We start from the raw sequence: 576,716 nt of genomic DNA on the forward strand, positions 1-576,716 counted from the left end.
TCTCCCCGCTCTCCCCTCCGAGCAATTAGTTCCCATGTCTCCCCTATCTGCCCATCTCCTCCCTCTCACGCTGATTGCACACACTCTCCCCTCCAGCCCTCTATCTCCGCTCCTGTCCCTGCCCGCGGTTGGGAAAGGGTTAACCAATTCCAGCTTTAATTGCCGCGCGCTCGCTCCCCTCTCTATCTCTGTCCACCAATGCAGTGCTGAAATGTGCCCTCGCACCCCCTCCCCGCGCCGTGTCTGCAAGAGTTGGAAATCAAAGTATTAAAAGCTGCCCAAGTGGTGAGACATTTACTGGCAGCTCCTGGGAGAGAGACTGCCCTCGACGGAAGCTCTGCTGCCCCCAGCTGCCCCCGCCTCTCCCCCTTTCTTGTCTTCCTCTCTTCCTTCTCTCCTCCTTCATTTACGAGCATCATTCCTTTAATCTTTCAGAGTTTATTCTAGTTCCTTTCTCCTGTTCTTTCTGCTCTCGCGCTCCTTTCTTCCTTTGATTTTTCTTTTCCCCATCTTTCCACATCTGCTTGGTGTTTCTTCCTGGACGCCCCGCCTCTACCTCATTCGTTCACTTCTACTTTCCTCTTGTTATTCTTTCTCTCCATTCTTCTTCGCCTCCGCTAGCCCTCGACTCCAGCTTCTTTTCGACTTTCCTTCTTCCTTTTCTCCTTTCTCGTCCTTCTTCACCCTCTCTGTTTGTCATACTTTTCCCTTCTCTGTCTGGTTCCTATTATCCATCATACCTCCCCCTCACCCTCTTCCCATTACAATGCCTTAGCGGAGATTTTGGGAAGTGTTGTTCTCCCGTCTGCCAGGGGGAGAGGCGCGCCCGATCCTCAGGTTGCTGCCCGCTCTCCTCCGAAGCTCCGCACTTCCCAGACGCTGCCATGTCCTCCCTGCTGAGGAGGTGGGCTGGTGCCAGGCGGGTCCTGCTGGTCCTCCTCACCTGCTGCTGCTGCTGGTGCCCGGCGGGGGCACAGATCCGCTACTCGGTGCCCGAGGAGCTGGAGCACGGCGCCTTCGTGGGGAACATCGCCGAGGACCTGGGGCTGGACGTGGCTCAGCTGGGCTCCCGGCGCTTCCGGATCGTGCCCGGGGCGGGCAGCCGGCAGCACCTGGAGGTCAACCTGGAGAACGGCATCCTCTTCATCAACGAGAAGATCGACCGCGAGGAAGTTTGCGAGCTGGGCGGCGGGCCCTGCGCCCTGCACCTGCAGGTGGTCCTGGAGAACCCGCTGGAGCTGTACCGCGTGGAGGTGGAGGTGCTGGACATCAACGACAACGCGCCCAGCTTCCCCTGGCACGACTATGTGCTGGAGGTCACCGAGCTGGCCGCCCCAGGGGCCCGCTTCCCGCTGGAGAGCGCCCAGGACCCGGACGTGGGCAACAACTCGCTGCGCACCTACCGGCTGAGCCCCAACTCCTTCTTCTCGCTGGAGGTGCAGACGCGCACCGACGGCAGCAAGTTCGCGGAGCTGGTACTGGAGCGCGCCCTGGACCGCGAGCGCCAGCGGACGCACCGTGTGCTCCTCACCGCCGTGGACGGGGGGCTGCCCGAGCGCTCCGGGACGGCGCTCATCACCGTCAGCGTCCTGGACGCCAACGACAACGTGCCCACCTTCGACCGGCCCTCCTACCGGGTCAGCCTGAGGGAGAACGCGCCCCGGGGCACCATGGTCATCAAGCTGAACGCCACCGACCTGGACGAGGGCCCCAACGGCGAGGTGGAGTACTCCTTCAGCGGGCACGCCCCCCAGAGGGTGCGGGACCTCTTCCTGGTGGAGCCCCGCAGCGGGCAGGTGAGGGTGAAGGGCGTGCTGGACTACGAGAAGGCCACCCTCTACGAGCTGTACGTGCAGGCCAAGGACCGCGGGCCCTCAGCCGTGGCCGTGCACTGCCGGGTGCTGGTGGACCTGCTGGACGTCAACGACAACGCGCCCGAAGTGCTGCTCACCTCCGTGTCCACCCCGGTGATGGAGGACGCGCCCCCGGGGACCGTCATCGCGGTCATCAGCGTGCTGGACCGGGACTCCGGGGACAACGGGAGGGTGGACTGCCAGATCCCTGGGGGCATCCCCTTCCGACTGCACCCCTCCTACCAGAACTACTACACGCTGGTGACGGACGGGCCCCTGGACCGGGAGACGGTGCCCGAGTACAACGTGTCCATCAGCGCCCGGGACTTCGGCTCGCCGCCCCTGACGACCAGGAAGACCCTCACCGTGCAGGTGACGGACGTCAACGACAACGCGCCCACCTTCGTGCAGCCCACCTACACCGTGTACGTGCCCGAGAACAACCCCCCGGGGGCGTCCATCTGCTCGGTCAGCGCCCTGGACCCGGACGGCCAGCAGAACGCCTACCTGTCCTACTCCATCGTGGAGGGGCAGATCCAGGGCATGCCCGTCTCCACCTACGTCTCCATCAACTCGGACAGCGGCAACATCTACGCCCTGCGCTCCTTCGACTTCGAGCGCATCCGCAACTTCCAGATCCGGGTCCAGGCGCAGGACGCCGGCTTCCCCCCGCTGAGCAGCAACGTGACGGTCAACGTCTACATCCTGGACCAGAACGACAACCCCCCGGTGATCATCTCCCCCCTGCCCAGCAACGGGAGTGTGGCCACCGACATCCTGCCCAGGTCCGCGGACCCGGGGTACCTGGTGGGGCGGGTCTCTGCGCTGGACGCGGACTCGGGCCAGAACTCGCGCCTTTCCTACCAGATCGTGCAGGCCACGGAGCCCGGGCTCTTCAGCGTGGCTCTCTACACGGGCGAGCTGCGGACCATCCGGGCCCTGACGGAGCGGGACGCCACCCGGCAGCACCTGGTGGTCCTGGTGCGGGATGGGGGGCAGCCCCCGCTGTCCGCCACCGTCTCCATCCTCCTGTCAGTGGTGGACAGCCTGCCCGAGACGCTGTCCGAGTTTGGAGACCTCACCCTCAACTCTGACCCGACCCCCTCCAACCTGACCCTCTACCTCATCATCTCCCTGGGCTGCGTCTCCTTCACCTTCCTGGTGGCCATCATTGTCCTGGCAGCCATCAAGTGCCACAAGGACGGGCATTTCCCCCCGACCTACTGCTGCCCGCAGCCCCTGGCCTCCTGCTGCGACTGCGAGAGGACCAGCGCCTCCCAGGAGGACTTCGACCACTCCAACATCAACCTGCAGATCTCAGCCGGGAACAAGGTGCAGACCGGCTGCAGCGAAACCGGGCCCGGGGGGCCCCAGAACTACTGCTACAAAGTCTGCCTGACCCCCGAGTCCGCCAAGAGTGACTTCATGTTCCTGAAGCCCTACAGCCCGCTCACCCCACAGAACAACGAGGAGAAGCCCGAGAAGGCCCAGAAGCACCAGGCCGTCAACAACGCCAACATCAACGCCGCCAACGAGGTAACCATCCCTGGCACCTACCTGCACAGGCCCCTGCGCACTAAGATGTTTTAAAAACATGAATGTTTTCAAATTAACACCTGTTGGATAGTTGTTTGACCCCTGGCACTCCCTCCTTTCCCTCAACTCCTAATCTTTACATTTTTGCGACCTGTTGCTGCTTGTCTGCCAATTCCAGGGGCAACTAATACTTCACTTTTATGGTACTCATTTCATCATTTCCACAAGAATGAAAGGTTAAGCAGGTGATTCGAACCTAAAAAATAGGTTCGAAGAAAATCTATGCAGTAGGCCCATTGACCCACTGACCTCTATTCCTTTTGATGGGATTTGTGCAGCAGAGAGTACACCTAAAGGCTTCTTGGCACTATAGAATCAGTGGACAGGGTAAAACATGTGTGTGAGTCTCTTTGCCTGCCTGGGAAACACCACCCCTCCCCCACCCCTCTCATTCCACTTTTTTATACAAACTCTAGTGATTGTTGCCACAGACTTGGTAAATGCCTGGAGTTATAATTTTCCTACAAATGACGGATGGAGGGCTGAGTGAGAGAATGAAACCTGCGACCAAAAGAAGTAGTAGGCACGTTGCCTCGAATGATGATTACCACGACTCTTAATTTTTGTATAAATAATGATTTTAGTGTGGTTAATTATATATAGCACTCTTTATACAAGTGAATGCCTTTACAGCGCTGTGAAAAAAAATGTGCTAATACTGTTGTGCTCATTTCATTAAAGCCAGGAGGATGAAAGTCTGGGAACAGTGGCGTAGCTAGAGCTTTGAGTTTGCCGCCCAGTGGCAGCCGGGGCAGGTAAGAGCATGGGGGGAGCAGCCAACAGCAAACGACGAGGGCCAATAACATAAAAAAACACTTACCCTGTGCTTGCCCAAATTGCTCACCTCACAAAGTGTTGCCGCCCCAAAAAAGTGCGGCCTGGGGCGGAGCACGCCCCTCGCCCTAGCTACGCCACTGTCTGGGGAGGGATTCAATTCTGTTGCTATGTGAAATGGGAATGGATTTGTTTACACAAGGAATGGTCCGGAATATCCATGATGGGATATGGAGTGGGATATGGAGTGGCCACAATATCGTGACCAAAATACTGAAATCCAAACTATCAGGATGGTAAGTGCACATTGGTAACTATAGATTTGCTATCTTCAACCCCACACACACTTACCTTGCACGTATTGTCGAGGTACACAGAAGTGCAATTAGGTATGGAAAATGTACACATACTCAGCTGTCGATGTTTTGCTCCTAAATGAGGAGGTACTTTCGGGTACTAAGTACCGACATTTCTTACATTTGCAAGGGAGAGTACCAACACTTCTTACATTTGCAAAGGAGAGTGCCTGCACTTTTTACATTTGCAAGGGAGAGTACCAACACTTCTTACATTTGGAAGGGAGAGTGCCTACAGTTCTTACATTTGCAAGGGAGAGTACCAACACTTCTTACATTTGCAAGGGAGAGTGCCTACACTTCTTACACTTGCAAGGGAGAGTGCCTACACTTCTTACATTTGCAAAGGAGAGTACCAACACTTCTTACATTTTGCAAGGGAGAGTATCGACACTTCTTACATTTGCAATGGAGAGTGCCTACACTTCTTACATTTGCAAGGGAGAGTACCAAAACTTCTTACATTTGCAAAGGAGAGTGCCAACACTTCTTACATTTGCAAGGGAGAGTACCGACACTTCTTACATTTGCAAGGGAGAATATCGACACTTCTTACATTTGCAATGGAGAGTGCCTACACTTCTTACATTTGCAAGGGAGAGTACCAACACTTCTTACATTTGCAAAGGAGAGTGCCTACACTTCTTACATTTGCAAGGGAGAGTGCCTACACTTCTTAGATTTGGAAGGGAGAGTACCGACATTTCTTACATTTGCATGGGAGAGTGCCTACACTTCTTACATTTGCATGGGAGAGTGCCTACACTTCTTACATTTGCAAGGGAGAGTATCAACACTTCTTACATTTGCAAGGGAGAGTACTGACACTTCTTACATTTGCAAGGGAGAGTGCCAATACTTCTTACATTTGCAAGGGAGAGATCCTACACTTCTTACATTTGCAAGGGAGAGTGCCTAAACTTTTTACATTTGCAAGGGAGAGTGCCTACACTTTTTACATTTGCAAGGGAGAGTGCCTACACTTCTTACATTTGCAAGGGAGAGTATCAACACTTCTTACATTTGCAAGGGAGAGTACTGACACTTCTTACATTTGCAAGGGAGAGTGCCAACACTTCTTATATTTGCAAGGGAGGGTGGCTACACTTCTTACATTTGCAAGGGAGAGTACCTACACTTCCTACATTTGCAAGGGAGAGAGCCTACACTTCTGAGCATTGGTGCATTGCATTACTGGAGAGTACCAGCACTTCTCAGTAGCAAACAGGTGCCTTGGGAGAAGGAGTACCAGCACTTCTATGTTTCAGTGGAAACACTGCTCACGGTGTTGTGGCCACTCCAGATTTCATTCGGATGGTTCTACACCACCGCAGGACCTATCTTATTAGATCCAAAGTTTCCTGTGGTGAGAAGTCTCCATTTCTACTGGTCCTCTCTTCCTCTCATAGGAATATTTCTTTTAATATCGTTATTGGTGTTTCCTATCTTTGTAAATATAGGCGCTATATGAGTACAGTGTACTCGTTGGATACACTTAAGGTAGATGAAAGGCTGAGCCATTGATTCGAGATTAAAGGATGAACAGCGATCACTGGCATAGATGCCCGAACCCACCGAGCTATGTACCCAGTCTAAAGGTACTTGGAATAAGGTCTGTAGCAGTCTGGGAAACTCTGACTTCCGTAAAATCCTCCTGTGTTGGTGAAAAAGGGGAATTCTAAACTGCATTACTTAAATTCCTGGGCTCAGGAAATCACAAACAACTTTAACAAAATGCGATCTGCGGCGCACTTCCGTTGGACGGAGGGAACCCTCGAGCGCGCCATTTACTGGTTGAGCTATTTTTCTATAAGCCCCCCGCTATTTTTAATTACGAGAGAGCCCAGGGAAGGCAGTGGCTGGCTTTAATTTTGCTGGTCCGGTAATACCGGCTTTTATTCCGTCTCCTGAAACCCATTACCGCGCCTGCTTTGAAAAAAGCACAGGCAAAGGACAGCACTGAGCTCCCATTGCAATCTATTGCCACCCCCTCTCCGCCCCCTACCCCCCCCCCCCCCCCCCAAAAAAAAATCGTGCCATTGCTGGTAAAGAGCCTGAAGCGCGTGGCTCGCAGAGCCAAGATGCGCCCAAGCCTGACAACTTCCAAGTTGCTGTTATTTATGGTGGGGGAAACCTTTTTACCTTTCATAACACCGTCAGGGAGGGCGCTTTACCCGAAGGTGGGAGGAATTTCGGTCCCTTATTGGGCGCGTTTAAGTAGGCTGTTGTTGTCTCTCAAGCATTGTTTGTCTGCGACCAGATAATTGCATCTGCGCACGCTGATAGTATCAAAGCGTGAAAAAAATGAAATAAAATAAAGTGATGCCGGCTCTGCCAGGCAGAGCATCGTTTCTAAGAAATACCAATTACATCCTTGACCCTCTCGCTGTTATTGGTTCTTTTTAATTCCGTGGAATGGGGTTCTTTTGTGTTGATTACAGCGGTGAGAGGAAAGGCAGACGGTTTTCTTGCGGTTGTCACAGAAACGTCTCATTGCCTTGTATGAGATCGCCTGCTATTATCTCATTTCCCAAAGCCACCACGGCTCTGCCCGACAGCTATTACAATAATACTGAAATATTGTCAAAGGAGGGGAAAAACACTCGAGGGTGGCACGTTCGCAGCTCCGGCCGCTAGGTGGCGCCAGAGGGTTAACTTGTAAAGCGGAGGTGATCTCATCTCTGTATGTCCGAATCTATATACACCGATCGAACACCAAAATATTAGTCAGAAGGTTGACTGAGCAGGTGCAAGAGAACAGTTTTTCTATTAAGATAACTTGGGTCTCTACTGCATTCTCCGAACTCAGATAATACAAGCTTTCCAGCTCAATAAGGCATCATACTTTGTCTCATCCACAAAACCGTTTGCCTATTGTTACCATGCAGAAGGGTAAATTACTCATACACGAAATTTGAAGAAAGGTTCCTTCGTGTGCAAGGCACGTCTCTGCCGCTGCCTGTCTGACTGGAAAGTTACTTTCTCAAACTCAGCAGGTCATAAAAACCCACCTGTTCATGAGCAGGCAGACAAGCACTTCCTCACGAGGGCAGGCACCTTTGAGGAAGCGGACAGGCACGTCTTCTTAAGCAGGGAGGCAGGCATAGCTCTCTCCCTACAGCTAGCGTCCATTTCTCGTGTTTTGACCCGGAACTAGTCAGCCAGCTGCCTAGAACTGACTTGTTTCCACCTTGCAAGCCACCCAAGTAGGCTTAGCTGCCTTTTCTACGAGGCCTTTACCCCACTGGAATCATGCTTGGATAAATGGGATTAGCCCTTACTTTAGGTTATGGTATACCACTTTCATCTGATTGTGTGGTAATTTGTCCAGAGCTGTGACGTGGTCACCCAAAAGCGATTTGCAGCCCTCCTCAGCACCCCAAAATAAAGCAATACACACAACAGTCACCCCAGTCTCGTGGTTAGGGTTTCAACCCAGACCATTTAAAAGCGACCAGTCTGCGGTGCAAGGATTCAGAGCAGACCAAGGTGAAGCACAGAGCCAACAGAGCTGGTACCGACACCCGAGGACTGTTGGCAGCGTGTGCCGTGGGTGGCAGCTTCGTTTCAAAGATTCTAAAGCAAGAAACAGGGCAGCCACCCGATGGCGTGCAGAAATAGACATCAGATGACTAGACGGCCGCGCCACAGGAACACTGAGTGAAGCAGCTCTGTTATCTCACACGTTTCCTATTAATGTATGTGTGAAGCCGAACTTCTCTGTCGTTCAAGGTGATGGCTGGATGCACCAGAGAAAAGGAGGGCGGGGGGCTTAAAAGAGGGGCCCTGAGCATTCCTTTTGCATCATGTGGGACTTCTAGCGTTTGCTGAACTGCCATGCTATCTTTTTTAGTCTGGGCAACTAAGAACTGGGAAAGGCGTACCATAGTGTTTTAAACTCTATTTGATTGTCAATTAATTTTCTCTTTCTAAATGTACTGTGTTGTGCAATGCTGTATGTAAACTATTTGTACGACTGCAATAGTTGTTTCCTAAATAATTTAAAAACTGAATTCCCCGGTGAGGTGCACGGAGGAACTTGATTTAATTTTGTAAATCATGGGTATTGTTATTTAACAGTCTATATAGAGCAGACCACAAACTGGTGTCCTTCATGTGTTGTCCACAAGAGGCGCTGTCACCCAGTTTAATGACCCCCAGTTTATCGACCCTGTGAGGACTGGCAGATAAGTCATTGCTACAACGAATTAAACTCGTAACTGGTAGGTTTAAACTGTCCCATGAGAAAGTACATTAGTCAACTAAGGAAGCAATTAAAACATTTAGTGAATGAGGGGCGTCTGCCCAAAAGCAGCAGGTGTCCCCCCAAACTGGAGGGCACCCCTCCACCCGTTCAGCGGTGGGCCTTTTCAGCCTCCTAGTCTCAGCTGACTCACTGGTTGAGCAACAGCCAATCGGTGACTGGTCTAGCAGTCTAGATTCCATCCGGTTTGGCTGGGTTGTTATGACACGCATTTCCCCTGTTTAGGAGCCAGGGATAAGCTGGAAGCCCTGAACAGAAAACAAAAGAAATGACTGATATGCTCTGTGAGAAAACTCCCAGCATGCCAGGCCCACTGATGTTTTGTTTTTCAATACAACCCTACTTAGGAAGTTTGATAATAAAAACAAAAACGTTGCCAAGTGGGTGCATCAAAATGGCGCCCTTTTGGCAAAGCTTCAGTGCCTTCAACGGGGTGCTGCTGCAGCCCAACTGGTGGCACAGAGACTGTTGTCTGCCTGGTGGGCGGTCTCTAAATATGGGGTGCTGCCTTCCACCAGGGAAACAGAGGCTATGGTCGCTATTCATCTTGCAGACCATTGGGCCCCAAACTACACGACACACACAAGGGACCGATGAATGCGCAGGTGCTATGGGTATGATGAGTTCGCCCACATCAATTCAAACCTATGATTGCAATGCTACACTGGGCATCTGCAACAGGGACGCTAAATGATCAAGTTACACTCATAGCTGTAGAAATGTGGATGTAGCAGGATGTTTTCGTGTCAATTTCAAAACTAGGCACCATTGATTTTACTTGGATTTAAACCTTCGATCTATATTTTGCAAAAAGACCTCTGAGGCCTGTGCCTTACCCTTCCACGCTGTGTTCCTCGCTGCCTAGAGGGAGGGGTGTATAAGCAGTGCTATCTATTTTACTATTATACCCTGTTACGGTCTGTCACTTTAAATAAATTACACACAAATTTCTGCAACAGGTGCTTGAACTCAATCAGCAGACCTATGGGTTGTGACAAGTATAGAAAGCGTGTATCCCTCACTGGTAGTAGCAACATCTTTGAAATCGCAAATTAAACCAATCTACGAAGAAAGTGGATCCCTAGGATAGGTGCAGTTGACAGCAGCCACAAAATAGTTAGCAATTGATGTGCAAAACTTGGACAATTCAAACATTCCAGTAGTTGCATGGAAAAGAGCAGTGAACAGACAGGCTAAGAAAATATCACATGAAAGAGATCTGGAAAGCTTACACCATCAATCCAATTTCTCATCACTGGCCGCCTCCTACATAGTGGGAAAACCACAGCCTTATTTCGAGCAAGCACTGACAGTCCCAGCCCGAAAACATATCACCTACACAAGACTTCTTGCAATGCCCATTGTGGACTTTAATCAAGGTTGGGCCCGGCAGGACAATTTAGCCACATGTCGACTCTGTAATTACCATCAGGAATCCTGGCTCCATCTGCTGTGCTGTTGTCCTAAGTTAGCCAGCGAGAGGCACAGACTAGTTCTTCCTATCTGCAGAGCCCAAGGTCTTGTACGATGCAGAGAAGTCTCAGACTTGTGTTTCTCTTCCCATACAGCTCAAATAGTTGTGCAGCTTAGGGAATTTATAGAATCAATTCGAGCCGCACTGTCACTGAAAATAGAGCCACAAAAAGAAACCAGATGGCTAGCAAGCAAGAGAGTCTCGGACAAACCTCCCTTTTAACTCTAATGCATTTGCACTTGTACTTTATAACCAAATTGTGATATTAGTTTTAAGGTTTAACCCCTTCGCTGCGGGGGTTATTCCCCCGCTGTGCTGGGGGGAGGGGGGCGCGCACAGCGCCCGCATGCTCATGACGAGCTCAGCTCGTCATGAGCCACGGCGCTCCTGTGCTCATGACGAGCTGAGCTCGTCACAGGTGCATTGGCTCCCGTGGAACACTCAGCACAGCAGGGGAATTCTCCCCGCACCTGAGCGTACCCCGGACCATGACGAGCTGAGCTCGTCATGAGCACCGAAGGTGTTAATGCCCATCCAGGTTGTAGTAAAATGCATGGGATTTTAACTCTCTTTCTTTTAATATTGATAGTATATTGTAATGATTTTAGGTACTTGAACAATAAAAGCTTAATCAACTGCCCTCACTGGTAGTGTCAACACTACTTGGATTCGGAGAGTGATCTGCAGGCTGTAGCCAGATCTTTTCAACATGTGCCTTATATCCCGACTTGTATTTTCTGCAGATCGAGATGACACAGGGTGTGTTACTTCTTCTCAGTTATAGTTTGAGATCGCCTTCCCTGGTTTTAAAACCTGGTCCCAACAGAACATTTACACAGGGATATCCTCAACTGGTGCATGAACCAAACAAACTATCTTCTTATTTCCAATTGCAAATGATGGGTGAAAATATAGTGAACTCTCCAGTAATCTGCACACCTTCGCAACATTCCATAAAAGTATCCTGGGGATCCCTGGGCGGCCCAGCTGCGCATCTCTGTAGCAACCTCCCAAATACAACAAACATGTTAAGGGTCTGGAAATGATGTACAGTGTGTTTTCATTGTGTCTGATTCTTGCAGTTTGATGTACATTTCTGAATAGGGGGTTCATTTTTGTTAATTGCTGAGACTTTGTATGTGACTTCCTTTTGGGAGTTCGGACAACCCCTCAATGCTGCCTTGATGCCAACAATAGTGAAAGCTGGAAAACCCTAAATGACATTTTATCTCCAGCCTGATAATGAGAACTGTAAACACATGTGTGTTATTAATGATGTTTTTATATAGTACCTGCTGCCACAGTCTTGCAGCTCTCTTGTAAATAAATGTTTTTTGACAAATTCATGGCGCTCATTTTATTAAAGTAAGAAGGATGAATGACTGAGTGAGCGGTGCAGGGATGCAGCTGGCGCGTCAGGCCACTGATCTGTTTTCCAACCTTACGTTATGTCAATGTACGCAGATGTAAATACAGCTGTATACACACACTCATATATTAATTTATTCAATGAACAGTTCTTACTTCTGCTGAATAGCATAGCTGCAGAGCAAGATCTTTATAGAAAGGGCCAGTCAGATTTATGTATTTGAAATAAGGTTTGAAGTGGAGTAGTCCCATTAAAAGCAGTGGGAAGCAGTGCTTAATTTGAGCCGGTGGTTTCAGGTGCTCGGCGCCGGCACTTAATCATTAGCATCAGCACTTTTCATGAGCACCAACTAATGAGAAATTCATTTTTTGGCAGGCACGGGGAGATTAAGTGATGTGCCCAGAATCGCAGGATGTTGAGCCGACGCCAAGACTCGATCGTGGTTCCCTAGCTCCCAAGTCGGCAGCTCTGGCCATTAAGCCACATCCTCTCCCCACTTTTATGGTAGATAGTTGGTTCTGTTTTGGGCAGCGCTAACAGGAGAATTGGGCTGGTGCAAGTTGCCTCCAGACGAGAGCCCAGGCACTTATTATTTTACAAATTAACAACTGGTGGGAACACAACGGATCCACGGTGGGTTGGACTATGGAGCAAGACTTAGCGAGCTGTTTATTCAGGGGGACTGGTGTGGGAGGGAACCAAGGATTGCTTCTACATGTAAAGAAGGTTCAAGGTAATAATAACTAGAATAATCAAAATGAAATCATAATTATAATAATAACTTGTTTGTAATAGTGCTACTGCTGTTTCTCAATATCATAAACAACAGATGGTCCTATTACCTAATAAAATGGTACTCATATTGCCACTCTCAGACAGATGGGAGGCTGAGTGTGTCTTGCCTTGGGACATTGCAGCACAAATCAGGTAGGCATTAGCTATTGTTCTGTTAAAGCAGAGAAAAGTTGTGTTTTTTGCAAAGAACTCCCCTTTATCTCTATTAGTAAATATAAGTATTAAGTAAATGTAAATATTGTCCGCGGAGATAGTCCATCAGGTCAGAGAATTTCCTGTCCTGTTTCATCGCATAGCCTATAAACATGAATCAAATAATGGAGTTAGGAGAAGTCCCTTCTTCTTTAAAGATGTCCGTAGTGGTGCCCCCTTAAAAAGGCCTTATGTCCTCTGTCCGATTATACTATTGGCCCATATCCATCTTAACCTTCTTTGTCTCCACAATTTAATGGTGCCGAATGGAGTGAGATTAGCTCCACCGCGTTCTTGTTGATGAATAAATTGAAATGATTATTTGGGCATTTTTGCCTCAATATTGATAATAGTTTGATCTGTATGGGACCAGCTTTGTCACATTTGGTATGAAGAGGATTGGTGCTTGTTCTTAAAGAATACACCCTGGCACCAAAACACTTGACTGGAATAGGTCGGGTAGGAAGATGTCTACTTCCTAAAAAAACCCTAATAGTCACACGAGGTCAAACATCAACAAAGCCTCCCTCTTGGTTGTTACATGTAATTTAACTTCAAGGAAGTCCACACTGACATATGCAAACCATGTCATACATTTGATCAATTAATGCATACAATCGTTGGGAATTGTACACTGTTGTTGATATATATAATCACCATTGGAGAACTCTATCATCTGCACGATGATCACTTAATTTATTAATTATTTCACTTGGTTGGGTCAACACATTACAAAATGCAATCTATATCAGTCCTGTGTTTTGTTTCCTTTGTAATTAATTTTGATCTTATGAATAAGTTTGAGTAACTCTTGGTTCCTTCTAAGACACATAAGAAGGTACTGCTTCTGAATGAGTCCTACTGGACAATTGTTATATTGATACATACTACCTTGGTCCATGTGGGCAGATAGGGGTGTCCTTGTTATTTAACACAGCACAAATCAGCTAAGTATTAGCAATTGTTCTGTTAAGGTAGAAAAAGTGGTGATTTTTTGTGAAAGAACCCCCTTTTACCTCTATAAGTAAATATATATAATACGGAAATGTAAATATTGTATGCATAGAAAGTCCATCAGATCAGATAATGTCTGGCCCGTTCAACCTCATATCCTCAAATAATGGGGTCAGCATAAGTACCTTCTTGTTAAAAGATATCCGCAGTAGTACCCCCATAAAAAGGCCTTATATTCGCACAGTCGATTGCGCTATTGTCCCATATCCATCTTATCCCTTATGAGGAAGGTGATGGAGCCTGCAGTTGACAAGAATCAGTAAAGGCACTTAGAGATTCATCAGGTTCTGTGAAGCCTGGACAGTCTTGCCTTTTACTGGAACCCGGAATGTAGTCAACAACATTCGCTGATATCAAAGATCGTCTTTTGGATAAAGGGATGCAGTTTTTCCAAGGAACACTAATTTTGCTGATGTTGTTGCCTGCCCTCAATATTGTTGATCAAATTTTTCTGCAGGAGAAATTTGGAAGGAGTAGCTGGAATCACCAACAAAGCCAAAGTCAGAGTGGCTCATTATTTGATGAGAGGAAAGTAATGATCAACTCAAATTGGTACTTCTGCTCTCTGAGCATCTTGAACTGTCAAGCACCTCTATGGTAGTGTCTTTCCACACAATTGTGTTTTATATTCATGAAGCTGCTTGTTGAGTTACCTGGAAAATAGCAAAATTATCAGATGTATGTTGATGATGCCCATTCGCTGCCCCGCCTCCTTCCTGCTCCTCCCTTCCACCTCCCCATATATGCCGGCCACTGTGCGGCCGCGCCGCTGGTGCGCCGAAGGCTTGCCTAAGGCAAGCCCATCTGCGTCTGGACCTCGCCCAGCACCAGAACCCCTGGCCTTCGCACCCACCACGACGACTGCCGCCACTATGACGCCAGCACTCTACACGCACTCAACTCCGGATGGAGCCACATCTGCTTCAAGGCCGCCCTGAAACGCACACCCGGCCCATTCACCTGCCGGAACTGCAGCTACACCAGCCTCAGAGCCGACGAACCACCCAGCAAGAAAAACCCCAACCACCTCCATGCATACTACTGAACATCCGCTCCGCACGCAAGCATGCCGTCGAGCTCTGGGACCTGCTCGACACAACATCCCGGGACGTTGCCTTCCTGACAGAGACCTGGTTTAACAACTCCTCCGCACCCGCGTTCGCCATAGCCATCCCAGACGGCTACAAGATCACCCGCAGAGACCGCACCAACGGAGTCAGAGGAGGAATCGCCATCATCCACAAGAACAGCATCAGGGGCTCGACTAGCACCGACGATGCGCTCAGCACCGCCAAACACATGCATTTCCAGATCCACACAGACCCTAACTCCACCCTCAGAGGCACCCTCATCTACCAGCCCCCGGACCCTGCCCCCAGTTCAGTGTCTCCATCACCGACTTGCTCAGCACGCCCTGACCTCCACTGACTACATCCTCCTCGGAGACCTGAACTTTCACCTTGAGAACAACAACGACAACAACTCCACCACCTTGATCGATAACCTCGCCAATCTCGGATTGAAGCAACTCATCACAACGCCCACCCACTCCGCCGGCCACATGCTCGACCCCATCTTCTCCTCAAGCCTGCACGTCAGCCATACCACCGAACTCCTCTGGACCGACCACCACTGCATCCACTTCGCCTTCCAGAAACCCACCACACACCACCGCACCCAACAGATCCCCCACCGCTGCTGGAGCAAAATCACAGAAGACCAACTACATGCAAACCTCGCTCTCAGCCCACCCACCGAATCCTCCAATACCGACGACGCTACCCACAGCCTTAGATACTGGATCGAGGACTGCGCCAACACCCTTGCCCCACTGAATAAACCCCCCACTGAGACACCAGCAAGAGGACCAGCTGGTTCACCTCAGAACTCCTAGCCTTCAAGCAAGCCTGCTGGAAACTAGACAAGAAATGGCACAGCGAACAAACTTCAGACAGCCATGCAGCATACAAGGACGCCATCTGCAACCACCACCACCTCATCAGGGCGCCAAAGAGGACCTCCTTCAAAGAACGCCTCGACAACAACGCACAAAATAGCAAGGAGCTCTTCAACATCGTGAAGGAACTCTCCAACACCAACAACATCCCACCAACGCAAGCACTGCGCGACTCCCTCGCCCCCTTCTTCCACAGCAAGATTGCAGACATCCACGACAGCTTCAACACCCAGATAGCCCCAACAGACAGCAACATAACAGACCCTTCGCACACCATCGACCATGACCCCCTGCTAGCCTGTGCCAGCGTGAGCATCGAGGACACCATCAAGACCATGCGCACAATCCACTCCGGCTCTCTGTCAGACCCATTCCCGCACCACGTCTTCAACAGAGTAAGCAGCTCCATAGCACCCCACCTGCACAACGTCATCAATTTCTCCCTCGAGACCACAACCTTCCCAGAGATCTGGAAACACGCCGAGCTCAACGCGCTACTCAAAAAACCTAAGGCATACCCAAGAGACCTCAAGAACTTCCGGCCCATTTCTCTGCTCCCCTTCCCTGCCAAGGTAATCGAGAAAACTGTCAACAGACAGCTAACCCGATACCTCGAAGAAAACAGAATCCTGGACCCTTACCAGTCAGGGCTCAGCAGCAATGACAGCACCGAGACTGCCCTCATCGCCGCCACCGATGACATCAGGACCCTGCTGGCCAACGGCAAGACCGCAGCACCCAGCCTCCTAGACCTCTCTGCCGCCTTCGACACCGTCTGCCACCGCACACTACGTGCACGCCTCCACGCCGCAGGGATCAGAGTCAAGCCTCTGGATTGGACCACCTCCTTCCTCTACGGCAAAACCCAGAGTGTCCGCCTCCCCCATTCCGTTCCAAAGCCTCTGAGATCATCTGCGGTGTACCCCAGGGATCCTCCCTCAGCCCGATGCTGTTCAACATTTACATGGCCCTGCTCGCACACATAGCCCAACAGCACAACCTCAACATAATCTCCTATGCTGATGACACTCAGCTGGTCCTCTCCATCACCAAGGACCCCATCACGCCAAAGCCAACCTCCACGAAGGAATGAAGGCCGTCATCGACTGGATGAAGACCAGCCGTCTGAAGCTGAACTCGGACAAGACAGAGGTCCTCATCCTCGGCTCCAACCCTTCAGCCTGGGACAACTCCTGGTGGCCGACGGCACTGGGAGCAGCCCCGACACCCACCGACCACGCACGCAACCTTGGAATCATCCTCGACTCAATGCTCTCAATGACCAAGCAAGTCAACGCCGTCTCCTCCTCCTGCTTCAAAACCCTCTGCATGCTCCGCAAGATCTACAGATGGATGCCGACAGATACAAGAAAGACAGTCACCCAGGCCCTTGTCAGCAGCAGACTTGACTACGGAAACACCCTCTATGCGGAAGCCCCGACCAAGCTCATCAAACGACTACAACACATCCAAAACGCCTCGGCATGACTGATCCTCGACCACGGCCACATCACCCCCCACCTGAGAAACCTGCACTGGCTCCCTGTCAACAAGAGGATATCCTTCAAGCTCCTCACCCACGCACACAAGGCACTCCACAAGACCGGCCCAACCTACCTCAACAGACGGCTCTCCTTCTACATCCACAATCGCCAGCTACGCTGCGCCGACCTATCACTCGCCACCATCCCGTGCATCCGAAGAACAACCACCGGTGGGAGATCCTTCTCCCACCTCGCAGCCAAGACATGGAACACCCTACCACTGAGCCTACGACACCCAAGACCTGCTGACCTTCAGGAGGATACTCAAGACCTGGCTGTTTGATCAGTAGCGCCCCCCCCCCAGCGCCTTGAGACCCTCGCTGGTATGTAGTGCGCTTTACAATGATTGATTGATTGATGCCCATCCAGTGGTGGATCTGTAGAGGGGGATGGTGAACCATCTCAGACTGACTGCAACCTGGTCCTTCAAGACTGGATGCTGAAGTCCAATCTCGACTATACTGGAGCAGAAACCGAGGTCATGTGGAAGTGATACAAAACCAGAACTTCCATTGTATAATTACGACAAAGGCTTGAGTGGATCGGGATCTCTATTAACAAGCAAATAACAGAGATTATTACAGCCTGAAACGTTTAGCCAAGAACACTCTATATTTTTTTGCAAGAGCATTCATTCTTTTCTCTGCGTTTGGCCAGCACAAATGTGGACCTATTGTCTAAGATTGCCTTTGGCATCATGTTGGACATCAGAAGCCCTCTCTAGGCCACCTCTCACCTTCAACAGATGTGAAACCATGATTCCTGAGGAATTTTCAAATGAAGACTTTGGTACTGTATTAGACATGGCAAGTCCTCCTACCACTGCCTGCCTGCATTATTTTGAAATTGCATTTATGCTGCTTGATATGCTGACGAGGTGGCAAGGTGCGTTCGGCGGACTTGGTAGTCAAGTCAAGTTAGTCAAGTTTAGATTTGTATAGCGCACTACTCACCCAGAGGGTCTCAAGGCGCTTGAGGGAGGGGGGGGGGCTTTGCTTATCAAATATCCAAGCTTTTAGTTGTTTTCTGAAGGAGAGGTGGTTCTGTGTGAGGCGGAGGTGGGTGGGGAGGGAATTCCAGGTCTTGGCTGCTAAGTAGGAGAAGGATCTTCCCCCCATGGTGGATCTTTGGATGCGTGGAACTGCGGCGAGGGCTTGATTGGGCGATCGAAGTTGGCGGGTGGGGGTGTAAAAGGACAGGCGCGTGTTGAGGTATTCTGGTCAAAGGTCGTAGAGGGCTTTGTGTGCGTGGGTGAGGAGGCGGAACGTTATTCTCTTGTTGACGGGAAGCCAGTGGAGGTCTCTCAGGTGACCTGAAATGTGATCTTGGCGGGGGATGTCTAGGATGAGTCTGGCTGAGGCGTTTTGGATGCGTTGGAGTTTTTTCTGTAGTTTGGCTGTGGTTCCGGCGTAAAGGGTGTTTCCGTAGTCCAGTCGGCTTGTGACAAGTGCATGGGTGACCGACTTTCTTGTTTCGGTGGGGATTCAACGGAAGATTTTTTTGAGCATACGTAGTGTGTTGAAGCATGATATTGAGACGGCGTTGACTTGTCTGGTCATCGTGAGGGAGGAGTCCAGAATGAAGCCCAGGTTACGTGCGTGGTCCATTGGTGTGGGTGCGGTTCCCAGGGCCGGTGGCCACCATGAGTCGTCCCAGGCGGAGGGGGATGAACCTAAGACGAGTACTTCTGTTTTGTCCGAGTTCAGTTTTAAACGGCTGTTCTTCATCCACTCGGCTACTTCTTTCATCCCTTCGTGTAGGTTGGTTTTGGCGGTGTTTGGGTCATTGGTGAGGGAGAGGATCAACTGGGTGTCGTCTACGTAGGAGATAATGTTGAGGTTGTGTTGGCGTGCAATGGATGCGAGGGGACTCATGTATACGTTGAAGAGGGTGGGACTGAGTGAAGATCCTTGGGGTGTGCCACAGATGACTTTGGTGGCCTCTGATCTAAAAGGGGGGAGTCGGACTCTCTGGGTTCTTCCTGCGAGGAACGAGATTATCCAATCCAATGCTTTTCCTTGTATTCCGACGTTGCTGAGGCGTTGTATAAGGGTGTTATGACAGACTGTGTCGAAGGCTGCGGAGAGGTCGAGTAGGATGAGGGCAGCAGTTTCTCTGTTGTCCAGTAGGGTTCGAATGTCGTCTGTTGCTGCGATGAGGGCGGTCTCGGTGCTGTGTTTGGCTCGGAAGCCGGACTGTGAAGGGTCGAGGGATTTGTTGGATTCGAGGAAGGCGGCGAGTTGACTGTTGACGGCTTTCTCAATGACTTTGGCCGGGAATGGGAGAAGCGAAATGGGGCGGTAGTTCTTAAGTTCAGTGGGGTCTGCTGTGGGTTTCTTCAAGAGGGTGCTGAGTTCGGCGTGCTTCCAGCTTTCCGGGAAGGTGGCGGAGTTGAGGGAGCTGTTGATGACGTCTCGAAGATGGGGTGCGATAATGGAGTCTGCTTTGTTGAAAATGTGGTGGGGACATGGGTCGGTTGGCGATCCTGAGTGAATGGGGTTCATCAGGCGAATGGTGTTCATCAGGCGGATGGTGTCTTCCGTGGTGATTGGGTTCCAGGCGTAAAGGTTGTTGGAGGGGGGTTTTAGTTCGGGGGTAGGTTGGGTGGGCTGGTCTCCAAAGCTGTTATGTATGTCAGTGATTTTGTTGTGGAAGAACGAGGCTAGAGAGTCGCAGAGGTCTTGGGATGGAGTGATGTCATTGGTGCCGGCGGTGGGGTTGGTAAATTCTTTGACGATGTTGAATAGTTCTTTGCTGTTGTGGGCATTGTTGTCGAGTCGATCCTTGAGTGCTGATTTCTTGGTGGCTCGGATCAGTTGGTGGTGTTTGCGGGTGGCGTTCTTGAAGGTGGTCAGGTTGTCGGTGGTTGGGTTTTTTCGCCAGGCTTTCTCGAGGGTGAGACAGATCTTCTTGGATTTTTTTAGGTCATCATTAAACCAGGGGGCTTTTTTGATGCCTTGCTTGATTTGATGGTTTTTCAAGGGTGCTAATTCGTCAGCGCTGTGGGTGATCCATTGTGTGAGGTTGGTGGCTGCTTGGTTTGGGTCTGATGATTTTGCAGGAGGGTTTTGGTGGAGCGATGTGAAGAGCTGGTCGGTGGTAATTTTATTCCAGTTTCTCCGGGGAATTGGTTGTGGGTGGTTGTGGGTTGTGGTCTTTTTGCAGTTGAAGTGAACGCAGTTGTGGTCCGTCCAATTGAGAGCTGTGGTGTGATTAAAGGAGATGTGCTTGCTGCAGGTGAAGATTGGGTCGAGCGTGTGCCCTGCAGAGTGGGTGGGGGTATCAACAAGTTGTTTGAGTCCGAGATTGGCGAGGTTGTCCAAAAGAGTGGTGGTGTTGCTGTCGTTGTTCTTTTCCAGGTGGAAGTTAAGGTCTCCCAGTAGGATGTAGTCCTCGGAGGGGAGGGTGTGAGGGCTGATGAAGTCAGTGATGTCTTCGCAGAATTGTGTGCGGGGTCCGGGTGGTCTATAGATGAGGGTGCCTCGGAGTGTGGTCTTAGGGTCGGTGTGAATTTGGAAGTGAAGGTGTTCGGCGGTTCTAAGGTTGTCATCTGAGCTGGTCGTGATGCCGATGGTGTTCTTATGAATGATGGCGATTCCTCCTCCTGTTTGGTTGATGCGGTCCTTACGGATGATCTTATAGCCGTCCGGGATGGCAATGGCGACGTCTGGCGCTGATGAGGCGTTCATCCAGGTTTCTGTAAGAAAGGCGACGTCCGGCGATGTGGTATCGAGTAGGTTCCAAAGTTCAATGGCGTGTCTGTGGACCGAGCGGGTTTTGAGTAGGAAGCACTTCAGGTGGTTAGTGTCGGAGCTCTGTTTGGAGTTTATGGATTTGGTGTGGGTCCTGATGCAGTTGAGCTTGCAGGAGTGGCAGGTGATGGGTCCATGGGTGTGTCCGGGGGCGGCTTGGTAGCAGTCTGGGAGACGGCCGGAGTTGAGTGCTGAGGGGGTAGCGGAGTCGTACGTAATGCGGGTGGAGAGGAGTTTGCGGGGACCAGGGGGTCTGGCGCTGGGCGCGGTCCAGGCGCGGACGGGCGTAGACGGGCTTACCTTTGGCGCACCTTCGGCGCACGTTCGCTGCGCGTGGACGCTGCGCGCAAATGCGTCTGTCATATGTGGATAGTGGAGGGGGCGGAGCGAGGGAGGAGCAGCTGGGAGGCGGGAGTGGGGTGGAGAGCCGGGCAGGGAGGCACAACAACAAACAACAAAATGGCAGCAAGCCAAAAGCCTAACAGGACGAGATTGGGGCACAACTTTGATATTGGCTATGAAAAGGCCAGTGGCACCGGCAGAATCAGGCACAAATGAACAACTCAGGCAAAGGCAGCAAAGCACAACCGAATGACCATGAATGCGCACCTCAGCAACACAGCGCTACGATACAAATGCAATCAGCAGTCAGGCACAATTATATGCAGGAGCAATGCGAGCAATGCGAGTAATGCGCTATGGCTTTAAATAGCAAAGAGCGGTCTGGCAGTATAGCGCTACGATACCGATCAGAGCCTGGAGCAGCGTGAGGAGCGACCGCTTCTGATGAACTCAGGACGGTCACAACGTTAGAGTGCTACTTGGTCCACTTTGGATCATGAGCGAGAGATCGCTGGGATAAATATTGACTTTTATTCGCTGTCCCAGTCAGGTAAAACATATCATTGCAGACACCTCTTTGTACCTCTTTACCCACCTACTGCAGTGAGAGTGACTCTCAAAGCTGTTACTTTCTCCTCATGGGGGAAATTCAAACGCGGGATGCTGTACTTCAGGCAGCTGTTGCCTAAACATATTGTGTTCTTCCGCAATCTGAAGCAGTTCCTACCATCCAGATGGGCAGGAGTGTGGAGCTACATCAATGTCCTCCCATCCAACTGGTCTGTGCTGCATTACTAAGCTTCCTCGCTTAAAAATAGCACTAAAAATTACTTTTTCATAAGTTGTCAGACCTGCCATCTTGGAAACCTTTTTCACAGTCTGAGAGAGAAGGTGGGTCCTCAGAGGAGACAGGGCATGGAAGTTGGAGATGGATGCTGTGGAGGGATATTGGAGGGGACAGGAGCTTGAGGAGAGGGCCTCCACTTCTACCCTAGCCAAAAACACACATTATTGAACCCACTCTGATGTGTGTCAGTGGGAGGTTGGAATTTCAAAAGTGCAGAGCCTCCATATATGAGTAGGAAACCCACTCCAAGAAGGGGATTCAAGCTCACCTGGTGCTCACCATGTGATATTGGTTGTTCACCAGGTGACTATGTAGGAATAGCCAATATGGGGGTGACACATGTGGGCAAGGTGTGAGTTAGTAGCTCTATGACACTGTTCATAACCTTGGGTTGAAAGTCTCCGCTCTATCATTTACCCCTACAGTTCTTGGACAGTCCATCGGGTCCAAGATCCACATAGTCCTGGAAGCTCATTGAGGAAGAACGACACCTAAAGTCAGTTTATAAAACTAATAGTAATGGCTCTGTCTTTAATCTCGGCCATGAAAATAATTCAAATAGAGGCAGCAATAAACAGTGAATGACATCAGACGAGACCTCAGGTCTATTTGACCCATTTCTCACCCCCCCCCCATACCCTGCCGGAGCCTGATCTTGGGTGGTCTCCCTCTGAGGATGCACCACTAATATCCTAGCCCTTTGAAGTCCCCTGCGCAGATGGCCCCAGGAGCATTGCATTCTTTAAAAAGTCCCCTCATTAAGTTTTGCATTTGAATACCATGCATGTTTTTGGGGATGCAGAAAATCTGATATTTGCACTTATTTAACAACCCTGACTTCTCAGTTGAGAAAACATTTTCAGTATTTTGTTCTCCAGACAATGCATAACAATCCCTCTTCCACACATCACGATAGTCATATTATCTAGGCCATTGTTAGCCATATCCTCTGATGTGTGGAACTGGTCAGTGTCTATCACCTCCTTGAGGTTGGGTTGCAGAAGTGAAAGTTAAAGATAAACAGCCCACCACTGACTGCTGGAACCCCCATGGTGGCTCCTTCTGCATCTTTTTTTAACAAGTAGATGAAGTAGATGAAAGGTGTGTGGAAATAACAAACAAAGCTCCAGCAGGGAGCCTCTTTTGTTTTAAAAAGTCTGGGATTATGGCACTTGAAGGCTGGCATTCCCAGTCTTAGATGACATACATAAGTTTGCATTTAGAGAGTCATACCTCCCACCCAGACAGTCTGTGTGTTTTTGACAGGCAACACGAGAGTAAGGGCAAGGACAGTATGGTTGATTAGTCACTCATACTTGTCAAGAGCACAAGGAAGGCTGACTTGGGTGTCCAGCAGGAAAGATGCAACCTGTTGGGACAAACAATTCCCTCACATCGATGTGCCCTCTTGTCCTGAGTGCCCCAACTGTAATGATGATGTCTGGATCCCTGATGCTGAATTGCGTTGTCGTTGCTGAACAAGGATCACTGATTGCAACCTTTTTGGACTGAGGGGAGTGCCAAAAGCGCTACCCTCATAGTGGTGAAAGGCTACTGCTTTTACCAGGAGTTAAGCAGCACATGTATGGTGGATGAAGCATACTGTGTATTGGTGAGTAGGCATGAACAAGTCTTTTTATTTGTGCCGCTAGAGTGATGCCTGAAGGCTTACTTACTTAAAGTTGTGCTGCTGTGTGCTTAATTCACCCTTGCCCTACATCGGTTTGATATGTAGAGCTGTGAGGTGCATGTGTGTTGTACATGTGCTGGGTATACGTGCGCCTGTGAATGGTACAATGCTGGCATGATGCAGTGCATGTATGCATGTGCTGGATGTATATGTGTCTGTGAATGGTACCATACATGAAAGACTGCGAGCACAGTGAGACATAAGCAAAGGAGGTAGAGGGACCCCACTAGGCAGATTTGTGGTTTGCTGCCTTCCTGTAAGCCTTCCTGTAAGCTGGGTGGAACACACTGGAGGAAAGTAGAGCCAGGCTTCTCCCATACACTTCGATGGTCACAAGGAAGGGGTCTGGGCACATCTCAGGATGGAGATGGGACTGATAATTGAATCATAAAGAGTAGGGTTGAGGCCCTGCTGTAACCTTATCATACACATATCACTGTAGATGACATCCAGATGTGAACCTCTAGTCACTCCATGGCCTGTGTTGTGGGGCTATCAGATTTGGAGTCACTCCTGCTGTGACAGACAGCTTTATGGAGGAAGGGCAGAAAAGAGGACAGAGCATTTCAAAAGGAAGCAGATCCCCAAAATATACTTCAAAGATTCAGATTCTAAATCACATCTGGTGTCTGGAAATGGACTATAAGAAGGGGAGATTGAGGTTCCCAAAATAGTCACCTGTCAAGCAGCTAGGTGGGCTGTGTGTGGAGAAGCTCTGCACGACTTCTACCTGTGACCAGGACTGGAAGCCAAGGCCTGCCATTCTCCAAACTGGGTGAGGGAACATCACCCAGGGATTCCAAAACCACTTGCCCTGGAGCACCAATGCCTGCCTGCTTGCCCAAACCAGTGTGCCCTGTGAGGAAGAATAGAGTGTTGAAGAGAGTGAGTTCCAGTGGGGCACCCTGACAATTGGATCCCGGCAGGGAGGTGTGAGGAGACGGCTGCTGCACCACTCAGGTAATTATTCATGTGCAGGTTAAAGTCGGCGACCCCGTATTCCAGAGGAGGGTTGAGTAAAGTGAGCACTGAACTTTTCTTCACCGATCAAGTCATTGCCCGTTTGAAGGTTTGAAGTCGGCCACCCCATATGCCAGGTGGGGCTACCATGAAGATTTCTGCTGTATGGATCAGGTTGTAGCCCTTGTGTAGTGAAGTCAGTGACCCCATCTGTTAGGTGGGGCAGCAATGAAGATTGCTTCTGTGTCGATCATCTCATAGCCCTTGTGCAGAGTGAAGTGGGCAAGCCCATATGCCAGGTGGGGCCACTGTGAAGATTACTGCTCTGCCGATTGGGTCATAGCCCGTGTGCTGATTCAAGTCAGCAACCTAGCATACCAGAAGGGACTGCGATGAAGTTTGCTGCTGTGCAGATTGGGCCGTAGCCCATGTGCAGAGTGAGGACCGTGAACTCTTATGCTGGGAGTGCCACCAAGAAAAGGCAAGGAGCTTGGTCTGGTCTAAACTGTTGTCGTGAGAAGTGGGCCGCTGTGGTGACCAGTGAGGGCCCAAGGCCTGAGTATGGACCAGCACCAGGTGTGTCTAACCTCCCTCTCCCCCCCCCACCTATGGGGAGGATCCCAGGACACTTACCAGTATCAGAGGAGTATTGAGGACCCCCTGGCTGCTGCCTCTGAAGGACAGCGTGGGAGAAACTCGAGGTCACCCAACTGCTGCTGCTCCAGTGCAGCATGAGAAGCACTCACCTGAGACAGCTACTGCAGCTTCATTGACTTTGAAGGGAGAATGCTCAGACATTCTTGTCGTAAAGGTCTTGCTGCTGCGAGGAAGACTGATTTATGAGCCAGACGGCCCCAGGGGAACTTCCTTGCCATATAATGCTCCATAGAGGTAGGCGGGCCAACAAATTAACAGGGAACTGGCTAAACTCTAAGAACCTGTGCACGAGCAAGCTAAATCATGCAAAAAGCATCATGTGAAAACATAATAGTCTCTTTAAAATTAAAAAAAGGTGTTTCTTTAACATGCAGAAACGTTTTACCTTAATACATCAGATTATTTTTTTACAGCACACCCCAAACTCAAGTATTGAAAGGTACTTTCTTATGTGATGAAGAAAAGGGAGTCTCTGTAAAATATGGTATTTGTCAAGGATTACACAATGTATTCATAGCAGGAAAGCCACAATTAGTCCCAGGTTTTCTGGTTTCGCATTTTAAAATTCATCCCCTGGATGTCTGCCTTTTTCCATCCTTTTTAATCCCAAATATTTATGCTTTGTTAATACCTAACGATTATGCTTTGTTTTTGATTTTCGGTGCATGATGGTAGCTTGTGGGTGGCAGGTAGGCAGAAGCCACCGTAAAGCTCAGCTCATTGTGGGCTGGAGGGTCCAAGAGGACCTCGAGCAGAGGCAGGTGTCTGGCTCAAGCTTTTAGTGGCTCGCCCATGTCTAGCGCTTTGGAGCTGGTACACTTTTACCTTTCATAAGAGTCAGAGTGGGAATACTGAGACTCAGACTGCTAGTGGGTCTTAGGCTGAATGTTGCTTATAGTGAATGTGGAATAACCATTACCACTAGCGAGAGAGGAGTGGACTCAGGAACTCACCTGTTTAAACAATAGATCGCCAACCTATTGTGAATGCCCTATTTTACTTTGTGCTTGTATACAAATACTGCTTTGTTCATAAAAGCAGTTATTTGACTGGACAATCATTTATTTCTGTTGCTGACCGTGTTTTGAGCTGTGACCTTGTGTTCACCTCCCTGTATTTACCAACTCCCTGGGAAGCCATGGACTGCTCAACCCACACTACCACTGAGAGCCAAGTGCTGAAGGGGTACTTGGCCCAGTTGCTCAGGACCCATCAGGGGTAGTAAGCGCTATATAAATGCAATTACAATACAATACAATGGTCGACGGTTACATCAGGAGTAAAAGGTTTCATCCCCACCAGGTTTGGGCCCAGTTACTCCTGTTTGCCCCCATTCATCCAAATGAGGTTCTGACACCACCATAGAATGGAGCAGCCTTTTGGGCCTTTAGGTGGGTGCACCTTGTCTCAATAATAAAGAGAAAACTGACAGAAAGGCTCCGAAAACAGCAGTCATTTATCTGCGGAACAACTAATCAGCAACACTCCTGAATGAGATTAGTTGGGGCCTATTGGAAGTGGCATGGCTCTTAGACAGAACAGTTATCGCCTGATCAGAAGAGATACAGAGAAAAAGAGGGAGAGGGCGCACTTAAATAGTGCAGTAAACAGAACGAGATGGAAACTCAACATAGTGGTCAGCGAATTTTGTAAGGCCATGGGCCTTGTGTTCATCAGGCATGGCTTAATTAACCTGAGGATGCAATAATACAATTCAAATAATTGGGGTTCATTTCTCTGAGAATGGCCAGGTGGTCTTCTGGGCTAACATAGAGGCAGCGTAGCATCTAGTAGGTTGTGTACATTATAAACCTAAAATGGAGGGGGGCTAGATGACGTTAGCCCCACGGACTGGAATAAAGTGCTACACCAATCCACAAACAGGGTGGTGGAATTATGATGCTTGCCTTGGGTTGCCTGATGGCAGGGCCAGCTAGCATTAAGGGGTCTCCAGGAAAAGAACATGTCACTTGCAGCCCAGGCATGCTGGATGGCCAGATGCAAGTAGATAAACAAGGTAGCGAGTTAACCAGTGTTTAATTTGAGCCAGTGACTTCTGGTGCTCGACACCACACTTAATTGTCAACACTGTCGCTTGTGACAGTCTGTCACAAGGTGGCGCTGTCTGGTTAATTTAGAGATGACCACAACAACAATTAAATATTAATTCAATATACTTTAAAAATGACTATTCCTGCCGCCCAAGCAATTCCTACAGCTTTGGGGCCTGAAAGAGTACTAATTATCACACTTGTAGAGTGTGATGGTTAGCAGGTCTGTTGTTATTATCATTGACAGCATCACAGGTGCAATGTGTAGTGCACGTTGCAGTGGTGTCCTGACGAGAGCTCTGGCACCAGTGGCGGCCGGCATGGATCTGGGGTGGCGGAGCTGGGGGCGAAGGGATAGGGGAGTATAAAAAAAGAAAAATACGCTCACCTCCTCGCCGCTCTGTTCCATGTGGTCTCTCCTCCGTTGACAGAACAGGAAGCAGCCAGGCTCCCCTGCAGCGTTGTGATTGGTCGGAGCGCCGTAACTCGCTGGGTAGAGAACATGCTAGGTGCACATGACTGTTTGGCCGGCCCAAGACGGTCGGCCAAAGCGCATGCGCACTTCAGTGTGCCCACCACTCCACCCCGCCCTGCCCCCATGTAGCTGCATCAGCAACAAATAAAATGATAATAACGTTACATTATTATCATTTTATTTTTCCTCTACTCCACTGCTGCAAGGCAATAGGGCGACGCTCTTCCGCCTTAGCGGAGGAGCCACCACTGCCTGGAACTTATGTTTTTTGTTACAAATTAAGCACTAGCAACTTAAGCCTACCCTATGGCAGGTTTGGGACTCCCAACAGTCTGCAGCAGTTAATACTGTGCACCATTAATATTGCAAGTGAATAAAGCTTGCCAATGCCTGCTAGCGGGCCTTTTGCAAATGATTAATAAACAGAGACAAGTGCTCCAAAACTGATAATGCGTGCACGTTTTAATGTTTAAGATGAAAGGTGGCTCGAGTGGTCGACTTAAAAAGTGAACAGTCACATCAGTGGCTGCAGAAGGCTCACAAGGTAACGGGCGAGTGAATAACCAACAAGGGGCCTCCTTTGTTTTGCTGTCAGGCTGGAAACTGAGCTACGGTGGGAGCCATGTAAAGTGTCAGATCCCTGAGGGGTTCTGCCAGTCACCCACTACCCCCTCACCACCGCCCTAGCCTCTCTGGGTGGGGGCACCTCTCCGCCTGTCTCCCCTCGGGGTTCGCGTCTCTCTTACTCTCGGGTTGTTTCCTGAGAGCCGGAGCTCTCTACCGGATCAAGAAACCAGCGCCGGAGGCTGCCGAGCCCAGCTTGCCACCGGCCCCCCTCGGTGTGGGCGAAATTGCCACAAAGAACATCTCCAACCCCCGGAGCTCGGAACCCGATTACAATTCCGCGAGGATCCCGCGCACACGAGCCGTGAATGGCAACAGGAGGCCGCGGAGCTCGAGTGGACGGGGGCAGGCGCCTATTAGGACGGTAATTCGATGAGTGAGCTCGGTGACGCGCCTGTGGGGGCTAGTCAAAGTCAAAAAAGACAGTGCCAGCGGCTCCTGCAAACCTCCGCCATGTTTAATTCATCACCACCCTCTCGCTCCAACAGTCGGTCTGAAGCACCCTCATGGCAGTCACTCTTTCCTTCAGGATCAAGGCGTCTTGTTTGCGCCTTTGTATCCCAGGCAGGCCTGATGAAGTGGTCTGGGATGAAATAAAGGCGCCGCTTCAGTGCACGCACACTGCCATTGTCACAGTTTTAGTGCTTAGACAGAGACGTCTCTGGCGCAGGAGGGCCCTGCTGTCAGAGAGGCCCCCTGATACAACCACGCAGTCCTGCCATCATGACCTTAAATTATTTTTAAACATAGATTGTGTTAAATGCCATTTTGCTTTCAGTTATTTTTAATACGGTAATGAGTAGGAGGGCAGGTATTTTTACAGAGAAAAGTTGTGTTTATGTTTTTCTGTACTATGCAACATCCACCCAAAAGTTCCTATTAGATTAAAACAGGACCTCATATAAGAGAAATGGCAGGGGGGGCGGGGGGGGGGGGGTGACAGTGATTATTCGTAGTAATATTAATGAGCTGCTGCTGTGTTACAATATTGACAACACATGTCACTATCCCTGAGCATTAGATGGAAACACATTTCGAATTTTCACCTGAGCAGTGTCAGTGATCTGGCCAAAGGGCACAAAAAACCTGAAATTGGATCTTAAATTCAAAGATGTTTCGAACAGTAGCCCCCAAAATATGATTGGTTAGGGGCCCCAGATTCCTTAAAATGTCCTGGTGCATGGAACCTCACGGGGATAGGCGCTATATGCTCAATGTCAATGTGTGAATTACTTACCAGTAATCTTCATTACCTGGAGTATCAAGCTATAGATGTGCTTTAGAAAAAAACTCAATGCCAGGTTTGGAACATCGAGAACTGTGAGAAGGAAGATTTGGCGTAATGTAGATTACTGGGCGTAATCTACACATTAATTCCTGCTCCCCCCTACTTCCTCCTCACAGTCCATATCAATGAGGATATATCAAGCTAATTTGATTTCCTATGAATAAAGATGAGATTAAAACTCATTTGAATGCTGAGAACAACCAAGAAACAAGCCTTGACAAAGTCAAACGGTCATGCCTTTTTGACGTATTGGCTTTGACAATGATGTTTGCTGATGCTGTGCAGCATTTATAAAAAATCATTATTTTCCTTATGCTTTGTAGCATTGGAACAAGTTGGAAAACAAGGCTAAATGACACAGCCACCGGTGTCATTTGATAAGCGTGCATATGCATGTTAACATTGGCACGCATAAGCGTGGCTACAAAATGACACAACATATATATTTTTTTACCGTAGTGAGATGGATCAGAAAATGTAATTAGTCCGAAAGTGCTTTCTTTATGGTGGAGTAGGCTGAAGGCAATTTGCTGCCTGGCTCTCCATAAAGCAAGTAAAATATAAAAAAAAAACAGGACAGCAGGGGTGTGGGGTGGACAACATTTTTAAAAAGTTGAAGAGGAGGGGAAAAGTAGCACATAAGGGAGGGATAAACAGTGCAGTGTTATAATTGGCAGAGGAGAAGCACATGGAAAAGATATCTAAAAATACGTACTCTCATGGAGTGCTTAACCAATGAAAAGAAGTAGCTCCTTAAAAATGGGCAGTGGAAGGATACAAATCAGCCAATCAAAAGGAAGGTGAAGAGTTTATCCTCTAGTGGAGGTGCTAATTCAAGAAGTGGAAGGAAAGCCATCGAATAAGAAGCAAGCAAGGAGAGTGACAACAAAGCCAACCAATAGTAAGCAATGACGGGGCAATAGGCCCACTGTAAGATCTTGGTAAGCTGACATTAGTCTTTCACAACCAGACAGGTTATGCTGTCAGGGAGGAGAGACCTAAAATAATTATTAATTATGAATTGTTATTTGACTGAAACAGAACACAAAACATGTGGGAAATGTATTTGATCCTTACTTGATCTCCACTAGTTTGTTTATCCTGGAGCATAGGTTGCTTTTTGGGAGGCTAGACTTGCTCCTGCCTGTATCCCAATTTAATATGCTCCTTTAACTTGATGTGGAGATTTAGTTCACCCCCTCTTTTGTCATGTATGGTCACTATTTAATTGTATGTCCTTATAATATAGTTCCCGAAATGAATGGTGCAAAAGCTTTTAGTTTTAGAAAAAAAGCCTTCAACTCCTTCCAATCGGAAGACTAGATTGACTCCATTGCTGTCCATTTCTCCTGTACCTGCTTATTCTCTAATAGATCTCCCCAACCTATATTGGTGAGATCTGAAATTACCACACTTATAATTGTTGTCTGAAGAGATACTTCCTTCAATAAATGGGAATCGTTCATCTTCCAACTAATCTTCTACCTCAGAAAGTTTGTTACTGGAATTATTTGATTTAAGTTGAGAGAAGTTGTGTTCAGTGACGCGGAAGATGCAGCATTCGAGGTGTCATATGCAACAAAACCACAGGACCACACTTATCGCTTCCAATATCAAAACTTGGACATCAAGTAATTGCTCTGTCATTACCCTGTATCTTTGTTGAAGGGAAGACAATAGAGATTGAAGTAATGAGACAGTCTTTAGAAGGAACACTTTCCTCAAATTGGTTCTGAATTATGCCTCTATGAACTGCTGGTCATGCAATGGTTCCAGATGTGCAGTCTTCATATTCAGTAGAGAGCCACTTTCTCGGAGAGGGGAACACACAGTCTTCTTCTGTTCGTGTCTCTTTAGCAGAGAAGGAACTCAGATTAACCAATCATTTAAATAAAGAAATATATGTAAACCTTGCAATTGTAATTGGGCTACTACAGGAGCAAGTACCTTCGTAAAGATGGTGGGTGCTGCTGATAGCCCAATGACAGGACCCTGAACTGTGGTGATCGTTTCTTAGAGAAAATTGTAGGTACTTTTGCAGGCTGGGAAGAATGGGAATATGTAAATGTGCCCTTTTGTAGAACCAAGGATGTCCAATAGTCCCCTGTTTTCATTAAGGGAAACACTGACTGTAGTAATATCATCTTGAAAGTTATGGATGTTAGATAATTGTGCCTTCCGTGTTGTATCTAACTTTCAAGGGCACACCTAGACATGCCTTCTGCCTGCTTTTATAGCTCTGTGATGCTGCACACAATTCATCAAAGGTTTGGTCCAGCAGGAACCTCACCATTAGCTCCATTGGTGCAGGAAGCTCTTTGCAGGCTTCTCCTTTCTGATAAAGTTCATAGAACACCTAGAAATCTGTTGATAGGGCTTGCAAAGGATATCAAAGTGCCCGGAAAGCAAAATGAATGTGCTCGTCTTACTGCTCACTCTATTTTTTGTATCTACAGATTCTATAGCAATAAATGAGCAGCAGTCAGAGCTGATGACAGATTTGCTAGTAATTCAATCACTTCAGGGGCATAATTTGGCCAGTAAGGCTGGGGGGTGTGAGCGTCAGATTTTCTGTCAATCACGCTGGCAGATCTTGTTAACTATATATGAGAAGAAGTGCATTAGGCAGGCTTATGACCCAATAGTAAGGGGAAAGTAGTACTGATTGTGAGCGGTACTTAAAACACAGTACAAAATACCCATGTATTAAGACCTTCAAAATAGAAGAGTGTGTGTTTTTTTCGGAGTATTTAAAAATCCAAGGTGAAATCCGACAGACACCTTACCAATAGCAGACTGAAAACTCCTGTACCCAACTATTTGCAAAATATTACATTTATTAGGGGGGGGGGTGTAACACTCCAAACACCCCCCTGAAGCCACGCCCCTGGTGCACTTTAACAGATTGTGGAAAATCCACTTTGAAGTCTTGTAAGGGATATCACTTACTTAGGATTCTAGGAAACCCCATCTGGTGAATCTCCTTATATTCTCCCAGGAGAATTTTTCCTACAGCTTTATGTAGAGAAAGTGTATCTTGATTCTATGGCCAATAAGATTCGAATAATTAATTTGCTCTTCTCTTTGTTCATAAATAGTAAAATTATATTTTTCTTTAATGTGATTCATTTTTGTGGGATAGCTAAACCCCTTGCACCAATTTCTTTTTATTGGCTTTTGCTTCAGCATCTTCCTCATCAGGCATATCTGTGCAGGACCCTTTATTGGGCTGTTGTTGAGCAGCTTCCATCAGCTGCAGAGCATCATGGAATCAGGAGATAATCTCCTCGTGTCCTGCATGAGAGGAGGCTCTCTGCATTGCGTTCACTTATGGGTGCACTTTCTCCCTTTAATGGCTTCAACATAAATGATAATCTCCACAATTAGTGGGGCTTTGAATTTCCTTTGGCCATATGAAACCTCTACTTGCATGACGTTTTGGTGGCTTAAATAAAACAAGGGCAAAGGCCACCTGCCATTTGCCTGTAGAAGTGCACTCACTTCACATGTCCTTATATAGGGAGAAGCATGGACCCGACCGCCTTTCCCAACTGTTGCGTCTCTCCTCCCATTGCTAAGGCGAGCACAGCAGGACCGCCAGCAAAAACTCAGCAGTATGGAATTCAACCCCTATAGTGGATCAATTGTACATGCTGTAAAATTTAATTAGTTCACAAAACACTTCACTAGCCTGTTGAAGGACGCCGCCCTCAAGACAAGAAAGAAAATAACAGGCGAAACTGATATTTGCAACCTGTTTAATTGCGGAAGGGGAGGGCCTAGTGAAAGTAACATAGTAAAAATACTATTCTTTTAGTTAAAGGGGAACTAACTACATTGAATACATGCAGTCAGGCATCTTGTGAGGGAGGTGTCCCTCCACACGTAAAAACTGTGATGAGGACGTAAGGGATGGGGTTGGAGTTATGCAAAGCATACATACTGCAATTTTAAGTTTGCTGTTAGATAGCAGAGTGTATTCATGCACCCGCTGTAGAGATAAGTGAGCAAAGCAAAGGTTCATACACACGTTTCTTGAGAGCACTGTAATGGGCAGCTAGATAATCATGGAAGTTATGAATTGTTACTTGGCATTTGTACAGCGCACATGCTTGGGTGACCTCATAGCTCTGAACGTTGTCCTAATTGCTGTAGGCCACAACATACATGCATGCTTGGAAGAGTGTGTGTGTTTGTGAATGCAGTGTGGCCTATGTAGGAAGACTTTGGCATTGGTGAACATTAAGTTGGATATCAGCAAGTCATGTTATTCTCAGAGCCCAGTAGTTGAATGAATGTGGCAGCTAGCTCTAGATAAAGATTCAAATGATTCGTCACAGTGTACTCTCACGAACATGTCTGGTCTTGTGAACCTTGATCATAGCTGTCAGCAGTGTGTGTCAAACTCGAGGCATTCAATGTTTTGAGGTCTTTTATAAAGTTCTTGGTAGCTTCATTTTGCATTTGAGACTGGCAAAAGGTCTAGAAGCCATTTCAGTCATTTGTGACTGTTCAGGTTTGCAATATTGAATACTCATTGAGTGATTTCTTTAATGAGCTGTCGGTGGGCTTAGGGTGTGAAAATCCATAGACAAGTGTAGTGGTTCTGGGAATGAAGCGCACAGAGATATGGATGGTTCTCTGTTGTGTGTCATTAAGAGGAAGGATATGGCTAGACTTGTGCCCTGGGGCCCGAGTCCCTATAGACTTAGTGTAGCCTTAAGTGACAGACTGGGGCTGAAAGCATCTGAGGCGGCTTGTTGTCTCCTGTAGAGAGGTGTGGCCAAGCCTTTTGTATCAGACCACTCCTTTTCAAGCGGGTCGGACTGAATGGCATACCAAGGATGGTCCCCATCCATCTCTCATGGCACATGTGTTTTAAGGCATGGTGGTACAGCTGGACTTAGGCCAGTGCTTAATTTGAGCCGTGGTTTCCGATGCTCAGCACCTGCACTTAATTGTCAACACCAGCACCTGTGACGTCTGCCACAAGGTGGCGCTGTCTGAAAAATGTTAAGATGACCACAACAACAGGTAATTATTTATTCAATATACATTAAAAATGACTATTACATGCTGGCCAAGCCAATCTTATAGCTTTGGAGGCCTGAAATAGTCAGAATTGTCACACTAGTAGGACAGTGATGGTTAGCAGTTGTGTTTTTACTATTATTGGCAGCATGTTAGGGTCAGTGTGTGGTGCAAGCTGCAGTGGCCCCCTGATGAGTGCTCTGGCACTTATTTTTTTACAAATTATGTACTGACTTAGGCAGTCACAATGGTTTAGAATTATCAGCTCCCGCTCTCACATCACTCGTCTTGCTTTCCCCCTCCCCAGATACTTTCCAAACTTGGGCCCTGTGAGGCCTTTCCTCTGGTCCTGTAGCTGCCAGTAGTTACTGGGAGATATCCTGTGTGGATCTTGATTTTTATCATTGTTATCCTATTGCCACCAATACAAAGGAATTCGAAAGGGCTATTCAAATAACTGCCTTTAGGCGCTTGCCTATCAAATGGCATAACAGTCAGAGCTGCCGACCTTGGAGCTGAGGAACTCAGGTTCGAGTCTCCGCCTCAGCTCAACATCCTATGATTCTGGGCAAATCACTTAATCCCACCGCGCCTACCAAAAATTAATGTGTCCTTGTGTAATGTAACTGGTTCTCACGTAAAGCCCTCAAAGACATTCGGGTCAAGCTTGCGCTATATAAAACTGCAACCCCCCCAAAAAAAAGTGGTATCAAAGTTCAGTAGTCAAGGCTTACACTAGGAGGTCCAGGGGGTTGGAAACTGATATATGACATTATGCTGTATATAAGGTACCACATCACCATGGTGCATGCCTTATATCACATACAAAGTATTTCACATTCATTCCACTAAACAAACCATTATATCTCAAGATAAGGTTAGTATAAGTAGAAATGAAGTTAAGAATATTCAACGTATATTTCACTTGTTGGTGTTATGCAATGTAGTGGGCACTATACTTTTGTAGATCGTTCTTAGCTACCTCGATATAAACAAATGTCCAGCCAGTGCTGTAACTTCAAAGAAGAATGTGACTTTCTGAAATGCAAGAAAAACTAGACATTTAAAAATACGGTAGCCACCATAGAAACACAGGTGCTAGCATCTTCTGCAGTGGAGATTCACACCAAATATATTTATAGCGTTGAAGCCCGAGGTGCTGCGAAGCCATATTAATAGGAGACCAATCTTCTGATGTTGTCCTACGTGCGAGTTATCAAGCTGCCTTTCCACAATACAAGTTGATGGGCGGAGGCTTAGTGACGTAGTTTACAGGATTATACTACAATACTTGGTAGAGACACAGCAAATGGCGCAGAGGTGCCAGACATGGACACCCAATGTAGCCAGTCCAATGTAACCTGTCCGCTGTTGTGTCTCTGCGTGCTATACTGGACAACCAGTCCGCGTTACAGATCCTGAGGGGGGCTTCCAGCAAAAAAGTCCAAAAATGTATCTGGAAATGCGTGCAGGCATCGGAATTTGAGCATTGTCTGAGCTTAATGCCTCAACCAGTCCCGAATGGAAACTGGGATTTATCATTAGGATGAGGCGCCATAACACCTGCCAGACCAGTTGCTATATAAATGTGTAACATAAAAAATAAATCAAACACAACTCCAGAGAAGAATATCCCTTAAAGCTACGTATTAGAATCACACTTTAAATAGTTGTAAAATCAGGGCACTGCCTCAGCCCACTGAACCCCAGGGAGACCTCCCCACACACATGATGCCGCTTGTGTCAAACGATAGCGGCACTCTTCAGGGGTCTCCTGGAAAAGAGACGGCATTATACGTTGACCACAATGGGAGTCGGAAAGACCTACCCAGCATAGGCTACAACTCATTAGTGGACGGTCTGCATGATGAAAATCCATCACAGGGTTTGCCATCTCGAAAGATATAGTAGGCAGCTTGAGACGCTGTTATGTGCTGAAGGAAGGATTGGCTTTTTATGACGTTCCAGACACAAAAAACTGCTCCCTTTCAATGTCAAAGTTTCAGGGAACTCCAGGGCTGTTCAGGCAGTGATGGGTTCAAAGGAACACTTCTTCTTCTGGTCGCACTCACTCCAAAGCTTCTCCCCTTCTCTCACATGGTAAGTTTAATTTAACCCCTTCCGTGCTCATGAAGGCCCCCGGCCGTCATGAGTCACGGTGGGCATGTGCGCACGACAGCGGGGGCTGTCTGAATCACACCCAAGAAAGGAATGTCCAGCACTGCAGCGGAATTGGCGCCGCAGCCAAGGTGATAAGGCGCGGCATAGCTATCAAAGTCACAGAAAATCTGAAAATGTGCTGTTTTGCTGTGGACCTGGAGGAGGACAGACAAAGACTCCATACAGTGATGGGAGATCGGGTGCGGTTTGCAATCTGAGAATGTCCTGTTGTCAGCGCAGCAAGCACACAAGAATATGTAAAATGGCATGTCAATGCCATTTTACTAAAACGCAACAGTGCAAGTGGAGGTGGGCGGGGCTGAATCCTGCAGTTACAGATTACAGATTACAGCTGCCCCTGCAGTGCGCATGTCAGGTAGGCCGGCTCTATTGCTATGGCCAGCCCAATATGCGCACTGTAAACCCAGCAATCCGCTGGCTGTGAAACACCCGGGGGATTCCTCGATCAGGCCCCCAGCCTCAAAATGAGCAATGGGTTAGCCTAGTCCCACCAATCCTGGAGATGCTCTCAGCAGGAGAGCAACTCCAGCATTGGTTGTATTGGTGTCCACTGAGCAGGAAGAAAGTACTACCCTTTCCTGCATGTGGATGCTGATCAGGGAGAGAGGTGCACACCCGGGGGAGCAGTATATAGTGACTTTGGTGGTGTTGTAGCGCCCCACTATATTTTTATGGGTGTAGCCGTCACTGCCTTTTGTTTTAGGTGATGTTTGCCTCTGGTCTTGGATTCTGTCCATGATGGCTGAAGGGATCTCATGAGAGTACTTCAATGTAAATTAATCATATGCGCCATGTGTACATCTTCAACGGAGATCCGCTACAGAACTATTACACAAAACAGGGAGAGAGGGGTCAAAGGGAAAAGGAGATTAGAGACCTACTACAAGTTCACTTCCCCAGCTCCATACTATGAAAAACACAAAAGAACTTGTGAGGTCTATCAGCCAAATATATTGGCCCGACTGGCATGTGGTACACTATGTCAGTCGGTGCTATAGTCACCTTGAAACATTTCTAAAAAAAGGGTAAGAGAGCATAAGTCACGTGTGTGAGGAAAACAAACTCAAATATCTGAAACCTATTCATGAACTGGTCAACAAAATCCAGAACAGCTTGATATGGATAACCATCAAACAAACCAAGTGATCAGTCATATCATTTGGTCGTCCACACTGTGACCAGGCCGGTCCTTAGATCATCTAGACCCGATGCCACACAGTAAGTTGTTAGTACTGGATAAGGTCCACAGTGCGTCATGAACCACCAATTGTTGGCCAGTTAATGATGGTTGAAAGTGGTGAAAACACAGTGCAAAAGTGAAAATAAAACAGTAATAACATTGATTACCATTTATTTTTCACTGCTCCCATCCCAAGCAGTCTTTGGGGGCGGGGCATTGTTACCAACTGACAGCAGGGGAGTGGTTCTCACTCCACGTTACATTGCTCATTTAATTTTGTCCAGTTGCCTTGAGATGGCCATCCTGACATGCACACTGTAAACCTCTCCATCTAGCTGTCTCAGACAGCTGGGTGGAGAACAGGCAGAGACCTCCTGAGCCTGCTGGAGCATCAAGGCAGCCCACTCCAGCCAATCCTGGCGCTGCTCTCATGCTGCTCATCTGCCGCATGCAGACTGCATTAAGGGGCAGTAGTGGACCTCTTAATGGCGTCTCTTCTTTTGGCAGGGCTGTGGTTAGCGGTCAACATCTCGTTTTACGAGTAGAACAAACGTTGTTGGTTCACAGCCACCAGATAGGGGTTTTGTGACTTGGGCACGCAAACCCACGACAGCTGGCACAATCTATTGGCGTTTGCCATGTTACGTGCCTCGTCATCAATAAATAGAGCAGATTTGCTGTAAAAATCTGTATTAAAAAACACTTGCAGCAGAAGCGCAGAGCCGCAAGCTAGAGCAGGACTGGAGCATCTTAACCCCCCATCTGACCCTGCCTCTGACAGACCTGCTCTCAGATCTTCAAGCCCACTGGAGAAAAAGCATAAAGTAGGTCAGAAAAAGCAGGTGGCAGAGCTTTTGCAAACCATGTCCAGAGTATTAGTCACATAAGCCATCAACTCACGAGTTGAACAAATCTTACTCCAGTTATGGAAAAAGGTAAAAACAACCCTGTTCTATGAGCTCTTCCCAGAATATCACTATCCGCAAACACCACAATCACATAAGAGGGGCAGGCCTTCTTCCATACTGGCAACCAGTGGCAGTGCGTAATTACGGTGTGGGGGGTGGGCAGGCTACACACGGATGCACATACTCTCACTCACACATCTACATGAATACGCACTATTTTCCATCGATTCACAAGTGCGCACACTCATTCGCAAGCACGTAGACACGCACACACTCATTCACAGCACGCATGCACAAATACACATACTACATGCGTGTCAGGCGGGCAACTAGAGCCAAATTTCTGGGGGGGCTGAAAAATATTTCGGGGGGAGCTAATTCTTCCAACTATAGACAGAGTGACTGAAAGAAGGAGTGAAAACACAACAAAAGCCTAATTTACAACTAAATGGTCTTTTAAAGACCTGTTAAGTACTCGGGTGTGGCTGCAATTAGATAGTCAGCAGCCCGCAAAGCTGTGTCAGCCCGGGCTGACACACACGAGGGGGGGGGGGACTGAAGCCCCGTGAGCCCAATGGGTGTTGCGCGCTTGATGCGTGTATACATACAGGCACGCATGCACCTAACGTCAAAAAAGGAAAACTTACCAGGCCTCAGTGGTGACCTCAGGTGGCGGGAGGGAAACTTTGGTGGATCCTGAAGGAATGGGACTGCCGCCTCCACTCATTGGCTGAGCTTGTTGTGGGGCAGGTAATGAGTGGAGATGGCGGTCTCTTACTCGTCACACAGTAGGATGGGGTCAGTGAGGCTCCTGACCCCACACTGTGATGAGGCATCACTGACGGACAGTCAGCGCTGGGCACTTCAAGGCTTAACACTGAAGCACCGAGGTCCGAGTCAATTGGTGATGTGCGCCCCCCCCCCCCCTCGTCATGAGGGGGAGGACCTCCATGCTCTTTGCAGGGCTGAGGAGTTCGTGCCCACGCGGCTGTGAAATCTTCAGTCCGAAAAAGTTAAGCGCAAGCAGCCAGGCCCCTACGCATGTACAGCGTCTGGCTGCCTGATCTGAATATCCTTCAGGTCTGCAAAAATGGTTGGATGTCAGGGAACCACCGCCCTTAAGGACAGTCCGGCACTGCTGGCGACTCAGTCTGGGCATCTGTGTTTTCCATTGCGTCCTGCCACTCCCAAAAGCGCCTGAAGCTGCTGTCTCCCACATGTGTTCTATTGATACTAAACAAACGAAATAAATACGTACATACATTTGTAGTATCATGTTCAGCCTAAATACGCGAAAACAGCTGCTCTGCCATGAAATCAGGAGGTTTGGTCCACAGATAGGTGTCTTTCAGAGGCCAGTGGTGTCAGGTAAGAGTCCCTCAGATGTCAGGCAAACGTGGAAAGAGGAGCAGGCAGTAAGATACTCTTTTCTGTCTTTCATGACCGAGGCCATAAATAAATACGAGTGTTGCCACAACTGGTGGATGAGCAGTCGCTACGGAATGGGGGCAAGTGCAGGTGCGAGAAACCAGAGGTGTCAAAAACCTCACAAATAATAGCAACTAACGCAAATGTGCGGGCGAAGCTCTGCATTGCAACACATTAATCACAAGCAGTCGAGCAGTGCGTGGTGCCTGTTGACTCCGTCGCTTGCCTTGTGTGATGTACACAACGCGCAAGACCAATCACGGTATGATTTATGAAGAGCCCGGGTTCCCTCAGATTAATAAGCAGCACCGCAATTGATAAATATACACTTCAGCCCAAATTGAATTGCTTATGTGTTTATTAACAATGCACTCTGATGTATCACAGACTCGTTTTTCTCCAGTCCCCAGAAAAGCGTGGGTTGGTGACAAGTCTAACTTGACTAGCAGTTGCTAGCCTCTGGCATTGTGGTCCCAGTGCTGTGTACATGACGGCTTGCGACGTCGTCACATCAACAACATGTGCACTTCACCGTGGACTCAGATGAGGGCTTGTGTGAGGAATGCTCTGTGGATAGAGGGAAAATCAACATTCTTGTTCAGTGGTTTGGTAATTTCAACAGTTCATTTATTAACGAGTGGAATACATACTGTCTATTTATTGCATTCTGTAGCTTTGTATAGGGACGCCGGTCTAGGTGTAGGCCACTGCCGAGCGTTTTGCGGGAATATTGAGAACACGATTATTCAGGATTCAGAAAATTCGGAGGATGTGTCCGGGGAGTATATGTTGCTCTATAACCTGGAGCCACCGACCCTGGAAAATGGGGCATGGGGTTCGAATACTGCCCTTGGCTTAGAATCCTCTGCAAGTGGGCAAATCACTTTTTCTACCTATGTATAAAAAGAAAAAAAACATGTATCATCTATTCTGGTTTTGTTGTAAAGTGCTTATGAAAAAAAGCATTGATAAAACCAAGAGGTATGGGTTTAATGTTCTTACACATGCATCTTTATATTATTCGAGAGAGCCACCAGGAGTGGACAGAAAGGTCTAACATTGTCAAGTAGTCTTTAATGCAGTACAATGGAAGCACTGGTGTGGCAGTGAAAGGGCACAGCCAATAGATTTAGGTGAGAGATCAATACTCCACTGGGCTGAGGAAAGTTGGGAAGGACATTTTACTCTTTTCTTTTTTAGGTTTAGCGACAGACGACTTTAGCTGTTTGACAGAGCCCATGCCATTAGTATTGCTTAATTTGTAAAATAAGAAGTGCTGGGGTCCAACGCTTTGTTGAGAAGCTCAGAGTGGGTGCTATCGAAGTTAGAGGGTCCCAACACCAAGGATGCACACTCGATTCCACCTCTTGCCTCTTTACTCCACCAACAGACACTACCTGCCTCTTTATGTCACTTGCAGGTTCGTTTTATCCTTGATTTACTTTCCACCTTTGCAACTATTTTTCCACCTTTCTCTTCTTCCTTTCCCCCTTTTGTGTTTTTCTATTTCTTGCTTAGGATCAAAGTTTGTTGATGAAAAATAAGTGCTGGTTCCAAAAATGAGATCTGGTGGGCCCCACTTGCAGCTACTGGCTCAAATTACATACTGGTTATTAGCACCAAAGATATACTGAACAATTGCCTTTGGGGCAGACTCCATGAAAAATGTGTCCTTCACATTTGGAGTAGGATTTTTTTTAATTTTAATTCTAGCTTTTTGCTAATAGGCGTGTTAGCCTGCCTGTCTGCTCAAATGATGTTTCTCTTTTGCAGTGCAAGGACGGTGAAGCAAAGTGTCTGCATACTGCAATATAGGCAAATTTGTGGTCCTAAAACAGTCATTTTACACTTAAATGTGATTTTTTAGTTCTGTATGTTTTCAAACTCCTGTTGATGTTGCACTAGGGCCAGTTTTGCACATAATTATAACTTGTGTTACTAAAACTTTTTCAAACTCATGCAGTTGTTAGACCAAGGGTGATTTGCATCCTATTTATTGTCACGTTATGTGCCACTCCTAAGACATTACCCTTCATATCTTCACCATTTTGTTTGATTTCCAGAAGGCCCTAAATGTTTCTCTTATGGCTAAGACTATGACAATGGGAATGAGCCTTACATCTCTACTGAGAAGCACAGCAATTACCTATCATTCCTTCCCCCATCACCCCTCTAAGAAACCTTGAGGGGATGAAATCAGGCAGTATAATGCCAGCATATATGTTAGGTGATATTAACAGAGGTTTTGTATGCACTGCATTGCCATAAGTGTGTTGTTGCTGGGCTATAAACGAAGTTAGTGCCATAAGCTGGTACAAAACTATTCTTACAGTGTAGCAGGCACTGAAATACTATCAAAGACCAACCCCACAGCCGTCCAGGGTCTACTGCTATGCCTCAGTAGAGCAGACCTCTGTCAACCAATGTCTCGGTGTAGGCCAGCCTCCCCAAAACAAAAGTATACAAACTCACTTTTCACAGAACGACTCCACTTGACCACATAAAAAGGTGAAATAACTCGCCTCAACCTTTATTGCAGCCACCTCCTACTGGCCATCTCTTATCCACTCCCCAAAATGAACTGCTGAAACGGAAAACTTGCACATGCTGTCAAAAAGTAAATCTGATAACCCATCTTTGTCTTCCTCAAACACTCTTTTCTCTGGGCGGGTCTCCTACCACCCCCCTCATTACATCCTACTCAACACACTTACTCCTGAAGTGTCCAAAACTCACACCAACCTCCAAGCTTCAGAGCATTCCTCCACATCCATTACCACTACCTCATTCCACACACACACAACTGCTCCTTGATCACAGATCCCACAACAACACCTATTACTACAATCTTTAGAGCTAGATATACTAAACATAATAACATATAAATCTGCTTATGCAACCTGTTAAGCATCATTACTTCACACCCCAGTGGTTGCACATGACATCAATGTTACCCTCCTGTTAGTCAGCAGTCTATAATAAAAACTACAGATATGCCCTTGTCCAAATCTGCGACTTTGATACTGTTGCACTCATTGAAACCTTGTTAGGTTGACCCCCTTGTCACTATTGTATCACCAGGGCACAACATTCTCCACCTTTCTAATGGGAGTTGCCCTTATCCACAAGGAGTCCCTTCAGTGCAAACCGTACAATTTAGTACGTTCCTCCCCATTTCAGTGGCACATTGTTCAGATTAAACAGACAAAACCTAAACTTCTGGGACTGATTTTATATCCCTCATCTGGCAGGAAAACGAGTTTTATTGGGGATTTCCTTGATTATAGCACTTGTTAAACCAGAGATGCAAATGGTAACATTTAGAGTCTCTAGACAACTAGCAATGACAAAGCTGAAAGATCTAGCTTTTAATGTTCTACGGCATGCAAACACGGGCAGGCAGAAATGCATATAGACTATTTGTGTCCTGGCTCTGTCAAACCTGGTGTGCCGCCCATCTCTGTGCCCTGTTTTTTTACTTTTAAAGTTTGAGATGCTGCTGATTTGTACATTCACTAAGCTCGCATTGCTTCTGCTATATGCCACTGCAAAACTGGGGAATAGAAATGGAGCACAGACATAGAAAGTACAGAAAGAGATCCTTTGCATAGAGGCATGGAAGAAAGACTATACCCATTCGCACCTTCTACTGTTTGCATGCATTGGCATATTAAAGACATACCAGTTGCCAGTGCTTGTTTTATCCAGGAGTTGTGATGACTATAGCATATTCTGTTAATGAATATTTGAGCTAACTCGTTGCCATGAACACAAACTATCAAACGTTGAACTTTTCTGAATCTTTTTTACCACAATTCAAGTTCACGTCATGAGGCGGAAGTATCAAGCATGGCTTGTACTGTGCACTTTGTTGACTCCAACGCCACTTCCTGGGTAGTTAGCATTCCAGTTGTCCTTAGTAGGGCCATACCAAGATAAAAAAGAAATGTCAAATGTTCCTTACCAATACGTGGGGGAGGCCGCTGGCTTTTGAGAGCTTTCTGTTTATGAAACGCGCGGTGTTGTACTTTGATATTAAAGTGTACATGAAGCCAAATGCCAGCAGTTATGACTGAAACTTATGCTTATGAAGGCAATTTATTAACATTACGGCAGTTGTTAATGGGGAGAAACATCTAAACGCATTTAGGGCCGCTCTTTAAACTATCTTATTGAGGTGAAAGGTCAAACACTAAGTTAAGATACACTGGGATGATTATAAAGGTCGCCGGCCTCATTTCTGAGACCCCATACTTCCGTGCTGGCATTCTATGGCACGGGGACATGATTAGGGCGGAAACCCTTCCCTACAAGGAACGGAGGAATCAGACGCTTATTCCGTTTAAAAAACACTTCAGGTAATACAGTGTTAATTTTCCTAGGCCCCCCCGAGCTGGCGTGAGCAGTAATGTTAACGAAAATGTCCTGGTGAACCACTGATTAACAAGCAACCTCTGCCAGCGCACACTTCGTGTGCTATTTCTGCCTCCCCTTCACATCACATAAAAATAAGTCTTATAGCACCATGGTTGATATTCTGCCTGCATTTGAACAAGCAGTGGTAAAGTCAATAGCTCTACCATTCATGTGGTGAATATAGTTTGTTGTGATGAGTGCAGAGGTGTGCTTACAGTTTGAGTTGTCTTGGTAGACTAAGGGGTTAGGTAGGTCTGGGGAGGGAGGGGGGAGGGGAGACGGTGGTGAGGGGGGAGGGGGAGGTAGAGAGAGAGAGAGAGAGAGAGAGATGCTTGAATCCATGTAATCTACAGGTAATAACTTGCGCAACATTCTATTCCATCCTTCTTTGATCACTAGTGACATTACAAAAAGATGACTTGGAATTGGTCCAGATTATTTACCAGTGGTTGATATTAATCCAATAATTTCCATCAATGAATGTAGTACTGTTTTATTAAGTTGCACTGTAGGAAGGTGGGGTATTATGTGGTGATGCTGGTTAGGCTTTACCAGGCAATACTCTCACGATACCCCAAAGATGGTCCTTGGATTCACAACAATAATTCTTTAGTTCAGTCCTGGTACAGTGGCAAGAACAGTCAGGCTTTACTAGAAGAACATGTGTTAAGCATTTCAGAGTACCAACCGTGACAATAAGTAATTGACATGACTCAATAGAAATCTGACACCAATTTATAAACATGAAGCAGATTTTTATATTAATTTAGACATCAAAATGAACAATGTCAGATACATATAACTGGAGTTATGGATTTAGAAGAAAACATAAATCACAGCAATTCACTACTGCAGAACTTTTACATTGCGGTCAATGGGAAAAAGTGGTAGTGACAATTGGTCACTTGCAGATGTAGTTGCGAGAAACCCAAGGAGGATATAGGTGATTTGGGTCCGAGGACCAAGCCACAACAGTCAGTTTGATTTTACCTGGCTTGATAGCCAAGTTGCAGAGTTTTCCTGGCTGCCCTTGGTGCTGGAGAGGGAGCCACTGTAGAGCTGCTTTTACCGCTTACACTATGCTGCTGGCAAACCGGGTACAAAATGTCAACAACGGAGCTGCTTCTGATGTCGGATGAAGGATGTGCAGAGTTCACTCGAGGTGCAGTGTCAAATAAAGGGGTTAGTCACCGCACTGGTGACCAACAAGCCTTGTCAGCGGTAAGCGCAGCAAAAAGATTTTTCGACGTGTGGAGGTCTGGGGGAACACCGTAGCTGCCTGTAACTTTGTGGAAGGAAGGACAACATTTCTCACAATGCACTGGACCTTGAACTTTTGAGTAATCCCTTGGAGGCCTGATGGCCAGCAAATCTTTGGTTCCAGGACATTGTTTACCTGCAGACTGTAGGGAACTAGTGCCACCTGGTCAGGGGTGTTTGGAATTGACTGTCTCTCTCCAAAGGTTCCCTCTGTCTGGAGGAACTGAACTTTGGTCCAGGATTAGTCGCTTTAGTGCAGCTCCAGGAATGTTGTCACAGGTGCCGAGTATTACGCCTTTGGTGTGTGCAGCTCCTGTTGCTCAGACACGGGTCTCTTCTATGCCCCTCTCGCAATTCCGATCCAAACTGAGGTTCTGATGTCAGGGGTGTCCCTTAAATCCTGGTTTTAGAGGCATTGTGGTTATAGAGGCAGGTTGCCAACGGCCTACTACCCCACTGGCTAATCCGCCCCTGAGGTGGCCAAATCCAGGGTTGTAAGTCACCTTTCCTACCCAGAACCCACTATTCTACATATTAGGGTGGTATCATAACAGAGCGGCCACCCTCGGGTTTGCCCGGATGCTAGTCCATGCCACTATAGGGACACTTAAGCTTGCACTTAAATGTCCACGCCTTTGATGTAAGGCACCCTGCCTTCTGGGCTCAGACGGCCTTCCTTAGAGATGACTGGCATATATTAAAAATAGTGCTTTGCCTCACATGGTAAGGGCAAAGTCGAGTTCGAACACTTTGTACTGCTCATACAGTCTGCAATGGAAGGCCTGCTGTCAATAGTTTAGTTGGGTCACTAAGAGTAGCTCAAACAGTGATTCATGCTCTGGTGATCCCTTTAACACCCATGCCCTGGGTACCACTGAAACCATATACTAGGGACTCATGAGGGGATTAAAGTCCTTTGCCAATTTGGGTTACCAATTTACACAACTTTAGTGGGAGAGCACTGGCACTGGGGCCTGGGCAGCAGGCTCCAGTACACTGTCAGAGTCATAACCATCAGCATTGGGGCAAAAGGTGGGGGTGGATCATACAAAAAAGGCTCTTTCCTACATGCACTAAGTGACATGCACTAACTGACATGGTTGGTTGTATTGATGCTCAGAGTGGACGTGAGCTTTGCAGTTTGAGATTCTGTGTAACTTGCAGCAGCTAAAAGGCTTTGTTCTTCAGTCTGTTGGATAGCACAGCTGCATGTACAGAAGAGATTAAAAGGTGTGATAACATCTAGTACGTCAATGGTCATTCTCTCTGCCATGAGCCCGAAAACATAAACAAGGCTGGTCGTGGGCTTGTTGTATCACAATGTGCATTGTGGTTTCTGATTAATATACTGAGATATTGGCTTATTTCTTCTGTAAATACATAAATGTGGTGTTGTTGAGAAATGGACTTCAAGTATCAGAATCTCAGCTGTGAAAAACAGAAAGAGGAAACCTTCTCTTACGCCGTAGCTGAAAACCCGGAGTTACATTTCCAAAGACTGGAAGCTGGAGCTGGCCAGTGCTAATGTTAATGAATATATATGAGTCCTGGTCTGCTATTGATTAACAAGCAAGCTCAGCCCGCTCACGCTTTTCATTCTGTTTCTGCCTCCCATTTACACCACATGAATAGAAGAACGGCAGGACCATAGTTAGTATTCTACCGACAGCCGAACAAGCATTGACAAAGTCAATAGGTCTAGCCACGAGTTCATGTGATGAATATATTTAGATGTGAGAGCAAGATTTGCTTGCAGTAGAGCCACCATGGGAGAGTGAAGTGATGGACCTGTGCGTGTGGTTGTAATTAAATGTCACAGAATATGCCCAGTTGTAGTTTTAATGTTTTTAATTATATCAATGTCAGGATGTGCTCACACACCTGTTAGCAATCTTGGATCACAAAGAGCCTGCTGTCTTCTTGACCAATCACAGGCTTCTGCTGTTGCTGTTGCTTGCTCCAGAAGCCTCCATGCGCTAAACCTACCAGGTTAGAACTGGTAAGTCAGTTTCCCGATTTATTGTGTCTGCTGTTGGTTTGCTGAATTCTTCATGATGAAACATCTACCCAGACCCCTGCTCACTGACTGAATGTGGTCCTCTGCCATTAGAAAGAGAGAAAGGAGCACAATCAGTTCGATGTTTATTCGAGAACTTCAAGCCCCTGCCCGTTTGCTTTGTTTTTTTAAAAGTTTTAGTGATGGAAACCAGTTATGTTTTTTCGCTGTTTCCTATAGTGCCCTATTGCGTTCCGCCCACATCCAAGGTTTTAAAAGCAAGTAGTGAGTAGGGGAAGGGGGACGGGGCAGATGCAAGTCAAGATGGGGAGGGCTGGCCTATTAGATTGGGGTAATGGAAGTAAAGATTCGAATAGGGTGCAGGCATGGACCAAAGTGGGTTGCTTTGGTTGAATGCCAGTGCTTCATTGATAGACTGTCATTTTAACTAAGCACTCGGACATAAATGTTGTTTACAAAAATATCCGACTACTGGGTCTAGATTTACTATTATCAACTCAAAAGGGAAAATCTTGTAGATAATATTTGTAACACAATATGTATGTCAGCCAAACCTCTGATAATAGTGTAATACCGGCCCTACATAGTTACCATAGAGCACTGGCGTTATGAGACTTGAGCCCCCCCTGCAATGTACAAGGAGTCCCCTCATTCCATACTCACCCAGGAGCTGCCAGGGTACTGTGCTGATGGGGGCCTCCTGAAGATCCCCCCCACTACTGCGGGGTCCTTTATTCCTTTATTACGCCCCTGCTATAGAGGACTGGAAAATCGAACCTGTAATTCCAGACTGTACTCCGTTGAACATCATAGAGGAATAACAAAGCACGTCTCCTATACTGAATAAAATTCAGCAGAGTTTACCTTAAGTGTTAGCAAGAAAAATTGATTGGAAATGAGTTTCGGTTGTTTTAGCTCTGCAGGGCTCCTTCATTAAGGATATAGCCATCACTTGCAAACGGCGAAGATTTGCATACAATTGCTCGTTTCAGAATATTTTATGTAGAGTCGCATTTTGTAGTCTTCTAGGCAATATTGCTTTTATAATTTAACACAGAGGCTCTCACGAAGATGAGAAAGCCTGATTGTGCCTAGGACACAAAGACTCCCAGTCGGCTGCGCAGGCACACAAAAGGAGGCACAAAAGGAGGCACTCTTCAACAAGTTGTAGCTCAGCGAACATTTAATGCAGGATTTTGACATTCATTTGCCTTGGGGTAAATCAGTGCTTCATTCACCAACTACGTCTCATGGGAAATAAAACAAAAAATGAAAACATGCAGGCAGGATCGAACTGGGATAAAACATAGGATGTGACATCAAAAGAAAAGCGTCCCGTATTTACGAATCAGAGAGCCAGATAAGTGGCACCCATTTAGGGCAGTTTTCAATGTGTAAAGACACGTTGTTTTAGGTGTTTTCCAAAGTATGGGAGACTGAATGAATTTGTGCCTGTTACAGGCAATGTTTGTGGTAATATCGGGGTAATCAACAGTAAAAATCGCCCCACTAGACCAGGGTTCTCCAAAGTCAGTCCTGGAGGGCTGGATCAATGCCAGATTTTGTGATTATCCCCATTTAGATGAATGTAGTTATCTTAAAAATCTGGCATGGATCCGAACCTCCAGGACCGACTTTGGAGAACCCAGCACTAGACCATGAAACGGGCCTGGAAGCTGTCACACCAGCCCTTCGGGCACCGCCAGAATGCCCTATAGGTTAGTGTGACGGTGATTACAGACCATGATTGTCTTGATTGTCTTATAGCACTGCTTGTGTAAGAGATGCCTGCTGGTTGGGCATGCTGCCCTATAAAGAGAAGCACTGTTGTCTAAGGTCTGGTTTGTACATAAACACACGCTTGAAAATGACATCTGGTAGGGGGCGTGGCTTGCGCGCCGCTGCATCATGGCGAGTCGCGCTTGAGCTCCAGGGCGATTGAGGTCCGTTGGGAGCTTTTATCTGCATTCTGAGAGCCCCTCTTCAGGGACACTTCTCCTTGACGGCGGAATATGCAGGGAGCAGTTTAACTTCGTTTCCGGCGGATTTCAGCGGAAACTGAGTGCTTTCCTGACGGGCTGAAGTGACGCTCGGTCTTTTGACGGGCGGCCGCCATTTTACCCGCCTGTGACGGAGATCGGCATTTCTCCTCAGAAGCGGCACACTGATACATTCTTGCCGGTTCAGCAGGAAAGCTGGGACAATTAACCTCCAGTGTCTGTATTTGGTAACTTTTTGCTTTTTTTCTTCTTTTTTCTTGGTTTTGTGCTTTTTGGCTGGTTATTTTGTTGCTGACGCTTTGGCTACCTCAGTGCAGTGTTCTGAAGTTTGCGCTGCATTTTCCTTACGCTGAGTGACTCTGCTTTGGCCTTTTGTTATATACAAGGCTCTTTTATGTCATTCCTGAGAGCATATTACATATAAGTCCGCTTCTGCTGCTTATTTAGCTTTGTTGCGCTCAAGCCACCTTCTTCCTTGATTTTTGGTGTGGAATACGCACTTTTTTCTTCATCAAGTGGTTGTTTATTTTTCCTTGTGGCTGTTGCTTCATGGCTGCAACTATGGGTCGTTCCTCAACGACTAAAGACTCGAAAGATGCTGGTGCCTCTCTTAAACGTCTTAAACAATTGTCTCCTACGCCTGAGTCTTCTCAGTCTGATACCAATTCCACTCTTGACGCAATATTAACGCGCCTTAATGAGGTTCATGATATTGCGCAGTCAACAAAGACTAACACAGATTTACTGCAAGTGGAGGTATCTGCTATCAGAAATGACTTTAAGGCCCTTTCTATTCGTGTTTCAGCCACGGAGACACGTATCAGTGGTGCAGAGGATAACATGCAGAAACAATCCAGGTCTCTCATCCACTTAGAGCGCTCAATGGCGGCATTGCGAAAGGATCTCACTGAGCAGGAGGACCGGAATCGTAGATCTAATCTCCGTATTTTTGGTTTGCCGGAGGATGCAGAGAAATCATCTTCTTCTATGATTGATTTCTTATATCAATGGATCCCTTCTACTCTACAAATTTCATTCCAAAAAGACTTTGAAATAGAAAGGGCACATCGTGTCCCCACTTTTCGCTCTAAATCTGCAACACAGCCAAGAGCGATTATTTTTAAGCCACTGCGTCATCAACATACGGAGCAAATTCTTGCTCACATGCGGAAGGTTAAGTCTGTCTCCTGGGAGGGCCATCGAATTTCAATTTCTCAGGACTTCGCCAGAGACACAGTCATAAGAAGGAAGGGCTTCCTCAATCTTCGAAAACGTCTCTCTGAGATGAACATTCCCTTTTCCTTCTTTGGTCCTTCGAAATTTCGCATTACCTTCAAGGGTCGTTCCAGAATTTTTGATGAACCGGCAGATCTCGCCTCCTTTTTGGACAATCAGATGGAAATACAGATGGAGATTCAACGGGCGACTACAATGGATCCTGGTGCTTCGGGCACTTGAAGTGTAGACTTATGTCTCCTTTGTTCTCTCCTCTTTTTCGGATGGCTTGACTCCATTTTGCCTTGTTTTTTAGTGGTGGCTTTATCTTCCTTGTTTGTTGATATATTTGTGTTGTTTGTGTTTTGGCTCTACTAATGGTATTTTTTGATCTCTCTTACCTATCTCTTTCTCTGACTGATGTTTTTTCTTTTTTTTCTCCCTCTCCTTATATAACATAGTGGTTTTTTTCTTTGTTGTGTGTAGTCCTACGTTTTGTTTTCTTTTTCTTCTCTCTTTTGGTTACTAGTAGCTTGACTGTTGGTTGTCATTTACTGTTACTATTTCATTGATTGTTAACTCTTTTTTACCATTTTAGAGTGTCTACGTTTCAATTCCAAGTTTTTGCCTTATTTGAAGAGTATTCCTTCCTTTTTACACTGAATGCCTTTAGATAGTTTTATCCCTAAGCTGGTATTTACGATATATTTAGGTTGCTTTTCTTTAAGGTTTATCTCTTTTCTAGTTGATTCACTCCCTTTTCTAGTTGTTCCATAGCTTTATGGCCTACACTGTTTTCTGGTTCTTACATGTATATGTTGATTAGGTTATGCGCTCTGCCTATATAACATTTTATTTTCTCCTTGATGGATAATCCTCTCCTTTGCTATTCGACGCTAGCCTTACAGCATGCCTTACTATCATACGGTTATGTTTATCTATTCACTATTTGTTTTTATGTTCTCCTGATTCTCTATTGCATGCTACCAGGCTTGTGTACTCTAAGGAATGCTGATATATGGATTCTTATGCGCTGTGTTTTTGCCTCTGTACTGTATTCCTGTCTAGAGTAGTTATTAGTACTGATGATTTCAAGTTCTTCTTTATTTAGAACTCTTTTCCATGCTTTTTCTACCCAGATATCTGCTTTCTTTCTATTTACTCTCTCTTACACTTTCACAAGTTTATGCTTTTATATAATGTTTATATTATTGATGCTTCTTCCACGTATTTGTTCTATTTAATATCTGTTTCATGAACTGTTTTTTCATTGGGGCTGATTATTCTGCATTTTATTCTCCTTATGACGGTTTCCTTGATCCCCCTTCTTCACGTTCCCCCGAGTATGAATTTGGTCTTTTTCAGACCTCCCCTCTTTGCTTTTCTCCCCCTTCTTCTCTCTTTTTCTCGCTATCTCTTTGCTTTTCTTGCTCCTTGGACTTCTTCACTGGCCTTCCTTTTTTCATTGTTTTTGTGCGGTGTTTGGAGGTTTGTCACTAATATGTTTGCTCCTATATTATCATCTATGTCTTTCTTTTTTGTTCTTCTACATGGATCATGCCTGGTTTAAATGTATTATCCCTTAATGTTAAGGGTTTAAATCACCCAGTTAAGAGGTCAAAAATTTTGGACTACTGCAAATCTCTTGCTTCAGATCTTGTGCTTTTTACAGGAGACAAAGGTCTCGGTAGGGAGTCCCTATTCTTGAAGAAGGAGTGGGTTTCGGATGTTGCCTGTTCTGATGCATGTGGTAAAAGGAATGGGGTTATTACGCTGATTTCTAAGAAATCTGGTTTGTCTCTTATTTCTTCCGAACAGGACACAGAGGGTCGTTGGCTATTGTTTAAGTTATCTGATGGTAATGTTGATCTCTTTGTCATGAATATTTATCCCCCAAATAAAGATGATCCGATGTTTTGGAAATTAGTAACCAAAAAATTACATGACACTCCTCACTCTGGTAATCTTATTGTGGGTGGAGATTTTAATTTACCAATGGATCCACTTCTCGATAGAAATTCTGCCTTTCATTTTCGTCCCCCGAAGGCGCATAAACAAATGACTAATATGTGTTCTCTCCTTCATCTTCAAGATGTATGGCGTTTGTTTAATCCCACTGGCAGTGATTTTTCCTTTTTCTCCTCCCCTCATTCTACTTTCTCCCGTATTGACTATCTTCTGGTACACTCCTCTCTTCTTCAATCCTCCTCCTCTCCGCTTATTCATCCTATTTTGATTTCCGATCATGCCGCAATTTCTTTTACGTTGTCGTGCTTTGCTCCCACGACGAGGTCACGCTCATGGAGACTGAATACAGAAATTCTGTATGATGAATCCCAGGTGTCTAAGTTTTCTGAGGAAATTCAGAATTTTTTTCTTGAAAATGAAGGATCAGTAGAGTCCCCGGTGGTGCTCTGGGATTCTTTTAAATGTACGTTTCGCGGTCATGTCATTAAATGTATGTCAAAGAGGAATGCTGTTATTAAGAAAGAACTCACAGATTTAGCTAGTGAGATTAAAACACAAGAATCTCTTTTTCGTCATTCCAAAGATAAATCCTGTTTGCAGTCCATTAAACAATTGAAATATAAGTATAATTCTATTGTCACCAAGAGAGCTCATATTGGCCTCCAAGCTCAAAAATCTAAGGCGCTCTTATTAAAAAATCGGGCTGGTAAGATTCTTGCGGCCACATTAAAATTTCAAGAATCTTCTTGTATGTATTCATGGATTTCTTCTATTAATGATCATACGGGGTCTAGGAAATTCCAGACTGAGGAGATTCTTGAAGTATTCCGTGATTTTTATAAGAACTTATATACTCCCTCTGATCAGGCCTCCTTTGAGCAATGTCAAGAATTTTTGCAAACAATTCCCATAAAATCAGTATCTGTGGAAGACAGTTCCTCTTTGAATGGTCCAATTACCTCTGACGAAATTACCGCTGCTATTAAAGATACCCGTTCTGGGAAAGCACCAGGTCCTGATGGATACCCTATTCTGTTTTACAAAACCTTTCTTCCGGTACTTGTCCCCAAATTACAATCTGTTTTTGATGCGTTCATTAAGGATGGTTCTGTCTCTGGTTCTTCCGCCGATGCTACAATTGTAGTGATTCCAAAAGAGGGAAAAGACCATTCTGACCCCAAAAATTTTCGCCCTATTTCGTTGCTCAATATGGAAGCTAAGATCTTTGCGAAGATCTTAGCTAAGCGTCTAGAATCCTTTATTCCTCATCTGATCCATCCCTCGCAAACAGGTTTTGTTAAGGGGCGTCTGGCGCGTGACAATATTCGCACGTTCTGCCATATTCTTGGATCAGCCAAGCGTTCTCAACTTCCGGCCGCAGCCTTGGCACTTGATGCTGAAAAGGCCTTTGATAAGGTTTCTTGGCCTTTCCTGCGTGCTGTTTTATGTGCTCATAACCTTGGAGACTCTTTCATTCAAATGGTTATGTCTCTCTACTCTTCACCTAGAGCTAATATACGGGTTAATGGGGCTACTTCATCCTTTTTTAATCTTCGCCAAGGGACTAGGCAGGGCTGTCCTCTATCCCCCCTTTTATACTTGCTATCCATTGATCCTCTTCTCAGGATGATTGACCTTCACCCTGATATTAAAGGTTTTTCTTTTGGTCCTCATTGTATTAAAACAGCCGCCTATGCGGATGATGTTCTTATTTTTTCTGACGATATTACACTAGCCATTCCTGCTATTTCTGACACAATTTCACTCTTTTCCAAGGTTTCTGGCTACACCCTAATTGGGATAAAACTGAGATGTTCCCTTTGAATGCGTACTGTTTCTCTCACCATATGGGTTCTGCGGGCTTCAAATGGCAATCTAAACAATTAAAATATTTGGGTATTTATTTTTGTTCTTCCCTTTCTGCTACCGCCTCCTACAATGAGTCTCAAACCATTCTTAAAGTGCGGCATCTGTTGGAAACCTGGTCTCCAAAGCACATTTCTTGGTGGGGCCGTCTGCAAACGCTTAAAATGATGATTACCTCTATCATTAACTTTGTCTCCTCTATGCTCCCGGTTAATCTTTCTGCATCCTTCTTTCATGAAATTGATGTTATTACGTCTAAATTCTTATGGAATGGTAAAAGGGCTCGACTTGCCTATACATTTTTACGTCAACCCTGTGACATGGGGGGTTGTAACCTTCCTAACTGGGAAAAATACCAAATTGCTATTTTGGCATCTCAGGGCGCCTTATGGTTCTCTTCTCCTTCTGTTCATGTTCCCTCTTGGCTGTTAATAGAACAATCTTTGGCCTCTCCTCTGCCGACTGCTTCTTTTATGACTACGAATACCCTTTCTATCCACTTCTCCCGATCCATTATTCTGGATACGATTGCGGCGGTTCGGAAGATTGATAAGAAGGTGGCGGTTCCACTTCATAAAACCAGATGGTCGTCTATTTGGCGGAATTCTAGAATCAAGATCAATATTGATCCTGCTATGGTGACTTATTGGGCTGGTAAAGGTTTATCGCTTGTTAAACAGCTCTATGATGCTCAAGATCAACCTCTTCCTTTTTCCTCCTTAGCGAGCCAATTTGCGTTTTCTAACTTGGACTTTTATACTTTCCTTAAAATTAAGGTGGCTCTTGCTAAGCTGCGTCTACATCCCTCCTCCCCCACAGTTACCCTCTTCCAACTGTGGGTTCGGTCTGGCCATGTGGCCTCCAAAATTTATAAATTCTTGTCATCTTCTCTACTGCCTACTTCGACTGTCGCTCAGCGTAAATGGTTACTTCATTTTGATCATACTCTCACTGATCATATCTCTGCCGACACCTGGCAGCTTATTGGTAAGCTTTCTCTACGTAATAAAACTGCCCCTTCACTCTTACAGTCTAAATTCTTCTCTTTGAATCTCCTTCATTGGACTCCTAATCGTTTGCACTCGCTCAATCTTAAAGAAGATGACTTGTGTTAGAGTTGTGGGTTGCTACCTGGTGATTTCCAACATATGTTCTTTGGTTGTTCCCTTCTCCAACCCTTTTGGGACCTCATTCATAAACACCTTATGCTTATATTTGGTATTCAGTTCCAACTTTCTTTTCCATTAATTCTCTTAGGTCCGTTAGCCTCCCCGGTCCCTCTCCCTTTGGATCCCATGGAGTTGCAATTGATGGACCTGTTGTTGACTATTGCTGTGAAAATTATTCTCATGGAATGGAAGTCTTTTTCTTCAGTTTCATACCATACTTGGTGGGCTTGGGTTTCCTTTTTACGAAGTGCTCATACTTCTGTTGATCGTGCTCATCTTACTCCTTCCATATCGGCGGGTGTGTGGTATGCTTTAGACTCCTACATGGATTCAGCCTCGCAAGGGTTGGTTGCACAATTTCCCTTTGATATGCCTGATTAATTTCTGTTTTCTCCGTTTAGGAAGGCTCTACGGAAGTCCTTTTTCTCCTGCTCTCCTTTCTGTCTTTTTCTCCTCCTCCTTTTTCCTTCCTTTCTTTCTCTATCCTTTTCTTCTTTTTCTCTGTTCTCTTTCTTCTCTACCTTCTCATATCCTTCCCTTCTTTTTTTCCCACAAATATAACCTGATAGTGTTACCATAGTTACGTATGTCTACTGATTTTTAATTTCTATTCTTTAATTGACTTTTTATCTGATTTTAGTAGACCGCATATATTGATGTATGCTTCGCATTATTTGTTTTTTTTGATACTCATATGTTGCTTGTAGTTTTTTGTAGTTTTCTGATTACAATGGTATCACTACTGTGTGTATCTTATTTCCTTATGTGCTCCTTAAAATAATAAATATTTTGAAATGAAAAAAAAAATGACATCTGGTCATAGGTGGCCCATCTGGGCAGTGACATATTGTAATTTCTTCTTTTTTTTTTTTTTTTTTAATTTTTTTTGGGATCAAAAACTTTTATTGCATCCTTCAAACACACTGCGGAATGCCTACAACCCAATGGGCCGGCCGCTATTATTCAGATAAGTAGACATGGTTATGTTACATATACCGCAGGAAAATATTCCATAAAATTTGTAGCATGACGACCGTTACATACACAGGTCCCGGCATTTCGTGCAGTTAGGCAGAAAGTATTGGTTGTTGATTTCCCCTTTTCATAACTAAACAAACAAACAAACTAAATAACTATCAGGAACAGAATTGTGGTCAGGTTCAGTGCCATAGTGGTCATTTGAAAGCAACCTACTGAGGACTCCCAGGGCAGAGCCCTTCAAGGTGGCATCCCATCCTGTAAAAGGTAAGTCTTTGCCCATCCCCGTGGGCCTGTAATGTACAATTCTAAGCCCTCCTGGCCCCATTACATTGCTGGATAGTGGAGCAGCTGCCCCCCTGCCAGTGTCCGTGCTTCTCAACCTCATACACCTCTCATCTCATTATTCCCCCTCCCCTTCGTCATCCGAATCCTCTAGGTCCTCCTCTGGCAATGGGTCACATATCTCTCCTCTATACGCGTTCCATTTGGACCAGACTTTATTCCATTTTGCCGGGCAGGCGCGGCTAGCGTAGACCGCCCTTTCCGTCACCATTGTCTTGTCCATGTTCAAACACCATTGTGACTTGGTCGGTGTTTCTGGGACCCCCCAGCGCTGTGCGACATCCCTTTTCGCTATCCCTAATCCCACTGTGACCCAGAGCCGTCCGTGTCGTGAGAGGTCGGTAGGCTCCCATATATTGAGGAGGCACCTCCTCGGGTCCGGTAGTAGCGTCGAGTCTAGTGCTTGCGAGATTGTAATTTCTTCTTTTACTCTTTGACAAATTCAGATCCACTTAACAACATGGACCCATATGTGTAAAAACATTAAATGCAGAAATAGTATCACATAACTGCCCAGGTAGCCATCAAAGTCCATAAGTCATTTCCGACATGTGGTGGTGCAAAGACTTGCAGTACATTTTTTTACTAAAATTCAGGTTCTCAAAATGTTAGGGAGCTTTCAAGAAGTGCCTTACTACTTTCTGACACTGGGTCTGAACAAGCTGCAGTTTGTTTCTATCACTTTGTTGGATTCAGAATCATTCAAGGATTCCAGAGTCACCTGGACATTTAGCCTGTTTGCAGTACCATCCCCACAAAGAGTCAGACCTGGCAACTCACACGGTGCCGCAACGTGTCACACAATATTGGCTCCTTTCTCATTGTGAGTATCACATAGTGGCGGATAGTGTGAGTTGGAAACGCCTGTAGAGTGTGTTTCCAACTCCCATTGTCTTGAGGCTAGGACCTCAGCAGCAGCCTTTGACACCTCCTTTGTTTTTTGTTTTATTTGGTGTTAGGGTGGTTTACCGTGGGTGACCTGCACAGAGCCCCTACTACTCTCACTGGTCATGCCCCCCACTAAGCACTTTCATTGCTGCGGGGGGGGCGTTAGGTTCAAGGTCCCACCCACTCCTCGGGCACTGCCCCCTCCTTGTACCGTTGCGTCTCACACAGTGAGATTTTGTTGAAGGTTGGCAAATCTGAAGATTACTGAGGCAGAAGGAAGCATGCCTTCTCTTTCACTGTGCCTCTATTTCCCCTGTACTAGGCAGCTACCACAGAGAGTGGAATGGTGTGCAGGCACGGCTACAGAACCTCAGAAGTGCTTGTTTTCATCAGTCCACAATTCCTTCTTTCTCCCACACACACAACAGGGTGGGGAAAACAAAGAGACTAATTAAAACAGATTAAGACATTTTTGATGGCTTGTAAAGAGCTTCCACAGAGAAACCTTTCAAAACTGCTCTTGCAATTTCAGCCCTGAGAGAAGAAGTTTTCATTTGTTTTTTTTTGTTTTTTTGATTTGTTACTTGGAACAATTTCAAAATATCTTTGCTCTGAAGGGGAGAGAGTGAAAATGAGAAATACTGTGAGGTATTTTCAACATTGCTGTCTTTTGTGGTAGGGAGGAGTGGTAGAGCGGAGAAAAAATACACAGTATTTCTCTTTGTATTTTTACGTTTTTATAAGAAATATCAAATGCGCTTACGGTCTATCATGTCCATAACTTTACTTCATCTGGCCCTCTTTATCGAATCAGTCCTGATTTTCTGACCTATATGTTAGTCATGGTGTGAGTATTTTGTTTTTATTTTTTTTTAAATATTTTAATAGATTTTTCTATGTTCTCAGGCGGAGCAGAGGAGGCAGCAGGTTACATGCATACCTTACACCAATTCAAGAAACATCTTATATTACTGAAAAATTCAAATGTTTAATCTTGACAGCAGGGCTGGCCTATGTGCCCCCCTTAAATTTGTCTGAGTTTGATTTCATTAGTTGGATGGTGTTATAAGTGTCAAAAAACAGAGGAATTTGTAAAACAAGGACTGGTAAAGCATACCAGATGCCACATTACAAAGAGATGCCCACTGACCAACTCTGCATTGTGGTACATCCTGAACTGGGCGCACCAGGCACAGACCGCGACAGCGTGCCCTACTGCAGTGAATGTGCTGTTCAGAAGGCTCCAACTCCCACCTGCACTCTGGTCAGTGTGTTAGTGAATGGCAGCCTGGCTGTTTGGAGCCACTGGCCCACCTTTAACCTAGAGAGGCAAACATGCCAGGAGTTTCAAAGGAGAGATATCCCTGCAAGTGGGTGTAGTGAGTGCCTGCCTGGGTGATTCCTGGCATTCCTGTGCCCCTCTCCCAAAGAGCGCATCTATATGGCACACACTCAGTACGCTTACTGAGAGCCTCTGTTATCACTGTTTCTGGAATATGTCTCTGATGCGAAGGATTTCCATTTTTGCATGGGACCTCATCTCCTTGTAAACAAGGGGACACCCATTTGAGATCACACTGGCTCGCATTTACTGTGAGTAAGATTCATGCTACAGAGGGGCCCTGCAACTTTCTATGGTTCCTTCTGTAAAACCAAAGCACCCAGGGGGCAGTGCCTTATTTGAGCTGGTGGTTCCAGATGGGTCCCACTGGATTTTTGGGGACTGGCACTTATTTGTTCTCAATAAACTTTAACCTAGAGTAAGAGTGAGAGGACAGACAAAGAGAATAGGAGCTAGAGAAAGACTGCAAAATTGTGGCAAAGTAGAAAGCAGGGACCTGCAAGAGCAGGGCCGGACTGGTTGTAGCGGGCGCTGGGTCTAAGGTGGAGGCCAGTTTTAGACCCCTGGGAGGGCGTTTTTGTTACTAAAGGCCAGTTTTTCAGAATAGCTGCAATGTCGACCCCTAGCAACAAAAGTGGCACAAAGCTTCCACTAGCACCTTCTCCTCCCGCCCCCTGAGATGCCATAAAGACTATACAGCTTTGGTAGTCAGCACGCCGACATAAAACAGCATCAGCACTGGGCTCATGAGTAAAACTTTGCCCCCTCGGCACGTATTCTTTTGAAAATTAAGCAGTCTCTGGGGATACCAAAAAACAAAACAGACACACACACTGTTGCACCCCCGAGGAACTTTGCCTAAAATGGCCCCAGAATACCATTACTAAAATATTTCTCCTTGTTATTAATGTGGAAAAAAATAATGCATACTTAGTGGCAGAGCACAAGCTGACATTGACGGCCCCTTCCGGCTCTCAGTGGGAAATCAAGGGTGTTTGGAACCTAAGTCAGGGAATGAGGTTGGACCCCATTGACTCTTGTCTGGATAGTACATGAGAGCCGGTATTGGGGTGCTTAAGAACGCGTCAACCAGTGAACCTTTCTGCTGTGGCACCTCCTGTACTAATAGCTAATAACTGCATCCCTAAACAAAAGGCATTTGGTCTCAGCTCACCACTCACCTCTTCTTTCTTTCATAGAGCGTGCCCTACTTTTAACCATGTGTGTCTTCAGCCACAGCCATAATAGGTTCCATGCTCCTCAGCACTATCTCCCTGCTTGTTTTCATGTGTCTCTCTCTCTCTCTTTTCATTTAATTTCCGCCTCTCTGCCGTTCAATAGAAAAAAGCAATGCCCTCTAACTTTATAGCAGTTGGTTTCTTTTCTGCAAGTAGCAGCAGTTTTATAACTTGCTTTTGTGTGGGAGGTAAATCTATTATTTCTCTGTGCTCCTTTGTGTAATGCTTTTTATAGAGTAAAGGCAATTGTTTTATTATTGCACTAAAATTAGGTTGGTTTGCGTCAGGGACTTGGCACTCAATCTGGTTTGAACTGTAAATTGAATATATGAAAAAATTAGTGCATAATTATAACCGCTTATTTGTAGACTTTGTTTTTGAAGAAACATTTGTGTAGAAAAAGTGATAGAAATACTGCGCATTCCACAGATGATTTCAGGTCGGTGCTCTTCAATCTCTGCCTGCTTTCGGGCTGCATAAAGGTGCCAGGAGTGACTGAGGGTATTTTACAGAACAATAAAGTAGAGAAGAATTTAAAGAAACAATAATTCATATATTGACTTAACACAATTGAGGAATTAGAATCACTGAGGATCATTTTAAGACGCGTGGTACAGCCAGAAGCTAGGAAATAGATTGCATTGCCTCAAGATGTTATCGGCGTACAAGGAAATGAAACAATTCAAAGGGGAAAGGGAATGAGTTGTCTAAAAGATAGTTAAGCTGAATTATATGATGTTGCGCCACAGAGTACTGGCGAGCTGCTGTGGAGATAATATAGTAACCAGCCTTTTTCATCAAAGTATGTCATCTGGCAGCCATCTTTGGCCGAGTGCGTTCAGCTGCGACCATTATTCGTTTTTATTCGCTTTCCAGAGAATGCGGGTATCCCTACCTGGCTACCTCAGAAACAAAGGATACACCACCACAAGTCCTGTGTAACCACGACATGTTTGAATGTAGGATCTAATTAATGGGACACAGACAATCCGTGTTGTGCAGAGAAGTATCAGTTAATCAGAAAGAAGAGCTTTTAGTCACAAATTCCGTACGGATGCTGATTGGGAAAAATAGCTAAAATACATGTTGAAAAATGGCTAGCGTGCCCCGAGAAGATGATAGGCCAGCAACTGCTCATGTAGGGGCCAGATATAGGTCCATACAACAACATTCTCCCTCCCCACATCAAATAATTTGATTTTGAAGATCGGAGCATGGAGATCAGAGGGGAATGTGGTCTTGTACAGAGGACACTTTTAGAAGTTGACATTTCAACAGCTGTAGATTGATATTTGACATTGGACCATGTTACATGTCGTCTGTGTACCATTTAAGGAAAAAAGTTTGAGTTGCAGTCTGTAACCAGACAGAATGAAATGGGTCAGCTAGTGATGGGACAGATACGAAGGGAGCAAAATACCTTATCTCAAAAGAAAAAAAACATTGTGATGGATTCCAAATTTGCACAGAATTCAGGGCAGAATTACTGAAAAGGAAGAGAAAAACTACAAGACTGAGAGATTCAGACAAAGACTGGGAACTCAGTGGATCATGGTAGAAAAGATTCAAAAGCTTAAAAAACAATGAGGTAATAGATATGCTGTTCATTTTTTATGCAAAAAGTAGAAGTTTACATGGTGAGTTAGGAGCATGTGTTACTTACAACAGAATCCCACTGAAGATAGGAGATGAGGGAGCGGGGATTGAAATGGCTACACGTGTGGACAGTTATGGGAAAGCTAACCACCAACAGAAATCCACCCAAAGAAGAAATGAGCAAATACAGGGAAACTCCTTCACTTCACCAGTTCAGGAATGCCTGTACTCTGGGTATTGACCGCATCCCTGGGTATTCCAATATTATCAAAAAAAAATGCAAGGCATGAAAAGTAATTTATATAAGGAAGTGGTACAACCATGGCAATAAGAAAAAGAGCAAACAAGAGGACAGTATCTATGAGTATAGTTGCTGCATCAGGATTACTTTGACTCATACAGATGTAGTAACCATCAAAAAGGCCTGAGTAGTCTGGATCCATGGAACGTAGGACACTCTTCTATCCATTACCTGGACCGAACTTCAAGAATATCTGCTGTACATAGCTGCAGAGATCAAATGTTTCCTCAGAGCAAGCCTGAAGCCTATAAGTTCTTAATATTAAAGATGTGTATTCATAAACATATGGATAAACAGTTGTGTAATGATTGCATATTGTTACCATACACAAAAATCCAAATAAAGTAGGTGTTCCAATTCCAAAGAATGCCGCAGTGATGGTGCTTGGTGACAAGGGTAAAAAATGATGCATTGGTGTTATTAACAAGAAGAGTAGACCAACAATGTCAACTAAGTAGTAATCCAATTTGAAAAAACAACTCAGAATTAGATTTCAGTTTCTTGACAGTTTATGCCAGTCAGCAGGTAAGTACGTTGACGTTTCAACCCAAATAGGTATTTTCATAACGGTTTTCATGTGGGCAATGAGGTTTCAACCTCTCACCTACAAATAATGCAAGCAACAATAGATGACCTCTAGGTGTAGATTTAAGCATAGGCTTACGGCTTCCTCCAAGGAAACTTTGGTCTTTGATTACTTTGTACCCAGCTTCCCAGTAATATCGTGTTCCCCCATAATAGTATTACAGCCACAGGGGCAGCCATAATGGCATCACTCTAATCCCAGTTTGGTTCAACATGACTCTAGTAATCTGATTTGGCTAGAAGGAGTGCTGGAAAAATCGCCTTTGCAAAGATCATATATTGATCCCAGGATAATAGTGCATCCAAAAGTGACATTATGGGCCTGATTCTGATGCGGGTTGGAAAGCTTCCCGACCGAATCAGTTTTGAAATGGTTTCTGACCCACTCAGATCGGGAGAGTCCGATCGACGGAGTACGATGCATCCGGATGCTTCCAGATACGATTTGGTTTGACTCCCATTGACTTCAATGGGAGCATATGTTCCTAACTGCATCATAATTGGGCCCTGGGTCGTGACGACATTCTTGATCCGAACTGGAAGGAGCAAATGCCATTAGGAGGTCTTCCTAACCACACCAGAATCAGGCCCTAGGTGGGAAAGCTTTCCTAACCGCATCAGAATCAGGTCCTATGTAGTAATGAAAAGAAAGTAGATGATTCAAATCAGAAAATTCATATGCACTTAACTCTATATGTTTGCTGGTGTATGGAATTGCTAAAAAAGGGATTAAGGATCATCTTTTGCAATGGAAATTTATCATGGACCAGTTAACAAAACAAAATTTGCCAGTGTTTTGGTAGACTGATAAATAATAATGACAATTTTTCTGCAAATTATAATCTTTGGTATTATTGCTCTAGCCAAAAGATTTTGATGTCTTCTCTTGGTGTGGGCCTGCCAATAAAAGAACACCTTCTCCTGAGATGAGCATCAATTAACACTCTCAATTTTACCGCAAAGCACTGGTTACCGAAAGGCAGCAACAACTAATGAAATCAGAATATGAAGGATTGCCAAAAGTCCAACAAAAATTCTAGTGGCATACCCGACTTTTACTTGCCATGAGGCACCCTTTATAATAAATAAGTCTGGTCATTAAGAAAATGTGAGGATTATTGGTAAAGCACAATGTAAACCACAGTGGAGGAGCACTAGTTGTTGCCTTGTCTTACTCTGTGTGAGGGAGGCGTTCCATGGGTGTTGCAGTTTTCCCACATAACCCCATGTATTTTGATGCTGCCCCAGATTTACTTATTCATGTAAACCTGGGGCAGCGCCAAAACCTTACACCTCCCCAGCGCAGGCGTAACAATGAACAATATTTTTTATTTCTCCTCCTTTTTTCTCTTTCCGTGTGTGCTGTATTCTGCACAAAAACAATTGTGCCTGCAAAGGAGGCACCCTTGCACCATGGTGCAAGGGAGCCTACGTTGGTGCTAGGCAGCAAATTGTGTGCCAGCGCATGGAGGACGGAAAGGAATGAACCGTATTTCAGAAATATGGTGCATTACGGCCCTTTCCCTTTGGCTTAGGGCAGCACAGCTAGAAGCCTTGCAATGATGCCCTGCGCCAATTCCCCATAAATAAAGCCTGCCAGATCTAAGATGAATATTTAAAATGAACAGAATAGAAGAATAATGATTCATATGGAATGTACATGCTCTGGTTCTAGCATGGGGTTAATTCCTGTCCTCCCAACTATGCAAAAATGCACTGGTCTTGGGAAACTATTACCCTTGAAAAATGTGCTGATAACCCACATGCACATCCTGAGCAACAAGCACAAATGTTTTCAGTCTCCTTTGTCACCTGAGTCTCTCCAACAAATGTATATATTCAAAGTGTCTTTCCTTTTTCCCTTCATCAATTACTTTTTACGTCACTACCATCCATTGTTAGGAGTATTCAATAAATGGATGATCATTCTTTTTAAATTATATTGTTATATTTGTTGTATGTTTTGCATAAAATTATGGTAAGAACCAAAAAACAAAGGAGGTGAAGCCTTGCAAGACCACTCAGGTTAAAAAAAATAAACATGGTTGGTTGGAATGTGCCCCAAAATCCTAATAATATTCTATTTAAAGATCCAAGGCATTTGCTTGCTCTATGTTACATGATTTATCACTCAGAATCAAGGGAATGTTAGCTTCTATCATAATGTGAGAGTGCAAATATTCCTGCAAGAAACACTTTTATGAGCCTGTTGTACCAAGAAGGGGATGTATGAGGGAGCCAATATATCTAAAAGAAGGTGAGGAGAGATTGAGCTGGTTAGTCAATTTTGTGTCATACTGGCCCATTTGCAACATTAAACTTTGTCACAAAGAATGTTTATCTAGCATTTCTAATGTAGATGAATATAAAGGTACTTGCATCGAACGATGACTTAATCAAAGCCCAGACTACTGCCTTTGATCTCCAGACTCCTAGGTATCTGTGGCAGTGTACAGTCATTATATTGGTAAAAAATATAGAATTAACAGAATATTGAGTTTTTTATATAGAATGGACAGAATATCGAATTGCCAAAATATAGTGGTGCAGAATATCGAAATTCAGGTAAGAAATATCGATTTCCATAATATCGAAGTTAGTAATAACGACAGTCATAATATGTGTTAAAAGTATGTATTATTTTTGTAATGTATGTTTGAATTTTTTTTAAAGTAATGAATTTTATGTTATTTAATTTTTGCGTAATTTAATTCCGTAGCGGGTTGTGGGTTTATAGGGGAATATGGTGCGAAGTAATTTAAATATAGTAAATAAATATTAATTTTTAGGAATTATTGATTATTTTTAATTTAATTTAGCGTTTTAGTTCTGTAGCGGTTTGTCGGTTTATATGGGAATAGAGTGGGAAGTATTTTAATTGTTAAGTAATTCTTTATTTTTATTTATTGGTATTGATAATTAATTTATTATAAATTAATTATTAATTGGTAATTCATTTTTATTATTTGGTAATCAATTTGTATTATTTGGTAATCAATTTTTGTTCATTGGTAATTCATTTTTATTAATTGATAACTATATTAATTGTATTAATTAATTATTCAGAGCCGGTTGTGGGTTCATAGGGGAATAGGGTGGGAAGTAATTTAATTGTAATTTATTAATTATTGTAATAATTTTTGTGTATTGATAATTTAATGTTAATTAACTATTCCTTGGTATTTTTGTATTACTTATTCATTTTTGGTATTGAAAATTAATTTGTTGTTAATTAATTAATAAATAATAGCCAATTATTTTTTAATAAATGATATTTATTGGGATTTATAATTAATTAATTATTATATATTTGTAATTGGAAATTAATTTTTTATTGGCATTGATAATTACTTTATTTTTATTTCAGTATTAAATCTTTACTTTCCCTACTGTTGCACTCACTGGAGTGGGAATAGTAATTTGTACCCTCCCGCTATCCAAGACTTTCCCTACTGTTGCACTCACTGGAGTGGGAATAGTAATTTTTACCCTCCCGCTATCCAACGCTTTCCCTTCTGATGCACTCACTGGAGTGGGAATAGTAATTTTTACCCCCCCCCCCCCGCTATCCAACGCTTTCCCTACTGATGCACTCACTGGAGTGGGAATAGTAATTTTTACCCCTACGTTATTTAACGCTTTCCCTACTGTTGCACTCACTGGAGTGGGAATGGAAATTTTTACTCCTACGCTATCCAACGCTTTCCCTACTGTTGCACTAACTGGAGTGGGAATAGTACATTTTACCCTCCTGCTATCCTTCGCTAACATTATTTAATATTATTAAGTTAATATACATGTATTAAAAAATAACATTGCATTTTTAATTATATTACTTATTTATTAATTTTAAGGTTATTCAAGCATTTTTAAGTATGTTTTACTTAATTATATTAATTATTTTATTATTTCATATTACTTTTTAGACAATTAAAAAATTCTATATTTTTACAAATTATATTATTTACAACAATATTTTGGATTCAATATTTTTGTACTTACCTAGGAATTCGATATTCTGGCATTTTATATTTTGTCATCGATATTTTGCCAGGTCGATATTTTGCTCCTCGATATTCTGTCAGTGATCCATCTGTGGCAGCCTGCTATAGGAAGAAACATCACTAGTGGACTTACAGCTCATTCAAAGGCAGCCGTGGCCCGTGGACGGAGTTACGGTGGGGCAGGAAGGCGGGGCAGGGGAGGGGCAGGGTGGGGGTGCTAAAAGCGGGAATATGTATAATTGGAGGTAAGTAAACAATTTAATTAATAAAACGAATTTCGTAGCGTGCACTACCTCGCATTTTGCGAAGCAGGGCGCGCTACGAAATTCGTTTTATTTATTAAATTGTTTACTTACCTCCAATTATCCATATGCCGGTTTTTAGCACCCCCACCCCGCCTTCCTGCCCCACCATAACTCCCTCCACGGGCCGCGGCTGTTCAAAGGATGCAGGGCGCTGGAAAAAACGAGCTATGGATTTAGCAGTCGAGATGCATGCAAGGATAGCATTAATGAACTACTGGGACAAGTTGTCTTTGGACTATATTATTGTACGGAGGGTGGAGGATTCAACTGGCTGAAGAAATGACAGCTACTTTACAAGTGTTGCTATGAGAGTGTGGCTAAACTGAGGAACTCTCAACATTACTAGACATGGGGCCCACATTCGGACTGTGAGGTTGTTTACCATACCCCCATCAGGAAACAATAATGTCAAAGCCAGAAGCCTCGTGTTGCCAAACTGGTGCAATAGTGGGATGCCATAAAACAGAAAAAAAGAAAATATTCGTCCACCTCAGTGTGGAGGGCATATGGTTTCTGTGAAAATGTTAAATGAAAAAGAAAAATTAGCCAGTGCATAACATGTTACAGTGTCTCCTATTGCGTACACGTACTTAGAATAGGCAGATCAACCTTTTTTTCGTTTTAATGCACATCACAGGAAAAGGTTTTTATTTACGCAAAAAACTATTACTTTTGGTATTGAAATACTGTGACCTGAAGACATTGTTTAAGCACACAACAATGAATAAAAAAGAGGAAGAATGGAATGAAAAGAAAATTGGTAAAGTAAAGCATCGACCCACCAATCCATCCACTGAAGTGCACCTCTTTTGAGGCAGATTTGCATGAGCAATCAGACAAAATGCTGTCATTCATAGTGAGAGGTAGCCAATGGTTTAAATGGGCTCACCCACTGCTCCATGCTGTATGGCGTGAGTGGTGGAACAATGCGAATGACAGTGGAACAGATTAATGGATCAAGTGGTCTGACCCAAAGACCATCTATATTTTAACATCTGTATGTAGGCATTATTTATGATATTTTTAATATAAGGGGCTGGTGACGTAGCAAAAGATTGCTCTAGGTAAGGCCTAATTACGAGTTTCTAAAGTCCACAATATTTGTGTAGGGACAGAAGTTCTGATCTGTTCGTTGATTTATGGTGAATGGCAATTTGTAGTTTAGGTTTGTGCCACATGGGTTTGCATCAATCTTTGTTTTCATTGCATATTGTTGCTTAGCTTTTGTCATTCTTTGCTGCAGGTGATGGTTCTTCAATCTCCAAAGATAATCTACCCCAAGCCTGCCCTGTTTCACTGCCCAAGGATTTGCTTTTTCAGTTTGTTCCAAGGGTAACTTATCCCTAGGGACTGTTCATATTGTGAGGCCACTGTTCCAACAGTTTCCAGGCGTGGGGGCACTTTGGGGCTACATATCTGATGCTTCAGGGCTGTGTCATCCACAGTCGGTGGTCTTTCAGTCCACTGCCTGGAAGTGTGATCATATGGGCCCATCACTTGCATTGTTGTCTCTTGCGTTGTTGTCTTTTGGATTGTAAGCCTTCCATCACTGCTAGGCATCAGTCAAAGACGGATCATCATTGCAAGGCATCAAATACAAGTTTAAGATCACTTATGAGCCCACAGATTAAGTTTCATGGGAACTATTTTTTAAGTTACGATGTTTAGCCCGGAGAAAAACATCAGTCACAATTAACCTCAGTAAGAAATTAGAGTAGGAGTTGTGGAAGGGTCGGACCCTACCTCATACAATAATCACAATCCTAGTTAGGGTGAAACACAAATGTCACTAAATATACCTGTGCTTAATCCTCTGATAGCTTGGAAAAAAGATGTCAGGCTTAACTTAGAGGCAATGTGTAAAGTATGTATGCAGTAATCTTTTATTATATACCGAAATGACAAAAGTAGAACTGGAGCTATGAATTTTTTAAATTTACGTTTAAAAATATTTCTAAAAAGCATTAACTGCAGTCATCCAGCTGCACTTAACTGGGAAAAGGGTAGGGTTTAAGGCCAGCTTCGATGGGACACGGGTTGGATACAGGTACCAGGTTCATCCCAGTGAAAGGTTTTACCTTGGTACTTAGTCAAAAGCAGCAGCAGGTTGTGGCTGAAGTGGGCTCACGTCATCAGATACCTGAAGGAGGTGTCAGTGAAGTTTTTGACTAGTGGCAAGAAAAGATCCCAGTAGGAGAATTTTTCATTGCTCGCACACAGAAGTGCCCTAACCGGCAGGTTGCATTTTTGGACCAATGCCAGGTGAAGATTTCTGCCTTTGAACTTTGTCTCTTTTTTGAACCTGGATTCTTCCAGTGGGGCAAGGTTGTGTAGTAGAAGAGGGCATCCGTGGCCCGTGGAGGGAGTTACGGTGGGGCAGGGAGGCGGGGAGGGGAGAAGCAGGGTGGAGGGTGCTAAAAACCTTTTTTTGCACCCTCCACCCTGCCCCTCCCCCTCCCCGCCTCCCTGCCCCACCGTAACTCCCTCCACGGGCCACGGCTGGAAGAGGGGTCCACAAGGCTGTACACCTGATCTGAAAAATCCTGCTGGTCAGATAAGCAACTGTAGAGAAGACCATAGCAGGAGCAAACTCAATCTTTAGTCCTGGATCAGTCTTGTTACTGAGCTAGTCTTCCCCTTAGTTGTGGGGTTCCTCAAGGATCCTCCCTGAACACCATCCTTTGTCATCTTTACATCCTCCCCTTGCCAATATTGTGCACTAGCTTAGATCATAATTGGTCTCTTACGCCGATGACACCCAGTTGAATATGTCAATTTCCTCTGACCTTTGCTACAGTCACAAATCTTTGACTCCCTGCTTTCAGGAAATTGACAGCTGGATGGCTGTTTATAAATTAAAACTCAACGAGGACAAAACGGAAGTTATGCTGAGGGGCAACAACTTCTGCAGCAGTGTCCCGAGCCCTCTACCAGACTGTCTAAGCAAGTTGTTTACCCAAAAAAGGTCCATAAAGAGCCTTGGGATGTGGCTAGACTGCAATCTTATGATGGAAAATCAAGCCAAAAAATGTACGGCCAGTTGCTATGGCATCCTGAGACTGCTGAGGAAGGTTCTTGACCTCCTTCCTTTCATAGCCTGGAGAGTGATCATACAGGGCATTGTGTTATCATGTCTTGACTATGGGAATGCTTTGCATCTTGGCTCACCTCGTTATGTTGTCAGAATGTTGCAGACCATGCAGAATGCCACCGCACAACTCCTGAGAAACATCCCCAAACACAAGTCTGTTACCAGGGCTCTCAGAGACCTCCACTGGCTTACTGTGGAAAGTCGAGTTCAGTTTAAGACCCTATGCATTATGCACAAAGCAATCAATAAAAAGGGTCCTGTAACGCCAAGACTGTTATCCTCCCCATATCTGCCTGCGAGACCTCTTGGATCTTCTTCAGCTCATCTATTGAAGGTCCCTAGGATTCGTAGAGCACAATGGGGTGGTTGTTCCACTTTATGTTTGGTGCCTGAACTTTGGAACACTCTACCTGTTTGATCAGCAACCAATTCTCCTGCAACCTTGATGATGCACGGTGTCGTTTTCAGTGCTAGAAGGCCTCCGGGTAGCTATGCGCTATATAAAAATTCCAGAATAGAATAGAATGGAATCTTTGGCCCAGTGGTGATGCACCTTCTTAGGGTCAGTTTGATAGATTAGTCCTAACCCCTCCTAGGTTCACACAGCAAAAAGTTGGCCAGGTTTCAGGTAACTTCAGGCGGAGTACGCTTTGACACCAGACAGGGGTTCATGATCTTGGAGCCAGCCCTTGGGATCAAGACTCACTCCAGTAGATGCCAGCAGCAGCAACAGGGTTCTGGGCAGGTTGACTTGGAACTGCTCATCCCAAACAGGAAGTTAGCTTTATGACCATTGGAGTTCACATCTTCGTACTGGTTACAAGAAGGAGAGCCAGCAGTCTTTAAGGCTCTTCTCAGGTCACAGATGGCAGGTCCAGTCCTCTTATGTTCTTCCACAGGTCCAGAAGTGATCGTCTAGGTTTACTGAGGATGCCACATTTAAGCTCAGTTCCAGCCTGTAGGTGTAAGAAACTACTGCCCACTCCATAACCAATGGGGTAAAAGTTTCCGGAAGTAACCGTGCCCACTTTTCAAACACTTCTTGTGGGTTTTACTGTGAACTATTCCACAGTGCCCTTCTCTACTTAAATCCAACATGGCAGCACCCTTCTTAATCTGGTCAGAGCTCCCCATGCCCATCCAGAGGTGTGGCTATGATCATGAGAAAGCTCTCCTTTATGCTCACTCCAAATCATTTCTGGGGCTGCTCCCGTCTCTCTGGGTTTGAAGCGAAGCTGACTAGGAAGACAAGGGAGACAGTCCTAAGCATGAGCTATGTCCACCAATGACAGGGTAGTTGCCCTTTGAAGCTCAGAAAGGGACTGGGCACAGCCCACAGGCCATTCTGCTCAAGACGGGAGGAAAACTCTCCTCACCAAAGCCTTTTTTTTACTTCCTGGGAGCAATCAACTTCTCACCAAAGGGAAGCCATTCTACAGTTAGTTAGCACTCAACAATGGAAAAAGGTCCTTTTGACCTAGGCAGGAAATTGAAAACTTTCTAAAGGTGACTCACTGAAGTATACAAAAGTAATGGTAGAATGCTTGAATTAATCTCAGCCTCTAGTATTACTCAATGTTGCATACCTAACCATAATTGTTTTGCACACTCTGTCACCTCAATTTGGACACAGCATATGCAAATCAGTCTTGACCCTGCTCCAATGGGAACAGTACATCCTGAACCAGAACACAAGCAACCAAGAACTGGTTTCACTGGGATACTTTTGTGGGTGCCACAATGATTACTACAGTCCACTAGTAGCATTTAATTTACAGGATTGTATGATGTTACAACACATACATTTATAATGCATGACTTTACAATGCAGTTTTTACATCGCAACATACTTTTCAACGCATTCTTGACATAGCATGCCATTACTTTGCATTTTCAGAAACTACCTTTACAACGCATTCCATTACATCGTATTATACCTTTACAATTCATACCATTACAATGCATACCATTACATTGCATTTAAGGTAAGTGTTGGATAGTATAGGGTTAATAATTACTATTCTAACTCCAGTGAGTGCAACAGTAGGGTAAGTGTTGGATGGTGTAGGGGTAAAAATTACTATTCTAACTCCAGTTAGTGCAACTGTAGGGTAAGTGTTGGATAGTGTAAGAGTACTATGCGTTGTAATGGTATGCGTTGTAATGACTTGCGATGTAATGACTGCATTGTAGTGACATGCATTGTAATGACATGCGTTGTAGTGACAAGCAATGTAATGGGTGCATTGTAAAGACATGCTATGTAAAGGAAGTGCGATGTAATGACTGCATTATAAAGGTTGTTTCCCAATTTACAGGCCCTGGTTAATGTAGTGCGTTATACTAGGGACTTACAAATACATGTAATATACCAAATCTGAATTTATCAATGTTGCTATGTTTAAGGGAGAGCACACGCACTTTACCCCTGGTTAGCAAGGAAAAAGAGCACAGAGTCCTATGTCCAGCATAAAAACAGGTTCAGCAAAAGAAGGCACAAACCTTGAGTGAACCTGCAGAAAAGGCAGTTTTCCAACAGACTCCATTATATATTAGTTATATATTAGTCATATATCAGTTCCAGGCATACATTTTATCTTCTGTAAGTCTTTTGGGAATGGAAAACAAAGTATCCCTAAGATACCAATGACCAATGTGACTAAGGCTTTGATGAATTTTAGGAGCCCTCTCTTTTAGTACCAGTGTATTCCCTGGTTTTCACCACTCCCGGGGGCCGCTTTAGCGCTGAGGGTGCCCTGATCGACAATCTTTGCTGCTGCCCCCCCCACCCCATGACTTTACCTCACTACCACCCTCCGACAGTGGCCCTCATCTCTCCATAGCTCCCCTCTCACATGTATTTGTATTTGTTTTATAGTGCTGCTCATATCAGTGTAAGGTGTCAGATCACTTTTACATCAAATACACATACTGCACAGGCAACAATATTTGTGTAAATCAGTGTACACAAAATATGCACTTTGGACTACAAGGTGCAGGAGTCACATGGCATCCATGATAGTATGCAGTATATTTTAAGGGTGCTTGGTCTGGAGAAGCACAAACTCAGGATTTAAAACATAACACAGTGGTTGGGGTTTACTTTACTAATAGGAACTTATTTCTAACCAAACAAACTCTTTTAACAACATTGGCATAACAAAAGACTGTGGAGAAAACATTAGGTTCTGACGTTTATACCTTGTAGTTCACATGTACCTCTCTTGATGAGAGGGCAGCTCTCACTGGGTTATATATTAGGATTGTAACTTCTGAACTGCAAGTAACAAAAGGATATTGGTGACAAAAGCAGGCCTGAGTGTAGTTCATGGAGTTTTGCTACGTGAAACTCCAATAATTTACAAAAAACCTCCGCGAAGTTCCACGAGTGGTGGAGTGTAGTGTGAACTGCAGTTTGTCCTGGTATTCAGTAACCCACCGAGCTATCCCCAAAAAATATAATTCTGTGATCTGCATGATAAACATTCTTTGAAACAGGCATAATAAACCTTTGCACTACTCCATTATGAGTCAAAAATACCACACAACAAAACTACGATCTCTCTCCAGCAGGTACATTAAACACTAGAGATATCTTCACAGCAGCAGGTGCTTTAAACCTATGATACATTTAGAAACACACCACCCCAATCTCAATGCCCCGTGTGGTGAGACTGGTCGCACCACCCTAAAGCCGTCCCTGACCAGCACAAAAGGCTAAAACAAAGTTTCATGGATGAGAGATCTCTGGGTGAGATGGTCTGACAACAGTAAGTGGTCCCAACATGCTGATATAAGTCTTCAAGGAATCAATGATACATGATCTAAGTTTGCAAGACGCTGCTCATACCCCCTCTTGCTCTAACTTAAATGTACTACGTATTACAAGCACTCTTTTGAGCCAGTCCATTGGCGTCAGTTTGGCTGTTGCGTCAAAAAAAAAAAAATATACTTGTATTTTTATTTTTCCTGATGTAATGAAAATCTGAGATTCATCAACATACTGCTTGACAGAGGAGGTCTGGATTAACTTCTTTGATACCATTTTAGCGACATTCACTGCTTTTTCAATTCATATTTTGCAATTAAGCTTTTGTTTGAATAGAGGCCCAGACAGAGAGTCTCTGTAATAACCACCAGTTTCTTACCTTCTTGGAAGTGCCTAGAAGAACCCATCTTGCAGTTACATTGATCTCCCACCACACACCAAAGGCAATCACCTACAGGCATTCTACGGCGTGGGTAAACTGGGTTATGGGTGAAACCCCCCCTCCTTCCCCCCCCCCCCCCGCCTTTGAAGGGCACTGCTTGGGGTGATCAGACACTTCCTGCTGCCTGCCCTCTGGCTGCTTGGTGTGAAAGGAGCCGAGCGATCCTGTGCTTTGCCTGTTCTGTGTGTGAGGGGTGTTTGCAAGGCTGTGCCCTAATCTATATGCAACGCATCAAGTGATGATATAAATGTTTACTAAAAAAAGATGACTTTGTCCAGATGTGTCTCTTCTATAAAAAGCCGGCGTTCAGAGCTGCCGCGTGTTCTCAATGCTCTATTAACACTCCTCTTATGAATGCAATGTATTTAATACCTGTCATTTTCCCTTTACAATTATGTACCGGGGATGGTTGCACGTTTATCATTGCACCGTGATACGTGTTGTTCTCTGTAAATGCTCGCCTTTCAGGACTGTGATCTGTTGCTCGGCCTTGAAATAGCAAACACCACTCCCTGGAGCCCGGATATGTCCATAGATTGGGAAGCTGAGGGATTGATTGCTTGCTGTATGCCTGGACCTGTAAACTCTCTGTAGCCTGATTGGTAGCGCTGCTGTCAGAATCCGTTGCCTGTAAAATCTCAGTGACTCGAGGGATAGCCCTGCTGTTTAAGATCCGGGTCGCTGCGATCCTTCAGCTTCCCTGCCAGCTGAAGGATCAGGCAAGTTATACACAACTGATCTCTGACGTCTGAACTTGTTGTACCTGACCAGTTCTTCTCTCTGAGATCTCAGCCTGTAAGATCTCGTGGAAGTAAGGACTAGTTTTTCTGTGCATTACTTGAGCCCGTACGACCTGTGTACCCCTGGGATACCTTTACTGTAAGAGCCCTGAGCATGGAGGGTATATGTAACATGGGGGTATAGCGATGTCGTCCGAGGTATGACCCTTTAGGATGTGTATAACATACCTCTGCTGTCAGTGGTCTGAGCCTTGGGGAGCTGTGTAAACTGAGAGTAACTTTGCTGGTAGATTTCTAATCCTGTAGGATCTCACTTAGATGAAAGAGTTGTGAGACCTGGCAAGGTGTAAGTTCTGTACCACATGAAGGATAGCTTTGCTGCCAGATACCTGGGGCCGTATTATACAACATCTCAAAACGTGTGTTTGTAAAGAGCACGTTCACCCCTAACGGGCTATCTTGGCACTGAATAACAGATATTTATTGTTAACCAACTCAATGGTACTAATTTTACCGACCTCAGATGAATGAAAGGCTGAGTAGACCCGCAAGGATTTGAACCTGTAACCATGAGGTCGAACACAGGCCCCTGCATTGGATGCATTAGTTCGCCAGACCCGGTTGGTACCCCAGGGCTTTGCGTGGCCAGGAGTACTTTGGTATTTTTGTAATACAGATAGCGCTGGCGCACATATATAGCACCATTGTTATTATCGGACGGCATTCCATCATGCGGGAATCTCTTTTCCTCTGCACCCACACCCTCTTATTGACGCGGGCACAAAGGTAAGTAAGCTGTCAGGCGAAGCACTGATGGTGTGCCACCTAAAAGGTGGCATACTGTCAGTGCATCCCCTTATGGCATCCGTCTGGAGGAGGTGAGATCCCCTAGACATTCCCCTACAGGCAGGTGCAGTCACTCACTGCACCCGCCTGCAAGGGGCTCTCTGACCCTCTTAAAAGTGTAGGGGGTTTGCTGCTTGCACAGTGAAATAGGGCTGCTGATTCAAAGCCGCTTCCTATTTCACTTGAATACGCTGGCCCCAGGGCAGCACAAGTTTGCGGTTGCCCTGGTGGCAGCAACAGTCGGATTGGGGAGTGAAACTAGACCTGGCAATCCACCTGAACCGCCCCTCCAAGGGGGAGAGGTGATTTGTGGCACAGAGAAGCTCTTGTTGCGAGCACAGCTGCCGCTTTTATTTTGTTACAGGGAGCCTATATTGCAGCACTGCTTCAAAACCCTCCCCCAGTGATAAAACCGGCCCCCAAGGCTGCAAAAACTCCTCCACCCCTCTGGCCCACCAGGGTACTGCCCAGTGCTCACTACACCCAGTCCGGCCATGAGGGCAGTGCATTCAATGTAATACGGCTCACTCTCCTTTTTTGCGCCAACACACGTTTTGAAAAGTGCACTTGGCGCAAACATGGAAAATATGCCGCAGTGTGTAATACGGCCCTGGTCAGCTAATATATAATCCAAACAATAGCTCTGCTTGCGTATTCCAAAGCCTGGGAAGTCTGGTTCATGTGCAAATATGTTACGTTCTCTGTAATTTGAGCAACAGATCTGCTTCTACAAGCCTGAGCATGTAAGATTTATCCAACTTAGGAAATACATTTGCAGTCCAATCCCAGAAGTTGCAAGCTCTCTGTACCCTGAGGGATATCTCTGTAAATCTAAAATAGGCATTAACTTAAATGTCCGAACTATGAGGCAGTGAAGCCTGTGAAACTTTGTGGATCTAATTTTTATGTTTGATTCCTTCGCTTGTAAGATATTAGAAACTTGAAAAATAGTCCTGCATTACAAAGACTGAGGGAGAACATATGAGTTCTCTCTGCTCTCTGGCATCAGATCTAGTCTTGTATCTAGGATGTGTGGAATAGGTCAGAGCCTACCAGATCTCTGGGACCCGAGGGCTTGTCTCCTGATTCTGTATGATATCTGCAACTTAAAAAGATAACATTGCTCCCTGATATCTGAGTATATTCATTTGTTGACCTGATGGATTGTCCTCTGCTTGAGACCTTAGCCTTGGACATTTCTGTAAACTACAGGTTATAGGAAGGCTGGCAGACATATGTAATATGTGGCGTAGCTCTACTTTCCGTAGTATGAGCCTCTGTAATCATTGTGTCGGAAGGGGAGCTGATTTCTTAGTCTGTGAGATTCCAGTAACCTCAGGGTTAGCTTCTGCGTCTGGTAGAAAGGTGGAGCCTATAGGGGTAGATCTGCTATCCCAAGCTTAATCCTACAGTCGAACTGCATTAAAAAAGTAAAGGAACTGTGATGCTGTGCACAATGGGGGGTGAGGTCACAGGGGTGGCTAATAAAAAGAAAATATTCTATAAAAAATTTTCGGGTTTTCACCTTCATGTATGTATATATAAAATAACACACTCCTTAAATGTTAAACAAATGCAAGTTAAGTTAATCAGTGGGAAATGCACTATTGTAGTTTTTGAAACCTCTTTTAGAGGTCTGTGTTTGTAACCGGAGAGCCACCAGTGGCAAAGCAAGGAGGGGGCGGGCCATCCATCCCAGGTGGCACAAGTTTTTGGGGTGGCAGCGGACCCCCCACTCTTACATGTGGCCGCTGAGGGTGGCAAACCCAAGGACCGCCATGGGCGGCACTAGGTCTAGCTACGCTACTGAGAGCCATGGAACTAAATCCTACTTGGAGCAGTGAAGAATAATTATGGGCATAACAAAGGCTCCTGCATCCCCTTCGGTGCTGAAGAAATGTAGTCTTCATTCTCAGGGAATACTTACTAATAGAAAAAAGAACTTGGCACAGAAGCTGAAAATATGAAAAGACATCTTTATTAAATTTAATAAGTGAGGCCACGTCACACAGAAGCCGTAGCAACTGAATGAGGCATTCTGAAGAATACAGAAAACAGAGGCCTTTTATATGCTTAGGGTTACAAACTTCAGCATACAAGTAAGAGGCAGTCCTAGCTTTTGCAAGCATGCAAAATGCCTAACATTCCTTCTTACACAAGCCGGACAAACCCATAATAAAAGGACCACAACTCATATCATAAACAGACCATAAAAGAAGGAACAGAAAACAGATAAGAAGCAGGATAAGGGGTGTGTGTGTGCATATCAAACTCTACAATGTCCTGTGCTTTGATCCTCAATCTTGATCAGCTAAAGGGCAGGAACTGGTTTAATAAGGTCAGCTTCAGGCAACAGGGTCAGTTCACTCAGGTCAAACAGGAGTCAGCACGAACTCGAGCTAAGGTGTACATGTCCTTAAAAGACTAGTTCAGCCACAATCATTGGCCTATGTGAGGGCAACCACAAATTGGCTGCCATACACAAAATGGAACCCACGGGTTCAGAATTCACAGAACCTCAGACCCTACTTTTGCCCTTACATAGGCAATCACTCAGTCTGTATCTGAATTGATGTCAATATTATCCGTTATTCCCTTCACTAAGGCATTATTACTCGAGTTATCTTTCATTGAACGCAAGGGATAGACTTCGTTGGCATAAATAAACATCGTCTGATATGCCCATACAGACCCATTGTAACTAAATGACAGAACCAAATAGGGAATACCTCTATCAAAGAAACCTTTTTCATATTTTCCCTTTGGAATTAAGTTCTTTAATTTTGTGGAGAAACCAGAAACCCTTCCTTTTAGAGGCCTGTTTAACAAGGTCATTCTGCATTTCACAGAGACAAGGCCTTAATTTAAAAGGTCCCAAATGTCAACATGACAGCCTCCTTCCATTGTTTACAGGGAAACTAAAGATAACACCTCAGTGGGACTTGAGCAAACCTCTGCAGCTCTACTAGCCCCCATCCTCTGCTCATTCTGAGGCTGACAAAGGCAAAAGGCCTTCCTAATTCCTCCTAACCTGCAATAATTCACTCTATTTTGAAAAATAATGTCTCCTTTTTAGGCGCTAAAAAATTATCTCTGTTTCCAGATTAAACAACATTTACTGTGAATAATTCACAGAACCTAATAACACACATACCTTTCTTTCGATAATCTTTATTTCGGCAATCTGCCATAAAAGATACAATAAAATTGTTACAAAAAAAAACAATCATACTTTCAACCCCTTGACAAACCATGGAAGTACACAATCCGTCGGATGTTCAGGAAAGCAGTACAAAATCAGTGCTTAATGCTAAAATACTACTAATACACATACAGTCTATCATAATACAAAAATAAAGCTAAAACACATTAGACAATATAAAATAAAACTTGGCTCTTGCATACAGTGTCATAATTATCAGAATAATAATACGGCCCCTCGCGGCGGGATGCCTGGCTTTCACCTTGTGGACACCCTGCCGGGGTTTCTCACAGGGGAATACCAGGACGGGTTCCCTAAGCAAGCGCCGGGACGCTTACGGGCAGCTGTGCGCTTTACAAGTCCAGCACATTTACATTTACATTTACATTTACAATGAATGGCACAAGGACGGGCAAAAAATTAGGGTGTCCTAGAGATTAGGCGAAGTCTCTTATGCCAAACTGCCTCTAAAAACTTCGCCATTACAAACAAAGTTACTTTGGTCAAGTCAGTTTTAAGGATTCGAAAAGCCTCAGAGCATCTGCGAAACCCTAGATTCTTGCATAAGGGAGATACCCAAGATCTTCTGGCAGCAGAGTAGGCTGGACAAAAGAAGACTAGATGGAGTTCGTCTTCCAGCCTGCAAATGCAGCCCGGGCAATTCTCCGGGTTTGACTGTTTCCATTTGCTCGTAAGTGCTCTTAACAGAAGAGTACTATAGCGCCATTGGAGGAATAGCTTCCGGGCCAGATTTGGGAAAATGTCATCCAAAACTGGCTCGAACTTATAGGAATCCTTTACCACAAGAAAGTTATCTACCAGTGAGTCTGGGCGTGTACCCTGGATAAGGGATGCCAGATTGCATGCATAATACGTAGCCACAAGATGTTTACGGGGCGTGCCCTGGCAGGCGACTAAAGGATCATTCCACAGGGACAGAAGGCCCAACCGGTCAAATTCAGATTTAATGTATTTGAACCATGGGATATTCTCTACATCCGGTAGGGCAAGAATTCCCTGCAGTTCCTGCCTGTAGTTGGCTAACTCGGGGGTTGTCCATAGTCTTCTCCAGAAGGTTAAAGGTTTCACACCCACCACTTGGTCCAAGGGTTTTAGGCCCAGATCCAGCCTTAGTGGCAGGAGTGGAGTGCTTGTCGGTAGCTTTAATAACTGCCTGAGAAATTTGTTTTCTAAGGTGACCAGATCTTTTTTACAAGCATACCCCCAGAGTTCACTACCATGGAGGATCGCTCCTCTGGCCTGGAGTCTATAAATCTCCAGGGGAGGGGCTAGCGGCCTGATAGATGATCTGTTGGAGTTTACTAGCCTAATAATACCCCCAGATAGTTGCGCCAATCTAAGATGTGACTTGGCCTGGTGATCGCCCCAATCGAATTTGTCATTGATAGTCACGCCCAAATACTCAAAAGTGTAGACTCTTTCTAGTTGGTTAGCACCTATAAACGGATTGGGGCGTGTCTTTTTGGGGGGGTTAAAAATCATATACTTAGATTTTGAGGCATTTATTTCGAGCCCATGCTCTCGGCAAAATGCCTCAAACCCTTCCAAAATTCGTTGAATCCCCATAGGGGATTTTGAAAGCAGTAAGGTGTCATCCGCGAACATGATCGCGGGCACCCTAGTGCCACCAAGCCGCGGTGCATCTATGTTGTTAATGGTATTTAAAAAATTGATGGGGGCGTGGCTAAGATGGCGGCGTGATCGGTCGCAGGTCCCGGAGGCTCCCTGCCCGATCCCACTCACTATCGCCCTGCTACATAGCCTGATCTCCCCATCACGCCTGATTTGGCTGCTTTTGATACCGGACCTTTGCAGCGCTCTCCGGTGACCTGAGTTGGGGTTTTGGGTGGGAGCGGGAGTTGGGGGGAACTGTTGACAATGTCCTTATCTCAGGGAGAACAGCTGTGGATACACAAGGGGGGGTGGGTGGACGTTTTTGGGGGAAGTTGGGGGGGACACCAGTGTGCCAAGGGGGATTTGCTCTTGTTAGACTATTGAGACTCTATTTTTTTACTTTACTGCTCAACTTCGGATCGCAGATACTTACACAACATTGTGCACCTGGGCCGGGCACACGCACACGTCACAACGCACCTATGCCCACCCTCTGCAGCAATGGTTAATCCCACACTGAAGATACTAACACTGAACGTCAAGGGACTAAATAACCCTATTAAACGGCGGGCGATACTCTCTTACCTGGAACACTCTGGGGCGGACTTGTGCCTACTCCAAGAGACTCACCTGTTACCCAAGGACTGGCATAGACTACGCTCACGTGCCTTTCCCCAACAATTTTTCTCCTCCCTTCCCACCAAGAAGGCTGGGGTAGCCATTCTGATCTCCAGGCACTTTAGGGGGAAAGTGGGGGCCAAGTCAGGGGAAGTTAAGGGCCAGCTCCTCGCACACTCCTTTCACCTTGGAGACCTACACCTCACGATCGGGTCCGCTTACGCTCCCAACACGGACCAGGAAGCCTTTTTGAAGAATGCCCTTTCGGAATCCCTTCAGTCATCTAACTCACTCATACTCATCGGGGGGGACCTTAACTTAGTTATGGATACCACCAAGGATAGATCAGGACACCGCTATGGGGACACGGGCGCTATCACCGCCGCTGGGGTGGACTGGCTGCGGGAGAGGGACCTGGTAGACATATGGCGCACTATACACCCTACCGCCACACAATTCACCTTCTATTCTCATGCCCACCACACTTACGCCAGGATAGACCACTTCATAGGTTCGTCTGAGCTGCTCCCTAAGGTATCTAGGGTTGACATAGTCCCCGCGGCGCTTTCGGACCATGACGCCATAGAGCTCACCATTACTGCCCCTGTCGTCTCCCGCCCCCGTGGTGCATGGCGACTTCGAGAAACCATGCTGCAACGACCAGCGATCCGTGAGCGCCTGACCACCTGTATCGTCGATTACCTGGCAAATAATGACACACCGGAAGTGTCACTGTCGTCCTTATGGGGAGCCCTGAAATCAGTGATTCGTGGAGAGCTCATTTCCATAGCAGCCAAGGAAGCTAGAGATCGCAGGGAAAAGAGGTCCGAACTCACAACCCAGGTCGGGGAACTTGAACGAGTCCACAGTCGCACTGGCGCCCCGCGTATCTGGCGGCAGCTAAAGGCGGAGAGGGCCCAGCTGGCCTCCCTTGACACGGACAGGGCGGAATTTGCTGCACTCCGCCTTCGACATACATACTACGTTGGAGGCAACAAAACTGGACGCCTGCTAGCCAGCGCCCTCAAAGCCAAGGCCCACCGCACAAAGCTCACAGACCTCACAGACAGTTCGGGGAACGCTCTCACGGAGGACTCCCAGATAGCCAACGAGTTCCGGACCTACTATGCCTCATTGTATGAAGCTGACCCACCGCCCCTTGCGGAGGTGGGCACGTATCTATCCTCGGCGGCCATTACGGAGTTATCCCAATCCAGCGCGGAGACGCTGGATGCCCCCATTCGATTAGAAGAAGTCACAGCAGCCATATCCAGACTCCGCCCGCTGAAGTCCCCGGGCCCGGACGGCTTCTCAGCGGGATTTTACAAATTGTTCAGTCACCTAGTGGCCCCTGTCCTTACCCGACTCTTCAACTCCTTTGAAGGACCAGGCTCTATCCCCCCTGATATGTTAGCGGCGGAGGTGATCATCCTGCCCAAGCCGGGCAAAAAACCGACTCACTGCTCGGCGTTCCGTCTGATCTCCCTACTAAATTTAGATCTCAAACTCTTCACTGGAATATTGGCGGCTCGCCTGGGCCCGCTCCTGCCCGGAATCCTGGAGCCTGACCAATCGGGCTTCGTGCCCAACCGCCAGTGTAGCGACAACACTAAACGAATGTTACATCTCATAGAGAAAACACACTTCCAGGACTCTGACGCGGCTCTCGTGGCCATCGACGCGGAGAAGGCTTTCGACCGCGTCGACTGGGGGTACCTACAACAAGTACTGCTCCGCTTCGGGCTCGGCGACCGCTTTCGGTCCTGGGTGGCCGGTTGTTACCACCGACTGCAGGCCCGAGTTATGTTATGTTATGTTATATTGAGTTTATATAGCGCACGGCTACTCTGAAAGAGTGTCCCGGCGCTTTCCACAGGCAGCTCGGTGTAGAATAACACAACAAAAAACAACAGATACAAAGGAAGAAAAGAAAAACCCACCAGAGAAAGCCTAAAGATTAAAAAGCCTAAAGATTAAAAAGCCAGGTCTTCAGGCTCTTCCTGAACTGAAGCAGATTGGAGGTGCTGCGTAGCGCCAACGGGAGCGAGTTCCACAACTGGGGAGCCTTGAAGCTGAAGGAGCGCCCCCCAGTGCGGGCCTTCCTCACACGCGGGACCACGGCATTAAAGAGAGATTCGGACCGCAGTGAGCGGGCTGGGCGATATAAGGCCAATCTTTGCTGCAGGTATCCAGCACCTAAACCAAACAATGCTTTGTGCATCAGCGTCAGGGATTTAAACATGATCCGCTTCCGGATAGGCAGCCAGTGAAGCGTATGCAGCAACCCAGAAGCTCGTGCACACCTATGCAGGCCAAAAATGGCGCGGGCAGCAGAGTTTTGTGCCACCTGCAGGCGCTGGACCAAATAATCAGGAAGGCCAAGAAAAAGGGCGTTGGCGTAATTCAACCTGGAACCAATGAGCGCTTGCACAGTAATGCGCCTATGCTCCACAGACAGCAGTGGTAGGAACTTGCGGAGCATCTTCAGAGTGCCGAAACAGGTGCCGGCCAGCCCAAGGACATGAGCTCTCAATGAAAGCTTGTTGTCCAGCTTGACACCAAGGTTTTTGGCGACCTGTGATGACTGTGCGGGAGGACACATGTCAGACGGCCACCATTGCCGCCATTCAGGGTCGGTGACACAGCCAAAGAATAAGACCTCCGACTTACTGGAGTTGGCCTTCAAACTGTTCCGCTGGAACCAGTCGAAGACCATTCCCAGACAGCCCCGAATACTCTCTCCATCAAATGCCTGGTCTTTACCGCATGTGAAGAGGAGTTGCGTGTCGTCGGCGTAGGACACGATCTGGGCCCCATAGGCCTCCACCGCAGCCGCCAAAGGGGACATGAAGATGTTAAACAACGACGGGCTCAACACAGAACCCTGTGGAACCCCGACTCCCAATAGTGGCATCTCGGCGGAGCTCTGGGAAACCCAGATCGTCTGGCGGCGGCCTTCAAGAAAAGATGTAAACCATTTGAACACCGTCCCCCTAATGCCGATGTCATAAAGCCTGGCGAGGAGCGCCTCATGGGGGACGGTGTCAAAGGCCGCCGACAGGTCCAACATGACTAACATGGCCTTGCCGCCCACATCCAAGGTCTCCCTGATGATCTCCGAGACCTCCAACAACGCCGTTTCCGTGCTGAAATTTGGACGGAATCCGGATTGGGATGGATGGAGCAGATTGTTGGCTTCCAAAAAGCTCGACAAGACGCCATGGACATGTTTCTCTGTGATCTTGGCCAGAGCCGGGAGAAGTGAAATTGGCCTATAATTGGCCAGAACCTCGGCATCAAGACCAGGCTTTTTCAGGAGGGGGATTACCATCGCCCTTTTCCAGGTGCATGGGACACTCCCCTCCCTCAAGGAGGCATTGAGGATAGGGTTGACCAGGGGGTTCACCACTGCCGCCATCCCGGCCAAAAATTTGGCAGGGCAGGGGTCTAGTGGCGAGCCTGATTTAAGACTGGCCAACAGCACCCGGGACGCATCGCTGGAAACGGCTGGAAAGTCTGACAACACAGCGACAGGCATGGACGGTAACCCATGTCCCGCCCCGGGGTCGCAGCAACCCTCCTCCGAGCTCTCCAAGAAGGAGGCCTGAATCGCCTTGATCTTGTTGGTAAAAAAACTGGCGAGATCACACGCCCACGCATCCGATGATACTGGCGGGGGTGAGTGGGAGCTAGGGGTCGTGAACTCCTTCACAATGGTGAAGATCTCCTTACAGGAGTTCGCCGACGCCTCAATCCTCCTAGCAAGATATTCTTTCTTAGCACCTAGGATATCCCGGTGATATGCCTTCACAACCGCCCTATAGGCAATTTTAGCCTCCCTGTCGTACTGAAGGCGCCAGGCCCGCTCAGCAACCTTACATTGGCTGCGAGCCACACGCAGCGCCTCCGTGAACCACGGCGCAGATTGCCGTATTACCGTGGAACGGGGGGCTGCCTTAGGGGCAAGATCCTCCAACCTTTCAGTCAACCACAGCTGCAAAGCCTCAGTGTCTCTTTCCAGATCCCCCAAGAGGTGGCAAGGATGTTCCGTGAGCACCTGCTCCAACATATCAGGCGTCACTCTGTGCAACGCTCTCGAGGCTGGTCTAGGCAGCGTGGGGGCGCTGTTGTCCGGCCGCCCATTCTCCAGCACGGAGAACCTAATCAGCCTATGGTCCGTCCAGAGCACCGGCAGGGTTTCGATATCAGCAATCGGGACTGACGAAAACACTTGATCGAGGGTGTGCCCTTTCTCATGTGTAGGACCCGACACAAACGGTGCGAGGCCCAACGGGGATGTAATGTCCAGTAATTTAATAGCATCCGGGTCATCTATCACGTCAAGGTGGACATTGAAGTCGCCTGCTACCACACAATGCTGTGTAGATAGCACCAACTCGGAGATAGCTATCTGCAAGTCCTCCAAGAAAGAGCCCATGGGGCCTGGTGGCCTGTAAACCAGCAGCCCCTTAAACGCTTGGCCCGGGGATAATCTAAGTGTAAAGGCAAGAGACTCAGAGCCCCCGATGGGATTCAAGGGGAGAACCGAGCAGGAGATGTTCTTCTTCACCACCACAGCTACTCCGCCACCCCTTCCCTTAGCTCTGTCCTGCCGGAAAATGTTATACGCCGGTGGAATGGCAGAGAAAATGTCCGGATTGGACGCCTCTCCCAACCAGGTTTCGGTCAGAAGAAGACATAAGGGATTTTCCCTAACAAGGAGATCATGTATGTGCTGGGCGTGGCTACCTACTGACCTCGTATTGAGCAGCAGGCATAGATGTTTAACACGAGCCTCAACTAGCCTATGGGCGTTGGCTGGTGTCCAAGTAGGCGACCAGCCGCAGCCCGGGCAGCGCCGTTTACCCTTGAAGCGCCCCGGAAAGACCACGCGACAGGAGCAGGGATAGGTCTGCATTGCGCGCAGCATCGCCGAGGTGTAACAAATCATCCTCACCCACGCCTGACCGGACCGTAGTCTGCCGCCACCCCGACGCCTCCGGAACGCTGACTCGGGCGCGAGTCAGGCGCTTCCGCTACGCGTCAACCGCTGCGCGGGTATTGTGAGCTATAAATAGAGGCTCACCTGATGTGGAAACCGAGCACTAAAGCGCTCAGGAAAGTAACAAGATCAAAATCTCAATCACCCCCAAGATGGCGGCGAGGCGCCTCGAGTGGCTGAAAGATAGGGAAGTAATCCGCTCTACAAGCGGTGGGGGGCACAATTAAAATGCAAGTATGAGGGCGCGATGGTAAATGTTAAAATCAGGGGCTAACAAACGTAAATATAACAGAGATGCCAAAAACAGGATTAAAAAGTGCGATAGCGCTGCACACCTAGTTACACACTGGTGCTGACGCGCGATTTAAAACATCATACACCTTTCCCCAAGAACGAGCAGCTCAAGGTGCTTGCCTTAAGTAGAGGCTCACCTGATGTGGAAACTGAGCACTAGAGCGCTCAGGCAAGTAACAGGATCAAAATCTCAATCACCCCCAAGATGGCGGCGAGGCGCCTCGAGTGGCTGTAAGATAGGGAAGTAATCCGCTCTACAAGCGGTGGGGGGCACAATTAAAATGCAAGTATGAGGGCCGATGGTAAATGTTAAAATCAGGGGCTAACAAACGTAAATATAACAGAGATGCCAAAAACGGGATTAATTAAAAATGCTATAGCGCTGCACACCTAGTTACACACTAGTGCTGACGCACGATTTAAAACATCATACACCTTTCCCCAAGTCTCACCGCCGTAGCCCCGTAGCTCCTCCGTATTCCCAGCTCAGCGTGAGACGCTTGCTTCGGGGAGGGCCGCTTTGCCAAAGACAAGGTATTCGGCATAAGCTTGGGTGGGACACGCTCGGACCCCTTCGATATCCAGCGGGGGACGAGACAGGGGTGCCCGCTGTCTCCCCTTTTATTTGCCCTATACGTCGAACCTCTGGCGCAGAAGGTTCGAGACAACCCCAACATCACCGGAATCAACTTCGGAGGCGAACCACACACTATCAGTCTATACGCTGATGATATCATAGCTGCCTTGGCCCGACCCACCCACTCGATACCCGCCTTCTTAACCGAGCTGGAAACATTCGGCACGGTCGCAGGCTTCAAGATCAACAGGGGGAAGTCCCTTATTTTGCCACTGGGGAGTAACGCCCGCCTAAACGCCCCAACCTCTAACTATGCCTGTGACCTCCAGGTCACTTCGGAACTCCCTTACTTGGGGGTCACTCTCACCCACTCCACCACAACGACAGCGGCTCTTAACTACAAATCCCTCACCGCCCAGATCAAGGCAGATCTCACGCGTTGGTCTAAACAACCTCTGTCCCTCCTGGGAAGAGTGGCAGCGGTGAAAATGTCGACCCTACCCAAAATCCTATATGTCTTCCAGACTCTCCCAATATTTCCCCCAAAGGGCACCATCCCCGATCTTCAAGCAGCAATACACCACTTCATTTGGGAGGGCAAAAGGGCGCGACTCCACAAACAGTTGGCTCACCGGAGCACAGACGAGGGGGGCCTGGGGGTCCCCAACTTACTACAGTACTTCCATGCCACGCAGCTCCGATACCTAGTGGAATGGTATAGGCCCGAGTCAGAGAAGAGGTGGCTATTCCAAGACAGAGCCATGGCCCAGCGGCCCCTATGGACGATCCCCTTTCTGCCCAAGAAGCACAGACCGACATATCTCACCAACTCTCCCATCACCCGCACAGTCACCAATGTATGGGATGCTGTGGCCGTTAAACGCGGCCCCACCACCTTTCCCTCTCCATTTACTCCGCTCCTAGACAACCCAGACTTCCCCCCGGGTAATGACCCCCGGGCCTTCACACAATGGTGTGGTACGACATGCAGACGCGCTGGGGATCTCTTTGATCTACAAGGCTTCTTCACACTCTCAAATATCAAACAACACTATGACATCGTCGACCCCCACCTTTTCCAATACTTTCAATTGCGTCACTGGCTTACTGACTCTGCGATTGTCACCTTGGTGGGGCGTCCGATGACTCCTTTTGAGAAATGGCTCCTGACCAAAGACACTGACCGTCATCTGATTTCTGATATATATAAAATGCTTACACCTCCAACGGAGTTACACAAAACCGCTGGTCAGAAAAGATGGGAAATCGAACTGGGCAGAACACTATCACCTAAAGAATGGGGCCAAGTGTACTACAGGGCATCGCACACCACACGTAACACGGCAGGCAAAGAATCTGCTGTGAAATTAGCGACCTACTGGCACCTTACACCAGTCAGGCTTCATAAAGGGAACCCATCTAGGAGCGACCTGTGCTGGAGGGGATGTGGGGAAAAGGGCACTTTGACACATATCCTTTGGGAATGTAGGATGGTCCGGGGCTACTGGGACTTGGTTTTAGATGACATTGATGAGACCTTTGACACCGAGATCCCTCGTTTTCCCGCATATGCCATTCTGGGGTTACCCAATGCACTTACCTTCCCCCTGAAATCTGTCCGAGGCCGCCAGATGGGCATCGCCATGCAAGTCGCCACGCAACATATCCTCTCACTTTGGGGGTCCACGTCCGAACCCACTCACACAGGGTGGCTACACAAACTCTGGTTCACTTTGGGCATGGAGCGTATTCAGGCCACTCTCACCCAGACTACAGCCACATTTCAAAAGGTCTGGCAACCACTCATCTTGCTGTTGTCCAAAGAATTTAACGAAATTACATGCCCGAAATACTTACGGCTGCTACGCCTTACGGACCTGGCGCCTGGCACCTAATCACTTTAAAAGTTTATAAGGCGTGTCTCTTTCTGTTCCAAAGACTATGGACCTCTGTCGTACGGCACACTGGTTGGGGAGGGGGGAAGGGGGTTGGTTGGTGGGGCGAGGGGGTTTTGTGGGGTTGGTTAGTTCTAAAATGTTGGCCAACATTGCCTATCAAGTGCCTCATCTGCATCGCCCAACTCTTATTGACTGCTCGCTTCCAATGCCTATTCTTACTTGGCGATATATGGACATGTGCTTACCATCCGCGACTGTCTTACCTGTTACATATACTTTGTACTGCGATGCTTTGCTGTGCTTTCTTTTGGCTCAATAAAAACCATTTAAAACTAAAAAATTGATTACCCCATTGACAAAGAGGCAAAACAGAGTCGGCGCTAGGACAGAGCCCTGCCTTACCCCTCTGCCAACGGGGAATCTATTAGAGAGACGGCCCAACCTCCCACACCTTACCTGTGCAAAATTTTGGGTGTGTAGACGGATAATAACATCTAAAAGAGGATGGGGAGCCCGAGTTTGGCCAGTACCGTCCATAATTTGCTCCGCGGAACAAGATCGAATGCCGCTCTGAGGTCGACAAAGACGGTATATAGCGTGCCCCCCTCCACCGTCACAGTCTTCCAAAAAATAAGAGCCAACCTAAAAAGTTGATCCGTAGTTGAAACCTTGCTCCTGAAGCCCGCCTGGAATGTACTCAACACTGAGTGGTCAGTCATACAATCCTGAAGGCGGTCAAGAATCAGCCTTGCAAAAAGTTTCTGCGAAACATCAATCAGGCTGATTGGCCTGTAGTTGGCTGGGAGCAGAGGAGAGCCCTTCTTGAAGATTGGGACAATCTCTGCTCCCAGCCAAGTACTGGGGACCGCCATTCCTGCAAGAATTGCATTAAAAACAGTTAACAAATATGGAGCCCAAATCATGGGTTGGTGTTTAAATAAATCACCCGGAATTTTGTCTAATCCGGGGGCTTTCCCTGATGGCTGTTTTGCTATTACAGCAATAACCTCACCCAAAGAGAACTGCAGAGGGTCAGGTTCTTCCACATTTAAGGGACAGACATTTGGACTACCCAGCAGCGAAGAATGTTCCAGTGGTACGCAGGCATGCTGCTTCTGCGGACCCGGGGCGGCCTCTTCATAGAGGCAACGAAAATGGTCCTCCCAGGCCGCTGCCGCAATATTGGCCTCAACTGCTTGAGTCGGCTCTGATGAGCCTGTTTTCACAATTTGCCAAAATTTGCGGGTGTCTTTTGTCTGGAGGGTAATCAACATGTTTTCCCAATTTGTGTGGTCCCAAGCCGCCTTCGCGTTATGAATGGCTTGCTTTAGGTCAGCCCTCCTTAACCTGATTGTCCCAGGGTCCCTAGAATGCTTCAGCACCGCAATCAGTTTGCCCTTTGCCTCCCTACAGGCTGAATTGTACCATGACTGCCTTTGTACCCTGCGGGGCCCTTTCCCCACCACTGGGTTCAGGAGATCCGCAAGGGTTCCCACCAGATCCTTATGAAGATTGCCCTACTTCCGGAAAAGATCTTCGGAATGGGGATGATTTAAAATAGTCTCCATTGATTCTAATGTAGGGAGTATCCTCTCGTAGAGCTCCGAAATATGGGCAGGATTGTCTAAGAGTTTGATCCAACGAACTCTACGCCTATCATTTGTTAGGATTAGGTTGTCCTTAGATGTCGGTTGATCCGACTGGTCAATCGTGAATTCAGATGGCAGAGCCAGGGAGAGAATCAAGGCATTATGGTCACTCTCACTTCTTGGTACCACATCAAAGGTCAAAACCCTGCTCCAGTCCAGGGTCTGGACCAAGATGTAATCCAAATGTGACTCGTGGCCGACCCTATTGAAGGTCGGTTTGGAAGGAATATCCTTCCCACATCTACCATTACAGGCCCTCAAGGAATTACTAAGGGTAAATGCCAAAATTTGTGTCGCTAAGGGCGACCATGATTTTGGTGGGGGACCCGCCAATTGAGGAAATCCCCACTGATCATCCTCTTCCCCAAGAGCTCCCTCCAGTGTCATGGTAAGCGGCTCAAACTGACAGTTGAAGTCACCCCCTACCACGATCATAGCACCCTTTGGGAGATGTCGGAAGAATGCAGAGAGCTCCTCGACGGTGGGAGATGGTTTTGTAGGTCCTACCGGTCTAGAATAGACATTAATCAGTGCAAGTTTTATATGATTGGGCCATTCCAGTAGTACGCACTGGACATCCAATGAGTTAGTCTTGAGGGCCCTAGCCTTGCAGCCCAAATGGGATGCCACCCAAATACAGAGCCCCCCAGAGGGCCGTCCTCTCCCCTCCCATTTAGCTGGGATGGTAAAGCTTGCATATCCCAAGCGCCATTTATCCTCCCGTGCCCATGTCTCCTGGAACATGCAAACCTCTTGGGTGTCAATAAAGGACACCCAATCAGGGGTATCTAGTTTACTCTGTAGTCCCGCTACGTTCCAGGAGAGAATAGACAGACTTGAGGTGCACCCGCTTAGAACCGGGGCATGATCAGATGGGGGAGACACAGTAATGGATGTCAGGTCATGGGATGGATTGTTGGGGTAAGTTCTCCCGCCTGGCACACCAGTAGACAGTGGATTTATTTGGGCACCTGTATACTGATCATGCTGTAAACTTCAATCGCAGGAGTCCAAGCCCGAAAATACATCAAACCTATTAGTGATCTCCAGGGGTGTGAACGGTCTCAAGTGATCCATTCTACTGTTGGGGTCACTCTTTGGGCGGACTGGTATTATGTTCCACCCAAACGGGTCAGCAGCATGGTGAAAATGTGGGATTTGGGGCAGGTAGCCAGGATTATAGGGCAGTTGGGGTGCACTGTGGATAGGTAGCTGTCCACCAGTATAAGTAACACACATACCAGTTTTAGAACAAGTGCTTGTTGCAATGGTACTTATTTCATCAACCTTAAATGAATCTCACTGGGCCATTTAAAAGCAAACCCCAAATGGGGACAGGCTGCAAATTTGTATTATACCTAAATGTATGCATTTACTGAAGCCTAAAGCACTTTAAAGCTATTATAAATGGCAAAAATACCCAAATTCGACTTTGATATTTGGGGCACTTAAAAATAAATATCCTATAAGTATGTTACATATTAATCATCCTCAGAATGTTCTTTACACATTACATATATTAGACATTAGACATATCTCATGTAAATCCTTAGAAAAATTAGTTTTTTACGCTTGCGCTAAGTGAGATGTCATATGCTAATGTCCTCATTATGCAGTGCAACACAACTCAAATTACATTATAATGCTAGGAGGTCACAGTATGAGCATTAAGCTTCATGAATAGTAAAAAACTAATTTTGTAGCACTTAATTTTAATAATTATTTTTCATAATTTAACAATTATTTCTAATAAACCCAATCATTTTTGATAATACCACATATAAAAGCAAGCTGCATCCCTTATTTCAGACATAAACAGAAAGGCGCGCTTTAGCCATGCATTTCATAAATAGCGCCAACGCTATTCATTTACAGAAATTGCACTAATGGGAAAACCACATAGACATTTAAACACACATTTAACCCGCAAACCAATACTCAGAACAAAAACAAAGGACAGCCCACAGACTGTACTTAAACCAAACCATTTGTAAATACTAGTTGTAAGTCATATTTACAAGAAACGCTTCTCAATTGTGCACAGAGTAGTAGATCACTCCCACATAAAAGAAGGAACAGAAAACGGATAAGAAGCAGGATAAGGGGTGTGTGTGTGCATACCAAACTCTACAATGTCCTGTGCTTTGATCCTCAATCTTGATCAGCTAAAGGGCAGGAACTGGTTTAACTAGGTCAGCCCCAGGCAACAGGGTCAGTTCACTCAGGTCAAACAGGAGTCAGCACGAACTCGAACTAAGGTGTACATGTCCTTAAAAGACTAGTTCAGCCACAATCATTGGCCTATGTGAGGGCAACCACAAAATGGCTGCCATACACAAAATGGAACCCACGGGTTCAGAATTCACAGAACCTCAGTGCAAGGCCCTGTGTTAGGGTCATGTAAAGACCAGGAGGCACGAGGAGACAGGTCACCACAGGTCCCTTAAAAAGCATGGACTTCACAGCTCAGCTGATAGTGATACCTCCTTTCCAATACGACTCAAAAACAATCAATCTGTGTCATCCGGAAGAGCAAAGTGATTCCATTAATTAAAACCAATACCGGCATCTGAGCTCCCTTTACATTTGTAGATTGGCCCGTTGCTCACATTTACACTTCTTTCAGGTAAGCAGGCACCCTGGCAAGATGGTTTGTTTAGCTGTCTGCCTGCCTTCGGTTGCACAGCGCAGACTTCACCACCTTACACTGCAGCTTGAGCATTTCAGTTCTCAGAATTAGTGGTCCCAGGATAGATAACTTTTCACAGAAAGTAGGGGAACTGTTTTCCTTAAATTAAAAAGGTATGGAGCACGTCATGCCCCTCCGATCCCACCCACTTCCATCTCTAGCTTAACCTCCATGATCTTTGTAAAATGATGGCTTGCTCACGGGCTAACCTGATGGATAGTTTTTCTTTACTAAGCATGAGAGACCTTTCACATTAGACAGCTCTGCTGCCTGAAGTCCGAGCCTGTAAAATCTCTGTACTCAACTGGCAGGTCTGTAAATTGAACCTATATGATTTGTATAACCTGTGGCAATACTGCATAAACCTGTAGGATATATGTAATGCAAGGGATTGCTTGCCTATATAAGTGCAGTTCTGAATTAAGATCCTTGAAATCTCACACATTTCTCTTTTAAACAAATTTAAATATGCAGGACCTGCAAAGCCTGTATTATCCAATGTCACAAATGGAGGCACAGTGTTCACACAGAAACCTCAAGTATTCCAGGTCCAAGTTTTTAATATTCATTAATAAACTGCAAGTCGCATCCAGGTAACCATTTATAGTCTAAATACTTCACTGTACCCGAGATACTGCTACAGCTGTATTGGGCTGGAGGTGATGGTTTACAAATACATACATCAAAAGTATCAGATCAAGGTTTATAGGATTATATGAGTTTGTAGAAAAATATGTAGTTGAGGTAAACATGTTCATGAGAACGTCTGAATCGGCCCTAGTTCGGCTGGTATAAATTACATTAAATAAAACACATACACATCTGCCAATCTAGTCTTTCATATATTAATGTGGAGTGCCATCTATGCATGTATGCATGCCAACTTTTGCTAAACCTAAATGTTCTAAAATATGTATGCGCCAAGGGCCTCTTAAGTTCGTAGGATGAATCTGCCATTCCATCCCACAGGCCATTGATGTTCACATATTCACCTAACATAGGAAAATACCTGATCACCCGACTAGCAGCACATCCCCACAGGTTGAATTAGAATCCATTCTGTGATAGAAAACTTGGAACCATTTGGACTGTCAAGATCGACTACTAAAGGTACCACTATGTTACACGAATCGTAGAATGAGCGCTATACAAATGCTGATAACGCAATAACATAAACAAGAAAAATTATTTTCTTGTTTGCATTTCTGACCATGTAGTTACTAATGGATTGTTCAATTCAATATTTCAGAACAAAATTTCATAAAACAACTTTGCAAACTCAATGTTAAACTCACCACTCGCAACACTTTTACCTTCCTCAGTAACTGTTTAAAAAATGTCAAATGATCAGTGCATTGTAATGAAGTCACATAGATCATTGTAATTAGTAGGTTTCTCCAGCAACACATTCATAAACAATCATATACTCATGAGGTACACATATACATATATATATATATATATATATATATATATATATATATATATGCTGCAAGACTCGTCTGCTCCACAACTTCTCCAAAAGACTTGCAATGAGACGAGGTAGACCCTGTTTGGTGCTTATTTTAATTTATTTTCCAATGTGCGACCATATCATCACAACGCGTTTTGGCAGATCCCTGCCTTGATCATATGACTTCTATATGATTTCATATATAATACCCACTGGCGGTCGCCAGTAGGTAGTTGTAGTTAGGACCCTGTTGCTATTCAAAAAGCTTTTTTTTCTTTTCCCGATAACTTTGGCGTCGGTTGCCGAATCTTCGTGAAATTTTCAAAACTAGGGCGCTCCGGTAAGCTCCTATCCTGTAAGTTTCGGGGTGATTGAGCAAGTGGGAGCCGAGAAAAAAGGGGGGTCCCAAAACGTGTTTTCTCCACGTTAATTTCCATTGGAAACTTTAGGCACGGCTACAGCCCGAACTGCTGAACGGAATTACACCAAATTTGGAAAACAAAGTAGCTCTTGTTTCAGAAATAACTCTTTTTGTTAAATGGTGTAAATCTGTTCAGTAGTTCCTGAGAAAATAAAAAAATAAAAGTTTTGATATGTAAAATGCATTTCCCATAGGAAACTTTAGACACAGCTACAGCTCGAACTGCTGAACGGAATACACCACATTTGGCATAAAGGTAGCCCTTCTTTCAGAAAGAACTCTTTTTCTTAAATGGTGTAGATCCGTTCAGTAGTTGCTGAGAAAATAAAAAAATAAAAGTTTCGATATATAGAGCCATGGAGGATCCCCGCACTCTCACGATCACGAGCTGCATTCTAATTGGCTGTCAACACTTCAAACCAGGAAGTGTTGGCAGCCATCTTGAAAACAGAAAACAGGACAAAACAAGAAAAGGGGGCAGGGTAGAAACACCCTGACACCTAGCCTGCTCAGGGGGTCCCACAAGGACCCACAGGGCACAAAAAAGCATTTTTTGTTTAAATCGTCCGAATTCGCGCTGGGTGCGTGGATCCAGCGAAGAGAAAAAAATATGATGCTCTGGCTCTCGGGCTTCGTTTAATTGAAGCCCCTGGGTGGGCTGGGGGCAGTAAAAAAATATGTGGGGGGCCCCAATCCCCCTCACACTGCCCCGGGGACCACCACCACCGTGGCTTTGCAACAATATTTGCGGTGGGCACACGCCCCCGCACCTCTGGGGGTGTTTTTAAACCTGTGGGGGGGCCTTGGAGGCCCCCCAGCCCCGGGGACTGCCATCCCCGGGGCTTTTATTAATTAATTAGCAGGGGCACACAACCCCCCGCTGCTCCGGGGACCGCCACTTCCCTGGGGCACAAATATTTAAATGTGGGGTTCCCTAACGGACCCCTGAGTCCCGGGGATCACCACCCTTGGGGCTTTGTCAATGTTGGGGGGGACTGCGGGGGCCCCCTCCTGGAGCTAGTGATGTCCCTGGGGACCGCCACCCCCAGGGCCGGCTCCTGCAGTGTCCCGCGGTACCCATCCCCGGGACACTGCAGTTTGCGATGGCAGGGTGGGAGCTGTGCGGCTTCCGCCCTGTCTAGCAAACTCTGGTTTGGTTTTTGGAAGAGAGAGCAGGGAAACCTGCTCTCTCTTCCAAAAACCAAAGCAGATTGCTTTTCCACATGGGGAGCTGCATCTTAGCAGCTCCCCGTGTATAAAAGCAATGCCGAATCCCGCATGAGGCGGGGAGCTGGCGGGACCGTGGGGGAATTGGGAACCTCCCACGGTCCAACGAAGTGGCCAGACCCCGGGTGATGGAGTCCCCGGGGCCAGAAGTGGCCAGGGAGGGGGGACACGTGGCCCCCTTCCATTTTAATAAAAAAATTATAAAATAGGGGTCAGGCCCTGGGGGATTGGGTCCCCGGGGCCAACTATGGCCTCGGGAAGGGGGCCACGCGACCCCCTTTACATTTAAAAAAATAAAAATTAAAACATAGGGGTCAGGCCCTGGGGGATGGGGTACCCGGGGCCAAATATGGCCTCGGGAGGGGGGGGCTATGCGGCCCCCTTCCATTTAAAAACAAAAATTAGAAATAGGGGTCAGGCCCTGGGGGATTGGGTTCCCAGGGCCCATAAAATAGAAAAGGGAGGGGGGGTCACATAGCCCCCCTTCTTAAAAAAGAAAAAAAATACACGCGATCATGATGGAGGCCCCGCCCCCTCCAGCAACACTCTGCAAATGCACCCTGTGGCGCATATTAAGTTGGGGAATTCATTCCCCTTCAATACTGGGGGTCCCTGGGGGCCAATTACCTCACCAGGTACCTCCAGTAAGTGCCACAGGGCTGCTTTGCAGAGAGGTGGTCCAGGCCACGCCCCCTTTTATAGCTCTCTGTAACGCAGCACTGTGGCGCTTACTGGAGGTACCTGGTGGGCTAGTTGGACCCCAGGGACCCTCAGGATTCAAGGGGACTCTATCTCCCAACTTAAAACATGCCATGGGGCGCATTTGCACAGTGGTGAAGGAAGGGAGCGGGGCCTGAAGTGACATGTGTGCAAACACGCCCTGTGGCACGTTTTAAGTTGGGGAATTAATTCCCCTTCAATCCTGAGGGTCCCTGGTGTCCAACTAGCCCACCACCTACCTTCAGTAAGCGCCATAGAGCTTCATTGCAGAGTGGTGTAAAAAGAGGCATGACCTGGGCCACCTCTCTGCAACGCAGCGCAGTGGCCCTTACTGGAGGTACCTGGTGGGCTAGTTGGCCCCCAGGGGACCCTCAGGATTGAAGAGGATTTATTTCCCCAACTTAAAACGCTCCACAAGGCATGTTTGCACACATGTCACCTCATGCCCCACCCCCTCCCTTCACCACTGTGCAAACGCGCCCCCTGGTGTGTTGTAAGTTGGGGAATTAATTCCCCTTGAATACTGAGGGTCCCTGGGGGCAACTAACGAACCAGGTACCTCCAGTATGCGCCAGGGAGCTGCGTTGCAGCGAGGTGTTCAAAGACCATGCCCCTTATTACACCTCTCTGCAATGCAGCTCTGTGGCGTTTACTGGAGGTACCTTGTGGGCTAGTTGGACCCCAGGGACACTCAGGATTCAGGGGGACTTAATCTCCCAACTTAAAACGTGCCACAGGGCGCGTTTGCACAGTGGTGAAGGGAGGGGGTGGGGCCTGAGGTGACACGTGTGCAAACACCCCCTGTGATGCGTTTTAAGTTGGGGAATTAATTCCTCTTCAATCCTGAGGGTCCCTTGGGGCCAACAACCCCACCAGGTACCTCAATTAAGCGCCACTGCACTACAGAGAGGTGGGCCAGGCCACGCCCCTTTTTACACCTCTCTGCAACGCAGCTCTGTGGCGCTTACTGGAGGTACCTGGTTGGCTAGTTGGACCCCAGGGATGTCAGGATTCAAGGGGACTTAATCTCCCAACTTGAAACGCGCCACAGGGCGTGTTTGCACACATGTCACCTCAGGCCCCCCCCTCCCTTTACCATAGTGCAAACGCGCACCGTAGCGCGTTTAAAGAGGTAGTTTTTATCCCCCTGCTGTATTATGTACTAGGGCCTTACAGAGGAGGTCATGCAAATCATAGGGGTACGCCAACGCATAGTGCTCCCTAGTGTATGTAGGTGTTTTCACTGTATTCTAAGTGTCTTTTAGCATAGCACTGGCTCTAGGCCTGTTTAGTCAGAGTCAGTTACCACCAGTACCCATCTGAAAAAGTTGTTGGCACAGGATGATTTTGCAACTAGGCCTCTTTCTGCTCTTCTGTTGGTTCTTTCTGCACAGTCTTGCTTCTTCCTGCACTTTTCTTCGTCTTTGTGGACTTCTGTTGCTTCTTTCTGCATTTCTTTGGCTTCTTTCTGTGCGTTTTTTCTTCTTTCTTCACATGTCCTACCTCTGTAGGCATAGTTAGAAACTAGCATTTGAAAAACCTTTGAAATTCACTGAAAAAATACTTGGGTGTCAGGTACGTTATAGTTAGAAATTAGCATTTAAAAAACCTTAGAAATTGACTTAAAAAACTATAGGTTTCAGGGATGTTATAGTTAGTTGGACATTTCCCTCATACAAAACCAGAGAAATTCCCCAGTTATAGTTAGATCAGCTAACTATAACTCGCGCCCCTGCAATGCACTGCTGATGACGTGAGAGGAGATCTGCCACTCTATCACAAGGATGATGTCATCAGTGGTGTCATTTGAGACGTGATCAGTGATGTCATGAGTGATGTCACTGACCATGTCATGAATTATGTAACATATGAACTAACTATTACGGGGGAATTTCTCTGGTTTTGTATGAGTGAAATGTCCAACTAACTATAACGTCCCTGAAACCTATGGTTTTTTCAGGGAATATATATATATATATGTATATATATATATAGTTTTTTGTGTTTTTTTAGCAACTGTGCACAACCAGCAACATTAGTCTTCTTCCTGCTAGATGAGCTTAGGAGCTGAATGTGATGAGATTTCTGGCAGTAATTTCGCTGTATGAAAAAACAAGCACGGGAGCTAATCAATGGGCAATGTAATTTAATCAAAAGATACTATTATCCATGGAGGACTTGTGCTGATTTAATTAAAAAAGGGCATCTACTTGGGTAAATTCACGCACACAAACTTCAAAGTCAATTTATTTAAAAATATTACAATATTTAACAAATCATTGAATGTCTCTGACATTCTTATGGAAAACTAAAAGCATTATCTTCTCTGAAGCACATGGAAGTCGGCAGTACTTCTAGAATGTGTCCGATGTTCTTAATACGGGCTAGTTGTTAAATGATTACCCACCTGCCATATGAAAATTACATCCTTACTTTATTATAATGATTAATTACAATTAACTTACTAGTGACATCTGACGGTGGATGATGACTGATAGATTGATTTATGAGAGCAGTGGTTGTTCCCCGAAACTGAAAAAAATTGGGGACCTTCGAAAGCCCCCGCTGAGGGGAGCCTTGCTTCTGGAACAAGAGAAGAAGTGATTTTTTTTGTTAAATAAGAGTGTATTTGGAACTCTGCTTGCGTGGCATTCAAGCAGGTGTAATGAACGTTCCTCATAACAATTACATATTGATTGATTTGAGAATGTTTATCAAGTTCCCCATTTATACCCTGCAGAATTGTTTTACCGGAAGCTCATGGAAGCTCCCTTTTGATAAGCATTCCTAAGAATCATCTCCTTTCTTTAAAAGATTCCAACTTACAAACCCTGCATTGTGCAACCTGAACTGGCGTTCCATGTGAGCTAGAAGCATGTTTAAGTTGGTGTGTGTAGTCCATAAAGCAATGCATGAAGGCTTCCCAAACAGTCTAGCTAGTAAACTGATCATTTCAGATCCTTCGTTTTCTCTCAGAATCTCAGACTCTCTCCTACTAGGAACACCGTTCTTCAAAAAATCAACGGCCTTATATCCATCCTTTCCAGGGGCCCTAGAGTCTGGAACCTAATCCTCCCTTCCGTTAGAACCATCACTTCCTACAAGACTTTCAAAAGAGAACCCAAAGCACTACCATTTCAATTATTCCTTTAAATTGAAATAAAAACACGAGGAATATTGATGGATCTAGAGGGTCCCACTGTTGATAATCAGTCCATTTCTGATTTTGTTCTGGGTACTATAGAGTAGGTCCTTTAGTTGTCTGTCTGACTTATCTCTGCTTTTGAATGTGTGCATAATGTGATTGCACTTTGGACTGTGGTTATCATTCCTCAACGCAGGGTAAATCAACAACATTGTTTGGCTTCCATGTGCTAATTTGAATCTCAAGATTACACTGTGAAGTGCTCTGTAACCCTTGTTGGTGTGGTATGGTCAATGCAAAACAACAAGTAAATAATAAATAGGCGTGTGCTTCAATCAGTACATGTTTTGTAACATTGATTTTTGTGTTTTTGGCCATTTTTATCAAAAAATAAATAAAGAGCTTTGACAATACTTGCCAGAACCAGCAGACACTGTAAAAAAGCGCTCACTGAGGCAAATAACAACTGCCTCTACAACAACGTAGGGGAAGACTAGCTTGTCAGGTCTCCTTTTAAAACTTGCATTCATAAAAAGTCAGTCATCTAATAAATATAATTTTTTTATGATTATGATTGTTTATTTCAGTACAGACGGAAGAGTGTCGCCCCCCTCAAAAACGTCAGGAAAGGAAAAATAGAGCGATAATAAACACTTGTTTTATTTTGCCTTTCCTACCGAGACTTGGGGGTGGGGCTTGGGGGTGACAGGCACTGAGGAGAGAGGTAGGTGCACTCCCTTCACTGCGAATGATGGTTTAGCCAGCCATCTCAGGCTGGCCAAACCATCATGCGCAGTGAAAGCTCTCTCCATCCCAACAATGCATCTGGGTTGGAGAGAGCAGGCACAGACTCCCAGTCTGTCCTGGACAGCAGAACGAGGGTGCTCAGGCCAATCCTGAAGCTGCTCTCATGCATGATTTTTTTTTTAGTTACTTTTTTTATTTCCCCCCACGACCCCTATGCCCCACCTCCCTCCCTCCTTCCCCGCAGCTCCTCCAGCACACCGGCTGCTACTGTTTCACTGGTTAAATGAGCAGGCGATCGTGAATCTGTTTTCCTCTTACTTTAACTGCAGAGCTAACTTTGATAGTGAATTACATCAAAATGTTTCAAATATGTGTTGTAAACAATTTACAAGCTGCACATCATTCTGTTTATTTTCACGGCACAGACTCCATAGTAGCTCGACTTTTTTCCAACTAGAACATCTATTTATTTATAACATCTATCATTTATATATATATATATATAACCCAGTCCTTATATTTTCTCTATCAAAGAGCATTTATTACTCCCATTAGCATTTGTAAATTCTTGCCTTCCTCATCTCCATTATGTTGGTCATGTTCCACTGAAAGAGGTTCGTTGATACATTTACTTTATGAATGTTCTAATGTTTTATCCTTTTGGGATTCTGTTTGGAATATTTGCATGTTAGTGTTTAACTTTACTACTGTTTTAACTTTACAAAATGTTTTCCTTGGATCATTATCTCCTGACATAGATGTTACGCTTTGTTCTCCTAGATTATTTGATCTTTTTATTGCATTAGCTTTTAAAGTTATTTTGGCATCCTGGAAGGATAACTCAAAGATTTCCTTACTCACTTGGTGGAATTTTATTTGTGATGAACATCGAATTGCCTCTGTTTCCTCTTCTTCTGTTTCCCAAAAAATTAAATCAGATCTTCTTTGGCTTCCTTTCACTACTTATCTTTCTACACACCCTCCTGCTGGTTAACTCTCTCTCTCTCTTTCCCCTGTCTCTTTTCTGCTCTTTCTTTTTCTCCTTTTTCTCCCCCTCTTTTAATTCTCATGTTCTTATTTTGGTGATTTGCTATTTTGCCTGCTTTTTTGAAAACATTTTTTTTTATCTTATTTATTTTTTATATGGTATTCGATGGCTTTTATATGTATTTGAAAACTAATAAAAATTTCTTAAACAAAAAAAAAAGAACATCTATTTACTGATCGGACAAACAATCAAGTAAAGGTGGCTGGAGGAAGAGGGTCGTGGAGCGAAAATATATTATAGGGAATACGTTGGTATCCAATTTTCATTAAAAAAAGTATAGTGCAAGTTACTTCAGTGATCAGCAACCTTATGATGAAACTGGGTCTATAGCACCACTGCTCCGTTTGGACACAGACTACTTGAAATATTGTGCCATATTTGAAACCACATATTTTGAACATGAGCTAAAGTGTATGCTCCACCCCCTCCCCCCATGTCGTGTGCCTCAGCCCGTTGCTGAAGCAGCTTCAGGGCACACACTCAGCTTGAGCTGCGTGGGCTGTATGGGCAGTGGCTGGCGCCTTATCTCAGCTGCATCTGAGCATTTCACAGGATTTAAACCCATTTAAATGCTAACAAGGATTTCTGCGTTTTTTCCACTTGTTCCATTAGCCCCTGCGTCCCCACTCTGCCTATTCCTTTCATTTGTTAAATACTTTTGCTGCCATGTAAAATATGAAGGAAGTTTAAGGACTAGATCTGCCAGTTGTGTGTGTCTCGAGTCTGCGGGCTCAATGTAAGATCTGCAAACTCCAGATAAGATTGCGTGCCATTCAAATATGAAATATGCATTATTTCCTGATTTGTTTTTTCCTCATCTTTTTGAAGTTGTTTTCCTACAAATCTGATACTTAAAAAAAAAGTGCTTAGACCATAGACTCGAATCCGAGTCCGAGGACTTTGTGGCAAACAGAGAAGCATTTTAGTTTTTCATTAGCTGACATTTTATATGTTCATCTACCATATCAAAAGGGGGAGTTTTATAGCAACAGCAGACATGTCATCATTTGTGAAGAGCAGTAGACTATTGCAGGTGTTAAAGTGGCAGCTGCATTTGACAATAACCATGGCAGCAAAAAGAGTAGATTCCGGTATCATTACCAGCTTCTCCAAAGGTAAAGAAATCATTTACCCAGTGGAGAACCCAAAAAAACACACCAAGATTCGGAATGAAAAGAAACAGGATCAATACAAAAGAAATCCACCAATAAAAATAGGCAAGTGGTCATTGGTCACCACAGTTGCACTAATGTTCAGGTAAAGCACAAACAACTCAGGCCGTGCAATCCCACCACTGAGGGTTGGAGAAAGGGCCTGGATTTTAACCTGCACTCATACAAGCACAGTGCTCTCTCTGCATGAACATGACACTCCACTAATCTGTCACTCTTACAGCTCACCCTGCAATCTCACCCATCACCCTGCACAGTTCTTGAAATGGAAAAATAGAAGTGCAGGTACTCCGTAGCAGAGTACCTACTTGTTTCTGAGAAGTGCCCTTTCTCTTGAGAATTGCCAGTACTCTCCCTCCCAAAATAAACAAGCATTGGCATAGCCTATAGGTTTCGCCTTTGGGACCTTGGATAAGTGTTTAGTTATCCAGCACAATATCCTTGGTGCAACAACATCAAGTGTTGCATGGCTAAACACTTATAAAGTCCCAAAGGCGAGACCTATTGGCTATGCCAATGCTTGTTAACTGAGCTAATAGCTTGCCCAGTTTCTTCTAGACTAAACACTAGAGGGTTTGTGCTATATGCAGTTCTAGAGCAATTATCAACAGATGACTCCTTGTTTCCTGGGGCTTCATATAATTGGGTGAAATGATTGACCCAGGTTTGCTCATCACTAAACACATCTTCGGTTCTTTTATCTCTGTTTTTCTCATTGGCACCAAGTTTCCAAAATCCCACACTATCCTTAGCCTTAGCAGCTAATAACATTCTCCCAACATTCCTCGTCCCAAAGGGCTCTAGCGTTGAGCTGGGTCTTCTTATATTCGCTCCTAAGGGGCCTAATCACATCTGGTGTCTTGTTCTTAATAGCATCTATAAGTGAAATCTCTGATAAGCGACACTCCTTGTTGTACCAAGGTTTGGACCCTACAGCACTAATTTGGTGCATCAACCTTTTTTTTGGCATTTTCGACACGTAGGGTACAAGAGATGTAAAAAACCTGGTATGTGTATCTATAAAATCATTGTCCTCTACTGGATGGGATAAATGATTGGAAAATGTATCTGCAAAGAGTTGATAGATGCTAGACAATGCATCCCCATTTCCCAATATGCTAGACCATTTAAGGGAACGCCTATTATTACTCATTACTGAGGCATCATGGGATTTCTTCTCCAAGGGGAGAACATCTGACATTGGGCTACTACTAGGGAGCAATAGGTGGTTTATTGACAACTGCAACGGCCGATGGTCACTTTCATACCTTGCGACAATTTCAAAGTCTATCAGACAAGACCAAATATCAAGGGATACCAGCATATAATCTATACAACTATGGGAATTATTTTTAACAAAGGTGGGGGCCTTGGGGGAATCAGATTGGAAGCGGCCATTACAAGCCCTCATTCCATGTACTCCAACTAGTTTTGTCATTTGCACAGCTAGGGTCGTGCAGCGCACTCCCTCCGTGTAGGATAGAGAGGGGATATGGTTAGCACTGTCCTCATCTCCAAAGACATCACCAAACCCCTGGATTGGTTCGAAATTACAATTAAAATCCCCTCCGATCAGAATGCTTGGCGAGTCTACATTATTAACAAGGAGGCTGTCCAGTTTTTCCAGGATTGTTGACTCGACAGCCCACACGGTCGGTTGTATACATTAAAGACAGTAATGCGCCTACCATCCCTCAAGTTAACTTCCAGGCCCAGTATGTCGGCTGAATCTGTCTCTAATTGCTTAATATTTACCTTGAGAAACACTTTAATCCACACTAAGTCCCCCCGAGGGTCTCCCTCGGGTTGACGCTACCGCCTCTATATTAAAGGTTTTGTACCCTACTCTGTGTGGTACATCAAGGGCCCAAGTTTCCTGTAGCAGGCAAATATCACTGGAGTCTATATAATTAGACCAATCGGGATCGGAGAGATTTTTAGCCAGACACGCGATGCTCCAGGATATCACTATAAGGTTAGGATGGCTGATTGGGGTTTCCTCTACTGGTAGCAACCCCTTATTTATAGCATCACGGATACAATTTCTTGTAGCAGGGGTTGTGTCTAGAGTTGTAATTAAATGGTACTCAACCACCTCATCATAGCTTATACTTGATGTGCTTGCTGCATGGCTATTAGCTCCCTCAAAGTTGGACCGTTCTATGGTCATAGCTACTCTTGCTTTATTGCTAGCAGGTAAAGATGTCATGGGCTCACCTGAGGATCCACTATCTGCAGTGGTATACTTATTGTGTGGGTTCTTCTCGACCTCAGGATCAGTGTTCCATCTAACAATAGAGGTACTCCCTGTGATAAAGTTTTTGAGGTTCTCCTGGACACCATTATGATTATCACCGTGTACAAGTTGGTCAACCTTAATTGCACCAGCATTATGGTCCTCAACGCACAATAAACGCTTGTTATTCACCCACCTCTCTTTAGCAGAGGCAGAAAGTAGACCACTTTCAATAATCACTTTAGTGGATTTATCCCAGCTTTGCTCCGAGTTTGTGCTTGTCCCGCCTGAATTCTTTTCTTGGGCATTATGAGTTTTGAGTTATCAAGTTATGAGTTATGAGTTATCTAGTTGTTAAAATTTGGTCAGAGTAATTGGTTGGAAACCCACAGTGCCTATGTAACCATGAGACCGTTTTGTATTTGAGCGAATCATGTGATTCCAAAGGGGATTGATCCTGACTAACATATAGAGGGGGAACGTTAGAAAGGACAACAACATAGGGTGCACAATCTGGCGGGAGATTAATGGAACAACTTTTCTAGGGTACTAAGGCTCCAGGCAAACTTACAGGCACCGCTGTTGCCTTAGCGATTTCGCTTTCCACTGGCGGGACTGGTATATCTAATTTATTTCGACTAGGCCCCCCAGCATGTGGTTTAGGGACAGTATCATTACATGATACACTCCTCTCTTTGGACCCAAGACTGTCAATCTTACCAGTATGCGCATCTAATAGTCTACCTAACCTGGACACTTCAGCTATAAGTAGGTTTATTTTGTCTACCAGTGGTTTAACAATAGATTCAAGTTTTGTCTCTATAATACTAGCTAATAGATCCAGTTGCTCAGTGTTAACATTAGCAGCATTGTTCTTAATTAGAGTCTTGTTGTCACAAGCAGTGTTCTTTGGTGTATTTTCAACTCTTCTCTTGTTGTTATTTCCCCCACGCTTAGATTGTTGTTTTCTACAGGCCCTCATTGTTCTCAGGGCAGGAGATCGGCGTTGCGGGATATCATCAGAGACTATGGAAAAACCTGATTAGGGGCCGGTGTTGCTGGTAATTCTGTTGGTATGACATCAAGGTCACAATTTACGTCCACAATTACTTCGGTGTCATCGATGGGAGTTGTAAGGGGTAGGTCAGCTTGACTTTCCCGGCCCAGCGACTTTCTCCGGTCATTATTGATCTTATTTACCACTTTGACTAAATAATTGTCCATAGTGGATTTGTTTTTGGACATTTTGAATGCCGGTAGTTGGTCCCAAGGACTATGGGACTATGATGAACGGATAGTTAGTGACAAACAATACTGTTTTTAATCGGCACAGATACTCTAGAAGCGCACAAGGTACTACGTTAAAAATAATGTCATTTAAAAAGTTTTTAGTGTAAAACTTAATGAATAGTCGTTCACAACAGCCACGATGGGTTGCCCAGCCCAGCCTCGTCCTGCCACAGACTGCCCGCCCTTTGCCCGGGCTTAGCCCGCGCGCGTCCCGCGAGGCGGGAGGGTTACTGCGCTCTTATGGCGCAGCAGTAGCGTCAGAGGTGCAGTGGGGCAGCTGGGAGGTGTAGTCCAGTGAGCAGCGTGGCCGTCTCCCTCACGGCAGGAATAGCGCCGCTGGTGTCTGCAGCGCGGCCGTTTCCCTCACGGCCTCCGTGTGTGTGCCTGCTCTGCCCTGTGACCCTCCTTTTTAAGAGTCCAGTACGGGTTTTGTTTGGCTCATGTGCATTTATTTATTATTCCATATTCAACAGTACCTGAAGGGCCCAGAGTTACTTCTCATTCCTTCTCCTCATGGAATGAAAGCCTGTCACAGCCCTTCCCAGCAAACGAGCCTCTTAAAAAGGGACTTCTCTCAATTACTCCAAGACGCCCTGCTGCCGTTTTCGTTTGTCCCGGGATTTCACTGCATGTTTTCGGAATTTACCAGAGGATTCCTTTTCCGCCTCTCAACGTGCGGTAAAACTCGGCTTAGATACTCCAATTAGGCTTGCCTAGACCTCCGTAATTCCAGCGTTCTGCTGCTCTGCTGCTGCCGCCATTACCGGTGAAGGGGGTGCGGCCACCTACTGCTATCCAGCGGTGTGGTTCTCCTTGCTTTCAACTTCTGTGACATAGAACATCAGTAACTGCTTATTTAAAAGGTTCATAAGAGTCAAGATCTGATCCGGCAAAGGATTCTTCAGAAAGAAGTTTTCAGGATGTCTGTGTCGTGCCCAGACCAAGGGGCACAGGACCCAAGGTCAGGGGTGTGGGAAAGGGGACACCGGACACCACTTCCGGTCAGGGGAGCAGGGCGGGACAGAAGAAGACCGAGAAGGCAAGGGGCATGCAAAGATGAGACTGCATTTTGGTATGCAGCTGGCATACAAGAAAACTGCCACAGACAGACTTGATGCAAATCCTCCTTTGGCATACGTCAGGCTGATGACGTTTGTACGGTAGTGCTAGTGTTGCTAGGAGTCAAGCTCAAGGATGGTTTCAGTGTCAACACTGGAATCAATCTTGTTTTAGGGACCGGCTCCAGAAGATCTCGGCCTTAAGGCTTAGAGTCTAGGGGTGGAGGCTTTTTGTTCTGGAGTTCGAGGAGTCTTAGAAGCCAAAGGTACCTTTTGAGTTGATGAGTATCAAGAACAGAAGGCAGTGCCAACTTCTAGATCGTGCTTTTTGGGCGGTCCTTGCCCTGGAGCAAAGGCTCCCGTCGAGATGGAATCCCCAGGGATGATCCTTGGTGTGAGGTACGTGTGAAATCCTAGGTGAGTTTTTAGTCCCAGATGTGGGTCCTACAGGAGGACGCTGGAAAATACTGCTCTCAAGACTGAGCCTTTAGATGAGACATACTCAGGACACTACTTCTGGGAGGGGGGGGGTCAGCCCAGTTTGCCATACGAGTAAGGTTCTTCGACATCCTCAACGCCTTGTCCTAACAGAGACTCAGGAGAGCTGCTGCACTACAACTGATAACGCAACAACCATTTGTCGTGTACATGCCTAATGGTCTTCTTGAAGAGAAAGGCGTTACAAACCAAACATGCAGGCTGCACTTGGTTCCTTGAGAGAAAACGTTTGCAGACTCAAAGCTTGTTAAACCAAAAGGAATTAGCCGTTACAGTTGGGGCAGAACTTAAATGGTGTTTCCCCATGTTCCCAGACTCTAGAAGTCATTGTCAGATGACCTTATCCTAGAATAATCAGCATGATCTGGCGTCCAAGTATCTGATGGTCACACAAGGTCCTCGCATGTTGTAGCTTCAAGTTCAGCTTCAGTAGCAAAACAATTCTGGAACACTGAAGTAGAAAGTGTGTCACAAAGATCTAAGATGGAGTCTGTATCATAGTGCATAGTGAGTTTCAATACAGGTGGCACGTTATCTTGAAACCGAAAGCTCTTCTACGAAAAAAAAAAAAGATATCAATTTGTAGAGTTATGACCCCAAACTAGATAGCAGGAGTGCACACAGCAAGTGACCTAGAGCAGCACATGCTGCCAACTTCGGGAAGCCGTGATCAGTTGGGGGGGGGGGGGTGTCTATGATTAAGGCCTTGGAAACTGTGGGTCCAACAGTTTTTGCAAACAAAACAAATTACTAAAACTTTGTTTAGAACTGCAGAGGAATGGCCAGTGGGAATAGTATCACACTACCGATTTGAGACTTGTAATCATTATTGTAACTTACATTGCTGGTAAGAGGCCATCTCTGGAGACACTGATAGCTCAACATGGGAACAAGATACAATGACAAAGAAGTATGCTCAAAATAGAGGAATCACAAATAGGAAAACGTCCCAAATGCAGGTTTTGGAAAAGAACAATTAGCACTATGATGAAAGATCAACACAAGATTTTCAGAAACCAGTCCTAACTTTCTAGAAACCACAAACACTGAAGATTGGATAAGCACTTGTAAAGCTGCTTCAATTACCATGGATAAAAACACTGGTTTAAAAGAATGCATAAGAAAAATAGTTTATTCATCAGCATTAGCCAGTCTGTGCATTTTCCATACAAAAATAGCTTAAAATCCATACTAGATGTTTTATTATTGGCAGCATGAGCAAAGCAGATCCTGCTATGTTTCCATGCTAGTTGGTTAGCGAACAGCTAATAATATAAATTGTGCGCTTCTCTCAATTTGCATCTTTCTTCACATTAAAATTACAGAAAAAGTATCAGTCTCAATGTGTAAGAAACTCATAGGTAAGGGCCTCAAGTACTGGGCTACTTTGAGGCAGCATGCCAAAGTCAATATTTAAATATTTCCCACCCCAACCAGCGACTGTGGATAAGCAAAATTTGCCAAGGGAAAAATAAGCAAGAACACCAGAATCTTCTAGGACCTCAAGCAAAGGACACGAGATGTTAACTGAAGAACTGAAATGGCACAACCAACCTTCAATGTATGGATTAGAAGAGCGAGGATTGCCAGCTCCATCACTGCTAAAGGTTTCATTAAAAAAAAAAACAGGCCCTCAGTCGCCGGAAAGTGCTCAGGTTGCCTGTCATAATTCAAGACCGGGTTTCACACACTAATAATTTTCTGTGAATAAGTGATTTTTTTTTACCTTCAAGAATACATATCTGCTTACTTGTCAGGTCTCCCTATATCAGAGAATCATTACTCCTTATAATCAAGTGTAGTTGGCAGAAGAGAAACGGTTTTGCGGATGAGTGATATTTTTCCTTGACAGATACAAATTAATTTGTGGTTGTTTACTACACAGACGCGCCTGATCCAATGGTACTGTAAATGTATGCAACTGGAATTCAACTGTAAGACACTCATTTACAGTTAGTTGGTTATTAACATGCTGTACACAAGGAGGTCGACCCCTACAGAAGTAAACTAAGTGGCCAACTCGACACAAACCATATAGCGATTGGTCACATTTCTATATATGAAAGAAGAAAAAAAAAAAAAAAAACATCCCCAGAACTCATCCTTCCTTTCAAACTAACACAAATGTACCAGCAGGGGCAACTGCTTCCCAATGGGAAAGCGAGCCGGGTCAGTACCGATATAAAAAGACCTTGGGCCATATGTACGAACACATTTTCCAATAGACACAGAATGGGTAAAACCCTTTGATACATCTGGCCCCTTGTTTCCAAACTGCTTGGTCCGTTAGCACTTATTCGAATTATATGCAACCTGCTGGTCCCAAAACGGGTCCAGCCTTTCTATGTGCAGAGGAGTGGTGGCTAGTTTAAAATGCGCTACGTTTAAGTATTAGCATTGTGTCACACCAACAGGCTGAAGTATTACCTAGCACAATGCTACTCGACCTTGGAATAAAGAGAGTCTGTCTAGACGGATCTTAACCTGCGGCTTACTGACTGCAAACAAATCGTACAGCAGCACGTACCTGCCACGGACTTAGATGATTGTCTGGAGTTAGGGAATCGTAGCACCTGTTACTTAGCACTACAAATCCAGGTAGCAGGGGCAAGCTACCTATTTAATCAGATATGTTTATGTGCTATTTATTACATTACCAGTGTTGATTGGAGTGGTAAGAAAGGAAGGGGAGACTTTGCAAGTCTCTTGTGCCATGATGACCATTAATCAACTATGGCACAAATAAAACGCACCACACTGCATCTATGGGTTATGCTGTGTAACTTTTTACCGTATGAAAAACGTAGAACATTGGAGTTTAATCAGTAAACAATAAGCTAAATACAAAAGGAGAAATGTTAATCTTTAAAGTTACTGCCACAAGCAAACTGAGGCAGTAAGCAGTCTTCCTCATTATTCCTGTACTTCGGCAATTTCCTCGATTCAAAGATCAGATTCAATTATTAACTGGTGAAAGTACGTTTACTAGTACATTTTTCACAAGTAGCATAGTCTACTGAGCCACATTTATTTTGACTTGCACGGCGTATATATAAATACACAATCTATTATGATGAAGGCTGTATCAAGATAAGTATTGAACGCAGACATCAGGAACACTTTTCAGTCAAAGAAATAAAAGGGTAAAAGTTCTCTCAAACGTGCCGCTGAGGCTTGCTCGGAATTTGCGAAAGCCCATGTTGACATCCTCGGAGCCTCTCAAGGTTGATTACTTTATTTACGTTGGGTAGCAGGATTTACTGAATATTTAAGATATTAGCAATGTGACTAAGAAAACAGAGGTGCCCCTGCAGTGCTAGCTCTGAGCATACCCCGAAACCTCAAAGCTACAACACGCTGTTTACTCAGCTCTAACAAAAGCTTGGTGTGGGTCACATATATGGCATTCCGACTCCAAGCTACACTGGCCTCTTAAGAACTATTAGAAGATAGACAGTTCACAGCTTCTATGGGGCTGGTTGGGGTGGTGTAAGTCATGCATTAAAAATAAAGTCACCGATCTGGAGGACTATGGCGTGTTGTTCTAACCCAGAAGTTTATTCCCGAAGAAGCAGTGTTCATCATAACAGTTTGGAATACATATATTGTGGCCCTTTTCCACTTAACACTTCTGCCAACAAGCCTTAGAACCATATTAAATAAGAGTGAAGCAGGAAGGTGGAAAAGTGCCCAGCTCACGCAGTGATAAAGTGTTAGAATCTCCTTAGGTGCCGAAAGCTATCTCTGTGGTCACCTCTTTCACACTTATGAACTAAATAATCGCATAAGTCGAAAGATGTCTTCTAAAACTGCTAAAACAATGCTACTGGTGACGGTAATATTCTGCTCAATTAAATAGTTAATTCACTTATTGCCCCACTATTTTTCTGAATCAGAGTCTATTGTACGTTTGTATATTCTATGCAGTGACCGATTTCAGAACTAAGTAGTAACGGGTAACATGTGCTCCTTTATATTTTCAATCAATCAAATGTTTATCATGAGAGCAAAATCCGATTTCAAAGTCCAACATAATGTCACATTCTCATATAAACAACCGTGCTAAGTACAGAAACGATACAAAACAAATGCCCAACCTAGTCAAACGATTATAACAGACTGAAAGAACAGTTTTAAGGGAAAACGCTCCTTTTGTTTTCTCCTGACAGCGGTTTAAGTTTCGTTTCCCGGGTTCCCTGCAAAGAGGTCAATCTCCAATAGGAAACAAATGCGTGTATCCAAAGAACGTACAGTGCTCCAGATAATTACCCTTTCGAAATTGTTGCATTAAGGGCATCACACGGTTGTGTCGTTAAATATAGAAAATAGGCGGTGCACTAAGACATTAACATATTTCAGGCATGAATGTAAGAAAATGTGTGTACAATATTAGGCCGTGCCAAAGGTGCCACGAGTATACTCAAATGTCTTTGCTGTAGAACATAAGAGCAATTTACATCTGATAAATGTATTCAGAATGCACAGAGAAACCATAGTCCAAAGGCAGGACTGGTCACTCACTGAGTTTGTCATTTTCAATAGCAGTCCAAAGAAATTCCATTCAAGCCAAAGTGCTGAATGCATCGTTTCTTTTACAATCAGGGCCAGGTCGTGCCTCGCAGCAATAACCGGGCATCACCTTCATACCTTCACCGACTGTCTTCTGGCGGGCGGGGCTCTCCTCCTCACACGGGAGCCTTGCTCCCTGCAGCACTCCTCCGGCGGTCGCTTTGGGGCCGCGGGCGGGGTTCCTCTCCTCCTGGGCAGCAGGGCTCCCTCGCATCACGGGAGCCCTGCAAACCGGCCGCCATGCTTCTTCTTACTTCCCCCCGGGCTGCGGGGGCGGGCACTTCCGGCCGGCCGCGCTGGGATTGGCCGGCCAGCCAACCACTTCCGGGTCGCTGCGGGCAGCGCAGCGGCCCTTCTCCTTAGGTAGGCAGGCGGGGGCTGATTTTTACGGGCAAATGCCGGGTGGGCACCGGCTCTAGATAACCATCAATCGGGGCGGGAGTGGACAGGGACGGCGGGAGGGGGCGGGAGTGGACACGGACGGCGGGAGGTGGCGGGAGTGGACACGGACGGCGGGAGGGGGCGGGAGAGGACACGGACGGCGGGAGGGGGCGGGAGAGGACACGGACGGCGGGAAACGTGCACACAACAGCGAGGGGGGGGCGGAAATGGACAAGCGCATCAGTGAAAGGGGAGGGAACGGGAAAAAACGTAACTCCGCCCTGGGAATAAATCTCGGGAACGCCCCCGAATCTGGTCCGGCCTTGACGGACAGATCTCTGTTCCAATGGCTAGCCTCCATTTATGGAGCTAGCCAATGGGACAGGGGGGCGTATTCCATTCTCCTTACTGGAAATCAAGAGATTTCTCTGGAGGCGGAGCTAAGAGCTCCGCCCTCCAGCGAAACCTAAAAAGTGCCTGTACTCCTTACCAGACAGTACCGGCCCATTTAAAGCACATGGTCCATGCACTTACAGCGTTAACACTGCACTTACACCACTCACCATGCACTTAGGCTGTTCACTCTGCACTCATGCCATTCACCCTCGTCTTACACTGCACTCACACAAGCACAACGCTCACCCTGCATTCACATGACACTCTCCTCACCTCTCATTCTCACTGCTCACCCTGCAGTCTCACCCCTCACCCTGCACTGAATGTTAAACAAGCACATCACTCATATACATTCATTCTTCACACATTGCACTTTCACCAGCACCCAAACTCAAATGAGCACATCACCCACTAGGCACTCAATCCGCCCACCCTGCTTTCAGATGTGCACATCACTCACCCTGCACTTACATAGGCACACAGACAGGTTACCCTGCACTCACACGTGTACACTGCTAAGCCTGCACTCACTCTGGCAATCCTTTTACCCATTACTCACACAGCTCACCCTGCACAGGCACAATAGTTTGCCAGAACTCACTGGGACATACCACTCACCGTGCACTAACTCCTCTCACCAAGTGCTCACCAGTCACTCATGCAGCTCACCCTTCTCTTTGCTGCTCGTCCTCCACTCACACATACACACTGGTCCCTCTTCTTTTTTACATTGTAAGTTTGGACTGAAAATCACAACATGCAAAGTGTTACTGGATAAAAAAACATTTGCGAAAGAAATCAAGTATTTCATAAGATCAGTTGAATACTGTGATATTCATTTATTTTTTAAAGGGAATGTTCCTGCATGATTCACATGTGAAACCACACGTAAAACCTTTCCAGCTATTTTATGGAAGAGCACTTTTTCATTCACATCATATTTGTAACAAGTATTGACAAGGCCAAATGTTATGATTTCTGAATAGTGTATGGAGAACAAGTTTCTAATAAGCTTCACTAAAAGGCATGACAGGTACAGCAGGGGCAGCAACAGTGCAAGTCTTTCTAACACAGTACAAGCAGATTTGACTAATGGGAGCGTGAGGGGAAGCATGTGTATATGTCTGTGTGAGTATACTAGAGTATTAATGTATGAAATTGTGCAAGAGATTATGAAAATGAGTGTGAGTGTGTGAATGAAAGAGTTTCTGTGACAACATGTGTATGTGTATTAGTGCATGTTTGTGTGCGAGTGTGTGTGTGTTCTGCTCCCAAGTATGCTTCTGGTCTGGCATACTGAAGGTTATTTTTGCAGTATGGATGAGGGCACTAATAGCATATGCATTGGAGGTGTTCCCCATGGCAGAACGCAGACTCGGGCATGCTGTACATAATTCTTAGCATGGGGGTTCATTCACAGCTTATTGATGAATCTTGACAGTTGAGGTATTTCTTTGAGGTAATTCTTGTCATACAAATCGGTCATAAGAGACATTGTACCCCTGTGTACCGGAGGTCCTTTTTGTAGATACCCATTACTATTGGGTGGAGTATCCATGGCAAAATTCTGGCACTAGCATATTGTATGTAATACATGGCATAAGGGGCCCACCTACTAAAGAATGTGGACCATGGCATAGTGGAACTAATTTCTGACTTATGGCATTTGAAGAAATTATATCTACTCCTAGAAAAGGCCAGGCTTCCCTCATGCACTTTAAAGGCACTGGAATGTTTCACCAATACCCTTTCAGGGTCTATGGTGTTTTAGCAAATTTGACCCCAATTTTCTTTTAATTCTCTTGGGAGAAGCCCCCTCTCCCCAAAACCCCCTACAAGCAGACTCAATACTCGTTTTGCTTGCTGTTATTCATGGGAAGTATAACACCCCTGACACTTACAAGGATCTTTGGCCTACACTAGTGAGTAGAATTAGCGGGGTGCAGATGGGGCAGTTTAGAGTAGAGTGCACACTGTGTCTGCCGAAAGGACAGCAGCAGAGATTTGGCAATGAAATAACAGTATTGTCTAATTGTAAAATGGACATATTTCCTTACATCTAAAAAATGGCAAAGCTTGTCGCTCTCTTCGCCTATCTATATTTCTTCCCAATTTATATTCAAAATTGGGCAATGTGGTCTGGGCTATCTACCATGGCTAATCACCCAAGCCGGCAATGGGCAGGCTGCTAAAGGTGGGGAGATCAAATTGAGATAGTGGGTTGGTGCGGGAGGAAGGATTGACATGAAACAGTTGAGGCTGCAGCAGCTGGCATGTCTGTTGTAGTGCTGGGATGGGAGGGCAGAACAAACTGCTCATTCTGCACAACACAAACATAAATGCAAAAGAAAAAAACATGCATGGATGCTTTTGCATTACAGTGGTTGCCACACTCATTTTGAAAGAGGGAACATCCTTATTAAGAAGGTCTATTTGCCTATAGGATTAGCATATCAATACAAACATGGCCCATGCCATAGTTAATGCACACAGTGAGCATGCCATGATGCTGTAGCAATATTATTACCCAATACTACAGCGTGGTAGATGAGTCTTCCCATTGTCATTTACCACATTGTTATGTTATGTTATTAACATTTATATAGCGCGAACGGTTACCCGTAGGTGTCCTGGTGCTGACTGCTTTCTCTAGGCGTTAAGATAAAGACACACATTATAAGTTGAAAAGCGAGGTCTTCAGTTTTTCCTAAAAGTTAACAAATCCGTGGATTTTCTCAAATTAAAGGGGAGCTCGTTCCAGGCTCTTGCTGCACACGCTATAAAGCTTCTTCCGCCCCATGAAGCTTTATTTATGGTTGGGACCGAAACCAATTTCGCCCCCATGGAGCGTAATGTTCTTACAGGTTGGTACCACTGCAACAGGTGCTTAAGGTATTCTGGGCCAGTATCCTGCAGAGTCTTATACACAGTACACAAGGCCTTAAAACTCACCCTTTTCCTCACCGGTAGCCAGTGGAGTTTTTTTAATTTCATTGGAGACAGGCCTTTATTTTGGAGTATTAGTAAGCAATCGAGCAACAGCATTTTGCAGCAATTGCAACTTATTCATGGATTGTTCTTGCAAGTTTAGGTAGAGCCCATCACAGTAGTCTAACCTAGACATGATAAGAGCAGTAACCACTGTACGCCTATTATCTGTTGGCAAGAAATTAAAAATGTTCTTGATCATTCTCAAGGTGTAAAAAGTAGTTGAAGCCACCACGTTTATATGATCACTAAAATTGAGCTTATCATCAATAATTATTCTCAGATTCTTTCCCTTCCTAGAGGGTGTATGAGGTTGCCCAGAGAAGCTGGCCACCAACTAGGGGCCCAGAAATTGGGGTCATTTCCAAATAAAATGACTTCCGTCTTAGTAGAGTTGAGTTTTAAACTGTTTTTTTTTAACCTTTTTTTAGGTTACCAAACTCCCTTCAGGAGAAAACTGGAGTACAACAACCACTGTTTCTAAATGGCAGCACACACTGTCTGCCCATCAAATACTGTACTCAAGGTAATCAATATGTGGGCAGAGAAAAGCCCCTCTCTTGGGTGTGCTTCTTAAAGCTCTTTTTTGTCTGATCACATAAGGTCAGGACTGTTGCAATTTGCAGCTAAACCCAAAAAGCAAATCTCTGAATCTCAGAAATGTTGAAACACATCCATTAACTGTAGTGCTTTAAATAAAGTGCATCACAGTGCTGTACAGGTATTTAAACTTTTTCAGACTATCTGATGGATTTACGTCATGGATTGCAATTAAATCACTCATTATGCAGAAGCAGGGCTGTTGTTTCATAACACTCCCAGTTTTATTCACAGTCATATTGTTTTCATTTCTTTCATTTCATGTATTTATTTGATAAGTAAATGACAGTGACTACATGGAGTTAGGTAGCACACAGTGAACAGTTATCCTTTCAAACTAAGTATCTTTTCCTGTAGAGAGCATCTTCACGCAGCATTATATTCTTCCTAAATTAATATGAGCTTTCTTATGGCTTGTTCACTCCGTGCAAGTTTAGTAGACTGTGTTAAATGTGCCATTGCATGGATACTAGACTGATGTATATTTGCCTTTCAATTTAATAATTAATGTATAATCATTAAACTCAACATATATTCTTTCCAATAATTGTCAATGTCTATACAGCGCACACCTACAGGAATAGCCACTGCTCAACCTTTATATGGTGAGCATCATGGATGTATCATTTTCTTTTTTTCTGAAGACCATCACAACAGTAGGTAGAGGGGAAAGCTAGCTGGAGTCAAGATATCCAATGCCTGCTTTACTTCAGAGTAGCCTCCCCTACATTGTGGAGAGATGACCTACAACTGAACAGCAGATCGTGCTCAAGAGACCTGAACATGAGACATGAGATTTGAACAGGGAGAGCTGACGATAGGCCTCAAGAGCACAAAAACAAACCGGCTAGATGAGTTCCCATGAAAAGGGTCCTCTAACCATAGGACCTTAAGTGGCAGTACCTTAGGACAGCCTGATGCCTCTGCAGTACAGTCAAGGGCCTCAAAGACCCTTGCTGTGTGCCTGGCACACCTGCATTTCTTCCAGCCTGCCAAATGATTTTATACCACCCGCTTCCCTCGATACTGCTCAATCATTGCTCAATCACAATTACCAACATGGATTCTGGAATGACTGTGGCAGAAAGCAGCACTGACTTTCATAATTGGGTAAACTAAATTGTACCTTGAGTGGGACGAGAGCATTTTTCTAGACTTGCACTGATAAATATTTCATTAAAAAAATTGTCCTGCCACAGATGGGATCAATGGATTGACAAAAAGTGTGATGTCCTGAAATAACTTTGTGAAAATGTGTCTTATGTGCGTTGGATTAAAATCTGTAGAAGGCATTTTAGTTGCCAATGCACTCAATCTGTGTTTTAAAGATCACTTTGAGTAGCATAGGAAGCATGTAAAATCTACAAAAACATGTTTGTTATAATAATAACAAGTTTGTCTAACATGTTTAAATTGCAAAGTTTGTCACCTCTTTTTCTGATATTGGCTATGAGGATAGATCCGACCGTAAGTCTGGAAATGCTTGCTCTGCCCCATAGCTGTAAGTGTTAGCTCCCTCCCCCGAATTTGGGTCTAGTTGCACCCGTGTATGAAACTACTGAATTTGTAGGAAATGCCTTAACACCGACTATTATGTAATAATAAGGGATTTTCCTTCTATGTTAGAAAAGGTGCTGTGTGCGTGATTCTTCAGGGTAACATTCATGAGGAATATTCTAGCAATGATGGATCCCATTTGGGCTGTGGCTATGTCCTTGCTCTCCCAGAGCTTCACCGATGCCCTGTTACTGCAGATGGACTATTCACTCTCTGTACCATCATCCATACCTGCCAACTAAAACTAAGATTTCACCGTGTGAGGAGCGGGTGGGGCCTTGGAGGGATAGGGCCTTGGAGAGGTGGGACCTCGTGCCCCTATCCCAACCTCAAGCCCCCTCCTCCAAAAAGAAGAAAAAAAGCTTACTGAGGCTGGTGCCGATGTCCTGGGGTGTTTTCACACCAGTTAATGGACGCCAGCACTTCAAAGTCTCAGAAAACAAGCTAAAAATCCACTGTTTATAGTGTTTTCATCTCATTTTCCCGGCCACTGTGTGATATCTGCTCCTCACCGGGTGACCTTGTGAAGGGGGACGATATTGTGCGTCACACAGTGGCACCTTGTGAGTCGGCAGGCAAGCCGTACCTCAGCAAACAACAGTCTTAATCATGTTTTGTAAACGTTGTCATGAATCCAATACTATGGGTGACAGTAATAATTTGGTATTTTATATAGTGGTTGTTGAAAAAAATTATTATTTCGTATAAGATGGGTTTTTACTGCCAAGTCAATCATACTCAGAGTATTGACCTCAGAAGGGTGCATGGAGGAACCAGCCCTGTCTGGATTTGAGCCTGAGTTTCTAATAATAATAAGGGAAATTTGTAGAGCACCTGGTTACGTGCAACGGCGTGTCCCCGCGCTGTAGTGAGTGGAATCAACAGAGTCACAACCGCCGAAGTCGGCCCGGCTTACTGCGTGTAGAGGTGAGTCTTTAACTTCTTCCTGAAGCCAAGTTCAGAGGGCTCTAGGCGAAGTTCCAGTGGTAGGGCATTCCAGCTTTTCGCGGCCAGATATCTAAAGGACCTGCCCCCCATGCGTGCCTTTTTTATCCTGGGGACCTTCAATAGCCCTGTACAGGAGGAACGCAGAGCGCACACAGGCGCGTACCGGGTGACCAGGCCCTGGAGCGGAGCCGGTGCCTTACCGCACAAAATGCGGTGGCACGTACAGAGAGCCTTAAACTCAACCCTGCTCCTTACTGGGAGCCAGTGAAGGGCCTGGAGGGCTGCCTTTGATGCCGATCTTTTAGGAAGCTTCAAGACCAAGCGGGCCGCTGCATTTTGCAGCACCTGGAGGCAGATGATGGCCTTTCCAGTGGCCCCAGATAAAGCAAGTTGCCATAATCCAGGCGCGATGTGACGAGGGAGTGCACCAGCATCCTTCGGGCTGCCGTTGGAAGAAGATCGAGAACTTTCCGCAGGCTTTTCAGGACGCCGAAGCATACCCCCCCACACGGCCTATCTGAGGTCCAAAAGACAGATCGGCGTCAAACCACACCCCAAGATTTTTCGCTTCCTGGCAGGGTGTGGGAGCATCCCCCAGACAGGGTGGTCACCATGCCGATGACCAAACAGACGTCCCCCCCCCCCACCACGAGCACCTCAGTCTTGCTGCCGTTTAAATTTCAGGCAATTGGCGGACATCCAGATAGCCAGCTCCTGCATGCAGGCTCTGAATCTGTCCGCCGCAAGACTGGGCGCGCGTGATAGGGAGAAGACCAGCTGCGTGCCATCGGCATAGGACACTATGTGCAGGCCGTGGCTTTCGACAATGGACCCCACCGGGGAGACATACAGATTGAATAAGGTTGGGTTCAGGGACGAGCCCTGAGGCACGCCCTGGCCCAAACCAATCTCCCTTGAGTAGCAGTCTCCCTGTCGAACCTGAAAGCCTCTCCCTGTCAAAAAAGACTGGATCCATTCGAGCGCAGCCCCTGATATCCCTCCATCATTCAGACACTGTAGCAAGGTGGTGTGAGCTACAGTGTTGAATGCTGCACTTAGGTCCAAAAGGATGAGAGCCATAGTCTGGCCCTCATCCACCCCCCGGCGTATGGTCTCCACCGCCATCAGTAGCTCTGATTCAGTAGAGTGGCGGGGACGGAAACCAAACTGGGTCTCGTTCAGGAGGGTAGCCTCTTCCACGAAATCCATCAGTTGGGTATTAACCGTTTTCTCCGCCACCTTAGCCATGTATGGTAAGAGGGAAATTGGCCGGAGTTTCTCCAGTTTTTCGAAGGTTATGTTAGGCTTCTTTTGGAGAGGAAGCACCACCGCCTGTTTCCAGTCTCTGGGCACAGTCTTGGTCCTGAAGGAGACGTCCAAAAGATGTCTAATGTAAGGCTCCAGAGCCGGCAGGCTGCCGACTAGCCGTTTTGGTGTTTTCGGATCCCAAGGGGAGCCTCACTTTACTGACCCACAGATCTGCATGAGAATCTCCGGGGATGGGGTAACAAAACTGATCAGCATGCATTGGTCCCCCCTTTCCCTAGGAGATTCTACAAACTCAGACCCTGTTGTAGGATGGCTAGGGAAGGCAGAGTATGTTTTTGCTACTTTTTCGGCGAAGAAGTCCGCAATCCGATTGCAAGACTCCACTGAGCAGTCATCTGACACAGTGGAAGACTTCCCACCCAAAAGAGTTTTGTATATTAAAAACAATTCTTTCATAGAATTCTCCGCCTCCCTGATCCTGTTGGCATAATATGCCGCCTTGGCCTTCCTAATTAACCCATGATAAGCACGCCTCCCAGTTAAATATTCCTCCTTGGCTTGCGTGGCAAAGGCCACCCGCCACTGCCTTTCAACGCGCTTAAGTACGGCTTTAGCCACCCGAAGCTCATTACTATACCACTGGGCCGTTTTTTGAGTACGGCGACCCGATTTTGCCAGGGAGAGTGGGGCAGTACAGTCTAGCGCCTCGGTAATGCGCTTGCAGAGATTAGTGTTAGCTGTTTCCACATCATCTCCCCCTGGACTCCCCCCTCTAATAAGTGCCGCACTGAACTTAGCTTGGGAGAAAGTGGCCCATCTCCGCCTCGGGTGGCTTAAAGGAGCTGGCTCCGGTAATCTAACCCCTGGGATCCGTATAGTAAAAGGTACCAGGTGATGGTCCGACCAGGGAATAGGGATAGGAGTCAGGGCGTCTACTTCCCCCCAGTTGGCAAATATGGGGTCCAGTAAGTGGCCTCGCTGGTGGGTGGGATCTTTTACTTTCTGATCCAATCTGATGTTGCAAACACATTTCTAAAGTAGACACTTAAATGAAAGATACCTTTGAGTGAAAAAACAAATAACAGTTCTGGATATACGGTGGCATCTTGGTTTTAAATGTCTTGTATTAGACTAAGCTTCACTGCATTAAAACCAATGTGAGTGAAGTAACTGGAAGTCCATACCATGCCCCAGGGTCAATAAATAGGTGTTTTCTTTCCAGCTTGTGAGTGGAATGAGCTACCTCAGGCCAGTGATACTTCAGCCGCGGCTCTTCTCTCGCTTTACATCACACTGGCCAAATCGATACCGGGCAGCAGTTACCGCGGACGCAGTGACACACTTTATTGATAGCCATAAACAGGGGTCACGACCTCTCTACGGGCACATCAAGCAGATCACAGATTTACCTGGTGGTTAGAGACGCATGCACTATCGAATCACAGACTTTCCGGTCCTCTCTCTCACACCTAAGTCGCTTTCAAACATCTTTTTTTCTCCCAGCTGGCTCATTTCTGCCAGCTCTCCCTTCGAACGGTTTAAATGTGTCCATTTTCTAACCTCGATCATGTATGTGTTCATTAGTGCGCCAAGTTGCAGTCAAAGGTCACTGTGGCCGATTGCAGCAATTAGCCATGAGCCTACCTGGCCCACGTGAGACATGTTCGCATGTCTACATGTGTGAAGAGGCCCTCGGGCTAGACACGTCACCGGCAGCTGCACACCTGTGGAAGACAATGCCTATTCTGAGGACTCGAGTCCTAGTTAGGGTGCTGGTGTTTTCAAGCGCCGGGGGCTATTTCTCGAGCCTTTGGTAGCACTGCCAAGGCAGCGACTGGATGCACACCTAGCCTGTCAATCAAAGGTTCGTGTGAGAGCTACTTATAGAAGCCCATTGTTAGCAAACAAAGGCCCTCATCAGGAACCGAGCTATTTTTATTGCACAGTGTGCTTCTCACGTAATTACACCCCATTACTGAATATTATTTTACCACAATGTCTCATTAAGCTCAATCATAACAATGAGCCAGGCATTTGCGATTGAGTTTTTTTTGGGGGGAAGAGGGGGTGGAGAGGTTTAAATAACAGGAGGAAATGTACAGATTGAGAGGCAAGAAAGCGAAGGGTACAATTAAAGGTTGTCTCCAGTGAAATCTTCCACTCCAGCTGCTGGCTGTTTCCAGGGCTTTTCACAAATCACCAAGAGCAGCGAACAATCACCCAAATTCTGCATCCCTATGGCTGCTGCATCGGGGAGTCGGGACACACTTCCAACTAAACAGAATTTTACTATGCTAACTAATAAAATATAGAATTATAGATGGGCAACCGTAAACTACTGGGATGGCTTTTACTGAGGGGTTCTGAGTGACGTCAATTGATGACAACAGTGAAGCTCGAGTTGTCTATGATGTCCCTCCAAACCCAGAGGTGAAAAATATCCCCGTAATTCACTTTTTACCCATCTATAATTTTATGCTATGCATGACCCCCCAAATCATCTGCCCCTTGCCATCAACTACTCCAAAGGGGTAGAGGATAATGGGAGAGCTATACGTAACATGCCCGCTCCTCCCTGACACAAATGTGAAACATTAATATTTTACCTACTATCCTAAACCAAAAACCACTGCCTTCCCTGCCTTCCTTCCCCTTCCTGCAGCTGTGTTTTCTGCTTCCAGTCAAAGCAGACAAGCAGAGTTGTGCTGACAGGCTCTCAAAGAGCAATGGAAGGCGTTCACAACATCACAACAGTTGATAACCAGTTTGGTTATCAACTGTTGTGTCGTCATAGCAAGGAGTTATGACTTTCAGAAACTGACATATACAATAAAGGCCCTCTATGAGAGGCGTACATAACACCTGGATTAACTAATAAAAATGGTGCCTGGCAGAAAGCGTTTCAGCACCTCATCAGGTGTAGTAAGTGCTATATAAAGTACAATTACAATTAAATATGACAATCGCTTCTCTTGTATTTTTTGCCAGTATAGTTGTTTATTGTGTACAAAATGTGTCTGACACATCAGTGCTTTCTCAAATCTCTATGACATTAATGTCTTAAAAGAGTAAGAATGTGTAATTAAATCATGATATCTCATTTACATATAAATTCACAGAGCCATGCAGTAATCTAATGTTACCTAATTATTTAAGACAAGAACATCTTGTCTTTCCTTTCTGAGCTTTTATCCTCGCCTTTCTTCTTTCCCTTTCTCATAGCACTGTCACTCCATTTTTTCCCTCGTTTTTTCCTTCCTTACATTTGTTTTTTTTTTGTTCCCTGTGTTCTTCTCCCGCCTTCTTTCCTTTCGCTCCCTTTTCCTCCCTTCCATCCTTCATTATGTTTAATTAACAAAGACTAGTCTGTTATTTGGTGTTTATTGGCTCATATTGATTTACAAACATGATCATGAAGTGCCTGATCATCATAATTATCATTGTCATAATTATAATATTTACTTCAGAATTATTGATATATTGAATTTCCATAATATCTATCTATCTCTCTCTATATATATATATATATATATATATATATATGTATACCGTCCATACACGCTCGCACCCTTTGTGTACAAGAAAATAAAGCACTTTTGAAGAAAAAAATACTTGCAGACTCTCTCTGTGCTGTGGAGACTCTGGTTGAAAGATGGGAACCGTGAGGAGTTTTGTCTGAAGATGTATATATATATATATATATGGCCTCCAGAGTGGGAAGTGTTACCTTGTATGCCAACTGATATCCCACATGGAGACTTCGATAAGTTGAGTGTGCCCTTTCCAATTAATCTGCATCATTGCATGTCAATCGAGGGTGCTTTGTTTTACAAAAATATTGCGGCAATCCAGCCGTGAAGGCACACCACCCCTTGAACTTATGGGGGGCACGGTGAAACAGAATTTATCGAAGTCTCCATGTGCAATATCATTTGGGATACAAGGTAATACTTCCCAGTCTGGAGGCCCACAGTGGATTAATAATGTGACTACTTACATGCAAACGAACAGAGCCTACTAAGGTAAAAATGCAGGAAAGGGACCGAGTGATTCCATTGAAAGGACAGCAATTATAAACTTCTTATCCCAGCATGCAACAATTTTGAACTTACCTGTTGCTGATTGGAGGGCTATAAAAGTCACATGCTGAGGAGTGTGCCCTTTCAAATTAATCTGCGTCTTTGCATGTCAAGGCCTGTGATCAAGGGACGAAGTGTCCCAAAACAGTTAAGGTGGAATGAAACTAACTCTGTGTGACTAAGTGCTACATTGCCTGAAAGGAACTGGCCTGGAGTGAGCACTCGAATCGAGGGTGCTTTGTTTTACATATATATATATATATAGTCCATAATACACTACACAGGCTCAAAAGTTCACTCCCCCAGTGGGTACAGCTGCCTCCGTTCATGAAAAATGTTATACCCATCAGGTGAGAGGCCATGTTCACCCGAGCATTCCAGTCATGAGCACTCCAGACCCACCTTAACAAGAGGTGGGGCTTTTCCGTGGCCAGATCAGCCAATAAATGCAAAACACAAGAGTTGCCCCAAAGGAATTGCCACACACAGAAAGATCCGCACTCGCACCACAGGCTGCAGAGCTTCAAAACCAGGTAGCTGCCCTCCCTTCTGCCATACGCGTTTCAAGCATTACGCTCTTGGTCACTGGCTGGCTGAACACAGGAGGCGGCATTCGAAGAACAAATGTGCGTGATATGCTCGAAACGTGTCTGGCGCAGATACTGATGTTTTTTAACTGACGGAAGGCTCACGCTACTCCCTAAATAAATGATGAAAACTCACTGGGTGTGACTCCTTCATTCTGTGGCAACTCTTTCTTCGTGTATAGCGGCTTGCCCGAGCCACGAAGGAGTCTCCACTGCTCATCAAGCAGGTCCGGTGAATCAGGACATGAGATGCACAGGGAACAACGAGTCCTTGTTCGAGGATGCTGTATTTTGGGTAGTACCTACCTGACTGTTGCAGACATCCCCACTTGGGTAAAAACTTTGGGAGCACGGGACCCACTGGGGTTGAATATCGAGCTAACTACACCTGCCAAGGTGCACTTGTGCATACGCCCATCGGGGCGGTAATAAAATCAACCCTGCGGTGTGGCGCGCTTTCCTGCTGCTACCTTCTGCGCTTGCCAGTGATCAAGAGCGTGATATGCTCGGAACACATCTGGCGCAGATACTGATGTTTTTAAACTGACGGAAGGCTCATGCTACTCCCTGAATAAATGGTGAAAACTATATATATATGAGTGGTTGTGTAGGTGTGTGATTGGGTATTTGAGACGCTGGATGGGGGTGTGAGTGAGTGTGTGAGTGGTTTTGTGGATGATGTGATCACTGAGGTCATTTGAGATGTCACCAGTGATGTCACCGACCATGTCATGAGTGATGTAATATGTGAAGTCATAAGCAGTGCATTGCAGGGGCGTACGTTATACTTAGCTCAGGTAACTATAACTGCTGAATTTCACTGGATTTGTACGACTGAAATATAAACCTAACTATAAGGTCCCTGTAACCTTTGGTTTTCTAAGTGAATTTCTAGGTCTTTTTAACTAGTAGTCGTATTTGTAGAGTGGTGGAGAAATGGGGCGGGGACTCCAACCAGCTCTCAGGAATCCCACTGAATGAGACTTACTGAAGGTAAAAGTGTGTCATTTCGGCTCCCAAGGTTCCTCAGCATTCAAGAGGACTTCATCCCACACCAGGAAGTGCGTTTGCAGAGCGGTGGAGAAAAGGGGAGTGGCCTACAGCAACCTCTCAGTAATTCCGCTGTGTGGGACTTACTGGAGGTAACAGGAGGTGTAGTTTGCCCCAAAGATGCTCATAAGCCCAGGGGAATCCATCTCCCAACTAGTAGTGCACCAGGAGGCGCATTTGCAGAGTGGTGGTAAAAGGGGGCGGGCCACCATTGATTGGCTGGGCCTGCCTTTTTTTATTTCTGCTTTTCTTTTATTAGTGGAAGAGGGCTGGGTGGCGCCCCTTCCATGGGCTGATTTGAGCCTCAGGGACCCCATCACCCGTGGCCAGGCCTTTTGAATTGTAAATTATTTTATAAGAGGAGAAAGGCCATGCTTACCCCTTCCCCAGGTCAATTTTGGCCCATGGACCATATCCCCTTTGGCCTGAGAGCCGAATGATGGTGGAGGGGGTGAGTGAGGCCCACCTACCTGGGCCAATTTCAACACCTTGGCCCCATCCCCCAAGGCTCAGCAGCATTTGGAAGGGGGCACACAGTCCCCCTCCCAGTTGATTTTGTGCCCATTGACCCCATTCTATGGGGCCCAGTGCAACAAAATGTGGGTGCCCTAGTGCCCACCCAGGGTACACATCATACTGTCATTGGGGGCAGCGGGGGAAGCCCAAGGCCCCTGCGGCCCCAGTTGGCTCCCAGCATACAACAGGAGCCGACAATGCTCCCGCCCGCAGAGAGCAGCTAATAATGTTGCTCCCAGAAGGCAAATCAATCTATTCATCTGAAGCAGGAAGGCAAACAGATGAAAAGTCCGCTCCAAGAGGGCAGGAGCAATTTTTAAGCTCCCACCTGCTGGCAGCCGATTTGGTGTCTGCTCCGGCTTGGTTGGAGTTTTGAAAATGCTCCTGTCAAGCGAGAGCAACACAGGTTTCCCTGCAGAAGGGAACTGATATGTCCCAGGATGGTCTGTCAGGACATATCATCTGAGCCTGGCCCAGGGATGGGGTGCCCAGTGCCATTAATGGCTCAGGGAGTGTGGCAGCGCAGCCCCCTTCCCATTTTCTTCCATTCTGGCCCCAGGGGTGAGCTTTGAAGAGCCTCTCAAGGCTCACAGAGGGTGGAGCGCATGGTCCTCCTTCCCACAAAAAGTAACGTAAGCCCTGGGAGTGGGCTCCCTGGAGCCTTTGGATGCATGTAGAGGGGGGCTGCACATCCTCCCTCCCCATATAAACAATTTTCATTCCTTGGGTTGGTCCCCCCATGGCCTTTGGAGATTTGGGGAGCGGGCTGTGCATATCTCCTCACCATTTTAACAAATTTCAGCCCCGGAGGGGGGCTCTCCAGGGCCTTTTGATGCTCGGGGAGGGGGGACACGCAATTCCCCTAGATTGAATTAGCCTCGTGGGTAGAGTCAGCAGGGGCATAAGGTATTTAAATGCTGCCCGGGTGCCATTTCGTTTTTTTTTAAGATCATTGAGAGTGTCAGGGATCATGGTATTTTTTGCCATAATATTTTCTTTTCTGGCATGGCAGGCTCCCACTGGATCCTTCCTGTGAGGCCTAGGGGGTCAGGGTACTATACCCTGCTTCCCTACATCTTTCTTTCAATTTTAGAACTTCAGGACAGGAGACTTAGTCCTCAAATCCTGTTATGGCTGCCAGCAACTTTTTATCATGTGCTGGAAGCCAATCAGAGTGCTTGCTCTCACGGGAGTCTTACTCACATGGGAGAGAGACAGCTCAAGCTAAATTAAGCTCCCTGGGCCAATCAGAATGTTCTATTTTTAAACTGGCGTTTCTAGTAGTTTTTCCTGCAGCTCATCTTAAAGAAGACTATAGAAAATGCATTGTGATTTTTGCGTTCTGGGACCCCTTTTTTTCTTGGCCCCAGCTTGATGGACAAGAAGACCATCACTTTCCTGGACCTGGATTTCACAGTTGAGAGGGGTTATTTAGGGTCCAATACCCACTTCAAGCCCACAGCCAGGAATTCCCTTCTCCGTTTCAGAGTTTCCACCCAAGAACGTTATGAGAAAATGTACTGTTCGGCCAATATATTAGACTGAGTAGGAATAAAAATAACATCACCTATTACAAAAACTAAGCTTCCTCACTCTCCACAAAACTAAAGGAACGTGGGTATCCCGGCAAAATCATTTGCACTGCAAAAAAACGGCCTGGAAACCAAAACCGAGAAGAGTTACTAGAAGAGATGCAACGCATGCCCACAACAATACTACTCACATGCATGACCACCTACTACTCTATCTCAAATAAAGTGTCAAGGATTATACAGAAACACTGGAGGATATGTGGGACAGGGAAACTCAACTGGTAAAAACCCATGTTTTCCTACAGAAGAGAACATAGCATCAAGGAAGGCCTGGTGGCAATCCGCCCACAAACACATGAAAATCCAAGCCATACTGTCCTCAATGCTTGGGGTCTTCCTTGTGTGACTGACAATTTCCCTTGTGGGAATGGCAGTGTGTGTCACCTAACCAGACCAGTCAAATCTTTGAACCTAGAACCAGGAAAAACATGACAGATCACAAAACACACAAACTGCAACTTCTGCAGCATGATCTATCTGATCATATGTCCTTGTGGTCTCCGGTATGTCGGCATGACCAATTGAAAAATCCAAGTCCGCATCTGCAAACACTGCAGCAATATCAGATGCAAATGGAATACTTCCAGGATCACAGACCACTTCCTGGAGGTGGGACACACAACCAACGACATAAGCTGGGTAATCATTGAACAACTGGATAAAAATGTCACTAATCTACAGAGCCGTCTTCTTGAAAAAGAACAACGATGGGTCTACCGTTTGTCAATTAATAAAAATGGACTCAATGACAACATCCCATGGAACTCACCAAATAAACCATGACTTTAGACAATCTCTGCCCTTGACTACTTCCAGTATTTTCTAAGAAAACTGGTCATAGTGCTCTTGGGAAAATTTGTCTCACTAATAAACTATGTTCTCATCCCGGGCACATTCCCAAAAATTATGAGCATGAACATATGGGATTCAAAGATACAACCTCGCAGGTCTAACATCAGGGTGGACAAACTAATGTCTTTAGCACATTTTAAATATGCACTAAATATAACCCAAAATAAGCTGCTCTAATAGGGAACATGCTCCTGATATCATGTCTCCTTCCGGTCCAGGCATCGATGTATATTAATCACCTTTCCTTTTACACATCTACTCAGTACAGCATAATAGGTTCCATGAATTACAAACCCATTTCTGTTCTCTTGACAGAGTATGCCTCCACGGTTTAGGAAGACAGTCTGCTCTCTAACACTCTAAACGAGCGCTGCTCAGGCCACCTGGTGCATCATTAAGTTATGCGGTCACATTATTTCATGTATGGTTCTCCCTAAATGATTTTAAATGATTTATATGGTACCCACCTGTATTCCTTACTGGGAAAATACACCCGGGCATAGGTTTCATACCATCCTAATACATCCTAAATTGTTCCAAATACAATACACATATAGGTTTTTCAAAATTCAGCTTCCGCATTTTGCGCTAGTAAAGGCAGTCAGAGCTCCAGCACTCTGAACGAGCGCAGCCGATGTCAATTTACGTAACGTGCCACACGTTATGCGGCTACGTCATCCCACATTGGATTGACCCTGGATAGCATTTAAAACATGGGCACCACCGCCTTCAGTTACCGTTGGGATCCTGTCAGAACCAGAATAGGTAACAAAGGCAGGCAGACAGCCTTGACAAAGTAAGGGGGCCGGGTCGAGCCAGACACAGCCTCCATATCTTTCTGGCACGCTGTCCACACTCGAGGCGTTGTACTTTTACTCCACAGTGTGTGACTTCAGGAGTCTGCTCCCTCCAGGATCCATATTAGCTACATAATTAACGTAGGTGGTGTAAGACATTTCTCTTTCTCTTGCCATTTCTTCTTGCGATATGTAGTGTGCTTTCATCACTCATGCATTAATTACTTATGCACACGAACTAAGGCTATATTTTGCCTCGGCCAGTAATCCTATTTCTAACTAACTGCATGATGTCATCTCATCATTCAGTCTAATGTTAGCAATAGGCAGTAACCTATGACTTGAGCTTCAACTGCACCCATGGGTTAGAAGCCAGCACATGTTTACTGTTCACTATGAGACATGTATGGCTGCACTAATCACTATGCACAAATTTGCATACACCATGTGTATGTCACATGTCCATGTGTGAATGATTATTCGAAAGGAATCCTGAGTCTGACTCACTGATTGCCCTTGAATATAGTTGCAAAGCACATCATGAACTACCAGACCAGGTGAGTACAAAGCGGCAGTCAAGACAATGTTTATGGGTATGTTTTGTATGTCCTTTATGTTGTGCTTTGTCTGCCAGATTTTAACTAGACGTGGGGACCGTAAGTACGGCTACACCACTGCATGTACAGCACACCTTAGCGAGTGTGCTGAAAAATTCACGTGGTCACTTACTCTTTTGCCATACTTCACTTCTCCATGGTCCTGAAGAAAGCCTCATTCTTTCAGTCGAGGCTGGAACATGTCGGTCAGTTAATGGGGATAACAAAGGCCAATTTCATCTTCACAATATTCCTGCTTTGTTTTTAACTGTATGTAGAAAACAAAGGTTCTAGTGGAATAGTTCATTGGATTCATTGATAATTATTCAGCCTAATAACAATAACAGTAAGGGTTAAGGAGGGATGTAGGAGAGAGAGCACTCATTGCACAAATGTTTGTACCATACTCAGGTTTGTATTGTTCAAAAAGTGGTATAAGCATATACACTATACAAAATAAATCATATATACAACAAATTTCTAATTGTGTGAAGTGTCCCAAGTGTGTTTATAAGAACCAAAAACAACAGTTTAAGTGACTATTGGTGAAGGTATTTACATAGTTTCAAAGGATTATTTTCCAGGACAAGCGACCATTATGGAATAAACCTTTACAGAGTGTTACAGCAACGTATACAATCATAGGTGCTATGTAAATGGTTCGCTTCCTATTATCGTCGACGGCGTTTCGACCCGCTGGGGTGTGGGGTCTCGTCAGGACCTATGATGTAGGGGACATCTGGGGAATGAGAGTGAGAGAGGGTGAAAACAGGACCAGTGGAATTGCGGAGGAATATACAGGATGGCCAAGGTAAATGAAATACCTGAAATTTGAGAAAATGCTCATTCACATGAGGGTGAGGAGTGCCAAACCGTGGGTGAAGGTAAAAGTATTCACAGTGAACCCAGCCGGGTTCTTTGTAAGGGTGGAGCAGAGCCGGGGGAGGAATGAGAGAATGAAACAATGAGAAGCGAACACACGGTGAGCCTCAAAGTAATCATGATTCCAAGGTAAAACAAAGGGCCACTTACCACTGGTAGTGGTGAAGGAGGATTGTACTCGCAGTGAGGAGTTCACAGGATGCGTTTTACTCACACGAGGCCCGCAATAGGGCGAAGGTAGAGGGTGGTGCCAAGGAAGATGACCTGGGAGGGAAGGGGCAGAGTTAAAACCAAGGTCGGTGTACAAGCGACCGGATTAGCGGGGAGGTACAAGGGCCCGGCGGTGGACTGAGGCTTACCTTTGACAGAGGCTCAATCGCCTGAAGCAGTCAGATCTGATCCGACTGTTCCTAAGTCAATGGATGAGCCGAGCAGCGTACATGAGGAATTGCCGTGTATCTCCAAGTGCGTGCGCAGTCAAAAATCAGAGCGCTGCAACCTCGAGCATACAGTAGTATGCGAGGTCGAGGGCAGAGGGCATGGATGCTGTGAATGAGCTTGGGGCTGGAAGGGAGAAGTAAGAGCAGCGAAGTGATCCATCCTGTGGGGGAACCGTGATGACGATGTGTAGTGTGACGTGTAAATGCGGATACATGAAGAAGGTCATAGATATCATAACGAACAGAAACAACATGAATGTTCGATACTGAAGTGAGAATAGTTATAATAACAACCATAAAACAGTGCCTGGCAGCCCCAAATTACAATACATTATGGGTGCCATTTTAACCACAGTAATGCACCAGGTAAGGGAAGCAATGAACTTACTGAAATGAACTGAACATAACTTCGGTGCAATGGATAATCTGACAATGGACATAGTAATAGAGTTATAATTAAACCGTACGCCTAGGGCAGGGTTCTGGGATGAGCGGGAATGTCAAAGGACGGTGAAATGATGAGCAGTAACATTAGATATGCAGCAGTTCAGCAAGGACACTGAGATTAAGCTGGCATCTGAATCTGGGGCGTGTGTATAGAATGTTGCAACACCGCCATTCAACAGAGCTGCTACCAGCACTTAATGTTTGCTGTCCAAGGATATCAATTGCGCAATGATTTGAATTCTAATTTCATTGTGTGGCTTAAAGTTTAATTTTTTGTATGCCGTTCATTTATGTCTTCATGTTATTTACTTTAATATGCTCCAATATTGTGCCGATAGAGAAATAGCCATGAGTCTGTCTTCTAGCTCCTATTGTAAAGCACTAACGGGAGTCTGTTGTTTATGTTCACTGAGGGTGAAAGTCACATGATTTGTATATAAAACGTTATTCAATCCTTTACTCTCACTCGTGACAAAGGAGACTAGATCTCTGAAACGCGTCGAGTTTGCTGCGGAATAAATGCACGCTGAACCTAAGGATTGTGGCCTGGACTTCGTTTTTTTCACACTTGCTGAAACGAGGACTGTTGGCTATATATATATATATATATATATATATATTAATGTCCAAGCGAAAACAATAATTTACGCTGCACTCTTCCTGATTAGTTGAAAAAGCAGGTTTATTGACCCATTACAACTCGCACTCCTACGCGTTTCAAACTTTACAGTTCCTGTTCACGGTAGCTTTGCAAGTCCCTCATTGATTTTTAGTTATTTATACTGAGGCTCCACTATTGCCTTTATGAGGCATTGTGGGCTCTGTAGTTAACTTTCACAATTGTCTTTGGCGCTGCCTATCGTCATTACGCTTTTCCTCCCATTAGTCACTGATTATATACCTAAGTGGTATTGCAGCTACGGTGCATGTTAATACAACAATTTGCATATTTTACTCATGCTTTTAGCTGAGTACTGCACATAATTCGGCTAAGTGCCTATAATCCACAATTAGTCGGATTATATTCAATTTCTATGAGCTAAGTGCTCATTTCAGTGAGTCTGGGTATGTACTTGGCATAAATGCTTTCAGGCATGTACCATAGACGCAAATAAGAATAATGCAAATTAATAAAATAATAATAATAATTCTGACTACTAATAAACATGTTACAAATGATTGCACTTTTCCAATCCCAATACTTTCAATAATTTCACATTTCAATTCAGTTGTTTGCTAATATACTGAAAAGTCTGTATAAATTATAGTAATTATACATTTATCTAGTGCGGTGTGAGAGGGCAAGTGAAACTCGCTTGTGGAATTATGATCATCACTACTATGAGTTGTTCCGATTGACAACTGTTTACAACTGCGACCAGTATGTTTGCAAGTAAAATAAGCCCACATGGGCTGTATCGCAAAACCTAGAAATGCTTAATTTAAAATTTAAAATTTAAAATTTACAACTCAATAATGTATAAGTTTATAATGTAATACTTACCCAGGATTTAATTTGTAATGAATTGCTTTCGAATGTCAGAATGACTTTGTTGAATAACTGGGGGTATTATGTCTATATTGTGTTTATATTATTTGACAATACTGGTTTCTAGCAACAATGAAATGATTGAGTATTAGAAACGCACTTACTTGCATTAAGTTGAGTAATTTCAAACTGATGCTTTAAGATGATTATTTGGAAGGCATAAGGCAGAGATTTATTTTTCTGTGGACATTCTGATTTATGAGAAACACACTCTGTTCCAAGATGGCCACGCTATGTGTTGCAATGTTTTGAGTCCCTTTTTGATTTTCATTACACTTAATCACGTGAAACTTTATTTAATGTTCGTTCACTGTTTTGAAACTACCCGTGACCAAGGCGAGTTGTCTCGCCGAAACGCGTTGGGCTGTTTTCATTGTTTCATCACGTTGCTGCTTTGAAATAAACAAATGAATTTGGAAGAGCGCACTTGATACTGAATCATTTTTGGAGTTTCTCAAGGGGAGTGCAGGACCGTAGCGCTGCTACGCTTGTGGACCTGAATATATATATATATCTATATATCAATTAAACTATATGCAACATGAGTCACACGCGCTCCGGATAATTAATCCAAAAAGATTTTTTGACCTCTCAGTTTATTCATCCTCAGCGCGTGTGACTATTGTACGTAGTTTAATTGATGTTTTATGCTGAGTGCCGCGCGACACCCCCGAGTGACAGCAAGGTGTAAACCGTACAGAGTACGTTGATTTATGTATATACTTTTCTAACTCTTCGTCCCTAACTCATTGGCCTCCACTTTATTGCCTAAGTTGTTGGAGAAAGAGCAGAGATTAGAAACCATTAAAAGTAAGCAAGTGTCTTTGAACTTTGTTGATTTCACTCTCTGGTTCTGCCAGTGGATCCTTAATCCCTAGGTTTATGGAAGCCCAGGGATGTGCCAGGAGACAAAGGAGCACATCAGGAATAGCATCTGCCACCCCTGACATCTCGAAATTGAGGTCAGTGATGAAGAGTTGGAAAGCGCAAGGAACTGTCCATACAGTAGCTTTCTATGTGAAACTTTCACCTGACAATGAGATACGTAGCTGTTGTGTGTCAAAACACCTAGCTATTGCATCCACTGACTTTCATGATAACTGGGCGATAGAATTAATTCTGATGCGCTAGTTAATTAGAGACAAAAAGAAGCTACATCTCAACATTGACACAGGCGGGGACTGGAAATCCAGACGAAGGAGCAAATGACAAGTGGAGTGACAGGTAGACACATTTAAGCTTGAGAAGCTGTTAAGTACTCCCTCAGCAAAGCTATTGCCACCATGTCCTTGTGGATAATGGTCTAATGAATGGCTTCTCTGCTGAAGTAGGTTACTTTGGAGTGTCACATCTAGGATGAAGACATGGACACAAGAGTGTTAAGTTTGGTGAGTATGTGTTTTGGCATCTCGAGGCCCTCCTGTCTCAGACCTAGAGTTACAGCATTTTCTACATTCTTTACGACATCATTGCCATAAAGTAAGGCAACAGCAGGAAGAAGGGTGATGGCTCACTACCTAATTATCCTGTTATTCATCCATATTTCCTCACATAAACCTGGGGCAGCACCAGAACCTTACACCTCCCTAGAGCAGGCGTAAGAAATGTTTTCCTTTCTCCTCATTTTTTCCTCTTTCCAAATGTGCTGTATTTTGCAGAAAAATGCCTCTATAGACTGCTTTTGTGCACCATGGTGCAAGGGTGCCATTTCTTACGCCTGCTCTGGGGTGGTGTAAGGTTCTCCTGCTGCCCCAGGTTTATGGGATTAAGTAAACCTTGGGCAGTGTCAAAATCTATGGGTGTTGAATAGGAAAACCCACAGCAACACCCATGGTAAAGAATAAGGCAAGGTAGTGACTTACGCTGCTTTTTCTTACTTCATATCTATGATACCTTGCAAAGCCATGCAGAGTGGCTTTGCGTCACATCATAAATATGATTGTGAGGCTAGCGCTTCCAGAGCTTCCAAAAAAGTGATGCTCCGAGAGCACAGACCTCTTGTAAATAAGCCCCAGTGTTTCCATTTTGAAGTATTGTTACACTGATTCTGCCAGCCTTGCCTCCCAAGCCCTTGGGGTAACCCAGAAGTGCCACTCCTCCTCCCTTGTTTGTAGTTTGTATTACTTCAATGCAAATGCCAACTCCCCTTTCTACATATTTGCCAAGTTCTGTCTATTCAGAGACAGCTTGCTGTAAATGGGTCTTGACAGCTATTGGAAGGGAATCCACATGCACATTGACACCTCTATAACATTAAACAAAGTAACATAAGCCAATGTTTAGCCCAATGACATCACAAGAAGTGGCAGTACTGTCGTTTGATCTTGTTCAAATCCCAGGAGTGGCCTTAATAAAGTGAAGAAAATGTATTGTAAATCTGTTGTAAAGTTGACAAAATAACTTCCACGTTTATGACAACAGGCACAAATATTCCCTAAAAAAATATTAGTTTACTAATTCCCACGATAAATTATTTCTTTTATATAAACTTCACAGTGCAAATAACGGGAAATTCAGATACGCAGTACTAGATGAAGCCAGTGTGGGAAACAGTTTTAAAGTTCCCAACTCCAGTTTCCCGTGGTGGATATCAAATTTGTATCTATTATCTAAGACGAGGACCAGTGATCCCCACAAGACCCTGCAGGCCTGTACCAAGTGATTTGCATGCCCCCTCTTCTTATATCTTTTCTTTAAATTTTAGGTGCCCCTTGTCTAGTAGCCACACCTCAGTTGAGAGTGCAGCTCCTACTTCACTTCCGGTTGCCTGTTGCTAAATGGCTTCCTGGGGCCATCTTCCCCTCTGCTGCGACCCTAGAGTGTACAGCGAATTTACAAAGAAAGTGACGAAGCGTAATGTTGAGCCTAGAAGGCTAACAACATGCTCGGTCACTTTAGAAATGCAGGGCTGCAATAGATTTACAAGAATATGGTGCAGCTCTGCATTTCCCCCTGTGTTGGCCCTAAATTTAGCTGCCTAGCGCCAATGCAGGCACCCTTGCACCATAGTGCAAGGGTGCCTGTGTTGAGGGAAGTGTTTGTTTATGTGCAGGAAGGTGTTCCTTCATGCACATAAACAATCTTTAAATGGTGTATTGTAACTTCTATGTGTGCTGCTTAATGCAGCACACATAGAAGTTGCTAAACGTACTTTTTTAAAAATGATTGTTTATGTGGGGAAGGGACACTTTCCTGCACACAAAGAATCATTGGCGTTTTGCTGTTTCTATCTGTGTTGCAAAATGCATCACACATAAAAAAAACCAAAATGAGGAGAATTTAAGCATTTCTCCTCGTTGAGCCTGTTTATGACGAGGTTTTCCCTGAACTTAGTTTTGGCGCTGCCCCATAGTTATGCCATCCTTGTAAATATGGGGGACTGTCAAAATCAATGGGTGTTGCTGTGGAATGCCCACAGTAACACCCATTGCCCTCCCCTTTCACGCTAAGTATAGCATGAAAGGGAGCCTTATTTACAAGGCAGCGTGAAGCAACGTTAATTGGTTTAACACTGCCTTGTGAATAAGGTGAAGCCCTTATTGCCACCACAACGTCATGTAAAGTGACGGTGTGGTGGCGATAGGTGTTTGTAAATATGCCCCTAAATCTTTTATACGTTGTTAGCTCCTCACATAAGAAGAATGCCTGAGGTGCAGAGCAGGGGCAGAGCTCACCCTAAGAGGATATGTACACAAACAGACAGCCGCGGCCGGTAGTGGGAGTACCGGCCGTGTGGTGACGTGGGGAGGGGGAGGGGCAGGGTGGGGGGTAGTAATGTATGGATTACGGACTTTAAAAGGTAAGTAAACATAAAAATAAATAAAACGAATTTTGTTGCACACACTGCATCACCAAATGCGATGCAGTGTGTGCAATGAAATTCGTTTTATTTATTTTTATGTTTTCTTACCTTTTAAAGTCCGTAATCCATACATTACTACCCCCCACCCTGCCCCTCCCCACGTCACCGCCCGGCCGGTACTCCCACTACCGGCCGTGGCTGCAAACAGATCAAGTCACGCTGTCTCTTCCTCATTATGGGGCAATTCACAGTGATAAATAATCAAATATCCTATTGCCTTATAGTGTAGGCAGCAGTAGACTTCATTGCCACCTCCCAATAAACATTTGTATAACACCAGCTGCCGCAACAGACAGCCCCTCTCTCTCCACACCTTCAAGGAATGTATTCCTTTCTTTAACCAAGTCGCCTTGTGCAAATAAGCAATGCAAGTACTGTCCTATTGCATCTGTTTAAATATTGGCAATGTTCTCAGCGGGATTTCCAGTGATGTTCTACACAAGTCTCACAGGACTGTTCAAATTAGGTTTCTTATCAGATAAAGTGAACAAGCGCTTTCAAAAACAGGCCAGTATTGTCTGGGTTTTGTGACAGTCTACCAAAGAGTGACTCGTGTTTCTCCCCTGCACCAATTTTATCTCTATAAGTCTTCCAAGTCGATCCATCACTCCACCATGCCTGAAGTAATGGATTTTGCCTCACACAGCCTTCAATTGTCTTCTCTACACATTGGAACAGGACTGTCCTTCGTCGTATACCTATAACAACAGTAGCCTCATTTCCAGAGCAAATGCAATGTATCTGAGTAAAGCAGCCTGGAATAAGTTTTGCTGAGGAAATCTGTGTGTCTAATCTGCTTTCTGGATCTAATAGAAATGGAAGTAATGAACATCCTCTGTTCTGGGTAAGCCACTCAATCTTCAGTGCCTACAATTTTTTATATGACTGTGACCTTGTGTAATGTAACTGTAAAGCCCTCCAATATCTCCGGGTCGAGTTTGCAAATATATATATATATATATATACATATATATATTTTTGGAAAATCGTCACACTACAGACTCAACTGCTCCCATCCAAAATGACGAATAGTGGACCCAAAAGTTGCTGGTGCAAATAAGTGAGTTTTATTTCATAATTGCCAGCGCTGCCGCCATGACGCGTTTCGCCTCCAAGGAGGCTTGATCACATGACAAACTGCCAGCCTTCGAGCAGACAATTTAAAGTGACAGTGCAGAGTGATAATCAATAGACATAGTAAAAATACTGTGCAAAAAACGCAATGATCAGAAGAATGTATTGAAACATGTTAAAATTTGCTAAAACTGCCTGTACATTATTAAACTTAAGTAATCAAGTTTAAAACAAAAAAAATAATTATATATACATCGGTAATCCTAATTAGCAGCAACATGATGCAGTTTCCTGAATATTCACGGCGGAAAATTCGTCTATATAAGGAAACTTAATAGGAAACCTGATATAACAATGTATAATATATATTCCAATGGATACCTAATAAAACCATCCCTTTTCTAACAAGGCAGTTGTAACCGTCATATTAAACGGAAAGAAGCGTAATTCTGCACAATGGCCATACTGATCTTGTTAACAGTATGCATCATAACTGAACACATAAAGCCTGAGTGGGCCTGCCACAAAAAGCTGTCTGCTTAGTCATATAAAGTGCATATAAAGTGATGTGCAAAAATAGTATAAACTGCAAGCATATGTAAAACAGAACCAATTCCTAATATTTACAAAAATGTTTAAAAATTACAAACACTTTGTCTAAAAAAGTCACCACATATCTCAATTTTAAGAAAAGAGAGAATTAATTAAAACCAGCACATTGTTTGTGATATCCGGACAGTTTTGAAGTACATTCCTGAAAACCCTAAATGCAGGTGTATAGGTCTTCCCTGTCATTTAATCCATTTGGATTCTTTGTATTGAGCTCCAGTATGTACCTGGTCTCAAGGAGATGGAGTTTGGCCTCACGGTCACCTCCCCTCCTTGATACCTCTACTGTGTCTATGACAAAGTATTGGAGCTGATCAGGAATGCCCAGATGTTTAGCTTCAAAATGCCTGGCAACCGGATAATTTTGGTCGTGTCCCGAAATTGCACGTATGTGTTGGAGTATCCATTTGTGAGCGGGCAGCTTAGTGCTGCCCACATATTGTAGCCCACACGGACACTCCAACACATAAATGGCATATTCCGTTTTGCAGGTTAGCCACTTAGTGATAGCCATAGGTTCCTGTCGAAAAGGGCTTTTGTAATGTGTCCTGTTGCTGCCATAATGGCAGGCTTTACATTGAGGACAGGTCTTAAAGCCCTTTTTGATTGTTAACCAAGTATTTGAAAGTTTTGGCTCAATGATGTTACTGACTAAAGCCTTAGACATGGAAGGAGATTTACGAAAAGTGAGCAAAGGCTTTTTGCTCACTTTGTGACCAATGACAGGGTCACTTTGTACAAGATTCCAGTTCTTTTATATGATCTTTCTAAGATCTCCATGTTGGCGATTATAGGTCAGAATGACCCGGGAAGAGATTTCTTGGGTCCCCACATGTTGTTGGTCAGCCTTCATACTGGTTCTATCTCTAGGTACTAAAGATTCTAGCCTGCTAATGGAATTAGACCGTTGGATAGCTTTTACCAAACTGATATTGGAATATCCCCTGGCAAGGAAGCGCAATCTGCAAGCCTCCTGCGCGGCCGCGCATTTGGCTTCTGTACTGCAGATTCTTTTTATCCGAAGCATTTCCCCAAAGGGAATGCTCCGGATCAGATGAGCTGGATGGTAACTGCTGGCATGTAATATTGTATTGCCAGCGCTGGGCTTCCTGTATAACCTGGTTGACAATCTGTTTTTATCTACAAATACCTCCACATCCAAAAAACATATAGAAATGTGACTAATGTTGGAAGTAAAATTTAAATTGATGTTATTCCTATTGATTACTTCTACAAAGGCATTTGCACTTTCAATGCTCCCTCTCCAAACAAGAAATACATCATCAATGTATCGCAGGTACAGTAAAATATTGCTGGAAATAAAATCTTGGTGTTGGCCAAAAAGGACCTGCTCCTCCCACAGCCCCACGTGTAAACAAGCGTAGCTGGGGGAGAAGCAGGCCCCCATCGCCACACCTCTGATCTGCTGATAGATGACCCCATTGAAAATGAAGAAATTTTGCTCCAAGCACATCTTGGTCATGTCCAACAACATTCTGTTATGGGCCATCGAATTGGGGGGGGCATTTGTTAAGATAATATTCCAAAGACTTGAGTCCATCACAATGTCTTAAGGAGGTATATAAGGATGAAACATCCAAAGTCATCAGTAACATATCAGAATCCCAAGCAAAACGCTCAATCTTGTTCAGGAAATCGAAAGAATCTTTCACATATGAGTTCAAAGACTTGACGTGATCTTGTAGGAAAAAGTCAATGTATTTAGAAACATGCTCAGTCGAACTGTCAATGCAGAAATTATTGGCCGGCCTGGTGGTATGTCCGTGCTCTTGTGAATTTTAGGAATTAAATATAAGGATGGAATGACTGGATGTTCTTTTTTTAGGTAGCGGAACTCATCATGAGATAAAAGGCCCGCACTTCTCCATGCCGGTAATTTATGATACTGGTCCACCCATGTGGTTTTCACTATTTGGATGTTGCTTCTGCGATAACAGGTAGAGTCACCCAGTTGGTTTTCTGCCTCTTTCAAATACATTTCTCTGGGCCAAAGGACCACATTTCCACCCTTGTCCGCTTGCTTCACGGTGATGTTATGGTTGGTTTGTAATTTGTTAATTAGTTGTTTATAACATCTATTTTGTTTGGAAATGCAAAACTTTTTTTTATTTGTAGCTGTATATAATTTTTTGATGTCTTGCACCACTATTTCTTGCAAAGTATCCAAGTTGTCGTGAACCATGACTGGCTGGAATCTGGATTTCACTTTAAATGGTGTGACTTGTTGGCTAACAGAGGCGTGAGCTGTCATCGTCACGTTTTGGGTGGATCCTTCATTTTGTAATTCCCAAATTGTTTCAAATGTGGCCTGGCTTTGGCTATTGTCTATTGCTGGACTCGGCATGATATCTGAAAGGTTATTCCTTTTTGGATGTAATTCAAAAAACGTGTTCAATTTTAACTTACGGGTGAATCTGTATATGTCCATCCTTGTGTCTGCATAGTTCATGTTGCAGGGTGGGCAGTATGAAAGCCCCAAATTCAGGACAGCAGTTTCCCCCGTAGTCAATCTCAAGTTTGAGAGGTTGATTACGGATTTTGATTCGGTTTCTTGGTTGTTTTTCTCTGAAATCGTTTCCAATGACCCTGTCTTCCTGGATTGCTTCCGCCTGAGGTTCCGGGCATGACATTTTCTGCGTTCCCAGCGTTTGCGATTTGCCCGCTGCCTTTTGCTCCATGAGACTTGTGGGACCTCGAAGTTTCTGGACGGTCCTGGCATAGGCAGTTTATCTCCTGGGCCAGGGATAGCTTTGTAAACCCCAAATTAGCATCCCTAGTAGGGTCTGACTCAGGATCGCTTTCTGCTGCAGAACTCAGGCTTGAAAATGAAGTTGCTGGTAACATTGTGGTGCCTGATGCCTGCTGAGTTGTATTGTTTGTTCTTACTTTAGCTTTAACTGCTTCATATCTGCGGGCAAATGTAAAGACTTGGCCATTTAAGTAATCTACCCGGTCTCTTTCGAACTTGAAAGCCTTTCTTTTCTTTATAGTCTCTTCTTCCTTACTTAATCGATTCATCATGTCCGTCCTCATTTTAGGTATTTGATCTGTGACTTCTATTTTGGAAATTTCCAGTTCCAGAATGTCAATTTCCTTTTGCAGTTTGTTACGGTCACTGTCTGCATATTTCACCAGAATGTGCAATAATTTATTTGAAGATTCAAGGTTTGCCTCTGCCCACTCTGTTAACATAGCGGGATCCAGATCCTCGTAGCTGGGCGCGATGGTACTCCTTAATCCCCTCGGGACACGCCCCCACCTCTAAATAACGATATAAAGACCGATGTTCCCACCACTTAGATTGTTCTCCGCTCATATAGCGCTCTCATTTTTTGAAAAGGTCTCTAGTGGTGCTATTTCCGGCATCCTGAATTAATGGTGTGGTGCTCAATGATCCCCCAGCCGGGGAATCAAAAAACATGAAATCCGGTGCCTCAGCTCGGCTACGCAGTCTGTCGGCGGACATATTGCGATGCGCTATAATATACGGCAAATGTTTTAAATATGCACTTGAAAAAACGACTATCAGGTCAATTAAGATTGAAAGTCCTGCCCGATATCGCGCACACTCCTTACTGCAAAATCCGTACGTCTACTCTGGCTCGATGCACAGACCTCTCCTCCGGAACACCGAAACTGAGAACTCTGGTTGCTATCCCACGTAGACCAATTAACGGTTTTGCAGGGGCTTACTGCGGCTTTCTCCTCACCGGAGATCGTATGCGTTCTGTACCACGAACAAGTCCCGGAACAGCTGCTTCCTGCCGCGTTGCCCTAAACAGGGAGGGGTTCCACTCGTACCATGAAAGCCATAGGTACCGAAGTATTTTTGGAAAATCGTCACACTGCAGACTCAACTGCTCCCATCCAAAATGACGAAGAGTGGACCCAAAAGTTGTTGGTGCAAATAAGTGAGTTTTATTTCATAATTGCCAGCGCTGCCGCCATGACGCGTTTCGCCTCCAAGGAGGATTGATCACATGACAAACTGCCAGCCTACGAGCAGACAATTTAAAGTGACAGTGCAGAATGATTATCAATAGACATAGTAAAAATACTGTGCAAAAAACGCAATGATCAGAACAATGTATTGAAACATGTTAAAATTTGCTAAAACTGCCTGTACATTAATAAACGTAAGTAATCAAGTAAAAAAAAAAATGTATATATACATCGGTAATCCTAATTAGCAGCAACATGATGCAGTTTCCTGAATATTCACGGCGGAAAATTCGTCTAAATAAGGAAACTTAATAGGAAACCTGATATAACAATGTATAATATATATTCCAATGGATACCTAATAAAACCATCCATTTTCTAACAAGGCAGTTGTAACCGTCATATTAAACGGAAAGAAGCGTAATTCTGCACAATGGCCATACTGATCTTGTTAACAGTATGCATCATAACTGAACACACATATATATATATATTCTCAAAGGATGCTGACTGGTTCAGAAGGATTATTAATGTATTGAAACATGGTAAAATTTGCTAAAACTGCCTGTACATTAATAAACGTAAGTAATCAAGTTAACAAAAAAAATGTATATATACATCGGTAATCCTAATTAGCAGCAACATGATGCAGTTTCCTGAATATTCACGGCGGAAAATTTGTCTAAATAAGGAAACTTAATAGGAAACCTGATATAACAATGTATAATATATATTCCAATGGATACCTAATAAAACCATCCATTTTCTAACAAGGCAGTTGTAACCGTCATATTAAACGGAAAGAAGCGTAATTCTGCACAATGGCCATACTGATCTTGTTAACAGTATGCATCATAACTGAACACATATATATATTCTCAAAGGATGCTGACTGGTTCAGAAGGATTATGAAAAAGCACTGGCACGTCCTGAGAACGGATAATATTATCGGGGACGAAGTGCCGATTAATCCTCTGATCACATTCAGAAAAGCCCGCTCTTTAAGAGATGGTTTGGTTCATAGTTATCTAGAACCAACCGTCAAGAGAAAAGGCACATTATCTGAGGCAAAGGGATTCTTTCCTTGTGGGAAGTGCAAAGCGTGCTCAGTCAGCAAACGCACTTTGTCCTATGAAGTGAAGGGCTTAAAAGAGGGCAGAAAGATCAACAAATGTATGTCCTTTCAAACCACATTTGCAGTTTACTGCCTGAAGTGCCCATGTGGGATGAAATACATAGGGTGCACCATCAATAGTGTGAAGCTGAGAATTTTGGAGCACATGCGTGCCATCGCGAATAAGGACTTTACTTATCCGGTGGCTCGCCACTTCTTTATTAAACACAAGAGTGATAGGAACCTGCTACAATATTTCTGCTTAGATTGTGTACCGGAAAATGCCAGAGGAGGGGATAGGCTGCAAAGGTTGCGCAGACTAGAGTCCAGATACATTGTGGATTTGCAAACCAAAAGCCCGGAGGGCCTAAACAGCGGGGAAGAACTGGCAGTACATTTAGGCTCATAGAAAAATAGTAATGGTATTTGCAATCCACCAGTATCATATCGCGACATGTGTACTTTACGCTCTTTAAATATGATGTCATTTTGTGTTTTGGTTCCCTAGATGCTTAACCATCTCCTATATGTAGTGATGTGATATTACATTGAATTTGATTATGAGACAATGAGACATGGCCAGTTAAAGTGTTTTTCGAATACTTAGTTGATTATGAAAGATAACTTATGTCTAAGAGGGAAACAATAGGACATTGAGGCAACCATGAAGGTTGCCATTGCCGATCCACGGCAAGATAGTATTCGTCAAACCAATTCTTTGGGTGCACTTGGTAATATGAGGTGGTGTTTGTATATATTTCTAATATAAGCCACATACCAGTGTTACAAGATTCATTTAAAGAATGAATTGGACATCATTCCAAGATGGCGCTCGCGATTTTGTGAGACACGTGTAGTCCTATGTTTGTTTCCACCATGAAAGAGTTACAAATGGCGCCGCACTTTATGTTACGCGTTCACACAGAAGAAGGAAATTACCGAAACGCGTCTGTCAGTACAATAAAAAACACTGCTTTGTGAAATATTCCCGCAAGTGCTGCCTCTTTTTCCTGTGAATTGGAGAAAATTTGGAGCTTGAATATATATATATATATATATATATATTTATTTTTTTTTTCCACTGAAAAAAACACAGGTTTCAGGGACGTTATAGTTAGTTAGACAATTCACTTGTACAAAACTAGAGAAATTTGGCCTTTATAGTTAGTTGAGCTAACTATAACTCGCGCCCCAGCAATGCACTGCTGATGATGTCACATATTACATCACTCATGACATGGTCAGTGACAACACTGATGACATCACTAATGACATCTCAAATGGCATCACTGATGACGTTTTTTTTTTGTTTTTTGTTATAAGGGGGGCTGAGTGGCCCCCCTTCTCTTCATATTTTGTGGGCCCTTGGGGAGGTCCTGGGGACCCAATCCCCCAGAACCTGACCCATTAAAAAAAAAAAGTGTCAGGGGGCCGCGTTCCCCTCTTCCTGAGGCCGATTGCGGCCCTGTGGTCCCCATCCCGCGGGGCATGGCCTTGATTCTTTTTTTGATTATTAATACGGAGGGGGGCGCGTGGTCCCCCATCCCTGGGTCACTATTGGCCCCGGGGACCCCATCCCATGGGGCCTGGCCAGCCTTTATTTTAAATTTTAAAGGGGGGCTGCCTGGCCCCCCACATCAGGCCAATTATGGCCCCGGGGACCCAAACAACGCCGGGCCGGCCTTCCACTCAAAACATTTTTTTTAAATTGAAAGGGAGGGGGCCTAGTGTCCCCCTCCCGGGCCACTTCTGGCCCAGGGGACCTCAACACCCAGGGCCTAACCTCAATGTTGGGGGCCGCGGAGGGAGCCCCAATGGCCTACGTCCCAGCTGGCTCCCCGCCTCCTGTGGGAGCCGGCATTGCTTTTGGACAAGGGGAGCAGCTGACATGCAGCTCCCCTTGCCCAAAAGCAATCCGCTTTGCTTCATGCTCGCTTCCACAAATCAAAGCAGTTGTTGCAATGACAGGGCGAGAGCTGTGCTCCCGCCCTGTCATTGCAAACTGCAATGTCCCAGGGGTGGGCACCCCAGGACATTGCTGGAGCCGGCCCTGGGGGGTGGTTGTCCCCAGGGCCATGGAGGGCTCCAAGAGGGGGCTGTGCGCCCACCCTCCCAACATTTACATAGCCCCGGGGAGGTGGTGGTCCCCGGGGGTCCACAAAGGACCCCCACATTATCTTAATTTGTGCCCTGGTGAGGTGGTTGTCCCAAGGGCAGTGTGGGGAGGCAGGAGCCCCCCCACACTTATTTATTTAAATTTAAGCCCCGTGGAGGGCTTGAGAGGGCCCGCGAGGCCACCTGCCTCATACACATTGAACCCACGGGGAGGTGGTGGTCCCCAGGGCAGCATGGTGGGGTTGGAGCCCCCCCCACACATTTTGTTTTCAAGCCCCGGGGGTGGTGATCCCCGGGGCTGCGGGGGGCATGCTCCCTGTGTATAGTTTAAGCAGCCGCATATATTTTGCACATTGCCCCCAGGACCTGGCCCAACCGAGGGCTCATTAAAATGAAGTGCAGGAGCCAGTGGTTCATTATTTAAAAAAGGTTTCAGCCTGATTCGCACACCCAGAGCGAATCCTGACAAAATGCTTTTAGAAAATGCTTTTTTGGGACCCCTTTAGTATGCCTAGGGGGTCAGGGTGTTTCTAACCTGCCCCCTTTTCTTTTTTTGAACCTTTTTTCTTGTGACTCAGTACTTACAAGTCACAAGATGGCTGTCAACACTTCTTGGTTTGGACTGTTGGCAGCCAATCAGAATGAAGCTTGTGATCAGGAGGGTTTGCGGAACCACTGCGTTCACCAGATATCGATATTTGAATTTTTTTTATTTCTCAGGAAGTACTGAATGGATTTACGCCATTTAAAACAAAGAGTGCGCTCTGAACCAAGAGCTCTTCCAAATTTGGTGTAATTCCGTTCAGCAGTTCGAGCTGTAGCTGCGACAAAAGTTCCTACGGAAATTAACATGGAGAAAACGTGTTTTGGGACCCCCCCTTTTTTCTCAGCCCCTGCTTGACAAATCACCAGACAATTTCAAGACAGTAGCTGACTGGAGCAGGTCATTAATTTCGAAAATTTCACGAACATTCGTCAAGCAGCGCCAACGATATTGCCAAATCTACTAAAGCTTTTCCTATGGAAACTAGGTCCTAACTATAACTACCTACTGGCGATCAGCAGTAGGATATATATATATATATATATATATATATATATATATATATATATATATATATATATATATATATATATATATATATTCCAGCTCTGAAGTACCCAACGTACAAAGGAGCACCCGGACCTCAGCTGCACACAAGGAGCCTTGAATGGTAAGCACGCCTCCAGCACAACGATATCCTTTAACTGTTCAAACTGCCCTGGATGCCTGACGCGTTTCGAAGTGTCCCCACTTCTCTTCAGAGGCTTTGGCAGTTATGAAGGAGCGCTTGAGGCACCACCCCCTTTCTTGCTTAGATGCACGCCCTGGATGGGACTTATGGGACTTGTAGTGCCTCACGTTGCGCTAATGTTCAGTTGGTAACTTTTCAAGCCCACAGATGGGCCTCGCTGTGTGGAATTCGTGCAAAATCCATATGCTGCTGTCCCATGTTCTCGGCCCGTAGTCAAGACCGCATGGCCCCCGGTTCTTTCAGGGTGGTGCTCCTTCCGCGGCATGGGTCGCCGCGTAAATATTCCAGCTCTGAAGTACCCAACGTACAAAGGAGCACCCGGACCTCAGCTGCACACAAGGAGCCTTGAATGGTAAGCACGCCTCCAGCACAACGATATCCTTTAACTGTTCAAACTGCCCTGGATGCCTGACGCGTTTCGAAGTGTCCCCACTTCTCTTCAGAGGCTTTGGCAGTTATGAAGGAGCGCTTGAGGCACCACCCCCTTTCTTGCTTAGATGCACGCCCTGGATGGGACTTATGGGACTTGTAGTGCCTCACGTTGCGCTAATGTTCAGTTGGTAACTTTTCAAGCCCACAGATGGGCCTCGCTGTGTGGAATTCGTGCAAAATCCATATGCTGCTGTCCCATGTTCTCGGCCCGTAGTCAAGACCGCATGGCCCCCGGTTCTTTCAGGGTGGTGCTCCTTCCGCGGCATGGGTCGCCGCGTAAATATTCCAGCTCTGAAGTACCCAACGTACAAAGGAGCACCCGGACCTCAGCTGCACACAAGGAGCCTTGAATGGTAAGCACGCCTCCAGCACAACGATATCCTTTAACTGTTCAAACTGCCCTGGATGCCTGACGCGTTTCGAAGTGTCCCCACTTCTCTTCAGAGGCTTTGGCAGTTATGAAGGAGCGCTTGAGGCACCACCCCCTTTCTTGCTTAGATGCACGCCCTGGATGGGACTTATGGGACTTGTAGTGCCTCACGTTGCGCTAATGTTCAGTTGGTAACTTTTCAAGCCCACAGATGGGCCTCGCTGTGTGGAATTCGTGCAAAATCCATATGCTGCTGTCCCATGTTCTCGGCCCGTAGTCAAGACCGCATGGCCCCCGGTTCTTTCAGGGTGGTGCTCCTTCCGCGGCATGGGTCGCCGCGTAAATATTCCAGCTCTGAAGTACCCAACGTACAAAGGAGCACCCGGACCTCAGCTGCACACAAGGAGCCTTGAATGGTAAGCACGCCTCCAGCACAACGATATCCTTTAACTGTTCAAACTGCCCTGGATGCCTGACGTGTTTCGAAGTGTCCCCACTTCTCTTCAGAGGCTTTGGCAGTTATGAAGGAGCGCTTGAGGCACCACCCCCTTTCTTGCTTAGATGCACGCCCTGGATGGGACTTATGGGACTTGTAGTGCCTCACGTTGCGCTAATGTTCAGTTGGTAACTTTTCAAGCCCACAGATGGGCCTCGCTCTGTATATATATATATGCAGCAAAAAATCCTCAAACCTCCACACCGGCAGTGTGGCGAAAGAAGGAAACAGACCCCAAGAGTTCAGGCAAGATGTTAGATTTTATTAAACACCTTTCAAGCGACGCGTTTCGAGTACCATGTACTCTTGTTCACACTCTGGTTAACAGGTCAGCCTGTTTGCTTTTAAATGCTTAGTTTCCCTGACCCATCCTATGGGCCACACCTCCTGACGTGCGTCACATGATCGTGAACATGGACATAGAAAGGGTGCAAATTATGTAAAGGGGAAAGACAAACAACTTTTCATGTCGTGGCAGTAATTGGTTGAAAACTCAGCCTGAAAAAACAATACATTATATGAAATAATTAAATTTCATTTTCAAAGTCGATGTGTTTTCTTTAAAAATAGATGATAAATAAACAATCCATTTTTTAACCCGTAAAACATTGCACAAATCTCAAAAACGGCTTCACCACATATCATAACTGCTTGAATATATATATATATCAATGCAAAAGTTTGGGACGGCTAAGCACAATTGATTGCATGGATAAAAAAACTAAACGTAGTTCAGTTTTTATTACAGAAATCTGGATACAGACCTGCCAACTCTCACAGTGCAGCACAGCCATGTGTCTCACAATACAGTCTTTCTCCACAGGACGTCAACAGCCGCCTCAGAAGTCCTTGAACTTTGGTTTTTTTTTGGGGGGGGGGGGGGCAGAGTGGAAGTTGTCCTCGGATCCCTCATTACTCTCCCCTCCCCAATCTCCATTCTAGGTCTGTGCTTTCTTCACTCGAGACCACACCCCTCCAAGCCCCCACCCGCTCCTCGTCCAATAAACGTGATTTCAAAGTTGGCAGGTCTTTGGGTGGCTGCAGCATTTAAGAAAAGGGTACAAACATCCAGCTAATAGAAATAACATAAGGGAGAGGTACTTTTACCTCTAGAAGATCAGTATCGGACTGACTTAATCACGTGGATCCAAACTGTTCAAGGGTAGAAGAAAATAGCACCCTTGTTATAGATTCACTTTATGAGCAGTTGTCTGCCAGTCTCGATTAAAAAAATGTCAAGGTTCGTGGAAGAAATGCCACACACTCTCTAGCCCCAGAAGTCATCACAGCATTCACACCTTGTCCCACCCTTAAATCCTCAACTAGCTATTGTAGATAGGGAAATTGCAAGCATTAGAAACTGCAGAAAGGGATCAGAGCTCTGGAGCCATGTTTACTTTTTAGGTCTGGGTTTGGACAGCCGAGCTGTCAAACACACCTGTTTCTTTCAGTATATATAGACTGGTCTTTGGGTCACACCCTGGCAATGAGTGACTTATGTGTTAACAGTCCTCTTCCAGCCATTGTTTTGAAACTGTGTCAATCATGTCTTGGATCAGCCCATAGGAGCACTCATCTTTAATGCTGTTGGCTTTTTGGTGCCTTCTTCCACCTCAACTTGAGAGTTTGGATCAAACTGTATAAGGGACTACTCTATGGGCCCAATTCACAGAACTAATTTAAGACAAAATCCTAAACTTACTACCATTTTGGTATTCACAGAAGGCACTTACTCATTTTGGTATTCACAGAAGGCACTTACTCATTTCGGTATTCACAGAAGTTAGGAGTCCTAACTTTAGGACTCCTAAAAGCCTTCTGTGAATACAGAAAGTCTTAAAGTTTGGATTTTTCTCAGTTTAGGAGTAGTAAAGTTAAGACTCCTAACTTTAGGACTCCTAAATGCCTTCGGTGAATACCGAAAGTCTTAAAGTTAGGATTTTTCTCAGTTTAGGAGTAGTAAAGTTAAGACTCCTAACTTTAGGACTCCTAAATGCCTTCTGTGAATACCAAAAGTCTTAAAGTTAGGATTTTTCTCAGTGTAGGAGTAGTGACGTTAGGAGTCCTAACTTTACTACTCCTAAACTGAGAAAAATCCTAACTTTAAGACTTTCGCTATTCACAGAAGGCATTTAGGATTCCTAAAGTTAGGACTCCTAAATTCTGTGAATACCCGAATGAGTAGGTGCCTTCCGGTGAATACCAAAATGAGTAAGTGTCTTCTTTGAGTACCAAAATGGTAGTAAGTTTAGGATTTTGTCTTTAGTTAGTTCTGTGAATCGGGCCCTATGACTCTAGCCCTCTTTTTTTGCTTATGCTCTTCCCACCCATGTGCAGGGCCGGACTGGCTACCGGGCGTTTTGGAATGCTGCTGAGCTGGGGGCTGATTTAGTTGATGGGGACCTGCGTGTGCTGAACGAAATTTGTTTTGCTTTGTTTATTTCAAAACACACGCAGGTCTCCATCAACTAAATCAGCCCCCACCGCAGTCACTTATTAGCACAAAGGAGCCACTGGGCCAACAACAGAGTTTGTCGGGTCACAGAGAAGGCACTAACCCGAATTTGATGGTAAGAAGCTAGCTAAATCCTGTCACCAGGGCATAGCGGCTAGAGCACTCCCGCACATAGACTCAGAGCCAATATCAAGCTGAACATAGAACCAGCCGATAAAGCCTGTTGGGTACCAAAGGCGATGCTGATCCGCTCTTAAAGGCATAAAGATGATGTTAGCTAAACCACAGCATACTTCGGGGCACGAATCTCAGAGTTTCACAATCACAAAAATCTAAAGAGCCCTGGACTGGAAATTACCAAACCACATGATTCGTAGCTGCATCTGAACATTGCCCACAGAGCTTCTCAGGGCACAGCACAGACACCAGGCTAACGGCAAAGCGACCCCATGAAGCAGAGCAGGCATTGACCCAATCATTGAGCTGCCCAGAACAGATGAAAGACGTTAGTCAGATGAAGGTGTTGGTGAAGAAAAACTTGTCAACCAAACCAACAGTACAAGACAAGCAAGGGATGTTGGAGTTAGTCACTGAAGAGACAATCATGAGAGTCTAATGCAAGCATTAAAGCACAATGCTAATCTCTGAACGGAATTGGCCAGGCCTTAGAACTTTTATCTGTAGTTAGATTTCGACCAAAATACATTAAAGCGATATGTACCAACGTGTCAGTTACAATTTGCTTCACTGTTTTGTTTGCATGGTCAGTTCAAAATGTCTCAGTTTTCTTCCTGTGCTCAGGAAAAGTTGGTCTTGCTGGCTTCATGGAGGTCTTGGTCTTCCCGACTAACCGGGAAACTGTCTACTAGGCATGCAGTGTAATCGTACTTAACTCTGCAGGTAACTGTGAACGAGCAATGAACTACACACAGCTCCACTAATGAAATCGCAAAATGACTGCGCTGGCAGGGAGCATGGGCATTTTACTCAGATTGGTCTTGGAGACAAAAGCAGCAAGCAAAGAAGACACTTTGGGGGATGTGATTTTCCTTATTGTATTGCTGTGTCTAGCAGGCATCCTCCATTTTGATTCACTATCTCAAACCAATAGATGATCCCGTGATAAGCCCTGGGCAACAACAGGTGCAGCTAAGGCAGTTTTGAACTATCTTTTATCCACACGAAATCCAAAATACACCACCCTTAAAGCATGAAGCACAAGCATAATGTTCACAAGCAAACATACTCATTACACTGGTAAACACATAGTGGCTCTTTCTTGGCACCCCGTGTTGGTATCCAGCTGTGTGTAACCCTGAAGGAAAGAGCGCTGAAGACACTCACAATCCATTATCTGTGAACACACGTCCGATGTTTGCAATCTGTATGGAACAAACACATCTTCATGCAAGAAACCCTTACTTCGATCAGTAAGGCAGTGGTCATGTCCCCAGGGCCTGTGTGCTGCAGGGCAAGATATGCGTCTGGGCCTGCGCTTTGTAGCGGTACACAACACAGGGCAAGCACACATAGTTGCACTCAAGCGGGACTGCCCTAGTACAGCCTATAACCGTGGGTGCAACCAAACAGGTGCCGTCAGGCCGAGGTGTCAACAGGAGCATCCCACCAAGACCAGCCCCATTACATTCCTACTTTATTATATTATAACAAAAATAAACAATTAACCAATAATGGCCAACTGCCTGAAAGGTGATGTTCATCTCAACATTTTGTGCGCTCTGGGTCCCAACAATAGGGTTGCCCTGTACACGGGCTAAGTACTTAGATACACTGGACATAAGAGGCACAGAGAATAAGCCGAAGGATACAGAAGGTTTGATTCTCTTCGCTCACACTGACCGACTGCCACCTCTCGATCAGTCCTAGATGAAGTCCTTGAACTGTTGAGGTGGTGTCAGGTTTGGCTGGGGTTTGTGGAGACCCTGCTTTATTCCAGAAAACTCAGTCTCAGTGGGGCCCCTCTCTGAACCGGGGGCTGTTGCAGCTGGTTGGGTGGGTTCTTTCTCCTTTCAGGATGGCGGGGAAACAGAAAATCTCTAAGGGAAATGTGCAGGGGTTGTAGGTCAGATCCTTCAAGGTCGTCTTGTGACTGCTAAATGTCCTGATCCCAAGGCTCGGGGGGGTGCTTGGGTTTCATCTGAACAATTTGAAGTGGGATGCATTTCATGAGACTGTCTCTCGCCCTCCAGAGGCGGTTATCATGGTCCCACTGACTTTTGATATCTTCCGCAGGTACAGTTAAATAGGGAGTCGAAACTTGCACCCTGGGTGTCGATCTTTCATAACCACCCGGTGTCCGACAGCAAGCTTGGAGGTTCTCGCTCTTCTGCGCTGTGACACTTGGCATTTTTGTTCCTCGTGGCTATTCTATACATGGTTCAGTGGCTCCGGGGCTTGCTCCCACAGAGGGTAATGGGGGATTGCATCAGTGACCTTCCTTCCAAAACAGAGAGTGCTTGGGCCAACCCCAGTGACTGTGTGTGGCATCAGCTGGTACTCTTTCAAAAACATGTAGATGGCTTACTCAACGCACTGCTGCTCGGCCTGTGCGATGCCGATAGACTTTGTGATGGGTTGCATGAACCGTTCGACCTCACCATTGGTTTGTGGCCAAGGGGGGTAATCCAGCGATGTTTTGTTCTTCTGGATGTCCTTCTGGACTCGCCAGTTACTGGCCAATAAAAAAGGTTCAGTTTCGGATGAGGCCGTGGGTTGTCATAATTTTTTCTAGCTTTGGGATGGTTTCCTCGGCTGAGGTGGTCTGGACTATCTCTACTTCTGGGTAGCAAGAGCAGTCATCTATGACAACAAGGAGATGGTTGCGTCTGGCAGGCTTCCCAAGTCTGCACTGGGGTGATACCAGGGGCAGTCTGGAGATGGTGCAATTACAATGAGTGGAGGAGGGTCACCTCTCCCGGTGGCTTGGCAGAGGCTGCATTGTTGGACTGTACTTTCAACCTTCTCATCAAGGCCGGGGAACCACACCATGCTTCTTAGCCTGCTCTTGGTCTTGATAACCACTTGGTGTGACCCATGTGCAAGGCTATGATCCTTTGGGTCGGGTTGGTCTGCACCACCAAGCGAGGTCAGTGGAGCAGACATCTATCAGCCGAGATCATGAACTCCTACTTCACATAGGGAAGTGATTTGAGAGTGTTCTAGGCCTCCACTGTCTTCTGGGGCAGTGTCTAAATGATTTTGTCCCACCTTCCCAACTGGGCGGCTGTTATAGCTTGTTGGAGGCAGTCATCAGCATGTGCAGCTTCGATGATCTCGCATAATGAGATGGGAAGTGGATGCGATCTCTCTGTCATGACCTTCAAATACCCCTCTGCTTCTTCGGCCTCTTGCTCTTCTCGGGTGGTAGCGGGCTGGGCGTGCCTTGAAAGATAGTCTGCCGGGTTACGAGATTCAGTCCAGTACTCCATAAAGAAGTGATCCTCTTAGCGTTGTAGAATCCACTTCTCGATCCTCAGTGAATGCTTGGACACTGAACCTTTGAAAGGTGGCAAAAGAGGCTTGTGGTCAGTGTTGACCATGAAGGGCTTCCAGTAGAGATAGATGTGCAGCTCGAATGGATAGTGATTACCTCAATGTTTGAATACCTTTGTTCGGTGGGAGCCAGGGCATGGCTGGAGTAAGCAATGAGAGCCCACTCTCCATGGCTGCTTCTGGGACAGGACTACCTACAGACCTGTAGGGCTTGCATTTACCGATAGCTCAGTGTTGCAGGGGTCAAAATACGCAAGGGTGGTGTAAGCGGACAAAGCTTGTTTTGTATTTTGGAATTACTTTTCTTGTTCCAGACCCCAATGGCATGGAGCTGATGCCTTGGCAAGTTCTTTCAGAGCTCCAGTGAGCTAAGTCAAGTTCTCCATAAAACGGCCACAATACTTCTTACTCATGTAACAGTGGAGGGGTCTGGTGTAATTTGTTGTGGACTTTAGCTGGGTCAAGTGTGATTCCTTTAGCAGAGAACTGGTATCCAAAGAAGCATACCTCCTCCTCCAGAAACTCACACTTCTCTTTGTGTAGAGTGAGGCTGCAGCTTTGGAGTTGATGGAACAAGAACCACCGCAGTCTATGGAGATATTCTTCCAAAGTGGGGGCATGTACCAAGATGTCATCGCTGATATTCAGGATGTCAATCAGGCCCGCCAATATCTCTATGATAATATCCTGGAATACCACAGCTGGAGATGCCTGAATTGGGGTGCTTGTATTGGTGTAGTCTTATATGAGTGGAGATAGTGGCTTCCACCTTCTCAATGATGGCGTCCTTCTTGAACTTGTGTTGTTCTGCTTCCACTTTGGGACACAGGTGGAACGCCACTCCCTGGTGTCGGAACACAATCTGTTGCACCGTCTGGTCAATAGGGCATCTGATGCCTTGGAATACTTGATCAAATTTGCCCAGCAAATGAACCAGAGTGCTGATGTGGACCCCATATGTGAAGTGGACTAGCTGTAATCGCTCAGCGGTATGGCAGCTGAGCAACATGTCCACCCCTCCTTTTGTGACGTAGACATTTGTTCGGGTAGCTTGTCCATGGTGGCTTATGGTGGAGTTGAAGACTCCTGCTAGCAGGAGGCACTTAGCAGTGCCATAGGCATACACTCTTGTGGTGATTGGGTGCAGAGTTGGCAGTGTGTAGTGAAAAGGGTAGGATACCCTGATCGAGGCCCCGTGTTGATTAGCACCACTAGTTTGGCATCACTTTGCCTGGCAGACTTGGCCAGGACTTGGTTCTATGATGTGAATGCCGTGGACAGTGCTTTTGGACTTATCATCATCTGCAGCTTCAAGTTCTGCACCCAGCTGGTTGGTAGTCTGCCTCCTTTGTCCCTTTGCTGTGGGCGTTGACCTGCAGGCGGCGAAGTGGTTAATTTTTCCACAGGCTGAGCACTTTTGTCCTTTTTCTGGGCACTCTCCTGCAGGTGGAGTGTGGCCTCCACACCACTGACATGGTCTGGTGGTTTGCTGAGTCTTGGGATGGTTTTTCTTTGCTTGAGACAAGGCAGCAGCACCAACTTGGTTGAAGGGATTGGACTAGATAGCCGGTTGGAGTGTGACTTCCATGTGGGCCGCTTATGATTTAGACAGCTCCTTCAATCTGCACATGGTGAGGATCTCATCCATTGTCATGTGGGGTACTTGCAGATTGTGTTCGCACATTTTGCCGACGAGCAGCCCCAAAAGAACTGGTAAAAAAGGGGATGGTGATGGACGGAGCATCTGAATCAATCAAACACTCACACCCAGTCAAAAGATCTGGGTTTAATCCATCACCGTTCTTTAGCCCACTCTGCCACCCCAGTTCAGACATGGCTATATGCAAATCAGTCTGACCCTGTGCCTCATGGTTACAGTCCGGCCCGAACTGCTAAGCCATGCCTTCCCTGGACCGGAAACAAGCTTCCGGGGACCGGTTTCTGGCATTCCAGCCGTCTTCAGCCTGGCTTGCTTGAATCCAGTGGCAAAGTGAGCAAGGGACTCATATCTGAGCATACCCTGCCATACTTATGGCGGCCAAAAGCGGTACAAAAGGGGGTGGTGATGGACGGAGCATCTGAATCAATCAAACACTCACACCCAGTCAAAAGATCTGGGTTTAATCCATCACTGTTCTTTAGCCCACTCTGCCACCCCAGTTCAGACATGGCTATATGCAAATCAGTCTGACCCTGTGCCTCATGGGAACAGTCCAGCCCGAACTGCCAAGCCATGCCTTCCCTGGACCGGAAACAAGCTTCCGGGGACCGGTTTCTGGCATTCCAGCCGTCTTCAGCCCGGCTTGCTTGAATCCAGTGGCAAAGTGAGCAAGGGACTCACGTCTGAGCATACCCTGCCACACTTATGGCGGCCAAAAGCGGTACAAAAGGGGGTGGTGATGGACGGAGCATCTGAATCAATCAAACACTCACACCCAGTCAAAAGATCTGGGTTTAATCCATCACCGTTCTTTAACCCACTCTGCCACCCCAGTTAAGACATGGCAATATGCAAATCAGTCTGACCCTGTGCCTCATGGGAACAGTCCAGCCCGAACTGCCAAGCCATGCCTTTCCTGGACTGGAAACAAGCTACCGGGGACCGTTTCTGGCATTCCAGCCGTCTTCAGCCCGGCTTTCTTGAATCCAGTGGCAAAGTGAGCAAGGGACTCACGTCTGAGCATACCCTGCCACACTTATGGCGGCCAAAAGCAGTACAAAGGGGGTGTGATGGACGGAGCATCTGAATCAATCAAACACTCACACCCAGTCAAAAGATCTGGGTTTAATCCATCACCATTCTTTAGCCCACTCTGCCACCCCAGTTCAGACATGGCTATATGCAAATCAGTCTGACCCTGTGCCTCATGGGAACAGTCCAGCCCGAACTGCCAAGCCATGCCTTCCCTGGACTGGAAACAAGCTTCCGGGGACCGGTTTCTGGCATTCCAGCCGTCTTCAGCCTGGCTTGCTTGAATCCAGTGGCAAAGTGAGCAAGGGACACACGTCTGAGCATACCCTGCCACACTTATGGCGGCCAAAAGCGGTACAAAAGGGGGTGGTGATTGACGGAGCATCTGAATAAATCAAACACTCACACACAGTCAAAATATCTGGGTTTAATACATCACCGTTCTTTAGCCCACTCTGCCACCCCAGTTCAGACATGGCTATATGCAAATCAGTCTGACCCTGTGCCTCATGGGAACAGTCCAGCCCGAACTGCCAAGCCATGCCTTCCCTGGACCGGAAACAAGCTTCCGGGGACCTGTTTCTGGCATTCCAGCCGTCTTTAGCCCGGCTTGCTTGAATCCAGTGGCAAAGTGAGCAAGGGACTCCCGTCTGAGCATACCCTGCCACACTTATGGCGGCCAAAAGCGGTAAAAAAGGGGGTGGTGATGGACGGAGCATCTGAATCAATCAAACACTCACACCCAGTCAAAAGATCTGGGTTTAATCCATCACCGTTCTTTAGCCCACTATGCCACCCCAGTTCAGACATTGCTATATGCAAATCAGTCTGACCCTGTGCCTCATGGGAACAGTCCAGCCCGAACTGCCAAGCTTGCCTTCCCTGGACCGGAAACAAGCTTCCGGGGACCGGTTTCTGGCATTCCAGCCGTCTTCAGCTCGGCTTGCTTGAATCCAGTGGCAAAGTGAGCAAGGGACTCACGTCTGAGCATACCCTGCCACACTTATGGCGGCCAAAAGCGGTACAAAAGGGGGTGGTGATGGACGGAGCATCTGAATCAATCAAACACTCACACCCAGTCAAAAGATCTGGGTTTAATCCATCACCGTTCTTTAGCCCACTCTGCCACCACAGTTCAGACATGGCTATATGCAAATCAGTCTGACCCTGTGCCTCATGGTAACAGTCCAGCCCGAACTGCCAAGCCATGCCTTCCCTGGACCGGAAACAAGCTTTCGGGGACCGGTTTCTGGCATTCCAGCCGCCTTCAGCCCGGCTTGCTTGAATCCAGTGGCAAAGTGAGCAAGGGACTCACGTCTGAGCATACCCTGCCACACTTATGGCGGCCAAAAGCGGTACAAAAGGGGGTGGTGATGGACGGAGCATCTGAATCAATCAAACACTCACACCCAGTCAAAAGATCTGGGTTTAATCCATCACCGTTCTTTAGCCCACTCTCCCACCCTAGTTCAGACATGGCTATATGCAAATCAGTCTGACCCTGTGCCTCATGGGAACAGTTACAGCAGTCTTCAGCCCTTTGCTTGGCAGTTCGGGCTGGACTGTTCCCATGAGGCACAGGGTCAGACTGATTTGCATATAGCCATGTCTGAACTGGGGTGGCAGAGTGGGCTAAAGAACGGTGATGGATCAAACCCAGATCTTTTGACTGGGTGTCAGTGCTTGATTGGTTCAGATGCTCTGTCCATCACCACCCCCTTTTGTACCGCTTTGGCCGCCATAAGTGTGGCGGGGTATGCTCAGACGTGAGCCCTTGCTCACTTTGCCACTGGATTCAAGCAAGCCGGGCTGAAGACGGCTGCAATGCCAGAAACCGGTCCTCGGAAGCTTGTTTCCGGTCCAGGGAAGGCATGGCTTGGCAGTTCGGGCTGGACTGTTCCCATGAGGCACAGGGTCAGACTGATTTGCATATAGACATGTCTGAACTGGGGTGGCAGAGTGGGCTAAAGAACGGTGATGGATCAAACCCAGATCTTTGACTGGGTGTGAGTGTTTGATTGGTTCAGATGCTCCGTCCATCACCACCCCCTTTTGTACCGCTTTGGCCGCCATAAGTGTGGCAGGGTATGCTCAGACGTGAGTCCCTTGATCACTTTGCCACTGGATTCAAGCAAGCCGGGCTGAAGACGGCTGCAATGCCAGAAACCGGTCCTCGGAAGCTTGTTTCCGGTCCAGGGAAGGCATGGTTTGGCAGTTCGGCCTGGACTGTTCCCATGAGGCACAGGGTCAGACTGATTTGCATATAGCCATGTCTGAACTGGGGTGGCAGAGTGGGCTAAAGAACGGTGATGGATCAAGCCCAGATCTTTTGACTGGGTGTGAGTGTTTGATTGGTTCAGATGCTCCGTCCATCACCACCCCCTTTTGTACCAAAAGAACTGGGCATGGATTTTATCTTGCTCAGGGAAGGTGCACATGGTTGCCAACTTGCAGAGCCGTGTGCAGAATTTGTCTACTGATTCTATAGGTGTCAGTCGTGCCTGCCGGAGTAGGATTTGCTTGTAGTCTGGATTGACCAGTTTGAGCAAAAAGAGCTTTGAGGGCCTCTTTCAGTGTGTCGTAGGTGTGTGGGTGCCTCATTCTCGTATCTTCTTGGACATTTTGTGGTAAGCAGCACCTCAAAGGTGCAGGAGTATAGGTAATTTCCTGTCTTCTTTGAGTACCACTGTCTTGAAGTATGTCTCTAGATGGTCTACCCATGTTGCGCACTTGGCAGCCTGAAAAGATGGAGCCCCTTTGACTACAAAAGATTCAATGGAGGATATAGACGTCATGTGTGCGGACGTTTGGCACTTGTTCTGCCTTCAGAGGTGGTGAGGGCACTGGTGACAGTGTGGTGTCCTCCTTGGTCTTATACAGGTGAGGCGCTGCTGGGCACAGGCAGCGTGCAAGATTGAGCTATGAGTTTAACTGGCTTGCTAGGTGCTCTGGCTGCCTCTTTTCCATAGTGGCTTTGATGTGGGCAGGGCCTCTGTGCAGATTTCTACCCCGAGGGGTTATGCATGTAGTGCTGGTTGGCTGCTGCCCCATGGATGCTCACAGGGATGGAGACTTGAGGTTTTCTTTCCTCTCTCCAAGCTTCTGGGGTTTTCCCAAAATTGTGCTTGCTGAGCATGTGTCTTCTGACAGGCGAAGGGATGCAGTGTGTGCGGTGGGCTATGAGCTGCAGGGCTGCTAAAACTGCCGCCCAGACTTCATGGAATGTGGTGTAATTAATGGGTGGGGTCACGCCAGTACCGCCAACACTGTTTATTGCTGCGGAGGGTGCTAGTGGGCACAGCTTGCCCCACGCTGCATCACGGGTGGTGGATCCCACGCTCGCCGTCAGTTGCCTTTTCCACATGCTGCATGACCAGGACACACTGCTGGGCCTTGCGCTGTGCAACGGTGCACAAAACAGGAGATGCACACGTAGTTGGACTCTAGCACGGGACAGCCCCAGTTAAGACCTGCCCATTTATTTATATCAGCGGTCACATGACTGCGGGCGCAACCAAAAGGGCATGGTCAGGCCGGGGTGTCAACAGCAACACGCCTGCACGGCTAATCAAATTACAGCAGCTACAAAGCTCAGTACGTCCTTGGGGCTAGCCACGGAGGGAAGGCAAGTACTTCATGAATGGTGTGATGGTTAGTCAGGTATTTAACCGAGAGGTCATCACTGTTGGATTCTCTACACTCAGCTAAGTGTTAGTGATATAGCCCAACATTGCTTTTAAAGGTGAAACAATTAAGAAAACACGGCAACCCAGAAAGGAGCCGTTTGTTAAACCCTTATGGTATCTATTGCACTGAATGTATGTCAAATTATTTTCTTAGGAGGATCGCAGATTAATATTTCAGTCCTTCTTGCGAATCCATTTGATTCTTTGAAGAAGAATCGTTGAAACAGTAGAACAAAAAACCACAACACGCAATTCAGCACTTGCACCTATCAACAATAATCTCGCAGGGTGCTACTTTTTTTAAAGATCGACCTCAAACACTGACTTGCATCCCTCATATTGTAAAATAAACTTAGCGAACCACACCTGTTACCCTGAGCACACAAGCTATACAATAAAGCACAGTGAACCTAATGAAATCATTAAAAGTAAATAGTAAATGAAATTGTCAACACAAACTGGGATGGAATTCCTCAAATCAACAATTTACACTTCACTGATGAAAATGCAATACATGACAGCCTAAACCATCTTATTGACACTAATAAAACATTAAGAAAACATTAAGAAAATAACTCTCTTATCCTAGGTTATCTATCGGAATGTAAATTTTCTCATTACAAAAATGGAATATATATAATGATACAAATGAGATGCACAACGGGGTTGGAAATATGTTAAGATGATACCGACTTCACTCTGCTCCTGCTCAGGATAGCTTTTTAATAATTTGAAACTTTTTTCTGGTTTGACCTTGAAAACGACACCTACATCAATTTGCACCAAACACCTCAAAATAAACATGAGGTCGTGTGATTAAAATGTTTCAATCTATAGTGGAGTCAGGAAGGTACAAGCCTGTTTTTATTAACTTTTTCTGGAGAAAGAATAAACGCTGCCAATGGTTCACTGTTTATTTGACGTAAAAACATGAATATACCTAATCTTGCAGGAAACCAGCATCTCCCAGTAGGTACTGTGGAAAAAAATCAACACAAGCATAAATGGTTACACTACTGAATGTCAGAGCAAATCTTTAGGTACACTAAATTAATTTAAGTTCATAAAGCATATGCAATTTGCAACAATATAGTGTGAAAGTAGTGGTCGAGCAGTGGGCTAGCAAGGGACATATTGTTCAACTGATTCTAGTGCCTAACAAAAGTACCTAATATAGCAATGTCTCACAGCACATAATGTTGTTTCTATCTACAATTTTACATTCTCAGATTGTAATGCTATCTCAAAAAGACTCCTTTATACTCCTAAAACCGGCATGAAAAACTGACCTTTGGCTTAAAACTGCTGACTGTTGCCACTCCTTTTCTTTTCAATGACCGTATCCTTCCTTTCCAGCCGCTACATTCGTCCTCTCCTGGCACAGGCATCTCTGAGTCACCTGCACGTGTGCCTCAGGGCCTGATGACAAGTATAGGTGCTATTTATTGCACCTGGTAAATAATGATACCACGGAGTTGTTATTAATTGGGTGCGATATGTAGCACCTATTATGAGTTTCTGGGGTATAGTATGCAGAGTTTAGTTTATATACAATAAAATCACCATGATACAATCAATACGGTATCCTTTTCCCAATTAAATTTTGGCAGCCTTGATCTACCGAAATGTAACAAATGTTGAGGTATTTAAATGATCCGATAATTATTGGATGCGGTAAATAAAACCAAACTCGTAATTCGGATACAGGCGTAAACAGGGGTTTATGCATGGGTCAGAAATTAACAAGAAACTCGTAATCAGGGCCTTATATTTTTACAAATTGCCCCACTTTATTTCAAAGATCACAGCCTTCTTCTTTGAAAGTCCTATCCTAACAATATCTAATCTCCTCGAGTTCATCTATCAAACCCATCAATCATCTGTGTAAACTCACATATTACTTTAGCCCTCACTAATGACCACCAAGGAATCCTATTAGTATATTATACTGGAAGAAACGCTTGGAATGGGTGCCTTTAGTGCACAAGACAAATCCCAGAAACCAAAATGAACCACTGAATCAGGGTTGCTAGTGCGCATGTGCTGCTTTTCGCAGGCTTTACATGTTTTTCATTATTCCAGCCCTCGTCTACTGTGGGCTGTGCCAGTGTAGGGCCACACCCATGTGTGACGAAAGACATGTCTCGCTAATTGAACACAGCTAGAATGCATTAGCCTTAAGCCCTGTACTGCCCGAGGCTAAGTGTCCATCAGCGAGGGTGTCAGAGGGCGGTCTCAGAATACACCTCTATTGGGGAGGAGAACGACAGAAGTGCGAATCAGTGTGCATGTGACTGGCATCGTATGTGACAAAAGTCACATGCTGTAAACAGATACACTGCACACGCTTCAGTGTGCACTGAAGCATGCAGGGTAAATCTGATCACATCAGCTTCTTTCTATGTACAAAGGCTGGCTTTGGCTGTGACCTATTGTGAACCCTCGCTCCACTACCGAGACCTCACTTCAACTCCCACCCAGTGCAGGAAATGGGGCAGAATCAGGCACAGTCGGGTTAGCCAGTATCAGTGAGGCCATCATTCAGGTATGACTTGGCTCACCCAGCCAGGAGTGTGAAAATGTACCTCTGCCCTCTTCTCTATCTCATCCAGCAGTCTTCTCTGTGAACAGCAGGCACATCTCTTTCCAAAGCACATTTTCCAGCAGGCATATCTCTCTCCAAGACACATTTTCCAGCAGGCATATCTCATTCCAAGACACATTTTCCAGCAGGCATATCTCTCTCCAAGACACATTTTCCAGCAGGCATATCTCATTCCAAGACACATTTTCCAGCAGGCATATCTCATTCCAAGACACATTTTCCAGCAGGCATATCTCATTCCAAGACACATTTTCCAGCAAGCATATCTCATTCCAAAAATCACATTCGTTCTGAGCGCACACAATGCTAACGATGTACTTAGCTGTATGCTTCTGATTACGAAGTGATTGATGTGCAGAACTACACACGTGTAAGGAATAGGTGCATGTGATGCTTTTGATCTGTGGGTCCACAGTGCAAATGATGTGCAGGCCTGCATGCATTCAGCAAACGCTACACACTCTGAAGACCTGTCCTGGCTCCCCTGCTATGTGACTAGTGTATCAGTAATTTGTATGATCTGAAAGCCTGTTACCTGCCTAGACAAGCAAAGAGAAGTTCTGGACTCCATGCAGATGATGAAATAAAGGTTCCCAAGTGGCACCTGACTGCCTCTGGCCCGGTCTTACAGGCCTTTTAACAAGTGTGCATTAGGCCAGTTGAGGACCTCAGTGTGGGCCAGTGGTTCTCCAGGTAGAGTTAGCTACAAAATAGAAACTACAAACCTGGGAGAGACTTCTAATTTCAAGTAGACTGGTGCTGGCAAAAACAGCTGTGCTCGTAATATTGCAGCATCTACCATCTGATTCAATAAGATTGGATCAAAGCTAACAGTGACTGAAGCGAGCTGAAGACATGAACCAGTGTAATGCATGCAGCCCGGTATGTAGCACTTGGCATGTCTTGAACACTTTTATCATGGAATGCTTAATGTATGGGGCTTTGGAGTACCGCAAAATTACTAAAAGTCTGTTCTTGTTTTATGGGGATTGCAAAGTAAAATAATCTACCAAGGCCCAGATTTTGTTAAATACATATAGCAAGCTCATGGGTTCTGCAACACTGCTTCCTTTCCTAAACTCTCACCCAGGCACACACGCACACTGTGCAGTCTCTGTGCATTTCAGAAAAAAGATACCTGGAATTCAGACATGAAAATCCAGGAGTCGCAGGCATCCATCCATATTTCCCATTGCCTTCCATCCTCAATCTGTGGCATGGCAAACTTCCTCCCCCGAAACCACTCGCTGTGTTAAAAATCGTTCCTGGACTGAAGTGATTTGGGAGGTAGTGCTCTGAAAAGCATTTCACACGAAAGCTGAAATATCCCCACAATGGCACTTTCTTTCTTGTTCTGATACTTGTGGTGTCAGAAGTGTTTTAGCCGCTGAATTTGTAGGACATTGATTTCCTTCTGAGGGCATGCTTGTGTTTTGCTACAGACACACTGGATCCATTTTGAATTAGGTGTCACCAGAAAACCACGTGCCCCTTGCTTTTCTTGTAGGGTAACTTAGTGGGTTGAAGTATCAGTAGAGCACTGCATGAAACCTACTGGCCACTGTTGGAATACCTTCAGGACAGACTTACCCCCAGATTGATCAAAGTCCCGTTTTGCGAGTCCTTAATAGCGAATATTAAGGAATCGCTATTAAAGACTCGCAAAACAGGATTCATGTAGAAATCGCAATAATTATAGCGATTTCTACTGCCTCCTTATTTGCGATTCGCTAATTGCTAATCGCAAATAAGGAATGGCTTTCCCATTCATTCCTATGGGCCTGAAGGCCCATAGGAATGAATGGGGAGTCATTCCTTATTTGCGATTAGCAAATAGCGAATCGCAAATAAGGAAAAGATTTCAAGGGTGTCCAAAGGACACCCTGTAGCACCCCTGAAATGCTCATGTACACTGGTGTTGTGCACACACATGTCCAAAGGACATGTGTGTGTGTAACATACAACTTTGAAAAATGCACTGAAGTGCATTTTTCCAAGTTTTCGCTATTTACCACAAAGTCAGACTTCGTGGTAAATAGCGGCCCCAGATTGCGAATTTGCAATTTTTAAATGGTTCATGAATTGCATTTAAGGAATCTCTAATTGATGATGAATCCCAAATGCAAAAATAGCGCTCGCAAAGGGCCAGATTCTCAGAATCTGGCCCTTTGCGAGCCGTTTTTGGCTTGATGAATCTGGCCCTTAGACCTTTATCCTCCCAAGAGTGATAAAATGAGTGTTTACAAACGGTGTGTGTAAAGGGAACAAATGTTTCCATCCAACAGCATCCGTCATAAAGAGCTACATATCAGAAAATGGTGTGCGAGAGTGGACTGCACACCCATGGCACTCCATGTGCAGCAAATGTGAGATTTGTATCTAAAGCTTCATGCTGTCTGCATTCTTTACAGCTACGAAACGAAGCACTAGATGTGACAAAGTCAGGACCAGGCCCCTAGACAAGAGCTGTGTACACGACAGGCAACAGCACTACACTGTTTCATATACCTAAGTAAAATAATTGGATGAGATGAAGCTGACGCAATCCTCTGCTCTGCAGTGTCTCATCAAAACATGATCAATACTAGAAAGGTGCATTTTAAAGACAAGGCACAGAGTGGACATTTTTATTATATTCCCTCTGTTAAGAATAATAAGTTAATAACCATACAGTCCTTGACCATGGTTCATGCTCTTAACGCCAACCACCCTACACTCGCTCTTGTCTTTGATTTCTATCTACTTTATTCTCCAGCCACTCTCAGCTTTTCCTTGAACCCTTTGTTCAATCTAACATCCAGTCTGCCTTGAATATTGTCTCAATTTTTTGTCTTTGGTCCTCCATCCACAAATCTGCTTTTTTGTCAACTCTAAACCATAGGCCTTCTTCCCATCCAGCATCCATTTTATTTCTTACATTTCCCCTCAATTCTCTAATCAACTATTTTCCTTCCATGTTTTTTGTCTTCGCATTTCTGATGCCCTCTTTGACTATCACCACTAGCACCCTTGGAATGTCAATCCTCACTGCTTTTGTGTCCTCTCTCCCCTCCACCTTTTTTAAACTCTCGCCTACTCTAAAGTTGGTCCACTCTCCTCAATCCCCTTTAACTCTCTCCGATTCATTGGGTTTTGCTATCTCTCCTCTACAGCCTTCATTGACCCCCCACTAATTGCTTTTAGTCTACTCACCCCTTGAGCTCTCCTCAACTAACCATTTCAAAGCTTTTGTTTGCTCTCCTTCAAGTCTGATTACCTGAAGGTTTGCAGAGCAGTACAGTGCCAAGAGTGCATGAGGCACAAAGTCATGCCATCCGAAGAGGATGATGCATTGCAAAGTGTCATAACTTACATTAAAGCCCTTGAGATGAAGGGAGATCCCCCCAAACAAATGATCAGACTCAGTGACAGCTATGTTGTTGCTTCTCGGCAACAGAGAAGTCAAGAAAGAATAATTTGGCCTGTAAAAGTGACCCTGTCTGCGCCTGTTGTCAGACAGAGCACATGACCAATTCCTTGCTTGTCTTTATATGCTCAAAAATAATGAATCACTTAGGTCGTTTTCCAGAGTGTCTTGGAAATTTTCTGATGAGGCCCCTCAGCCACACTGTCACGGCAGTGATATATCTTGTCTTGGTTCTCCGCTTATTTAATTAAGTGGGATGAATCATCATAGGATCTGAGCACCTGAGTGTCCAGTTCTCCAGGTGTTCGTCATCCTCCACCAGGAGGGAGACTGTCTGGTGTGTGACAGTCGTGGGTGGCAAGAGTGTTGGAATAATAAAAAAAAATTCTCTTCTGTGTAGTTTGTTTTTATTTTCACAGGGGAAGGATAGGTTTAAAGAGTGGAGGGAGCATAATTAGATAATTATAGGTCCAAAGCAGCTGGTGAGTGGTTGGCCGACATGTTTCAGCCTGTGTTGCCCAAAGGTTGGATGGCTTTCTGCATGACCAAAGGATCCAGCCGTCTCAAATTTTCAGGGGCTGTGTATGTGCTATGTAAGGTGAGTGGATTCGCTCACCCTGTTAGGGCAAAACCTTGTATTTAAAGCCTGTTATGGACATGTGGTAACAGGCCTTAATTTTGTCTATTGCTGGAATCTATGCGGGCGTTTCAGTTCAATAAGGCTGGCACTGCAGCTTGTAATCCTGCTATGTGCAATTCAGCAGGTGCTATGGACCTATAATTATGTAATTAAGCACTGCCTACGTTTTTTTTTACCTCCGGGTGCTTCTCCACAAATGTGGCAAAGCACCTTGTCCACCAAACTGACAATCTGCCCGCTCTATTTAGTATCGGGCAGACCATCATGCAGGTGAATCCCCCACAGATTATGCTGGCATGAACCTTAAACCCATGTCCCCATGAACATCAGGCCATCAGTCTATGCACTTCATGACATTTGCCCTATTTAGGGCGGATAATCAATAGTATTTTTTTCCTATTATGGACTGCGAGGAAAAACCTGGAAAAAATAAAATGACCCCCAAAACCCTGGGAGAAATCTCCCAGGGTTTCAGAGCCATTAGTTATTTGTTTTAAAGAAATCGAACTGACAGTTTTGGAGTTTGTTTTTGAAAATCAAAAATGTTTGCTTAGGAGCCTTATGAAACATGGCATTAAAGACTTAACCACCGCCCTATCATGATGGGCAGGATATTGCACGAAGGGCTTGGTCAACCACTTCTATTGACCTTCTTTGATGCTTTTGGTTCAATTATGCTTTTTTCCTTAAAACTTGAAAAATCCATATATCCAATGCCCTTAATCTCTCAGATTTTTGCCATTTTGTGTCACATTGCATTTCACATTTTATTTTTATTTTTTTTAAATGGTTTTCCTTACTTTAATATTGCTTGGTTGTACTTGAACCTATCACACATTTTTTCTGAGGAAACTCCTGCTGTTTGTGCCGTAACAACCATACACGGAGTAGAGTTTTCTCCCGAACTGTGTTGTAATCTAATAAGATTGTGGCTGTGGCTCAATAAATCGGAATGGTACCTTAACAGACATTTCAGCAACAATTCTGCCAAGTTGTTTGGAGGGAAAATTCGTTAAAAATTTGACGTTACTGCAGAAATCAGGTGCAGTAATTCCACATTCCTCCGTTAATCCATTTCCAATGGCACAACTACGGTGTAACTCGGAAAACCTAATACAAAATAACATTAAAATAGCATTCGATTAGTCAATGTCTTAGGCCTGCTCCTGATTTGACAGAGGGATCCACACAATTCAAATTCACTGGATTTCAGTGGAAAAGCACCCACAGTATACAGATTCCATAGACCTGTTCATATGTAGACAGAGGGACCCATCCACTTAGACAACAATAGCCATCATGTGCCACCACTCTAGTCATAAAGTGATCACATTCTTTTCCTAAAACTCCTCGAGCTTAGAATGGGGTTTAGAGGCCAGTTCTAAGCTGCTCCTGCTCCTTCTTGACAGGCCATTATCAAGTCGTCAAATTGGGGAGCTTCACATGTGCAATAAAAAGAGTGACTTGCAGTGTATCCCATGGCTCCACACTCTCTTCAATTTTGTTGAGTCTTTATGTGGAACCACTTGAGCAGTCGTTAAAAACACTACCACAAAGCTACACCAATACACCGATGACACCTAATTGTATTTAAACTATCTTTGGTGGTGCAGGATGTAGGTACCCTACACAAAGGTTTGAAAATAACAATTGGCTGGATGGACTCTGGATAATTAAAATGAAACTTGTCAAAAGCAGAGATCCTTCTAATCTCCAGCAGATCCATTGCGAAAATCGAACCAGCTCTAAACTCAGAATTATCTAAGTTGCAGTATAACACAAAACAATAGTCAAGTCAGTTGGTTTCTCACTGCACTCCTCACTCTCTCAGACAGCTCAGGGGAACAAAATAGCACAATTGGCCACTTCCTTCTCCACCACCTCGAGAAAACCAAACTTCTTCTTTCCACCAATTAATTAAAATCTGCAGGCCATGCTCTGGTCTTTTTATGAATATACACAGGCAATGCCATTCTAGCAGGTCTTCCCACATCAAATTACACTTTCCTCAAAACCCTCTTTCATTTAATAGTTAAACTCATCACTGAGAAAAAAGATTGGACCGTATATCTCCCAATTTTTGAAAAAAACTTTACTGGCAACCTCTGGAGGCATGGTTCACTTTCAGGATCGGTTGCATCGCCGGCAAAGGATTGCACTACAGCATACGAAGATAGCTCTCTATACTCCCCACACTAAATAGAGAGGAAAACTTTTGAGGAGCAAGACTTCCTTAACACTGCAAATTTCAAAATTCAAGTCTCCACTACAATCGAAACAGTCATTCTTAGTGGAAGTGGCAAGTTTCTGGAATTCTTTGTCTCTCGACCTAACATATTCCCATGATATTTTGACTTTCAAGAAAGGCCACAAGCCTTATTTATTCAAGCCATACCTCACCAGAGAGAGGCCAAGCATCCCAGCGGCAACATTACCGATGCCCACAGAATCATTAATTACAGATGCAGGAATACTGATGTAGTATTCTTGGTGCCCGTGTAAATAAAGACCTTAGTATTCTGGTTTGCCCAATTGAGGAAAAACATGAGACAAGGATGTGCTGTAGATATTTGGCCTGCAAGGTCATTACTGCTGGCCTTGAGAGCTCTGCAGCGACCACCATCAGTCAATTTCATGTGTCATTTCAAACAGTCTGTGATCTGTGAATTGTCCTAGCTATCGCATTAAAAACGTAATTAATACCTGTGATGACACCAATGATATACTCATAACTAGTAATTTTAGAACATATCAATTAATGACTTTTTAAGTGCCAGCCATTTGTGAGCGAACCAGCTTTGCTCATTAGCGAATTTACCTTTTTATGCCAAAGATCATCAATTTAAATCCCATACTTCACGGGAAAAAAAACTGAGAGTTCACGTGAACATTCTCCTGTGTGGCCGCCTCCTTGTTGGTGACACATTGCAGCGCTTTGAAGCTCAGGCCATTTATGCCTTCAACAAAGTCTTAATTTAGTTTCATAACGCAAACTGCCTCAGAGAAAACAGCTTAAATGTGATGTTGTTGAAATATTGTGCATGCGTTTGTACCTTGGAATCTGCTCACCGCCTGCCCCATCGCCATGGGTTGAACATGCGAGGCAATTAATTATTTCTAGGCAGTCGCTGGAGAATAGAGGTTTAATGGATCTTTGTAATCACTGTGTTTTCTGCTTCACTGGTGGAACATAAAAAGAGAGGTCGGTGCATTTGTAGCTATGTAGAAAGCCATCAGCATCATTCCCTTGTTGTCCCGGATAGTAATTAAACGCTGCAATCTAAACCAACTTTCAGCACCGGCGAGATAACATATCAAGAGAGATAAAGGAGTGGTGCTTGAGAAGTTTATTGCCTCTCCAAGAAACCTGCCACTGGCATCATAACAGCCAGTGTGTTAAGGCGGGAACAGTCCCTTTTTAGATGTATTTATATTCCCGTTTATTTGTACTTTAAAGTTAGACACAGTAGAGCAGACACATTCACCGTGAGCGCCTCACACCTAAAACATGTTTTCTTGCATTGCTTTATCAAATGACTTCGCCCTTGATTCCAGGCACCACCATGAGCTGTGGATATTCAAAGGTCCTATTGGATCAAAAAATAATTCCTCTTTAAATATGGTCTAAGCCTTGCTCCAAGAGGCGGTCCCATCACACGGCCACTTTGTGATCCCTCAATGTGATGCTGCAGGTATGCTTTGAGAGTAAAGAAGACTGACCAGCCACTTATACGGCAAGAAAAAAGAGAGGTCACGAGTAAAAAAACACAAAAACTTTAATGTCCATTCGAAAAGGTACATTCCCAGACCAACTTGATAAGGGACCTCTTCTTCAGCTAAAAAGTGTGCTTTTCCGATCAAACATTTACAAAGTCACAGCTTCTGTCTCTGTGGTCACAAAGGGAAACTTACACTTAGTGTTACTTTTTATTTGCTTTTCACAAACACATTTTACAATTAGTATCTTTACAACTGCAGATTCTATGCACTCTATCTTTTTATCATTAATACAAGTTTAACACCAAAATAAAGCAATAAGCAACAGAAAGGTGGCCAGACAAACTGTTAAAAAGGGCCTGTGACTGTGCTGCAACGCGTCGCTGTACTTTCAGTAACTTTTTATCCATATGAGTTGGAAACTATTTTTTGGGTTGAAATCTGCAGACTTTGCCATATATGTTGGAAACCAATAATTATGCAGAAAACTGCAAAATCAAATGGTTCCAGTAGCCCTTCTCATAACCTTGGTAATTCTTAAAGATAAGTAGTAACCCATAGAAGATTTAGAATTGATTACCCTTTAATATATAAAAAAACAGTTGCTGCAGATGGACCCGGAATGCAAGTGCCCATCATTCCTCGTAAATAACCTATTCTCAATAGAGGATTCCCAATGGTACCAAAATGTAAATCCTGTGGAGGTATTCTGAATTGTACCATCTCCATGAATCTCAAATCATGGCCACACATGTAATCCATTACACACCTATGACTTGTAGATAATCACCATGCATATGAAGCTCCTTCCTTGGAGGCACATCACATTTAAATCAATTTAATTCACATTGTATACATTTAAACTGTTTGTAATGTGCGATGATGAGGTCCTTTTAGTTGTAGGGTCTAATGAATCCATCATTATTTGCATTAAGCTCCTCACTTCAATGTCTGATGCCATTTTCAATTACTTAAACAATTTCCAAAAGAAGTCAATCTGTGCCCCAGCTCTTCATATCGGCATTGGAGCAGGGAGATATATGCATTGATTTGATTAATTCTGGTCAACACTGCTTAATTTGCAATAATTGAATTGGAGGGAATTAATTAAATTTATTGAGTTTGCTACAATCTGAACTTTACCAGAGGGCTATTGTCACACAATACAAATAGCAGTAAAGACATTTATAGAGTTTATAATCTGCTTAAATCTTAGATATTTAAGATTTGTTTAGTGCATCTCATAAAAAAAATCAGATCTGATAAGACATGTGTAAAAAATAGTAATCTTAGCTGAGGGGATGAAAATCCACCTTAAATAATAATGACAACCCATGTCAGGGTGAACCATCAGAGTCACTAAATAGGGTTGGACTCAATCCTCTGGTAGGTTAGCAAAGAACAGTCAGACTTGACTTAGAGACAATGTGTAAAGTATTTATTTAGTACTCAAATAGAAATAAAGTGAAAAAGTAACACAAGAAAAATACACAAACAAATGTAGAACAATAGAGAATGTTTTAAAAGATAAAATTACATTTAAAGGACAGAAATCCAATAAGTAGACATGGTGACATGACATTTAAAAACTTTGAGATAAAAATACTGGCAAAAAGCACAAAGTGGCATGTGTAGGTATCCGGTTGTGTTAGACTGAGTGGGCCAAAGTCAAGGATCAAGGCTTATCTTGATGGAAAGTTGCCTAAGGACTAGAACATTTTATGGAGGTCGAAAGTGTTTATAGGGGCTAGGCAGCATAGTGGATCTGACGAGGAGCTCAATGAAGCTAGGGTGCTGTTGGACCCGGCCTCGTGGCGTGGTTCGCCTCTGTCCCTCCACACCCTGTGAGCGTAGGCCTGTGCCCCGAGTCCCCTGCGCAGCCTCCCCGTTAGTGTAGCCTGCACCCCGAGCCTGGTCGTCCTACTCCAGTTAAACCTAGATCCCCCTAGAACCTCGACCAGGCCTGCCTTTCCCGCTCCACGTCCGGCTCCGGGCGCCTAACCTTGCATGCCCCACAAGGCCCGGACGCCATCTTCCCTTCCCGACATCCCTGTCTCCCTGGGCCGAGCGTGACCCCGGCCCCAGCGAAACCCAGACTCCAAAGGCGCACCAGTTCCGGCTGGGGGGTAAAGGGCTCCCCGAGTGAGATAAGCCAGGGAGTTTCGATGGCACCTCCGGCCTCCCCTGAGGGGCTGGTTTCTGTCACACCTTTGGCCCTCCCCTGTGGGCCAGTTTCGATCACCCCTCTGGCCTCCCCGAGTGCTGGCTCCAGACCCGCTGGGCGTCTGGGAATTCCCGGACCCATCTTTCAAAGGGATCAAAGAGCCAACCGCCGGACCTCACCAATGACCAGCCCCCCCGGGCAGGAGACCTCTGCCTGCGAGGGTCCGGAGATCAAAGAGCCAAAGGACTATAACTGGGCCCGCCCGACAACTAGCGGGTAGTTGTATCTTGGACCTGAAGCCCTGCTCATCTGATCGCGGCTGACCCTAAGAAGACTCATCCTGAACCTCTGAGCCCTGCTAACGCTGTTGCGGCTCAAGCTGAACTTGCAACCATCGGAGCCCTGCTGACGCTGTCGTGGCTTGACCTCTAAGACCATCGGAGCCCTGCTGACGCTGTCGCGGCTCAAGCTGAACCTGCAACCATCGGAGCCCTGCTGACGCTGTCGCGGCTCGACCTCTAGGACCATCGGAGCCCTGCTGACGCTGTCGCGGCTCAAGCTGAACCTGCAACCATCGGAGCCCTGCTGACGCTGTCGCGGCTCGACCTCTAAGACCATCGGAGCCCTGCTGACGCTGTCGCGGCTCAAGCTGAACCTGCAACCATCGGAGCCCTGCTGACGCTGTCGTGGCTCAAGCTGAACCTGCAACCATCGGAGCCCTGCTGACGCTGTCGCGGCTCGACCTCTAAGACCATCGGAGCCCTGCTGACGCTGTCGCGGCTCTCACGAACCTCTCCAGATCGAGCCCTGCTGACCTCGTCGCGGCTCGCGGAGTACTCTGGTCCGGCTGGACCATCGAGACCACCATCACGACCGAGCCGACTCGACGGAGGTGAGGCAGCCAGTACGACCATCATCCCGTACCCCCCGGCTCGAGGATTGAGAGCTGTGCGTAGGGTACGCCGCGTACTGACCCAGAGACTAAAAGACTGTCCCGCTTCCCCTTCCTGAATCCTCCAAGACTTTGTGGTCCCTTGACCACTGTGTATACAAGAGTGCTTCCTTCGTTATTTGCTATATAAAGAACTTGTTACTAGAATCCAACCGTGTGGTGTCTGTTCGTAGTGTGGTGTGAGCTCAGTGTGTACGATCCTAGACCCGAAGTCCTCCCCGGTGGGGACCTCCCAATCAAGACTCGGCAAGTTCTGTGGGAGAGGTGGATCTTGGGGTGACCGGGTGAGCACAACCTGGCCCTCGGAGATCGCCCCTTCCAACAGGTGCCAGCTCCATTGAGTCGATTTGAGGTTGCTCATCATTGGACCTGTTGATACATTTGACAAGGGCTGTCAGAGCTGATTGGATGCTGCATGACATTGAGTCCGGTAAAGCCATCAATTAGGTGCTGCTCGTTGACGTAAGGCCATTGCTCATGTGGAGTTTGGTGTCGAGTCCAGTGTAGCCATTAACAAAAGTTGTCAGAGACGATGCTCATTGTCTATTCCAGATGAAAATTCCAGTGAAAATTTCAGTTAGGCAGAGAGGAGTACACTCGGACCAAAGCCAAGTGTCCAGGACCTTCTGGACTGTACTTGGGGTGAGGACTCACTCCCACAGAAGCCAGCAGAGGGGTCCAGGTCAGGTCCAGGTGGGACTGATCAGCTGGAAAAGAGGAAAAGGCCAGTGGAAGCTAGTTGCAGCCCTGTACCCCAAATAGGAGGTCAGACAACTGACCCTTGGAATCACTTCTGGGGTCTTGGAGTCAAGGCAAGTAGGTGCTATTTTCCTTCAAGTTCATCAGACCGTAGGGCAGTCAATTTTCAGATTCTTCTCAGGTCCAGGAGTGTTCTGAGGAGAGTTCTGGAATTGACACCTTTATGCCTAGTGCCAGCCTGTGGGTGAGAGGCACTCGTTTGACCACCCTCTAAACCAGTTCTGGGCAGCTAGCCCCCTCCTGTGCAGTTAGGAGCCATACTGACTAGAAAGACAAAAGGGAAGGCAGGTGTTGTTAGAAAGCAGTCATCACACAGTTGTTGGGAAGGGTGGCATAGGTGAGATACAACAGGTGTAGGTGTGAGCTTCATCAGTCAGTGACATCTGGCATCCTGTGAAGCTCATGAAGGGGATGAAAATATATCCCAAGGCCATTGGCCAAGGAGGGAAACTCCCTTCTCACACCCAGGGCTCTTTGTCCATTGTCTGGGAACAATACACATCCGACCAACGAGGAGCCATCCATAGTCAGGTGACAGTTGAACACTTACAGAAAGGACTTTTGGTTTCAGGCAGGAACGAGACAACTTTCTAAAAGTGTTTTTTCTAAAATAGTAATGTAAAATATGACATTACCATTACATTAGATTTAAAATTACTATTAAAATCAATCCCTGAATTATATTATTTTTGAGCTGTTTCCAGACTGAATTTAGCACGTATTCAGTGTAATAGTGTAAAACAATGTTAGCCTTTGGGAGAACCAGCCTTTCCACAGTGAAAACAATGTTAGAGGTTTTTCACTGACAGGACTTGTAAAACATAACTATGCATGTCCTACTTTTGAATATCAAGCACACTGCTCTATGGGCAATTAGGGACTACCTAAGGGTTGACCTATAAGTAATAAACTGAAAGGTTTAGGCCTGTTAAAATGACAGATCAAAATGGTAGTTTGAAACAATATGCCGAGCCTTCAATCAGAAGCCCGGAGATAGTTTGTTTCAGTGATAATTTAGTGGGTGACACAGTGAGTGCTGCCTCCCACTGACAGTGTTTGATTTACAGGCCCTGGGTACAGGTAGTCCCATACACTAAGGATGTACATGTAAACTAAATAGGTGAACCAGGTGCATACCCATTTTAACATATTTGAAAGTGAGAGCATAAGCACTTTGGCACTGGTCAGCAGTGGTTAAGTGTGTAAAGTCATATGGCCAACAACAATGGGTCGGCAAAAGAAGGCAAGAATCTAGAGAAATGTCATGCAAAAGATGGTCATTTCCAGCAACATGGGTTCAGGCTCAGTTGACTTTGGAAGTTTAAAGTGCCTTCTCTGTATATTTTACAGCAGCCCCTTCAAAGAAAATATTAATAAAAATCTAACTTAAGGAATGTGAAAGATAAATTATGAAGTGGAATGATTGCGGTGGGTCCAGAATTAAACAGTGAAAGTGTTGCATTCATCTGATGGTAGGTGGATTTCCATGAGAGGGTAAATGGTGATTTGGTGGCACTATAGGGACATATAATCATGAAACTTGATAGAGACTGTTGGAAGAAAGAATGGGAGTCATGGAAGAGAGTTTTAGAATACTGGGCAGGGAGCATATCTGATGTCTCAACATCTACTATAAAGGTTAAAGAGAAAGGTGGTGTCATAGTATGTGGTCTTTGATATTTGAGAGTTAACTGTAAATATGCTGTTTTAGAAGCCACACTGAAATAATAATCAATTAGAAAAGTGTTATATATATTGAACATTAATTAAAAAAAGAAAAAAATATGAAAAGTGAATGAATTAAAATTGATATTAAAGAATAAATTATGTTTTAAAAATAATTGCACACAATATTGTAGAAGATTTTGAAACAAATTTACATTTTCATCAGCTGTGCATGATGCCATTTAAGTAGAAAGCATAATGCATGTAACGTTGGATCCTAGGCAAAACCCAACCATCTTTGGACAAATATGAAAAAGCAAAAACGGGCAGAAAAATAACTGGCTTGTTACTAAGCTACTGCAAAACTCATATCAGCGTATGACCAAATAATGGATGTATGATAGTACAACGCAATCATTTTGATCGCGGTACTTTACATCGTGGATTTTACAACGCCTGACAGTTACATACTGGAACAGGGGTAATGGCAGCTACATTTCTTTCTGAGCATGTTCAAGGTTCTGGAAGTGGGAGAAAGCACATGGCGAGCACATGGCTAACTAAAATGGCTGCCAGGAACAAAATGACTTTTAGCTCATGATAACAGCAATTCCTGCAATCTTTAACAGTTTCTTTATAAGTGAGAGGATCTGGCCAGTCTTGAGAACTTTTGGAAAGATGCTCTGAGTGAATGGTAAGTAGATGAGTTGACAATGGTGAATAGAGGTAAGAGATCATCCCTAGAGAGACCTTTGATGAAGAATAATGGTAAAAATTAAGGAAGTTGAGTATGGCAGCCAGATCTGGAAGTGATAAGGCTTTGAAGGCTAATCATTATGTCAGTCTACAGGAAAGTGTGAGTGTAAGAGATGAAGCAGGTTTGTATTGCCAATGTGCTGTTGGATCGTCTTAATTTTTGTACTTCAAGAAGAGGTTGATGGCATTGCACTTTTCTGTGGAGTGAGGAACAGGTGGGTCCGGCAAAGGGTTGATGCAGTGCTTGATTGTCTTGAAAAGTTCTACCTCTGTAGGTAGCTTAAATGATAGTGATGGTATAGTTATAGTACTTTGCTTTGGCTGGTGAAAGGAGCTGTCTGCTTGCTGTGTGGGCTGTTCCAATAGTTGAATCTCAATGTAATGAGGGTGAACGCTATGATTTTCTGGCAGCACAGGGAAGTAATTGAAAAAATATTTAGAAAGATTTAATCAGGTTAAAACACCTCTCAGCTACCGCCTCTGCTTGAGGTTAAAAATAGAGGGGCATATTACCAAGGGCCTTATCGCCGCTTTAGCGGGAAATTTTCCCGCTAAAGCGGCGATAATTTAATCGCCCTATTACCTAGCTGTCGCTAACACCAGTTAGCGACAGCTAGTAGGAGATAGCGAGCTTCTGGGGGCCCACTTTGCATGTCAGCGATATATATCGCTAATGACATGCAAAGTGGGCGTGCCAAGATGTTAGCGACTGGAAACAGTCGCTAACATCGCTAACTCCTATTACCAACTTTTGGAAATAATCGCGCTAAGCGCGATTATCTCCAAAAGCTAACGCCTGCCCAGAGCAGTTCTTAGCCATGTTACCCAATGGTAGGTGGATAACATGGCTAAGAGCATTTGCTTGGTAATGCATGAATATCGCTGACTTTTCAGCGATATTCCTGCATTTCGGCCGATTTTTATCGCTTAGGAGATAAATCTTGATAATATCAAGGCTCCTAAGCGATAAAAATAGGCGAAGCACGGCGATATAAATATAGCCGCTAACCAAGCTTAGCGCTCTTTTTCGCTAATGCTTGGTAATATGCCCCAGAGTTTGGTGCCAAATTTGACTCCCAAGTTCTTTGTTACTGTGACCATGTCTGGTGGAGAGTGGGACTGTGTTTTGCCACCCACGAATTGGAGAAAAAGAATTAGATTTTCCAAAGAAAAGAATTTCATGCACTTGATCCAGCTGGTTACCAGCAACAGGTAATCTAACACCACATATTCACCTGGGCCCTTAAATTCATTCACAACACACTGGCAATAACCGCTGAGGTCATGTGTCTGTCATTCTCTAGATTAGTTATCTTTTGTCCCTATCTAATCTTTCACTAATCAAAAGTTATTTCCTCTGGTCAATGGACCATTAGTTGGAACTAGTTGATGGTGCAATGACATAAGATTTCAATATACTAACACATTGGAAATGATCACAGAGTCGGGATGTCTTTTAAATTTGTATCTTAAATTAAAATTTCATGTGAACCACTTACACAGTACAGTACAAACTCCGTCCCTCACAGGAAGGAAAATTTGAATAATCAATCGATTCTGCATTCAAATATACTTTGCAATGACACTGCATGAAAGGGAGAGGATAGAGAGAAAAGCTCATAAGCACATATACAGATATAGATATAATTACCAAGTATGGTGTGGAAACCAACTCCCAGGCCTAGGAATTGGAAAGGGTCCCCCAGGGAAGGTCTGGCGAACAAAGACTTCAGGACAGGAAATAGGACAGGATTCAATACAGGACAAACAACCTATCTATCACTTTCGCTTGGGTAGCACCCCTCTCTGATAATCTCTTCCTCCTCGAGATTCTTCCGCGATCTTCTTCTAAATTATTTTGCTTAAGATAAGTAGTTCAGTAATGTGAGTCTTCTTCAGCATCACAGTCTAGGACCTCTCTGTGCTGTCAGACAGCATCCCGGTCTCTCGACTCTGTGTTCTTTGGACAGCATCTCAACCTCCAGACTCACTAACTAACTAATGCTAACTCAATTATACTTTTCTGTATGCTTGTACCACCCATTAATGTTTCAAATGTATGAAACTCCTAACTCTGATTGAACAGACCAGGGGAGGTGATCATCACACAATGTTTACATTTTACTCTTTTAAGTTAGCCCTTATTCAAAATGTATTTCCCACCCACATTCACAATGTAATTTTCACAAATTATGAAACATTCCACAGGCTCTAATGCATTTCAGTAGACTGTCATTCCGGTTCTCATGAAAGTATCCACTGATAGCCTTGGACGAAGTTCAAGTTGACATGGCGTCTTCCAGCTAGGTTGCACTCCACATGTGTGGCAGAACGAGAGGGATCAGACTGTGGTTCAGGACTCTGGGCCCATAATAAGCATTACTGAAAAAGTCAAAAAGACAAATGTTAAAATCAGAAATAAATGGTTTCACTATGTACCACCTATGTCTACTCTCATTCCATTTACTTATTATTACTCTTCCCGCATTAGCATTAGTAAAATAGCTGAGTTTCGTTTTCCAGCAAGCAGGTGTCAAGCATGTGAGTCTTAAGTGGTCATTTTGTTACCCACTGCAAAAAAACTCCTCCAAGCAATAGATACATCATACTACGTAAATACAGTAGACGCATGCACACTAAAGAATTCAGGTTAGCTGCCATTTTAGTATCACTCTCGAGTTACTGGTTAGTAGGACACATAGGCAAGTTTCAATCTGATACTCAAATATCGTGTAAATGCATGTTATTTCCACAATACAAGTTTTAATATGGGGTTAGCGGTTACCGGAGAGGATTGCATTCAAGCAAGTCTCTTTATCCCGAAAACTTGCTCCATCACACTTGATATGGTTATTTTGCATCCATGAAATAACATTAGAAAGACACTTTTGGAAATTCAGTTCAGGGCCCGTAGGTCCTCTGTCAGAAGAGAGGATAAACTGGGTTTCATCCACGTAAGAAGTAGTTACGATTCTATAAGATTTAATCAGAGATATAGGAGGGGCAATATAGATATGAAAAAACCTGGGCTGAGGAATGAGACCAGTGGTAAATGCCTTGTGATCAGTTTTCCTTTGGAAGAAAATTCTCCTAAGACAACAGTTTTTCTCCTATCAGTTAAGAAGGATCTGAACCAGGATAGGGCTTTAAGGGATACCCCTACAGCTTGGATGTGCAGGAGGAGAATGTTGTGTGAACTGCTATTATGTGCTTAGGAGAGGTTCAACAGTATCAATACTGCATCCTTCGCAGCATACAGGGTCATTTTAATAGTCTCTGAGACCTTGAGTAGGGCCGACTAGGTGGAGAGTTTAGGTGGAGAGTGTGGCAGGGTATGCTCAGACGTGAGTCCCTTGCTCACTTTGCCACTGGATTCAAGCAAGCCGGGCTGAAGACGGCTGGAATGCCAGAAACCGGTCCTCGGAAGCTTGTTTCCGGTCCAGGGAAGACATGGCTTGGCAGTTCGGGCTGGACTGTTCCCATGAGGCACAGGGTCAGACTGATTTGCATATAGCCATGTCTGAACTGGGGTTGCAGAGTGGGCTAAAGAACGGTGATGGATTAAACCCAGATCTTTTGACTGGGTGTGAGTGTTTGATTGATTCAGATGCTCCATCCATCACCACTCCCTTTTGTACCATGTAGGTGGAGAGTTTAGGCCGGTAGCCAGACTTTTGTGCATGAAGGGAATTGGAGCTTTCAAGAAAGGTAGTAAGTTGCTGGGTCACAATTGTCTCCAGTATTTTGGCCAGCATTGGCAGCAGGGAAATAGGTCTGAGGTTCAACAAAGTGGTGGGATCCGTTTGAGGCTTTTTTTGTAGAGGCATGGCAACTGCCAGTTTCTGTGCTGATGGAACTTCAGCTGCAGCTAAGGAGGAATTGAGGATTTGGTCGATGAGAGGGTTTACTGTGTCAATGGCCTCATGGAGAATAGATGGTGGAGATGGATAATGGGGTGAGCCTGATGTACATGAAAGAAAGTTTTGCCATAAGAATGACAGGAAAACATCCTCAAATGCAGCCAGACTGGCCTTGATACTGCTGTGGGGGATACTGGAATGCTAAAGGGTCAGTCATGGAGATGGATGCCTGTTGTATTGCCTGTATATTTTCCTCAAAGAAGATAGAAATCTGGTTGCAGAGGTCCCGGGCAGGGGGATCTCTCTTAAAAGACTTTTAGGCACCAGAAACATTTTTGATATGTTAAAGATAGTTTTGGATTCATGGTTTGCCTCTTCAATTTTAGTAGTAAAAAGAGGATTTTTTTGTTATTTTAATCATTTAATGCAATTTTTTCTGAGACTTTCTAAAATGAACCAAGTTGTCCATGCTATAGGTCAGCAACCATTCATGTAGATAGTGCTTGCATTGGTGCTTCTGTTTAAGTATTGCCGGGGAGAATCAGGCTGGGAGGGTTTAGGCCGTCCATTTCTGGGGTGAATGGGCAGTGCAAGAACTAGCACTGTGTCAGTGATGTAGGCATTGAAGAAACTAATATTGTCCGCCTGATTGCCTTTTTGGCTTAGGGAAGTGGTAGACCGGTGAGGACTTGCTTTCATTACTCTCTATTTCCGGTGAGTGAAACATGAGGGATCTGTTTTGCGTGGGGGAAAGTTTTGAGGTGTGATAATTATGTTGAATGAGAATAGGCACTGATATGTCCAAGACTGGTTAATGGGAGAACCCAGAGATGGACTAGGATGGTTAGTACAAATTCCATGAGGGTGTGGCCCCTTACGTGGGTCAGAGCGCATATCATTTGGGAGAGTCCTAATAACCTTAAAATATCATGGAAGAAGTTGGCCTCAGAGGTTTCTGGATCTTTGAACTGGAGATTGAAATCTCCTAATATAGTGAAGTTGGCATAGCGAACTACCATGGGGGTAAGTGCTTCCTCTACTGTGGACAGAAAGCTGTCACCGGGGGTTCGGGGTCGATAGAGTAGAAATCTGGCGAAGGATTCAGAAGTGCTCATCTTAAGGCAGAAGCTTAGGCTTTATGCTCCTTTGAGGGTGCTCATATCCAATTAGCTGCATTGAAAGCTGTCTCAAAATATAATGGCTACCCCACTGCCCCTACCTTATATTCTTTCAGTAGACATGATTGTATAACCAGGGGGAACAGCTATACCTATATCAGGGTTACACCAAGTTTTCATCAAGGTTTTTGTGATAAACAATAAATCCAGTTTATCCTCTATGATTAAATCAGTAATATCCTGAGTGTGTCTGCTATGAGAGCATGTGTTAATAAACCCTCCAACCAGAGACGTTTTGCATGAAGTAGGTGCATGTAAGACAGCCAGGGTCGGCTCTATGAAATCACCAAACTCGTTCCTGCAACCACTGCATGATACTGGGCCCATTAGACGTACTGGGTAAAATAAATGACCGTCAACTGAGGGTTGTCTCCTAAGACTATGGTGGACCTCAGAAGAAAGGGGTTTACCTGGTTTTATTGGGCATTACAGCTCGCGCTGGTCACTAACTTTGGTAGTTAGTAGGATCTTACAGGGTCGAGCAAATGTAATGTGGGTGGGTGTCTGGGTTGGCCTACATCTGGGTATGAGTGTGGGGATTGGAATAGAGGCACATGATTCCATCTTACCTTGCAGGTTTTACTAAAATAGATGTTCTGGCCGATGGGCCTAACCATCCCTAACAGGCCCAAGCAGGTGATACCCATGTCTGTGTGCATCTTTACCAGGCCCAAACAGGCGATACCCGTGTATGTTTCCTCCCTTAGCTGGGGATGCCCAGGCGATAGGACCTCCTGAACAGTTGATTGAAGTAGAGAGAAGTCAGGAAGTGATAACACGTCCTGTGTGTTGGAATTGGCCTTTACTGGCCCTTTCTGCTGGGTCATCTCCAAACTTTTTGCCTTTACCCTCCTGTTTTCTGAACCCAATTATGTTAGCAAGTTTGTGCATGTTACCACTGTTAACCTGTGCTAAAGTGCTTATGCTCTCTGCCTTTAACATGGTACAATTGGTGTACAACCAAATGGCACATTTAATTTATTTATAAGTCCCTCGTAAAGTGGTACTGCATGTACTTAGGGCATATAAATTAGAGGCTTACAGAGGGCCTTCAGCACTGATTTTGCCACCCACTAAAGTAGCCCATTAAGCATGTTTCAGACCTGCCACTGCAGCGTGAGGGTGCAGCTTTAAACCACCATTTTGGCCTGGCAAAATAAACCTTTTGCCAGGCTTAAACCTTCCTTTTTAATACATGTGGGTTACCCCTAGGGTAGGCCCTAGGCAACCCAGAGGGTAGTAAACAGGGTATGTTAAAGGTTGGACATGTACTTTCAAAAGTTATATATCCTGGTAGTGAAAAATGTTTAAATAATTGTTTTGCTACTCAAAGGCCTACCTCTACCATTGGATGACATTGTGATCCCTTATTACATTTAATAATAGATACATATGAATTAGGAGCAGGTAGAAATGTTGATTTTGGTGTCAAAAGAATTGTCAATCGAAGCCCTCTTTACTAGTAAAGTAAGATTTTAAGTCACAATTCTTAAAGTACGACTTTTAGAAAGTTAGCATTTTCTTGTCTTAACCAATTGGTGCCTGCAGCCTGTTTACTGGGTCACATGACTAAATGTACCTGGCAGTTGGTCTTTCTGTTTTGCTCCCAGACATGAGAAAAAGGGATAACATGTGTTAACAGGATGGGCCACTTTTTTATAATGAGGGGTAGGAGCTGTCAGCAACCACTATTGCAAATCACAAAGGCTGTGCCTAAGCACTCTCGTATAGTCTTTGTCACTAGTCTTTTCTGTCCCCATATAATCTGGGGCCAATGCAGGGAGAAAGGAGTGGTCTGATCTCAGGGGGTGGAAACCTCTAGTACCTTCTCCTTCTTCAAAGTTGGCACCAGGCATAAATATTGGACCTGAGATCCCAACTCTTCAGTACACATTGGGACCTATGAAGACTCACAAGAGGGACTGCTCTGCTGCTTTGCTGCAAGAAGGACTGCTATACTGCTGCCCTGCTACTCTCCTGCCACAATGAAGGACTGGACTCACCTCTTTAACACAGGATCACCAGAGTGTCTCTAAGGGCGGCTAGATGCCTTGCCTCCTGATCAGAAGCCTCAGCAACATAACAGACTTCCTCCATCTTCTACCCAGCACCTGGACCCAGGAGCAGGACTGATGCATTGGAGCCGAAGTGCAATGAACTGTCGACCAGAAAATCAGCATCAGAGCCACAGCACGATGCTTCACGTCACCAACCACTGTGTGGTTTGGCTCAGGAATAGGTCTTTGCATCACTGTCGCAGCCTTTCAGTAACCACTGATGCATGATGCATCCTTGGTACAGGTCTTCGCATCACAAGTCCCTCATTGATGGCATCCTCAATGACGATGCACAACTCTGCATCGCAAGCCCCGTGGCTCGTTCCAGAACCAGCCGGTGCTTGACACATATCGATGCAGGGCTTCACTTCACAAGTCCTTCCACAATGGCAGTCTTGACTCTGACTTAGGACCTCGCATTGCAGCTTTGAAGCTCTTAGGTATTGCCACTGTACAATGAATCCTGGATGCAAGACTACATATCGCTCCGCATCAGGATTTAAAGTACCTTGATCAGCAGACCCAACTGGGTACCTGTAGCCGGCCCCCTCTCCTTCGAAGACGGCCTAAACTTGTGACTTTGTCCTTGTCTGGCTCCACCAGACATCCACAGTGGGCGCTTTGTGGGGTTTTTTGTTGCTATTTTCACTTAACTCCTTAAAATTGGATATCTCTGGTTCTAATGATTGGAATTTTGTCATCTTTGTCTTAAAATATTTATTTATGTTTAGTCTATTTCTCTGAATTGGTTTGTGGTTTTTCTTGGGCTGTGTTTCACTTTATTAATGTTTGAAGTGCTGCATAAATAGGCTACACATTGCCTCTAAGGTAATCCTGACTACTTTTGTGCCAAGTTATCAGAGGGTTATGCACAAGTTAATTTGGGGTTTACTTGTGAATTCATTGTGGGTGCTGCTAAGTAGGGTTTCAGTCTCCTCAACCAGTAGCCATATTTCCCACATTGTGCAAATGGATGATAGGGAAATGAAGTCCTCTTGCATGGCTTCTTCTTTTAAAAAGGATTTTAGCAATAAACCAGTGATGTCACTCCCTGTGCTGGTGGATATTGGAAATTCAGTGATGTCACTTACTGTTCATATGGATAATGGGACATGCATTGTTGTCACTTCCTGTGCAGATGGATTATGGGAACTCCAGTGATGCCACTTCCCCTGCAGAAAAAACGAAAATGAAGTGCTTGAGCATGACTCTATCCTTTAAAGATGTTTTTGGCAGGAAAACAGTGATATCACTTCCTGTGCAGACTGATGATGGAAAATGCAGTGATGTCACTTTCTGTGCAGATGGATAAGGAAGGAAATTCTAGTGATATGCTGTACATAACTAAACAAATAAATCAGCATTTTGGAATTAACAGAGGAAAAAGTACATTATTTTTGAGGCCTGGTGAGCAAAAGATAAATACCTTTTGCAGGCTTTGAAGCCTTCATAGGAAAAGAATAAATCATTTTTTTCTGAAGAATAAAACACACACATTACTATCTAAGAAAAAGAAGAAAATATATAAGGAACAATAATTAAGGATTTATTATGCTGATTAGACTTTACAAGAATAACCCATTTCAAAATGGGAGTTATTACTTAATCAATCACTTTCTTGTTGTAAAAAAGAAAACTTAATCATGAAACACTTACTCTATGCATTTTCATTATTCTTATTTTTTTTTAACTCTACTTATATGTTTTGCTTAGCACATTTCTCAACTTTCTCTGTCGTATTATTTTAGTTCCGTAAAAACATATTTCCCTTGCTTTCTGCACGTTTATTCATTGCAACTTCTGTTGTGTCTTTCTCACACAATTTCACTTTGTACTTTTTAAAGTTTCACATGTTAAACATTTTCACACTGTTAATTATGCTTATTAATAACACACTTATGAGCAGACTTGATCAAACATGATTATTTTCAAAAATCATGCTCCATCACCAGCGATGTCATGTCCTCTGCAGATGAATGATGGACAATCCAGGGATGTCACTTCTTTGCAGATGGATGATGGGAAAATTTCCTCATGTCATTGCAAGCTTGCCCTAGAGTGATGCCATTGTGTCCATGTGGGTGGTAGTGAAGATGGCAGAGTTGTATTGGTGAAGGATCCATGCAGAGACCAATGTGTTCAGATATATTGCAGGTGCAGTGCATGTGCCATAAGGGAACTGGTTCGGAGCTAGTACTATTGGGTGCAAGTGCATATTCGGTTCCAAAGGATGAAAATGCCCCTGGTGGGACCGATGGACCAGGTGCTGTACGGATGCCAGTGGGAGAAGGTAATTAAATAGGTGCTAATTCATTAGCCTAGTATTTTATTTATTTATTTATTTATATATATATATGAAAGGTTGTATATAGTGCTGGCTAGACCCAGGGGTATTAGAGCACTTTACATGAGCAGAAACAGTTCAGGAAAAACAGTTGTTCAGTAGCATAAACCCAGACAGGCAAAACAAATACATATTAAGTTAAAAAGGGACAAAAAGCAATTTACATGAGTAGAGGCAATCAAGAAAAGTGATTTTACACAGTAACAAAAACACTGGTACAGCTCACAATTAAGTAAACAGGAGAACAAACATTCTGGTCATACTAACCGCAAATGAATAATTAGTTAATAAAATTGGGGCGAGAACAAATTATGGGAGAGACGAGGGTATAGACGGAGAAAGATTATAGGAAGATCTGGGGGGTAAGGGCAGGAGATGGGGTGTGGGGAAAAGGGGCTAGGGTGAGAGTAAAACTGGGTGGTATGTAGAAAAGGGGGGGGGGTGAGAGCCAGGAGAAAGTAAATGAAAACCAAAGGCAGGGGAAGCAGAATGTAAGGTCAGTGGAGAGGATTATGGACCCAAGTATTTGTTGAGAAGGTGAAGTTTTAGGTCTTTTTTAAAGCTGAGGTAGGAGGGGTTACAGCGCAGGTCCCTAGAGAGAGCATTCCAGATGTTCAGGACATTTCCGGAGAAGGAGCAAGGTGAGGTGGTTTTCTTTATTAGCAGCGGGGGGACGAGGAGGAGTGCATTAGTGCTTCTCATCATTTGGGAGCAGCCCGCTTTGTTGAGTTTGTTTGTAAGGTACAACTGTGTTGGTTGGTGAAAAGCTTTGTGCGTAATGCATGCAGTCTTGTAGAAGGATCTTCCTTCAACAGGTAGCCAATTAAGGGTTTTAAGGGCTGGGGAGATGTGGTCAAATTGTTTACAGTTATTGATGAGCCTGGCCGCTAGGTTTAGTACAGATCTAAGGGGGGGCTAGGTGTACTTTAGGGGTTCTTGTGAGGATAGCGTTACCATTGTCAATTCTCGAGAGGACTAGTGATTGGACAACCCATTTGAAGTCTTCGGATAGAATGAAGGGTTTGATTTTCTTGAGATGCTGGAGAGTGAAAAGAGCTCTTTTAGCCGAGTTTTGTATGTGGTCATTAAGAGTTAGGTTTTTGTCAATAGTGAAACCAAGTGATTTTGCCGAGTTGGAGACGGAGAGCGAACAATTCAGGGCATTAAGGTCCGAGAGCCAGCCTTGGATGGGGAGCTGGTTATGTTTTGAAGAGAATGATTTTAGTTTTTTTGGGTTCAGTTTCAGATGATTGGAGTAGAACCAGGATTGGATCTTACTCCGGGTATTGTGTAGATGAAGTACATCAGAGTGGGATCTAATCTCATGGTAAAGTTGGGTGTCATCAGCATAGAGGTGATAGTTGATTCCAGCTTGTTTCAGAATGAGGGTAAGGGGTTCCATAAAGAGGTTTAAGAGAGAGGGGAGAAAATAGAGCCCTGAGGGACACACAGGGAGTCAGGTGTAGGATTAGAGAGGCAGTTGTTGATTTTGATTTGTTGTGTTCTGTGTTGGAAGTAAGAGGCGAACCATTTGAGGACCAGACCATTAAGGCCAAAGCGAGCTTTAAGCAAGTTAAGTAGGGAAGAATAGTTAACTGTTTCAAAGGCAGGAGAGAGGTCAAGGAGTATAAGTAGGCAGGTCTCACCATTGTCAAGGGAACAATGGATGTCATCCACTATGTTTACCATGGCGGTTTCTGTACTGCAGCCTTTTCTGAAGCCGGATTTCCAGTAGTCGAGTAAGTTGAAGTTGCCTATGTATTTATCCAATTGAAGCAGAGCACATTTTTCAAGGGCTTTTGAAAGAAGTGGGAGGTTAGAGATAGGGCAGAGATTGTTAGGGTTGTTAGGGTCAGCAGTGAGGTTTTTAAGAATGGGAGTGATTTGTCCGAGTTGGAGGGATTCAGGGACGCATCCTGTGGCAAATGAGGTATTAATGATAGTAGTCCAGTAAGGGGCAATTATGTGGTTTAGATCATGGACAAGGTTAGAAGGGAGAGGGTCTTTGGGGTGTGAGGTAGGTTTTAGTTTAGCAATGATGTTAAAGACTTCGAGCTCAGTCATAGGATGGAAATTATGCCTGGAGGCATAATTGTTGAGCTGTAAGTTGGAAAGGATGTCATCAGGAGAAGTTGGAACGGGTAAGTTGGTACAAGGATTAGGTGGTAGATGAGGAGACGACAAGGGAGGTAAGTCTATGGCAACGTCTACGGACAATTGAGGCCTGGGCGGGATTTGAGTTAGATAGAAGGATTGATCTATTTTGGCAATTTTGTCTGAGAGGAAGTTAGCAATTTCCTCACATCTCTCTGTTGAGGCCGTCGGCTCTGGGAGGGCAGAAGATGTTTATTTTCTAACAATGTTAAACAGTTCTCTGGGCCTATTTTTGGCATGCTCAAGTTGTGTTCAAAAGAAGGTTGCCTTTTTATTGAAAATGTGTTTCTTATAAGTCGATCTTGCAGATCTGTGTAGGGCCAGATGGCAGGGAGAGGGGTGTTGTCTCCATTTCTTTCAGCCAGTCTAAGTGATCATCTTTTGTTATTGAGATTTGGCTTGAACCATGATTTGAATGGAATTTTTCTTTGTTGTTTAAGTTTAAGAGGGGCTATTTGGTCCAGGACATCATTAACAATCTTATTGAAATGTTCAGTGAGTTCATTGGCATTTTGGGTGAGAGGGGTAAGAAAAAGTTGTGCTTGGAGTTTAGACTCAAGTTCACCTGGGGGGATTTGTTTAAGGTTTCTGCTCCATTTCATGGGTCGGATATTTTTGTAAGGGGGAGTAGGGCACTGGTTGAGATCTTAAACAGAATGAGGTGATGGTCAGACCAGTCGGTCGGGATAATGTTAGACAGGGAGGTTAAGTCAATGTTGGAAATGATGATGTCAAGTGTGGCCCCATTGGTATGGGTTGGATTACAACATAGTTGCTTAGGGTCGTTCATTACTAAAAGGTTGATGAGGTGCTTGACTGTGGGATCCTCAACATGATTCCAGTGGATGTTAAAATCTCCTAATAAGAGATTTTTCGAGTCAGAAAGTGAAGATTGTGCAAGAAGGTCGGATAATTCATCAGCGAAGAGAAGAGGTTCACATGGAGGGTGGTAGATATTATGTAGTCCAATCGGGGAAGAGCAATGCACAGTGAGTTTGGCGCCAAGGTATTCAAAGGTTAAGTGGTCCGTGTTTTTTAAAAGGGTGAGTTGAAGTTCATTTTTATATTTTTATAGATTATAGCTGGTCCACCCCCTTTTCTGTCCGGTCTGTCTATCCTAATGATCGAGTAACCGGGAGGGTGAGTAAGTCAAGAATAGCAATTGAGTGGTCATTGAGCCGGTTTCAGTAAGGAAGGCAATGTCAATAGCTTAGCTGAGGATAGTTTCTGATATTTCCGTCACATGTTGGACAGCCGATCAGCAGTTCACGAGCATGCAGGAAAGGGGATTTTGGTTGTCTTTGGTAGGTTTCCAAGAGTGGATGGTGGTAAGTTGAGCTGGGGGAGATGGGTGAGGAACGGATTCTGTTGGTGTATGGGAGGGGATGATCAATAATCAAAGGTTTAGGTAGGTAGGAGTTGCATAAGTCAATTAGGTCAGAAGTGGAGAGGTAGCTCACAGCACGTAGTGGCCTATGTGTTTGACTGCAAAGGGGTGTAGTTCTCCCTCGGTTGTGTTGGGAGATGTTTTGGAAGCACGAACAAAAGGAATCAGTGTGATTAGGGAAGGTCCGGGAGTTGAGGGGTTGTAATCCTTTCTGAGTCGTGTAAGTTCAGTCATCAGGATTGAGAGATTGTGTTCTATGTTAGTTAGTATCTGAACTATAAGAGTGAGGGGGTACTCAGTTGCAAAGGAGGGGGGTTGAGGTGGGTTCTGTGTTGACCGGGAGTGAAGTTTGATATATGAGGGGGGGGGGGTGAGGCCGGGAGAGGAAGTCTGAACAGTGCTCATGCTATTGGACAAAGTATTCTGCGTAGAGAAGGACGGATCAGTCATAGGGTCAGGCCATGTGGAAGGGGAGGATGAGCGGGAGTGAGGGATGTAGGGATAAGCCACTTCGGGTGGAGGGGGAAGAATGCTGTTAGAAAAGGGAGAGATTGGTACAGTAGGAAATCCCAGGTACGGGGATGGGAAGCAGGGGTGAGGGTAGAGGTCGAGTGAAGAAGGAATATAGCAGCTGGAGGGTATGGTTCATTAGAGAGAGTAAGAATTGGCATGACGGTGTGTGCGTTGTGATGTGTAGGGGAGAGAGGGTCAGAACCGGCAGGGTGGGAGACAACAAATGGGTGTCAGGCAGTTGGGTTGAAGAAAGGTTAGGAACTAGTTTGGAAAGATGGTAGGACAAGGTACTGAAATGGTTATCAAAGATGTTGAGGTGGTAGTTACCCCGAAACCGGTCCTAGGATGCTTGTTTCTAGTCTAGGGAGGACCTGGTTTGGCAGTACGGGCTGGACTGTTCCCATGAGCCACAGGGTCAAGACTGGTTTGCAACGGGCTGGGTTCAAACTGGAATAGCATGGTGAGCAAAAAAACGATGGATTTAGGCCCAAATCTCTGTACTGGGGTGAATGTATGACATTGTTCTGCATTCTGTCCATCAACTGTTGTTTTTGCATTTGAGGTGGTAGTCAGAGGCTTGAATGAAGGATGTTACCCATTTTGAATATGGAAATGTCAATTTCACTGAGAAAGGCTGGGGATGGGGTTGTAGACAATTTGAATCCATAAGGAATTTTATTTGATTTGGTGATTGTAAGGTGAAGATGTGAAGAAGAAAAGTGTTTTTCCATTTGGAGAGGCGTTTGGAGTAGAACATGAAATTTGTTTTCATAGGAGAGGAGATGCTGTGGTAGGTATCAACTATTAATGTTTCAGGGTGACGAATCAATAATTTATGTTTAAAAATGTTTTGGCGTTTTTGGAAAGATTAGATGGGTAGAAGATGTTGCATGAGTTGGGGCCATGTCTGGAGAGAGCAGGGTGAGAGGGAGTGAGGAGGGCATTAGGGGGGGCATGTTAGGTCGCAAGATGAGACTGGGGAAAAGGAAGAAGAGGAGAGATATAAAGAAAGAAGAAGGGAGTGAAAAACTGGTGGGTAAATAGAGAGAAAGGAGAGACAATGCTTGGGGGTTAGAGAGGGGAGTTCGGCAGAGTACTAAACAGTTAAGAATATTACAATAGGAGAACATCAATATTGCAAAACCTGGACATATTTGGAAGCTTGTTGGGGTGGGGGGGAAAGCAGAAGGAGCAAGGATAGACGATAGAAGAAAGGGGGTGAATAGTGTAGGAAGAATTGCTTAGGAAGAGAGGAGAGTCAATGGTAGTAAGAAAGAGGGGTAGAGAGTCAATATAATACACAGTAAAGAGTATCAAAATAGGAGAACATCAAAATTACAATACTAGAGTACCTTTAGAATTCACTAGAGCATCAGTGGTAGTTCCATGAAAGATACCTGTGATTGATTGCCTGGAACTATTTTAACATAGGACACTAAAGAGTATACAGACAGTAAAGAGTATCAAAATAAGACAACATCAAAATTGCAATGCTAGAGTAACATTAGAATTCACTAGAGCATCAGTGGTAGTTGCATGAAAGATACCTGTGACTGATTGGAAGTTATTTTAACATAGAATACGGTATTTGGATGGTTAAGGGGGACAGACTTCACAAGGGCAATAATACCCACTGGAATGCTCGCACAGTGATTATTTTCTAGTCTCTATTAATGCTGTAAGGGTTGAAATTGAACTTAAGCGCATTCTACAGCAACAATAACAGTGGTGTTCACCAGGTCAGCATTAGTGATCACACTGAAGCTCATCATTAATTCAAGCTGCGGGGGCTTCTGAGGAGCCTCGAAAGCAGCAGCAAGATCATGGATTTGTTAAATGTTCTCTTGAGTCTGTTTCAGTTCCAGACCAGTCTGGAGGACCAGTGGCCTAGAGAAAACAATAAGTTCAACCTCCCCAGGAGGTCTGGCAAGGAGCGAGAGCGAGCACAGTCACCGACCTCGGCGATGGTTATATGGCTGAGGGCCGTTAACCACATTACTGCTAAAGAGTTTCCCCTGCTGTGCTGGACAGCAACGAAAACGGGTGTGGTCATGACGAGCTCAGCTCGTCATGAGCACCTGAGAGGTATATGCCATTACGAGCTGAGCTCGTCATGAGCATGGAAGGGGTTAACTGTAGACTAACGTGGACAGCGACCGGCTGAATCTTCCCTCCAGAGGCGCAGGGAGGGCTCAAAGTATTAGAGTTTGAGGGAAGGGCTCCTACTTGATGGCCATCTTGGGGCACAGGTCTAGTCTAATTGTGGGGGGTTTGGGACAGCACAGTCATGACCGTCAATGTCGGCAAACAAGGAGTGCAGTCAAAAGACTGCGGCAGGACCATAACCGTGTACTGCCAGAGAGCCACCACAGTGAGGGAAAACAAGTCTGGAGGGTGAGGCAGGGTGATGCAGGATCAGAGCAAAAGCCGGCGCCAGGATAAAAAATTGCCACCTAGGAGGCCAGATCGAGCACGGCCAGAGGACTACATTACAGAGGCTGCGGGATAATTTGTGCGGGGCTTCACCATTGCAGCGAGCATCCGGATCCCGGGGTCTGGATGCAGTTGGAACAGAGGCCGCCAAGACGGCCCGAACAAATGCTGGACAGGCTGTGGGCATTACGGAGTCAGGGCATGGACCAAGTTCCCAGGGTCCGGATGCAGCTGGAACAGAGGGCCCCAAAACGGCCCGGCTAGGCAGGCTGCAGGCAGGATGGAGTCACGACACGGACCCGTTTCCCGGGGTCTGGATAGAGCTGAAACAGAGGGCCCCAACACAGCCAGAACAAACGCTAAACAGTGGCCTCCGGTCGTCGCCATCTGGGGGGTACTCATCAGGAGGATCGTCGGTCGGACGATTCAGGGAGAGGTACGTCGGTTGGGCGACTCAGCGGGAGGATCATCGGTTGGGTGACACATCCAGCAACCCCTCACGTGGCCTCATTGGGGGACACAGTCATTCGCAATCTTGTGGCGCATTTATTCGGGAGGATCATCAATCGGGCAATGAGGCAACCAGAGAGTCAGTGTAGGCCGAGGTCTGCGCGGTGGCAGGGTACAGGTCCGGCTACAGAGCTCCAGCTTCAGCTCCAGTGGAGGGCTCCCCACACGGCCAGCCAACACCCAGTTAGTAGCTCCAAACAGGGGGGACCAGGGCAACACCACTTTGGGCCCATACAGTGTTGACGTTGTAGAGGAAAAGGAGACGAGGCGAGGCACGCACTATCCTAGCGAAAATCAGTCCAGCAGGAGAGCAGCGTGTCCGATGGCGGAACAACACAGCATCAATACATCTGGAGTTGGAGGAGTCGTTGCACGTCCGGTTCGGAGGGCTCAATCCTGGTGAAGGGCCGCAAGGCAGATGAGGTGAGGAACGTCGGATCCCAGGAGATCACCCCAGCAGGTAAGCCACGTTGAAAAAGTAAATCCGGTATCAAAGGGAGTTAGATGTAGGCAGATGGCTGGGTAAACAGGGGGATATCTACCGATTAGGTAATCTCCAACCGAGGAGCTCGAGGGAAGAGCTCCTACTTGGCAGCCATCTTAGCTCCTTTTCTTGATATGGATTTCTTGGTATGGGTCTGTGCCAGATTGTGTTGAAGTGTAGATGTCATTACAAGTGTGGGTGCAGATTCTGATACATTTAGGTCTGGGAATCTGTCATCTTTGTGAAGGCAGTCTTACTGATTGTGTATGTAAAGATGCTGGTGAGGTTTCAGTACTTGAAAGGGGATGTATAATGTGAATATCCAATGACCTCAGCAAAACTGCTGTCTAATATCTCGCCTTTGAAACATATATTTTCAATATTAATTTATGTGGCGTTAAGAATAGTGCATCTATACTTGGCAATATCTATTTAACTTCTCAATAATTATGTAGGCGATATTCTAGATGCAATATCTTTGTAAGACAAAATTGAAACCATGCTGTATTGACAGCACATCGACAAGCGGGCGGATGATAACCTTTCCAGTGCTTGCTGGATCACTAAAAGATGCTTCTGGAAGTCACAACCTGAGTTCCAGAGTGAGGCTTTCAGCTCCTGCTTGTTCCAGAGTAAGGTGAATGATGGCAGCTCAAGGTATGAGGAACTGGCAGCACAGGACTGAAGAGGCACAAGAACAAGTTGAGTGGCTGGTTCAATACAGCATTGGCTAAGTCCACAATGCAGGGTGAAGTGGTACTCCAGGGGTCCGATGGGGAAATGATACGCCATGCATCAAAGTGGGGCTGGGCCTGATGGAACAAAGAAGTGGGAGAAGAACAGGAGATGCAAGATGAAGTTAGGGGAGGAGAGACTGGGATAAGAGAGGATAGCCAGGGATGGGAGAGCGGTGGGATTGGTGAGGGAGTGGGGCGTTTTAGGATGATGGAATCGTGTTTTGATAAGCAAGAGAAATGTGTGGGATATGCCATGTAAAATGAACAGGGATATATAGGACAAGAAAGGAGTGTATTTGAGTCTCCTTATGAATGAGGAGAGTATGTGGTGGCTATTATATCATGCGAATTTGTCCATGGTATAACCGGATGGAGGTGTTGGCTGGACGATGGTCACACAGACAGTTGTCTGCATCCTGTCGAGCCTTTCGGTTGACCCCTTAGGTTGGTGGCTTTCAAGAATCGACTCGACAACAACGCCCATAACAGCAAGGAACTATTCAACATCGTCAAAGAATTCACCAACCCCACCGCAGCCTCAAACGACATCACTCCCTCCCAAGACCTCTGCGACTCGTTATCCTCCTTCTTCTACAACAAAATTGCCGACATACATAACAGCTTCGAAAACAGTTCCAACAAACAATCCTCTCCACCCCCCTCAGAACCTAAACCGCCCTCTAACAACCTCAGCGCCTGGAACCCAATCACCACTGAAGACACCATCCGCCTAATGAATTCCATCCACTCTGGCTCACCAACCGACCCATGTCCCCACCACATCTACAACAAAGCAGACTCCATCATCGCACCCCATCTCCGTGATGTCATCAATTGCTCCTTCAACTCTGCTACCTTCCCAGAAAGTTGGAAACATGCCGAAGTCAGCGCCCTCCTGAAGAAACCCACAGCAGACCCCTCTGAACTTAAAAACTACCGCCCCATATCCCTCCTCCCATTCCCCGCCAAAGTCATTGAGAAAGCCATCAATAGCCAACTCGCCGCCTTCCTCGAATCCAACAACTCCCTTTACCCCTCACAGTCCGGCTTTCGAGCGAAACACAGCACCGAAACCGCCCTCATCGCAGCAACAGACGACATCCGAACACTACTGGACAACGGAGAAACAGTGGCCCTCATTCTACTCGACCTCTCCGCCGCCTTCGACACTGTCTGTCACAGCACCCTCATACAACGCCTCAGCAACATCGGCATAAAAGGAAAAGCCTTGGACTGGATCATCTCGTTCCTAGCTGGGAGAACTCAGAAAGTCCAACTTCCCCCATTCAAATCAAAAGCCACCGAAGCCATCTGCGGTGTACCACAAGGATCATCACTCAGCCCCACCCTCTTCAACGTTTACATGAGTCCACTCGCTTCCATCGCGCGCCAACACAACCTCAACATCATCTCCTACGCTGACGACACCCAGCTGATCCTTTCCTTCACCAAAGACCCCAACACCGCCAAAACCAATCTTCACGAAGGCATGAATGAAGTAGCCATATGGATGAAAAACAGCCGTCTAAAACTTAACTCAGACAAAACGGAAGTGCTCATCCTAGGATCATCCCCCTCTGCCTGGGACGACTCATGGTGGCCTTCGGAGCTGGGCTCTGCACCCACACCCACAGACCACGCACGTAACCTAGGCTTCATCCTAGACTCCTCCCTCTCGATGACCAGACAAGTCAACGCCGTCTCATCTTCCTGCTTCAACGTTCTTCGTATGCTCAAAAAAATCTTCCATTGGATCCCCACAGAGACAAGAAAGACTGTCACCCACGCACTGGTTACGAGTCGACTAGACTACGGAAACACTCTCTACGCCGGAATTACAGCCAAATTACAGAAAAAACTCCAACGCATCCAAAACGCTTCGGCGAGACTCATTTTGGACATCCCTCGCCAAGATCACATTACCGGCCACCTGAAAGACCTCCACTGGCTTCCCGTCAATAAGAGAATAACATTCCGTCTCCTCACCCACGCACACAAGGCCCTCTACAAACTAGGACCCGAACGCCTCAACACTCGACTGTCCTTCCACACACCCACCCGCCAACTGAGATCCTCCAATCAAGGCCTCGCCGCAGTTCCGCGTATCCAAAGATCCACCATGGGACGTAGATCCTTCTCCTACTTGGCGGCCAAGACCTGGAACTCACTCCCCACTCACCTCCGCCTGACACAGCACCACATCTCCTTCAGAAAAGAACTTAAAACCTGGCTATTCGATAAATAATGAACCCCCTCCCCAAGCGCCTTGAGACCCTCTGGGTGAGTAGTGCGCTATACAAATTCTTGAACTTGAACTTGAACTTGAACTTGGCTGTGGAAGCGGCTAGAAGGGTCACAGGGGAGTAACCAAAGGGCAATCTCTTTCCATGTTCTCGATGGCGTTGTTCTGCGTGGCATATCTTTCTGTGCCTGCACTATTCACTGGCGTAGTGGAGTGGGTAACAGTGTTGTCCACGTATATCAGTGTTTTATTTTTATTCAGTTTAGTTTTTAGGTGTGAGGAACACAGTACACTACCAATACTATCTTTGTGCTACGTCTGTATTAGGCTTATTTTTTTGCCTGGCTTGGCTTTCAAAATGTATGCCATTTCCTTGCTTTTTTTCAAATACAAAGTGTGTTTCTGAGCTATGGATTAGATCTGCGAATGGAAGAACTCACACAGCATTTTCTACACACCGCATCTGTGTGGAAGCTCAGAAATGCCATATAATGTAAATGACTCAATCCACTTGATCATGCCAATAATGACCTTTTTCTGAGATTTTGGGGGGTCCTTTATTTTTGGGATATTGTGCATTTGCCTTGAATATATTAATGCCCACCCTTTGCTGCAGGAAATCAGAGCAGAACCATTTTTTTCTTAGTTTCTTCGGCAGTGGCACTTTAAACATAGCTGTTTCCAAGCCGGAGGGCCTGGAGTCGCTGCAGCCTGTGCGATAGCATTGTTTCCAAAGGTTGCTGGCACCAGGGGAGCGTGTTTACTATTGAACGACTGGCAAAATTGAGAGACTGGCGGTGCAGCAACCTTTTATGCGGCAGATAAGAGCACTCTGAAACGGTACAGAAAAAAAATCACCCTGCCCAGTTTATAGAGCTGAATGAAGGGGAAGAGAATGTAGTGATTAATGCTTTGCAATAAAATATTTTCAACTCTAATATTCCACAAGCGCGTGCGATGATGAAGGACGACTGCACCGCCTGCTTATTTCTATAGTTTCGCCTCTAAGTGCTTCTGTGGGCAAGGCAACCGGCCATGTTTTGAGGAGAGGTTTTTCGTTTTTTTTGTTCTGTTGGAAAACATGTTGATTTCTAAATACATGTCCATTCATTTCAAAAGGTTACAGAACACACCATGTATGTTATTAAAATCTCCGAGTGGCAGCTTGGATTAGGAGAATGTACCGTTTTCCCGTGCTCTTACCCTAAACGAGTGTTTTGAAACTGTTGCGTCCTCAGCCCTCAGTGCTAAACAAAAATGGGGTAAGATAATGATGTACAGTTAATAAAATACATTTAACACATGCTAATTCATATTAAACATGGTTTAAGCCTAACATAAAATGTACTTAGGTAGGGATGGGCGAAACATTCTGCCAGGGCATAAACAGGTGCGTTTCACAGGGTTTTGGGATCTTCTTATTGCTCTATTCTTGCTCCAATGCCTCATCCCTTGCACCTTAACCCTCATTCTTCACCCTTCCTTTCTCACCCATCACTTCTCATCCATCACTCCACAGGCATCATTCTTCACTCCTTATCCACTTCTTCTCATCCCTTACCCCTCAGTCCTTTCCTCACATCTCCACTTCTTACTCCTCATGCCTCATCCATCCTTCCTCATTCTTCACTTTTCATTCTGCCACCCCCATTCCTCCTCCGCTCATCTAAGGTCCTGATATCTCCATACACAGACTGAATTTCCCACCTCACTTGTCATTTCTCACCCTTCACTGATTATTTCTCACCCGCCGCTCCTCGTTTCTCACTAATCATTCTTCACTTGCTATCTCTCAGTCCTCAACTGAGTCCTCATACCTCTGTCCGCACCCCTCACCTCTCATGCCTCACTCCTCATTCCTCGCCCGGTATCCCTAAGTCCGGATCTTTCATTTCTCACTACTCTTCCCTCACTCCTCACTCACTCACTCACTCACCATCCCTCACTTCTTACCTCTCAAGCTTCATCCCTCACTCCTCACTCCTTATCTCCTGTTCCTTATCCTTCACTCCTCATGCCTCACTGACCAGCCCTCCTCCTCACTTAAGAAGTGATGCGTAAAATGGCCAACTGGTGGTTCCAAAAATGTACCTTACTTCTACCATTTCATGACGTCACCATCCCTCACTCCTCATGCCTCAGTTTTCATTCCTCATTCCTCCCTCCTTATTCCTCGGGCCTCCTCCTCACCCCTCCCTTCTCTGTGAAAAGGTCTGATGTCAGTAGCTGCACCCAGAAAAGACACCCAAGGAGTGCTGGAAATGATTTGCAAACAAACCAAAGATAACACGCAGCTGTCATTTGTCAGTTATATTCACATAGTTTCATAACCTGCTTCTATAAAGAATCCATACAAAAGTTCTAATATTCTAGAACCCTTAATATGACTGAGTGGCCTCTTAAAATGGTCTTGGTAAATCCAGAGATGGAGAAATCATAGGCACTGCAGCCTTTTGGAGAATAACTTGTAGGAATTTGCATTTCCACGCGGATTCCCACATCTTTTCCCCTGGAGCTTCAGACGGAGATTAATTTCTATGTGGGAAACCAATACAAATAATTCCGAAGGGCCGGTAAATCCCATTACGGCCCCATCGGAATTTACTGGCTATTCGTAATGAGAGTCTAAATAATCAAAAGCAGATCAGCATTCTGTAAATAGCATTTTCATCTTCAACTGAATCAAAACCCGTTTGTTGTACAGATTTATCCTGTCCCCTTTCTTTATTCTGTTTCCAATGTAGTAAATATATCTTTTTTCTGAATATAATATAAGTACAACTCCGCTTGCCTTGTAAAAATCACAATTATATAAGATAGCAATACTATAGCACATGGAAGGTGTCACACAAACCAAATAAATTTGTATATTTTTCAAAGACTAAGAACCCCAGTGATATTTAGAGCAAATGACTCTGCTCTTATGTTACACATACGATCACAGTGCAAAAAATAGGAACGGGAACTAGATAAATGAAAAATAATAATAACTAGGGGACACAACACAAAAGAGGAAGATTTTATTAATTTCTTATTTTGTTCTTAAAGTAATTACTTTATGCCCCTGAAACTCCCCAAGCTCTACATTTTTCATTCATGAGTATCCCTTTCTTCAATGTTAGTAGTTTGTTTCATCATCTTCCTAGGACTTGCTGACAGCTATATTCTCGTAGGAGCTGTGTAAAGCCTTAGACTTGTTGTGCCAGTATATCCATAAGCAATTAACTGCAGCAAGAATAAGTACAAGTCATTTTTTTTAATTAGAGATTGGCTTGTGGGTTTGGCATCCTGATGATTTACCTGCAGATTGAGTATGAAGACCCTGTTGGGTTCCTAAAACAAAGAATTACTCAAAGCATGACATTATTTCACTAAAATGCCACGGAGAGTGGACTGGCCAACACATGGCCTTCGTATCCTGTTTATATAACAAGAAGCGCCATCACATGGCAATGGAATCAAATGGCTAAGTGTTAAGTGACCTATGAACCTCACAGCATCATATGGCATGGCTTAGCTATTTTACCTAACTCAGTGAATACATTGCTCCAACATATTTGTATACCATGACACTGCCAGGATAAATGCATGAAGTCATTCACCTCTTTCTGGCATTTATAGCATCTCGCAACTTCTCTGAGACTGTATCTATGGAGTTTAGTGGGTGTGGAGTTAAGTAGAATTTTTGTATAAATTTGAATTGAATGAGTCTAGGAGAATGATTTTGATTGGTGAACGGCAAAACAACCATTGTTCATCAGAACTATCGCAATTGATGTCTTGCTGACATTTCTGATTAGTTCTCGTTGTATATAGAGATCTATTGTGCAACTCTAAGCCATACATTATGGAAATAATATGTTTAAGACTAGTGTTTTTGTTCAAATATGATAATAAGATGAAAATATCTTGTTTGACCAGGATATTGTCAACAACATCATGAAACGCACTGCGTATTCTGTAATATAGAAAAATATATGGTTCATTGAGGGCCGGATATTGGCTAAGAATCTGGTCTAAATTCTTGCAGTTATTTTCATGGAACAGGTCCCCCAAAAATCTGAACCCAGTGTGTAGTATTTTCAGTTGTTCACTCACTCCTATCTTATTTATTTATTTAATGTTTTCTATAGCGCGAACATGACCCAGTGTAGGGTATCAGAGCGCTTTACAGTAGCGTTTCATCACAATGAGTACATTAGTTAGAAAAACCAGAACATAAGAGGACAAAACCAGTCATTACATTTTCACACTTCAGTATAGCATATCAACATATATACAGTCAATATTTGAATGACCAAGGCCCATCTAACTAACAGGATCATCTTTGTACCAACATCGGATAGCGGAGCACTGAATGCAAGTGAGCAGTTTATAGATAAGTGATCAGATTATAGACAAGCTGTCGTCCAATCAGTCCTATGGGAGAAATTTGCTCATATAGAATGATCTTGCTTCCTTTTTGAAGGTTGCGATGGATGTGATTCTTCTAATGTTTGGTGGGAGTGCATTCCAGATTCTTGGTGCTGCTCCTGAGAATGCTCGGTCATAAGTCTTTTTCTTGCGGAAGCGAGCCGGTTTCAGAAGTAAGTCTGTTTTGCTCCTAGAGGGTCGGTTAACTCCGGAAAGAGTACGTTTTTGAGCCAGGTAACCTGGAGTATTGTGATGGATTGCATTGTGGGTGATGCATGCCAACTTGAAATGAATTCTTGCTTCGAAAGGCAACCAGTTTAGCATTTTCAAGTGAGGGGAGATATGGTCGAATTTTTGGGATCCCGCAATCAGCCTTGTGGCTGCATTAAGACAGGCTTTCAATTGGGCTGTTGTGATTTTGGGGAGCCCTGCCAGGGTAGTGCATCCATATTCGATCCTTGAAATGACCAGCGCTTGAACTGCAGTTTTAAGGTCAGTTTTGTTCAGGAAAGGTTTAAGTTTTCGCAAGTAACTTAAATGGAATCTGGCGTTTTTTGCCATTGTATTGATATGTGTTGCCATGTTCAAGTTTTTATCTAGAGTAATTCCCAGTGATTTGGTAGAGTCGACAATCTTTGGAGTACAATTTAGTGTAGTGATAAGGTTGACCCATTCTGCTGTTTTTAATTTGCTTTTCTGCATTGAAATAAGTAGGAATTCAGTTTTCTGAGGGTTTAGTTTCAGATGATTCTTGATTAACCATTGGAGGGTTCTTGATAGTGCATGGTTCATTGTATTTATATCTTCTGTTGATACAACCTTGATGTACAACTGAGTGTCATCTGCATACATGTGAAAAGCAATATTTGCTTTTTGTAATATTTCCGTGGGTGGTTCAACGTATAGATTAAATAGCGCTGGCGAAAGCGTTGATCCCTGTGGAACTCCGATTGTATTGTTGGTCGGGCCAGAAAGGGTTTGGTTGACAATGAATTTTTGGGATCTGTTCTCAAGAAAGGAGCTGAACCAGTTGAGGACTGTACCCTCTAGGCCCATTCTGTTTTCCAATCTATCTAGGATTTTGGCGTGATTCACCGTGTCGAACGCCGACGACAGGTCCATTAAGATTAAGAGGCAGGTTTCATTGTGGTCAAGAGCCAGCAATGCGTCATCTACTATGTGCAAAATTACAGTTTCTGTGCTGTGGTTAGGGCGGAAGCCCGATTGGCAAACATTTAGCAGGTTGAATTTGGAGATGTGAAGACTCAATTGTTGTTGGACACATTTTTCCAATACTTTAGGTAACATGGGAATGTTAGTTACAGGTCTGAAATTGTTTGGAACAGAGGGGTTCTCTGTTGGTTTTTTTAACAGAGGAGTGACTTGTCCTGTTTTAAGGCAGGCCGGGATTTGTCCTTGTGATAGTGAGGCATTTATGATCTTTGTCCAAACTGGGATTAACAGGTGGTTAAAGTTGGACCAACATTTTGCTGGTAGGGGATCGTTATAATGGTTGTTAGGTTTAGTGGTCGACATGATCTTTGCAATGTCTAATTCACTGACCGCTTTAAAACCTGCCCATCTTGCATTGTTTTTAGGTTTTGTTAATTCTTGTTGAACCAGTTCTTCGTCATCCATATCCTTCCTACTTTCCATGTCTTCGGCTGCTTTTTTTAGTTCCCTCTCCAAATCGTTAGCTTTATTTGTAAAGAAGACTGAGAAGTCTTCACTATTTAGACTTTGTGTAGTGATAGATGGTGCTACTTTACCTGATTTGTAAGATTGTTCTTTGAGTAGATCAAAAAGTTTCCTGGGTCTGTTTATAGCATTATCCAGTTCTTTCCTGAAAAATTATTTTTTTGATTTAGTAATGCTTTTATTGTAAGCTCTTCTCGATTGTCTCAGAAGGGATAAGTGGGGCGAGGACGGGTGTTTTCTCCATTTGCGTTCTGATAGTCTCATTGATCTTCTTTCTTCATTAAGGGCATCATTGAACCACGGGTTTTTGACCTTGTCAGTGATCCTTTTCAATTTTAATGGGGCTATGTCCTCGAGAATAGATGACATAGATTTGTTATAGTGCAGAGTGAGATCATTGACATCAACCATGCATTTGGGAGCTTGCAAATCTAATGTACAGCGTGCGGTTATATTTTCCATATTAATTCCTCGAGTGTCCCTGATCCATTTTTTTGGTTTAACCATTTGTGCAGATGATTTGATTTTTTTGAAGGGAAGGGAATTTCGAAAGTGATTATATGGTGATCTGACCAATCACATGGTGTGATTACAATGTTCTCTATCGCTTTCTCTTTAACTATAATCCAGTCTAAAGTGGATCCTTTAGAGTGGGTGGTAAGAAGGCATCCTTGGACTAACGATTGCTCTACCAGGAAGGTTTTAAGGATTGTGATTTGACTATCTGTCTGATCTTCCCAATGCATATTAAAGTCTCCTAGGAAGATGTCGTTAGACTGCAGGTTAGAGTTGGTGGTAATGATTTCTATTAGCTGGTCTAAGAATGTGGTCTTTGTACCTGGAGGGTGGTAGAGTGCATGGAGTTTATAGTTTTGGTTATCAGCTGTTCTAAGGGACATGCCCATATATTCACAAGATTCTAATGGGTCAGCATGAATTTTTATGATGGAGATGTCTGATCTGTAAATACAGGCGATACCTCCACCCCTACCTACCTACCTACCTTCCTTTCTGTCCTGTCTCATGATTTGGTATTTCGGTGGGACTAACAGGTCTAAACAGGGCGAGGATGAGTCTGATAACCAAGTTTCCGTCAAGATGGTAACGTCTGCTTCATGGCTTCGAATGATGTCGGCTATGTCAGCCGCGTGTTTATTTGCTTAGCGACAATTTAGTAGTATACACACATGTAGTAAGGCACATTTTCCCACCTGTACAAATGCGTAAGAAACTCGGTTACTGTTTGAGGGGGATGCAGGTTTTGTTCAGGTACGGCCTGCTCTACTTTACCTTCAGTTATTAGGCAGCATCAGGACAATTCTCGGGGTTGCTAGCTTCCTGGTCGCCGCTATGCGCACTAGGTCCAGGATGCTATCCCCGAGACAACTGGAAGGGTGATTTTATTATTATGATTCCCGGCTTGCTTTTTAACCTTTATGGATTTTACTGAATTGTTCTGTTTTTGTAACCCACATGAATTTATCAAATTGTAATGAATTTTATCAAATTGTAAATCAATTTTTAAATACATGTTGTTTGTTGCTTTTATGATTTTAAATGTAATCGAATAAAGCTTGTTTTGACTTGACTTGACTTAACTTGAGGGGGGTGAAATATTATTCAACCAGGAACCACAATCCTCGTCAGGGTGAGATCACAAACAGCGCCAAATCAACCTGTGCTAAACCCTTTGGAATCTTGGCTCGGATGAGTCAGACTTTTATTAGAGGCAATGTGTAAAATAATTATGCAGGACTTCAAACAGTAAGAAAGTGAAAACACAACTCAAGAAAAATCCCATACCAATTAATTTAGAAAAATAGACTCAATTTCAAAAAAATAAATCAAGGCTAAAATAACAAAAATCCAATCAGTAGAACCGAGATATGCAAGTTTAAATATTTCAAAAGCTCCAAAAAGCACAACATGCCAACTGTGGTTATCTAGTCGCGCTGGTTCTGGACAAAGTCACAAGTTCAAGCTGATTGCAATGTAGCACATGCCGGCATTAGGGGCTCAGTTATGCCAGCTGAACACAGTACCTTAATCCTGATTGTGAAGAGATGTGGAGTCCCCTGTCGGGGATGCGTCGTGCAGTAGAGGCAATGCGAGGTCAGGGTGAGGAGATGGGTCACGCAGCAATAGTTTTGGGGACCGCCGAAGTGTGATGTGATGACCTGGCCTGGAAATGTGTGGTGCAGTGACAGTGCTGAGGGGCGAGGCAACATCCCTGTGCGGAGATTCATTGGCTCCGATGGGCTACAGTGCCGGTGTAAAGTCCTTGCATCAGGGATGTCTGCAAATTAGAGATGGTGTGTCAGTCCCAAGGGCAATGCCTTTTTGATGTGCAAATGTGGTAGGTGACAGCTCCCCCCCTCGTCAACTCAGAGTGGCCCATCCTGCAAATACCTACCATCTGTTTGTCTCACTGTCTGAGGCAATTTGCAATTACCCACTGCCTGCTCCACCATCAGTCATGAGATCCAGGATTAGGCAGCAGGCATCAATTCGTTAGGACATGAAAAAGCTCAACTTTCTAAATGTGCCATTTTCCCTCTTGTGATTAAAATCTGACTTTACCATCAATGAGGGCTTGAATTACAATTCTTTAGGTACCAAACTTGACATTCCTACCTCCTCCCAATTGGACGTTACAGGCATATTCCATACAATAAGGTAACTCTAATGTTATGCTATGGGAGAGGAACGTCTCACAGTAGTTTAAAAAAGAATGTAGGAGTTTTTCACTACCAAGTCATGTAAACTTAAAAGTAAATGTCCTTCTTTTCAAATACATTGCACCCTGCCCTCTGGGCTGTTTAGGGCATGCCTTAGGGGTGACTTATATGCATTATAAAGGAAGGCTGGATCTGGCAAAATGGTGTATTTAACCTGGTCAAAAAGGCAATTTAAAACTTCACACACAGGCTGCAGCAGCTAGCATGAGGCATTTTTAAAGGGCTACATAAGTGGGAGGCACAATCAGTGCTGGAGGTCCTCCAGTAGCATTTAATTTACAGGCCTTGGGCACAGGTAATACCATTTTAGTAGTGAATAGTACATAATTTGGCCGATTGGGTGTTAGCCAATTTTACCATGTTTTAAGGAGAGACAGCAAACATGTTAGCTCTGACTAGCAGTGGTAAAGTGTGCAGGGTCCTTAAGCCAGCAAAACGAAGTCAGCATCACAGGAGGGTGAAAAGCAAAATGTTAGGGGAGAACCATGCCAATGACACCAGGTCTAACACCCTAAAAAGCACTGCAGTGCATTTTGGCTGCCCCTCAGCAGCCAGCACCATGCACCTACAATTGAGCTAGCAGTTGTGCCCACACTTTTTTTTAGAATTATACCATTTACGTGACTTAAAAAAATCTTAGTTAAAAGATGTATAGCACATTACCATTGGAAATATGACTTTGCGAAGAGATGTAAAGCGTTTGTAACACACACACACTAAAGAAATTAACATATGTTTTTATTCATATGTAAGTAAGAAATGCCCTGATTTAGATCTTGGTGGATGGGTTACTCTGTCACAATGGTGACGGATATCCCGTCCGCCAAAATATACATCCTATTGGTTATAATGGGATTTATATTTTGGTGGACAGGATATCTGTCACCATTGTGATGGAGTAGCCCATCCGCCAAGATCTAAATCAGGCCCGCAGTGATTTATATTTATAGTGCAAAGGCCTTGTGTTGGAAATTGGGTTTCTGGTTGACAAACGTATGCACCCTGTCCAAGCAGAAGCCAAAATCCTAGTCAGGGTAAGCTAGATCCACACAAAAAGACAAGGTGTGCTCACCCTCTGATAGCTTGGCACAGAGCAGTCAGGCTTATCTTAAGAGGAAATGTGTAAAGGGTTTGTGCAACACACGCACACAGTAACACAAAAGACTCCACACAAGTTTATAAAAATAGATTATTATACCATAACTAACCAAGACCAAAACAACACAAATCCAATGTATAGAAGTTGAGCTATTGAATAAATGCACTAAAGCACTTAGAGGCACGTAGCACTAAAAAGGTTGCTGTAGGTCACGCTGGGCAGGGGCAAAGTCAAAGTATGGGCCTACCTCGTGGAAGCATAGGCCGGGTACAGGACCCACGCAAGCCCTGGTGAACAAAGTACCATTCCTGCTCACAAGCAGCTAGATGCATCAATCTTCTCCACGTAGTGAAAGTGACACGCCAGTTCTGAAGACGGGTGCCAGAGTCGAGAGGTGTTGAGTGCTGTGTCCGATTCTGGCACACAGTCAAGGGGATGCATTGATCTCACCAAGCAGCAGCAGCGGCAATATGCTGTCCGATGTGTTGATCTCAGGATTTACTCGTGCAGCCGGGTTGATACGCTGGTTCTGCTACCCACAGACAGGCGATGCATCCAAATCTGTATTGCAAGTACCTAGGCCACTTTTAGAGAATGATGCACAGGGGTATATACATTTATATCCCTCAGTATCAAGAAACAGGAGGCAGGCAACAAGCCCTTGGAGATCAATTGGAGTTAAGACAGAGCCCAGCTCTCCTCCAGCAGAGTCAGAGAGCAGCAGGCAGCAGGACAACAGAAGAGAAAAGCAGGCCTTCCACGTCTGCATTCCTGTAAGCAGCACAGCAGTCCTTCTGACAAAGCCTCAGTTCAAGATTACCCCAAAAGTGCCTTTAATTTGGGGGTGACTTCCAAGCAGCTCTGTGAAGTACACGATTACCCCTTTTAACCCAGTACTGTCTAACAGGCTGTCTGTGGGGCCGGGGGGGAGGGTAATCAGGCTTTTCCGTGGGGACGTGACACTGCTTATTCGAATTAAGTGTAGCCCCTCTCTTCCATCCTGCCCAGGCAAGGCCATCAGAATGCAGATCTATGTAGATGGGTACTCAGATACACCCATCCTTCCTCTGTTGCGGCTGTCTAGAGGGGATACACAGAGTGTAGCTGTCACCCACCCCAGACATGATTTGGAGACAGGCTGTCAGGCACATAGAGAAGTAAGTGCAGAGAAATGCCCACTTTCTAAAAGTAGCATTTCTAAAATAGTAAAGTTAAATCCAACTTCACCAATAAGGAGGATTTATCATTGCAATTCCAAAGATATGAAACATAATAAAGCTACTCCTCTCTGATCAGGAATTACAGCTTAAAAGTGTATAAAGGAATTCCCACTGCTAACCTATGAGAGAAATAGCCTCACAATAGTGAAAAATTAAATAGGCTGTTTGTCACTACCAAAGCATGCAAAACATAAAAGTATGTGTCCTACCTTTTATATAAAGATACGTTTTTGTGATTATTTTTATTATTGCTGTTGATGTTGTTATTGCTTCATCCTGTTGTGCCCAGTAAAATTACCTTTTCCGTAGGACTAACTATGACTCAGCGTATGGCCTTCCATCTCTGCTAAAGAGATCAGGGGCACAAAAAAGTGCGCTTATGGAAAGCTTAGCAGTGCTCTTATTTTTAAGACCTTGCCCTGTATAAAACTTACGCTCAACTCGAAGATTATGGGTTAGTGCATGAGCAGCAGACAGTGAAATTCAGAAAGAGGGAGCAGTTGTTGCCCGTCCCCGTTTCCTAGCAGTGCTGCTTGCACCTTTAACAGTAACACAGATAATTTCAGAATTAAGTGTATATGCACTTTAAAGAGTGAAACTTCTTAAAAACAGGTTCGCTTCTCTGCACCAGAGCACCTTTCTTTTCATGCTATGGCCTCTGGGACTGCACCATGATCCTAATGTGGAGTGCTGGAGCAGATCAGATCCATGCATTTATTTCTGAGATTGCACTGTCTACAGCACATAAATCAACTCAGAAAATCTCCTTGATGGCGCTTTAGCTGCAGCCAGCACAGCTCGGAAACAGAGAGCAGTTGATGCCTTTTCATGCCTATGAGTTGTGCTTCTGTGCTCTGCACTCAAAATGATACATACCCTGGCTGGAATCACTAAGATCACATAATCTAATCATAGAAGCTAAAGATGGCAACTTCATAGGCAGGTCTATATCCTGTAGTTCCCAGGTAATCAGTTTGAAAAGAATACCATCATGGGCTTTTTCCAGTACAAGATGCCAGGGTGGACAAGTGAGAAAGAGAGAGAGAGAGAGAGAGAGAGAGAGTGTGCACGTGCTTGCGTATGTGTGGGTTTGTGTGTGTGTGTGTGTGTGTGTGATTACACCTAGCAGGTCGTAAATCGAAATCTGAATAATACAGCTTTGTTTAATAATGAACCGCCACATGGTAGATGTAAAAACCCTGCAGGTAAAAGATGAGAGCAAAGAGAAGCCAGCCTTTCAGAGGTTGATAAATTGAGTTTCATTAAGTTGGACAATATCATGGTCTATAATAAGTGCTAAGGGACATACTATTTGTCCAATAAAGATTTGAATCGGTAACCTATAGATTGCATGCGTATGCCTGCAGATGAATCTTTCCTTATAGCACTTTGCACTGTAATCTGAAGTCAACCCATTGATTTATATGTATCTATTTTAATTTCTTGCAACTGTTCTTTTATAGTCATCCTTTATACAAAACCCAACACTTCTTTCTTATTAGGACAAGTTCTATTGAGGAACTGATGCAACCTTTTGGCATGTCAGCTACTAATTATCTCGAGCATACACGAAAGACCTGAGATCTTGCACCCGAATAAAAGTTTAACGTCCTAAAATGCACATTTCTGAATCACTTGCATATTTAGGTATGCCTAACCTTGTCTGAATCGATTCAGCCCAAAACCTAAAAACGTCAGACGTTTTTGCGGAGCCTAAATTAGCAACATAAAGTGGGGCCCTACTGGGTAATCTTTATTATTGTTAGGAGAAACGATATTTTGAATTTAAGTATGAAAAATAACTTTGAGGGGGAAAGAAAACGCAGCACCACCGCCTGTCACCATCCAATGGTATGGCCATCTTAGTTATCTAATATTTAATAAAAACATGAGAGGCTTTGCTTTCTAAATCCATAAATTCATTCTCGAGCAGAGGAATAGGTCACCTTCCAATACCTGCAAACGCCTTTTAAACTAGAGATATGAAAGTGCTGAAGGCCAAGCAATCCTGCTTTTAGAACATTTTTTTAGTTGTTTGTCAGTGGAAATGGGTGTTTAATAATGCTCTGTAATTTGCAAATATGAAGGCAGTGGAAAACGATTCTTCAAATTTAATAATATCTGTTAATTTAAGATACACCTGTGAAAAGTATGAAAAATATCCACATATGACGCAATCTTTACAAAGCTGTCAATAATTATGAACATGACAAAAGGAGAATTGCTTCATAAAATGCACATTATATATTAATTAACTTTTCTTTTATAGCTCAAACATCCTAACACCGACTGGTTACCACCGAAGATTCAGAAATCCACACTTAAAAGGTACAATTTATAAATGGCTACTTAAACAAGTCATTTTATTTGTGATAGAAATCCTGGCATTTAACACCAATTTTCCTGCCAACTTTGAAAATATTGATTTGTGGTAGCTGTTTTATAGTGAAAGATGCAGACAAAACGTTTCTAATGGCCATGGGTAAGTTGTATTTATTTAGAGTTTGTAATATTTTCTGATTCACAGAAGTTTCTTCGGAACTAAATTGAATTTACGGGCTCAAAAACTGCACGTTTCAGGTGTAAATCTTAATACTGATTCACAGAAACATGATTGGTAGATGATTACAATCGGGATATGTACTCAGGAATACAGAAATCCTACCAGCATAGCATCATTTCAGCATTTACAAGTTTAGGTGTAAGATTGTGGACATTTCCGAGTGGGATACCCTGCTAAGGTATGTTACTACACACATATTCACATTGTTTATGGATATTTTGATAACTACTTTAGATAGTTTTACCAGATGGAAATGCTCACAAATGTTCTCCTATTGAAGGCTGGAGTAAGATATTCCTACCCAGGATGAGGATGACGAGAGAGAGCTCCCATATTTTATGGTTTATGTGTTTATAAGTAAATGTTTTAGAAAAGCAAAATATGGCTGATTGAACAGTTGCATTAGGCTCAGACTCCTCCTATTGCTTGGGCCACATTTCAGGCCATTTTATTTCTACTGTGCCACTACAGACAGAGATCAACTTTAGGCGCATTGATGTGGTCCTTACCAAAACAGGTCCAGCCCATCTAAAGTGAACCATACACCTAGGGCTTTAAGTGGGCTGGGTCCTGCCAGTGCTCAGCATCGGCAGTTCTAAAAAGCAGATGCTGATACGGGTCCCTATCGGGCTCGCCATATCTGCCCTCACCCTCAGGGTGAAAAAAAATCTTGACTTTACAGCAGTACCACCCTCCACTGCCTTCGATGTAACTTGAGAGACTCCTTATAGCTCTTTGACAGTCTCATCATCTCAGAACGGAAGCATTTTCAATATTCTATATTACAAAGCCATAGTTGTTGCTTATTTATCTTATGCAACTAACAACCATTAATAAAGCCAATAGTCCTGGCTTGTTGTAGGTGTAATTTTAATTGTAATTATAGAGCTTTGATGAAATGACAGAAGCACCAAGATACCAGTCGGTGGGCACACTATGCTAAGCACCAATTTTTACTTTATGTCTTTTTAAGCCAAGCCCTTAATTACATCGGCCACACCCCTTTGAGAGACCCCCACAGTTTTTTCACCCCACTTAAAGCCCTGCATACACCTCGAAAGAGTCCAATTCTGAAAACAGCAGCAATGCAATGCAAGTTAAACACAGACTAAATATTATATAAACAAAACCAAGGCTTAAATTATGAAGAAAACAATACAAATAAGTAATTGTGTAATCTTCTATATGGCTCAAGAGGCCATCCAATGAACGGTGTCACAAAAGGACACCTGACCATACATGCTTGAAAAAAGACCCGCTCTGGGCAGTATATATTTTTTCTAAAGTATCCCATGTTTGTCTACACTCATTCGACAGGTCATTGCCAGAAGGACATCTTCTAGTTCTCTGCCTCTAAGAAAGGCCTTAGAAGCCAGAGCTCCCATGGTGGAGTGAACCCCAAACTTTCAAAGATCACCCTCAGGAAGTTGACTATTGGGTTCCAGTCGCCCAGGTAGGTATTTAGAAAATAGTTACAAAAGGACTTCGGAATAAGATAAATAACTGCCTCCTTTTGAGAGGCCTGTAAGAAGCTGGCCTAGTCTCATAGTCTTGGGGTCCCTTAACAGAGAAAACAGACACCTGATATTCAGCGGCGGCTCCTCTGCTATGGCGGAGGTGCATCACCCCCCCCCCATCAGCAGCCAAAAAAAAAGAAAAAGAAAGTGATAATAAACGCTTGTATATTATCGTTTTATTTTGGCTGTCTGAGCCGAGGCTTGGGGGTGGGGCCAGAGATGGCAGGCTGGTGGGGGAGTGGTTTGCACTGCAACCATTACGCATGACGGTTTGGCCAGCTGTCTCAGAACGGCCTAATCGTCATGCGCACTGAAGCTCTCTCCAACCCCAGGTACATTGCTGGTATGGAGAGAGCAGGCACAGGCTCCCAGTCTAATTGGGAACGCACATTCATGGCGCTCAGGCAATCCTGATGCTGCTTTCATGCAGCATCAGGATTGGCCGAAGGGAATTCTGGGAGCCTATGCCTCCAGTGCACTCAGCTAGATCGGAGCTTCGGAAGCAGATCAGAGCATGAATCCGGGTAAGTTATTTATTTATTTACTTTGTTGTCCGTTCCAGTTCCCCCCTTCCCTCTGCCCCATCACTTTCCACAGATACCGGCCGCTTCTGCTGATATTTCGAAAAATGAGGTTTCATTGTGATAACGTAAGAAACGTCCTTGAGAGTGAGGTATATGCTCAAAATATCAAAGGCCCATAAGAAGCAATTCTGAAAGAAATCAAGCATACAGGCGGGGCCATTTTATGAAAAGCTGATTTTTGGAAAGTAATGGGATTGCAGGCGAAAAATCAAAGAATGAAAGGACATCATTAAAAACACAGATCGAAGTTTCGGTGGCCTTATGATGCACATACGTTTTTAAAGTTTACAAATGATAGTGTATATAGTATAAATGCCATAGTATATATACCAAAGTATACGCCAGAGGGCACACAATCTTTACAGGTAATTCTTAGGTTAATCTATCTAGCTGTCAACCCCCTATCTATGTGACCTGATTTTCACATTTGCTAGCTTTTCTTTAGCTGTTCTCTTCAGGCGATAGAAATGCAGAAATATGTAAAAGCATACCTGGGCTAAAGAATACATTAGAGTTCAGAAGGAATAATTTATTGAAGATTAACATAAAAGTTCTCACTATGTCATTGCAATGCTCCAGCCATCAAGGCCTGCATTAAGATATTATACCTACCCTGCTACAGAGCTTAACAAAAATAACCTTTGTGAGGTTCTGTATTCACCTTCATGCAGGAAAGCCATTTTGTTAAGCCTCTAAGATTGCCATTGCAAGCTTTGTCCTTTTTAATGCTGCTTCCCGGGAGCTGGCCTGTATCAAATCATTCTGAGAGAGGAAGTCCACACTCTCCCCCTGCCCTCCTCAGCTCCCACCTACGTTTTGCTCTTGTCATTGTCAGAACAGCAGACTCTCAATGATACGTTGAGTACAAACATGAGGAAAATGTCCGGTGCAACGTGCAGTAGGAAAGAAAACGTAATCATGAAATTGCAGTACTTAATTTGTAAAAAAATTAATAAGTGCCAGGGCCCTCATCAGGCGACCACCGCAGCTTGCACCACACATTGCCTCTGCCCGCGCTGCCAATGACAGTACCAACACAACTACTAACCATCACACTGCTACATGTGTGATAGTTCAGATTGGTCGAGGCCCACAAAGCCATATCAGTCGGTTGGGTGGCAGATATTAGTTGTTTTTAATGTATACTGAATTAACAAACAACTATTGTTCTGCTCATCTCTAATTTACACAAACAGCACCACCAGTTGGCAGCTGTCATAAGTAAAAGTGTTGACAATTAAGTCCAGGGGACAAGCACCTGAAACCACCGGCTCAAATTAAGCACTGTGAAAATGTATAGCCCACGCAGTGCCTTGCTACAGTGACACTATTTATTTATGGAACAAGGTGAAAATCAGGTCAAGGCTGTGGGATTACACAAATGCTTGTTCAAAGTATGTGAGCAATGGGTTATACTGGCAGACACTTAAAAAATCAAATTATCCTCAGACATGTGTTTTGGTCTGGAATTTTGCATGACGTAGTTAATGTATAAAAAATAAATGAGTGACTTACAGTGAAAGTGTATTTACCTTCGTATTTGCTGTTGTATTACTTCTTGACTGTAGTTCTCAAATAAAGGCTGGTCAGGGCTCTGTGGTACAGAGAATACCACAGAAATGTGTATTTTCTGCTCATCAGCGCAATTCAGCAGATTCTGCCTGAATGGAAGGAGATCTACACTTTGTAAACTAGCACAATTGTTAACTCTTGAACCATCTCAGAGTACTTGCTATCTCAAAAGTCTATTCTATGTTCCTACAAGCCTCCGTGAGAAGTTAAACCTTGACTTAAAACTTCAGATTCTCACTTCTTATTTCTTTTAAATTACCCTTTGCTTACTTTCCATCCTCAGCATGCCTCCTTTATTCTGAGTAAATGTGCATATTTGTCTTAATCTCTATTATTGTATTTCTGCAAAATCTTGCCTCACCTCAATCACAACCCGTCCTTCTCTGAAAGTCATACCCTGCAATTTAGCATTTCATCCAGCTCATCTACTAATCCCACCAGCCATCATCCACATGAAGTCACATATCCCCCCCCCCCAATAATGATCACACCTAACTTCTACTAATCTAAGGTGTTTACACAGAACAAATTGTGGGACAAAATATTGTGTCAAGAATATCGAGGACAAAAATATTGCAAAAGTGAGTTTCTACAGGTAAGTAAAGTTTTACAATATATAACTCCACATATCTGTACCTTGACAATTTATATATATCATCAAAGCACGTAGATGTGGAGTCAAAGATACTAAATCCATACTTACCTATTTGCACTTACCTTCTCGATATTTTGACACTTGATGTTTTTGACATGGTATTCTGTTCACTAAATATGTTTGGTTCTGATATTCTGTCAGTGGTTCCTAATTTAATCCACCTCAAAATCACTGGGTTGAATGCATGGAATGGTCTCCTTGAGAGCACAAGACTAATCTGAATAACGAAGAACAACCAAAAACCACTGGATTAATCACTTATGTTGGGTTCTGGAGCAACATGCTACCTCGCATAAAGTGCTTCAAAGCCTCGCACACGGTAGTAAGTGCGTTATAAATGCAATTACAATTACAATCATTTACAGCAAAATGGTGGCCATCACTGACATCAACGGTTAAATGGTCACAGGGGATAACTATGGTAAAAGCCATGCATTGCAGAGAACTCAACAGCACTGAAGTAGAGGAAGGCAAGGACCGTAGGGAAAGGTTTCTCGCTGACCTGACAATTCCTTCCCTGAATGCGGAAGGTAGAGCGCTTTATGAAGTGGAAATTACTGAAGATGAAATCACACAAAAACTTATTGACCTCCCCTACAACAAGGCACCAGGCAATGATGCCCTTCTGGGGATCAAAGACGGTCACAGAATCACTGTATGAAGCCTACAAGGAAGTGGGATGGTCTGGATGCTTGGCATACCTTTCCAATCGACCACTGATTACACCCCTACCAAAGCCTGGAAAGGATCTGATACAATGTGGGAGCTACCATCCGATCTCTCTTCTTCCCATGGATGTTAAGATCCTGGCAGAGAAATGTGGGTACTCGGCTTAAAAAAGTAATCCCTAATCTTATTCACCATGCACTAGTGGGTTTCATGGCTAGAAGAACATCCTGTAATCATATGAGTACCTTGGCCCATCTTCTTTGGCTTTCTAAAGACTCTTTGGAGAATACTTTGGCTTTTGCACTTGATGTCGAAAAAGAGTTTGACAGGATTGAATGGGAATATCTGCTACTCCCATAGACTGGACATGGGCACAACCTAATTGCCAAAGATAAATGGGTGTATTAGACTTCCACCGCTCGGGTCAACTGTGGAGGATTTCTATCAGCCTTTCCTGTCCACAAAGGAACAAACCAAGGGTGACTTTTAATGGCCCTGCTCTTCCTTCTGTCACCCTAAACCTTGGCAGTGACCATTCATCAGTCAGTGGGGATAGCAGAGATCCCTAATTGCAGGACTCTCCAAAATACGTTTGCATGTGGATGACATATTGCTCACTCTTACTGATTTAGGTAATTCTCTCGTGGCTCTTATGCCAGTTATTGCAGACTTCTGAGCATTATCAGGCTATAAAGTCAACTGGAACAACAGTGAGGCACTAACTATTTCCCAAATCACCAAAAAAGCCACCACAGCAGCGTATATTTTCCAATGGAAATCTCAATGGCTAAATGACTAGAGGTATTCATTATTAGAGGTTTGGAAAGAATGATACTAGACATTTGGAAGTGCTGGTACCCAGAACTAACTGTGAAATGGCCGCAGTTACACCAATCATTATGGGCAGGATACAGGCTGTAGAAATGGTGGTGTTCTCCCAATTTATGTATGTGCTAGGTATCTTGCCACTGTCAGTCAAGAGCTCAGTTCTGCAATCTTTTCATAAGGGCATTACGGGCTTTGTAAGGGAAACGTGAAGCCAAGGTGAAAAATCTCTAGACTGATAACTCATAAGAGATGTGGAGGTCTGATTATTTTCCGTGTTGAACACTACTTTACAGCGCTTCAATTGCCACAGTTAGTCTATATGTGGTCCAAAACAAGGGACTCTCCATTATGGGTTCCCATTGATCAAGGCTCTACTCACGTCCAGTGAATCAGGCTTCCAAGGACTGTATAGACATAAGACACCTTCTTGACTGACGACGAAACCTGTGGTTCAAACCATGGTGAATACCTTGCCACATTTGCACAAAATACTGCAGACTGACGTCAGACTGCAGACACATGTGCCCGTATGGAACAATGCTAACATTTGTGTGGAGGGGGGTGGTCTATTTGTTGGGAGACAAAGTGAAGGACAGGCATCCTCCTTTAGATCAGTCACTGACACCAGGAACCCTCAAACGCCTTGGAATGATACATTTCACTTACCCGGTGTCAGAAGTTGGGATATGTTCAACTGAATCAGTTCCAGAGAAGCAGATAGGGGACACCACCGTGGGAAGTTCAGGAATCTCCCCTAAAACATTGGCGGCACCACAGGGGATAATAGTGGAGTTAAATAGCTCATCAGCACAACAGTTACATTCTAAATCATTTTATTTCGCTTGTGTGATAAATAGCAGAGGCCTTTGCAGTTCTAATACAGAGAGACTGACTGGGAGACATAACTGAGAACATAGACAAGTGGGTGAAGGAATTCAGAATGAAATTTTGTCTTTTCAAATTGCTCCAGGACTGGCACTGTACAGTCCTCAAACTGCTAGCTCTAGGCCAGCTGTACCACTCAAACTACTGGTCAGTAGCGTTCGATGGTGGGAGTAGGTACCGGGCGGTGACATGGGGAGGGAGAGGGGCAGGGTATGGGGGTGGGGTAGTAATCTATAGATTATGGAGGATTACAGGTAAGTAAACATATAAATAAATAAAATGAATTTAGCTGCGTGCACTGCATCGCCTTTGGGGATGCAGTGCGCGCAACGAAATTCATTTTATTTATTTATATTTTTACTTACCTGTAATCCTCTGTAATCCATAGATTACTACCCCCCACCCTGCCCCTCCCCCTCCCCACGTCACCGCCCGCAGCTACTCCCACCACCAATCGCTACTGCTGGAGGTGGGGACAATCAGGATATAACACAATACACAGCATCTGTGATTCCCCAGATATACTCTGACATTGCTCCCTGATTGGAACACTGTAATCAGGATACTAGCTCAGATCTATCCTTGACTAGGAAATTGATGATGTCAACTGACACGGACTCCTGTAGTTGGTTTGGTGTCACATTAATAAAAAGCTGCTAATGCCCAGAAGATTTCCAACTGAGATATTTATTCCAATACAGGACCACGAAAGTCTCTCTGCGCAGCAGCCCATCAAGTGACTGCTAATGCTTACATTCTAGAAGCAATACACATTCCTTTAAGACATTCTAAATCTGCTAAGGCCCAGCACCTATGCAATGCTAACGCTGGGACATGAAAACCTATATTCATTACATACTACACCTTCCTAACCAGCCACGTTCAACGCTTAAGAGCAACAGCTCTGGCCACCTCTAAAAACCGTATATTGTGAACTGGCGATCACCGCAATTACCTACACATGATGAATGGTTAATAGAAATGTAGAAAGCAGCCCCTTATGAGTGGCTAATACACGAGCTTCAGGATCATACAGAGGTTTATCATTTGGTTACCATTCATTGGCCCCAACCCATAAGGGACACAATCAGTGATAAGGGGCTTTTATTCAAAGCAGACTCTCCCAGTACATCTCCCCTCCCCCGTTCTGAATTGACCAAGATTGTGAGCCGTCTCTGCCAGTCACTTCTGCCCACCCCGCCTCTCTCTCTCTCTTTGCTCCCTGTGGCGCACCTTACTGAACACATCTGTATTACATTAATGAGAGTGTATTTTAAATGAAGAGGAGAGGAACCTGGCACAGGCATTCGCCTGGAATGGCCACACTCCTCCCCTGCACCCCCTGCTCTCATCTCTCCCTCTTTATGATCTGCTCATATGGCTTTGTTCAACACACCAAGACGGCACATCCACACAACTTTGGGGGTTGCTTAGTGTCACAGCCTCCCTTTTTGTGACTGTATACGTTGAAGTGCCCTTCTACTTGAGGGCGGTGAAAAATGTGTGATCAATGGCCTCAGGATCACAATCCCTGGCCACCTGATATCACTATAAACCCTGCCCCGCCTAACAAACACCTTCCTCCCCCACCCCGCTCTTCTTGGTGCTTTGTTGTTTCATGTACATGTATACTTTTATCTATACTATTATGTGAGAGACAGATGCATGTGAAAAAGATGTGCATTGTAATGTTGCTATGCTCCCAACTTTTCTCTGACCCACATCCTTGGTGTATCCTGCGCTCTTACCTTACTTTTCCTCGGACTTCTAAGATTGCTTCCTCTTTGTGAGTAGTCCTTTCCTACAACCCTTGTGAAGGGCCAGGTTTCGTATTTTGTGTTTGCATGTTGATGCTAAGACATGATCTCCTTTTGAATCAAAAGATGTGCCGAGGAGCTATGGTCGCTCTTATGTCCTCTTGTGTATGGAGATATTTTAAATGGAGCACGATACATACATGTTTTGTAATGTTTTGTATTCATTAGCAATGCTGTGCAGTCAACATTGATGATGAATCTTATACTTTTTCGTACCACAATTTATAAAAAATAAAAATAAATTAAACAAAACAATCCTTTACATTTTGTCATTATCCATAATTGGAAACAACAGTGAGACAGAAATCCTCACATTGTTGAAAAATGCTGTACCCCCGCCCTATTTAACATATTTGGCCTGTCTTATTTATTTACCAAGGGGACTCGACAATCTAGGATTCTACTGGAGGGTTGCCATGATTTTATTCTAGCATTTGAGGTAAGGGATTAGTCGTCGCCAAAAGGAGTGCACCAAAATTGTACCGTCAACCATAATAATCGTTGCTTGGTGGTAACTGGTTGTAGGTACAGGGATATATGATATATTTTGTCTGAACCCCTATAGAGGAGAGAACCTATTAGTCTCTCTCCTATAAAATCTGAGCAGTCCACCTTAACTTGGGTTGTTAATCATCCTCATAGTGTGTGGTGTGCTGACTGAAGCCTTTTTGGAGTTCATCCAAATGGGAGAGCGTCCCAGGGCTCATGAGGACTTCGCAGCCAAGCTAGCCTGGGTTTCATTGTGAGAATCAAAAGTCACTCCAGAGGTCATATAACGGAAGAAGTAACAATTCATGTGTTCAACCATCTGGTAGCTTGGCACAGATAGTCAGGCTTAACTTAGAGGCAATGTGTAATGTACAGTATTAATGCAGCACTTCAAACACCAATAAAATGAAAAACAACAGACAAGGAATCCCACCCCAAAGTTGAAAAGTATAGTAGAATGTATTAAATAATTTAACACCAGAATGAAAATGAAAACATTTCAATTAGTAGAATCGTAGATATACAATTTTAAAGATTTAAGTGAAAATAGCACCAAAAAGAACAAAGCGCCACTCGCGGCCATATGGTCGTGCAAGACCGGGTGAAAAGTCACAAGTTCAGGCCAACCGCAATGGAGTATGGACCAGATACAGGGACCAGGTTAGTCGTATTGAGAAGTCCAGTGCAACAAGTTTTAGTTCACAGTGGAGGAGCCACGAGGTGCATGGAGAGCCTCATTGATGGCCTTCTTAGTAGAGCGAATAGCAGGCTACGCATCACAGATGGTTGTCACTGTAGTGCGAGGTTCCTTTCGGCGTCATGGACAGTCCTTGCAATGGCAGTCCCCATAAGCGGTCAATGCTGTAGCTTGAAGAGTAGTTGGCCGGAACTTTGAGTTGGTGATGGCCCCAAGCGGCAAGATTTTGGCAAGAAGTGGCATGTTGATGTTTGCGAGGGGCTCAAAAACTTCAGGGGATCTCAAATGAGGCCACACCAAGGCTCCAGTACCTGAGGAGAAGCACTTGGGGGTCAGTAACTCACTCCAGCAGAGGCCAGCAAAGCTCAGGCAGGTCCAGTTGCAGGTCCAGGCAGCAAGGCAGCTGGATAGTTGCAGGGGGCCTCTGAAGCTTGTTATTTCCCTGTAGCTCAGAAGAGGAGGTCAGCTGGCTGACCGTTGGAGTCACTTCAGCCTGATATGTAGACTGCCGGTCCAATCTTCCTTCTCAGCAAGCCGGGCAGCAGAGTAGTAGGGCAGCAGAGTGACAGTCCTTCTGGCAGCATAGCAACACAGCAGCCTTTCTTCTCTAGTATTCCCAGGTTCAGGAGTGTAGTGAAGAGTTTGGTGTCTGAGATCTAATATTTATACCGGGTGTCTCCTTTGAAGTGGGAGAAGCTTCTAGATGCTTCCCTTTGAAGTGCACCGGTTACCTGCCTCTGCACCCCTGGCTCCAGACTAATTACAGGGAGTATGCAAACCTTTGTATGAAGGCAGGGCACAGCCTATTCAGGTGTAAGTTGTGCTGTGCCTAGCTCCACCCTCCCATCCATTAATGGCCCATTCAGCCATGCCTAAGCTCTCTATTGTGTGTAGCTTTCTAGGATGACTAGACAAGGACCAAGTGCCAACTACATCCAGTCATGTGACCCATAGACAAGCTTCATACCAAAATGGCAAAGGCACGAAAATTCCAACTTTTTAAAACTTCCATTTTCAAAATTGCAATTAAAAAGCTGACCTCATCATAAAAGTAGACTTTTCATTACAATTCCAAAAACACCAAACACAAACTGTTTCCTGGTCTCATTTGGATATTACAGCTTATTAAATGTAATAAGATAACTCCAATGTTAACCCATGGGAGAGGTAGGCCTTATAATGAGGAAAAAAAACGAATTTAAGAGTTTTTTTTAACAACCAGTGCATGTAAAATTTAAAATTATGCCCTAATTTTAAATACATTGCACCCTGCCCCGTGGGCTGTCTAGGGCCTATCCTATGGGTGACATATGTAGTACAAATATGGGTCTGAGCCTGGCAAAGGTTAATTTTGTCTGGGAGAGTTAAAACTGCACACACAGGCATGATACTGGTTTGCAAGGCTACTTAAGTACTTGGGTGGCACAATACACACCGCAGGCCTGCTAGAAGCGTTTAATCTACAGTCCCTGGGTACATGTAGTACCACTATGTTAGGGATATACCATTACATTAAATAAGCCAACATAGTTTAAGCCAGTTCTACCGTGTTAGAGGAGAGAGCACAACCACTTTAGCACTGGTTAGCAGTGTAAATGTGCACATAGTAAAAATGAATTCAGTAAAAAAGTGGAGGGTAAAGGCAAAAGATTTGGGGGTGACCCTGCAGAGAGAGCCAGGTCCAACAGCACCTAGTCCTGCAACAATAGTTGTATGTGATCATCTAATTGGGATGCCTACTTGATAGTCACCCTCTTGGGAATGAGCCCTGCTATTCCTATTAAATGGACATGGAGATATGTGTGCGAAGTGTCATGAGAGATGGCAGTTGGCAGTTAGATGCAATTACTCAAACAGCATTTTGTTTCTATATTTGGCAGCCCTGCTCAATTGACTGGCTAGTAGCAAACAAAACATAAGAAACCGGAGGATTAACAAAGGTTGATGAAGACACCCACAGTTTGCTCCAGATGACAACATTGGCAATAGTACCCCATGTAATAGGAAATCTTGCACGTAGAGCACAAATGATTCAAGCTTTAAATGGTTTAGAGTTGTATCTTGCAAAAAACACAGTTGATGGACAGAATGTAGAACAATGTCATACATTCACCCCAGTACAAGGATCTGGGCTTAAATCCATCGTTTTTTTGCACTCCACACCACCCTGAGTTAGACACTGGCTATATGCCAGAGTTGTATCTTGGCCACAATCTCAGTGTTATTTATGTCTCGATTTTAACTTTCCTATTTTACATACATGTAAGTAAAAAAATGCTTCTTTGTGAAGTCACAAATTTTGACTTGACCTTATTGCATGTGGTTTATTGTGTCATGCTTTATTTGAGTTTCTAGTACACTAGAACTTTTAGAGCCTTACCTATTCATTTTTGCTAACTTTGGAGAGTTAAGTATGTAAAGGGAGTAATGTGATTATTCAGTTGGAGAGCAACAGTATTTAACCGCGTGCGCGCTACCGCGATTTACCGCTGTGCGCTGGATTTTAAAAAATGGCTTGTTTATGACAAAGCCAGCTCGTCATCCGCGCAGCGCAGCGCAGGTAACGCCCATGACGAGCTGGCTTTGTCATTAGCGCGGAAGGGGTTAAGGCATTAAGGACTAATGGTAATCAACAGTATCCACTAAGGATATTGCCGGTAATGAAAGATACCACAACCTCAAGGAACAGTCCATTAAAGTATAGTTGAACATAATGTCACAAACTTGCAAGTTCATGACTTCATAATTTGTACAACACTAAGAATGTATATACCCATGTTTATATAGATGATTGGACGTATTATTTCACTAAAATACATGGTTCTTTCAGTATTTTTGTAGTTAGTCTTAATAAACCCCATGTAGTGATCAAACTAAATTTAGCATGTCTTCTTCTGAAAGATGACTCACTATAATCACATTTTCTAACACCGACTGCAAGAGCTAAATTTAGTGCTTCTTGATTACATCCGCTTATGAATCTAGGCATGCTAATAAGCGAGGTCTAGAGTTAGCTATTGACCATTTAAACTTAGTGACTCACAGGCACCATCAAGACACTAAACTTTACCAAAGAGCTCAGAGTACTTGATATGTATTTTTTCCTCTTCTTCTTCTTCTTGTTATCATTATTATTATTATTATTATTTGTATTATTATTATTAGCATTATGGTTAGCTCTGAGTTTCAATTGAAAGGCACCTTTTTCTTTCATGATAACTTTGACGCCATTCAATGAATAGCATAACATTTTTTAAAGAAAGTTCATCTGATTTCAGTTTGGCATGGCAAATTTCATGTAGATCCATGAAGGTGGGACAAAACGGAGGTTTGGGAGAGAGGCACATCAATATGTCTTTCATTTACATTGATTCATTAAAATGCCATGGGTTGTAGAAGTAACATCACACCTTAATGACATCACAGGAAGTGACATCATTTGAGTTTTGACCATCAGTATCCCCAGGAAGTGGTATAACATGACCTGAAGACATAACTGTAATTGTCATGCCCCTCAGGTGGCGATAAATCACTATTTCTGGTCCTGATGAAGTGCCGATTGACCCTTTGGGCAATCTAGGCATGAAACATGTCGACCTCACTTTTCTGGCAGCTATCTAGGTACATTGTGACTGGACAATAGTACCACTGTTTTTATTGAGTCCTGGTACCCTTAACCCATAAAAATTGAATTGTTTTTAGGGCAACAGAGTCTATTTTAGACACACCTCACTTTTCACTTGACACACTTTCGCACAGCCCCCTATCATGCATTCACCTAAATGGAGAATTTGGATCAAAAGATCTCTGACAAAAAGCCTCGAGGCCCGTCAGGCATTGCTGTGTCGGCCAGACGAGGAGCACCCAGTGATGAAGCATGACACCCTAACAAATGTGTGAAGGTATTAAGATCTGACCTTGTGGTCTCCCCGCGACAGCAAGACTAGCCACATGGTCTCAACACTTTGTGACCACTCGAACTAATCCTACTTTGATGGTCAAATAGTTTACTTCTAGGATCAGCATAGGCATAGGATCTCTATAAATATTGAGCTCTTCATCCCCCTTTGATATAATACATTTTAGAAACGACCCACATTATGGGGTTGACATGACCTTTGAAAGTGGTTTGAAGTATTACTTACCTTGAATTTGTACAAGCCAGACCTCTTCTAGGAGTCCTTGGGGTTCTCCCCAAAAATAAAATGTAAGTTGAATGGCATCAAATAGTTTATTTAAAGGCACAATTTTCAAATAATCTTGCTAAAAAGCTGTAGACTCTGAAAGGAAACGTATTCACATTCAAGTCCTTTCATGGTGTGCCAAGGTAACGAAACCTGACCCTAATGAGGGGAAAACCCCATTGTATTCAACATGTGCTTTGGGTGCCAAAGAATACCTCATTGTGCCAGGGCCAGCAGTTTATTATACAGGCCTCTCATATGCGATGGATGCCCCCTTATGCCAAAAATTCCAAACAATAGGCCAGTGTCAGAATTTTGCAGTTACTTCCATTAATATATCTTATATCAAAATTACCTCCAGTATGTCACAGCAGTATTTTATACTGATGCCTCTTTCCATATACCACAGTTTTCCTCTCTTATGTAAAGCAGTATCTCCAATGAGCCAGCTTCAAAGCCAGCATTTTTTATGGGTGCTCCATATTCCAAGAATTAATTCTGGTATGCCACTACCAGTTTTTTACTTAAGAGTGACGATTATGACCATAATTACCTCCAGTTTACCAGTGCCAGCTTTTTGTCACAGGTGTCTGTAATGCTAACAATTTCCTCCAGTTTGCCAGCAACAGCCTTTCACCCTGCATGCCTCTAAAAGCCAAGAATTACCATCAGTATGCCAAGGCCAATGGCAGACACTACATTCTTACCCACGCTCACTTACACTCATTCACAATCCCTCATTCACTCTCACTTACATGCGCTCACTCACTCTTATTCAGTATCTTACACTTGCTCTTACTCACTCATTGATTGACTCATACTCACAGACTCTCAATCATCCTCGCTCACTATCTGCAACTAATTCTCACTCACTGTCACTGATTCTCATCCACCCACTCATGCATGCTCACACATCAGACACATGCTCACAAACGCACAGCCTCTTGCACACAAACACACTGTCACCCGCAAGCATGCAAACAATATATCTTTAAAAAGTTTTTTTACTTACATCATGTGCAGCTGAATATCAAGTTCCAGCTCTTAGTGGTCCATTTTATATTAAACTAACAATGGCCTCTTATTTGCTAGTGGTATAATAAAACATGGGCAAAAACAAGGATAGAGTGCCAACAACCATAATAACAAGCTGCCTTAGTCTTTTTGGCACTGACTTTGCTACCTCTGCTCTGAGACCAGGGGTCACAAAGGCAGTCCCTTGGGTAACAAAGTGAAAGGTAGCGGTCGCAACTGTGACCCATGGTGACCCCTAAATGATGTCCATGGTGTCTTCTTCAGTTTTAACTCGTAAAGGAATCTTTGCGCTTCTATATAGAAAGAAATAGCTGAGCAGCATAGTACCAAACTTGCATGAAAGTAGAGTTTTACTAAAGAAAATATCTTCGCTTGGTTTGGTGAAAATGTGCTTGTTTTTTTCAAGAAATTAGTGTTTAAATAATATTTCAGGGTGGCATGAAAGGATTAAGTAGAGCTATCAGGACATTTAGTCCACGGATGGTCTGCCAACCTGGATTTGTGGTCAAATCCATGGGCAACATTAGAAAAATAATCACACTTGATTGCAACTGGGAGCTTTTTTTCCTGCTATCCATCGAGGACCAGAGCATCTAATTAGCTGGCAGAAATAGGGAAATATATGTTGCATCCACTATTACTGCACAAAGGGTTCAGTCCCTGTGTCCTGAAAAAAATTGAAAGGAGCCATAAAGGGGTAGAGTCACATTCCCATATCCCATGGCTCAGGTAGGAGGCCCCAAAGGGACTCCCTTTAAGTCAAAAAACAAAAAAACATTTTGCCTTGGGTAAATGGACTCATGTTGGACTGCTTCTGGTGTTCACAAACCCTTGCTCAGGTACTTTGAACCCAGACTGATCACTCACAGTCAAATTCACTGAAAAACTAAGGCTAAAGTGCAGTTATGGCTAGGTTTGTTTATAACACCTTAACCTATGTTAAAAAACATGTAATACGTCACTCAAAAAAACCAGTTAAAGTACACACATAGTTACAAATAACACCTCAACATATGTTTAAAAAACACTCAGAAACTGACACCAAAAACATTATGAGCTTGAAGAATTCTTGATTAAGTGTTTATGTTAAATTTTAATTCCTGCAAATCCGATGATATTGATACATTTTGATGTATGAATTTTGAGATTTGGATGTATGAATATAATTTATGTAATATATGGATTTCAATAAAAAAACAGTTAAGATACACATATAGTTTCAAATGAAAACTGGCATAACAGCCAAGCCAAATGCTGCACCAATGACCTCACAATCTTTATATCAATACTAAGAACAACTAAAAGCACAACTTAATAAAATAACCATACATACTTCAACCACTAACTGATTCTACATTCATAATCCTCTCTTTCCTGTTGCTAAAAGCAATGTGATAAGAAATTTCATTTGTAAGATTATTTACAACATTGCCTCCCTGGGCTCCTTACGGGCGCACAGGAAAGGCACTCCCTCTGCCAGCTTGCAGTTCATCCTTTTAATTCTGGCACAACTCAAAGCAACCCATGTTGGGTTCTTTTAAAGCCTTGGCCAAGGTAGATTGACAGACAGACAGATGGATGGATATATAGATAGATAGATAAATGGATTAATGGATAACCATTTTTGGATCCACCGCATTTTAAAAAAGAGACAATTTATGTGACAAATCACAATATTTTCCAAATATATTGTGATCTGGTTCCATCACATAGATGATCTCTTTTTAATATGGGATTGATCCAAAGATTATTTTGATAATTACTTTGAGACCTTAAATTGGAACCCATACTATATTCGTCTAATGTGCTATCAGCTCTAGGAAGATTGAATTTCTAGGTACTTTAATCTATGTGGAGAAAGGAAGAATTGAAGGTATTATGCACTTACAGCTACTAACAGTGTGTCACGAAGTCGTCATGGCAGAAGGCTCAAATGGAGCATCCCATATGTGGAAATGCTGAAAGTCAACACAAACTGTGACAAAGAAGAAAAGATTAAACACTTTACTAAAGTTAAAATATGTTTCATTCTCCAAGGCTACTCTGAGGAGTAATTTATTAGAGCACATACGTATTAAAAAAATAAGAACATTGATCACCGTCTGAACACTAAAGTACAGGCTTAAAAAAGAAAACCAAGACAGCATAAGACTAATACCAACATATAAAAATGAAGTCTCTAAAATCAGACAAGTACTCCAGAAACTTTGAACTTTTGAAAAGATTGACCTGGATATTGCTGAAAAAAATGGGTGATCATTTGTTAATCGTATAAAGAACGCCATCATTTGCCACAATCCTAATAAATACTCAATTCTCTTTAGAATATGAGTAATATGGCTACAAACTAGGTCCGGGTGTAATTTCTGTAATTTCACATTACACTTGTTTCATAAAATGCACAAGCTAATGTCATTACGTCACATCGTGTCATTGAGATTTTGTTCTGGTAAAGCTCTTATTGCAGGAGCATGGAACGGTGCAAACTAACAGAAAGCGAGCAGAGATTAGCCTTGTCACATGCAATTATATACTTTAAAAAAAAAAAAAAGAAATGCATCCTCTCATCTAAAATGGATACAAGGATGCACTTCATGCTAAGCAAAATATCAGACTGGAAGTTTGCTAATAATACATAAATTGTTGTCTTTGTTTGTGTGCATTTCACATTATTTCCGCAAAGGAAATAATGCAAATTTTAACCAGGTCTAATGATATCACATAGCTAAAAATAACGCACCAGACACTCTGGGCCTAATTATAAGTATAGGTGCTATTTATCGCACTTGATAAACAGCGATACCATGGGGCTGATTATTTATCGGGTGCAATAACCAGCACCTATTATGAGTTTCTGGAGCATAATATGAGGATTTTGGTGTTTCACATACACATGATACAATAATAAACCTATGATTTACCCTGTTAAATCGGAAGGTTTGACCTGCCAAAATTTAATGAAGGTTTAAAATCCAATGTTTTAAATTAGTCTCACTATAGATTTGGTATTGGAATCACCATAAATAAAATGGGAATGAAGTAATTAGCATTATAGCGATGAGGATACATAAACTACATTTCCCAGCATGCTTAGAAATCAAAAGTAAAAAAAAAATGCTACATGTAAACAAGGGCAATAGATGATAGAATTGGATATCCCAGGATCAAGGCCCGGTCAAAACACATTGAGTTAAATGCTTCCTGAACTTTGCAATGAAGATTTATGTGCTGGTGCCCTGGAGAGATGCCTGGTTTGTGATGTTCATACACTTTCTGTTGGAGATACAGCCTGCTATGTAATAGATAGAAAACTAAATTCCAAAGTGATAGGTGATTGTTAAGCGAAAGAGTATTACTGTGCTTTCTGCAGTTGCTAGTTATTGTTGCATAGCTCTGATAAACTGGATTATTATTTGGAGTGGATGACTGCCTCTTTCAAGGAATATTCACAACCCTTATAAGGGTGACCCCTTAAAGTCACAAAATTTACCTGTGCCCAATCACCTGGTAGCTTTGGTACAGAGCAAATAGATTACATTTAGGGCAGTGGGATAAGTTTTTTTGCAGTACAAAAACAGTAATAACTTCAAAACAGTAAACAATAAAAATCACAAACCTAGCATAAAAACACAGTGCAACTTAATAAATACAATAAAACCAAAATACCGTAACCAAACACCAATAGGGAAATCTGAGATTTGAATTTTTAAACATTGAAGGGCAAAGCGTCAGAGGAAGTCAATGGTCATGGTAGATCAGGATCCTGGCATGATTTCAGGCTGAGCGTGGGTGGAGTGCAGATTGGATACACCAACAAGGTTCCTACCTGGACAGAGATTTTACCTGAGGACATATGTCCTTATTTAGTGTTTGGCAGACCTTCATTTTGTAAGAGAAACTACTCCATCTCTGTCGCTGACATACTCCTTCGACAGCTGCGATTTACAGTGGGACGTAAAATGGGCAGTTTTTTATGGTCAGTTACCACTAACTAAAGCTTGGCAGTAAGGAGGAGTGTAAACTGCTAAATTATCCCCACACCACGAGATCATTAATTGTTCTGTTTTCAAAAACAAAATCCACAGTACCATCATGTTGAGGGAGCCGTCTGTCAGACTTTTAATACATTGACAGTAATTGCTGTGATGGAGTACTAACTGCACTTTAATGTCCAAAACAGCCCCTTAGTCTCTTTTTTAGCAGTCAAAAGCCTATAGTGGGGCAAGGCAGCAGGCGGTAGCCAAAGAAGTCCTCAAGAGGTCAGATAGGCTTTCAATGAGGTCCCATTGGAGCCATTGGTTTTGACAGGAAAAGGTCCTATCAGTAAAAATTGAGATTTCACAACTAAGGAAGTCCTCTTGCGGGTTGGACACTTTTGACGCGTTTTCCCAGTCAAGATTTTTTGCCTTCTGCCTTAGTCCCTTTTTTTGGGGCATGGAATCCTCCAGCAGGATAAGGCTGCAGGCTTCTTACAATGGGATTCACTTGGCTGGATGCCTTCTCTCCAAGGGTCAGCTGAATCAGATTTGCTGCTGTGGAGATGCTTTGAGCAGGTAAAATCTGTTATCTTAGCCCAGAAAGGTCACACTTTGGGTGGATAGGCTGGGGTGGTTTGCCATGGTCCTCTGGAAGTTTTGAATACCAAAAGGTTTCTGAGTTCTAGCTGTTCAGGGGTGGTAGGGTAAGTCTAGTTAGGTACTGCCAATGGTTCGAGGTCCTGAAGGACAGCACTTGTGGGTCAAGACTTATTCAGAAGGTGCAGGTCAGGTCCAGTGGGAAATTGTCAGCTGGGATCTTCAGGAAAATACCTCTTACAGCTTATTGTGGCCATATAGCTACATAGGAGATCCCTAACTAGCCCTTGGAGTGCACTTATTTGTCCTTGGTACAAGGGGGAACAGATCCACCAGCCCTTCAGGAGCAGTTCAAGTCCTCTTATGTTCTTCCACAGCTCCAGAAAGTATTCTGAAGAGAGTGCCTGTGGTCACCATATTTTTGCCTGGCAGAATCCTTTGGGAGGGAGTGACACCTGGCTCCTCTTCAACCAATAGGATAAACATTCCCAGGAGTAACCATACCCACTTTTGCAGGGGTTTCTGTTTGCCCTACTGCAAACAATCCTACAGTGCCTCTCACTTTCAAAATCCACAATGGGAAACCCTTTTCTCTATGTTTGGTGGTTTGGTGATAGTCTCCCAAGGAAAAAGGCTTGGGCCTTTCCAGCTGTTACCTAGCATTTTCTTGTGACCGAGGAGGCCCCTTTGAAGTAAATGAAGATTCTGGGCCCACCCTGACTGTACCTCCTCACACGCAAGCTAATGTCTCAGCTTTGGCAGCCGCTTTCATAACTTGTCAGGGCTAATCTAATACTGCCTGGGTTACTGCTGGAAAGCTAGCTTCTAGCTGGCCTCTAACCAAAAATAGCAGAATTAATTTTTAATATTGCTTGCCAGAATGTCTCTCTGGGCTAGCAAGAGACTCTGTACAGTGAAAATAGCTTTTAGGGCCAATAGGGACTTGATTGCCTTCAATTTCTACATGTTCCACCATTTTCTTTTTTTGTTGTTGCAGTTTTGAATAGCATGAACTTGACTCGAAGGTAGTGGAGCACTTTACATGAGCACCAGTTACATCACACAAGGGCACATTCATTTTTATTTTTATTTTGGTAGGCATGGGAAGATTAAGTGATTTACCCATAATCAAAGGATGTTGAGCCGATGCCAAAACCCAAACCTGGTTCCTATTTCCAAAGTCGGCAGCTATGGACGTTACACCAAATCCTTTCCCCTTACATAGAAATACCATTTACCCTGCCTTTAGGGCAGCAATGCCTACATAGGGGTGACGTTTTAATTTTTAAAAGAGAGGTATTTTCCCTGTCAAAAAGGGTTATTTTAAGAGGTCGCTTGAAGGTTTTACACTGCTGCCATCAGGCTACCTAGAGTACCTGAAGTTGGCTGTGTAAGAGAATATCAGTTCATAAAATATCATGCAGACAGAATATCATTTCTAAAATTTCAAGGAACGATATACCAAGAAGGTAAGTGCAAATAAGTAGATTTACTATTCTTAACTCTACATCTTCATATATCGCCAAATGACATATATGTGGAGTAAGTATAGTAAGACTTTGCTTACTCATAGAAACCTACCGTCATTATATTTTTGTTCTCGATATTCTTGACACAATATTTTGTGTACACACTAATCTTTCTGTGATATTTTGTCCAATCACCTCTGAAGACATGTCTACTCTACCACTATAGTGCATAGAGAAATAGGTACTGCAGTCCACAAGTAGTATTTAACTTCTAAACCCTGGTTGCAAATTCTACACCATATTCTAGGGACTTACAGGCAATTTAAGTGTGCCAATTAAGAATAAGCCAATTCAACCATGTTGGGAGGGGGCGCACATGCACAAAGTTCTAAAGCCAGTAAAGAACATAAGGTAACCATCTGGGCAGAGAGCATGCAAAAGATGGCAATGTCTTATAATAGCACCGTGAACAAATTAATTGAGTCCAGAAAGTAGAAATTCTCAGTCGCTTGTTGTGATTTGCTTTGGTATGAACCTTCAGATTAAAATAAGATCTCAGTTGCAAGCATGCCACTGACTGAAATAATTAACCAATTAACATGTTTCAGAATGCAGTATGAGTGTTTTGGAAATCATCAGGGCACATACATAGTTGTATCAAAACACATGTATAAGAAATGCAACTTTTAATAGTTAAATACAGACAGAAAACTATGTATTTTCTATTTCTATTTATTTTTAAAAGCGGAAAAATACTGAAACTTTTACTTCTTGTGAGATACTCTCCATGCTGTCTTTCATGAATTCCAGGCAAAAGCTGAGCCGATAGACAACATGGAGAGTTAAAAAACTGATGAGATTTCCATAAATACAGGTATATGTTAACATACATTTGTAGTATAACGCTAATATGTACCTCTTATTGTAGTGTTTTGTTATATGTGGCTGCTTAATTTGCGAAAACGTGCAGGCATCCACGCATGAGTGCACGTCTAAGAGTTAAATGTGGAAATATACCATTTTACTACTCCATTTATTCTCAAAACACAAAAGAAGTATGGATAAATACCAATAAGGTAGCCAAAATAATAAATATGGATAAATACAGACGTAAATGTTGAAAAAAATAAATACTATAAAACCGGGAGCCCTAATTATATTGTACACAATTTCATCGGTTTTCAGCATAGCAGACATATGTAGTTATTTTAAGCTACTGCCCATTTGTCGTCAGAAATCAATAAATTTAAGGTTTTTGGTTTAAAAACGGCTTAGCTTCCAATCATTTCATGTATACAGCAACAGTCGTGCCATTATTAACACAGAAAGTGTCTATTTATAAACGTCTCCAACCCAAAAAGGCTGTCATGCCTTGTCTGTTCACTCCGGGGAGAGAACAGGGGAACAGCATGAGGTTACCACTTGATTAAGTATGTTTTCAGGCTTTTCCTAAAATAGTAAATGTTAATTTCTGTATGCACCTAATTTCGGTGCGTGGGCACTAATATGCCATTTAATGGGCCGGTGAACTAATTGTGTATTTAAAGGGTAAGTGAAATTAATAGCACACATCACCACGCTTGTTACATCATTTTAGCAGTACATGTTTTTGACATTTTTGTGTACAGATGAGAGAATCAATGACATTCCCATGTTTCTGCCTATTTTTGAAATTCTGAATGTTTTATTTTTTCTGTGGAATAAAACCAGTTATACTGGCCTTGAAGTCGTGTACTCTGTAGATTGACAGACCTGTGTCTCCTCTTTGCAGCCTTTAATATCGTCGGCCTGCTTTAACTCCCTGTCGTGTCATGCAAATGTTCAAAATGTAGTAACTCGCCCCATTGTTGCAGGCAGTGGCGTAAAGAAACTAGTGGGTGCCCCCATGCAAAGTACATGCAGGGGGCCCCATGCCAGGACCTAGTTTGGGGCTCTCAGGCCAAGAACCTGCCAGTGCCAGAGGGGGCCTCCGTTTTGCAGAGGATGCGGGGGCTTTTGTTACACTGGTTGAAGGGTCAGCTGGAAGCCCTGGTTTGACAGCCTTTCTTGGCGCCCCCTCATGACCTCTTCCTCCCTGAATTCCTCCCCTACCCCTCTCCAACAGTGCCCCTCACCTCTCCATAGCCTCTCTCTGACATACATTAAAAACATATTTAAAGCGCTACTCATAATTTACTCACGCTCAGTTTTGTGATCTGCATGGTACAGGTTCTTTGCAGCAGGCACATTATCCCTGTGCACTAATATATGATGAGTAACAACTGCCACTGGAAAAATATTCCGATCTCTCACCAGTAGTAACATTAATCACCAGAGTTGTCTTTACATTTTTATTGTTGCCTTAAAACTGCTGGACTGCACAAGGAAATTCAGGTGCTTGTAAACCCATCAGTTATTGTTAAACACAGCACCGCCCTAAAGCCAGTCCTGCCTTGTTGTAAAGCAACAAAAAGGATATAGGCCACCCTGCTTTGTTACAGAGGAGTCAATTATAAAACCTGCCTGAGCAGGATACATCATCTCCATTACTGTGAACCTGCCAGACAGTTTAGCTGTTGTGATCAATTGTGATTGCTGTGCAACTATGTCTCAGTAAACAATTGCAATTTGAAATTTAATTTGAATCTAGAGGTTTTGCATATGGGATTAACTACAAAATGACAGCCTGAGCTCACATCTGTAGTCACTTATGAATAACTTATTTTGGTTTATGACATCAGTTATGACATCAGCAACCGAAGACATTGTGGGGCTTATTTACAAGCCCCTTGCGCTGCCGGTGCGTCACTTTTTCCCATATTAAAAGTGATGCACAGGTGGCGCATGGGGCTTGTAAATAAGCTCCTGTGTTCTTTGTCCAGGTTTAGACTGGTAATATGAACACAACTTTAGATTTGAGTCCCTCAAACCTATAAATACAAACTAAGATATTTACTGAAGTATGGGCCAAATATTGCTGGTGGGGGCCCCATGCACATATTTTTAGGGACCAGCACTTCGTTTTCCTCATAACACATTTCCCAAGAACAAGAGAAGGAAAAACACAAGGGAAAGAAGGGGGAAATGGAAGACCATCAAAGAGGGAAAAAGTAGGAATATGCAAGAGTGAGCTAAAGGGTTCAGGAGTGTTTAGCAGCGGATTAAAGTGGCCTAACATAAGGTGGGCTAATGTTTAAACTCACCTCCATGGGCTTCTGAGCAGTGAGGTGGGCACAGGCACTCATTATTTTGCTAATAATGTCATGGACCCTTTATTGGAGATATTCTATCTTCTTCATTTCTATAAATGCCCTGTAGGACACCCTGAGGGCAGTGCAAGAAGAATGTTTTGAAATTCTGTTCACTTGCATTGGGCTAAACTGGTTGGCAGTGGATGGAGCTGAGGGAATTAGGTGTTCCTGTGCCATAAAGATATATGTTCCCATTTTGGATTTCATCACACAAACAATGGAACAGTTTATGTGCCCCTAAGCACTGCAATTATATCATGGTGTAGTGAAATTGGTGTACCACATGAACCTTTTATGGAGTGACTTAGGATCATTCAACAATGGTGTGCCGTTTCCCCTTTTGGCCCACCTGCCAATACAACCTACATGTTAAAAGATGTATTTCTTGTACCTGATAAGAGAACATTGGAAGAATATATTCTTTCTTGTCTTGAACCTCAGCTTCCAGAACTTGATTCCAGAGGTAGGCAATAGAAGTCAGTTTCTTGACTGGCCTTAATTAAATGCATCAGAATCTCTAGAAAAGAATGGCTATTAAAGGAGCCAGTTTGAGGAGTTTGGTGACTGAAAAGTTGTAAAGTTCCCAAAAACCGAACGAATAAGATGCTGAACACAGACATCTTTACAGAAAGAATTGGGCTCTGTAGCACCAGTTCAGAGCAACTTCACCTCAACCGAGTTTTGGTAAAATTATTTTGCCATTTTGAGCAGCCGAATCAGAGACAATATTTGCTTTCACGTGAAAAACATCCAAAATGTTTATAATCATTCAGGAAGTCTTATTTACCCGGTCAGACTTATAGTATCACAGTTGCACCAGTCATCAGCACGAGCCATGAGACTGACATCCCAAGCTTCAGCTAAAGGCCGATTCCTGCCTCGACTTATACTCGGCTTTAACATTCCTCAATGGCAGTTCCTGCAGGCTCGCAATTGCTTCTATTCCTTTTCACCAAATACTTGGAGTTCTTATAGCTGTAGATTTTGACATCTTCGAGCAGAAACTTTACTGTCAGCTTGCATTTGTAGCTACATGTAGACACAACTGCACCTGGAATCAATGCTGCTTTGAAAACAGATTACCTACGTGCCCAATCCACTGGATTTCATTCAGTCATTGGCCTCTTAAAGACTTGCATTCTATAGATGTGGTGTTTCGTACAGCTTTATGATTCCCCCTCACAGAATTTGGAAGTTTTGCTCCATTTTTTATGGACATTTCCAGATTTGTCCACTATTATCCTTGAACTTCGAGACTAACCTCCTTTGTCTCTTAGTTTTGTATTTTTTAAAAGTTTAATTTTTACTTAAACTTTGTGTAGACTTCTGAGTTACTTATTTCTTAATTTTATTGATGTGTGATTTACTTTTATACTTAACACCTGCCACTCTTTCTGTGATCACTGTCTTGCTGCTTTGACTGCTCTACCAAAGATAATCTAACAAACCTAAAGAGAAACCAATTCATTTCTACAGAAAAGTCTACAGAGCATTGAGAGTTAGGGTGTTTTTTAAACTAATATGCAAAAGGTGTTTTTAGTCTTTCCAGTGGGCCTTTCAAAAAGGATAACAAAATAGTCTGACAGATGGTTAGGTAATCAGTACTCAGGACCTACTGCAAAGCTAGGTAGGTCATGGCCTGGGAACCTAAAATCCATTGATCAGAGAGCAACTAGGAGTATCTCAGGGTTTCCTCCACCCACAGGCTGGTGAACCCTAAAAAGCTGGACCCTCAGACAGCCTTTCTCATAACACTACTTGACTTGCCAAAAGATACCAGGTAGACCGCACCTGCTGCACTTGGCATCTGTGACCTGTAAAAAGGAACTGAGGAGGTTAGGCCCTCTTCCACATGAAATCCAAACCAAAGATAGAATGAGCTTCAAGGATAATAAGACTGATCCACCTGATGGCTCCAGGAACATACACAATTTTAAGAGGAAATTCCTGTGAAAAATCTCAGCTGACCAGTGATAGCTAGACCTGCACTTAACTTTGCTGTTGCTCTCTACCTGACACACAGTCTCTAAGCGCTCCCATTGATATCCTGCAATGCTTGGAAGTGTACTCATGTGGTTGTGTGTGCACTAAAAGAAGTTTCAGAATTTTTTCACCTTTTGCTCCGGAGCTTTAAGGGAACCAACCATAGAAGTATCCGGCCAGCTGTTGTCAGGTATGTCCCCAGTGGAGAAGAGTCTTTCTTCTGAAAAACGAGAAAATGCCTTTTTAGATTGCAACTTAAAATTTTCTGAACCAGTCTACCGGATGTATCCGACACACCATCATTCGCGGTCAGCCCCAAATGACGCTTATTGACTACCATTGGTATTTTGCACTTTTCAGCACTATTTTCGCTTAAATTCTTACAAATTCTTACCTTTGGTACCCCATATTAGATTTTTGTTGTTTTGATGTAATTTTGCTTATTATATTTTTCTCCATTTTTATGAATTGCAGAGAGATTTTAATTGATTATTGTTTTTGAAGTTTTAACTGTTTGGTATTTCTAATTGTTTTACACATTTTTGTTAAGCCTGTCTGCTCAGTGCCATAGCTACCTGGGCTTGAGGCCAGGAATAAATCACTGAAATCTTTGACTTGACCTACCAAGGTAGTGACCTTATTATTTGCGGTCGACACAGGTCAATCCCAACTAATAAACCACGTTTTCACAATTATAACAAGCACACTTGTGACATTATTTTTCAGAAAAAGAAACTATTGTATTATGTTTTAACACTACCATATACTTCAAGGAATACAGTTAGATTAAAAGTATTAGAAAGTCTTGAAATCATAGCACATGGAGAAAATTACATTTTAGGTCAAATTGTTTCTGTTAGACCTCTTTATTCCAGCATTCCATCTTTCAAAAAGATGGTAGCTTGAGTAGCAGCCACTGGGTAATAATAACTGTTTCATTACACTTCAGGGTACAGCAAAAGTGCAGTGGTAGTTGCTATATAAAACAACTACATTATTAAAATGCCCCTACATTTATTTAAGTGAATACGTTTGGTGCATCTAATGATAAAAATAACTATTTGCTAATAATGTTTATTATTACCAAAGCCTCCTAGTGCTCTCATAACCTAGATCACTAACTCAACTCTTTGGTGTGCATTTCATCAAACCGAAATAACAAAAGGAAAAGGCTTGGTTTCCCAACAGGAATGTAACTTGTACGCCGATATATTGACATATATGTTTTTGTTTAATCTAAACATCATAATAACTAACTGCTAATAAAGCACATTACCACCAAATAGTCATCAAACTATAACTAAATACAGCCCTAGCCCAATTAGTATTGTTAATTTTTTGAATGAAGCAATAATTAAAGGGCCTTAGATATGAGAACTGACCACAAATGCTGCCCAAAATAAATTTGAATTCACTTTGAGTAGATATCCACTCAAGTGTCAGTGATTCTATCATCAACGACCTATCTCCGTGTGCCGTCCATCACAATTTCAGAGGTTAGTAGTAAAAGAAAGGCTCACTGATCTTCGCTCGTAGAAAATGAATGTCCATCTGTTTTGGACAGCATTTTTTTGTCAACTTATTTTTGAAGATGTGATTAATCATGAGCTTGATGAAGGGATATAATGGTTTATGAGTACATGCATGTTGGGATAAATCCAGGGATGTGATCAATTATATGAATGAATGGGACAACTTTAATGAAGAGGGAGATCAGATATTGTTATGTGATCCTAGAGAAAAGTAATCAAAGAGCTTTTTTGTTGATGCATGACCCTGAAGAAGCGGGGTTTCCAGCAAAACATGTATTGGCTACTTGTATCAAAATCGGATGCTAATATCAAAAGTGGCTGCTAACATCAGAATCGGTGGCTAGTATTGAAACTTGAAGGCTGTATTATGTGATATCCAATACAGATGCCATACATTGGTTGATGATATGGACTTTTCGTTCTATCTTTGCAAATTTCTTGTTAGAATTATAAATTTGTGTGTCTTAATGGTTGAATTGTACTGTATGCAAGATAAAAGATATGGGATAATAAATAATATTTTATTATATGAAAATGAATCGCCAGTTTGTTCTGACATTTATTTTGCCTGTGTATACCAAATGCTCCCTTAACGATTTGCAATATATTCCTTTAAAAAATGGCAGCTTTGCCGTAGCAAACGCAAATTCTCCTGTGGCAAACAAGCACCACTCACCTTTAAATTAGGCCATTGGTAGACTGGAAGCTAAAAGCAGCCTTGTTAAAAGAATTAATGCCAGCCCCATATTGTTCCGAATGAGTATAGCGAGTACGTCAAGCTGTCTTCAAGGTAATATGGGGGAGCAAATTGTATACCCATATACAAGAAAGTTATGGTTTATACAGCTGAGCAATTAGAAAAGATTGTTTACATTTTCTGATATTAATGGCAAAATTATTTACTTTTGTACCCTTCCTGCTTGTTTCATTGCATCCGGTGTCCAGTTCTCAGAGCCTGGAAGACATTGGGGAAAGAAAAGCCAAGTCCTTCAAAGGAGAGTCTGAAAGACTGCGCACGCTAATTTCCCCTGTCTCTGGTAAGTATGTGAGAGTCTAAAGAAAGAAAGAATCGTTTCACTTTCAGAGTTTAATGGTTTAGCTAGTAACTAATTTCAGCGTATGGCTTGGTATGATGGGACTCACTTAGCCATAAACAACTGGTGACCATGTGAGGAACTACTAATTGTGTATTAAAGAAACAAGAACATGCATTGGAAACACATTTTCTATCTCTGATGATAATTTTGTAATGTGAATTTAATTCTGTTTGTGAATTTTGATTTTGCTACACCGGAGACCATGTAAACAGTGAGCCTCGTAAAATACCTACAACATGGCTATTTAACAGGTGCTGCCCCATCACCCTCTCTCATACCCTTTTAGTGGAAACCCTTGTGATGGGAAATGAGCAGATTCAAATCTGTGGCGAATTTATTCAAGACACTCAGTTATCATCAGGCTTATATGTTGATTATAGTGGAGCAATTATGCCCACTAACCAATGAACAGAATCTGACAAATGAGCTTAAGTAGTCCATCATGTGGCTAGCCACCACTTTCGTTCTGTGGTCCACCTAACCTAGATTTGAACCACAAAACTTTCTTTAAATATGCGTCCATTTGTGTCTTGGTATTCATAGTTTGCTGTTTCAAGTGAAAACCTTAGGCAGTAGCTAACGGGATTGTGCTCAGGTGCTACATGGCAACCTGTCAATCACAAATTACAGTATTTAGCAATTGTTTAACATTCCCCCTACAAAGTCTTGGCAGGAGTTAGAGTAGTTAATTTGGACTGGAAAGTGCAACACATATTGTCCTCAATTTAATCTGTACTTCGTCCGGGTCAACTTCAAGGAACAGAAGCTAGAAGCATAAGTATAACTGCATAACTATAAATATATGACTGTTAGGTAAGATCTTGATTTTTTCAAGCCTCTTACTTTACTGTGATCATTTTACCAAACTTGAATAGAATTCCACTTGATCAACAGTGCATCGAGTTGTGTGGTTTGTGGGATGGTGTCCTTGATTTTTTGTAAAAAAACATACAATTTTAAATAAACGTTGTTTTTGCTACCTCGCCCACTTTTGCTCCTTTTGGTGCATTTTGTCCACAGGTTTTCTGAGCAAAATTGTCATTGAAGTGAGGTGAACGCTTTCCTAGTAGCACCCATATGCATAGACACTAAGGCCCGCCATCCCATCTGTAAAAGGGACCGCCCGCCTTAAGGGCAGGGGTCCAGATGTATGCATTTGGATGCACCCGCCACAGTGGCGGGAGCATCCCTTATTTTTAACATTGTGGCGGGTGGTGCTCACTGCACCGCCCGCCACAATGCTAAAAATGTATGCATGCATTTGCATACACGAAGCGGCAGGCACCGCGTGGTGCCTGCTGCTTCGTGTATGTAAATGCTGGTGGGTACCACAGGTACCCCCGTGTGCACCTCCCACCCTTCCTTCACTCTGGGGGCCCGCAGGGGGCCCCCAGAGTGAAGACCGCATGCAATGCCGCCACGGAAAGGCATCTCTTTTGGCCCATACTAATATGGCTGGCGGTGTCTATGAGACACCACCACCATATTAATCCTTTTCCACCCGGGCCGCTCTGCGACCGGGGCGGAAAAGCGGTGGACGGTCTTTCTGTCAGCCGCGGTCCCCCCCCCCGCCATACTAATATGGCGGGGGGGAATTCAGTTGCAGCTGTCGGGCGGATTTCCTGAGCCAGGCCGGTGGTGGCTACTGCCAGCCTGGTGGGGGCAATCCGCCTGACATCCTAATGGGCCCCATAGGCCCCCATTAGGATGGCGGGCAGACTTTGTCCGCCCGCCATCCCATCAGTAAAAGGGACCGCCCGCCTTAAGGGCAGGGGTCTCGATGTATGCATTAGGATGCGCCCGCCACAGTGGCGGGCGCATCTCTCATTTTTAACATTGTGGCGGGCGGTGCTCAGTGTACCGCCCGCCACAATGCTAAAAATGTATGCATGCATTTGCATACACGAAGCGGCAGGCACCTCGCGGTGCCTGCTGCTTTGTGTATGTAAATGCTGGGGGGTACCACAGGTACCCCCCGTGTGCACCCCCACCCCTCCTTCACTCTGGGGGCCCGCAGGGGGCCCCCAGAATGAAGACCGCATGCCTTTCTGTGGCGGCATCGCCGCCACGGAAAGGCATCTCTTTTCGCCCATACTAATATGGCTGGCGGTGTCTATGAGACACCGCCACCACATTAATCCTTTTCCGCCCCGGCCGCAAGGCGACTGGGGCGGAAAAGCGGCAGACGGTCTTTCCGTCCGCCGCGGTCCCCCAGCCATACTAATATGGCAGGGGGAAATTCAGTTGCGAATGTCGGGCGGATGGCCCCCGCCAGACCGGCGGTGGCTACCGCCAGCCTGGCGGGGGAAATCCGCCTGACATCCTAATGGGCCCCTAACTCTTGTAATACAAACATACATTCACACACAGAAACACAGCCCCAACACACACATATCCTATTCATACACAAACACACTATTTTGCATGTTAGGTCCTCTTTCCAAGTCCCCTGGTTTTTCGGAAATTAATATTGCACATTATACTTATTGATGCAACAGAGTGTGGTACACTCCACACCTCAGTTTGGGGTATAATTCTGCATTGCCACATGTTCGTCTCATTCTGACTTACAAAACTCAGAATGTGTTTATTTTTCCTAGACATATATCATAGTTTGTGCAAGGATAAAAACAAAAAATGCTGAGTACTAAATTTGCCCACCTTATGTCCTCTTAAGTCAGGTGAAAACCTCTGTTTACACCTAAATCTGAGAGACCATTATCCTTGGAATGAAATCCTAAGCTTTATTTTCCCAATCATCTGTCATAATTCAGAGACTACTCTATTGGAGAGATACACTTTATTATTGCATATAGGATAACATACCCCAACAACTAGATTATATATGGGATAAAGTGCCTCCTGCCATACATTTTAAGGACATTACAAGTCACCAAAAAATTCCATAATCATTTCGAGAAATATAGACAAAGGCTGAGTACCTTTTTAAGGTTATGGAACTCCAAGGCGAATCGCAGTATCCTTTCCATTTACAATAGTGGGTACTTGATCCCTATAATACATCATCCCATCATCACCTTTCCCACAAACCACTTATATCCTTGATGTGTAGTATTTTCATATGAAAGTGCTCTCAAACATGAAGAATAAAATAGGATCTGTAGTACGAAATGAAGCACATCAAAAAAGCTGAGAGACCTGTGTTGCCAGAAGATATTAGAATCTGTTTAATACAAGTCTTTTTTTTAAAGGGCTCAGTAAGCTCTGTAGAAATATGCAAACAGATTCAAGCTTTTCTTTAATTACCCAAGGAGTCCACAAAATAATATGTTGCCATAGATATCATCTTTCTGCTTGTCACTTTATAGCTATAAAAAAGAACAGAAGAAACAAAAGCCATGGTTCGTTCTGCTCTGTGACTTGTCCTTCTACTTGACCGCTGGCTCTGGCAGCAGGCATTGTGATGTCAGTAATTAACTGTAATAAGTTATTACAGTTGTTCTGACATCATTTCTTTATAATATGTGCATCAGAAGTCTATTGTTACAAAGAAACTAGACTGTTTTTTAATGTAGGGAGCCTGTGTATTATAAGGTTATTGCATCTCACCAAGGAGTTCCATGAACTTGGGTTCCTTTATAAGGTAGATTGAAGCACTGCAATGCAATTTTTTCAACATCCTTTTATGTACAGGAGGGTGTATAAAGTAGGGGTACTTTAGTCCTTGTAAAATACAGACCCTCTTCTCTCATTTCTTAAAAAACAAACATTTTTGTGCTCATTTCTCAAATATTTGTGCTCTCCTGTGAATACTCAATCCCTTCATTTACTTTTCAGACATATTTTCTACTAAGCAGCCCATCTTCCTACAAAGGTTTTTAGGCCAAGCCTACTCAGCACACATGCGCTGTCTTGGAGATATGCTGTGTTCAGTCTGTGGGCTTTGAACACGCCAATCGCTTTTCATTGATTGTTTCATCTGCTTTTCTAAATTATTTTTTTTGGTTCAGAGTTTTATATAGCGCAAACTAGACCAGAGACATCGCGTATCAGAGCGCTTTACATGAGCACCAGTTTCGTTACATGAAGACACATAAAATTTTTTTGTTGGTTTTTTTTGTTAGGCAGGGGTAGATTAGGTGATGTGCCCAGAATTGCAGGATGTTGAGGGTCGTTGCCGAGACTTGAACCCGGTTCCTCAGCTTCGAGGTCGACTGCTCTAGCCATAAGGCTACATCCTCTCCCTTTTGGTTTTGTTGGTAAATAGTTGAAATTTGTCCTGCTTTTTGGCGGTTTGGTTCCCACCCTGGAGACTGCCCCTGCTACATCGATCATTTAACTGTCGGCCATATGCTTATTTTCAGCACACTACTTTTTTATTTATTTAGCTTTGGTTGAAACTTTCCTTCCCTTCCATTCATCCTTGCTGTTTACTGTGAGCCTCCAGTCACCTGGTCAGTGGTGTGAAGTGAATTGCTCCTGCACCGTTTATTGGATGTATCTTTCTGTTAACTTTTCTGTGCTCAAGGCTTATTTTTTTCTTCTGAACCTCTTCTCGTGGAGGGGTACACCTCATTAGGACCAGCAATGCCTTCGTTTTAAAGCGTTTTTGCATTTGATCGTTTCCGTGAGGTACTGTTTACGTTCAGAGGACCCTCAGAATCTCCCAGTATAGGGTTTGCTTTTCGCTGTACAACCCTAGGAGACTATTGATTTGCGAGCAAGGGGACCTAATTTGCATAGAAGTGAAACACGCAGTCTGGCCATGGCAAACCACTACTGTCTTGGTGCAGGGAGACCGACTGTCTGACGTCACAGCCCCATCAACATGAAGAGAAGGTGAGTACTGCAACAAAAACAACTATGACTCCAGGAGCAACTGGACAATTACCCTGAATCATAGCATCATATTATTATTTAGTTGCTTATTCATGTAATCCCATAGCAGAGTTGCAAGCCAGAGTGTCCTCTGTGAGTGTACCGACAGACAGCGTTCCCTGCAAAAACTCAATTTCCTCTGTCTCCTTTATTTGTTGTAAAGCGCTCTGATAACCGCAAGGGTCTTGTCCGCGCTATATAAAACCTTCAAAATAAAAGAAATAAATAAAACTAGTCTCTCCCTGCTCTTCCCAATAGTTGCACATTTATATACATTTCTCTTCATAGTCTTTCTCTAGAGAAGGTAGCAGAATTCTCACTCAGAACCACTTGTTTGCAAAAACAAGCTAAATAATCCTCCCATGTGAAGCATATGGATGTTTTCGAAAATGTTCGCTACTCTTAATTGTATAACCCTGTTAGCAAGCAATGGAAAATTCCCCTTATACTGAAGCAACACAAAGCAGACAGAATACTAGTTTTTATTTACACAAAGAACACTCTTGTCATCTTTCACAAAATAAAATAAGAAAGCTCAGTTTTGTTTTGACGCCTGTTCAAGACTAGTCCACTTATGCTACGTGAGCACACTTGATACACTAATCAATTCACAAATACAGCATATGTTTATGTGCATTAAGATCAGCAATGCATGCTACCAATATCGAACCAATATGAAAAGGTGCTGCTCCTTAAAACCTCCTGTAGGACACTGAAGAATAATCATTTAAAGGCCTCATTTTGTAAGTCTGTCAACAAAATAATTGTGCTATATTTTCTTTCACTGACTGAATGCATTCTAGTCAGTATTTAGAAGTGTTTACCATGTCATTTACTTTAGTTTCAAACAGACTTCAAATCGTTTTATTTTCAAGAGCATGAGTTCTAATTAATCAAGGTGAGATCCCTTGTGAATAATTGTAGCTTCAGTCGTGAGGAATAACTCCATCCCAACTATACCATGTGCTGGAGTCTGATTGTCGATTCCAGAACTGAGTACTTCAACCAACATAAGGATGAAAAATACCTTGGGTGTAATATGACACTTTGTTATACACCTGTGACATTTTTAAATAACAGGCGTTTTCTTTCCCAGTTTAATAGTGTTACGTCTAGTAGCCTCAAAAGAATGGAAGACTGAATTTGCCTTGACAGGATTGACATGTGTGACCTTCAGATGACAGGAAATGCAAGCGGCAAACATGTAACTCACAGAGCCATGTTGCTGGCTGAAGCGTTAGTTCACTGAACCACGTATGTAAAATGGTTACAATGGGCAGGATATGTCCCTTTCATAGCTGTGTGCTCTGTGAACAAATTTATACCGGCCCGCTTCTAATAAATACTCGGACACAGTATTTATTTTATGAAGATTTAATTCCCCGAGCGCCGGGAACGCGACTTGCTGCTCGCTCGACTCGCGGCATCTGTCCTGGCCGCCGCACGTTCCCGGCATGCACATGGCGCACGCTCTCAAAAACTAGAGCGCGTTGCCACATATCTCCCCCCTTTGGAATTACACACACAAATTTAAGAAACAATGGAAGATATAAGACACGGTCCATGGACTACCGTGGTAGTCAGTGGATATGAGCACGTAACAGTCTTACTTGGTACCCAGGTCATAGTCCTCAAACCTCTTGGGTGCCTTGATCAGTCTGCCCAGCCTGGTACGCGTTCTCATCGGGCTGCTTTCCATTCTCTGGTCGCTGGTTGGTGGGCAACCTCCCACCATCACCTTTACTCTCTGTCCTTCTTCTTTCCCCTCAGTACCTGGGCTGCGAGGGGTGACTTGATAGGCTGATCTTTCATTATCCCACTCTGCTGGAACGTACTGTTCTTCGTCGTTCCTCTCAACAATGATGGTTTCTTGCATAGTTCCTTCCACTACTCGCGCCGCGTCATGTTCTTGCTTTCCCTCAGTGGTGGGTGGACTCCTTGCTTCAGGGTCTTCCCACTTCATGACTCTGTTGTACCGTGCCATTCTATCTTGCGCATCCACGGCCGGCAGTGGGAGTACCTGCAGGGCGGTGACGTGGGGAGGGGCAGGGTGGGGGGTAGTAATGTATGGATTACGGAGTTTTACCGGTAAGTAAACATTTAAATAAATAAAACGAATTTCGTTGCGTGCACTGGATTGCAATTGGGGATGCAGTGCACTCAACTAAATTCGTTTTATTTATTTAAATGTTTACTTACCTGTAAAACTCTGTAATCCATACATTACTACCTCGCACCCTGCCCCTCCCCCTCCCCACATTACCGCCCTGCAGGTACTCCCACTGCCGGCCGCGGCTGATCTTGCGACCATACCTTGCCATCGCTTAGCAATGCTGACCTGGCATACGGCTCCACAACTTGCAATGGCTGGCTGAATTTGCTGTCCCCTTTCCTCTTCGTCACGGCTTGCTTCACTCTTACCCACTCGCCCTTCTCTAGGGTCACTTCCTTGACATTGCGACGTTTGTTGTAGTATTCAGTGTACAAGGCTTGTGCTCTGTCCATGTTGCAACGCAAAACTGCCGGGGACCATTTGCTTTGCACAACTAGTTGTTTCCATGCTATATTATCCTTCGTGAAGGGGTCTTGTCCTCTGAGCACTTTGAATGGGCTATATCCTATGGTGGCTGGGGTGATGCGATATGCCCATAACATCCTTTGTAGTTCTTTCTCCCAATCCGTTCCTGCACTTATAGCTGCTTGTAGCGAGCCCATTATCACTCTGTTGTATCTCTCCACTAATCCGTTCCCCGCGGAATGGTACACAGGAGTGTGCTTGACTTCTATTCCATTGCGGTCCATGAAGGCATTCCACTTTGCTGAAATGAATGGCGGTTCATTGTCACACGTGATAACTTTAGGAAAACCTTCTCTCAAGAATGTCGTGGTGAGGAATGAAAGTACTGCCTCAGTGTCAGCCCCCTCGCAAATGTTCACTTCCGGCCATTTGGTGTACCTGTCCACCAGGACGATTGCGTATTTGGGTACACCATTGGTGTCCAGTATGGGGCCCAAGATTTCCACAGAAAGCATTTCCCACGGACTTGAGGGGCAAGTGAACTTCCCCAAGGGCGGGCGTAGTAGGACTTGAGCTTTGTCTGCCCGGCTGCAACTCTCACACATTCTGACATGTTTTTCTATTTGATTGTCCATTGCTGGCCACCAGTACGCCTGCTTTGCCCTGGCCTTCTTCTTCATTATTCCGAGATGTCCTTCGTGTAGGATGGCTAAGAGGTGCTCTATTAGTGGTTGTGGTGGCATCACTTTGTCTGCTCTGAGTAGAAACACCGGATTGTCTCCAATGGATAACTCTTCCCTTTCTTCCCAGAATTTCCTCAATTGGCTGTCCAGGTGCTTTTTGTCGGGCCATCCTTGCATCACGTAGCGCTTCACTGTCTTCAACATTTCATCATTGGCGTACGCTTCCTCCCATTCCAGACTGCTGATCACTCCTTCATGGTCTTGCGTAAGAGCCACTATGTAATCCTCCCACTCTGAGGGCTCTTGTTCTGTTGCGGGTTCCATCGCAGCTGCTCGGCTCAGAAAATTGGCCACTTTGTTTTTTGTCCTGGGGATATATTCCACTTCGTAAACATAATCTAGCAGTCTCAAAGTCATCTTTGCTCTTCGCGGCGTAGCGTGTGCATGCCCGCTCGAGGTCAAGACTCTCACCAGCGGCTTGTGGTCTGTGCGGAGTAGGAACATCAAGCCTCACAAGAATTTCCTGAACCGTTCTATGGCCCACACTGCTGCCAACATTTTCTTTTCTATTACACTAAACTTTTCTTCGTTGGGAGCCAAAGATCTGGAGGCAAAGCTGACTGTGGAAACTTCTCCCTCCTGGGATGTCTGCATTAACACCGCTTCTAGCCCTTTGTCACTGGCATCAGTGGTCAGTATGGATAGGGCTGCTTCGTCAAATCCTTTGAGTGGAATGGCAGCACAGATGTCTGCTTTAGTAGATCGAATTCTGTCTGCTCCTCGCTTGCCCATTTGAAGATGTTCTTCTCCTTCAGCAGTTGTCTTAGATGGTGCGTTTTGGATGCAAAGTGGGGCACAAATTTGCTATAGAACTCTGCCATGCCTGGGAATGAGCAGACGTCTTCCTTCCTTTTGGGCGTAGGCGCTTCTTTAATGGCTGTCACATTGGCCCGTTTCGGTTCTATCCCCTTTTCGCTGATCTCATGGCCAAGGTACGTCACTGATCCGACTCCAAACTTACATTTGTCCCATTCTGCAGTGAGACCATTTTGTGCGAGTATGGTCAAAACGGCATGTAGTTTGGCGTCATGGCCCATTGTTGATTTGCTCATGATGAGGATGTCAGCCTAGAAGTACTGCACGCCTTCTACCTTTTGAAATAATCTGTGCATGAGCTTTTGGAATTCCGCCGCGGCGGATGCCAACTCAAACGCGATTCTTAGGAATTTATAGCATCCGAAAGGTGTGATGAATGATGTTAGGTGATTGCATGAAGGGTGCAGAGCGATTTGGTGGTACGCGGATGTGAGGTCCACCGTGGAAAACCACTTTACTCCTTTGGTCTTTGCCAGCATCTCATTAATCCGGGGCAGCGGGAATTTATCTACTATAATGTTCATATTGAGTTCCCTCAAGTCCACGCACAAGCATACCTTCCCGTTGGGTTTTTGTGCAACAACCAATGGTGCGAGCCATTCGGCACTTTCAATGGCTTCTATGACTCAATTTTTTTCCAATCGTTGGAGCTCCTCCTGTACTGCCTCCCTGCTCCTGAAGGGAATTTTGGGAACTTTGTGGCACACTGGCTGTGCTCCTGCCTTTAGGCATATTTTGTGTGTAAATGTTGTCATCCGACCGATCGTTCCTTTAAAGACTTCTGTGTACTCCTTCTCCCACGCATCTTCTTCATACGCTTGTACCGTGTCCGTCATCATCACTTGGTTGATTCCTCCTGGGTTGAGTTGGATCCCCAGGGCTCCTTGGTCTATCCATCCTAGGACTGATGGTCCTTTCTCAGCGAAATAGAGCTTCTCTTTGGCTGCTCTTCCTCTGAACTCGAACTTGAGTGTACAATAACCCACCATGGGTATAGGTTCGCTGGTGAATGTGACCGTGTGTATGTCTGTTGGGAGTAATTTCCTGCTTGTCTCTGGTTCAAAGTCTCTCTCCCATACTGTTTGCTGGACGATGGTATACGGGGAGCCTGAATCTGCCACGATGTGGAACGTTACCCCACCTATGTCCATTTGTAGCGCTGGTTTTTTGGATCTAGCGCAGCTCACTCCTAGGACTTGGCCGTCTACACACAAGACTTCGTCCTCTTCATCTTCTCCTTCAGGTGCTTCGTCCTCTCGGTCAGTCTCTTGGGTTACATACTTCACTTCCGATCTCCTGAGTTTCTGCCTGCACACCTTTTCATAGTGCCCCATGATCCCACAGAAGGAGCATTTAGCTCTGAACGCCGGGCATCCTTTGTCGTTGCTGGCATGAGTTTGGCTGCCGCACCTGTAGCAGTTGTTTCTGCCTTCACACTGTGGCCTTTGGGTTCTCGGGCGTCTCTGAGGGTATTTCTTCTGAAACCTGGTGTTCGGCTGTGTAGACTGCTGGGTCACTTCTTGTTTGCTTCTATCCGTCACTCTGCACACTGGAGTTCTGTTGACGCTCTCCCTTTTTGCTGCTTCTGCGCACCTCTTCGATAGTTCCGCCTTCTTCGCGAGTGCCATCACTTCTTTGAGGGGGCATCTCCGTTTACCCACAATTTCTCTTGGATCGCTGTATTTGATGTGTGCATTATGATCTGATCTCTTAAGAGTTCATCGTGCAATGTGCCAAATTTGCATTTCACTGCTAACTTCTGCAGAGCTACTACGTACTCATTTATCGATTCTCCGCTGCTTTGTTTTCTTTTGAAAAAATTGCATCTGTCTATTGCCACGCACACAACAGGGCGGTAGTGGGCATCCAAATCCTCCAGCGCGCGTTGGAACTCATCTGTGTCGTTCGGGGTCTGGTTTTCTTTACTAGGTTGTCGTATACTCTGATGCCCTCTGGGCCTAGGTTATGGAGAAGTATCCTCTTCCTCCTTGCGCTGGAGAATTCACCTTTTCCCTCATCCTCTAAGGCGGACAGGTAGTTCAGGAAGTATCGCTTCTAGTCCTCCCATGGCATTGCTGGTTCTTCCCTTTTTGGTAAGAACGGGACTAGGTTGGTGAGGGACAATGCTTGTGCGCACATTTTCCCCCTTTCACGATGGGTTGGGGCTTGCTGTGCAGCAACTCCTGGTGAACTCCCCGGGGCTTGTCTCTCTTCCGTCCTGCTCACCTGCGCTTGTGCAGCACTCCCTTCCCTGTCTTGGGATGAGCCTTGGGACTCCAGCGCTTTGCCCTGTCAGGGGTGGGGCTTGGGTACAGGATTATAGATGGTGGGCCCACGTGTGTGCCTCTTAGCCAACCTGCGCTATGAGCGACCAGGTCCTCTCTGTGAGAGGGCGCGTTTGCTTCAGTGATGTGCTGATGCTACGTGTGTCCCTTGTTGAGGTCGGCTCCTCATCTGCTGGTCAGTGCTAGGCTTGTGGCTGGTACCTGTGCTGGTCAGTCTTGTCTCTGGAGGTCACATGGTGCCTTTATTCCACACACTTTCAATTCGCACTCCTTTGCCGAATGTGTGCGTTGCCTGCTCTCCCTGGGGGGGCCCACCGCTGTCGCGATGTGTTGGGGGCTGTTGGAATGTCTCCTCAGCCTAGGGGTGCTGTGCGCTCCTCTGCCGCGCTCGGGTCACTGTGCTGTGTGGTGGGTTCTGTCCTGAGCCATACGAAGGGCGGTCTTTGTATCCTCAGCCCCATCGCCAATTTATACCGGCCCGCTTCTAATAAATACTCGGACACTGTATTTATTTTATGAAAATGTAATTCCCTGAGCACCGGGAACGCAACTTACTGCTCGCTCGACTCGCGGCATCTGTCCTGGCCGCCGCACGTTCCCGGCATGCACCGGGCGCACGCTCTGAACGACTAGAGCACGTCGCCATAAAATTGGGCTTGTATTTGCTGTGGGAGGGGGACGGGCATGTAAAAAAGCCAAGCCAGGGTTCAGGAGCTTGTAAAGCCTGAGTGAGGAGAGGGCAGGAGGCAGGAGTTGTGCCTCCCCGGCTGCTGCTTTGACGGCAGCTCGCCTATCCAGCCCTGCCCCTGTTTGATATGTCCAGGTATAAGAAGTGGCTTTTGACAGAAGCTTACAGCTGCATCAGATGGACTGCCAACGGTGTATGACACGGCCAAACGTTCACAATACCCAGGTGCACCACATCTGCTAGTCGAACCTTTGACCCTAGCAATCCTCACTAGAGTTAAGCGACCTGCACTGGTTGTAGCATGACAATTGTGTTGTGAAATGTAGATAATGCTTACTTACCCTATGCGAGGCACTGAATATCTTGAATGGGTAGCATCCTGTGCTATTTAGGGTGCATAATTAGAGAGGTGTTAGCCCTATCCTATGTGGGAAGCCTTTCCATTTCACTGATCACAGATGCAGGTGCTCTGTTATGGGATGCAGAGCTTAGCGGTGTGGCTAATGATGAGGTGTGAGAGAGCAGGATTTAACATTCAAATACAGCAATAAACTACTGAAAGGTGACCAGTTAACCTTTGGGAAGGGCCTTACACTGTGCAACAGTCCATGTGGCTGCATTGATTAGTACATTTTGATCTGTTTATTAAACATTTTTATATGAAATCTGTAAATTATGCAGCAGCTGATAGATTATGTGGCAAGTGTGGCAAACCCATAATTATGCAAAAAAAACTGCAAAATCGCATAATCACACCTGTCCTTTTGCCTCCTCACACCTACTCTCCTTTCTCAATACCCTGTTGTTCTTTAATTCGCCTATAACCCCTGACATTCTGCCTCTATTCTCTGCCCTTCCTGCTCCCTTCCTTGAGCTCCGCACTCTCTCATCCCACTTGCATTTTCTCTCCCTTTGCACTCTCACTTCTATATTCCTGCCTGCTCTTCTCATCTACCCATATTTGACTTTTTCATTCTCTCTTTTTCCTAACTTCCCTCTCTCTACCTCTGTCCTTCCCTTTCTTATTCTCTTCAGTATGGCCTGCCTTGCTCTTTGCCTTCTATATTTTGTCCACATTGTCACCATATACCCATGCTTTTTTCCAGGTAACGACTGTCATACTTTCATTCTCTGTCCCATTTTAATGTGTTTCTATGTAGTTTCGGATGTTTGGTCAGTACCAAAATCTCAAGTCAAGGTGTTGCTTTGGCCTGTCAATCTCATCCAAAGGCCTTGTTCACTTAGTCTTTGTAGCATGCATATGATGTCACCCCCTCCACTTATGTGTATGGCAAGTCCAGCTGCGAGCCTGGGAAGGACTGGCTCCATGATTATTACTGACTCCTTTGGGCCTGATCAGACTTTCCAGGAAACCCATACGTCGGTATTGAAAGAAATGCAGCACCTCATTTTTTAGGTCTTGCCTAGACAATGTCTTATAGATTATAAGTATGTGGTGACAAAAATGCTTATAACACTTTTTTATTATAACTTTTTCACATGTGGCACAGCACCCATGCTGCTCTACAACATACCTTAAAGACAGTGGCAAAGCCAATAGCTCTGGCTAAACACTTAGAGACCTATTGGCTGAGCCATTGCTTGTTTAGTCTTCCATCTTGTGCTGGAATAAAATGGGAACCAGCCAGATTCTGTTACGGAAGTTAAAAAAGTTTTGGGCTGCCCACAACACATCGTCGTACGTGTCTTGGTGCAGTGTACTGACTTCTGGACAGATGTAAATGTGGCAGCACACTTTAGCCTATTTTACATTTTCAGCAAAACAAGTTGCAAATGCCTCACTTCACCATCTTATTCGTTTTTGTGCAAGTGATGTCTTGGCTGGGACCAGTTAGATTTCAAATGAAGCTTAGCTTGATGTTCACATCTTTTTCCCAATCTCAAAACCCCGTCTGGGGAAGCATAATGGCACCGACTGATCTTTGCAAGATGGCCAGAGATAAAGTGAAATGTGAAAGTGTTTCTTCACCCTCTGAATGTGATAATCTATGAAAGATATATAGGTGCAGTTAACAGAGATTCCAAGTGCATGTGCATTATAGCGTACATTAGAACCATTTTCTAGCACACAATGCAACCTGAGTTGGGTGTTGACTATTAATGTTTATTACTACTCAATCAAATCTATTTTATTCAACCGTACTATATTATTAGATTGCGTTCAAGCCTTAAAGATTACAAACGTATGCCATAAAGGTGACATGCAGATGTTTAAAGCTGGTGGACAAAACCTGGTGGATACAAACCGCACTGACCTTATCGCGGCGTCCCGGGCTGCCCTTCTCCTCCTCGCCGTAATCTCCTACATTGGACATACGTCATGTTAGGACTGTGCATGCGCTTGCATGTGCAGTCCTACCATGGATTACGGCGAGGAGGAGGAGGGCAGCCCAGGATGCCGCAATAAAGTAAGTGCGGTTTCATTTTACATTAATTGTAGATTGCATTTAGAAAATATTTATTACGGGGGGTGAGAGGAGTGGAGCGTAGCAGCGCTCCACAGAGTTTTGGCCAACTCCGTTGTGCTCCACATAGAGCAACTCCGCCTGCTACGCCAAGCCGTATACATTATGCATGTAGGCTCTTTTATGATGGTGGAAGCCTGTGACCAGAGCCTACACACAGATCGCTCCTTCTATTTCACTAACCTCCTGAGCTTGATTTTCTGTGTTACTCACTGAGAATTTCTGGATACAGACAGGTGCTTCAGCCCTTAAGCTATGTTAAAATTAATTCTGTTTGTGGCTAGTTAAGTAGGCCGGAGTAGCTTTAATGATAACTTATGGTCAATTACTTTGGAGAAAGGTTGTGAAAAAGATGCTGCATATGTACTAGAAGAGAACTGGCTGTTACTTATGACACGGCCCTTCATGATGAAAATGACTCCTGTGTCTCAGCCTCTCCTGGTCCCACTCTTTTTCCCCTACATCTTGCAACCCCGGAGTCAATTTCCTCCCATTTGCAGCACTGCTCCACTTCCTGCCCTTTTTGTATGTTTTTTTATATCTTACTCGGTCACCTTTCCCCTTTGTCTCCCGTTTCCATTGTACAGTTGCTGTATGCTGCACACCCATCCCCCTGTCTTCCGCTCTCCATCCTATTAATTCAGAATACGTGTTGTTGATCCTCTGTCATGCTCCACATAGTGTTTTTCTCCAGTGCCTCCAGGCAAAGAGTTAAGGGTTGGAGAAAGGTCATGCTGTTCTGGCAGATTGGCGCCCCGCTTCCCTCGGACATTGTGAGGTTAGACATGCACATGCCCATGAACTCTCTTTGTCAGACAGGAGCAGCAAGGAAGGGTAGTTTGCGTTTCAACTCTGTTGTGGTGCACAGAGGAGCCTATTCATAAAGCTGAGTGTGGAAAAGTAAGCAATCTACTGCCTAACAATTCGTCCTTCTTTTAGTGTAGATTTATGAGATTTTAGGAATTCACAAAGAATCGCAGAAAGACTTCTGGACACCTACAACAGTTGCAATATTTGGAGTTTTGCATGTGATAATCTTGCGGAAAGATTCATATGCACAACAAATTCAGGTACATCCTCCAACATGGGGTTGTGCCCTTTCCTTTCCCACTCGCACTCACGTCTGCATTTAGAGTACGAGTTTTAATTGTATTTATACTTCTTGTCAATACCCAAAAACATTCCAGCTTGTGGGTGTTCATCAAACTTTGTAGACATTCCCCTCTGAAAATCCTCACCCTGCTCTGACCATAAATTGACAGTGATCAGAATTCCATCACACTGGTGTATATTCCACCATTTTAAATATACTTTGTACCTTCAAGATTCTACTGTTTTGTGATTCTGATGTGGACTTAAGTGCAAGTGAATTTTTATGCACCCGAATTATGCTGAGGTACACAAAACCTTTGTCAAATTGGCCTTATTAAAAAACACTTCTGTGCCGGTGCTGCTTCTTCCCTCTCAATATTTGAGAGAAGGACTTTCTTTGAGAGCAGTTAGGATAGGCTATTCTGATTATTTATTTATTTACAAAGTTTTATATAGTGAAAACAAGATCTCGAAGGATATCAAAGTGCTTTACATTACGAAGGAAGGAAGGACAATAATGCAAAATCAACATCAGGTAGGAGTAAAAACAGGAATGATCGCAGATTACAAGACAATTGCAACACAGAGGGTTATAATAAACAGTTGTACATGGGTAGCGATGGGGGCACAGTATGTGGTAAAAGAGTAGTAATAAATGATGGTGCCATGGTATGGGAACAATGTCATCGAGCAGGTGAGCCTAGTCCACTTATTGAGTGCTATGGAAAGATGGAGTTCTTTTAGAGGAGGATAGTCCTGTCACTAGAAATTAGGATTTGCACTCATTTACATTTGAATTCTTACAGGTGTCTAGATACATTATGTATGCACATTTCTAGTGTCATCTTTATTCCATTACAGTGGTGTTACAATAATTAAAATGTATAATATATAGAATTACAGATGGCTAACAGTGAATCATGGGATGTTTTTCACTGAGAGGTTCTAAGCGAATTCAAATAGACAATGAGCGCGAAGCTCGAGTTGTCTATGATGTCACTTAGAACCCTAAGGTGAAAACTCTCCGTAATTCACTTTTATTACCTATCTATAATTTTATGTTATGTACGGCCCTCAAAATCTTCTAGCTCCGCTTTCATCTACTATGCATGGTCAGAAGAATAACAGGGGAGCCACCCATACCATGTCCTCTTCTCGCTGACCCAAATGTGAAAAAAAACTGTTCGCTTGCCATTCGTAATAAACTCCCACCACCTTCTCTGTCTTCTTTCCCCCTCCTGCTGCTCTGTTTTCTGCTTTCAGTCAAAGCAAATAGCAGAATTGCACTGCTCTGGCAGGCACTCAGAGCCATGTCAGACTGGCCTGGAAGGCCTTTATGACATAGCAACAGTAGTTAATGAATTTTTCAATCAACTGTTGCTACGTCATGGCAGTGAGTTACCAGAGTTAGAATCTGCTGTAAACGATAAAGGCTTTCTACAGAAACATTGATTAACATATAGAATTATAGATGGTTAACAGTGAATTATGGGGGATGATTTTCACCAAGGAGTTCTGAGTGACATCAAATAGACAATGAGAGCCAAACTTGAGTTGTCTATGAAGTAACTCAGAACCCAGTAATTCACTTTTCACCCATCTATAATTTTATGGTATGTATGGCTCCCAAAATCTTGGAACAAATAGCAGAAAATTGCAAAGAATTAGAGTCACGTGAAAACCAGGAAGAAATACAAAAGACCATGAAAGAAATACAAGCACGGGTAACAAAATATGAGGAAGGAATAAAAGAAAGGAAAGCGATAAAATTTCAGAGAGATAGAAATGATTATTTAAACGGAAGAATTTATACATTTTCAAGGAAATTTGAGAACATAAGACGCCAACAGCTGTCAGCAACTGCAGGTAACACAGACAAAAATGTGGAACAGAGTGAATCAGAACGGAGCACGGAGATTGAATCGGATTTAGAAAGTAATGCGAGTGGAAACCCAATGCGTAAGGCACCAACACCAGTGCAGGAGGTTTTTTTTTACGCATGGAGCAGATGATGAGCCTGCGCCCACGGCCACCACGCCAGGAATGGGTAAAGGGCAAACAACAAAATCAAAAACAAAAAACAGACGCAGAAAGAACAGACGCTGTGGAAACCATAGGACAAAAACAAACAAAAGCACAATACAGATGAAACAAACGCAGATAAAGCAAAGCATGGACATTGACAACACAGTGATTCATTTAAACAACATGGAACTGAGCACTAGAGAAAGGGAAACTTTATCGCTTGGACTCATGTATTGTTCAGAAACCAATTTTGATTATGCGCTAACAAGAATCGACTTCTTTCAATTTGTGCGCAAATTAAAATTATAAAAATACTTTATCAATACAAACAAAAAGACAGCAGAAACACCAACTGACAGGGCCGAAAGTGGCGCTTTGACAACAACAGACATGAGTTTACTCAGAGATCTCATATCTTTGGATCAAGAGGAGAAACTCAGCCAAATATCGCCTAGTGAGGAAGCTGCTAGATCTGAATTGGACATATATCAATCAGTTTGCACGCCTTTCAAGCCCAAATCAGTTTTCATGCCATTGTTACCGAAGGATGGACTGGACTTATTCGCGGACAATGTGATTAAAGACCTAAAAACATTGTCATTACAGAGTACTAGAGAATTCACCACTAGAAATCACAACCAGAGATTGGAATATAATAACTTGATCACGGAAATCAAAGCCCGAACAGACATTGTTGTGAGATGGTTGGACAAGGGAGGGAACATAGTTCTGTGGCCACTGACCATGTATAATGACAAAGCTTTTTCACAGTTGCAGGACCAAGAATGCTACAATCGGATCAGTCCAACACACATTGTGGTGATAAAAGAAAGATATCACAATGAACTAAACCAATGGAGAGGAATGGGTCTCATCAGCAAACCTGAATTTTACTTTCTCAAGAATGATTATCCGATAACCCCCCAGTTGTACCTAATACCAAAGGTGCACAAGAACGCACAACAGCCACCGGGGAGACCCATCATCTCGGCCATAGGGAGCCTTTTTGAGAATACGAGCATTTTTATTGACCATTTTCTACAACCGTATGTTCGTGAATTGCCAGCCTTTATCAAAGACACTGGGGACTTCCTAACGAGAAAATATATGACTGTGATTGGAGTGAAAATTATGTATTCATGACCCTTGATTTGCAATTACTGTACACAAGCATTAGGCACACTGATGGTCTGAGGGATCTGCAACACTATCTAGGCAGGAGACCAATATCACTACATCAACAGTGCTAAATGTGTGTGGTGTGTTTGTTATAGCGTCCTGAGGCGAAAAGCCGGGACTTGCAAGCTGATTGATTTGCGCTTGTTCTAGGTGCATTTTTAAACTTTTTACACGTCGTATTTTAAATCTGTATTCTGATTTGACTAGCTAACAGTTTTGCTCTGTGTTACTTACTGTGCCACCCAATGATCTCGGGGCCATAGCGGTGTGCTCCTTTGTGCTGTGGACTGCTGCTGTGCAGAGTTGGCTGCCCGGTTTTCGATTCTCTCACAGACCTCCCCCACTGCAGCCGAGTAGGTGCTGCCGAGGGGCCCGCCATCTTGGGTGAGGAGCAGGAACAGGGCGAGCAGACTAGTGCTCGGCCCCTCCTGCCCTCGTCACTACAAAAGCCCAGCTCCTCACACCCCCATTTGACTGCTAAATGTGTGTGGTGTGTTTGTTATAGCGTCCTGAGGCGAAAAGCCGGGACTTGCAAGCTGATTGATTTGCGCTTGTTCTAGGTGCATTTTTAAACTTTTAACACGTCGTATTTTAGGTTTAAAGTAGTTTATTAGAGTTTCTGCAACAAGAAAAAACAATAATACATACAAGGAATACAGACATCATGAAAGTATACTGCAAAGACTCTCCCCAAGAACCCCATCAGTATCCAGAGAGGACTAGCCAAGCGATTGTAGAGCCCCAATAAGAGCGTGAGCGCCATGATGTACTTGTTCCAAAACCAGAACACCCCCCCCAACTCCCACCCCTCCCCACCCCAACTCCCCCCCACCACCCCGTGCCTGAGCGAATGTCCAGCAACACCCTCACTTTCAAAAAGGAACCCCGCGCCCTCCCCTCCTCCCCCCCCCCACCCATTAGGAAATCGGGGTGGTCAGCCGCAGCAGTCGGAGATAACGTGGACAGGTGATCTCTTTGAACTCTGATTGCAATAGGACACCAAAAGGCTGCCACAGGTCATCAAATCTGTCTACCTCCCCCGCCACCGTGAGGGACATCTTCTCCATCCCTAGAACATGCCACAACCTGTGTAACCAGCCCGTGGTTGTGGGAAGCGTGGTGGTACGCCAATATATAAGGATGTTCTGGATCGCCGACCCCAGAGCGATCGCTATTTGTCTGCCCCTCCTAGAGCGCAGTGGGTACATCAGGCCATTGGGTAACCCTAGCAAAACATAGGCAGGAAGGCGCGGCAATTCTATGTCAAAGCACTGATCTATATCATCCAGGACCTCCCGCCAATATGGACCCAGCAACGGACAATCCCATAAAATGTGCGAGAGTGTTCCCGTCTGCCCACATTCGCGCCAGCAGGTGTCCTGTATGTGATGGTTCATGTCGTGCAGCCTCTGAGGCGTATAGTACCAGTACGTAGATACCTTCGTAAAAGTCTCCGTGAGCCCAGTGTGGTAGGCCGAGTGCCGAGCTCGATACGAAATGTCGTCCCATTCCTTGTGACTCAGCGTCCTCCCCAGCTCCCGCTCCCAGCGCGCCCTCCCGGGGCTATAAAAGTGATGGAAGGGGGGCTGTAGTAGCCGGTAAAGATCCGAGATGAGCTTGGCGTCGGAGGAGCGCGTCGCAAGCCACAGCTCGTATGGGGTAAGTTTCCGATCAGCCAGATCTCGCACCTGCGGCTGTAACGCCCAGTGGCGAACCTGCAGGTATCGCATACGCTCCGTCTCGGGTAAGTGGTATTCCCTGCACAAGTCAGCGAACGACACCGCACCCTCCGGGCCATAAATATGAACCAATGCACAGCACCTGGCTGTTTGCCAGAGCGAAAACGCTCCATGTTCTGTTCCGGGCCGGAAGTCAGGATTCCCCGCCAAGGGAGTAAGCGGCGACGGGAAGGTGGTAAGTTCATGTCGAGTGCACACGGCATCCCAAACACGGAGCGTGGCCTGCGTGACAAAGGACGCATACAGATTGGGGGGCCTGTGACTCCTGCGAAGGAAAGGTATCTCCTGCAGAGTCCTGCCCGCCACCGCCTGATCCTGAAACAGCCAGTGTCTGTCCGACTCCCATTTACTCCATTCAACCAAGTAGCGCAACTGCGCCGCCTGGAAGTACTTGTGTAAGTCCGGGATGCCGAGGCCCCCGGACTCGGGTGCCAGTGTGGAGAGGGCTCTACGGAGTCTAGGTTTACGACCCTGCCAGACAAATCGAGCGATATCAGCCTGAGTCTGTCGTATCCATCCCTTCGGAGGCTGTAAAGGCAAAGCACGGAACAGATACAGCACCTGCGGCAGGAGAGTCATTTTCACTGCAGCAATGCGTCCCAACAGTGATAGCGTACCTTTGCTCCACCGGAGCAACTCTTCTTTCAGTTTGGTCCCTAAGGCCGCATAGTTAGCCGTAACCATGGCAGGCAGGGATGGTGCCAGCAGTACCCCCAGGTATGGGATCAGATCTCTAGACCATTGCAAGGGGAAGCGGTTCTGCAGCTCCAACCTGGTAGCCGAGGCGAGCGAGATGTCAAGGGCCGCCGATTTCCTCATGTTCATTTTGAACCCCGCCACAGCCGCAAAAGCGTCCAACTCTGCGAGGCAGGCAGGGAGCGCCTCCTTCGGGTTGTCGAGCATAAAGATCACGTCATCCGCATAGAGGCTGATAGTGTGGATGTAGCCGCCCATCTTGACACCCGTCACTTCTGGGTTACTTCTGATCCTCTGGGCAAAAGGCTCCATGTACAGAGCGAAGAGCAGTGGGGACAGGGGGCACCCCTGCCTAGTACCCCGTTCAATCGCGAATTGGCCCGAATTGCAACCATTGACCCTCACCGTCGCAGTGGGAAACTTGTAACAGTTAAGTATTAGGGTGCGAAACTTCTCGCCCAACCCCAGCTTGCAGAGAACCTTCTCGAGGTAGGGCCAATGCACCCGATCGAACGCCTTTTCCGCGTCCACCGATAGCAGCATATGCTCCCCGGGGATCCGAGAGGTCTTCTCCAGAACGTGGACCACCCGTTTGGTGTTGTCCACTGTCTGCCGGCCCGGGACAAACCCGGCCTGATCCGGATCCACCAACCCCGGCAGATGAGGCGCCAAACGTGCGGCCAGGATCCCGGTGTAAAGCTTAAGGTCTACATTGAGCAGCGAGATCGGCCTATAGGATGCACATTCGGTGCGGGGCTTTCCCGGCTTGGGAATAACCGACACCGTCGCCCTCAGTAGATCCGGGGGGATGGCCCCAGACTCCGCAAAGGAGTTAAAGAGTCGTGTCAGCAGCGGGGCCAGCTCCGGGCAGAATGTTTTGTAGAAGAGTGGAGTATAACCGTCGGGCCCCGGGGCCTTCCCATGCTTGAGTCGGGAGATAGCCCCAATCACTTCCTCCGGGCGGATATCCCGGTCCAGGTACTCAGCCTGTTCCGGTGTGAGTACCGGGAGGTCGACCGATGTGAGGTAATCAGCCTCTGCCGAGGCCGATTGGGGCTCGCCAGCGTAGAGGTCCGCATAATATCGGCGGAAGCCTTCCGCTATCTGGTCGTCCTCCGTGACCAACCCACCTCCGGGGACGGACAGGCCCTCGACCTTCTGGCGTTGGTGTCGTACCCGCAGTTTATTCGCTAGCAACCGGCCGCAACGGTCACCGCCAGTATAGTATGCGTGCTTCAGGCGCAGCGCCGCATATTCCGCCCTGTCCATATCCAGCGCGGAGAGAAGCTTCCGCGCCGCCTTGAGCTGCCTCCAGACTCTGGGGGCCCCTGTCCTCTGGTGTACCTGTTCTAGCTCCCGAACCGTACCAGTAAGTTCGTCCCTCTTCCGCTGTCTATCCCTGTTCTCCGCCGAGGAGATGGAAATGAACTCTCCCCGCAGCACCGCCTTCAGGGCTGACCACTGCGTCGCCCGGGTGGTATCGTCGTTCTCGTTGTGCTCCCGGAACCCAGCAATCGCGGCCCGGATCCGCGACAGTACCTCCCGTCGGTGTAACAGAGTGTCCCGGAAGCGCCAGACCCCGCGTCTCGGGGATATCGGCGGCAACTGGAAGCATCCCGACACCGGAGCATGGTCCGACAACGTGAGGACCCCTATGTCAGATGCTGTCGCAAGTGCGGCCAACGGCCCCGTCACCAGGAGGTAGTCCAGTCTGGCGTAAGTCCTATGTGCGTGGGAGTAATAGGAATAGGCCCTCGAGGCGGGATGTAATTGTCTCCAAAGATCGTGCATGTCCAGGTCTCCTAAGTGTGAGGCACTAAGCTGTGAAATTTCCCCAGTCTGTGGATGTCGCTGCACGGATCTGTCTAAAGATGAGTTGAAGACCATATTCAGGTCACCACCAATGAGTATATGCCTATCTGGGGTAGTCGCAATATCGGCTAAAGCAGACTGCAAAAACAAGTCCTGGCGATCATTAGTGCTATACACTGAACCCACCGTGAAAGGGAACCCCCCTAACCTAAATCTGTATGCCAGGAGCCTCCCCTTCTGCTCCGCCACCTTGTGCAGTACCTCCCCTCTGAACTTCCCAGACACCAAGATAGCAACCCCCGCCGTTTTAGTAGTCCCAGAGGAAAAAAGCTGAACCGGGAACTTCGGGGACCGCAACCTGGGACAGTCTCGGGCCAGGAGATGCGTTTCTTGTAAAAGGCAGATATCCGCCTGGGTGCTCTCAAGAAGGGATAGTATCGCCCTGCGCTTGACCGGGTTATTCAAACCCTTCACATTAAGGGTAACGATCTTCAGGGCCATGAGTAAACAAAGGAGAAAGAGCTGCAATGGGGCCCGGAGACACGGGAAACACCCCGCCAGGTGGGGAGGCGGAGCGGGGCAGGCGCAGGAGCGAGCCACGGTGAAATAACCAAAGGGGAGGCGACATGGGAACCTGAAGTAGCAGGGGCCCAGGGTGAATACAACAGAAGGTCAGCACTACATCTCCCCCCCTCTCCCAGCGCAGGAAGAACACAGCAACAACAGCACCCTGAAACCAGAGAGCCCGCCCAGCACACCATCAGAATCCCCTCCCGAACAGATACCTCCCCACTCAAGAAAGGCAGCATGAGGGCACAAAAAGCACAGCATAAGGCAAATGAGGCACATCCCGAACCCCGAACCCCCCCCACCCCAACACCCCAAACAACCCTCAAACTCCCCAACTCCCCATCTCTCCATCTCTCCTCCACACCCCTACACAGATCCCCTCCCACTCTCCCCAACATCAACCTTAATGGTGTGAAAAACCCCATTGTCCCAGTCCAGCCCCTAACGGGCAAGTCTGTGGTAAAGTGTCCGAGTGGACGTCCAGCCACCATCCATGCCCCCCCAGAGCCCCCCACCCCCCCCGGAACCCTCAAACCTGCAGTGCCAGTAAAGCCAAGATGATCTCCCCCAAGATGATGCTCAAGCCGTCATGGCCACGTCACTGGACGACGTGGAGCCGGATACTTCCCGTATGGCGCTGTCCATTTCCGCTCTGACCGTAGGAGAGTCCGGTCGAGAAGGCTGAGGCGTGGTCCGGCGCCGTCGGACTGTCTGCCAGCCCCCTCTAGAATTGCGGCGGCGTGGCGTCGGGACATCCTCATCAGTAGCGGTGATTCCTAGCACCCCACACGTGTCCTGAAGGGATCTCAGTTGGTGCAGTGTCCCGTTGCAGCGAAAAATAAGCCTGAAGGGGTGGCCCCAGGAGTATTGCGTGTCATGCTCTCTCAGAAAGTCCGTGGCAATCTTGAAGGACTTGCGTTTCTGCAACGTAATCGTGGACAGATCATGAAACAACGCAATCTGGTGACCCCTGAAGCTCAACGGTTGTTTCTGACGGGCTTCACGGAGGATACGCTCCTTCAGAGGGAAATCCGGGAGAAAGGCCAATATATCTGGGGGTGGTGCCGAGGCCCTACGCGGGAGGCCCACTCTATGCGCCCTGTCAATCCTCACCGGAAAGTCAGCCGCTTCGCCCAGGACATCCCGGAACAGGTCTCGTAGGTAGGCCGTGACGTCCTCCCCCTCCTCTTTGGACGGAACGCCCCTGACCCTGATGTTGTTGCGCCTGGACCGATTCTCAAGATCCTCGGCGTGGGCCTGGAGGTCGATCTGCTGGTCCCTAAGCCGCAGCACTTCCTGTTGCAGGTTCGTGATCTCCTCGTCCCTGGATTGATTAGCGTCCTCCATGGTGGCGACCCGCTCACCAAGCGAATCAACTTCTCTTCTCACTTCTCGGACCTCGCCCGCCACCTCCTGCTTCAGGGTCTGAAAGTCCTCCCTGAGTGTGCTAAACAGCGACTCCAGAAAAGACCTGGTGACCGGGGGCTCACCCCCCTCTGCCCCACGAGATCCGGACGAGGGGCTCGGCGTCGGCTGGGATCTGTCCTGTCTCGGGGCTCCCCTGCCCAACATCTCGGGTAAGGTACGCTCACCTTTCTTGCCTCCCCTGTTACCTGACATCGCAGAGGCGGCGGTGCGTCGCAGCGAGAGAAGATGGGCGGAATGGGAGGGGGCCCGCGAACCACGTGGGCTCCCGCAGCAAGTCGGTCCAGTGCAGACCCGGGGCTCCCAGGCAGCGCCCCAAAGCTCCCCAACAGACTGGATGAGAGATGAGCACGACCAGCACTCCACTGCAACACTCTCCTAGTGCGTCCCTGCTTCCCAGGAGCGGGTCACCACCCTGTCTCCAGGCTCCCGGCCGTGTCGCTACTCCACCGCAGCTGTCCAGGTGGGCACCGCCGCCCTGTGAGACCCTGCGCCGGGCAAGCCACACTCCAGCCAGCACCCTCTGGCCAACCAAGCTCCTGCAGGGCCCCAAGTACAGCACGCGGGCCCAGCAAGCCCACTGGGGAACGAGGGTCGGCAGCACAAGCCCGAGGGGCACAGGCCCGGCGGTGGGCAGGGTCACCGAAGTTCGTTGGCGCCCTCCGCCCGGGCCCCGCGTGTGGGCCCCCCACGTGCAGCCACCAGATCAGTCCTACCGGTCACGGGCAGGCAAAGGCGTCCCACCGGGGTCCAAGCCGGGCCACTCCAGAGCCGGGGCCCGCAAAGGAAGTCCGCCGGCGTCTCCGGCCTGCTAGGCCTCCAGGCTCCGCAAATCCCCGGGTCCGCGTAGCGCTCCTCCCCGACTCCTCTCACAACCAGGGGCGGAAGGCGCCGCACCGCCAAGGGCCAAGGCCGCCGGCTCTTCTCACCAGGGAGCACCGGCGCCACCGGGGGGGGGACTCGACCGCGCCCCTGCTGGTCAGTGGGCACGGGAACGCCCCACCGCACCGGGGTGCCGCGGGTCAGCCGCTCCTCCTCCGCCCGGCCTCGTTCAGGCCGCAATGTCCGCCCGCCTCAGGGGCCAGCACTATGTGGCGTCGTTCTCCGCGTCTGCGCCTCCGGGGGCTCCAAAACCGCTCACACCGGGCTCACGGCCGCTTCTGCTCCCCTCTCCGCTAGATCTGGGGGAGATCAGCGGTGCAGGATGGGTCAAGGGCTCCGGGGACTCAGGAGCTCACGGAAGGAGCGACCGGTCAGCCCGCCATCTTGGCCACGCCCCCACACGTCGTATTTTAAATCTGTTTTCTGATTTGACTAGCGAACAGTTTTGCTCTGTGTTACTTACTGTGCCACCCAATGATCTCGGGGCCATAGCGGTGTGCTCCTTTGCGCTGTGGACTGCTGCTGTGCAGAGTTGGCTGCCCGGTTTTCGATTCTCTCACAGACCTCCCCCACTGCAGCCGAGTAGGTGCTGCCGAGGGGCCCGCCATCTTGGGTGAGGAGCAGGAACAGGGCGAGCAGACTAGTGCTCGGCCCCTCCTGCCCTCGTCACTACAAAAGCCCAGCTCCTCACACCCCCATTTGACTGCTAAATGTGTGTGGTGTGTTTGTTATAGCGTTCTGAGGCGAAAAGCCGGGACTTGCAAGCTGATTGATTTGCGCTTGTTCTAGGTGCATTTTTAAACTTTTAACACGTCGTATTTTAAATCTGTTTTCTGATTTGACTAGCTAACAGTTTTGCTCTGTGTTACTTACTGTGCCACCCAATGATCTCGGGGCCATAGGGGCGTGCTCCTTTGCGCTGTGGACTGCTGCTGTGCAGAGTTGGCTGCCCGGTTTTCGATTCTCTCACAGACCTCCCCCACTGCAGCCGAGTAGGTGCTGCCGAGGGGCCCGCCATCTTGGGTGAGGAGCAGCAACAGGGCGAGCAGACTAGTGCTCGGCCCCTCCTGCCCTCGTCACTACAAAATGGAACCACCACCTCGGAAGCGCAGCGGGCGCGCCGAAGGCGCGCCAAAGGTAAGCCCGTCTGCGCCCGTCATCGCCAAGCCATCGCCTCTCGCCAGAATCCCTGGTCCTGATCCTATGGGGGTCCGAGTGTATGACGATCTGACACTACGCTCTTTGAATAATGGTCATATGTGTAATAACTTGCCGACTTGTGTTGGAGATTCGAATTTTGCCTGTGACTCATGTGGTTTTATGCTACCTTGGCCAGGTTTGGTCGGACAGAATGTGAGGGCGGATAAATTCACTCAGCTAGTCGTCCTACAGCTAAATGTAAGGTCCCTTGCCAAACACTACTTAGAGATACAGGCGCTTCTGCTTGAGGAGAACCCTGATGCCCTTTTTGTTTGTGAGACCTGGCTGTATGACACTGACACCAGCCTACCACATCTCACTCTCCCTGATGGCTATTTGATCAAATTAATCAACAGAGAGACACGAGGTGGCGGGATTGCTGTTATCTTCAAGGAACAATACACTTGCTCCTTTATTAGAGCTGACATTTGCGACTGTGAGTGTGCCAGATTCCAGATTACCTTTTGTCCCCAGTTTACGTTCTCTGGTCTTTATATCTATCGACCCCCGGGACCGGCCCAAAAATGTATTCAGTCTCTAATTGAAGCAGTGAACTCCCTAGTAATTGGACCCTCCAACTTCACTATCTTAGGAGATTTAAATCTCCATTTTGATCACAACCACGATGCCACTATCAGGAATCTCGTAAATGACTTAATGGCCCTAGAACTGGAACCCTTTCTCCATACTCCCACTCACGTGGCGGGTCACACACTTGACCCTGTTTTCTCTAATATCTTGGAGCTTAGAGTTGACACCCCTAAATCCATGGGATGGACGGATCACTTTCTGATCAAAGCCACCTTGCAGGTCAGGGATCCTTTCAAAACATTGGGGCCTAACCGGGTCCTAAAAAGACCATGGCACAAACTAAAATCCGATGATCTCCAGACTACATTGGGAATGTTTCCCGGTCGAGAGGAGCCTAATGTCAACGCCGCATATTCCATCTTTCAGGATTGGATTGTGAAGGGTCTGGATGACCTCGTCCCTGCCAAATGGACTAGAGGGCGTAGGTCACCATCCCACCCGTGGTACAATGATGCCCTCAGAGTCTGGAGGAAAGACTGCAAGAGAGCCGAACGCCTCTGGAGGCGTGAATATTGGGAAGAGCATAAACGGTTATATTTGGCCAAGTTGAAACTTTACCATAAAGCCATCTGCTCTGTACGCGCTGCCTTCTACGCTGAAGAAATTAAGGTCAGCCCTAATCCCACCAAATGTTTGTTCAAACTCGTCCAAGAACTTCAAAACAGTAGAACTCCATCCACCAACATCACCTCGGCACAACAGTGTGAAGATCTGGCCACTTTCTTTGTTGAGAAAGTCAACACTATATATAGCTCCTTTCCGCAACACCCTTTTGAGCCCGGTAATTACACCTGCCCTAGCTCTAAGGGAGCAATCTTGGCCTGTATCCCCGAGATCAATGTGGATGAATTGGCGATAATATGTAAAAAAGTTAAATCGGGAAGCCCGGCGGACCCTATGCGGCCTGCCCAATTTGTTGATTCCCTAAACTTCTTTCTTTTACCCCTTAGATCTCTTCTTAATCTGTCCTTCTCCACAGCAACAGTTCCTGATGCTTGGAAACAGGCTTGGGTCTCCCCGATCATAAAAAAGCCGACTCTGAATCCTTCCAGACCGGAGAACTTCAGGCCAATCTCCCTCCTCCCTTGGGTGGCTAAACTCGCTGAAACCCATGCCAACTCTGTGCTTGAACAATTTGTGCACCAAAATGACATCCTGGACCCATCCCAAAATGGGTTCAGACCGGGCCACAGCACAGAGTCTGCCTTGTTAGCTGCCACCGAACATCTTCGGGAGATCCTCGACGCCGGTCAGAGTGCAGCGCTGATCTTGCTTGATCTCAGCGCTGCCTTTGACACGGTGTCGCATGGGATCCTGCTTCGCCGCCTGAAGGAATTTGGTATTAAGGAGTCTGCCCTGAAATGGTTCAAGTCATTTCTTCAGGATAGATCTTTTAGGGTTTCGGCCCCTCCCTTTCTATCTAAGCTCCATCAGATTGGTCAGGGTGTCCCACAGGGTTCAGCGCTTAGCCCGTCCCTTATTAATCTTTATGTACAGCCGCTTGCGGCGATTGCCAGAGAGTGGGGCTTGACGCTGGTATCGTACGCGGACGATACTCAGCTAGTCGTCACACTCTCCAAGACTCCATCTGTCAATGCTACAAGATTTAGGGACGGAATAGCTGCAGTCGCGCACTGGATGACTAACAACTGTCTCCAGTTGAATGCCGGTAAAACGGAGATTCTGCTGTTGGGGAAGAATACGACCCTGTGGAACAAACACTGGTGGCCTCCCTCCTTAGGTCCGATGCCTGCTCCCAAGGCCTCAGTAAAAAACTTGGGTGTCTGGATGGATCCCTCTCTGAGCCTCCAGACCCACACAAAGAAAGTGGCAGCGACTTGTGTGGGTCTATTAAGGAGCCTCCGTCCCATCTTGGGGTTCTTTGAACCCACCATGCGTCAGCTTGTGGTTCAGGCCATCATTCTGTCACGCCTAGACTATGCCAGTGTCCTTCTGTTAGGTGCCAACAAAACGGAAGTAGCCCGCTTTCAGAGAGTCCAGAATTCGGCTGCTAGGACCCTGGTTGGCCTTCCCCGAAGATGCTCTGCCAGAGCTACGATTAAAAAACTGCACTGGCTCCCCATGGAATCCCGCATCAAATTTAAGACGCTCTGTCTGGCTTTTAAAATTCTTAAACTTCAGAGCCCGGCCATTTTACGCTCTCTTCTGAATTTCTACGTTCCACAACGTAATTTACGCTCCCTTGGTCAACATCTTGCAACCATCCCTAAAAGCAGGCTCTGCCGTATGGGTGGGCGCTCTTTTCAGGTGCTGGGGCCCATGCTTTGGAATTCCCTTCCGGTTGCCATTCGTGGCATCGAGAACCTGCTTGCCTTTCGCAAAGCTGTAAAAACCTTTCTGTTCTCCTGTCCTTAAGGCTCCGCTCCTCTGGCCTGCTCCATCCACTCCACCTCATTAGTCTTCAGCGCCGGGACGCCTCTTCGCTGGGGCAGCTGTTGCGCTTCAATAAACTATTAACATAACATAACATAACATACATGTATGCTGTTAGAAATGACCGAATGGTGTCTTACAAACAACACATTTATTTTTAACAGACTACATTACAAACAAACACAGAGTTCAGCCATGGGTACTTGCTTCTCCCCCAGTTATGCTAATTTGCATATGGGCTGGTGGGAGGAGCAAGTGCTCAGGGTTAGACACCAACGGGCAATGACAGACAATGTGGTGATATACAAAAGATTCATAGACGACATCTTCATTCTATGGAAAGGTTCAAGTGAAAGTACGACAACATTTGCATCAGAAATTAATGAGAACTGCTTAAACCTCACATTCACCTGCACCACAAATACAACATCAATCCAGTTTTTAGACATAGAACTCTTTGTGGCTGACAATAAAATACAAACCCGCACATTTAGAAAGCCTACAGCGGGAAATGCAATACTACACGCCCAAAGCTTCCACCCAACCAAACTCAAAGAATCCATACCCTATGCAGAATGCTTAAGGATGACACGCAACTGCAGCAGGGAAATAGTTTTGAAGGATTCTGAAGAGGAACTCTTTAAGAAACTGGCCGTTGGTACGCAATGACCCGAGTTTAGGCCCTCTGTGTGATAAATCTCCATCAGTCACTTTTAGAAAAGCCAAATCAATGAGGAATGAGCTGGTGTGCAACGCCCCAACAAACATCAAAGGAACCACATGGCTTCAAGCCCAAAAGGGGTTCAGGAAATGCGTTAAATGCAAAGCCTACAAACATGGAATCAATACCAACACAGTAAGGCTCCCATTTAGACACACATCATACACTATCAGAGGGAGCTACACATGTAAGACAGAGTTCTTAGAGTGGAGAAGTGTGGCTCACTGGTTAGAGGAGGCAGACCTGGAAGCAGAGGTCAGCCCGGGACCAGGGTTCAATTCCCGGCTCGGCGGGGTCTTGAGTCCTAAAATGTCCATGGACTCGACAATTCTCGCTCCGGTGCCTACTCGATTCACGGGTTCACACTCTGCGACTCTGGGCAATAGCTTGCTTAATCTCCACAACGGCCCCTCATGGCGGGATGCCTGGCTTTCACCTTGCGGATACCCTGCCGGGGTTATCTCACAGGGGAATACCAGGACGGGTTCCCAAAGCAAGCGCTTAGAAACCGCTTGGTGATTTGCGCTATATAAATTCCTGTACATTTACATTTACATTCGCTGTCTACGTGCTAGAATGCACCTGTGAAAAGAGGTACGTGTGCAGCACCATACATCAGGTACACGTTAGAATACTACAGCTCCTCAGGGCAATAACGAATGACGACCAGGCATTCCCTGTGCAAGACACATAAATTCATATCACGCAGGAAACATACAAGACTTAACTTTCTTTGTAATTGACAGCATACCCAAAAACGTCAGGGGTGGCAATTGGCAGCTGACATTGAGAAGACTCGAGTCTAGATACATAATTATGCTAGACTCGAAAATCCCCAACTGGTTAAATGCGGATGAGGCTCTTTATGTGCACCTCTAGTCCTCAGCTGCCTGACCTGTTAATCTTTAACCGCTCCAAAAACATCTAAACTCACCTACTTTATTTTAACGATTTTAATTGACACAATGCACACGACAAAAAAGTTTTTTCAAACAACACATTATAGCACTATTTAATTTACAACACATGTGAGTCAATGCGGTCACTTCTACTCAAGTTCACTATTGAGCACCAATCACCATTTTACACAAGCCGTAGTCATATATGCGAGAACCTGTCCCCACACCCACTTGGGTAGGATTTAACGACTAGCTGGTGTATTAGCAGAGAGGGCAACCAGCCATGTAATTGTGTGGCAAGAGTCTCCTCATATAGATGGATGGCACTAGCTTAATACATACGAACGTGTGCGTCACAGGAGAGCCAGACACAAGAAATGCTTACATGACATACTGCTAACGGTGACGGTCATTTATTGTAAAGTGCTTGTTAATTTATTACCAACAACAAACAAATGGTTGAGTATTGCACAACGTAAACACCCCCCGTAATTATTGTGTTCATTATAGGGTGACAATTTCATCAAGTCAAATAAATATATAGCGGCACACATATAAGGGTTGGTAGCTAGTGATATCGCCAGATATGTTCAAAGTATTGAACGCACAGACTCACAGAACCTTTTTTGTTTTATTTTTAAGTTAATGTATATAAGTTCTGCATTATATTTGTTATCACTGATTGGTTTAAATGTGATTTAACATTACCAATGTTAGGGGACAAACATGCCAATTGAGTTATCTAGGCTATGTATAATTTTCTATGCATTCAGTTAAAGCATTGAGCCATGATGTAATCTACAAGATAACTCTTCTATGTTGTTTAAAGTGAGATAACATGGTTGCAATGACAACCAGCCAGTTGTAACCTGTCAAACGTTGAAAGTATATAGTAGTGGATTCGGTGAGACCAGATGTAGTGAGCAAGGCGGTGAACATCGTCGAAACGCGTCTGGGCTGTGAATCGGAATAAACGAAATCTTACTTTGGCATTTATTCATGGAGTCAGCGCCTTCTTTGAATTGAAAATGTGGACTGTTTATATATATATATATATATATATATATATCTATATCTATATCTATATATATATATATATATATATATATAGCAAAACACACAAGATGATGGACGGAATGTTGCACAATGGCTAAACATTCACTCCCAGTCACAGATCTGGGTTTAATCCAACGTTATTTTGCTATCCAAGCCACCCCAGTTCAGACATGGCCATATGCAAATCAGTCTTGACCCTGTACCTCATGGGAACAGTCCAGACCGAACTACAAAGCCATGTCTTTCCTGGACCGAAATCAAGCATCCTAGGACCGGTTTCTGGCTATCAGCCGTCTTCAGCCAGGATAGCTTGACTCGAGTGGCTTAGTGAGCAAGGGACCCACGTCTGGGCATACCCTTCCCACATAGGGTGGACAGCAAACCACACAAGATGATGGACAGAATGTTGCACAATGGTTAAACATTCACCCCCAGTCACAGATCTGGGTTTAATACATCGTTATTTTGCTCACCAAGCCACCCCAGTTCAGACATGGCCATATGCAAATCAGTCTTAACCTTGTGCCTCATGGGAACAGTCCAGACCGAACTGCCAAGCCATGTCTTTCCTGGACCGGAATCAAGCATCCTAGGACCGGTTTCTGGCTATCAGGCTATATATATATATATATATATATATATATATATATATATATATATATATATATATATATATATATATATATATATATATATATATATATATATATATATATATATATATATATATATATATATATATATATATATATATATATATATATATATAAACATAAATATATATATATATATATATATATATATATCCGGTATGTATCTCCCTCCACAGAAAGAAAGAGCAGGATCCCAGGGAGACAGTTCAAAGAGGCTTTATTGAGCAGGCAAATGCTACGGTGGCGGCGAATGCATTTCGGCGTTGGCCTTCTTCAGCGCCCAGCACCGTCTCCATGCACCATCAAGATAGTCCTTTCTTGCTGCCTGTGAAGTAATGCAGGCTGGACCGCTCCTCCCCCGCTGGTGAATGCACACACCTGGTGTGGTCCGTCGTAATCCTTGGACCACAACACCCACAATGCCGTGTTGCAGCAGTGCAGGTTGATGGAAATAGCAGGGGTAGGTAAGTGAGTTCTTTTTGCGGTCCCCGGTATCAGCAGACTTGATGGGACACACAGCGCCAATTGACCGCTCATCTGGTCTCCCCTTGAGTCCCCCAGTACTGCCACGCCTCGGAACATGGTGTCTAATGCGCAGGGGAGAAAGCGAATAGCGTTTCACCCAGGAGAGGCGTAATGCCTCGAAACTGCTCACCGCAATCAAGTTCAAAAGCGGGAACCAGATTGTGTCCGTACCCGGACCAAAGTAAAGTGCCTGGCGGCGTGCCATTTAATATCTGGTCCCAAGACGGCAGGGGATTCCTGGAAGGCGCTGTTGGCAAGCGCGAAAATGTCTGGTATGTATCTCCCTCCACAGAAAGAAAGAGCAGGATCCCAGGGAGACAGTTCAGAGAGGCTTTATTGAGCAGGCAAATGCTACGGTGGCGGCGAATGCATTTCGGCGTTGGCCTTCTTCAGCGCCCAGCACCGTCTCCATGCACCATCAAGATAGTCCTTTCTTGCTGCCTGTGAAGTAATGCAGACTGGACCGCTCCTCCCCCGCTGGTGAATGCACACACCTGGCGTGGTCCGTCGTAATCCTTGGACCACAACACCCACAATGCCGTGTTGCAGCAGTGCAGGTTGATGGAAATAGCAGGGGTAGGTAAGTGAGTTCTTTTTGCGGTCCCCGGTATCAGCAGACTTGATGGGACACACAGCGCCAATTGACCGCTCATCTGTATATAAATATATATATATATATACATATATATATAATGGCGGCAGCGCTGGCTTTTATGGAATAAATCACCTTGCACCAGCACTTTTGGGTCGACTCTTTGTTGCTTTGAACCAGCGTGGTATCCTGTGTGATGTCCTGCAAGCGGCAAGTTTCTTCATATATATATATATATATATATATATATATATATATATATATATATATTCTGTCAAGATACTTCATCGCTCTGAAGAGATGACAGGACACAGCGGGGCTTTTTTGCGGTTTCTTTTATTCAGACCAACTCTGCAGACCGGTTTCGGCGTTGCTGCCTTCTTCATGTGCTCGTGGTCCCTGCATTTCGTTTCCTTCACTTATATTCTGATTGGCTCCTCCTTGCCCAGTGGTGGTTGGCTCCCCTACACCTCGTGCCGGCACTTAGGAATAGAAAGGGACTACCAGTCCCATGATGCCCCAAGATGCTGCTTCGGTGCAGTGCAGTTTTAGAACGAAATTCACATTAAAATGTTCTTTACCCCTTCTCTCATCCACCGCCAGCTGCGCAGTTCTCTATCGTCACTCTCGTGACACAGCAGATGGTACGGTGGAGGGCCAGAAAAGTACTCAGTTTTAACGGTAAACTCAGAAAAGTCCCATGGTTTTCTGGCCTCAGATATGAGAGGGTCCTGCCTGCGCGTCATAGGAAACACGGAAATATTCTGTCAAGATACTTCTCCGCTCTGAAGAGATGACAGGACACAGCGGGGCTTTTTTGCGGTTTCTTTTATTCAGACCAACTCTGCAGACCGGTTTCGGCGTTGCTGCCTTCTTCATGTGCTCGTGGTCCCTGCATTTCGTTTCCTTCACTTATATTCTGATTGGCTCCTCCTTGCCCAGTGGTATATATATATATATATATATATATATATATATATATATATATATATATCACTTAAAAAGGCAATGGTTATGGAGACATTATAGATAGGCTCAGGTTTCACTCTTACAAAACCAGAGAAATTCAGCAGATATAGTTAGCTCAGCTAACTATAACTCGCACCCCAGCAATGCACTGCTTATGACCTCACATACATCACTGATGACATGGTCAGTGACATTACTGATGACATCTACCAGAGCCAGGCCTTTATTCATTTTTTTTTATGGGGAGGGGGGCCCACGTGGCCCTGCCAGCTCCCTGCTTCTTGCGGGAGCTGGCATTGCTTTGAGACCCAGGTAAATGCTATCTTGCAATGTCTTTTTCCCTGCTTGCCTCACAGCGGGCTGTGAAACAGCCATGCTCTGCTTTCCGCAAGCAAGAGCATTTTTGCTTTCGCTTGCTGAAAGCAGAGAGTTTGCTATGGCTTCCCGCCAAGTCATGGCAAACTGCAATGTCCTGGGGGGACATTGCTGGAGCCGGCCCTGGGGGGTGGTCAGTCCCAAGGGTCATATAGAGCTCCATGATGGGTGCCTCAAGGCTCCCCTCCTTTGTTAAATAAGCCCCAGGGAGGAGGTGGTCTCCGGGGCCGAGGGGCCACATAGGCCCCCTTCATTATTGTCTTTGTGCCCTGGGAAGGTGGTGGTCCATGGGGCTGAATGGGGGGACCGGAGCTCCCCACGCCTTAATATTTATGTTAGTCCAGGGAGGTGGCATTCCCCAGAGCTGCGGGGGAGCCAAGCAGGCCCACCCTCATTTTTATACAACAGTGCCCCTAACAGTTGGAGGTCCCCGGGGCAGTGGGAGAGCCATGAGGCTCCACCACATATAATTAGATTAATGCCCCAGGAAGGTGGCAGTCCCTGGGGTTGCGGGGGGCAGCGGAAATAGGGAGATATTGAGCCTAGTTAATATCTAGCAGACTTAGTGGGTAAGTGTATTCCCCAGTACCTGACAATCTTTTTAAGGGCATGTTGGCACTGTGGGCACCTGTTTTGGTGAATTTGCTTAGGAGTTCGATTAAGGATGCGCTACCTAAGTCATGGTCATGGGCAACAATCATCCCCATTTTTAAAACAGGGGATAGGAGCAACCCTTATTGTTATCACCCCATATAATTATTGGATTCAACCGCAAAGAAATTGGGTAGATTTTTGTTGGATCATTTGGATACTTGGCCGATAAAAATCAGATTCTTTCCTCAGCGCAGTATGATTTTAGACGAGCTTTAGGGACGGTAGATCAGTGTCTGAATCTCCACTTGGTTATCAGTAAGTATGTGACCACCAAGGAGGGCTGTCTCTTCCTGTTGTTCATGGACTTAGGTGCAGCATTTGACAATGTTTAGAGGGGGGACTGAGGACCATGTTATTGAGTAAGGATGCCAACCTGAGAATTGTTCATCTTTTGTCTCAACTGAACAATGACGTAGAAAATAGGATTAGATTTGGGCCACAAGGGAAGTGCACTTCATACATTAAGATCAAACGAGTGGTCATGCAAAGGTGCATGTTGGCCCCTTTTCTTTTTTGTTTTTATATTGTAGAGTTAGAAAATTACCTGATTTCAGTGGATGCAGATCCCACTTCGATAAGGACTCGTTACTTCCCAGTCCTAATGTATGCAGATGACTGTGTACTTATGGCGCAAACAGGAGGGGATTAAATAATTATTGGACCGTTTTGAGGGATTTATGTCTGATTTAGGGTTGTCAACACGTAAAACTAAATCATATGCAATGATATGTGGGCGACCACACATTCGAATATCTGCATTCATTATTGGTGATACGATTCTCAAAATTGTTACCAACTTTATATATCTAGGGATCCCATTTGATTCTTGGAGCACTTGGGTGCACCTGAAAAATATAAGGGTTACACAGCTGGAGCAGGCTATTGCGGTCCTTTTTAAGTTTGCCTCTAAGTTAGGGTCCATGCCACTGGATGCTGCATTCACTATTCATAGAGCCAGATATGTAGCAATAGCCCGTATGTTGCCAGTGTATGGTGGTACACAGACTACACAGTATTACAAACTAGAAAAAAATCATTTTTGTGTAGATCATTGTCCTTTGCTTGCAGTTCCCCCTCATCAATAATGCATAAGGAAGTAGGATTGCAGTATATTGGGGATATTATAGGAAGAACACCCACTTTACTCTGACTCTCCATTTTGTCAAGACTTGAGGCAGTACTGACACAGTCAGTAATGAATGACTGTATAAAACTTTCAAATGCCCATAAGATCAGGTGGTTTATCTATATAAAGAGTGAACTGCATACAATTGGCAGGTCAGAATTCTTTAGTAACCCACTGCTGATTGATGGGCAGTCCGGATTACTAATAAAAAACAAATTACTGGACCGAATTGCTGAGAAGAGGTAGGAGGGGGAGTGAAAGAAGGGAAGAGTGATGACCTACCTACCACTAGGTAAAACACCTGGATTGAACCATGGGGCATATTATCATGACAAGCGATAAAATTATCGCCGCTTTAGCGGCAGAAAACTGCCGCTAAAACAGTGATAATGTGCTTGATATTATGCTCTATGGAATTCCAATTGAAGCCCATGTTAGATGTCCTTCACATGTAATATGGGCTTCAATTGGAATTCCATAGAGCATATTATCAAGCCCATTATAGCTGTTTTAGCGGCAGTTTTCTGCCGCTAAGCGGTGATAATTTTATCGCCTGTCTTGATAATATGCCCCCATATTTGTTGAGGGTGCCCCGTTATCAGAGATTTTTTTCTACTGAGGTTTATATTAGGCCTGGCCCATTTTCTGATGTCTTATTCTTCCAATGTTTTCTCTGAGAAGGATTTGGACATATGTCCATGTAATGCGGTTATGCCAATTGAGTTATGCCTCAAACTCAATTGGCATTGGAAATGGGCTGCAATCACAGGAATGGTGGCCTGCTGGGGACAGCAGACCACCATGTCTGTGTTTGCTTTTTAAATAAAGCTGAGTTTTTTTTTTCAAATGTAGCCCGTTTTCTTTAAAGGAAAATGGGCTACGTTTAAAAGAAAAAATTTTTGAGTGGCTTTGTTGAAGGGTTGTAGATATAATTATTGCTTGGCTTCTGTATTCTGTGGTCGTTCTTTGTAGCATTTTCTGTAGGTAGAGTGATGCTCTTAGGTTGCGTCTGTTTGCATAGTCAAGATGGTACCGAAAAAGAGCAGTAGTGGACTGTTATTTCTGTAGAAAACAATGAGGAACAATGAGTCAGAGATTTTGTATGATGAAGAAGGTGCTGCTGATCTTTTGCTTCACTTGTGGAGAGAGTGATAAGTTCGCATCCATTATCACACCCATGTTTCTTACTTCAGTTGATGTCACTTGAGGATGAAGTTCCTGAGGCCAGATGGTCATAGGCTGGTAATTCTCACCTTTTGCTGGGTAAGGATTGGATTTGAAGGACATGAGCTTCACATGGTCTTTCACTGGTCTTTGGATTGACCACAATTTTCTGTGCAAGTGTAGCCTAGTTTCCTTTAGAATATATCATAAAAGGTTACTCTGAGTAGCTACAAAAGATCTAGTAGGGGGCTGAGGTAAGCATTGAAGCGGATTGAAGAGATGATAGAGTGTGGCAGCTACCTAGAGTCAATGTGGAATGAATTACCAAAGTATGGAGGGAACAAGATAATGCTAGATCTGTCAAAGAAATGGGAGGAGATCCATCCAATGATGATTCTCTGAAATTCAAGATCTTCCAACTGCATTAGTAAGGCTGCTGAACAGCACCAAAGATGGCAGATATGACAAGATGTAATTGAGTCGTAACTCCATTTGTATTGGTGCTGTTCTTCAAGTTAGTTACAGATGGAAATCTGGATGCATTGAGTATAGCTATGAGGTCAGAACTTCAGTTATCAGTTTGGTTGCCATAGAACTGGACAGTGGTGCAATGGAAAGCCAGTAATATGTCTGGCATAGAGTCCCTTGAATTTGGTGGATAAGAATTGCCTAAAGGTGATCAGGATATATTTCTGCCAGGAGATCTAATCTTCTTCTGAGGAGAGAGGTTGCTGGATGACTTGATTCTGTGGTAGTGCTCCACGCTCTTGGGGCCACATGCATCATTGTTCCCGCTTGCGATTTCTTAATTGCGAAAAATAAGGAATCGCAATTAAGAAATCGCAAACGGCTATGCATCAAGAAATTGCAATTTTTTTGCGATTTCTTAAAATTCCTTAATTGCGATTCACAATTTGCGAATCGCAATTAGGGAATCCCTTCCCATTGATTCCTACGGGCCTAGAGGCCCATAGGAGTCAATGGGAAGTCATTGTCAATTTGCGATTAGCAATTTGCGAATCGCAAATTGAGAATGCAATTTCAAGGGTGCAGGGGGGGTCCAAAGGACCTGCACCCCTGAAATATAACTTTAAGTGCATTTTTCACACACACATGCCCCAAGGGCATGTGTGTGTGTAAAATGAAACTTTCAAAAATGCACTTTTGTGCATTTTTGAAAGTTTTCGCAAATGACCATGAAGGTCGACTTCATGGTAATTTACCTCTCCCTATTTGTGAATTTGCAAATTAAAAATGTTCATGCATTGCATTTAAGAAATCACAAATTGCTATTTCTTAAATGCAATCGCAATTTTAGAAATCGCAACATGATTGCGATTTCTAAAATTGCGAAAAACATGATGCATCCCAATTTTGTCAATTGCATTCTCAAACGGCCAAAAATTGCGATTCGCACCGTTTGCGAATGCAATTGACGATGATGCATGTGCCCGTTGGCTTTTCTAAAGAAATGATCATCAAGGGCATCACGAGAACCCTTAGGGATGAGGAATCTGTGTAGTATTGTATTCTAACAGGTGTAACTCTGGGTATCTTGCATAAATCACTCAATGGGCACTTTATTTTAGAGATCTGATAAGAGTAATAGAGCGGGTTTTTTGTGGTTGTTTTATAGATTCTTGAGTGACAGTGAAGTTGTTAGATGTCTTTTGACATTTTAAGGAAAAGGTTTCTAGCATCAATCTCTGTACAGTTGTTTTGAGCGAAGGAGGTTTTGGTCATTGGTTGGGTGCAAGAAAGACCTTAGGAGCATCAGTTTGTTGCAGGTTTCAGTGTACCAGCAGTGGAATTGCTTCACATTTGTGATGTTATTTGGAAAGGAGGAAGTGGCAAGGCATAAGCAGATGATGATTATCTTGAGCTTGTTTCATTACCTGCTGAAATACTTTTCAGTCTTTGTTATTCAAGTGCTAGTTCTGCTGAGTTGTGAAGAGTCCTGGAGAGGGGGATTGTATCCAGGATACCAGATGAGCATGTTGGTTCGTAGGCAACTTGGAAGAAGTGGAGAGCATCTTGGTTTGATAGTAGGAATAATGTTCAAGTTTGGTTTTTGGGTCAAACCTGACGTTTATGTCCCCCAAGCTTAGTTTGTTGCATGATGTGTGTGCAGAAGTGGCACCAGTGATGCCATCATGGAAGGCATCTGAGAATGCTGAGCTGAGGCCTGAATGTCAGTAGGTATGAGCCTATGAAGGTGGAGATTGATAAATAGTGACAGTAGCAAACTCTTGCAACCCCATGTTTGTTAAGGAGTTCTTAACAATACCGTTGTTCTCCTGCAGCCTTTATGTGGTTTTTGAGTGGGATGGCCTCTTGATGGTTGGGTGCTGCGCTGTTTCTGAGTCAGGTTACAATAATAAATAGTAGGTTCATCTTGAATTTACAAATCGAGTTCTCAATAGCGGCCCGTGGAGGGAGTTCCGCGGGGCGGTGGGGCAGGGTGGGGGAGGAGCAGGGCTGGACTGACTACCAGGCGTTTTGGAATGCTGCCGAGCTGGGGGCTGATTTCACTCCGGTGGGGGCTGATTTCATTGATGGAGATCTGCGTGTGCTTTGAAGTAAACAAAGCAAAATGAATTTCGTTCAGCACACGCAGGTCCCCATCAATGAAATCAGCCCCCAGCTCGCTCAGCAGCATTCCAAAACGCCTGGTAGCCAGTCCGGCCCTGGGGAGGGGCAGGGTGGGGGGGGGGGTAGTAAACTACAGAATACGGACAAACAGAGGTAAGTAAACAAATAAATAAATAAAAAAATAATAATTGTGCGCGTTGCATTGCCAAATGCGATGCAGCACGAGCAACAAAATGTGTTTTATTTATTTATTTGTTTACTTACCTCCGTACGGCCCTATTCCGTATTTCACTACCCCCCACACTTCCCCTCCCCCGCCACACCACGGAACTCCCTTCATGGGCCCCAACTGCGGATACTATACATTTTGGGTGATTCTTGCAAATGGATCATTATTTGGAGGCATCTTAATCAGGGAGATACTATGAAGGGTGGATCTGAAAGTAGAGTTGGCATTTGGTAAAGGATAAATCTGATTAGAAGGATGAGGCAGAGTGAGGTCAGGCAGGTTTACGGCTTGCAAAAGATTGAGTAGAGAACTGAAGGGTTTATACAGCACAAGAGAAAGGGTGGTGTAGGTTTGCTTACTAAGGGTAAGGAGCTATTGCGTTCAGAGGATCAAGATGAGCCGCTGCAAAGTGTGGGGCAAGGAAGTGATGGAGAATACTGATGAGAGGGGTAGAATGGATCAGGCTGGAGGTAGAAGGGGAGTTTCCCAGAAGCTTTACTTTCTTAGGTCAGTTTGGAAGAATGGGAATGTGTTTTTGAGTTTTGAAGCATTCTAAAGAAAGTGTTAGAAGTCATCAGTGGACTGGAGAAGTCAAAAATTGGTGGGGGGAAAGGATATTAGGAGTGGAAGGTGCGCAGGAGTGTCTTGGGATGAGGGACTTTCAGATGAGGACACTGGGTGGGGGTAAATGTAAAGATAGGGAGGGAAGGTAGGGAAATTCGAAGTGAAATGTGAGGAGGAGGTGACGAAGAAGATGAAGATGCATGGGGAGCAGACAGGTCAGGGTTTGAAGGGCAGCAACAGACTCAATCCATTAATTTCTTTGCCTAGTGACAGCTTCGAATAGAGTGGGCTCAGAACTAGAGGTGCAACTTCTCATTAGAACAAACCACTGTAATTCTTTGTTTTTAGTCCCATGGTCATCATGAGCATTAAAGCATCCTATGGCAGATAGTGATGAGGGCTCCTGAAAAATCAAAGAGAACCAGAGGACAGGTGTCTCAGCTTTCCATTATATGAACCTTCAATGATTTCAGAGGTTACTGTTCCTGTGTTACAGCACAGACTGACCCCGGGTGAGTGCTTTCCTAGGAGGGTGTTTTATGTGTTATATAGCTTAATTTGTGCTGAAATTCCACTTTTGAAAAGCGTGGCCAAGAAAAAGAGACCAGTATTGGGCATGAAAGTATTAGTATGTCATTAGTATGTCCAGTGAAAGTATTAGTATGAAAGAAAGAAAGTATTAGTATGTCATTAGTATGTCCAGTGCTGGGTTTTTGAGGGAATGGGTTGAATTGGCAAGTTTTCAGGCAATCAGGAAAGACTCCTGGTGACATGGAGTTATTGATAGGAATACACCAGAATGAGTACAAATGGGGGACCAGTGTTTGTGCCACTGGGTCTGAAATGGGGTCTTGGGAGTAGCTTGAGGACCTAAGTGAGGCAATCACAATAGAATGTGCTTCCTCTGTGATCATGTGAAGACGTGACCTTTAGAGATAGCCTTAGTGTGGAATATTGGGTTTCTAGGGTTCAGTTGATATTTGTCTGATGCTGTTGACCTTTTCACTGAAAAATGTGATGTATTTGACTTGCATGTTTGAGAAGGACGAATTGGGTTCTGGGTTCAAGATTTTCTGACCATCTTGAAATCTTAAAGTGTTTTTGGGACTGTTTTTTTAGCTTGAATTGCAGGGTTTGTAAAAATGTGCTTGCCTCATATAGGGGCATATGTATGTAATTTACATTTTGCGATTCTCAAACAGCGATTTTTAAGGAATCGCTATTTGAGAATTGCAAAATGGAATGTATGTAATAAATCGCAATTTTTTTGCGAATATCTAAAATTCCTTAATTGTGATTAGCAAATTGCGAATCACAATTTAGGAATGAGTGTCCCATTCATTCCTATGGGCCAAGAGGCCCATAGGAATGAACGGGGATACATTCTCAATTGCGATTTTCTATGAGAAAAATCGCAATTTGAGATTCCCAATTCCAAGGGTGCCAGTGTGTCCAGAGGACACCTGTTGCACCTCTGGAATGTTCATGTAAGTACATGTGGCGCACATACATGCCCTAAGGGCATGTCTGTGCGCCACATGGGACTTTGAATTTAAAAAAAAATGCATTTTAACAGGAAATCGCAAAATACCATCTACTTGGAGTAGGCGGTATTTTGCGATCCCTTAAGCCAAAAACGCAATTTGCAAGGCACCCCTACATAGCATTTAAGGAATCGCAAAATTGCGATTCCTTAAATGCTTGAGCAAAATAAGGAATCGCAATTTTTGCGATTCCTTATTTTGCTATGTGGCCCATACATACCAAAACGCCATAATTCTGCGAATTCCGGCGTTTGTAAATCGCAAATGGCTTCTTACATTTGCCTCATATATATTTAAGTTCTCCTTAATTCATGCACTTTGATTTGAATGTTTGGGATTCTTTTATCACTATTCTCTCTCAAAGACCTGTAGTGCTTTCCTTACAAAGTTTAGTTCAGTAGAGAACCATTCTTTATAAATTTAGCATTTTTGTTTTGCAGACATGTAACCTCATTCAAAATGTTGTACATGATGGCGGCTTGTGGGAAGCTTATTTCATTTAGATTAACTCTTCTTATGTCTCTGGCCAAAACGTTTTCTCCGACTGTTTAATCAAATTTTAGGCAAAAAGAATTTGTAGATGGTCTAGCCAGTCAACAGCAAAACAGACCTTCAGAACTGCTCTGTCTTCATTAGAGATAGTATGGACCAAAACTAAGTACTTGATAAGTTGCCTTGGAGCTGTGCTGTGCCAGTTCAATGTCATTAAGGGAATTTTAGAACTAGGGGGCTCATTACAATGGCGGGGAGACCACCACTGACAGGCTGTCGGTGGCGGTCTCCCTGCCAGTGGAACTAACTTTACCACCTGCCATATTATGATGGCAGGAGGATGTGTGGCAGTCGTAAAGACTGACCGCCACACATCAGATGGGCTCCTTGAGCCTACTAGGCACCGCCACAGGAATTACGATGTCCCTTTTTGCCAGCCGTATCATGGCGGGTTACCCGCCATAAAAAGGCTGGTGGAAAGGGACATTGGCACTTGGTTGTGGGTGTTGGGGGGCACCTATGGTGTCCACCTACATATCTCGAAACAGTACGAAATCCTTGGGTCTAATCAAAAAAAGGATAATCAAAGTGTGCCATTTGTGCTGATTTTACAGTGCAGGACAAACACCCAGCGCTAATAATCAGTGCGACAGGCATGATGTCACATACTCGACCGCTCATGGAACTCCACATAGCTTGGAGGAGTTTTTTTTGTCACTCTGTGGAGTTCCATGCAGCTGAACTCCCTGAAATCATTGTCTTAACTAAAGAGACAATGTATAAAGTATTTGTGCACACACACACACATAGTAATAAAGTAAAAACACCACAAAAATACTCCACACCAGTTTAGAAAAAAAGCCAACATTTACCTGAATACAACAAGACCAAAAAGACAAAAATCCAACGTACACAAGTCAAGATATGAATTTGCAAGATTAAATCAAAATGCAGGGCTTAGAAAATAATAGCTCCCACGGAGGCTATCTTCTCGCACTTGACCAGGACAAATCCAAAAGTTCAGTCTGACAGCAAAGGAGCTCTTGCTGGATACAGAAGTCACATAGACCCACTGACAGTACCTTTGAGGCATCAGAAATTGCAGATAATGCAGTGCGCAGAGAAGGTGAAGCGTCGTGGATGCAGGTGATGCGTCAATTCCTAGAGGAGGTGCAAGGTCATTAAGGATTTGGCTATAGGGGACGATGCGGTGCACAAAGGAGGTGATGCATCAGTTGCTGGCATGAGGGCTCAACTCCTGAAGGTGGCACGGCATGGAAGATGTGTCGATGTAAAGAGTGCAGTGTTTTAGTTCCATGACGTTGACGTTGAAACGCTGGTCTGAAGACGATGCGTTGGTTGGAAGCCACACAGAGAGGTAAACCACGGACGTTAATGATGCAGTGTTCGAGTCTCACTCGGCGGCGGTTCTTCAGAAGCACTGCGGCAAAATGGAGGCTGCATTGTAAGTCCATGTCGATGCGTCGCACACTTAGTGAGAACGGACCACAGCTTCAGTGCAGACAGTGGCGATGCGTCAGTTTCACTGGGATGTGCCAGTTCCGAAATGATGCTGTGGAGTCAATGCATCTGTTTCTTGGTTGCTGCAGCAATACCCACTGCCAAGGGCCCAGGGCTGGATTTGGCACCACTTGGCAGAGCAGGACCCATTGCAGAGGAGCCCAGGTGCTGTTATCAAGATATAAGTGAAATCTGTGTTGCCCCTGAGAATTCAGTACCAGGAGGCAAGCCCAAACAAGCCTTTGGAAAACTTTTAGATGCAGGATGGAGAGAGTAAAGTCCGGTCCTTTCACTCCCAAGCAAAAAGCCGCAGGCAGCAGGTCAACACAGCAAATTAAACAGCACAACAGCTCTTCTTGCTGACAGTACGTCCTCAGTCCAGAATTGTTCTGAGTGTATGTGTCAGAGGTCCAGTACTTATACCTATTTTAGCTGTTGAAGTAGGGAGACTTCAAAGAAATGTCCTTTTAGTGCGCAAGTCCCCTGCCCTTCCTGGCCCTGACTCCCGACACCCTACAGGGGAGTATCCAGCTCTTTGTGTGGGGATAGGCAAAGCCCCATTAGGGTGAAAATGTCAGCTCCTCCCTCTCACTGTAGATTAGGAAGACCCATTATCCTAGTGATGGGCCGAAGGGATATGCAGGGCACACCTCAGCTCCCTTTGTGTTTGACTGTCTATGGAGAATCACAAAACCCAGCTGTCATCCAACCCAGAAATGTATTCCAGGCACAGGATGGTTAAAGTGAGAAAATGCAAACTTTCTAAAAGTGCCATTTTTGGACCCCCAACTTAAAAACCAACTTCACTTGAAGATCTGTTTTTAAATTGTGAGTACAGAGACACCAAACATACTCTTCCTATCTTTTCCCAATTGGGGTTACACAAGTAGAGTGTTAGAATGCAGCTCTAATGCTAACCTGTAGGAGAGATAGACCTTGCTGTAGTGAAAAAAAATTTAGAAGTTTTTCACTACCAAGACATGTAAAACTCAACAGCACATGTCCTACCTTTTAAATACACTGCACCCTGCCCAGGGGCTACATAGGGCCTACCTTAGGAGTGACTTATGTGTAATAAAATGGAAGGTGTTGGCCTGGCAAGTAGGTGAACTTGTCATGTCAACATGGCAGTTTAAAACTGCCCACACAGGATCTGCAGTGGCAGGCCTGAGACAAGTTTAAAGGGCTACTCATGTAGGAGGCTCAATCAGTGCTGTGGCCCACTATAGTAGCATTTGATTTGCAAGTCCTGGGCACATGTAGTGCACTGAACGTGGGACTTATTAGTAAATAAAATATGCCAGTCATTGAGAACCCAAATGCCATTAGATTCTATACACATTTTATGCACTTTAGCAAGAGTCAGCAGTGAAAAAATGCAGAGTCCTAAAACTAGCAAAAAAGAAGTCAAACACAGAGGAGGAAGAAGGCATCAAGTTGGGGTAACCCTGCAAAAAGGGCCATTTCCAACAAGAGGATAGTGCTTTAGTGATTGAAAAAGAATAGGACAGGAAGTAGCTGGCCAGGAAGTGGAGATAGAGAACTTTATAGATAATTTGGATCAAACATACAGGTGGGAAATTAGATTGATTGGTGGTGAAGGAGAGAGTGTGTGGAGTAAAAGGGGGATAGCATTGGTGCCAAAAGAACAAGCAGCCATAAATGAGGATGAGTGAGCAGAGTTCAAAAGAAGAGAGCACATTAATACTGAAATGGTAGTTGACTGATTGGTATTAGGAAAGGATAGCCCGAAAAGCAAAGGAGGGATATGGAGAAGTGACTATTAAAATATGAAATAAGCCGTCATCTCATCTCAGCCGATGTTAATGAAAGTCAGTTCTGAGTTAAATCACAAAGTGCTCAGAATACCCTTTTTATGTTCTGTGGTATGTGTTCTTATGGTAATAAGCTTTTACAAAGAAGGATTTACATATTTAGTAAAAATCTATTTTCTTTTTATTTAAATACATGAAACAATTACATTTTATTTTAGCCATCTGATATGTTTGCACAATTAAATTATTAAAACTCTCTCAGCAAATAAGATTATGCACAATTCTCACAGGATTTTAGAAAATGTGAAAAAGCAGAGAGATTGTTGGTATAATATAAATCACAGTAAATATATTCCTTTATGTAAGAGACTTATGAGACTAGAAAGTTTAGATAACAGGGAAGGTGGAATATTTGTGTGTGGAATACAGTCCTGTTGAGATTTCTTTAAAGGAACTGACAATAGTGAGCATTTTCCTTATTAGAAAGTAAACTTACCCAAGTTTGAGTTTTTAGTGTTTGGTACCACACTATCACAAACTGTTTCTTATCACTTAAGTTTCTGCAACGAATGCTCTTAATATCATTATAACCCCTGTCTTCCTATACTTAACTGTATCTGGGTGCTCTTTCATTTGTGGTGGGTGGCACAGTTCACTCGTTCACTTGTCCATCTACAATCAATGGCGATCATTTACTCGTGTGCGGATGCTGAACTTCTGTCTACGCATCTTGTTTGACAAAATATCAACCTATATTCTTGTTAATCTAACCAACTGTAACCATTTTCTTTCTAGGTTTTAAAAAGCCACAAGGACCAGGTAACGGAATCTGGACTCCAAGGTATGGCCCCATGTATGCGCAACACGTGCAACCCCTGGATTATCAACACAACGTGTACATTCCTGGGACCCCCACCATGCTAACCAGCAAACAGGGGCACTTCACAGACGAAGGGGATAAAAACAGCTTCTCCACCTTCGGGAAGAAGAGGAAAATGGCGTCCTGCTGTGACGTACATGACGACACATTAATGAGTAAAGACTTTCAGTGAGAGGTGGCGCCATCTTTGGTCTGTTGCTGTGTGAACTGGATCTGCCTGGTGGCAGATATAGAGCCGATCAGGTTCTCCCACCACGTGCACTGTGTACATACTGCAGCGAGCGAAGGGCTGCCCTATGCACGCCCTTCATAAACTGCGGATTGTGTCTGACTTTCTGTGATGCCGACACGTCTTGTTACAGCACAAGGTACACCCAGACAGTCTCCGACCTACAAAACGGATGAGGACATTAGAGAGCAGAACGTGTATCGCATACAAACAATTTAAGCACTTTGGAAAGAAACACAGTGTATAAAAGCGAATTAGGTCAATTAAAACGTTTTCTACTTTATATAGCAGTGATGTTGTTGTGTGTAAAAAAAAAAAGGAAGCAATTCTGTTTCGATTTTACCCTTAGATGCCGGTGGAAAATCAAACGAAATTGCCTGTGTTAAAAAGTAATGTTCTCCATCCATAATGAAGAGACACACTCCTTCCAGGGCTAGAGTGAATAAACGACTGCCACTAAGAAACGTCCTTTGCTTTGCAAGCCTTGAGCAATCTCCATTTTGTAACAGTTGATCTGTCTTCATTACGAGCCTGCAGGAATTAATCAAGAAACACGTTTATGTCTTCCTACTGGTGTTTCTCTTCTTTATCACGCTGAAAAGAGGCAAGGACGAAATATTTCTGTCTGCAAAAGGCACAGGAGAGATCAATGGGCTTATACAAAGCCGTCTTCCCTTGCAAATGAAACAGATGACCATCCCGCTGTGATCTGGAGATGTTCTCAGAAGGTTCAAATTTTAATCTAATTTTCTGCCATGATTGATAGCGGCTGCGACGGTGCTATTTCTGCTAATACCTCTGCGGTACGCGACCTTACAAAGGCAATGGTATATAGCTAGGCATATTCTGCTTTCACTTATTTTAGTTTCAGAGGAGCTGGAACAGTCGCATAATGGGGTGGAATAACACATTTTCATCTGTGGAAAGCCATACTCGAGCGAATGATGGTTTGTTTTTGATAGTGCTCAGTGAATGAGTGCTCTAAAAGAAATACGTCACTGTAGCACTGGCAATATGAAAATAACACTAGAAATTCACCCTAATTTGCTTTGATAGCACCAGAGAGTGGCCATCTACCCGATGAAAACAGATTATTTTCAACAGACCTATGCTTCTGAAAGGCCGGTAAGGCTGAGCAAAACTAGACTTGTGACTGACACTTCCTTCAGTGCTTGAAATGGAGGCATAGAAGTGCAGGTACTCTGTACCTGCGAAGTGCCGGTACTCTCCAATTAAAAGTATTACGTTTTTCTTGAGAAGTGCAGGTACTCTCCCTCTCAAAATAAAAAAGTGTCAGTACTCAGTACCTGACAGGACCGGCCCATTTAAAGCACTGTTCAGCCCTACATGGTTTTCAAAGACACTGGCTTGTTCGGAAATACCTGATTTCTGTATAGGTCAGCTTCCCTCGAGTAGCAATGTTGTTCTGCGCTACCAAGGGTGGGTATGGCGTTACGATGACCTCCATGACGAAAATCAGTATCTGCCCTTGCTGTTTCTCGCTTGCATCGGGAAGGCTTGTGGCTACCTCTGCAACGTACAGAAGTGGCCAACAGCAAGGGACTGTTGAGGGATGTGATGGAAGAAGAATTTGGATCATAGAGTGTTGGTTGTATTTTGGAATATCGAATACAATAATATCGCCCTAAAATAGTATTATAGCGAAAAAAAAATTAAGGGACAAAATACTGAAAGGCAAGTGCATATTAGGGAGTATAGATTTACTATTCTTAACTGCACATCAAAATACCTTCAATATATACATATATTTTCAATGTACATATGTGGATTTAGGCATAGAAAATGTATTATGCTTACCTTTTGATATTTTGTCCTCAATATTAATAGCAGTTTCCCACAATATTCTGTATTTGATATTCAAGTTTCACACCTAGAGCGTCAAATTATCTTAATAGAGGAGCACTTGACTATGTGTCCGCAGTGGAGATGCCCAATACCCAGTAGATAAACAAATCACAGTCAAGAGTGAAATTGAGCAACAGGGAATATGTAGGGGAGTGAGAAGAGCAAAATAATTGTGAAATGGCAAAGGAATGAAGAAAGATTCTTAAGGGCAATTGAGTGAACGTGTTATCAGTATTATGTAGAGCACTTCCGCCATTAGCTTTTCACACTGCAGTGTGATGGTGAACATGCCTAAATGAGGATGAGGAGTGATACTGAATAAGGTTGAGAGAGCAAACGTGACATAAGGGTGTTATGTTATATGTATTTGTCGAGATCATGACTCACCTGGGAGGCTATTCTGGCACTGAAGGCAGAATCTACGTAGGACATACCAGGGCTGAATTCTGGTGAAAAGCCATGACTTTAGTGCTTGTGGAATTCAAGAACTGAAAGGGGCTGCCCTCAAATGCAGGGACAGGTCATTCCAGGCTTTGGGTGCAAGGTAGGAGAAGGCACAACAGTCAAAACTGTTCTGCGTATTTGGGGGATTTAAGCGAATAATAGTCCAACCGAGCGGAGGTGTCTGGTAGGTTTGTGGAAGTGTTTGAGGTTGTTGAGGTGTGGATTAATGATATGTTTGTTAAGAATGAATGATTAACAGCATTCATAAGGCAGGTGGCTGGTGATGGTCACAAGGTTATGTAGTATCAAGTAATCAATGATATGGGAAATGTTTGAGAGCAAGGATTAATTTTTATTATAATTTAGTCACCTGACCTTCAACATGACAACCATCAGGAATGTGGCAGGTTCCAAATATGTCCATGAGCAACCACGAACACCTCAAATTTCAAATGATTCAACATCAATTGAGAAAATGGACGATAGTCATGTTGTGCTCTCAAATTCATAAGGGAAAAGCAAGTGATGCAGAGAAATACTTTAATTTATCTCAGCCACTGCTAACTACTTGAGGGCGCATTCCAGTCCTTGTTTTTGCCCACTCTGTCAGTTTAGAGAAGAACCAGCCTCATGCAACTCAACCTTGGTCCTGGCTTCAATAAGACCAGCGCTTGCCATACTGCTGGGTCAGGTGCCTCTGGATGGAAACACAAGCAACCCCAGGCCTCCTTTAGTAGGGACATGAAAGTTGTGAATTTCTCTGATCCAGCGAGACACACATATTATTGGGTCTTGACTATATGGTGCAGCACATCTGCCTAAGGTGATCCATACGCAGCTGGCTTGTGAGAACATGTGATAAGGTTACACTTGTACCTTCACTGCTTCCCTCTGACTTCACCTGCTGGTAATCCCCCAAAAAGCTGCAGATAAATGTGGGTACCAAAGGGTAAGCAGAAAGAAGTGCACAGATGGAAGGCATTGACTAGTGTTAGAAAACAACATGTCAAGCATGTGCAACTGCACCTAAAGGGGATGCGGGGATGTTATTCTGGGATATTATTGGTGCTAATAGCAAGTTCAGGCTCACAAAGGAAAAAACACAATTTCCCTAAACTAGTTAAGACCATAAGAGGAAGTATCACGATGGTCTAGGGTGTGCACAATCTCTGTTCACCCCTGTCTCCTTTATTAACTTTGATGGGCAATCACAACGAACTTTCCTTCTTAGATTGCATGGCTTTTAGATTTCATGGCTTCCCTAGACATAATGGATGGAGCTTCTCTTAGAGAGATATTATATAATGGAAGGACTTAAGCTATTGCATACCGGTACAAGAGGTTTAAGTCCTCTCTTTGAGGTTTAGGTCACATAAATGATATTCCTCATAAGGAGCATTGAGCCATTCACCTTGTATGCAATGTGAATTTTGGCATCGGAAAAAGGAATTATAACTCCCATAACCTTCTGGAGTTGGGGGGGGAAAGAAGAATCTCATACAAAATGCAATAGCCACATGTAAATAAATGTTAATCAGTTCAAAGTGCTAATAAAAAACCAAAGCGAACACTACTGATCAGAATCTTTGGCAAACCAATGTAGGGAGGGAAAAGAACGTTTAGTAAAACTGTATTGGTGGTCCTGTAATATTATTTCTCAAGGGAACATTTTCCAGCATTTTCTTAAAGAGGTTGCTTGTTTCTTCATGGAGCATTCTATTCTATTCTATGATTTTTGTAGAGTGCCTGGCTACCTGTAGGCCACCCAGCGCTAGAACAGTCCACTGAGGGTAAGATTATTGCCAAAGAGTCAGGTTTTCAAGGCCATATGAAAAAAGAGTTCATTGACAGTGACTCAGTTCAAGTGGGAGTGTGCTCCAGACTTTGGGGGCCAGATGAGGGAGTGAACGGCCTCCCCAACATGATTTCTTAATCTTAGAAACCTGGTGCAGATGGGCTGTAGAGGATCTGAGTCACCTCTAAGGAATGTATGGAGTTGCTAGTGACTTTAGCAGGACAGGGCCTTTCTTGTAAAGTGATATGTGCAAGATGCATATGGCCATAAATTGCATTTTCTGCTTCAGTGGGAGCCAGTGTAAATCTTTCAATGCCTTTTTTACCAATTGGTGCCTTTTGAAGAGATTCATAAGGACCCATGCAACAGCGTTCTGAGTGATCAGCAGCCTCTTGATCATATACTGGGGGTGCCGAGGTACAAAGCATTACCATAGTCAATGTATGAAATAATTAGAGCCTGGATGATTAACCTTCTGGCTGAAAAAGGAAGGAAATTATAGCCTTTCCTAACATTATCACAACACCAAAGCAGTTAGCGGCAAGCTGCTTGGCCTTGTGGTCCATTGTGAGGCTGTAATTTAGCCACAGTCCAAGACTCTTTGTCACACATTTGGGGTTGGAAAGACTCTCCAGACAGTTCAGGACAGGGTTTGGCATTTTCTTGCTGGGATTATTGCCCAATAGCCTTTTCCCCATTATTGTCTTCATTGAACTTCAGTTTACAGTTAGCCATCAATCTGGCTACTCCCTTAAGACATAGGGCCGGGCTGAGGTGACTAGAGTCGGAGTCAGAAGAAATTGAGATCACCAGCTGAGTGTCATCAGCGTAGGAGACCAATGTCAGATCACGGAAATGCACAATATCAGCCAGGGGGTACATGTAAAGGTTAAAAAGGGTAGGGATCAGCGAGGACCCCTGCGGCACCCTGCAGCTCAAAAGGAGAATATCAGAGTAGCATGACTGACCGAACAGCTGGAACGTTCTTGTTAAAATCAAGTAAATCTCATAGTCAGGTTGTGTAGAAACAAGTAGTAGGTTTATTCATAAGGTAACAGATTCATGTAAAGGTAACTGGAAGATGGTAGAATACATGTAATGCCCCACCAGGAGCACCCTTCTTGCTGCTCATCCATCTGCTCCAACTGACATCTCCTCAAACCAAACACACTTAGCATTCCAAATGACATCACACAGACTGAGCAGCAAGGCAAAGCACAAGAATAGGGAAGATGCACCAACCAATAATAATTAGGTTATAGCACATCTCCCTTCCTTAGGGAAACTAAACACAAATTATGTCGGAAAATACATTTAAATGCATTAAGGCACAAAGAACAAAATTACATTGTTAATGTGAACAAGAGTAAACATCCTGAAAGAATTAGTAAGGAAATACATTAAGCAATTGAATGTACATAAGGCAATCATAACAGAAAATACTCAAATCCAGAAAATACATTAAATAAATGAATGTATGAAAATTCCATAAGCAAATGCATGAAAATAGAGTAAGCAAATGAATGCAAGAAAATATCTTAAGCAAATGAAAGAATGAGCCCCATCCCCCTCCCTTAGAGACACTCATTAGTTGGGTACTCACCACCAAAGAACTAACAGTAATAGGGGAAACACACCTCCTCATAGGGGAATACGCCTCCCTATGAAACTAAAACACTGTAATAGGGGAAACACACCTCCCTATAAGGGAATACACCTCCAAAAGACACTGAACATTGTTATAGGGGAAACACACCTCCCTATGAAACTCAAAACACTGTAACAGGGGAAACACACCTCCCTATAGGGAATACACCTCCCTATAAAACAGAACACAAAAAGCTTAACTTCAGAAAGCGTAAACAGAACCAAATACAAGTATATAGGGGAATACACCTCCTTAAGCAACAGAATATCAACATCCACGCTGTAATAGGGGAAAACATCTCCCCATAGGGGAATAAACCTCCCTAAAACAAAAAAAACACTGAACAAAGCACCTCCCAGCACACAGTAATAGGGGGAACACACCTCCCTATAGGGGCAAAACCTCCCTTAAAAACAGAACACATAGGCTCAACTCCAGAAAGCATAAACAGAATAAGTAACATTGGCATTCACAATTAAGATGCAAAATAAACTTCTGAGCATAATAAAACGAAACATGAAATCAATAGCGAACCACATTACAATACACAGGTTGAAATGTGTTGTACAGATCAAATGCAAAAACACAGTGGCGAACAAGAAAAGTCTTATACCCCAGTGGACGATCTTCCACCCGAAGTCAGCCTCAATGATGATCTCATTTGAAGCATTCTATGTCGATGTTGCCACCCGATCCATTGTTGCACAGAGAAATCCTCTTGGTTATAAATTACAGAGAACTTCCACATCCTGCAACCCACATTTCTCTGCGTAACCCAGTGTTGCTGGTGTGGCAGACTCAGGCACTGTGTTGACTATGCCTGCTTCCACTGGTGTCTCAGTTGCCCACATCTCTGTCTTACTGAATACCACAAAAGAAAATATACCTGTATTTGCCATTTCAAAAAACGACATGTCCACAAACTTTATTGGCACTGACAAATGATTCGTGGTTGGCGAAACCAAGTAGATCTGGAATGCCAATCCTAAAATGGTGGCACGCACCTGTGACGCCACGCCGGATGGCTCCCGGCATCACCCTGCTCTAAAACATGCACCAAAGCCACAAGCCACGCGTCACAGAGGCTCCCAAGAAAGGACTGCAGGACTGCATCACCAGGTAAGTGTGCAAGCGATATGGCAACGCACGCCTGAATTTCTAATTTAAAATTGCGAGCAAACCGCCAATTGTTTTGGGGATGGCCAAGGAGAGTAATGAACAGGGCAAAAGTACTCACAATTATGAAGTAATGTACCGCAAACAGTCTCGCACCACAGAGCAGAAGAGGTGCCGATTATCTCACAACACGTTGCTCCCATTCCGAAAGGGTGCGGAGAAATAAACCATTCAGTACCAACAGCCAGATGTAATTCCACACAAGACAGTCTTGCAAAGTAATCCGGTATTCTCCACATAAAGTTGATTATCTTCAGACAACTCGGCAAGTTGCCTACTAACCTCTGCTTATTTTAAATGTAACATATCACATGAGTGCCGGCTTTCCTCAACACACGTCGCTGGTGCCAATTCCCAAGCACCAGTTGCTGCTGCTAATCTCATCACTGTAAATAGGACAGCAGGGCCGGAGGCAGTAATTGCCACAGTAACTGTTTTCAGACCAGTAGAAGAAAGTCAAACGCCCTATATTGCAGGCTGTCTTGTTGACAAAGGAAACTGGTGAGGCTGACCAGGGCGTTTTTGTAGTATTATCTTTTCCTTGGGGTTCGAGTTCACAAGTTTCAATTTCTTTAGTAAGATTCTTAGTTCCAGTACAGTTGTCCTTCAGCAGCATGCAGGTCCTTATAAACCAGCTTACTCAAATACCAGCTTGTAAGTTCTCTTGAAATTCCTTTACCTTGTAAATCCTTTAAATTTCATAGTCCATAATCCATTGAAGTAACATACAATCAGGTTCTTCCAAATCACCACCAGTGTTACAATCAAGTAAACCTCGTGGTCATGTTGTGTAGAAACAAGTAGTAGGGTTATTTATAAGGTAACAGCTTCATATGAAGGTAACTGGAAGATGGTAGAATCCATGTAATGCCCCACCAGGAGCAGCCTTCTTGCTGCTCAGCCCATCTGCTCCAACTGACATCTTCTCAATCCAAACACACTCAGCATTCCAAATGATATCACATATACTGAGCAGCAAGGCAAAGCACAAGAATAGGGAAGATGCACCAACCAACAATAATTAGGTTACAGCAGTTCTGTTCTCCAAAAACATTTCAGTGCACGGCTGTCAATGCCCGCTTTTGATATCTGATGGATGGTGTGGCATGATCTATCATATTGAAGGTCACCTGAGGTCTAAAAGGATGATGGCTGCTGATCCTTCTTGGTCCAGCAAGCTTCTTAATTCCTCAACCAATGCCAGCAAAGCTGTTTCTGTGCTGTCCTGTGGTCTAAACCCCATTTGAGTGGGATGGAGGATTTCGCTAGACTCCAGGAAGGCAGAAAGGGGATTGTTAATGTGTTTCTCTAGGAGTTTTGAAGCTCCTTGTAACCAGGAGATCAGACTGTTGTTACTCAAATGGGGGGATCAAGACTGGACTTTTTAAAGAGCGGTTTAACCACCACATGCTTTCATTTCAGGGGGCCCTGTCCACTGAGGAGGGAGATGTTAGAACTGGGGGTCGCTAGTTGGCTGAGGTAGGTACCTTAGTCCAAATAGGGACCCTTTCTTCTAGTCAGGGAAAGGAGGGACACACTCTTAGATAACCCCTGCTCACCCCTGGTAGCTTGGCACGAGCAGCTAGGCTTATCTCCACGGCAATGTGTAAAGTATTTGCAACCACACTCTCAGTAACACAGTGATAACACCACAAATGGACAACATACTGATTTATGAACATAGCCGTATCTTTATCAAGAAGAAATACGATGAGACCAAACGACAATAAATACCCAGCATATGAGTATTCGTAATATTTCATTGGGCCGGTTATTAGGCCAACAATCACTTGTAGGTTCTTGCGGTATTAATGAGCAGTTCACAATGATCTGATGCAGTCCTAATGCAATGGTATGCAGTTTGTAATGCAATTTGCAATGTAGAAATAAGACAGTCCTTAATGCAAGTACTAATGCAGTTCGTAATGCAAGAATAATGCAGTTCTTAATGCAAGAATAATGCAGTTCTTAATGCATGAATAATGCAGTTCTTAGTGCAAGAATAATGCAGTTCTTAATCCAAGAATAATGCATTTCTTAATACAAGAATAAGTCAGTTCGTACTGCAAGGAATAATCCTATAAGCCAATCTGCATGGTCAGCTCAGGCACCACTAGGCCCCAAAAAACAGAGACAAAGGTTGTAAACTTAAAGCGCGTCTAACGTGGTGCAGCGGGAGAGAGATCGGAGCACTCCTGTATTTCTCCTGCACGCCTCCCCAGGCCACACACGCTTGTGGCTCTTGACCGGAGTCCAAGCCTTACCTGGGGTGTGCGCTGCCTCGTGCTCTCTTTCTCTCCCCCCTCGTCGGACATCCTGCTGGGCGGTCCCAATAACGTTGGAGCTCCGTTGCTAGGCGACACTGTAGCCGGATGGGTTATGACGCTGCCTTCTCCTTCATTGACGATCTTGGGCAGATTCCTCTTGGCGAACAACAATCACGATCCCTTTCACCTTGCAGCTTCCTTAGCTTCAAGAAATCCTTTAGTAGGTTGTGGCTCGGGCCGGCGGCGGTGATCCTTACTCACAGCCTCAGTTACGATGACGTCTCGGGCTACAAACAGCAATGCAGCAGCGTGGACGATGTTTCACACTGCAGGGTTAATGCAGTCATGGGGCACCTTGTAAACAGTATCACAGACCACACGGCAGTCTCAGGAGTGCCAAAGCACACGCACCAAGTGTCGCTGAGACGCGGTTAGAAACTTTGATGTTCCTGAGTTTCCACAACAGGGGACCAGCTCTCCTCAGGCCCTTGGAGACAAGTTACTTCAGGACACAGCACAGAGCAAAGTCATTTCAAGCAGGCGGACACAGCACACAGCAAAGTCCCTTGTCCTCTACTTAGTCAAATCAGCAAACTGCAGGCCAGCCCCAGGGCAGCCCTTCTCTTCAGTCTCTTCAGCTATTCTTCTTTGGCAGAGGTTTCTCTTGATCATGAAGTAGTTTCAATCCTTTTTCAGTCCCGAGTTCAGTCTTGAGTTCAGGGGTTTCAGCTCTCACATTTATACCCCTAAATGCCATTGAAGTCTTTGTGTGCAGGGGGGCTCTAAGCTGTGTCCAAACCAGGCGTGGGTGTCTTCCTGCCAGTGCACACCTTCTTTCTTTGATATTGAGGGTCTTGGCCCCAGACGCTCCGCTGGAGGTGGAGCCTTTCTTTTGTGGGAGCAGCACAGCCCTCTTCGCATCAAAGGGGCTACTCTTCTCACCACACCAAATGCAGGCCAGTCTGTTGCTGTCCCCCTACTCCTACCTGGTGTCAGGACACTTCCCAGATCCTGTCACATCCAAACCCAGTCAATACACAACCAGGCAGAGGCACGCAGGATGGTTAGGAGAAGAAACCAGCCACTTCTAAAAGCGTGGTTTCTAAACACACAATTTAAAAAACATCTTCACAAAAAGATGTGTTATTAAATTCTGAGTTCAGGCACACTAAACTCCATCCCTCCATCTTATGCCTATGGGAAGATATGCTGGAAAGATGTGACACAGCATTTCCCACTCTGTCCTATGGGCAAGATGGCCTTGCAACAGTGAAAAACGAATTTGCCAGTATTTCACTGCCAGGACATGGTACACACCTCAGTACATGTCCTACCTTTCACATACACTGCACCCTGCCCTGGGAGGTACCTTGGGCCTACTATAGGGGTGTCTGATGTGCATAAAAAGGGAAGGGAATGGCCTGGCAAGTGGGTGCACTTGTCAGGACAACAAGGCACTTAAGAAACTGTGCAAAGGCACTGCAGTGGCAGGCCTGAGATCTGTTTTTAGGACTACTTGTGTGGGAGGCACAATCAGTGCTGCAGGCCCAGTAGTAGCATTTGCATTACCAGCCCTAGCACACATAGTGCACTTTACTAGGGACTTTACTAGTAAGACAACCATACCAATTATGGACAACCAATTATCATAACGCTACAGGGAGCACTTGCACTTTGGCACTGATCAGCAGTGGCAAAGTGCCCAAAGCATCTAAGCCAGCAAAACGAAATTCATCACAGCATCAAAAATAGAGGAGGTAGAGGCAAAAAGTCAGGGGTAACCACGGCAAGAAATGCTAGGTCTAACAGGAGAGATTAAGCTGATCCACCAAGGTGGGAACAATACTATCAGACCCTTGCCTGAGCATGTGAAGGTGGGCAGGGTCAAGAGGAAAGCCTGCCTGTATTGCTCCTAAGAAATTTGTGAAGAGGGTCACAGTAAGGTCTGGAAAGAACATAAGAGTCTATTTTGACTGTACTAGGGGGTCACCTGAGGATTCTGAAAGTTTGAGCTGTCGGGGAGGGAAGAGTAGGTGTCCAGGATCTTCTTCTGAAAGAAGAGAGAGATATTATTACTGAGTTTATCGAGGTTTCTGGGGCAGAGCCAGAGAGCTTCAGCTCCGTGATGCCTTTCAGGATCTGAAAGATCTCTTTAAGGGAGCTGTTGGAGAGCTCTATTTTGGAGGAAAAATAAGATGATGTAGAGGTTGTTATTTCTGCATGATAGGACACATGGCATTCCCATACATACGTATGCTGGCTTCGTCAAAGGACTTTCTCCAACTTCTTTCCAGATGCTTTCAGTCCTTTTTTAAGGCAAGTAGATGGGAATTTAACCAATGGGATTTTTTTACTTCACTGGAGATTCTTTTGTCCATGGTAACCTTACTGAGGTCTGATTTAGCAAAAAAAGTTACGTTATCACAAGTCACTGGTGTATTCGGTCGAGCTTTAATTGAGACTGCCTGTCTTAGCAGATAATTGCCAAAATAGGCCAGAATGGGTCGAGGGTATTTGCTCTCTTTGTTTTTAGAGATGAACAGTAATCTATGTACCCGTTGAAGCTGGGAGTCCCAGTCCCAATCCCCAAGGTCCGGGAATGCCTTTTGAAATAATCGGACCAAATAGGCCCTTGCATCAGAACCTTCAGACCCTTCGGGGTTTCCAAAAATTCTCAGATTCTGGCGCCTCCGTCGGTGGAGATTCAATGCCACTTTGCATGAAGGACCATGTCTAATGAGTTGGTGATCCACTCATTAAAACTGCAATTGGATGACGTAACTTGGTCAGATTGATCAGATCTAGTTGCCTCCTGGACAACTGCCCAGAGCTCAAAGTTCAGTTTGGGCCAGCATCTTTCCAGTCGACTGGCCAGCAGTGTAAGACAAGAGAGGAAGGGACAGATTAAGTGAGAGGAAGCAGCAAGTGATCTAAACAAATTAAGGGTAAAGGACTCTGCATCTGAAGGTTGCCCATAATGCTGAACACCAGGTCAATGGTGTGGCCTTTCTCATGAGTAGAGCCCTCCACTAATTGCAGCAGCTGCACAGATACAAGATCTTGTAGAAGATTTTTTTAGTCATTGTCATTGGTGTCAATAACGTGTATGTTGAAGTCACCAAGCAAGGTGACGTTAGCTCTGTTTATGGCTAGACCTGCGATTAATCAGGAAGTTTCTGTAAGAAATGAGCAGGTGAGACCGGCGGTCTAAACAACAAGATTCCAGAGAAGGTGAAGGTAAGGCTAAATCTCAACGTGAAAAGTAGACTATCACAATTCGGAAGCTGAATCCCATCTCCGCCTTTGCCCAACCGATCAAAACTATTGATGGAGTAGCTGGGGGGCAAGGCTTGGACAACATTGGAGGTCAGAACCCTCATGTAACCAACTTTTGGTAAAGTAAAGCACATCAGGTGCCAATTCCAGTAGGAGATCATATATATCCTATTTATGAGTAGCCAAAGAGAGGCAGTTGGCCATAAACATAAGCCAAGTTGTGGGTGTCGAAGTCGCACGTAACTGACCGGAGCTGAACTGGGGATGCCAGCCACAAATGTCACAGACCAAGGAAGATTGACTAAGGTCAATGGAATAAAGGCAGGAGTCAGTTGCAGAGGTTTGAAAATCTCACAGTTGGGTGGCAGTATAAAATACCTTCTTTGGTGCAGAACGGGCATAGTTCCTGGCCTTTGGTCCAGGATGGGCGCGGACGGCTGCAGACGGGCTTGTGTTTGGCATGTCCTCACTGAGTCCTTCATTTGAAGAGCACCAGCCGCAACACTAGAGCAAGTCAGGAAAAAATGGTGACCAACAATGTGCAAATGAGCGCTTAAAGTGTACGTGCCAACTACAATCCCTCTTCTTGGAACCCCCTGCCCCGCTCGGTTGTGCAATTCCACAGCAGTAGGTAAAATAACTTCAATTCAACATCCACACATAAATATTTTTTTAAAAGAAGGTTAAAACGGTTTTGTTCAGGTTTTTAAAGAAAATTAAAGTGATCTTGTCACCCCTGCAACAGTATCAAACGGTACTGTGACTGTCCTGAACGTGCGTCCACGCTGAGTCCTTCATTGAAAGAGGAACACTAGAGCGCATAAGAAAAAAATGGTGACCAACAATGTGCAAATGAGCACTTAAAGTGCATGTGCCCAGTAAAGTTCCCCTTCGTGGAAGCCCCTGCCCTGCTCGGTTCTGCAATTCCACAGCAGCAAGTAAAATAACTTCAATTCAACATCCACACATACTTTTATTACCATCCTTTTGTTTGGATGATTTGCATCCTTCCATTGCTTACATTCAGGAAATTACATTTTTCTTTTGCTTTCAATGTTCCATGGGAGTGCATGTGCTTTTTTACACTCTTTAACCTCTCCTATGTCTGCTGCTTCCCACCGCCTCTGCACTCTCTCACCCCAGCTCATCCGTTACTTCCATTATCCCTTCCCCTCCAGCTCAGCTTTTGTTATTACCAGTAACCCAAGACCTCCTCCGTTGCTCACCACCATCAGTGTTCACTTCCCACCGCACCTCTGCTAGTTTCTCACCCATCCGCATCCATTTTTTAAAATAATTAAATGTTATTTTTACTTTGTATGAGGGCTCAGCAGCTGTAATGTGCAGCCAGGCTACTCATTTTCTTAAATGAGCTCACAGGCAACATTTCTTTTTCTTATCAGTTTACTACTCCAAGACGAGCATCCGTCATCTTGCAAAAGAAAATTAGAAAAAAAGAAACACACTGTGTGCATATAATGACTTACGTGTTTGCATGTATGGTGAAACATTCATCAGTACACATCATCACCCTATGGTCGCGGGAAGGGGGTGTTGAGGAAATGAAACAATAAAAATAAACACTTACCTGTCTTTTGCTGCCGCTGCAGCCACCGCCTCCTCCTCTCGGTCCTCTTCGCCCACTTCCAGGGCAGGAAGCAGGCAGCACCCGGCTCCCAGCCTTACGATAGCCAACCACAATGCTGCAATGTAGCGTTGTGATTGGTCTGAGCGCTGTGGTTCAACGCTCAGCTAGAGAATGGGACGCTGGGCATGTTCTCCATGCAGGCTAATGCAGCCTGCATGGAGAACATACAAAATGCGCATGACTGTTTGCCCGGCCCGAGATGGCCGGCAAAAGCATTATGAGCAGTCGGAGTGGGCAAACCACTCCTCCCCTGCCATTCTCTGTGAGCAGACCTGCCTGCCCCTACCCAGATGAGCGAGGGGAAAAATAAAATGCTAATAACAATGAGTTGTTATCATTTTTTTTCCTTTTTGACCGGGTCAGTGGTGCGACGGTCCTCCGCCTTGGCAGAGGAGTCTCCAATGAGTAATGCATGCATGCAAATACATTATTGCACTGTAGTTATTTCCTTTTTGGCTGGTGCTGTTTAACATCGGTTATAACCATTTTTATATATCCGCAACAAGCAGAATCAATGCCAAAAGTTGAAATCTATTGGTTTGCCAATGCTTGCTATTTTCTGGAGGTGATCCAACTAAAAGTTAGGAATACCAGCTTATATAGCATTGGCATGATTGTTTCTTGAGTTTATCATGGAGTCAAAAACAGTGCTGAGATGAATGGTAAGTGGTAGAGAGTTCATCCTGAGTGGTTTCAGGTTTTTTGCCCTTTAAACCACACGTGACTTTTTTACATACAGAAAAGGTGATTGGAGTAATAGTTAAATATAGTCCTGGTGCTTCTGTTGCCTCTGGAGTGCCCCTCACCAGTCAGTTTGGGGTAGACTTTTCACGTGAGGAGCAGAGTCAGGGCTCAATTGCTTGATGGGGGCTCTGTCTAGGTGGTAGAGGGGCTGAAAAATGATGGGTTGGAATGCTAAGCAAGTTGTTTAGACTATTTTTTTTTTTTATATATTTTTTTATTTTAACAGTAAGACAAGAGCAGGCAATACAAATATCAGGTGTCTCGCAGTGAAATACAGAACAGGGCCAGGCAGGGGAAATATACAAACAATAATCACTGTGGGGAGTAAAAAGGGCCATCACGGGTACACAGAACGGAAAAAGGAAATAAGCAATCTATTAGTCAATCAAAGCAGTCCCACCCGCGTGACCCCGTCCACAATGTTACAGGATAATTAAGCCAGCGAAGACACCCGGACAATAAAGGATTCATGAAAAATAAACAGCCCATCTATCTTAGAAGGAAAAAGAAAAGACAAAAGGGGCCATAGAACAAAAGAAAGGCAAAATAAAAAACCCCACCCCTAACCCCCCACCCTGCACCCCTGCAATGGCTACGGCCTAACCCCACTAGCAGCGTGCCTGTCGCCCAAGAACTACCCTAAAGGAAGGGAAAAGAGAAAGCGGAGGAGGAGAAAGCAAACACACTCCAGGTCTCCCATACCCCCGCCAACAGCAACCAACTCGAGACATGGTAAAATCAATATTTGGCAATTATACAAACCAGTCAGGGGAGGATAAACAACAACCACCCAATTCCTGTCACAATATAGGCACAACCCCGGCATTGCTATAAGCTATTATATCGAATCCCAGCAATAAAGTTCAGCCCTGGCCAGTACGGTCCGTCAGAAGAGTCTTTGCCACTCGAGCCGCCATTTTGATGGAAAAGGCAAAGCGTCCATAAAAGTTCTTGTCAGCACAGGAGGATCGAATACAGGATAAAAGTTCACGGCTCGAACGTGGAAAGATGTCCAAGAACAGCGAGTATCCCAAACCATCACCAAGGAACTCGTAACCACATGGAAGACCGCCTATAGATGTGTTAGGCGGCAGCAGGATCAGGCAAGAGACGCTAGCGAAAAGCACGGGCTGGCTTGTCGGTAATAGGGGACCGTCAAGTTTCATGAATTCCGGGTTATGCACGGGGACCTCGACCTCTGATGTGCAGTGCACCGCTGGTACCACCTCTAGCTGGAAACTAAACGAGGTGTCGTCCTCAGGTTCCAGGATACCGTCCACTTTCACCATCAGTGTCCGGAACACAGCGACTGTGTGCGAATGGAGCGCCCCAATGGCGGCCACAATGGCCTGCAGCGATGGCGTGCCTTCCGTCCGCTCCATCCCCTCTCAATAGGCGATAGAGCCGGACTTGAACCCCGGAGGCCGGCTGCTCCGGAGTTGCAGGCCACGCAAATCTGATATCAAATAATGGGCGCTCCTCGTCTTACAGAACACACCTTCGCCGTCAGAGAGGGCCCCAGCCCGTCGACCCCGGGCAGGCAGCAAGGTCTCCGGGCACCGGACCACCACCACAGCAGCCGGCGTGGCACGCTGGCGTGTCCTCGGTGTAGATCGTTCAAAGGATCGTCACAAATAGTCAACAATTCAGGCACTCTTCGGGAGACAGGGCTCAGTCCAGGTCTCATGGCCGATGTTGTTCAACTCTGACCCGGGTAGTCCAGAAATCGAGGCCCCGGCTTCCACACGTTGTTAGGCCGAGAATGGAAACACGACGTATCTTCGTCAGCCGATGAGGTAGAAATCTCGGGATTGCACCTTTAGAAGCAGTAGACCTTCATAAACAAGGAAATCAGGTGTAAGGTCAGGATTGAAGACAGGATAGTCGAGCTGCTGGCGGTGGTCGGCGGAGCTGGGAGCTTACGCGGCCATCTTGATTCGTAGCGTAGCTCCTCCCCCCGTTTAGTCTATTTTTTTAAAAATCCTCCCATGACCTTTTGTGTCTTTAACCTCTTGTTTTTTGCCTAATGTTACAATCTTGATGCATCCATAGTTTTGACACTGAAAGCCTTTGGGTGGTTAACGCTTTTTGGGGCACATGCGTCAAGCATTATAGCGAATCGGTCCGCTTGCGAATGCAAAAAATGCTTTTTTAAATGCATAAACCCTAAGTTGCGATTCGGTAACCTGTTACCGAATCGCAAAATGGGTTTGCAATTCGGTATTTGGAAGGGGCGTGTTTAGGGCATCTCTTCCAAATACCAAATTCTAACAGTATGCATGAATGTTTCGTGACAGTGAATGCGGTTGCAAAACATTTGCATATTACCACCTAGTTGAAGTAGGTGGTAACTCATTTGCAAATGGGGAGGGGTCCCCAATGGACCCTTTACCCTTTGTGAATGATTGTAAAAACATTTTTAAGAGCAGTCAGTGGTCCCACGGACCACTGCCTGGTTTTAAAAAAATGAAAAGAAAACTTTTTATTTTGCTTTTTGTAAAGCATCTCGGTTTCCTTTAAGGAAAACGTCATGCTTTACAAAAAGATAGATTGCTTTATTTAAAAGCGATCACAGACATGATGGTCTGCTGACCTCCGCAGGCCACCATCCCTGTGATGGCGTAGATTCTTAATGGCTCACAAATTGCGACCTACCTCATTATTATGCATGAGGTAGGTCTATTTGCTACCCATTAACAATCGCTACTGAAACTGAAAACAGTTTCATACATTAAGATTAGTGATTACCTAATTGCGAGTCAGAGAAAATCGCAATTAAGTAATCGCTACGTGTTAGTATGATACATGTGGCCCTAAGAGTTTGGTGGGTTGGACTAGGAGGTGAGGTGTGCTGAAAGGGGAAAGGTGGAGGTTCTAAAGTACAGAGTTGTAGAGCTGAACTGCAACATGAGCCATCAACTCTTCTATTGTGTGTACGTTTTAACTACTGCTTCAAGGCAATGCTGGTGCTCTGCATAATAAGACCGATTTCCTGCTCGGTGGCAAAGTAATGGATTTTGAGGTTGTGTGTCTTAATGAGGGCGCTACCTGCTGAAACCTCTGAAAAGTGTAGTGCATTTTTGGTCAATTTCTGAAGCAGATTTTATTTGGGAAAAGCAACAAAATCTGCTAAGTGTGGGGACAAAAATCAAAATGTGTAATACTGGCCTGAACAGAAAATTACTCATATTTTGGCTGCCTGCAAAAAGGTTCTGTAAGCTCCAGATTGCTCAAAGCTATTGTGAGTGGCTTTTTGGCAGCAAATGAAACTATTTTAACAAAGGAACGTTCTCTGGTTGATTGAACGCACTGATTGCCCTGCTGGATGTTTGTGCTGGAAATCTCAAAATCTGTGTAACCTGCTGCAGGGTACTGCTTTCCATTGAACTGATTTTTAGTTCTATTCACCTATGTGGGAGCAGATCCTGGAAAAAGACAGTTCACCTGGTGCTCCACAAAGTGCCTTGACCTTGAAGTCCACTGATAGGTACAGCAGAGAGAGCAGGTGGGCAGATTAAAGTCTGTGTTGACGGATGCATCAACCTCGTCAAAGTTATGTGAGAAGTATGAGTACACAGAGGACGGATTACGTACAACCAGAATTAGTAGTGTCAGAGTAAGGGTGAAGATTGTTGGTATGGAAGATGCAGTTATGGTCATGCATTTCTTGGCCAGTGATCCAAGAATACCATTGTTTATGGATCGGAAGTGCCTAAGTGGTAGATCCGCGTAATGTGAAGTCAATAGTCACCAAGGGATGTGGGCATACATTTGTAAACCAACAAATAGGGTATCTATGTGACTTTTGGTGCCTTTGCCTTTCTCCACTAAGACGTTTTTGAGTTTTGATCAAAAGTGTTTCAAATATAGGGTGGGAGATTTGCTTTCGGGTGGCTTGAGGAATTAGTCAATGATCAATAAGGGTTTGCATGGGTTGCTAGTGGATTCTTTCATTTTAAAGGAGAAATATCTTATATTTGTGGAAACAGACTTTACGATAAGTAATTGGACTTATTGTGTGCTGATCATTGCAACTGAATGCATGCTTGTCTCTATAAGGAGGGGATTATGGTGAAATTAGATTGCTTTAGAGTTGCACTGGTTTATGTGACAAGTAGGTGAAACAATGTCTAGAATTTGCATCATTAAAAGCAGCTTAGATCTATTCAAACATAACAGGATATGTATAGAAGGGAATGATCATTTGAATAGTGAGTGACACAGAAGAAGAGGCTGAGTTTGGTGTAGCTCTGCACTTCGTAGGCTTGGGCTCAGCGTTTAATATAGTTGTCAGGCAGTAGAGAAGAATACAGGACAATAGTAGGTACTTGCATGACTTATGTGAGAAAGCAGTCAAATATTTCGCTGTGGATGCCTCATTATGGTTTCATGTTCAGGCAGTGACCATTTTTGTAACTGGAAGCACTGGAGCAGGGCAAGGTCTTGGGTTGAGTTAATATCACAAATATATCAAGCAGTTTGGGAGTTTGAGTCATTCACCAAAATATTGAAATTTTCTAAAACCAAAAGTTTATCAGTGATGCCCTCTACGGCAAAGATCAAGTCTGACAGAGATTTGAGGTAGAGCCAGAGGGAGACAGGAGCAGACACCCGAGAAAAGTTTTGAGGTTAACTGAAAGAGCATAGTGTATATTAAAGGAGAACACTTTGGGTAGCTTGGTGTATGATTATGAAGAAGTCAATTTGGTATTTTCTGAATATTGTGTTTGGGTCTGGAATGTCGTGGAAGGAATATCGAGTGGTCATGTTAGCATGACCAGAATATTGAGGGCCATAATATTGATAGGGAGTGTGTATAGGTTTTCTATACATAACACCACAAATATAATAAATGTATATATACACACACACACACACACATTTATATATATATATATATATATATATATATATATATATATATATATATATATATATATTACTGCTCCAACTCCTCCGTCTGAAGACAAAGAATTCTCCGCACTCCGGGGTAAATTTTCCAACGGTTGCTTTATTAGACAATGACAGACGCCCTCGCGTTTCGGCAAATAGCCTTTCTCAATGTCAATGACCCTCTTGCAACATCCTGTTTTTAACAATTAATGAGGTAAAGGAAGGACTACAGGCCGACTGGTAATAGCCAGCGCCATCTTAGAGTGGTACATATTTACATATTTACAAATAAACTTATATTGCAAACATGTTTCTTCGTTCCGTTTTTCTAAAAACATGTCTGTCCACCCTTAACATAAGTATTTCAGATAGGTGATATGTACAAAATTTATAACAACATCACAAACACTTTCATAGTGCTTACTATCGAATTGACCCATGTCACAAACGCAAAAAATTAAGCCGTGTATCGGCAGTTCTCCCTCCCTTACCAATATTCAAAATTGCATAACCAAAACAAATCAACCATATGTTCTTTGCCAAACCTTTAAACATTTCTTTGCATACCTCCTATTTAAATTAATTTCATCGTTACTATTTACATAAAAAAACATTTGAAATCAAATTCATCCTAGAAGGAAACCAAGGTTACTCGAAACTACCATAAATTATTTACAGTTCTATTACATCTCAATCCAAAAAGATGAAGCCCTATATACATGTATATTTACATATAAACAAATGTGCATACTCAATTTCAGGAAATTTATCACTGGTGTGATTGCCATATACATACATTAGGTTTTACGTCTCTATCCGAAGCCCTCCACCTCAATGGTTATATGTCAAGTTTCACACATAATTTGATTTTCTCATATGCCTATGTGTACCATCATGTCTTCACCACTGTTCAGACCCCAAGGCGTTTTCGTGTGGAGATCAATGATGTATCTTGACTCCAACCTGCGGAGTTTCCTAAGCCTGTCCCCCCCTCTGATGTTGTCGGGGACTAAGTCTAGACCATAGCACTGCAGCTGATTACGATCACCCTTGTGCTTGTCTGCGAAGTGCCTTGCCACGGGATATGCTTGATCCACTTTGTCAATGGCCCTCATGTGCTCCAGTATCCTGATTTTAAACGGATGTACAGTGCTTCCAATATACTGGAGTCCACAAGGGCACACTAGACAGTACACAACATATGGTGTACTGCAAGTGATGAACTTGCTGATTTTTTTCACCCTACCAGTATCTTGGATGGTATATGTAAGGGTCCTTTTGCTGTTGCTACAAGCTTTACACTTATGACATGGAAAGAAACCTCTCATGTGCTTTAAGGTGTTAGTTTTTGGAGGTATTTTTTCAAGATGGCTATGTACCAATTTATCACGGATAGATCTAGATTTTCTGAATGTGACCAGGGGAAAGTTAGGGACATCCTCACCTATGACACTGTCTGCTTTTAAAATGTGCCAATTTTTTCTAAGCATAGATTTTAGATGATTTGCTTCTGTTGAATAGGGGGTGATTAGTCTAAATTTGCCGGTTGTTGATTTTTTGTTTTCTTTTTCACACAGCAAACTTTCCCTGGTCATGGTTTTCACTTTACACAGTGTTTTATTCAATGATGTGGGATTGTATCCACGGATGGCAAACCTGGCAATACATTCCGAGGCAGCCTGATCAAAGTCACAATCGCGTGTGCAGTTTCTTTTTAATCTTAATAGTTCCCCATAGGGGATACTTTGCACTAGTTTAGGTGGGTGACTACTGGTTGCGTGGAGTATCGAATTGCCAGCAGTGTTTTTACGATACAAAGATGTTTCAATCATACCCTCTATAATCTGCACCTTAAGGTCCAAATAGTCCACGGTACATGGACTGATGGTTCCCGTAAAGTGTAGATTTAAATCGTTGTTATTTAAACTAGCGATGTACTTCAGGGCAGTCTCTTCAGTTCCCTGCCAAACGATAAATAAGTCATCGATATATCGATGCCATCTAATCACTCTACCGTTTGACAGATCGTCACTGTAGGTTCTGGGCACCTGCTCCTCCCACCAGCCAACGAACAAGTTCGCGTAGCTGGGGGCGAAGCAGGTACCCATCGCCGTACCAGACACTTGTTTGTAATAGGTGGTTTCAAAGAGGAAAATGTTATTGTTTAAACAGAATTGTAAAAATTCTAATAACATGCAGTTATGCTGTGCGTATCTAAGTTGTCTTTTTTGTAGATACTCCTTAACAGCTTCAATTCCCTTTGAATGTTCGATACAAGTGTAGAGACTTGTTATGTCTAGGACGACAAGTAGATAGTCAGGTTGCCATTGCACATTTTGGATTTTTGTTAAGAAGTCCTTGGTGTCTTTCACATAGGAGGTTAGCTTTTTAACCAGACTCGCCGGGAAAAAATCAAGAAACTTGGAAACATGTTCCGTCAGTCCTTGCATTGAAGAAACGATAGGTCTTCCCGGGGGGTGTACTTTGTCTTTGTGCAGCTTGGGGATATGATAAAAGGTCGGGCAGGTTGGATTAGAGCTACGGAGGTATAGATGTTCTTCATCTCCAAGCATTCCTTTTTTATACCACTTACTTATTAGTTCGTCATATGCTTGGATGCTCTGTTGGTATGCTTTGAAAGTGGTTACTTCGTAGCTTTTTCCATCTGATAGCTGTCTTATCGCCTCTTTATGATATTCATCCCTTGTTTGCACCACGACATTTCCCCCTTTATCAGAGGGCTTTATGATGATTGAATGATCATTTGCCAAATTTATTAACGCCAGTTTTTCTTCCTGGGAAAGATTTAACCCACAATTTTCCATTTTTTGATTTTTACGAAAATGTTGCAGATCTTTAATCATTGCATCTGAAAACGTATCCAGGGCATCAAATGGCATTTGTGGATTGAAAGTGGAGGATGGTTTGTACGGACTTTCTTCTCTATCCTGTTCAATCCCAACCTCCCTAGCTCGTTCCACTATTTCTTGGCTACTTGGTGTATTTGCCATCATTTCGTTTCTAAGGTCTTCAAGTGTTTCTATTCCTGTAAGATCCTTCACAGTCAGTCTGTCTGTTGCTGTTAGCCTCGCCGTTTGTTTCTTGCTTTTTGTCAAATGAGTCCTGATTTTGAAATACTTATGAAGTTTCAATTTCCTGATGAAACTGAACAGATCAATCCTGGTTTGAGTATATTCCAGGTGTGCATCCGGACAGAAGGTCAGGCCAAGACTTAGTACTTTATGCTCCGCAGCAGTTAGTGGTTTCTGTGTTAGATTCACCACTGTAAGATTGTTAGTTCCAATTACCTCCTGTTGTTCCTTCTGCGGTTGGTCCAAGTCGAACATTTTGGCTTTTCTCCCACCGCCGGCTCTCCTTGTCTTCCTACGCTTGCGTTTGGTTCTGGGGGCTTGTTCTTCCCTCCCCTTAGCCATGACTGTCGAATGACTTGAAATTCTGACTGAAAAGGGGTTTGCTTGCCTCCAACACTTGCTCCCAGTGTGGCTTGGTCATCACTTGATTCATTCCCCGTCAGATCAGATTCTGATGTTTCAATCATCGTCGTTGGCATTGTTTTGGAACTCAATTCTTTCCTCGGTACATCAATTTTTTTTGCGTAGGTTAGTACTCTGCCCTGCGTGTAATCTCTTTCGTCCCTTTGGAACTTTTCTTGTTTACGCATCTTGATCTTTTGTTCATATCTCAATAGTCTGGGTTTCATTTGATCCAAGGCTTCTGTGACTTTCTTGTCGTCTTCCTCCTTACGTAGATCCTCCTCCATCTGTTTGATTTCTGCCAAGGTTTTGTCGCGGTCACTCCACGCATATTTCACAAGCAGTCCCAAAGTTCCTTTGCAGTAATGGGCGGTGTGCTCCGCCCAGTCCGTCAAGAGTTGAGGGTCAGGGTTTTCGTACGAGGGGACGGTGTAAACACGCAGTCCCCTAGGGACTCTGTCTACCTCGATATAACCCTGAAGACTAGTAGCCTCCCACCACTTCCTGACTTCGCGCTCATACAAGCGCTCCAGTTTAAACATGGACTCGTTGAATTTATTTTTCGGTTGCTTGGGATCTTGCTTGCTTGGCGGAGCCCCGCCTCCGTTTGATTTTTTGAACATATCTTTGGCATCCTCATACCTGGTTGATTCGCAAAACATATTGATGTCTGAGGGCTAATGTCTAGGACACACAGGTTCTTAGTATTCGTGCAATAGCACACAGCTCCTTCCAGGAAAAATACCCCTCACGTCGCGCTGCCAAGCATTTCTGTCTCTTGATTCTAAAACAGTAGGACAGGCGTCTCGCTTACCCAGCGCCGGTGTTCACGTCTCACCGCACCTCCTCCGAAGCGCCGCTCGTCGCTTTCACCCGCCGCAGGCAATGCTCGACAATCCTCTCCCTGTGGCTCAGCGCGGTGCCCCGCCTTCTGTCCGTTTCGGACCCAGCTACAAAAACCACAAGTAGCGGTGCACTCTTCGACGGGTGCGGATAGCGGATGTGGTCACCGCCAATATTACTGCTCCAACTCCTCCGTCTGAAGACAAAGAATTCTCCGCACTCCGGGGTAAATTTTCCAACGGTTGCTTTATTAGACAATGACAGACGCCCTCGCGTTTCGGCAAATAGCCTTTCTCAATGTCAATGACCCTCTTGCAACATCCTGTTTTTAACAATTAATGAGGTAAAGGAAGGACTACAGGCCGACTGGTAATAGCCAGCACCATCTTAGAGTGGTACATATTTACATATTTACAAATAAACTTATATTGCAAACATGTTTCTTCGTTCCGTTTTTCTAAAAACATGTCTGTCCACCCTTAACATAAGTATTTCAGATAGGTGATATGTACAAAATTTATAACAACATCACAAACACTTTCATAGTGCTTACTATCGAATTGACCCATGTCACAAACGCAAAAAAACTTTGGGTAGCTTGGTGTATGATTATGAAGAAGTCAATTTGGTATTTTCTGAATATTGTGTTTGGGTCTGGAATGTCGTGGAAGGAATATCGAGTGGTCATGTTAGCATGACCAGAATATTGAGGGCCATAATATTGATAGGGAGTGTGTATAGGTTTTCTATACATAACACCACAAATACAATAAATGTATATATACACACACACATTTATATATATATATATATATATATATATATATATATATATATATATATATCCCAAACAAAGCTCCAAGGTATGTGGGGGGCCCCAAGGGAGGTGGCGTGTGCTCCGGACGAGCAACCCGGAAATCCAATTCACTCCAAACAGCAGTCGTGTAAACACGCTCTCAGCAGCCGCCACAGATACGCCAAACAGGAAGATAATCCAAGGGTGTTTATTCAAATGCTACATGTTTCGGCTTCTCACAAGCCTTGATCACGCGTAGGTATATATAGTTAGGATTGTTTTCCATAGGGAAATCACAACATTCTATTGGGAATAACTTTGGCGCCGGTTGAGGAATATTCCTGAAATTTTCCTTAACTTTGCCTCGCGGCGCTCCAGTCCTTCCCTGAAAGTATGGGGGGATCCGTCAAGCGGGGGCCGAGATAAAAGGGGGTTCCCAAAACGGGTTTTCCCCATGTTAATTTCCATAGGGCGGTTGGACTCACTTTTAGCCCGAACGGCTGAATGGTTTTCCACCAAACTTGGCAAAATTGTAGGGACTGGTAGCCCGATGTGCCTTTGCTATGTCTCAAGATATATGCTCCAGTGGTTTTTACGAAAATTAACTTTGAAAAAATATATATTGGGCTACATTGGGCTATATATATGTTAGAGCCCAAATGTAGCCCAATGTAGCCCAATGTAGCCCAATGTAGCCCAAAGATGGCCACCATAGACAAAAAAAAAACAAATGTAGCCCAAATATCAGCCAGATGTAGCCCAACTATAGCCCAATGATAGAATGTCCCAGAGTGTTCTACAGAACAACTAGAGCGCTAACAGTCTTACTTATGACAAAAGTATGGCACACCTAAATTCACTGAAAAAAACATAGGATTCAGGCCTTATATAGTTAGGAATTAGGCACAAGAAAGCAGAAAAACAAACGTGTAGAACACAAAAAGGGGGCAGGGTAGAAACACCCTGACCCCTTAGGGCTGCTCATGTGGTCCCACTAGGATATTAATATATTTAAACGTTATCCGCTAATAGAATTAGCATTTAAAAAACCTTTGAAATTCACTGAAAAAACCATAGGTTTCAATCCTTATATAGTTAGGAATTAGCATTTAAAAAACCTTTGCAATTCACTGAAAAAACCATAGGTTTCAGGCCTTATATAGTTAGGAATTAGCATTTAAAAAACCTTGCGAATTCACTGAAAAAACCGTAGGTTTCAGGCCTTATATAGTTAGGAATTAGCATTTAGAAAACCTTTGAAATTCACTGAAAAAACCATAGGTTTCAGGCCTTATATAGTTAGGAATTAGCATTTAAAAAAACCTTTGAAATTCACTGAAAAAAACATAGGTTTCAGGAGTTATATGGTTAGGAATTAGCTTTTAAAAAACCTTTGAAATTCACACAAAAAACTATAAGTTTTAGTGGTGTTATAGTTAGCTGGACACTTTACTCATACAAAACCATTGAAATTGCTCCTATATAGTTAGTTGTACTAACTATATTTCGCGCACCCGCAATCCACTGCTGATGATGTCACATATTAGATCATTCATGACATGGTCAGTGACATCACTGATGACATCTCAAATGACATCACTGATGACATCATTCACGTGACAATCACATACACCTTTTCATACACTATTACAATTTTTCATCACTCTTTGAAAAATACAGAGTATCATATTTAAATCCATTGTCACAGCAATACAAGTATCTAAAAATCCACTCAGTGATTCATAGATGTATACACACATCTAATCACTTACCTATGGATTCACTCATACATGCTGTCAATGAACAATAGAACACTATCAAAAATACTTATACATCTATATCGACATTAAACAACAGCACGCATCCTATTCACATATGAAGTCATCCTACTCAGTTATGCAAACAATGGATCATACTTACATATTTACTTAGCAAAACACTTATACAAACACCACTTCTTCTATTCATTTAGATAGTAAGTCATACTTAGTGAATTATAAAATCATTATTACAAGTATACAGTTATCCATACGGTCACTCACACAATCATTGTGTCTTATGTATACTTATTTATATACAACAACTGACACATACACTGCCTTTTATTTTTCTAGTTTGTTGGACATGTACCATTGAGAAATATATTTGCTCATCGCCACACCCATAAAGAGATTCACTCACCCAAACAACTGTTAGAACATGTAGTTTTAACTTCATATATCTACTGAATCAACTATTCACACATCTTTGGACAGTCACACCCCCCCCACCAAACCACACACACTTTCACACTCCCATACAAATACTCAGTTAACTAATCAATAACTAATATAGACTTTCACATAGCTAGTAACCAACTGTAGAATCAGTTTACACAACAACTGACAAAGTGATACAGATATTCACACAGTTTAGTCACTATCCACTATATTTAGTGAGACATTATAAATTGGTCAAGTAAACAGTTAATTACACTGCTACTAAATCCTCCATCCAAATATTTATTTATATATATCCACTTATTCTTCAATGCAAATTGCTATATATATAATGCATATTTAAATAACGAAGCAAACCACATTCACTGGATGATGTCATCAGTGATGTCATCAGTGATGTCATTTGAGATATCATCAGTGATGTCACTGACCATGTCATGAATGATCTAATATGTGACATCATCAGCAGTGGATTGCGGGTGCGCGAAATATAGTTAGTACAACTAACTATATAGGAGCAATTGCAATGGTTTTGTATGAGTAAAGTGTCCAGCTAACTATAACACCACTAAAACTTATAGTTTTTTGAGTGAATTTCAAAGGTTTTTTAAAAGCTAATTCCTAACTATATAACTCCTGAAACCTATGGTTTTTTTCAGTGAATTTCAAAGGTTTTTTTAAATGCTAATTCCTAACTATATAAGGCCTGAAACCTATGGTTTTTTCAGTGATATATATATATATATATATATATATATATATATATATATATATATATATATATATATATATATATATATATATATATATATATATTTCTTCAAGGTACGTAATTGTGGAGATAAGAATAGTAAATCTATAACTCACTCTGTGCATTTACCTAGTTGATATATATTTTTTTTCAATTTTATGGGTCAGAATGTAGTGGCCATTCGCTATTTCTTCTGTGATTTTCCAGACTACAACCTGCATATGATAGCAATGTCACTTCCTGCTGTTTCCTGTCTATTCCAGAGCTGGATACAGTGGTGATATGGACTAGATTGTGGAGAACAGTGGCTGCAGTTTAGCCTGATCATATATCACTGAGAAATAGGCCATACATTCATAGTGATGAGATTGGTGATAAACCAATGTGGTCATGACAGTGCGTATTGAACAAGTCAAACAAAATGTTGAAAAAGTTAGTAGTGGATATTGTGGGTGTAGTATACATGTGCAAGACAACAAAGCTAGAGGACGGTTGTGGTGTCTATAAGAACTGCTCTAGGAGTTTGTTTTAGGTTCCAGTGTAAAGGTTACTGGAAGCAAAGAGTGGTTTGGAATTAGACCTCTAAGGATGACGTTGGACAGAAAGCATATTCTGATCAGGAGATGATTGTCCCCCTAGTATACAAAGATGAACCCTATGTGATGATCTGGATTTTCTGTCAGTATTGGTTCTAAGGTACACAGAGGATCAATATCTGAACTGCAAAGCAGCTTGTCAAAGAAAGCAATAATGATCCATATGAAAACTCAGGCAACTACTGCCATAACCTCTCTCCTTTAACCTGTTGACCGCGGCTGGAATTCCACCGCGGCGCTGTGATTTATTACTGGGCTTAGTCAGGACAGTTGGTGTACTTCAAAGAGAATAAAATGGGCGCACAAAACAATCCAGTAGTCAATCTGGGATACTCAAGACTACATTAAATTACATTACCTAAGAAATTAACAAATTGTAGAACCATGCTCACCTGGCCTGGCTGAAGATTTTCTGATCGTGCACTTGGCTTTCTGTAAAGCCCTCTGTGCAGTCATGGTGTTGTCTTCTCAGCCAAATTTATAAAAGTGAACCTCGTGATAGTTGTACAGATGTTGCTGCTTAAATCTTGGATATTATGCATATTTGGAAAAAGTTTGTAATGTAACCTCCAGACAAGATTATTGCATATTTATTATATGGAAGACCATTGTAAAGTAAAAATAAGGGATGCTCAATATATAGATACCGAGACAAAAAGGAGTGTAAAAGTCTCTTTGAATTTCTAGCACAACACTTGCAGTTCACTGGAACTGAACCTTATTTGAAATGTACAAAAAAGTTTCAATGAACAGTGTTTTACTGAAGGGTATGAGAAGAGTTGCACAATCCTGGAAAAATAACAAATGTGATCTTCAAAGCGTTCTTAGGAAGAAATTGAAGAAACAATGTAATGTAAAATGTAAAATGTAAAAAGGATTTGTAGAGCGCTGCGTTCACCGGACGGTTTCTTGGCGCTGATCACTAACCCAGGAAGAGGCAGAGAGGGGAGAAAGGAGAGCATTATGTAAAGACACCGCGGAAAAGGTGAGTTTTTAGGAGAGACCGAAAGTGAGGGTAGGAAGAGGAGAGTCTGAGGTCTAGAGGTAGAGAGTTCCAGAGTGAAGGGGTCAAGAAGGAGAATCTAAGGCCTCCGTGCTTTTTTCGCCTGAACCTAGGTGTCTGAAGAAGGGCGTGATGGGAGGAGCGGAGGTGTCTGGGGGGGGCGTACGGATGAAGAAGAGAGGAAATGAAAGAGGGGCCGATGCCGGCCAAGGATTTAAACAAGCAGCTCAAAAGTCTAAACAAATTTACAGGGAAAATATGCATGACTCAGGAGACAAGTCAGGGATTCCTACTATCACCCTGTTTGGTCTTCTTCAAAGATGTGACTGATTTGGGTACACTTATGGAATTTGTGGATGGGAAATAACAGGAGGATATGTTGTTGCAAATAATCCATTGACCTGGGGAAATTCAGAGTAAGAGAACACAAAAAACGATCATACAAATGAAATGTAAGGTTTGCTCAGGACTGAGTGGCCGTCCCTGATACATACAGAAAAAGCATAGAATTGAGATAGGCTGATAAAGCGAGTCATCAGATGATATCAAGAGAGACTCTTCATCTCATCAGTGACCAACTTTGTAGAAGCGAAATGCCAAGCTTACAAAGTATGATAGTTTAAGAACATTACCCGCATACACTGACAAATTTAATTGGTTCCCTCCATTAGCATTGCAGCATCTGATGGGGGTTACAGAGAAGCTTGCATGATGAGCAGCATGAAAAGACAAGGCATCCTTACTATTGTCATTTGACTTGATGTTGAGAAAAGGTGCAAATGAGCCTCCACTGGCTCCCCGTCAAGAAGAATGTCACCTTCAAACTCCTTACCCACGCCTACAAATCCCTCAACAACATCGGACGCAAATACCTCAACAAGAGAATATCCTTCCACGTACCCAAGGGGAACCTCCGCTCTGCCGACCTTGCCCTGGCAGAGGTCCCCCGCATCCACATAAACAGAACCAGTGGGAAAGTTTTCTCCTACATCGCAGCCAGGACCTGGAACAAGCTCCCGGTCAACATCAGACGCTCCCCGACCCTGCACACTTTCAGGAAGGACCTCAAGACCTGGCTTTTCGACTTAGCCGGAGCCGCTTCCTTCACCCCCAGCGTCTTGAGACCCTTACGGGTGAGTAGCGTGCTATATAAACCCCGATTGATTGAGTAATTTTACAAAGGATAAGTGGCAGGGAGAAAGGCAGCCCAGATTCATGGGAATTATATAGTTGGGGTTGCAGAGAAGCTTGCATAGTCAGCAGCATGAAAAGACAAGGCATCCTTACTATTGTCCTTTAGAGACTTTATGTTGAGAAAAGGTGCAAAAAGGCTTGAGGTAAATAGTCCATGTTCAGTAGGACTCAGAGGCACTTTGTGGGTTGAGACAAAGGAAGATTATGGGGGAGTATGTGTACAGTAACAGCAAGAGGATACAAGAAACTGTAGCAGCCTAGGGTCATAGAAGGAAAGAATCATGGAAGTCATGGCTTGGCAGTTCGGGCTGGACTGTTCCCATGAGGCAGAGAGTCAGACTGTGGCAGAGTGGGGTGGCAGAGTGGGCTAAAGAACGGTGATGGATTAAACCCAGATCTGTTGACTGGGTGTGAGTGTTTGATTGGTTCAGATGCTCCGTCCATCACCACCCCCTTTTGTACCACATAGTCTCTATCAGGCTGGGTTCCGCTCCAAAACCTTCACAATAGACCAGGCTGTCTGGTTTCTAATGCTTTACTGGCGAATGGTTGTAATCCACAAGGGCAACTTATATGTTGACTTTGTAGATTTACGGTCAGCCTTCAATCTGGCCTCATGACCTAGGCTTTGGAAGGTACTTTCTGAAATGAAAATGCCCTTGCATTTACTGGCACTAGCAGCCAGACTTCACGAGAATAATTTTGCACATGTAAGATTGGCAAGGCAGAATGACTTGACAGAAATAATTAGTGTCTCCAGGGGAGTGAGACAGGGCTGTGTTTTGGTCCCTAAACCTTTCTCAATTTATATTAACGATATTGCCTCCACCCTAACTAAACTTAATGTTGATGCATTTTCCTTGGCCAAAGTGTAAACTCCTGTATTATTTTTTGCAGATGACGCTCTATTGCTCTCCAAGACCCCGCCAGGCCTTCAGAAACTTCTGATGGCCTTTATAGAATTTTGTACAGACATTGGCTTGGAGATCAATATGGCCAAAACTAAATTGATGACATTTAACCCACACAAAAATGTTCAAAAAGGAATTGAATTGGGGGGACTTTTAGAAATAGTACACCGTTTCACGTATTGGTGTATCATCTTTAGTAAAAATATGTACTGGAAGCCCCCAATAGCAACATCTGTTGTAAAACTCAAACAACTATTGGGGCAGTTCATAAGGACTCCAATGCCTCATTTCTGAGCCATGTTGTATGAGTCATGGGTCTCGGGGGTCTGTCCTCTATGGGGCTGAGGTGTGGGGACATGCAAGTATAGATGCACTAATCAGTACTGAAAATAAATGCTATTGCAAACCCCGACAGTACTCCTCTGGTACCACTTTTTTCGGATTTGGGTGTGCTAAACTTCTCTCCTTGTAAACGTCTCTCCTTGCTACACTAGAGATGACTCTGGTCCATGCCTTAAATTGCCCATTATTCCCCGGCCATACAGGATCTCTGCCGTCCATTTTGTTAAAATTCCTTGGCTTATGCATCTCAAGGAATTGCTACATGATAATGGGGCTCCTGGGCTTTTGGAGAACCCTGGCACTAGTACTTTCCCATCTAAATTGGCCCTGAAAAAACTTTACTGGATGGTAGTAGAGCTCAAAAACCCAATGCAGAATAGATGTCCCTAGAACATCAAGAACGTTTCTGGATATCAAGGACCATATAGGATATGAGGCATATTGAGATCAAGTGACTGTCCCAAGCGACAGAAAGCTGTATTTTCAATTTAGAGTAGGCACCCTCCCGTTGAGGGCTTTCACAAAGCACTGAAATACAGGGGCTTTAGACTCCTGCCCCCGCTGCTATACTATGATCGGAAATGCATCTCATGTTCTTTTTGTCTGCCCCAAGTATCTAAGACCTCGAAGACACTTGATAGCTGCTGTTTGTGGGCAATTAGGGCAGCATAGTCACTGAGTTGCTCTCTGTATCTTGAGGTCGGATACTGGCTCATTATTTGCTATCTCAGTTGCTAAGATTCAAAGGGCTACGTAGCTACTATGCAGAAATCTTTTATCTTCTGCCCAATAATGTTGACATACCTCTTGATTGTAGCCGGCACGCAATAGTTTCAACTTGATTGTATGGTCTTTTCAATATTATTTAAAAGGAAGGACCCGATCACAAATTTTATTATATTTGTACTACTCTATGGGGGATATTCTCAACAACGAGTGATAACTACAGCAAAAGTAACTTAACGCAACTCTTCACATCACAGTCTATCATGGGAAAATAACACCATGGTAAGGTGGTATTCCCAAGCCGGCGGTACCATGCGATAGGTCCAGGATAACGCATCGAATCTCCGCGATAAAGTCTATGCGACGCCGCAACAATGGGAAACATGAATGCCCAAAAATTTGCAAAGAGGCCAATCGCAATGCAAAAACCAGAGAAAACCAGCCACAGGCCTGCAAATCTCACACTTCATGTGGGAAAATGCACTATAAAAGCAACGGGTAAAAAAGGGAGAAAAAATGTAACTGCGGAGCACCATGGATGCACCCGGACCAAGTGCAGAGGCCAACGCGAACCCCACAAACCCCACAGGCCACCAGCAAGGAACATCGGGGTCGGTGAAGGGCAAGGAGAAGAGGAAGAGGAATACAGGGTGCAGTCCACAGGAAAAGCAGCTTCACGGATGTGACAGAACACTATCATCAACTGACACACAATCAGACCAATGTGAATGCAGTCAGAGTGTCGAGGAGGGCAATGGAGGAGGCCTTGAGGCGCTGGCACGATGTGAAAATCCAAACCACGCACACACCTGCTGCCAACAGAAAGGCAGCAATGGTGACAGGAGGTGGGAGTTAGGACACAGCACGAGAAGACCTGACTCAACATCAACAGTGTGTGTAATGACCAGGGACTGGGGGGACGGCTGGAGATGAGCACAATGGCACACATGCACAACAATGTGCAGCACACTGCACACCCACAATTTATTTATTTATTTTATATTCTTATATAGCGCCTGATTCGACCCCCGAAGGGGTATCTCCGCGCTTGATCATGTCCCTGAATGCCGTGGCACACTGCAGCACACACACATAGCAATCACAGCACATCCCACAACAATGTGGCACAAAGTGCAACACCGAAACTGCAGAACACAGGACACAACTGGGTCAGCATGCGCAGAAACAGGCCAATCATATCTAACGTAGCAGGAAACTGTGAGATGGAAACGCATGTGTACAACCACACATCCGTCATGTAGTCCAAATGTCCACTGTCCCGCATCAAATACCCAGCACCTCACAAACAGTCACAATGTATACAGTCATACAATCTGCATGTAAACTAGAACAATGTGCCAACATACATTTTAACACAATGTCAACAGGCATCTCCCCATCACATTGCAGATGGACAAACAACACCTCCTGCAGAGCCGACCAGACCACTCATCAGTGATGCTGGAGGGGACCACCACACCATCGACAACAACGCCCTACAACAGCCCATGGACATCTTAGGCAACCCACCCCCAGGAGCAGGGCAGCCAAGCCACACAGAGGAGACCACAACCTCTGCACAGACCACAAAGCCTGAAGCACCTGCCACCTCGGCTGGCTCACAACACGTCACCTAGGCACACATCGCATCCCAATGCCAGGTGTCAGAATGCCAAAGGGAGGTGGCCGAACAGGCGCAGGTGGAGTCAGAGCCCATGGAGGCCGAACTAGATGACATACATGGGTGTTCAATTCCCATCAGGGTGTCAAACAAACAAGGACCCCCTGATTTGGCGTTGTCAACTCCAGCGACAGGGACAATAGATATATTGGAATTCTTTGGTCAACATTTAATAGCTACAGAGGAAACTCATGAAAAGCAATTAATAACTTTCAAGATAGGCATTAATTAAAAAATCGAAAAATTGTTTTTGTCAATAGCTCAACATTTATTAATTAAAAAATACAAACATCTAAAATCATGATATCTTGTACACAAAGACAAATAAACAATATGTGCTTATATATGCTTTTTCTTTTCTATGTATATTTTAGTGTACTTGTGTGGCTCCTGAGGAAGGCGTTTGTTGGAACGCCGAAACGCGCGTCGAGAGACTATATGATGTCATGCCACTTTGTTTGATATGTTTAGTAACATTCAATTGTTTGAGTTTTTAATATAATATGATTTATGAAACATAACTGTTATTTTTAGCTGTGTGTCTATACATATATATTAGGTATTCCTTGTGAATAGCGTCTTTTCAGATTATTGTTTAGGATCTGTGTTTTGTTTATTTGTCTTTGTGTACAAGATATCATGATTTTAGATGTTTGTATTTTTTAATTAATAAATGTTGAGCTATTGACAAAAACAATTTTTTGATTTTTTAATTAATGCCTATCTTGAAAGTTATTAATTGCTTTTCATGAGTTTCCTCTGTAGCTATTAAATGTTGACCAAAGAATTCCAATATACCAATTCCCATCAGGGACCAACAACACCCCACAAAGGAAACCCACACCACGACATACTCATGCATTTGCACATTTGCAGTACTAAACCACACCCAGAGGTATGCAATTATCATTCACACACTCACGTTGGACTTGTGCACGATGGCCCAGTACACTCCTCTTACATATTGAGGGGGTGTGGGTAAGGCTACCTGTACAAGGTCCAATACGCTGCCTGCGGTGACATGTTGGCGTCCGCTGTACACAACACAATGTAATGTTGTCGGTCTCGGGGCCCTCATGCATATAGTATGACCACACGGACACACACAGATAGTTTTTGGAACTGGCCACGGGCACGTGCACCCGTCCCATTTATTGGCAGGGCCACATGTACAGTGACTCCTGTGCTGGATGTGTGTGGGGTGAGTGTAAGCCAGCCCGCAAGGAGTGGTTGGTGCTGACAACAACTACAACAGTGAACACCATTAAAACAGAAACATAAAACACCAGCATTACAGAGACAACTGCGGAGCATCATGGTGGTAGCCGGAGCAAGTACAGAGGTTACCCAATGAGCAAACAGAAGTGTCCATGAGCCATGGTGCACTGAGTTAATGTCACCTGTAGTGCGGAGCAGGATATCAGGCAGATGATGGCATCCATGACAGGTGTGAGCAACTCTGATAGTCTGGCAGTAAGACACTTCAAACTCTGGCAGTTGGCGTTTGGAGGTGGCCCTGGTGGTGGTGGTGTAAGACTCCTGCGGTGATGGGATGTCCGGCCAAGTCAGGACTCGATTTGATGTGTGAGCCCTGCTGGACCAAGGTGTAGGCCGGAGGCAGCGGTCAGCAGGGGCCCGCTGCCACATGTCATCCGCTTGCGATGCACAGAGTTAGTGACACCAGGGCAGTTGTCAGTAGTGTTCGATCACCTCCGTAACGATGATCCTTTTTCCCTCCGGACTGAAATGTGTCATCCTCTTACACCTCTCCCTGCGTGCAAAAATATGTACGCTGCCATTGAAAAATCAAGACTCAGTTCCAAATGTGTGACCTTCTTCAGCGCAGTGTGGAGTGTGTCACCACATCGAAAAAAAGCAGCAATAATTAATGTTCTCTGCAATAGTGTAATCAAGACTCAGTTCCAAATGTGTGACCTACTAGTCTGCTGTGTATGCAGGTGGAGTACGTCAATGAGAGGGGAGTACTGCGGGCCTGTGAGGAGGCTGCCAGGGTCGCGGCACTCGGGCTTGGAGCTTGCACCAGCACGTGGTGGGCCCTCTTTGACACACGCTGGTGTCGGCAGGTGTGCATTGAGGCCTGGGTGTGCAGGGCCTGGCAGGACTGGTACGGGGACCAGCGGCCTGGGGTGCAGCAGGCGCACAGGAGGGCAGGCAACACCGCTCATGGCGACGGCCTCATGGTGGGGTGAGGGGTGCCGCCCTGGCAGAGACATTGGGCATTCAGGAAGAAAACCACGCCCAGAGCTACGTGCTTTTTATTCACACCCCTATGCTGGCCTGGCGTATGCCGGGCCAGCCCACTGCGCTCACGCTTACAGGGGGGGAAGTAACAAGCTACATTTCTGGGATCTTCCCCACTGGCTGGGGTGACATGGTTGCGTCCACTGTCCACTGCACTTCATACACCAGCAGTGCATGTAGACATGGATATGTCTGTGGTATGCATACTAAAGTCTGTCAGGCACATTTCCCCCACACTTGGCATTGTGTACCTTCTCATTCATGGGTCACTTGCCTCCGTCGCACATGCCTGGTTCCCACCTCTCCCCACATTCCAATAGTGTGTGGCTGAGATGCCATGCAGTTGATGGCTCATGTACATGGCTAGCCCAGGTTGCCACAGTAAGTTTTGCTGTTGTGTCTGGTGGGTGGGCATGTTGTTTGGCATGTTGGATGTGAGTCTGTGACGTGTGCATTCCCAGAGTTGTGATTTGCATGATTGTGGGGTTGGGGGGTGTGGTGTGTTTCTTTGGTACTTACCAACAAGCAGTGCATTTCCATGGGTGTCATCCTGTTAGCGCTGGTTTGTGATGGGCTGTGGTTAGGGGTAGGAATCATGCACACTGCCTGGGTAGTTGGCAAAGACCTTGGTGGCGATTCCCAGGTGTTCCACTGTTGCTTGCACATTGATGGAATGTGTGTGCTTTCTGTTGAGGTAATTGTGTGCAGTGTCACAAGGGGGCACCAATAGGACATGTGTGCAGTCAATTGCCTCCTGACACGTGCCGGAAGGCAGCTATGGCGTAGATGCCTTACTTGGTCTCCAGCTGTTCATGCGCAGTGTGGGGGGAGTATGGGTATTGGGGTACCAAGCTGATGATCGCATTGAGACTGTTGTCATGGGCTTGGATTTTGCTGGCTGTCTGATGCATCCAACTCTGGCATTTGAGGTTGGAAGGCCCCAGAGGCCAACAGGTGCAGCATAGCCAGCAGCTTTGTCTGTAGAGGGATGTTGGTTGTCCGCTGTGTTGGTGCAGTCAGCCTGTGGGCAATGGTGGTCAGGATGCATAGGATGGTTGTCCTTTTGAGCCTGTGGTGGGCAATGACATTCCCTGGTGTTGGGTCTGTGAGGTTGGTGCGTTTTCAGGAGGTCGCTGTCTTTGTCTGTACTGCCTCAGTGTTAGTCAGGGAGGGGGCAGGGGAATCCGGGGGGGTCCTGGGGGATGGTGGCCGAGGGTGTTGTGGCCCTGTTAGGGCTTCGAGCTGCATGATCAGTGGATCCATGGCATCTTCTGGTGCAGGTTGTAGTCCGACTTTGAACCAGGTCAGAGCAGGTGTTAATTTCTTGCTGCTTGTTTTGTGAGCTTATCGCAGATCAGGCTGATCGTCGAGAATATTGAGGTGTGGTGTTGTTGCTAATTTTTCCTCGGGAATGCCTACTCTGCATCTCATTAGCGACAGTTGATGGAGTCATCTGTGGCAATGTTTTTTGAGGATGCTATAGCCGGAAAACTGGTGATGTCGGCTGTTTGCACCAGCTTCTGAACGGGGCAATAAATGTATCGCCAATTTGGCTGCAATGAAGTGACAATAACTCGCCGTTAGCGCCTTGAGAATATGCCCCTATGTTTTATAACATTGGTATTGTAATTGTTTTAATGTGTACTTTTGCGGTACTAGTGGTTGAAATAAAGTTTATTGTATTGAGAAAATATTAAGCACAGAGGCAGACAACGAGCACCAAAAATATAATCCCTAGTGGCAAATGTATTTTACCTGTAGCCAGGTACTTTACCCAGCCATAAAATGTTTGAAGTCATTCTCAAGGAAGCAATTGCAGCAGGTACATTATAAACCCCTCTGTTCTCTGACAGGCAGAGCGTAGTCCTACAATTTGATACATTTTAGTAAGTTGTGGTCTACCACTGTGTTGTTTTGTTTCATATATATTTGTAAGGTGCCTAACTACATGGAGTCAGTCAATTGGGGAGGTGTGTGTGTGTGTGAGAGAGAGAGAGAGAGAGAGAGAGAGAGAGAGAGAGAGAGAGAGAGAGAGAGAGAGATGCATTATGAAATGTTCTTGAAGACTTTTTGGTGTGGTAGTCTAAAGTTCTGTGGGACGTGGCTTCAACTTGGAGCGGCCTTGGACACCAGCAGTGAATTTGAGGAAGTCAGAGGCTAGGACTTTGATGCACAACTTGATTTGGGAGTTATGACTCTTAACTGCCAGTAATCTATGAAGCATGAGAGCTCGGCCACTTCAAATGATCGTTTGATCCAGCCAAAGGCACCAAAGGTCTTCATCCTCCCTCCTTCTCTGGAACTGGTGGATATTTTCTTGAATGTTTTTATTTGATTACAGGCTTGAGCTTCCTGACATGTCTTTTCATGAGTAGTAACAATGTACAAGTAACCACTGCCAAAGGTGAGGGTCTACCTACGTGAGCGTCCATTATGCCTGTACCCTGTAAGCTACCACACTTCTGCACACAAAAACAGGTCAAAGATGTTCCTGTTCATTTATGGTACTATTAATGTACAGGCCTCTGGAGATTAAGCGGGTGTAACGTCATATCAGGGCTTAAGGAGATTATGTGTGAGTTGTGATGAATGTTAACTCTCCCAAAAGGAAATTCCTCTGAAGGGAATCCATGTCACCAGCATTGCTCAGTTCTTGAATAACATATTTGTGAATGAAGATATACCATACTGACGCTATGTACAGTTTAAGCTCACATTGAGAAGCCTTCGTTCATATATTATTCATATTCCACCCCTGATACATTTATTTTGATGAACCATTTCCGTTTTGGGTTTGTAACATGTCTGGTCAACTTGATCAGAACCTCGGGGCTCAGGTTTTAGTAAGCAGGAGGAGCCAAATAATGAGCTTTCAATACAGCTAGAATGGAAGGTTTTCAGGGACACTTGTGATTGGCTTTTAACATTATGGTGGGGTTTATGTCATGTGAGGATGTTAGCAAGCTTAATAACTTAGCCTGCGGCATCTAGTTTAGTAACCAGACACTACAGCATCAGCCGTCTCCTTCAGATTAGATGGGTGACCTCTCTCGCACATGTGTTCATATGTGTTTGTGCGTGGGCATGCATGTGAAAGGGTGTGTGCACAACGTGCTGTCAGACAGATACAAATCGGATCTTTCATTTAAATGGTGGCTCGCCTACAATGTACATGTGATTTAGGTCATAAAATGCTCAGTAGACCCACACATCTCTTACATAGATTGAAGTAACCTTTAACATTATTACTACTGTGAAGTCACTACTCATCCTCAAATATTAGTGGTCCTATCATGCTTTCCAGAACAACATTGAGATGAAGACTGTGGCAGCAAGTGGTGAAAGAATGACAAATTATTATTTTATTATGGCTGGCCATCAGTATAACAAGCTTGTTTTTAAATCAAAGAGTGCAATAAATGATTCACTCGAGTGCAGGTTTACAGGTGAGAACAATGGTGCCCCTGTATGGCTGGCCTGTCCCTTCATTCATTTGGGCATTTCAATGTGGGCGTTAAGCTACAAGGACAGTTTTAGGTCTGTGGGCTGACATAATCGAAGACTTACATGGCTTACCCTATATATTAGAAAGAATGCACCATTTAGATGAATTTTTACAAACATGTTATTCGGGAGTGGGAGACATTCACCTAGACCCAATGGAGATATCCTGCTTGGTCGCTACTCTGACATGCACAGTGATATGTGGGGATGGTTTTGGCATGTTAGCTGTGGCTGATTTTGATTCCCTATCTGGCTCAGTTTCTATCTGTTACAAATTCATGACGTGCTATTGACATATATTGACTGCAAAATGACTCAATCTTCTTTGTATTCCAGAATCAATCTATTGGACACCAGCCTCCAGAAATCTGAAACCTCCCTTTAATTTAAGGTTAAACTACTTGCCAGGGAACCTCGGTATTTGGAATACACAATTTACCATAAACAGATGCACAAAAGCTCATCTGACTCAGGGTAGCACCCACTGCCATAGACGATTGCCCATGTGCAGTGGTAATAAAACTCGATTTGTAGTGTCTGAATGTGGAGAGCATAATCCAGGACTTTGCTCCTCAAAATGCATACATAAGGTATACAAAAGAGTGGGTGTTTGACTTAATCTCAGTCACTGCTGTTTACTCGGGTTTCAACCCAGTCCATCACTATTTAGCACACCCTGCAACTTCAGTTTGAACCCATCCATTTACAAATCAGTCTTGACCCCACTCCAATAAAACGGTCAAGCCCAAACTGCAAGTTTGGGTCCTGCCTGAGCCGGAACACAAGCAACCTAGGACCGGTTTCACTCTAGTTAGGGCTCATCAGTCAGGTATAGCTTGGTTCTAGTGACACATTGTGCACAGGACCCACATTTGGGATACCCGTCCCACTTAGGGCCCTCAGTTTGGAACTAGCTATTTCTATATTAGTCTTGATTGAGCTCCAATGGAGCAGCCTAACCTGTCAGACCAGGTCCTCCTAGAACCTAAACACAGGCAATCCAGGACGGATTTTGCCTTAGTTATTGATCATCAACCGGGTATAGCATGGCTCCAGTGACACATTGTGCATGGGACCCAAGTCTAGGCATACCGGTCCCTCTCGGGGCAACTCACAAAAGTATACAAAAAAGTGATCAATGAAACGCTTCAATTTATCTCAGCCACTGGTAATTACTTGTGCTGCAACCCACTCCATCATTATTTTGCTCATCATGCCACCTTAATTTGGACCCAGCTATTTGCAAATCAGTTTTGACCCCGGCTCCAATGGAACATTCCAGCCTGAACTACCTGGCCAGGTCCTCCCTGTACTGGAACACAAGCAACCCAGGACAGGTTTCACCCTAGTTAGGGCTCATCAGCCATTCATAGCTTGGTTCCAGTGGCACAGTGTGCACAGGACCCATGTCTGAGAATGCCCATCCCTCTTAGGGTGACACACTAAAGCATGCAAAAAAGTGATGGATGGAATGATTGAATTAAACCCAGCCACTGATAATTACTGGGGCTGAAACTCAGTCCATCGCTATTTTGCACACCATGCCACCTCGATTTGGACCCAGCCATTTGTAAATCACTCTTCACCCTGGCAGCGGCTTCATATAATTCAAGAATTCCATCCATCCATCACTTTATTTTATACTTGTCATGTCACCCTAAGTATGACAGGTATGTCTAGATGTGGGTCCAGTGTACACTCTGTCACTGGAGCCAACAGGCCTGTTGAGCCCTAACTAGGACAAAACCAGACGTGGGTTGCCTGTGATCGAGGTCAGGGAGGATTTGACCTGGCAGTTCAGACTGTACAGTTCTCATTGGAGCAGAATCAAAACTGATTTCCACATGTCTGGTTCCAAACTGCGGTGGTGTGGAGTGCAAAATAACGATGGCCTGAGATGAGGCCAGAGTAATTGCCAGCGGCTGAAATTAGTTTAAGCATTCCATCCATCCCTTTTTTGCATACTTCAAAAGGCATAAAAGACATCACTTTCTCCAAATGTGACTATACCATATGAGTGTTCATCTTGAGATAACCATTTTACAAAGCAAAACTGTAAAATAGGCTTTTGTTTCAACAAGGTATCACTGTTCTTTAATATGCAGAATATGTATCATAACATAATTCAAGTTAATTAGTGTGCAAACGGATCAGCAACTTTTTCCCAGCAGATACGGAGACTAAATTACCACAAGGACTGCTCTCTGATTACCTCCCTGTAGGCGGTCATGGCTGGCCTTACTGTCCCAGTCGGTGTGACCTCCGGTAGCAAGTGACTAAGCTTGGGGTTCCCATATTGCTCTAATGAGGACACCGCAATTCAAAATTAGGTATCGTGTCTGCTGAGGCCCATCAGACGCACGTATCCCCCCATCCCTAAGGACTTCCCGCCAAAACCTCTCTGTTGTTGCTAGTGGCAACTGTCCAAATCGTGCTCTGGTGTGCGACGCTAGAAGTTTGTGGGACAGTGTGTTGGGGAGGTTAGCTTCCTATGGGGTCCGCATTCTCTCACAATCACCCCTTAACGAGAATCCCTCCTGCGCCTCGGTCTGTTCTCCATCAAACCCGCGCAGAAGATGTCTCCCTTCAACAAGCTTCTGAGCGCGTGGTAATGGTTAAAATGTTCTCTCGTATCCCCGGCATCCGTGAGCAGAGCCCTCAGATTTTCATCACAGAATTCAGAGATTGGAAATTCCCCTGGGCTGTCTGCATTTGCATCTCATTAAAACATAATGTTGCCATTGTTACTGGAGTGCTGCTCATTAGTTTCTGAGACTATAACAAAACGTGTTGGCTAATTTGCTCAGCGAGGGGCCTGGCTCCCTCTCACAACACGCCGGCACACTCTTGTTTTGTTTTGTTTTTCAGTTTCCCAACATTTCTCGGCGAAAACGAAGCCTGCCGGGCACTTAATCGTAGATGGTGGGAAGTGCCCCGAAGGGGGCACTGTTCTGGATTTGTGGAACAATCAGGACTTTTTTGAGGCAACTGCTCTCGTTCTTTCCTTGTGATTGAACTGTCTCTGCCCATAAGTCAAGCTGAAATGTGTCTTTGACCACCTAAAAGATTTAACTTGCAGGTGCCCGGGTTTTGGTGCAAGAGGTACAGCCTTTATCTTACTAGTATCCTCTTCAAAGCCAATTGTCTTATTTTTTGTTGACACAGTAGCAAAATTGCTGATCAAATCTGTAACTATTGTGTCCAATCAGAGATTACCATACGCAAAAATAATGCACAGCGGCTTTACACTCAGAGCTATTTATGTATTATATGATTTCATATTTAATGTGCTTTATATATATAATCTTCAAAGTGTTCCCTGCGCGACTTAAACAATGAATATTATTATGCACTCAGCTACCTGCTCAGAGACAGCCATGCCTTTGAAGTTTTGGAGAAGGATCTGGCATCTGTAGCAGTGGGTTCCATCAGGGCTTTAAGTGGAATGAAAAATCCGGGAGGTCTCTCCAAAGGACGTGGCCAATGTACTTGAAGGCGTGACTTAAAAAAACACGTAAACTAAAAAGCTGTGCTTAGCATAGTGTGCTATCCGACTTGTATTTTGCTGCTTCTGTCATTGCATCAAGATATATAATGCAAGTAATATTGCAACAAGAAAGGACTATTGGCTTTGTCAATGATTATAGGTTGCATAAGATAAATAAGCACCAACAATGGCTTTGTTGTATAAAACATTGAAAATGCTTCAGTTCTGACATGATGAGACTGGGAAAGAACTATAACGAGTCTCTTTGAAGTTACCTCAAAGGCAGTGAAGGGTGGTACTACTGCAGATTTAAGGTTTTTTCTTCACCGTGAAGGTGCGGGCAAAAATGGAGAACCTAATAGGGACCCGTCTTAGCACATGCTTTTCAGAACTGCAGGTGCTGAGCGCAGGGCCGGCCCACTTAAAGCCCTTGTTCCATCTTCAGCAAGAGAATCGGAGAACGCGCTTTTCAAAGCACCATGTTCAGAGATGGAGGTCTGGAGGCGGAGTTTATCTGTGGCGCATGGTTTAAGAAGGTGTTGGCTTTCAAACACACACAGTGCGCTTCACAGTAGGGACTCCATCACCCAGCAGGGGTGTACCTACCAGCGGCGCAGCTGATGTAGAGGAACCGGGGCCTAGAGATGTTAGGTGGGAGGTGGGCAGTCTGCAGTCTGCCCTGCACCGGCTTCAGTTATATTAGAGGCAGCCCCTTCCAGAATTTTTCAAACTCAGGGGAATATTTAGAAGGACAAAATGCAGCACACATAGAAACAGCAAATCGCCATTATCGATTGTTCATGTGCAGGAAGGTATCCCTTCTTCCACATAAACAATCATTAAAAAAAATGCAGTTTTGCAACTTCTATATGTGCTGCATTGTGCAGCACACATAGAAGTTAGAAAGCCCCATTATTGATGGTTTATGTGCAGGAAGAGACACCTTCCTGCGCTTGAACAATCATCCCATGCAACGCAGGCGCCCTTGCACTATAGTGCAAGGGTGCCTGTGATGGCATTAGGCGGCGATAGGGGAAATGCAGGGGTGCGCCGCATTTTTGTAAATACGGTACATCCTTGCGATATGAAATTGTTTGAGCTCAGCATTAGCAATTTGTGTTCACGCCATGCTCCAACAGTTACTTGTAAATAACCCCCTGCCTAGATTTGTGGTTACTCTTCGAGGCAGTGAGAGGGGAAGAGGTATGGAGGCAATAGAAAAAAAGAGAACATATATGAGAATAAAGGAATTAAAGAAAATGAGAGGGAGAAAGGTACAAAGAAGTGTATGAGAAGAAGAATATGAGAAGAAAACAGAACAGTATGAGATGAGAGATGGAGTTAAGGATCAGAGAGAAAGAGAAACAAGGGAAGGACGAGCAAAAGGAGCAAAGGAACGTGAAAGGGGCCAGAAATAAGGATAATTTGAGAGATGGTAGAAAGACTTAGGGCCCGATGCAGGTAGCCAAATACCGGTCGGTAACGGCCGAAAATACCGAATTTCGTCTGTTACCGACCGGTATTTGGCTTTTGAGATGTAGGAGGCTAAAATAGACCGATTCGGTAAATAAGAGTCGGTAAATTTCCGAATCAGAATTTACCGAATTCTTATTTACCGAATCGGTAAATACGAAATGGTAAAAAATTAGTTTTGAGATGTAGGAAACCTCAAAAATACAGAATTTCATGGAATTCGGTATTTAAGAGTTGGTATTTACCATGGAGTGAAAGCAGGTGGTAACCAGGTGCAGGCTATAAAAAAGCCCCCAAAATGCAACAGTGTGACCATAATGGCGGCATTCTATGTCATTGCAAGGCGGCTACGGCTACAGGCAGAAGGAGAGAGAGTCTGGGGTAGGGACGAGCAAGTCTACAGGAAGAGGATTACGCTCTTCCAACTCACTGAGGCAGACATATTGCAAAGGTACAGGCTACACCCCCAAACCATCCTGGACTTGATCAGGGACCTGCACCCATTCCTTGAGCACCCAACACCAAGGGCGCACGCCATCCCACCCCATGTGCAGGTGCTGTGTAGCCTACACCTGCTTGCATCTGGGAGTTACCAGACTGTGATTGCAGCGGTAGGTGGGGTGTCCTAGAGCTGCCTGTCCCGTTTCTTCAGTAAGTTCCTGGAGGCCATGATGCAGAGAATGCATCATTACATCAGCTTCCCTGACACACATACAGAACTGCTGAAGACCAAAACTGAGCTCTATCAACTGGCACACTTCCCTCATGTCATAGGCTGTATAGAGGGTACCCACATCCCAATCTTCCCACCTGCATCCACTGAATACATACACAGGAACCAAAAGTCAACCCACTCAATCAATGTGCAGGTGATATGCAACGCTGGCAACATCATAACAGACATTGTGGCCAAATTCCCTGGGAACACCCACGACTCCTACATATTCCAGAACAGTGGGATCTACACACGCCTTGCTGCTGGAGAATTTGGGGAAGGATACCTGCTAGGTAAATAACTGTGACACACCCTGATAGTTACTGCAGATGAATGTATTTGGAGTACGTAACTAATGGCATTCTCTTTTCCACCTAGGTGATAGGTCTTATGCTGTACGGTCCTTTGTTCTCACCCCCTACCTGAATCCATCTACCAGGAGTGAGAGGCATTACAATGTGGCACATAGAGCCACACGCAACGTTGTTGAACGCACATTTGGACTTCTAAAAAGCAGGTTCCGCTGCCTCCACAAGAGCGGAGGTGCACGGCAGTACACTCCTATCATCTGCTGTAAAATCATTGCGACCTGTGCCGTGCTGCACAACCTTGCCACGAAGAAAGGCACAGAAGTGGAAATAACACATCATGAGGACATTGATGATGGAACTGAACAGCCAGAGCCCTATGCAGCAGGAGCAGCGCCAGCAACAGATGGGAGACTGAGATGGGCAGAGATCACACGCAGCTATTTCTAAGTAAGTAAGAAGACACATCCAGGTTTTGTATGTGAATGACGTAGTTTAATGGGCACTACGGCAAATTACTAATGGCACACCATGGTACTTCAATGTCTGACTACCCCACTGGACGGTCACAGGTTACTTCACCCTGACATGTCTTGTGGAGTGTGGGCAGCACTATTGTTTGCGCCCACGCGCAACAGTGCGGGATGCCCGAGGCTGGGTCTCAACAGTGGCTGTAGAGCCAGGGTCAGCAGATTGGCGCCTGCTGCTTCTTGTTATGTCTGGTATGGGAGTGCTACTGCTTCTCCTGCTGGTGGTGTCTTCAGTGTCCCCCACACCTAGGTCCCCAGCGTTGGCTGACTGTTTGGTGAGTAGCAGTTCCATGGCAGATGTCACTCTCCCCATCCCCCTAGACACATCTGTGCAGCAGTGCACAAGGCCCTCTTTCATGGCCACAGAGCGCCGACATAGCAGGGAGGTGGCTGTTGCAAGACGGTTCATTGCCTTTGTATTTTGCTGCATACACTGCCTCTACCGGCGCCTCTGTGTGCGGTCTGACTTTAGATTTTTACTGAGAGCCATCATGGCCTGCAACATGTCCCTTATTCCATCTGCCATATCTTTCATGCTCTCTGCCATGTAGCTAATTCCCCAGTCTATGTTGCCCATCTTGGTGTTTAACTGTACCTGTCTCTGAACTGCTAATATTCCTTTTGCCTGCAGGTGCTGCACTTTGACCATTGTGGCCTCCAGCCCACAGAAGACCCCCTCTCCATCCTGAGATGTGCTTCTCCCCCGTACCCTACGGCGTCTGGCACCGGTACGCACACCTTCAGATGCGGACTGCTGCCCAGCATTGTTTGGCTATAGTGTAGCCGTTTGGGTGACACCCTCCCTCTCATCTTCATCGGACGTCTCCAAGATTCTGAGAGGGGGCACATAATGCATCCTTGGCCTTACCAGTTCTGAGGAATCTGTAGCTGGTGTGGGAGAGAGTGCTGGTGGGTCCTGCTGCGGTGAGTCGTACAGCAGAGGCGAACAAGGCTGTGCTGTGGTGGGTCGCACTGGTGTTGATGCTGCCTGTGCTGTGGGTGTGGGTGGTGGCTCAGTTTTTTGCCCTGCACCTGTGCCTGCATCCTCACTCCTTTCCATTTGGGGTGCTCTCGTCTCCCTTTCCTGCGCTGTCCTGTGTGATGACTCTCCTGTGGACAGATATGGACATTGGCTCAGTGGTCCTGTGCACCTGTGTGTCATTATTAAATCACATTCCTGTCACACAATTGCAAAGTCCTCAACTGCTTATGGATGTAGTGTGTGGCATGCATTGCTGTTTTCTGTGATGTATGTAGTGATGTATGTTTCTATGACTACGTCTCCCATGACGCATTGCAGGTAAATCGTAAAACCTGTACTGGAGTGTGAGACACACAACCACATTGGGGAAGGGGGACAGGGAAGGGGGGAGGATTCATGTCCATTCAGCTTACCTTGTTTTGATGCAGCTCTGGCTGAGCTGTCAGCCTCCCCTATCCCATGGACACTCTCTGGCTCCAGGGTGGTCTCCACCAGCTGCTCCAGGTCTGTTAGGGAAGGTGCCCTGCTCCTTCCTCCCCCTGTGGCACTGGCTTCTGTTTTTCTGTGCTGTCAGCTTTTTTTTGGTTATGATCCTAAGATCATACCACCGTTTTTTAAGGTCATCAATTTCCCGGGTTGTGACCCCAATTGCATTCACCTTTGACTGGATCCCCAGCCAGGTGTTTCTTTTCACAGACTCTGCAACATGCAGAGACTGCTTACCAAATAGCTGGGTGTGGTGTCTCACAATCTCCTCCACCAGCACCTGCAGTTCAGTTGTGCTGAATTTCAGTTTTCTCTTGCGCTCTGCTCCTTCCCTCTGTGAGTCCTGGGATTCCATTGTGCACTTCAGCTCAGCTCAGGGCAGCCAGTTGCTCAGTGTCACACAGCTCTCCAGAATGTTCAGGTACTCTGCACCTGCATGGTTGTGGTCACTTCCTGGTTGTGGGGTGGGGTAGATGCATTTGATTGGTTGGTTCCTCTGTTGCTTTGTTGTGGGGTGTGGTGGATGAACCTGATTGGTTGACAAGCTCAATTGGTTGTTTTTTGTATCTCCGATTCGTTATTTACCGAATCGGTCAATACCGGATTTTACTAATTCGGAGATTCCGAATTTTACCGATTCGGTATATTTTTCCGATTTTTTACCTACTTCCCATTTTCCGATTCTGAAATACCGAATCGGTAAAATTCGGTATTTTAGAATCGGTAAAATGGGATTACCTACATCTGGAGGAGTGGTAGAGAAAGAAGAGGAGGAAGAGAGACAGAGGAAATTGATAGGGAGGAGTCAGTGAAAGGAAGGAAGGAGATGAGCGAGGGATGGATTTAAGAAGGAGTGAAGTAAAGCCAAGTAGAATGGGGAACTTTATTATACATATAGGACCGAGTAGAGCCCGCAACTCAGTGTTAGAAGACAGAAGCGAGACTCTTGAGGCACAGCCGGGAATCAGGGGCTTTATTTTAAATCGCTTTTAACTCTGGGAAATTACTTCACCCGTTTTAATCTTATTGTGTGAAAATGTGTGTGCTCTGTGTAAAATCGCATCTTTTTAATTTATTCTGTGCATTACTTAAAAAAAAAACCCTACCTCTCCACTCCCTTCCCGAGGGCCCACACGTCCTTAGGCAGCCGACTCAGGGCTCCTAGGACGCGGGCTCAGGATCACGAGCGCTGATACACAGGCGCCATCTTGGGGGTAATTTCGCTCGGCGGTCTAGTGGTGAGGGCGATTTAGGCCCTCCCACTACATATAGGACCGAGTAGAGCCCGCAGCTCAGTGTTAGAAGACAGAAGCGAGACTCTTGAGGCACAGCCGGGAGTCAGGGGCTTTATTTTAAATCGCTTTTAACTCTGGGAAATTACTTCACCCGTTTTAATCTTATTGTGTGAAAATTTGTGTGCTCTGTGTAAAATCGCATCTTTTTAATTTATTCTGTGCATTACTTTTAAAAAAAACCTCTACCTCTCCACTCCCTTCCCGAGGGCCCACACGTCCTTAGGCAGCCGACTCAGGGCTCCTGGGACGCGGGCTTAGGATCACGAGCGCTGATACACAGGCGCCATCTTGGCGGTAATTTCGCTCGGCGGTCTAGTGGTGAGGGCGATTTAGGCCCTCCCACTACAAAACGTCCCCTCCAACTCGTACGCGCAGCGGGCGTGCCGTTGGCGCGCCAGAGGTAAGCCCGTCTGCACCCGTCCGCTCTCGACCGAGCTCAGAGCCCAGCCCTCTGGTAGTCACCCCCCAGAATCCCCTTACATATTCTAAAGAAGCTCTACTCCTCATGAGACATAAAACCTCCCCACCCTGCTCCCACTCTATCCTGGTGGATGGTCCAGCCAAGCACTGTCATCATTGTCCCTTCAAACTCACCACCAATGTTCCTAGCCCTTCCCCCTCCACGGATGTTCGCATGGCCCTAGTGAATTGCAGATCACTCCCTAAACATGTCGAAGAAATTTACAGCATGCTAGAGGATCTCCAGTTGGAGGTTCTCTTTTTGACGGAAACCTGGTTAGGACCTTCATCTGATCCGGACATCGTTAGGTCCCTCCCACCTGGTTTCCTCATACAGCATCTAGACCGCCTTAAGGGCAAGGGAGGGGGAATAGCCTTCATTCATAGGGACCATCTCTCCTGTCGCCTTCAAGGCAGTCCCCTGTCAGATTGTGAAAATACCCTATTCACAATCCATGTGTCCCCATGCAAATCTCTATCAGGCCTTCTTATATATCGCCCCCCGGGCTTGGTAGGACAATTTTGCAGCTCACTAGTGGAACACTCCTCTACGATGGCCACCACCTATTCCAACTTCATGATCCTAGGAGACTTGAATCTCCATTTTGATAAGAATGAAGATAAGTTGGTCTCGGGCCTTTCTTTAGATCTTGCATCCTATCACCTCCGTCTGGAAAGCCGACTTCCAACCCATACGCTGGGACATCTCCTAGATCCTATCTTCTCTAATGTTCCCGACCTTTCAATCTCCACTCCATCTCCGATACCCTGGTCAGACCATTATGTAGTTACATTTAAGTGGCAGATTCCAACGCCCCCCCTGCCACAGACCCCATCCGAGCCAACCTATACGCCCTTGGGCTAAACTCGACCTAGAAATCTGGAAGCACCACTTGGAGCGCACCGCTCCAAGGGGCGGATCAGATCCCGTATCGGACGATTCCAAGTTATCACTATGGATAGGGGAATCATTGGACACTACCCTCCCAAAAAGATTCACCTGCAAACCCCGAAAAAAAATGTCGTCGCCCTGGTATACAACAGAAGTACGCCTTCTAAAAAAACTTTGTAAAAAAGCTGAAAGGGCTTGGAGAAAGGACTTTGACCGTGCCAAGAAATTAGAATACAAGCGCCTGATGGTCAGTTATAAAAAAGCCCTTAAATTTGCACAGTCCACGTACTTTGACGATAAAATCAGGTCATCCGCGAACTCCTCCAGGGAGACATTCAATATCGCGAAAACCCTTTTAAAAATCCCCGATCCAGCGGCCCCCGTGGAGCCTTCGGTCAGCCGCTGTAACGAACTGGCTGAATTTTTTGACACCAAGATCAAAAATATTCTGACCTCTCTCCCATTGCTCCCCCCAGAGACTACTGAACCGCTTGAACAGGTTGAAGTCTCACTCCAAGCACAAAAACCTAAATTAGACTGGTTTGTCCCGACAACAGCAGACAAACTTTTACCTGTCCTTCAGTCAATCAAAAGTGGTTCCCCACTGGACCCTGCCCCTGTAAATATCCTAAAATTAGTTTCCCTGACCATTATGCCTCAGTTGGTCAACCTGATCAATATTTAACTCTCCCATGGAATGGTCCCACCCAGTTGGAAAAGGGCAATTGTTAAAGCTCTGATTAAAAAGCCAAAGTTGGACCCCCTTGAATTAAATAACTACCGCCCGATTTCCCTCCTGCCTGGTGTTAGCAAAATTGCAGAAAAGATAATTAATCAACAGATCTCTAACTATCTAGAGACAAATGGCCTACTTAGACCCTCCCAGACAGGCTTTAGGCCAAGCCAAAGCACGGAGACCGCTATGGTGGCGGTGGTCGACGAAGCAAGAAAGATCATGGATGAAGGAGGGTCAGTGGCAGTGATCCTCCTGGACCTTAGCGCGGCATTCGACACCGTCAACCACTCCATACTGATCCGTAGGCTCAGGGACCTGGGTATCTCAGGGGTTGCCCTGTCGTGGCTTGACTCCTTTCTGAGCGATCGATCTTTCCAGGTGGTGGACGGGGACTTACTCTCCAATAGCACATCGATACACTGTGGGGTCCCCCAGGGCTCGTCGCTTAGCCCAACCCTTTTTAACGTATATATGTCCCCCCTGGAGAAGATCGTCGCTCCATTCAGGATCAAGCTACTCACCTACGCTGATGACACCCAGATGGTAGTGTCCCTCAACCAGCTTAACCACCCCTCTCCTGATCTCTACACTTGTCTCGGAGAGATAACCAAGTGGATGGATGGATCCCACCTGAAGTTGAACAGTGGAAAAACCGAGATCATGGTTCTGGGCAATCAATCTCATTTTCGCCTGGAGTCTCTCTGGCCCCCATGCATGGGTCCCCCTCCAATTCCCAAACGCGCAATCAAAAGCCTGTGGATCTGGCTGGACGAAGGGCTTACCTTCTCCACCCAATCTCGGAAAACAGCTGCCATCTGCTATGGCCTCCTACGGACTTCCAGGAAAATTCTTCCGCTGCTGCCCCCTCAGTCCCAAAAACTCCTGATATAGGGATTAATACTGTCCCGTCTGGATTATGGTAACGCCCTGTACCTCGGAGCTCCTAAAAAGGTGATCTCACAACTCCAAGTTGTACAAAACACGGCTGCACGCCTCCTCACGGGCACGAGCAATCGCTGCTCGGCCAAATCCTCCCTCAAGTCCCTACATTGGTTGCCGATCCAAGAAAGAGTGCATTTCAAGGCCCTCTGCACCACCCACAAAATCCTGCACAAGCGGGCCCCTCCCATATTGAAGGATCTCATCACTCCTCACACAACCAACAGAGCACTCCGTTCATCCCACCTCCACCTCACCTCCACACCCAGGATCAAGAAAGCTCGCTCAGGTGGCTGTCGTTTCGCCTACAACGCCTCCAAACTGTGGAATTCTCTCCCACTGAACATTCGGGCCCAATCTGACATCCGTCCCTTCCGTAAACTTCTCAAGACATGGCTGTTTCCTTAAAACTCCCCCTCCCCCTTCTTCTTCTGCCTCACTAGCGCTGGGACGCTTACGGGCAGCTATGCGCTCTACAAATCTGTAATAATAATAATAATTACACCAAGGGTATGCCACAACTGTCCAGCTCTGAGGTCCCAGAAAAACCTGTCAGAATTGTGATTTTAGGAGGACATTCTGAGTGATCACTATGAGAATGAACCTGCAGCCCTGTTGGCAGTCACAGCTGGCACAGAACCGAAAAATGAAAAATAAAACAATGACACTGTTTTATTTTTCATTTACTTGCGCTGAGCCAAGCAGTGGGACGACGCTTCTCTGCCATTGCGGAGGAGCCGCCACTGCCTGTTGGACAGAAAAGGCTGCACGTGTTTCCTTTATTTGGACCACTCTCCTGAGAGAGTTACAGGAAAAAGAGGATCACAGTCACATAAGATTTGGTAAAGCGCAAAGACTATCCAGTTATGTTTATTTACTGTTCCTTACCATGGGATGTTGTAACAGTAGTGCAGAACTTTGCACGTTCTGATTGATAAGCTCTTAGCATGTGGTTAATGTGTAGGGTGAGCCAAAAGTTATTAATAGCCCCTCTGGTCTTCTGCCTATGGTCAGCACACTTTCAAGGTGATGTTGCTCCTCCAATGTACGATATTTATGCTAATCAAGATGATATTACTTTTTTGGGAAAGAGTCTGATGAACTGATTTAGACCTCGGCAGATGAAATATCCATCACAAAGTGATGGATATTCCATCCACCATATTATGATCTCCATAAAAAATAATGGGATCGTAATATGGTGGATGTGAAACCCGTCTTGTTTGTGATGGAGTATTCCCCTCCTCCAAGAGCTAAATCAGTTCCCGAGACCTTAGAGGAAATCAAGGAGAGATGGTTACTCGCAGCATGATGAGTTGCAGTTGACCTCCATACTGAATGTCGTGGGGGTCGTGGGCCACAGCAGTTGTCTGTGGTACTGACTTGCATCTCTGTTTGTTCACAAATAGCTGAAACTGCAACACACATACTCTCTGGCCCTCTGTGACCCCTGCCAGACTTTTGAGTAAGACTGAATGCTTTAAGGTATCAAATTCAGTGGAGCCAGAATTCTGAGACAATTCCCCCTTGATTCTCTTTCCATAAGTTTGGTCCATTGCTTTGTGTACAACCCACCCATACTCATTCAGAATCCACTCTAAGATCTTTGTTACAACGAGAAGAAGACTTACTGTCAGAGGATATTTGATGATGCAGAATATTTAAAGAAAGACATCTTTATTGGGTTAGTGACAACACCCTTTGCAAAAGTTGGTTAATAGTTTTGATAAATAGACAGTGGCATATTCTTTAGGTCTGCTCTCACTCATCGAAACACTTCAGGAGGAATGGAAAGAAAGGAGATACAATTCAATGTGAGGCAAGATGCAGTTTACCGGGCTCTGGTGACCGAATGGACAAACTGCAGCATATGCCGGTTCAATCTGGTGGGCGATTAAGAAAGATTGATGCAACTGCAAGCCACGCCCATCAAAAGTTGCAGTAATCTTTTTTGTTGCAATGAAAATTGAAGAGGGTTTACAATTCCAAAGAGCTCACAGGAGTTGGAGGCTGTTTTTGCCCTTTTCCATCATAACAATACTTCTAATTGATAACATGCAGATGTGTGCATGCTTTTCAGATTCTAATTGAAGAATTGATTTTCTGTATAAAAGTATGGATTTTTCGAAGCACTTTCACACTGATGCCTTGCTCTTGTGTTGTTTCAGGGATGGTTCCTTTTGCGAGTTTTAAGTGGGGCTGGTATACCAAAATAGCTGGTGATGAAGCAATGGTATAGGTGTTCCAGCTTTTGGTTCCTGATATCGAGACAGAAGAAATTCTCTGTGTAGATTTCTCGAATCTAGGTTCAAAAACGTATTATTACATGTGTATATATTTTCCTACATCCTGCTATATATTTTAGTATGCAGATGTCTCTTATAATTACTGTCTACATCCATCATTATGCTAGGCATTCTGATCACTGCCAGATCACTTTGAAAACACGCAACCAAAGTCTGGGACATCATGTCCACCCTAGCCCCCGATGCAAACTTCATTGCAGATACATGGCTCAATCCTGCATCAGCCCCTGACATCGCCACCCCAACACCCTTCGGATACAAGATGAAGTACTGTGACCTTGCCAACAGACAGGGAGGTGGCTTTGCAATTATAGACAAAGAATTGATCACCTGCACCACCTCCGATGACGTAACCACGCCGATCATGGAACACGTGAACTTCCAACTCCACACTGATGATAAAACCAGCATCAAAGGCACCCTTGCTTACAGACCACCCAGGACTATGAGCCGGCCTCAGTGACGCCATCACTAAATTTACTACCCGCTCAACATCGACTCCGACCACTACGAACTCCTGGGAGACCTCAACTTTCACCTGGACAACCCCACCGACACCAGCTCCACTGACCTCCTAGAGTGAAGGGACAACATCGGCCTCAAAAAGCTGGTCATACACCTCATGTACAAAGCAGGACACACACTGGACCTTACCTTCACTTACAGCAACAGAGTTAGATACAGCCACTCTACAGAACTCACCTGGTCCGATCACTCCATCGTACACTTCACCTTCGGTGGACCACCCCCGCACCACCCCCAAATGCTACAGCACCCTCTTCCGCAGTGGGACCCAGATCACCCAGCACCAATGGACCAATGACCTCAACCTCACCCAGCCCAGCGCCCTCACAGACCTGTACAGGGCAGTAGGGAATTTCAACGCCTGGATCACCATCGCCACCATCCAAGTTGCTCCCACCAAACTGGTCAAAATGCAAAGATCCACTAAATGAGCCAGCTGGTACACATGGGAACAGAACACATTGAAATGCGGATGCAAGCAACTTGAAAGAAGATGGCCCACCAGCAGAAACAACACTGACTGAGATGTCTTTATGTCCAGTCTCAAGAACTACCATCGGCAGCCCAAAGCAGCGAAAAAGGAGGCCCTGACACGCTGCATCATGTCCAGATCCAAGTAGACCAAAAAAATCATCACCATCATCAGATTTCACCTGTCCATCAGCCACTGACAAAGTGATCTCCTCACAGGAACTCTGCAATGCCCTGACTCACCATTTCACCAACAAGATACCCTTAGACAGCAACTTCGATCCTCAACCCACTGACCTCCTCAGCATTCCATCTCCCATACTCTCGGCCACTGACCACCAGTTCACTGCATGAGAACAACTCAGTACACCGGACACAACTACTCTTTTTTTTAGGATAGTTTTATATAGTATGAACTAGATCCGAAGGTGTCAGAGTGCTTTACATGAGCATCAGTTGTGTTACAGACGGACACATTCATCCTTTTGTCCGGCATAAGGAGGTTTAGTGATTTGCTCAGAATCACAGGATGTAGGGCGCCCCTGCTGAGACTCGAACCCGGTTCCCCAGCTTCAAGTTCGACAGCTCTAGCTGTTATGCCACACCCTCTAGTATTCTAATGAACTCCATCCACTAAAGAGCACCTACCAACCCACGCCCCCACCGATTCTTCCATCTCAGAAGAGACAACATCAGTCACCATCTCCCCACCATCCTCAACGCCTCTATCACCACTGCCACCTTTCCAGATGCGTGGAAACACACAGAGCTCCAAAACGACTGCCCCATTTCGATGCCATCTTGCTGCTACCTAAGCCGTTATATATTAGTCCGGCCCCCAAGCCTGCCACTGATTCCAGCATGTACTGGGTAAAGATCAGGGTCACTACCTAGGCTTCTGGAGTTGCTTAGTACAGCAAATGGGTTAACCAAGTGGAAACCAGACAAAAAGCGGTACCTTCCCCATGCCTTGTGATTAATACATCTGGTCTCAATACCTGCAAAATATGACCTCAAGCCAGCCCTCATTACCTTCCTGGCACAGTCCATTGCTGCGCAAAGATCCACTAGATATATGGTGCAGTTTTCAAGCGCCTCTTTGGCAGAGTACTCCTGCATTTGGATTGACTGCGCAGGGTCTTTAGACAACATTTTAAAGTTCTAGCAGATCAAGAATTCCCTAAAAATGTAAATGGAAACTTGGACTTTTAAGACGTCTTTATAACTTCTTTACCCCTCTACAAACGTGTACACAACTAAAGTGGACACTTGTTGTTCATTCTTAGATTGCAAATAGATTCTTTGTACTGGGTCAAAGTTATAGAAAATCCAAAACTCCCTTTTCTACGGCTCCATGCAGTACCAGTACATACAAATATCATTCAGCTCATTACCTCCCAGAGTGGTATCTTCTCTTTGCAGCGTTCAACATTGGTATCAAGCAGGCTGCAGTCTCATTGCCGTCATCTTTCTACTTGATACTGAATTGGGTGGAGGGGGATCAGCACCAGCCTCAGATTTCTCCCTGGTCTCTGTAGTGTTTAGAAATATTCTCATGTTTTGGTGTGCTGTGGTGATTCCTATCTGTGGGCGTATTATTTCTATAGCAAAATGGATTTAAGAACAGATAGTCACATAGGCACGAAATACTTTCTTACAAACTTTGCGTTCTTGAATCTGGGACATGTGGTGGTCATTGACTCTCGGGAGGAAAACTGAAAAAATGGTTGGACTCCATGCAGCAATTCTTCTGGAATTAACACTGTGTCAGTGTGGCGTTATTCCGCCCACCTTACAAGGTGTGCATGTGTGACACCATTTGGCAAAGTAAAAACGCCTCAGGTTTGTATATATGCATTAGTAAAGAATTTACATCTTTTACTGGCTGTTCTCCAGACACAGGCTTTGTGTAGTGATGCCCCGCACAGCATGATAGTCTCAGGCCTGGATCATGCACAAAGTGGTGTGAGGTCTCTGCATTTGCCTGTGATCTAGAAAGACAAAAGGCGGGGCCTCACCGAAAGGGACACCTTTTACCTTGTACAGAAACGTCTTTAATCTATACCACCCCCTACCATTCACTAAAAGGGCAGTTGCTTCAGGAAATTTAATCAACCTTCCCTTGCGAACAAAGTCTTTATTTAATTTCTAAAGGGAACCCAGTCACAATGGCCTCTAGGTGTCTGAATCTCTGCCCTCCAGCAACAATAATGAAAGCAATATACTTCTCCTCTCTGGGTGCATCTAACGAGATGATGCTTTTTAGGTCTCGCGACCTATCAATGCGCGCAAGCACATTGAGCGGAGCGAGAATTCAAGTGCTCAAAAAGCTCGTCAAACCAACGGCTTTTTGCTGCGGTTTTCTTTGAGTTCACGCGAATCACGTGACCAAACAAGCACGCGCATCAGCCTCCCTCCATCCCTCCTAATTGCATTTTTTCACGGCCGCACAGCACATCAAAGGGCTTCGCCCAGCATGCGCTCTGCGGCTTCTCCTCCCCTAATTAATCATGGCTGGCCGGCCGTACTTTCAGTTTCCCGGCCGCTCTTGTTTTATCTCTCCCCCACTGTATCTGATTACCTTGCGCTGTGCCTCCGCTGCAACACACAATATCGAACTGCGTCAATGTGACAGTGGTCTTTATATCAAAAATGTACTTTTAGAGATGGGATGTCTTGCGCTCGCCTCAACTAATTGCTTTCACAAGTTTGCTTTTTTCCGCTATTAATAAACAATCCTCCTGCTACACTTAAACATGGTGTCTCTTTCACTTTACAGCATATCACGCTAGTTCCTCTTTCTTTCAGCGACGCTCCACATTCATTTTCTGTTGCACTTGCGCATTGACACCAAATCCACAGACTGTCTTTACAATCCTCATGGGGGTGTCAAGTGCTCCTCTCAACCTTCCTTCATGGGTTTTCCTGACTGCTTTCACAGGATCTTGAAGTTCACGCTGCGACTTTGTCATTGAGCCGGCAAGTCGTCGCCAAAATTATGTTGTAATATGAAGCTCTGGGACTAATAAGCTTGTAATTAAAAGGCTTTATTAAGCTTCATGGTCAGGCGTGACTTCTCCCCACGCCAGCTCACGGCAAACTGCAGACGAGTAGAACGTCAGGCTCATTTCAGTAACCACTGGAACAAACAAGCATTGGCATAGCCAATAGGTCTCGCATTTGGGACCTTATAAGTGTTTAGCCATGCAACAGTTGATTTTGTTGCACCAAGGTTATTCGGCTGCATAACTAAATACTTATAAGTTCTCAAAAGCGAGACCTATTGGCTATGCCAATGCTTGTTGCTTCTTATAATTAATACTACTAGCCACACTTGTGGATGAACATCACCAGACATCCACAACAGCATTTGCAGATTCTCCTTTTCAATGTTAGCAGTATTTACCCATGTACATTTATCATATTGCTATCATCATGATGTTACTGCTTCCTTCAAGCACAGCCTCAAGCGCCTGATATTTCCTAGTATAAGCGTCCTGCCATTACTTTATGCTTTGCAACCCCTGCACTGATCAGCTAACTTTGCTGCAGCAGTAGTCTACCTGGAGCCATGCAGTAGATAAGACTGTTTTCCTGTTTCTAGGGTCTATCAGAAGAACATAATAATATCACTATCCCTGCATACAACTTATACTGATGCTTTCTACAGTTTTGTTTTCCCAAATTGCATGCTATCTCAAAATCAACCTCAATATTTCTAAATCCAGCATTAAAATTATCTTTACTTAAAATTTCTAATTGTTGTCATCTCTCCTCTTCGTTTCAAATGGCCCTCCCCTGCTCTTCCATCCTCTGTATGCCTCCTCTCTGTGATCACAACCTCCTCAAAGTCAAATGCATGTTTTCCTTAATGTTTATGATTGTATTTCTGAAAATTGCCCACAACTCATATGAAAGATCACAACTTCTATTCGTGGAAAGCCATACCCCTGCAATATAACAATACTTAGGGCCTAATTTAGATCTTGATGGTCTTATTGTGTTCTGCTGAGGTGGCGGCCCTACATACTCTGCCCAATGGATTGTCTTTTACCCACGGTATTTAGATGCATGCAGGCTGACTCACCGTCCACATCAATGGAGTGTTTCCCACCACGGTCGCGGGACACTGCTGCCGGCATGGTGGACTCCAATGCTGGCTAATAGTACTCCATCGCCGCCAGGGTGGTGCAATCCCGCCAAGCCTGTTTAGACTTCTCAGTTGTGCTGGTGGTCTCCTAGGAGCGGTTCCCTGACGGACGGAGTCCGTCGCAGTATTCCCTCAACAATGCACCATCACTATGACCATTGGATGGATGCTAGTAGAACACACCTGCTGTTCATTGGCTATAAGGAAATACCTGCATATTACACTATAAAAAACACTCCATTCAAACCATGATCCTTTGCCATTCCACTGCACCACAACATTTTCTAGCAGAGATTTTGAGAGTTAAGTCTGGTTAGTTTTGTTCCTTTTCCCTTTTATCTACTTTAATTTATTACCTTGTGGCTACTTTTTACATTTAATCATATTTCTTAGAACCATGCCAGGCACCCAAAATTCACATTTTGCTGAGTGAGAATTGCCAGTCATGGGGGATTAAATTATAAGAGTAGAGCCACAACTATTTAGAGCCACAGTCTAAAATACACCTTTATCACAGAAAAGGCAAATGTGGATCCAAATACTTGACAGAGTGAATGCTGTGGCTAACAACCTGCTCACACAGGAGGAAATTAGGAAGAGGTGGAATGATCTGTGGGTGATGGTGTGTTCCCCGGCCTCCAAGCATCACATGAAGGCCCAGGGGACTGGTGGTAGTTCCTCCAGGCCCCCCTTAGAGCTCATGTCCTGGGAGGAGAAGGTCTTGCAGATCCTACATCCTGAAGGCTTGACAGGAATACCTGGTGGAGTGGAGTCTGGTAAGTTACTTTTATAAAGCCTTACTAAACCTCAACATCCTGTTTGGTCTCAACTCATCTATTACCAATGTGTTCTACACATATTTTCATAACATAGAAACCTCAAACTATCAGTATCAGATCATTTGGATTGTTTATGTTAATATTTTGGGTTGCATCTAAGATTAACGGTGTTAATCTCCTTTACATGTCACATGATGGTATGGTGCCTGTAAGTATTAAAACACAAAATTACCTATTACCCATATGTTTGTCATATTGAAAATGTCTGTCCCATTTCAACTGCATAATTGTCACAGCTATGTTCCACTAGCCATTTTGCAAGTGTTGGGAAGCTGACTTTGAAAAGACTACAACTATCATGATGCCCTGTTTATGTATTGTCAAAAGAATATTGCTATGTAATACTGCTCATTCTCTCTTGTATAACATATTTCTATGTATGGTAAAGTGTGCTCTAGTGAGCAATCCCTATTCAATGCTTTCCTTTGAAAATGGTGTGTGTTGTTTTCTGAATGTTGTCCTGTTCTTCTCAGCCAATTAAACTGATGTCATAAGTTTCACTAATCAAACTACGTTGACCCAAAAGTTGTATGGTATGAGAATTACTAGGCTTTAATATATAAGTGGTACTTGCAAAAATTGACTCTGCATTGTTCACACAAAGACTAATGCCAAACATCCGCCCAAAATGTGTAAATGTCCGTTTTGAAGTCAGCTAGGCCTTGGAATTGTCTAGTAAACACTTGACCTCTCCACTGTATTGGGTTGAATGATTGGGAAATGTGAGCTATACTTCCTAATTACTTCATTAACATTTCCAGACATCTAATTCTTGTTCATTTGAAGTTTTACTGTTTGAAATTGCAAAAAGTTAGGGTAAAATGTTCCACACCACTGAAAGCTATTATCATAATAATCTCTACCTTTTTTTCTTCTAGGTATCAACATTGTTTATCTCAAATGTTTTGGAAGTAAAATACACTTTTACTAACAATGATGTTCTCGATTTCTCAATAGGACCAAGAGTGAGAGCACGTGGCCAGGAATTTGCCACCGAAAAGACCTCTACTCCAGCCCAGGTTCAAGTCTTCAATGAGGACAACACTCTTGAGGATGAGGATCCTGGTCTATCGTTTGAGCCTGGGCAGATGGCTCCAGTAAGTCTCACTGGGCCCACAATGATACCTCCCACCTCAGCTGTAACTCCTCCGCTAACCTAAGCCTCCACTTCCTATGTTCCTATCATTGTAACACTGATCGTGTGCCACACAGTCCTGGGTAATGTTGAGACCACAGCACCACCAGCTCCAGAAAACCCAGGACCCAGTTGCTGGGGCACACTGGGCCAAAGGCACAGGGTAGTGGGGGTAGGGGTCGTAGGAGGGATTTTGTGGGACATCATAGTGAGACCACTTGGTTCACTCTCACCCAGGCCACCATCAACCAAGTCTTGGGAAGCTATCATAAGTCCCAAGACATGATGAACCAGGTACTCACCAACTTGTGCCCTACCTCCCGCCCCTTCCCCATCCAAATTCACTATTTCCAGACCTGTCCCAAACACAGTCACACCTTTGCATGGACCCACTCACAATGACACAAGGATCACTCCCATACATAAACACAAACACCACAAAAAAGACAGGTGCGCATCCAAACAGACAGACACCACCTGCCACTACCATAGCCACAGACATTGCACCCACAACCACACCAACGTGCACCACCCCAGCTCAGCCACAGATGCAGCACCCACTACCACATGCACCACTCCCACCACCAGCACAGCCACAGAAACTGCACCCACCATCACACCCTCAGACACCACACCTACCACCACAGACCCAGCACCCACCACCACACCCACAGACACTGCTACCCTCCCAAAAACACCATCTCCCAAACCCAAGCACACCCTACTCAAATCCCCTGTCTCATACCTCTGCTCCCATGTAAGATCGTAGAGATGCATGGTCTGCCCGCTAGATTCCCCTTCTTGACGAGGCTCCCATTCGGAGGTAATTTGGAGGAAAGCTTTGTGCCACTGCACAACAGTGCAGATATTCACCTTCTGGACAGCCATTTGGCTTAAATATACTTTTGAGAGCAATTTGTGTAATAAGTACATACTTTGTTTTCACCAAATTAGTCCTGGAATTATTTTTCCTTACCACTTCTTTGATTCCTTGTAATGTTTCTGAGTAAAATGTGAAGTACTTAATTTCCTTTACCATAATGGCAGGTAATACAACTGATGTTTTACTTTGTTGAGTGCATACACCGGGTAACATAGAACATGATGGTCATTTGAATTTAAGTGCAGCCATTTGTCATAATAATGACCACTTGCACCAATTAGCTGATGTTACAAATTTTATTTGGATATGTTACTACAGGTGTGTTTGTTTCACCTTGATTAATGATCAGTATGAAATATTTTGTGACTATTGCAACTGGATCCAGTACAGGACGTACAGCAGAGACGGAGAACTGTTACATGGATGTATTCTAAGGTTAAGGTTACACCTTGTCTAGTGCAATTTCTACATCATGTTAAATTGCACTTATCCCTATGATGTATATTGTATATGTATCAATGTGGTAATATTAGGAATTTCTTTAAACACACCTGTATAGTGACTTTTCCATTTTTATTTGGATATCCTTTTTTGTGCAAGTGTCAATTTTTTTGACGGCAGCTTTCTCCAAATGTATACAGATCATACGGGTGTGTCTCTTTAATTTTTCTAAAACGTCAACATTACAGACATATGCATTGCACCTTGATATTCTATTGCTTATAAGGGAGGCTTCTAAATGCACGAGTCCTGTGCACATGTTAACAGACAAGTCAATAGGTAATAGGTAAAAGTGTAGCTTACCATCGATTGCGTCCACGATTGTGTTGGCTTTGTTCGTCATCAAGCTGCAGCAGCAGTGGAAGGACTTGGAAGATCAAATCCAAGGCAAAACAGGAAGTGTGCTACTGAAAAAAGTTGAGTTTCTGCACATATATCTCTTCCATTCCCCCAACTCAGGTGTGGAGGATTTACCACCATGGTCACGTTGGGGATAGACACATTGTGATTGGCCTAGCTGGGAAACTGGTGGTCCTCCCTCCAACAGCCGCTTTTGCCTCTCCCCCTGTTGACACAGTTGAAATTAATTGGTGGTGACAGCGGGACCATGGTGGTCTTTCATCTATTGACTCACTAACATCTAAATAGGCAAGCGGATGGCCAAGCACAGCAGGCAGGGAGCACCCGTAAAAGCCACAGTGGGATTCAATCTGCTAAAATCGGGGAGGAGCCTAGCTCGCGACCGAGATGGCCGCGCTTTAGCTCGGCTCCGTTCGCCCGCCTTTGTTTTCTCAATTATCCTGCTGTAATCCTGCCCCGGGAAGCCCTGTTTGCTGTGTGGTAGTGCTACGACGCCCTGCAGGCACTTACCTCTTGTTCCGGTTATCCTGACTGCTGTGGATCCGGTTCAGTGCCCCCGATTGTTTTTGGGAGTCGGAGGCGGACTGGCCTGGATCTTCTTGCCGGCTCCCGGGCTGGACGGAGCCTGCGGATCTACCCTCCGGGGCGCGGAGGAGGTGGTCGGAAGGCCGTTGTTCGTGTGGGCCGGAGGTCCTTCCTGGCCGATTCCCGTGGGGAGGAGGCCTGTGGTGGAGGCGCTGCCTTCCGTGGTCGGAGCTCCTCGTGTGTCCGGCTTGCTCTCCCTTTGTTCTCCGGACCGGCCATTTTGATTTTGCCGCCCGGACTCGGAGAACGGGACCGGCGGCATTGGGTGGCCGGCAAGTCCCCCTCTTCTGGTGGCCCCCCTTCCTGCCCGGGGTGCTCTGTTGCCGGTCGGCGGGACTTTGTTTGCTTTGCTGCCGCCCCGGCGGAGATCTTCAGCCGCGCTGCCTTGTCGGACTCTCAAAATGGCGACCGACCCCGGGTATCCTGACCGGGCCTGGGCGGGCGCTGGAGGCCCGCAGCGTGGCCCGGGTGCCGGATACTGTAAAGGTTTTCCTACACTTAAGGAGGTCCTGGACGCCCTGCTCTCCTGGCGGCTCTGTGTGACCGCGCCTGTTCTAGCTTCGGGGATGGTTCCTCGCGGCGGGCCTCCGGGGCCCCCATGGCCGGATGTGATTGTGCCGCCGCGGGGTGCGGCTGGAATTATCCTGGCGGAATTGGCCCCGGCTACGACCGCGTCTGCTGCTGTACGGAACTTGATGGGGCCTCCTCCTCCTGCGCTGCCTTCTTTTTCTCAAGCCCGGGAGCTGGATTTTGCTTGGCCAGGCCTTCATGACTCTCCCGCTTCCTTTCGGCCGCTGCTGCCCGGCGATGCCTCCTGCGCTGGCCCAGATGGGTCGGTTTTTCTGGACATATCCTTGGACTTGTGCCTGCATCGTTTGCTACACTTCGTGACTTTCCTGGATCTTCCGTGTTCCACTTCACGTGCCTTTTCCGGACTGCCGTTGGATCTTTCTGCTGTCTGTCTCCTGTTCTTCGTACCCTGGTCCTTGCTGGACCGGACCGTTTCCCCTTTGGACAAACAAGGACAGGGCTGATGTATACTGGCATCTGTGTGCGGTAGTCTTGCACTGGTTTGGATGGTCAACCTGTCCCGGTATGGTTCTGAGTGACTGACTGGTACTCCTGGACTTTAACCCGATGTTCTTTGACTTCCCGGGGACTTATCTCCTCGACTCAGGCGGGTGGCTGGGTGCTTTTACTCCTGTCTCCCGGCCCTCCCCCGTGTATGTCTGTGTGTGTTTCCCATCCCTCGTTTCCTTCTCTTCCCTTCCCGTTTTTGTCTTTGCTTCCGACTTAACTTTGCTCCGCTATATTTCGGGTTCTAATTAGGGCGACAGGCACGCTGCGGGGGGGTAGGCCGTAGCCTTCTGCAGGGGTGCAGGGTGGGCTTTAGGGGTGGGTTGGGGGGGTCTGTCTATATTGGGGGGTCTTTTTCCTCCCTTATTTCCTCTTTTTCTGTTCTATGGCTCTTGTGTGTTCACTTTTTTCGGGACTCCGTCTCCTCCTGTGTCCCCCTGGGGAGTTTCTGTGGCTTTCGCATTCCGGTGTGTGTCTGATTGTGGCTCGCTGATAATTCGGTATCGACTTTTTGCTACGTCGCTCACCGGATTCTTATCCTGCTTTAATTCCTGGGGGTGCGTGGTTTGGTGGGAGTCCCTTCTTTCGTTCCCTTTTTCCCTCTTCCTCTTTTTCCTCCTTATTGAGGGTCCCTTTATTTCTGTTGGGGTGCGTATCGTATTGTCTTTTATTATTTGGGCCTTTTTGATCATGTCTCCTCAATTTGGGTGGGGGCGGCGACGGGTAGGCTCGGTTTGATTGATGCCATTGTCGTTTCTTTATATTCCGACTATGTTTATATTCTTTGATAGCTATGTTTGTATGGCCTCTTTTCTCATTCTGTGATCATAAGATGGCGGCTTGCCGCGGCCCCTCCCTGGTTGTGTTTTGCACGGCCCATTGTTCTTCTGTTCCCCCGCCCCGCATTAGAAAATTAACCTTTTATTGTCCTGTTCTTGCTGATTGCTCGATGCCTTTTGTTGTTTCTCCTGTGTTCTTGGTGACATATCCTGTAGAGAACTTGTTTTTCGTTTACTATGTTATCTACCATGTGGTGGCCAGCCCTCGTGGGTTGTAGGCCCGTATTTGTGAGCTTTCTTTGTACAATAAAGGTTTTCAAAAAAAAAAAAAAAAAAAAATAAACAATCTGCTAAAATCTAATTCAGGCCCTTGATCTCTTCATATTCATCTACTAACCCCACCGACCATTTGCATGAACTCACATAGCCACCTACATTTTTTGCATGCCCATGGCTGTCAGTCATACTGTAAGTGTGATTGCGGGTCTTGATTGGAGCAGAAAGCCTGATGTTCATAGAATGCGGAGTTCAATTGAGTGCAGTTGCTCAAGGTAGGACTCCACTGCAGGGATCTGCCACATAATGACTGCATGCTGACTACAGTAATAAACACAAGATGAGGAATGCTTGAATTAATCTCAGCCTCTGACAATCACTCAAGGCCATGTTCCAGTGCAAGATCTCTCACCACTATGCCACTCAAGGAAGAGATCTGCCATTTGCAAATCAGTCTTAATCTTGCTCCTTCTAGAGCTGCCAGACCGGGTACCCTCCGAAGAGGAACATGCAATTGAGAGTGGTTTTATCACACTCGGGTCCTGATTATGACTTTGGCAGTGTAGGAGCGGCTCCCTTCACCACCGCCCCACTACCATACTGCCAAAGCTCACTGCCACCTACCCGCCATATTACAAGTTAATTTGTGATCTGGCGGGCGGGTGGCTTGGCGGTCCATCAGCAGTGCAGTTTAAAGGCTCCTATGTGAGCCTTTAGAGCTCCACCAGAGTGGGATCACTAATGCAAGTTCCTTCACGGCATGGACTGAGGATTCCAGGCGGTGAGGGAACATGGGGTGCATGTACACAGGGGGCACAGAATATGCCCGCCAGTATGGACCCCCATACACAAGGACAGGAAGGGGCCCTGTAGGGCACTCTTAGTTTCCCCACTACCAGCATTTTCATGGCGGGCGCAGCACCTTGAAAAGGCTGGCGGTGGGAAAACCCTTTGGGCCTAGAGGCAGAAGGGGCCCTGTTAGGGTCCATCTTAGTTGCCTCACAACACCCCTTTTTTTGGCTGGATCACCACCATTGAAAAGGTGGTGGTTTGGCAACTCAGAATGTCCTCAGCGGTGCCGCTGCTGCACTGCCAGCATATTCCTGCCTCAGTTCGCCACTCCATTGAATCCTGGATCCCGGCAGAGGCAGTGGTCCTGTGGCGGTCTGACTGGCACACTCGGAATGCACCGCACAGTGCCGCAATGTGGCAGTGGTAGGACTGCCACCGCAAGTACGGTGGTCCCATGGACCGCCGTACTCGTAATCAGACCCTAAACATGTAAAGTGTAACTATCACTCTATATTATTGTCACTGTTTTTAAACACATCAGGAGCCTAGCTCACAACTGTTTAAGCAAATATCAGTTTTAATAATGGAAATTCATTATATAACAGGTAATAATAAGCAAGAAAAACATACAAATCACCTTTTCACCCTACATACCCAGTGACATTATTTTAAGGTCCATTTTGTATCACATCCATCATCAGACGACAAAGGTATAAGTCACATTTTAGGCTCCTCATTCATCGACATACAAGAGTGGACAGTTGAAAACATCAATGCATGGTTTAGTATAATATGTCTTTGTTTAGCCGAACCTTCATCAGGACTGTGCAAAGTCAGAGAACATATTGTAGTGGACAGAATCTTACACATAGTTGTAGTCATTCAGTATTGGGCTGATTTTATCATAGTTTCTCACCCAGTCTCTATCGATACGTCCTCGTCTGCTGAAAGGCAGAACAGGTCTAAAACTGGAAGCGTTTAGGAAACCTGAGTTTTTCACAACGATGCGTCCCAAATGATGACTCGAGAAACAAGCATTTGCAATGCAACAGGTCTCGCATTATAAAAGTTTGAGCTATTGGCATTGCTAATAATAATTCAACACCAGTAGCTCAAACATTCAGTGATGCGAGACCTATTGCATTGCAAATGTTTTTTTTTTTATATAGCGCAAACTTGACCCAAAGGCGTGCATTTATGTTGCATTGAGTTCAGTGCAGTTATGTAGTATGTTATTATGTGGCACGGAATGGTATTATGCAGAGTGTATTTATGTTGCATTAAGTAGAGAGTAATTATGTGGTGTGCAATTATGTAGTACTGAGTGGTATGTGGAGTGTATTTATGTTGCATTGAATACAGTGTAAATATGTGACGTGTAATTATGTTGTACTGAGTGGTATTATGTTCAGTGTAGTTATGTTGCATTGAGTAGAGTGTAAATATGTGGAGTGTAATTATGTGGTACTGAGTGGTATTATGTGGAGTGTATTTATGTTGCATTTAGTAGAGTGTAATTATGTGGCTTGTAATGGTGTGGCACTGAGTGGTATCAGGGGTGTATTTACGTTGCATTGAGTAGAGTGTAATTATATGGTGTGTAACTATGTCACACCGAGTGGTATTATCTGGAGTGAATTTATGTTGCAATAAGTAGAGTGTAATTATGTGGCATGTAATTCTGTGGCACATTGTTATGTGGATTGTATTTATGTGGCATTGAGTAGAGTGTAATTATGTGGTGTGTAAATATGTGACACTGAGTATTATTATGTGGATTGTATTTATGTTGCATTGAATAGAGTGTAATTATGTAGCATATAAGTATGTGGCACTGAGTGGTATTGTGTGGAGTGTATGTTGCATTCAGTAGAGTATAATTATGTGGTGTAGTTATGTGGCACTGAGTGTTATTATGTGAAGTGTATTTATGTTGCATTAAGTAGAGTTTAATTATGTGGTGTGTAATTATATGGCACTGAGTGGTATTATGTGGAATGTATTTATGTTGCATTGAGAACGTGTAATTATGTGGCGTGTAATTATGTTTTACTGAGAGGTATTATGGGGAGTGTATGTTGTATTCAGTAGAGTGTAAATATGTGGCGTGTAATTATGTGGCACTGAGTGGTATTATTTGGAGTGTATGTTGCATTGAGTGCAGTGTAAGTATGTTGCAAATAATTATGTGGCACTGCGGCAGAATGAGGCAGAGTGGGTAATGCTGTTACACAGCTGAGCCCATGTACAGAGCCTGGGGCACAATAAGATGGAATGAGACACCGTAAGGCGGAGTGAGACGGAATGAAGTAGAGTGGGGGATGCTGTTACACAGCTGACCCGGGTCCCTGGTCGGATGTACGTTGTTACAACGCATGCTTTTACCACGCATGCTTTAAGGACGCAGGTTTTTCAACGCAAGTTGTTACAACGACTTGCCTTGGGGGGTGCTGGATAGTGAATAGTTTAATTTACTATTCCAACTCCAGTCCCCGTGGATAGTAGGGAAGGTGTTGGATGGTAAATTAAACTATTACCTATCCTAGAGCGCCCCCCAGGCGCAATTCGTTGTAATCCTGCGTTGTAAAGGCACTGCGTGGTAAAAGTTGCGTCGTAAAGGATGATTCCCTCCCTGGTCTGGGTCCCTGGTCTCAAGGATGTCAGTCTTGCAACGATTGCTCCATATGGACCTGGTCAAAAATGCAACATACCAAAATTTCTCTAGCTGGATTCATATAAAAACTAACCTTGGGCATAATACTCTTCTACTGCACGTAGTACAGTACCAAAGCTGTGCTCAAACAGGCATGTAGCAGCTAAATCAACAACATCCTCAGATGCTTTGAAAAAGCAATTTTACCTGCTTAAAAGCATATAACCAATTCACAAAAGTGAACTTTTACAATAAAAACATGAGGCAATGAGAGAGCTGATGATTTTGGGGTCCCCCCTAACCTAGGGGGAGGACCAAGCAGATGCCTTGAACACAAAGAGCATAAACAAAAAGCACATTTTGTTGAACTTCAGTGTTGGTCCCTTCCTCTTAGGACCACCCCAAGCACAGTTATTGGCAAAAAGAAAAAAAAAAAATCCCAACCAAAAGACCCTGCAAAGCATTATGGGACGAGATTATCAGTGGGCAGTGAATATTATAGTATCCAATATCAAAATAATTCTACAAAGAGCTGCAGTTCACCTAGTCGTTACTAGATGTCCCTCAGAAGTCAAATGCAAAGCATTGAAATTATTCTTACTTCAAGCTGCAGTTCCACTAGTCGTTACTAGATGTCACTCACGAGTCAAATGCAAAACCATTGAAACCCTTTCATCAAGCATTTGCATTTGACTTGTGTGGGACATCTAGTAACCACCAGTTGAACTGCAGCTCTTTGTAGAGTTATTTTGATATTGGATACTATATCATATTCACTGCCCACTGCTAATCTCATCCCATAATGCTTTGCAGGGCCTTTGGTTGGGAATGTTTTTTTGCCAATAACTGTGCTTGGGTGGTCCTAAGAGGATGGGATCACCACCAAATCATTCAATAAGATGTGCTTTTTTGTTTTCAAAGTATCTGTTTGGTACTCCCCCTAGGTTAGGGAGGATCCCAAAATCATCAAGTCTCTCACTGCTTCCTAATTTTTCAGTTTCACTTTTGTGAAAGTACTCGATACACTTTAGCATATAAAGAGAAATATACTTATTTTCTCATAACTGGCATTGTGTAGGATGCCATTTGCAATTATTTTGCTTTTTTTTTTACAGTGCAGACAAGTACACAGTGTCATCAGCTACGCTACGCAGAATATGTGTACTACGAGAAGTTCAAAGTATACTACGTGAAGCTACATGTAGTGCTGCTACGCAAACGCCCAGGGTTAATAAAAACATATTGTTGATAAAACATTCTCAAAGTGTGTATGGATACTTTTTAACAAAATATAATATAGGAAAGTGAAAGGACGATGTTTATTTTGAGTCAGACGGGGGGGGGCGAGGCTTCTCCAGTCACTGATGCAGTTAAAACTCACAGAGCGGCGTGGTTGAACACGAGACAGCTCCTCATTCTTTGGGGTCTCACCACACATGCTGCAACCCAATTCCGGAGAAGAAAAACAACTAAAGTCTGGTTACTCTAGCTTTGGGTTCCCAAGTAGCGCAAAGCTCCCCCACCTACTCTTCAATCTCAGAAGAGACAACATCAATCACCAGCTCCCCACCATCCTCAACGCCTCTATCACCACTGCCACCTTTCACGATGCGTGGAAACACACAGAGCTCCAAAACTACTGCCCCATTTCGATGCCATCTTGCTGCCACCTAAGCCGTTCCATATTAGTCCTGCCCCCAAGCCTGCCACTGATTCCAGCATGTACTGGGTAAAGATCAGGGTCACTACCTAGGCTTCTGGAGTCGCTTAGTACAGCAAATGGGTTAACCAAGTGGAAACCAGACAAAAAGCGGTACCTTCCCCATGCCTTGTGATGAATACATCTGGTCTCAATACCTGCAAAATATGACCTCAAGCCAGCCCTCATTACCTTCCTGGCACAGTCCATTGCTGCGCAAAGATCCACTAGATATATGGTGCAGTTTTCAAGCACCTCTTTGGCAGAGTACTCCTGCATTTGGATTGACTGCGCAGGGTCTTTAGACAACATTTTAAAGTTCTAGCAGATCAAGAATTCCCTATAAATGTGAATGGAAAGTTGGACTTTTAAGAAGTCTTTATAACTTCTTTACCCCTCTACAAACTTGTATACAACTAAAGTGGACATTTGTTGTTCATTCTTAGATTGCAAATAGATTCTTTGTGCTGGGTTAAAGTTATAGAAAATCCCAAACTCCCTTTTCTACGGCTACATGCAGTACCAGTACTTACAAATATCATTCAGCTCATTACCTCCCAGATTGGTATCTTCTCTTTGCAGCGTTCAACATTGGTATCAAGCAGGCTGCAGTCTCATTGCCGTCATCTTTCTACGTGATACTGCATTGGGTGGAGGGGGATCAGCACCAGCCTCAGATTTCTCCCTGGTCTCTGTAGTATTTAGAAATATTCTTAGGTTTTAGTGTGCTGTGGTGATTCCTATCTGTGGGCGTATTATTTCTATAGCAAAATGGATTTAAGAACAGATAGTCACATAGGCACAAAATACTTTCTTACAAACTTTGCGTTCTTGAATCTGGGATATGTGGTGGTCATTGACTCTTGGGTAGAAAACTGAACAAATGGTTGGACTCCATGCAGCAATTCTTCTGGAATTAACACTGTGTCAGTGTGGCGTTATTCCGCCCACCTTACAAGGTGTGCATGTGTGACACCATTTGGCAAAAGTATAAACGCCTCAGGTTTGTAATTTTTTTTTCTCATTAAGATTGCTCTTTGATGTTATAGCTACAATTTATTTTCGCTGAGATGCTTTGCTAAACGTACAGACGGGTGTGCTGAAGATGCGAGGGGCCAGCTATGAGTGAAAGGTGTCGGAGGGTGGACAGTTGGTTTACTTTGGCTCACATGAAGCCGGCGCGGGCACCCTGAGGTGAGCTGTCCAATCTCTCATTTAAAAAAAAAAAATGTTTTTATTACATTTTCACAGAACACGCCCCCTGGAAGGGAGGATAACGCAGTAAGCAAGTGCACATCATTACACACATGAAGGGTAACAGCATACAAAATAAAATCGAGGTGTACATAGCGGTTCTCTTGTGATAGGCAATCATAGCCCTTATCTCCTTAACCGTTAAATTACGTGTCAATAGAGGGGTATGTGAGTACCGTCTCCGTGTGCCTCGTCATAGTCAAGTATTCCCGTGATGGATGCTGGCAATGGAAATGTGTGCCGGTCTCGGAACCGCCGGCCAGTAGCATGAAAACAAAAACTTAGAACCATGGGGGGAAATTTTTCCTAGTCTAGTATGTGGCGTCGGATGCATTCGGTACGCGAGCCTGGGGACAGCGGGCGCGTTGCGCAGGGGAAACGATGCCTCGCCCGATGTATAACACAGTCGGGGGGGATCTAGTCGCGGTCAGCACTTACTATCTGCGAGAGAGGCTTATAGTCACTCCGTGTTGTCGTGTGCGCAAGGTGGTTGGGCATCCGACGTTCGAGTGGGGTGTCGCGGGGGGGTCTGGGCGCGTGGGGTGATGGATCTGGTATTTCTGCTGGGGTTGTTTCATATTTGAATTGGATGAGGAGTTGCGCCCACTCAAGAGAGATGGGGTTCCGGCGCATTCCTTTTACCTCCTCCTCTCGTAAAAGTTCCTCCTCCGCCGCCCCCCATTTGGTCACTGCTCCAATCCAGGCTGCTTCCAGTGGGCCCGAGTGGGCCTTCCAGTGCATAGCAATGGCCCGTTTTGCTAGTAGTAGGGCAAGGGAGGCGAAACTCCACTGCAACTTCTCCGATTTTTTCCTGTTGTAGGTTCCCAACGCGCAGACCTCCCACGTGTCTATGCGTGGTAGGGTAACTAACGTGTGAAGGGTTTGGTGTATCGTGGCCCAGTATTGGTGGAGGGAGGGGCATTCCCAGAACATATGTTTAAAGTGTGCTGCAGGTGTGTTGCATCGCGGACAAAGAAATGGTGTATCCGGGTAGTATCGCTGTAGTTTTTCTGGTGTCAGGTAGGCCCGGTGAAGAATGTTGAATTGTATATTCTTAAACCTCGCGTTTTTGGATACTTTTTTGGTGTACTCTACAGCACGTTTCCATTCCGAGTCATGGAGAACACTGCCAATGTCATCTTCCCAGGTCTGTCGCAGGGCGTCTAGGGGGACGTTTGTCATTTCCCTGATGGCTTTATAGTGCCATGTTACCAGATGTCTGCCGAATCCCATATGGAGTATCGTATGGAGTACCGGGTGTACAGGTGGTTCCCCGTCCCTAAGGTCTCAGAATGGTCGAGTGTTCTCGAGGATCTGCCTATGTGTGAGGAATTGGCCCCGTGGGAGGTCATACCTTCCGACCATCTGTTCATAGGTGCATAGTTGTCCGTCCTGGACCAAGTCCGCTATTTCTGTCACATCGTGATCGGTCCAGGTTTGTAAACTCCTGGTGGTAAAGTGGTGCGTCCCACGGGGGAGACCCACCAAAGGGAGAAGTGGGGAGTAGAGCGGCGTGTCGCGAGAAAGTCGGTGAATTCGCATTATACACTTGCGTGCTATGGACACTTGGAGTGGGTAGGTGCGGGATGGCTTAGTCCCTGGCAGGAGCATATGCCTTATTACCGGGAGGGGTAGCTTACCGGTGTCTGTTGTGGTTTCCACCACATGGCGATCCGCTGTCCAATGGGACAGCCACTGAAGTTGAGCTGCCAGGAAATATCATTCAAAGGATGGAGCTCCCAGGCCGCCCTCTGTGGTGGGCGACTGTAGTTTACTGAGCGCTACTCTACACCGACCGTTGCCCCAAATGAGCATTGTGAGCAATGTGTCCAGCTCCCTGAAAAAGGATCTGGGTGGGATCACCGGGAGGTTGGAAAAATGATACAGTAGTCTGGGTACCATTATCATCTTTGCTATGGCCACCTGGCTGATGGGGGCCAGGGGTAGTGTCTTCCAGGAGGACACCGCCGACTGCAAGCCGGCCATCACCTTGCGGTGGTTGCCCTCGAACAGGTCGGCTGGGGATTGATATAGGCGTACTCCCAAGTAACGGGGGGCCGCCCCATTCCAGTGGAGCGATTGCGTGCAGAGCGTCACCGCATGCGGTGCCAGGTGGGGGCTGAGCGGGTAGACAGTGGACTTCTCCCAGTTGACTTTGAGCCCTGAGATTGCACTGAAGGCTTGTAGGGTATCCCATATTGGGGTAAGATCGTCTGTGACGTCGCGAATGTATATAAGCAGGTCGTCTGCATATAGGGAAACACAGTGTATTGTGTCCGCTATCGGTATCCCTCAGCCCTCGCTATGGAGTTGCAGAGCCAAGGGCTCGACCGCTAGCGCGAAGAGAAGGGGAGAGAGCGGACACCCCAGCCTGGTGCCTCTTTCGATTGGAAAGGGATCCGAAACTAATTTACCAATTCGCACCCTGGAGGTGAGACCCCTACACAGGAGCCGCGTGTATGTCAACAGGGTCTGACCGTAGTTTAGGGACTGGAGGACCGCGAACAGGTGGGACCACAACAGCGTGTCGAACGCCTTCTCTAGGTCAAATATCAGGCAGGCTGCTCGGGGGTGCCTGTCGCGTACACTGTCCTGAATGTGGAACAGCCTCCTTAAATTATGTGAGGTGTTACGCCTAGGCAGATAGTCACTTTGATCAGGGTGGATCAACGTAGGTATGAGTGGGCTGTAACGGTCGGCTAGTTTTTTCCCCAGGATTTTACAATCCGTGTTTAGAAGTGTAATGGGTCTGTATGAGGAGGGGGGAGTGGGGTCTCTGTGAGGTTTTAAAAATGTCACCATTATGGATTCCCGAAACGATGTGGGCAAAATCCCTGTCGTCAGGGTCTCCTCCAGCAGGAGTGCAAGGTGGGGTACTAGTTGGGCCTTAAATGTGTTATAATATTCCAGCGGAAACCCGTCCATCCCCGGTGTTTTCTTGCGAGCAAGGGACCCAATGGCCTGTTTGATCTCTGATGTTGTGTTTTTGCAGTCTAAGTCTTTCTGGTCTGCTGGGGATATGGTGGGAAGTCTATGCGCGCCTAGGAATTGTTGTAGTGGTGGTGTGGGCGGTGGGTTGCGGTATATTCCTGTGTAGTAAGTGCGAAATATGGAAAGGATATCAGATTGGGAGTAGCGGAGCTGGCCTGTTTCGTCCATGAGTTCCGTGATGGGTTGCGGGGTCGTGTCTTGCTTGGCCATCCACGCTAGGAGGGCGCCCGCCCTGCTTCCCTCCCTGTGTACTCGAGTTGCGTATTTGCGGAAGTTGTATTTCCGTAGGTCATGGAGTGTTTCCGCGTAGGTCGTTCTTGCTGCTCCTAATCTTTCTGCGGAGACCCCGCCTTGGTCCGAGTCCCTGGATAAACCTGCCAATATCGTCTCCGCATCACTTAATGCCCTTTCTAGTATTCTCCTCACCCCCACTATCTGCTGGATGCAGTGTCCGCGTGCGGTGACCTTGTACGTGTCCCATTCCAGCGAAAGTAGAGCATGCGTTGTGCTGGAAGTGTGTTTCGATAAATTCCCCGTGTGTGTGGCTAAAAACCTGATCGGTGAGGCACTCTTGAGGGAGTCGCCATGTAGGAACCGGGGGGTGGGGTGGTCGCCAGCGCAGAGTCACCACATGTGCATCGTGGTCCGAGACCGTGCGTCCAAGGTAGTCGGCGTGGTGTATTATTGGTAGGATTGTGGGGGAGCCTAGGAATCTATCTAAGCGCACCCTGAGGTCATGTGGGATAGAGTGGAAGGAGTATAATCTGGTCGTTGGGTGTCGCGATCTCCAGGCGTCTGACAGCGCCCAACGCCTCAGGTTTGTATATATGCATTAGTAAAGAATTGACATCTTTTACTGGCTGTTCTCCAGACACAGGCTTTGTGTAGTGATGCCCCTCACAGCGTGATAGTCTCAGGCCTGGATCATGCAGAAAGTGGTGTGAGGTCTCTGCATTTAACTGTGATCTAGAAATACAAAAGCTGGGCCTCACCGAAAGGGACACCTTTTAACTTGTACAGAAAAGTCTTTAGTCTATACCACCCCCTACCATTCCCTAAAAGGGCAGTGCTTCTGGAAATGTAATCAACAGTCCCTTGCGAACAAAGTCTTTATTTAATTTCTAAAGGGAACCCAGTCACAATGGCCTCTAGGTGTCTGAATCTCTGCCCTCCAGCATCAATAATGAAAGCAATATACTTCTCCTCTGTGGGTGCATCTAACGAGATCCTGCTTTTTGCTTCTTATAATTAATACTGCTAGCCACACTTGTGGATGAACATCACCAGACATCCACAACAGCATTTGCAGACTCTCCTTTTCAATGTTAGCAGTATTTACCCATGTACATTTATCATATTGCTATCATCATGAGGTTACTGCTTCCTTCAAGCACAGCTTCAAGCTCCTGATATTTCCTAGTATAAGCGCCCAGCCATTACTTTATGCTTTGCAACCCCTGCACTGATCAGCTCACTTTGCTGCAGCGGTGGTCTACTAGGAGCCATAATAAATCACTATCCCTGCATACAAATTATACTGATGCTTTCTACAGGTTTGTTTTACCAAATTGCATGCTATCTCAAGATTAAGGTCAATATTTCTAAATCCAGCATTAAACATTATCTTTACTTAAAATTTCTAATTGTTGTCATCTCTCCTCTTCTCTTTCAAATGGCCCTCCCCTGCTCTTCCACCCGCTGTATGCCTCCTCTCTGGGATCACAACCTCCTCAAAGTCAAATGCATGTTTTCCTTAATGTTTATGATTGTATTTCTGAAAATTGCCCACAACTCATATGAAAGATCACAACTTCTCCTTCGTGGAAAGCCATACCCCTGCAATATAACAATACTTAGGGCCTAATTTAGATCTTGATGGTCTTACCGCGTTCTGCTGAGGTGACTGCCCCACATACTCTGCCCAGTGGATTGTCTTTTACCCGCTGTATTTAGATGCATGCAGGCTGACTCACTGTCCACATCAACGGAGTGTTTCCCACCATGGTCGCGGGACACTGCTGCCGGCACGGTGGACTCCAATGCTGGCTAATAGTACTCCATCACCGCCAGGGTGGCACATTCCTGCCAAGCCTGTTTAGACTTCTCAGTTCTGCTGGTGGTCTTCTAGTAGCGGTTCCCTGATGGACGGAGTCCGTCGCAGTTTTCACTCAACAATGCACCATCACTATGACCATTGGATGGATGCTAGTAGAACACACCTGCTGTTCATTGGCTATAGGGAAATACCTGCATATTACGCTATAAAAAAACACTCCATTCAGACCATGATCCTTTGCCATTCCACTGCACCACAACATTTTCTAGCAGAGATTTTGAGAGTTAAGTGAGGTTAGTTTTGTTCCATTTCCCTGTTTCTTGTCCTTTTATCTACTTTCATTTATTACCTTGTGGCTACTTTTTACATTTAATCATATTTCTTTGCACCATGCCAGGCTCCCAAAATACACATTTTACTGAGTGAAAATTGCCAGTCATGGTAAATGAAATTATAAGAGTAGAGCCACAACTATTTGGAGCTACAGTCTAAAATACACCTTTATCACAGAAAAGGCAAATGTGGATCAGAATACTCGACAGAGTGAATGCTGTGGCTAACAACCTGCTCACACAGGAGGAAATTAGGAAGAGGTGGAATGATCTGTGGGTGAGGGTGTGTTCCCCGGCCTCCAAGCATCACATGAAGGCCCAGAGGTCTGGTGGTAGTTCCACCAGGCCCCCCTTAGAGCTCATGTCCTGGGGGGAGAAGATCTTGCAGATCCTACATCCTGAAGACCTGACAGGAATACCTGGTGGAGTGGAGTCTGGTAAGTTACTTTTATAAAGCCTCACTAAACCTCAACATCCTGTTTGTCCTCAACTCAGCTATTACCAATGTGTTCAACACATATTTTCATAACATAGAAACCTCAAACTATCAGTATCATATCATTTGGATTGTTTGTGTTAATGTATTGGGTTGCATCTAAGATTACCGGTGTTAATCTCCTTTGCATGTCACATGATGGTATGGTGCCTGTAAGTATTAAAACACCAAATTAACTATTACCCATATGTTTATCATATTGAAAGTGTCTGTCCCATTTCAACTGCATAATTGTCACAGCTATGTTCCACTAGCCATTTTGCAAGTGTTGGAAAGCTGTCTTTGAAATTACTACAACTATCATGATGCCCTGTTTATGTATTGTCAAAAGAATATTGCTATGTAATACTGCTCATTTTCTCTTGTCTAACATATATCTATGTATGGTAAAGTGTCCTTCAGTGAGCAATCCCTATTCAATGCTTTCCTTTGAAAATGGTTAGTGTTGTTTTCTGAATGTTGTCCTGTTCTTCTCAGCCAATTAAACTGATGGCATGAGTTTTACTAATCAAACTACGTTGACCCAAAAGTTGTATGGTATGAGAATTACTATGCTTTAAAATATAAGTGGTACTTGCAAAAATTGACTCTGCATTGTTCACATGAAGACTAATGCCAAACATCTGCCCACAATGTGTAAATGTCCGTTTTGAAGTCAGCTAGGCCTTGGAATTGTCTAGTACACACTTGACCTCTCCACTGTGTTGGGTTGAATGGTTGGGAGATGTGAGCTATACTTCCTAATTACTTCATTAACATTTCCAGACATCAAATTACTGTTCATTTGAAGTTTTACTTTATGAAATTGCAAAACTTTAGGGTAAAATGTTCAAAACCACCGAAAGCTATTATCATAATAATCTCTTTTTTTTTTCTTGAAGGTATCTACATTGTTTGTCTCAAACGTTTTGGAAGTAAAATAGACTTTTACTAACAATGATGTTCTCAATTTCTCAATAGGACCAAGTGCGAGAGCACGTGGCCAGGAATTTGCCACCGAAAAGACCTCTACTCCAGCCCAGGTTCAAGTCTTCAGTGAGGACAACACTATTGAGCATGAGGATCCTGGTCTATATTTTGAGCCTGAGCAGATTGCTCCAGTAAGCCCCACTGGGCCGACAATGATACCTCCCACCCCAGCTGTAACTCCTCCGCTAACCTAAGCCTCCACTTCCTATGTTATCACTGTAGCACTGATCGTGTGCCACCCAGTCCTGGGTAATGTTGAGACCACAGCACCACAAGCTCCAGAAAACCCGGGACCAAGTTGGTGGGGCACACTGGGCCAAAGGCACAGGGTAGTGGCGGTAGGGGTCATAGGAGGATTTTGTGGGACAGCATAGTGAGGCCACTGGGTTCACTCTCACCCAGGCCACCATCAGCCAAGTCTGGGGAACCTATCATAAGTCCCAAGACATGATGAACCAGGTACTCACCAACTTGTGCCCTACCTCCCGCCTCTTCCCCATCCAAATTCACTATTTCCAGACCTGTCCCAAACACAGTCACACCTTTGCATTCACCCACTCGCACAGACATACGGATCACTCCCATACAGAAATACAAACACCACAAAAAAGACAGGTGCACATCCAAACAGACAGACACCACCCACCACTACCATAGCCACAGACATTGCACCCACAACCACACCCACATGCACCACTCCCACCACCAGCACAGCCACAGAAACTGCACCCGCCAGCACGCCCTCAGACACCACACTTACCACCACAGACACAGTACCCACCACCACACCCACCCACAGACACTGCAACCCTCCCAAACCCAAGCACACCCTACTCAAATCCCCTGTCTCATAGCTCTTCTCCCATGTAAGATCGTAGAGATGCATGGTCTGCCCACTAGATGCCCCTTCTTAACAAGGTTCCCATTCGGAGTGAATTTGGAGGAAAGCCAACACTGCAGATATTGCACTTTCTGGACTGCCATTTGGCTTAATTTTACTTTTGAGAGCAATTTGTGTAATAAGTACATACTTTGTTTTCACCAAATTAGTCCTGGCATTATTTGTCCTTACCAATTGTTTGATTCCTTGTGATGTTTCTGAGTAAAATGTGAAGTACTTAATTTCCTTTACCATAATGGCAGGTAATACAACCGATGTTTTACTTGGTTGAGTGCATACACCGGTTAACATAGAACATGATGGTCATTTGAATTTAAGTGCAGCCATTCATCATAGTAATGACCACTTGGTCATAAATAAAATGAATTTCATAGCGCGCCCTGCATCGCAAAATGCGACGCAGCGCGCGCTACGAAATTCATTTTATTATTTAAATTGTTTACTTACCTCCAATTATCCATATTCCATTTTTTTAAGCCCCTCCCCCGCCCCGCGTTTCTGCCCCACCGGAACTCCCCCCACGAGCCGCGGCTGGTGCAGGGTTGTGATCAAAGGGCAGTTCACTGCAATAGAATTACGTGATTAACATGCAATAAAACATACAAATACCAGTACGGTTAAACCATTGATTGCACAATTACTGATTCTCTTCTTCTCTGATTTCTTTAACTCAGTCACACGATCATTCAAAATCTCACACACTCACTCATTCACTTTTGTATTGACAGATGCACTGAATATTTCACAATTCACAGTGGGGGTGGGTGATAAGGATACATTACTACTTTAGCTAGGTAATCTCGATTCCTGTCATCTTTTGTGTGTAGCAGTCACTATTATCCACATCAAACCTAACTACACTTAAAAGTGTTTTTCACTGGCACCTATTCATATTGAAATGACAAAACCTCATTTGTGTAGCTATCTTAATGGACAATGAAATTTAAGATTATTCGGTGCAAAATGCAGGATCGTCACACAGTAATGCGTGTATTTCAGAACAACAGAGGATAGCTATGTGATGCAGAAAGGACCAACATTCAGTACTTAATGTAAATTGTTCAGTTGATAAACCTTAAGAAGAAGCAACACACGACCTATTTAGTTGCCTCTGAGTTCCAATAAATAGTTAATTTGGTATTGCAAACCTGTCTGGAATCTAGTATACAATATAGTACCTATGCGAATTATTAACATCAGGATTATAAAATGTGACCATAAAATTCTGGCAATATAAAAATAATTATATTTTTGCAACAAATGCAGACCGTCGCCTGACAACACTATAACTGAAATACACTACTGCTGTTCAACTGTGCAATCTTCAAACTCGTTCTCATAAGGAGTAACTTGACATGTGTGTCAACAGTCCAAAATAAAAGTTGTACTTTTAAAATGAACTACACCGACGCCGTTGTCAAAATATTAGTGTTATCCCATTCCATACACTGTATGTTTCTGTTACTTGTCGTACCTCGTTTCTGCAATGCCACCAGATATAACAGATTTTGGTTTTGTCCACAGTTGTCAAACGAATAAACGTACTGTGTACAGCACTAATATCTACAGTGGGCTTTGGGTGGACTTTGAAGGCGTGTGTTGTCCTACTCTCTTCCCTGTCTGCTGTCATCTGCTATGATACTTTCAAACTCCGTTTAAAGTAGCTTTCTGTTACTCATGACTCACTTGCACAGTTTTTTATATGTTTATTTTCAAAAAGGATTTCAATCTTGTTTGACTACTTATCATCTGAACCTCTAACTTAGCTTCTACCTTTGCGATTTCAGCCTGGGCTGTAGCTTCTTGCCTTCTCTTTTTATGCAGAATACCTCGGATTACTGCAATATGCACAGTATATCCATTCATGCACAATATTTTCTTTCACTGCGCAGTGCAGGGGGCCAGCTTCATGGCTTTTTTCGTTGTCCTTTCTTTGACCTCAACTTGGCCTTTGCTTTTGTCAGCTCGTGCTATATTGGGATTATATTGAGATTTCCAGATGCTTGCAGAATGCCTAGGTATTTCCTAGTGTCTTACTTCCTGTGCCCAATTCGTTTAACTTCCTGCTGTGGCTACTCTTGGAGGTTCTCTGCTCCAAGTGATGCATGCATTATTTTGGAAGAAGCTGCGTTGCTCAATTCTCCCAAACACTTGCATTTTTTTGTTCAATTATTTTTCGGAATATCTTCAGAACATGACACACTTGCTGCAAATTATTTACACAGCCAAAAGGTGAGACGTTGTTCATACGAGCTGTCTGACATATTTTACATTGAATTTTGTGTCACAAGTAGAAATCTTCATACTGTCATGGTCACGGAATGTCCATGGGTTGAGGTCTTTCATGTGTGGGACTGTTACATGAGGTGTTATGATGTTGGCAGACATAAACGGCCACATGCATCAAATGAATTTGGAGTCGCAAACGGTGCGAATCGGAAAAATCGGCCGTTTGCGATTCCAAATTCACTTTTTGGTATGCATGAAACAATTTTTAAAGAACGGCAATTTTTTGCATTTCCAAAAAATGCGATTGCATTTAAGGAATCGCATTTGTGCGATTCCTTAAATGCAATGCATGAATTTTTTAAAAAATGCGATTTCGGAAGTAGGAGGTGCAAATTAACACGAGGTTGACCCTCGTGTTAATTTGCGAAATCTTTCAAAAATGCTCAAAAAAGCTTTTTTTAAAGTGTCATGTTACACACACACATGTCATTTGGACATGTGTGTGTGAAACTTGCACTTAAAAAAACATTTCAAGGGTGCAGGGGGGGGTCCTTTGACCCCCCTCAGCACCCTTGAAATGCATCAACAAATTGCGATTCGCATATTAAAAAAATGCAAAAAGCCATTGATTCATATGGGCCTCTAGTCCCATAGGAATCAATGTAATGCCATTCCTTAATTGCGATTCGCAATTAAGGAATCGCAAATACAGAAAATTAAGAAATCCTAAAAAGTTTAAAGATTTCTTGATGCATAGGATTTCGCAATTCCTAAATTGCGATTCCTTAATTTTCGCAATTTAGGAATTGCAAAATCCTACAATGATGTATGTGGCCGCAGATGTGTTGCTGCTCTGTAATGTACTTGCTCTGCGACATGTGCATTTAACAATCATATGTTCCCGAAAATGATTACCTCCATAAAGGCCTGTGCGGTTTCTGTTGCTTCCTACAGTATCGATCACAATAATAGGCCACCTGTCTGCTCACCAGCTCTCTCTTTCATATAGCTTCATTTATTGCCAGTGACTCTAAAGAGTTATAGTCAAATACGTCTCATCTTGTTTCTGCTTCCAACTGGAGCTTTCTTCCCTTTGCAAGACACTACAGGAATACTCTCTTACAAACTGCATCTGTATATTCACCTCCAGGAACCCGTTTGAGTAGGTCCAGTGCCTTAACTGGAGCAGAGGGGTCTTACCTGGGGGCATTGTGGCATATTTCAGCAGAACACACAAAGTGATGGCCAGTGGATGTGTCATTAGCTGTGATCGCCTGTCCATCATTTAACTCTTGTCTCCCATTTTTCATGAAGGCCAAACTGCACTCCTGCACTTGGGTCATCTCGAACCCTCCAGTGGCATCATCATAGTCATATCTACTTTCCCAACCGTCACCATTGTGTACTTGACACTTGATCGTCCTGTGCGTGGTTTGTATGGTGGTTGTGGGTCATGGGGAGGAGAGAGCTGGGATGGCACCAGAGCATGGATGTTGGTGATGCACTTTGTGTGGGTAGAAAGATGAGGATGTTAGGGGTCTCTATAGTCCTTGTCCTTTTATCTACTTTCATTTATTACCTTGTGGCTACTTTTTACATTTAATCATATTTCTTTGCACCATGCCAGGCTCCCAAAATACACATTTTACTGAGTGAAAATTGCCAGTCATGGTAAATGAAATTATAAGAGTAGAGCCACAACTATTTGGAGCTACAGTCTAAAATACACCTTTATCACAGAAAAGGCAAATGTGGATCAGAATACTCGACAGAGTGAATGCTGTGGCTAACAACCTGCTCACACAGGAGGAAATTAGGAAGAGGTGGAATGATCTGTGGGTGAGGGTGTGTTCCCCGGCCTCCAAGCATCACATGAAGGCCCAGAGGTCTGGTGGTAGTTCCACCAGGCCCCCCTTAGAGCTCATGTCCTGGGAGGAGAAGATCTTGCAGATCCTACATCCTGAAGACCTGACAGGAATACCTGGTGGAGTGGAGTCTGGTAAGTTACTTTTATAAAGCCTCACTAAACCTCAACATCCTGTTTGTCCTCAACTCAGCTATTACCAATGTGTTCAACACATATTTTCATAACATAGAAACCTCAAACTATCAGTATCATATCATTTGGATTGTTTGTGTTAATGTATTGGGTTGCATCTAAGATTACCGGTGTTAATCTCCTTTGCATGTCACATGATGGTATGGTGCCTGTAAGTATTAAAACACCAAATTAACTATTACCCATATGTTTATCATATTGAAAGTGTCTGTCCCATTTCAACTGCATAATTGTCACAGCTATGTTCCACTAGCCATTTTGCAAGTGTTGGAAAGCTGTCTTTGAAATTACTACAACTATCATGATGCCCTGTTTATGTATTGTCAAAAGAATATTGCTATGTAATACTGCTCATTTTCTCTTGTCTAACATATATCTATGTATGGTAAAGTGTCCTTCAGTGAGCAATCCCTATTCAATGCTTTCCTTTGAAAATGGTTAGTGTTGTTTTCTGAATGTTGTCCTGTTCTTCTCAGCCAATTAAACTGATGGCATGAGTTTTACTAATCAAACTACGTTGACCCAAAAGTTGTATGGTATGAGAATTACTATGCTTTAAAATATAAGTGGTACTTGCAAAAATTGACTCTGCATTGTTCACATGAAGACTAATGCCAAACATCTGCCCACAATGTGTAAATGTCCGTTTTGAAGTCAGCTAGGCCTTGGAATTGTCTAGTACACACTTGACCTCTCCACTGTGTTGGGTTGAATGGTTGGGAGATGTGAGCTATACTTCCTAATTACTTCATTAACATTTCCAGACATCAAATTACTGTTCATTTGAAGTTTTACTTTATGAAATTGCAAAACTTTAGGGTAAAATGTTCAAAACCACCGAAAGCTATTATCATAATAATCTCTTTTTTTTTTCTTGAAGGTATCTACATTGTTTGTCTCAAACGTTTTGGAAGTAAAATAGACTTTTACTAACAATGATGTTCTCAATTTCTCAATAGGACCAAGTGCGAGAGCACGTGGCCAGGAATTTGCCACCGAAAAGACCTCTACTCCAGCCCAGGTTCAAGTCTTCAGTGAGGACAACACTATTGAGCATGAGGATCCTGGTCTATATTTTGAGCCTGAGCAGATTGCTCCAGTAAGCCCCACTGGGCCGACAATGATACCTCCCACCCCAGCTGTAACTCCTCCGCTAACCTAAGCCTCCACTTCCTATGTTATCACTGTAGCACTGATCGTGTGCCACCCAGTCCTGGGTAATGTTGAGACCACAGCACCACAAGCTCCAGAAAACCCGGGACCAAGTTGGTGGGGCACACTGGGCCAAAGGCACAGGGTAGTGGCGGTAGGGGTCATAGGAGGATTTTGTGGGACAGCATAGTGAGGCCACTGGGTTCACTCTCACCCAGGCCACCATCAGCCAAGTCTGGGGAACCTATCATAAGTCCCAAGACATGATGAACCAGGTACTCACCAACTTGTGCCCTACCTCCCGCCTCTTCCCCATCCAAATTCACTATTTCCAGACCTGTCCCAAACACAGTCACACCTTTGCATTCACCCACTCGCACAGACATACGGATCACTCCCATACAGAAATACAAACACCACAAAAAAGACAGGTGCACATCCAAACAGACAGACACCACCCACCACTACCATAGCCACAGACATTGCACCCACAACCACACCCACATGCACCACTCCCACCACCAGCACAGCCACAGAAACTGCACCCGCCAGCACGCCCTCAGACACCACACTTACCACCACAGACACAGTACCCACCACCACACCCACCCACAGACACTGCAACCCTCCCAAACCCAAGCACACCCTACTCAAATCCCCTGTCTCATAGCTCTTCTCCCATGTAAGATCGTAGAGATGCATGGTCTGCCCACTAGATGCCCCTTCTTAACAAGGTTCCCATTCGGAGTGAATTTGGAGGAAAGCCAACACTGCAGATATTGCACTTTCTGGACTGCCATTTGGCTTAATTTTACTTTTGAGAGCAATTTGTGTAATAAGTACATACTTTGTTTTCACCAAATTAGTCCTGGCATTATTTGTCCTTACCAATTGTTTGATTCCTTGTGATGTTTCTGAGTAAAATGTGAAGTACTTAATTTCCTTTACCATAATGGCAGGTAATACAACCGATGTTTTACTTGGTTGAGTGCATACACCGGTTAACATAGAACATGATGGTCATTTGAATTTAAGTGCAGCCATTCATCATAGTAATGACCACTTGGTCATAAATAAAATGAATTTCATAGCGCGCCCTGCATCGCAAAATGCGACGCAGCGCGCGCTACGAAATTCATTTTATTATTTAAATTGTTTACTTACCTCCAATTATCCATATTCCATTTTTTTAAGCCCCTCCCCCGCCCCGCGTTTCTGCCCCACCGGAACTCCCCCCACGAGCCGCGGCTGGTGCAGGGTTGTGATCAAAGGGCAGTTCACTGCAATAGAATTACGTGATTAACATGCAATAAAACATACAAATACCAGTACGGTTAAACCATTGATTGCACAATTACTGATTCTCTTCTTCTCTGATTTCATTAACTCAGTCACACGATCATTCAAAATCTCACACACTCACTCATTCACTTTTGTATTGACAGATGCACTGAATATTTCACAATTCACAGTGGGGGTGGGTGATAAGGATACATTACTACTTTAGCTAGGTAATCTCGATTCCTGTCATCTTTTGTGTGTAGCAGTCACTATTATCCACATCAAACCTAACTACACTTAAAAGTGTTTTTCACTGGCACCTATTCATATTGAAATGACAAAACCTCATTTGTGTAGCTATCTTAATGGACAATGAAATTTAAGATTATTCGGTGCAAAATGCAGGATCGTCACACAGTAATGCGTGTATTTCAGAACAACAGAGGATAGCTATGTGATGCAGAAAGGACCAACATTCAGTACTTAATGTAAATTGTTCAGTTGATAAACCTTAAGAAGAAGCAACACACGACCTATTTAGTTGCCTCTGAGTTCCAATAAATAGTTAATTTGGTATTGCAAACCTGTCTGGAATCTAGTATACAATATAGTACCTATGCGAATTATTAACATCAGGATTATAAAATGTGACCATAAAATTCTGGCAATATAAAAATAATTATATTTTTGCAACAAATGCAGACCGTCGCCTGACAACACTATAACTGAAATACACTACTGCTGTTCAACTGTGCAATCTTCAAACTCGTTCTCATAAGGAGTAACTTGACATGTGTGTCAACAGTCCAAAATAAAAGTTGTACTTTTAAAATGAACTACACCGACGCCGTTGTCAAAATATTAGTGTTATCCCATTCCATACACTGTATGTTTCTGTTACTTGTCGTACCTCGTTTCTGCAATGCCACCAGATATAACAGATTTTGGTTTTGTCCACAGTTGTCAAACGAATAAACGTACTGTGTACAGCACTAATATCTACAGTGGGCTTTGGGTGGACTTTGAAGGCGTGTGTTGTCCTACTCTCTTCCCTGTCTGCTGTCATCTGCTATGATACTTTCAAACTCCGTTTAAAGTAGCTTTCTGTTACTCATGACTCACTTGCACAGTTTTTTATATGTTTATTTTCAAAAAGGATTTCAATCTTGTTTGACTACTTATCATCTGAACCTCTAACTTAGCTTCTACCTTTGCGATTTCAGCCTGGGCTGTAGCTTCTTGCCTTCTCTTTTTATGCAGAATACCTCGGATTACTGCAATATGCACAGTATATCCATTCATGCACAATATTTTCTTTCACTGCGCAGTGCAGGGGGCCAGCTTCATGGCTTTTTTCGTTGTCCTTTCTTTGACCTCAACTTGGCCTTTGCTTTTGTCAGCTCGTGCTATATTGGGATTATATTGAGATTTCCAGATGCTTGCAGAATGCCTAGGTATTTCCTAGTGTCTTACTTCCTGTGCCCAATTCGTTTAACTTCCTGCTGTGGCTACTCTTGGAGGTTCTCTGCTCCAAGTGATGCATGCATTATTTTGGAAGAAGCTGCGTTGCTCAATTCTCCCAAACACTTGCATTTTTTTGTTCAATTATTTTTCGGAATATCTTCAGAACATGACACACTTGCTGCAAATTATTTACACAGCCAAAAGGTGAGACGTTGTTCATACGAGCTGTCTGACATATTTTACATTGAATTTTGTGTCACAAGTAGAAATCTTCATACTGTCATGGTCACGGAATGTCCATGGGTTGAGGTCTTTCATGTGTGGGACTGTTACATGAGGTGTTATGATGTTGGCAGACATAAACGGCCACATGCATCAAGTGAATTTGGAGTCGCAAACGGTGCGAATCGGAAAAATCGGCCGTTTGCGATTCCAAATTCACTTTTTGGTATGCATGAAACAATTTTTAAAGAACGGCAATTTTTTGCATTTCCAAAAAATGCGATTGCATTTAAGGAATCGCATTTGTGCGATTCCTTAAATGCAATGCATGAATTTTTAAAAAAATGCGATTTCGGAAGTAGGAGGTGCAAATTAACACGAGGTTGACCCTCGTGTTAATTTGCGAAATCTTTCAAAAATGCTCAAAAAAGCTTTTTTTAAAGTGTCATGTTACACACACACATGTCATTTGGACATGTGTGTGTGAAACTTGCACTTAAAAAAACATTTCAAGGGTGCAGGGGGGGGTCCTTTGACCCCCCTCAGCACCCTTGAAATGCATCAACAAATTGCGATTCGCATATTAAAAAAATGCAAAAAGCCATTGATTCATATGGGCCTCTAGTCCCATAGGAATCAATGTAATGCCATTCCTTAATTGCGATTCGCAATTAAGGAATCGCAAATACAGAAAATTAAGAAATCCTAAAAAGTTTAAAGATTTCTTGATGCATAGGATTTCGCAATTCCTAAATTGCGATTCCTTAATTTTCGCAATTTAGGAATTGCAAAATCCTACAATGATGTATGTGGCCGCAGATGTGTTGCTGCTCTGTAATGTACTTGCTCTGCGACATGTGCATTTAACAATCATATGTTCCCGAAAATGATTACCTCCATAAAGGCCTGTGCGGTTTCTGTTGCTTCCTACAGTATCGATCACAATAATAGGCCACCTGTCTGCTCACCAGCTCTCTCTTTCATATAGCTTCATTTATTGCCAGTGACTCTAAAGAGTTATAGTCAAATACGTCTCATCTTGTTTCTGCTTCCAACTGGAGCTTTCTTCCCTTTGCAAGACACTACAGGAATACTCTCTTACAAACTGCATCTGTATATTCACCTCCAGGAACCCGTTTGAGTAGGTCCAGTGCCTTAACTGGAGCAGAGGGGTCTTACCTGGGGGCATTGTGGCATATTTCAGCAGAACACACAAAGTGATGGCCAGTTGATGTGTCATTAGCTGTGATCGCCTGTCCATCATTTAACTCTTGTCTCCCATTTTTCATGAAGGCCAAACTGCACTCCTGCACTTGGGTCATCTCGAACCCTCCAGTGGCATCATCATAGTCATATCTACTTTCCCAACCGTCACCATTGTGTACTTGACACTTGATCGTCCTGTGCGTGGTTTGTATGGTGGTTGTGGGTCATGGGGAGGAGAGAGCTGGGATGGCACCAGAGCATGGATGTTGGTGATGCACTTTGTGTGGGTAGAAAGATGAGGATGTTAGGGGTCTCTATAGGTGTGATAATACTATTGTGAAAAGCGAAAAAGATTCTTATAGTCCTTGAAATACAATCGAACATTGGCTTCTCTGTGTATTGTCTAGTATGGCTTGAGAAATGCTTGAAATTATTTACATCAGTGACTTTAAATGTAATATTTTACGCACAAAATTTGATTGTGGGTGGGTCCTCAACATCAGATTCAAAATACAGAATACGATGTGTAGGCAGTGGACAGCAACATGCTATTGGGATAATGAACGGTGAGGTTTATTTGTTACATTGAAAATATTTTTAGATCATACATTTTTTCAGTTTAAAATACAGAAAGATGGGCTATCTTTCTCAGAACACACAATTTTTAGTTATGTACTGCAACTGGATTAGAACCCATATTAGCAGGCTCTGAAGAACCCCCCCTTCCCCACCCCCCCCCATAAAAAAGACATTGAAAGCTGTTTTTCAAACCTGGGGGTAGGATGAAAGACCCTAGGCTCAATATGCATCGCTAAATGCAAAAGTGGTTCTGTTGGGTAAGGCAAATTACTTTGTTAATGCTAGTTAATGCAAAACATACATATGAGGGCTCTCTGAAACACATATAAAGTGAGATAATAAATCCTCAAGTAAAACAAATTAATCAATTTCTTAAAGCCAAGAGGTGATTTGCAATGTATTTATATTGTGATTCAATCATGTTACATTGGAATTAATTCATTCAACAATGACATTAACCCCTTCCATGCTCATGACGAGCTTGCGCCGCTCGCATGCTCATGACGAGCTCAGCTCGTCATGTAACGCGTTTTTTAAAAAAAAGCCGCACGGCGCGGAAATCGCGGCCGCACGCATGCGGTTAAAAAGACTGTCAAACACAAGTGAAATTAATGTGACAATTGGTGACAAGTGCTCAGTACATGAAACAATGTATAAACGGACGTATCAGCCTTGCACGCCACTCTTGGCAAGCAGATGATTCAGAAAAGGGGATGGTGATGAACAGAGTGCCTGAATTAAGCAGACCACTCTTACCCAGTCCAAAGATCAGGGCTTGATCCATCACCGTTTTTTAGCTCACTGCACCATCCCAGCTCAGAACTTGGCTATATGCAAATTAGTCTGATCCTGTCCCAGTGCATGATGGGAACAGGGCAAACCAAACTACCAAGCCAATTCTTATACTGGGAAGGAAACAAGCTACCGGGGACCGGTTTCTGGCATTTCAGCCTTGTCGGCCCGGCTTGCTTGAATCCTGATGGTGCAATGAGCAAGGGACTCACATCTGAGTATAACCTTCCACGCTTATGGTGGACAAAATGATTCAGAAAAGGGGGTGGTGATGAACAGAGTGCCTGAATTAAGCAGACCACTCTTACCCAGTCCAAAGATCAGGGCTTGATCCATCACCGTTTTTTAGCTCACTGCACCATCCCAGCTCAGAACTTGGCTATATGCAATTTAGTCTGATCCTGTCCCAGTGCATGATGGGAACAGGGCAAACCAAACTACCAAGCCAATTCTTATACTGGGAAGGAAACAAGCTACCGGGGACCGGTTTCTGGCATTTCAGCCTCGTCGGCCCGGCTTGTTTGAATCCTGATGGTGCAATGAGCAAGGGACTCACATCTGAGTATACCCTTCTGGTGAAGAATTGGCTTGGTAGTTTGGTCTGCCCTGTTCCCATGATGCACTGGGCCAGGGACAGACTAATTTGCATATAGCCAGGTTCTGAGCTGGGATGGGGCAGTGAGCTAAATAACGGTGATGGATCAAGCCCTGATCTTTGGACTGGGTAAGAGTGGTCTGCTTAATTCAGACGCTCTGTTCATCACCACCCACTTTTCTGAATCGTTTTTGGCCACTATAGGTGTGGCAGGGTATACTAAGACATGAGTCCCTTGCTCACTGCTCCATCAGGATTCAAGCAAGCCGGGCCGACAACGCCTGAAATGGCAGAAACCGGTCCCCGGAAGCTTGTTTCCTTTCTGGTGAAGAATTGGCTTGGTAGTTTGGTCTGCCCTGTTCCCATGATGCACTGGGCCAGGGACAGACTAATTTGCATATAGCCAGGTTCTGAGCTGGGATGGGGCAGTGAGCTAAATAACGGTGATGGATCAAGCCCTGATCTTTGGACTGGGTAAGAGTGGTCTGCTTAATTCAGACACTCTGTTCATCACCACCCCCTTTTCTGAATCGTTTTTGGCCACTATAGGTGTGGCAGGGTATACTCAGACATGAGTTCCTTGCTCACTGCTCCATCAGGATTCAAGCAAGCCGGGCCGACGACGCCTGAAATGGCAGAAACCGGTCCCCGGAAGCTTGTTTCCTTTCTGGTGAAGAATTGGCTTGGTAGTTTGGTCTGCCCTGTTCCCATGATGCACTGGGCCAGGGACAGACTAATTTGCATATAGCCAGGTTCTGAGCTGGGATGGGGCAGTGAGCTAAATAACGGTGATGGATCAAGCCCTGATCTTTGACCTGGGTAAGAGTGGTCTGCTTAATTCAGACACTCTGTTCATCACCACCCCCTTTTCTGAATCACTCTTGGCAAGCAGTCGCATCCAGAGAGTGTAGATCCAGCTTTTCTTCCGCTGGGATCGGAATTTGACCGGTTGGCACGTGATCAGGCAGAGAAATCCCTCCTGACTTCAATACTGTCCACCCCCTCCCCTCCAGTCTTGATAAAGACCTGGACGCGACCACCAACTGGGGCGCAATAGGGTCGAAACGTCGACGCCCACCAATGGTTCAGAAAACTCCAGGATCCTTGAAATAAAATGCTAGGTTTCCTCGGATGTGAAATATACTCTGACCAACTATACCCTTGTAAATAATTGTATATATTAATCTTTTGGATCTCACTGTACATTGTTTCACGTACTGAGCACTTGTCACCAATTGTCACATTAATTTCACTTGTGTTTGACAGTCTTTTTAATGTCATTGTTGAATGAATTAATTCCAATGTAACGTGATTGAATCACAATATAAATACATTGCAAATCACCTCTTGGCTTTAAGAAATTGATTAATTTGTTTTACTTGAGGATTTATTATCTCACTTTATATGTGTTTCAGAGAGCTCTCATACGTATGTTTTGCATTAACTAGCATTAACAAAGTAATTTGCCTTACCCAACAGAACCACTTTTGCATTTAACCATAATCACCCAGGTTCTGATGGACACAGGGTAACCCCTTTTTCTTTAAACTCAATATGCATTGCACTTCCTCTACCATTTCACTTTCCAAAGACACAAAAAGGTAACTTGCAAGATTAGACACTAATCGTTTTTAAAAAGAGGTAAAGCATCCACACTTTTTCCAAATACACATCAAAGTCTCCCATTTTGTTTTGCACTTTCATAAAGCACAAACACGACACAAAGGTTCAGGTACTGGAGTGCTTTACATGAACACCAGTTACAATACACCAGGTCACATTAATTACGAGTGGGCAGGTGTGGGTAAATTTTTATCAGACCCAATAAAATCCAACTTCACCATATCAGGATTTATTGGGTCTGATACATAAATATAAACTATGAGTTTGTCACGAATTGTGAATATACACCTGCTATCATTTTGGCCCGTTCCGTTCACAGTGTCAGAAAACCCTCATGACACTTCATACTCCACCTTTTCCGTAGCAGAAGTTACGAAAGTTGTATCTTCCACAAAAATCACATCCTCTCTACAGGGCAGTAATGATGTTCCACTTTCAGGTACTGCAGACCTATTATTACCTTTGATTAATATATCCTTGTCTTGAGGGAACTTCTGTGGATCCTGAGGGGTTTGCTAACTTTTTATACATTACACACCTTACAGTTCTGGGTAGTGGTATTGAATGTTAATACTCTTTCCAGCTCATGTACATGTCTAAGCATGCAATCAAAAAATGGGGGAGAGATGGAGGTACTGGTTAGGTTCACCATCCTATGTACATTTAGGTTCACAAAAAATCTGTAAATCTCAGATCCAAAAACCTAACCAAGGGAATGGGGATTCCGCTGAATGCATGAAAAAACAAGACCCCTGTCCAAAGAAAACAAAATATTTTCTTGAGTCCGATCACTCACCCAGGGTTGCCCCTAGGTGACATGCTTCATCATTGGGGCAATCGCAAACAGCTGCTGTTTGGGGCGTGCTGCGACTTGCGGAACTAAGTAGGAGCACTTTTTTGGGAAGAAATGTTTAGTGCAGTGTTAGTGGAGTAGTGAAAGTGATGTTAAAAATACCTAGCTAGTGAGCTAATATTTTATTCTTGCTCCTAGTTGGTATGGAAAAAAGGGAGTTAAATACTAGGGAAAAGATATAACTATTATGTGTATACATTCCCTAATATTCTGTCGACATGTTTCGAGGTATCCCCTAACCCTCTTCTCCAGGACCACACGGGGACCAGCGCCATGCGTGCCCCTCCTTGTGAAAACCTATAATAAAGTGAGGATGCACACCTAGGGTTCTATTATGATGGAGGGCGGACAAGGTCCGCCTGCCATCGTAACTGCAAATGGGACTGCCCGCTATATGTGCAGCGGTCCTGAGAATCCAATTAGGATGCGCCCGCCACACTGGTGGGCGCATTCCGCAATTTTCACATTGCGGCGGGCGGTGCTGTAAATAGCACCCGCCACAATGTGAAAAATGCATGATGTGCATTTGCATGCACAACGTGGCAGGCACCGCGCGGTGCCTGCCACATTGTGCATGCAAATGCAGGGGGGTACCATAGGTAACCCCCAATGTGCCCCCCCACCCGGCCAACATCCTGGGGGTCTGCAACAGGCCCCCAACTGTGAACACTGCATGCCATTCCGTGGCGGCAATGCCACCACGGAAAGGCTGCTCTCCACCTGCAGTGTAATATGGATGGTGGTGTCTTGCAGACACGCCACCATATTCAACCCCTTTTCCGCCCGGTCGACTCGTCGACTGGCAGAAAAGTGGTGTAAGGTCTTCCGGTCCGCTGCGGTAGCCCCGCCATCATAATATGGCGGGGTAAATGGCATGAGGGCGGTCTGTTATGGTGGGCAGATCGCTACCGCCATTTGGGCGGTGGCGATCTACTAGCCATACTAATAGACCCCCTAATGTGTGAGCACCCGATTAAAAATACATACGGTGTATTCTTTGACTCGTAGTATCTGTTCAGGGAATTACGTAGTTCTGCAAGTCACAGCATGCCCCAAACAGCAGCTGTTTGGGATAGCCCCAATGATGAAAGCATGTCACCTAGGGGCAACCCTGGGTGAGTGAGGGGACTCAAGAAAATAATTTTCTTTTCTTTGGACAGGGGTCTTGTTTTTTTGCACATTCAGCAGAATCCCCATTCCCATGTCTAAGCATGACCTTCTCACATGCCCTCAATAGGGCTTACACTTGAGATGCAGCGCTGAAACTGTCTTTTATCAGGGCATGAATATTAACCACATACTGTATGGGAGTAAATCATGTTTTTATGTTTTTTTACATTTCTAGTCATATTTAAAAAATTTCACACCGCGTTTTAATCTTTCACGTTTTTGCACGTCCATTAAAAATATATGTAAATATAAAAAATAAAATATTAAAGACTTCCCTCTAGAATACCTTTTTTGAAGGACAACAGTGATAGCTGACTCTCAGGGTCATATTTACAAGCCCCTATTAACACAGGATTGTCACTTTCAATTTTGTTGTTGTGGCAATAGGGGCTTTGCCTTATTTACAAAGCGGAGTAAAGCCACTTAACGCAGCCTTATAATTAAGGCCCCCTTTCATGCTACAGTGAGCATGAAAGGGGTGGGCAATGGGTGTTGCTGTGGGCATTCCGCCGCAAAACATATTGATTTTGATGCTGCCCCCTATTTACAAATGTGGCGTAAACAAGAGGCAGTGGCGCAATTTAGACTAGGAAAGACCTGCTCTTAACACAGCGAAACAGGGAGAAATGCTTAATTTTTCCTCGTTTTTGCTGTTTCCATGTATGCTGCATTGTGCAGCACACATAGAACTGAATGATTGTTTATGTGCAGGAAAGTGTCCTTTCCTGCACATAAACAATCATTAAAAAATGATGATTTGCAAATAGAAGTTACAAATCGCCATTTGTGATTGTTTATGTGCATGAAAGGACACCTTCCTGGACGTAAACAATCATTACCTCAATGCAGGCACCCTTGCACTAAGGTGCAAAGGTGACTGAGTTGGCTCTGAGCAGCTTAACTTAGCGGCAGTTTAATCTTTTTAGGGGTATGTAGATATATATTTTTTTAAATATATAATTTTGATTGCATTTAATTTTAAAATGTATCTATTGCTAAAATTTGAAATAAAATATATGTTTAATAAAATTGTTAGTATCGGTGTTTGGGTTTATAAAGGAAAAGAGTGCAGAGAATTTAAAAATATGTTTCTATAAATTATATTTTATATGTAAATTTTATTTTATATTTTTTATTCATTTATTTTAAAATTGTGAAATGTTAAATAATAACGTCCTTAAATTCTTTGCTGTTGAAAGGTGGGACATTATGATAGTTGAGAATAGTGGGGATGCCCCAAGCTGCAAAGATGTCAAGAAGGATCGCAGAATGGTTACATCTTGTTGGGGGGCAAGTGGATGACAATGCATAAACTTTATTTGGGCCAGAAATCATTCCGCACCTGAGAATATGTGCCCAAAGAATTTAAGTTTGGTTTTGTAAAACTTACACTTTGCTGCATTCAAAATGAGATCTTTATCAGTCAGTAATTGACACACTTGTGTAAGAACATTGTCATGCTCTTTTTGTGTTGTCCCAAATACCAGTATGTCATCACTGTAACTGAAATCAAGCAGGAGGGGCGGAGTGGGGGGGGGAGTTCAGTTGAACAGCCAGGCCATGAGCCCTTTACTGAAATCCAGCAGTGAGGATGAAGTTCAGAGGTGAAAGGCTAGATCATTCCAGGTAGGAGAAGGATCGACCTCCACTGCTGCTTTGGCAGATGCAGGGGTTTGAGCGAGGAAAACGACGGTGGAGCAAAGGTTTCTGGTGGGTTGGTGGAAGTTCAAGTTGTAGCTGATGTATGCTGGTCCTTGGTTGTGCAGGTCTTTGTAGGAGTGGATTAGCAGTTTAAATTGACATCTCTTCTAAATGGGCAGCCAGTAAAGCTTCATGAGGTGGTGGATGATGTGGGTGTGTCTGGGTAGGTCAAGGAAGAGCCTGGCAGATGAATTATGTATTGTCTGCAGTATTTTAATGTGGTGTGTGGTGATTCCTGCGTAGAGTGCATTGCCATACTCCCGCCTGCTGGTGACTTGGGATTGAGTGACAGTTCTTCTAGTTTTGACAGAGAGCCATTTGAAGATCTTACGGCGAAGGCAAAGGGAGAGGAGGCAGGCAGATAAGACTGTGTTGATCTGGTTTTCCATGGTGAGCTTGCTGTCCAGGATGATGCCTAGGTTGCAGGCATGTACTGTTGGATTATGTAATGGAAGCATGTGCAACAGGTAGAATTTCTCTACAAATAACATTCTGAAATATCTCAGCAGCTGAGGATACTCCAAAACTCAGTCTTTTGTATATAAACGAACCAACATGAAGTCAAAAAAATAGTAATGTATGTACAGTTCTCTTCCAGCTTGAGTTGATTGTATCCTTTGTTCACATCAAGACAGGAGAATACTTTGGCTCTGTTCAGCTGCATGATCATGTCTGCTATGTGAGGACCAGGATGTCTTTTACTCTTCAGTGCTGTGTTGGCTTAGTGTTTATCAACACAGATGCACACTGCACCTCCATTCTCCTTTTTTGACACCACAACTATGGGTGATACCCATGGCATTGGACCGGTAGTTCAAATATGTCATGCTTCAACATTGTTTCTAGTTCTTTCTTATTGGCTCTGGGTATGTGAAAAGCGATTGTGATGTTGCACTTTCTTTTTCTTGCGTCTTCCTAGACCATGAAGAAACAATTGGAACTTATAATCTCAGACTGACCCCGGATGCTGTGGTTGAGAAACATCAGTCCCATCTCAGCAGCAGTGGCAAAGCTAAGAAGGCATGCACTAGATGAAGTTATCTAAAGGACATGAATTGGCGCTTGCACTTACATCGTTTTATTTCACATGGTTGCTGTAAATGACCCTTGACTCTGTTGTGGTGTAGAAACAGCGCTCGTGTATACCTTCATGTTTGATGGAGTAAAGCATGGCACTTTAACTGTTCTACTGGTATGATGCTCATTATCGCACCACTGTCTATATTGAAGGTCATGGGGCAGCCATTGACCTTTAATGTAATTTTAGGACAATGTCGTCATGAATTTTGCTTCGTTTGGTGATTCTTCTTTGACTTTTGATCTTTTTTGCAAGCAGCTAATCTTTGTTGTTCCTTAGCTGATTAAATCAACGCACATCTGTCTTCTTCGCTAACGCTTGATGATGATGTTGAAGAGCCTTTATATGATGAACTTGATGATGATCGACTGTGCTTGGTCTGTAATTGTAAAAACTGAATTTGCATTGTGAGTCTGGTGAAGAATGCTTCTGGAAATTTCTGGTGTCCATTTTCTCTAATCGCGGTGACGCATTTGGTTTCTCTTTCACTTTGCAGACCGTTATAATATGGTTTTATTTCCCACAGCCTGTGCATATCTGTCCTATAGCAAACACAACAAGATGATGGACGGAGCGGTGAAACCTTTCAACCACTCACCTCCAGTCAAGGGATCTGGGTTTAATCCATCATTCTTTTGCTCTCTATGTCACCCCGAGTATGGACCAAACCGTATGCAAATAATGTCTTGACCCTACTCCTCATGGGTCAGTCCAGCCTGAACTGCCAGACTAGGAACTCCCTGGACTGGAAACAAACATCTTATGGCTGAACATTTACCTTCAAGGGGAAATGAAAAGCCACATCAGAAGCATAGCTTTTTCTTCTTCGGAGATGGTGACTTGTGTGCGTCTATTTTGTGCTTATGCTTGCTTTTCCTGATCAATGCGGATTCATTATGTGCTGTTTCTTCTTACATACCAGCAGGTTGTCGATCTGCTCATTCTTCTGCCCTTGCAGTCATTACCATTTTCTCTACACTGAGCTTCTCTCTCAACATGCGCCTCCTGAAGGAATCTGAAAGACAGCCATCTATGATTCTGAGGCGCAGGGCTTCTTCATCATTAAAGTCACAGTATTTACAGTGTTTGATAAGTGCATCAAGTCTCTCCACAAGCTCATCCATCAATTCACCAGCCTGTTGTAATGCTTGTTTGAAGATGTACCTTTCATAGTTGACATTCAGCACCAGATTGAATTTGCTTCCTTTGCTTCTTTTATCTTTTGGTATGACACTGCATCCGTTTGTGAGACTCTCTTTAGCACTTCATTCACTCCATCAGCAGCAAGATTTAAAAAAAATATTTAATGATTTTCATATAATTTTCTTCTAGAGCATCTATGAATTCATCAAAAGTTTCGGTCCATGCAGCCAACCTGGCACCAATGTTTTTCTTTTTCGCTGTGACGAACAGTGGTGGTGGTTTCAGAAACACAGCACCATCATACTTTGCACTCCCACCTGTCGTCATTGAGAGCACATTTTGTTCAGACAGCATTCTTTGCATGTAGTAGAATTGGCAACCTCTCAACACAACTCACCCGTGTCTTGGGCCTGGTCATCTTGACCGATTTTTAGGTTGTATAGCTCTTTACTTGCTTGAGGCAGTAAGTAAGTTTCTGTTTTCGTACCTGGTCATCACTGCCTTTAGTTTTTGCTTCAAATTGAAGATGGCTCTAGGTTATGGCATGGTGCAGTCTCTCTTCCTTCAACCTTACCAGTGGTGTTCTGGATGGCCTTTCACTTGGGCCCCTCAGCATGGCTTTCAACAACTTCTATGGCTGTGTATGGCTGGAGCTGGACTTTGACTCAACATACACCATCCCCAAACTGCTTTGCATCGATTCAGGGTGCACGTGGCACGCACAAGCAGTTTGCTATACCATTGCAAAGTCTCAGGGCGAGCAGCTGTGTTTCTTTGGGGCACGTATTCCCTACTCATCGCTATTGTAGTGTCTTCACACATGGAGTTCTGCAACAGACGTCTTTATTCCTCAGCATATGATCACACAGAGTACGCTTTGAATCTTAACTTTCTTAACCACACCTTAACACCTCTCCGCAGACTATGTAATTCCTGTTTAGAGCCTGCCCAGAACTGCAAGGGTCCTGGCATGCATAATATCAAAGATACTACAATAGGTACCTGGACCTAGCACATACACAGTGCCCCATTTGGTAGAGATCCGAGGCAATATACTCTGGTGAAATAATTTCCATTGTCACTTTTGGAGCATCATTTTCCAAGGGGCAGGCATCTCAGTGGGAAAGCAATCCTTCACAACTTTCATAAGGAATGGGGTCCCCTTGATGGCGATCCAGGCCACTTTGGGTAATACTGCTTTGACTAATGACTAGAAGCTCTCTTCCTGGAGCCTCTTCTTGAGAACTCATTGATGTGAGCGATGCCTTTATATGGGCAGCCAGGGCCAAGGATAGCACAGTACTTCTCACAGCTCTAGGAAATCTGCTAATTTGAATCACCGTCTCTACAGTAAATGCTACATTTCGACGAGTTCCATCTTACAGTAATATGTGTTGACAGCTCCTACTCCATATCAGTCACTGTGTACATACAAGTCTTATGAGCAATTTTTTTAAATGAATCTATCAATTTTGACGTCTTTGCATGCCATGTGTAGAAGTAACTGTTTTTAATTTGAGGTTAACTTTGGCTGTAAAATTTGAATAATAGATTTACGCTGCACCAATGTTTCGCAGGGTGGGGAACATTTTTAGAACTTTCTCCTTTGTGTAGCTTATCAGGAGTAATTGATCTCCTCGTTGACTGCAAAGGTTTAGCCTAAGCTAGTCAATGTTAGCATCAAATTTGGCACAGCGGTGACACGTGTGGTAAGAATTATGGTAGTGGTACTGGGCTATCTCTTTTTCCTTTGTGCTGATCATGAGTGCCTTCCTGAGCCCACCTCCTTGCAGATGTCAGGTAGCCTGTCAATTCTGTTCCGCAGTGATCCTTATGATCAGTTCATATTTCTTTTCCCTGATTTTGTCACTTGCAAGGACTACCCCGAAACTGAGGCTCGTCCCTGCTCCATGCCCTCATCATAATCCTGTTACTTGACTCTGTTGTTGGTTCCTCCTGTGGGCAGAAAGAGGGTTCATAGAGCACGGTCTGATATTGTACATAGTATTCATGAAGACAAGAACCTAATAACTCCACTACTTGGGTCGAATCTGCCTAACTAGGCCTAATACAGATTTTTTTTTCACATGGGCTTCACGTGCGTCACTCTGTTTGTGTGAGGGAGTGCATGTGTGCATGCCTGTGCTAGTACATGTCTGATTAAGCCTGTACCGATTAAATGAGGCAAAACTATGAAACAAAGTACTGTTTGATTCACTGAGTAAAAGCAGAGGTGAGGAGGGTGGTGATGTGTTTAGAGGATTCACAGGTGAGTGACCAGACACAGACACTTGGCTGATCTTTATCACCTGTGTTCTCTCACCACATTTGTTCATCTAAATCTGGGGGAGCTGATCTCCACCCATGCTATTTCTGCGATGCGCCATGCTAGAATGACTCTTTGTCCCCTCACTTCTTGTTTTTCTACATCCTCCCGCGTGGAGTGGTGACCAGTATCCCACTGGCCTCCCTGGCCTCTCCTTGGTCCCAGTGTCCTCCCTGTATGACAGGAGGGTGAGTATGAACTCTCCTGAGTGTGCATGTCTGGCTGCACCATCTTTCTATCACAATATTCAATCGTTACATCATCACTTGATTAATATAAATCTCACTTATTTACAGTTTAAAGAGTTGCCAGATGATAAAACCAAGCATGTTAGTAAAATATGTCAATAAAATGCTGCAGTTGGCAAAACTATACATGTTTTGCTTAAGAGTTTATCAAGAAAAGCTCACGTTATTTTCCCACTAACATTTTCTAAGCCCTCCATATACACATATTTTATTTCTAGAGCATGAGCCAAACAACGTCGGTTTTCTTCTTTAAATCTTGAATTTCTTTCTAGTTAATCGAGAGGTTGGAGGCCTGAAACAGCTAGTGCACTAGGCCTGGAGCATCCTGCCTCCACTGCCTCTGACATCCCGCCTCCCCCGAGTACCCCGCTGTCAACAGAAAGCTACTGGGTAACGCTGGGCGAGGAGGAAGGAAGTTCCGTGGTAGAAAAATATCACGTTGAATGTGAATCGGCGACAAGCCGAACACGTTGATGAGTACTTTCAATGGGAAGACATTTGTTGAGCTGCTTAAAACAGAAGTAGGGGAAAATTCATGGGGATGAAAGAAAAGGAGTGTGAAAAATATGCACACGTGATCTCAAAGTCTCCTGCGCGGGGAGACCTCAGGACTCCTCGGCAAGCTGTTGTTCCTCTCTGATCTGCTTTGCGGAAATGTCACGCGCTCCATTTGCGGCGTGTTCACTCTGGTGGAATGAATGTTTCATGTTAGAGATAATATGAACTAATCAGTTTAATTATTGCCAGACACAAGTAGACACCTTGGTGTATTGAATAATTTATGACATTTTTTGTTGGAAGAGCACAGACCCAGTCTTGAGGAATTAAATTAAATTAAATATGACCTTTAGAGGAGCCTGCACTCTGCTTGATGACTTTTCAGCTGCCGAGCACAATCAGGTGGCAGTCTCAGAAAGAAATCAGGGATGTATTTTCCACGATATCAACAATAAAACCAGAAATCTTTTGCGACACCCAGAGCCTAAATTATTTCTCCTGGTACGTTTTTGTCCACAATGATCAAAACAATGTGTACATCAAAAATGGTTGGGAGAAACGTATTGGGAAATTAATTGGGTAGTTTACAATTAAAAATGTCATCGGAGAAGATGGTATTTGCAGCAATTGTCGATGTGCATCCTGGGGAGTTGTTTATTTATTCACAAAATACTTCATGGAACCTGCATTGCCTTTTAAGAAGTGTACGGGTGAATGTCTGTGCATGTGAGATGCTTAACATCGTCCATTGCATCTTGGCTTTCTTGAATCAGACGAAGTTGAGTGGCTGCATGATTTTCTAAACATTTGCTCCTTTAGGGAACAAAGAAACGGGGCATAATTCGCAGGCAAGGGAATAATGTAGGACCCCAAGGCCCTTCCGGCGCAGGAGGCACCCAACCCTTCAGAGGTGACCCTAATTAGCCCAAGCCAACCATTATCTGTGAGATATGGATTAATTGGCCTCACATCATATTCGGCCAGGGGGAGGGGAGGAGAATGGTAACATTTTACTCCATGCTGCTGCTTACCTGTGCAGTAGGATCCTGTTGTGAGCCCCAATCGAATCCTATCCTGTCTACCACATTCACTCGCTCGTGTTGATATAGCGCTGGAACTCAGGAGACTACAAGTCCCATGAGTCTCAGGGGTGGCACATCGACGTTTACGGGTGGCACATCGACGTTTACGGGAGAGCGGAAACCAGATAAAACAGCTCCCTGTTACGTGGCCGCTTATTCTGTGTTCCCGGCTGGAGCCTGTTGAAGTCGCGTTGTTGCGCTATCCAAGGGTCCGATAAGGGTGCAGGTGCACCACTGCATACCGTGATGTGTTGCTTATCAACAACCTGCTTTTGTATTGCCGTACATTTCTTCTATTGGGGCATTTCTCTCCGTACGAGTGGGGAGTCAACAGGATTTCACTTTGGCATGGAATTCCGCTGTTTCGGGGTGCATACTTATGTTGCTAAACATAGCATGAGGTGTTCCTGCCCTTGGCAAGACACACGTGGACACAAGTGGAGAGGTGTGGTGCAGCGGCCAGGGTAGCTGACTTCGGAGCTTAGCGCCAAAGCTACTAGTAACTCAGTGCACCAGAAATCATTATCACGTGGCCTTTCTAAGACAGAATTCACAAGATCAAAAACATTACTATCAGTACAGCCTGCCCGGACCGCTCACCATCGCAGGCTCCACAGAACCTTGTTGTTACAGATACCATTAACTCAGTGCAAACCAAACACTTATCAAACCCTACACAATATCCCTTTAGTATGCTTCCTTCAAAAACTTCTTTTATATCACTTATAGATTGTGTTGAATAATATAATTTACGCTGCATACATGTTCTATCTTTCACTTCAATCATGATTACTGATGATGCAGTCCACCCTACGATCTAAACTGCGGACAGCAGGGTTTACAACTTCAATTCTGCTTTGTATCTACACTTTAGACAGTAGGCAATTCAGCCTTGATTTACTTAATGCAGAGACAATTATACTGTATGTAGTCAGATTTTTTTAAAAATAATTTAAAAAAAGCATTTTTTCTATAACTGTGCTGAATAGTGGCTTCGATGTACACTACGGACAGTAAGATTCACAACTTGAATTCAGCTTTGTATCTACACTACAGACAGTAGGGAATTTAGCCTTGATTTATTTAAGTCACAGTCAAAAAATACTCCTGTGGCACTGCTAGTATGTGCAAGCACCTTTAATCCCTACATCCTGCGAACTATGTTTACAAAGAAAGTAGAACACAGCGCCAAAATGTACCTTCGCCAACAGCAATACCAAATAGCTCTGGGGTAACACCTTCAACATCGCCACCAGACATACGTCCCCATTTTGAGAAAATTAGAATGCAGGGCGTGACATGCGATCGTTTAATTTGTTATGGAGAGCTATCAATAGACCTAGTTTGCAGAGCAATTGATAACCATTAATGGTAGTTTTATTTTTAACACTATCGATGCGGCGCATTTTCCCCGCTGTGCGCTGAACTTTTAAAAAACCCGCGGTTCATGAAGAGCTCAGCTCGTCATGAGCGTACGAGAGGTGTACCTCATGACGAGCTGAGCTCGTCATGAGCGTCGATGGGGTTAACCTCAAAATTCATGCAGAGCAGTATGCAACACTCAATATTTTGAGTACAGACCGTTCAAACCACGCATCATCGCAGGGTGAGCACACGCTGAGCACCACACGTACCACTTACTCAGTGCACCATAAATAATCGCCATGTGGCCTTAATTAGGCAAAATTCAGTTGCCAAAAGACATTCTTACCAGTGCGGTCTGCATGGACCACGCATCATCGCAGGCAACACACAAACCGCCCCTACCTCAGTGCACCACAACTCATGAACCTTTTACGATAGAATCTTCTGTGTATTATTTCACATATATTGCTCCTACCTTTGTACAGCAGAAGGCATAAACCGTTTGTGATTGAATATCTGTGTATGATATCATGATTACTATTCTACTTATTACCAACAGCAATGTAATAACATTAAGTCGAGCACACGTGCCCATATCCACTTCAACTGTCTATCTGTGTCTGTGTATTTATTATGTTTGTAAAATGCTGCTCCTGCGCCCTACCATAATATATTGTGCTATACATAGCTTATGCAACCATCTTACCTCTGACAGTAAGTGTGGGATATTCCTCCTTTTTTTATAGCATATTTATATAGCGCAAAATCAACCCAAAACTATATCAGCAATTTACATGAGCACCATATTTATAGTACATTTTCAGGCACGCGTAGAATACATAATTACTTTACAATAACAGGATGTGGACGCAACTCCGTGCCTCGAAAACTAATTTCCAGCACCAAGTTTAACAGTATACCTGAATGACCACATACTTATATATATTATCTGCCTTTCATGTGCCAAAACCTGCAACTTAAACCTTTCACAGCCCTGTATCACTACAGCTACAACACTCCACTGAATGGACAAAAAACATTCCTAACCACAGAAATGCGTCATGTCCACCATCTTTTAATGTGCATCGATGGATGAATATAGGATCAGTGATACCCCGTACCTTCCATGTTGGCCATGTTGTGGAACTTTACAGATATAATTACACATTTGCGTTTAAGACCCTGGTGACGTCAGCACTACAAAACGGACACCTGAATCACTTGATTTCTCACATAGCTAACAACGGAACCATGCCCATAGCTCCGGAATCATGGTTCAGAGCCTCGCGCAGCACTGGCATACGTCAGTCCAGCCCACTCCGCTTATGTTTCCAGGAAAACACAACAACGCAACATTGCCCAGATTTCCATTGTACTGATTTCTTAGTTCCAGGTCTAGTTGACAGAACGGCAAAAACACACACTCCCTCATGCCTGGTATACACCCACACCACACCCATCCAGCACATGCATCACTACACACGTGACCCTACCAATAAAAAAGACGAGGCGCACGTGCTCTACGCCATTGCTCCCATCGCAAGCGCTGTGATGGCCCGTCCTAGTGGTTCGGACGCCTCATGTAGGCCCGAACCACCGAGTACAACCGTTCACCACTACGTGCGTGGCCTCTTAGGTCACTGAGTTAGTGGTACCGCAAGGACTGAGCAGGTGAGGAACCTGCAATGAAGATAGATGCACAAGTATGTCCTCTCCCATAACGATATCAAGACTCGGCACCATATGTCAGACTTCTTGGTGGCAGAGCGGGACTGCATGATGTAGAAGGTGTCCTGTCCACGAAAAGATGAGCAATGAGGTCTGGGTGCGCATCGGAGGGAGTTGATGGGGTGCAGCAGACTGAATATAAAAAGGCGACGCAGAGATTTAGGCAAACGCAGTCTTATATACCGTATCTTATTGCATTTATATATTTTTTTCCAATAACAGGAACGCTTTTATAATCGGTCAAATATCCGACGCTCGTGATGATCGAAACCACGTGTATCACTTTGCACCACTTGCTTCCACAACCGAATAAAAAGATTACTACTATAGAAATTTTTCAAAAATCGAAGCCTATTTAACAAGTTGGAACTGTACAAATAGTTGTTTTTAAATGCAGGAGGGAAGGTGTGTGAAAGGGAGATGTAATTCTGCTCCACATTAAGATAGTAACAATTACCAATCATAACATCTTTCATTTACTATCTTTTAGATGTAGAGCTTCAGAATTCCACATACACAAGGAGGCAAGATGGCTGCCGACAGGCTGTGGTGAACAGTCGCTGCTAGACCTCTCTCCTCAGTATCCCCCCAGATGACCCTTACCTGAGGATGTATGCTCCCCGCTGATGCTTGAGCGCCTGATCAAGGAGAGCCTCCGATGCTATGAGGCTCTGAAGAAAGCCATCTTCAACAGGCTAAAACTCAGGGTCCTACTTAAAAAAAAAGAAGCAGGCTCAAGAATCCTTGGTATCCTCGGAGTTGCTCAGGGGGCAAAGTGCCTTAGGATGCCTCCGCGACCCCAGCGATCAGAAAAGGAGAGAGAGAGGGGGAAGCCTCCGTTGGACGGCAATGCCATTAATGCCAGTAAACAACCTCAAGACGTTGCGAGGAAGGAGACCACACCAGCAACGTTGAAGCTGGGTGCAACACGGAAAACCGCCATGCCGATTCCAGTGATTAAAGGGAAAAAAACAGAGGTCCGTAGCAAAGTGCCGGCAAGGGGTGAGCAGCCCGCAGATAAGACATCGGCAGCTGTATCGGACACAGAGAAACAGAAGGTGGGGGCGCAATCACGAGGCAAGGATGTTGTCCTCCGACAGCCCACTTTGACAGAGGCATTTACCCCGAAAAACGGGCAAAGGCTGGAGGAAAGCTTCTCCCGCACGGAAAGCGTCCTCGAGGAAGCTGTAGAGGAAGCAGCCTTGAACGCGAACGCGGCTCCGGACGTTGCCAGGCAACACTCGCGCATAGACTCGGCTCCAGAACTGCATGGAGGCGGAGGAGGGGGACGGTGTCAGCAGAGGCGGTAGCAATGGCAGAGATGGCAGAGAGCTCACAGATAGCCCATTAAGGTTGAACAGGACTATGGTGATCCCTGTAACTCCGGAGACTGCCAGAAACTTGGGTAAGGCTCTTGATATGGGCATGGGAGGAGCACTGACACTGGTAGATAATGGCGGGAACGAGGTCATAGGGACCAGGATACCAGGGAATACAGATATGTTGGACGCCCTTATGCAGGTCGAGGCTGAGCTGAAGGCAGGGGGCTCATGGGGCAGCAATGTTAGCCTGGTTAACAAGAAGTCTCTGGTACCCAATAGCATGGAGGTGGTGGATGGTGCAGAAGGTGGCTCAGCAAAGGGGGATTGCTTTTACTCCGTGGATGAGGAAACGGATCTTTCAGCCACAAGCGAGACTGGGACAGAGGGGGAGGACGTTGGCTCACTATCAGACTCTAGTCTCTCAGGAAAAGAAAGTACACAAAAGAAAAGATGGATTAAAGGGAAAAAACAGACCTCGGGCTCAGGGTCTCCTTCCAGAGGGGGTAAAAAACTCGTATGGGACTACTCGGCCACTTCTCAGACCTATGAGGAGGCCAATCCAGCACAGCTTTAGGCCCCCTTGGAGGCAATAACTAATACACTGAAACAGATCCAAGGGGAGGCCAGGGCCGAAAGTCGAAGGGCTAGACATGCCACGAAGAAACTCCACAACACCCTGAAGAAAGTAAATAAACTATATGAGGGTATGGCAAACAGAGTTACCGAAGTTGAAGAGAGAACAGGAAGACTGGAGGATGATATGGGAGCTTGGCAGGAGTTTAAAGCTAATCAGGAAAAGGTCTCCGAAGACATGCTCTGGAAGATGGAGGAGTTTGAAAACCGCCAGCGGCGGAATAACATTCGTCTTTTGGGGGTGGAGGAAGGGACAGAGGGACAGAACATTTTGAAATTTGTTGTAGATTTGCTTCGAGGTGCTTTTCCGCAATCAGACTGGCAGTGGGAAAAGGAGATACAGCGAGCTCATAGGTTTCCCTTTGTAATCAGGAAAGGGCGGGGGGAGGCAGTCAGACAGGTAAACCACCTCTTCCCAGAGCAATCCTAATATATGTTGGGAACTAACTCCTTAGAGAAGAGATTATGGAAAAGGCAAGGCCAGAGAGTAGACGATCATTTGAGGGTATCTCCTTTTTTGCCAGGCCGGACTTTTGCCACGTCACCGTGGAGAGGAGGTGGAGACTGAGGCAGCTTATTAAGCCATTTCAAGCATTGGGCTCTGAGGCTTACCTCCTATTTCCAGCTAGACTAAAGGTGGTTACAAGAGGGAACGTAGAAATGTTCTGGTCAGAAATTAAAGCTCAAAAGTTTCTGGAGCAAGTAAAATCACAGAAAGGAGGTTGAAAAGATGGAAAAGGAGGCGCCTGGTTGGTTGAAGTCTTTAAGGATATGAAAACAGGATGTCAAGTTATGGGTATTTTGTTTCAGGGGGAGCACTGGAATCACAAGGCTTCTTGAGGGGGGGGTCAGAGAGGGAGATTAGCGACTTCCACATACTGTAGCAACCACATATAGGTCTACTTGACCTATTTGCCTGTAGAGGGGGGGAGGGGGTAGGCTCCGGAAGGGTGGGTAGGGAGGGGCATGGGGGGTGAGGGGTGGAAGGGGGGAAAAACGTTGACACGAATTGGCTTGCACTGGGTGATTCAGCACAAGAGAGGACAGAGCAGTCTTCAAGCAAAACAGCAAAAGCAGTATTCGGTAACGAAAATACAATATATGCAAACAAGCGACGATCTTAAAATGAGAAATAACATGAGGGGTTGGTTATTAACAGGAATGGAAGGGATCTCAGCCCATGGGGAAATGATTATAAAATCTTAATGTGTTGTAGGATTGCTACCATAAATATTTGTGGCTTAAACGATGTAAATAAAAGACTCAGGGTGGCGGCACTGCTGAAAACTCTTCGATTGGATCTTGTATGCTTACAAGAAACGCACATTGAGGTATCAAAAAGTTATCTTTTGGGACAATTGGGATTTGCTCTCCTTGCAAACTCTAAGCAAGACTCTAGGAATAGGGGAGTGGCTATATTGGGGAGGACTGGTGATGTTACTGTGATTAGGAAAAAGAGGATGAGGGTGGCCGCTGGGTGATTCTAGAACTAACCTTTAAGGGGGAGAAATTCACCCTCGTCACAGTCTATGGATCAACGGAGGATGATCCCGAGGTACTTCAGTATTAGGATATGGAAATGGCACACTGGGTAGAGCCAATAGTTATATGCGGGGATTTTAACCTACATGATCCTAAAAGTACATTTTCACAGGTGGGTGGATATTATCCGGGTAGGAAAAAGAGGGTGTATAGAGCATTATCTGATCTGGTTATCCATAATTCTCTGATTGATCCTTGGGTTAAGATTCATCCAAATAGAGATGGTAGCACATTTTATTCTGCCCCCCATAGAGTTCTGGTCAGATTAGATTACTTTTTTGTTTCAGGTCCCTTGCTGAAGGGAGCAAAGATGGAAAAACATCCCCGGGTGGTATCTGATCATAGCCCTTTAGTTTTAACTATCGCGATAGGTCAAGATCAGAGGAAGGAAAGGCAATGGACTTTTGAGAGAGCTCTCCTCAAGGATGAGGGATATAGGGAGTATATGGAAGGTTGGATCAGGAGTTTTCTGGATATCAACAGAGGAACAGCTGCTACAGGGGTGGTCTGGGATTCATTCAAGGCTAGTGTCCCCGGGGAAACTATGAGCTATGTACTATCAGCACAGAAAAGAGAGAAGGCTAGGATAGAGGAAATAAATAAAAAACTGATGGAAGCTGAAGAGAAGTTGACGATAGCCATTCGACAGCGGTTGTCACTAGAAACACATCTACTTAGAATCGTCTCTCTTAAAGCTGCAGCCACAGAGCACATATCCAAGAAGGCAGCAGAGAACTACTTAATTAGAAAGGAAGGGGTATATGAGCTAAGCGAAAAGGTAGGACATCTGTTGGCGGTTCGAACTAGACAGAAGCTCGCAGCAACAGATATCTTGGAGATCACAGATACCCATGGGCATAGGGTGGTAGGCGCTGAGGGAATGAGGGAAGTTTTCAGGCAGTTTTATGCATCCTTATACCAGGCGGATAGGGTGGGAGGGCTCTAAGAGATTGAGGGGTACCTAAGGGGTGTTACACCGTCGCTCATTACTACGGAACGTAAGGAGGAATTAGAAGTGCCCTTTAAGGTGGAGGAACTTCTATGGGCTTTAAGTACCTTACCATCAGGTAAAGCCGCCGGCCCTGATCAACTGCCGGTGGAATTTTATAAAACATTCCAGGGAGTATTAGGCGCAGATATGTTCAATATGATGAGGCAAGCACAATTTGGAGAGGCAATTCCTGATTCTTGGGGAGGAGCAGATATAGTAGTCATTTTTAAGAAAGGGAAACCGGCAAATCAGGCAGGCTCTTATAGACCAATCACCCTCATGAATGCCGATGCTAAGGTTTATTCGAAAATATTGGCCAAGAGACTTGCAGGGATAATCGAGAGTTTAGTAATTAGTTCACAACATGGATTTATACCGGGTAAAGGGACAACACAACACACTAGGCAGGTGATTACAATGTTTGACGCAGCAGGTATTCTGGGAGACCCTATAGCGGCATTATTTCTCGACGCCGAGAAGGCATTCGATAGGGTCTCCTGGGAATACTTATGGGGTACCTTAAAGTGGAGTGGAATAGGTGAAGGTTTTCTTAAATCAATGAAAACCTTATATAAAAATCCATCGGCTAGAATTAGGGTCAATAGAGGGCACTCAGCAGCGGTTAAAATAGAAAGAGGAACTAGACAGGGGTGTCCATCATCTCCTCTCCTATTTGCGTTATATTTAGATCCCTTTTTGCGTAAGCTGGAAGGTAACCAAGGGATCCCCAGATTGTGCTTGAATGGCTGCGAAGCAAAAACGTTGGCTCATGCAGACGATGTAGCCATCTTAACATCTAGCCCTGAGGGTGCTATTAAGGAGGTGGAGACAGAGGCCCAGAATTTTGGCCAGGTTTCTGGTTACAGTCTGAATAAATCAAAGACCCAGATAATTTGCAATCAGCATGTCCAAGGAGAGATGGATCCAAGAGTTGTGGCCTCAGCAGTGTACCTGGGAGTGGCAATATCGGCGGATGTTGAAGTTATTGTGCAGAATAATATGGCTCCATTGATGGCTAGTGTAAAACTAGACTTGGAACGGTTAAACAATCTCCATCTGTCTCTAATGGAGTGCACAAATATAATCAAGATGCTTATTTTACCTAAATTCTTGTATCATTTTAGGGCAATCCCCCTCTTTTTTGAAGCAAAATGGTTCAACTTACTGGAAGGGATCCTCAACAGATTCATTTGGGCACAGGGCAAGACCCACAGGGCATATAGGTTTATGACACTGCCGAGAGAAAGAGGTGGATGGGGGGCACCGGATTTCAGAATATATTATTGGGCTGCTGCGATCCAGTATATGCAAGGACTTATAGGAGGAGGGGGGCTAGATCAAAGAATAACAGATTGCTCTTCTAGAATCTATGCTGCCGTGCTGGGGGAGGAAGCGGAAAATTGCTTTTTAAAATGTATAGAGTATGGATACTATAAAAGAACTAGGTTCAAGACAGTTGAAGCAGGCATTAAGGTATGGACTGCATTTATGAAAAAAATGGGCATAGGGAGATTTAACCGGTATACAAAGTTGGTTAAAAATAGATCTTTTCCGGTAGAGATATTTGGAGATTTGACAATGGAAAGGTGGGCGGCGAAGGGAATTGATCAGATGGGAGATGTTAGGAATTCGGAGGGATTTTTATTATTTTCAGACTTAAGGGACAGGTATGGATTGAATAGACAGGACTTTTATAAATACCTACAGATAAGGAGTTTTCTAGGGAATAAACACGGGGGACAGGTGGGCTTTAACACAATCGAGATTATTAAGAAAATAAGGCTAGGGGGGGACTGCTCGATACGAAGCTTCTATGCCAGTCTTTTGGATACAAAGCAGGATGATATTGATAAATATAGTGTGAAATGGGCAGAGAAATTGGAGGGTGATTTAGGGTGGTTTCAGGACTCATTAGAGCTAGGACGGACACTTTTATGCTCTGCGTCACTGCAGTCGCAACACTATAAAACTCTTTACTCACTCTATTTTACCCCGGCTAGGATAGCAAAATGGGGAGGGACTACAGGTATTACCTGCCCGCGGTGCAACTCAAGTGAAGCAGATATAATACATATGTTTGCACTATGCCCACAGCTTCATACACTCCTAAAGGACATAGAGATCTTCCTCGAGATATCTCTAAATATTAAAATAAGTCTTAGACCTGTACATATACTGTTAGGAATCGTTCCTGAGGATGGTATCCCACAGCGGGAATTTATTTTTGTTGCCATGGCAGTGTATAGGCTATGCATTGCCAGGGCTTGGTTGGATAAGAATCCCCCACGGTTGCAAATATGGTTGTCCAATCTGCTAGCAGCATATAACTTAGAAAAACCTATTTATGCAAAGAAAGGCAGGAAAAAAAGGCAGCTGGGAATTCGAATCGGGGAACCGGTTAGTAATTGGAGAGCGGGGATGGGATAGTACTTTGGGGACGGGTAGGAAATACTTGTAAATGTAAACGGAATATATCTTGTTTTCTTTCTATGCCTTATGTATATGTCTGAGATGAAGTACTATCATGACTATGCTTATGTTCGCATTTATGTTTGCGTTTCATAATTTACGGCTTTGGAATGTAGAAGCTTTGTCTCAATCTTTCTTGTGCTGTATGGAAAATAATAAAATATATTTAAAAAAAAAATAGATGTAGAGCTTCAGGGTGCATTGTGTCCCGGCACGTGGTGAAAAACACACCTGTGACAGAAAGGTGAGCTGCGAATATTCTTTTCAGTCACTCTTTCACTCACTTCCTATCGCCTTTGAAATGACGCACAATGTTAACTTCCTTTTCATCTTACAGGTTGTGTTTCATAAATTGGCGTCCTCCCCCAAACACCTCCAAAGCTCAATGTTCGTGCATTCTGCGATGATGTATGGCCATCGTAACAACGTCTGAGAAGACTGCTTCGACACGTGGAGCACCCTCTTTGAATCACGCGAATGGCACAAGGCGAGCAAAGAAGCTTGTTTCCAAAACAACGACAAATCATCTGTGGACGGAGAGAGGGGGTAGTGTGCAGCAGCTTGACTGCGTAGAAATGTACAATTACCTTTGAGCAGTGAGAATAGATAGGTTACAACAGTCTCAGGGGCAGATTTACGAGCCCCTTGCACCACTTTTGTGTCACTTTTAACATGGGAAAAGTGGCGCAAGGAGCTTGTAAATCTGCTCCTGATTGCGCAAGAAAAAGCACTCACCTCCGGACTCTGGGAGTCAATGGGGTGCAACAGTCTGGAAACGCAGTATTGAAAACTCAACGCTATGCAATGGGAGTGCATGGGATATAGTACTTTGGAAGAAAAACAGCGCACGGACACCTCCTTACAGTGGAAGTTGATGAAATACAGTATCCTGAGTGTACGCAGAAATAAAGCAAAAATATACTTGTGCAGTTGTATGTACTATGTTATTACTAACTCTATATACTATCTTTCAGATCACTAAAGTAGAGGGTGCACTATGAACCGGCACGTACTTGGACACACAACGGAGGCAAAAAGGTGAGCTATGAATATTTTCTCCAGTATTAACTGCTCCAGCTATAACTTTCTCCCTCACAGTTTTAATGTCGTTTTGTCTCTCTTTCTCTCTCTCACTCTATCACACATCGTTTCTCTTTCTCTTTTAAAGTTATGGACGCTGCTGTCCACTCTGCTGAGGGTGAATGTAAGACAGTCTGCAGTGTACAAGCAAAGCTGAGTTCAAGTTGTGAACTCTGTTGGCCACAGTGTTTACAGAAGGTAAGTAGAGCTGCCTAGATACACAATGCCTCAGATTAAATGCATTAGAAAAAAGGGACTTATTTACAAGCCCCTTGCGCCACTTTTGGGTCACTTTTAACATGGGAAAAGTAGCGCAAAAGTGGCGCAAGAGGCTTGTAAATAAACCCCAAAGAAAATTGTCCTGCATATTGACGTGATCTCTCACCTAATTCTATCTCATCTCTGAATCATTTTTAAGACCTGTTCGTCCATACTGTAAATCTGACGCAGTATGCACTTCCGTACAGACACCTCTTGAACACGGGCCTATAAGAGAGGTGGAATGTATCAGGCACACTGCAACCTGTAAATTAAGAAATATTGCCAAGTATTACTTTAACTTGTAATCTTGGACCTCCTTCAGTCACATCAATCTAATTTTAAACACTTATTTTCATTTTTGTTTGCAGATTACCTACCCTACGTCTATTGGAGTCCATATCACACTTTGTTTATTATATTGTCATGTTAAAGTTATGTTTCTAGTTATTTAATATATTGTTATCTTAAAGTTACATTTCTAGTTATTTATTGTTATTTTATTAAAAGTTAATTTTAAAAAGTATATGCGTCTTCTTTTCTTTTTCTGACAACATTTCACTATTATTCAGTGTGATAATCATATAGTTAGAAAACATTTAAAAATAGGAATGTTATTTATAACTAGAAGTATAATACTGAGGCTAACTCTTTACCAGCTCTTTACCAGAGTCTATAGCTAAGACTAACGGTTCCTATGGAAAACTTTTACAACTCCAGCACAGTAACTGTTTCGATTAGCAACATTCTGTGGTGAACTTCTAACCTCTGTGCTCACGTAAGTATTCCATGAACCGTTCCTATGGTAACAGGCAGTAAGCAGTTTGGGGATAGGTTTGAAAGGAAAGCAGAGTGAGACAACACTGTGTAGCAGATTTACAAGACCCTTGCGCCCCTTTTGCGTCACTTTTCCCATCTTAAAAGTGATGCAATAGTAACGCAATGAACTTGTAAATCTGACCCTATGCAAATTACGAGCAAAAGAAGTACACAACTCTTTCAATTCTTTATCTATCATAATTAGACAGTGTTGCTTCACAATTCACAATGCACTTCAATAAATATTTTGTGCCCATTTAAATGGGAGACGGGATTGTCGACATTACAAAACTTAGGGGCATATTTACAAAGATGGCGTTAAAGTTGTTGCCACTTTAACGGCAGAAAACTACAACAAAAACGGCAAAAATGGACTTCAAAATCCTTTGTTATCTTACCGGATGATTTTTTCGAAATTGCTGTCTGCTATGCAAGAGTGAGAGCCACCCCCAGGGCTATAAAATAAATGGTTGGGATGGGGCTCCAAGGTCCCCCCTGCAAAATTAGAGGTGGGGGGCCTTAACGACCCCCCAAAACCCCGGGGACCACCACCCCTGGGACTTTCTTTATTGTGGAAAAGAGGCTGCATGGCCCCCCGCCTAGAGCCCTTGAGGGCCCTGGGGATCGCACCAGGTCCGTCTCCTGCAGTGTCCTGAAGTGCCCACCCCCGGGACACTACTGTTTGCTATGAAAGGGCGGGAGTCTCACGGCTCCCGCCCTCCCATAGCAAACTTGGTTTGGATTTTGAAAGAGAGAGCGGGAGGTGGCCATCCCCATGGCTAAGGGGCCCCTCTGGGCTCCCCATACATTTTTCAAATTAGCCCCCAGGATTTGGCACCCCCGGGGGCTAATTATAAAAGAAGCCCCATTGGGAAATACAATTTTGAGCCCTGGGGGTCCCCTAAACAGATCTAGAGGATCAGGATATTTCTACCCTGCCCCCTTTCTACATTTTGGAAACTTGTTCCACTAACTTCTTCAGCCTCGCTTCTACCGAGGCACAAAATGGCTGCCAACAGTTCCAGGTTTCAAATGTTGACAACCACTTGACAGCCAATTAGCATTCAGTGCGTGATCAGAAGGGTGCGCTTATGGTGCGTCTACGGTGCGCTCACAGATCCACCGCGCCCATAGATATATATATGCTTTTAACTGTAATTTTCTCAGGAACTACTGAACAGATTGACACCATTTAAGAAAAAGGCACGAGTATGAACTGAGGACTACATCTCTGTCAAATTTGGCGAAATTCCGTTGAGCAGTTCGGGCTGTAGCTGCGGCTAAAGGTCCTATGGGAAATTGCATGGGGAAAACACGTTTTGGGACCCCCCTTTTTTCTTGGCCCTCGCTTGAAGAATCACCCCTTTCAGGAAAGGAGCGGAACGAAGCTGGCCATTAGTTTTAAAAATTTCGCAAACATTCATCAACCAGCGCCAAAGTTATTCCAAATAGAATGTTGCGGGTTTCCTATGGAAAATAGGTCCTAACTATAACTACCTACTGGCGACTGCCAGTAGTAATATCTATATATATATTATATTATATATATATATATATATATATATTATATTATATAAATATATATATATATATATATATATATATATATATATATATATATATATATATATATATATATATATATATATATATATTACCTACTGGCGGTCGCCAGTAGGTATATATAGTTAGGATTTTTTCTCTATGGGATTTTTGAAAATTCTATGTCTAATAACTTTGGCGTTTGTGGACGGAATTGGCTGAAATTTTCTGGAAAATGGAACATTTTGTTTCTGAGCAGCCCCTGGAAATTTGGGGGGGGTTCGTCAAGAGGGGGCTGAGAAAAAAGGGGGGTCCCAAAATGTGTTTTTAACATTGAGTTTTCCATAGGGCGGTTGGCCTCACTTTTAGCCCGAACGGCTGAATGGATTTGCACGAAACTTGGCAAAATTGTAGGGACTGGTAGCCCGATGTGCCTTTTGTAGGTCTCAATATATGTGCTTCAGTGGATTTTGAGAAATTAACGTTCAAAAAAAGATATATATCTGTAACAGCGGACCGGGAAGCGCTCCAGTACGCGTACTTTTCGCGCAACGGAGCTTTGTGAAGCGAAGCTGATTGGTTCTCCGGCATCTGTAAACATTCCAAACAGTCCGTAGCGGCCGCCATCTTGTCTCTCGGTAGGATCGAGAGACAAGAGGAGGCCAAAGCGAAGGGGCAAATGACCATAAGGGGGCATAGTAGATCCTCGCTGACCCCCTAGGTTTGATGTGGAGGTTTTAAAAGGGCCCCGCGGGGCAAAAAAAATAATAATAATAATAATCGAACGGCTGAATGGATTTGCATGAAACTTGGTAAAATATTAGGGACTGGTAGCCCGATGTGCCTTTGCTAGGTCTCAATATATGTGCTCCAGTGGATTTTGAGAAATTAACGTTCAAAAAAAGATATATATCTGTAACAGCGCTCCGCTTCGCGTAACGGAGGTTTGCGAAGCTGATTGGTCATTCTGTCACTGGGCTATAGTTGGGCTACATCTGGCTGATATTTGGGCTACATTTGTTTTTTTTGTCTCTGGCGGCCATCTTTGGGCTACATTGGGCCACATTGGGCTTCATTGGGCTTCATTGGGCTACATTGGGCTACATTTGGGCTCCAACATATATATAGGCCAATGTAGCCCAATATATATTTTTCAAAGTTAATTTTCGTAAAAACCACTGGAGCATATATCTTGAGACATAGCAAAGGCACATCGGGCTACCAGTCCCTACAATTTTGCCAAGTTTCGTGGAAATCCATTCAGCCGTTCGAGCTAAAAGTGAGTCCAACCGCCCTATGGAAATGAAGGAAATGAATGGGTAATTTGTAATTAGCAAATAGCTCATCGCAAACTAGGAATGGTAAAGAATCGCTATTTATTCCTTAAAGTTCGCTATTTAGGAAATGCAAAAAACTTTGATGATACATATGGCGGTTCATCTCGAACAAGATAAGAAGCATAGGGATAGATTTATGATGACTGGCGCATCACCAGGGATGTGTTAGTCATTCTGTGCCGCTGTTCCGTCACCTATGGTGTGCTGCATTTACAATGCGGCGCATCATGGGGCAAAAACAGCACAGATGCGTGATGTATCTGTGCCGTAAAGGTGGCGCATTGCTGGAGTTGTATCGCAAGTGTGATGAAGCTCCAGCAAGGGTCGGGGGTGCCCCTGTCGCAGGGTTTCTGTTCTCACACAGAACTGTGGACAGAGGATTGGAACCTCGGCGAATTAGGGTGCCCGAAAACTCACGTTAGTAATCAAAAACCCCTTAGCAAGCTAGGTACAGTGTCACATTGGATATAACAAACTCTCAATGTTTAGACAATCCAGAATATGAACTTATAGTACCTCAGGATACGTGGAACTCATGAACAGTCGGTCGTTATATATTTCTTAGAAACCAGAACATGGAGTTAAGAAGAACACATGTGTATTTGAAATGTTTATTTACTAATGCCGTCTTCTCAGGCGTAGTATCTTAGATAATACAAGTACACATATTATCAGTAGCAAAATTACCAGCATAGTTACTAGTACATAAAAAGCGAATGGTGACAGTATGTTAACATGCTGTAAATGAATAAGAGTTATCAACACTTATAAGCAGCCACGGGCCGTGGAGGGAGTTACGGTGGGGCAGGGAGGTGGGGAGGGGGAGGGGCAGGGTGGAGAGGGCTCCACCCTGCCCCTCCCCCTCCCCGCCTCCCTGCCCCACCGTAACTCCCTCCACGGCCCGCGGATGCTTATATCTCACCCTCCCTAATACACATATTATATTATTTGCTAAGAAGGTCTGTTTGTGTTGGTTTAGGGCGTGCCCATACTTTAGTGTCTTAGATTTGAAGGAATCACATCAGCATACACCAGCTCTCTCTTCATGTGAACCGCATCAACTGTTGTGTATGTGTGTTCGGCAAAGCAATATAAAACCCGCCTCATGCCCAGAATTGGCAGAAGCTGCACTTATGTTATGAGTATGAAGTCGTGCAGATCAGACCTCATAACAATTCTGTATCGTTTTGTTCTTGAAACTTCAGCACTCGCTGTACAGATATAGTTTAACAAGCAAAGCAGATAGTAGAGCAATAACATATTATTCTCATGTAAACCACGATGAACTACTAGGTTGAAAGCTAAAGCAACAACTAAGTGTCGTGTGCAGAAGTTGCAAAAAAGGAAAAATGGCGTTTAAACCGGTAATGAGCCCATGCTAACTTAACACGGTGTAAAGATATCCAGGACCTAGATGACACCTCCCCATGATCCGGAAACTAACTGAATAAGATAATAGAAGTGCCATCTCATGAGAGCAGATTGCAACTTTATATGTGGACGGTCCGCAAGGTAAAACATTAAAAACTAGGAAAATTTAATGCTAAAGAAAAATAAAACAGCCAAGTACTTTATCGAGTCTTAAGCCAATAGGCAAGCTAAATAATAAAAACTTGACAAATAAGTCAATGAATTGTCAATGAAATGCTAGTACTCAGCATATCAAACATGAAAAAGGTCTATGACATAACTGTGTATGCAAAATAAGCTGCAACAGCCTCCAATAGGAAGTCACCGTCTTCATCCGAAAAGAGTTCAGCCATCCAATTTAAAAGCGGAAAAGAACATACGTGCTCTCCCAGAACCGGATCCTCTATCACCATCAGAGGACAGCTCGGTGGGTTTTCAAGAAAGCTCTGTTCCAAGAAAGACTGTGTTGCCGCCAGTAAATTCCAAGGACCAATTAGTCCATGCATCAATGCCACAGCCATAATCCTTTCGCCAGGACAAACCAACTCGTGAGTAATGATAGGAGTCATCAGCTGATTAAGTCAATGAATTGTCAATGAAATGCTAGTACTCAGCATATCAAACATGAAAAAGGTCTATGACATAACTGTGTATGCAAAATAAGCTGCAACAGCCTCCAATAGGAAGTCACCGTCTTCATCCGAAAAGAGTTCAGCCATCCAATTTAAAAGCGGAAAAGAACATACGTGCTCTCCCAGCACCGGATCCTCTATCACCATCAGAGGACAGCTCGGTGGGTTTTCAAGAAAGCTCTGTTCCAAGAAAGACTGTGTTGCCGCCAGTAAATTCCAGGGACCAATTAGTCCATGCATCAATGCCACAGCCATAATCCTTTCGCCAGGACAAACCAACTCGTGAGTAATGATAGGAGTCATCAGCTGATTAAAGTCGACGTCAGGAGAAACCGGTCCGCAGAGACACAAATCAATGGCCCAATCGAAATCACAGGTCAGGCAGTGAAATACAGGCTGGACACAGGTGAAGTAGGAGAATCGAAAAGATAATCCATATGCCGTGCTTAATATCGCCAACGGCATTGTGCCATAATATTCTAGCATGCGATTGCGGAACAGTGTCAGCAGCTGCAGGGCGGGAGCTTGCACAGGAGGGACATCCATATTTAAAAATGTAAAAAAGCACAAGAGCGTCCGCTGGTAATGCAAGTAAAAATGGCAATCCACGAAGCAGAGTGGAAAAAATAGAATGAAAGAAAGCAGGGATGACTCCAAAGATTTTCTCAAATGAAGTCACGAGACCACTGGTAACAACTTTAAAAAAGTGCGCCAGGGCCTTTGTGGAGGACGCGTTAAAGATAGTCCGAACCATCTTGCTGAAATGGAAAGGCGAATCACTATTGAAAAGGGTCTGCACCTCTGTACGGGTGTTCGCTATGTGAAGCACGAAAGTTTCACGGGCCGAACTCAAGGCCACCTCTCTCTGAGACAAAAGAGCTCCTATTCTTGCCATGCCGTTGAAATCTGCTCCCAAGGTTGGTATTTGTGGCCAGATTGAAAACTCCCTATGTTCATGTGTGGGAGGAAATAGAACATTTCTGCAGCAAATAACCCGTTCACTTACTGTTACGATAAAAGGAATACTTTTAATTAACCCAGAACAATCTTCAATATTGAGCATCAAATAACTACCATTTTCCAACAACTTGAACATGGGGATGATAGCAGGAACTGGCGTGCCTTGCAACACGCAAGCCATATTTGGTCGGTGTTTTTTGCATGAACCGTGTAACTGTATGTGCCTACACATTAGTGAATGATCTGGCGTCTCAGTGCATTCCTCTCCATTCAGATAAACTTCTTGATCATCTTTGAAACATCTGTATGTGTATGGAAGCGACCAGACCTCATGAAGAAAAGCACTACCTAAAGGTTCATAACGACCTATTGGTATATATTTCATACAATTTGAAAACTTATATAAAGCAAAAGGCAGCGTTATTAAACCGTGGATAAGGCACGTTGCCAAAAAACCCGCAATCCTCTGCTGATGATGTCACTGAGCATGTCATGAATGATGTAATATGTGACATCATCAGCAGTGGATTACGGGTAATAGTATCTCTAGTTTACTCCCCTATAGCTGTCTTTCTTTTAACATAAGTGTCTGTTTCCTTCCCTTATACTTACTGTTTTTGGTTCGCTTCCGGTTCGCGTACCGGCGAGCGAACTGGGAAGCGTACTACGAGAAATAAAGGTTGGCACAGTTCCAAATATTGTACCAATTTTTTAATAACGGGGAGGTAGTTCTGAAAAGAACTTTTTTTTTATTGTTTTTGTTGTTTTATATTTTTTTTATTATTTTTCTGAACATTTTTTTACTTTTTTTGAATTTTTCTGAACAGTTTTATATTTTTTTGGGGTTTTCTTGCAGGGGGCAATGAAAACGATTCATTGTAAAGGGCTCAACAGGAGCAACAAAACAAAAAAAAAGTATTTATTATTTGGGGCGTTTCGTACAAACTTGCATATGATAGTCAATAGCTCTGTTGATCAGAGTGATGCTTCTTTCTCCGTAGCAAATGAATCCACTGCAATGTACGCAGACGTGTTTTACTTCATGAAATCTCGTTTGAATATTTGGCACCATCTCCCTGCCCTCTGGTCCCGTTACTTCCGGTACAACAGATCTTCTGGCCATAATAGGGAGATTATCTAGGTCGTTACGAAACTGTGCAGCACTGTAGTTGTTAGGATGCCACCTAGTCATATGGCGATGCATTGTGTAGTTTCCGAAACTGTATTTTTTGTCGGTCCCTCTGGACAGTCTATCTTGACATATAAGGCAAGTTACGTATCTTGCATTTACTTTTTTCTGACCTTTGGGAATTTAAAAAAATTGCCAAATGAAGTTTTCTTTCCGGTGAGACGTCCTGGGCTCCTCAGGCAAAAAGTGCCTCTCTTCGTGCTCGTCGTCCTGTTCCTCTTCTTCTTCTTCTTGCTGAATTATAACTTGAGCAGGTGGTCCACTCTTCCTTGGAGGTGGTGGAGGTGGTGGGGAAGCACCAGCTGAAGCTACTAAAGAAGCCATTGCTCACTGGTAACAAAGGGTCTTTCTCTCACAATGATGAAAGTCAGAGTGAGGAAAGAAGGAGGGATTTTCATCATTTGGGAAAAACAATAGTTCTCAACCAATGAAAAGTGTTCATTTTAGATTATATGACCTAGTCTTACATCATTAGGAAACCTAAAAGTGAAATGAACCAATGTAAAGTGTTATTACCAAGTCACATGACCTGCTGTGTTTACGTTAAGCGCTTTGCAGGGCCTCCCGCTTTGCTTCCAGAAACCTGTGCTTTGCGACTCGGTAAGCGTACCAGTTCGCTAACGTAGCACGTCATATGACGTATCACGCGACAACGTGAAACGTCATGCGGACGGGAGGCGTCACGATGTTGTTTTCTAACGCGGCAGTTGCGGTAAAGAAACGTTTACCGGCTCGCGGTCTATTTCGCGGCATCAAGGTCAGCTAACGGGAAGCTTCCCGATTCGCGAAGCGGGAACGAAGAAAAAAAAATATTTAAAAAAAACATTATTAATAAACATATAAAATATATTTTTGGATTTAAAGAAGAATACATTTTACAGCTACAGATATTAGCTGTTAAAAAACCAATGAAATTCACTGAAAAAACCATCGGTTATAGACCATATATAGTTAGGAATTAGCATTTACAAAACCTTGAAAATTCACTGAAAAAAACATAGGTTATAGACCATATATAGTTAGGAATTAGCATTTAGAAAACCTTATTTTACTCACACAAAACCATTGAAATTCCATATATAGTTAGTTGCACTAACTATATATCGCGCACCCGCAATCCACTGCTGATGATGTCACATATTACATCATTCATGACATGGTCAGTGACATCACTGATGACATCACTGATGACATCTCAAATGACATCACTGATGACATCACTGATGACATCTCATTTGACATCAATGACCACATCACTGATGATATCATTCATGTGACAATACAATGCATCTCCTCACATTTTAATATAACCTCTGTTTCACCCAGTGTTAAATACAGAGTATAATTTTTGAAACCATTGACACACCAATACTAGTTACTACATACGCACTCACTGATTCTTATGTCTACACACACATTCACTCATTCACCCATACAATCATTCATACACACAATTACTCATCTTTACAACACTATCATATGCACTCATACACCTATACAGACACTCACAGTCTGCCACTCATCCATGGAGTTACTCACACACCTAGTCAGTCCTGTAAAGAATCAATGACACTTCCATTTTCTTGTCTATACAGTTAAACATAGAGCACCTTACATTTTCAAACATATACTAACACACACTTACCTTCTTATACAATCATTGATACAAGTACACATTGATCTGCACAGAGTCACACACCTCCCAGCCAGCCACACACACACTCAGTCTCCCATACAAATACTTGGACAATCAATCAGTAACCCATATAGTTAATCATATAGCTACTGATCAACACATGCAGCAGTTTACAGAACAACAGACATAATGATGCACAAATTAAGACAGTTTAGTCACTAACCCATGCACTCAGTGAGACACATTTAATCACTCACTCATACATTCAGTCATGCACCTACTAAATCCTTTGTCCAGACACTTATACTTCCACTCATTCTTCAATATGTAAGACACATTTTAACTTTACAGAAACATACAGTCACTGGATGTTGTCATCAGTGATGTCATCAGTGATGTCATTTGAGATGTCATCAGTGATGTCATCAGTGATGTCACTGACCATGTCATGAATGATGTAATATGTGACATCATCAGCAGTGGATTGCGGGTGCGCGATATATAGTTAGTGCAACTAACTATATATGGAATTTCAATGGTTTTGTGTGAGTAAAATAAGGTTTTCTAAATGCTAATTCCTAACTATATATGGTCTATAACCTATGGTTTTTTCAGTGAATATATATATATATATATATATATATATATATATATATATATATATATATATATATATATATATATATATATATATATATACTGAAACAATCTCCTTCCAAGAAAAGAGTAGAAGCCACAACGGGGGATCATGACGGAGGCAAACTTTATTAAAACCACAAGGCAGATGCATTTCGGCAAGATTGCCTTCTTCAGTGCCAGGTGAGTATTTCAGGAGGCATGTCCCTTCCCCGTTCATATTAGTCCTGCTCACAGCTGATTGGTTTCACCCCTGCACCAAAGCTCCAATGTTATAGGTGCGCTCTTTTGTAGCTGGTCAACCGGATGGCAGTAGACCATAAGTCCCAGAATGCATTTTTTCTGGTCCAAGGCAAAGCTGGTTTGGGTGACAACACGAAATGGCTGGAGGGCACTCGGGGAAAAAAGGACACTGCCACTGTCCTGATGACTGTTGAAACAAAAGCCCCTTCGAGTCCCCACACCGCCTAAACCGTGCCTTCTGGAGTCTATAACATGAGGGCCCATATGACAGAGCATCAGGCCCGCTGAGAGGAAGAATTTCCTCCACATCGCGCTCATATTTCCCAGTCAGCAGGTGGGCTCCAACAATCCGATACCTCGGAAACGAACTAAGAGCAGCCGCCGGCGCCCACGCCAATGCAGGTCAAGCCTCTTGAGAATGCGGGGGCTTCTGGAACGCGTCACAGGCAACGCGTTGTAGCAATGCTGAAACAATCTCCTTCCAAGAAAAGAGTAGAAGCCACAATGGGGGATCATGACGGAGGCAAACTTTATTAAAACCACAAGGCAGATGCATTTCGGCGGGATTACCTTCTTCAGTGCCAGGTGAGTATTTCAGGAGGCGTGTCACTTCCCCGTTCATATTAGTCCTGCTCACAGCTGATTGGTTTCACCCCTGCACCAAAGCTCCAATGTTATAGGTGCGCTCTTTTGTAGCTGGTCAACCGGATGGCAGTAGACCGCAAGACCCAGAATGCATTTTTTCTTGTCCAAGGCAAAGCTGGTTTGGGTGACAACACGAAATGGCTGGAGGGCACTCGGGGAAAAAAGGACACTGCCACTGTCCTGATGAATGTTGAAACAAAGGCCCCCTTGAATCCCCACACCGCATAAACCGTGCCTTCTGGAGTCTATCACACGAGGGCCCATGTAACAGTGCATCAGGCCCGCTGAGAGGAAGAATTTCCTCCACATCGCGGTCATATTTCCCAGTCAGCAGGTGGGCTCCAACAATCCGATACCTCGGAAACGAACTAAGAGCTGCCGCAGCCGCCCACGCCAGTGCAGGTGGCGCCTCTTGAGAATGCGGGGGCTTCTGGAACGCGTCACAGGCAACGCGTTGTAGCAATGCTGAAACAATCTCCTTCCAAGAAAAGAGTAGAAGCCACAACGGGGGATCATGACGGAGGCAAACTTTATTAAAACCACAAGACAGATGCATTTCGGCGGGATTGTCTTCTTCAGTGCCAGATGAGTATTTCAGGAGGCGTGTCCCTATATTCACTGAAAAAACCATAGGTTTCACCCATGTTATAGTTAGCTGGACATTTCTCTCATACAAAACCATTGAAATTCCCCCGTTATATAACTATAACTCGCCCGCCCGTAATGCACTGCTGATGACGTCACATATTACATCACTCATCACATGGCCAGTGACATCACTGATGACATCACTGATGACATCATCCACTGAACGTGTGTCTTTCTGGAAAATAAATATTTTTATAGATGTATATCTAAAGGTCGATGGAAGAATAAATAGGTAAATAAGTGTCTAAATGGATGTTTTTTTTGTGTAAATTTCATTGTATAACTGACTTATTAAGTGTATCTTAGTGAATACATGTATTAGCGAGTAATGTTTAAATATGTAAATATCTGTATCAGTGTCTCACTTTGTGTATAAGTGGCTGCATGGGTTGGTGAGTAGCTACACGAGTGTCTATATGGGTTATTAGTTGGTTTTTCGAGTATCAGAATGAGTGTCTGTATAGTTTGGTGGCGGGTATTACTTAGGGCACAGATGCATGAATGACTGACTCACTGTTTGTATGTGTTTGAAGACAGCATGTGTGCAGGACTGTACGGGTGGATGAATGTGTGTATGGGTGTGCTAGTGAGTGATTGACTGCCTCAATAGTGTCTTTATGAGTAAGTACTTATGTTTTAAACCAGTGTATGTGAGTATTGATGTATATAAGCAAGACTATATGACAGGCACAGATTGAAAAAGTTCCTGTATAAATACCTATGTGTTTCTATAACTGATTGTTTAAGAGAGTAAGTATGTGTACGTTTCTGTAAAAGTAAGCGTACTGGTGTGTGTATACCTGTATATGCAAACAAATGGATTGTTGATAGTTTATTTGCATGTGTGAGTATGTGTGTGAGTAACTGTATGGATGAGTATAGGTGTGTTACAGGATGTATAGGTGTATGAGTACATATGATGAGTGAGTACATGTTTAAGTGACTATATAGAACTTTTAGTGGATGAATGGATGTGTATGTAGATGTTGGAATTACTGAATAGGTTGTTGTAACTGGTATTGGTATCTCCATTTTTTTGAAAATTTGAGTATCTATTTTTGAATGTGTGTATTATAGGTTATATTAGGGTGAGAGGAGGTCTGCCACTCTTTCACATGGATGATTTCATCAGTGATGTCATCAGTGACGTCATTTGAGATGTCATCAGTGATGTCAACAGTGATGTCACTGACCATGTGATGAGTGATGTAATATGTGACGTCATCAGCAGTGCATTGCGGGCGCGCGAGTTATAGTTAGCTGAACTAACTATAATAGGGGAATTTCAATGATTTTGTATGAGAGAAATGTCCAGCTAACTATAACATGGGTGAAACCTATGGTTTTTTCATTGAATTTCTAGGGTTTTTTAAATGCTAATTCCTAACTATAACGTGGCTGAAACCTATGGTTTTTTCAGTGAATTTCTAAGGTTTTTTAAATGCTAATTCTTAACTATGACGTGCCTGAAACCTGTTTTTTTCAGTAAATATATATATGCACTGGAAAACTAAACACCCACTTCCTTGACAAAGAAATGGAAAATTTGCATCTCTGCAACCTCTCTAATTTTTCACCTTAGACATCTTCCACTCAATGAACACAACAACCACAAATACACACACCTACTTGCCACCATTCTTGCCTAAGCTTATCAATTATTCTTCTTTAATTCAAATTCAAAGTGCAGGCCCTTTATTCAGCCTTCTTGGTAACTACTACCCATGAATAGCAGTGGGTAATTTGCACACTTCTGTCCTTTCTTGCGTCTTTTCTACCACACACTGCGACAGGTTTACAAGCCCCTTGCGCCACGTTTGCATAATTTTTCCCACGACCTTGTAAATCTGCCCTACTGTGTGTACTTTATGCACTAGCTTTCTTCCTTAGTTGTTGTACTAGTTTCTCTTGCTCCCACTGCGGAATCCAACACCCTATTTGTGTAATGACCTGGAAATCCAAAGATCCACTTCACTGACAATGCAGTGGGTAGTTTGCGTCTCTCCAACCTTTCTTATTTTTCACGTTTTTCATCTTCCACTCAATCTACACATCATCCAATCAATCAATCAATCAATCAATCAATCAATCAATCAGGACATTTATAGAGCGCACTACTCACCCGTAGGGTCTCAAGGCGCTGGGTTGGGGGGGGGGGGTGCCGTTACTGCTCGAACAGCCAGGTCTTGAGCTTCTTCCTGAAGGAGAGGTGGTCTTGGGTCAGGCGCAGGTCGGTTGGGAGTGAGTTCCAGGTCTTGGCGGGCAGGTAGGAGAAGGACCTTCCTCCTGTTGTCGCTCTTCGAATGCGGGGGACGGCGGCGAGGGCGTGGCTGGTTGATCTGAGGAGGCGCTTGGGAGTGTAGAAGTTGATCCGGTTGTTGAGGTAGCTCGGGCCTTGGTCGTGTAGGGCTTTGTGCGCGTGGGTGAGGAGACGAAAGGTGATTCTCTTGTTGACCGGGAGCCAGTGCAGATCTCTCAGGTGTCCGGAGATGTGGCTGCGTATGGGGATGTCGAGGATGAGTCTGGCCGAGGCGTTCTGGATCCGCTGGAGTCTCTTCTGGAGCTTGGCGGTGGTTCCGGCGTAGAGGGCGTTGCCGTAGTCCAGTCGGCTGGTGACGAGGGCCTGGGTGACCGTCTTCCTCGTCTCGGTGGGGATCCACCGGAAGATCTTACGTAGCATGTGCAGGATGTTGAAGCAAGACGAGGAGACGGCGTTTACTTGTCTGGTCATGGAGAGGCAGGAGTCCAGGATGAAGCCCAGGTTGCGTGCGTGGTCCGTCGGTTTGGGTGCGGTGCCCAGGGCGGGGGGCCACCAGGAGTCGTCCCAGGCGGAGGGCGAGGAGCCCAGGATGAGGACCTCCGTCTTGTCCGAGTTCAGTTTCAGGCGGCTGGTCGTCATCCATTCGGCTACCTCTCTCATCCCTTCGTGCAGGTTGGCTCTGGCGGTGGCGGGGTCGTTGGTCAGGGAGAGGATCAGCTGGGTGTCGTCGGCGTAGGAGATTATGTTGAGGTTGTGTTGGCGTGCGATGGCCGTGAGGGGGCTCATGTTGACGTTGAAGAGGGTGGGGCTCAGTGAGGATCCTTGAGGGACGCCGCAGATGACTTTGGTGGCCTCTGACTTGTACGGTGGTAGGCGGACTCTCTGAGTTCTTCCGTCGAGGAAGGAGGTGATCCATTCCAGTGCCTTGTCCTGGATTCCGATGTTGCCGAGGCGCTGTACTAGGGTGCGGTGGCAGACAGTGTCGAAAGCCGCGGAGAGGTCCAGGAGGATGAGGGCCGCTGTTTCTCCGTTGTCCATCAGAGTTCGTATGTCATCGGTGGCAGCGATGAGGGCGGTCTCGGTGCTGTGGTTCGCTCGGAAGCCAGACTGTGAGGGGTCGAGGGATCCATTCGTCTCGAGGAAGGCGGCCAGCTGTTTGTTGACGGTCTTCTCGATGACTTTGGCCGGGAACGGGAGGAGCGAGATGGGACGGTAGTTCTTGAGGTCGGTGGGGTCTGCTGTGGGTTTCTTGAGAAGAGCGCTGAGTTCGGCGTGCTTCCAGCTCTCAGGGAAGGTGGCGGTGTCGAAGGAGGTGTTGATGATGTCCCGCAGGTGGGGTGGGATGACAGCGTCGGCCTTGTTGAAGACGTGGTGAGGGCAGGGGTCAGTCGGAGATCCGGAATGGATGGAGTTCATTGTGCGGATGGTGTCTTCGGTGCTGATCGGAGTCCAGGTGCGGAGGGTGGTGGTGTGTGGCGTTGTTGCGGTTGTGGCTTGCGTTGGTTGGTTGCTGAAGCTGTTGTGTATGTCCGCGATCTTGTTGTGGAAGTAGGACGCGAGGGAGTTGCAGAGGTCTTGCGACGGGGTGATGTCATTGTTTCCGGCGTTGGGGTTGGAGAGCTCTTTCACGATGTTGAAGAGTTCCTTGCAGTTGTGTGCGTTGTTGTCCAGCCGGTCCTTGTATGTATTTTTCTTGGTGGCGCGGATCAGTTGGTGGTGTTTCCGGGTGGCGAGCTTGAGGGTGGTCATGTTGTCCGTCGTTGGTTCCCTTCTCCAGACTTTCTCGAGGGCTCGGCAGTTCTTTTTGGAGCTCTTGAGTTCGTCGGTGAACCATGGTGTTTTTCTGCTGCAGGGTCTGCTGGGCGGGATATCCACACATACACACATCTAATTAATACATTCCTTAGCTGTGATTATCAACTATTCTTCTATTTTATATTCATATTCAAAGTGCAAGCCCTTTATCGAGCCTTTTTGATGTAACTACTGTTCCAGGAATTCTGCTCATACACAGAACTGTGCATAAAGACTTAGGACCTCAGTGAATTACGGTGTTTCAAAACCCACCTTACTACACAAACCCCCTACCAAAGCAGCAATCAGTGACTAGTCAACCCAGAACATGCGAGTTAGATTACATGAAGTAAAGTGGATAACAAAAACACTCTTTCAATATAGTCTTACACCAGTCCAAAACAAGATGTAAATAAAGACACGTGCAACTTTGAAATGTTTATTTCTAATGCCATAATCTCATGCACAGTACGTTAGAAAATACAACCAAACATATTATCAGAAACAAGGTTGTCAGCATTGTTACTATTATATGAAATACAAACGGAAAAAGCATCCTATAATGCTAAAGGTAAACAAATTTAAAATATACCTACATTTCAACCTCTCTACCTAGCAGATTAGTTTATAACTACAGAAAGTCTCATAGGATTACATGGGCAGACCCATACCTCTGGTACTCAGCAGTAGTGGATCACATTCAGTGCTCCACAAACTGTCAAGATACGAATGTTCTCCAACTGTGTGTAACTTTGCCTCCACAATGGATTATGAAACACGCAAGTATCAGAGGTGGCCACAGCTCCGTATGTATTATGGCTCTTACGTGCGAGGATCATTCTGAATAACAGACACAGTATTCAAGATAACCTTGATGTTCCATGCTCTCACTATACACACAAACCTAGTGAGGTAGTTTACAAATCTAGCATACCAAATTATTCTCATATAATGCAAAATACTCAGCCTTCTCTAAATAATATCACAAGTACGTGTCGTGTGCAAAGCAGAGCAGGAAAGCAAACATAGCGTATAAGCTTTTAATAAACCCATGCTAACTTAACAGGGTGTGACACGCTCAGCCCCACTGCACCCTTTCTTGATCAAAGCACGTGATATAAATGTGGGCGAATTAGAAACGCAGAGTCCAAGCCTAAAAAGCAGAGTCAAATTCACATTTCCAAAAAAAAGTTATTCGCTCTTTGATAGAAAGCAGTAAATAAATAATAATGAATACGTAGAAAATCAAAGAGTCTTAATCCAACAGGGTGTAAGCACAGTATGTACAACAGCCTCCAACAGGGAGTCATTGTTCTCATCTGAAAACATTTCAGCCATCCAATTCAATAGTGGGAATGAACATACATGTTCCTCAACGACCGGAGCCTCTATCACCATCGGAGGAAAACTCGGGTCATCTTCAATGTAACTGTGTGCCAAGAACTCAAGCGCCGCTGCAAAAACATTCCAACGTCCCATTATTCCATGTGTCGCTGCTAAGGCCATAATTCCGCCACCAGAACAGAGCACGTCATGAACCAGTAAGGGGCTCATCAGCTGGTCATAATCCGTGTTGGGAGACATCGTACTGCAGAGACACAAATCCAGGGCCCAGTTGAAATCACAGCTCAGGCAATGGAAGACAGGTTCAACGCATGTGAAAAAGGATAATCAAAACGATAATCCATAAGCTGCACTCAACGTTGCAAGAGGCAGCGCTCCATAGTAACTAATCATTTGGTTGCGAAGCAGCAACAGTCGGGACATATTATCGTCTGCTGCTGGATGTGCATCCATATTTATGTAAACAAATTAATAAAAGCACACCGGCAACTAATGCGAGTATTAAGCGCAAACAACCAAAGATGCTGGAAAAATTTGAATGAAAAAATCCTCAAAAGACACCAAATATACTTTCTACAGAAGTCACAAGGCCACTGCTTCTAACTTTAAAATAGTACGGTAACCCCGTAGTCAAGGACACATTAAAGAACTCCCCAAAATTCAAGAGCACGTCCCTATTTAATAAATCATGCACTTCTGTGCGGGTGTTTGCTACATGAAGGACAAATGTTTCTGTACCAGATATAAGAGCGACCTCTTTTTGAGACAATAGCGCTGGTTGACTCTGCTTTCAAGGTCGAAATCGACAGCCAGATGGAAACATCCAGCTTCCCATGCAGAGGAGTTAACGCAACTTTTTTTTAATCAAACCACACGCTCAGTTACCGTAATCATGTAAGCGATGCCTGCTAACATTGCACAACAATCTCCATTATTTCAAAGTAAATAACTCCCGTTTCCAGTAAAGTGAACGTTGTTATGATAGCAGATGTCGGACTACCTTTCAAAACTCAGTCCAAATTAGGCGAATCTTGTATACAAGAGCCATGTAATTGTATGTGTCTACAAATTAAGTAGTGATCTGGTACTATTGTGCAATCCTCGCCATTCACATAGACTTCTTTTCCCTCCCTCCGACACCTATATGTAAATGGTAATAACCAAGCTTCATGCAGATAAACGCTCCCTAAACATCAATATCTGCATATAGCATGGTATTTCATGCAAACATCAAACTTAACCAGGTTAAAAAATAAAGTTATGATACTGTGGATAAGCCACACACCTGAATTGGATCTCCAATGAGTCAGCACTTCTAACCATTCTCATAGCGTGCCCTGTGCTCTGATTTGACAGTGAGAGAGTGATCACACCATAGTTTGTACTGCTAATCATTCTCAGCATACGCTACGAATACCCTTTGACGTTACACGTCGCATCAAAGCCTCCGTGTGATGTCATGTACGGCGCCCCGTACAAAAAAGACGCGAATGTTTTTAATTGTTTAAAAACATATATTCATGTATTTAATGACCATACTAACAGAAGACTTAATCTGGGATAATTATGGAATAATTTTTTTTTAAGTTTTAAAAATCCTATATTACTTCTATATTGTAGGAGTGCAGCTGCGTGCCCCTCCGCCTGGTACCCTAGACTCCACCACGCCCAGACCCGGTTCATAAGCACGCGTGATCGTCACCACAAAACCATTAGCATGCATATCGCTTTTCCACACATGCTTTTACAACTAGTATGCATTTACCACACACGATAAATGCATAATCTTAATAATGTTTTTAGTTGACCAACACGTGTTGTAATGCCTGTGCCTTACGTCCTTCAAATTAGTGTCTAGCTCTACGTGTGACCAAGTCTGATAAGATCAGAGACCAAGGACAAACACCGTGGTATCTGTGGCACGAAATCTCATTGATCACAGAGAAAATATGCACAGGGTAAAATGAAAGTAACAGGTATAATAAAAATAATGGAGAAAAACTACTAAAATGGCGGTTGGACGGAGTATGTAATCAACGTTTGGCGCCTCGACACTACATTTCAAATAAATATACATACAATATGTTTATTAATATATTACAAAAGTATAGCACCGGATGACACACATGACCCGGGAAAAGAAAGCGCCAAATTTAATACCTAAAATCAGGAGAGGTTTGCTTGGCGAACTTGAAGAAAAAGAAAAAAGTGCAGTTGCAAACAAGGCTGCGCATGCGTAGAGAGTACAACTGATGCAGGAAAAAAAACGGAAAGTTTTACATACTGTCATAGAAATATAGCTCTAAAAATTGCCCCCGTAATTTGCCCCCCCCCCCCGGGACCTAATAAACAAAACGGACTTCTAGTTTTTTTCACCTTTTCCACCGCGTACAAGTACTGCACGAGTACCCCGCCATTTTTTATTAAAATAAAAATTGAGCCTAAAGATCCATGTACCATCCCCCTGACCAAGACTATAGGGTCAGAATGTTTCTACCCTGCCCCCTTTCCTTATTTCTCAAATTTGTTTTACTGTTTTCTTGTGACTCGGCTCTTGCGACAAACAAAATGGCTGCCAACATTTCCTGCTTTGGAGTATTGACAACCAATACGCATGCAGCTCTTGCTCGTAATTGTACGTATTTCCATAGGCGTACGCCGCGATTTTCCTTTAAAAAAATTAAAATAAAAAATAGAGCCTAAACATCCATGTACAACCCCCTGAGCAAGCCTAGAGTGTCAGAATGTTTGTAGCCTACCCCCTTCCCTTATTTCTCAACTTTGCTTTACTGTTTTTTTGTGACTCGGTTCTAGCGAGGCACAAGATGGCCGCCAACACTTCCTGGTTTCGAGTGTTGACAGACAGTTCACAGCCAATCAGCATGCAGCTTGCTCTCATAATTGAACAGATTTCCGTACGCGTGCTGAACTCCGTCTCTGGATATCGCTATGATTTTACTTACAATTTTCTCAGAAACTACTGAACGGATTTACACCATTTAACAAAAAGCACAATCTGCGGACAGAACTCTACCTCTCTGCCTGATTTCGTGTAATTCCGTTCAGCCGTTCGGGCTGTAGCCCTGGCTAAAGGTCCCTATGGAAAATTGCATGGGGAAAACACGTTTTGGGACCCCCTTTTTTCTCGGCCCCCAAACTTTCAGGGAAGGAACGGAACCAAGCAGGTCATTTTCTTGGGGAAAATCAGGAAGATTCGTCCATTGGCGCCAAAGTTATTCCAATGTTGTGGATTTCCTATGGAAACTAGGTCCTAACTGTAACTACCTACTGGCGACCGCCAGTAGGTAATATATATATATATATATATATATATATATCCATATATATATATATATATATATATATATATATATACACCTATAACAAAGTGGTCATTCAAATTACCTATAGAGTCTTACACAAGCCCTGTTTCTTGTTTTGTCGTTTCTCATTTCTATAGTACAACTATTTATTTTATGCTACCAAGGGGGTCAAATGATTTCTTTCTACCTTGTTCTGGAAGGTACTAGACACTCCTGCCGTACGATTCGTATTCGTAGCCGAATCCGTACGAATGGGAAACTACCGTCCGACCTGCGTATTACGATCAATTTCCGTCGAATACCGCAGGAATATCAGCGAACCGTACGAACCCCAGTCGATGACCCGTACGAATTAGCATCGGAAATCCTACCGTATGATTTGTAAACATGCCGTACAACCACACTAGTACGATCCTGTATGGAAAGCCTGTCCGCGATTCGTACGGGCCAAAGTATTCGCGCATGAAGAATGATTCGTACGGGATTTTTCACCTCATAGCAAGCGGCATCAACACATACCACCCGTGTACCCCTCGATGAAGCGTGCGCGAACCCCCCCACCCACCAACGGCCCGTGCAAGTCACCCACACGCACAAGTACGACACGCACACCCCCCTCAAGCGACCAAGAACCCCCCCACCCGCCAATGGCCCGTACAAGTCACCCGCATGCACAAGTATGACATGCACACCCCCGATCAAGCCTACGCGAACCCCGCACCCGCCAACAGCCCCTACAAGTCAATCGCACGCACAAGTACGACACGTACACCCCCCCATCAAGCCTACGCGAACCCCCCACCCGCCAAAGGCCCGTACAAGTCACCCGCACGCACAAGTACGACATGCACCCCCCCCCGATCAAGCCTACGCGAAGCCTCCACCCGCCAACGGCCCGTACAAGTCAACCGCACGCACAAGTACGACACGCACACCCCCCTCAAGCGACCAAGAACCCCCCCACCCGCCAACGGCCTGTACAAGTCACCAGCACGCACAAGTACGACACCCACACCCCCGATCAAGCCTACACGAACCCCCCACCCACCAACGGCCCGTACAAGTCAACCGCACGCACAAGTACGACACGCACACCCCCCTCAAGCGACCAAGAACCCCCCCACCCGCCAACGGCCCGAACAAGTCACCCGCACGCACAAGTACGACACGAACACCCCCTGATCAAGCCTACGCGAACCCCCTACCCGCCAACGGCCTGTACAAGTCAACCGCACGCACAAGTACGACACGCACACCCCCCGATCAAGCCTACGCGAAGCCCCCCACCCGCCAACGGCCCGTACAAGTCACCCGCACGCACAAGTACAACATTCACCCCCCAGATCAAGCCTACACGAACCCTCCCACCCGCCAACAGCCCGTACCAGTCACCCGCACGCACAAGTATGACACGCACACCCCCCGATCAAGCCTACGCGAAGCCCCCCACCCGCCAACGGCCCGTACAAGTCAACCGCACGCACAAGTATGACACGCACACCCCCCTCAAGCGACCAAGAACCCCTCCACCAGCCAACGGCCCGTACAAGTCACCCGCACGCACAAGTACGACACGCACACCCCCCCGTTCAAGCCTACGCGAACCCCCCACCCACCAACGGACCGTACAAGTCCACCGCACGCACAAGTACGACATGCACACCCCCCTCAAGCGACCAAGAACCCCCCCACCCGCCAACGGCCCCAACAAGTCACCCGCACACACAAGTACGACACGCACACCCTCCGATCAAGCCTAGGCGAACCCCCACCCACCAACGGCCCGTACAAGTCAACCGCACGCACAAGTACGACACGCACCCCCCCGATCAAGCCTACGCGAACCCCCCCACCCGCCAATAGCCCATACAAGTCACCCGCACGCACAAGTACAACACGCACACCCCCTGATCAAGCCTACGCGAAGCCCCCCACCCGCCAACGACCCATACAAGTCAACCGCACGCACAAGTACGACACGCACACCCCCCTCAAGCGACCAAGAACCCCCACCCTCCAACGGCCCATACAAGTCACCAGCACGCACAAGTACGACACGCACACACCCCCATCAAGCCTAGCCGAACCCCCCCACCCGCCAACAGCCCGTACAAGTCACCCACGCGCACAAGTATGACACGCACACCCCCGATCAAGCCTACGCGAACCCCCACCCGCCAACAGCCCGTACAAGTCAACCACATGCACAAGTATGACACGCACACCCCCCCTCAAGCGACCAAGAACCCCCCCATCCGCCAACGGCCTGTACAAGTCACCCGCACGCACAAGTACGACACGCACACACCCCTGATCAAGCCTACGCGAACCCCCCACCTGCCAACGGCCCGTACAAGTCAACCGCATGCACAAGTACGACACGCACACCCCCCTCAAGCGACCAAGAACCCCCCCACCCGCCAATAGCCCATACAAGTAACCCGCATGCACAAGTACGACAAGCACACCCCATCAAGCCTACGCGAACCCCCCCACCTGCCAACAGCCCGTACAAGTCACCCGCACGCACAAGTATGACACGCACACCCCCCCATCAAGCCTACGCGAACCCCCTACCCGCCAACGGCCCATACAAGTCACCCGCACGTACAAGTACGACACGCACACCCCCCCGATCAAGCCTACGCGAACCCCCCCACCCGCCAACGGCCCGTACAAGTCACTCGCATGCACAAGTACGACACGCACACCCCCTCAAGCGACCAAGAACCCCCCATCCGCCAACGGCCCGTACAAGTCACCCACACGCACAAGTACAACACGCACACATCACGCCAACACCTAAACCAGCACAAGGATTTTGCTAACGAGTCGCACAACAACACTGAACATGTCTCCTGTGTACACACCATTGAGAAACAATGTCCTGGTCACAGCCAAACAGGCAAACAGAGGTCAACTCTAACACCCACCCCATATAACACACACACCACCAATTCAAAATAAGCCACACCCACAAATTGACCAATAAAAGGGTCCACACATACAACCCAACATCCTTTGCAAAATTCCTATTTGCTAAAAGAAGAGCCTGCCAGCACATCAACAACTGCACCCATTAACCTTCACACATACTCCCCATCTCATCTACACCCACACCACCCCCTTCACAATCAGACCCACACACCCTCATCCATACACACCATCACCCCCTCAATCACATACACCCCACACCATGACCACACCCAAGAATCCAAAGTTCACTAACCCAGAGAATGAGATCCTTACAGATGAAGTCATCAGAGTCGAGCCACGGCTGTTTGGCGCATTGGTCAGACAGACCAGCAGGGCTGAAAAAACACGTATGTGGGAGAGGATCATTGACAAGGTCAATGCTGTTGCACCCATCAGGCGCACCAGGCAGGAATGCCAGGCCAGGTGGTATGATCTGTGGAGGATGGTCAAGAAGAAGATGGACCAGGACTACGCCAATGCACACTACACTGGAGGTGGTGGTACCCGCAGACCTCCAGTATACCAGCCCTGGGAGGAGAAAGTCATGGCCCTGCTGCCACCGGTGGGCGTACACGGAATTGAAGGAGCCGTTGAGCCTGGTGAGTGTACAAAAAACACATGTTACATGGGTGGACTTACAACAGTGCCCAGCAGCATGGGGGTGGGTGGCCATGAGTCCCAGCAGTACACAACAGAATGGGGGTAGTTGCAAGGGGGAGGCACAAAGGGTGGAAGGTGTAGGGTAGGAGGCTGCTCTCATCCCATATATCCCAGGTGCACACCCAAGCACCATGCCCAATGCACAGGGATAGGGAAATTTCACACGAGATAGTAGAACACAGCTTCAAAACAATTTCATGTTGCTGATACACTTTTCGGAGATGCATCATTTTGTGACACAGTAAGGCAGTGTAGCAAGCGAGCGAGCACAAACAACCTGTCTCCATCCCTCTGTTGCCCTCCTCCCTCTGTCTGTCTCCCTCCCTCTGACTGTCTCCCTCTGTCTGTCACCCTCTGTATCACTCCCTCTGTCTCCCTCCCTCTGTCTCCCTCCCTCCCTCTGACTCCCTCCATCCCTGGCACCCTCTCCCTCTGTCTCCCTCTCCCTATGTCTCCCTCCCTCTGTCTCCCTCCCTCCCTCTGACTCCCTCCATCTCTGTCTCCCTCTCCCTCTGTCTCCCTCTCCCTATGTCTCCCTCTCTCTGTCTCCCTACCTCTGTCTCTCTCCCTCTGTCTGTCTCCCTCTGTCTGTCTCCCTCTCCTTCCCTCTGTCTCCCCCTGACTCCCTCCCTCACTTTCACTCTGCCTCTCTCACTCTGTCTCCGTCTCTGTCTGTCTCCTCCCGCTCCCTCCCTCTGTCTCCCACTCTCTCTCCCTCTCCAACTCTATATGGCTCTCTGTCTCTCTGCCTGTCTCAGTCTGTGCCTCAATCTGCCTGTATGTCCCTGTCTCCCTCCCTCTCTCTCCCTCTGTCTCCCTCCCTCTGTCACCCTCCTCCCTCTGTATCCCTCCCTCAGTTTTCCTCCCTCTGTCACCTCACCCCAGCTTCCTGGGCACACACACAGTTGCACCCGAGCACTGCACGTCCTTATAAAGACCATAGAGCAGAGTGTCTAGGGATTTCTCCTAATTACCAGCAGTTATGTACTAAGTGCCTGCGACACACCCACCATTTGCAGGCGACACAGTACTGTGTCAGGACACACAGTTTTGTAAGCTATGTAGTACACAATGGGCCCAGGTGTAGGCAGCACAAGTCCCTCCTGTGATCATTGCAAACACAAACACCAGGACAAGGTCAGACATCCTGTGCAGGAACCCACAACCACGATTATGCCAGCATGCTACATGAGGGCACAGCCAAATCACGAAGGATGGACGATTGCAAATCACACTCAAACTACTAGCATGGCCTGTCACACACCCCCTTACAGAAACTTATCCCCTGGGGACAGGCAATGGAGTGCAACACTGTCACAATTGTCATGTACCACAACTAAACACTCACTCATATGAATACGCATACAACTTTAACATGCACATTGCAGATGCTCCAGTCCATTGTGCCTCTCACACAATGCATGTGCCCAATCTTATGAACGTTGTGGATGCACTTAAGTACCAACATGGACATGGGTATTGACAAGGTGATGCGTCTTGGAGAAGTGCCACGTTCTAAAGCCATGATCTAGAAGTGGGTGTACAGGTCCAGGGGTGTTGGCATTGGTTGGCCATCACGGAACAGCAACACCTATCCAAAGTAGATGAATTTATCCTACTAAATAATGCTCTGTCTCTTACATGAACATGCTGCATCTAAACTCTGTGCATGCTTGACACAGGCATAAGGATTTACACTGTTTCCTGAATGTTGCGTGAAACAGAGCACTGCTGTATATGTGTTGTGCCGGCAAGACAAGACACAGCAATGGCTGTGTCAGTCATTGTCAAGAGAATGGAAGAAGGAAAATACCCCTGAGTACATGTCAATTTGCTACCACTGCATACACAACTGAACAATGACAACAATGTAAAGCTGGTGGAACTGTGATGCTGATAATGGTTAACAAATTAAGATGTCACTTGATAGTGCATTAACAGTGTCTGTCTCTCCCACACACAGGGCAACGTGTGGAGACCACCCCCAACCAGGGGGGAGAAGGGTTCCAGTCCCAGGCTCAGCAGGACCCTGACCCCACCGACAGCGATGCCACTCAACGCACTGTGGATGACCCCAACCAACCTGGCCCCTCTGGATCCCAAACCCCTGCAGCAATTGTACCAGCGACATCTGTGCCAACCACCGGAACCATTCCCACCACATTCCAGCAGACAGGTCAGAGCCCTGCCCCTGATCCTCCAGAGAGCCTGTCTGAAAGTGAGGGACACCCTTTGTCGAGCACCCCTGAGGTGGCAGACAACATCCACCCTGCCAGCACTCGGGGGTCCCGTCGATCAGATGTGCCCACAAGCGCAGGCCGTGCTCGTGTGGGTCAGGGTGGTGGGAGTGGCGCAAGGCGGAGGCAAGATTCTGGCCAGTCAGCTGCAGGGCCCGGTATGACTGAACTGACTAACATCGTGGAGGAATACCGGCGGGACACCAGGGAGGTAAGCCAGGTAGCAGAGGCCCTCAACCAGGTGAAACAACAGCAGGCTGAGCAAAATGCCAGGCAGGAACAACATTATGGACGGGTGGAGGCAACACTGGCTAAGCTCTTGACGGTGCATCGGGAAATGAGCCAATCACTACGTCAGATTGCTGCCAACATGCAGCACCCTCCCTGTGTCACCAGGCCAGCAACATCAAGGCAAAGTGCAACACCAGCCACAGGGAGGGAGGAGGAGGAGGAGGAGGAACTGTCTGACGTAGCGTCCCATGCATTGTCCATGCCTGCACGTGAGGGTCCCCCAAAGAAGAAGGGTCGTCCACGGCTAAGACGTTGAGAGGCAGTGGGGCATGCACAACTCCCAGGACACCTGACCTGGCATATTGCCCTTGGGTGCAACAGCATCACCTATTAGACTCTCCCACATGGACTTGCTGGTCACAGTCTGCCAATGATGCCAAGCACTGTGGCCTGGACTCTGTTGACTCAAACTGTAAGGCATCTCATCTCCAGCAGTGAACTTTGGATTCCCCCCCTTTCTTTACAGCACCTACTCATGTTTCCTGCACAAGATCACCCAATAAATATAAGAAACATCATACGCATTTGTGGAGTTATCTTGTACCCACAGTATAAAAGAATATGTGTGTGCAAATGTATTAAATGCAAGAGTATTGAACAAACTGCAGCCATCCACACACTTGGATCTGAGTCCGGGTGAGGACACACATAGGTCACAATATTCTAACAACTAGATAGATGGATGGAAACACACACCTGTGATGGTTAGTAAATGCTGGAGGGGGGTTTGGATCACAAAACTGCAATTACAGACAGGCACAGGAGAGTCACTTGGAGGTGTATAGATCAGTGTTAAAAAGCTAGTTGTCCACGTAGGGAGTACCTACATCTGTGTCCTCAGGTATGTGAACTATCATCAGCATGCTGCTGTACTATGGATGTGATGAATGGCACACAGGCCAAGGGTGGCAAGACAGACTGTGGGCAATGGGCTGTAGCACTCTACCCAAGCTCACCTGATTACGTGACCTCCCCCTATGGAGCTACAAGTACCAAACTCCTGTGATGAGTGAAACGCATCCAGAACAACTAGCCACGTCTGACAATTATCTACACCAGAACAGCCACATCACACCACACCCAAGAGACGTGGTCATGGTGTGTGTCCCCTGTGGCTACTTGACTGACTGTGACGGCTATGTTGAAGTGGTGTGACAAGGTCGTATACTGCCACGTTACTGTAAGGAAGGCGAGTTGTGCTGCTGTGGTGTTGACAAGGTAACACTGTACAATATTGTGCCTATGGAAGGTGTGTGTGTGCTGTACAAGGCACATGACCTGGTGGTACGTAGACACACTGTCATGTGGCTCAGCATAGTTTTGCCAGTATGTGTTGCACACACAGGCATAGAAGCTGTTATGGGTGAGTTTGAGGCATCGTGATACCAGGAGGATGATTGTCTGGTGTTCTCTGTGTGTAGGGTGGCTGGAGCATGCTCTACAAATGGATGGAAGGAGGGGTATCCTATAGGCGTGTGTGGTCCTGGATCTGGCTAGTGTGCGCTGCATTGTGGCTGTGTATGCAGCAGCAGGAATGAGTGAAGACATGACGGCAGGAGGGGTGTGACAACTTGCAAAACAAGCACATACCACAAGGGCATTGGCAAGCCACAAAGTGACATGTGTATGTGAATTCAGGAGTGTCTGCTTCACTCAGGGTCACTGCAAATAAAATGGCACAGTAATCACCAAAGATCACGGTCACAGGATCAGGCCCCGTAGGGACAAGTGGGGCACAGGACACACAGCGTCAGCAGGTGTAGTCTACAGGTAGTGTGTTCCAAGCTAAACAGCAGCTACACAGCCATCTACCTCACACACAATATAGTACTTTAGCCTTAACCAACACCATGCATGTTGTCACTGTACACGTAAACACATAACAAGAATGAACTTACTTCATGCCATATAGTATACATGCACATTAGAAGGACATGTGCGTTGACATCAAGGAGGCACAATATTCAGTGGAAATCACACGTCATGCACAACATGATGATTTACCTTGGGAGGCCATGAAGCATTATCAAACATACATGGTCATTGGCATTGGCCAGCAGACAAAAAAAGTCTATGAAGGATGTCACCTGTAATGCAGCAGAACGATTCGCTACAAGACTGCCAGGGACTGGCCGTACCTTTCTTCATCAGAGTGGTGTGATGCTCAAAGGGTTCCACTTCCAAATAGCGCCTTGGTCTGGGTACAAATGACAGACACAAAAGGGTGATCAGGCGAGGGAAGGAGAGGATGGGAACTGCAGGGAGGGAGACCTGAAACAGAGGCAAATAACCATTAGGAGTACTTTCTCATGTCACTGACACTACAAATACCTCATAAGATACAATGTACCAGTCACATCTGTGAAGTGTAATGACTGGAGCCATTTTTAGATCTCTCATTATGCTATCACATAAGATCCGATGATGTAACACCGACACATAAAACCTAGGACAGTCTGTCATCTATTTGAGTCTTGTGTAACGCTCACAAGTCTGCTACTATGCAATGAGATCTATGTGGACAAAACGAATTCACAGTGTCTGATGATGTGTAACCTACAAACAAATTAAAATATATGGAAATGCTACTTACGCAAAGTGTAATATCTGTATTTGTTTATGTGTACCCATAAGGGCCATGTTGGCAAACTTGACATCACCCACAACAGCTGTAAGAATCACATATGATGAGGAAGCTAATGACCTACATGCAATGAAGGCACTCTGTAGCCAGTCTTTTGCTCTATCAACTTTGCATCACTATGCTAAACATGACAAGCAGGTTGAAAAAAACTCTACAGCAAGTGATCTGGATCCAAGCCACATAATGAACCCTACCGTCGCACAGAAATGCTGCACGGGACAAGAGAATCATGTGAATGACTGCACTCCATTGGTGCAACACAATAATTTACATATGCATCATCCCACCATTGTCATGTCTACTGCAAAACATACATGGCATCATGTGAATGAAAACAGAACTGCTACTCACTGTGAAGGCTGGCGTAGCAGTATTCTCAACCTGCACTGAGGTAACGACATGACAGTGACATGACATACTGCAACAAGGGGCAATGCATCCATGCGAAAAGAATCACAGGACAGTTGTCTCAACATGTGGAACATACACTGGGCCACACCTACACGACATGGTAAACAAACTGGACTGGCCCACAAGGTTGAGATGATGATCCAGACACATTCTTAATGCACACAGTGAGGCTGCAATCCCCCACAGAGTCCGTGGTTGTGACCTCAAACACAATGTCAAACCATGGTATATGCAATGTTTCAGTGTCAATGTCTACACACATTGATGCATTCACCAGAATCTAAAACTACAACAGATGACTGTCAGATGGGGTGACTATCCTGTCATGGGAGTGGGCCTACATGTAATAAGAAACATGATGTTGTTGCATGTATGCATGGTCTAACAACATGCGCATGAACATGTACCACACAATTGAAACCATACCAACGCTAAACAGCCTCATATGAGTCCTTACCCAAATTGACTTTTCCACATGTCCATGCATGCTCTGTTGATTCGGCTGATGTTGCAATCATAATGAGCAATAGCAGGCTGACCACGATGACACCAACGGACAACAGGCAGGGCGAGCTGGGGATGAGAGGCACACAAGGGGTCAAATTCCGTATAATGTCATTCTGACAATGTCCTGTTGAATAGCCTGATGTTGTAGTACACCTGTACATTCCAAGTACACACATAGCACATATGTGTGTTGCATTACATCTGCACCTGTGTGACACTGTACAACAAACATCCAAGTGACATTGCATACAGTCAGTTGCATACACAGCATGCTACCCATGCATCTCTATAGTACATGTTTTACCAAAATGCACCTATGACTTACCATTATGAAAAGAAGTTGCGGATGAGGTGACTCCGGATATTTTGTATGGAATGTATTTTAGTGTTCATCTCTTTGTATGGTTTTTAAAAAAAAACGAATAAAGATAAATTGACTGACTGACTCCGGATATCATCTTCAACCTCCTCGTCACTGGGATCCTGGGCAAGGCCTTCATCCTCAACGGGCGGATGTTCCAGCTCATCAGGATCAAGGATGAGTGGCACGGCCTCCTCCACTGCCATGTTGTGTAGCATGCAGCACACGGTGAAGATGTCACACACCTTGAGTGGGGTGTATTGGAGGGCTCCGCCTGTCTTGTCCAGGCACCTGAACCAGCTCTTCAGGAGTCCAAATGTTCGCTCGATCACCCGCCTGGTCTTCCCATGAGCATTGTTGTACCGCTGGTCTGCAGCTGTCCTGGGTTGCGTAGCGGAGTCATTAGCCACGGCATGTTTGGATATCCTGCGTCTCCTGCAAATTGACATCATGGAAATGAGTGTATAATATGATGCAGTTCATGAAGTTATGACATACTGACATACATGGCTAACAGAGTTTACCCACCAACAAGACATGCCCGATGGTTGTGCAGCTGCAGCATCATCTGTGGTACGCTGCTACGCCTCATGATGAATGCATCGTGGCACGATCCTGGAAAACATGCACAAACATGTGAGATAAGCATGTTGGCAAGACACACCACCAGGGCATTTATCGAGAGGTAGTGTTTCCTGTTGCGGTACGCTTGCTCCTGAGCCTGTGGTGGCACCAGAGTACCATGTGTACCATCAATTGCACCAATTACATGTGGCATGCGTCCATGGGCTTAGAATTCCCCCTTGGCATGTGTCAACTGTTCTGGAGTAGGGAATTTAATGAATTCATCAATGTGCAGCAACATAGCAGCCAATACATCGCTTAATACCCGGTTAAACATGGTTTGTGACATCCCTCCCACATCAGCTATGGTAAATTGGAACGTACCTGTGGCAAAGAAATGTAGGACTGCCATCACCTTTACCTTGGGTGTCAGCGCAGTTGGATACCTGTGTCGTGGTTGCAGATGTTGTTCCAGCCTGTCGGTCAGGTCCTTGATAAACTGTCTGGTGAAGCGGTAAAGCCGTATGCTATTACGTTCCCTCATGGCATCCAAGTCTGGCAACGGCCTTGCCAGAGGGGGTGCCCTGCAAAACATATTTAGTAGAAAATGTGTACAACTGTCAGACAAAGGCAATAACAATGTACATGGCACAAGCAACACTGCTTCAACAAATCTAGACAATTTTGAGTGTGGCGTGGGATACACACTGAGGAAACATGTGCCAGCTGCCAGCCACTCCTCCGTGAAAATTAAAAGACCTGTGGTCTGTGGAATGGATGTGACATGCATACAAATGATCTGATGGGAAGGTCTGAGTGAGCATGACAATATATCACGTCAGTGACACACGTCACGTGAATTGCATTAGGAGGTTGTCTGCACATCCAGACAGCTGACAGCATTACACACACCCATATCACATGTGCCATCATTTGCACAGATCTGACATATTCCTAAGCGGTGTGATATTTCCAAAACTAATACATGGACATCATCAGACAGCAGAAATGTTTGATTTGTGACAAATGGTCTATGATGCCATCACACATATCAGCGGTTAATTTGCACAAGTGGCATGGTGTGCGTACATCTGAAACCCTGTCATCACGGCAAGGACCCATCATAGATGCTCCTACAGCAGATATACTGAACAGTATGAACAAGTTACTTACCTTTAGTAACGAAATATCTGTAAGAAACAGTAGTTAGTACCATATTCCTACCTTGGAATACATACCCCAGCAACACCAAGCCCTGTGGTGGGTCTTCAAACCAACAATCACACCATTAAGTCCTGGAGGACCGAACGGCCAAAGAAGACATCCCTCTGGACTTGGCTGTCCAGGCAGTAGTGTCTTGCAAACGTATGCATCGAGGCCCACGTAGCTGCCTGACAAATGTCCTGCAAGGGGACTCCCCAACCCAGGGCAGTAGTAGCCACCGTGGCCCAAGTCGAATGGGCCCTCAGGCCAACAGGAGGCTCCTTCTTTGGCAAGGGTTACCAAGCATTCATACACAAGACACCCACAGAGAGATGGTCTGCTTGTGTACCGGCCTTCCATTTTCAGCGCCCATGTAACCAACTAAAAGTTGATCATCCACCCGAAACTGGCGTGTGCGATCCAGATAGTATGAGAGCGCACGTTGTGGGTACATACGGTGTAGCGGCTCTATCTCCTTCGAGGGATGCGTAGGCAGAAATAATGTGGAAAAGGTGAGATTGCCCAATGTGTAACTCTGTGTCAAACTTGTGCCGGAAATAGGGTATTGTCCGCAACGCAAACTTGTCCGGATGGACTGAAAGGTCAGGAGTTTATGGAGAAAGAGCCTGGGGCATCACATACGGAACATGTGGAAACGTGTGTCTGATGCCTTTCAGAAAACGAGTCACAATAGGGGACTAGAACATACAAGGTTTATCAGGCAGGCTTAGTAAGGCTGAAAGGGCAGGAACGTAGCCCTTGATAGTGCCCAGAGCAGAGCCCTGCTGGGCATGAGAAAGAAGTAAGAGATGAAATCCATGAAGAGGTGCAGAATGAGGGTACACAGCCTTCCGTGTGCACCATGCCACAAATCGGGTCCACCTGCAGGCGTATGATGACTTTGTGGAGGGACGCCTGGCAGCATGGATGATATTACAGACTTCAGGATGAAAGGCAAATGGCCTCTACTGTCGCCGCTCACTCGCCAAGCATGGAGGTGGACACTGTACAGGTACGGGTGGAGGACCGTCCCCTGCTGCTGCGACATAAGGTCCTCCAGAAGAGGCAGACAAACCGAACTCGGGATACCAGTACCAACGTGAACTTCCGTGGTAAGTCCAAAGTGGAGCAGGGTAAAGTGAATGTGCTTGTGGCCTAACGTGAACCGCAGGTAGCGCCAGTGGGCCGGCAGGACGGGGATGTTGAAATTACCATCCTGCAAGTCCAACGCTACCATCCAGTGTCCTTGGTCCAGGGCAGGTAGGACCTGAGCCACTGTCGGCATTTTGAGCTACTCCTTCCGGAGGAAGCCATTGACGTTCCTTGTGTCCAAGATAGGGCGTCGGCCCCCATTGTCCTTCTTGGGTAGCAGCAAGTAGTGGGAGTAGCAACCACACCCTATTGCTGGCCCAGGAATGGGCACGATGGCCCACTTGGCCAAGAGGGCTGTAACCACTGCATGCTGAAGTTGCAAATGATCCCCCGATACGCGTTGGTATTGCGGTGGCATGGCTTGAGGGGTCGCATCAAGGGTGAGGGAATAGCCCCTTGGGACGATTTGCAGCACCCACCTGTCCGATGTGACAGTGCCCCAGTGGTGGAGGTGATGGCAAACCCTGCCCCCCACTGGCGTCACATGGCCCTGTAGGCACAGACTAGGAGGGTTTGTAGGCAGATGTTGCCGGGGAAGGTGTGGACTGACCTCGCCTTTGTCACCGACCGCCGCCACGGCGGTTACCACCGCCGCCACGGTGTTGGATGTGAGTCAGCGTTGCGTGGATGGCAGCACGTGTGTGTGTGCCACTTCCTTGGCCGCAAAATGAGCTAAAGGTATCACTTTGCTGTTGCGTGGCCGACAGGCCCATGGACCTGGCCGTAGCCCTGGAGTCCTTGATGTGCTCAAACGCATGGTGTGCCTTGTTGCCAGAAAGGCAACGGACATCAACGGGCATGTCCATGAGTGTATTCTGGTCATCGTCAAAAAATTGGGCGTACTTCAACCAGGATTTGCAACAAATCGCCTCCGTGGATGCCATCTCTCTGCACTGTGAGTCGGTGCTATCCAGCCCACACCGGATCGAATACCGTGCCGCAGATCGGCATTCTACAAGGGCTTGGCCTAGTATTGCCCGTACCTACAACGTGCACTCTGGCAGCAGTTCCGCAACCGTGTCCCACAGAGAGTGTGTGTAGCGGACAAAGAGGCATGTGATGTTGGAAGACCGCAGTCCCAGACTCAGGGAGGATGATACCATCTTTCCGTACTGCTCATACCTCTTGGATACCCTCTCCAGCGGAGCAAACGGGAATGCGGTCTGTGATTTGGAGGCCTGGATGCCCAGGCTCTCTGGGGTGGGGTGGGAGGACAGGAAACATGGGTCGTACGGGGACGGGTGTGGGCGTCTGCCAACGTGCCTATCTACAGCCAAACCTGCAGCGGGCCTGGACATAGTGGCCAAAATAGCGTCAGTCAATGCCTCAAGAAACGGCTGCAGAGGCTCAGCCGAGCTTGACTGCAGTTTAAGGACCTCAGTGAGGAGGTTGGTCCTCACGGGCGCGACAGGGAGATGAAGGGGCAAGGCTTTGGCCGCCCACATAAACACAACACTGTACGTTGCCCCCTCCACCAAAGACAGGTTGGATTTGAGACATTACCAGTGTCTGGCGAGTTGTCATGACCACTCGCATCCCCCAGTCCACCTGTCCAGTCATCTTGGGACTGACACTGAAGTGTCTGTGGGTCTTCAGAAACCTCCCAATACTCCTTATCACCCATTCCCTGATAATCAGGGTTGTCAAAAGATGTGCCCGGCTCGTTGAAGTTAAACTCCCCATGCAGCATGAAAAGCGGCGTTCAGCCACGCCGTTCCCACGCCGGAGCCGTATAGAGTGGGGTATCGGGGACGGGACCACCCAAGGACGGCGCCGAGGGTGACACCTGGGGGACTGTTGCCGGTGAGGTCGTGAGGTGAACCAGCGAGGACCAGGATCACCAATCGGATCCAGTGTGGCCCAACGGTGCCAGGACGAAGGCGCCGCCGGCGTCTGAGCCAAAGCAAGAGACGGCATCGGGGCCAAAGCACCAGACCCGCTAGTGCCCCCAGACGGGTACGCTGGGCCCAAAGCCGCGGCGTAGCCCGCCGGTGGAGTGAGGGACATCATGGCCATGAGGAAGCGCACTAACTCCTCCTGCGTCGCATGCTGGCCAGGGACCGGAGGTCATGGTGCAGGCTATGATGCCCGCAAATCTGACGGAGCCGCGTGGGCAGTGTCACCCAAATCCCGTGCAGCATTGCACGTGCATTGTGGGGAGTTTGAAGTGCGATGACGTCTCTTTGACTTCTTGTGGTTACCTGACAACTTTGCCCTAGAGGAGTGATGTCAAATCCCGAGGCTCTGATGGCTCAAACCCCATGCCCGGTCACTCGACCTACGTCCAGACCATGAGCTATTGCGGTGCAGGGCCAACTGCTGGAGTCCGAGCCGCTTGCGGGACCACTCCCACGCAGCTTCAAAAGTCTGGGCCCGGCAGTCGGAGCAGCTCTTGTTGTCGTGCTTGACGTCGAGACAGTGGAGACACCGACGGTGAGGGTCAGTCAACAACATCAGTCGACCGCAATCCTCACAGGCTTGAAAATGGCCATCCCTATTGGCACCGTCCTGAGTCGGAAAATCCAAGTTAAATGATCAGAAGTGATCGTACTAAGATTTGAAACAAAATGAGTAAGGTGACACTTATACGGGAACTGCGCTGCTGGCATGAAAAAAGAGGACCTGACGTCAGCACGCGGAGGCGACGTATAAGTATTCAGACAACGTCATCACGGCGCACACAACGCCAACGACACGCGGAGCCGCAGACAACGCCTACCGATACACAAGGGTACTGCTAAGCCCAAATTGGCAGATCCAGTCTGACGCTTGGGGATATTCTAAGGTGAAGAATATAATACTGACCTGTCTCTTTCATATGCAAACAGCATGCACAATGTCGCACATGGCACACACATGACGTGGTCACACAGGGTTATGCTGTGTGTCAATTCGACATCTGTGACAGTGGGCATGTTGCTGTCATCATGTGACAGTTCCCTGTACTGAATGGTGTGCCATTCCAGTGTTGATGTGCATCACAATATGTTGAAGACGTTACTCAGGTGCTAAGTGTTCAATGTATGTGAAACACATGTGCACAATGATTAATGACATGTCTCAACAGCTCTTCACACATCAACTGAGCCACAAGGTCACAGTCCCTGTGCTTCTTCAATGTCTGCCACACCTGGGGCCTGCTGATGTAAGGATGCCATGCTGATGTATGCATCCACATCGTCAACATGAGTCTAGACTACATCCCTGCCATGTGATTTCCTGGGGTCACTCTCCCAATGGTAACATGAAGGAGGTCAAGAACGCAGCCTACACAAGCTTTCACTTGAGCATGTCTGACGCACTGTACCCCAATGGTACGTGCGTGTGTACGCCGCGTTTCCCTATTGCATTGTAGCCATACGCGAGCACAGCGTACCCCAATGGTACGTGCGTGTGTATGCCACGTTTCCCTATTGCATTGTAGCCATACGCGAACACAGCGTACCCCAATGGTACGTGCGTGTGTACGCCTCGTTTCCCTATTGCATTGTAGCCATACGCGAGCACAGCGTACCCCAATGGTACGTGCGTGTGTACGTCTCGTTTCCCTATTGCATTGTAGCATACGCGAGCACAGCGTACCCCAGTGGTACGTGCGTGTGTACGCCTCGTTTCCCTATTGCATTGTAGCCATACGCGAGCACAGCGTACCCCAATGGTACGTGCGTGTGTACGCCTCGTTTCCCTATTGCATTGTAGCCATACGGGAGCACAGCGTACCCCAATGGTACGTGCATGTGTACGCCTCGTTTCCCTATTGCATTGTAGCCATACGCTAGCACAGCGTACCCCAATGGTACGTGCGTGTGTACGCCTCGTTTCCCTATTGCATTGTAGCCATACGCGAGCACAGCGTACCCCAATGGTACGTGCGTGTGTACGCCTCGTTGCACCATTGAATGAGTTGCATTTGCGACGGCAATCGCACCGTACTTGGGTGGGTATTCAAATAAATACATAGGGAACATCTAGGGGAACAGTGGAATGATTAGAATGCAGCCAGGTTGTCATGGATACAGAGTTTTGAGCCTCCTACAGGTGTTCTGGAAAATTCAGTTGGGCAAAAGTATACAATGTTGCAAAAGTTGTTGTTCAGCTCTGTCTCAGTTTTCAAACCATGCATATGTGTGTCATGGCCTTATGTGTGATGGGATTGGATGAAACATAGGATGCAAACTATGGTGGCCTATCACACACTACTCCTTGGACTCACAGACCCTCTGCAGCACAGATATAAGGCAGCATGTGGCTGTGGGAGGGCACTTGCCTGCACACCATTGGAGTGGAAAAGACAGCTGCTGTCTCCTCTGGACCCTGATTAGCTGAGCATGGAGAGGGCACCTGCTTTCAGTGATGGTGAGAACAAGGCCCTGCTGGATGCCCTCCTGCCTAACCACAGCAAGCTGTATGGGAGACCAGAGGAGTAGGTGAGTGATGTGTGCACTACCTTGGAGGGTGCACCTGTTGTGTGTGTGACACTATAGCCACTGTGTATGTATAGTGGATAGATGCTATGTTGTTGGGAGTGAGTGCCAGTGTGTACAGTGTTGTGTGGGGTGTGTGACAGCATATCACGTGCTGCAGTGCACCCTGATGTAGCATATTCCTCAGTGAGTGACATGCTCAAAGAGTGGTTTGCACCCCTTATGTCATCTGTAGCCTTTACATGGCATGTAGTGCAGTTCTGTTTGCTCACAGGCCACATACTCCTGGACAATGATGCAAGTGTGTGGAGCATCCGATGCCCTGTTGTCCTCAAGTATTTTGTGCACATATGTGTGTCTTTGGAACATGGACCAGGTGTACTGATGTTCTTTAACTTTACATTCGTGACAGGTATCTGCCTATGAGAAGGGTGACATCTGGCTGGCCATCGCCAGGGCTGTCAAGAGTGAGAGGGGCCTCACAGGAGGCTCAGAAACATCAAGAAGAGGTGGCAGGACATCCAGTGCTGGATGCGCCGCATCACCAGGGTACAGCTGAAGCTGGAAGCTCCACGCCGGCATGGCGGCACCCGCCACCTCACCCCCCGCATGCTCCGGGTCCTGGAAGTGGTGTTCCAAGACCTCCATAGGCAGTTGCAGAGGAGACAGCAGCAAGAAGGGGGTAGGTACATGTCTGTTTGTTGTCATGTGTGTCACATGCTACGGGCATGCCTCAGAGGCATGCTAACACTCCCACAGTTGGAGTGGTGTTGTCAGACAGGCACTTAATGCATTGGCATGAAAATGGCCAAGTTTCATCAGATGCTTGTTTACATGCCTTGCCCTACTCAACATTTGCCCAGCGCTTTGACAACACATTTTCTTTCACAGGTACTCCTAAGGTGCAATGTGTTAGTATGCATATCCGGTAGCACATCATCATGTTGGAGGGAGGTCTGTGACACCAGTTGGTACCTTACATGTAGCACCACATGTGCACTGTGTCTGCCCTTCTTCATATTTTGGCACTGATCAGGAGTGTCAACATGTGTTTTCTGCACGAGTCAGCCTCAATGGCCTTTGTCCATGGTGTACTTTCTAATTGTCATGTGTTCGCTGCAGGTGCACACTGTACATGTAATCTAATTTTGGCATGTGCATACTCACACTGTGCAGTGTGTGTGTACATATACTCAAAATAAGTAGCATGTTGTTAGGAAATTCTTATTGATGGGCAGCCACACAATGTGACTTTGGGTGTAGTCAGCTGTAATGCCAGTGTGAGGTCATGGTACACTTGGTCCAGGTCCCAGGATGGCATCACATGCCAGTTCATGAAGGAGTTTTCCCATGTGGCACTGGGTCACAGCAATCAATTCAAACATGACCAGGTCTGGTTTTGTGTGGCAGGGTGGGCAAATGAACAGTGATTCATCATCAGCTATCCGGTTGTCGCCAGTGCCTCATCAATGTGTGTCTCATACTAGTTGTTGCCTTGCCTGTTACTTCTATCCTACTATACATTGAACGTAGTTTCTCTTCAAATTGCCCAAGACTAGGCTTAGCATTGTGCAGAGTTCAGTGGCTTGTGACTCATGATGCATGCCATGTTTATAGATGTGGCCAAATGATTTGTAGCTAATATGTCAGATGTGTACAGGGGACTGATATGTTTTTCTTATTCTCCTTGCCAACAGCATCATCACCACAATCTGGAGGAGACACAGGGCCGGACCAGGCAGAGGGACCCAGCGACAGTGCCACCTGCTTTGAGGAGTCAGAGGGAGGCAGTGGCACGGAGGGTGAGGAGAGTCTGCAGGCCGGACCCCATGTGACCGACACATCCTACCATGCGGACGGCTCGGAATCAGACTCTCAGGAGAAGGGGGAATATGCAGCAATGGTCTCTTCTTCATCTTTGGCTGGCCTCTCCTCCTCCAGTACCATCTCCACCCTCCCAGTTGTTAGGGTCCCTAGGGTCCGTGCTAGCCCCCGCGTCTCCTTTGTTCCCGGCACCGCAGCACCTGCCCCTGTGTCCCCTGCTGCCCTCAGTGCTGAGTCTATGGACCTACTCCGGCAGATTGTAGTAGGTCAGACATCCATGTTGACTGTCCTCCATGGACATACACGACTCATTACACAGTTGGTGTCGTTCATGGAGGGCATGTCATCTGCCATGTCTGATCTACGTCGGAGTGTGGCTGCCATGGAGTCAACACTGACGGCAGCTCTGTACACCCAGCAGCATCTGTCCCCCCATCCTTCAGACCCATCCACCTCAGCCTCTCCATACCTACCCAACATACACGCAGACGCACAGGTTAGACACAACAACAGTCACACCCAGCACACCCACACGGCAGAAAAAGCACAAATCACCAAGCACCCAATCTCAAGGGGATGTAGGCACACCCACAGGGAGAGGGGACACACCTCACACACGCATCCACAGACCCAGGACAACAGACTCACAGCCCTCTACCTCCACCCCCAATGTGTCCCCGGGTTCAGGTGGTAGTTTTTCCGAACTGGCTGAAGTGTGCAGCTAAGCTTATCTTGCAACTTTCTGCGATGCACCGGCCAGTGTGGTTGAATCCACAACACCTGCACCCACTACACCTGTCCTTCCCTCTCCTGTCTATGGGGTGCCGGAGGATTCCACAGATGATGCCCCCAAAGTTTCCACTGCGGATTGAACTCCATGTGCAGGCAAGTTTGGGTGTGACAACATCCATGAAGGCACAAACTGTTTTTATGACTTGTTTGTACTGGCCATTGGCCTTCTGTGAGCAAGGACTCTTATTTGCATTTTCAATTTTGAACCAGCTGAATATAGCTATTTATTTCTGTTTCTGTACTTTAGTTTGTCTGATAATGTCTGTGACTGCAGTGTGCCTGGGAGCTGGTGTGATGTTCAAATTTGGGTATAGTAACATGTGTTTATTTCCTGATGGTAATGAGGTTAACAATGGTATGTTTTTGCTTTAACTGCTGGGCACTGCTGGGGGTCTTAGCCACACACACACACTGTAATGCTGGGCACTGCTGGGCACTGCTTGGGGTCTTAGCCACACACACACTGTAATGCTGGGCACTGCTGGGCACTGCTGGGGGTCTTAGCCACACACACACACTGTAATGCTGTGCACTGCTGGGCACTGCTGGGGGTCTTAGCCACACACACACTGTAATGCTGGGCACTGATGGGCACTGCTGGGGGTCTTAGCCACACACACACTGTAATGCTGGGCACTGCTGGGGGTCTTAGCCACACACACACTCTAATGCTGGCCACTGCTGGGCACTGCTGGGGGTCTTAGCCACACACGCACTGTAATGCTGGGCACTGCTGGGCACTGCTGGGGGTCTTAGCCACACACACACTCTAATGCTGGGCACTGCTGGGGGTCTTAGCCACACACACTCTAATGCTGGGCACTGCTGGGCACTGCTGGGGGTCTTAGCCACACACACTGTAATGCTGGGCACTGCTGGGGGTCTTAGCCACACACACACTCTAATGCTGGGCACTGCTGGGCACTGCTGGGGGTCTTAGCCACACACACTGTAATGCTGGGCACTGCTGGGGGTCTTAGCCACACACACACTCTAATGCTGGGCACTGCTGGGCACTGCTGGGGGTCTTAGCCACACACACACACTAATGCTGGGCACTGCTGGGCACTGCTGGGTGTCTTAGCCACACATACACTGTAATGCTGGGCACTTCTGGGCACTGCTCGGCACAACTGGGCACTGCTGGGGGTCTTAGCCACACACACACTCTACTGCTGGGCACTGCTGGGCACTGCTGGGGGTCTTAGCCACACACACACTGTAATGCTGGGCGCTGCTGGGGGTCTTAGCCACACACATACTGTATTGCTCGGCACTGCTGGGTGTGTTTTCTACACACCTCTTACACTTACACTGACATAGCAGACGTATGTCCCACACGTCTCACTGTTACACAGGTGATATGCGGTAGCGTACCGTACCCCGAGGTCGATGACGTAGGTGCGGCACGTCTCTGTATTACACTGGTGATGTGCGGTAGCGTACCGTACCCCGAGGTCGATGACATAGGTGTGGCACGTCTCTGTATTACACTGGTGATGTGCAGTAGCGTACCGTACCCCGAGGTCAATGACGTAGGTGCGGCACGTCTCTGTATTACACTGGTGATGTGCGGTAGCGTACCGTACCCCGAGGTCGATGACGTAGGTGCGGCACGTCTCTGTATTACACTGGTGATGTGCGGTAGCGTACCGTACCCCGAGATCGATGACATAGGTGCGGCACGTCTCTGTATTACACTGGTGATGTGCGGCAGCGTACCGTACCCCGAGGTCGATGACGTAGGTGCGGTATGTCTCTGTATTACACTGGTGATGTGCGGTAGCGTACCGTACCCCGAGGTCGATGACGTAGGTGCGGCACGTCTCTGTATTACACTGGTGATGTGCGGTAGCGTACCGTACCCCGAGGTCGATGACGTAGGTGCGGCACGTCTCTGTATTACACTGGTGATATGCGGTAGTGTGTGGCGCAACGTACCCAGACATTACAGTCGTGCAATGGAGATGTGCGCGTGTGGCACCACGCACAGGTATGTTGGACTTCGTTGTACTCACCGTCTGCGCCGTCGTCGGTTTCTATGTACGAGGTGGTGGCCATACAGGATTGGGATGACACGGACGATGGCGTTCATGTCTTGTTGGTCACGTACCGGGGTGCGGTTTGTGCCGGACTCTGGTTTTACGGTAGTTTTGAGCTCTCGTAGCAAAAGAGCCATACGGAGTGTGTTCAACACAGATCGTACTTCCTGGTTCGGAAGACCCGGTCTATTTACGTTCGGACGTAGCGTGGAGCATCAGCCGACTGCAAATCGTATGGACTTTCGATTTGTATGGCGTTTTTTACGAGCCGTACGGAGTGACGCTTTTGGTTGGGATCGTACTTGCTGATTCATACGGGGACGCTTACAGGTACGAATCGTACGGGGAAAAACGCTCCGAACGGCAATGCGGAGCGTTTTTCACCGGATCAGAATCGACCCCCTGGTGTATGCAACTGAACCGTTCTGTTCCTTTACAGGTAGTTTACCCTATAAATCAGCAATTATTCGAAAAGTCTGGAAGGATTATCGTTTAGTTGTTTATTGCTTCTTCTTTCTTCTTTGTTGTTATAGGTCTCCTTCCCTGCTGTCCCCACCCTTTCCTTCCCTCGCCTGATCACTTCACTGATCTGTGCTATAATAGCCAGCAGACTTGGAGCTATTGAGAGGTGGTCAATGTTTTAGCATTGTTCCGATCCTGAGGAGTTGGTGAACATGACAGATCCAGACCTTCTTTAACAATGGTAAAACTGCTGCTTCATTAAAGCCAGTAGGAGTTATACTTTATTCAAGAATACAGTTGATGTTCCTACATCACTAATTAGAGAGAAATGTACTATGTTGACATTACAACCGTACTGTTGTTGCAAATATGAGCCAAGTTTCTGGGAAGAAACCACTCCCATAAAAGGTACAAGATAGGCTCAAACATTTGTAGCTGTCTCATTGGAAGCTTGACTAGGCAGTTCTAACACTTCTGAGATGTTAACATTTCTAATGTTTTCGAAGTATGTAAACAAAAACAGTAGCAAGAGCATCACATAATTTTTTCAGAGGTAATAATATTAGAATTAGCTGCTAAAGACTCTGTCATCTCCTTTAGGGTTTTGAAGGTCTCTTTCTTGGATTTGGTGCAGTCTGAATGCTGGATGATAAATAAGGTATGCACACTTTCGTAAACTCAAATTTAGAGATTTTAAGGGATATTTTGTAAAAACCTTGATTGTTGAAAAGTGGATTATTAGTAATGGTAAATATACCATTGGCAATATGGCCACTGACAAAATATAGGGCTCAGAATAGCTCTCAGAAAATTATTTCCATGCTAACCCTTGGTAGATTGGCTGCAAGCAGGCAGGCTTAACTTCAAAGACAGGTATGTAAAGCATTTAAAATCACAAATTCAGTAAATAATTAAGACACAGCACACGATAAAAATCCAACACCAATTTATAAAAATAGGAAATATTTTTATCTTTATAATGACTCCAATATAGAAAACTTCAAATGTAGGGACCCAGAGTTATGAATTGTTATAAATGTAGCACTATATAGGACATAGAAACCTTTTACGGAGCTTTTTCTCCCAAAGTCCCTCGATGCTCTTCACTAGTCCGGATTTGGCATGCATTTCAACCAACTCCCTGTCAAACTTTGGAAGTCGGACCTCCAGAGCTTTTCAGCAGATTGAACCTGGAGGGCAGGCCGGCTCACGTTTGAAGGTCACCGGCTTGGCTAAACAGGTCGAGTCGGTCCACTTATTCAGCTTTTATTCCACAGTTGCTCCAAACGACTTCAAACTTCTTCCTGAAGTTCCTTTTACGATCCCAAAGTGTTGAATACTTACTCCAAGGTTCTGGAAGCTATAAGATGGTCCTTGAAAGTTTGGGACTTCAATTGACACAATCCACTTGGACAAAACCCTTACAAATCCACTGGTAGCACTCCAGGCTGGGGATTCTTGGTGGTGATGGTCCAGGTGAGTTCTGTTAAACTGTAGCTTGCAGAAATCCACTCTTTAGACCTCTTGAAGCAAGTTAGATCCACAGGACTGTAGTTCCAGATTGTTCAGCAAGACCAGTCAGAGTGCAGGTTCTGGTTGGTGCAAATCAAACTTCCAGCATGGACCCATTTTCTTCCTTTAGTTTCAAGTGGCACTGCCCCTCTCAGATCCTTATTCAGTGGTCTCTGGAGTCACACAGGAGGTCACTCCTGTCCAATGCAGTACAGGACAACACACCAGAGCATGACCATTTCCTCCAAAGTGTGGCACAATGGTCTCCCTGAAAGCACTATTTCTCCAAAATTCAATATGGCTGAAGTTTCAGCAGAGAGGTAAGAGCTGGCTAAACCAACTTCCAGGATGGTGCACCTCTCTATTCTTCCTGCCCCTAGCATCTGCACATTCCTTCCTCAAGCCTGTCTTCTAGTTGGGTTCAAAAGTAGGAGTATAAATGAAACTGGTTTCTTCTTCCTGCCCCCTTCTTCTTTTGAAGATCATTGTTTATGACCCCTCCCCCTTACTCAGGCATTCCTATGTAGCAGAACCCTCTCCTCCCAGAATGTCTCTTTAATCCCAGGGGCTACTTATCACCTTATCAAACCAGCCTGGCTAATCCACTTAAGTCTGACCAATCAGGACAGATCACTGGAAGGCTATATTTTGGTTTGCAGACAAGAAAGTCTTATAACGTCTTGTCTGTAACCTTTAGGATAAATTCAACAATAGCATATTGTTGGATTTATCAATACCATTCTAGTAAGTACTTGAATGATATTTTTTTTGTTTCTCCTGCTGGGAGTTAATAATTAATAACTTCTTGCCATGTCATCCTATGTGGCTGGGGATCTGCAATGGGGAACATGAACTGGGACATTTTTACAACACCAGGGCTTTTAAAACACATTTTATAAGGAACCTGCCTATATCTACAGGACCCCCACACCTGGAACACTTATGGGAGGCTTTAGGGGTTCTGACTATGTAAAAATATTGCAACTCCTCACTCCACAGTGCTCCTAGCACAAAGGCGATTTGTGGGAAGCACTTTACTACAATGTTGGAAGTGAAATGTGCAATTTTACTAAACCTAAGGCATATGAAACCTATTTTATAAGGCTCCTCCTTATAAGTACCTGATCCCCCACCACTGGGACACTTAGGGGAGACCCTGGGGGTACCTAATATGCCGAAATATTGTAGTCTATTATTTGTAAGTGCCCCAAACACCAAAGTCAAGTTTGGGCACAACTTGCTTTTTAAAAGCAGTCCTGCAACACACGGCTGCTTTTAAAATGACCTCAGTTCTCAGCAGTGCACATGTGTAAGTGCAAAAAGGGCTGCTGGCCTTTAAACTGCCATGCCGTATTATATACTAGGGACTTAAAGGTCGTTTTGATCCCCCGCTTTAATATGTACTAAGGCCTTATAGGGGAGGGCATGCCAATCATAGGGGTACCCTAACCCATAGTGTACCCTAGTGTATGTAGGTGTTTTCACTGTATTCTAAGTATGTTTCAGCATAGCACTGGCCCTGGGCCTGGTTGGGCAGAGCTCAGGGATATTCAGAGTCAGTTATCACCAGTACCAGTCAACAAAAAATGAGGGTGAAACATTCATCTTCTGAGGAATTGCACCGGTACCACTATTGTATTATATAGCGCTTACTACCCCATACAAGGCGTCAAAGTGCTCTTTTGGTGAGTAGCACGCTACTCTGGAACCCATAAAGGATTTGTAGTGAATTAGTATAGTGAAATATGAAAGTAATTTGAGTGGTGGATATAAATCAGTTATTTGGATTGAGAAGGATGGCGGAGGGGATCACTGACATAATATCGATTACACAAATATCGAGGTAGCAAAATATCGAGTTAAAAATATCGACTACAAAAATATCGACCTCCTATCTCCAAACAGGTAAGTGCAAAAATATCGAATCTAAAATATCGTTGTAAAAAATATAGATAGTAAAAATATTGAATTTTTTAAATATCTTAAAAGTAATTGAAAAATAATAAAATATTACATATAAATAATTTAAACATACTTAAAATACTTAAACGTATTTTTTTTTATTTAAGTTAAAAATAAATAAACATACATATATATAAACATAATATTAATAAAAAATACATAATATTTTTACTGTAGGTTAGCAAGACTGTAAAATTTACTATTACTACTTCACAGAGTGCATCAGTAGAGAAAGCATTGGATAGCGTAGGGGTAAAAATTACTATTCCCACTCCAGTAAGTGCAACAGTAGGGAAAGCGTTGGATAGCGTAGTGGTAAAAATTACTATTCCCACTCCAGAGAGTGCAACACTAGGGAAAGCGTTGGATAGCATAGTGGTAAAAATTACTATTCCAACTCCAGAGAGTGCAACAATAGGGAAAGTGTTGGATAGCGGGAGGATAAAAATTACTATTCCCACTCCAGAGAGTGCAACAGTAGGGAAAGCGTTGGATAGCGTAGGGGTGACAATTACTATTCCCACTCCAGAGAGTGTAATAGTAGGGTAAGCGTTGGATAGCGTAGAGGTAAACATTACTATTCCCACTCCAGTAAGTGCAACAGTAAGAAAAGCGTTGGATAGCGGGAAGGTAAAAATTACTATTCCCACTCCAGAGAATGCAACAGTAGGGTAAGCGTTGGATAGCGTAGGGGTAAAAATTACTATTTCCACTCCAGTAAGTGCAACAGTAGGGAAACCGTGGGATAGCGGGAAGGTAAAAATTACTAATCCCATTCCAGAGAATGCAACAGTAGGGTAAGCGTTGGATAGCTTAAGGGTAAAAATTACTATTCCCACTCCAAAGAGTACAACAGTAGGGAAAGCATTGGATAGCGGGAGGATAAACATTACTATTCCCACTCCAGGGAGTGCAACAGTAGGGAAAGCATTAGATAGCGGGAGGATAAAAATTACTATTCCCACTCCAGTGAATGCAACAGTAGGGAAAGCATTGGATAGCGTAGGGGTAAAAATTACTATTCCCACTCCAGAGAGTGCAACAGTAGGGAAAGCGTTGGATAGCGTAGGGATAAAAATGAGTATTCCCACTCCAGTTAGTGCAACAGTAGGGGAAGCGTTGGATAGCGGGAAGGTAAAAATTACTATTCCCACTCCATAGAGTGCAACAGTAGGGAGAGCGTTGGATAGCGTAGGGAAAAAAATTACTATTCCCACTCCAGAGAGTGCAACAGTAGAGAAAGCGTTGGATAGCGTAAGGGTAAAAATTACTATTCTCACTCCAGAGAGTGCAACAGTAGGGTAAGTGTTGGATAGCGTAGATGTAGAAATTACTATTCCCACTCCAGAGAGTGCAACAGTAGGGAAAGCGTTGGATAGCAGGAAGGTAAAAATTACTATTCCCACTCCAGAGAATGCAACAGTAGAGTAAGCGTTGGATAGCTTAGTGGTAACAATTACGATTCCCACTCCAAAGAGTGCAACAGTAGGGAAAGCGTTGGATAGCATAGGGGTAAAAATTACTAGCGTTGGGTAGTGGGAAGGTAAGCATTACTATTCCCACTCCAGTGAGTGCAACAGTAGGGAAAGCGTTGGATAGCGGGAAGGTAAAACTTACTATTCCCACTCCAAATAGAGCAACAGTAGGGAAAGTAAATATTTCATATATGAATAAAAATAAATTCAATCTTAATACCAATTACAAATTAATTAAAATAAATTCCCAATTTAAGATAATATAATAATTATTCAATTAAAAATAATAAAATAATTTCAATTACTAAACAAAATTACCTATTAATACAAATTATTTACCAATAACAATAAATTATAAAAAAATGAATTTGTAAAAAAATTAATTCAAAATAAATACCTATTTATATAATAACATTTTTTATTAATTACAATTAAATGACTTCCCACCCAATTCCCCTATAAACCCACAACCCACTACAAAAATTAAATACATAAAATTAACATAATTATCAATTAATCAATTAATAAAAATTATTTACCAAATATATATTAATTAATTACCAATTAAAAAATGTAATAACAATTAATTGTAAATAAATAGCAATAAATAATTTAACTTATTTCATTAATTATAATTAAATTACTTCCCACCCTATTCCCCTATAAACCCACAACCCGCTCCAGAATAAAAAAAAAAAAATAACATAATTATCAATTAATCGATTAATAAAATGTAATTATCAATTACATTTTAATTAATTACCAATTAAAAATTAATTAACAATTAATTTTAAATAAATACCAATAAAAAAATGAAAATATTTAATTATTTATAATTAAATTACTTCCCACCCTATTCTCCTATAAACCCACTAGCTCCAGAACATAAATATATAAAATTAACATAATTATCAATTAATCAATTAATAAAATGTAATTACCAATTACATTTTGATTAATTACCAATTAAAAAGTAATTAACAATTAATTCTAAATAAATACCAATAAATTAAAATATTTAATTAATTATAATTAAATTACTTCCCACCCTATTCCCCTATAAACCCACAACCCAAGCCAGAATTATATTACGCAAAAACTTAAACACCATAAATTAATTAATTAAAATAAATTATAAAAAAATACACTTTTAACATATATACTAACATAAAAAACACTTACATATTATTAAAACATAAATATTAACTAACTTACCTAAAATTCGATATTTTTGTTGTCTGTATTCTATTCATCTATATTTTTGTTGTCTATATTCTGTCTCTCGATATTTTTGTTGTCTATATTATGTCCATTCGATATTCTGTCATTTCTATATTTTTGAGTCGATATTATTGCTATTCTATTAGATATTTTTGTAGTCTATATTCTGTCTCATCTATATTCTGTCTACTCGATATTTTTAACTCGATATTATGCTACCTCGATATTTTTGTCATTGATATTAGGGATCCATTAGGATGGCGGGCGGACTTTGTCCGCCCGCCACCCTAACGGAGATCGGGACCTCCCGCCTGAAGGGCGGGGGTCCCGACATTGGCATTAGGATGCGCCCGCCACAGTGGCGGGCGCATTCCTCAAGTTAACATTGTGGCGGGCGGTGCTCACTGCACCGCCCGCCACAATGTGAAATACAAATGCACGCATTTGCATAATCGAAGCGACAGGCACCGAGCGGTGCCTGCCGCTGTGATTATGCAAATGCAGGGGGGTACCCCCGTGTGCCACCCCCCTTTGGCCGTCACTCTGGGGGCCCACAGGGGGCCCCCGCTGCAATCACCGCCTGCCTTTCCGTGGCGGCATTGCCGCCGCGGAAAGGCCCCTAATGTAAGGCATCGTAATATGGCTGGCAGTGTCCATTGGACACCGCCACCATATTATTCCATAACCGCCGCGGTCGCAAGGCGACCGCGGCGGTAAACCGGCGGACGGTCTTTCCATCCGCCGCTGTCCCCCCGCCATCCTAATATGGCGGGGGGGATTCCAGGCATTGGTGTCGGGCGGATTGCCTCCGCCAGGCCGGCGGGGGCCACCGCCAGCCTGGCGGAGGCAATCCGCCCGACATCATAATGGGCCCCATAGTCTGTATACCGGCGGAGGGATAGGCAAGGAAAAAAGGTTTGCATTTCTATAGCGTTTGTTACCCCTGATGGGGTGTTGAAGCGCTTTTTTGGTGAGTAGGACACTACTCCGGAACCCATTAAAGGATTAGTGTTGAATTAGTATGGTGAAATATGAAATTAATTTGAGTGGTGGATATGTTAGTCAGTTATTTGGATTGAGAAGGGTAGCAGAGGGATAGAAGAGGGGCAGAAGTTTGCATATATATATATATATCTATAGCACTTCTACCCCTGATGGGGTGTTAAAGCGCTTTTTTGGCGAGTATCGCACTACTCCGGAACCCATAATGGATTAGTGGTGAAATAGTATAGTGAAATATGAAAGCAATTTGAGTGGTGGATATTAGTCAGTTATTTGGATTGAGAAGGATAGTGGAGGGATAGAAGAGGGAAAAAGCATTGCATTTATATAGTGCTTGCTACCCCTAAGGAGGTGTTGAAGCACTTTTTTCAGCGAGTAGCACACTACTCTGGAACCCATAAAGGATTAGTGATGAATTAGTATAGTGAAATATGAAAGTAATTTGAGTGATGGATATAAATCTGTTATTTGGATTGAGAAGAATAGCGGAGGGATAGACGAGGGAAAAAGGTTTGCATTTCTATAGCATTTATCACGCCTGTTGAGCTCTTTTTTGGCGAGTAGGACTCTACTCCGGAACCCATTAAAGGATTAGTGTTTAATTAGTATAGTGAAATATGAAAGTAATTTGAGTGGTGGATATGTTAGTCAGTTATTTGGATTGAGAAGGGTAGCAGAGGGATAGAAGAAGGACAGAAGTTTGTATATATATATATATATATATATATATATATATATATATATATATATATATATATTCACTGAAAAAACCATAGGTTATAGACCATATATAGTTAGGAATTAGCATTTACAAAACCTTGAAAATTCACTGAAAAAACCATAGGTTATAGACCATATATAGTTAGGAATTAGCATTTAAAAAACCTTATTTTACTCACACAAAACCATTGAAATTCCATATATAGTTAGTTGCACTAACTATATATCGCGCACCTGCAATCCACTGCTGATCATGTCACATATTACATCATTCATGACATGGTCAGTGACATCACTGATGACATCACTGATGACATCTCAAATGACATCACTGATGACATCACTGATGACAACATCCAGTGACTGTATGTTTCTGTAAAGTTAAAATATGTCTTACATATTGAAGAATGAGTGGATGTATAAGTGTCTGGATGAAGGATTTAGTAGGTGCGTGACTGACTGTATGAGTGAGTGATTAAATGTGTCTCACTGAATGCATGGGTTAGTGACTAAACTGTCTTAATTTGTGCATCATTATGTCTGTTGTTCTGTAAACTGCTGCATGTGTTGATCATTAGCTATACGAGAGGCTATATGTGTTATTAATTGGTTGCCCAAGTATTTCTATGGGAGATTGAGTTTGTGTGGGGGTGGCTGGAAGGTGTGTGACTCTATGCATAGATGTGTGAACAGTTTATTCACTAGGTGTATGAGTTCAAGAGTGCATGTGGAAACAGCTACATGGGCAGTTGACTGTGTGCATGAGTGTATTGATGAGTGAATGGATATCTCAATGCTACATGTCATAGTAAGTACATATGTAAAACACAGTACATGTGAGAGTTGGCATATATAAATAACTGTGCATGAGAGCCACCGAATGAGTGAGTGGTTGTATCGATCATTGTGAACTTGTATCAGGGATTGTATAAGAGAGTAAATATGTGTTAGTATATGTTTCAATAAGTAAGGTGTGTTTAACTGTATAGTTGAAGAAATGGAGATGAGATTGTTTCTTTGCATGACTGACTGGGTGTGTGAGTAACTCCATGGATGAGTGGCAGTGTGTGAGTGTCTGTATACACTGAGTGTATCTAAGGTTATATTAGAGTCTGAAGAGGTTTATCGTATTAGCACAAGAATGATGTCAAATGAGATGTCATCAGTGATGTCATCAGTGATGTCATTTGAGATGTCATCAGTGATGTCATCAGTGATGTCACTTACCATGTCATGAATGATGTAATATGTGACATGATCAGCAGTGGATTGCAGGTGCGCGATATATAGTTAGTGCAACTAACTATATATGGAATTTCAATGGTTTTGTGTGAGTAAAATAAGGTTTTTTAAATGCTAATTCCTAACTATATATGGTCTATAACCTATGGTTTTTTCAGTGAATTTTCAAGGTTTTGGAAATGCTAATTCCTAACTATATATGGTCTATAACCTATGGTTTTTTCAGTGAATTTCAATGGTTTTTTAATAGCAAATAACATAAGCTGTCGAATGTCAAGTACGTGGTAAGTGAAAACATTTTCGTGTTTATGCACACTGATCTGCTTTGAATGGTGCCCCCCCCCCCCTCATTTCTATTAGGAGTACTCTCTCTTTGCAGATAGTGAGAGGTAGTTAACGCAGGTCTTTGCCCCCATTGTAATCCGTCGTGCCTGCTTCTCTCTCCATTTGATTGATTGTTATCCAAGTATTTACTGTTTTAGAATTAGTTCTCTTTGGTTCATTCTCTATTTACAAACAAACACAGAGTCGCAATACTCTGTTTAGTCTTTGCAGATAACGAAAAATCGTGTAAAAAAAAAAGAAAAGGAATCGAGCAAAATCAGTAGGCCACTAATGGGATCTCTTTTTGACCTCGCTAAAATAGAAACATTAGGAACAACCCCTCATGACAAATACAAAACTAGTGAGATGAACTGAACTCCACACAATGATGGCTGCAAAACAGCTCGGCTCCGCCACCCACCCCGCCCAAAATAACGATAAAGAACGGCTGCCATGATTGGTTGCGGAATGACCACGACGGAGCTACGAAATGGTGCTGCTCTCATGCTAACCCCAGCTTCAGTCTGAAACATCCAGAAACACTGTAGACTACCAATTCGATCAGTTCCGGTAGCGCCCCAATGTAACCCGGTAGAGAAGAACTAGCTCTCCCCTCTTTGACTGATGGTTCTTGTTGCCTGTCCCTTCTGTTGTCATTTAACAGAACTATTTAGCCTGCTGAAAGGGGTTGTGTTCCGACCGCTGGTTGGTGGAGACATTTTGACTATATTCTGTACCTGCGTTGTCGCGTAATGCGTCATATGACGCGCCGCGTTAGCGCATCCGGAAGTCATCCGGGGCGCGCAGCGCGTAACGTAAGCATAACAAGTCATGTGACTTGTTAATAAAACTTTTCATTGGTTCATTTTACTTTTCTTATTGTAATGATGAAAGGCTTGGTCATATGACCTAAAAATTACGCTTTTCATTACTTCCGAACATTATTTTTTCTTAAATATATGTTATAATGTTCCAGGCTAATGTACTTTCCCGGAAATTTTACAACTGTCCTGCAAGTAAAATATATTCTTTTTTCGAGAAAAAGAGCGTTTCTTCGTCCCATGACGGAGCCGTTGAGCAAAAGAGGGTCGACCTGCTGTCTTAGTCGCCGATACGCCTGAATATGAGATTCTTATCGATCACTTTATGTTGCAGGAATAGAAAACACAACAGCCCTTGACCATTTATCTTTACTGCGTTCCTTCGTATTATACCTTTTACCCTTCATGTAATTGGTCTGCTTTATTTCACTTGCCTTTTAATGATTCTAAAACAGTCACTATTATTAAAAACTTTACCAATGTATATACTACTACCATGTTTTCTTTTAAAAACCTTTATTGTGAAAATTTCATTATACAAATACGAGCCTATAACCACGTGGGCCTGCCACAGAGCAAACTGTAATCGTATATGATGAATAGACATTTACACTGTAGAGGAACGTAACGGGCGGGCCATTAGGTTGCAAGAACTAAGGTGTCTAACAGTTACGGAATCGGTGGACGTACATTTTATAATTAAAATACGACAGGGCCAGTTACAATAAAATTATCTAGATATACATTTGCGGGCAAGTACCATGGGTGACGTTAATTCGAACTTTCAACAGTACAGTAATCAATAACACATCAGAACTTAATATCAATAGGGATGTCGAAATATTCAATCAATTCTCGTCCCCGCCCGCCATGTGCTTCAAAACTGCATACGTATCTCGTGATTTCAAGGTTCTGCAACCAGTACACAACAAGGAGTTACGAGTCCCATTTATTCCGGCGCCATTTTGGGCGAGGACGGGCAGGTCCAGGATATAGTCAAAATGTCTCTACCAACCATCGACTATGATGATGTTCATATGCTGTATTTATTAGAGTAACACTCATCTGTCCACATGAAATTAATTTGCCACAATCTAAACATGTCATTTTAATCTTTCCAAAGTTCTTCTAAATATTTGGGACCGTTTCCCTTGCCTCTGAAGCTCTCAGTGCCACTTCTTTGATGAATGTACTAGCAGGTCAGGGGTTCTCCTCCAAATCTCTCTTTTATGCAGCACTATAATTAATTGGTGCCACCTCTCCATATGACGATGCATGGTATAGTTACCACAACTATATTTTTTTTCGGTTCCTCTGGAGAGTTCATCGTGGCAGATGAAGCGTGTAACGTACCGGGCATTTACCTTTTTTTGCATGTACAGGAAAGGAAAAAAAAATCGAGCGTCCGAGTTCTCAGGTGTCCCAGGGCCATTTTGGTGGACCAGGCCCAAATCCAAAGAACAGGCCGCCATTTTGAGAGTCCTGTTGCAGCCGCCTGTCGCTGTAGCATCAAGAGCAGCCGAAACTCAGCTGAATGGCAACTGAAACGGTAAATGGGCGCCCCACTACATTTCAGCATTGTAGGATGACCACACCAGTACAGAAACTTGCTAGACATCACCTCGGTGCCATCCGGATCTCGGCGCCCCACTGCAGATGAAGTGCCTCTCAACTATGAAACCACCACGGTGACATCCGGATCTTGGCGCGTTGTGCTGCCTTCGGCCTATTCGCACATCGGTCCGCTACTGACGCCATCTCACAGGCTAATGGGGCGCCCACGCCGAGTTTCAGCATTGTAGGATGACCACACCAGTACAGCAACTTGCTAGACATCACCTCGGTGCCATCCGGATCTCGGCGCCCCACTGCAGATGAAGTGCCTCTCAACTATGAAACCACCACGGTGACATCCGGATCTTGGCGCGTTGTGCTGCCTTCGGCCTATTCGCACATCGGTCCGCTACTGACGCCATCTCACAGGCTAATGGGGCGACCCACGCCGAGTTTCAGCATTGTAGGATGACCACACAAGTACAGCAACTTGCTAGACATCACCTCGGTGCCATCCGGATCTCGGCGCCCCACTGCAGATGAAGTGCCTCTCAACTATGAAACCACCACGGTGACATCCGGATCTTGGCGCGTTGTGCTGCCTTCGGCCTATTCGCACATCGGTCCGCTACTGACGCCATCTCACAGGCTAATGGGGCGCCCACGCCGAGTTTCAGCATTGTAGGATGACCACACCAGTACAGCAACTTGCTAGACATCACCTCGGTGCCATCCGGATCTCGGCGCCCCACTGCAGATGAAGTGCCTCTCAACTATGAAACCACCACGGTGACATCCGGATCTTGGCGCGTTGTGCTGCCTTCGGCCTATTCGCACATCGGTCCGCTACTGACGCCATCTCACAGGCTAATGGGGCGACCCACGCCGAGTTTCAGCATTGTAGGATGACCACACCAACTTGCTAGACATCACCTCAGTGCCATCCGAATCTTGGCATCTCAACGCCTAGTGGTATCTTCCATACAAAAAATATTGTTACGCTGCCTTTGGCCCCATTCGCACATCAGTCCGCAACTTAGACATCACCTCGGTGCCATCCGGATCTTGGCATCTCAGCGCCTTGTGGTGTCAGTCAGAAAATATTGTTGCGCTGCCTTTGGCCCCATTCGCACATCGGTCCGCTACTGACGCCATCTCACAGGCCAACGGGGCGCCCCACGCCGACTTTCAACATTGTAGGATGGCCACAGAAGTGCGACAACTTACTAGACACCACCTCGGTGCCATCCGGATCTTGGCGCGTTGTGCTGCCTTCGGCCTATTCGCACATCGGTCCGCTACTGACGCAAACTCACAGGCCAACGGGGCGCCCCACGCCGACTTTCAGCATTGTAGGATGGCCACACCAGTGCTGCAACTTGCTGGACACCACCTCGGTGCCATCCGGATCTTGGCGCGTTGTATTGCATTCGGCCTATTCGCACATCGGTCCGCTACTGACGCCGCCTCACGTGCCAACGTATTTTCTCCGCATTTTATACCCTATGCCGCATAACAGGTCATGTGACTTGTTTATAAAACTTTTCATTGGTTCATTTTACTTTTGGTTTCCGAATGATGGAAGGCTTGATCATATGACCTAAAAACAACACTTTTCATTGGATGAAAACTTTTTTTTTCCCCCAAACGATGAAAGCCCCACCTTGTTTCTGGATGTTTCAGACTAAACTGGCGTCAGCATGAGAGCACCACCATCTCGTAGCTCCGTCGTGGTCATTCCGCGAGCAATCATGGCAGCCGCTCCCCACCAGAAGCCTGCAGGAGTCGGGGCCCCCAAAACTTTTGATGAATTCTCAAGGCGGAGGGGACGCTTTCGAGAATGGGGTCCAAGACCTAGCAGACAAGCGTCCGATTTCCAAGGTGTCCCAGGGCCATTTCAGTGGACCACGCCCAAAAAGGAAAGAGCCTGCCGCCATTTTGAGAGTCCTGTGGCAGCCGCCTATCGCTGCACCGCAAGAGTGGGCGCAACTCAGCTGAATGGCGGATTTTGACACAGTGGACCAAAAGCGGACGGAATGGCAACTGAAACGGTAAAGGGGCGCCCCACTAAAACAGATGAGACTCCACCTGGAGAGGCCCGTTCACGCCGCCTCCCCCGGGGCGCTCCACGCCGTTATTCGGAGCAGCATTGTAGGATACCAAAACCAGTGCGGCAACTTACTGGACATCACCTTGGTGCCATCGTTCTGCTGCCTTGGAACTATTCGCACAACAGTTTGCTACTGATGACCCACCCCCCGCGACGCCCCACGCCGTTATTTGCTGGGTGGCAACTTACTAGACATCACTTTCGTGTCATCTAGATTTCGGCGCATTCTGCTGCCTTGGAACTATTCGCACAACAGTTTGCTACTGATGACCCACCCCCCGCGACGCCCCACGCCGGAAATCTGGACGTTGTGCTGCGTTGGGACTATTCGCACAGCCGACCGCTACTTCGTTGTTTTTCCCTAAAAATGTTTATATGTTATTACTATTTTTGTTTTCTTGTATATATTTATAAATTATTAAAGTTTTATAATCTTACTACTTTGTCGGAGTGCTATATATTTTTAATGTGACACATAATTGTAAAAACTTTGATGTACAAAGAGTCATCCCTGGAATCTTCCGCTTCACGCTCGGTCCCCTCCCCAATCACAATACAGGATGGTTTTCAGATAATAGCAACGCTTCTGCTGTGACGGATCTCATCGAGTGTGGGCCTTGATCTACTATAACTCCTTTGAAGAGGGGTGATTCTTTACAGCTGTGGCCATAAACTACATCTGCAGGGCTAGCTGATAGCCTAGGACCGGCCTGGACAATCGGACACAGAGGAAAAGGAGTGTCAGAGGGTGCGGTAGTGAATAGGGCGAAAGGGAGGTGTCGGGCGGGCACAGGGTGTGATTCTCAGGGAAGAGCAGCGCAGATGGGGGGAGGTTTATTACCCATGCATAAGACAGAGAGCGGGGGTGACCACTGCCTGGGTGAGATGCTTGCGAGGGTGGGGAGCCATGCTAAGGATCGACAGCGTGCACAGAGTGGGTCTGGTCAAGGCATCTAAAATGGCTGCCGTGCACGACAAAAGTGTGGCATTTGAAAAAAGACAAGATGGCGCACACAATGTTTTTCAACAATTCCTGATTTCCTTCGAATCGAACGTTAACAGACGTTGGGGCATATTACCAAAGTTAAGCGATATTTATCCCTAACGATGCTTAGCAACAAATTTTTTACCGCTAAGCATCGTCAGAAATTATCGCAGATAAACCTTGCTAGTATCAAGGTTTATCGCAAATGCGATAAAAAACGTCCGCAATGCATTAATATCGCTGAAAAGTCAGCGATATTCATGCATTACCGAGCTAATGCTCTTAGCCATGTTATCCACCTCCCATTGGATAACATGGCTAAGAACTGCTCAGGGCAGCTGTTACTTTTTGGAGATATTCGCGCTTATCTCGAATATTTCCAAAAGTTGATAATAGGAGATAGCGATGTTAGCGACTGTTTCCAGTCGCTAACATCTTGGCATGCCCACTTTGCATGTCATTAGTGATAAATATCACTCACATGCAAAGTGGGACCCAAGATGGTCGCTATCTCCTACTAGCCGTCGCTAACTGGTGTTAGCAACAGCTAGGTAATACAGATATAATTTTATCTCCGCGAAGCGGAGCGCTGTTACAGATATATATCTTGTTTTTGAACGTTAATTTCTCAAAATGCACTGAAGCACATATATTGAGACATAGCAAAGGCACATCGGGCTACCAGTCCCTAATATTTTACCAAGTTTCGTGCAAATCCATTCAGCCGTTCGATTATTATTATTATTATTTTTTTTTGCCCCGCGGGGCCCTTTTAAAACCTCCACATCAAACCTAGGGGGTCAGCGAGGATCTACTATGCCCCCTTATGGTCATTTGCCCCTTCGCTTTGGCCTCCTCTTGTCTCTCGATCCTACCGAGAGACAAGATGGCGGCCGCTACGTACTGTTTGGAATGTTTACAGACACCGGAGAGCCAATCAGCTTCGCTTCGCAAAGCTCCGTAACGCGAAAAGTACGCGAAGCGGTGCGCTGTTACAGATATATATCTTTTTTTGAACGTTAATTTCTCAAAATCCACTGAAGCACATATATTGAGACCTAGCAAAGGCACATCGGGCTACCAGTCCCTACAATTTTGCCAAGTTTCGTGCAAATCCATTCAGCCGTTCGATTATTATTATTATTATTTTTTTTTGCCCCGCGGGGCCCTTTTAAAACCTCCACATCAAACCTAGGGGGTCAGCGAGGATCTACTATGCCCCCTTATAGTTATTTCCCCCTTTGTTTTGACCTCCTCTTGTCTCTCGATCCTACCGAGAGACAAGATGGCGGCCGCTACGGACTGTTTGGAATGTTGACAGACGCCGGAGAACCAATCAGCTTCGCTTCACAAAGCTCCGTTGCGCGAAAAGTCCGCGAACCAGAGCGCTGCCCGGTCCGCTGTTACAGATATATATCTTTTTTTAAACGTTAATTTCTCAAAATCCACTGGAGCACATATATTGAGACCTACAAAAGGCACATCGGGCTACCAGTCCCTACAATTTTGCCAAGTTTCGTGCAAATCCATTCAGCCGTTCGGGCTAAAAGTGAGGCCAACCGCCCTATGGAAAACTCAATGTTAAAAACACGTTTTGGGACCCCCCTTTTTTCTCGGCCCCCACTGGACGAACCCCCCCCAAATTTTCAAGGGCTGCTCAGAAACAAAATGTGCCATTTTCCTGAAAAGTTCAGCCAATTCCGTCCACAAACGCCAAAGTTATTAGACATAGAATTTTCAAAAAACCCATAGAGAAAAAATCCTAACTATATATACCTACTGGCGACCGCCAGTAGGTAATATATATATATATATATATATATAGAGCTTGTTGCCCCTGATGGGGTGTTGAAGCACTTTTTTGGCGAGTAGCATGCTACTCCGGAACGCATAAAGGATTAGTGGTGAATTAGTATAGTGAAATATGAAAGTAATTTGAGTGGTGGATATTAGCCAGTTATTTGGATTGAGAAGGATAGTGGAGGGATAGAAGAGGAAAAAAGTTTGCATTTATATAGTGCTTGCTACCCCTTGTGAGGTGTTAAAGCACTTTTTTCGGCAAGTAGCACGCTACTCTGGAACCCATAAAGGATTAGTGGCGAATTAGTATAATGACTGACTGACTGACTGAAATACTTATAAAGCGCTCGAATGCCGCGGCGTCTTGGCGCTATAATGACAAAGAGAACGGTGGAAGCAGATCAATTAATGTGGCGAGAAAAGCTAGGTTTTCAATGCTTTTCTAAAGCATAGTTTAGATTTTTGAGAGCGCAGTATAGGGGGCAGAGAGTTCCATAGTCTGGAAGCTTGGTACGAAAAAGATCTGCCACCCCATCGCATTCTTCTTATTCTTGGCTGACATATCAAGTCAAGATTGGCTGATCTCAGCGTGCGCGATGGCACAAAACGAGAGAGGATTTTGGAAACGTCGTCTGATCCCATACCATACAGGGACTTGTGGACCAGACAGAGGGCCTTGAACTGTATTCTGGACCTAATTGGGAGCCAGTGAAGTTCCTTGATGACTTTGGACGTTGGGTGACGATAGGGTAAATTCAACAGGACCCTGGCTTCAGCGTTTTGAATTGCCTGCAGTTTATTCAGTTGTTTTTCTCCTGTGCCCAAGTAGAGTGAGTTGCAATAGTCCACTCGGGACATTACCAGGGCGCCCATTACAGTTTTTTTTAACGTTGGAGGGATGTAAGGCAGAACTTTTCTAAGAATCTTGATGGTTTAGAAGCAGGTAGAAGTCACCTGGTTAATTTGCGCTTTGCAAGAGAGATCTTTATCCACCAGGAAGCCAAGATTCCTAACCTTGTCTGCAGGACTGGGGCAGGGGCCTGCCTCCGGAGGCCACCAAAGGTTGCTCCAAACGGACGGTTTCTGACGAACTCAATTATCTCGGTCTTATCCGTATTTAATTTAAAAAAATTACAGCTCATCCAGTTTTTTACCCCAAGAAGCCAGTTCTTAAAACGCTCTGAAATGAAATGAAATATGAAACTTGAGAAGTGGACATGTTAGTCTGTTATTTTGATTGAAAAGGATAGTGGAGGGATAGAAGAGTAAAGTATTTAAACTTTTCTTTTTTTTGGAGGTCATAAAAGTAGTGGGAGGCTTGTGATGAATAAAAAGGGATGTGGAGGGGAAGAGTCAGAGGGAAGAGTTTAGAAAGGCTTGTTTTGTAAAAGAGGTGACAGATGGTGCAAGGAGGGGTAGAGTAGGGGAGAGTCTAGAAAGGGCTATTATGGGGGCCATGATAATGGTATGGGGGTTGAGATGAATAAGAGAGTGGATGTAGAGGATATATTGAGAGAGGTATAGGGTGAGAAATAGGGTAATGCATTGGAAAGAGTAGTAGAGAGAGGTTTGAGATAAGTCAGAGAGTTGAGGTAGAAACTATTTTGAGAGAGGTATAGGGTGAGAAATAGTGTAGTGCATTGTCTATGCTGAATTAGAAGAAAGTAATAAATATACAGATCCATAATTACATGGAAAGAGTATAGATGCATAAAGGAAGTAAGTATATGTAGATTTAAGATATTGATAAAGGTATAGGGTGAGAAATAGGGTAGTGCATTGAATATGCTTTTTAAATTTTTTATTTATTTACATTTGGCTTTGCCACCTGGTTGGTGTGCTCCACCTAAAAATACACACTTGTTACACCAAAAGCCTTTCACCTCACTAGGAAACCCCTCATAGAGATTGTGCTCTGCAGCCTCCCCCTGAAAGGACACCTCGTTTGCCATCTTCCACTCTACAGGGGGTCTTCCTTCTGTCTAGTCCTGCATCAGTGCCTGTTTGCACCAAGACAACAAACAACTGACTGCCTTTGCAAAGACCTATTGAGGTCCATTACCCCAGTGGTGCAACCCAGAGAAGGCACTCCAGGTGCAAACAAATCTGACCAGTCAAACCCAAAGTACAATTTCACAGAATTAAACAACTGAAAAAGCCCAGCCGAAAGGAGCCCAGAATTAATTGAAAACTCTGTAGTCTCAACCAGCAGAAATGGAAATATTGCCCCATTGAGATATCCAGAGCCCCATAACAACAGGGTGGCAGGAGCCACAGACCCCCAAGGGTATAAAAATACCATTGGAAATTAAAACTAGGACTAAAAACATGTATGGGCATGTTACTTCACCAAGAATAATGTTACAGGAGCAAGGACATCTGTGCTAACCGTGATAAGATAGTCCACGTTGGCTGTGAACCCACAGGTGGTACACCATAAATACCCTGTGCTTTACTGCAGATTACAACTGAAAATAACTGCAGCAGAAGTAACAGGTCCAGGAACACAGAGGATTCTAACAGTGTAACAGTGTCTGGCTCTATAATGTACCCAGCAGACTAATAAGATTGTAGCCATGTGGCAGGAGGTGAGGTGATGATTAGGGTTAAAAAACCTTGGGGTCACAAAAAAGGATAAAAATATCCTGAATAAAAAAAAAATCAGGATAGGAGCCCGGCTATCCATCAAAGAAAGAGAGTTAATGTCTACAGATTTATTTTAGATCTGAAAAATGATGGTATGCTCTTCATATATCTGAACATGCTTAGAATGACTAAGTATAACCTCACTGAAGACACTGGACTATATCTAGGTAAAGGTACTTCGTCGTCCTTTGCTACATTTTAATGCACAACATAAATAATGTGGTAACGCCTCTGCCACGTTATGTATTCTCTGGATGTCATTTTGTCTTAGTGTCCCTTAGGTTATAACTGATGTAATGTTTGTGATATGAAGTGACATTTTCTTATCCATGCTCAGCCATTGAGATTTAGCAGGAATAAGATCGTGGACATGCATCCTCACCTTTTACATCTTTGCTTTCCGTGGGCATGTTTCACAGAAGCCTCTCCTTCAAGTCTCTGGACAGTAGCTTTTCAATTGTAGGCAGCACTTCCTTCATGTATGGTCCACATTATCACCAGGCGACGGCCATCAAAGGGTATGTCCAAAAGGGTAGATTGGACATCCCCAGAGAAGCCAGATGTTCTCAGCCAGGCTTAACACCTCAGGGCTACTGACATGGAAACCGTTCTACCCAACGAGTCGGCGTATCCAGCCTACACCGGATGGTGAACTTTTCTGCGTCTCGACCCTCAGCCACTGCACGGGTGAGGAAGGCCAGGGCCTCCTTCGGGCACTGTGGCAGCACTTGCGCAACTGTATCCCACACCGTTGTGCTTAACGGCCCTAGAGACATGCAGTGTTCACCGACCACAGTCCTAACTTGGCGGAAGAAAACATCTCCCCAAGATGTTTCAGCTTTTTGGATTCCCTATCTGGGGGAGCAGTAGGGAATGCACCTTTTGAGGCTGAGGCTTGGACCACCAAGCTCTCAGGGGTAGGGTGTTGGGAGAGGAAAAGTTATAATAATATAACTATTGTTATAACATTAGTTATAACAATAAGGAGGGAGAGCATATGGCCCAACTGCCGTGGCCGGTGAGTTGTGACGACCTCCTGTGAAGTCAGGCAGACGTCGAGGGACCCCACTGGAGACTGGTGAGATGTTCAGCATTATATGAATGAGGTCTTCAGAGAGACTAAATATTCTGAACATTAGGGGGCAGCTTACATTTGGTAGTATTAGTATTAGATTTCCTGCTCTGAAAATCAGATGTCTGGCTTAACTCTAGCATTATGTTTCCTGACTTGGACTGCTGTTAATGAGTTAATCGTAAAAGTAAGCCATCTTGTGTACACAGATTACAGTAGAACATCTCATTGACAAGGATGAGGTAAAGGCTGAACACTTTTTGATTAGTGACTGAGCTGTGATTTCTCTCTAGTCATCAGACTTAACAGAAGGTTAATTGCCAAAGAAAATGTGAGGGCTTGGACTGACTTCTGTTTTATTATGCTGAAAAATGAGGTGAGTCAAGCAGATGAATACCTTTATACGTGAACTCCCTTATATTCTTGCAAATGCATGATTCAAAACGTTCAACAAAACCTTTAAGTTGCAAATCAGAAACGTTGTCAGCTGCTAATTAAAACACAAAGGATGGATTAAAGATTACAACAGAAGATCCCATCGAAAGACCCACCCTATACTCAGCAATGCACTAGGGTTTGTGATACCAACAGAGCAATCTTCCCTAAGGAAATTTTTACAACACATTTAGACCAAAATGACATCATTGTTGTTGGCTTGCATTGAAGACATTTGGAAGCACACTGGCAATATGTCACCTATGTTATCTGTTTTGTTGACTGGCTTCAAGCACTGCATTGGAAAACCATGCAGCATTGATACATTCGGTGTAATGTCTTCAAATGCTGCTGTTCTTTTGTGACTTTATTGTATAATTTGCAGTGGGCAAACTATTTGCTTTCTAAAGTAGGCAACCTATTCGCTGAATCTGCTCTCTCCTAACAATGGCCCAAGATAGGGACTGACAGTTATTCAACAGATGGTTATAACCGGGAATTACACTTGTGTGTTAAGTAACAACCATGGTTGGCTATTGCTCCTGCAAGTCAAGGACAGGGTTTTCATCCACTATCACCTCCACACTCCTCAAAGACACTTCACACTGTGCCCCTTTAATACAGCAATGCTTCTAATGATTGGAACGCTACTAGAGATACTGAAAGCAACCCCATAGCTTCAGTTACAATGCAGACCTTTATTTGTCATGTTTTGATGGATATGTTGAATGCATTTGTCCTCTCATTGAGGTTATTGCCCATTCAATGGTTTTGGTGCTGAGTACAGAATCTGAAGCATGCTTTACCTTGGATTTAAATGTGTTTTATTTCATTCCCTGTGAGCATTGTACTGTTACTATTACAAGACTTAACCGATTCAGTGACACCTTTATGGATAGACGTGGTAAAGCAAGAAGAAGGATGTGAGGTTCACTACCTTAGCATGGAGGGCTTCGGCTACCAACAGACAATGGCATACCAGAATTTGCTCTCTGCTTGATCGGCTCCACATAATTTAGCCAGGCAATCCTAATAGGTAGAAATATAACCCGGTTGGGCGGACTCAAAAATAGATTTTATTTTAGTGTATCTTATATAGCGCACAGATACCCCAACGGGGTGTCCCGGCGCTTCTGTGTATTTGCTGGGTCTCGCTCGTAAGTAATTTTAGCAGAATAGGAATGTTTTCAAGGCCTTACGAAAAGGCAACTCCTCCTGAATCTGCCTGATGGAATTAGGCAGTTTGTTTCATTGATGGGAAGCACAAACCTGAAAGGTTTTTCCACCAGAACGTTCTTTTTTAAATATCGGGGTACACAGCAAGTTTTTTTAGCTCGATCGAAGGTGTCTCGCATTGCTGTAGGGACGGAGACAGGAAGAAAGATATACGGAGCCCTTTCCCTTGAATGCGCGATGTGCCAGGGTGAGTGCTTTGAATTCTGCCCTTTTTTGAACTGGCAGCCAGTGAAGCTTTCGTCGATAAGGAGAAATATGCTCCCGAAGGGAGATGCCGCAGACCAGCCGGACTGCAGCATTCTGGACTGTCTGTAACCGGTGGCAGAGGCCTGAAGCAAGGCCAAGGTACAGACTGTTGGCATAATCCAAATGAGAAGTTATTAATGCCTGGACAATAATTTTCCTGGTGTAGCTGGGAAGAAAATTAATACATTTTTTAATCATCCTGATTTTAGAAAGGCATGCAGCAGTCACCGTCTGGACTTGGTTTTGGAAGGAGAGGCTGGAATCCCATCTAACCCCCAAGTTTTTTACTGATTTCTTGGGAGAGGGGGGCGTGCTCATGTCATGAGGCCACCAGAGGTTTCAGTCCAATGGAGAGGATTGATGGAAAAAGAGGACCTCAGTTTTCCCAGCATTTAGACGAAGGAAGTTGTTGTCCATCCAGCGGGCGATGTTGCGAAGGCAATCTTTAAGTGGGTCAAAAGTGGTAAGGGTGGTGGTATCATAAGAAAATAAAAGCTGAATGTCATCAGCGTGAGAGGTTGCCTTAATTCCTGACTGAGCAATGAGCTCTGTCAGGGGGGAAAAGTAAACATTAAACAGGAGGGGGCTCAATGAAGAGCCCTGTGGGACTCCCCATTTTAACGGCCGGCTTTCGGAGGTGTAAGGGGGGGTAAACACCGCCTGAGTCCGATTGGATAGGAACGAGGACAGCCAGTTCAAGGCTTTGCCTTGGATGCCTTTAGCCCGGAGACGGTTGAGTAGGACGGGGTGAGAGACTACAACCTATTCAATGCCCTAGTTGTAGTATGCCCCATGGCTCGTAGACTAGGCACATTTTTTTAAAAATGTTTGTATGTATGCTTTTATCTTTGTTATTAACCTTGAAATGTATTGTTTTAGGTATCTCTTTTATGGTAATCTACCGAAATAAAGAGTATGAAGCGTAAAATGCATTTAATAATATATTACGTTTCAGTACAGGTGTGTTGACCCTTGGTACTGCGGCCTTCTTTAGGTGAATAGGAGTTAGGAAAATGTATTTAATTATTATTAATTGTTAATATTTTTTTTTATTAAATTAAAATATGGTTTCATAAAATTCCCTATTACATTCTACAGGGAATCATCAAAGTTTGAGCCACAACGAAGAATGACTGTGGGAGCTGGACATTAAATTAATTATTCCATTGGTAATTCCTCATTTCTTAGTGGACATTTATGGTTCAACTTGTAATGGGACAGATTTCCCTTGCTCCCGAAGTAATTTGTTTTCTGAGTGTCTCTATCTCCTTTTGGAAGTATTGGTCTATTTCCCAGGCCACTCACAACCATGGCATATGTAGTTAATTGTGGGGCTCTGCCTAGTGACGGGCATTAGCAGTTCAATCAGTGCTCCGGATTCAGATTTGGACTTTGTTTTTCCTTTTGAGATGTATACTACCGATACCAGAGTAAAACACATAAAAATACAAACTAAACAGCTACAGAAGACTGTAATGGATCAACATCAGTGCTCTTTAGTGATCGAGTGGGAAACAAAGACTGAGTTACTATCACAAACAGATTTTCCGATCTATTGTTAAGCCCAAGACAAGCGCATTCTTTTGCAACTTCCTCACATTAGACAGTCCAGAAATGATGTTATTTCAAAACAAATCTAAGAATGACTGAAGAAATTGTGGCCACACCTCCCCAGACTCTTAAGTAATATTTGTATATGTCAGTGAGGCACCCTATAAGCAGCGAGAAAGAAAACAAAAAATGTAAAACCTAACAACATTTACTATTCTCAACTGATTTAACTAGGTGGCCATAAACACGTGTAATCGCTAGGTCTCTCCTGCATCGCACTTTTAGACTCTACAACTCTTTGTGGGGCCCCTGAACAACATAAGTTCTAACAATGGAAATCTAATTTGTGATGAAATCAGGTTCCAGAAAAAAAGGAAGATATGAAAACAAACAGCATAATAAAATAAAAAGCTACAATAATAAACTAAAATAAAGTTAAAAACAGAAACACCCAAGGAAATCAAAAGAAAGGAGAAAAAAGGTAATAAACAAAATACTAAAAACAACTGCAAGGAATTTGTAAAAAATATTTTCATATGCATATAATATGTGGACACTACCGCCAAATCAAAATGAAAGAATTCAATTACGCCAATTTCTCAAACCAATGTGTTTAAAAAGACTCCACCTGACTAAAAAGACACTAAAATAAAAGAAAAGAGAAATGTAGGTATCCATGTCAAAATTATTGTCACTGTAGAGTGAGTTAGACCAGGCCAAAGGCAACTTCAATTACTGACCAATGATTGCATTGCAATGGGCAAAGTTTAGCGGTTTGCTGCGGTCAAACGTTTTACTTTTTGCATAGTCTTTTTCTTGGAGGGGAAACCCTTCAAGCTGGCAAGGAGGGAGGTTGTGGCTGAGATGGGCTCAGCTATGTTAGATGCACTGGTTTCACTTTCCCATTTAAGCTATGCTGTACAGAGCTGGAGCAACCTTGAGATTATTGCTATCAAGACTGCTTTATCATTCAGAAAACATTCACATCTTTTCCAAAGTGTCATGGCGTATCACCTCACCAAATTTTCTGGGGGTTGAAATGCATTGGTTATTAAAGGACTGACACTGTGGCTGTGCAGCTCTCCACCAGGAGAGATACCCTATTGACAAGCTCCTGCTGAAGCCTTGTTTCTTGTTACCTAAAAGCTCTTGGCAGTTCAAGCTCGGAAATCTTGACCATCAAGGGTGTGCCTTGAATGGATACCTGCATCTCATTGTCCTGCAGAGGTGAACAAGTGTCTAGGTTCATACCTTTAGAACTTCTATGGATTTTCATTTCAGGAAGCTCCAAATTCCTCTGAATCTGAAGGGGGTTGTTCCATTAATAGCAGGTCATACAATTAAATGGACAACTGGGTTTTCCACTTCCAGCATGAGTAACAACCAAATCTTCAATTCCAGCAGGTCTCTTGCAAAGATACCCCGCTTCCTCTTCTTTCTGTGACACTCCATGAGACCAGAATCCCTGATCCTGGGAGCAGTTGTTACACTAAAAGATTAAAGTGGAAGCAAGGACATTCAGGAATTTCTTTCACGGTGGTGTTTGATTAGATGCTAGCACTGTACTGAATTACAAATGAAGGTTTGGTGTTTTATTTGTAGTAACCTACTAGTGATTGGCTAAATTCTCCGAACTGATTCCGTTCCTTTGGCTAATGTGGGAGCCTATCCCTCAAAAGCATGGACCTAGTTATTCTACCTTGGTGAATGGGGACCTTTTTCTGAGGTTCGCTGCCCCTGCTTCATATGTACACTTAGAGCCAATCACTTCCAGCTCTTATCTGGCCAAAGTGGAGCACACATCTGCCGGGTACCCATGTGGCATCTTCACAATGGCACAAGGCTTCTCATTGTCTGTGTGGCCCTCTCATAGCAAAAAGATCTAATTTTGTAGTTTCCCTTTGACACTCCTATGTGAAACAAAAGGTATTCTTTGTCATGTCTGGTCTCTACTAAGTGTCAATCTTCTCCTGTAACCAGGTGTCATTAAATAGAATGCTGAGGGAAAGCTATCACTTCTTTGTTTTGGCATGACGTTTGTCAGTGACATTATGCTTCTACAGATATCTAGTGTTATAGGGCGATGGGTGAGCTGAGCAAGTCTGTTGCACTGGGGTCAGATATGCAATCTGTTAATAAAGTTACTTTTTCTCAAACTAAAGGGAAGTAGAAAGAATACTTATAATTTGTGCCCTGGGAGAAGTCCAGACAACAAGTAGATACTATTAAGCAAGTTAAAATGGAATGTTTAAAGACAAAATAGCAACATTTGTAAAAGCTATTCTATTGGCATATACAATAAATATATGAATTGACTAATGAGTTTTATTTTTCCCAATTAGTTATATGTTTGAAAATGACATTTCTATGCCAAAAATAAAAAAGTAAGAATTTAAAATTGTACAGGTTCACTACACGCACATTTTCTATAGTCTCAAGAAGAACATCACATCTTGGGCCTCTGTTACTCTTCAAAAGATGCAAGTGGGTACAGCATTCATACTTTAGATTTGAACATTGACAAGCTGGGCCTTGCCACCACAAAGCAAAATAGCAATGGATGTGCAATGAAATGCAGCAGTATAAAGCCCAAAGCAGTTTCATATTGCAAACTCACATTAAAATCTGGACTGAAAGTCCAAGTGCAAATAATCCAGGAAACGAGGAAAAATCTCGCTGGGAGGTGGATTTTCTCCGCTCGCCCTCACCATCTTGACGTTGGTGAACCCAACCGAGGAAAAAAACTCTGCTCTTCTGCGCGAAGCAGAGTTTTTCGGAACACGGCGAGCTCCGCGTAACAGGGAGTATGAGAATCTCCGCAAACTCCTCGACCGGAGTGGAGTTCACCACTCAGGGTTAGTAATTTCAAGGATCTCACATAAAGAGCAAAATCTCCAAAATAACTCAAATTACAACGGCATTCTTACATTTTTGCCCTAGCTTTGTGATTACTTAAGGAGTACCCATTGTATCATGGTACTTCATATAAGGAGCTACGTTGATGTGAACATTTTTGCATATTGTCAATAAAGAATGTTCCACATACGTCATGTCTGAAGAAACTTTAATGAACCTGGGAACTCTACAGATAAGCTATGTTTACTAAATAATGTTTGAATCTAGCATTTGCAATCAAATAACTTCTGATTAGAATATACACCATTTGACAAACAATAGATAGTAGGTGCGGTTCTCTTTTGTGTGTAAATGTGTGGATTGTATCCGCCTATGGGTACCCAGGTAGCTGTACTCCCTTGATCTATGCACCACTTTTTTAGACTACACCCTACATTTGGGTAGGTGCGGTATTGAGAGTCTAGGCCTCTTTTTGTAAACTGCACACTACATAAAGAGAATACCCTACTTAGCAGGCAAGTAGGTAAATATTATAGTATTGTTCCTAGCCCAGCACCCATACATAAATACATATATATAGTATTTATGAAGCTGTATACATAAAATAATCTTATTTAAAATATTTTTAATAATTGTGTTTTAAATGAATTAGACAATAACACTATTTATAAAGTAGGCCTGGATAGAACTTGCAGATTTTCACTCTGCGGAATGCGGCAGAGTAACATAAACACTCGCGATTCCACGGAGTTGTGCTAACGGACAGAAAATTCTTGTTGCACTGCTTGCGCTGCAATTTAGCACTGGTAGCGTGGTCCGTGCTGAAAAATCAGTGTGAACAGCACCAATCAAGTGCACAACCATTTTGTTTTTTATCTAGTGTGCTCCGGCCTAGCATTCCATCCTGTTGCTCATAAAGTCCTTCGTCAATCCAACTCAACCCATCCAATTCTCATTCCAATCACACCTTTTTTCTTTACTTATTACTGTCTGACTTTCACTGTGTTTTTAGTATTTAATTTATTTTACATTTTTGTGTGTGTATTTAGTTACTTTTCATTTCGTTTTTTATTTAGTTACTTTTCATTTAGTTTTTTCCTACTTCCCTTCCCATCCCAGTTGCTCACTTCTATGGCTGATGCAGGCAGTGATGCAGCTATTGCAGCAACACCCACCACCCACACCCCTCTGGGCACGAGCGAAGGGCGGGGCATGCAGACCCACTCTAGTTTTAGCAAGGCGGAGGTGACTGCACACATTTTTTGGGTGCCGCACCAACTTTACCCACATGTTGGCAGCAGGCGCAGGCCTAGCCAGGGTTACACCTTGCAGTAGTGTCAGATGCTCTCAGGGCGAGTGCGGCACTGAATGCGCCGCACCACCAGCATCCTGTGCACCCAGCAGCAGCTGACACACCATTAGGCAAACATCCTAGATCAGGAACAGGACCTGCTGGAGCTGCTAGGTGTGGGGGTTAAGGGGCTCTGTAAATAATGTTTTTGTTATCTAAAAACTCTAATATTATTACTTTTTTCGAGCAGCATGATCAGAGCTAAGTGAAATATATGTGATTGTCTATATATATGGATACATTATTTATATAAATTCGTTGGTATTTATATAAATAGCTATATTTCACATTTAATAAGTGTGCATATCCATAATTCATAAAGGGCAGTATATAGAAATATAATATATTTTATATATAATATAGATGATTAAATGTAGTTTACCCCCTTCGATGCTAGGCCTTTCCCTCCAGTGCTAAGCCTTTTTTTGCTATTTGGGGCAGTTCCCACGCAGGCCCCTGTAACTTTGTGACCACATAAGGTATCTACGCCAAATTTGTGTCCTTTTCTTCCAACATCATGGGGATTCTAAAAGTACCCAGGGTTTGTCGATTCCCCTGGAGGGGACTCAGAAATTAGCCAAACTACGCTAAAAGTAATTTTTCGGGGGGGGGGGGAATGGGAACAAGGGCTACAGATGAAAGCGACTGTTTTTTCCCCTGAAAACGGTATCAACAAAGTGGTTATGGTGCTGAAATCACCATCCTCCCAGTTTTCAGGGGCAAGCTGACTTTTGTCAGAAAACCAAAATCTTTTACACAGTTTTGGCATTTTCCTGGGAAATAGCCTGTTTTTGCTACTTTTTGTGCTTTCAACCTCCTTCCAGTTAATGGTAGAAATTGGTATAAAAGCAATAATGGATACTGGAACGCTATACATTTTAGAAAAGTAGATAACATTCTGAATATAGCAAGGGGTCATTTGTGTAGATCCTTCAAGGTTTCGTTATAGAAATTTACAGTTGAATATAGGAAAAGTTGAAATTAGTTGAAAAAACAGCCCTTTGTGTCAACGTTTTCACCTGCAACTTCTTCTAATTATGACAGCTATTTGAAAACGATATGCCATTACGTCCGCTAGACTGTTTTGGTTGTGGGGATATATAGGACTTGTAGGTTACCAAGAACCTGACGAACCCAGAGCCAATAACTGAGCAGCGTCTTGCAATGGTTTTTTATTATGTACTGGGTAGATTGTAATTCATTTTGGAAAATATATACATGGAAAAATCGGTATGAAAGACACCTATGTATTTCTGAAATTGGAACAAAACATAGAGGGTAGAAACAGTAGATATTTGCACATTTCCGAAATTGTGAGTACCCATACTAGCATGAGAATTAGAGATCATTTTTCAAAAGGACTTCTTTTTTACACATTGTCATTCATTTGGAAGGCAGAAATGCATTGAAAGTCAATAGGTAATAACAGTTGTTCTAAAATTCTGTTTTACCCTAAGGCTCCCGATTGTGTGGGTAGGCTTAGTGCCCACGACAGGAAACGGCTCAAAACACAATGTGGACACACTTTATTTTTACAGTGAAAACTGCCCCTTTTTTTGTAAAGTACCTAGCTGTAGATTTTGAACCCTAGCTCTGCCGGCACCCAGGGAAAGCTAGCAAACCTATACATTTTTAAAAACTAGTCACCCAGGGGAATCCAGGATGGGGGACTTGACTGGCTCTCACCAGGTTATGTTACCCAGAATCCCTTGCAAACCTAAAGATTTCCTTCAACACAGCATTCCCCAGGTCTCCCGATTAAAATGGTACCTCACTCGCGTGGGTGGGTCAAGTACCCGCGACAGGCAAGGGCCCAAAATGTGTAAAAAAAACACATTGTCCTCAAATTTCTGTGGTGAAAAGATCTGAAATCTGTATGGATCCACAAAATTCCACCCACCCCGCAATCCCCAATGTCTTTCAAGAAAAATGGTACCTCATTCTTGTGGGTGGGTCAAGTACCCACGACAGGCAAGGGCTCAAAACCTATAGAGGCAACTTAAAAATTACCTATCACAAAACAACCTGGTTTTGCAAGAGGGGTCCCATGAGTTTTTGGCCCCAGGCTCAGTGGCCATCAAGGGAAACCAACCAAACCCACACATTTTTAAAAACAAGACAACCTGGAGAGTCCAGCAATGTATGGCTTGTGTGGGTCCTACAACATTTCTCTAACCAGAATCCCCTGCAAACCTCAAATTTAGCAGATAAAAATCACTTTTTTCTCAAATTTCTGTGTGGGAAAGTTCTGGAATTTGCGTGGATCCAAAAATTTCCTTCAACACAGCATTCCCCAGGTCTCCCGATAAAAATGGTACCTCACTCGCGTGGGTGGGTCAAGTACCCGCGACAGGGAAGGGCCCAAAATGTGTAAAAAAAACACATTGTCCTCAAATTTCTGTGGTGAAAAGATCTGAAATCTGTATGGATCCACAAAATTCCACCCACCCCACAATCCCCAATGTCTTTCAAGAAAAATGGTACCTCATTCTTGTGGGTGGGTCAAGTACCCACGACAGGCAAGGGCTCAAAACCTATAGAGGCAACTTAAAAATTACCTATCACAAAACAACCTGGTTTTGCAAGAGGGGTCCCATGAGGTTTTGGCCCCAGGCTCAGTGGCCATCAAGGGAAACCAACCAAACCCACACATTTTTAAAAACAAGACAACCTGGAGAGTCCAGCAATGTATGGCTTGTGTGGGTCCTACAACATTTCTCTAACCAGAATCCCCTGCAAACCTCAAATTTAGCAGATAAAAATAACTTTTTTCTCAAATTTCTGTGTGGGAAAGTTCTGGAATTTGCGTGGATCCAAAAATTTCCTTCAACACAGCATTCCCCAGGTCTCCCAATAAAAATGGTACCTCACTCGCGTGGGTGGGTCAAGTACCCGCGACAGGCAAGGGCACAAAACCTATTGAGACGACATCAAAATTATCTATCACTAAACAACCTGGTTTTGCAAGGGAGGTCCCCTGAGTTTTGGCCACGGGCTCGGCGGCCACCTAGGGAAACCTACCAAACCCACACATTTCTGAAAACTAGACACCCGGAGGAGTCCAGCAAGGTATGGCTCGCGTGGGTCCCCGAACATTTCCCTACCCAGAATCCCCTGCAAACCACAAATTTTGTTGAAATTTTAAATTTTTTTCTCATATTACTGTGTGGGAAAGTTGTGGATCAACAGGCTGACACACATTTCCTATCACCCAGCGTTCCACCATGTCTCTCAATAAAAATGGTACCTCACTTGTGTGGGTAAGCATAGTGGCTGCAACTGGAAATGGCCCAAATCGTACTGTGGAGACTTCAAAATTACTTATAACAATACTACCTGGTTTTGGGGGGGGGGCACCCAGGGGTTTTGCCCCGGGCTCGCAGCCATCTAGGGAAACCTACCAAACCCACACATTTCTAAAAACTTGACTCCCTGGGGAGTCCAATGAGGTATGGCTTGTGTGGATCCTCTAACGTTTCCCTACCCAGAATCCCCTGCAAACCTCAAATTCAGCTAGAAAAAAACACATTTTCCACATATTTTTGTGTGGAATCACCGTGACGACACAAATGTCTTACCCCACAGCGTTCTTACTTGTGTGGGTGTCCATTGCAGAATTGGCTAAAAACATATACATTTTTAAAAGGTAGCACTTAGAATGAAGAGCACTCTTACAACGCATACCAATACAACGTGCACCATTACAACACAGGTATTAGTACGTTGTTAGAATCGGGGGTCTACGGTTGGCACAGGTATGCACTTGTGACAAACGGGAACCCTCTCCTCTAGTCAGGGCATGGGAACTACTCCTTCGAATAACCCCATCTCACCCTCTAGATAGTGTGGCGCGAGCAGACAAAGCTAATCCTCGGGCGATAGTTAGTTAAGCATTTATGATCACGCACAGTAAACCCACTGACCCACCACGGAAAGCCTTTCTTGAGGTGCGTCACGAGCCTTGGTATGCAGGAGGGCAAAGCGAGACAGTTGGGTACGTGTCGACGTACGGACCATCCGAGGCTATGGAATGCGCTCCGTGAAGTTTCCGGCTGGAGAAGATGAGAGGTGCACAACGCGCTCCGTTAGCAGGCGAGGTGACAGGAGAGCTGGCGGCCCGGCACTGAAGCGCAGAGCGACTCAGGGATGAGCGGAGCTCTCTGCGGCGGGGCGACCAGGCTCCGAGCTGTCACGACCTTGGGAGTCACAACTCTGGCGAGGGAATAAGAACTAAGGCCCAACAGCAGACGGGCACAAGCAGAATAGAACCCAATGGTCCTGGGTTTCCGTTCAGGGGGCAAGCTCGAGATCAAGCCCTTGGAGATCGTTTCAGGCACAAGTCTTCAAAGTCCTATCTGGTCTTTTCCTCTCCTTTCGCAGCAAGGCACCACTGCAGGCCAGTCTTTCAGGATACAGACTGGTTTCCGTACTTCAGCTTCTTTTGGTCCTTCTCGTCAGGCAGAGGTTCGTCGTGGTCAAAACTGGATCTGATTTGCAAGGAGCGGAGCTCCTCTATTTATACTGAGATTCTTTTGTCTTTGCAGGCCAGGGGGCCTGAGCCTAGTTCAACCCGGTTTTGGAGTACTCTGTCTGCAGGAAGCTGCCGTCTTCTTTCAGGGTGCAGGGCAGGGACATCAGACTCTCCGCAGGAGGTGGAGCCAGCATTTGGGTGGTGGATCACAACCCTATTCAGAGTCAAGGACTACTCCGCCCACCCATCCTGGTGTAAGCACCCTATTCACCACCTGGAGCCCCAGACTGTCCCCGGGAATTCCCCAGCCCTGTCACTCACACAAACTCAGACAACAGATATACATCCTGGCAGAGGCGGGTTGAAATAGATCGGCAAGCAAAGGCTAACTTTCTAAAAGTAGCATTTGCAAACACAGGATATTAAAACACATCTTACTAAAGGAAGTATTTTATTATTCTGAGTTCAGGCATACTAAACTTGACATGCCACCGTGTTCCCTGAGCCTGCCGGGACAATAGCGTGTAATAATTCCGGCAGCTCATCGGGCCTAAGAGAACAGGTAGCCCTTCAATAGTGAAGAACGAAAAGGGCGGTAATTCACTATTAGGACATGCCACCCTCTAGGCATGCCCTACCTTATCCTTACAACGCACCCTGCCCGTAGGCCTACCATAGGGGTGTCTGATATGCAGTTAAGGGGAGGCTTAGGGACTGGCAAGTGTGGGCACTTGCGCAGTCAGCGTGACAGTACGAGACTATACGCAGGGTCTGCAATGGCGGACCCGAGACACATGTTACGAGGCCGCTTCTGTGGGTGGCGCAACCAGCGCTGCAAGCCCACTAGCGGCATTTGTATCTACAAGCCCCGGCACAGCTCGTGCACTTTACTGGGGACAGACAGTAAACCAAATAAGCCAATCGTGGAAATCAATTACGGATACACTTTACATTGGGAGCACTTGCACTGCGGCACGGGTCGGGCGTGGCGCAGTGCCCTGAGCAGCGAACACCAGCAAAACATCTGAGGCACATCAGCAAAAAGTGGAAGGGAGACTCACGCCAAGGTGCCAGGTCTAACATACGTGTTGTCAAGTACAATGAGATACCATTACAACACAAACTTTTACCCCGACTATGCCTTTACACGCATGCCATTACAACGCAAAAACATCCTTGGTAAAAGTATAGTCGGGGTAAATGTTTCTAAGGTAAGTGACAGCTCTCTCACTACATTTACACTACCCAGCACGACCCCCTACACTACACAAACACCACTACACTACCCTAAACCTTAAAACACTACCCCAGCACGACCCCAACACTACACAAACACCAGTATACCCCCTAAATCCTAAAAAAATAACTCCCACCCCATGCCCAATCCCCCTTACCTCTCTCTCCTCATTGTTCCTCTCTCCTCCTGCTTCCTTTCTTCGCGTCGTCTCAGTGTGGCGGTGCCCGTCGTTATGAGGAAAACAGCCTCTGTTTCCTAACAACGACATGGATCGACGACATTTTATTAGAACACATGGTCATTTACTATAATACCTTTACAAAGAAATTTGTTGCAAAGGCATGCCTGGTAAATGTCCATGCATTCTAAAAAAATTAGTAGTAATGACTTCGCAATGTACAATGCATGCGTGGTAATACATGCGTTGTAATGATATCGCGAAGTAAAAATGTCTTTGAAATGGCTGTTTACCACTTAGAATTCTTGGTGCTATACCCTTATTCTCTATGTTTTGGGCTCTTCCCAATCACAGGCCCTTGCCCCACCAACACGAGTGAGGTATAATTTTACTCAGAAGACTGAGGGGAAAACTCTTGGTAGGACATTTGTGCCGGCACGATGATTCCACCCAAAAATATTGCAAAAATGTGTTTTTTTGGGGGGCAAGGCTGGCAGCCGATCGAAATGGCTGTGTAGCTGAGGAGCTCCGTGGGCACAGCGGCCCTTTCCATCAATCCGCACCTTAATCCGGCATCACACAGAACTCTGAAGGCGGGACCTGACGTCCGGGGTCAGGCGGCATCGACCACTACAAATCCGGTGAAAATCTGAGACTGGGAACCAGTGGAACTGAGCGACGTCTGGCAGCGGCCTCCAAACCGGCCATAAGCACCTGCCTGTCGTACCCCTAGACCCGGCCGGAAGTGAAGGCGAGGCGGATGCAGCGGACAGGAAGGGCGCACTGCTGTCGCCGGGCAGACGGAACTGGCACTGAAAATAGCGATACTGGAGGAGGTACCTGTGAGGAGTAACCGGAACACCCAGGCAGTGTGGCAGGGCTAACTAGCGGCTCAGTGAGTACCGCATCCCGGTACAACAAACGACATAACCAGTGCAAGCCTGGGGTGCCGGTTTGAACGCAGCTCCTCGCTCGCTGCTGAGGTCGCACGGCACTCCCCCCCCCCGCCCGCAGACGATTAATGGGATGCGAGACCCACTTTAAACTCCCCTAAAACTCCACGGCAAAGGTACTGTTTACGGGCGGAGATAGAAGAGGGGAGGCGCGAAAAGCTTACAGCGGAGACGGTACCGAGCCGCTTCCTGACACCGGGCCATAGAAGAGGTGAGAAGCGCTCAGTCTATAGAACAATCAGAGGTGCACGATGCGAACTGCGGCGGTGGAAACAATTAAATTAGGAAATCGAAGTGCCGGTGGGGCAGCGTCGCACTGTCACTGGAGACCTCCGTCAAAACAGGGACTTTCACTGCCACGTCATAGTCTCTGGCCACACGGATACCGGGAGGGGCGGAACCTATAGGAACGCTGTGCACTACACAGCTCCAAAACAGCGGATTTTGGTGGCGTAACTACTGGGACTTCCCAGAGGACCCAGACCCCAGTGGCCAAACGACGTATATGACCACACCGAGGCCTTACTAGGTGTTATCCTCTCACTGGGAGTCAAAAGATGGGCTAGAGCCGAGTAGCAAGCTCGTCAACACGACCTGTGTAATTCTGGGAGCAGCGATTATTTCTATAAGTGCTTGCACCGCTGAAGCGAGACTCTGGGAACAGGCGCCATGGCAGGCAGAGGACCAAGGAATCATACAACACAGGCGAAACTGGATAAATACGCTTACGAAAAGACCTGCCCACCACTAACGGAGGGACGCACATCTACGTGGAAGACACCAGAAGGAGAGGGGGCCAAAAAGATAACCCTGGAAGACATAATGATAGCGCTGTCACAAGTGCAGACTACGGTAGGGACGATATCCACAGATGTCACACTGCTGAGAGCAGATTTTCACAAAATGACTGAGCGGATCAAAGAAGTCGAGGTAATCACGAAATCTCTGGTGGAGGAAACCTCCGAATTGCAAACAGCGATGGCACGGATCGAGGCTGAGAATAAGCAACTTAAGGAGAAGCTGGATGATCAGGAGGGGCGCTCGAGGAGGAACAATGTCAGGATTCTTGGGGTTCCAGAGACAGAAGGCACACAAGCGATGGACCTATAGGTGGAGGAATTGATCAAGACCAGGCTGCAGCCTAAGGGATTGTCGCACTTCTTTTCAGTGGAAAGAGCGCACAGGGTCCCCGGCGGCAAACCAAAACCGGGTGCGGCTCCAAGACCGGTCCTGGCAAGATTGTTCAACTTTAGAGACAGAGACGCAATCCTCCAGGCGGCAAGGATTTCCCCACCAATCCGAATACATAACTCCACGATTGCCTTCTTTCTGGACTACACAGCGGACGTTGCCCGTCGCAGGAAAAGTTTCATGGAAGTTAAAAAAGCGCTGAGATCGGAAGAAATACCTTACTCCATGCTCTTTCCGGCAAGGTTAAGAGTAGTGGCTGACAACAGGACATTGTTCTTTGACACACCAGAAACAGCATATGACTGGCTCGAGTGATGGAGAAACGTTGGAGCACCTCGCCGCACGAACAGAAATCACCGGTGCCAACAGGATGAAGCCACGCTGGCTCGCAGGCGTCAAGACGGGGAAATCCAGACCGCTCACCGGGAATGGAGACAGACGGTAACGAACAGAATCCAGGTTCTTAACATCCCGGCTCCCGCAGAAATAACTGTTGCCACGAACAATAAAGGTCGGGCTACGGCCGGGCACTGGACTGGGGCGAGCCGATGAGGGCAGGAGGGGCCGCTGCCTCCATGGGACCTTTCATACCAGCAAGCAAGTACTATGGTTTAGGGTAGGGAAAAGCACTCTGCTAAGTTGGGGTGGCGGGCGGTTCGATGTCCGTTAGGCAGGGAGGCAGGGAGGTGGGAGGGAAGGGGGGGTATGGTTCTAAGTTTTCTGTTTATGCACATTAAGGCACACGACAACAGTGTAAACACACTAGGTACACAACTGGGAAGCAGATGAACCGTACTTACAAAATGGAAAAGACTCTCCAAGCTTGGTCGGAGGCCTCATGGCACACAACTCACAACCTAACACTCACGGTGGGGAGACACAGAAGACCCCAGTAGCACCACTACGGATACTAACATGGAATGTTCGAGGGTTAGGGGACAAAATCAAGAGGGGACTGGTGTTACAGGCCATAAAACGACAAAGCCCGACAATAGTCCCATTACAGGAGACGCATCTCACAGGGAAGGCGTACCAAGCACTAGACAGACGAGGGTACAAGATGGCAGTGCATTCCGACTTCACATCAGGCTCCAGAGGGACGGGCGTCCTAGTAAGGAAAACATCCTCATTCATCATCCTACAAAGTAGGGCGGATGATCAAGGACGTTTTGCAGCAATCCAGGGGCAGTGGGAAGGCAGACTCCTGAATATAGTATCAGCTTATATTCCTCCTGCACTTCAGTCAGTTGCACTACCCGCACTGGGAGAATTTATCTTAGATTTACCGGAAGGGGACCTTATTATGGGAGGCGATTTCAACACGACGGTAGACGCAACAATAGATAGATTCCCTGCTCGACCCCACCTACCCGGACCCTCCCAATTTAAAGGCTTTATAGAGGCAATGGGCCTGATAGACGTTTGGAGACATACACCCCCCACGAAGAGTCAATATACTTATCATTCCACGGTACAGAATAGCCTATCACGAATTGACTACTTCCTGATGTTGGAAAACAGAATGCAAAATTTCGAGAGCGTAGACATGCAACCCAGGGGAATATCGGATCACTCCCCAATATTGTTAACTTTATCCTGTCAGGAAAAATCTCGCAAGAGAATATACCCCATCTACCCTAACTATTTTAAGGCCCCCAGTATTCGGAATGAACTTAAAAAAACGACTAAACACTACTTTGACCAAAACACGACATCAGTAACATCACCCTCGGTTCTGTGGGAAGCATACAAGACGGTCCTCCGGGGTCAAGCAATAACCTCCATCACTGGGTACAAACGGTCGAAACAGCGAGAACTATCAGTGTTGGAATTAGCGCTACACGCAGCGAATGTAGCACACATGGCGGATCCCACACCAGAGTCGACACACACACTGCAAATATGCCAACAACAATATAAGGACCATCTAAAACGTCAGACAGTGGATAGTATCAAGGTGACAACTCACAGAATATATGAAGTGGGGGACAAGGCGGGAAAAATGTTGGCATGGCTGGACAAGAAAGGGGGAGGTACTAAGGGAATACAACAATTGTACACGCGGGAGGGACACTTCAGACACGCCCTGAGGAGATAGTCCACACCCTAGCAGAGTACTTTGAAACAGTTTACACTCCAGACGGAGAAGTGACAGAGGAGGCGGCGTTAGCCATGTAATAACCCGGACACTTACACCGGAAGCAGTAGATGAACTGGAAACAGACCTAACGGCTGACGAAATACAATCGGCCATAAACACGATACAATCTGGAAAAGCCCTGGGACCCAACGGGATCCCAATAGAATGGTACAAAATCATGTCTAAAACACTTAGCGCACCACTACTAGCAATGTACACTGAGAGTCTGAGGAACTCCGAACTCCCATTAGACCAACGAACTACAACTATTGTGGCGATTCCGAAACCCAGAAAACCCCAGACGAACTGCACATTATACCGCCCGATATCCCTTTTAAATGCGGAAGCTAAAATCTTGGCAAAACTTCTGGCCACTAGATTAATGTCCCACCTCCCACATCCACCCGGACCAATCGGGCTTTATGCCTAACAGAAACACAGCTCTCAATCTCAGGCGCGTACACGGAATACTGGCAAGGGCTTCCCTGTTGACTGAACCAGCAGTGATACTATCACTGGATGCGAAGATGGCATTCGACATGGTAGAATGGCAACACCTATCTTTGCAGTCCTCCCTCTTATGGGATTTGTCCCTAAATTCATAGCATGGGTACGACTCCTATACACTGACCCGATTGCCCAAGTCACGACTTACGGACCCATTTCACACACAATACAGCTGGCGAGAGGGACGCGTCAGGGGTGCCCCCTGTCGCCTTTATTGTTTGCTCTAGTTCTAGAACCACTAGCGACCTTGATTAGAGCAACCCCATTGCTGAAGGGAATTAGCTGGGGAGGGGGATGGGAGGATCGTCTCTCACTTTATGCGGACGATATGTTAGTATATCTGATGGACCCGGAAAATAGTATACCAGAGCTTCTCGAAATCTGTAATACCCACGGGAGAACATCGGGCTACACCATAAACTGGTCGAAATCAGTAATCTATGTCCTTAAGGGTACAGCACCCTCACTCGCCGTCAACTGCCCGCTTGTACTGGCAGAAGACTCCTTTAAATACCTTGGTATACACATCACCAGGAACTCGACAGAGTTCTTTGAAAAAAACCTGAAACCGCCTCTAGAACGTCTAAGACGCGATGTTAAGCTCTGGGCCTCTCTGCCCCTGACACTGCTGGGCAGAGCAGCGCTATATAAAATGATGGCACTGCCAAGATTTCTTTATGCACTTGATAACACACCCTACCCGGTGGCGCCGCGATACTTTCAGCAGGTAACAGCAATGGTTTCAAACCTATTGTGGGGAAATCGCCCAGCACGCATAGCACATACCAAGCTGAACAGAAGCTGGTACGACGGAGGGATTGCACTACCGAACTTGCAATTGTACTACTGGGCAACACAGCTTAAAACCATCAATCAATGGTTACACACACCACAGGATGAATCAACTTATAGGGCTGACAGAGCACAAACGGGCATGAACAACATGCTGAAAGTGCTCTATAATAGAGGATCGGTAGCAACACTGGTAGGACCCACAAAACATTCAGTTACATTGTGGTACACGGCACAGGCAAAACTGGGCTGAAAAGGAGTAATAACTAAACTCACCCCGCTGTGGGACACCAAAACACTGGGTCAGCTGAGAAACAGTAAGGGACAATATTGGAATATCCACGGTGGGAGACTTATGGGATACAGGTACGGTGGTCCCATTTGCCCAACTACAGCAACAGTACGATCTAGGTCTGAATGAAACATATAGATATGTGCAAATTAGACATGCTTTATTAATGGCAATCCCGGCAGACACTGATGTACCGGAGGCCTCACCGTTAGAAGACTGCCTACTTACTGATTACATGCAACACAGCGCCACATCCTTTATATACAAAAAACTGATTAATAACCTACCAGACCCCACACTTAAATTACGAGAGAAGTGGGTGGAAGATGTGGGAGACATGGATGATTCAGAGTGGAATGCAGCACTGGCATCCCCGAGAGAGGTGGGGATCTCGGCCAAGTTACGATTAGTTCAGCTTAAAATCCTACATCGGATTTATTACACTAGAATCACATTGCACAAACTACAGCGGGCCCAGCATCCCTACTGTCTTCGAGGGTGTGGCGAGGAAGGATCACTTCTACACACCATCTGGGACTGTCCATTTATACCTGAATACTGGCGACAGGTGATGCGCACTATATCACAAACACTAGAAATCTCCCTGTTACCTGAGCCGCGAAAATGTCTTTTGAATGTGTGGGACCCAAATGATCTCTCCCGCCATGGCCAAATTTGGGGTACAATAGGCATTATGGTAGCGAAGAGGGATATAGCGCAGAAATGGGGCGCGTCGGAACTACCCACATTGGCTCTGTGGTGCAAAAATATGGACATGTGATGGTCACGGAACGCACGGTGTATAAACCAGGGGTAGTCCACGTAAGTGGAACAAAATTTGGACTCCCTGGAATGTATTTCGAGGAGAGATATGTGACCCATTGCCAGTGGATGACATAAACAGTTCTGACGAATAGGAGGGCGGAGATTGAGGTGGGGTGCATAGGGGAATTAGATCACGGTAATGACAAGAGTGATGTACTGCTTCCATTATAGTAAATGTGTACTAGATTAGCATCATTGTGTGCCAAAGCCGTAAATGTAAATACAATGTCATGATTGCCATTTTGTAAGGTTGATTGACAATGTTTAAAAACAATAAAAAAAAAAAAAAAATGTGTTTTTTTCAGCTAAATTTGAGGTTTGCAGCGCATTCTGGGTAGGAAAACATTGGGAGACCCTTGCAAGCCATACCTTCTGGGCTCCCTTGGTGTCTAGTTTTTAGAAATGTGTGGGTTTGATAGGTTTCCAAAGATGGCCACCGAGTGCGGTGCCAAAAACCAATGTCACTCCCAGGGGATGGGGGGGGGCAGAAAGACTGTGGCATTTATTTTAGGAGATGTGGCCATTGGCATGCCCATTCTGGGCTGACCTCACCCCTGAATTTAAACAAAAAGAAATCCTGAGGCCTAGTAGGCTTTCTTCCCCCCAGGGGCGCAGATAAGGGGCTATTGCCCTAATATGCCTCTATGGAGCGGCAGAAAGACTGTGGTAATAGTTGTTGAGGTGGGGGCATTATCATGCCCATTCTGGGCAGCCCCCACCCCTACATTATAAAAAATCCCTGGTGCCTAGTGGGCTTTCTGCCTCCCCAGAGGGCAGATATGGGGCTACTGCCCCCCGGGGGCAGAAAGACTGGCATTAATCTGGGGGAGATGGGGACATTGTCATGCCCTTTTTGGGCAGCCCCCACCCCAGCATCAATAAACAAAAAATCCCTGGTTTCTGGTGGGCTTTCTGCCCCCCGGAGGCAGAAAGACTGACATTTCTCTGGGGGGAGGGTGGGGGCATTGCCATGCCCTTCTCTGGCAGCCCCCACCCCAACATCAATACAAACATAATAATCCTTGGTTTCTACTGGGCTTTGTGCCCCTAAATGGGCAGATTGGGGACTACTGTCCCCCAGAGGGGGCAGAAAGACTGACATTTCTCTGGGAGGTGGGGGCATTGCCATGCCCTTTTTGGGGGTGCAAAAAGAATGTTGTGCCCGAAACAATATGGGGGGAAAAGGCCCTTGTTGTGCTAGTGGGTGGACACCTGTTTGGGGATCCCCTACGGCAGCGTGGTCTAGGTAGGCGGCGGCGTCCCCAGTGTGGACAGGACATTTACTTTGATTTTTCTAGACGCCGTGGGTGGATCTGTTGAAGCACCCACATCTACTTCTACGGGTCTCAACAAGACGATACCCGGCACATAATATTTATTAACTAATAGGGTAGGATCACCTGTTAGTGTAGATAGTTCGCTATGGTCCTGATGAAATGCTCAGTGAAACTTTACACGCGTTAGCATGAAACATGTCGACCACCACCACATAGAGTAGGTTTCTGCCTCCATGGACCCTTAAGCCTGCGAAGCAACCACTCTCTCTGTTTTTAATGAGGCGGGTTACCACGTTATTAAAAATACCTGGTACACTACCTGACCTCTTTTAAACCACATACACACATCTACACCCCTCACCATTCTTTTCTAGGGCCCTCACACCCACAGCACCATACGGCAGGAATAAAAGATCCCCGCCAAAGAGCCCCTTTATGGGTGCCCGTCGGGTATTGCACCGCCGACCCGACGAGGGGCAAGGCCAAATGATGAAGCATGACACCTAGCTTGCTGGGTGTGTGAGGCCTCTATTTCCGAACAGGAGGATTCTCCTCCTGTATGCCTTCACTCACATACGTTTCCAACTGTCAATTGATTCTGTAACCCAGGGGAACTGTGTACCTTTTCTTTGACACCCAGGTGGGGGCATTGCCATGCCCTTTTTGGGGGTGCAAAAAGAATGTTGTGCCCAAAACAATATGGGGGAAAAGGCCTTTGTTATGTTAGTGGGTGGACACCTGCTTGGGGATCGTCCTCCTGGGGTGATCCCCAAGCAGGGATTCACTAGGGAAGGGTAAAAATGGAAAGGGGAGATTCTCCCCTTCCAACAAAACCTCTCCCAAGTGTTTCGGTTCTCGGGGCTGAGATAGCCCCACGAGTGCAGAAACACTAAAACTGAAACAAAGTTTCAGTTTCGTTTTCAATCTAATAACGATAGCGTGCCATGCGCGTGATCGTCATTAGATTGAAAACCAGGGAAGGGCCTCAGGAGGTTGGGGAAGTTCTTCGGATGTTTTCAGCAGAGTAATTTTGTGACTCTGTCCTCATGACAGAATGGTTCTGTCATGAGAGCACAGGAGCACTGGTGCTCATGATGGAACTATTCCGCCATGAGCACCAAAGGGAATAAAATATAAAACACGTGTTTGTATATAAGCAATTGAGTATGTGTGCATATATATATGTTAAACAGGGAAATACTGAGCACTCGCGTGGTAGCCATCAAAGAATGCCTTTAATTCTAGCAGGCACATTTCTGTGATTATGCCTTCCTCTATGCTTTTCAATTAAAAAACGGCACGCACATTTATTTGATCCTTTAAAAGGCCAGAAACATTGCTCCAATTGTAGGATTTGGCATTCTAATCAGCAAGAAAGGACTGTAGCTGTCTCTCACTCAATGTCGTATCTTCAGCTGCCATATATGCATGGTGTTAATCAATTTCTCTTCCAATGATGATGCCTGCAATGCGATCATCATGTTGATATGTCATAGACAAATAGAGGAATTTTGCCCAATATCAACAGGATGATCAGAATGCAGACATTGTCAGAGAAATTGATTATCACCACTCTGATATGGCATGGATGCGCGGGAAACACCAACTCTCTGTCTCCACCCATCTAACGCATTCCTGGCACAGAATAAAACATGGCAACAACTTGCACTGCCTTGTTACGTTACTTCAGATTTACTCAGCATGGCTTGGTCAATATCATTTAAGGGTTTGCATTGCTGTTGCGCCACTTTGCTGGAGCAAGGGCAACACAAACCATTGATAAATACGGGTCCTGGCATCCAGAGTAGTGGTCCATGGTGACAGCCTGACAAGGTAGGTGTAGGGCTGTATGCGTGGAGTGGACATCAATTCACATCACTGGCAGGATTCTGTTCCAGTGTGAGCCTGGTGCTCTCTTAGGCTGATTTAAGAGATGCCACTATTACAGTAGTAGTATATCAGGGATGTTAGCTTTCTCTGTGGATCTTTGTAGCTCATACAGTTCCAATCTCCCTCAGGTGCAATATGCAACGAGAGACTGACTTGGACCATCAATAATTAAGGGGGGCGGAGAAGCAAAGATCATTCTTTGGAATTAATGAATAGTCGAAAAGGTAATTTTAGCGTAGGCAATTAGTAATAGACTACCTGATTTAAAAGTACAATGCTGTTCCTGTGAAAATGTGTTATGAAGAGAGTACCACTAATCACTGCTTTTTATCTTTATTTCTTTTATGATGATCAAAGGTGAAGAAGGCATCCAGGGCCAAGTGGCTGCCACCACCAGCGCCATGGCGAGTGAGACCACCACCACTAGCACCACAAGCACCGTGACCACGGCAGTTGGTTCTGCTGGCCCCAGTAAGTCATGTTTATTATTTCTTACTTTTATGTATTCCCACTGGTAATATATTGTTGGCTTCTGTATTTGGTTTTTTATCAACTCAGCTATCTAATGCTTGTTATCCCTACATTTCACTGTGCATTCTATATTTCCTGTTTTGTCAGCTGAATGTAGCTTTCTTTTGCTCCCTTTTTTAGTAAGCTTTCCCTCACCCCTCGTTTACATATCTTATGTAGGACTGTTAAGAGAACTGATTTTTGGTTGCATAAAGACAATTGCAGGCCCAAGTAGTCACAAAACGTGTTGGTTGAGAAGGCTTTCTTCAGCAAACAGACAAAAAGTATAGAGATAAAGTGATCATGGACCCCCAACATTGTCTTATATTAGCAGTTTCCATGACAGTTCAGCGTGACAGAAATGAGATGCCATAACCAACAAATATCACATGTCTTTTGCAATGCCTTCATTGTGTTTCATTCTTATCCATTTGTTGCCTTATTCCTCCATTAGGAGAAAAATGTTTTTGATTGACTTTTTTTATAATGTTGTCAACAAAACCTCTCAAAGTGATACTTTCAATAGAAGATACTGATAGGTTACCCAACTTTAGTGAGGTATTGCTGTTGTACCTTGTTGTACCTTGTGTAAAATCATTTCTCAGGTGGCTACTCTGGTATCTAAAATGGGTGCATTATGTTTTTGTCTAGGCACGCCGTCCACCAATGCTGCTGCCAGTGCCTGCCAGCCAGCCAGGGAAGGCGAAGGAGGCCCCGGTGAGGGAAGGGGAGCAGGCCCATTGTTGGCAGGGATAAGTGGTAAGTAATCTTGCTTTCCTATTGACAATACTGTATTTATTAAGCTTAATATTCTGACAATAATGTCCCTGACTATGACATTTCACCAACTAAAATTGCAGCATGGTTTAACTTCGGGCTGCAGTGTAAGTGGTGAAATGTCCTTCTGCTGCAGTTAACTATGCGGCACAAAGTCCTCAAGCATAAAAACCGAAGACTAGGCATGTGTCCTAATGCCCACTCAGTCACTTACTACTTCACTTCATCTGTTTTTCTTTTCCAAAAATTTAAATTCTGTTTAGGCATATGGCAAATTTTTCAGCCCAAGTGACTTATAATGCATGGCATCCATTAAGGACTTACGGTTCCAGTTCTTTCCTTCCATCAACCAATGTGAGAAGCAAAAGCATATCACATGCTCAGTGACACCCAACCGTTCCATAGCTAAACCTTTTCCTAGCCCAATCCCTATAACCTACCTCTCCATAGACTAACGTTCCTCACTGCCAAGTGAAGGAATTTGTTGAAAAGAATTTGTGGTGGAGACCAGGTTGTAATGTGGGACTAATATGTAATATGGAAAAATAGAATCCAATAAAAGCCCAATGAAATAGCCGATATACCAAAAGTTTGGATACTGTAATTTCTGTTTTGCAAATATTATGAGGCTATTGGGTCAGTAAAGCACGTTAGCAGGAACTTTTGAACCTACAGGTTAAAAGGGGTTGTTTAATGTGATTCATTATGTACTGTAAAGTCTTGATAATTTAGTGATAAGAAATCTGTGTTTTTATTTATATTTTGTTTTTAATATTTTATGTTTTATGAAATATTGTGAACAATTGTCTCAAATGTGATACACTATGTATGTTTTTAAAAATGCTTTTCAGAAAGTTTTCTGAATTTTAAAAGGGAAAAAAACATAACCTAATACAATACAAAGAGTGTAAACGTCATATCTTGGTGTTGGATTGATACATATATAAAAAGCCTGTTGCTCTTAAGGTTCTGGTGTGTATGAAATCTAAGAGTGTGAAGAAAAGTATGTGTAGTCCAGGGATTCTTTTTTGACTTTGAGTGTCGACAGTACCCTGTTCCCTGGTACTCAGTGGGGTCTTCTCTCTTGTGAAAACAACTCATCAGGTCCGGCCAGCAGATCCTGTGCCGAGAGCTGGCCACTATCCAAAAGGATATGGATGTCTATTATATATTGATTGGTGGAAAGGCCTGTTCAGGGTAGAGAGGGTGGGAAAGGGATTTGGAGTAAGAGACATTTTATTTTTTACTTGGTGAGGGGGTGGGCGTGTTGTGGGTGAAGAGGGTCGGCTTCCCATGTAAAATAAATAAATTAGGGGCCTTCATCTTTAGAATCTGTCTTTGTATTGTTTGTACTAGTTAGTGTAGCATTGTGGTTTAGTGATGAGAGTGAGATGAGTTGTTGGTGTCTGGAATTGTCACTTATTAAACTGTACATCCACTTTTCCTTCTAGAATTTCCCTATCTGAAGTCCCTTGCCGGGTATTTATTCTTCAATAGATTACTTACCTCTTCCTGCAGTCCATTATTCACTGCTACCAGAGTGGGAACGAAAAACTGATATTATTTTTGACGTTATTGATTGATGAGGTTTTGCAGCACCCAGCCACCTATCAGTGATTCTTTTGTACTAGTTAGTTACTGCCCTTGTTCTACTCTCCGTAACTATTTACTACTAATGGGTTCTGCCAACAACATACACAAAAATCATGACCTCTCCTTCTTGAGAATAACTTCAGTACTAAGTTGTTAACTAGTTTTTACCTGAATAGATTAAGTGATGTTTGCTACTTCCCTCAACCTTCCCAAACTCTATTGCAGGGTTTCCCAAAGGGGCTATTTAATGCTGGTAGTAGTGGGCTACCGCTAACAGGGAAGACATCATAAAAAGAGGTCCCAACAATTCTGAATGATGTTTGCGAGGTGAACTCCAATTGTAGGATTACCATCATAGGCAACTAGACTGAAAGAAAACACAGAGTTAGTGGATAATCCAAGACTGAGTCCACCATGACAAAAAGTAAAAAACAATAACTAGCAAGAAGTCTGTGGAGCTAGGAATTAATTTATTTAAAAAAATGAAATCTAAACTTACAGAAACCTAGATTCAGGACTCAGGAGAAAGTTACTCTATGTTGCACTGATTTTATAAGCAACACAAGGCCTGATTCACAAAGATAAGCAACGCTTTTGGTACTACTTTACTCTTTCAATATAAGTTTACGACTAGTAACGTTTCCATTAGTAACTTTACAAGCAGAAACTTTGTGAGTAGTAGCTAATTCCAATTGTTCTATAAGCAATTACTGCTAGTTAGTTACTACTCGTAAAGTTAATACTGATAAACTTACTGGTAGTATAGGTATACTGCAAGAGTAAACTTACAGCAAAAATGTGTAATTTTACCTTGGTGAATCAGGCTATAGAGCACAGCCGCGGCCGGTAGTGGGAGTACCGGCCAGGCGGTGATGTGGGGAGGGGGAAGGGCAGGGGGGGGTAGTAATGTATGGATTAGGGACTTTAAAAGGCAAGTAAACATAAAAATAAATAAAACGAATTTCGTTGCACACACTGCATCACCAAATGGGATGCAGTGTGTGCAACGAAATTCGTTTTATTTATTTTTATGTTTACTTGCCTTTTAAAGTCCGTAATCCATACATTACTACCCCCCACCCTGCCCCTCCCCCTCCCCACATCACCGCCCGGCCGGTACTCCCACTACCGGCCACGGCTGATAGAGCACATTATACTATCTATCCCTGGACTCAAATTGTTCTAAGACTTTACACTATGATGATGTCCCTTTCATGTCTCTGTGGGTAGTAGGGTTGGTGTGGGTTATCGTTTACTTAGGAAGATCCTGTAATATTTGGCGTCACTTTAACCACATCTGCCCGCCAATTGTGTGATCCATTTATGGTGTAAATTATTGAGACACACTGCAATAGATCACACAACCTGGGGGAACAGGGGTAGAGGTTTAATGAATGGATCAGAAAGAGGTGTTGGGGGAAAGATGAGACAAAAGCAAACAACATTCATTAAGTTGATGAGCAGCTGATCATCATCACATCTGTTATAGAAATATAAAAACTGTTCAGTTACCAAATGCAAACAGTCCTTGAGCCCCAAAGTATCAAGATAGCTAATTTTTATGTCATCTAAGGTTGAGAAATACAAAATAGGGATGACCCACACAGCTCTAAAAATTGTTATTGTTAAGCAAATAAAATTTTTACTGAACATAAATGCCAAATGGACGGTGCATCTGTATTCTTCTCTCTATCGTGGGTGCAGGGCTGAATCAGTCCAGTAAGCAGGAGTGTTATAGAGCTTTCAAGCAGAAGAAGAGAAGGCCAGTGGAATGCAAAAAAGTAAAGGTCAAAATTGTAAAGTCAAGGCAAGCTTCATGGTGGGTGAGGATCAAGAGGGCAGGGCATAAGCTGGCACAGTCTTGTGTGAGTAACTGAGAAATAAGAACAATCTCTTACCACCAATCCCAGACAAGTAGCTGCATGTACCTGGCAGATCAGTGCAGCAAATGTCAGTAACATTTAGCTGAGTGTGACTTGTGTCCAGTTTCAGTCCCCCCCGACTACAACTACTAAATTAAAGTTTGACTTTGGAGCCACAACTTTGAATTTTTCTAATCAACATACCTCTCCAGTTCAGAGGTGTAGGCTTCATTGAATCATGTTGCTTCCCATTGAAGTAGATAGGAATTGTTCCTAACTTCATTCTTCTGGCTGTCGGGCTGGTTCCGTCCCAAATCCTGACCCAAATGAGACAGGACTGTAGTGTTGATGAACAAAAAAAAAGCCAATTTTGTGTAGTTTTGGTAACTAAACTGCCTGCTCTCGGAAGAACCTGAAAGAAAAGAAGTATATGAAAGGCCCATATAAGTAATTATAGTGAAATGCGACCGCAAGGCAAGCAATCAGGCAGAATCATCCCCCAGGCCCCAAACATTACAAATAAAGTTTAAAAATCTGTTTCAACACCCTCTCAGCCACCACAGGAATAATCAATCACTCTAGTTACCTGTTTCAAGTGTGGTGCGTATTTGTGCATTGTATCCCTTTTCCCATGGAAGCGTACACTCAAGGGCAGTCTTCATCTTTACAGGCAGGCCAGGTAGGGAATAAAAAAAAGAAGCATAGGGATGGGAGACATTGTCTTCATGTCCATTAAGTGAATGGAGGCATCTTGTGAGCCCACTGGCCAACTCCAAAGATATAACTAAATGGCCCAGCGTAAGCCAGACACCAAATATATAAATGTAATTCTACATATATTTTTTCAACGCAGTTTGACGATGTATGCAAGTTCTGTTATCCTTAGGACACCCCCGCGCCGCACGGCCACCAGCTGCTGCATGTGCGGTCCTCCCCCGCTGCTGTCTCAGCCTCGCTGAGCCCGCCCCGGCGACCCCGCCCCCCGCCGCTGCTTCGCGCTCGTAGCAGCCTGTCTAGCACACTGTGATTATATTTATCGTTTAGTTCGTTTTTATTTCCCCACTGTTCTGTGCCTGTTCCCCACATTGTTGGCTGATTTCCCCTTGTTTGCCTCACCGTAGCCTCTGTGTCCCTGTGCCCCGCTCCCCGATTCCTGCCGCCTGCGTGCGGCCACGCCCACTTTTCCTTTCTGTACCCTCCCCGCTCCCGCCTCCCAGCTGCTCCTCCCTCCCTCGCACTTCGCCTTAAACGGCGACCGTGCGTACGCGCAGTGTTGACGCGCAGCGTTGACGCGCAGCTGGCGCGCCGACTAAGCGCCGAAGGTGCGCCAAAGGTAAGCCCGTCTGCGCCCGTCTGCGCCCGTCCGCGCCTGGACCGTGCCCCGTGCCAGGACCCCTGGCCCCCGCAGACCCAAGCCCACCCGCTGGACGTACGACGCCGCCACCCTCAACGCACTCAACGCCGGCCGATTCCCGGGATGCTACCAAACCACCCCGAGACGCACCCACGGACCCTTCAGCTGCAACTCCTGCAAGTTCACCTGCATCCGGACCAACACCACTCCAGCAGCGCCCAAGACCTCGACGAGCAACAGCAGCAGCCACCTGAAGTGCATCTTGCTCAACACCCGCTCCATCCACAGACACGCTGTCGAGCTCTGGAACCTGCTCGACACCACAGCTCCAGACGTCGCCTTCCTCACGGAAACCTGGATGACCGCCTCCTCAGCGCCTGACATCGCCATCGCCATCCCGGACGGCTACAAGATCATCCGGAGGGACCGAATCAACAAGACAGGAGGAGGCATCGCCATCGTCCACAGGAACTCCATCCGCATCACAACCAACACCGACGACACCCTCGCACCCGCTGAGCACCTGCACTTCCAGATCCACACCAACCCCAAGACCACCCTCAGAGGCACCCTCATCTACAGACCCCCGGGACCACGCACACAATTCAGCGAGGACATCGCCGACTTCATCAGCCCGCACGCCCTCCCCTCCGCTGACTACATCCTCCTCGGGGACCTCAACTTCCACCTGGAGAACAACAACGACCGCAACACCACCACCTTACTGGACAACCTCGCCAACCTCGGACTCAAGCAACTGGTGACCACCCCCACCCACTACGCCGGACACACACTCGACACCGTCTTCTCATCAAGCAAAGACATCGCCTTCAGACACGCCACCGGACTCCACTGGGCGGACCACAGCTGCGTCTACTTCAGCTTCAAAAGGACCACGATCCACCACCAACAACAACAGGCTGCACGCAGAAGCTGGAACAAGATCACAGCCGACCAGCTCGCGACCTCCCTGAGCAAGAACCCACCCACCAGCGCAACGAACCCCTGCCAAGCGGCCACCAACCTCACGAAGTGGATCAGCGACTGCGCAGACGACCTCGCCCCCTCTGAGGACCCCGCCTAGCAGACCCAGCAGCAAGAAAGCCCCATGGTTCACCGACGAACTCAAGAGCTCCAAGAAGAACTGCAGAGCCCTTGAGAAAGCCTGGCGCAGAGACCCAACACTGGACAACATGACTGCCCTCAAGCTCGCCACCCGAAAACACCACCAACTGATCCGCACCACCAAGAAAACTGCATTCAAGGAACGACTGGACAACAACGCACACAACAGCAAGGAACTCTTCTACATCGTCAAAGAGCTCTCCAACCCCAACGCCGGAAACAACGACATCACCCCTTCACAAGACCTCTGCAACTCCCTCGCCTCCTACTTCCACAACAAGATCACGGACATACACAACAGCTTCAGCACTCAACCGACGCACGCAACGACCGAACCACCGCCCCCCACCACCACCCTCCGCGCCTGGACCCCGATCAGCATCGAAGACACCGTCCGCATGATGAACTCCATCCACTCCGGATCTCCGACTGACCCTTGCCCTCACCACGTCTTCAACAAAGCCAACGCTGTCATCGCACCCCACCTGCGGGACATCATCAACACCTCCTTCGACACCGCTACCTTCCCGGAGAGCTGGAAGCACGCCGAACTCAGCGCCCTACTAAAGAAGCCATCAGCCGACCCCACCGACCTCAAGAACTACCGACCCATCTCGCTGCTCCCGTTTCCTGCAAAAGTCATCGAGAAGACCGTCAACAAGCAGCTGGCCGCCTTCCTCGAGACGAACGGATCCCTCGACCCTTCGCAGTCTGGCTTCCGGGCCAACCACAGCACCGAGACTGCCCTGATCGCAGCAACCGATGACATCCGAGCCCTGCTCGACAACGGAGAAACAGCGGCCCTCATCCTCCTAGACCTCTCCGCGGCCTTCGACGCGGTCTGCCACTGTACCCTAGTACAGCGACTCAGCAACGTCGGAATCCAGGAGAAGGCACTGGAGTGGATCATCTCCTTCCTCGCCGGAAGGACACAGAGAGTCCGCCTCCCCCCGTTCAGATCAGAAGCCACCGAAGTCATCTGCGGCGTTCCTCAAGGCTCCTCGCTCAGCCCAACCCTCTTCAACATCTACATGAGTCCTCTCGCAGCCATCGCACGCCAGCACAACCTCAACATCATCTCCTACGCGGACGACACCCAGCTGATCCTCTCCCTCACCAACGACCCCGCCACCGCCAGAGCCAACCTACACGAAGGGATGAAAGAGGTAGCCGAATGGATGGAGAGCAGCCGCCTGAAACTGAACGCAGACAAGACGGAAGTCCTCATTCTGGGATCCTCACCCTCTACCTGGGACGACTCCTGGTGGCCCCCCGCCCTAGGCAGTGCACCCAAACCAACAGACCACGCACGCAACCTGGGCTTCATCCTGGACTCCTCCCTCTCCATGACCAGACAAGTCAACGCCGTCTCCTCGTCGTGCTTCAACATCCTACGCATGCTACGCAAGATCTTCCGGTGGATCCCCACCGAGACCAGGAAGACGGTCACCCCGTCCCTCGTCACCAGCCGACTGGACTACGGCAACTCCCTCTACGCCGGAACCACCGCCAAACTCCAGAAGAGACTCCAGCGGATCCAGAACGCCTCAGCACGTCTCATCCTGGACATCCCCCGTCGCAACCACATCTCCGGACACCTGAGAGACCTGCACTGGCTCCCGGTCAACAAGAGAATCACCTTCCGTCTCCTCACCCACGCACACAAAGCCCTGCACAACCAAGGCCCAGGATACCTCAACAGCCTCCTCAACTTCTACGCTCCCAAACGCCAGCTTCGATCGACCGGCCACGCCCTCGCCGCCATCCCCCGCATCCGAAGAGCCACCACAGGGGGAAGATCCTTCTCCTACCTCGCCGCCAAGACTTGGAACTCCCTCCCTACCCACCTCCGCCTGACCCAGGACCACCTCACCTTCAGGAAGCAGCTCAAGACCTGGCTGTTCGAGCAGTAGCGGACCCCCCCCTCCCCTAGCGCCTTGAGACCCTCCGGGTGAGTAGCGCGCTATACAAATGCTTTGATTGATTGATTGATTGATTGTTATGGGCTACTTAGTCAGGGAAGTAAAGTCCATCCTCAAACTTGGTGGGAGGAGGGGTCACCCAGACGTTGACTAGCTAACACACGTGAGTCTGACCATTTGCGCTCATTCTCCTCCTGTGCTGTTTCAGGAACAGTGAAATCATGTGGTATGAAGTGTTTTCTCATTTTAATCATTGTCAGTCTCTCCACATTTTGAGGTGAGAGACTGGTCCTTCTGTCTGTGACAACTCTCCCAGCTGCTCTGAACACATGCTCAGAAGGCACACAAGAGATTTTTCTGTTGCTGGTGTTGCTTGTGATGATGGTGTTGGCTGTGAGACAACAGCACTGTCCTCTCTATAGGGTTGAAGTCTGAACGCCAGAACGTTTGCCCAGGTCTTTAACTTCTAGCTGTTATTCTTCCAGGTCCCTTACTTGAATGACAATCCAAACTGTGTAAAGTGAAACATCCCCTTCTGAAAAGGAATGAAATTCTCCAGTATTTGTTTGTACCATCGATCAGGTATTAGGGCACATATGTTCTATTTGGAGGACACAATCTCTCTTTGCAGTCTTGGATTACCAGACAAGTGAAGGATTTTGCTCAGAACCAACTCACATGCTTCTTCGTTCACACCTACAAACCTTTGTGCTGTTTACCTTGCAGACTTCCTGTGTCAAAATCTCAAAAGGAAGTAGCATTTGTGTCAGGCACCTGACTAGCCTGCATTTGTCCACCTCCATTGACATACATTTCCCAGTTGCATCACCTCCTCTTTAAAGGACATAGTTGATCATAGATACTTACTGCAGATGTTGCAGAATGTAGTAGGTCAAGTTCCATCATGTTGACAGCTCATGTATGAGGGCTTTAACCAATAATCTATTAGCACGCTGAATGATCCTGAACTGATTCCAGGCTTCAAAAGAATGACTAAAATGAGTGCAGATTCTTTAGCAGATGGCACTTATGTTACTGACTATGTCTTCTTTTTTGGGAAAAACCACCACGATCAGGTTGATGGAATGCACCAAACAGAGCACCCTGAAATATCCACCATCTGCCATGGCCTTTACTATATTACTGCCATTGTCCGTGACAACAAATCCAATTCTGGCACCTCTGGGTTGAAGACATTCAAACATCTTGCTATTAACATTTTCAAGATTTATACAAGTGTATGCTATTTCTCCATGGCGAACGTTGCCACTGTTGCATGCCTTTCATCCCAAATACTTCTCTACTGATGAGGGAAACTATCCCGAAACCCGGGCCATGTCTCGGGTCTAGAGATCTTGGGGACAACGAGTACCTACTCGCACCAACTTTGGTGAACCACTTACAAACTTTGTTCCTACTCTTCGAACTACAGGCACTTCAAATGGTGCACAGACATAATATCGACTCCAAAATATCGTTTGGACAGAATATCGAGTTTTAAATATCGTTTGGAGAAAATATCGACTAGACAGAATATCGACAGCCAAAATATCGTTTTTAAGGTAAGTGAAGTAATATCGACTGTAAATAATATAGACAGTGAAAATATCCAAGTATATAATCTAGATAGTAAAAAATATAGTTTTTTAAATAATATTTAATTATTTATAGTGTTTTTATGTTATAATATGTGTGAAAAGTGTCATTTTATTTTATAATTATTTTTAATTAATGATTTTATTAAATTATTGTGTAATTTTATTCTGTAGCGGGTTGTGGGTTTATAGGGGAATAGGGTGGGAAGTAATTTAATTATAATTAATTAAATATGTAAATGTATTAATTGGTAGTAATATTTAATTAATTGGTAATTAAATAATATATGTTAATTATTTAAAATTTAATTGGTAATTAATTTAATTTAATTGATTAATTGCTAATTATGTAAATTAAAATAATGTATTTTCTGTAGCGGGTTGTGGGTTTATAGGGGAATAGGGTGGGAAGTAATTTGATTATAATTAATTAAATATGTAAATTTAATAATTGGTAGTAATATTTAATTAATTGTTAATTAAAAAATATTTGTTAATTAATTAAAATGTAATTGGTAATTAATTTAATTTAATTGATTAATTGCTAATTATGTTAAATTAAAGGGGTATTTTTAGGGTTCAGGGTCAGTTTTTAGTTTTTGGGTAAAGGGGTATTTTTAGGGTTCAGGGTCAGTTTTGGGTTTTTGGGTAAAGGGGTATTTTTAGGGTTCAGGGTCAGTTTTTAGTTTTTGGGTAAAGGGGTATTTTTAGGGTTCAGGGTCAGTTTTTAGTTTTTGGGTAAAGGGGTATTTTTAGGGTTCAGGGTCAGTTTTTAGTTTTTGGTAAAGCGGTATTTTTAGGGTTCAGGGTCAGTTTTTAGTTTTTGGTTAAAGGGGTATTTTTAGGGTTCAGGGTCAGTTTTTAGTTTTTGGGTAAAGGGGTATTTTTAGGGTTCAGGGTCAGTTTTTAGTTTTTGGGTAAAGCGGTATTTTTAGGGTTCAGGGTCAGTTTTTAGTTTTTGGGTAAAGGGGTATTTTTAGGGTTCAGGGTCAGTTTTTAGTTTTTGGGTAAAGGGGTATTTTTAGGGTTCAGGGTCAGTTTTTAGTTTTTGGGTAAAGGGGTATTTTTAGGGTTCAGGGTCATTTTTGGGTTTTTGGGGTACATATACAATATTGCCTATTATTTAATTAAATTTTGTTACTATATATATATATGTTTAAAGAAATATGATTAAAAAAATATTATTTTTTTACTTTCATTAATTATTTAATTATTAAAAGTTATTTTAAGTATTGTTAATTATATTTTGGTCATTAATTTTTTATATTAATGTAATTAAACATTGTTTTTAGTAAAGTCGATATTTTTTACAACGATATTTTTGTAAACGATATTTTGTACTCGATATTTTTGTACTTACCTGTTTGTACATACAAACTCGATATTTTGGTTGTAGATATTTTTTCCTCGATATTTTGGGTAGTCGATATTTTGGTAGTCGATATTATTTCAGTGATCCACTTCAAATACCAGAGTGCTTAGGGGCAATCCGGAGGAGAGGCTAGCGGTGTGCGATCCATTGTGGTATTCTACTTATAGCGCTCCCATGAGCCCCGAGCTGACGAGCTCCTGGAGACGCACCTGCGCGCCGGAGAGGCATCAGGGCCTGTGACGGATACTTGGCGGCCTTCTCATCCACCCCAAATACTTCTCTACTGATGAGGGAAACTATCCCGAAACCCGGGCCATGTCTCGGGTCTAGAGATCTTGGGGACAATGAGTATCTACTCGCACCAACTTTGGTGAACCACTTACAAACTTTGTTTCTACTCTTCGAACTTCACGCACTTCAAATACCAGAGTGCTTATGGGTGATCCGGAGGAGAGGCTAGCGGTGTGCGATCCATTGTGGTATTCTACTTATAGCGCTCTCATGAGCCCGAGCTGACAAGCTCCTGGAGACGCACCTGCGCGCCGGAGAGGCATCAGGGCCTGTGATGGATACTTGGCGTCCTTCTCATCCACCCCAAATACTTCTCTACTGATGAGGGAAACTATCCCGAAACCCGGGCCATGTCTCGGGTCTAGAGATCTTGGGGACAACGAGTACCTACTCGCACCAACTTTGGTGAACCACTTACAAACTTTGTTTCTACTCTTCGAACTACACGCACTTCAAATACCAGAGTGCTTAGGGGCGATCAGGAGGAGAGGCTAGCGGTGTGCGATCCATTGTGGTATTCTACTGTTGCATGTCTTTCATGCCCATAAAACTTTCTTCAGAGCTGAGACCTGCAGATAGCTGTTGCCTAACCTCCATAAAAGAGATCCAATGTGCAGTGATACTTATGTAATCAGTTGCTTGACAACTGGCCCATACGTCGGTTGTCAGGTGGATAGCCTGAACAGCACTCTGCTGTATAGCTTGGTCAACCAATTTGCAGCACTTCATGATGGTGTGCAGGAAGAGCAACTCTGGCAAGTAAGATCCAGCTGAGAAGCTTCCATTTCAAGCAGATGGTCTCCAAAAAATTCAAAAACAAATCCAACTCCTTCCACAAAAAGGAAGGAGGTTTAGTGATAACATTTTAGCCGGCTTCCTACTGTATAAATAAGATGTTGGGTGGTTGCATTCGAAGGGCTCCTCCTACCTGAACATGCCCGTAATAGTAGTTTGGACTTTTTTCTTTTGTGTTGCCACTGACACAGGCAACTTCTGGAGAGGACCAGGTGGTTATAGTCTCAATGTGGGTCTTGCAAGAATCAATGTTTGTGGCAGTGTCTGCATCTGAGTCTTTGCCATTTGAAGGTTGCTGATGCGGGTAATACTGGCACACTACAGGGGACAGGTCTTCTTTGTGTAATTCCGTCATCCTCTTTTTCCTCATGGCCACCTTCTTTTTCTATCACTGTGAAATGAGCTGCTCCCCCTCTCTCATCACCACCAGCTATCTTTTTAAGGTGCTCCTTCCACCAGATTGCTTGATGTTGATGTGAACCTGGCTTATCTTGATAAACACTCCCACGGCAAATAGATCATAATGTCATCCTCCAGCTTGCTAATCGTAATGACGCCCCAAACTGGGGAGGATACTTTTTTAGTATGTCACAGTTGATGGAGCAAGGTGAAGAACAAGATTTTGTTCAAACTTGCAAAGTTAATCTCCCATAATAATAGTAATTGAACTAATAAGCATCTGGTGAAATTACTAATCAACTTAGTTTAAGAATGTATTCATCAGTACACGTGGGATTAACTAATGTGCTTTATGTTGCAAACGCAAAGAAAAATAATAAATTAACCATGTCTATTGTCTTTGTCAGTATTAAATGCGGCTGTTTAACTAATGGCATGTGCTTATTTGTGTGCTTATGTTATGTCTTTTCTGTGACAAAGCTCGTGGAGATTCGTGCAGTTCAAAGAAGAAAAGTAAATATAATGCTGCTTGTATGTGCTTTGCCAGGTAACATATTAACGGGATTAATTAGTAAAGGGGGTGGGTAACAGAATGTGTCTCAATTTTTTAATTAATTGATGTCTTGTGTTTGTTTAATAATAGTTTCCAAAGTGAGGCCTAAAGTTCGTTCAGAAAATGGCTGACAGAGTTGCAGATGCGAAAGCTTGTCCAGAATAGAGCCTTCCACATGCGTAGCTGTGGAGATTTTTACCACATTGTCATCAATATTTGAAAAGGCAGTTCTTTGGTTCTGCTGAATGTGCTCTCGGAGAAAAGGCTCAAGGACAGGAACTTGAAGTGTCTGCCAAGGCGAGGAAGTTGGTGTTTGAAACTCGAGGAAAAAATATCTTTCTTGAGGAAGCCAAAGTTGTTGAAGCGAAAAGACAATAGGGCTTATGTAAAACCCGGACTTGGTCAGGAAACGGTAGTGACCTAACGCTTTTATCATGGACTGACACAGGACAGCCAATGAGAAGCTCGGATTTCTATGAAAAGAATGTAGAATGTAGAAAATTTAGTTAGAAAGAAAGGTATAAAACCTGACGTTATGAGCAGGAGGGCGCTTCTCGCTTTCCGATTCCTGATTGACGTGTCATGCTGTTGGACTCTTGGCTCACGTAAGGACAGCAGACTTTAAATGATTTTTCCTTTCTAGGTGGAGTGAGAATTAGACAGGAAAATAGATTTAGGGAATGGAAACTGTTATCTTGCTAATAATTCGTGCTTTCGGATTTTGCTTTAAAAATGTCAGTCTAATAAATCATTTCTTATGAAAATGCTGCTATCTTACTTGCTAATAAAATAAAGATTCATAACGTAAATGCTCATTCTTTGAAAAATATAGCTAATAAAATTAGATTTGAAATGACAAGCTGGTCTTGTTTATTCATGGTCTAGTTTCCATCAGTTGATCCAATCGCCTTTGTGGCCTAATTATAAATGATATAAGTTTAAAACCATGGCGAGAATAGATAAACTGCAGTTGTATATAATTATGTAAATAGTTTGTGAATAGTTTTGATTAATTAGGTCACATGATTCAGTTGCTCAAAAATTGTCTTGTTGGTTTATGGGCCTTTATATGTGTTTCATGATTAATGGTGAGTATCATGGTGATAGGTAGTGTTATTGAGACAGTTTTTCAATCAGAGCGCTGGATCACAGTCAAAGCCTGAAGTACTGGATGTAGGTGGGTGTGTACTTTGCCTATCTGTATGGCATACTTCGATTTTGGAAGTTGTGGATGCAGGTCTTGGTGAGGATTTTAAAAATATAGATGTCGGCATTGGTGGAACCACTTCCCTCTGAGCAGGTTGAACAGAATGGGTCATCTTGGTGACCTCTGAGCCTCCATACTGACAATCACTAGCTCGTCATCACTGTAACTTTCCATAATTCTAAGACTTTCAGGAACTTTCCTTTTCCCTTGTCTCTCATGGCAGATCTCAAACTTGGCCGGCAACCAACCCATGTCTAGATCATCAGAAGATGGTGGAGTACCCTTTTGTTTTCATGCTGGAGATCATGAAGCCAATCTTTGAAGACCAACATCTTTCTCAGCAGAAAGCTCAATCTCATGTTCTGCTCTTCCTTCTGTTGCTGGCTGCAGTTTCTTTTATCCATATTCCAGTGATTATTGGTGACTTTGCTGCTGAGACAAATCCAGTTCAGAATCACAGCTTGTCACCATTACTGCAGTGGCTGCATTGCTGAGAGACATTGGCTTAGGGGTAGCCTTAGGTTGGAGTGGAGGCATTGATGCAGGAGTGCTGCTACCTGCCTTTTGCTGCTCATAGGAGAGTGAGTCATGTGCACCACATTTCCTGAGAAAGATGGAGGGTGGCATCTTCTTCTCCTCCTTACTGGACACTTTCTTGGCAGGAACCCCCTTCTTTGGCGCCATCTTCAACTTATTTCTTAGCTTTGGCAGTTGCCAGTTAGCTGCACAAGCGGAAGCAGAGGAATATCAGGTGGTGTCACTGCCGACCTTCTATCTGGCAGTACTGCGTGTGCAGTCTCTTGTGCACCTAAAAGCAATCAAGCATCAAAGAAATTCAGCTAAATGTGGCATTTGCAGTTTGAATTTAGAGACAATATAATTTAGTGAGGTGATCACAAATAATTAACAATAGTGTATTTATTCCAAACATGCATAAATATAATATTTCAGTAACTTAGAGATTGAAAATGTTACATTTATGTGCCTCTAAGGCCCATTGCCGTTGGCTGGCAGAGGGTGCAGGGGGAAAAAGAATAATTCTTAAAAAAAATATTGCTGTTGTGCACCTATAGATAGATAATCTCAATGGGGTAACCCAGTAATGCGCAGAACCTGGGGATAGGTACTGTGTAAGAAAAGTGGTTCTGCCACCTAATAACTTATCTTTTATGTCCCCCTATGGGTGGGTCTCAAAACATATGCTTAAACAGCACAACACTGAAAATAAATGTCAATTTAAATTGAAAACATCTTTGTATTTGAAAATATATTTCGTAAATTAGAGACAGTAACCCAACGACATTATTCAACATACACAACAAATACACATGAATATTTACAATAGTGACATAAAAAGGTGACATATTGTGACTATACACATCAGGATACTACACACTTTATACAAAAAGAACAACAACATGAAACATCAATTTTTCTTTGTTATGTAACTAGCAACCAAAAAACACCCTAGCAAGAACTCTTCTATTATATGAGTCTTGTTGGGCAAAAAATGCTAGATCTGGAATGTCGACGTTTCTACGCCTAATAACATATGTGTGTCAATACCTTCACAGTGGGGTCTTCTTCAGGACAATAAACTGTTGTGTATGCCCCTCAAGAATAAATCAAGAAGTGCAATGGATTGCACAGTTTGTTCTGTCAACGTTCCAGTTCTAGCATTTTTTGCTCAACAGGACCCATATAATAGAAGAGGTCTTGCTAGGGTTTTTTTTGGTTACTAGTAACATGAGGAAGAAAAATTGAAAAAAGTGCGTACATATGGTGGCGGTGTCTGTGAGACACCGCCAACCATATTACGATGCCTGCGGTCCTATGCCTTTCCACGGCGTCTTTGCTTTGGGGGCCCGTTGCGGGCCCCCAGAGTGAAGGGGTGGTGCACACTGCATTTCAAAGTACAACATGGCAGGCACCGCGCGGTGCCTGTCATGTTGTGCTTTGAAATGCACAACATGCATTTTTAGCAATGCGGAGCACCGCCCGCCGCAATGTTAAAAATGCGTGGTGCATCCTAATTCCACGCACGGGACCCCCGCCCTTATGGCGGACGGTCCCTTCCCACGACAGGATGGCGGATCCTAATGGGCCCCATAGTTCGAGAAAGGGCATGCAGCCTTGCACTAGGGTGCAAAACTGTCTGCGTAGGCATATGGCAGCTAAAGATGCATCAGCATTTGGGAGAGACAAATTATGATATTTCTTAGTAGATATGGCACATTTTTCCACTCTGTGTTGAACACACTATATCACTACAAATACGACTTCTGTGCTGTGCACCTACTATTAATGTATTGAATACTCATTGAGACACTGGCAAACAACATAAAGATTTTTTCTATTTTTAAAACAGTGAAGGCAGTTTTAAAAATAACCTGTTTTTGTTGTTATTTTTTATTTTTAAATAACTTTTTGAGTAGTTTTTTTTCTTTTAGGGTAAAGACAAAAAATTGGAAGAAAGCAGAACATCTGAATTTGATTGAAGAAAAAAAACACTTTGACATGTAGTGTGAATGGAAAGCACCAAGTTTCGTCCTGTCATAGAACTTTGTTCAAGTATAGAAAGCATTTTCCCATACACCATACAGTATTTTCCTATGGTGGCAAATATGGAATCGGTGTCCCTTGAGTGGGCCTGCAATATGTCCTGTGGCACGTTGCTCCAGTGGTTAAAATGTCTTTAGATACACTAACAGCAGAAACAGACGTTGATGCACCTGCATCAGATGCTCGTGAATGCCACTGGTCTTGAAGCTATATTTTTCCTGTGTCCTGACTAAAGTTGCTATTGTATATTTTGCAAGTGACGATCTTGGCAGTGACTTTATTCTTTCCGGAACATATCTGGAAGAACTTTTAAACCTCAGACTCAGGAGTTGTCCAATTGTCTTCCTCCTCCTCGACATCCTGAGGCGCCTGGGGTGATATCCTATGTCCTCCAGATGCCACAGTTTTAATGATTTTCCCCAAAAAGAAAGAAATATACCAGCAAAATATGGCTCACAGTCCCACTGGACTGCACTCAATAATAACAGATGTATAATAACTGGCAATAGGGAGGAACTACTTCAAGGTTTAAAAATACAGGGTTAAGAACCAGTGAAAATGTACTTTGCAATAAGACATAGGTAATACAATACCCCTTGTAGGTATCGCAGTACAGTGACATGTAGAAACGAAAACATGTTACTAAAACCTACAAGATGTTTTAGATTGTTGTACCTGTGAGGAAACCCGTAGGCATAAACCTAAAACAAAATGACCCTCTCATGATAACAACGCATTTTTTGTGTGCAAATTCCAGGTCCTGTAAGAGTTCAGGGAGAGCCGGAAAAGGTGGTTAAGGGGTAAAAAAGGGACCTCCGGTGCTAAACATTTAAGAATAAAATTAGCCATGGTACCTGAACTGTCTTTCATATAGCAGTGAGGAGGCCTGTAAGGGAATCTGACCACATGGTGGAGAAGCTTGTGGTTTGGCCTCCTGTTGAAGAGCCAAGTGGGAGATTAACTGCTCACGGGTCTTGGACAACAGCACAGGGGTAGGCTGATTACGGGGGTCCTGGGGGAGTGGGGGGTTGGCAGCTCCAAATGAAGTGGGTTTGCCACAGGGTCTGGCTTTAGGTCATGCACAGACTGATGGTTGGTTGCTCATTGGGGCTCGGACACAGGCTCTGCCACAGGCCTGGAGCTGTGGCCAAGCCCCACTGTGCACGACTACAGGCTGTGCCACCTGGGAGTTTGGCTGTTTATGAGGGGTTGGGTACATGGCCTGAGTGCAAGCAGTGCAAAGATAGGGTTTGAGCATTCATGGGGGACTGGCTGTCTGTGGATGGCTGCTTGTAGGTTGCTATTGATGAGTTGACTGCAGGGCCTGGGCTGAAGAATATATGCTGTATAAGACTTGGCTGCATTTGGATGGGTGGCTACAGTTCGCGATAACAATATTATCAGGGGTAATATGGGTAGAGTGGTACGTCTGTGATTTTAGCAAAGGATCAACCCCAGAAATTGTGGGTGAAAGGAATATTTGTCTTGATCTGCAGCAGTACCGCGGGACCTAGAAACATATTTTGAAAACAGTTTTCAGTAGAAATAATATATATAATAGAATGAAGAACCTGTTCCCTTTTGCTGCTGTAAAATGCACTCTATCTCTGCTGCAAATAACAGGCATGCTGAAGCGGATGTTATTGTGGCAGGCTGACCCCATGCCATAATTGTGGAGACATGCTGAAATTACCTCACTGACATGTTTCTGGGATTTGTCCATTTTTAGACAAAGTTGAATGGACAACTGCAGCTTTTACCGTTGACATAAGTTGGAATAGACAAAGGCAATGTGGGGGAAGACCTTAGTCAGATCTCCTAACGTTTCTTGCATTTCAGTTGATAAAGCTACACCAATGATTGTGCCCAAAACATTTCCTCTGCAATGTACTATCATCATATCAAGGTGCTCACAACTGGAAAGGCGCTCATCGATAGGAAAAAAATGAAATTCTATTTCATCCCTCCCTTTCAATTCCAAGTTATGTCCATTCAAGGAAACCTTGATTCTTGTCAGTGCTGCAGCTTTTCACATACTCATGTCAACTGTAGGCTTATGAGGAGTGGTCTGCAATCCAGCTGCGACCATCATTCTGCGAACCTGGGTGACACAGAGAACGAGTCTGCAGCAGAACGTAAGTGCTGGAACAGTATGTGATTTGAAGAGGAACACTGTGTCGAAGGGTTGCTCTTAGTTTTGTAGAATAGAATGTTAGGTTGCTAATAATTGTCATTTATTTTCCTAATTGAGATTGGAAAGCAGGGACTATTTAGGATGTAGTTTACTATTATTAGTTCAAAGTGATTAGCAGAACAAGAGGACAACCAATCATTGCAATTCTTACAGTGTTCTGTGAGCAGACAGTGTCTGGTGAAACTTTGACCTGCACGCATGCGGCTGACATGATCATATTTGGTCACCAAGGAAACAGATGTACAGTGCAGGGAAAGGGTTCACTGTTGGTTGAATATAAAAGACTTGCTGCAGTTTAATAAGTGTTTTTCTGTTCAAGTGCAATTTCAATGAAAGGTTTTCTTTAACTACATATTGCTGATTAAAGTTGGAGAGTAACATGAAGGTACTTCAAATAGGGAAAAGTGGTTTCAATTGAGTGTCTACATGTCAAAAGACATGGAAAAATACTCTTGTACATCTAACTGAATCGCTTCCCAACCACAACCTAGTCTGTGAGCTGCAGGAGAGTAATGTGGGGGTGAAAGAGGTACTATACCTTGCTATCTTCAAGTGATGCAAACATGGAAAAGTATGTACTTTAATAACACAGAAGTGACATTTGGAATTTAATAGGAGAAGGCTATCATTAGGAACAGTTATCTCTCTTAAAAGTGCAGTTCAAATAAAGATATACATAAAAGTTTTAACTTGTTGAGGTATGCGTCATAAAAACAACAAAAGCCCTTGTTACAGATCACACGCGTCAGGCCGTTCTGCTTAAAATGGTCTAAACATGGCATGTATTTTTTAACCTTGAGTGTGGGCACAACAAATTAAAGACAAACGTAGTGTGCTATCCGCAATTCATTTTTTACTTTTTTTTCTGCTAATGAGGAAGAAGTATCTCCTCCCTTCACGGGGATCCACAGGGAGTTGTTGAGAAGTGTACCACACATGATGTAGTTTTTTAGGTTACACACACACAACATTCTTCTAGACTTGGTTGGGTGTTGGTTCAGTTCCCTGTATAGGAATGCTACTAATAACAGCAAGCTGGCGAGAACCTGCCAATCACTCTTTGGTGGCTGCTTACGTGAGACACTTCCTATACATACACTTTTTCTTACATTAAGTATTCACCGTGAGATTAAATACACACAATGGGTCGGTTCATGGATATGTACTAGAATCATTTCCCAGCTTGAAATTGAACAAGAAAAAGGAAACCTTGAAAGTTTCCATTGGATGAGTGTCGTGTAACAAGGGCTTTTGTTGTGTTGCTGATTGTGAGTAGAGAGTGCCATTGGTGCTCCCTTTTCCCCTCTATTGCTCCTCTTTGTTTAACCAAGGTATGCATCATTACTGGAGTAGGTCAACAAGTAAACCCAAAGCCAAACTTGATAATATGTTCTATGGAATTCCGATCGAAGCCCATGTTAGATGTGAAGACATCTAACATGGGCTTCGATTGGAATTCCACAGAGCATATTATCAAGCCCATTATCGCCACTTTATCGGCAGTTTTCTGCCAATAAAGCGGCAATAATTTTATCGCCAGGCTTGATAATATGCCCCATTATTTTTTGGCATTGCCTGTAAGACTATCCAAAAATTTCATATTTGGAGATATGTTCACTTTCCTTTCATTACTCCTGAAAATCCATATGAAACTTAATCCACTTGGAACCCACAGAAACATCTCTTCTCGTACTGAAACGTAGGCTATATTTAGGCCTTCCAGAACCTTTAAAATCACCTTTACAAAGTTGTTTAAAAACATATTTCCCTCCTTTGACATCCACTGAAAAGAACATCTGCACAAAATGAGCACATCTTAGCGACTAAAAACAAGATTATCACAGCCAGCTACAATTATGTGAAGCTCATATTGAGGTATATATCATTACCATAGTGATAGACACAATACATGGGATGCAGAAGTGAAGAAATGAAGTACAAAATAGTAACACATCCATGTTAGGACTTATTATGGTATGTATATGTCGCAGGGATGGGTGGAAACAGAAGCGAGGAGGCCGTATGGGGTTAATGGTGAAGCTTTATTAACCAAGAGAATATCCGTTGAATACAGGTTGTGGATTTCAGAATGTTTCTACAGAATGCTTTATCTGTGCTTCAATAAGGAAAAGGCATTTCTTCACGTTTCCCTCTCCTCTGTTTCTTCTTCTCAGATGCTCAGTTTCCGGAAGATGGGATCCCAGGAGGCTTACAAATGCAGAACAACACAAACAAGAGAGACGGTAAATCTTCTTCTACTGGTGTTCTTGACCTTTCACCACACCTGAGTGAGTGCACACAGGAACTAATGTGGTAAGGAAAATAAAAGAAGGGTGCTGTACTATACACATCCCTCTATATGGACCCTTTACTACAATTCCTCACCATTGGCAGACTGTACTCTAAACTGGCACACTGAGGCTCTGCTTTGATGTGGGGGGGGGGAGGGGTGTATTTGGAACAGTTACCGAAAAGAACTGTGAACGGAAAAAAAGAAAGGAAAAACAAAACACCACTTCCAGTGCAGTTAGGGATTTTGGGCAGGTATTTGTCAAGGTAGGGCTGGTGTGCTATGACTTGCTTTGTAACCCGCCACCCACACGTACCACCTTATGCCGCAACTCTCCTGAGTTGCGGCGGCTCCTTCACTTCCTCCGGGGACCACCACTATTCCCACCAGACGTCAGGGGCTTCTCTCTCCTCGTCGTCCTTGGCAGAAGTGTTGTCCTGGGCAGCAGCGTCATCGTGGGCAGTAGCGTCCTGAATGACAGCCTCCTCAAGTTCTGTATCAGCTCTCACCGACTCCCTCTTGTCACCGGTCCTTGTTCCTTTTGTATTTTCCTCGTTATCGCCTGCAGTCTTTCTCAAGCTTTCCTTCTTCCTCCAAGCCTCTTCATGATTCTGGGATTGGTTCTTGAAGCTCACATGATTGTCCAGGGGTTGGTCCCGCCCCCCACTCGCTGATTCTCCGCCCTGTAGAGGCGAACAACAGTCCTTCGTTAATGTTGATATTTTCTTCCAGGGCTCGTCGTCAGAATCCAGGACGTATGGACCCCATTGCTGAGGAGTAGGAGGTAAGTTGGTGTTTTGGGAGGGGTCCATGGTGGTTTCTCGCAGTATGTTTTATTATAAGTTTCTGAAAAGCCCAGAATGTAGCAGAGGGGTAACTGCACAAAAAATTTGGAGAAATGAGATTACATTTCAGAAAAAAGTTTGAAAGGTTACAATGAACAATTTTTAAAGGAAATACACGGAATTTAATATGTTAAGTTTTCAAAAAACACACATCAACCGACAAATAACATAACTTTCCATTGCATAGAACAGTGAAATGCAGGACTATAATGTTACACCTTAGCTATATATTAGATAGAAACATTGAATTTGTATTTTGTAAATGCAGGGTTAAAAAATAAAGTTGCATGCAATTATAGTGAAATTTAAAGTTGAGTCTCATACACCATACTGCTAACATGGTATGTATTTGCGGTGAAAGTGTACTGGGAATAGGCTTTGCAATGTTATCAATAGCAACACTGGTACAGTAGAGAGAGGGTTGTTATTATTGGAACAGTGAACAAAGGTTATAGTACATTCAACCAGTTGTGGTTTCCATAAATGTTTGAAAAAAGCTTTACTGTTATTGGATGCTTCAACCTACGCCTCTAGATTGATACAAGCCTTACTTAATCCTTGCTACCTGAATTTACCTTTGACAGGAAGGAATGCTTATGAGTTTGACACTTTTGCTGGTGGGGTCACTGAGCTGTGATTGCATTTTGGTGTGCGACATTAATCTTCAGCCACCTTATTTCTACCTAAAGTTTCTAAGATAGGTAAGAAAACCTATAGTAATAGTGAGGATTACGTGTGTTGTGAACAGAAAATAGTGTATTATTATAAGCTACATTATAGATTGAAAAATATCTTTAGAGTTTGACTTTTCTTATTTAGAATATAATTTTATAGTTAGTTGGACATTTAACTTGCAAAAAACCAGAGGAATTTGGCCGTTATAGTTAATAGAGCAAACTATAACTTGAGCCCCCGCAATGCACTGCTGATGACATCATATATTACATCACTCATGGCATGGTCAGTGGCATCACTGACGACATCTCAAATAACATCACTGATGACATCATTCAGTGCCTCTGGGCCCGATTCACAGAACTAACTTAAGACAAAGTCCTAAACTTACTACTTTTGGTATTCACAGAAGTTAGGATTTTGTCTTAAGTTTGTCTTAAGACAGACTTAAGACAGATTTAAGACAGACTTAAGTTAGGATTTTGTCTTAAGTCTGTCTTAAGACAAACTTAAGACAAAATCCTAACTTCTGTGAATACCAAAAGTAGTAAGTTTAGGGTTTTGTCTTAAGTTAGTTCTGTGAATCGGCCCTGAGTATCTGTGTGGGTGGGGGAGTGTGTGACTCCCTGCATGGATGTGTAAGTGGGTGATTCACTGGGTGTATGCGTTTATGAGTGCGTGTGTTTGGGACTGTATGGGTGAGTGAGTGTACGAAAAAGCTGTGTTGGTGAGTGAATTGATGTCTTAGTGATATATGTGTAAGTAACTACATATGTGAAAGGCAGTATATGTGACTGCTGGAGTTTATAAGTGAGTATATGAGACAGTAAGTGATTGTGACAGTGGCTGCATGCACAAGTGTGAGCTTATGTCAGTAATTGTTGAAGAGAGTACGTATATGGTACTATTTGAATGAATAAGTGAGGTGGTGTGTGTGTATAACTTTATAGGTGTGTACATGGCAGTGTAATTAATTATTTGGGTGACTGACTAGGTTTTTGAGTAACTCTTTGGGTGATTGGCAGTGTTTGAATGTTTATATGGGTATATGAGTGGATATAGCAGTGGCTGTAATGATTAATGACTGTGTGTATGAGTGACTGTATGGGTTAGTGAGTGTATGTGTGTGTAGATGTATGAATCACTGAGCAGGTATGTACTAACTGCTATTGGTCTGTCTATAGTTTCAATATTGGTAGTATATATTGTAGTGTGAATGTATCAAAGGTTTTATTAGGGTGTGAGGAGGTGCATCAGATGATCACTTGGATGTTGTCATCAGTGATGTCATTTGAGATGTCATCAGTGATGTCGCTGACCATGTCAGTGATGTAATATCTGACATCATCAGCAGTGCATTGCGGGGGTGTGAGTTATAGTTAGCTCTACTAACTATAACGGACAAATTTCTATGGCTTTATACGAGTGAAATGTCCAACTAACTATAACCTCCCTGAAACCTGTGGTTTTTTTCAGTGAATTTCTAAGGTTTTTTAAATGCTAATTTTTAACAATGCCTACATAGGTAGGACATGTGCAGAAAGAGGAAAAAAGGTGCAGAAAGACGCAAGAGAAGATCAGCGAGAGGCAAGATAGGAGCAGAGGGAATAAGAAAGGTACAGAAAGTAGCAATAGAAATGCAGAAAGAGGCAACAGAAGTCCAGAAAGAGGAAGAAAGGTGCAGAAAGAACCAGCAGAGGTGCAGAAAGAGGCCTACTTTGACTGTACCTTACTACAGACTCATACAAAGTACCCTAATCACGAATCCTTCTCCGAAGATGTCTTAAACCTCACTTTTCTCTTGAAGTTTCACTATTAATCGACTGCTCAGAATGTTAGGCCTACCAAATATAAAACAGCAATCCTAAGCATATCACTGTTGTACGCATATCACTGTTGTAAGTCTGACAAAGTTTGTGATGGTATGCATGCGTGTCTATGCTTTTATATAATGATATGACAGAAAGAAGCGAGAGAAGTTCAGAAAGAAGTAGGAGAGTAACAGAAACAGGCAAAAGAGGTAAAAATGAGGGAAGAGGGGTACAAACAGGGACAAGAGAGGTGCAGAAAGAGGGAAGAGCGGTGCAGAAATTTGCACAAGAGGTGCAGAAAGAAGCAAGAGAAGGGCAGGAAGAACCAACAAAGTTACAGAAGGAGGCAAGAAAACTGCAGAAAGAGGCAAGAGAGTTGAAGAAACAGGCAAGAGATGTACAGAAAAAGGAAACAAGGGTTCAGAAAGGGGCAAGAGAGATGCAGAAAGAGGGAAGGAGGGTGCAGAAAGAGGCAAGAGGGTACATAAAGAAGCAACAGAAGTACATAAAGAAGCAAGAGAGATGCAGAAAGGGGGAAGTGGGGTGAAGAAAGAGGCAAGAGCAATGTAGAAATTTGCATGAGAGGTGCAGAAAGAAGCAAGAGCAGTGCAGAAAGAACCAACAGAGGTGCAGAAGGAGGTAATAAAACTGCATAAAGAGTCAAGAAAGTAACAGAAACAGGCAAGAGAGGTGCAGAAAAAGGAAGCAAAGGGTGCAGAAAGAGGCAAGAGAGGTGCAGAAAGAGGGAAAAAGGGTGCAGAAAGAGGCAAGAGGGTACATAAAGAAGCAAGAGAAGTGCAGAAAGAAGCAAGAGAAATACAGAAAGAAGCAAGAGAGGTGCAGTAAGAAGCAACAGAGATGCAGAAAGGGGGAAGTGGGGTGGAAAAAGAGGCAAGAGGGATACAGAAAGAAGCAAGAGAGTTGCAGAAAGAAACAAAAGAAGTACTGAAAGAAACAACAGCGGTGAATAAAGAGGGATGAGGGGTGGAGAAAGAGGCAAGAGAAGTGCAGAAAGAAGCAACAGAGATGCAAAAACGGGGAACAGAGGTGAAGAAAGTGGCAAGAGGGGTGCAGAAAGAAGCAAGAGAGGTGCAAAAAGAAACAAAAGAACACCAGAAAGAAGGAACAGAGGTGCAGAAAGAGGCAAAAGGGATGCAGAAAGAGGGAAGAGAGGTGCAGAAAGAAGCACGAATAGTGCAGAAAAAAGCAGGAGAGGCAGAGAAAAAAGCAAGAATAGTACAGAGAGAAGCAACAGAGGTGCACAAAGAGGAAAGAGGGGTGCAAAAAGAGGGAAGTGGAGTGCAGAAAGAGGCAAGAGATGTGCAGCAAGAGAGACGCTAAGCCTCATTAGTTGGTTTAGTCAATGTGCAGTAAGGTTTGAGGGTTCTACTCATTTCATGCTGTTCATTTTAAAATTGTGTGACTTTTTAGATTGTAAGACTTGAATTTGGTGTGTTACCTGTACCGCTTTGATTCACTTAGCCCACATTCTATCGCTGCCTTCTCTTCGCTTGGTTGCACTTGTAACTATCCTGAGCACTCAAGCTCCTCCCAGGTCACCAGGACCTGCACTTCCGCTACAGTGACGCAGTCTAGTGCTCAAGTGGGATATCAGCTGCTGCACAGCAGGGCTGATTGGTGGGGTGAGCAGAGGGAGCGGTATAATTGCTGCCCTGGAGTGAACACGCAGCCAAAGAGAGACGTGCTAAACCTCATTAGGCGGTTTGGTCAACATGTGGTAAAGGTACTCATTTTATGCTCTTCATTTTTAAATTGTGAGACTTGAATTTGGTGTGTTACCTGTCGTGTTTTGATTCACTTAGTCCACTTTCTATCCCTGCCTTCTCTTCGCTTGGTTGAACCCTCAGCTGTGCTCTCCTGCGCACTCGAGCTCCTCCAAGGACACCAGCACCTGCATTTCCGCTACAGCGACGTGGTCTAGTGCTCAAGGGGGATATCAGCCGCTACACAGCATTGCTGATTGGTGGGGTGGGCACAGGGAAACAGTATAACTGCCGCGCTGGAGCGGACGCGTGCAGCGGGTGCACTGCTCGCGCCAAAGGCAATCCCATCTGTGCCCATCTTCGCCCGACCGGGTCCAGAGGCCAGGACCCCTGGTCATTTCCTGACCCATTCAACAGATAATCTACGGGATTTAGCATTTTGGGATCACCCACTGGATAAATGGGTGGAAGACATACTGAGGTCAGAGAATATACTGGGAAAACAAGGGGGAGTCTGGTGCATGACCACACTGCTACTTCCCCACAAAGACGCAGAGCTAGACAATCCACTAGGACTAAAGGTTGTGATTTAAACTCTAATTCTCTGCAGAAACACAGCCTAGAGATTTTCTCGCTCCTCCAGGATGGCACCATGGACATCCTGGAGTTAAGAGAAACCTGTCGGGAGGACACCTCAACCCCAGACGTTGTGGCTGCCCTTACTGTGGAACATGATATTCTATGGCACAACAGGCAGGAAAAGACAAGAGGAGGGGGTGTAGCCATATTTTACAACAAACGGCTAGCTATTGATAAGCTAGCTGCAGAGGGCCTTGAAAGTACGGAAAATTTGAGGGTAAAAATCTGCTCTAAATCCTCCTGCTTGACATTTCTGGTGGTGTATCGCCCCCCCCTTCCCCGGCCGACTCCCAGGTTCAATTAGCTATTCTCTGTACTTGTCAGCGATTTACACCCACTCTACCAACGACTCCTGGTGGTGGGGGATTTTAATTACCACTGGGACAAGGTGCCCAGAGAGTTGAATGCCAGTCAACTGGAGGAAGCTATGACCACGATGGGGCTACAACAACTGGTTGACTCTCCCACCCATGACATGGGACATACCCTCAACCTCATTTGGACCACTCAGCCACTGACTAGAATGACAGATATTAGTCCTTGCTCCTGGTCAGAACACTCGCTGATCAGGTGGTGGGTCCTGCTGGCTAGCTGTCCTGCACAAACACCCCCGGAGTGGAGAGTGGTGCGAGGTTGGAATAAAATCGTGGCCGCATTTGCCAGCATGGACTGCCAAGTGTTTAACTATGCGAACGACACTCAATTAATTCTTCAGAATGACAATTCTTCCCAGGCCTACGCACATGCGCAAAACATACTCAGGTACACGATTAACTGGATGACAACCAATTCACTTAAAATCAATCCTGTTAAAACCGAGGTCCTCGCAATTATTACCAAAAACAACCTCTGGAATGACCTCTTCAAGGCCACAAGAGCTTGGTACTACCCCACCGCCAGTCCTGGTTGCAAAAAGCTTAGGCATCAAAATTGATGCCAAACTTTCCATGTCAAACGAAGTTTCCATCGTGGTTGGGACCTGTGTGGGCTTACTGAGACAGCTGCGGAAACTAGCCCCCCTCCTCTCCTTTGCCACATTACAGATGGTTGTGTCAGCAATAGGGGTAGGCGGAAATTGCGTAATCGCGTTACGCAACTCTTTGCGAAAATGTAAAAAATCTCTGCAAACACTCGGAAATATCGCGAAGATGCGGAAGGGCTTTTCCCGCCTGTTCTTGATATGTTCTGTGTGGTCGCATTGGAAATGTCTCGCCAACTTGCCCTTGCAGTCGCTTATGGGCGTGGCCATCTTGTTTTCACTTGTCCCACCCGCTCGCGATGCTTATTTGCGTTTGCTATACGTATTTCCTGCTCGGGAACGCTATTGCTTGTTCGCGACGCTTTTTGCACGCTCGGGGGGAAAATATGGCGCAAACCTGTACACGCAGTCGCAATGGCGTGGCCATTTTGTTTTTCACTCTATTGCTATGGTTCTGGGGCCTGCTTTTCAATCCTCCCTCTATCTTTGCAATCCTTTGTTTCTAGAAACTTTTTTATTTATTATCTCTCAGACTATTATCCTGATTCTATATTTTTTGTTTTTGTCTACTTTTTGTGTGTTTTTAACTACTTTTTCACTCTTTTTCTATTACCTGCTTTTTCATTGCTTTTACTTACTTTTACATTTTTTCCTTTTCTTTCTCGCCCTCGGCCTACCCCCGAACCATGGCAAAGGGCCACAGGGCTGGTCGTAGCCAGAGCCGCGACAGCCTTCCTTGCGGAATGCGGCGCCCACAAGGGGTGCAGGCACGGGCCTTATTTGGGGAGGTGGAGTTGGCCGCACTAGTTTTCTTTGTGCAGCGCCACCTCCCCTTAACCCTGGCAGCAGGCGGAAGGCCTCCGGGAGCGATGGCAGTGTTGGGGAAAGGTGCGCCAGGCAGTGTTTCGCTGCTTTGGTGTCTGGCGCACACAGAACTAGTTGACGCACCGGTGGTCCGATATCCTGGACCGGCAGCAGGACATGCTGGACCTGCTAGGAGTGGAGGTCCAGGGTCTTGGTGAGTAACTATTTAATTATTACTACTTTTTGTCTGTTCTTTTGCTCTGTGTTATATATTGCGAATATCCTTTTTCCAACCAGCTAGAATGCTCCTGCTTACATTACAGGTAAATTACGTTTAAAAGTCTTCTGTGATTTTTATGACACAGGTGCTCAGCGCTAGTAATCTTACTTATTTGCAACTTTGCGTTCGCGCTCGCTTACCGTGAATATGTAAGAGTTTATTTTAGAGAACTTAAGTTAGGTAATGCTAGAGGGACTCTAGTCCTTCCTTTGTCCTGTCTTTAAGAGATAAGGGTGGATTGATACTTAGGTTTAGTTCCTTATTAGAATGAGTTTGTAACTTTTTAGTGGTCTGTTATGTCACGTGCTGCTACTGCTTACCCCAGTCCTTAGTAGAACCTTTTGTAGTTTGTTCAATGAGTGGTAATAGGCTTAGCACTAGCAGAACATCAGCATCAATCAATCAACCAACACTTTAATGTATGCAAAAATGTGGTCATGTGTCCTCCATTTATGCATTTCTGAAGACTAAAAGAAGTGGAAATGTATACTTAATGTACAATTGGCATGCCTGGAATGGGTGGGCTAGGTCAGGTGGTACGTACTACTTAGGCTTAGTTAATATTCTGGAATCCGAATGGAAGACAGGATTAGTGTAGATAAATAATAAGTTGTCGATCCGCGAATCCCCCGATACTACTTGTTGACCAGATGAGATAGGTCAATTTTATTGCAATTGTTGTTTACATAAAAGTTTTTGACCGTCCTTTAAAAACATTTTATTTGTTTCACACCACTGATCAATGTTTGTCTTTTTCTTATATCTTTCATGATCAGCACCCAGGGGCAAGAAGACAGGGTCCGAGTGGGCGAGAGACTGGTCCATCTCACTGTTACAATGGAACCAGCAGCACTGAAAACATGTTCAGAAGAGACACTTGCGACAGGGCATGCCAGATAGCTTATCGCCTGCCTGCTGAGCAGTAGCCATTGGGCCCTTTTCCCATACCAATACCGCAATGGGTTTTAATCAATGTACACCTTTGTTGGGTCGTCCATATAGGTCTGGACCATACGCTCATGTTTAGGGGTGCTAAACTTTTTTCGGGCTCTGTTCTCTGTGCATCAGCACTGGTTTTACCAATGCCTAAATGTAGATACCAATCCTGTAATGATGCTACTGGGCCTAATGATCCAGTTATTGCTGTTGTCGATAGTGATGGTGAGTGTTCTGTGCCAAATGCACTGCCCTCAGCCTCCGAAGTTGCACTTGATGCTGGATGCCCTGCTGCAGTACTTGTTGTGGGTTGATCTAGTGGGCTTTTAATAAGCATCCGTTCAATTTCCAACTTATTCGCTGCCTCAGCTATCCAAGTTTTGTAGCAGGCAACATCCATCTCTGAAGAAGGAATAAATCTATTCAGTGCCAATTATGCCCGAGGATCCAGAATTGTGGCAGAAATGTAATAATCTTGTGACAAAATGTTATTTTGCACCCATGTATTGTCAGCTAAGCAACGGGCTAAGTTCTCCACCAACTCATAGGCTTCTTTTTTTCCTTTACACCTTTGTATGATTCAGATACCGCCTTCAGCTGATGCACTAGCATTTGCAATAATGGGATAGCTAGGCCCATAGTACAGTCCTCCTTGCTGACTTCACGTGTGAAGACCTCAAAAGGATGAAGCATCTCAGACAGGCATTTAACTAGGCACCATTTGTCCATCTGAAGGGTCATGCCTTTCACAGTAGCATCTCCTCTTCGCTTGACATATTCATTAAGTGGCCTGTGCTGCTCAAACAGACGGTCAAGCATGTAATAAGTTGAGTTCCAACGTGTTGCCACCTCCTGGATGAGTGCTTTGACTGGCATTCTATAGTCACGTTGAAAGATCCTCAGCTGCTTCTGAGCTTTAAAAGAATGGCTGAAATGAGTGCATATTCTTCGGCAGGTGGTCAGTAAGTTGCTGACTATGGCTTCTTGTTTCAGAAAGTCTTGAACTATAATGTGTATGCAGTGCGCCAAACACGGAACCCTGAAATAGGAACCAAGCTCCATGGCCTTAAGTACATTACTGCCATTATCTGTGGAAACAAAACCAATATTAAACACTCTTGGGCGCAGCCATTCAAAAACCTTGCTGCGAAACTCTTCCAAAATGTTTACAGCAGTATGAGATTTCTTCATGGCGAACATGGCTACAGTTGCATGTTTCCGAGTAGCTTTAAAAATCTCAGCTGTGTCAACAGCACCTACTTCAGATAGTTTATCTCTAACCCCTACAAAAGAGACCCAGTGTGCAGTGATGCCCATGTAATCTGTGGCTTGGCATGGCAACTGGTCCACATGTCTGTTGTCAGGTGGATATTGTGAACAGCACTCTGCTGCAAAGCTTGTCCAACCAATTCCAGCACATCATGATGTAGTGCCGGAACAGCAATTCTTGCGTAATAGGACCGGCTGGGAACCTTTCATTTAGGGCAGATGGCTGACACAAATTCAAGGAAACCCACCCCTTCCACAAATCAAAAAGAGAGAAGGTCCAGCACTAACATTTAAGCCAGCTTTGCATTGTACAACCGTGCTGTTGGGTGGTTGCGTTGGAACTGCCCCTCCAACATAAGCATGCTCTCAATGGTAGATCTAGATTACTTTCCTTTGTGTTGCTGTTGTTTTCATTAACCCACTTAGGCTCAACGACACACTTTGTTTCATTGCAGTACTCGGTCGCCTTGCTGTATCAGCCTGACTTTGAGTATGGCTCTTACTGCGGTGCCACTGAGATGTTGTTGAGGAGGATGTGGGTGGTACCACTACACCACTGGGGACAGGGCTAGAAATGCCTCCCTCTTCTTCACCTTCCACCATGATAATATCGTCCCCTGATTCTTCATGCCCAACATCAATGGGTTGAGTTTTTTTACTTTGTTGTAAGTGAAGTAGGTGATCCTCCCACACGATAGTGTGGTGTATTTTGAGATGACTTGTTTGGCCTCCGGTACCATAGTTTATACCAAGCTTACCCTGCCGAATTCCTTGTTGACAAATTAAGCATATAGCAATGTTCTCCTCCTTAGTGCTAACCGAAAAGAAGTCCCCAAATGGCGAGGAGAACTTTCTGGAGCTGCTGGATGTGCAACTTTCAATACCAGGTGAACTGGAGGGTGTGCTTGGAATGTGACTCTGTGCAGCTAAACTGTCACTTCTACCACTACCTACTGAGATGGTTGAACTGGATGTAGGTCCCTGCCGGGCCTTTGAAAATATGGCAGCTGGAGGTCATGTTGGTGTAACGGACTCACTTTATACTCCTACGCCGATGACACATAGATCATCTTCTCTCTCTCTAGCACAGAGGGCACAGATACCTCTGTCTTGAGAGAAGGCCTGGTTCGTGTCTCTAGGTGGATGAAGAATAATTTCTTGAAACTTAACGTGACAAGACCGAGGTTGTGATACTTGGCAGGGGTAAGGAGCTCTGGGGCCCCCACCATTGGCCCAATGATATGGGACCTACCCCTCAGCCTGTAACTGTAGTTCGCAATCTCGGGTTCCTCATTGATGAGAAACTTACGATGAGACAGCAGTCTGTAAAGGTAGCCGCTATTTGTTTCGCCACCTTGAGATGGCTTCAAAAAATTCTCTGGATGTTGCCCCCTTCCACACAAAGAACGGTAGTCCAGGCGTTGGTTGTTTCCCGCCTGGACTACGGCAACGTTCTATATCTCGGAGCTGATCTGACAACCATAAAAAAACTCCAGGTTGTTCAGAACGCAGCTGCTCGGCTGCTTCGCAACGTCCCCAGGAGAATATCCGCCTCTCCAGCTCTTCTCGACCTACATTGGCGTAGAGTCCCGGAGAGAATCAAGTTCAAGGCCCTTTGCCATGTTTTTAAATTTAAGCAAGGCTCTGCCCCTAAATACCTTCAGGGCCTTATTCAGGCCTATAAACCTAATCGTGTCCTCAGATCTTCAGGGAACGGTGATTTTTCCATCCCCAGATTTAGGCTAGCTAAAATGGGAGGCCGCTCTTTTGTCTATCTGGGTCCTAAACTCTGGAATGCTCTTCCCATGACCCTGAAGACAGAAACTAATCTTTTTCGCTTCCGTAAAGGGCTTAAAACTTGGCTCTTCCAACAGTAAATTGGAGCTTCCTCTTGGCATACTCAGCATACAAATTCTTCTTCAGTCTGTCCCTTAGCGCCGGGAAACCCACTGCGGGTAGCTGTGCGCTTTATAAGCTTAAATAAATAAAATAAATAAATAAATAAACCTGTGTTGGTGGTATTCGTGCTACATCCCGCTCAGTAGCCTTTTTGGATAGGCTAATAAATGTTGGTCTTCATCCCCTTTGGGGTGGGAGTGATGTGCTCATCATCATCAACATCATCCCCCTCTTGTATATCTACCTCTATAACTCTAAGTCTTTCTGGAACCTTCCTTTTCACTAGCCTTGTCTTGTGGCGTGCATTACTCTCAGACTGACCTGGTGGCTTCCAAGTGGCTTCACAATCATCAGAAGCTGGGCTTGAAGAAGAAGATGAAGGACTTAGCCTTCTTTTCCTTGCTGGTGGTCTGGAAGACAATATATCTTCTGAAACAGTGGTTTGCTCCACTTTGTCTGCAGGAAGCTCGATTTCCTGAAATGCCCCTACTTCAGGAGCAACAACTACTATTGTGGGCTGTTCTTGCGGCTGCTGCTGTTCTGGCGACTGCTGCTGTTCTTGCGACTGCTGTTGTTCTTGCGGCTGTTGCTGTTCTTGCGGCTGCTGCTGCTCTTGCGGCTGTTGCTGTTCTTGCGGCTGCTGCTGTTCTTGCGGCTGCTGCTGCACACTTATCTGCTGAGTTTCCACCTGCGTTGATTGTGTACTACTTTGCGATAATGACATTTCAACATTGCTGCTCGTTAGTAGACTGGCTACCTCTGCGACACTCAAGGGCTTGGGCCTAAGTTGGTGGGGTTGGACCGCTGGTGCGGAGGTGCTGCTCCCAGCTTGGTTCCCGGACAATGCTGCTGCATGCGTAATTTTTGTGTGGTCCCAAAAAACACATTGGCCGGCACACCAGTCTTGGTTAGTGGCACTTCCTTTTCCTGTTCCTTCTTCTCACCGCCAACTTTCTTGGTACTGGAGGACCTGCTACCATTCTTTGGGGCCATCTTCCTCAGATTTCAGGCAGGACGTAGGTGCACAAGTTGCAGAGATGTCTGTGGTCACACTTGGGCGTGATGCGCAGCAGGACTTCTGTCTGCCAGTACAACGGATGATGAGGATGACACCTCCTCCTCTGTCTTTTTGTGCACCTAAAAGGAAATAAGCCAGGAGAAGAACATCAGTGAAATGTTGCATTTGTTGTTGTGGTTCAACAATTACTACTGTACAAAGACAAACAAACAAACAAATAAAAGGTATAGTCTAGCCATTTCTGAGACTTTGTCAACAAGGACTATGGTATACCTCTGTGTACACACTACACTCACAGGAAGGATAGGAAAGAGAATAAGAACAACAACCAAAATAGAAATGTAATGGAAGTGGGGTGGACCCTGTTTGGCATCAAATTATTTGAGCATCACATCATTCAGGGAGCTGCTGCTGGCAACGGGGGTGGATGGATCGCTGGAAGCAGTAAGACAATAAGAAAACCATGCAGGCCTATATGGCAAAAGCAGCACACTAAATAACTCCCACCACAAAAGTCCACCAGCCACATGGACACTCACAAATAACAAATAACAAGCAGGAGGCCTGGGAAACACAATGAACTGACAAAATGCCTATAAAAGCCAGGCAAAGGATGAATGCTAAAGCACACTGCTTTGCCTTTTTAATGCAATAAAATGCAAAAACGAAAATACACAGGCCAATAAAAAGGTCTTCGGGGGTGCATGCACACCAACACACATGCAAAAACACATTTCCCAACTCAATCCAATGCCATCCATGCCCTAAATGATGCTTGAAATACATTCAAAACACACCAAAGTAACAGTTGCTTCATCATGCACCCACCCATGACAAGCTCTGGGCCTACTGACTGTTACTACCCACAACAATTTAAAAAAAATGGAAGGATGAGTACCAAATTTAAATTGTAGTTGCAGCAACTGAAATGCCCCCAATCAAACAGACACAACACCAACTTACTTGAAAAATAGCAAATTCAAAAGTCTTCAAATCCAATGATAATAATGCAGCAGACACAAAGAGTGATCCTTCCAGCTCAAAATCCAAAGGCAGAATGAACAGGAGATGGACAAAGCACTGGGAGGAGCCTGCTGGACAGGAAAAGGAAGTTGGAGATTCTGTGGCACTTCCTCCCTCTCCCCCCTTTTTAAAAAGGACTCCTTGCACAAAAAGGACAGCCAAATGTCCATCTAAGGAGTTTTTGTCATCCAAATCATGATTTACAGAAGGTTAAATGCTGCTAGAGATGATATTCTTCTCCAGATTGGAAATTTTATGTGTTCGAGTTCTCAAGTTTCACCACACTTCCGCCGGATGTCCATGTCGCGTCCAAAATGACGTGTTTGCGTTCTCACGCTCTCTGTCGTGTTGAATATTGACGTGTTCACGTCCTCACGCTCTCACTCGCGGTAGAGAATGACGTGTTCGAGATCTTATACTCTCGCGGTGTCTGATGGCGAGATGAATGACATGATAGCGGTTGCGAACTCTCGCGAGATTGGGGGAACGGCTACCAACATCTTGTGGAGAACGCGAATGGTTCGGAAAACTCGTCGGCAAACGTGGGGATCTGGGTAAGGTGATCGCGCGTGCAAGAATGTATTTTCAAAGCGCGAGCATGGAAAAAATCTATGCTAAGCTGCGGATGGTGGAAATTTAGGTATTTTCACGCTCTCTGCGGAACGCAAAAATGCCAAAATATCTCCATTTCCACGAGCTGAACGGAATTTGACACCCACCCCTTCCAAGGACAGGAGGATAGTATTTCAGCAAATGTACTGCTAATGTGCCACTATATAACTTTATGTGTTTTGGTAAGAGCATTGTTTGCAATTTGTCTTTTTTTCTTTCTTGATATAGCTACTCCTGCTGATACGTCTCAATCTAACAGGCAGAAGATAGCAGCCTGGATCCTGCAGAGGAAGCTGGAGGCCATCAGGGCCAAATATCAGTGACAGGCAATTCAGGAGGAGGAGGAGGTGGTAGCAGCAGCGGCACATGGCCTGGGCCCAGTGCCTGCAGTACACTGTTGCTGTGGTCCTATGGCAGCTGCCCACCGCCATTCCACCACTGCTGCTCCCCGCTATTTCCGCGTATTTCAGCCCCCCATAATGCAGAGGCTTGCCTGCATGGAAGCCAAGCAGGAGGAATGGATGGAGTGATTGGAGAGTCAAATGAACAATATTAGGAAGCTCCTAGCCAACCGTTAGAACTTAGTGCCCTCTTCTGCCCCCTTTTTTTATCCTTTTTTGGTGGGTGGGACTTGTTGTGGGGAGAGTGTGGGATGTGGGAGTTGGGGCATTTTCTAGATTTTTTCTTTATGGACATTGAACAATTTTGTTTATGGGTTTTACTTTGTTGGACACTATACTTACTTGGGATATTGGTTGGACACAGGGAGGGGGTGGGCTAGTTGTGGGTTTAATAGTTTATATTGTTACGGGAATACAATTTTAATAGTTTTACATTATGATTTTTTTTAAATCATTTTTTTTTTAAATAAAGAAACAAATACATACATAAACAACGACCGGAGTGCATAGGGTAACCACAGTTGCAATAAATATATACAGACTTCCATTCATTACAGTATGAAATTAAAGGAGAATAAACGGGCCTAAGGGTCCTCCGGATCCACACTGGCAGGATCCAGCTCCGGTGGTTCACAGATGTTGCCTCGATAAGCATTCCAGGGTCCCCAAATCTTGACCCATTTGCGGGGCCGCCCCCTGGAGACATACACTGACTTCTCACGAAACATACACCAATCGAGATCTTCCATCCATTTTCCGACCCTGGGTGCCCGTTCAGCACCCCAGAGCTGTGCTATATTACGTTTGGCGACTGCACAAGCGAGAGCCACCCAAACCCTGCCATGGCTCGGCAGGTCCGTGGGCTCCCACACATTCAACAGACATCTCCTTGCCTCCATATCAACCCGCACGCCCCACACTTCACTCATTTTAGAATTTATCCGCGTCCAGAAATCACGGACCCTCTCGCACTCCCACAGAATATGTATGAACGACCCCGGCATCCCACACCCCCGTCGACAGTCAGCAGACCCAGCCAGTCCCATCCTCTGCAGTCCCAGGCCCTTGATATAAGAGCGATGCAAAATCCTACGTTGAACCAAACGGAGTCTCATAGGGACCGCCACTTCCTTTAGGGATGCCACCACCTCCCTCCAATCCTCATCATCCAGAACAAGGCCATCAGCGACCTACTGGTCGCGCAAACGCACCAAGGGGTCCTCAGAGTGATTAATTAATTTGCTGTTTGTTAGAGAGATCGCCTTGGTGGGCAGGAGGCCATCAAGTAGGCGATCTTCCAGCGGGGAGGCCACCGGCAGCACCTCGCCGCTGGAAATAGCTGCACTCAAGGCATGGCGGATTTGGAGGTAGCGGAACCGCTCGGTATCATTCAATCGGTACTTGGCCTGCAACTCCTCAAACGTCAGCACCCTATCCTTGCCCCATATGTCACGAATCTGCGATATTCCAATCAAGTCCCAGCGATCAAACCCCTTTGTTTTCCAGAGCATCCCCAACCTCTCAGAGCTCCACAACGGCGTAGCTAGTGTCAAGCGCCCAGCCCATTTGAGATTACCATTGGCCTCATGCCACACTCTCATGGAGCACAAAGTGGGCCCCTTCAATGAAAAACGGTCACGCTTCGCGTACAAGACACGGGTGTACTCTCCCCACGGCACTTGACAACGGTCCATCGCGTAGCCCGGGTCAACCGGGGAGCCATAGATAGCATGATTAATTGGAGCCAACTAAGACGCCCAGTAGTACTTCCGGATATTTGGCAAACCGATGCCACCATCTTTTGACTGGGTGTGAGTGTTTGATTGATTCAGATGCACCGTCCATCACCACCCCCTTTTTTACCGCTTTTGGCCGCCATAAGTGTGGCAGGGTATGCTCAGACGTGAGTCCCTTGCTCACTTTGCCACTGGATTCAAGCAAGCCGGGCTGAAGACGGCTGTAATGCCAGAAACCGGTCCTCGGAAGCTTGTTTCCGATCCAGGGAAGGCATGGCTTGGCAGTTCGGGCTGGACTGTTCCCATGAGGCACAGGGTCAGACTGATTTGCATATAGCCATGTCTGAACTGGGGTGGCAGAGTGGGCTAAAGAACGGTGATGGATTAAACCCAGATCTTTTGACTGGGTGTGAGTGTTTGATTGATTCAGATGCTCCGTCCATCACCACCCATTTTTTACCGCTTTTGGCCGCCATAAGTGTGGCAGGGTATGCTCAGACGTGAGTCCCTTGCTCACTTTGCCACTGGATTCAAGCAAGCCAGGCTGAAGACCGCTGTAATGCCAGAAACCGGTCCTCGGAAGCTTGTTTCCGGTCCAGGGAAGGCATAGCTTGGCAGTTCGGGCTGGACTGTTCCCATGAGGCACAGGGTCAGACTGATTTGTATATAGCCATGTCTGAACTGGGGTGGCAGAGTGGGCTAAAGAACGGTGATGGATTAAACCCAGATCTTTTGACTGGGTGTGAGTGTTTGATTGATTCAGATGCTCCGTCCATCACCACCCCCTTTTTTACCGCTTTTGGCCGCCATAAGTGTGGCAGGGTATGCTCAGACGTGAGTCCCTTGCTCACTTTGCCACTGGATTCAAGCAAGCCGGGCTGAAGACGACTGTAATGCCAGAAACCGGTCCTCGGAAGCTTGTTTCCGGTCCAGGGAAGGCATGGCTTGGCAGTTCGGGCTGGACTGTTCCCATGAGGCACAGGGTCAGACTGATTTGCATATAGCCATGTCTGAACTGGGGTGGCAGAGTGGGCTAAAGAACGGTGATGGATTAAACCCAGATCTTTTGACTGGGTGTGAGTGTTTGATTGATTCAGATGCTCCGTCCATCACCACCCCCTTTTTTACCGCTTTTGGACGCCATAAGTGTGGCAGGGTATGCTCAGACGTGAGTCCCTTGCTCACTTTGCACTGGATTCAAGCAAGCCGGGCTGAAGACTGCTGTAATTCCAGAAACCGGTCCTCGGAAGCTTGTTTCCGGTCCAGAGAAGGCATGGCTTGGCAGTTCGGGCTGGACTGTTCCCATGAGGCACAGGGTCAGACTGATTTGCATATAGCCATGTCTGAACTGGGGTGGCTGAGTGGGCTAAATAACGGTGATGGATTAAACCCAGATCTTTTGACTGGGTGTGAGTGTTTGATTGATTCAGATGCTCCGTCCATCACCACCCCCTTTTTTACCACTTTTGGCCGCCATAAGTGTGGCAGGGTATGCTCAGACGTGAGTCCCTTGCTCACTTTGCCACTGGATTCAAGCAAGCCGGGCTGAAGACGGCTGTAATGCCAGACACCAGTCCTCGGAAGCTTGTTTCCGGTCCAGGGAAGGCATGGCTTGGCAGTTCGGGCTGGACTGTTCCCATGAGGCACAGGGTCAGACTGATTTGCATATAGCCATGTCTGAACTGGGGTGGCAGAGTGGGCTAAAGAACGGTGATGGATTAAACCCAGATCTTTTGACTGGGTGTGAGTGTTTGATTGATTCAGATGCTCCGTCCATCACCACCCCCTTTTTTACTGATTTTGGCCGCCATAAGTGTGGCAAGGTATGCTCAGACGTGAGTCCCTTGCTCACTTTGCCACTGGATTCAATCAAGCCGGGCTGAAGTCGGCTGTAATGCCAGAAACCAGTCCTCGGAAGCTTGTTTCCGGTCCAGGGAAGGCATGGCTTGGCAGTTCGGGCTGGACTGTTCCTATGAGGTACAGGGTCAGACTGATTTGCATATAGCCATGTCTGAACTGGGGTGGCAGAGTGGGCTAAAGAACGGTGATGGATTAAACCCAGATCTTTTGACTGGGTGTGAGTGTTTGAATGATTCAGATGCTCCGTCCATCACCACCCCCTTTTTTACCGCTTTTGGCCGCCATAAGTGTGGCAGGGTATGCTCAGACGTGAGTCCCTTGCTCACTTTGCCACTGGATTCAAGCAAGCCGGGCTGAAGACAGCTGTAATGCCAGAAACCGGTCCTCGGAAGCTTGTTTCCGGTCCAGGGAAGGCATGGCTTGGCAGTTCGGGCTGGACTGTTCCCATGAGGTACAGGGTCAGACTGATTTGCATATAGCCATGTCTGAACTGGGGTGGCAGAGTGGGCTAAAGAACGGTGATGGATTAAACCCAGATCTTTTGACTGGGTGTGAGTGTTTGATTGATTCAGATGCTCCGTCCATCACCACCCCGTTTTTTACTGCTTTTGGCCGCCATAAGTGTGGCAGGGTATGCTCAGACGTGAGTCCCTTGCTCACTTTGCCACTGGATTCAAGCAAGCCGGCCTGAAGACGGCTGTAAGGCCAGAAACCGGTCCTCGGAAGCTTGTTTCCGGTCCAGGGAAGGCATGGCTTGGCAGTTCGGGCTGGACTGTTCCTATGAGGCACAGGGTCAGACTGATTTGCATATAGCCATGTCTGAACTGGGGTGGCAGAGTGGGCTAAAGAACGGTGATGGATTAAACCCAGATCTTTTGACTGGGTGTGAGTGTTTGATTGATTTAGATGCTCCGTCCATCACCACCCCCTTTTTTACCACCATCGTACCACGGCAGCATCAGTTTTGAGAGCGCAATGCATGGCCTCCCCTCCCACAGAAGGCCACGCTGCAAAGACTCAATCTCACAGAAGTACGACGGGGGCACAGGGTCAAAGGAGTTCTGTAGAGCGTACAGGAATCGCTGGAGAGCCATCACCTTAAAGAGAACAGCACGGCCCAGCATGGAAAGCGGCAACGCTTTCCACCTCGCAACATCCGCACGGAGTCTGGCCAGAGGAGGCAACAAATTCAATCAAAAACGCACTCTGGGGTCCTTAGAAATCTGGATCCCAAGGTAGCGAAAGCTAACCGACTCCAGTTTCACGGGGCAGTTCCCCGGCACCCTGGGGGGATCTCCACTCAGAACAAACAAGACCGACTTCGCCCAGTTGATCGAAAAACCGGAGTACCTCCCAAAGATGGCGAGGACATCCATAAAGACAATCAATGAGGCCCGGTGGGAGGTCAGATACAACAGGATATCATCGGCGTAAAGCGAGATCTTGTCTTCCCACTCCGGGGTCCAACGCAACCCCTTGATCGAACGATCCCACCGCACCCACGCCGCCAACGGCTCCAGGGCCAAGGCGAACAAAAGAGGCGAGAGGGGGCAACCCTGACGAGTACCACGCCCGAGGGAAAAGTCGCGAGACCTGTGATTATTCACTACTACTCGGGATAGGGGGGCCGAATAGAGAAGGCGAACCCAACCAATAAAAACAGGGCCAAATCCGAGCTTCGCCAAGACCGCAAAAAGATAGGGCCACTCCACACGGTCAAATGCCATAGTAGCGTCTAAGGACAACAATACAGTAGGTTCATGGATGTGAGACGCGCTCGCCAACACACCATGTAACCGGCGGAGATTAAGCGCAGTGTTACGTCTAGTCATGAAGCCGGATTGGTCTGGATGAATCAAGGTGGAAATAACCTTTACCAGGCGGGTAGCTAGCAACTTTGCCAGTACCTTGGGCTCCACATTCAACAAGGAAATAGGACGGTACGAAGAGCACTCCAGTCGAGGTTTACCCTCCTTAAGAATGACAACAATATTGGCAACCCATTGATCATAGGGCAACATCCCATGCTCCAGACTTTCGGTGTACATATCTTTCAAGTATGGGGCCAATCGATTAGCGTGGGGTTTAAACAGTTCGATAGGGAGACCGTTAGGGCTAGAAGCCCTGCCAGAATGTAACCCCCTGATGGCCATCGCCACCTCGTCGTTCGTAAGGGCAGAATCCAATAGTTTCCTATCATCATCCGACAAGGCAGGCATCGGTATGCCACGTATCATATCAGCATTTGCGGTTTCAGTATAGGTACCCGTCGCTGTGTATACCTCCTCGTAATACTGAGCAAACTCATCAACAATCAACTGGGGGTCCGACGTGACCGCGGAGCCCGCAATGTGCAGCTCCGGAACCAGCCGAGACCCCCAATCGCCCTTTTCTAACCAGGCAATCAACTTCCCCGCCTTGTCGCCGTGCTCATAAATCCTATTCTGAGTGGTGTCGTGTTGCAGCCTAGCTCCGTCGCGAGTTAGAGTCTTGTATTCATCCCGGAGCAGCCCAAGGCGGTGGTCCGCCCACGGATCGCCCACGGAGGAAACAGCAGTTTCTAAGGCCAAGAGCTCTGCCTCCACCCTGTCTAGTTCCGCCCTTCTCCTCTTTTTCTGCCCAGAGACAAGGGAGAGAACCTCACCTCTCACAACAGTCTTGTACGCCTCCCAGAGGGAGCACCTCGACTCGACCGATCCCTCGTTTTCACGAAAGTAACTATCCGTGACTCGCACAAGTTCCCTCTGCACCATAGGGTCTCTCAGACGCCAAGCATTAATGGGGGCAACCCTACCAACATCACCCTGTCCCACACACAGTCGAAGCCATATCGGCGAGTTGTCGGAGACCCCCCGCGCCAAGTGAGCTACCTCACGGACAGTGGCCATCTGGGCCGCCGGCAACAAAACATAGTCGATCCTGGAGAGGGAGTGATGCGCTGCCGATGCGTGCGCGTATTCAATAGCACTCGGATGACGAAGACGCCAACCGTCTACCAACCCCGAGGTGGAGACAAAATCGGGCAGCCATTTGCGAGAGGGCAGCAATGCACGGGAGGGGCACCTGTTTAGTTCACCATCCATTACGGCGTTAAAGTGCCCACCGAGCACCATAATACCCATGGGTAGAGTGAGAAACATCTGACCCAAATCACAAAACGTATCGACCTGCAACGCCGGGGGGACATAGATAGATACAAGTGTGACAGTTCTGCCCTCCCAAAGGTCTGACACACCCACATAGTGACCACGGTTATCAGACTACGTGGACTGAATCGTAAAGGGAAAGGAGTTTTTCACAAGGATGCCCACCTCCCTAGAGCCAGAAGTGAAACCAGCGTGTGCAACAAGCTTGTACCCACCCCTGTGCAGCGCCAAACAACGTTCCCCATGAGATGAGTTTCCTGTAACAGAACAACATCCGGCAAGTGTCGCCTAATAAACTGATTCACTGTAGTGCGCTTTATCTTATCGCCCAATCCGTTCACATTCCAGCTAAGGATGGAGAACCCCAGGCCCTGTCTAACGGAAGCCATGCGTCACATCAAGAAAGTACAGGAGATTTGAAGGCTCCCACAGCAAACCCCGGTCTTGAACCACAAATAAACCAACACTCAAACCTCCCCAACACCCAGTTGCCATGCCCTCCACCCTGCACCCCTGCATGTATCAAATGCACATCCCCAACTCGCAGTGTGCCTGTCACCCCTAAACGTAGAAAAATGGAGGAGGACCTTACAACAGGCTGCCCGCCCCCACCACCCCAAACCAACCAAAGCCCCCCCTATGCAATGAAACAGAAATAAAGTCAATAAATGAAAACAGTGTAGAAGGGGGAAGAGAACAGAAAACCCCCACCAATCCCTCTGCGCCAGTAGCGGTCTTTGTATGGCACACAATTCAAACAGATCATTGTTCCTCGTCGTCTGTTCGGGCCTGGGCCCCGGGGCCAGCACCCTCAATACGATCCAACCAGTCCACGGCTACCTCAGGAGAGTCAAAGAACCAAGTCTTTCCATTATGTTCGATACGCAGACGAGCCGGATACATCATAGAATATTTTATGTCCTAGTCTCGTAAACGCCGCTTCACGGACGCGAATCCTTGCCGCTGTCTCTGTACCAGCTGGGTGAAGTCCGGAAAAAATAACAGCGAAGCGTTCTCGACGGCCAACGGGCCCGTGGATCTCGCCATTTGCAGGATAGCGTCTCTGTCCCGAAAATTCAGGACTCGGGCAATGATGGGACGCGGAGGCGCCCCAACCTTTGGGCGGCCACCGGGATCCTGTGTGCCCTCTCCACAGTAAAGAATTTGCTGAGGCCCTTAGGCTTGAGGTGTTGCAATATAAGGTCCTCGACAAAGAGATCCGGGGTCGCCCCCTCGGATCGCTCCGGAACCCCCAGGATACGAACGTTATTGCGGCGAGCACGACCTTCGTACTCATCGAGTTTCCGATCAAATTGGTGTCGGGCCACCTTGAGGTCGCACACCACCTTCTGAAGTTCCGAGACATCCTCGAGGAGACTCCCAGTCTTAACCTCAAGGTCTTTAACCTTCTCAGAAGTTTTGGTGAGGTCAGCCCTGATGAGACCCACCTCTATAGTGACGTGTCCAGTTTCGTGTCGATCTTCCCCAGGGAGGATTGAACCCCGTTGATGGCGGCCATTAGTTCCTTCATGGTGGGATCTCCACCAATCGGGTCACCTTTAGGGCCCCCGTTCGGAGTCCGTTTTGCTTCCACTGGGGACCCCCTAGAGATGGCATACTTGTCTATACGATTAGACTGGACCTGCTGAGTCGATTTCGGGATTTTCGGCGGATTCTTGTCAGGGTCTCGTGATGCCATCTCAACCGCAAAAGCAGGAGAAACCCACCACTCCTCAGTTGAGTGGAGACGGGTCTTGTGACGGACGACCTCAGAATAGGGTAGAGAGACCAAGGACACTCCAGCTGCCGGCCGGGGACGACAAAGTAAGTTCCGACCGGCCACTTCCGGTCTCGGAGGCCGATGTTGTCGCACTCCACCCCGGGTGGCTTCACACCTGGGGTCCCGGTCCCGGGGATCACAGGCCCCAATTCTTCCGGCGACGATATTCAGGCGCCAAAGCAGCCAATCAAGCCAAAATTTCACCTAGCGACTCAGGTGATGGTCCCCAACCCGATGGTAGGGACATGGTTCAGGATAATGTGCCGGATAGTCGGTCAGTATGTGGCGGCCGGCGGAGCCGATGCTCAAGCGGCCATCTTGGTCGCCGGAGCGGCTCCTCCCCCGTTACATTATGATTTAAATCAGCTTTGGTGTGTTACTGTTATACTTCGCACTGCTGCCTCCCACGCAACCACCACTTAGCTTTAAACTTGAGAGCACACACCCAGTAACATTGCATTTTCACAAATCAAGTAAAATCAATGTACCGCTCTCACCAGCATTCCACGGAGTTGCATAGGCCACTTTAAAGTCATCACCAAATCGAATAGTTTGAGTGAAGTTGAAAACTTCCTTCTTCTTGTGGCACTTCTCAAAGGAGCCAGTCATGCCCACGCCCTGAGTCATTCCATCATCCCTGATCCTCCTGACTCCGAGTAAGGTGTCCAACTCTGTACCGACTGTGTCCAGACTTAAATGGAATAGATCAACCTGTAGTACAATTATTTTATTGCACAACTCAAGAAACATTGAGTCATTTTTTGTGTACACTAAATTTGTGTTTGCGTATTGCGTTATCTATTCTAAAGCGCCTGGTTGGGTCTGACTGTAAGAGGAGTGTAAGGCAGAAAACAATTAAACAAAGCAGTGTGGAGTGAACCCTGTGAAAAAATATTCTTATTTCTCAGAGGAGAAGGAAAAAAATCACCTTCATGGGAATAATGATCAGCCATTGTTAGGCCACCAAAATTGTAAATCATCACAAACACATTTGAGCGAAATAATTACAGATAAGCAAACACCCAGTGTCCCTGTCTACCACCACACGAATCATCTCAACAACATCCTGCCAAACAACAATCACTCAGCATGCAATACAAGCCATTTACCTGTTCTTCTAATCCAGGCATTGCGTGAGCGTGGTACATTGCAGATCTATTATTCACAAAGCAGATCTAAATCAAATAATGTGGGACAGTCTGGCTAGGGTAATAATAAACTAGGAAAGGATAGATAGTCAAGGCCTAGATTTGAATGGCAGGCACACATTTGTTTGTATCTCTCCATCCAATATCCTTAAGGGAAATGGGTGGAGGGGGACTTCTTCACTGCACAATGTTGCAACTCCAATCCGGCAATAAAAAGTGTCTAAGAGTAAGAAGATGGGGATGAATTAGTCTACCGAACACAAACAAATACAAGTGAATCATTTTCTCCTAGCTATAATTATTTCTTTTTTAGCATTAAAGAAAGAAAGCATATCAGCGATAGGGACTGAGAGTGAAAGTTTGATTGCTGTTGGCTGAGGCCTAGTAGTCAGGGAAATAGAGCTCCTCTTCAAACTCTGGTGGTTCACTCAGAATTTGGTCATCTAAGACAATACTTCCATGACCTGAGTCTCCCTCCTCTTCCTCCTGTCGTACTTCAGATATGGAGTTTTCGGTGGTATAAAGTGCTGATTCTTTTTAGTCATGGTTAATCTCGCCACGTTTCGGGCGAGAGATTGGTTCTTCACACTGTGACAATGGCACCAAGGCACTGAAAACACACTCAGCAGAGACACTGGGCAAGCCAAATAGTTTGCCAGCCTGCTGAGCACTGGACATTGGTCCCTCTTCCCATACCAATACACCAATGGGTTTTGATCAAGGTAGACCTCTGTTGGGTCCTCCAGATAGGTCTGGACCCTCTGCTCAATGGTCATTGGTGCTCCACCTTGCAGGACCTCTTTTGCCTTTGCTTCTGTCCGGGACTTCAGCCCTGCTAGTAGAAACCACTCAGTTGCAGATTTGGGGGCTGATCCTCCTGTTCTTGTTGATGATGGAATTCTTGTTGTTGGTGTTGGCTGCTGTGAGGCAACAGCACAGGCCTCAGGCTTTGAACTTGAAAGTTGCCCCAAAGAACGTGTGTCCTGAAGGAGTGGGCCTCTATTTCTTTGTTGTTCTTTTTCTAGCTCTCTGTCTTGCTTATCTATTCATGCTTTGTATTTTCTAACATCCCTATCTGAAAAAGGAATGAAAGTGGACAGTAATGGTCTGTACACTGGATCAAGAATTGTGATACAGATGTGATGCTTGAAGGACACAATGTCTCTTTGCATCTGTGTATTAGCAGAAAAGCAAATGATTAAGCACTCCACCAAATCATGCGCATCTTTTTTCTCCTCCACAACTGTGTACATTGCAGACACCTCCTTTAGCTGTTACTGTAGCAGGTGCAACAACGGGATAGCTTGGCCCATGGTATTGTCCTCTTTACTGACTTTCTGTGTGAACACCTCAAAAGTAAGCAGCATCTCTGTCAGGCCCCATCGGACCAACTCAATGATCATGCATTTCACAGTTGCATCTCCTCTTTACCTGACCTATTCATTGATTGGTCTTTACTGTCCAAACAGGCATTCAAGCATGTAATAAATTGAGTTCTGACATGTTGGCACCTCTTGTATGAATGCATTAACTGGCATTCTATTATCACGCTGAATGACCCTCTGCTGTTTACGGGTTTTTAATCGATGAAGTAAATGAGTGCAGATTCTTCTGCAGGTGAACAGTAAATTGCTTACTTTGTCTGTTTTTTTTAGAAAGTCCTGTACAATGATGTGGTAGCAGTGCACCAAACACAGGACTCTGAAATATCCACCATTGGCCATGGCCTTAACTATATTACTGCCATTGACCATGCAACAAATCCAATGTTAAGCCCTCTTGGCTGCAGCCATTCAAAGGCCTTGTTGTTAAAGTCTTCCAACATGTTGGCAGCTGTATGGGATTTGTCCATTAAGAACATGGCCACTTTCACATGCTTAAAGAAATAACTAGGTCTCTACTGAAACTACAGGCCACCCACCACAATACATTTAAAAAATTGACTAAAAGTACCATTAAATCTAGGTGCATTCCCCCAATCAAACAAACAACACATGTTTTTCTACTTACTTGTGAAATTTCATATACAAAGTCCTTAAATCCAATGGCCTATGCAGCAGACACAAAGAGTGATTCTTCCAGCTCCAAATCTAAATGAAAGTGACCAGGAGATAGACAAAGCACTTGGAGGAGCCTGCTGGACAGGAACAGGAAGTTGGTGACTCTGGGGCGCTTCCTTCCAGTTGGCAGAAGAGTAAAAAAAAAAGCACTCCTCACACAAGGAGCTTTTAGACTCATAATCGTCATTTCCGGAATATTTGGATGCTTCTTGAGGAGAGAACCTTCCCTAGATGGCAGCCGAAGTGGATTCTGCGCTTTCGTGTATGGGAAAACACATATTTCGGAAGAAGCTGGTGCACCCGAATGACATGTTGGTGATCTAAAAATCTCAAGAGAATATTCAGTCGGCTAGCAAATCTCGTGGTGATCACGAATGGCTCTCAAAATCTCATGGGCCATTGAGAGCACCCGGCAAGTCACTCCTATGTGTGCAAAGGGACATTTCGAGCCTGCTAACAAAAAAAACTCCTCTCTGTTGCAGAAGGTAGAGTTTATCGGAAACTCTGCGGAACGCGGAGTGCTGAATTCCACAAACTCAATGAGTGGAGCGCAGTTTTACGCCCAGACCTACTATATCATTTTTTTAAAATCATTTAAGTTTTTGCTATCGCTCAATAATACTTCAATTTAAATTTAAATATGAAATGTAACATTCTGTTGATATATATTTCTTGTTTGCGTTTTACTAAAATGTAAACTGCGGAGTCTTTCTTTTGGGCAATGACTTGAAGTGATATTTAAAATGGCACTCAACTGCCGCGCATTGTGTGAACAAGATCACCGTGCTGACCAAAAGACGTTTTGGCAGAGATGGCAAAATAGATACAGTTTCTTGAATTTCTATACATATGGTTTCTTGCTCGAACACACAATCCTTTTCAGAAAAGACGAGCGTGGACCCAGGTATTGCGTAGAATTTGTATCTTTATTTAGCCAGCTCTGCCACTTTACGCGTTTCGGGCGCTCCCGCCCTTGATCACATGACAGCTTTATAATTTTTTCACCGCTTTTATATATCCATACTAATATTATAAAGAGAGAGCCCAAACCTTTGAGGCGGGTAATCTCAGTAACCACAGCACCAATCACAACACCCAATACTGCGTTGGAAAGGGCAGTTGCAGCAGAAGGACATAGGCTATGCAGACAGCCAGCATATACATTTTTTCTATTTTTTAATTGTTTTTATTAACTTTTCAAGAAACAGTGGTGTTCATCACAATCATACAGTGCAAGACATACAATTGTACCGTAGGACACCATATACATTTAAAAGGTAAAAGAACCGTGCCAGCAAAGTAGTCCCTTGTGGGCTTGTCTGCGTTGTGCTGTGGGCGTGGGCTGGGGGCGTGACTAATGCTGGGGCGTGTGGTATGGCCATCACATCGTGGGCTGTGGGCGTGTGCTGGGGGCGTGACAAATGCTGGGGGCATGTGTCCACCCTTCATGCCATGTGAGTCGTACATACAAGCGTCAATTACGTTGCTGCGCAGCATCAAGGGGCACGCTGGGGGCGTGATACGCTGGGGGCGTGTGTCCGGCCTTCATGCCATGTGAATGCAATTGCGCTGCATCAAGGGGCACGCTGGGGACGTGAGAAATGCTGGGGGCGTTGACTACGTTCCGCCCTTCATGCCATGTGGGTCGTCCATTAATCAGAAGATCGTCTGCTGTGGCCGTGTGCTGGTGGCATGACAAACGCATTCAGCTGGAGGCCTGGTAAGTAACATTACTGCAGCCTCTCCTGCGCGCTGTTACTGAACTCTCTCCTTCAACGAAATTAGACGCGCCTGCTACCATCAACCAGGGCTCTAGCCGGGCTCAGGCTGCGGATGAGTACACTAATTTCACGTGCCTGATAACATCAACCAAGGCTGCAGCTGGGCCTAAAGCGGGGGAACACGCGCCTGCTAACATTAAACAAGCCTGCATCTGGGTTTCAAGTGGGGGAACACGCAAATGAGCGTGTCTGCGGGGACAATTACTGCAGCCTCTCCTACTCGCTGTCACTGAACTCTCTCATTAAACGGATTTACCCGCGGCTGATAACTCTCTCATTCGACGACATTACATGCGCCTGCTAACATCAACCAGGGCTGTAGCCGGGCTCAGGCGGCGGATCACTACACCAATTACACGCGTCTGCTAACATCAACCAGGGATGCAGCTGGCCCTTCTCCGTCCCTATTCTAATGAAACAAAAAATTGTGTCTACCGCGAGATTTAAAAATAAATTGCCCTTGCCAAATACACACATTACATCATTCTATTTCATACCCGGACAACGTCGGGACGGGCTGCTAGTATATATATATATATGTGTGTGTGTGTGTCTGTATATATATATATATATTTTCACCATACCAAACTTTCCATCAAAGAAGGCGCTGACTCCGTGTATCTTAATTCAAGAGTTTATTTTCAATATCAGTTTCTGCTCAGACGCGTTTTGGCGGCTCACTCCCGTCTTGCTCACTAACGGGACGGGACGGGCTGCTAGTATATATATATATGTGTGTGTGTGTCTGTATATATATATATATATATATGGCTGGTGGGAGGAGCAGGTGCCCAGGAGCTGTGTATCAGGAGAGGACGAAGGGAAGGTCATATGCTGGCATCGATATATCGATGATCTTTTCCTTGTGTGGAAAGGCAATTCTGCAACAGCCCATGAATATATCAATGTCCTGAATAGAAACAACATAAATCTGCATTTCTCTGGGACAGTAAGTCCGGTGGCAGCGGACTATCTGGACCTGAGAATATATGTAGAAGAAGGACAACTCCACACTAGTCTTTTCAGGAAACAGACAGCCGGCAACTCGACACTATATGCCAGCAGTAGCCATCCCCCACAATTGATCAACAGTATCCCCTATGGGGAACTGCTGAGACTTCGTAGGAATTGTTCCAAGCCATCTGATTTCGAAGCGGCTGCTTCGGAATGTACATCCCGGTTTAGGGTTAGAGGGTACGGAGAGAAACTACTGAAAAACACCCTCAAGAGAGTGAGGAAAGTAGATAGATTATCTCTTCTGACCAATAACCCTACACAAGGGAATCGCAGAGGCACACCAGGTGATAACAAGGGCAAGTTTAGACTAATAACTCCCTACTCATCAGGAGCAGAAACTTTGAGAGCTATGCTCAAGAAGAATTGGCATATTCTTCTTACAGATAATGTACTCAAGGCAGACCTACCTACCCAGCCACTCCTCACCTTCAGCAAAGCTAGATCGATAGGCGATATACTGGTGAAAAGCCATCTTGAGAAAATGCCCCAAAAAAGTAACACCTTAAGAGAGCAAAGAGGCTTTTATCCCTGTGGCCGCTGTAAAGCGTGCGCAGGTAGCAAAAGGGTTCTTTCCTATGTTATCAAGGACACTGGTAAGAAAATGTATATAAACAAATTCATTACCTGTAGTACCCAATACGCAGTATATTGCCTACAGTGCCCGTGTGGCTTACGCTACATTGGGAGCACGATTAAAGAAATCAAGCTCAGAATACTCGAGCACATGAGAGCCATCGATAAAATTGATCAGGTGTATCCGGTGGCTCGCCACTTTGCAGAGGCCCACAATCGAGACAGGAACAAACTCCAGTACTTTGGCCTAGACGTTGTACCACCCAATATACGTGGTGGTGACCGCCTTCGCAGACTAAGGAGACTGGAGTCTCGATATATTATAGACCTTTCCACGAAACATCCTAAAGGTCTAAATAGTGGGGAGGAGATGGCTTTCCATCTAGGGAAATAGTTTAGAAGGCAGGATAAGAACAATAGTCTGGTATAATTCCAAGGTGATGGCTTTTTCATAATACTGTAATTAGATCTGTTACCATTACTTTGTGTTACCAGACTTGAGCACTACTGTATATATTAGCTCTGGAGCACTCCAAAATCCTGAAACTCCAATATATCTCTAAAAGCTGGAATAATTCCACAAGCATGTACGATCCAAGTTATATAGACACAATGGTGTGAGAGACCGTTTATACTATATGAACCATAGCACTTACTTTGATTAACAACACTTGCATGCATATTAATTAATCATGAATTTGGCATGTTATTTGGTGCTATAGAGCTATATAATGCTTAACAGGACTTGGACCGATGATAACATGCTCACCATGAGAGGCTCTCATGGAAGGGTTATTCCTCCATTGTATATATATTTGTAGTGGGATTCTTACTAACGGTGATATATGTATATATGTATATACAAGAGAGTAATTCATCACATCCTTTTTTAGAGTGATTTGTGGAATGAAATGCGAACTGCTGCCAATCCCTGAAATGAGATGTGGATGGTAGCCCATATATATCCTTACATGATCATTTCCTTATGAACTTTGCTGCTGTACGTAACGCACTTCACTGTAAATATTGTTCACTCCACTTGAAAGCTTTTTTGGCATTTGAATGAACATTTGTATATTCTTTAATTTTGGTCATGGACACTTTGATCAACTTTCTCATGAGGGGACACCAGCCGATCCACGGCTAAATGTTTTTGTCTAATCCAAGACTGTAAATATGTGATACACCATGCTGCGAATTAAGAGGCAGCCCATTTGAGGGCTTGTATAATTTTGTTGCATTATTGCGGCGAGTGATATTAACTAGCGTCACGATAAATCACCATTCAAAGATGGCCGACACTATTCTAGGCATGGTAATAGTCCCCTCTCGATGTCGATGCCATTAGATGTGTGGGAGTGAACTGAAAATGCAATGTTTAAAACTATGTCGGGTTTCATGACAGTGCATCACACACTGACGAAGGCAGACCGCCGAAACGCGTCTGTGTGCACCCCCTCCGCTGAATAAAATCAAGCGTGTCTGTTAACCCTACCCTCGAGTGCTGTGTCGTCCTTTCTGGGAGCATCTGAAGGGACTTTGAGCGTTATATATATATATATATATATATATATATACCAAAATCCACTTTCCCCACAGGGCGGGAAAAACAGATTGGTACAGACCACAGGCAGCTCGTTGAAGTGTATGCTGTTTATTTCAAAACAACCTCCTCAGCATGCCGCGTTTCGACCGGGTCTCCCCAGTCTTGATCACATGATATATATATATATATATTCACTAAAAGGACCAAAGGTTACATGAACGTTATAGTTACGCTTAGATTTCACTCGTACAAAACCAGTGAGCTAACTATAACTTGCACCACTGCAATGACCTCACATATTACATCACTCATGACATGGTCAGTGACATCACTCATGACATCTCAAATGATATCACTGATGACATCTTCCACATAAGCACTCACACACCCACTCACATCCCTATGCAACTTATCATACATCCATTCACACACCCACACAACCTCTCACAAACCGATTCCCAGACCCATACAAGAACTCACACAATCACTCACTCACCCATAGAGCCACTAAACACCCCCTCATTCACCTATACAGCCACTCACATGACTACTCATCCATATAGCTACTCATACAACCAGTTACTTACCCACATAGCCACACACTCACACACCAATGTATTCACTTATACAGCTGCTCACACACCCACTCATTCACCCATGCAGCCTCTCCACACAACAGTCACTCATCCATACAAGCACTCACATACTTGATCACATACCCACGCAACAATTTACATACCCATTGACATATCTATGTAAGCACTCATACATCGGTTCACTCACCCATACATCTATTCACATAGACAGTTACTCTACAATACAGCCATTGACATACCAACTTACTTAACCAAACACCAAATCAAACATCCACTAACTTACCCATACAGCCACTTATACAGCCAGTCACTTACTCAGCCATTGAGACACCCACTCACTCATCCAAACAGTCACTTACACACCAACTCGCCCACCTATACAGCCAATCACAGAGCCACTCTCTCACCCATACACCCAGTGACACACCCATCCACTCACCAACACAGTCAATCACAAAGCCACTCACCCTCACAGTTACACACCTACTTTTATACCCATATATTCACTGACACGCCCACTCACACACCCATAAAGGCACTCAGACACCCACTCATAGATATACGCAGTCACACAGCCGCTCACATAATATATGTTAGAAATACCATCACTAAGTAGTATAGAAAGTGTACTCTTGCAACTTTTGTAGTACCTTGGTATACATGTTTAACACTCAAACATCTATTAACACTGACACTGCACTTTCCTTCAAGGACCACACCATGAAGGTGGCTGCCACATGTTATGGAATACTGCGTGGTATTAGGCCAGTCTTGAAGTACTTTGATCCCCCTACCAGACAGCTCGTAGTTCAGGCCTCAATACTATCTAGGCTGGACTACGGTAGCTCACTGTTGTTAGGGGTGAATCAAGCGGAGGCCTCTAGGCTCCAAAGAGTACAAAATGCCGCGGCACGAGCCATTGTGGGCCTTCCCAGACACTGTTCGGTGTCGGGCACCATCATGGCCTTGCATTGGCTCCCGGTCAGACAGCGAATCAAGTTCAAGGCGCTGTGTCTGGCCTTCAAAATTTTGAAAACTTCTTCGCCACCGGCACTTGTTACTCTGCTTACACCCTATGTGCCATCGAGATCTTTAAGATCGGAGGGTCTCCATTTGGCTGTCTGCCCACGCTTCAGGTTGAGCAGGATGGGTGGCCGTTCTTTTAGGGTTCTAGCGGCTGGCCTATGGAACTCGCTACCAGTCCACATTCGTGCTCTTGAGGATATGTTTGCCTTCAGGCAGGCCATTAAAACTTTCCTCTTTCCAGTTTCTGGCTAATCTTTTTAGTGTGTTATGTTATAGCATCTGTCAAAGCGCCAGGACGCCCCTTTGCTGGGGCAGCTGTGCGCTCTAGAAATTTTAATAACATAACATAACATAACATAACTCACTAGATAATATCATCAGTGATGTCATCAGTGATGTCATTTCAGATGCCATCAGTGATGTCACTGACCATGTCATGACTGATGTAATATGTGAGATCATGAGCAGTGCATTGTAGGGATGTAAGTTATAATCAGCTCAGGTAACTATAACTGCTGAATTTCACTGGTTTTATATAAGGGAAATCTGAGCCTAACTATAACTTCCCTGTAACCTTTGAACTATCCTTTGAGACCCACATTAGGCGAGTGATGGGAAACTGTGTGGGGGTTCTACGCACTCTCCGGAAGACCCTAGATGTACTCCCAGTGTCAGCAAGAAAGTTGATGGTTCACGCCCTTGTGACATTCCGCTTAGACTATGGGAATGTTCTGTATCTGGGAGCTAACATCAGCATATTCAGAACGCGGCTGCACGTCTAGTCTTGATGCTCCCGAAGACAGCCTCATCAAGTAAGGCTCTTGCTTCTTTGAACTGGCTTCCGTTGAAGAAACATGTTTTATTCAAAGCTATGTGTATTATTTTTCACCGTATTCTGCAGAAGAAGGGCCCCTCCTATCTTCATGATTTTCTCATAACGTATGTTCCTACGCGCGGTCTAAGATGTGGCAGTACGGGTCTGGTTTGCATACCCACCATCAGGTGAGCCCGGATGGGTGGCCGCTCTTTCTGTTTCCTAGCGGCCTCCTATTGGAATAAACTTCCAATGGGGCTTCGGCTGGAATCATCCGAGAAGATCTTCTGGAAAGAGCTCACGACGGGGCTCTTTCCATCTGATAATTCCATTGTTTGATCTCTCACTGTTATGTTTTTTGCTTGGCACAGGACCTTGTCGCAACGCGGGGACACACTGGTTAGTGCAACCATGCGCTTTATAAACCTCAATTTGATTGATTGATTGATTGAATTTCTAAGGTTTTCTGAAAATGTTATTTCCTAACTAGTGGAACAAGGGGGTTGGCCCCAATGAGATCTCAGCAATCTCTCTGTGTGGGAGGTACTGGTGGTAACAGGACGGGTTCTTGTCCCTCAAGGTCCCTCAGCATCCAAGAAGACTTCCTCCCCCAGTGAGTAGTTCACCGAGAGGCACATTTGCAGAGTGGTGGACAAAGTGGGTGTGGTCTCTGATGAGGACTCAGCAATCCTGCTGCGTGGGGCTTACCGGAGGTAACAGGAGGGATTATTGGTCCCCAAAGACACTCAGCATCCATGGGGACTTCATTACCCAACCTGCAGTGTCCCAGGAAGCATATTTGCAGTGTGGTGAGAAATGGTGCAGGCCTTGGATGCGCTCTCAGCAATTCCACTGTGTGAGATTTACTGGGTGTAACAGGAAGGGTTGCTGGCCATCAAGAACTGTCAGCATCTAAGGGAACTTGATCCCTTAGCCAGTAGTGTACTAGGAGGGGTGTTTGCAGAGTGATGGGGAAAGGGGGTGGCCTCCCACGAGCTCTCAGCAATTCCACTGTGTGGGACTTACTGGAGGTAACAGGAGGGGTTTTTGGCCCCCAAGGACCCTCAGCAACCAAGGGGACTTCATCCTCCAACCAGTAGCACACCAGGAGGTGTGTTTGAGTGGTGGAGAAAGGGGGCGGGCCTCCGACCAGATCTCATAAATCTTGCTGTGTCGGACATACTGGAAGTAACAGGAGGGGTTGTTGGCCCCCAAGGACCCTCAGCAACCAAAGGGACTTCATCTCTCAACCAGTATTGTACCAGGAGGCACGTTTGCAGATTGGTGGAGAAAGGGGGCAGAACCTTAGATGACCTCTCAGCAATACCGCTGTGCGGGACTTACTGGAGGTAACAGGAGGAGCTGTTGGCCCACAAAGACCCTCAGCAGCCAAGGGGACTTCATCTCTCAACCAGTAATGTACCAGGAGGCACGTTTCCAGATTGGTGGAGAAAGGGGGCAGAACCTTAGATGACCTCTCAGCAATACCGCTGTGCGGGACAAACTGGAGGTAACAGGAGGAGCTGTTGGCCCACAAAGACCCTCAGCAGCCAAGGGGATTTCATCCCCCAACAAGTTGTGCACCAGGGAGTTCCTTTGCGGAGTAGTTCAGAAAGGGGGCGGGCTTCCAGCAACTTCCCCCGGGGCTGACCTTTAAAAAAAATTATTAGGGAAGGGGGCTGTGCCGCCCCCTTCCCAGGACCACTTTGCCCCAGGGGACCCCATCCCCCAGGGCCCAGCCTTTTTGCAATGGAAGATGAGGGCTGTGTGGCTCACCTCCCCAGGCCGTTTTCAGCCCAGGGGACCTCATCCCCGGCCTTTTTTTAAATTTTATTTAGAATAGGAGAGGGGGGCCAATCATTACAAAATGATGGAGACATGCAGCCCCCCTACCAAGGCTGAATTTGGCCCTGGGGACCACAACCCCCGGGGGCCAGTGTTTTTTAAATTTAATGTATATTAGGGAAGGGGGCTTCATAACCTTTATCCCTTGGTCAATTTTGGCCCAGGAAATACCATCCCCGGGACCTGGCCATTTAAAAATGGGGGTGAGGGCTGCACGGACCCCCTCCCTGATCTCATTTCAGCCCCAGCGACCCCATCCCTAGGGCCAGGCCATTTATAAATAGGGGAGGCGGGTTAAGTGCCACCCCTCGATCAGCCGATTTTAGCCCTTGGACCACAAGCCCTGGGGTCTGGCCTATTTATAATAGGGAAGGCAGGATGTGTGGCCCCCTCCCTGGGCCGTTTTTGTCCCTGGGGACCCAATACCCTGGTGCCTGGTTATGACTATTGGGTGTCCCCAGAACACCCAGGGTCCCTGCCAGTTGCCCTCCTGCTACGGGAGCCAGCATTGCTTTCCGACACAGGGAGCTATTAAACATGCATTTTGCATTTGCTGTGACTTGTTGGGAGCTAGTCACGGCAAACAGGTATGCACCAGGGGTGGGCACCCTGGAAGATAGAAGGAGATGGCCCTGGGGGGTGGCATCCCCAAGGGATCTGTAAGGCTCCAGGAGGGGGAGTGCGGCTCTCTTGTTTGCTGTAGTAGAGCCTGCCATGGGGAGATGGCAGTACACAGGGCCGAGTATGGCTGGGGAATGGCCCTGCATAGGCCCCCTTCTATTTAAAAACTGCATTTGGCCCTGGGGAGGTGGTGGTCCCCGGGGCTCATGGGGTCCGAACCAATATATTAGCGAAAAAGTAGCCCGGGAGAGGTGGTGATCTCCGGGGCATGGGGGTCCAAGAGGCACCTATTTCTTTTCTATTAGCCCCAGGGAGCAGTTGGTCCCTGGGACACAAGCAGGGTGGCACCATGCACCCCTTCTTATTATTCATTTATGCACAAAGGCCCCCGGAACCTGGCCCACCCAGGGTCTACATAATAGAGCAACACATGAGCCAGCGCTTCTCTTTTTTATATTTTATGGGGTTCAGCGTGGCTCCCACTAAAATTTGTTTTTAAAAAAAGGGGTTTTGCCCTGGCAGGGTCCCTCTCAGAACCACCTCAACAGGCCTAGGAGGTCAGGGTGTTTGTAGCCTGCTCACATCTATCTTTTTTTTGTGGGACTCAGCTTAAGCCAAGTCTCAAGATGGCTTCCAACACTTCATAGTTTGAAGTGTTGGCAGACAATCAGATTTGAGCATGGAGAATGTCGGATCTTCCGAGGATCCGCAACGCTATATATACAAATTTAAATAAATTGTAATAACTCCACAACTAATTAACAGATTTATATCAAATATGATAAAGTCACTTCCCTGTACCAATATCTACCTTTCTGCCAAATTTGGTGTAATTCGGTTTACCAGTTCAGTCTTTAGCCGTGTCTAAAGTTCCTATGGGAATTAACACGGATCACCACAAAACTTTCAAAAGAGCATCTGGAGTGAGCGTCAAATTTTGGGGAAAATGTTGCAAGGATCAGTCAAAAATCGCCAAAGTTACTGACAAAACAAAAAACGCTACTCCTATGGAAACTAGGTCCTAACTGTAAGTACTTACTAGTGACCGCGAGCTGGGTTTTTACAAAAAAATAATTATTGCCTGTAAATCATTTTATATGACTTAATTAGTATATTGAAGTAATTTATTTTCATACTGTTTGTGCCTTTACATGCAGCAGATTTCTTAAAATGTGGTGCTTATTTTTAAAGTGATTTTATAGAGTATTGATTAGCTTTATTTGATTTGTTATTTAGATAAAAGAATTTGGTGAATTGTTAAAATGTTGATGTATTTAATAGTACTATTTCCTTTGCTTGCAGTGCTGTGGTAGTAATTATGCTTGGTATTAGAGGAGAGTAATTAGTAGAATTGTTACTACTGTAGCATTAATTAAGGCTCAACATTTGAAAGTTATAGAGCTTTATTAATTTAATGTTTAATAATAGAAAGGCAAATATGATAAAGGTGCTGCTCAGTACTGGCAGAGGACAAGGATGGAAAAATGTGTTTCTTTGTGGAAATTAGATGCTTCTATAGTAGTCTGAGCCACAGCTGTGACCCCAAACTTTTTATTGTGCCAAGAAAGTATGGGTCTGATTATACTTGGTGGACGGTTGTATGTTTATAAGGGAAAAGTAGCAAAATACTCTGTCACCCTGATAGGAATGCTGTTCACCAAACTTAAAAATGTCCATAGGCCCGACGGACATCCCTTCCCATTGACAAGAACTACTATCATAGCAGTTTATTACCATGTTTTAAAAGTTTAATGGGCTGCTCCATCAAACAAGATGGCCCTCTGTCAAACTTTGACAAAGTTTTGCATTTTTCAAAAACAAACGCCCATGGTGGAATTTGTATTCGAAAATAGTAAAACTAATGGCACAAAAAGTTTTCTCCCATGGTGCAGGCATAATTTTGTCTTTTACTTTCCCTTGGCTCCAGGATTTACCTGGAATTTACTGACCTTAAAGAACCCTATCTGACCACCCACTATATGGCTATTCTCCAACACCCTGAACTCTGTTGGCCATTGAATGAGTGTTCTGGGAACAGACGTTTGGTCTGCCCACCACTAAATGAGCAGCAGTGTGCCAAACTCTAAATCAGGGTCCAAGTACTTAAGGACACAATCATATAGAATTGTTCTGTTTAAATTATGTGTGATTTTTTTTTTAGTGTGGTGGGAAGATTGAAGAGACAGGCACCCTGTCCAATCACCAATCTTGTGATGCTATATCCTCCATATCATTTATCAACTCCTGTCCTAACCCTCCTGCATAGTATTCTAGGGGAAACCAATAAGGCAACTTCACAACTTCAAGTTGTCTGTAGGAAGAGCTCCCCTGAGAACCACTGCTTTGCCCCTTGATAATACAGCTGCATGATCCCTTCCCTCCAAAATCTCAAAAGCGAGCCCTTCTGGTGTTGCCTCAATAGGTCTGACCATCCTCCTTTGTTCCTTTAGTGTTACAAACAAATTATAACATTTAGATTTACTCCCTACCCCTTCCTTTCATAGGAACTCAATCAAGCACTGTTAATTGCTTTGTACTCTGGGAGGATGCCTGGTATCCCTCGGCTGCGGAGCAGAGTAGTTAACTTGGCCCAGTAGGGGGTACAAAGTCATGAAATCTGATTCTGAGCTGAGTCAGGGAAATGAGACAAATATATATGTGCCACCTTGCTGGACGTTGTAGGAGGTCTAAAAGGAGCAACGCTATACTTTGGTGCAGATTTCCCCTATAATGTGTGCATATTATAAGCACCATAGACCTTCAGCAAGCACTACAGACCCACTAAGAATACCCTTGAATTAGAAGGCCTACCCCAGGTCAGTACCAATCCCGGAAGAGTTTGTTCTGTGACATTTTAGCTGTGTGCATATGCCGAGTTGTGCTAGACTGTAGTCTCACACATGCAGACTGTTACATATGTTCATGGTTAACTACCCTAGAGTGTCTTGCACTAGCTGCATGGCAGCAGGGTTTTTAAAAGGCAGAGACTGGTGGATATCACATTCAGTTCAATTACTGTGAATGTACTGTAAGTGAGGCTCAGATAGTGAGTTTCATTCATAGTAAAAGTCCAAAAATCAGGTGGTCAAAAGCTAAAAATCCATAGGGACTAATGGGAGGAACACATTTGCTACACCTCCATGCTGCAAGGCACAGACTAAGACGATTAATATAAACTTTAAGTTTGAAGACAGAGACCAGTCACAGTGGTTTAATATAACTCTTTACTTAATAGCTGAGGATCGTTGTGATTTATGGAAAACCCACGTTGTTTAAAAAAAATTGGTAAATTGGAGGAGAATAAAATACCTGCTAGAGGCATTCATAATAATTTAGAGATTGCTCTGATTCCTAAAGCACATCAGCAGTTGAATGTGTATACGTGTATTATTATCCAACCTGTACATCTTTTTCAAGTTATAGTTTGCTTGCAGCCAAAAGGTGCTAAGTTATTTCCAAGTTAATTATTGAAAGGCCTGAAATGAAAATGAGTTTATCTACCACTACATGTAAAGTATAATATTGAAACTCTTTGTGTGGACTGCCAAATTGAAGGGCCACTAGGGGTTTCATTGAATGGCTAACCAACTAACATAAAACAAAATGCCAAGAAAGTTTGACTTCAGTTGGATTACAATTTTCAAAATCAAAAACTAGCGTTCAGGTTCAGAAGATAACTTCTGCTATAGCTTAATATATCAATGAGCACTCCAACATTCATCCACTCCACTCCACAGATGTCATGGGTGTTGCTTTGGAGTTATATCAATGAGAGCAGCAAATGGTGAGTTGATTAGTGTATAACTATATATTTTCCTACAGGAAAAGGAGCTTGATAGGATGATTGTTGAGTATAGAATTATACTGCTGAGTATTGGTCAACCATATTATAGTCTGAAATCTTTTTCATGCTCAGTTGGAAAGTGAACTTGTTGTTGTGTGCTATGCTGTAACACATATTCTTAAAACAGGTGCACAATTTCTTAATATGAGTGTGTGAGAATTTCTTGAAAAATAAATCAGAAATGATTAATTTCTTGAGTGCTGCTTGATGAATCTCAGGGCATGTCAACGGGGTAGAAATGAGTACTGATTCCACTGACAGACTGAATTAAAGTGCATGTTATTTAATGTTGATGCTCATGCTTTGTCTTTTACTCCCTGACAAAATACCTGGAGAATTGTCTTCCATGATCCATTTATTGTCTGCAGGTTCTTTAATCACAGATTTTTATTCATATTTCACTTCATCTGTGACAAATGAATTGTCCAATTGTGAAAGTTGTTGATTTCCTTTGGAAGATGGAATACCAAGCATGAGGTGCCTAACAGATTCAGAAATTATTGTGGGTAAAAGTGGGCACTATACTGTGGAGAAAACAGTGACAACCCAGTTTTGCCAGTAATTGAACAATATGTAGCTTGTGATATTTTAAACAAGTCAGAGAATAAAAACTTAAGACAGAACGTTTTGCAATTGCATCAGCATTAAAGGACATTAGAGGATTTTGACATGTGGTAAATGCCCCATTTCTGAAAAGTGTCTGGCAAACCCTCTTTAGACACACACACACACAGAAATAAAGGTGGGTCACATACGTTCAAAACAGTTTTCAAAGTATTGAAGCAAGCAACAACCCTGCCTGGAATTAAAAATTTAGTGAAGAGCCTTTGCTGCGTTTTGATATGATAGAATCCGGATGGTTATTGATCAATGTACCCCCATGAAGGCCCAGATTCCCGACCAGGTTCCTGTTGACATCTTTCTGGCTAACAAAGCCTTTTGGGTATCAAATATATCGATGTTACTAATCTCGATGTTACTAATATCAATATTTGTATTATTGTTATGTATTGTATTATGTATTTTATATGTGTGTTATATGTTTTTTGTTAAGTATTTTATTTGTTTTAAATTACATGTGTACTATTTTTATATATTAATAATGTTATTTTTAAGTAAATTTTATGTTTTAGTACCGGAGCAGGTTGTGGGTTTATAGGGGAATAGGGTGGGAAGTAATTTAATTATAGTAAATTAATTATTAATTTTTAGGAATTGTAAATTAATTTTAATTAATTTTTGCGTTTAAGTTCTGTAGCGGGTTGTGGGTTTATAGGGGAATTCGGTGTGAAGTAATTTAATTGTAATTAAGTAATTTATTTGTATGTATTGCTATTGATAACTATTTAATTTTAATTAATTATTAATTTATAATTAAATATTTTAATCGGTAATTACATTTTTTAATTGGTAATTAATGTTTGTAATTGGTATTTGAATTTTTTCATTGGCAATTCATGTTTTTAATTGGTAATTACTTTTTTAATTGACAATTAATATTTTTAATTGTTAATTAATTTTTCCTAACTGGAAATTATTTTTTATTACTTGGTAATTATTGTTTCATAAAAAAAAGTGTTTCATAAAAATATTTTTTGTTTCAAAAAATAATTTAGTGTTACATATTTTTTATTTGTTAATGAATTTTTAATTATTAATATGTATTTTTATTATGAAAAATATTTTAGTGTTCAATATTATTTGGTAACTAATATTTATTAATTAATATTTATTGGTATTTATTGTTAATTTATTGTTAATTAGTGATTCAATTGTAATTATGTTTTTAATAATTATTAATGGGCATTTGTAAATAATGTAGAGTTATTTAAAAACTAAATTATTATTTATTTTATATACAAAAATTATTTATAAGTATATTATATTTAACTTCTACGCTATCCAACGCTTTCCCTACTGTTGCACTCTCTGGAGTGGGAATAGTAATTTTTACCCCTACGCTATTCAATGCTTTCCCTACTGTTGCACTCTCTGGAGTGGGAATAGTAATTTTTACCCCTACGCTATCCAATGCTTTCCCTACTGTTGCACTCTCTGGAGTTGAAATGGTAATTTTTACCCCTACGCTATTCAACGCTTTCCCTACTGTTGCACTCTCTGGAGTGGGAATAGTAATTTTTACCCCTACGCTATCCAATGCTTTCCCTACTGTTGCACTCTCTGGAGTTGGAATAGTAAGTTGTATCCGTATGCTATCCAATTTTTTTCCTATGGTTGCACTCTCTGGAGTTGGAATAGTAATTTTTACCCCTATGCTACCCAACGCTTTCCCTACTGTTGCACTCTCTGGAGTTGGAATAGTAATTCTTACCCCTACGCTATCCAACGCTTTCCCTACTGTTGCACTCTCTGGAGTTGGAATAATAATTTTTACCCCTACGCTATCCAACACTTTCCCTACAGTTGCACTCTCTTGAGTGGGAATAGTAATTTTTACCCCTGCGCTATCCAACGGGTTCCCTACTGTTGCACTCTCTGGAGTTGGAATAGTAATTTCTACCCCTAAGCTATCCAACGTTTTCCCTATGGTTGCACTCTCTGGAGTTGGAATAGTAATTTTCACCCCTACGCTATCCAACGCTTTCCCTACTGTTGCACTCTCGCGAGTTGGCCTTTTTTTTTCTTGTTCGCGCTTCAAAAATACAATCTCGCGCGTGCGGCATTGACTTACCATGATTCTGCATTCGCTGATGAGTTTTCCTCCCTGTTCGCGTGCACTGCGAGATTTTGGTAGCTTGCCGAGCGACGCCATGATCGCGAACACGTCACTGCGACCCGAAGCAGGACATTGCGAACGCGAACACGTCATTGCGACCCGAAACAGGAAATTGGGAACGCGAACACGTCATTGCGACACAAAACAGGAATAAGGCATTGCAAGCATCCCGGTCAAGTGGAAACAACGTGTTTGCGACCGTTATGACCACATGCGCAAGCTCTCGTCCCCAAACTAGTAAACAAATCTTCCGAACTCGCAAAAAAAAAATTTGCAAGCTCGCAGAACGTGGCGGATTTTTGCAAATTGCAATTACAAATTTGCGCGAATTCGCGTATCACGAATTCGCAAATTCCACCCATGCTTAATATTCTGTCAGTGATCCAAAGATCTTAAAGTACAGAGATCGGGACACAGTCCCTAGACTTACGAGGGAAAAGCAAAACGTGCTGCCAAGGCAATATGGTGTACACGGAGGTGAAGAAAAAACTGCGCGCGATGGAGATTCCATATGCCATGGTATACCCAGCCAGGCTGAGGATCATGGTGAAAGGCAAGGTGAAGATTTTTCAAACTCCCAGGGCAGTGCAGGACTTCCTGAAGCAAATTCACGCTAAAAGGAAAGCAGCAAGTCACCTAAGCACTCAGAGAAATCGGATACAGAGGAATAAAAGATGTATGTTTTCCAGGTATTGCCTCACAATGACTCTCAGAAGGTGGTAAGGTAACACCTCGTAAAGTGGAGTCTTTGTTCACTCAGGGACACACAAGAGTGGTCTAAAGAGTGCGAGGGTGTTACTTGCACTGGCAAACTGGATGACCTGATGGATTGTAAGTGCTAATGTTCTTATCCTTCGTTTTGTAGATGAGTCTGTGGACAGTGCTGATGCGGGGAGGAGGAGGTGTAGCCTTGTCAGTATTGTGTTCAGGTCAATATCGACACACAGTTTGGAACTTTGGCACTGTTTGGGAGGCATGTTAGGAGGGTGGATATCACAACAAAAGTTTTACTCACCCTAGCATTGTATTATATTTATAGACTGTGGGCCTGTTTCAGGGATTTGTTTTTGAAATAGTATGCTGGTTGTGGGTGGGGACTCCTACTATTTGTGTGCGGAACTGGTCTAAAGGAGATGTAATGTGTATTCCCCAATTTGGTTGCTATGTTTTTTGCAATGTTATTTGTGACTTGTCTTTGGCATGATTGGGATGCTGAAGTGGGTGGGGTGGGTGGGGTTTGTTATATTGTTTAATATGTGTGACACAACTGGTATAGCAGGATAATATGGTTAAGCAGCCCATCGAGCACTGGGTAATGAACGCACGACAATCTCATTCCACAATGACATTAGGCTAACAGAGGGTGACATTAGACTGATGATATGGAATATGAGGGGATTAAATAATCCCAAGAAGATCAGACAGGTGTTTGCATACCTTGACAGACATTGGGTGCAACTGGCACTTTTACAGGAGACACACCTGACAAGCGTTGGAGAGGGCAGGATTGGTGGTCGTTGGGCAATGGTAAAAGCAGCCGCCTCATACTCCAGCTATGCCAGAGGGGTAATGATACTTGTAAAAATGGGGACAGCACCCGAGCATAAGGGGGAGGGGGTTTGCGGGGGAATCAATGTTAAATTGGGGACGTGTTTACCGGATATGGATGCTGTGGTCATTGTCATATATTAAATGTCGATATAAAATCCAATAAACTATGTTTTCAACAAACAAAATGGGGACAGCATTTAAGCTGCTTTCGACAGAATCAGCTCACCTAGGTAGGCCTGGGCGGTGAACTTCGCTTTGTCCACCAAGTTTGCAGAGTTTTCTGCACTCCACACACCGCAGAGCTTGCGAAGTGCAGAAAACACCACTTCGCAATGTGCAGCAGAGTTTTTTTCCCGCTCTCGATCGCTAACAGTAAGTTTGCGATCACGAGCAGTAAGTTTGCGATCGCGAGCAGTAAGTTTGCGAGCGTGAGATGCTGCTCCGGTAGAATTTCTACCCGAGCAGCAGGAATACCAGCTCAAACTGCAGTTCGCACTTCACTCCACCACTCATGGAACTTCTCAGAGTTTTTTGTAACTTTGCGGAGTTCCACGTCTTAAAACTCTGCGAACTCCGCCCAGGCCTACACCTAGGGTGCTTCACACTGGTACAGGGGAATTTGGCGGGAACAGTGCTCACAAGTATCAACACATATGGCCCTAATGTTTTTTTATTTTCTTTTTATTTAAACAAATAACATCAAATAACACCTTACAGATAGTTTCAGACATCATTATTGCAATTTACAATGTTCCACTTTCAAGGCATTTTCCCAGCGAGGGAAGCAATACACAACAATATATCTATCAGGTGGTATTCAATCCAAATCCGTACTTGGTAGAACTCTAGGCGGCTCACATATGTCCCCCCTGTAGGTGATCCATTTTTGCCAGATTTGTGACTATTTATTTGTAGTTCAAAAGAAAAAAAGGTGTCCCGAATTGATGGACAGTGTCGTCCTTTTAGTGTGTCAATATTGACAGACAGCATACCATACTGTTGGTGGGAGAGGCAAAATTCTATGTACTATTCATCAAGAGCAGTAACATCCAGGGATAGTTGAACACAATTAATACGTCACAAGTACTTATAAAAATGAGAGAAATTAAAAAAACTTGTCAAAACATGTGTTGGTTAAAAAAGTTTGGGTTGAATTTATTACATCATCCAGTTACAATACATATAAAAAACATAGTTTAAAAACATTACAATTCGTTAAGAGAATTTATAAAACAAGAAGAATCAAAAAGGTCGACGCGGCGTTTCGGCTTTCTTTTAGTATGCCTTCATCAGGACTGATTCTAGACAAATAAGACATTTGAAACACAAATTTACCAGCCATTTTTTAGAAATTTGAACAAGTTTAGTCTCTCCTTTTTATTACAAAAAACTGATACTTTTCCACACGGTTGTACTATTTTTACAGAATATCATAAAAACATTTTCCAGAATTTTATATTCCTCTAAACATACATATTCAAAAGTTCAGGTTGTAATCTCTTTTGGCTCAACTAGATATCACAATATAGATTAATTAGACATTAGTTTTTAAACTATGTTTTTTATATGTATTGTAACTGGATGATGTAATAAATTCAACCCAAACTTTTTTAACCAACACATGTTTTGACAAGTTTTTTTAATTTCTCTCATTTTTATAAGTACTTGTGACGCATTAATTGTGTTCAACTATCCCTGGATGTTACTGCTCTTGATGAATAGTACATAGAATGTTGCCTCTCCCACCAACAGTATGGTATGCTGTCTGTCAATATTGACACACTAAAAGGACGACACTGTCCATCAATTCGGGACACCTTTTTTTCTTTTGAACTACAAATTTTCCCCCCAGTCCCTATAAAATCCTGTGAGGGGTCCTCCTTCTTTTTCATTCTGACTATTTATTTGGGCATCCCAGATATGGCCCCAATGTTAATGATCCTGACTTCTATCAAATCCTTAAAAATAAGATATTTCAGTTGCAACCAGATCTGGTGATATCGAGGGGGGGACATGAACACGTACTTGGATCCAGATATGGATAGAAGCGCCACCACTGCATGGCAGGGGAAGATATCAGCTCAAGTGATTCATGTTATTATGCATACATATTGGGGTCGATTCCGATTCGGTAAAATCCCCTACGAATAGCCGTATGGAGCATTTTTCGTGAATCGTACGCCTTCAACGTCCCCGTACGTACGATGAAGTACGATCCGAACCCAAAGCAGATCTCTGTACGAATCGTACGAAAGGCCATCCGACTTAAAAATACGTACAAATCGCATTCGGAACATGCAGTACGCGACGTCCGTACAGATCGAAACAGCTTTTTCTGACCCAGCAAGTACGATTCGTTACGACAGCACTCCGTACTACTCTTTTTCTACGGGAGTTTAAAACATCTGTAAAAGCAGATTTCGACTTGAACCGTGTGCGAAACGGACCCCCCGGTACGGGAGTACACCCCATGATTGCAGGGGTACGGTGCATCGGGGTACGGTGCGTAGGGGTACGGTACATCGGAGTACAGTGCGTAGGGGTATGGTGCGTAGGGGTACGGTGCATCTGGGTACGGTGCATCGGGGTACGGTGCGTACCTCCATGATTGCAGGGGTACGGTGCATATGTGAATGTGTGGCTCTCCATACGAATTGCTCATACGACGTTTTCCGTACGAATCGCGTTCTCGGTCCCCGGTCCGGATCGTACTTGTCAGGTTGTACGGCATGTTTACGATTCATACGGTTCACTTTCAGAGTCCATATCTTACGGATTTTCCCTTGCTTTTCATACGGTTTGCAACGATTCAGACTTATTTTTTTCCTACGGATCGTACTACGTGATTCGGACAGATTTGTACGAATAGTACGGAAACGGTTACGAATCCGAATAGTCATGCTGATTAGGTCCCCAAATCGGAATCGACCCCATTATATGAGAGACATTTGGAGGGACAGACCCCCGAACACAAGAGAGGGCACTTTCATGGCGGCAGTTCATAAGTCATGGTACAAGCTGGATTACTGTATTCTCTCAGAGTCAATGGCATCTTGGGTTAATGGGGTCAGAGATACGCCACAAATGCTCTCAGATCACTCCCCGATAGTATTGGACAGCAATATACCGACTAGACATCATCAACCATTTCAGTGGCAATTGCAGCCATCTTCCCTCTTAGATCCTGTCTTGGGGAAGGAGTACAACAGGCTATTGAATTGTTCTTTGAGGAGAACGTAGGCACAGTAGAGGACGTGGGCACACTTTGGGAAGCCTTCAAGGCTACCATTGGGGGAACCTGCTTGGGCTTCAGGCTGGGGTACTAAAGGCACTACAGTCGCATATGCAACACATTGAGAATGAGCTAGAGTGGCATGAAAAGGAGTATGCAAGCACATTGAATATACACAAGTTGGCAGAGATCAGGAGACTAGTGATGGAACATAATGAAACAGCAAATATGGAAATAAAGCATATGTCTAGGCGCTGGAAGGCTAGGGCGTATGAAGAAGGTGGTCATCCGGGTCGCACACTGGCAACTAAAATCAAAGGGGTGAGGACCCAGGACTATGTCATCGAAATAGAGAGGCCGAACGGAGGTAAATATCACAACTCCCCAGATATAGTTGAATAATTTAGGGATTATTACGCCACCCTATATGGCCCTGGGAACGAAGCCGACAGTGGGGATATGAGGGATTTTTTTGAGGAAATAGCACTAGCCTGGCTTTGAAATGGTCAACGGGATGTACCTGATGCAACCCCTCATGGTAGAGGATGTGAAGGAGGCCATACGAACGTTACCGTCCAGTAAAGCTGTGGGCATATATAGAAAGCCGGGTGAATCCTTATGAGGAGTTTGCGGATTTGCTATCTCCCCATATGGTGAATATGTATAGTGAAGCTTACAATAAAGCTATGCTCCCCCCAACACTTAGAGAAGCATTAATTATCACTTTGCTAAAATCATGGAAGCGTGCAGAGAGATGCGAGTTGTACCGCCCACTTTCATTGTTGAATATCGACACAATATTAATTGCTAAAATTATTGCTAACAAATTACGACTGCTGTTATCCTGTTACCCACCCTGGTCTGCCCAGGTCAGTCAGGCTTTGTACCATCCCGGTCTACGTATCACAATTTGCGTACTCTGTTTGCTGTCTTACACCAACTTGAACCGGATCACAAAGGAGCTGCGGTGCTGCTTGATGCAGCTAAGGCTTTTGATTCGGTTAGATGGGGGTATATGTTCAATACTGGGTCTGCCCTTCCCATTCATACAATGCATAGAGATCCTCTATACTGCACGGTAGTGAGGGTGCGAAAAAACAATTGTCACTCTAAACCTTTTAAAATACACAAAAGGACCAGACAAGGGTGCCTGGTCTCCCCTATTCTTTATGCTATCGTGATGGAGGCTTTGGCCTGTGTTGTACGACAGAGATACCCAAGAGTGGTGCTACAGTTCAGTCAGCTCCCACTTATAATCTCCATGTAAGCAGATGACATGGTTTTCTATATTCGAAACCCGGTGGAGAATCTGCATTCGCTAATTCAGTAATACATCAAATACAAACATTTATCGGGGCTCAGAATTAAGTGGGGAAAGTCATCTGTTTTCCCACTCACCCCTAGTACAACGCAATTCCAACTGGACTATCCACTCGAATGGTCGATGGAACCTGTCAAGTATCTGGGGGTGTGGGTGCATCATGATCCTGAGATAGTGCTGAGAGAAAACTTTGCTAGCGCTCTATCTTCCACAGAGGAACAGGTGAATAGATGGATTGGCCTGCCTCTTCCCCTGGCTGATAGAATAGCAGCAATAAAAAGGGTCATTCTCCCCAAGTTTCTGTACCTATTCACTAATGTTCCTATCAAATTAACAAGGTCTTTTTTTCCCAGTTGTGTTCGATACTAATATGCTTGGTCTGGGCAAGCTGGAAAATCCAGGTGTAGCTGGAGCATCTCACAAGGCCGTATTCACAGGGCGGTTTGCGGCGCCGGATTTGTACTTGTATTATTTATGTGCCCAGACTCAATTTGTACACTACTGGTTTTTCCCCCGCCTTTTATTCCACACGTGGCAGAGGAGGCAGATGATGTGGCTCCTGATCGGTATACACCCGTTACACCGCATCTTTTACTCCGCACTACCATTACAACGCGACTTTTACTCCGCATACCATTACAACGCATTGCGCTGGGGGGCGCTCTAGGATAGGGAATAAGTATAATTTACTATCCAACACCTTCCCTAGGGTCCACGGGGACTGGAGTTAGAATAGTAAATTATACTTACCACTATCCAGCACCCCAAAGCGCTATGCGTTGTAATGGTATGCGTTGTAAAAGTCGCGTTGTAACGGTATGCGGAGTAAAAGTATGCGGAGTAACATGGTACATCCCTCCTGATCATCTAGTGGCATTCATTTCCAAGGCAAGTACAAACTATCCATTTAAGGACATGTGCACAGCGGACTCTACGGCACAGGCATGGCGCGCTATGGTGAAACGTGCAGGCAGACATCCTGTATATGCCCCAGCTCTTCCATTAGCACATCATCCTAACATTTTGGTGACTCAAGACAAAATGGCATTGGAAATACTGGCAGATATGGGTATAGTTACAATGGGCGACGCCTAGCCGGACGGCACCTTTTTCTTGATGGAGGTGTTACTTGACCGCCATGCATGTTCATTAATGTCAACCTTCACATATTACAGGCTACGGGAGGCTCTCAAGGCCTTTAATACCAGACACCCCACAGAACCAGTCAGTTTGAGCTCTCTTCAAACGTTATTAGCAGGCCCATCGCGGGGTAAGTTAGTCACCCGACTATGTAAAGCCATGCAATCTGACACTGCACCAATTTCTAGCAAGGGAGCGGTGGGAACAGGAACTGGGCAATGCTCTTCGCAATGAGGAATGGGAGTTCAGCTGCTCCATGACCAGACGACTGAGGGCTAATTGCAATCTACGCATAATTCACTTTAAATGCTTCAGCAGTTATATTATACTCCCCTACTGTTACATAGGTATGACTTGAGAGAGACGGTTAGATGCAAAATATGCGGGACACAGGAAGCTGCTTTCTTTCATCTTGCCTGGTGTTGTGTCAGGGTCAATGACTTCTGGGTGTTGGTTACACAAGCATTAACCGTCATGATTTTGGAGGAAGTAGATTGCACCCCACAGATTTGCTTGCTGGGGTTAGTGAAGGGCTTAAAACGAGAGAATAGACGTCTGGAGCTGATCGCATTACTCCTGACAAAGAGAAAAGTAGCACAGTCATGGGAAAGTAAAAAGGCACCTAACTTTAAAAACTGGCTACAAGACATGGCCCCCATTAGGATGGCGGGAGCGATCCGCCCGCCATCCTAGCCGGAATGACCCCCCCGCCATATTAGTATCGCTGGGGGGTGCTCGGCGGACTGAAAGACCGTCCGCAGCTTTTCCGCCCCGGTCGCCTTGTGGCAGGGGCGGAAAAGGGTTCATATTTTACAATCGGCTTTTTCAGATGCCTCCACGGAAAGGCATGCAGAGTCTGCTTTGGGGGGCCTGATGCGGGCTCCCATGGACTCCAGGGGGCGGTGGGGGGTGCACACGGAGGATACCTATGGTACCCCCCAGCAGTTCCATGCACAGCATGGCAGGCACCGCGCGGTGCCTGCCATCCTGCGCATGGAAGTGCACAGCATGCCTTCCTGCCATTGTGGCGGGCGGTGCTGAGTGCTCCGCCTGCCACAATGGTAGGAATGCTGGATCCGCCCGCCACTGTTGCGGGCGCATCCTAATGCTAGCCAAGGGACCCCCGCCCTTATGGCGGGCGGTCCCTTTCGCCGGTAGGATGACGGGCGGACAAAGTCCGCCCGTCATCCTAATGACGTCCATGGTGTTTTGCAGAGATCAACTGGCCTGCTATGCAGAAGAACTTCAAGCACCGTCTAGACCTAAGAGTGTTTGGCCTATTTACTGTCTAGCCCTTAGGATGTTACAGACGACACAGGTTCGCCCTAGAGAAGTTTGTGATAAAGCAGACAAAGGTGTTGGTTTAATGTAATGAATATATTTGTACGATGGTATACTGTAAAATTAATGTATCATGTTGTCACATGGGTTTTATTGTTGCGTGTAAGATGCATATGTTGTATGTATCTGGAAATGCTAAAATAAAGTAAAAGTACATTTAAAAAAAGAAGTTGATGCATGAGCAAACACAGAATTCTTTAGCCAGTATAGGAAATGTCAATATATTGTTATAGTTCCAAAATGCTGAATTATGAAAAACTATGAACAGGCAACTCCGCAAAAATCTTGTAGTATGGTACTGGCATAGGCTTTCCTCTCAATATCTAAGTGTGATTAACTTGTAAATTTTGGGCTCTGTGTTATTCCCCTTTTTGAAGATCGGCTGGAGTAAGGGGTCCCTCCAGGTGTCTGGGACATCCTCATGTAATTTACACTCTGCAAGCAGTGGAGTGAGGACTGACACCCAAAACTGGGGGTCTTCTCTGAATATGGATCTGAACAGACCATTGGTCCCTGGGGCCGCATCCATTTGAATGTTCTTCAGGACCTTAATTACTACCTGATCGTCCGGTGCTAGATGTGTTGCTGCATCCATTTTGATTGCCTTTGTGAGGAGGGTGAAGTTGATTTTTGAGAGGCATGTTGTTGGGAGTCTCGGTGTATAGGGTGATGATGTGAGCTACCTTTTGTTCTGCGGATACTGAGTTACCCCTTTTGCTCTTCCCATGTCATAACATAGGGCCAACATTGTTGGTGCTTATTGCCTGTTATTAGATCAAAGATTTTAATCCATTCAGCTTTGTGTTTTTTTCTTTTGTGCCCCCATACCAATTGAATATGCTTTTTTTAGGCCATTGCTAGCTCCTGCCTTAAGGTAGTTGTTCTTAGTCTGTTGTTTGCCCTTGATGCTGCCCAATGATTCTGGGTGTTTCTTTTGATCTCCTGCACTAAACCCAAGGTGTGGTTTGTTGCCTTTGTGATGTTATGTTGGATGTTCCCTAGTAAGTGGGAGGGCAGTTCGAAGACCAGTGGGGGCCATCCTTCGATGCCAGCCAAATGTTGTGACATGGTTGACCAACCGTCCCATAGGCTTTTCCATTCTTCTATCTTAGTTGAGGTTAAGGGTGATGATTGTATCCTGTGAAGGAGTTTGTAATGCTCCTGATCTATATTTTTTTCCAGTGCAGGAAGTCGCTCATGGTTCCCTCCGGATAGGGTGAGCCAAACCATCAGTGCAGTATGATCGCTCTCTACCCATTGATGAACTTGAAAATCCAAGAGGGCTTTAATCACATCCTGGCTCAGAAATATATCACCAATTTTGGTTTGCTTATTGAAGGAATGAAAGTAGCTATTCAATGGTTTGGTCTGTGTTGCTGTTCTCTGTCCCAACTCCAAGTTGTATGTCTGTAGAAAGATGTTGAAGTGTCTGGGTCATTTTGCTGAGACTCCTAGTGCTTGTGACATCCTCTCCCAAAGTGTGCATATAAATTCTCCCAGTATGATTATTTCAGTGGCCGCATGTTTACTGATTAGTTTTTCCAGACGGGCAATCAGCTTTTCTGTTTTTTCCAACGTCCATCTGCCATAAGCGTTAAAGTAGATGTTAATGGTTAGCATAGACTGAATGCCTCCATTGACTCTGTAGCCCTGTATTAATCCTGCTTGTAGCATTTCCGAGTCGGTCTCTATGCCCCTAATGGACAGCTGTGCTGAGTGCTTAATGCATATTGATACTCCTCCAGATGGTCTTCTGACTAGATGGATCTTTTTGGCGGATTTATGATACTCCATGTAGCCAAGTAGGAGAGTAGGTGTTAGAGACAATGTCTCTTGGACGCAGACAACATCTATGTTGTTCAAGAATGAGAGTGTGGCCTTACTCTGTGAGGTCTTAGTCATTACAGCAGCATTCCAATTTACTATTTTCGTTGTTTCAGATTAGGGGCTCATAATTCCCACCTCTATATGGTCAACGCTAGGGATGTCTCGATCGCTCATGGGTTAGGATGGTGGAGATCCATCCCCAGTCATCTGAAGGATCAGGAGCTTTACCTTGTGACACGATGGACCTTCAGTCTCCTGCTGGTGCTTCTGGCAGATACGAATACCAAAATTTGCATAACTTAGCTTGGCTTTGCCACTCATTGTACTCATGATCCCTTTCTTTGAGCTGTTTTAGTATGGTTATCAGGCTGATGTTTTAGGACGTTGGGCATTTTTCCCTTTCCAAGATTTGGACTGTTATTCACCAGTTCACGAACTGCTCTTTTCCATGTATCACCTTTTATGACAGGCTTGTGTCTTGCCATGCTCTGATTGTTCATTCTTTGACTTTATCTGGGTCTGTGAAGCCAAATTGTACACTTATTATGTCTTTGCTGTTGATGAAGGATAATTTCAACAAGCACTGGCGTTGCCAATAGGTCTCGCATTAGGAAAGTTTATGTCATTTACAATACCAATAGGTTAAACGTTCCTAATGCGAGACCTATTGTCAACGCCAGTGCTTGTTTTCTTCCCTAATAAACCTGATTTGCTTCCGCGACGTTTTGATTCTAGTCTCTCCACTACACTTTTTGGCATCCGGACCGAAAATGATGAAATACTCAGGGTTTAAAAAATGAATGGTGAAGGATTGTGTGGCGTCCAATTTACCCAACACGGCAGCTTGTTACCCGTTGACGTTCCTGCACGAGCAAAGCAACCACGTGCAGCGTTGTGCATCTCTGTACTATCAAGCAGGAAGCCTCAGCAGCATGCCAGTCGGACACTTAAAGAACTCATCTGCCTCACAGGATGTGTCCGGGCACTTCCAATGTAGCGGACAGCACAAGTGCAACATAAACCATATTTTTTTTACTAATGTACCGGACACGAAAACATAACATTACAAAAGTGCGACATTAACAAAACAAGGAAGAAAGCAACCAAAGGGAAGGGAAAGAGTAACACCAGAACGAAGGATAGGAGAAATGTCAGATGGGTGGATCATACATAGACATTTAAACAAGCGCCAAAGAAAGCAGGAAACAATTAAAAACAAGGGGGATTGCCTGTTGTGAGCAGAGCCTGGTGGGGGGCGGGAATGCGAGCGAGGGGAGGAGAATGGAGGGGGAGGCAAGACAGTGGCAAGGAGTGTGGCAAATGGCCGGAGGGAAGCCGGAGAGACATGGGAGAAGCTGCTAATTAGGGGAGGAGAAGCCGCAGAGCGCACGCTGGGCGAAGCCCTTTGATGTGCTGTGCGGCCGTGAATGCGCGTGCTTGTTTGCTCACGTGATTCACGTGAACTTAATTAAAACCGCACGAACGAAAACCTTGGTTTCACGAGTTTTTTGAGCACTTGAATTCTCGCTCCCTCAATGCGCTTGCGCGCATTGATAGGTCACGAGACCTAAAAAGGGGGTGGTGATGGACAGAGTATCTGAGTTAATCAGAACACTCCTACCCAGTCAACAGATCAGGGCTTGATCCATCACCGTTTTTTAGCTCACTGCACCATCCCAGTTCAGAACCTGGCTACATGCAAATTAGTCTGTCCCTGGCCCAGTGCATCATGGGAACAGGGCAGACCAAACTACCAAGCCAATTCTTTACTGGAAAGGAAACAAGCTTCCGGGGACCGTTTTCTGGCATTACAGCCATCTTCGGCCTGGCTTGCTTGAATCCTGATGGTGCAGTGAGCAAGGGACTCACATCTGAGCATACCCTTCCACACTTATGGTGGCCAAAATAATTTCAAAAAGGGGGTGGTGATGGACAGAGTATCTGAGTTAATCAGAACACTCCTACCCAGTCAACAGATCAGGGCTTGCTGCATCACCGTTTTTTAGCTCACTGCACCATCCCAGTTCAGAACCTGGCTACATGCAAATTAGTCTGTCCTTGGCCCAGTGCATCATGGGAACAGGGCAGACCAAACTACTAAGCCAATTCTTTACTGGAAAGGAAACAAGCTTCCGGGGACCGGTTTCTGGCATTACAGCCGTCTTCGGCCCGGCTTGCTTGAATCCTGATGGTGCAGTGAGCAAGGGACTCACATCTGAGCATACCCTTCCACACTTATGGTGGCCAAAATAATTTAAACAAGCATTAGAAATGCAATCGGGCTCGGATTTATTTGAGTTTGAGCTAATGGCATTGTAAATGCCAATGTATTGTTGCTATGTGTTATGGAGTGTGTTCTTGTGGTGTGTACTGCCAGTGATCTCCTTGTGAGTGTGAGAATATTGCACCGTTACTGCCTGTGTTGTCCTTCTTGTGAGTGTGAGAAGCTTGCACCTCTGCTGCCTGTGGTCTCCTTGTGAGTGTAAGAAGCTTGCACCTCTGCTGCCTGTGGTCTCCTTGTGAGTGTAAGAAGCTTGCACCTCTGCTGCCTGTGATGTCCTTCTTGTGAGTGTAAGAAGCTTGCACTGTTGCTGCCTGTGATGTCGTTCTTGTGAGTGTGAGAAGCTTGCACAGCTGCTGCCTGTGAGTATGAGAAGATTGCATTGTGCATCTCTGTGCTGTGCCTGTTCTTTATAAGGGACTCTTGCTCTGTTGCTGCTGCTGCCTTGGCACAGTACCTGCTGTGAGTGTGTGAGGGAAGCTTGCACCGCTGCTGCTTGTGATGTCCTTCTTGTGAGTGGGAGAAGCTTGCACCTCAGCTGCCTGTGGTCTCCTTGTGAGTGTAAGAAGCTTGCACTGCTGCTGCCTGTGATGTCGTTCTTGTGAGTGTGAGAAGCTTGCACCGCTGCTGCTTGTGATGTCCTTCTTGTGAGTGGGAGAAGCTTGCACCTCAGCTGCCTGTGGTCTCCTTGTGAGTGTGAGAAGCTTGCACAGCTGCTGCCTGTGATGTCCTTCATGTGAGTGTGAGAAGCTAGCACCGCTGCTGCCTGTGAGTATGAGAAGATTGCATTGTGCATCTCTGTGCTGTGCCTGTTCTTTGTAAGGGACTCTTGCTCTGTTGCTGCTGCTGCCTTGGCACAGTACCTGCTGTGAGTGTGTAAGGGAAGCTTGCACCACTGCTGCTTGTGATGTCGTTCTTGCGAGTGTGAGAAGCTTGCACCTCTGCTGCCTGTCGTCTCCTTGTGAGTGTAAGTAGCTTGCACTGCTGCTGCCTGTGATGTCGTTCTAGTGAGTGTGAGAAGCTTGCACCGCTGCTGCTTGTGATGTCCTTCTTGTGAGTGGGAGAAGCTTGCACCTCAGCTGCCTGTGGTCTCCTTGTGAGTGTGAGAAGCTTGCACCGCTGCTGTTTGTGATGTCCTTCTTGTGAGTGTGAGAAGCTTGCACCGCTGCTGTTTGTGATGTCCTTCTTGTGAGTGGGAGAAGCTTGCAACTCAGCTGCCTGTGGTCTCCTTGTGAGTGTAAGAAGCTTGCACAGCTGCTGCCTGTGATGTCCTACTCACTACTCTACTCTACTCACTACTCACTACTCTGCACTCACTACTCACTACTCTACTCACTACTCACTACTCTACTCACTACTCTACTCACTACTCTACTCACTACTCTGCACTCACTACTCACTACTCTACTCACTACTCTACTCACTACTCTCCACTCACTACTCTGCACTCACTACTCACTACTCTACTCACTACTCACTTCTCTACTCACTACTCTGCAGTCACTACTTTACTCTATACTCACTACTCACTACTCTACTCACTACTCACTACTCTACTCACTACTCACTACTCTACTCACTACTCACTTCTCTACTCACTACTCTGCACTCACTACTTTACTCACTACTCTACTCACCTCACTGCTCTACTCACTACTCTACTCACTACTGACTACTATACTCACTACTCTGCACTCACTACTCACTACTCACCTCACTACTCTACTCACTACTCTACTCACTACTCCCTTCTCTACTCACTACTCACTTCTCTGCACTCACTACTTTACTCACTACTCTACTCTACTCACCTCACTACTCTATTCACTACTCTACTCACTACTCACTACTCTACTCACTACTCTGCACTCACTACTCACTACTCTACTCACTACTCTACTCACTACTCACTACTCTGCACTCACTACTCTACTCACTACTCTACTCACTACTCTACTCACTACTCTACTCACTACTCACTACTCTACTCACTACTCTGCACTAACTACTCATTACTCTACTCACTACTCTACTCACTACTCTACTCACTACTCTGCACTCACTACTCACTACTCTGCACTCACTACTCACTACTCTACTCACTACTCACTACTCTACTCACTACTCTGCACTCACTACTCACTACTCTACTCACTACTCACTTCTCTACTCACTACTCTGCACTCACTACTTTACTCACTACTCTACTCACCTCACTGCTCTACTCACTACTCTACTCACTACTGACTACTATACTCACTACTCTGCACTCACTACTCACTACTCACCTCACTACTCTACTCACTACTCACTACTCTACTCACTACTCCCTTCTCTACTCACTACTCACTTCTCTGCACTCACTACTTTACTCACTACTCTACTCTACTCACCTCACTACTCTACTCACTACTCTACTCACTACTCACTACTCTACTCACTACTCTGCACTCACTACTCACTACTCTACTCACTACTCTACTCACTACTCACTACTCTGCACTCACTACTCTACTCACTACTCTACTCACTACTCTACTCACTACTCACCTCACTACTCTACTCACTACTCACTACTCTACTCTACTCACTACTCTACTCACTACTCTGCACTCACTACTCACTACTCTACTCACTACTCTACTCACTACTCACTACTCTGCACTCACTACTCACTACTCTACTCACTACTCTACTCACTACTCACTACTCTGCACTCACTACTCACTACTCTACTCACTACTCTACTCACTACTCTACTCACTACTCACTACTCTACTCACTACTCTGCACTAACTACTCACTACTCTACTCACTACTCTACTCACTACTCTGCACTCACTACTCACTACTCTGCACTCACTACTCATTACTCTACTCACTACTCACTACTCTACTCACTACTCTGCACTCACTACTCACTACTCTGCACTCACTACTCACTACTCTACTCACTACTCTACTCACTACTCTACTCACTACTCTACTCACTACTCACTACTCTGCACTCACTACTCACTACTCTGCACTCACTACTCACTACTCTACTCACTACTCACTACTCTACTCACTACTCAACTCACTACTCACTACTCTACTCACTACTCACTACTCTACTCACTACTCACTACTCACTACTCTACTCTACTCACTACTCTACTCACTACTCACTACTCTACTCACTACTCTACTCACTACTCTACTCACTACTCACTACTCTACTCACTACTCACTACTCACTACTCTACTCACTTCTCCTCTCCCTACTCTGCACTCCCTACTCTGCACTCCCTACTCTGCCCTCCCTACTCTGCCCTCCCTACTCTGCCCTCCCTACTCGGCCCTCCCTACTCGGCCCTCCCTACTCGGCCCTCCCAACTCTGCCCTCCCAACTCTGCCCTCACTACTCTGCCCTCACTACTCTGCCCTCACTACTCTGCCCTCACTACTCTGCCCTCACTACTCTGCCCTCACTACTCTGCCCTCTGCCCTCACTACTCTGCCCTCTGCCCTCACTACTCTGCCCTCCCTACTCTGCCCTCACTACTCTGCCCCCACTACTCTGCCCCCACTACTCTGCCCTCACTACTCTGCCCTCACTACTTTGCCCTCACTACTCTGCACTCCCTACTCTGCACTCCCTACTCTGCACTCCCTACTCTGCACTCCCTACTCTGCACTCCCTACTCTGCACTCCCTACTCTGCACTCCCTACTCTGCCCTCACTACTCTGCACTCCCTACTCTGCACTCCCTACTCTGCACTCCCTACTCTGCCCTCACTACTCTGCACTCACTACTCTGCACTCACTACTCTGCACTCACTACTCTGCACTCACTACTCTGCCCTCGCTACTCTGCCCTCACTACTCTGCCCTCACTACTCTGCCCTCACTACTCTGCACTCTGCCCTCCCTACTCTGCACTCTGCCCTCACTACTCTGCACTCACTACTCTGCCCTCACTACTCTGCACTCTGCACTCCCTACTCTGCACTCCCTACTCTGCACTCACTACTCTGCCCTCCCTACTCTGCCCTCACTACTCGGCCCTCCCTACTCTGCCCTCCCTACTCTGCCCTCACTACTCTGCCCTCACTACTCTGCCCTCACTACTCTGCCCTCACTACTCTGCCCTCACTACTCTGCACTCTGCCCTCACTACTCTGCCCTCACTACTCTGCCCTCACTACTCTGCCCTCACTACTCTGCCCTCACTACTCTGCACTCTGCCCTCACTACTCTGCACTCACTACTCTGTGGGTGTGTGGTGGTGGTGTGCGTGGGGTTGTGTGCGTGGGCATGCAGTTGTGTGTGCGGTTGTGTTTGTGCGTGCGTGTGTGCAGTTGTGTGTGTGCGGTTGTGTGTGTGCGGTTGTGTGTGTGTGCGGTTGTGTGTGTGTGCGGTTGTGTGTGTGTGCGTGCGGTTGTGTGTGTGTGTGTGTGCGGTTGTGTGGGTGTGTGCGGTTGTGTGCGGTTGTGTGCGGTTGTGTGCGGGTGTGTGGGTGTGTGCGGTTGGGTGTGTATGGTTGGGTGTGTATGGTTGGGTGTGTATGGTTGGGTGTGTACAAGCCACATCGTTCACACTGAGCTCTGTATATAAAGGTCATGCAATTTGTACATGCGATTTTGAAAGTAATGTATTTCTGAGAGCAGCACCCATTTTTTTTTTAGATACCTGCTTACAAGATAAACCATATCTTCTTTACAAAGTAAAGGAGGCCTTCCCTTTGTAGGGAAAAACAATATAATTCTGTTAAATGAGTGAACGAAATGCATTGGGGCAGAAAAATAAAAGGGAAATGAAGCAGGAGTGAAGTGTGCGTGAAAAGGAGAAGGCTGTTAGTGCAAGAAATCAGTGGCTAGGCTTGTATGAGAAGCAGGAGGTGTGGGAAAAGGTGTGAGGGGGAAGTGAATGCGTGGGATCTGCTAAGGCTTTGTGTGAAAGGGAACTGTTGACATTGGTCACAGGAGGATGTACCAGTGTCTGCTTGGGCAGTGAGTGAGTGATCTGGGAATGAGTTTGAAAAACTGGTATGAACATTAGGGTGAAGCAAGTCTCTAATGATAGGACACTGAATGATAGTACAATGAGTGATCTGGTACAACGGCAGTAGGAATCTGGTAACCGGACTGTGAGAGTAAATGTGAGGCTCCCAGTGAGAGGAAAGCGAGGTGGAGTGTTTTTTTTATGAAAGGGTGGAGAGAGTAAGTCATGGTGACGAGACAGGGAGCGAGTGAGGAATCTGGCAATAGCTGGGAAGATGCAAGGGATCTGGTAAGAGGACAACGAGAGCTACTGCAAGGGGTCTGTTATGAGGGCAGTAAATTAAAGTGATCTTCTATTTTGACATTAAAAGTTTGAGTTCGGGTGAGTGGGCACGAGTGCTTATCAAAGCACTTTGTTTGTTTTTTTACTTTCAGCTGTGCTGCATAGCAGCCAGGCTGCTGTACAACATGGCTAAACATATCCCTGACAAAACCAACAGATTTTGTATAGGAGAGTCCTATTTGCTTTGCCAATGCTTGTTTAGCCTACCTCAGTCAAAGAGCAGGCGCGGGTTTGCCGGCGCGCACACAGAGCTCAAGGGAAAAAAAACACATCAGTGCACACACTCCCAGCACCATCTGCCTTCAATTACCGGCACCTCGGA

General features: G+C 45.0%; 1 protein-coding gene across 1 annotated transcript; it reads left to right on the forward strand.

Moving 5' to 3' along the window:
- Window positions 1-884: 884 nt before the first annotated feature.
- On the forward strand, window positions 885-291,446 carry LOC144769329 (protocadherin-10-like). Its single transcript, XM_078653397.1, has 4 exons — window positions 885-3,389; window positions 213,334-213,392; window positions 242,293-242,384; window positions 290,671-291,446. Exons 1-4 carry the CDS (start codon window positions 885-887, stop codon window positions 290,925-290,927), a joined length of 2,913 nt encoding a protein of 970 aa, XP_078509523.1. The 3' UTR covers window positions 290,928-291,446.
- The last annotated feature ends 285,270 nt before the right edge of the window (window positions 291,447-576,716 follow it).

Source organism: Lissotriton helveticus, chromosome 7, assembly GCF_964261635.1.
Source record: "Lissotriton helveticus chromosome 7, aLisHel1.1, whole genome shotgun sequence".
NCBI classification, from domain to species: domain Eukaryota; kingdom Metazoa; phylum Chordata; class Amphibia; order Caudata; family Salamandridae; genus Lissotriton; species Lissotriton helveticus.

Excerpts from the sequence above, each read along its gene's own strand:
- LOC144769329 (XM_078653397.1), top strand. The coding sequence starts at position 885 with ATGTCCTCCCTGCTGAGGAGGTGGGCTGGTGCCAGGCGGGTCCTGCTG. Across the intron at positions 3,390-213,333 it reads ACATCAACGCCGCCAACGAG|CTCAAACATCCTAACACCGA; the intron begins GTAACCATCCCT and ends TTTCTTTTATAG. Across the intron at positions 242,385-290,670 it reads GCTAATTTCCCCTGTCTCTG|GTTTTAAAAAGCCACAAGGA; the intron begins GTAAGTATGTGA and ends TTTTCTTTCTAG.